This window comes from Diorhabda sublineata, chromosome 4 (genome assembly GCF_026230105.1).
Source record: "Diorhabda sublineata isolate icDioSubl1.1 chromosome 4, icDioSubl1.1, whole genome shotgun sequence".
In the NCBI taxonomy this organism is placed as follows: domain Eukaryota; kingdom Metazoa; phylum Arthropoda; class Insecta; order Coleoptera; family Chrysomelidae; genus Diorhabda; species Diorhabda sublineata.
The window spans coordinates 16550404-17032324 of record NC_079477.1 but is presented as its reverse complement, the minus strand read 5'-3'; the positions used below and the strand labels follow the sequence as shown (position 1 = coordinate 17032324).

The 481921-nt window shown below is 31.4% G+C and overlaps 5 protein-coding genes across 12 annotated transcripts; 2 read left to right on the top strand and 3 right to left on the bottom strand.

The window, feature by feature from the left end:
* Positions 1 to 285: 285 nt before the first annotated feature.
* On the bottom strand, positions 286 to 359278 carry LOC130442593 (diacylglycerol kinase 1). 7 transcript variants are annotated; one of them, XM_056776853.1, is made up of 17 exons: positions 359122 to 359278; positions 287996 to 288110; positions 234404 to 234480; positions 90063 to 90180; positions 57467 to 57628; positions 52482 to 52643; positions 45847 to 45969; positions 35459 to 35583; positions 30861 to 31098; positions 27627 to 27826; positions 26447 to 26596; positions 21360 to 21639; positions 18879 to 19144; positions 14867 to 15022; positions 13460 to 13658; positions 12124 to 12305; positions 286 to 11976 (listed from the first exon to the last, which is right to left on the bottom strand). In XM_056776853.1, exons 2-17 carry the CDS (start codon positions 288057 to 288059, stop codon positions 11887 to 11889), a joined length of 2592 nt encoding a protein of 863 aa, XP_056632831.1. In that variant the 5' UTR covers positions 288060 to 288110; positions 359122 to 359278; the 3' UTR covers positions 286 to 11886. The 7 variants fall into 7 exon arrangements, with proteins under 7 accessions (XP_056632831.1, XP_056632830.1, XP_056632833.1 ...); XM_056776852.1 differs by lacking the exons at positions 287996 to 288110; positions 359122 to 359278 and adding an exon at positions 266335 to 266739 and having other exon boundaries at positions 89994 to 90180; XM_056776855.1 differs by lacking the exons at positions 287996 to 288110; positions 359122 to 359278 and adding an exon at positions 266335 to 266739.
* A 13146-nt stretch (positions 359279 to 372424) lies between these two features.
* On the bottom strand, positions 372425 to 393173 carry LOC130442463 (spastin). Of its 2 annotated transcripts, XM_056776592.1 has the most exons (8): positions 392703 to 393173; positions 392299 to 392469; positions 386680 to 386784; positions 385868 to 386092; positions 384937 to 385229; positions 378699 to 378938; positions 375438 to 375687; positions 372425 to 374137 (listed from the first exon to the last, which is right to left on the bottom strand). In XM_056776592.1, the coding sequence occupies exons 1-8, from the start codon at positions 393127 to 393129 to the stop codon at positions 373974 to 373976; spliced, it is 1875 nt and encodes a 624-aa protein (XP_056632570.1). In that variant the 5' UTR covers positions 393130 to 393173; the 3' UTR covers positions 372425 to 373973. The 2 variants fall into 2 exon arrangements, with proteins under 2 accessions (XP_056632570.1, XP_056632569.1); XM_056776591.1 differs by lacking the exon at positions 386680 to 386784 and having other exon boundaries at positions 392703 to 393163.
* Positions 393174 to 397237: 4064 nt separating this feature from the next.
* LOC130443424 (DNA damage-binding protein 1) lies at positions 397238 to 412496 on the top strand. The gene is made up of 14 exons (XM_056778031.1): positions 397238 to 397467; positions 397521 to 397669; positions 399212 to 399471; positions 399550 to 399838; positions 400464 to 400950; positions 401397 to 401733; positions 402865 to 403025; positions 404135 to 404450; positions 404639 to 404762; positions 406113 to 406434; positions 406538 to 406861; positions 407663 to 407956; positions 411876 to 412102; positions 412157 to 412496. The coding sequence occupies exons 1-14, from the start codon at positions 397407 to 397409 to the stop codon at positions 412208 to 412210; spliced, it is 3405 nt and encodes a 1134-aa protein (XP_056634009.1). The 5' UTR covers positions 397238 to 397406; the 3' UTR covers positions 412211 to 412496.
* Positions 412308 to 433762, bottom strand: LOC130443423 (nuclear pore complex protein Nup133). Its single transcript, XM_056778030.1, has 14 exons — positions 433552 to 433762; positions 433323 to 433450; positions 432962 to 433213; positions 430139 to 430425; positions 429744 to 430067; positions 426035 to 426272; positions 425261 to 425517; positions 422211 to 422529; positions 421762 to 422030; positions 421560 to 421706; positions 417633 to 417834; positions 414656 to 414979; positions 412969 to 413430; positions 412308 to 412496 (listed from the first exon to the last, which is right to left on the bottom strand). Exons 1-14 carry the CDS (start codon positions 433659 to 433661, stop codon positions 412354 to 412356), a joined length of 3462 nt encoding a protein of 1153 aa, XP_056634008.1. The 5' UTR covers positions 433662 to 433762; the 3' UTR covers positions 412308 to 412353.
* A 1290-nt stretch (positions 433763 to 435052) lies between these two features.
* LOC130442618 (enhancer of polycomb homolog 1) lies at positions 435053 to 458849 on the top strand. Its single transcript, XM_056776898.1, has 10 exons — positions 435053 to 435644; positions 437065 to 437203; positions 437365 to 437606; positions 438564 to 438733; positions 439201 to 439426; positions 439504 to 439713; positions 440170 to 440648; positions 442731 to 443290; positions 444990 to 445119; positions 457591 to 458849. The coding sequence occupies exons 1-10, from the start codon at positions 435492 to 435494 to the stop codon at positions 457730 to 457732; spliced, it is 2451 nt and encodes an 816-aa protein (XP_056632876.1). The 5' UTR covers positions 435053 to 435491; the 3' UTR covers positions 457733 to 458849.
* Positions 458850 to 481921: the final 23072 nt, after the last annotated feature.

Below are 481921 nucleotides of genomic sequence, written 5' to 3'. Positions count from 1 at the left end.
CGAAATGTACGTTTGAGCAGTTTATAAGTAAATCACACATTTGTTATTTTCCCCGCCTTTTTGTTAAACATTTGATGGTTATGAATATAAAACAAATCACGGGTATAAAATAGATCAACATTTTGTTCAAGGATAGTGAAAGTATTCAAATAGAGTATTCAATACAATACTGCAGGCAAGTGCTAATTATTTCTGTAAGTTTGGAATTTGGAAGCAGTTTTGATTCATCGAAAGTAAAATTTAATATTTGTTTTAGGATGTTTACAATGAAAATGAAACTAATTGTATGGCCACAATATTTATTAGTTATAAAAAGAAACAGAATAAAATTAAACGTGCGTGCAATTAAACTATTTTAGAAAATTTTCAAAGTTAAAGGTAAATACAATTGATTCTATAAAATTATACATAATAAAATATTTTTACGCTGTTACAATAGAGACAAATTTTATTGCGATAAAACAATAAAAAAAGTACATACTTTATCCCATTGTTACTTAATTCAATTCAAATATTACAGGAATATAATATGTTTTGAAGTGAACTTATTTCTTCAAATACCAGACGCTTGTTTACTAATAGTTATAATAAATTAATGTTTCACAAACTATTATACCAGAGTTTGGAATCTATTATTGCTTGAAAAAATATCAATTAATTCTAACGAATGTTGTAGTCTTCGCTACAATAATTACTTTGATATGTCTTATAAGAGACAGTGGCATTTATAGAAAAGCTATTCATTATATTTGAACAGATGAAAAGTTCACGAAAAATGGAAAGTCGAGAATCCTAGAAACCCTAACAATGCTGATGCTCTGTCTCAGAGACCATGGCTACCTGATTGAACAAACTACAGCTAGCTAGAGCAACATGGCGCAATTTAAATACTCTAGACGATTAGAAAAAGATCCCGTTCTATAGTACGAAGGCAGTTCAAATATGATAAATACAAACACTGTTGATGGCGCTCCAGTATGTTTTAAAGACCGTGGCTTGATTATATGTTAGTTGAGTTTTTTACTAACATTATGATATAGTTTTCGTCGCGAACACAAACGCGCGTGCTAGGATCAGGAGTGGACGTCGCACAACGTATTGTCATTCGTCTGTCGATATGGGAGGATATTAAAAAACACGGTGTTGGGCGTTTATACAATCAATTCGGCAGTAAAAGCTCTAGTAGGTCTGCTATATTTAAATGGACCAAAGCGTTCAAGAAAACCCGCAAAAATCGAGGAAGGTAGGATGAATTTTCGAAAAATTTCGGCTCAACTCGACATTAAAATTGGTAGTTTAGATTTTATCATACACAAACACTTTTAATACTAAAAAATAACGGTGCATGGGTTACCAAACTGTTAAACTTCTAGCAACAATGCGTGCGGTTGGAAGTTTGTCACCCCTTGCTGATGAACAATATGGTGGATGGGGGTGGTTTTTTAACGTGTCTAAAGAGTGAAGAAAGAAGGATACAGAGAAACTATTAAATCGTAGACGAAGGTAATTCAAGAGGATGGTCGATTAGGTTGAAGGAACGGAAACAGGACAGTTTCTTACAAGGAATATTGTCCTAGACAACTTGTAGTTATATGAGTCTGATCGCAATAAAGACGTTGGAAGAGGTATGTGACAGCTTCTATTGCATGATCTGCTAGGTAGTTGTCTAAGATATACATACAGCGAGTAACGGCTCGATTCCTATTTCCAGGATCGAAATGAGAGTAGTGTTTAGAAGAAATGTTGTGAATGTGTTAAAGCCGTTACCTCAATTGGATATGACAAACAAATGCATCATTATTGTAAAGGACCTTTTTAAATATACGTTAAGGCTGTGTCTAATCAGGAGGCCATGCTATTCTGGTGAATAATGAATTAAACGTTTTTGGGTACCTCTAAAGGTAAATTTTGAAAGCAGTCAAGACGTTTATGAGAGTTTGTGAATGAATTCTACTGAAAACATGGGATGCACTTTCCATCACATCACACATTGTTACCAAGATATAGGGTTAACATTTTTTGATTGAAGTTGGATGATAAAACTGCAAAAAATGCAGTACGTTGAATCGTGCAGGAAGAAGTACATTTACTAATATTACTAAACAAGCTCTTGATTTTTTGAGAAAATTGACTCCTTACAAACTTGAACTCACTAATTATATTGGTGTATACTCTTTGAAAGAATGTATTTAGTACAGTACATTGTTAAAATTAATTTTGTTTACTATAATCCAAGCAGTTCTCACCTCACAAATAATGAACAAAATAAGAGAGAAATTGCCTAAATAATAAAAACAAATATAAAATGATGCCTTCCTCAACACCCTTTGCGGTTTAATATTTCTCAAAAGACGATTCTGGAAGCTAAAAGAGCAGAAAAAGAAGTTTGGAACTAGTATAAAGTTTGAGCCATCATCTAGGTTAATATTGACTTGTTTTGACATTTTTTCCAACTCTTGCGACAAGTCGGGATATTTGGGTACAAGCTTGGAGCACTTTGTATTTACTAAATTAATTCCAGATTTTGACGTATACCTACTGTATCCCGCTTCTTTTTGTGCAAACACTTTGTCTACTCTACGGTTGCATCACTCTCTACTTTTAATACTTCTTTTTATAAAATCAATGAGAGAAGCAAAACAAATTACATTGAAACCTTTCTTTGGTGGCATTCAATTATTTCATATTCTTTCTATGATGAGGATTTTAGATGCGTTTGAGTCTTACATTTTAATCCCATCAGACTATATAATGTACACACATCCTCTTTCCTACATACATGTACTCTCATTCAAAATATCCATATTATTAAGCTATTTTTTCCATATAAAGGAATTTCTAATGATGAAATTGTTGATTATACTGTTAAAGGATGTCAGCATCAACCAACAGGTTGAATGAAATTGAGTGAATTCTTATGAAACATATATCAATCCGATTTAGGTTCATTATTTATGCAACAGAGTGTAATAAATATTTCAAAGTCAATGTAAAATAAACCATCAAGTGATATTCATTTCAATTGTCAACAGTTACAGCAACAAAGAGTCATAAATTCGATTCGTCAAAAAACAGAGCGTCCCGTTGCCAGCTTTCGTATTTTGCGTCGCAGCAGCAAACGTATGGATGCCAGTGCACAGGAAGAGCAATAACTATCTGCGTCTGATATCTGTTCCTCACCACAGACCTTTTTCAGTTCTAAGTTTATCCACATTAGCTCAGTACGCCACCGTTGTGATTAAGAATGCACAAAATGTGGGGTCGTCTCTTCTAACAGAGTAAAACGTATGAAAATGTTTTTTTATAACTGAAATCATTGGTCTAACTGATTTCAAAGGCAGCACATGTTGTAAAGATTTCAATGCTCGACTATGGAAACTACCCTGAAGTTCACAAAACAGCTTTTTTGAATTATGTAACAGTGACGGCTTCATCAGGCAAATTGTTTACAATTGGGATGAAAAAAAGATGATTAAGAAAATGTTTTCAATAACTTTAAATTTCGAAGACTCGTGTTATATATATCGTAATTATCTAGGCTCGTGAAAAACTCTGTAACAGAAAAAAATTTCACTTATGGCTAATTACAATATTGTTGAATAGATAAACAATTTTATAATATTTGCATGGAGTCAATTTTTATACATACTAAGACAACTTCGATTGTTGATAACAAATTATTGAATTGCAACTACTTTATAAAAACCTACAATGTCGGATGTCAAGCTTTACATATAGGTACAAAGCGAGAAATATTTAAAAATATTATAACTATAATTGTGGTAAATATACAATGTACCTACTATTTTACAATTAAAGCTTTACAGCAATTCTACCACTTCGTGTTAGTGGCTGTTCTGTTTTGATATAAAAAAACCAAGGATCTGTAAAATATAGTATTTTTATCACATTGAACATTTATAGTATCGCTATTTCACTTTGACGTTTTCTGTAAATTCTGTTATTTATATCATTGAGATATTGTATGATATGATATAGATTCTTAAAATTGTTTATAAATAAGGAGACGTGGGTTAAACTTGACTACTGAATATTTATTCGATTATTTGCCAAAAAAATAACTCTAGTGCGAATTTCTAGAAATTACTCAATATCAAATCGATATACATTAGGTTTAATTTAATATATCTTTAGTAATAAGAGATAATATACATCCCATCTTTCCCATTTCTTTTATTTATTCCCTTCGAATAACTTTATTTCACAATTCTTGTAGTTTACTTGTGCTTCCTCACCCTTTGTATTTTTCATTGAATGTTTCTTTCTACCTTAACCATGTCGTTGTTTCTGTACATTTCCAAATTCTCAACTTCCCATACTCATTCTTTTTTCTTCCATTTCTTCTTCCTTAATGGTTGCATTTCTCATTTGTACTAAACATTCCATATTATGCTCTAGTAATTTTCTCATGTCTTGTCTTTTCTCCTTGGATGAATTTTTTTGGCTTGTACTATTCTTTATATCACAATATTATTTCATACTATGCTATTTCCAGTTTTGGACGCATTTTCCTGTTTCTTAGATTTTCTATTTAAGTAAAACATCACCTTTTATTTATTTATTTTCATATCTTTTTTATTCTTTTTGTTTTTTCTTCATTTAATTTAATCTGTTATTAGGCTTTGTATCGTATATTTTCCTTTCTCTAGTTTATCCTGATTTTCTATCTTTTTAGATCGTTCTTATTAAGTCATTTCTACCAATAATTTCATTTTTTTGCAGTAGAAATTATCCGATTCAATGTCTCAGAATGGAACACACTTAGGAACTAATGGTGCTACATTATATATTAGCGGCTTTACAAGAGTTATTATTTTAACTGCGTTTATGTTTACGTTTTTCGTTACACTGCATTGCCATTTTCACGAGTAAATGAAAAATCACTAACAAATCATAAGCCTACCGCAAAGCTGTCAAATTATAAAAGAGTCATTCTCGTTAAGAGGAGACTTGATCTTTGCAAAATGTTTTCGTTAAAATAGATAATATCCAAGTGAAATATACTATTAATTACAAACAAAATCTTACTTGAAGCACCTAACGGCACTCCAAAATTCCATTCTACCATAAATAAATTACTTTAATTACGAACACCATTAAAATTAAGCATTTAGAAACATATAAATACGAGAAATTACATATTATACATACGTCCAAAATCGTGCAAAAAAGAACAATGTATTTTGAATGAATGTTTTATCATTACACCCCAAAAAGAGCGAAAAAGTACTTTTTAAATGGAATAATCATTATAACACTCTTTTTATTTGTATATTTATCAAATTTTGTGTTGTGTGTAAGGCCCTGTGATTGTAATAATGTTGTACTGTAATTAAGAAGTGTGAAACGTCATCATCATTTTGCAAAATATTTTCAAAATTTTGCGGTTCTTTTGTATTTTGATTTTTTTTTGGTTTTTTAATTTTATATTTTATGTTCGAGAATATTGACCAACCGGTTTTTCAAATTCCAGCCACTAAGTTGGTTTGGTTTAATAAAAAAGATTAAAAATTTGAGAATGGCAGACGCGGTTTTTTATTAATATAAAAACTAAAATTCATTACAGCTATATCTTGCATTTGATAATGACCATTTTTGGCATTGCTGGCGCTTGTCGAATTCAGGAGTTATGCGATCTTCTAGCAGATGTCTTGGAGGAAACCGTTAATATTCTTATAATAAATATTAGAGAAAGCAAAAATAAAACTTCAAGAAGGTTCACTGTAATTGATAATAAAGATACTTCGCCAAGTTTCTAGATCGTAACAAAAAATATGTAATTGCGACCTTCAGAAGTAAATAATAAACGTTTTTTTTAATAGATCGTAAGAAAAAACGTACCAACTACCTGTTGTTATTAACCAAATTGAAAATATTCCATCCCTCATAGCACAATATTTAAATTTGCCCAACCACAAGTACTACACAGGGCACTGTTTTAGGCGATCATCTGCATAAAGAAGAAGGATTAATAAACAAAAATAAAATTTCAATGATTCTCTCTTTAGTTTATTTCGTTCTTATCAAAGTTCATTTTCACCCTCCGTTAACATTCTCTATTTTGATGAATAACGTTATCCCCTCCGTTAAAACCTTTAGTTCGATTTTTTTGGCTTTTCTAATATATAAAGTATAAAAAATGTAAATTTCAATTTAACATTTTTTAAAGAAATCTCAAGGTCGACTCTCCATTTATCGAGAATGACCCAAATGAGATAGATTCTATTTCATCAATATCAATATAACCATAACTAATTCCAATTGACAATTACTTACAAGTTTATTTCAAAAATATTTTTTATTCCCAAAACCAACAGCTGCAGAGAGTTCCATAAATTATAATTTTTTGAGTGGAATACAAAAAATATGTAAAATATAATAGGATTCATAATAAATGCTGGAAATAACCACCTTTAGCCAAAATACATGAACGCAGCCTACGTGTCAGGGATTGCCGTACACGTTTAGAAAAAAAAACTCAATTTTAGTCACCGCCTTTTAAAGGTGATATCTCGGAAAGGCGTGTGCTAAAAAAATTATAGGAAAATCCCATCTTAATTCCATACGATCTATCACTTCCTGAATTTTGTCGCAGGAATTTAGAAGTATTTCGTTCATTTAACGTGGTATGAAATAGTTATATTTCAAATGTTTGAAACTGTATTTGTTTTTATGTAAAAATTCGTTATTATGAGAAAAATTTCAATTTTTTATATATATTGAATATATTGTTGCAAATATGAAATGTTCAATATGAGGTATAAATAAATAATGAAAAAGATCAAAATATACAATTTAAGAAGTACGCATGAATAATAATTTATCCATCAAAAACAGTGGAAAATAATTTGTAGTCCATTCAAGGAAGGTATCATCATAAATTTCAAGTACTTCAGTTCAAGCGAATTATGGTCCCTATAGTTTTTCTAGACAGTTACCTCTTAATATTTCTATAACAGTAATAACTTCAAAAATTTGAGAAGCTTTATTATCAATAACATTCTTATTAGCAAAATATGCAACAAATATTTATCTAAAAAAGCGTAAGTTGAACAGTTTGTATCCCTTTTTAACACATAAAACAAGATTTATTCTATGCTTTTGCTCATATTGCAATAGGAGAAGATAAATTATTCGAAACAAATGTATATCTTTATTAAAAAGGACTTTGCCTACAGGTCTCGACTTTTTCTCATAGAATCTTTAAAAAAATATATAATTGTGACATTTTGCAGTTATCCGTTTATATGAGAAAATGTGATACTTAACAACTATTTTATATATTAGTAATTGCCTTTAAAAATAGTGCTCAACCTTCGGTGGATAAGGTTTAACAGACCTGCTAATTTGAGTCTATCAAAAGGGAAACAAAACAGATTTTTCTAATTCTATTTTCCATCATAGGAAATATCGTTTTTAAATGTAACGCTCATTATTTTTCATGTCTATTGTATTCATCCAGAGAAGCGCATACATTTTTTCATTTAAGATTCAACATAAGTAAACCAACAGGGAAGTTAACAGTTGAACAACAATATATATATATAGCCTTTACAACTATAAACTGAAAAAATACTACAACTTTCTTAATGTAAATAAATATATTCAAAAAATTATTTTTAATTAAGCCAATGGGAATATGAAACTTTCCTTACAAAGGTAACAAAAACTATTCAACTTTCTTTCTGTTTAGAAACTTTTAAGCTAAGTCACATAAAATCTCATATCAGCATGTTATGATATTCAATGTAAAAAATCGTATATATATCTTCCGATGGCTTTAATTCTATTTGTTAATTATTAACCTTGTATGGAATGAAATTTTATTTTGTATGAAACGTTTTTCTGTACATCAAACCGTGTTTGAGATAGTTGAGATAGATGCCGCGTAGATAATAATCATAATGCAAGGTGAACACTTACACAGTTTTTATCACAAAAGCACGTTTCATGTGCGTGCTATGATCCTGAGTTAGCGTTAAGTGCCGACAACAGTAGTGCAATGTATTTGTCATTTGTTTTGGTACAGGAAGGCATTAGAAACAAGGAAAATCTTCGGCGTTCACAAAATCTCCCAAAAGCAAGGTGGCGACTAAAGATAGGAGGAAAAAAAGAAAATAAGGAACTTCAAACAAAGCGAAGACAACCAGGTCGGTGGGTAAGATTATGTATACTGTATTTTAGGAACGACGAGAAGCGCTGTACGTTGACTACTTGCGCATACAACGTTCCATAAATGCTACATACTACTCTAACCTTCTAAAACAACTACAAAATAGACGTGATTCAAGTGACTGTCTAGCAATATTATAATGGATTACACTTTTCTCACCTAACTAAAAAAAGAAAGTTACAATGGCGAAGATGGTGAGTTCCATTTAACAAGAGATGAAACAAAAATGTTGCAATTTAAAAATGAGCTAGGTTACATAATTTCCTGCGCACTTAACTTTCTATAAATGCTGCTTTAACCTTCTGAAAACATACATGAAACCTGTTCTCCAAGATAATGCGCGCTCTTATACCACGTGTCTCACACTCAACATATTCAGAAATAGGATGGAAGATACTAAAACATTTCGTTACCACATGTTTGGGACGACGACACACATGGCTGTTCGAGTTGTCCTAGGAATTATTTGATGCCGGTATGGAAAAGCTTCTGGAGAAATGGTTAGTTACTTTGTCTGCCTAACAATATCGTAATGAATTACGTTTATATCGCTTCACTAAAAAAAGAAAGTCACAACAAAGTTGTTCAATCGCACTTAACAAGATATAAAAAAATGTTGATAGTTTGACTACACTTCACCGCTGTTTACTTTGTTCATCATCATAACAACAAACAATAGAAAAACAGTGACAGCCCGCAAAATTTTTACAATTAAAAAATTTACAAAATATATATTTCCAAATCTTTAAACTCTCTATCCATTTCTGTCCTCTGTTCTTTCTCAGCACTCAGTTATTCTCACTCTTCTCAAATCCTATATTACCTCTTCTACCCATTCCTTTTTCGGCCGGCCTTTCCTTCTTCTAATTCCTTCTCAATCCAGTTATGCTCTCTTGGCAATTTTGAATGCATTCACTCTGCACTTATGTTCCAACCACCTGACTCTTTGGGTTTTGACCATTTGCGTAATATTAGGCTCGTGATATATTTCTTTAAGCTCAGTATTTGTTCTTCTCCATGACCCATTCTTTTTCACACCTCTCAATATTTTTTCAGCACTCTTCTTGGTTAGCATACAGGACTCACATCCATACAGTACAGTCGGCCTGATAATTGTTTTGTACAATCTTATATTTGTTGCTTTGGAGGTTGCTTTTGCTTTAATAATATTACTCAAGGACCCATTATTCTACTACCCTTTGCTATCCGACTTTTATTCCATGTGTACCGTCCTAAAAGGTCTGTTTTCCATCTGATTCTCCTTTTTTCGTTGCATTTCCATGTATTTAGTTTAGAGCCACTCCTTCATACGTAACTCTGACATTCCATGTTTCTATTTTCATTTTCCTTTGTTCAATTTTTTTTACTTGTTCGTTCAGATTCTAATTTCTTGTTCTTCACCTGGCTGTTATGCTTTTCATCCCTTCCTTTATCCATAGTAACTACTTTTTTGGAAATTTTGTCTTCTCGGAGCCTTTTACCAAATCATTTACCTCCTGGCTCCATTTCCAAACATTTCCTTCTCTCTTTCCTCTCTTTCCTTCATTAACTCTTCATCTCTTTCTTTTATAGAGAGATCGTTATTAATATAGACTACCCCATCTTTCATGTACCGTATTTTGTTTTTGTTTTCCGATATCTTCATTTTATCCTCAACATCTTCTATTTCTATACATGTGTTTTTATTCCGATTTTTTTCGCTCTTAATCCTATTTCTGATTCGAGCTCTTTGATTATAATATCTTCCATCGCTCGTTTTAGTTCCTTGCTGTTTCCTGAGCCCGCTTGCTACACGGTTACTCTTAAATTTTGTCTTTTGTTTTGTATTTTTAGGAAATCTTACATTTTCTTTAGCTGCTTAATAATTTTGTTTTAATTCCAATGTTTTCCTTCTCCATATTTTAGTTATGTTTTTGTTGGTTTGTATTCGTTTGTTTTTTCCATCATTAAGTCCTGTAGAGTACCCTTCACTTTCTTCATGTATGCTATTTCTTTTTCTATTATTGGTTCTTCGGGTGTTATTTGGTAGTTTCACTCCTTGTAAAGGGGCCTGACTTCCTTTGTCTCTTTTTCTTTCCAAAACTTGTTCTATGGTCTCTATTTCGGCCACTATTCTCGCCGCTCATCTTATTTCTTTATTTGTATGTTTATTCAAAAATCCGTAACACGCGAGGGAGCTTGCCCACGTCAATAGTCCGTTCCTTTTTATTTAGCTATCTAATACAATACGACAACACCGCTTGGAATTTTGACGTGTCGTTTGGTTTTTGTCATTAATGAACCTTGATTCACTTTAATACCGTAATACAGGAATTCCTGCTGAATCTATCGCTTTCATATATCACACATAATGTTGACTAAACGAATTGAAAGCAGACAGTGTAGTGAGGCAACAAATTGAAATTTATATAGGCGAGGAAGACTCAAAATATCATATAATCTGGTAATCTGGAGTAATCTGGTATAAAGCGGCTCATATAGTCAAAAGGTGTAGGGTACGCTTCATTTCCTTCAAATTACCTAAGGCCTGGGTACAAGAGTCACAAGTGCATCTAGAAGGCAGACGTCATGACAAAGAATCCGCGTCAATACTATTAGTTGGACCCGAAACACTTTGTAGTAATACAAACTCTAGAAATGAAGCAGCCACAAAAGTATTTCTGGTGAAGGAAATCAGCAGAGAAAAGACACAGTTCATAACTGAGCAATATGTGTTTGCGATAATTCAACAAGTATGAGATTTAAGGTGCTAGGAGTGGGAAATCCACTTACAAAGAATTATCTAAATAATTTAGCCTCCAATCTGAGAAGGTCGCAGTGAAATAGATCAAAAGCCACCGTGAAATATATCTGTAAGTATAACTTATATGGCATTCAGCACTTTTTTCTAGAGTTAAATTTTTCTCGGATTTTTACTGTTATGGAGCTTGATTACCTCTCTGGATGGTGGACTTTATTTTTGAATTATAAACATTCTATAACATTGTTCATACTTAGTTTCCTTGCAGCCTCTTCACAAAATTTTATTGATACTGTGTTGATGTGTACCAACTAAAATACAGATAATATTGTATGTGGCGCCCCATTTTCGTATCTTTTTTCAAGTTTAATATTTCTTTCCTTTGTCTTTAAGTAAAAGTAGAACCCGAGACCTGGTAAGATCTACCCTTAGATTAGTATCAAGCCATCTAAAGAATGAGTGAGACAAGTCAACTGCAAGACAAAACAACAGTTTATGGAGTTGAACAACCAAGTTCTCCCAAAAATCCCAAAAAATAGTAAACCTTGTCTGCAAGAAAGCTTATGATTACTTCAATGGAAACTATACTAGATGTTTAGAGATGAAAGACACAATTACTCAAGAATATAACTTAATATAGAAATAATTATTATTTCTTATATTCGAATGCATGAACAGAAGAAAATAAAATATCAAATTACAAATTATTTGTAGGGAATATTTCATATTCTGATATATTTAATCAATTTATACAACTTAATATAACAGGTTAACAATTTTCTTATTTCAATAAACAAATGAAAATAATAATACTGACACCTTATACACAAAAATATATATAGAATAAATAATATTATTGTCATTTTTTAAAACTAAAAAATATCCGAAGACTAGATATTCAGGAATAGTATGAATATTTTAATATCACTTTTAGATAAAGGTTGATAAGTTTCTACCTACGGAAGAATCTGAAAAAGCCTTTGCCTTTTTCTATAGGAGGTGCCATTAACATCGGCACTTGGTTCTTATGAGTGATACGTATCTGAAAAGAAATACGCTTGGTTATTATTTTCTAGTTTAATATTGAGTATTATCGCTTATTATATGCCAAAGTTCTTAAGAATGCATATAATCGATATAATTGGTACTATATAGGTAAAGAAATATATATTTCTCGATTAACACATACTGTAGTTGGCGGTTGCATCCAAGGCTCCCCGTCGATCTGCATAGGAAAAGTCTTTTTGGTTTTTATCAGAACTGAAGAACATTGAGCCAATCGTCGACCACTAGCCCTTAGTCCTGTTCGCACTTGTCCCATATGCAAACAATTTTCTAGACCTATAACCTCTATCAATCCATCTCCAATATCTGAAATAAAATTTGACCCGAATAAATTAAATACTTTTGAATCGATGTGAATCTGAGAATAATTATTTATTATAGTATTGAACGTGTATGGAGATTAAATAGAAACACTTCTATAAAAATTTTGGAAAAAGGAGAAGAAACTATATTATTTGCTTTCCATTTGCATAATTTTAGCACCCAATCGAACACATGGGTGCGCAAAACTTAGAACGCATGTTTCTTGCGAATTAAGCTGATGAACGTCGAGTCTATGGGTTTCGTGCATATAGTGCTTAATAAATTGGAAAGCGACTATTATAAAGTACGTGTGAGCATTATTATAGTATGCATGGCAATGTACATTTCAAGTCTGTGAGCAGAACGAAAAGGCGTCTAGTAATTTTATCATTCTATTCAATAAATCATTTTTCAAGTGATCCAGATGACGATTTTTGAATGCTTGTAAAATGTGAAAAGCAAACATAAAGTCGATGTTTAGGCTACTAATACCTCTGAGACTAGATAATAATGTCCGGGAAAACTATTCCAGCAAACATTGGAACATTTTTTATTCTCACCGAAGAACAAAAAAAGTTTTTGACAGAGATAAGATTAAAATTTGACTCATACTAATCGCCAAAGAAAAATGTAATTTCCGAAATGTTTGTTTTTAAGAGCATTAATTTATAAAAAAGAAAGGCAGTTATTTGGTTTCTTCTTGACAGAATATTTGATGCTTACTTAAATTAACTATATATGACATTTGAGAAATAAAACAACTGATGATATCCAAATGAATTGACCTATGACAATATTTTTTAGACAGTTTGTTGATACGAGTTTTCAATAAAATTGAACCTCAAAATTTTTTTAAGAAGCCCTTAATACCCGAAATCTAATGGGTTAGTCGAGAGTCTCTATAGATCACATTGTGACGTAAAGATAGAAAATAATAGTTGATTTAGAAATGGTTAGGTGGTGAAATAAAGGGATCAACCGAGGCTGAAAATTCCATCAGGTTAATAACGTACATATAACAAAAAACTACTTAATTCACTAAATAAATTAGTTCATATCTCGCGGACAGTTGTAACAAGTTGTTTTAAAAATCTTCTAAATATTCAGAAGGAATCTCGAGACATGCTAAATAAAATGAACGAATGAATTTGCATTACCTTGTATCGCTACACTAAGGTCTACAGAATTAAAACTATTGGTACTCAGTTCCTTTTGTCTCTTTTTAGACTTTTTTCTTCTTGTACTGGAAAGATGCTCTCCCCAAAGATTAGCTCCGCCATGAGTATAAGGAATATTCAATAAAGCTATTCCTTGTAAAGGAGGTCCATTTGCAAGGTCCAGACTTTGATCATCACACTGAAATATCGATATTTGATTACTTTGTTTGATATTTCAATCAAGGTTGAACTGAAGAAGAACTGAAAAATACTAAAATCTTTCGAGTGTTTATGTTTTGGAGGAACTACCAAACATGAACTACATTTAATTGATATTATTTTATATTACGTTAACAAATGAATACTGAAAAATATGATGTGGTACTAATATTGTGGCATACAAAAAAATACTCAGTGTATGAAAGACAAAATAGGCAAAAACGCCTACATTCTCGGAGAATCAAGAATCAAATAATTGCCGACCAATAAGAGCAATAATAAGATAATGTGATAAGAGAGATAATTCGCAAACACTTAGTAATTCGAAGAATTCACGAGAAGAAGAATGAAAACCAATGATAAATAACGATAACAGTTCAAAGACTTGAGAAAAGTTAAAATTGGACTAACTAGAAAGTATATTTGGTATTCAACAAATAGGAATATTTACAACAAACGAAGGGAAACGAATAATAGTTGAAATGAAAAAATTTATCCAAAAATTAGAAATTATGCAACAAGCTAGAAAAACAATATTTGAATTGATGGAAAGATAAAAATTGACGTCTCGACGTTATCAAAAACTATGTATTCATCATCGGGTATATAGAATATAGTAAACAGGAATATTGAGTTTTTAAGTTTTGTAGATTGGTCGTTATAAATAACGTGGAATTTTCAGAGGTTATTTAATTATGAATGGAGGTTCATTTTTGTATACCTATTTATTCATGGGAAATCGGTTCGGCTTGCGATATAAACTAAGTATATATGTTTTTGTTGATAAATTGTCTTGATTTTAGATTTCTTCTGACTGAAAATTATATTTTAAAATATGTGGAGAATTGACGTTTCGACCTATTTTGGTCTTTATCAAAATATTTCCAGATTTGAATATTGAGATTTTAAAAAAAATGATGTTTCCACCTTATATTAAAATAAAATATAATATTAATCAGAAGAATTTTTGATTCAAGGTTTCTTTTAATTGCAAATTTATATCTCTATATTATTTTATAATTTGATAAAGCCAGAAATCGTCAATACTTTATATTTTAAAACAAATTTTATATCAAGAGAGACCTAACATCAAGTCAACTTTACAACTAATTCCATTTGAAAAGTTATTCGACACAAAAGTGGGAACCGGCGATAAAATAAATTAAACAGAAAGATATGAATACTTACAGTAATTTCAATATGTTCGTGAAGATTTTTGCAAGATGCTGAAAATTGTTCTGAAGTAGCGTATTCAAAATACCATAATTTATTTTTCATTCTGCTGTTGAATTTTTCAGGGTTCTTCTCTCGTTCTAGATGAAATTTCACACATATAGCAGCATCCTAAAAACATAATATTTTATTTGCTCATATACGGATTGTAAAAGACAACTAAATTCTTTCTGACATGTATACATACACTATACAGTGCTATAGATAAATTCCTGTAATAATTATACAAAAATTAGTGAAATTTGGAAACTGAAGATTAAGTTTTGTAAAGCTCCTTATAAGTAATAATAAACGTATTCGTCAAAGACGACCTCGGAAGGTTTTGTAGGGAGCGAACCTCTTTCCAAAGATATTGAAAAAAAATTATACTATTATTTGCGTTCAATATTATTTGCGTTAATGACTTCTGCATTTTTTTTTAAAGTAAAGTTGTAATTCGTTTTTTTTAGTTTGACGTTTGTACAATTGTGAAAGTTTTTATACATTCAATAATTTGTGGTTGGTCGATCGTTCAATTGTTTTAGTAGTTCTTTGTATATTTTCAAAATTGTCTTTATCTAAAGGCCACTTGCACCGTAATTTTAATAATGATTTAAATTTAAATACTGACTTAATTCTGTTTTTTGAATAACACGTGTGTTAAGCCAAGTTTAAAAGTCTTTGAACTATCATTAGATTCAACCCCCTTAACTGGTGGCTTAAACTGATATAATTTTCAGCTGTTTCTAACCTATAACTAGGTAATTTTGTGTTGAAAATCAGCAGAAGCAATAATTATCGCTATAGATATTTCACAATATTATTGTCTCTGCTCTCATCAGTATCAAGGCATTCTTCTGGTTTACTGTGTTGAAAGAATTCTAAAAATGGCAACAGTAAAAACTGCAGAAAAGATATATGAAGATGATCTTAATTTTCTGTAGATATGAGATTTCCCAGGAGAGTGTAATAAAGCTGAACATTTTGGACCTTTTTTATAAGGTTTAGACCCTAGAAGCCAACGGTTATTAACATTTTGGAGCAAATTGAGGATAGTCTCTTATCCATTTCACTTCTTCTTCCAGTAGCCATAGATTAAATTTTTTATTATATTTAAATTAAATTTAAATGTTGCTTTCGCTGTAATATCCCATGATCCTTACTAGAGTTCAAATTGTCGTTGACAAGGAAATTATTTGTGAATAATGGGATTTTCCATTGTTTTTGATGTCTATTGCTCTTTGATCCAATATCCTTTACCTTCCCATATCCTTTACCATGAGTAAATAGGAAATTGACTGGTTCCAAATCCCTACTATAATGGTATCTATATTTAAAATCACTGTGTTTTTGAATGATTATATAATTTTCCGAGACAAACAAAAGAGCTGTATTCTCGCAAAACTTGGTGGTTGATCCGTACATGATTCAATATATAGAATAGTGACTCATTCCAAGGAAGTAACTTTTTTATTTTAAAGATTTGAATAAACTCTTCTATTTTTTTGTATTATTTCTCATGATTTTCACTTTTTACCGAGAAGCTATCATTGCCTTGTTCTTTACCATTATTGGATAATTCATAATTTTCGAAAGGAATTATCCTGGAATTTTATTTTACTTTGGACTTTTTTGCTGATGTAACCATATGTAATGACGAGACAATAAAAAAATTAAACAATCAAAAGGAATTGTTATATGAAATAACTATTGAAACGCGTATGAGTATTTTTTAGCAAATAAAAAAATCGATCGATAAGTAGTTTTAATCATTTCCTTTTAATCTATATAAAATTTATTAAATAGTCTACTCTTCTTTACTGGTGACTTGACTGTATGATTGAAGGGTTTCCTAATAAAGTTTGTATTGCATATTTATGTACCATCAAAAACATTAGGGAGGATTATTTTGGGTTAATGCAGTAAAAAATAGAATAAAAAATAAATAAAAAACAAAAAAAATTTGCTGCTGCCTATATTATGTGAGTTTTTAGTTTTTCCTTTTATGTTGGGAGAGCTACTTCTGCTATGCTATTGTTTTGTTGATTTGTACGTTTTCCAATTTTACAATGATATTAATTAGATATATTTTTTCATCTGAAGAAAAATAATCTTACACTTTATGCATTCATTGTATTACGTAAATATAGCTTTTAAGATAGAAAAAAAAAACATGAGAAAATTGCTTGTATAATCTTAAAATTTATGATTTGAAGATAGGTGTTTGTGTCAATTCATTAAATTTTTGAGAAAATTTCCACAGATCGGTGACATAACATAACTTATGATTTGTACCACCTGTTATTTTAAACAATGGCTTAGAGATTATGGTGAAAGTGGGCTTAAGTAACAAAGTAATTTCTAACTCGATTTGGCCATATCGTTTCGAGTTCGGAAACAGTCTCCTTTATAATTTTTTTTAATAAATTGTTTGAATTTTGTTGATTCTTTTATTTTCCGTCAGAATTTCTATTCATTTGTTATTATATTTTGAAATTATTCATTTAGTTTCCATATATGCTTCTTAGGTCATATTTTCCTCAGCTTTGCCAGGTTGGACTGCAGAAAAAAAATTAAAATACCAACAGCTACATCAGTAACAAAGGCAACAAATCTACCACCCTAAACCAACAGTTGAGTAACAACCAACCTGGTCTTTCTAAGATTAGTTTCCTTTTCGTACTTTTTTATTTATAAATACTTGCTTCCTTAAATTCACAGTCAATGTTTTTTTGTTTTTTGTCAACAAATATATTGTTGCAGAAGCTGTTTGTTTTATTTTTTCCAACAATTCATTTATATACGAAGAATAATGTACAAGGATAGTTTTATTTTATTCGGGAGATGCTATTTTTTCACAAGGCGTTTCCATCCCCGTGTTACTATTAGGCAAAAAGCGGTACAAAATATACTTAGTGAAAATTGTCTGCACCATGGACACCATGAATTTTAACATCGAAATTTAAGTCATATTTCGACAAAAAAAAAGAAAATTTTCTTTCGATACTCAGCATCTCCGCAAAAAATCAAATTGCAACTTTAAGCAAAGAAACTTGTGCTAGCCTTTTTATGGGATGCTGAAGGTATAATTTTCCTAGATTACGTACAAAATAAAGCGATAATGTGTTCATTATGCCAATTTAGGTCCAAAATACATAAGATAAGAAAAAAAAATTCCAGATAAAAGTTGCATAGAGTTGTTCTCTTGCATCAGAATAACGTAATCAACCTCAAGTCCGCTATTGCAGCAGCTGCAAACATTGAATCAGGCTTTGATTTTGTTGAGTAATCGTCGTATATGGAGGAATTACCAAATTTTGAGATATTATAATAATAAAATAATTATACTAACACAGTTTTTTTATTTCGAATGTTATGGTAGATGAATATATGTATGTTTGATTCCCTACAACCCACGTTATTGCCTATATGTTTGAAAGTAATATATTTTGGGTTGCATCCAATAAAATCGTTGAAAGTGAGAAAGTCGGTTATTAATAGGGGTTATTAATAGGGGTTATTAATAAACGATTTCGAGTGCGTTTAAATATATCATAAATGGAAATGGAAAAAGTCAAGCACACAAATCTCTAGAAATGGAAAGCGGAAATATATATTAGTAATAATTTAATTACTTTAATTTAATAACTTTCAATGTTAATATTAGTTTATTGAATATTATGTACAAATAGCAATATAATTAGAGTTTTCAATAGATTTTAAGCGAACTGCTCATGAAAGATGAAGTATGTGATATGTTTTAAACAATAATTGAATGAGTTTTGAAAAATCTTATGACTTAATACTGCCTATTTGAGATTTTAGTTGTGTTCTATAGGATTGACGTAATTTAGTTGGATAAACAAGATTTATTTAATATAAATATAACGATTATATGCTCATTTCTAAATGATCTATTGAGGCCGAAATTAGAAAATTTTACGTTTTCAATATTAATTATATTATTAATTGCTAATTTTATACTTACTACTCCAATAGAAAAATAATTATTGATGATATTATAAGGTATTCTCGTATCGGGAATTTTTTGATCTGGATCTGGAGGTGCTGTATCATACAAATCTACCATCCATCTATCGAGCATCACCGAAGACGCTCGAGCGATTTTATGTAACATTTTATGTATCGATTCTCCTTCGTATCCTCCGCCCCATCGAAGGCATCTTGCTAAGTCATTCCCCGTTCCCAAAGGGATAACTGCCACTGCTGGTTGACACTCCAACTCAATTTTATCTACAACACAAAATTTATTAGAGATATTTTTAAACGGAAACTGTGGAGATATAATAGAGTGGAGATACATAAACAGCTATTTTCCTATTTTTACAAAAACGTTCGTAAGGAAACGATATTGTACAGAATTTAAGAAGAGCTCAAGTTTATATATTCACGAGCAAGTAAGACCGAATAGTGACCCTTCAATGCAAAATAGTGTATTTTAATACAAAATATTTGAATATGCGAGTTACCGATGTTTAAAACCTAAAAATAATTACCTCTTATTTTGTTTGAAACGCTTTTCACAAAACCATATGGAGACAGGAAACCAAATTAATGGGTGAGATCCTGGCCAAGTAAATATGGCAATGAGACATTGAATCGTAAGGCCGTCGTTATACTTACAGGCGTTAGGCGTCATGCTACAGACGATGATTAAATTTCGAGGCAGTAGCTACTGCTTCTGGATGAAATATTTACCATTGAGCAATTTTATTATTATTAGACGGCGAAAGAGAAAAAAGAGCAAATATATTGTCCACCCTGTTAACGAAGTACGTCATAAATATGGGGATTATCCTCATCTCTACCGAGATATCAGAATCCGCGTAAGAGATTCTTACAATTTATGCGGATTTGATTTCATTTCAACAAATATCGAAAGAAATTTAGAGTAAAGAAGAACCTGCAAGATGCCAATCTCTTCCGAAGAAAGTTTATATGCAACTATAAGATACGATTTTAGACTTTATTTATTCTAATATAATGAACATTTCCTGCAAGAAAAAATAAAAATAAGCCTTGATTACGTAACTATAAAAAGATAAAATGAGTAGTATCATAGTGTTGCTCAAATCAAGACAATAATATTGATAGTTGTATCCAGTAACAAATTGCATGTCATATTACATTTGCTCATGCTTCTTAAGGGGATCGTTGTCTTCTTTCTGGAACCTTCCTCTTGATTCAAGCATTTCATTAAAAAGTCATTTAAAAATTGTATGCTGCATTATGAACATTTTGTATGCTGTCTTGCCTTTTGTAATCGTGTTTGGACATTGTTGGAAAGCACATATGGTTACACAAAGACATGAAAATGTACTGTCAACGTTGCGTGGCGATGCCTCCTGAATCTGTCATCATCACAGACGCGGGTGAAAGTATAACAACTATATCTAAAAACAATACAAAACAGAGACAGATGACGATGCCTGCCACCTGCCGCCTGTCGTTTGACGCTTGGAAAGACAAAGCCGACTTAGCTTAGTCGAATGTGAACTCGCATATACGTGACGAAAGAAAACTGCAGTCGTTTTATCTTAATATCAGCATCAAAACTTGTCAGCAAATGAACATAATATTAACCAGTTACCGTTTTCCTTTTACACAAACAAAAAATAAAGCTTACACATTACACCTTTTATGGAATTCCAAAACAGTTCCTCTGAAGAAGTCCAGTGTTTCGACTTCATTCTTATTTCTAGGGCTTAATGGTGTACTCAAGTTTCATCTACTATAACATATCTACAATTACCATCTCATTTGAAGATATCCCAGCATTCATTTCAATATTTTGTCAACGAGAAATTGATCAGCATCAGGAAATCGCGTCACCCATTTGCAAATATTGCATATCCCTTTGATGGAAATATATAGTTCAATAACTAGAACCTTACCTACTTTCATTAGACAGACACTGGATACATTCGTGCTCATACGACTTTTTTATTTTATATTATTTCCATATTTGTCCATAGAACAGGGCACTTTTAGGATATGAATTCATAACTTGTCTTTGGTTTTTTAAATAGTATTTCGATTCAAAAAATACTCAAAAATTCTTTCCTCTCCATATTCACCAAACAACGAGAAGATTATAATGCGAATATTTAAACTATCAGATTTTTGTAAAATTTTGACAGATGACATGGCAGAAACAAATAATATAATCACCGTAGTGAAAGTATTGGCAAACTTTGAAAAGATACTGTCTGTTGAACCATTGTTTGATATATTTCAAAAAATGTTTTGCTCTTTATCTTTTATTAAACCAATTTTACCTGCTGTTAAACAGAATCAGTTTTTGGTTCATGCTTACTAAATCTACTTGGCTAACTCCTCATATTGCTTTTTGCCAATTCATCAGATTATTAAACACTATTCTAATATATCTAAACACAAAAACAATATTGCAATGTCAATTATGGTTTCTAAAAATGTGTTAGCTCACCCATAGTTTCTAATACCCATCCTACAGTCCCGTCTCCTCCACAACATACAACTTTGAAATTAGGGACGTCTTTGAACATACTAAGTCCCGCCATAGGACCATTTCCACTTCCTAGTATATGTACTTGTCTCGGATTAAGTATGTATTGGAATTTTCTAAGAATTCTGGAGCCTTGTCGACCTCCAGATTTCGGATTGATAAATACCAAAAGAGGCACGGAATTCGGAGACGTTGTAATTTGAAACGACAAGGCTGGTTGTTTGTTTTGTGATATGGAACCCTACGAAAAAACCCATAATATATAAGAAGCTGACACGATGATATAATTATTGTTAAGGAAAAAATTTGTTACCCAGTTTCAAAATAATATTAAACTGTAGAAAATTCAACATATGATCATCTTCAATTTATTAGTAGTTAAATCATATTTACATAAAGTTTTTATCAGGAGAACTTGAAAACCCTATCAATGATCTTGTATATTGAGAGAAAATTGAACTTCTCCAGATACAGAAACTTGTCTGCTACACACAAATTATCGATACTTGATGTGACTTTATATCCATCCAACCTAACTTAGTTCCTCCTAAGCCAGCAACTATTTGACTATCGTGAAGTTTAGTCAGTTTTTCAACACGCTTCAATAGATTCAAAATTTTAGATTAATTTTCCCTTATTTGGTAACGGTTCAAAATATTGCACACTTATAAGGACCGATGATAATAATTTAATATCATAAATTTGAACCATTGTGTTGCAGGGACCGAGTTGTTAGAGCTTACTTGGTATAATCAGCGGAATTCTCAAACAACAATTACAACGTCCCAAGAGTTGCACACAAAGCGAGTTTAAAACTCGAGAGCTTTCATCACTGTCCCTTTTTGGTTTCGACTCCATATTTTGAAACTTTTGTCGTTATAATTTTATTCATTGAATTAAATTGTCTGACATATCAGCCTCGATATAGTTTTGATATTTCGATTGTGCTGTGTTTTTTGTTATTAGTTTCTTCTATCTCGACACTAGCAGCAAGCATAAAAATACCGATTTTCCTGCCATGAAAAATTAATTCGTCTGCTTGGATGCTTGTAAACATATTGAGTTTTATTTTTGTTATCCATAATGTCAAATATGATTGTTATACTTTGAAACGTTTATAATACACGTCTCATTTTTTGGGCATTACCTATAGTAGGATGAGATAACATGCTGCGAGTTCTGGGAGATGACTTAAATTGTCGCATATAACTCTAGTTCGTACACTACATTCCGAAACCAAAATCTAAAAGAACCAAGAGTTGAATGATAATTTCACTACCCTACAGTCTCGACGCCAAAGAATGCCTCTCGAATAAGGATGTCAGAAAGGATGAAAACGTCTCACGTGTCAGCAGCGTCAAGATCAAGAAATCATAAACGCTGACATATTACAAAATGCAAAGTTCCCATCACACTTCAAGTAAAAGATTAAAGCCTTAATATAGTATAGTTGAATTTGAATTTCAATATTTTAGGTCTTCATCTCTTATCAATACTTATAGAAGTGAAAATATGAAAAATTCGAAAATTTTGAACATCAAATTATATGCACAGAATCAATGTATCTTTAATCTAGATCATTGTCGCTAATAAAGTTGATCTTTCTATTGCCAAAGCGAAGCTAGAATGAAAAGTGATTTTTATATCAAAATGACGGTTCTGTGTGAAACGTTGCCTAATAGCTACTTACAAAACTTTGACAGAGCGGCAACTTTCTATCAACATGTTAAAAACTTTTTTATATTCACAAGAACTCCTCAAATGCTCTGCACCTTCTTCAAACATTGAAAGTAATAATAAAATTATTGATATTAGTAATTTAATTCCTTGTTCCAAATAGCCGTAAAATCCGGTCTTCTGACACAATAAAGACTAACCGCCTGAATTCTCATATAACAGTGTCACTAACTATAAGAATGAAGTTACTCCAAAATTAAAATTTAATAATTAGTGCAACGCTTCGACGAATAACATAACAATTTTTAATACCACATATATGAAATTATAGACTCTATGGCTTATAAAGTCGTTGAAAGATATCTGTTTCGGAAAATCAAAAATCAAATTTTTTCATCTACAATCTCATTTTTCAAGCCGGTGAGAAATAATTTGTGTAATATACATCTATGTGGAATGGGAAACAGGTAAATTTGTTCAAATTTTTCATTATTCAGTTTTGTAAGTTGAAAATTTTTTCACAAAAATAATATTTCAATTCGCCACCGTATTGGAGAAAAATCAATCAAGTATATTATTGATTTTCATAAAATATTCTTTACATTACTATGATTGGTTGCAAACAATTCAATCGTTTATTGAAGGGTGAATATTTTGTGATCATTTTGAATTTCATTACAGCAGTCTATTCTTTTCCCCGAATAAATTACAAGTATGTATTTGAAAAATATAAACCCTATCAGAGTGGTTGATATCGACATATTTCATTAGTATCGAATCTCGCCAATGCGTACTCAATTGAAGAAATAATCATTAAAAATAAGACAAGAATTAGAGGAAGACATAAAAAAAATCGATATTTGCGTCATTATCTGTGCAAGGTAGCTAGTTTACGATCGTTTTATAATAAATGTTTATTAATAGTCAAGTAGGGGAATTCCACATACTTGAAAAGCACCTCTTTTCACTGACGTGAATATGAGCAGAAGAGAGGCCGAGATTAAAGCCTTAAAACATGGCACCTTCGTAATTTTTCAGACCACTAAATATTGTATTTGTATCCTTCAGATCCTTCAGATGGTAACTTAAATAAGCGGATCCAGACTGGGAGGTAGATAAATATCCTTCAAACGTTTAACAGTTTATTATAGTAAGTATCTCTCATTTGTTATTTCTAAAAAGTATTCTGTTTAAAATACAACGTCAAAAAATATTTGGTACCCTCATTAATAATAATAAAAACGATTATATGTTGTTTGTGCTTTTGTTTTCATAAACTTCACAGAATAGAAGTGGATTTTGAAATTATCGATAGTTTTCAACAAAAAGTGTGGTGTTAAATATCAATCATCTGTAAACAGTACCAAGAATAATTTATTGATGAAATCATTGTGGTATCTCCTATCATTAAGTTTGTTATAAGTAACGAAAATCAGTTTAAATGAATACTGCTGGGTAATGATGAATGTATGAAAAACAATCGACCAGAAAAAATTCACGCACTATAGCGAACTCCTATGGGAAACGGTAATAACGCTAATATTTATCTGTTAACCTCCAACCTTCTTCAGAAGAGTAGCTAAAGCAATTGGTATGAACAAAAGCAGTATACGTGAGATTATGAAAACATATTAAAATCACTCTTATGGAATTCATTTCCAGATCACTGATTTCTCCAAATGATGTTATTTTGACAATATGTTGTTTCTAAATATGAATATTTTGGAGTGACAGAGGCTGATTCCAGAATAATGATATACAATTAGCAGGAATCACAATATCATTGCATAAAATGCCTATCTTCTTCGAAATAAATCCACACTGTAATCATTTTCACGTCGGATATCTATTTTCTTCACTGTCCATATTTCCATCCCATAGTACTGAACAGCCAATACCTTTAACTCCAGACTCCAGACACATTTCCATGAATGGATTTCTTGCCTTCTCCCTCTATGCATATTTTCATTTAACAGAGCTTTCGTTGTTCCTATTTTTACATATTCCAAGTTTATCCTCCCAAAGATCCAAACGTCAGCTCATCAATCTACAAATTTTCAATGTTTTGTGTTTTTATTTGATATTACCATGACCTTTATATGAATTAGTTTTACTGAGAGGTCATACGCTACATTCTACTGCTTGAAATAAATCTGTAACTATTCTGGAGTTTCTACCAACAAGAACCTATCATCAGTATATATTGTTTTTATCTTTATACCATCTATTCTACCTTAAGCTGATTTTATCTTCTGAGTTTAGATTGAACAGAACCTATAAAATCCCTGTCTGACTTATTTTTCTACATTAATGTCACTAGATACGCTCTGTTCTACTATGTAGTAGATAATGCCATGTTTCTCTCTTAAAAGAAATCTATTAATTTGCATCTTCTCTAATTCCTATTTTCTAGACTAAATCCTGCTACTTGTTTACCGCATTACCCTTTTTCTATTTTTAAATCAAAGACACCCATTTTTTGTGACATCTCGCAACTAAATAGTTTGTAAAACTGGCTCTGGTCCGTTGTAGAAAAGTTCAAATTCTATTTTATCTGCTATAGCGATTTGCATTTGACTAATTTTATACTGTTTGGTCTATATTTAAAAGAATATAAAGATCTAGAAAGAAAAAAAAATTGGTACACATCGTGTGATTTTATCGTTCACTACTGCAGCTACTCCATTTTTTTGTTGAGTGTTGTCCCGGGAATAATATATCATTCCGCAGGTATTTTGAAATTGTCTGGTATCGGGCTCGTTTATCATTTATTGAGAGGTATGGTGCATTTTTCCTGGGTGCTCAAATATGCTTCTTACATTTCAGGTGCCGATTCTTTCTCAGTGTTTGTTTATTTTTATAGGGTTCTCGCAGTATAGGGATTAAAGAAAGCCCATATTTTTCACTTATTCTCTCCTATCAAATCTTGGCTTTCATTTATCCATGATCAATAATTTTTTTCGTTTTAATTTTCGTTGCTTAGATTATTATTTATTATAGATACTTTTTAGAACAATGGTTTCCCTCCTGTATCTCATTCACTTGATTCATCAATTCATCCTCCTTAGCGATTTCTCACCCTCAAGATATAAAGTTGCTCTATTTCATCATAAGCTTTAGCCCTATAAGTTCACTCCTGCAGTTTATTAGTAGTCACTTCCTCGTTAGTTTTCTTTCTGAATATTCTCAGTGGAAGGGGCGTTATCTTTTGAATCACTTTTTTTGTAGCCATCCCAAATATCGAGAAATACGCATTCATTCAAAGCAATCTTTCTTTTAAAATTAGTAATATACTTACTATGTTGTTAAAGTTGTGGAGGAATATAAATTAATGTATGTTCAGTATGTATATATATATAAGTCTAACTCACATTATCATGTCCGTATTTAGATCCTCGTTTCTGTACGGATCTCTGTCGATCTAAAACAATGGGATAAATGGAGACTGGGGGTAAAATATGGACGGCATGCTCTCCAAGTCCACATTCAGCTTTCACTTGTGAAACGCATTTATTGTGTAACTGAAAATGAAATAATTTGTATAAAGATATAATTATTCATTACTACTGCATATCCGTGAAGTTAGAATATAAGAAAATTATTTAAATATGACCTTATAAGTTTTCAGTACATAGAAAAACAATTGACTTGATGCAGGAAAAGGAATTGTGGCACGGCGCATTTGTATGATAGAAATATAAAGCCAATGGCTAAATTTTAGGTTTATACTCTCGTATATCGTTTCGCAAATGTTTCTGTATCCCAATCTTCTGAATTTGTTCACTTTTGGTCACTTTTATCCATTCTTGAAGTCGAAAGACATCTTGAGTTTTCTCCATCTTCAATAATATAGGAGCCCAAGAGAATATTTTGAAATTCACACTAAAGTGTCAGATAAAAATAATGAACAAAACCTGAAATCCTTCACAGTACCTCTATTCTCTATTATCTAAGTTACATGAATAGTATTTCCTTCCAATGTTCACAATATAAACAATATTACTAAAAAGAACACAAACACATTCGTATTTTACCGGGTATCCCACGAAGTCGTAATTGGTATGGTTACATGCAATAAAAGCGGAGATGCCGAAGCAGCAACCGAAGGAAATGTTGATCGTTTCTTGTTTCGATATTCACGGAATCGTTTATCGTGAATATGATCCCGTCAGCCAAACAAGGATTGGATAGTTCTATTTTATGTCCTGATGCAGCTTTTGTCGACGAATATTGAGCATTTGGTAGCTACTTTATCAGGTCAGATCGTCATTTTTTAGGTCATGGTATCCAGTAATTTTTTGAAAGTCTAACTAGTCCTTCCACATTTTATCACATTATTTCTATTCTTATCTATGAGATGGGGTAAAAACCATGGATAACTCCTTTCTATCAAAGATCACTTCCAGAAACATATTTTTCTTTACAAAAGCTGAATATTAAATGTCTCAAGTAAACTTATTCATTTAAAATCTTATTATTCACTTCGATGTTCGTTCCCGAATACAGTTGTTTATTTTCAAAGTACATTAATCATTATTTTGAAATACTTACAGTTATTTGACACCACCTACAATGTAATCCAGTAATGCCAGCTTTCACTGGTTTTCTACATCTAGCGCATTTTCCATGACAATTTCCTTCCACCCAGTGATGCTGTAGCGTTTGGCAAGATTTTTTGCTCTTTACATATGTTGCTATACAACTTGCCGGGGCACGAGCTACACATCGTTCATGGACGGTGTACTTGCAAACTAAAAATTGAAAATGAAAATGTAACCGACTAGCTGATGGCTATCCCAGTATCCACAATCCATCACTGTTATGAGAAATGAAAGAAACGTTTCTAAGTATCCGTAGTTATTTAAGGAATTATTTTGAAGAAGACAACATTCAATTATAAGTCTACTGGAATAACACTCATTGAAAATATCAGATCCATCACTCAATTTCCACACCGCCATTAGTATTTATAAGAGATTAATAATGTTTTCTAAATTGTATATACAGAGCGAGTTCCAAGTATGGAACGTATCAGTTATCCCTAAAACGAGTAACTCGATTCAGGTGTATTGGAAAATAACCCATATTATAGTGGTATTGTAATTTTCTCCAAGTTTTCGTTTTTTTTTTTTAGAAAGTAAAGCAAAGCATAGAAATCGACAAGACATCTGTGACAACTTTAATAATATATATCCTAACCGAAGTCCTCTTATTAGGTTACCTAACCAAAAAGAAATCTTTAGATTTGTTTTTTATGTTATAATATTATTCATCCTCAAATACCTTATGAATATACAGAGAGCTTGATTTTTCCCAAACATCCATAATTAAAATTTCACCTTATAGTAAATATCATACATACAAAATAATGTAGGTAAAATCTACACGTTCTATTTTTTTTTTCAAATTAGGTCATGTTATCAGAAGAGACCACTGTACTCGCTTTTATTATCTTGTTTGTATGTAACGGAATTTTCAAAATTCATTTCCGAGCATTTCAACACGTCGGATTAATTTGAAATTTTGCATACTTATTAAGGCCCAATGGCAATATAAAAATTTATATACTCGTTCCATAACCCTTGCCAGAATAGCATGTCACGGAATCTGCACTTTAGTCTTCAAATAATCAGGTAAAAAATTTTATGCACTATCGATGACATTCCTCTGATGCCATAAATTCGTACTATTATCCTTATGAGGATCAAAGGTTTCCTTCTGAAGACGTGACCTGGGTAACGTTGTTCTTTTTACCGGCGGCAAACATTGATAGCTAAATAAATAAATATTCATTGTTGGAAGACGGCGTATATACAAGGCTATACATTTTGACAAATCAAATTGAAGGAATTCAAGGACTCAACGTTTTCTTGGTCTTTAATTTGTATTTATTGCTTGCAAATCTAATTTTCGCCCTGCTAGATGCAACTAAGACTACTACTACCTATAACAGAGAGAGTAGTAGTACACATGTCAGGATGGTAACAAAATTGTTTCTAATTAGTATTCAACTGATTCAAGTACTAAGGGAGGAATATAGTTTATCACTTATTTTGGAAACTTTATATTTAATATTAATATTAATATTAACATTTTTCACTCATATTTCATAAAATATATTACCTGTTGTGGTTTTGGTCAACTATTACTGAACATTAACATTGGCAAAAAAGGTTTTAATTCTTCATTGCCATATGTAGACCAAGCTTTTTGTTCTAATGTAGTAGGAATGATTATACATTTCATCCATTTAGATAATTGGCTGATCTTTCTCACGTTATTGTTTTATCCTTCATAAAAATTTGACTTTTCTTACCACCTATTCTTCCTAACCCTCCCGTGTAAGTGTAAGTAAGACAAGGTGCTAATTTTGCTTTCACACTAGGTTTGTTTACCACTACACAGGATAAAGAATTTCAATATTTTTAGCATGCTGTACTATACTATTCTTTTGTATATTCGCCCAAGAAATTAATCTCACCATGTTATCCCTCTAATGCCATGAATTTCATTACATTATACACTATCTAACGACATTATGCAGTCAACGTTTTATTTGTCTCAGTAGATGTAAATTTATCAAATAATATGAAAATTCTGACAGAGAACTTCGGATTATGTTAGGAGCGCGAGGATCGGTTTATGTTCGATATGTTCTAGATTACTTTTAAGCCTAAACAAATAATCTCAGAGCGCAGATGATATTTACATAAGTGATAACTTACGGTCCTAAAACGGTGTAGGATAAAGAGCTTCCTATCTAAAAATTTACTGGCAGGGTCTCATATAACGTTTAAGTATTAGACAAAATGATTAGATCGCAAAATGATTTCAAAACTGATTTTCCTAAATTAATGAATAAATTTTTCTTCATGAACGATTTCTGCATTTCGAAATGAAACTAGTAGTTATGATGTTCAATATTGAGCTCTTCATGATTTTAAGCCGGTTACAATTTATTGTGAGTTATTTTATTCTCATTTTACACTTACACTAGACTTTTGTTTGAGATTCCTATCAAGATAAAAGTTATCGGATTCATTTTTCCAAGAAAAAAAAGGATTTAAAATCAAAAACAAATACAAAATTCATTTGTAATAAGAAATTTCATTACATTTACAGAAAAATGAAAAATTTTACAATGTAAATACCAGCATAATATCAGTTATTTCTGTTCATTACATGAAAATTAACAATTTTGAAATACGGTATGGTGCAATCGACAGAGTAAGAGTTGAGTAGACAATGTGAACAGAGTTCTCAAAATTTTTCAAAGCTTTAACTTGAAAAAAATATTTTTCTGTTTTCCCAAAATTTTCTGTTAAAAAATTGATGTTAACCTCTCTCGTAAACTATAAAAGGGTAGGCTTTCAAATACCACATAATATGGAAAATATTTATGTATGTATCAAGGCACTAAAGTCGTACTGACGAGGCTGGAGATTAGTTGCCGAGACGTTTAGCCCAGGCAACTTATCAGGAGTGACAAAACGAGACTTAATAGAACAGGTTGAATTATTCGTAATGTTGAAAGGTTGTAAGCTGGTTGACATGTATTCGGCTGTTGTCGAACATGAAACGGATGTCACTTCAATGCCTAGACGCTAAAAAGCAATTTCACTGCCGATTTGTACAAACCAATCTCTACTGCCGATTTCGAAAAAAGTGTTTTTTTTTTTAATTTAAGCGTTGATATATTTGAAATATAAATAAGTGTCAGTCAACATTTTGTTCATTGATAAATAACTATTCAGTTCAAAAGTATATATATATTTGATTACTTACAAACACAACTGAGACCTTTCTTTCCTAATCCAACTAACATATTAAGGCAGAGGTTGCAATATGCTGGCCTGCTGAAATGTTTCAATCTCCATAAGTGATTTCCATCTTCTTTTACGTTTGAATCGAGGCCCAACAACACTAAAAGTGGTATCGTTGTGAGACCTCCTCGTTTCCATTCTTCTAATGAAACCGTACCATCAGCATCATAATCTATTTCCACCATCATATCTTGAAGAATCTGCAATTCACAATTTTTTAATTGTATCTAAAGAAGACAACCTCACATAAGCCTTTAACACAGTGTGACTGAAAAACTACTGAAGAAAATTGTATCTATTGAAGAAAATACCAGTTGAAGATTGTAAAACGTTAGTACCACAGCCTTTGGTCCATCATTCACGTCACAACCACTACAGTGCTGTAAACCGATGACGTTGTTTTAGTGGACGATATGCAAAGAATGCTTACAAATTCGGGGAAGTAGCAGAGAGATTTTAACTAAATATATCTTTACAGAATACTGTTTCAAATTCTCTATATATGCTTAGACAGTAAATTAAATTTTTCGATGGTAAAAAACTAGAAAATCGGGTTAAGCCTTGTCGAGTATGTATAGATAAGAAGCGAAATAGCATTTACAAGATGCCTACTCCGAACAATGACATAAGAAAAATTTGCTAACGTAAGGAAGACCTTTAGTCGGAGTACCAAGAGTTGGTACAACATTTGAACTCAAGTTTTCTAGGAATAAGGCCTCATATCTCCAAAACAGTACCATGTTCTAAAAAAGAGGAAGAATAAGACCGCCACTGGATCGTTGCAAGTTTAACCCTATATAAATAACTACGTGACACGCCATTATGCAACTTGTTAATCTGCAAATGTGAGGCATTTGCTCCGTGAATTAATAATGTATTTACTGGACAAAAGGAAAAGCACATATGGGAAGTTGATAATAGTTAACAATTGTTTCGTTATGTTTGTGTTACATTTTCATCGAAATTCTCTTTAAACAGTTGTCGGTTTCGAATTCTTGAAAAGTTAAAATTTGGTTATGATGATAAAATGACATGATGAGATTTTGTTATAGACTATTTTTTTTCTTGTCAGTGTGTTGAATGTTGTGATTAATGATGATTCTGTATATAGTTCGTATACAATTATCTCTACAATGTTACATCAGAACTAACAGTACACGTTCGAGAATTTGATGGATATTTTATTTGCAGAGCTATCCTAGATTAATAAAATGGAAAAGAACATATCGTATTGCTATAGTGAAAGTAGGTCTAAAAACAAAATTGCATCATTCTTAAAGTAGGTTACATTTGAAATAATATACTCAAGATCGAATTCTCCATCTTTCATCGACTTGTAGGAACGGTACGGGTAGTAATAAATCCGTTACCTTGGAGCACAACATCTAATTTCAAAAATTTCGTTCGCGATCGTTTTGCAACAGAATGCGTAAATAACATCGCCGGTATTTACGATAATGGAGCACATATATTTGCGATCGAATTCAAATAAAGATTAAACGAAAGGGGACATTCCGCGATAGAATAAGACACCTTCATAAGAGTTGGCACCTCTCGGTAAATACGTCTAAAAATTTGTGAAATTAAAAATTCTATCAATAACATTCATGAACAAATCTAAACTTTATATAAGATTTGTTAGGTTAGATGCCATGCGGCGCTTACTTTTTTGGTGATTCTATGTCTTCTTCCATCTTAACTCAATTTAAATATTGAATTTAGAATTTTAGAGTTTAAAATTTATATGTATATATATATATATATATATATATATATATATATATATATATATATATATATATATATATATATATGTTCTTGATTTTAAGTCTCTTCTATTTTAAAATTAGTTTTTTAATAATAAGATAAAATTTAACGTTTAGTCTTTACAGAGCAATATCAAACCCCAAAATATAACTAAAGCCCAATCAAAATCAATCAAAACAGAGATCTCAAAATTTTGAAAGCAGATAAATCTAATAAAACCGTTATTATGAAATCAGAAGATGAAATCAGAAGAATGATGAAATTATTAAACGGTGAGACAACTTACAAAACAATTTAAAAGACCCTATCAATTCTTATCAAAACACATAATAATGATCTAATTCGATCTTAGGAAGAACAACTTTTATTTCGCCATAGGATGCAAAAAAATTGAAAATTCATAATGCCTTACCTCTTAAAATATATGGTTTACCAAAGCTGCACAAGGTTGACATTTCCCTTCGACCGATTGTTTTAAGTATTCAAACTCCTCTTACCCCATTATCAAATTATTTGAAAAAATTTTACACCAAAACAAATACTATATCAAAAACATATGGGATTTCAAAAAAAAAATATATAAAAATTCCTAACGAATATGTATTTATTTCGTTAGATGTGGTTTCTTTTTACAATAATATTCCTATTACCATTATGAAAAACATATTGATAAATAAATGGGACAAAATTAAAGAAAATACAGTAATATCTCTAAACGAATTTATAAAAGCTATAGAACTCACACTAACAACAACGTATTTCAAATAAGGAAATGAAATATACAAACAAATTGATGGGAGCTTCCCTTTCAAGTGTAGCAAAATTAGTAATGGAAGATCTCGAGGAAACTATCCTTGGCAAACTTGATATGGATATTCCATTCTTTTTCCGATATGTAGATGATTTCATTTATGCCGTATCAAAGAATCAAATTGAAAACATTAATAAATAATTCAATTCTTATCATAAAAAACAAAATAATAAAATCAATTTTCTTGATGTCACATTATATGGAATTAACAATAACATGAAAACAGAGTGGTTATACGAAACCAACTTAGTCATCAAGATATTTGAACTTTTGTTACAAAAAAGATCAGTGATAATAAGTTTGGCTGGTAGATCTATCCAACTTTCAGACTTTGAATTTAGATTCTTAGCTATTTAAAAAGTAAAAACTGCATTGAAAATGATAAACAACATATTCAAGAAAAGGATAAATAGACACTACAATAAATTAAAAAACAGAACAGAAACGAAACATCAAAACATAAAACATTTTCCCTAACCATATATACAAGGACTTTCCCAACAAATACGACCTTATTTTAATAAATATGATGTTAGTGTAAGTCATAAAGGAAATATTACGTTATTCAAATATCTCACTAAATTGAAATCTAAAACACCAAAAAACAAAAGAAGTAATATTATATATGAAGTGCCTTGTACTAATTCTGACGCTGTCTACATAGGGTAGACATCTCAGTATTTATAAAATAGACTAAAGGTCATTAATACGATAAAATAATAAAACTGCGTGAAAACCATGAAATATCAAAAAAAACATAAATTCAAATATAAAGATTCAAAAATTCTTGGAACGGAATCTAATACACGAAAAAGAGAATTTTTAGAAATTTTTCACATTCATAAAAACGAAACAGCTATAAATGATAAAAAAGACCTAAATAATAAATAAATTTATAGCTCTATTTTGTAAATTCTAATAAAACTACAAATAATTTGATTGATTAACTACTGCTACATATTTAAGATGTAAGGACTAAGGAAAAATTAATTTTTCTTATTAGAACAAAGTTCTAGTTTCATTTTATTCATATTTTGATGTTCATGATATAGGTGATCTATTGATTAATATTAATACGCAAGCTGTCAGTGTCAATATCATATTTTGATAAAGAATTAAAGAAAAGTCGAAACGTCAAATATTATCTTCCATAAATCATTAAAAAAACTAGTTTTAAAACAGAAGAGACCTAAAATCAAGAATAATTTTATTCACAAACATGTGATAGGGTTTGATAGCGTGATACTCCAACAATTGTAAAGGTATTAGTTAAAAATAATGAGAAACTTTCCCCTTATACTTGGAAAATTATTAAGTTATAATTTTATGATGATAAACTCATTTTGGGATTGATTGGGAGACAGAACGACAAATACCACATCTCGACTCTTCAAATAAATGACTCTACCACTCGTATGCAGAAGTTTATGATTAAATTTTTCCAAATTTTATTCTCAAATAAAACTTGGGACTGATTATAAGCGTTAAATATAGTTTTCTCGAATTAACGCACAAAGAAATAAGATAAAATATTTGATCTCGATTTTCTAATTATCGATTTTGGTATTTTATCGACTTTGATTATTTCATCAGGTGAGACTGAAGTTGTTGCAAATTAACCTATCGACAGTGACTAATAGAAAAAATAACAGTAGTAAATAAAAAAAAAACGAAATTTCGAAGTGGCATAGTTTTTAACTACGACATTTCCACAAGTCGAAACTGATGTCACTGGTTTTTATTAATAAATATCTGTCGATTGACACCTAAATTATTGCCTTTATTACTTGGGAAATAGTGAAGGCCAGCCTACATTTTTTGATTTTACCGAAGAATCTTTTCGGAGAGAAAAAAGGTTACACAAAAATATTTTCTCAGTTCATATATATAAGCCTTCAAGATTATTTTTTTCAAGTAGATAATTGTGGAAGTCATTTTTCGTTAATAATCTGATCAAATTACAAACAATGTGCATTACTTACTGGTTTAAGCTCTGATACATCCCAACCCAAGTATTCAGCAACTGTCATCATTTGATTAACTATACAATCCATTTCATTTGTATCCAATACCCCATCTCCATTTGTATCATACAGACGAAACATAACTGAAAAAAAGTGGATTTACTAGTTCAATATACAGTTTGAAAAAGTCAAAGGGGAGCAGATTATTGTACAATATTCCTATCAGAAAATTTTGTTTTTAATAGAAATTGACATATTTTGGAGACCTAGCATTTGAGCTGTGAAAATTCTAAAAATAGGAATTTACACAACAATGAAATTTGATAATACATTTAACGTTTTTCATCATCAAAACTAGCCTCGTGGTGCCAGTTGTCACATTGACAATACTGCAATCAGTCTCTCCGAAGCATTCATCACAAATAATACAATGAGCCTGATTTTCCCGCTATTGGTATTCGGTAGGTTACTCTTCAAGTGCTTTTATCTTTTGTTCTTATACAACTGATTAATCAAGTAGATTGACAGTTTCACTCAAGTTTTTTCTATGATATTAGTCTTGTTTTTATTATTTGATTCAAGCTTATTTGGAATTTCTGTCGCAGGTATTTTTCTTGAATTTACTTTCAGCAGCTTTGGAGACTGGAGGAATTTCTTTCAAAAGATCAGTAACACGTTTTTCAAAAGTTGGATTCATATTAAAACTATATTTCCTGATTATTTTCTGATTTCTATTGTAGGATTTATTGGTACAAAACACGGATGTCCGATTGGAAGTTGAAGTAGTACGAATTGTAATTTTAAATTCCATTTGCACCAGGCAATTTTTTGGTTGGGCATTGGTGGAGATTCTTGTGAAGTGATTATTGGTAGAAATGTGGAAAAGTTTCTTTTTTCGTTATATCTCGCAATAATAGTGGATGTTAGTGTATAAGTTTGCCGTGTAGATTTTCCGCAATAAAATCTGTAGAAGTCTGCGGGTTCAATGGATGAAATCTTTTTTTTAGGTGTCCATCCTGTAGGTTTCTGTGCCGGGTTTATTAGCACTGCGCTATTTTAATCGCTATTTCACATAATGATTTTCCATCAGATTCATAGAGTTTCTACTTCATTGTATGCGTATAGTTGATAACTACAATGTTTCTCGACAATATCAGAATAGGCTCTATAAATTTTACAAATCTCTTCATCTATCATTGATGTTATAAATTTATTATTATTGTATCATTTCTTCAAGTTATTTGATATCGTCCAAATGTGAGATGGATCTAGCTGTCAGATATCTTCGTCTTCTATTCCGAACGATTCAAATTGTCATGCTGTGGAGTTCCGTGGTCTATAATATTTCAAGATAATGTGAAATGATTTAATGTAATAGAATCTGCAAACTGCACAATTTTTTTAAGCCATCTCAGATGTCCATAGGGGCAGCAACATATTTTTTGCCGCCCCTCTAATTGCTAAACAAAGTTTCTTTTATCCGCCATTCTCTTCTGATTTTTGTTTCATTACCCACGTATATAGTTATTGGTGAACTTCTGTATTTCCTACGTTTAATAACAATATTTTAAAATTATTTTGAGGCCGATGACATAGGACGTTCACTACATCAATATAAATTTTATGATACACTACACTACTAATCTATCTATCTAACTATACTACTAATACGCTACAGAGCAAATCCACTAAACACCACCAATTAAAAGTAACAGATCATTGAAGTTTATTCTGTCCAGAGCAAAGCATTCAATATCATATAAATTTTTTCATTGTGAAATACAGAAGCAGGACAGTAGGTCAAATAATAATGGTAGTGATAAAACAACATATAACGTAAAATGATAAATGTCGGATTACTCCGTCTGTCTGGTGCTACCCTCTCTATCTACATAATAACTATCAGTAGGTATCAATTAATTAAAACAGCGAATGAACTTATTAATTAATTGTGAATGAATCTGCAAGTTTACGATTACTTTATATTATAATAAAGTATGATATGTACATATAAAACATAAATAGAAAAGAAGTTGCGAAAACTTTGATAAACAAAATTAGCAATCATCGAACCTTAAACTCAAGTACTTCCTGTTTCCTTTCAATTTCCATACATTTCATGCACAGTGTCGTTTGGAAACGAATTATCTTCATTAGGAAAAAAATTTCAAGACATGTTAAAGTGTAAATTCAGTTTTGCTTTTATTGCGAACATGCTAGTTAACATGACCACGCCACACCATACGTAGGTGGTGTCTGAAGAAGAACATATATCACAATCTCCTGTATGTTCACAAAAACTAGAAAATTAAACAACTAACACCAAATCATCACCTAGTTTAATGATAGAGGTGAATAAATTGTTTAACGGTATTACGTCTTCCAGCTATAACATAAGCACGAATTTCATTTTCATTATTGAGCAGATTGATGTATACTTTCTAGTTCACATAACGTCACAAAAAGAAATTCAATATAACATCTAGTTTTTTATGTGCAAATTTATTGTCACATTACTTTTCTAATTCTCATTCCAATTCCAATTCCAATTCCAATTACCTTATATAATTATATAATTTAATATATAATTTATAAAAAGTACCGTGAATAGCATTAGCTATTCGTAGTCTTTAACTTATTACCTATCCTTATTTCAAATCAATCAAAATCAATGAAGTATTTGAAAAAAATGGAAAGGGTTAGTTGATCGTCGAACATTATCCTTTAGCCGCATGGTATACAAGAGAAGCTGCTGCCTCCACTTTTGCCATATCTTACATATTGATTTTAATCTTTTGGTTGAGCCAAAGTAACTGTATTGTTCAACCAATTGATTACAAAAACCTTCAAATTTCAGTGACACTTATTTTCAGCTTACAATTTCTTCAATTACTCAATATCAACTTAAATATGCTTCTGCCCACTATTCTTTTATTTGGGCCTCTACTAAGGACTCAGTTTTTTTGATTAAATCAAATTAATTAAGAGTGAATGGAATAAATTTTCGAAGAAAACTGAAAGGGATATTATAATGATGAACTTCATTTATTTGTTTTGATGAAATAATGTATTCTACTCACTGATCTAACAAGATTTTGAATGAATTATTTCCGCAAAAAGTTGAATCTAGTTTAACCGATTTATTTGAATTTTTTTCTAGGTCGTCCCCCTATTATAGAAAGCAATATATCTGATGCCTTTTACTATAACAATTCGATCTCATCCAAGCGTCTCAGGAGGAAACTCTGCAATACGGCCTTTGACATGTATCGATATCCAGAGTATGAGGCTCCTAAATTATCTCTGCTATACATTTTGCTTTCGTAAAATTTACATAAAATCGTTCATTTCTTTAGCTATAATTAAATATGTGATTTCAAATAGATCACCCACATTTTGTAAATCGTATAGAATATTTTTATGTACTAGTTTTAGATTTATAGCTACATTTGCAATTTCTCCGCTGGAGTTATTACATTAAAATGGTTATGAATGCAAAAATAAGATCTTTAACGTTGATGTCTGTTGGAAGTTACAATGGATCTTTTATCTAATTTGGTACAAATTGAAATTTTATTGATATTAGGATATTGTGAGGTGCATAGAAGTCAACAAGGAAACGTTTAATACATGTATTTGAGGTAGACAAATAAGAACAAATATTTATAATTGGATACAGCTTTATTGTTTCTCAAAATATTCTTCATTAAGATCAATACACGCATGTGTTTGAACCAATTATAAGAATAATAAGGAGAAATTATTGGGTGCCAAACAAACGTTTGGCACCTAATAATCGCATTGATCGCAGAGATCGCATTGTTGTGGTGGAGAATGATTCGTTATTCATTTTATGCTATTGGTTTCCCTGATTTTTTACTTCTGGCAAACAACTACTGGTGTACTATTAAGAATTGTTCGTTTTACGTTGCTCTAATGGAACAATGGCCTCCAGTTATTCTGAAAAAACAGGCGACCATTTGCTTCGAAGTGCTTCGTGCGTGAACTTTTATTGGATTTGACTCGTCTTGAAAGTCGAAAGTCAAAAAAAGTCGATTGCTTCATATGCATTGATCCATAATTCGTCGCTTATCATGATCTTATGAATTGATTGTTTTAGCATTTGTTTGCATCAATGGACACGATCAGTTTTTATTCATTAATTATTATTATTATTACACCACTATTAATTATTCGGTATCTAACGCGAAATAATCTTTTTGGCAGTCAAATTTTCATGCAATATTGAATTACAATATCACTATATGTCACACGACGATATTGCAATATTAGTTAAGGCCCAGCATCGATGTTTTCTGGCACAAAATCCAATTTTAGACGACCGTGACGAGCTTCATACTGTAGCGGAGTGCGACCACGATTGAATTTGGAAAACCAGCGAAACACTGTGACTCGGGAAGGTGTTTCATCACTAAACATCAAAGCGAGGTGATCGAAGCACTGCTGTTGGTTTAGTCCACGACCAAAACCATTTTTCGACGAATATGATTGTTTCAAGTATGTGTAAACAACTCTAATAGCACTCGTATGACGACACGTTGCCATTACGTAAACCATTAAAAATTCTAAAATTCATGATGGCATTGTCAGATTTGACATATTTACATCAGAGTTTGAGATATCTTAACTTTACATAGAGACATCAGCTCAACAAATTGAAACAACAATAATTTCATTTATATCAACACGAAATATCAATGCCGAAATTACAACAATAAGCAAGTAAAGTACACGTTTACACTGATATATTTTAATAAATGTAAATATGAAAGTATCAGTTAATACTAAATAACACAAACCCATTTATAATTCCCATCGCTAATTACTCTAGTGGTAGATGCGACCTGCTTGCAAAATAAAAAAAATCTTTGCCTTAATTCAGTTGTGACCTAAATTTCATCATTAAATCATACGTGAAGATAGGCATCATCCACTCCAAAATAAAAAGGGAGATATGTACTCTTTATTTCGCCACTGTGCCACATTGTGAAAATTTCTGATTTACAAATGTCTGTTCTTCTGTACAAACACCGTTAACCGTATTTTGACATGCCACGGGTGAATTAATTAGATGAAAAGTTTAAAGTATTTACTAGGTTCTTTAAACAAAATTTCACTTGCACAAAAATATTTGTTATTTATATTTTCCAAATCACCTCTTCTTCTAGAAAATATTCGTATGTATATGTTGTTCCAAACCGATGAGTACCCAAAATATTACACCAAAGTTGTTGGAAATTGTTTAAATTGAATGATGGATAAGACATGCAAACCAATTTTCTTGGTCAGTCTGGTCCCCGTACTTAACGGTCTCAGACTTTTGTCCCTAGATGCGGATTAAAGAACTTGTTTGTACAACTAGACCAACTACTTTGGATGATATAATGGATGTTCGCGTCAAAAATGATTAACGAAAATTTGAACATTTAGGTCGTAACTAGTTGCCTCGATTTTTTCATATTTGATTATGCTCTTTGTTTTCATTATTGTTTTATTTCTCGTAAATGTTAGAGTCACATGCCAAATGCGCCCGTTCGTCGCAATAAATAGTCAGTTCGCGAAATAACCAAAATCAAATGATAAATTGCCGATCCTTTGACTGATATGTTACATGTGCTCCCCATCTCTGCAATTTTCATTTTGTTATTTTAGATATATGTACTATGTGCCTCAATTATTCGTTTTATATTGACATTTGCCTCTGAAGTGTGAATTTAATGAACGGTCATAAACAAAATTGTGGAATCATCTCTGATTTAACTTCAACTCTATGACAGAGTGTCATTGTATAGCAACAACTTCCGGCTCTTCTCAAATTACACATTTTACACAGGAACCAATCTATGTTCTAGTGTAGTTATTCACCAAAATAATGCATTCTGTTGTTTTGTTGTAATCCAAATATTGTCATATTTTTGGTGAATATATAGTGAAAAACATGTGTTTATTTACGACGGGGACAAGCGGTAAACGTAGCCCTTTAAAACCGAGGGTACCTATGATTTGAACAAAACAAACTATTTTTGTGTTGTCGATTTACATCGTGAAATTAATATGAAAACATGATAATCGATAATATAATACATGATAATATATTGTCTGCTTATAGCTTCGATTATTTTCAGACACCAGATTTATTAGGTTCATCGGACACAGAAATTGTAGAGCTTTTCTTCTATATAGCGTAGCAATGGTTCTTAGGCGTTAACTTAATAATTGTGTAAAAATGCTTTTCAAGCATGAAAGCTTATAGATGGTTCAGAACAGAAAAAGCCAAAAAAAGTGTCCCTCAACTATATTTGATTTCAGAATATGTTTAGTGTAAGTTTATGGGGGGAGTAGATTTTTTGGAGTGGAACGTGCAAAAGTATAGTATTTACTCAAATGTTAGATACAGCAGTTATCAATGCTTATGTGCTTTTTTGTGTTATGGAGGGCAGAACGCCACTTCTGGATTTTAGGCGTGAAATAACGATACACTATTTGAAAGTATCTTTTACGTCAGATCCGAAAAATACGGGTAGATCACAGGCAAAGAATGTTAGCTTCCATGTACGGGCCAGCCACAAAGAAAATCACTATTTGACAAGAACTTTTGAAGGAAAGCAAAGAAAATGGGGAGTATGCAAGACAAACTTGAGAAAATAATAGGGAGAATGTGATATAGGTTTGAATGTAGAATATTTTCCCATATTCCATTCAAAATAATAATGTGTCACCATAATATGTATTCATATAGACTTTCAATAATTTTTTTTTAATTTATTTAAAATATTCACTACATTTCGCATGATCTCCAAATGAGTATTAATATTAAACAAAAAAATTTAAAAGAACTAGAACTAAAACTAAAAATTCGGGCAATTAAAATAAAAACTGAACTTAAAAAAATTTGGTACTTAATGGGTTAATAGAAACTCAAGCTTCAAAGTTAATGCATGCGAATAGTTTATGAGAAGCTCAAAGCGAAGTTTCATAGATATGTCTAATTCAAGAAATTACATGAGTAGTAACAAAACGTAGGAATTGTTTTGAAACAACACACATTCTCGGAATATGAACTTCATAAAGAAAGATTGACCTGGCCTTTGAGAAAAATCATGATGGTTGGGGGATAGAATGATTTAAGCCCGCGTTTATTTCCAAGATAAGTATGGATATGAATCAATAAGTTGAAAGTTGTGAACATTTCTTAAGAAGGTGAGGCATTAGATTCAAACCTCTCAATTCTACTCTGTAAATCAATTATATTTTCATCTTTTAAAATATATTTAACTTTAACTGTTGTTCTACATGTATCTCAAAAAGTACAACTAGTGTTGAAAAAGTAAATATATTGATAGAATGGATTAATTCTCCTGTGCTTCTTATTCCTGTCCAATTTTTAATATTGTGGATTTACGACATACTCTTTCTGCCCAATCCCCTTTTTCTTTCTATCTTTCCTTCTATCAAGAGTTGAAGCTAAGGGTACCTCTCGTTCCGTCTCACATGTCCCAGTTATGCCGCTTTCCTACGTTTTATCATACCCAACATTTAACGTTCGTTTCTTATTCTCCTCAAAATTTCTTCGTTGGTTTTTCTTGTCGATAGTAAATCTTATTCTGAGGTTGAGGTTAAATTCAGAGTTTGTAAACCCGATTTGATTTTCATGAATGTACTCCTTGACTTTTCTATCCGGCACTTAATTTTTACTTTTGACAACCAGTCTTCACATATCCAAGTTCCCAGACAGTTAAACTTTGTTACCCGTTCGATCTCTTCACTATTGTATGATAGTTTTACATTCTGGAACTCATCTAATTTGCTGTGATTAGTGTATATTTTTCTGGTCTATGTCAAGTCGCCTCAGTATTTGAACAAGTTTATGGTGTTGCACTCTGTCGAAAACTTTTTCGTAATCTATAAAACACAGAACTACATCTTCTCTACCTCTAGTCGCAGCGGTTCTGAACCAGTACTTGGTTGCAACTAAATTGTGTTGTAAATTTTATTAAAAATCCTTTGAAGCTTCTTGATACCTTCGTTGTCTAATAATTTAAATAGTTCAACAGGCACTATGTCTGGCCCAGCCGTTGTTAGAACCAGTGTTTCTAATGTACTCAAACTTGTAAACCTCTATAATGAATTCCACATAGATACTGGTCAGGTTGACATCCAAAAGTATGGAATAATAGGCGGTAAATTAACTGTGCTATCCGTGTCAGCTTCTATAAAGAATATAAAAACAAAAATACATTTTTTCGTATTTCGAATAACGATTTCATTATATTCCAGAGAAACGAAAATATCTGATAACTATTCAAATTACACTAAAATATTGACTTCATTTCAGAATTTTATCTCTTCACAATTTTCAAAATCGGTAGCGAAAAGAATTTGAAAATGAAAATTATAATTCTCCCAAATGTTTGTTTATTCGATTTTTAAGTTGTTTTCGAGTTGAGCACCTTGATTGTGTCTCTTAAGGGTAGTCTATGATAATAAAGTTGACCGTGAAGGTATATAATATTCATAACTACTTGTCTGTATCTAAGATTGAATATTTCTTATATGATGAAAATATTCTAAGAAGTAAGAATTAATTAACTGTTGTAAAGCAGATTAAGTTCAAGTTCAAAGGAAGGTATTTTTATATGGAATTAACAGAGGACTCTCAGAATTTTTCGAACAGGATTATAACAATTATATCAAATGTTATTGTTATGACAATTATATCAATTTGATAAATCTAACTAGAAGTTTTCCTTAAAATCGTATTTCATATTTCGTCATACCATTGTAAACGTGTTTTCAGTGGTTTATTTGTAAATGAAAGAAAAAATACGGAGTGTGGTGTTAATTAGTCACTTTCAGTCTCAATCACCAATTTCTAGTGCAGAGGAAAAGACAAAATAAACTTCATCACAATAGAAAATTTTAGGCAAAGCAAGTATAAAAAATAAATGAATCAAACTATTCCCAAAAAAATTAAAGTTAATACACATATATTCCTATATAATTGAACCTAATCTGAGAAGTAATGTCTCTGCATCTCTATTGATGAGTGAATGTTAACATATTTTCACTGCCAAAATCTATAATATTATAATGGAAGAAGTTGGATAATTCAATATTTTGTTACAAATTTCAATTTTGTTATTCAGACTATCTTCTATATATGCTTCTCCTATGGAGGTAGATTTACAACCAACCGTGAAGTTTTATAGACTTATTTTTTTCAAGGCAACAGTCGTGTGAAAGCGTCAAGATGTATTTCCGATATATTCTAGACGATGTAAATTCACATTCACAGCTGTACATTTCACTCTCTTAATACAAAAATAACTAATCAATATTGCTGAGTATAAGACTCTATACTACATTAGTGGAACAAGATTGGAATGTACTACTAAATAATACGGTGTTTCCAAAAAAAAAATAATCTAGGCAACTTTCAAAATTTTATGTATAAAATTGCTGTTTTTATTATCACGAGATCTTTGCAAATTTTTCTAGCATTGATTAAAAGAAACAATGACAAATTCAGAGAAATGTAGACAGTAATAAGGTGAAAACATGGACAAGAAAAAAAGAATTTTTCAAGAGAAAATATACAGGAAACTGATTTCGTTGTTAGGTCAACATCGAGAAAAAAGAATTATGAATGTTAATTAAACATTACATTTGCGTGAATACACAATAAACAAAACACAAGATAAGTTACATAAATATTATCCTGCAAGGGATAACTCTAATGGAATGAAAGCATGCTGAACGTCAGAAATCATAATTTATAATAACTACTGGAGAAATGTCGAAAGAATGGAATTGAAACGTATTTCTAAGTAACCAAAACCTGTTTTGTCGACCAAATAGGTAACGACCACAGTGTTTCCATTTCAAGATTAAAATCCTTATTGATTATTTAGAAAAGGAGAAAACGGTAACAAGCCATTATCATGCCAATTTTGATGTAAAACTCGAAGAAAAGACCACATTCGGTTGACCCCTTCACGACATCGCATTTTTTTATACTTCTACTAATGCAGAATCATCAGCGTAACGTAAGAAATAATTGTTTCATCCTGTTTATACAAAAATTTCCATTCCCAAACTTAAAAAATGGCTTAAAGACAATCGAAGAGGTTACAGCTGAGATAAATATGTATTTTACAGCTTAAAAAAATCGTAACCTCGTTAGATTGAGTGTATATAGATAAAATATTATACTGAAAAAAATAAATCTTGTTTTTATTATTCAATTTTTGATTCACGGGAAACAGTTTTTGAAGCATTTTATTTTACACAGTTGATAAGTGATAAGGATCATTCTCAAAACAATAATTAATACGGTAATATATCAATTGTTTTACAAAACATAAAAGATTACAGCGTTTACTCACATTCTAATTTATCCTCTGGTCTGCCTGCTTCTAGAAGTGACAGGTAACAAACAATGTCTTTCAGAGACACTTTTACTTGGTGCACATCTAGCATACTCGCTTTTCTCACAATATGTCGCATTTCTGGAAAAAAATACCTGTATGAGAAACGATCGCATAAAGTAATAGAGTATGATATATTTTTTCCAAATACTTATTGGTACAAAAAGTAACCATCGTTCATACCTAAGCTGATTATTTCACAAACTGACAACAAAGCTCTCTCATTTAATTTGTATGACAGTTGGTAAGTTTTAGACAATTCAAAACAAATATTTATAATTGGGTATGGCAATATTGTTTTTCAAAATATTATCCATCAAGATCAATTCACTATTGCATGCTTTTGAACCAATTGACAAATTTCGATTGAGGTAACTCCAGAACATATGATTTAAACACATCAACCGCTTCTTAAGGTGTGTATTTTAGATTTGCTGAAGTGAGAAGAAATCATTGGAAACCAAATAAAGACTGTACGGTGACTATTCGAAATAGTTTTTATTTGAACTGACGTTTTAGAGGTTGCATTGTCGTGGTGGAGTATGATTCGTCCTTTGCGATTGCAATCCTTGATATTTTCGAACACTTCTGGCAAACAAATACTAGTTTACTATTCAAAATTGACCGTTCTACGTTGTTCTAATGGAACGGTGGCGACATGTTCAGTTATTTGGAAAAAAAATCGACCATTTGCTTCGGATACAAAATACGATCGGTACAAGAAGTAGAAGATGTGATGATCACGACTATCTTTTCAATTCTGAGAGATTTTTATAGAGTTAATAAAGGCTTATTCCAGTCTACAATGCAATGCAGGTTTCTCGGACGGAACTTTTTATTTCACAGTGAAGTAATATCAGGTAATCTATTAAGCTTGTGGGGTCGTTGTTAGTTCGTTGAAACAGCGACACCTGTTCAAACCTGTTAGAAAAATACTTCGATCTTATAATTGAACACCCCTGCAGCCACTAGAAGATTTACATCAAAAAATCGTTCTAAAATGCCGTCTATTGCCACCAGTTCTGCTAAGAAATGTCAACAAAGCTTTCGAAAATTATTTTTAAAATACAAAATTCATGTTATATCATATCCACAAAACTATAGACAGCCTAAATCTGACTTCACAGAGACGGGCGAAGCTTATACCAACTCCAAACAATTTCGTTGATAATGGTAAATGCCCATAAACAATTTTCCATTTAGTGTTTTCGTGGTTAATGTGATAAAATAAGACTTTTCAGTTGAATATATTGTTAAAGAAACATACTATTTAAGAGGTTTTTATTAGTTTTTCCCCAGGTGAGTTAATTTAACATATTAATTCTGCTTTAAAACTTGTTCAGGTTATGTCTATTTTATTTTTGCAGTACCTTTTTGTTTGTTTTATTTGTAGATCCTTTTATTGTTAAGAAAATAATGGCTTTTGAACATGTTCTAAAACTTTATAGCATCAGTGCTTTTATCGATGATAACAATGACAACAATATTATAAAAAGAGGTGAAAACCATGTGAAGAAAATAAACTTTGACTCTGATTTGCAGGTAATCAGAGGGGAAGTATTTGCTAGTGTGAAAGACAAAAACTACAAGGTATCTATAGGTAGGTATAGATGCTATATGTTAATGTTAATGTAATATGGAATTAATGCGGTTATAATTTTATTATAGTGTTGGAATAGAATGGTGACATTAAAGAAGCCTGCACTTGTCCCAGGGGTATAAAATGCCATCATATTGCGGCGTTGGCAATTTTGGGCAATACAATATATCTGTAACAGATAAAACGTGTGCATGGAAGGCACTACCTAAACCGAAGGTTGGCCCAGTGAAATCTGCAGAAGAGCTTTATCCATCAAAGCCCTATACACCAGAAGCATCAATCAACAGATTGAAGGAAAGGCTACACAGTTTTGGAAATACTGTTGGTTTTACCTGGCTATTGAACGAGAAATCAATAAATTTGCTGGAAAATGGATTTCTGGTAATTGAAAACATAATTTCTTCCAAGATCTTTTTAGAGGCCACATTAAACTGACTGTGTTCAAAGAAAAATGTGCTGTTGATGATCAGCTAATAAAAGAAATCTCTGTCACCACTACTGGCCAGGTGTCAAATGAAAAATGGTACCTTACAAGAGAATTTAGATTAACTGCTAGCAACTTTGGTGCTATTATTGCAGCATGCAGAAGAAACAGATTCCCAGTTAGTTTGTTCAACACACTCTTAGGTGAGTAATAAATCATAAATTTATTACATAGTTTAGTCATAGATGTTATCAATAATTTGCTTATTGAGCCTCTAAGATTGATTTTTCAAAAAGTAGTCTTTTCAAAAATGGTATTTTATGTAGCATTTCCTTACTTAGGTTTCATTTGATATAAATTTTTTATTATAATCAATTCATTATTTTTCCAGGTGAATACAATTTGGATGGTATCACAGCAATCCAGTGGGGTAGAATTAATGAAAAAGATGCTCTAGATCATTTGAAGCAGATTTATAATTTAAATGTTCGCCCAACTGGAGTATGGCTTACAAATTCAGGACTTCTTGGTGCTAGCCCTAATGGAATAATTGATGAAGAAGCCATTGTAGAAGTGAAATGCCCATATTCTTCCAGAAATGATAAATTGTCCGAAAACTTGAGAATATATAGTTTTTTATGAGGATGAGGGTAACTTGATCTTAATTACAAGTCACAATTATTATCACCAAATTCAAGGAGCTTTACATATTTTAAAAAAGGAAAAAATGTTACTTATATATTTGAAGGAAACAGTTGTGACAATTGTAGAGTTTGACGATTCACGGAAAGAAAACATTTCACTCTTGGAAAATTTCTATATAGAACAACACTTACCAAAGTTGTTAGACAATTAAATAAAAATTTTTACATGTTTTTCAATGTAATTTTAGGTTATTGTACAGTGTTAGCAGATAGAGTATACAGTTGGAAGAATCTTCACTATTTATTTTAGACCGAAAAGCCACTCTATACAAATTTTTGTTTGCCGAGGATATCAGGAAATTTTTTTTTAATATAAATGTACAATTTTCTGTGCATAAAACTTGTGAAATAAACTAAAGCACTGCTTGTGGCTTAATAATTTATTTGATTATTGAAAAGACTGTAGTCTACTTACATCAAACCAAATTGTATTTGATCACTACATGAAAATTGTGGTTGGATTTGCAGGTATTTATTAAATTAGAAAAACAGTATTATTATTACTTTTAACAATAATTGTATTAGATCAAGTCATTTGAAAATTAAGTAAAATCTAAATATACATTTTTAAATAAAAATTTCTAAACTTTTTACAAAAAAAAGTCGAATAAGGAAATATATTGCTACAATAAAAAATATTTAAAACTCAAAATTATTATATGTCGTACTTTGGCTCAACTCCGTACGGTTAATCAATTCAGTTCACATTAAACGGCATAACCTACAGTATAGATCATACTAATAATGATTGCAAATTCCCTTGGAATTTAAAACATAAATCTTTGAAAAGTGAATGTTATCATTCTTTTACCTTATGAGAGAAATCCATCTATTCCTGTCGGTCTTGTTTTTTGGGAACCGAAAAAACTTAGATGGATGCTTTGAACTGTAATGGTTAGAGTCTGGAAAAAAGCACATACCTATTCTGAAGCAGTCCTAGATCTTAAAAACCTAAAAATTAATTTATTTATACTCAAAAACTCATGACTATTAGTAGATGACAAAGATTAACAACAAAAATAAAATAGACATAACGTCAACAAGTTTTAAAGCAGAATTAATATGTTAAATTAACTCACCTGGGGAAAAACTAATAAGAACCTTTTAAATAGTGCTTTCCTTCAACAATATATTCAACTGAAAAGTCTTATTTCATCACTTAAACACTAAATGAAAAATTGCTTATAGGCATTTACCGTCATCAACAACATTGTTTGGAGTCGGTATAAGCTCCGCCCCTCTCTGTGACGTCAGACTTAGGCTGTCTATTGAGGAATTCTATGAAAAATTATAGATAATTGTGAAGATTTCTTGAAAGGGGGGAAAGGAGGTTGGATCCTCCTTGCACTTCAATGTTTTGAAGAAGGCGTAGCATAGGATGCCTTTAGATTAGATTATCTAGATTAGTGGCTGCTTTTCATTGAAATACTTTGTATATACAGTGCTTTTCAGATAAAAGTATCCACCTTTAATAACTTTTGTAATTCTGGTATTTAGAAAAAATCCAAAAACACGTCAATTTATGTTGGAAGGGGCAAGCATTATGGCTTATTTAAACTTACTGGAAAAGCCACCCCCTCACCCCTAGCAGCATCCCCTTTATTTTTTTAAATTACTTGTCATATTTTTTATGTAAAATTTGGATACTCCTCTTTGAGCTGATTTCAAAAATGTATAATACTTGTAGGTTAAAGTGGTTAGTTTATGAGATAAACAATTTTTCTTTTAAGAGCACAAATTTTACTTATTATTTACTTTCACCTTATTTGCCTGTACTAAAATGGCTTGTACAACAGTTCAAACTCTTTAATCTTTTTAACTGTGCTATTTATTATGAAGTTATAATAAGTGTTCAAAATAAGTACCATTCACTTCCATACAATGGTATAATCTATTTTGAAATGCCTCTCTGACATTGCTTAATACGGCTGGATTTAATTGTCGACATTCATTTTCTATCCTCTCTCGTAAATCATCCAGAGATTCTGGTTGGGTAGCATAAACTTTTGTTTTTAAATACCCCCATAAAAAGAAGTCTAGGGGTGTTAAATCCGGTGACCTAGGTGGCCACTCCATCATCTCCCCCTTCTACCTATCCAACAAGCGGGGAATGTTTCGTTTAAAAATTGTCAGACAGGCATAGCATAGTGTAGGGAAGCTCCGTCTTGTTGAAATACCAGTAAATCTTCGGAAAGGTTATCATTATTTTCTATTATTGTTGTAATACGTGGGTCAACCCCTTCCCTGAGTAACTCAAGATATGATTCACCATTTAAATTTCCGTTGATGAAGAAAGGTCCGACAATGTGGTCATCTAGGATACCGTTTAACTTTTGGGGATGTTGTGTATGGAATTCACGCATAATATGTGGATCACTTTCACCCCAATATCTACAATTATGCCTACTTACTAAGCCATTTAATGACCATGAGCATTCATCAGAAAAGCAAATATTGTTTAAGAATTGTGAATTGTTATTGATAATTTGCGTCATTGATTCGCAAAACTCTAGACGACGATCAAAATCATCTTCATTCAACTCGTGCACCAACTTAACTTTGTATGGGTGGTACTTGAATTTATGTAGAACTCGGAAAACTGTAGAAGATGAAACACCGATCGCTCTACTTATTGTTGACAACGATTGGGGTTGTTGAGCCTCTAAGCTGACTTGCCCTAAAATTGCCACTTGGATTGCTTCGTTATTTACGAGTCCCTCTCGCTTATGCACTTTATTGCAAACAGACCCAGTTGTGGTAAATTTCTCCATCAGTTGAATTACATACTTATGAGTTGCATGTCTTCCGTCATGTAATTCGTTAAATATTCTAGCAGCAGCTCTTGCACAATTATTATTTTGGTAGTATAAACCTACAATTTCAATTCTTTCTTGCAAAGAGTAAACCATTTCAGAGAAACAAATTAAATAATGTATCAAATTACACTATCAATAGTGACTACAAATTCTAGTTGACAATGTCAAACTTTAATAAAAAGTAGAGTTTTTTGTTGTTTGGATTTTTTAAGTAGAATAAATAGCACAGTTAAAAAGATTAAAGGGTTTGAACTGTTGTACAATCCATTTTAGTACAGGCAAATAAGGTGAAAGTAAATAATAAGTAAAATTTGTGCTCTTAAAAGAAAAATTGTTTATCTCATAAACTAACCACTTTAACCTACAAGTATTATACATTTTTGAAATCAGCTCAAAGAGGAGTATCCAAATTTTACATAAAAAATATGACAAGTAATTTAAAAAAATAAAGGGGATGCTGCTAGGGGTGAGGGGGTGGCTTTTCCAGTAAGTTTAAATAAGCCATAATGCTTGCCCCTTCCAACATAAATTGACGTGTTTTTGGATTTTTTCTAAATACCAGTATTACAAAAGTTATTAAAGGTGGATACTTTTATCTGAAAAGCACTGTATATTCATAACGTACAGTTATACTTTGCAAATTTGAGCACGGAGCTGTGCACATGTGGATATTTAGGTAAATATGTCATTCTTCGTTGTGATCTGCTAATTTCATTACAGGTTTGTGTGACCATAGATACCAAAGAAATATGTCACTTTTTGATTGTGCACCCTACATTCTACTATATCGATTGACAGTAGTTAATCAATCATCAAAACGGTTAGAGACCAACGACTCGTGAATTGTATGCACAATAAATTTTATCTTCTTCCCGCTACGGTTCACATCTGTTTATTAAGATGATCATAAAATTATATTCTGAATACTAATGGAATTCTGAGAAATTGCTTCCTTAAGAGATAAAGTAGATAATTCTTTTGTACAATGTATTGCTTGTAGGCCAACACAAATTTGAGAAATGAAATATATAAAATGGAATTTACTTCACCTTCCAGTTTTCCGTTATTTACAAGAAGAGAGTTATTGGACTTCTTGGATGAATTTCTTGATATCTGACTGTGGGATGGAGATGAATCTGTACTTTTCTTCCCCAGAACTTCGTGACAAGAATAAGATGTGTGAGTTACTGTCAACATTGGATGGACCGTTCCTGAAAAAAATATATCAATTAGTTTAAGATTCTTAGTAGCTCGATATAAGTAGTAATGATAAGCTATTTTCAGAAGAGAAATCTAGTTTGTTACTCATTTGTCAAATTTAACGATTTAAATTGTCTTATGCACATTACTTTTCTATAACAAATGAGACCTGACAATTCTTCTGAATCAAATTATTTTGATTCATTGTTTTTTGTAAGAATATTGTACAAGGGCAGTTCACTTTAATCCGTCTATGACCCATTTACAATAAAAAATTGGCAAGCATAACCTTTTGTTATAGTCTATATAAAGGCTAACATGTTTTTTCCATTATTCTAGGATTTCTAATACTTGTTGAATCATCTTGCAGACAATTTTGTCAATGTTGAGTTCGTAATAAAGTATATTATCTTCCGCATAGTATGAATTACAACTACCCTAAACTATTTGTCATTCAATCTCACATTTATCTTTATCATGAACTTTCTTATATTTTCGTTTGTGGTAGCAGTCGTTCCATGTTAGATTCGTTGGTTAAAGTTTGGTAGGATAAGGAGGATTTTTTTAAGGAGTTTAGTTTGTTTGAGTAGGCCCTGATATAGGAATTGCTTCTCTGCAGGGCTGGGGTTGTGGCGGTTTCGTTGGGATGTGTTTGTCTAACTACTATTTTGATCGAAGAGAACGAAGTGGAGCTTGCAAGTAAAAACGGTTTTTTTGAGGGGTTTTATTATTTTTTTTTTGAAATTTTGTATTTTTTTTTATTTTTTGTTTTTTAATTTGATTTGATGTGGGCGGGTACAGCTGTGGATGTATTATTCCCTATCGTCGGCCATTTGGCGGAGAACCGGTTCACCTGCAACACCTACAATCGACGAACAGTGTAGGGTGGGTGTTGGGGGTCGGAATTTATCTGATTGTTAAGATCATCGTATGCTGTTGCTAGCAGACGAAGTGGTGGGTAAGGGAGTTTTTTTTGGTCCTCTGTCCACGACTGTCTACCGCTTTTATACTCACGACACCATCTTCTCAATATAAGATATGTAAATTTGCGTACCACAGATTTTAAAGGGTGTAAAATTTCAGTTTCTAACGGGAGTCTATACATAATAAGTGCAAGGTCGTTAACATCCAAGAATATTATTTAGAAAAAATGACATTTAACTATTTATTAATTAAATTTAAATTGCCGATTCAGGAAAATTATGTAGTTAGATGTAGTACAATGTGCAATGAATTTTCGGTTTCAATTCAGTTCAATATAATAACTCGCACATATTGTTCTTACTTTAAAACAGAGAAGATAACCGTCAAATATTGTGAAATATTAATTACATATGTAGAAAAAATCAAAAAGAATGAGACGAAATATGCATAAAAGCTTTAAAATAATGGATAACCGGAAATTATAGAGCGAGGAGTGTTGCAAGGCTCCGTTTTATAACCTGTTCGAAAAAGCCTCTTAGGATTCAAATGGCAAAAAGATGAAAAACGGAGTAATTCATTACTTTCGCTACGCTGATGAGAGATGATAAGCATTAGATTTGATTGATAGTTTGATAGGATAAAAGTATACATAGTCTTAAAATAAATACCACTTTTTAAACGCTCAATAACTCGGCATTGATATACAGAAGTGAAACCTAAATAATCAACACTTTTGCCATAAATCAAATAAAAGCTATTATAATGTGGACGGGAGTAATAAACATTGAAGAGGTATTTAGTTGGCCTTAAAGCTATAGCGAGTTGTTGCAACTACTTAAACAAAGGGAACAAACACAAAGTTTTAATAAAAGGGAAATAGAGAGCCGCCGAGGTAATGAATACTAGACAAGTCCTCGCACTCAGTCATATCAAGTACTATAAAAAATATGTAGGTGAACTGGGCACAAATAGAAGAAATGAAAATGAAGCTATCACATGGAGAAAACATAAGCAATAGTGAACTGGATGATTCAGAGAAAGGCCCATAGACTAGCGTGTATCTACATTACAGGGGCTATGAAAACGTCAACAACAGCAATGAAAGTTATTCTAGCCTAAACTCCACTGCATATTATCATGCAAAGACATGTCAATGGATGTAAATTCGTGATGCTTGAAAGCGGATTCAATAAAAAGGGGAATCACAAGCTCAGAATAAAACCTCTTGTGGCAAAATGTTCTTCCTAGAACATACAATTGATGTATAAACAGGTAATTTCAAAAAGAGCTTTGTAAAATAATTATCAATATTGATGAGAAAACAAAAATAATTGAGAAGCCAACATACTTCACTCAATTTAAAATCATACCATAACAACATGGTAAACGATTCCTCCAAAACTTCAACAGAAAATGAAATAGGTATATATGGCTCAATAGGAAGCAGCACCTTAAAAACGGAAGTTCTAGTAGCAATTCTCTACGCTAACCAAGCAAGCACACGTCTAGAAAAAATTAATTGGGCGAAGTAAACAATGTTTTATATAGTCTGGATGCCAGTACACAGAAACGGAAAGTCGAAATAATCAATTATAAAAAAATTTCGAAATGTAATAAAGAAAAACATGTTAAAATAGCTTAGTTAACACATTTAAAAAATATATTTAAGTTCGGCACTATGGGCACAATATTGTATGGTAAAGAGTGAATTATATATCAAACTTTTGAAGCTAGAAAGGACGAATTGTAGACTTAATAAAAGACCAATTTCATAAATTTTTTCAGGACGAATCTAAAGATGATTACTGAGCAACATTGGTAGATATTTTGATATTCCTTATTTATCTCTGTAACACAGATTTGTAGAATTGGATGGATAGCAGTAACATAAAGATTTACAAACACATTAGTTAGGGTATGGCTATCAAAATTCTTACTAATAGCTACAACATTGTTGTTATTTAGACCCGCTACGGATATTGCTTATGTTAATCGACGTACATTTAAACTTCAGGAGCGGATTTATGTCCGGAAAAAATAAAACTGAAAATTTATTGGTTGGAATAATTTATTACAATATCGATACATTTGTCGACACCAAAACAGGAAAATTTACGGTAGTTTACACTGAGGTATAATTTATTTGAATATTGATTCCACAAATGAAGCATAACTATTAGAAACATTCTTTATTCGATGTAGATGACGGTCTGTGGATCCTGAATTATATTATTTTTCCAAAAGTTAATTTAGTATCATTTTTTCCAAGAAAACAACATTAATGAGAGTCAAGCTGTTCATAACAGCATAGCAACCTTTTGTCTGGTTAGATGCTTTCTTATTCCATTGTGGGCTCGGTTCAATATTCTGGTTAAGAGAAATAAAATTTGAAATCAATCCTAATAAACCTCTTAATAGAACACTTTACTTTACTTTAAAAAAAGTAAAGCCATATCCAATTATAAATATATGTTTTCATTTATATATCTCAAAACTCAAGTAGCAACCCTCATACTAATATAATTTTATATATGGCCCGCTGAATATATTTGTATATATAATTATTTGTATACAGCTTGTTATTGTGTATGGTGACGTTGAAGGAAAACGCTTACGTCTTATGTCGCATCCGGAGATTAATTTAAATAAAAACATACCCAAATCGGGAGTACAGGGTGAAAAATGAACGACATCTTCAGATCAAATGGTATATAATTACTCTTTACGGTCAGATTCAGTACATATAAACACATCCACAATACTTCACTAAGCGCCGTGGCCATCAGCTAGGAAGTTTGCTCCAAGAAAGTTTAAATAACGTGAAACGGTTACCACGCCTGAGCCAATATTTGAAATACATTGGTAAAACATAAATTTTTAATGAATGAAATCCAAATAGTTTGTTAATGTTAATGTTAAGGGGTCGTAGTTATAGCTAATAATTGTATCATAACTGTACCATCTGTCAATAATTTTAGTTGTCGAGACAAGTTATTAAAATACAAAAAAAATACGTATAAACATGTAAAATGTAACTATCAACTATATACATTTATATACATGATTATATACAATGCTATATACCACTGTATACAACTATACCACTCTTTTATATGATTAATAACTATTTATATATGTATATGTTCTTTCATGGCCTCTGTTTTTAAGTACCTAAGACTAGTAATATACAATTAACGCTTTGATTATAGAGATAGTTTGTTTACATAAATTTCTAAGCCAACTTTCAAATCTTTAACAATATCATGAACATAATTTTGGTTTATATCAACCTTGTCCTTGTGTCCGAACCGTTGTGTTGAACCAACTTAGTTAGTATTGCCTTTTTATGACCTTCGGAGTTAATAATCACCACGTTGAAATGGTATGACGAGATTTCCAGTACAACGGAATTTAAATAGAACACGAATTCATGTTTTCCGTCTGAGCGTAGTGAAACCTCTTCTGACGCAGATCGATCATGACTGGTAATAATGATAAAACAACAAAATGATCATAAACCATTTAAATCTAGGTTGACTGAAGAATACCAATTCATCATTCGAATCTAGGTACAAAAAGAAAACTCTGCAAAATAAAATCACGAAATTGCCGGGCGTCGTAAATACAGCGAAACAATCTTAGAGTGTAGGATACTGTTTGTTCCAGATGAAGTATCATATTCGAAGAGGATCTCACGATTAGTAAGTATAGTGGTCTGTGCAAAAAGTAAATTTTGACGATTATAAGGTTATGATTAGGACCAGATGTTCCGATAAACTTAACTCATTTCAAATGATTGCTTATTACATATCTCAAATTTCAGCTGTTTTTTTTAATACTCAGATAAATTTTTATGACACACTGTTAATTTTATTTGTATTCTAGTAATGATAATCTAATTCATATATACCTGTTTTCCCCCTTGTAGAGCAATCACTATCCGATCTGTGATGACCCAATAGCTTTTCACTTATTCCATGGATCTTCTCAACGATCATTTCTCCATAATTGGTACTCTTTTCCTCAGCATGTTTTTGACCATATTCTGTTGAGTTAATATTTGGTGTGGATCCTGTAAAAATCAAGTAATGAGATTAAGAACGAAATTTTTTGAATTATTTTCTTATGAATAAAGAAATTCATATCTTGAGTTTCACTAGAGTTTTCAAATTCAGAATTAGAATCATGTTGTAATCATCCTAGTGTGGGGAGTATGGATATTCAATGACAATACGGCTGCTTGCATCACTAATGTCGTATAAATCAGAGGGGCTTGAGTTGATTTTTTAATTGTAATTAGAAGATTAGTAATAAGTAGATTAATTTGATATTTTATCTCAACAATTTTAAACAGAATATTTTGGAAATAGTCATTAAAGAATAAAAATGTTTTATATTCATATTCATACAATTAAAAATGACATTAACACTTCCTTGTATGATATAGTATTTGTTCTAAAATATGTTTGTATATGAAGCAAGTAATGTGGAACAAATATAAAACCAATTATAATTTGTTAAAAGTTAATGAAAGGTTCATATTAAAGAATTAAAATAATGGAAGGTGATTTGAGATACAAAAGTAAATAATACACAACTAACAAATTTATTGGTTAAAAAATTTATTATACTTCAGATACATGTTATTTAAATATATAACAAAATAGTTTTCAATGGCCATCGATAAAATTTTTATGTTTTCTATTTACCTTATACTTGAATTTTGTCTTCTATCAACAAAGACCCCCAAAAATTTTTGTATTTGATATAATTTGGTTGATTAATTCTTAAGAAAAGATATGAAGGCGATAAGACAGTGGAGCTACGTTCAAGTTTTATAACTGTAGACATTTACCAGAAAAATTCATTTTATCATTCTCAATATATTATATAATAGTCGAGGTTATAAAGAACGAAAAACAAAGGAAGTGGACGAAAATGTAGGAAGATTCGTGCCGACAGTTCCGACTTAATTAAAAAACGTTAGCTGTACTTATGGGAGTGGATGCAGTAATCAAAGGTGGGGCCGAAAATACGACTTATATACCAATGTATGCAATACATGCCATGAGATCTGTTCAAATAGAGACAGCGAAGTATTTGCAAATTTAAGTTATTCTGAAGATATTTATGAAGAGCCACCAAAGAAAGACATTATAGTTGAAGTGCCTGAAAATACCATTGATTTTGAAAATAAAATAGAATTGGACAGTTTGATCGATGAAGAGAACGGACCACAACAAGAGGCCTAAAATTGATTAGATTTTAACAATTACTTTTCCTGTGCCTTTTCGTAATGAACTTCATTTTATACCGAACTAAATTTTTTCGTCAAAATATTATTAACATAAATATGCTAAAATATTGGAAAATATGAAAAAAAACGACAGGTTCGAGATTTGAAAATTTTGTTTTTCTACAACTGCTATGAAAAGGGACGTATTTCTCACAGCTAACTCAATTTCAAAACCACATATTGCTCACACTATGAGAAATATTTCTCACGGCACTTTGCCTACACCACATACATTTATATCGAGAATCAACAAAAATCGACGATAATTTATTTGGCTATTGTCAACTTTAAATAGTTGACACAACCATTAAATATTATTTTAAAAGGACATAATTATACCAATTTATAATAAATAGTATGGATCTGACAGTAGTGACGACTTTGATAATACTCCGCCAGAGATATCGAAAAAAGCAGCAAAAATTACCTTGAGATTTTTTGCCGTAAATTTCAAGAAAAAAATATGAATTCGCATACAAGAAATTTATGGAATGGAGAAGAAAAACAAAAATGAAATCTTTTTTGGAAACTGTACTTTTGGTATACTTTGCAGAGTTGTCGAAAACTTTAAAGGCGTCTACACTTTGGTCACAATATTCAATGTTGCGAAGTACTATCAGTATAAAAAATAACATTGATATATCCACGTATCAGAAATTATATTCATTTTTGAAAAGAAAATCCCCAAAAAATCTAACATATTGACAGCAGACCAGTTGCAGAGATTTTTAAGCGAAGCTCCAAAAAGGAAAAATCTAACAATAAAGGTAAATTTATTTAGAAGGAACTGTTTTTAGAATTTTATTTTATTTTTTCCTTGAATTAACACAAATTTTTATAATTAGTGGGTTTCTCAGTAGATAAAAAGAATAAGAAGAAACCAATACATTTATATCAATGGTCAATTGGGCAGTGGATAATGTGTCCGCATGGAACTCAGTACTCCCGAATTCAAAACTCTCGGATGGCAAGAATTTTTTTGCTGAATTTTAATTCTGTTTTTTCTTATTTGCAGAGAGCAGTAGCTATAGGCGTAGCAGGAGCATGTCATAGAAAAGAGTTGTGGAAGAATCGATAATTTAGAGGATTTAGCTTTACTTTTGAAATTAGATAAAACGAAAACAAAAAAGCGAAGAACGTTCACTGTAACGAGAGAATTTTATGAGATATTTTTACCAGGAAAACGTTTCTTTTTAAATTACCAACACGGAAAAAGTACTAAAAAGGTAGTTGGCATTAACAAATTCGGTAGTATGGATAAGACAATGCAATTTTTTTAAAATTAGAAAACCCCCATCTATACACAGGTCACTGCTTCAGACGTTCTTCAGCGACAATTTTAGTAAATATAGGAGGAGACATATTAACCTTAAAACGCCATTAAGGATGGCAATCAAGTGGCAGAAGGATACGTCGAAGAGTCTATTTAAAATAAAATTAACGTTGCTAATAAAATCGTCAACTCCATTGAAAAAACACTTGAACCCTTCACAAAAATGGAGACAGAAAATACACCGTATATAAACGATCAACCCTCAACATCTAAAATTAATATAACAAAAAATTTAATGAAAAGAAATGATGTTCCGAGTTTAATTATACAAAATTGTAAAATTCTCACAATCAACTACAGTTTTAAATAATATTATTTACAGTTAAGAATTTTAATCTACTAAATAAGAATAAATCATTAAAATCGATATATTAATTGAAAGTACACATCTCGACGAATGATATGAGCAGCATCAAAATTAAAAAAAAATAAAAGTTGTCGCCGAAGATAGTGGCGTTTTTTCGGATAAATAGTTAAATCTCGAAAAATATTCATTTTGCATTTTATTATGTGAACATAATCACGTAATTTCGCAAAGTTTCATTCAAATTAAGTAGTTTCCATGCGAGAAACAAAAATTAAAAAATTGGTTTTACGTTATTATTTCGCAAAATTTGAGGTTATATCGAGAGATATATTATAAAAAATTCAGATTTTTTTATTATCTACAACATTTGTATGAAAAAATTTCTCTAAGAGGTCTCGTTCCACCACAAATAACGAATAACGGTTTTTATTCATTAAATAGCACCCCATTTCACTTCTTCCCTTCATCTCAAGTTTTTTTTTTCATTGTTTATGGCCTCAACTAAATATTCCATCCGACCATTGCTTGCTACTAAGTTTGTTTTTTTTTTCAGCTATAAAAATCCATAACTGCTCCAGACTAGGACCACCGGATCTCTCCGAAACATAAAATAAACGAAGCAATTAATTATAAAAAAAAATATAATAAATATAAAAATACCGAACAGTTAAAGTTACGGACTACTTAACGTAAACGGGTTGCCAACGCTGCGTTTCTTAATAACTGCCGGCAATCATATACAATAATTATAACAAAATAACCACTGCGAGACTACAAAGGTAAATTATCACTTCCACTAGATATCCACTATAACTACGTGGTTTAACAGTTTAGTGGGGGTCTATCGTCATCTAAAACTGCTAAAACTAAAACTAAAACAAAATCACCTCCGAACAATTCTTTTTCCATTTAGGACGATGTTGCAATCTATGAAGATACTGTACCGACCAACGTTTCCAAAAATTCTGTTGGATTTTTGAGCATTGTGTTTTTGACGGCGGACTCCCTTAGCTCACCTCAATGAGAAGACCTTGCGAGATTGAACTTCTACTAGAAATTGTTTCAAAGTTTTCTTGATAATTGAAGAATTCACCTAATTCCTAAAGTTTGTTCTGGGAACCTATAAGCGATATCGCTGTAAATGATTTGAGGATTGCCTCAGCGTGCAATAATTCGGTTCAACGTTGAGATAAATGCGGAGGCACTTAAATTAGTAACTTACTCGATGTGCACGGTATTGTGACATAGATCCTGCAAAATCGACACATACGCGAAGAAAGACTCTGGAGGGTACCAACCGGTCTTTAGGTAATGGAGACATTACTTGCGTAGCGAATTGTGCATTAAAGCGATAGCAAGTACCACACTTAGATTGTGCGAAATCTCCCTCGGGGCCAATATTGTTGCCTAAGGTTTCCAAAAACATTATGAAGGCTAGAATGTCCTAATCTGACATGTAATTGTTCTATAAGTCTGTCAACAATCACATCATTAGTGGATAGTAAAGTAGGGAATTTTTTATCACAATTTAGGACAGAACTTTGTGACCGACCTCCAACTCGCAGGATATGTCTATGATCTAGAAATATATTTAAAGGCAACAAAGATTCATTTAAAATAAGTTTATTTTCATCTAGGAGTTCTATTTCATTGTGAAAATGCTCCTTTTGAGCTTGTGTAAGTATAAAGATGACGGAATGTTGAAGTTCTTCAACTGAAAGTTATCCGGATTATCTCTTTTTTTACATTGTTTCCAAATATTAACAAATAAGTCACAACTCTTTGCAACTTAGAGAATTTTGAGCATCCACGAAAGTATTCTGTTAGAGAGTTCACCTGTGGTAAAACAGATACTAAATTAATTTTTTTCAACTATGGTAAAACATCCGCCAACGAAAAAGTGTTTAGTGAATTGTAATCTAGGATCTTGGGATCAGGACCATAAAACCTCATGTCTTTCGAAAATTCACCTCGTGAAAGTGGATTAGGGAAGTTAAGCTTACTATTGATGTGGTGTCAAGTAGACTCTCTACTATTCTCCTATATGGACGATATACCAACGGATAAAAATCACTAGCCCTATGTTTCACCTAACTAAGTGCAACAAGGGAGTCGTTCTTTCGAACTTAGCAAAGATAGAAGAACTATAGAACAAAGCTCCAATTTAGGAAAAGTTAACTCTTAAGAGGACTTACAGGAGATTTTGATGATAAAGGTTGGAGGACATAAAAACCATGGAGTGACAAGCTAAAAATTTGCTTATTGCCTACTAAAAGTAAAAGCGGAATCAAAAGCTGTAATAACGCAGAAAGGATGGTGACGAAATTTAGCCATCGTTTTAGAATATTTCTATCCGAAAGAGAAGAATCCCAGTCTATCTGGGTTTTCAAAAGAGATTGCATAATAATTTTCCAATGACTATCATGGGGTTTACTAGACCTAGAGAATCGAACGCACTAGCGAGAATGAAAAGTACAATTCTTTCTGTCAAACGTGGTATCTCGGGCAAAGGAGATAGTTTAATTTGAAGTACATCAGTATAATTAGATCTAGTTCAGCATTTTGCATTTGAAAATTCTATTGACTTCTAATTTCACTTATGTAAAGGGAATCTGTGTTTGTTCAGAAGCGTGTTTAACTCAACATAAAGAGTTTCTAATTGTCTACATTCAGAGACTCCACTAAGTATGTCCTCTGTGTTTGTGTATGGAAGAAATGCTGTTCTAGCAAGAGACAGTGAGAGATTATTATCGGTGATGTTCTTTAACACTCTGGTAGCGAGAAAAGGAGCACTAGATTGATCAAAACTAAGCCGCGAAAGTTGAATACATCTAAACTAATCTAAAGGACTGTCACACCAAAATACATTTTGCGAGTGAAGTTGAGCGAGTTTGAGTTCTATCAAACGGTACATCATTTGGATGTCCGCACACAAAACAAATAAAAAAATTCGAAAGCGACAAATGATCTCAAACAAACTATCTTGGACTTGATATTCCTTCAAGGTACGGTCGTTAAGAGAAAACTCAGTATCAGTGCGAGAGAAAAAATCAAAAACTATACGACATTTAGAAGAGACCGAAGAATCTCGAACAACAGCTCTTTGGGAAACGAAATAATTGAGATCATTTGATAGATTGCAAAATAAAGTGGTACGACTTTAGCGTGATCGAGAGAGAGATCTATTTACTTAGGATATGCCACTAGGTAGACTAAAATTTTAGTAGTTTCATAGAATATATTCTCAGCTAACTAATCATTATTTGAACGAACTTTAGAGTCATGGATCATCTCTTCGAAGCGTCTCCGGTAAAAGGTTTAATATTAATTTTAGGAAAAACTATATTTGAGTTATCAGCGGAAAGTGCTGATGTATTAGTTTTGTCTAATAAAGAAGTTAATTTAGCTAAAACACATTTCGAATCTGTCTACAACAATATATTCTGCAAGTTTAGAATCGGACAAGTTACCATCAATATCTACTTCACACAAACCTGCAATTTCAGATTGCAGTATCTGATAATTTTGATAATTTGGGTCAACTGTGTAGTTTGATTTTGATTTTACACCAGCTCTTTGGTTCTTTAAATGCACTATAACGGTAGCCACTTCAATAGTGTAATTAATCAACATAATGAGATAATTGAGATAATCACATTGTAAAATACTATTAGATATCAGTTTTATACGAAAAATAATACATATAGGTAACGAATAAAATAATTTACAAGTTTATTTCATTTTTGTTTATGGCAGTATTTTTTTATATAAACGATAATAAAAATATACTTCACTTATATTTACAATGAGCCAAACATCTATCATTGTGAGCGGTTGCATTCTTTAATAAAAAAAAATCAAATATATCTAATCATTTTAAAATGAACCACGATTTTAATTGTAAGAGCCGCCCAATTATAAACTATAAGAAGTAACACACACAAAAACAAATCGAAAATTATAAATCTCGGGTTTCGAAATTTATTTTTAAAAAACTTTATTTTTGAATATTTATATGAATACAATTAATCTCAAGATTGAACTAATTATAAACATTAAATATCATCGAATTGTTTACAAACATCTTATTTATAGTAAAATAGTGCTGATACATGTTTACGTTATTTGATACAAAAATAGAATAAATGCTGATACATGTTTATGATATTTGATACAATGGTATTGTTTTAAAAATGTCCTTCAGGAATTCTTCGCATGTAACTCGAATTCCAGCTCGATGCTAGCAAAAAAAGATGCGGTGTATCCATAAAAAACCAAACAATTCAGTCGATCCGTATATGAATGGGATAGAAATACATGCGAATGTTATAATATCCAAGAATCTACGTTGTGATGGGATGCGGCGTTGCCAAGTTTCACGCACAAAACCTGAAGAAAGTTTTAGGTGTTAGACACGATTTTCCACAGTTCCTCAAATTGTCTATATCCGGCTCGAAGGGCCAATAAAAATGTACGATTAAAAATGTTATATGCTGGTAACAGCTCGTACAATCCTTTCAATTGCGGTTTAAACCATTGAAAATCGAAGGACCACGTGGTTTCCCCCGCAAGCATAAAATAAACGAAGCAAATTTTCATAAAAAATGTAAAATAAATATAAAAATGCTTAACAATTACAATTATGGAACACTTAACGTAAATGAGTTAGCAACGCTGCGTTTCTCAAGAACTATCCGCAATCATATATAATAATTATAACAAAAAGGAAACCACTGCGTGACTCATCAAAGGTAAAATATCCTTTCCACATACACTATAACTACAAAAGGTGACTAATATGTATATGCAAAATATTAAGAATTGGCGGCAATCAGTGCAACCGGCTCCACTTGCTTATCATCTAAAAACTATATAATCTGAACAACTACTGTGAACGATCTAGAACATACTACCAACTATTCTTTTAGAATAAAAATCTGGTTTGTTTAAGCTGATCGCTAGCTCATCTAATCTTTATTATATTTCTCTTTTGTGTATGTTATTGTTTGACATTCTCTGCGTCTTGAATTTCCCTTATTCACACATATAATACTAATTGCTTTAGTGATAGATTAAATAGTGTGAGTCGCCTGGTTTTACATCTTTATTAATTGTGAATTTTCCACTTTTTTCTTTACTGATTAGTATTCTTTGTTCATAGTCGTCTCATATAGTCTTATCAGTTTCGTTCCTACACTTTGATGTTCCATATCTTTGACGGCATTCCTTCATCAATCTGTTACTTTCAATTCGCATCTAGTCTTAAATAATGAAAACCTTTTATCTCATAGTAAGAAAATTTCAATCCATCGCGATCACTAAAAAAAAAAAATTTTGATTGTTTAGTTCAGAAAATAATGATATTGGTGGTATGATAACAAAAATTGGACTCTTGAATACCTGGAAATTGCTTATAGACAGCTAAAAGTGACGTTCTTGATGTATTTTATTATACATGCATGCAACTGTGCGTATTGTTCATTCTACAAAATTAAAAGGAGAGTGTTCGAAAGTGGTCTTTGTTTTTGAACAATTTAAATACTCGTGATGAAAATGGTTTTCATCTTTTTAAGACAACTATAGTTTATTTCAGAAAAGTATAGATTAATAAATTCATATTAGGTATGCAAAGGGACCACAGAATATTTAAGCCACTTTCATAGTTTGGCATTGATTTCATTGTAAAATTTTTTTTTATCTAGTGCAGGTAGTACCACCCGGGTTGGGGCCAATATATGGGCTTAGCCTATTGTTATCCATTCACAAACACTGAAAATAGTGTGCCAAAGGAAAAGAATTTTATTTTAACAGAATAGAAATTAAGCATTTTGTACATAGTATTAGGTACACACTTATTTTTTATTAAACATTATACAAAAAATATATTATACAGAAATTAAATTATAAAAAATCATAATATTCTTCGTCATCTGAGGAACTGTCATCTCCTCTTAAAGTTGTAATTAACGGGTCGACGGTCCGATCGATCAAGTAGTCAAGATCCCACATTTTCTCATCTTCTTTAATGACATGCTGGACTGCTTTTAGCCAGTTCTCTAGTGTCACCTCCTTAATGGCTTGATCAAACAGTAGCTTAACACTTTTCATTTTGAATGTCGTGTTGTGTTTTGCTACATATCCTTTCACTTGCGCCCATATATTCTATAGGATTCAGTTCGCAATGATATGGCGGTGTGCGTAGCACAGTTACACTATGTTTTTCTGCTATATCTTCCACGGCGTATTCCATAAAACGATTTTTGTGTAAATTTGCTATACCTAATAATTCTTTTTTTATCAAATTATTTTAAAATTCAATACTTTTGGTGGTTAACCAGTCAATAATTTCTTGTTTTCTCCAAGATGAAGTTGGAGTCTTCTCTATGCGTCGAGAATGATAACTTGCATTATCCATAACTACTACTGAATCAGCCGGAAGATATTTTATTATTTCACAAAAATAGTCTTCCAAAACATCCGAATCCATGTCCTCGTGGTAATCTCCCGTATGGCACTACTGAAAGGTTAGCAAACCTTCTTTTAAAAATCCTTCTTCGCTTCCAATAAGGACGATTATTAGTCTTTTCCTTTTACCTGAAGCACTTTAATACCCATTGACAGGCCTTCCATGAAAGCTTGGCGAGCACTGGTTATATTTCTGTCTTGCCACATTTTTGTACTGTATAACCTTCATTAATCCACGTCTCATCAAGATAAAATATTTTCTTCTGCTCTGTTCTGTACTGCTTTATACTTCTTAATTGTTTCCGTAGCCAGCAAACAATTTCATCGCTTTCCAGTAAAAGTGCTTTACGGTTATACTTTTCCCATGCAAAATCCATATTTCTCAAAGTGGTCCATAAAAGTTTTTTAGTTATCAACGGAATACTGTCATCCTGGCCAAGCTCTATTAAAATCTTACCTAAGATGGGTATTTCTTTTTTAAAATAAAAAGAGTGAACTTTTCTTTTAATTACACTTTTGGTGTCTTCATCAAGGACTTTTACTGGTCTGCCTGGACTTTTGTTGGGAGGTTCCACTTGGCTCGCTATCTTTCTCGGTGGACGGTGGACTTTCCAACTCCAGTCATTCGGGAACATCGGTGGACAGTTTCTTGTACAGTAAATTTCAAGTAATCGTATTTTATGCGATCGTGTACATTTAAAATAATAAGTTTTTCATTCACTGATAGTGAAGAGTTATTGGAACATCTTTTCGTTGGTGTAAATGTAGGCATTTTATTGTTCTATACCTTTCTGATATAGTCTATCCACGCGTACACCAAATGTTTTATGGCACTACATGATTATATATATATATATATATATATATATATATATATATATATATATATATATAAGAAACTTTTATAATTCTATGTTATAGTAGATAATATAAAATAACTTAATAACTATTTGGCTTAATAATTCTAACACAATATTAATATCTTACTTAGATGGTATGTATTTGGCATTGAAGATGATGGATTTTTTTACTCAATCAGAGGTGATTATTATTAAGTAGATGTCCAATTTTTTTCTTTTAGTAGTGTAACTATGAATAGGTCTCTAAGTTAGAGAGTTAAAATTTTGTATTTTTAAACATTGAACTCGCAATGCGCTCTACAACTTAAACCATAAATGATGAATAGCTCTTTTTGTAATTTGTAGATAGTTTTAAGATGTGCAAACTACAAGACTCCCAGAAAAGCAAACTATAGCGAAGATGTTAATGCAGTACGAGAATCGAGCTGTTTAGACATAGATTCAATGGCAAAACAAGCAGAGGATAATTTTTACACCAAGGTTTCTACATATACAGACCATTGAAGAACACTGTCAATATGTAGACCAATAAAGTTGATAGAATGAAGTCTGTGACATCATTAATGGATACCAAAAAAAAAAACGATTTGACCTAAAACTGGGCCTTGAAATACACCACTACTAACTGGTAAATCCCCAGTTGTTTTCTACATTCAACATACGATACAAACCATTTAAAAGGAACACATTGGATGGCGTAATGATCTAGTTTGTTAAGCCTTATAGAATTTATTATTAATTGAGGTACTCGTATATATTTCATTAAGAACAGGAAAAATAGCGTCATTAGTGCATTTATAATGTAGGAAAAAATATTAGAATTAGGAGACGAAATGTTTGAATGCACCATTGGTTCCTATTGCACATCAAACTGCCACTGTGTTTTGCCTCTCTATTTAAAAAATATCTAGATACAAATACAGAAAAGCTGGTCATTGGGGAAAGTTTCATACATTCAATACTTAAATTAGAAACAACAGATTGGAAATATTTCGTTGCTGTTTTGACACATTTCTTAGGAAATCATAAGGCTGGAAGTGATAGGAATTAATTTTTCATTATTTCATAAAATCTCGATAGTAATGTAAGCATTAAGGTATAAACAACTTTTACAGGTTCGCATTATAATAGTTAGTTTCCAGGATCTGTGAATAATTTGAAAGTATATATAAACATTACACAAAAAATAAATCGCTTGGAATTCGTAAATTGCAATTGTAATTGCAAGATGTGACAATGAGATGAACAATCTACAGTATGTTCGCGTCAATCATAATGCCAAATCTTCAAGGTATTCTTGCAGAATTGAAAAGGGAATGTCCTTGAGGTTTGTTCGATACGAACACTTGGAAGATTTTTAACCAAAATGGTTTTAGGTATAAAACAGTAAATGAAAGGCAAAAAGTAATGGAAAGTAATCGTTTTATAAAGTGGAGAAATGAATATATAACAAAGATTCAGGAATATTGTAATGGGGAAACATAACTCAATTACAATACTGTTCGTAAATCTTGGACAAATGATAATTGAAAATGTAAAAAATAAGTTCGAAGCATTTTAAGGACAGCTCTTCAGATTACTAGCAGGATATTGAAGAAACCCTTTTCGAGTCTTGTTTAAAAAAAACTGGTACCAACATAACATCCACAAAGCGTGATTGCGTTAGATAAGGCCTCGTATCATTCAAGGCATGCACGTAAAATTCCAACTAAATATTCTTCCAAAGCAGATATACAAGTTTTTACCTCAAAAAGATTTATATTTCTAAGTGCATTATACAAAGAAGCAGGTATTTTAGGAACAAAAATAATTGCCAGAGACTATACGGTAGACGAAATGGCCAAGAAGAATGGTCACACCAATTAAGATTATCTCCGTTCTACTATAATTTACATTCAAACGAATTAATATGGTCCCAAATAAAAAAACAAACAAGAACTAATAACACCACGTAAGAAAAGCTAAAAAACAAGATATGCAACATGTACCAGTTTTAGAGAGACTGTAATTGATTTAAATGACAGTGATTGTGACGAAGATAAATGTCATGGTAGTGATTTAGAATAATTGTATTGTAGTATATGTATTATAAATGAGAGCCACAAGAGAGAACTTGGTAAGTCCAATTTTAGAATTTTCCCTGTCAAGTTGAAAAGTTATTTCTTAGTATTTATAAAACGCTGGTCACAAGACTTAAGTTCTTTTGTGAACTTTCAATCGTAAGAAAATTCATGGTTGATTTCAGAAAAAAGAAAAATATCAGGATTAACCTGGAAAGAAAGTAGAGCAAATTTTAACTTGAACCGTGACACATTCGCCATGTGTGATCTAGCTCTGTCTCTTTCACAATGTTAAAGGCATTCTCAACAAAAAAATTATGGTTTGGTATTTGCCGTTCGTTTAGATTAAATTGATATGTCGCTCATTATTTGTACACTTGATGTCATTTCTACATGAATCATAAGCAACTTCTTCCACATTGGTCAGGTATTAATGATAATACATTTCTATTACATTGAAGTTTAGTAATAGAGATATGTTGATTATGAATTTTGACTAAATAATACTTCAGGCGTTAGGAATGATATTATTTATCATAGATTTATCAATTTGAAATGATTTTATTGAAGAATTTTACAATAACATAAATAAATTATTCATTTCAATTAGATGCAAATTAGTTTACAGTTACAATTATAGTTAAATTAAGACTTCTAAATTTATAAAGTCGACAGTTTTAATTCATAAATATAACCCAGAAATGTAATTTCTATTTATTTGAACAAGCGATTCTCATGGAAATTAGAAAATTTAAAATGCGATGGCAATACATTTAGAATGGACAAAAACGCTTGATAAATAATAAGCCCTACATTTAAGGATGATCATGAGCATATAAGTACCGGAAACTAACATACAATTGAAAATATCTTATCAACGAGGCGGAGGTGACATCATCCAAAGACATTGAGTAATTTTGGTAAACTTTTGATTGAATATGTAATCTTTTAATTACATTAACAAGGCTTGTGATTTTAAGGAATATTTTTCTTTGCTACTTAGAATAACATTAAAATATTCATCAACATTGATACAACTAGTATCATCGATATCTGCTCTCAATAAAATGGACAAGAAAAAAGAAATATTATATATATATATATATATATATATATATATATATATATATATATATATATATATATATATATAAACTTATTACAGATGACGATTGACAAAATGGTTGCCAGTGTCGATTGTCGAATAAGAATATATTATTAAGATACAAAGTTAATACTAACAGTACTAACACCAGTTGTTTGTGAGAAGTGAGCAGCAGCAGTGTAATAAACAATAATTTATTATTGTAAAATATCGGTATATTACGAAATTGGAAAAAATAAAGCACTGCTCTGCGTTTCGGCGGAAAGTGACAAAAAATTTTAAACGAATCGTAGATTGTGTACTGGTTACTGCTACTGTTAGACAGATGAATAATGAATTTTTTTCGCCACCAGATATTCCTCAAATTACAGAACAAAATGATAGCAGTCCAACGCCAACGACGGCAGAAAATGATCTTACTACTACTACATTTACTTTACTACTACTATTACTTTTAGATCATTATTATTTTCATTTCTTTGCTGTGTTTGTTGACCAAAAACTGCCTCTGTGGCCTTCTGTAAAAATATTGGTATATATTAAGCCCTAAGTGTAGGTAACTTGTTTTAGTAAACATCTAAGAAACTTAAATATTTGGTAGGTTTAGAGATCCGCACATGCATGTAACCACTTTTAAGTAGGTAATAGAGTAAAGCTCTGATGTACACCCTCTTACATCTTCATTTTTAACACCGAAAGGCACTGATTGTTTTTAGTATGCAGTGGGATCAGGTTTGGATAAAAGCCTGCATAATACATAATACATAAGACATTTGAATGTCTTTTTAAATATTTAAAACTTATACTTAATACTCTTAATAGCAAACGTTTTATTTTTAGTTAAATTAAGGTTATGTTTTATATCAAACATGTGTTAAACCATTGTCAAACTTGAAATGTTCTTCAAAACTCAGCTGCTCTCACGTCAGTTATTGAAAACGCGATGCGCGGGCTGCCTAAATTTAAGTATATAACAACACTTTCAGTAACGTATGTTACTTTTAATTATATACAAGATCCTTGAAGGCTTTAAGTTTTATTTTAACACTACTAGTAACTCTAAACACACAAAGTTATATATCATTACTATCGGTTATATAAGATCACAACAAGTGATTTTTAGGTTTCCATTATTTGTAAAATTATTATACAATGATTCCGCCATGATTGTTTACTCAAATGAAAAGGGACGATTCATTATGCCTTCAAAAAACGAAAATTAAACTTATTTGAACGACATGGAATCCAAACCGTTTCCCTCATGAAATTTAAGTCACTGCAATGCTAAAAACGCCTAATTAAGATAAATTTTATATGGCATTATAGGTAACGTGTATATAATATATATTTATCTGCCATCTTATAAATTTTTATTTTGCTGATAATAACCCAATAAGAAAAAGAGCGATGTAATAAAGTTAACAAGTCCAAGTGAGAGAAAACATATATTTGACAGGGAGAAGAGTAACAGAAATATTATCAAAACCATTATAGGCAATGTTTATAAGGGTAACAGTAACATATATAACGCTACATTTGACCACTAAAAGGCTCCAACCGTGGATTTTTAAGTAGTTATATAGTGGTTGTCAAAATGTTTTCGTTACTTTTGGTTAAAACACCTAAGTTTATATAGCGTTACTAACCTAAGTTTTCCGTAACCTTTATATACTCCCCATTTAAGCTCTTTAAGGGGTTTATACGAGTAACAGAAATATTACGGTTACTATCATATATACATTTAAGTTATTTAATGAGGTGATATAATATTTACGGCAACTGTTATATAACAAAAAATGTTTATTGGGAAAGTGTATTGATATTAATTGAGTGTGTTTAAGAAGAAAATAAATCCATATCCAATTATGATTTTGTTTTTATTTGTCTATCTCAAAACTTAAGTAGCAACCCTCGTATACAGAATCAAACGTGAATTATGAAAATAGACTTCAATAGTGATATATGGGCGCCAGTCTTAATGTCGAGGGTAGTGAAGAGGTAGCACAATGAAAAGTTTAATAACCTACTTACTTACTTTAATATATCATCAAAACCCTATAGTCTCCGTAAACGTAAACGGAGAAAACGACGTTCGAGATCTGATAGCTTCGTGGTCTCGAGACATAATGAACTTCTAGACGATTCCAAACCTCACCTGGGTTCGTGTAAGTATGGAACAAAGATCAGATAGAAGGTTTTTTCCCAAACCAAAGTCACATACATTGGGGAGGATTAATTTGTATGCTATTTGCACATTAAGAAAGTTACTTGGAATTTTTTGGGTCACATATCGATTAGTCAGGTATGGGTGGATTATCGTTTTATTGAGGAAATTTGTTCGAAGAAATTTTTACCTGTAATTATTATAAGTATTTTTAAATGCAAGGTCACATGGCATGGTCGCGACAGATAGTAAAGCAATATTTTTGACCCATATATTTTTTCCATCCCGATATATCTTGATAAAAGCGTAATCTCCAAATATTATCTTTTAATATAGGCAGGCTATTTTTTCCTTCTCTTATCGCCCAGAGTGGACCCTACATGATCAGCAGAAAGCTGATTTCTGATGAATCGCCGAGTTTCATCATTATTGGAACAAGCGATTCATAAGCGCACCAATAATAAACGAAAGAGAAGAGATAACACGCAGTTTTGCAGATAATATACTAATCTTGTATTGGAACGGATGAAAAGAAAAAGTAGAAATTGAAAATAGTAATTGACCGTTCTAATCAGAGATATTTGACTATAAACTACGAAAACTTTCAATTGTTATTTCACCTGTGTATAATTCAAAATTTAGAAAATATAGTTTTAAATGAACCCACCATATATATGTGTAATGGTATATGAATACATATTTATTTTTCAAAGTTATACTTGTAATACTACATTATACTATATGTTCTACCGTATATTATTATTGTTTGAATATCTGAGAATGGTTTGATGAAAGGATGCTTTTTTAGAAGTCAACAGTTTTGCTACGATGATGCCATCTGTTAAAATTTCAACATTAATCTGATAGATTTTGTTGTTATGTTAGTAAAATCAAAAAAGAATTTCAACGCCAACGACGGCAGAAAATGATCTTACTACTACTACATTTACTTTACTACTACTATTACTTTTAGATCATTATTATTTTCATTTCTTTGCTGTGTTTGTTGACCAAAAACTGCCTCTGTGGCCTTCTGTAAAAATATTGGTATATATTAAGCCCTAAGTGTAGGTAACTTGTTTTAGTAAACATCTAAGAAACTTAAATATTTGGTAGGTTTAGAGATCCGCACATGCATGTAACCACTTTTAAGTAGGTAATAGAGTAAAGCTCTGATGTACACCCTCTTACATCTTCATTTTTAACACCGAAAGGCACTGATTGTTTTTAGTATGCAGTGGGATCAGGTTTGGATAAAAGCCTGCATAATACATAATACATAAGACATTTGAATGTCTTTTTAAATATTTAAAACTTATACTTAATACTCTTAATAGCAAACGTTTTATTTTTAGTTAAATTAAGGTTATGTTTTATATCAAACATGTGTTAAACCATTGTCAAACTTGAAATGTTCTTCAAAACTCAGCTGCTCTCACGTCAGTTATTATTGGAACAAGCGATTCATAAGCGCACCAATAATAAACGAAAGAGAAGAGATAACACGCAGTTTTGCAGATAATATACTAATCTTGTATTGGAACGGATGAAAAGAAAAAGTAGAAATTGAAAATAGTAATTGACCGTTCTAATCAGAGATATTTGACTATAAACTACGAAAACTTTCAATTGTTATTTCACCTGTGTATAATTCAAAATTTAGAAAATATAGTTTTAAATGAACCCACCATATATATGTGTAATGGTATATGAATACATATTTATTTTTCAAAGTTATACTTGTAATACTACATTATACTATATGTTCTACCGTATATTATTATTGTTTGAATATCTGAGAATGGTTTGATGAAAGGATGCTTTTTTAGAAGTCAACAGTTTTGCTACGATGATGCCATCTGTTAAAATTTCAACATTAATCTGATAGATTTTGTTGTTATGTTAGTAAAATCAAAAAAGAATTTCAAATTTTGATGGAATATTATTGTTTACGAGAAAAGAAAACAAATAGAGAAACCAAGGAGAAGCTATTTGAATATTATTCTTGCTCCATTCTATGGAATTATCTGTAACTGGTTTTCTGGTTTTAAAATTGTAAAAGGTAAGTGAATGATCCTGAACGATTGATACAATCATCTAATCATCTATTCTAATTCTCCTTTTACTAAGCGGCCGTTGAAAAACAGTACGTTATATAGCTCATGGAGTGATAAAAAAGGTATGAAAAAGTTTTTAGCAAAATGGGTGCCGTGATTTGTTAGTGCTAATCAAAATGTCGCTCTTGATGAAAATTCAATCGCAATCCAATGGAATCTGGCAGTCGATATATCTTAGAAAATGAAATTTGATATTCTTTCATACCCAAAAACTAAAATATAGTCAAAATAATGGAATACATCCGAGGAAAGTGCTCCCAAGTGAGCAAAACCGATTTTTTGGTCAATAAGGTCATGGATACAGTTATTTGGTTTTCGAAGTGGTAATATTTTTTGATTATTCAAAAAAATTGGAAACGATAACTTTAAAGGAGAGTTTTTATAGTTGTCCGTTACCTTATTTCCACATTTGAACCAAGGTATATAAAAATTATGTTTTAAAGCTAGACTAGCGATGTTGAGATACATTATAAAGATTAATATTTCCAGTATTGTGAGGATGGTTGGGCGTATAGAATAAACTAAAGAAATAAGTACGTGAACCGCTTTTTTAAAATTCTTTTAATGAAGCTAAAAATGTGTTGATCCCTGCGATTCTTCATGTTTAGAATGGAATTTCTCTTTAAGGGGAGTTATGTGATCTGTATGTACAGTTAGAACGACACTATCCTGAATACTAGAATATTCATACAGTAAAGTAACTTTTTCAGTGAAAAGTTACTCTTCCGTGAGACCTTCCTCCTAGCTTTTATATATTTCATATACGGAGTTTGTGTATGAAATAAAATTATTCATCTGTTCTCTTGAACTCACTAGGAATATTAAATGAAAAGCGATTTTCAAGTCTCTATTCATCACCTTTCTTTGATTTTTGAATGTTGGTAACAAGAAAAATTGGGTATCAATTATAATTATCACTGACAAAGCCTAAAAGAAAATTTCTTACCAAATTAGGAGTATTCAATAAATTGAAAATAAGAAATAGATTTTTTTAATCATCAATATCAATTTGTACAATGTTCCAGATTTCTCATTTTAGACAAAGAACAACGGAAGAAAGAGGTAGCTATACAATTCAAAAAGCCATATAGAATAAGACCCATTTTTAATGTTTTGACAAGTACGCGTATCGTTCACAGAGTAGAGATTTGTGTTTCCGTAGATGAATTTTTCCAGTATTATTAGTTTCTAATTATTAGAAGTATTGTAATTCGTAGTATATCAAAGTAGATTTGTATGTTAGAGTAGTGGGTTATTATTGAATGCCCTTTTTGTTTTTTGAATGAATTTTTTGATGAATTATCATAAATTAATATTAATTGAATATAATTGAATATAAAGTTTACTGATGATAAACCATATATTGCATCGTCTGCTGCAGAAGAGCTATTGTTTTCTTCGAAAATCTTCCTTTTTACCTAATTCTTAGATTTAGGTGTCTTAGAAAGCCTTGCTTTACCGAGTTTCCGCCCCCAGGTTCCTTTTTTCTTAGTCAAGATTGGAAGTGATTGATTTTCATTGGGCAAAATTAAACGGGAAAGCACACTTCACTGCACATCAGAAAATTATTCTGCTTGCTGTTGTTGATCCTCTATTGCAGTTTTCTGTGATTTCTGTCGGTCTCTCTGAAACCACTTAGAGATTTTTCTCCTCTCCTTGTACTTTTAAATAGTGATTCACTGGACAGTTGCTGATTCTCAGAAACTGAAGAATTTTCTTGCTATAACACTTTTTTAATTAGCTCATTATTGTTTTATCTAACGGCTAGATCTTATGTAACGTGTCGGTGGTGAGTAGGGGCGGGAAAAATAATCGATTAATCGGGTGATCAATTAATCAATATATATTAATAAAAATAATCGGAAATCAATTAATCGAAAATAATCAAACCATCGAAAAATATCGATAAATCGGAAAATGTAAAATATCGATTAATCGAAAAAATCTAATATTCGGAAATAATCGGTTAATCGAAAATAACTGATTAATTGGAAATATGCAAGCCTAAATCTAAGACTAAAGAGTTTATTTTGAAACAAGCCCATTAAGAGATAGTGACAAATTATCACTTTTAATTAATAATATACAAAAGAGATTGTTGTGTAAGGTGGAGCTTGTGGACAATATCCTGTGAGAATTTGGTTTTATAAATTACAATGTTTCTTGCCTATTTTCATTTTCAAAAATGCATAATGGTATTGGTACAATTTAATTGAATTTAAAAGAGAGTTTTTAAGTAGCTTCATTACAAAGTGAAAGACAAATAGTTATTTGTATGCTTAGGCCGCGAAATATCTTTTTAACGTACCGGAAAAACAGTTATCGCCGAGACCGCTTGCGACCGAGGCAAGATAATCTTGAGGTCGTTAAAAAGTTTCGCGGCTATGGCAACACACTATTTTTCGTACAATCGTTAAAATATTCAAATAATTTAACGATTAAAAAATTTATTTTCTGAATAATTATTTCAACATAATTTAATACCAGAATCTTACTTCCAAATATCTTCTGTATGTTCCTAATGGTATACTCGCTCTTTATTTTGTTTTTGGTAGGAATCAAACCACAATCGTTCTTTTGAAGCTTTATTTCCGATTTTCGAATAATCAAAAATTGATTATTTCTGATTTATCTTTTATTTTGGATTGATCGATTATTTTCGATAAATCGATTATTTTTGATTATTTTCAAAAATAATCGATTATTTTATATAATCGATTATATTTTTTGATAATTGCCCAGCTCTAGTGGTGAGCAAACTATGGTGACAAAAATTTGTTTTGCACTATCACAACATCGAAATTTCTCGTATTACTGTGATGGTCATCTAACATCAGCAGAACAGGTTTTTCAGCAGTTGAACGAACGTGTTCAAGGATTTGATTAAAACAATGTTTGAATATGTTAGTTTGGTTCCAACCTTATAGGTGAAAGGCAAATGATGTTCCGGATGGAGCGCCTTTCTCCAACGTTTCGCTATAATTTTTACGAGAGAAAATAATTGATCCTACTGAGCTCATGCATGAAATAACTGCGACTGCAGTAGTAGGAGTCCCTTTTTGCCTTCTTCCTCTCATCAAAAAGACATCGACGCATTCTACTGAACAATGTCCAGTCTCGTCGACATTAAATACTATGTCTGCTGATAAGTTGAATCTCTTCATTTGCTCCTTCAAAAAATCGAAAAAGCCAAGAGATAACTTATTAAACACCAAAACTGCAAAAAAAGAAAGTTCCAGTAGGTTTTCTCAAGCTTAAATCATCTTGATGTCTTTTTCTGATAATGCGCAGTCAATCTTTGCCTGCAGTGCTTCACAAATTTTTTCTGGAACTTCTCAGAGAATAGGTCTGCTTCCTAATTTTGTTCTTGATACGATTTTAGGATAACCATTTTTGATAGTCGAAACAAGGTTGACCTCTGAACCATACAATGCTTGTAAGCATTCAAATATCCCTTTCTGCCTTCTAGAACAGTAGTTATTTCTTTTACGATATTACCCTCATCCCGCTTTTTAGTTTCAAGTTTGTTTATTGTTTTCTGACATTTCTATAGAATAAAGCTTATCAGTTGAGTAAGCTATTATTATATTTTAATATTCCATATTAGCAGTCACGAGCACTTGGTTAATACCGAATAAACTATGAAAGAGTTTTTATATTGAAACAAGAGTCATTCCAACTTAATTATAAATCTTTTGACATATTCTTGTGAAATAATTATAAAAACTTTTAAAAACAGTCAAAAACAACGAATAAAACTACTTATTAGATATTTTTAACTATTTCCGAAGATTTCGCACAGTCTCTTACATTTATGTTGAAGTAAAATATTTATGCTTTGGTAAAGAAGATGGTGCCACTAGTTTTTCAAAACAGGTTATTCCAGAATATCTGCCCTATTCCATAACAACGGATGAATGGTGAATGGTGAATAGACCTGAATTAGGGGTTTTGGGATGAAAATGTCATTCAAACAGTTATTAATTTGTGTACAGCTGGATAATAAATAAAACCTTGTACAATCATATAAAAACCGGCATCACTTTCACAAAAATTGAACCTCTCCATTTTCACTGAAGATCTGTATTTTTTGGCTTAAATGAGACGAATTCAAAAATTTGGCTTTCTTTCACAATAAGAAAAATAAATTGAAAAATATCAAACTACTCAAACAACTGGAAAATGCCGAAAAAAGAAAATTACAAAAATCGGTAATATTATCCATCATACTGGTTTAGGAAGAACATAATGAAAAATTTTAACTAAATTTGAAGTTGGAAAGTTGCTAAAAGACTGAATCAAAAAAAATTCCATATTAAGTTATTATTAAGACTGGTAAAAAACTACTAAAAAAGCCAAAGAGGATTGAAGAATTTGAGGAAATTGATGTTTTTTCAATGATATATATTCTGAACATAAAATTGAAAATTGGATCCGATGTGACGTGTTCCAACTTTGGTGTTACGAAGAATATTCTGCTTTTGGTGGCACTCAAGAATATGTCTCTGACATATATAATTTCTCGTGCTCAAGTTAGGTTGTTTATTGAATTTATTTCTAGGTTTTTGGGTTTTAAGGATCCAAATATGATTATTTATTTTGCCAGCGTACTGCATCAGTTATCGACAAGGTACTGTGTTTGTAGTTAATTTCTGTTTAATTATTAATGGTGTCTAACTGATGGTAGTATTTGCATTTAATTGATATTTAAAGTATTTATTTTGTTTTGTTTTTGTTTCTTATAACATCACTGCGAAAACCTTAAATATTTCAAGGTATTTACTTTGGCCTTCCTTTAGTTACATATTATAGCGCCAGCTGAAACGTTTACTGAGTGTGACTTTTCCTCATCCATTGAAGATGTCGTGTATTCCAAAACGACACTGTTACTTTTTATGTGTTCTAGATACAGTAAACGTTGGTTATAATGAATAGCATTTTTATGAAACATAGATTCCCTTGACATTTATTAGTAAATGCACAATTAAGGTACCGGATATTCAAGACGACGCAATCGGTACAGTTAGTCGAAATGTGATCGGCCAAGACAGTACCTAAGCTAAGGTCGAGTGAATTAGCTTTTTCACTGCCTTTCCCACTCGGCTAGTGTAATACGTTTCATGCTATGCTTAGTACATACATACTAGGCAATCGAGGATCTGTCATATTTCAAAGAGCCAGCTTATAGATAACATCTCATTTTATTAATCTTTTCCATTCGCCAATGTCCAGCATTGTGATAGTTAATCTACTATACAGTTATTATAATAGTAAATTGTATAACCACGACTCAATACTGTATTGTTGCTACTTTATGAATACCATTTAAGATATTAAAATGCTATGCTCTTTCTACTAAAAATTGGTAACTCACTTTTAAATAAGATGGTAACCAGCATCGTTACTACAATATCATCAAATGATATATATTACCGCACTTGAAGGCCCATGATGACAATTTCACAATTAGAAAACTTACAAAATAAATGTTTAAAACTTGAGTATAATCATACTTTTCAAGCTTTGTTTTGTTTTTATTTCTCTACTATCTTCACTCCCCCGGTTTCTGTACTTTGTTCATTCTTTCTACTCACTTATTTGCACCTTTCTCAAATTTGATGATACCTTTTCTATCTATTCATTTTAGCCCCGCTTCTTCTTCTTCTTCTGATTCCATCTCTCTCGATTTGTACTCTCTTGGTAATTCCATTAGTATTAATTTTGTACACATGCCCCAACAACCTTACTCTTAAGCTAGTTATGTTCCTCACAGTTCAGTATTCGTCCTTTTTCTTCATGAATCGTTGTTAATTTTCACTTCCTCCCAGTACTTTCTAGAACTTTTTTCTCTCCCACACATTTTTTTAGGTCTCTTCTGGCTTAGTACTCAGGGTTGACAATAGAGTTATCATTTTTTATACTCGTATCTTCACTGCTTTGGTATTAGTTTCACTTTCAGAATATTATATTGAGACTCTATTGATCTACAATCCTTTGCTATCCGATTATCTACCTCTTTTGTCTCATCATCTCTATTAATTACCAGCACTTCTAGATAAGAACTCAACTATTTAAAAATGACAATTCTCGTTCTCCGTTCTGAATGATCTCTCTGAATCTTCATTTGCCGAGCCCAGAACCCAAATTTTGTCATTTCTCTGTCATTTCACTTTCCTTATGATTGATTCCTTCCAATATGAGGTTGAAAAGTGAAGTGGATAAGGGGTCCTTTAGCTCCAGCCCTCTTTTTTCTGGAAAGCTTTTTGATAGCCTTCCTTCCTTCAATACTTGGATATCATTTCTATCTAGTTTCACCGTTCTTATTAGTTTTCTAGGGACTCCTGAACCTTCTAAAGCCGTATCCAATTTTGTCCTCTTTATAATATCGCGAACTTGCCTATAATCTGTGAAAAGTAGATATAGTTCTAGATTTTGGTCTTGGTTATTGCTTTGTATGTTTTTTAAGGTAAAAATATGCGCCACCATGCCTCGCTCCTCCCTAAAGTTTCCTTGTTATTCATCGATTTCCTGGTTATGTTTCTTATTATTCTGGGTGAAACTTTGTAGGTTATATAAATCAAGTGGATTCACAAACTCAACAAAATACTACTCAAAAATTACGCAGAAATTTTACCTTTATAGATTTCCAGCTAACAATTCTGGATAAAACAAGAGGACTCATACTGTTCACCTTCAGTCTCTGAGAACGATAACTAGGTTACCGAAACGCGCGCAATTATGAGTATAGCGTGATGTTAGCGAACCAACATATTCAAAAATGTTGTAGATATATCTATCAAGAAATGTAATTTAAAATTCCAATAGATATTCGTGTGATGAGGCGTTTCATATTCGATTTTTATTTCTAGACTTTTTCTAAGAACCGATTTATTGGTAGCACAGTTCGGTGTTGCTGGATATGTTAATTTTTTTTGGTAAAAACAACTTTGAAGTCTATGCATATGACTAACGCTGAAATAAATCTTTTTTGATTCTATTTTTTCCTCCTATTTCAACACTAATAATTAAATGTTTAGTTGGTGTCTCTTCTAAAATTTCTCCAAATCGATTAATACCAAATCAATATCCAGCGATAAATACTTTCCGTTACCGATTAATAGAAACAAAAACTTCAGGCTTTTTCAGACGCAATATTATATAGTTGACACGCAGAGAAGTAAGTAATAAATGGATTAGTATATTGTTTAAACAAGTGTTGCTAGTTGTTCACTGTTATTTGATTATTTAACTGTAATTTTGCAGAAATGTCTTTTCCAAATTCCTAGATCTTCAAAAATAGTGGTAGGTAATTATCGTAGAACGAATATCGTGACTTCGTGTCCAATGTTGAAGAGCAGATATTGATTCTGTTAAGTGAACTATTTCTCTGAGTCGATTGATTGTTCTGAGGTTAGATTAACGGGTTGTCTCGATAACGATTCGTGTATTCGTTTGACTCCAAATAACCATTTGTCAAGACTTTTTGTGACTCTGTGGAATGGCCCAGACAGACTTTGAATAGGCTGTGAATACATATTCGTCAGATTTAGCTCTCATCAATCTACTGCTTTTCCAACATTTGAAGAACCTTGCGTGGCATATTATTCTTTTCAGCTAATTGGGTCATATGTGTGCACTGTAAATCAATGGTTTGCAGAGGTTTTCATTTGAAGCGTTTTAGAAATACTAGAACAACGATGAGAAAGATGTGTGAACATTAAATTGTTGTGTCCTGTTCAATCATTTCGCTTTGGCTGATCACGTTCAAATGGCATGCTACATGCTTTTGTCGTGTCAAATTTTTCACAACATACGGGACCGAAAGATGAAATTGTTTTTCTTCAATAACTATGAAAGCGTGAAACACTCCTCTTCTAACAGAGTAATTGTTCTAGTATTCTATAAGACAAGAGTTCCTAAAATGATCTCACGAAGGAGACTTTAATCCTCCGAGTAATCCAATAAAAATGTAAATATATGCTAAGCGTGTGTATTGTACTCGGATGAATCCAATTATTTTAACAGCAAACTATTCCGATAATTATAATACGATCATATTTTAACACAAACAATTTCAAAATATGATAAAATAGTTTGAAAAAAATCGAATAATCTTGATGGGAAAAGTAAAAAATGCGTGTATATACTTGAATTATATGTGTGTTATCTGTGCTTAACAAGTGAGCGAGGTAGGAAATAGTTATGTTGAACAAGTGTCAGTAGTAAGTAAGAGTTTTATTTGAACATTTATTTTTTCATTTTTCCAGTGCCTTCCCCAGGACTTGTTCATTTTATTTTTTATGGAGTAAATTGATTTTTTTTTATACTTGCAATAAACACGTCAATCCATTACTGAATTTATGCCTAATGGATCAACTCCACATTTTCCAATGTGTCCCTTAACTCAAATGAATATCACATTCGGTTTTATTTCATTCAGTTCCACTCTTACTTTCTAAAAAGACCTGCTTTAGTAGATGTTTCACTCTTCAGGGACATCATTTTTCACAGTACTAAATGAACAGATGTTGTTTTTTGGCGCTGAATACATATTGTGCATTCAAAGGGACATGATTTTCTAGCTATTAACTTCAACTGAACTACTGTCGAAATAAATCAGATGTTTGGATTGAGGTTGACCGTCGTGTGGTGTTACTGTTGAATATTGGGGTTAAATCAGGTTTTTGATAAAAAAACTGTTATATCTGCAAGTTGGTAAGTATACGAGTTTTTTTGGTAATTTTATCAATATTTATGTGTTTATACATAGTTTGGAGCTATACAAAACCCGAGCAGGAACAAAAAACTTTAAACTTTAAAAAATACTCTATAAATGTATATGTTTTTGATGTAATTTTTAGAAATTTTCAGGTGACATGCATTGGCATTTGGCCTCTGAATATGCGTTTGTACAATATGTCTAGTCTCTTTTTCGTTTATTCCAGGATGTGTCGATGAAGATGAAAGAGTACTAGAAGAAGTTACCGATACTACAAAACGAGAGATAGAAAATTAAAAAAAAAAAAGATTTGTTCTAATACGAAACAAGAAATATCAAATGGTATCAACCTCCACTGTCATAAGATACCACCATTACCTTTTTTGAGGGATACATTCCAGTGAAAATTATGCAGCAAAATAATATATCTCGATTCCATTCAACAACGCTAGAAGATACCAACAATTTAAGTGGAGTAGATATTACACTAGGTAATTTGCAGTTTCAGAGAGTGCGTATGTATTAGAGCCCCAAGTACGAAATTCCACTGTTAAAAGATGCCAATGGCATTCATAGATTTTTCAAACTCCATTTAGTAGATATAACTAATCTATCTGAAAATAATAATGACAGAATATGGAAAGTACGAGATATCTATGATTGTATTAAGAGACGATGTCAATTGCTCCCACTAGAAACCCATCTATGTGTGGATGAACAAATAGTGCCTTTCTAAGGCCAAATCAATTTGAAATAAAAAATAAACCGAAAATGTGGAGTATAAAAATTTATGTTCTAGCTGGGAAAAGTGGTACTATATATGAATTTTCCAATTTACCGAGAAGTACTACTGAAATTAAGCCGGTCTACAAACATTATGGCAGCGCAGCAGGAATTGTGCGGTTTACAGACAGGAATAACTGAAAAATACCATGGTATTTACGTTGATTATTACCATCTTCTTCAATTTTCACAAGAAAAATCCATTTTTGCTTTCAAATCCCAAGCTACTCCCTAAAAGGAATTGAAAGCAAAAGGGCGTGGTGCTTCTTTTATTTCACTTAGCAAAGATGTGTGTTGTAATAAGAATATGGTATGATAACAAGCACGTTATTGAAGCGACCGATTTCATTGGTATTGGAAACCAAAACTTACTTTCAAATTCCAAGAACGGAAGCAATAAAACTTTATAATGAAAATATAGGAGGGGTGGATAATGGATTTTTTGTGGAGTATGTATTCCTCATTTGTCCAATGTAAAAAGTGGACTATCAGAATGATATTTCATCCCATTAACTAAGCGCAAGTAAATTCATGGATGCAATATAAACAGCAAGTTGTTACACTCGGAATTTAAAAAAAAACAAAGGATCTTTTGCATTTCGTTATGAAAAAAAATTCAAGATGAAAATTGGAGGATGTAAATATGAAGCACATATTTTTTATTCCAAATGTAAAGTTCATTTGTATTTGATGAAAGGGAGGAACTGTTTTTCCAAGTTTCATTCGAAGTAGTTAATCCTTTTCTTTTTCAGATATTGCCATTCCCAATTATTTTTAGTACTTTCAAAAATGCTGTATATTTTTCAAATAACTTTGTTGAATAAATGTTTCCGTCGTATTTTTCTTTGTATTGTTTTACAACTCTTACATATAGAGTTCCTGATGCGAGGCATAACAATAAAACGAGTATACTATGAAAATGTTATAAAATTATTTTTTCTACAAAAAAATATACTTTAGATGTACCTGAGGTAGTGTCCCTCTGGAGGGACAAATACACTGGAAGGGTTAAAGTATTAGCAGTCTTTATCACAGTTAGGTCAAACACAATCAAACATTTGGAAATTAAATAAATGATGAATTATTGATAATATTAATGGAAGTTGTAATCACTTTCAACTTGAGCATATATACTTTGAACCCACTCCTTTAAATTATTCATAATCGGATTTACATTTTGTTCTCTTTTGGGATGTTAATATTAGGAACATTTATTCATCGATCTACATTCAAATGAATAATTCTATACAGCAAAAGAAAATTGTTGCAGTAATAATATCTGAAAAGCATACTATTGTAAAATGAACCCATCTTAATGGCTAGAAATAAAATGTGGCATGTGAAGTTTTTTTTCTAACCAACCCCAATTGTTTTCCAGTATTTTTCAGTTTACTACCTACTCTAGAGTCGGAGTTACTTGTATTTGAAATCGAAATTAAAATTAAGTCGAAATTCCAATTCAGGGATTTCCTAGGAGATGTTAAGTCAATCAATTTTTTAAAACTCATTGTATGATAAAGTTAATTGATAGTTTCCCATAAATGGAAGTACAGATAATCAAATCATATATTATAAATGGGTCTTTCAGACAATAGAAGAGCAATATAATTGTACAACGGCTTCTCTTTTATCTCTATAAGCCGAGCTTCATCCAGCTTGTATGGAATAAAATACGCAACAAAGTGGCAAGGGAAAATGTTAGTTTTCAAATGAATTTTCATTATCCAATGCTATTTAAACATTTCTGAATCACGCAAAAGTTGTTTTCAATACACTATAAACTGAGATGAAAAAATTGTAAAATCTAGACAATAAGAAGCAATTCAAAATTTGACAAAGTGATCCATTGCGATAAAATTAATAAAAGAAGTATGCTCAAAACAGTTAATAGATGAATAAATAAGCATAGGTAGTCAAAAACTGGCCTCAAACAAAGGGTGAACCTACCTGCCCAACACAAAAATAAAAGAATAATCATTTGATTTGATATCGTGATAATGACATTCTATCAGAAATTTTGATTATTCTTTGTCTTTATTGAACTTTCGAGATAAAATAATAAGTAGGTGATTTGAAATGTATATAAACTAAATCATCATCACACTTTGATATTTTTCCAATAAACATCAATGTTATTAACAAAAATTTCATAGAAAAATAACCCATACCGAGTTATTTGACTATTAATGGTTATTTATAAAAAATTGAAATGGCGCCTAATAAAATATTCAAGATAAGAACGTAGCGACGGAGACATACTTTTGATACAGTGAGGATTTACTGACTTTATTTGGAATTATATATGACCTAATAATTTTTAAGATATGCCAATCCACGGTTTGCCAATAAAACTTCCCAATTTCAAAAAATTTCAAATTCAAATCGGGGAAGGAAGACATGGATAAGGAAAATGATTATCATAAAAAATATGTACACGACCCACTATCATACTCCGTAACCAGTAACCACGGAATCACTTAAAATGTTTCTATAGACTTGAAAAGGTAAGAAAACAATATTTAGAGATGATTGAGAAATATTTTCAACAAAATTGGAATTATGTATATTACTTGAATAGTTATACGATGATTTTAAAATTCATGCAAGTTGACTGGTGTGTAATGGAATATTCTAAGATTTTGATATACGAATATCTTACTTTCATCGAGCTTTTGTATATATTGACTAAAGTGTGGTTATCCATTTTTGTTGCAATTTTATTTCTCCGTATATTATTACATACGTAGTTTAATTTCACTTCAGGCGTGGAATCTTTTCTAAAAGGTTATTCTTCCCTCTCCCTTTTCGTTGCATTTATTACTAGTATTCTTGGAAACCCACATTAATTGAATGTATTCCTCCTCAAGCAAATTGGAAAACTGTACATAATATCCCAAACAAAGACATTCCTACTTCTTAAACCTTTTTATATTTTTTGTAATGATTTTATTGATTTTAGTTCCCTTTTTATAGAAAATCGTCCTACTTCGGTCTTTATCAAGATATGACTTGACATTGACAATTTGCATAATATATTAATCAATAGATTACCTACATCATGAATATTAAAATAAGAATAAAATCTGTTTTAACAAGAGAAATAAATTTTCCCTTAGTTTTTACGTCTCAAAAATATGTAACAGCTATCAATTAAATTATTCGTACCTATACCTTACGTACACAATCAGTCAAAATTAAATTAAAAATCAAAACAAAACACAAGCGAAGGTCAAAACCCGGTCTTACAAACGACAATTGTTAGTTTACATCATTTGTTTACTTTATACGAGCGCATTTTTATACTTTGTTGGTGAGGGCGTCAAGTTGAAACTTGCAAATACCGGCTGATTTGTTTATTTTTCTTTAACTGTGTTTATGCTTACAGTCCCAGTTAGCCTTATGAGACGCAAAAATTTAGACTGATTGACACATTTTGTTCCACGACATCTTTTTTTGAAGTTCGTATACGAATTGTTTTCGTTCTTGCAAATTCAGATTTGTAAGTCTTAAAGTGAGTAAAACCAAGGAACGATCAACTGAAACTTGTACATTAATTGCTAGTCTTCATAGTCGAGCCAAAAAGAACATACCTCGTGGTATCATGGAATACAAATACGCATAAACCAGGAGCTTTGGCAATAGAAAACATCCAGCCTCGAAAAACCATCATAGCTGAAAATAAACGTATTGTATGGATCAGTGAACTGATAAATCGACTACTCACGAGCTCAGAGATAGCAGCTCAGATGAATCAATTTAGGAATCTACGAGTACTTTTGAATAATTCTAATAGTGCAAAGAAGATTGAGAGAAGCTGGCTTTTTATAAGGGTGGTAGAGAAGAAACCTCTTCTAAGAGGTCAAAATAGAATTAAGAGGTTGCAATGGGCCTAAAATCATAGAAATTGGACGCACGGAGAGTGGGAGAAAGTTTTATGGAGTCATGAGAAAAAGTTTGTGTCTAAGAGAAGAGTGTTCAAAGTAAGAATAGTTGTTAGATCCATGTGTAATCCCGACTGTAAAGCACGGCAGCAGATCGATGATGGTTTAGGAATGTTTTGGAAGAAGGGCGACTGAAGACTTGAAAGAAATTGAAGAGATTTTGATGAAAGAAAACTATAAAAAATTATTAAAAGAAAATGTAGTGCGTTGTGTCCAGCGCCTGATCAGTAGAAAATTTTATCTTTCAACATGACAACGATGCCAAGCATTTTTCCGAGCTTTGCAAAGAGTATTTGAGAGAATCGGAAGAAAAATATACTAAAAGTAATGATTTGGCCCAACCTCAACCCGATTGAGTTGTTAACCGGGAAGACAGAAAGTAGTATCCTACTTCCCCTTCACATCTTTGGAAAATCCTGAAAAACGAATGGAACCAAATAGACGACAATTATTTGTCGAAAATCTTACAGAAAATAACAAAAATTATATACTGAAATAATAGAAGCAAAAGGGGGTTACATCGATAAATCAAAAATTCAGGCTGGAGTTTTATTATCACTACAGTCTTATGTATATATGTATGTTCTTTAACATATAAATTTTGTCTTCTAATTTGTTGTGTATCTCGCGAACTATAGGGATATGTCTTTGACCAGTAGTGTATACGTTAGGTATCTAAGCCGAACAAAAATTATAGTTTCAGTAATTCTCAGTATAATGTATGTATAAAGAAATAGTATAAGTCTATGAGCATTAGAAGCAAAGCCACTTTTATTATTCAATCTTTATTCTGACTTCAGAATTTACGCTACATAATGAATGCATTCTATTTTTAGTGAAAACTTAACAATCCTAAATGTTTCAACATATTATTTATGTAAAGAGATAATTAATATAAGTCCCTCAGCATTTAAAGCAGAGCCACCTTTATTATTTAGATTGGTTAATATCACAGCTTTATTGTGACATGAATATCTAGGTCACGTATTCTATTTTCTAATGAAAACTCAAGAGCCCGGCTCTAAGGCTCTCAGAAATATTAAGCATAATTCATGTATTAACAGACAATTAATAAGAGCCTTTAACATTTGAAAGCAAAGCCAACTTTATCAATGAAATACGTGATTATTTCAAGTTTATCGTAACCTGAAAATTTTCGTCACACAACAAAAACATTCGACTTTTCAGTTGGAAGCCAATAGCCCAAAATGCTCTCGATGTTATCAAGTACAATTTATGTGAATGAAATAATTGATATAAGTTTATGAACATTAAAAGCAAAGCCACCTTTGTTATGCGACGTTACAGGAGCACAAGCTGTCGTTGAACTAAGAACAGTCATTTCCTTGAAGTTACCTTCGACTTTCACCCCACGTCGGACGAATGAAAGAAATAAATGTCGACACAAGTCTTCTGGCGTTCGTACCTCCAGAAATGTATCCAGAAATCTGTGAAATCCGTCGTAGTCGATTTCCTGTAACAATAAAAATAATTATTAACTCTCACCAACGTTGATACATACAGTCACGCATTTAATAATCACTATAAACAAAAAAACGAATTCCATAAGTTTGAACTTTTGTTTAGAATTATATGTAATTTAACTGCACAATTATTGATCCAGGAAAAACATGTATTGCCATACGCTTGTTTTATAGGATATGTTTTTACGCAAAAAAACGTAAGGTCTCATTGTTTTGGATTGACCAGTGAGGAGTACATGGTTCTATTTTTACATCTATTGGGGAGGAGTTAGGGCCAGAAGTAAGCCCTCATATACCCTACAGAAACTGAAAGGAAAATTGATACATAGCTGCTTATCTTATGAAATTGTCCATATATATTGATTTTATAAGTTAGGTTCACTTTGTTATTTTTCATAGTCCTCAAATTAACATTCTACTTTCAATACACGGAATATTTTCATTGGAAATAATTTGTAAAATAAAAGTTGTCAGCGAAGAGTTTGTAGTCTTCGAGGATAACTATATATTATGATATTTTGGTGTATAAATTCTTCATATTGTTCAACCGATGACCATTGGTTATATTTTATTCAATTGAAAATATGTTTGCTCGTAAAATAGACATCTTATAAGTATGTTGTACACTGTGGCATTTATTTAATTTGGTTGTGTATTTAGTTTACCTTCAGTCTCTGAAGACGATAGCTTGGTTATGGAAACGCACGAAATGCCATAGTATAATTGTGAATTCAGAGACCAAAGGTGAACGGACACATACCAACTTGACATACCTATATAATAAATTTTTCCATGAGGAACAATTCCAGTAGCAAAACGACTTCAGTGGTAAATTTCCCATTCGTTACCTAGCAAATAATCTGTAAATGGGATTGTAAAGAATAGCTATTGTTGTATACATAATTTCTTCAATGATCATAACTGACATATTGTTCGGCAATACCCGATTTTCCTATCCGTCCATATTTTAAATCAAGAAAGTGCTCCGAAAACCAAACATTAACAGATTTTTAAGTACGCCTAATACACTTCTTGTTAGAATTAGTTGGTCACTCTCTTCCAAATCCAACATTTAATACTTCGGATTTTCTAAGAATTGTTCTGAAGTATTTTTGGATTAAGAAACCAATTATAAACTTACCCTGTTAATGATAGTTTCCAATTGTCATCTATGAGTTTCTTAGCATAATCGTTGAGTACAGTTACATTGTCAATCAAAGTCCTTTCCTTATTATATCATGCAATCTCAATTAAGAAATTAAGCAGCCGATGTGCCAGGAAATGGAAATGGACTATATTAGGATGGGTAAAATGGAAAGAATTAACCACGATGTACTTGCATGTAGCGGTGTTATTCTTTCATATATCAAATCCTAACCTTCTCCTATTTCTAATTACTAATCTGAAAATGTTATTTCTCCATTATTTTCCTTTTTGTAAGTGATTTTATATTTAGTCATTTGAAATTAAATTCTGAGATAAAATATTCTTCATTTGATGTTTTCGTATGAAGTTTTGCCAAATAACGTCTACATACATGTACCATACCCTAAGAAAATATTTAAGCTCTTGGCTAATCAGTTTCTTAAAGTGACCCACAAATAGTTCAATCATGAACATTTTTGTTAAATGAAGATATTCTGTTATTATAGCAGCTCCAAAATGATTAGAGTCCAGTTCTCAAGATATCTCAATTAAAATATACTTCACATTTCTGATGAATCCTTGATTGAGGAACTACACGATTTGATGTAAGTTTTCAAATTCCTTTTCTAAGCAGCAATCCTTCCGGAACATTCCTTTTTGTCAATTATAGTAACGTTATCTGCTCTCTCTGATTTAACTAAAACCTTTAACAAGTCTCTAATCTTTTCTCTGTACTTACAAATTTTTATCCTTGTTAGACATTTTGAGATATAACTCTTGTATGCCACCCGATCAAAACTCTTATCTTCATAGAAGAGACGCTGAATAAATTCGCAAACATAAGACACTGCAGAGCTCAAACCCTTATTTAAGATATCAATCCCTTTCTTGTCAAAATTTTTCGATGATATCAATAGGATTTCGTTTCAATTTTTTGTCTCACTTAGACAGATATCTTCGATCTCTGAAGACAATTACTTGATTAGCGAAATGCGAATCAGACAGTGTAATTGTGTGTATTCATTCATTATCACTTTCTTCAGTTTTTTAATTTTTTGGGACCTTTTATATTCATGAATTATCTTGATTTTAGGTACCTTCTTATTAAAAACTTGATGTTAAAACAAATAAAACTTTGAGGTTTTGAACTATTTCGTTTTTTATCTATTTAGTATATAACCAACATTTACTCAAATTCCGACTTAGATGGTTGTTTAAGCCATTATATACATGAAAATAACCAAAAAACCAGCTACTTGCCTTGTTAATCGGTCAATTTTATTGAAATTATACAAATTCATCCCCTGAATTTTCAACACATGCTTTGTTTCGCTTATTGAATATTAGAATTGACCTTAGATTGAGTTATGGTACCTAATGCATATGAAGGATACTTCCGTTCGGAACGGACATGATTAATTAATTTATTATTTAATAAATTAATAATCTAAATTCTCCTCATATTCTCCCAGCATTTTTTTGAAAATTGAAGGCATATAAGTAAAAATTTGTTTTTTCCGTAAGAATGGTTAACCATGTTTTGACGTTAATGAAACATAATCATAAGCTTCAGATTGTCATGATATTATTAATATTAATTTATGGTTTATAGACTAATGATAAAAAACTTTTTCAAGAACAACTACAGGAATACAGGAAGCAGGAGATTTTATACTACTCTCAATATGTGAATACCATTATTCGTATTTTCAAACTAGATTAGATAATCTGCCCGTGAAAAATCATAGTCGTACGTTTCACAGCAAGTCAATAGAAAACAGACTCGGCAATACCAAACGAAGAGATTCAAAATTGGAGTTGATGTAAATATATTATATAATTATATGTCAAATCAATTTCGTGCGTCAATTGTATTTTTCTACTTTTTAATGTGAGTGGTATCAAATTATTCGTTAAACCATATTAAAGTTGATAAATGACAATGAATTCTATATTAGTTCACCACATATCAAGGCAAATAGTCTGCGAGAAAGGATTATCCGGAAAATTCTTATTTATATAGTAGCTGGAGCTGACAACAATACATTTTATTCAATTTGGAAAATAATCAAATTATTGGAACAGCAAATATCTATCACTGTATAACCCGAAAAAACGAGAAAACTTTTTAATTTACTCATATAGATATACCCATTGTTACTGAGAGCTTTTCTCAGCTATCAGCTGACGAAATCCAAAAAATGTTATTCTGTGATGAATTAATCTATTTCTTGTGGAGTATAATTCATCATAGAAGCTCCAGTTGATGTATACCTCGCACAGAAGTGAAGAATTTTTCAAGGTTGCATTGATCATAGGGATAATGGGTGCTTGTTGTAGTAAGTAAAACGGGAAGACATCCAAGACCTTGAAGCATCCCTGTCAATTACCATACCCAACACTCGAACAAAAACTGTGAGTAAATTTACAGTGACTGGCTATTTTTACAAAATATTCTAATATTCATTCACTAATGTGACTACACCTTCCTTTTTCTAGAATTATCAGAACGGCAAGCGCACCATACAGAAAATTTGTATTAATAATTTTCAAAATATGGAAAAACAAATAAAGAAGAATCGGTGGAAGTCACTAATATATCAGCCCCAATAATCGTTTTGACTAATAATCCAAAGGTCAGCCTTTTACAAATTGGTAATTAAAATAGAAATAAAAATTTTTTAATTGTTTGTTAACATAAAACATATTTGGCAAAACAAAAAAATATTGAAATGTTTGATATTTATGTAGTTCACAAAAATAACGATATTTAGTTTATCAACTGTGTGTCCTTTTAACTGAATTAAAATTACATTTCATAAACTGAATTATATTAGGAGCGTTAGTAGATCCATACATGTGTAACGTTCGTAGCAGAATATTTGACTGTGTAATTGCAGCAGAAAATTTTACTTTAGAATTCATCCGATTCGGAATCTGAGCTCTCGTCACCAGTATTTATTATTACTGATTCAATGTATAAATTCACCTAATTTCTTTCTCGAGTGTACCAATATTCAACTATTTTTTCGGTGTAGCTAACACAATTAGACCAAGAATTTGCACTACACTTTTCCAATGTCTCTTTCCGCATTGTCCATTACTATTAACAACGGTTCTTTTAAATTAGAAATTAACTGTGTCGCTTTGTAAATATTCTACGAATCCTTTTGATGAGCCAGCGTGAACAATAATAAAACATTTACCGTCGAAAACTCCTGGCTTACGTACACTTTACGACTTATTGTCCTGCAAAGAACTTCATTTGTTTCCTATGGTATACAGTGTGTTTCGGGACTTGATGCAAAAAATTCTTTGTCTTAAGCAAAACGGAGGCAGGAAGAGCACGTCTGTAGCAGAAGTGGATGAGTCTATGACAAATAAACATGGCAAAAATACCCCAAGAAACCTTAATAATATGCAACAAACATCATCAAACACTCATACTTTAAATGCAGACAAGTTTGATGAATAGTAGTCAACACCATCAATAGTAAATATCTAATTTTATCTTAAAATAAATTCAGGCACCTATTTGATCTATCCGCTTTGCTTAGATATTTTTGTTATAATGAAATATAATGTTCGATTAATGATTAGGATAGGCTAAGTAAACATAAAAATATTTGAATCTGTTCAGTTATTTTTTTCTCGGATGATTACCACACTTGTCTGCGGCTTGTGTCGTAATTTTCATCTTCATGAATAATACCAATATACGCTTGTTGTAGAGTATATTATTATTTATTTATATGCATATACAAATTAAACCGAAATGTAATTTGAATGGAATGGTTGGTCGAAATATCCCAGATCGAAAATATTCATATTTAAGTTCCGTCCCATTTCATCTTCATAGTTCTCGAATAAGTTGAGTAAGGGATCGATGCAAAAGGGTAAAAAAGTCGTCAGTTCTTCAGTCTGCCTTTATTATATGCAATTTTGTTAATTGTGAATTATACTTATATTTGAAAATATTGAAGTGAAATATGAATTAACCATAAATTAACATATTAAAAAATTCAAACAATGAAAATACATGCTAGATTTAAACCTTGAGGAGAACCCTTGAGGTGTGTAAAATCGTATCATTTAGTGATTATTTGATATACGTAACAAATCACATAAATTATCCAATATTTACAGAAATGAAGATTTGTGGACACGCTACCGGCGCACGGCTTCCGCCATACGTCAATTTGCCCAAAACGGTAATTTACTTGTTTCCTAATGTCTACAAGATGTAACGTACCGTAAACCGACATAAAGGACGTAGCCATTGAAGGTTTATTGCTAAGAATCCACGATACATCACGGAAAGTATTTTGTGTACTCTCTAGGTAATCGTGAATGTAAATACTATTAATACAAGCACGTTTTGATTACTCATAAAATAGTAACAAGAAATATCCACAGTTTATATTTTTTCCATTAGATTTAATTATGAGATTCTACAAAGTGTCGCTAGTAACTGACAACACTTAGTTTTATATTTAAACAGAAATAAAAAAAGTTTCCAAATAATCTAACAGCTATATAATATTATTCATCGTCGCGTAATTGATTTCGCAAACAATATAATGTAAACTGAATTATTTGGATTTGATAAAATGTAGTTGTCTATTCTTTGTAAACTAGAATAATTAAGAATTGGTCCATAAGTTGCTTATCTTCTTACCACTATATGTTATAAATACTGTATATTATTACGGATCGATTCCAAAATATTATTCGATATCACGTTCCTCAATATTTTCCTAATATAATTTTTGTTCTATCTTAGAAAGCAGCACATGAAGTTAACTTAATGGAAATAAATTTGACCTTACGAACACATATGCATGAAAACAAAGGATAAAAGTCTAGGAATGTTTATGTATGCGAGTGGGGTATAACGTATTGATGGAAAAGGTACTTTATTGGAGAAAAATAGATTTTACATTCAACTTTTATACAACTAATCACAAAGATTACCGTTGAAAATTTACGCATTATACACATTGCCTCTGCTATCACCTCCTTCACCTTAAAGTTGTGAACAGACACTTATCGCAGGGAGCTAGATCAGGGGTATATGATGGTTAAGGAGACAAATAGTACCGCAGACTAGATGATTTTTCTGTAACAATATTGGACGAATGAGCAAGTGTATTGTCATGATAAAATAAAAATATCTCCTTCAATAATTGCGAATATTGTTTCTCAAATGAAAAATCAAGGAAAAGTTACATAGATATTATCAGATAAGTAGCCATATGAATACAGATGGAAATGCTGCTCATTTAAAAATTCAATTTTTTGTCCAATATGGTCTTGGTTGAGATATAAATGGTACAATCTTTATTGATTATTGAGATAGATTACTTTCTGTTCCCAAACTTAGAAAAATTGTTGGTGGAAATCGGTTTGAAAAATTATTTCTCATCTATTTAAAATAATCAGTTTAAAAAAAAGGACAAAAATTAAAGTTTACAACTATTTCGGCCTTTTTCATTGACATTAACAATTTGTGTAATTATATCAACCGAAATAGCTCGGAGCAGCAATTTAGCAGCAATGTTAGTTTGTAATGATTTTCTATCAAAAGAGACATAAAATCAAGATGATTCCTCACAAAATATTTGCCAACTAGTTAATGAGCGTTTTAGCTTTGGGAATGCAAAAAATAAAACACTGAAATGTAGTCTATTAAATACTAGCCTTCGATTACTTTGTACATCAAATTTATAAAAATCAAAACTTAACATTCAAATTGTAAAGTAACGTAAATAAGTAGTTTATTTATTTTTGTAGCTATTCAATTTGCTTTTAGTTTTTATTGGTAAGATTATGAATAACATTAAATTTTTGTAGGATAGATTAGGTTAGGTCGTTATGGATAAAGTTAAATTTCATAGAATACGTAAGGTTATGGGCTTATTTTGTACAAAATATTAGCGGTAACAGCGCTGTTAATTTTCCAGATCGATATATGTTACTAAAATGGTATTCCGCATGGTTTCAATGTTGCTTACATCGATGTATGATAATGTTAAAACAACGATGGCCAAAACGTCCTGTTGATCAAAATACGATTTGTAGCCGCGATGTTAATTTTGACTTAATATTGCGATGTTAACTCCATCGATTCTAAATTTACAGCTTTTATGAATAGTTATTCATAATAACCTCATTAGTTGGTTATTGACAACTATGAATGTTTTATTGAATTTGTTTTTTCTAAATCTAAAAGATAGGCATAGATTATACTAACATTTTTAACATTCCAGAGGTCGCGCGCAGACTATCACTACGCATGTAAGTATTAGCTGTTATTTAGCAATCCCTACTTTACATGTCTTGTCACTCTCAGTATCTCTCAAGACACAGTATCTATTTGCCTGTGCCAAATATCGAGTAGTGGGTACACATATAATATATGTGATTGATTATCAATTGCGGAGTTAGAGTCCGCTGCGTCCAGTGTTTGTAAGATTATTGTAGTTTTATTTCAAAGTTGATTTGAATAAAAACAGTTAGGAATGAGAAAGAGCAGGAACGCCTTCGGTGGTTTATAGAAGACTTTTGTATCTGACCAAAACGATAAACCTGTTGTTTTTCATGATGAGCTAGGAGAAAATGACGATGATAAAGAAACTAAAGAAGATTGGGATAAACATAAGGAGCAAGAGATTTCTGACTACGAGTTTTAAACAGATGGGCCATCATTATATTTCTTGGGAAAAGACAATATTATTAAATGGGCAAAACATGTACCACCACAAAATGTTAGATCCCGGTCAAATAATATCGTAACCCATTTGTATAATCCAAAAGCTGCCAAAAGAGGTTTGACAAATCCAATTGATATATGGACCTATTTCTTCCCTGATGAAATGTCGGATGTTATTTTTGAAAATACCAACAGCAAAATTGAATAGCTTATTATCGTGATCGCGATGCTCTATATTTTCGAGCTAAAAGAACTAATTTATCCTGTTAGAGTTGAGTGATGTGTTCGTACGAATTTGGAAGAGCTATGGAAAACGAATGGAACTGTTGTGGAAATTTTCAAATTAATACTTTCAATCTTAATTCAAATTTCTTTTAAGACATGTCAGATTTGATAAGACTAAAAGTCGTGAAGAACGAAAATTAGGTGGTTAGCTTGCACCCATTCGATATGTTGATACTTTTGTTAATATATGCCAGGATGTATATGCGCCATCTCAGTATGTTATAGTGGACGAAAATTTGGAAGCGTTAAGGGGACTTTGTGGGTTTCGCCAATATATCTCCAGCCCATTAAATACAGGATAAAAATATTTGCCCTTTGTGACTTTAAGACTTATTATACATGTAATTTAGAAGTTTATGTTGGAAAACATATTCAACACATTCCGATATGTAGATGATTACATATAATGTAATCATCTACATATCGGAAAAATATTGGAATATTTATATCAAGTTTGCTTAGGACCGTCTCCTCAAGATTTTCCATTACCAATTGTGCTATAACACTTGAAATGAAAGCTCCCATATCACAACCATCAATTTGTTTGTATATTTCATTTTCCCATTTGAAATATGTTGTTGTAAGTGTAAGTTCTATAGCTTTTATAAATTCATTTTGAGGTATTTCTGTATATTCTTTAATTTTGTCCCATTTTTTCATATATTTTTCACAATGGTAATAGGAATATTTGTATATAAAGAAACCACATCTAACGAAATAAATACATATTCGTTAGGAATTTCGATACTTTTAATTTTTTCTTTGAAATCCCATGTGTTTTTGTATTTGTTTTGATATAAAATTTTTTTCAAAATATGTTTCAAATAATTAGATAATGGGGTGAGAGGAGTTTGAATACTTGAAACAATCGGTCGAAGGGGAATGTCAGGTTTGTGGAGTTTTGGTAAACCATATATTTAAGGGCGTGAGTCATTGTGAATTTTCAATTTTTTTGCGTCTGATGGCGAAATAAAAAGTTTATTTTTCCCAAGATCGAATTAGATCATTATTTTGTTTTTGATAAGAATTCGTTGAGTTTTTTTTAATTTTTTGTAAGTTGTCGTATCGTTTAATAATTTCATCATTTTATTATTATAATCTTCTGATTTCATGATAACAGTTTTATTAGATTTATCAACTTGCAAAATTTTGAGATTTCTATTTTTATTTAGAATTCTTTGGTTTTAGTTATATTTTGAGGTTTGATATTATTTTGTTGTCTTTTGTTTTTCAATTTATTTTTGAAATTAGTGATAATATTACAAGTATCAGATCTTATTTTATTTTGAATTTCGTTATTCAGATTATTGGTTTCTTTATATACAATTATTCCTGTCACCTTTGTGAAAAATATATTATTGAAAAAATGGGACAAAATTAAAGAATATACAGAAATACCTCAAAATAAATTTATAAAAGCTATAGAACTTACACTTACAACAAAATATTTCAAATATGAAAACGAAATATACAAACAAATTGATGGTTGTGATATGGGAGCTTTCATTTCAAGTGTTATAGCACAATTGGTAATTGAAGATCTTGAGGAGACGGTCCTAAGCAAACTTGATATAAATATTCCAATATTTTTCCGATCTGTAGATGATTAAATTACTGCTGTACCAAAGAATAAAATTGGAAACATAAGTAAAAAATTCAATTCTTATCATGAAAAATTTCAATTCACAATCGAGGTTGAGCAAAATAATAGAATCAATTTTCTTACTGTCACATTATATGAAATTAACAATAACATCAGAACAGAATGGTATACGAAACCAACTTGGTCCTCAAGATATTTAAACTTCAATTGGTGTCATCCTATGTCACAAAAAAGATCAGTGATAATAAGTTTGGCTGATAGATCTATCCAACTATCAGATACTGAATTTAGATGTTTAACCATTCAAAAAGCAAAAACTGCATTGAAAGAAAATAATTATCCGGAAAAAATGATAAATAACATATTCAAGAAAAGTATCAATAGACACTACAATCAATTAAAAAGCAGAACAGAAACGAAACATCAAAACATAAAATATATTTCCTTACCATATGTACAAGGACTTTCCCAACATTTATCGAATTAATTCAATGAATATTATATTAGTATAAGTCATAAAGGACATAATACATTATCCAAATATTTCACTAAATTGAAATCTAAAACACCAAAAAACAAAAGAAGTAATATTATATATTAAGTGCCTTGTACTAATTGTGATGATGTCTACATAGGGCATACATCTCAGATCTAAATACGATCAATATCAATACGATAAAAAAATAGAACTGCATTAACGAACCATGAAATATGAAACAAACATAAATTCAATTATAAAGATTCAAAAATTCTTGAAACGGAATCTAATACAGGAAAAAGGGAATTTTTATAAATGGTTCACATTTATAAGAACGAAAAAGCTATAAATGATAAAAAAGATCTAAATAATTTAAATAAAATTTATAGCTCTATTTTGTAAATTTTAATAAATTTAATTGATTACCGCTATATATTTGAGATGTGGGAACCAAAGAAAAAATTAATTTTTTCTTATTGGAACAAAGTTCTAAGCTGATTTTATCCTTATTTTGATATTCATGATAAAGGTGATCTTTAGATCATAAAATGTCAAAAAAAACTAATTTTAAAACAGAAGAGACATAAAATCAAGAACATTTAGATGCATTAATATATCAAAAGGTCTAAGATCTAAGAAATTGAAGAATAAATATATATTTATATATATCTTTATATATATATATATATATATATATATATATATATATATATATATATATATATATATATATTTATATATATATATATATATATATATTTATATATATATATATATATATATATATATATATATATATATATAGATAATATATTTTGATAAAGACATAAAGAAAAGTCGAAACCTCAAAATTTATCTTTCTTTTAAAAACTATCAAAAAAAACTAATTTGGAAACAGAAGAGACCAAAAATCAAAACATTTTGATGCATTTATATATATGTGTATATACTAACTCTAGTACAGTATAAAAGTATGTATGCAATGTTGTCCGATGCCATTTGCCATTGTTTTCTATTATTGCAGTATTCTTTTTTTAGTCCTTAGTCTTATGGTATTCATCTCATTTTTTAATTTGATAATCTTGGTTCTTCCATTCTGCGTACATTCCTCTACTATATCAAATGTTACCTCTCTATACATTTTATAACAGTCTCTTCTAGACCAATTTGTTCCTTTTTTCTCTCATTAGACACTATCGCATCCATTTCTGTATGTACTATTTTTATTTCCATTTGTTTTTTCAGTCGCCACGTCTCTGATCCATATACTAACGTCTTTCGATCATCATCATGTCAAATATTCTAATTTATCTTTATTTGCCTGTCTCTGTCCTCCACAGAATTCCATTAAGTGCTTTTGCCTTGTTTATTCTCTATTTTATTTTGACGTCATCCATCCCTTTTCTATCAAAATTTACTTGTAAGTATCCACAACTATCACATTTCACATGTCACTGGCATAGCTTTCCTTTTGCAAATCGAGTGATGTTATTAGCTTACCTGTTTATGCTGGATCAAATGGAATTAGACAAAATGAATAAGAGTATCTTTTGTAAGGATGCTGAAAATAAAAATTTTTCCTATGAGATATATACAAAAAAGTAAAAAGCAAGAAACCACATTCTTATGCGAAACCTCGGATAAACAATATCTACTGGCCAAAGTGATTCAATTACGTTCGAGTTTAGATGATGTGAAAGATAATGGGCGTTTTATTGTTGTGCTCTTGCGAGATGGCAAAATCATATGTCAAGAAATTTTAATATCACAAATGAGGGATGTGCATTTGAAAACTGTGCAGTTTACCGTAAATATGCAGATCTGCGGCCTGAAAATATGAACAGCAGAAGATTATTTGTTGCGTATCGAAATCGTAGGTGTTATGCCCAAGATATTGGATCCTATATCATCAGCGTTGTCCCGAAACTCGATGCAAAATACACGAAATTGAAAAATCTTGGAGTATATTCCGGACATAGGTAAATGCGTTCTTCGGCAACTATGCTGGTTGAAAGCGGCGCTGATTTGCTTACTCTGAAATGACCCGGAAAATGGCATTCTTTCAGCGTAGCAGAAGGATACATATAACATCACTTAATAAGCCAAGTGACTAACACACAGATAGCGCTGTCATTGTCAAATGCATATGACGTTTATGAAGTAACAGTATAAAATTTCATGACATTTCGATCAGTCAGAAAAAAGTGACAGCCATTTAAGTGGAGCTACGTATTTTCAATATTAATGTCCCGAGTGCATGTCAAATTGTCGATAATTTAATTTTCTCGAGTGCGCGAATGCGCACGAGAGGAAATTTTGAGACAATTTGACATGCACGAGAGGGAATTTTGGCAGACTATTTCCTGAGAAAAATTTAATTTAAAATAAACAATAATTGTTCCTTTCCTTAAAATATAAAATTAAAACCAAATGATGTTTATTAATCCTAGACGAAAATTTGGCACTAGTGCAAATTATCGATAATTTGCACTAGTGCAGTATTATCGCGGTAATTTGATCGTTGCTAGGTAAACATAAAATATTACAGCTTTTTTGTTGGCTTAAATTTTTCGAAGGAAATAGTCAAAACAATGGATCCAATCAATTTCGTGTGTTAATTTATCATTGCTTCTTGATAAGAAAAAAATAATGTACAAGCTCAGCAATGTCTTCAAAAGTGTTATCTGGACTCTGTTCCATGGAAAGGAACATTATGGTGAACGTTCTGGTCGTCCAATTGAAGTGATTACTCCAGAAAACATAAAAAAGCTGAGGCCGTAAAGCTATCAAAAGACAGTGTGTTTATAATTATGTAAGAAATTTGACCATGAAAAGCTTTATTCAGAGTAGGTGCCGCGTTTACTCTAAAACAACATATTGATGATTCAGAGCAGTGTTTACACTAATAAATTGCATCGATATGTAACAATGAATCAATATCTGAGTGGACTACAACAGATGAACCACGTCCAAAGCGTCGAAAGGCACAATAGTCAGATGGATAGGTTATGGCTTCAGTATTATGAGATGCGATTGACATCTCGAAAAGGGAGAGAAAGTCAATAGCTAATACTACATGTAGTTGTTGAATCCTCTAATGCAAAAATTAAGGGAACACGGGCTCATAGGTTGAAGAAAAAACCACTTTTCACCAAGACAATGCACCGATTCACAAGTCGATGGCTGAAGTGAACGAATTATATTTCGAATTGCTTCCTTATCCACCATGTAGTCTAGATCTGGTCGCCAGTGATTACCGGTTTTTAACTGATCTCACTGGTAAGAAATTCATCTTAAATCAAAAACCAGTTGCTGAAACTGAAGCCTATTTTGAGGTTTGAGGTAAAAGACAAATCCTTCTACAATTATGGCATCAAGAAGATGGAGAAGCGTCTGAATGATAAAATCGATTTTTTGCAAAAAGAATGTGCTTTTCTTAGTAAGTCATACGACTTATTGAGTGTGTTAAAAAAATCCATACAAAAAAATAGAAGTATAACAATGTTATACTTATATGCTTTCACTTGCAAAAAAAGCTTTGCGATATTTCATGAGGAAAATAAAATCATATGCAAACCGCCTGCTTTAACATTTTTAGTTCCAAAGAATGTAATACAGTAGGGACTAAACTTCGGCAAATAATACAAATTGTACAATAAATGTTACTCTTAATACCATCGATTCCTAAATATACTAATTATGTTGGTGTTGTTTCCACAAAAGTGTTTCCGTGCGCTGTACTGAAAATGCCACTTTTACGTCTATGTAAAAACAGATAAAAAACAGGGCGTTTTCGGTTAGTATAATAAAAAAATATATTCAAAAATCAAGTAAATCTAACCAAAACTGAGTTATTTCCGTAAAACAAAGGTTGGCGCTGAATCGTAAGGGGAAGTAAATATCTCCATTTATCTCATGTATGTTCAGGTTTCTACTATGTTTATTATACAGAAAGGTCGTCTGAGCCCATATTATTTTAAAATTTACAGACGTCATTGAGACCACATAACTACTTCCGAGATAGTGAAGTATAATTGAGATATGTTTATCTTCATACAAGATAGACAGTCTCCTTAGTCATCGTTAGTTTAAATTCAAATAAAATAACTTTGTTATTATACAGCGACATAATATAATCAAAATAGAACACTTGGCACTCGGAACTATTTGCATATTGATATTGTACCTTCGAGAAACTTATTCAAGAAAATAATCCACCAGATGATTTCGAAGTAATTATATTTTATTTATTTCATTTGATATTTGTGATAGGATGGAATATTTTTTTCAACTTTGTGTCTGCTTACATTAGGAAAAATAATCAATGAGAATGAAAAATGCATATTATATGCTACTCAATGGATAATTTGTGCATTTATGTTCGGTGTGAAGGGATAACGACCTGGGAATCCATGTCGTCTGTCGTCTTCCGAACTATACATCCGAAACACATGATTAATAAATTGTTGACTTTCATATCGATATCGATATCTAAAGGATTTTGTAAAGTGGTTTCCCTCGTCTTCTTCGATGCTTCAACTCCTTAATGCCTGATCCTCGTCCGACGATTATCAATTACTGATCTTTGTCTGAGGTTAGGTCGACACAGTCTGCTGATATGAAACTAAAAACCACATGGAAGGAACATTGTACCAAAAAAAGAAATAGAAAGCACACCAAGTCCAAAGAGCATGCACAATATAGTGAAATAGCAACATACTGTATATGAAAGCAGTTTGACAGAAGAGACATCAAAGAAATATTTTATCTTTCAACAAAAATTTATTTGTCACTACACACTTAGTTCGGATGTTTCAATAATAATATAAATTTAAATACATAATAATATTTCGGAACTTCAGCAAAGCAAAGCGTGCTTTTGTCTAGGCCAAAATCTCTTTCTCAGAAGTTACAACAAGCTATTTTTTTAAATTGGGAACAGAAAGTAATCGAAAGGAGCCAGATCGGGTGAATGTGGCAAATGAGACAATAAATAATCTAATTTTCTGCCACACTAACGGACGAAAGGACAGGTGCAATGTCGTGAACAAATAAAACTTTATCATCAAATGCTGTCGATCACCAACAAAACGTGTCAACATATAAGTCAGTTGTATTTTCCCGTTCCTAAATTATTTTCTAAATAATCAATAAATATTACACCTTTGGAATCCCACAATATTATGGCCATGAAGATATTAAGATATTTGACAAAAATGTCTTTTGTTTATATGATTATGTTTGAATAAATTCAAACACTTGCACAATGTTCTAATACAGCGAGCTTTTTATTAGCATAAAGCAATATTCACTTTATTACCTGTTACATACTTTTATTCGACGGAATATACACATAAGTACTAATAGTCTATCATGTAAATGTATGATGTATATAAAATTTCGACCTATGACATCTGAAACATGGAGAAAACTAACAGTATATCCACAATAGTGAATAGCTTCTGAAAAGTTATTCTTCCGTTAAACTGCTCTCGTAGGTTAAAAGTAGAATAAAATAAATGTTCTCAACCAGATTTGATCTCTATTGTTGCCAGCTATGTAGGAAAATTGTTTTGTTATTAAAATCAACATTCTCTCTGTTATTCGTTAAATGAAAATTTATTTTGCAGATTTCCGTGCTCTATTTCACACAAGTGAACGGAGTTGAGTTTTCGATGTAAAATGAGCATTTTTTTCTTTCTAACTTTCTTCTAGCTCAAAGAAATGTTGATATATTCATTAAATCGTTGTGTGGGAAATTTATCTATTTCTTCAAAGAAAAGATTAACTCGCTTATCACAGGTTTTTTGAACGTTTTTAAAATATAACAAAAGAGAAATTGGAGAATTTAATGTTATTTAAATTATTTATAATGGTAAATAGTTACCCCAAAAAACGTAATAATGGAAAATGCAATATACATTAATGTCCTGTATATTGCGGTAGAGAGGTAAGATAATTGGAAGCAATATATTTAAAGTTAACATAAGAAGGGAGGTCTATAGAATCCGGGAGGCAGCGGCTTTTTTTTCAAGGAATTTTATCCCGGATGAGTTTAATACAGTACGCTGTAGTCACATTCCTAATCACGAAACCGATCGTTAGGCTCTATACCATCGTGAGGCGGCGGTAATCGTTTAAAAAAATGTATCCCAATTGAAATTGAAACTTATTGGTTTCCTCAAAATTTCTCCGATCCAATTTTTTATATAAAAAACATTAAAATACTTTACAAACTTCTTTATGAAAATTCATATCCTCCATTTCTTTTAAAACGAATTTTGTATAATACATCTGATATTGACAAAAAATTAAATCATCATTTTCAAACGTCATTTCTAACATTTCTATTCCTTATATTTATACACCTTTTCCATATATAAAATCAGTTATTCCTAAACTTTCTGGAATCTCTAAACAACACATTATTAAAATAGTATACAGTCAAACATTTAATATTCAATCTATTATATTATATTATATTGCCTAACATAGTATATGTTACCTTGTTTAAATTGTGACAAAAAGTACATTGGTCAGTCGAAAAGGTCACTGATCGGACGGATAACTTCCCACAAGAGTGATGCAGATTATATCCTGATATATGTTCATTAGGAACTCATGTCTATCATGAAGAACACAACTGAAAAAAACTAGAAAAAACGTTTATTTTTAGAAACAACATATATTAACTTAGTGTAATTTATGCATATCTTTTAGATTTTGAAAAAACCAATTCTATAAAAATTCAACTCCATTAAAAACCTAACCAATAAATTTCAAATTCACTTATAACGACCAAACCTATAAAATTTATTCATATTCTAACCAATGAATATTTAACTACATTCATAACGACCTAACCTATTGAAATTTAATGTTATTCATAAATTTACCAAACTTACCAATTAATATTGAACAACATTCACTACAACTTATCCTTATCTAACTTATAAAAATTCAACTTCATAGATATGTCACCAATTAAAAATTAATGAAAATTCCTATAGTAACCAGAATCAATATTTCGATCAACGTCAATTTGAATATTGAATTTTGAATTCTGAGTTTGAAAATTTTTACAAGCATTAATACTATCAAAAATCACCAAAAATTTTAATTAATTATTGTAAGTAAATTTTTATTATTGTTATACATTAATACGTATTTCTTATTTGTATTTGACCATAATTTCAGTCCCAGACGATGAATACATCCCAATAAGAAACCGCTTATATATATATATATATATATATATATATATATATATATATATATATATATATATATATATATATATATATATATATATATATATATATTCTATCAACATCAATTTGAATATTGAATTTTTACAAGCTTTAATAATATCAAAAATCACCTGCAATCATAATTAATTATTTCCCAGATGAGGAATACATAAGTATTCGTAAGCTCGGAAAATACATTGGAGTTAGTCCACTTTGGTGTTTCCTTGCCACGTTCCCAATAAAAAACTACTCATTATATAGCTCTGGAAAGACTTTTTTACAATTTATATAAATATTCCAGCTCTAATAATCCATTCGACCCAATTATCTGTATAAGAAATAATATCTAGAAACTCTTTCACAACATTTCATACTCTATATTTGAGATAATACAAACTTATGTTTATTATATCATTTAAATCGGGGAAAAATGTCCTACTTATAGCAAAGCCATTATGATTATTGAGCATACATTTGAATTAACACAATTTTCTTCATAATTCATATGGCGTGCTTAATATCGAATGTTTCAGCTTTTCACGTAAAAAAAATTTAAAATTATCTCCTTTTGATATTCACTAAGCAACGAAAACAGTTTTCCTCATGTGAGTACTAATAGTAATCTATATATCAGATAAATATGTGATATTTCGTCATCAGAAACATGGCCACAACTAGGTAATTTCTTTCTTTGCAATCCTTTACGGCGCAATAAACCTCTTTTTGGAAATATTATGGGAAGTCAAATGGTTTTACGGGTTTTTCCAATAAGTTTTTTATATTGTGCCCTAAAAGTATATATAATATTTTGAGAATAAAATTCATCATATTAGTAAAAATGATTATATATATTCAGTGATAAAAAATTATTCAATGCCACTATAACAAAAAGTTGTACGGTCAATATTTAAAAGAATCATGGATAGTTGATTGATTATTAAAAGTTAAACAATGGATAATGAATTTGTCTACGAAGATCTTACGAGATTAGGTGAGTTTATATAAAGACAAAATTAGAACTTCTTCTACATTTTCAAATATCGAACAAGGATTTCAGTTGTGGTTTCAATTCTTTTCTGTTTTCTTCATCTCTCCATTTAATCAAATGAACTTGATGCACAATATCACCAGGCAGTGTCACGACCAATAGACAATTTTATGGTAACCGTATTCTAGAATAGACATGGGGTCTGTTTAGTCGAGTTTATGCAGCAAGGATTAACAAAAATGCAGCCACCAACTACGAAAAGTTTTTAGTACTGTATTGCATGAAACGTAATTGTTTGTATTTATATCTATCTCACTATTTTCACTGTACTAGAAAATGTACAACTCTTCTAATGTTATCTCATTATCTAAGCTTTGACATTATCTTAAACATATTGACAGTAATGATTTCAAGATTTGATTAATCATAAATAATATTTTACATTTCAGAATTCCGAAAGAAATAAGGTAACGTCGGAACTTCAAACGAGCTTAGCACTTTGTTAACTCTTGCCCGAATTTTAATAAAATTGATTCATAACCACATATTTTCATCTGAAATTTCTATCTCCGTAGGCAATAATAACGGTGATAATGGGTGGATAATTTGTAAGGAATAATCCCGCACCTTCAATCTTCTCTTTTTGGTGAACCACTCTGCCTCCCTTGGTCTAAACAAAAAAGTTATGAATGAATGAACATAATAAAAAAACTGGGTTTTGTGTTGCTAGCCGAAACAATTTCACTTGTTCATTTAACATATGTAATACATAATATCGTGTGAACGGGAAAGTCTGGACTTCGAAGATTTATTTTTATGTTGGCATTTTAATGAACTGAGTGGGTGGAAAGATATATGCCCTCTGAGAATTATATAGAATACTAGCATTTGATGCCAGTGAGTGCGCTACCATGAATTGAAATTTCGGGGAAAGTATGAACATAAACTAGCTAGTTAAATGGTTAGAAAACGTAATGGGCTAATTTTATCTTCTATTTCCACTGTCAACCAAAAGCGGAAGCGTTTTAAACTGGCGAATCATCCAATTTATTAGACGTTTAAATTCATTGGTGTGAGGGAGAATTAGTAACTTTATTCAGTTCTCAGATCAATGTATTTTTGCGTCGAATCCAAGGGCCTTTTCACCAATGGGATAATATGTAGCAAAAAGTGACCAGATATGGGATATAATTTTGTTTTTCATGCAGAGTTTGCACAAATGTTAGAACTGAAAACCTGTTTGTAATACTTATTAATAATTATTTATTTCTAATAACTTTTGGTTATATTTATTAGCTAATTATTTAGGCAAATAAAAGAATATTTCCCGAATAGGAATTTTTATGGTATTCGGAATGTTTTCTATAAACTCTCTTATAGCGATTTAACAAAAACAAAAAAGTTATTTGAATTGAACATAGTATATGAGTTTATACCCCGTACGTTCAGCTTTTTTTTCTGGTGCAGTTATAAATAGAACAAAAATTGTCTAACGTGTCACTCCATCTTTTGTTGAATTAACATCATAATCATTTCTGGTTTACACGTTACTTTATCATCATTATAGTGTATACTTGAGACCACTAAAACATTGTTTTTGGCTTTGGAATGTATGAAATCAATGAGCAATTTTTACGGAAAGCAAACATTGATGTCTAATCGTTTTTAGTGGTTACTGAATTGAGGGGGCATCTCTCTCTTATATTTCTTGATTGCTTCCAATATATTCCAGTATAGTATGCCTATTTCATATAATGTGACATCAATATATTGATGTCACATTATATGAAATTAACAATAACATCAGAACAGAATGGTATACGAAACCAACTTGGTCCTCAAGATATTTAAACTTCAATTGGTGTCATCCTATGTCACAAAAAAGATCAGTGATAATAAGTTTGGCTGATAGATCTATCCAACTATCAGATACTGAATTTAGATGTTTAGCCATTCAAAAAGCAAAAACTGCATTGAAAGAAAATAATTATCCGGAAAAAATGATAAATAACATATGCAAGAAAAGGATAAACAGATACTACAATCAATTTAAAAACAAAACAGAAACGAAACATCAAAACATAAAACATTTTTCCTTACCATATGTACAAGGACTTTCCCAACAATTATCGAATTATTTCAATAAATATGATATTAGTATAAGTCATAGAGGACATAATACATTATCCAAATATTTCACTGAATTAATCTAAAACACCAAAAAACAAAAAAGTAATATTTTATATAAAGTGCCCTGTACTAATTGTTACGCTGTCTACATAGGGCAGACATCTCAGTATTTAGAAAATAAACTAAGAGGTCATCAAGACGATAAAAAAAGATTTGAAAATTCTTGGAAAGTAATCTGATATACGAAAAAGGGAATTTTTAGAAATGGTTCACATTCAAAAGAACGAAAAAGCTATAAATTATAAAAAAGATCTAAATAATTCAAGTAAAATTTATGGCTCTATTACGTAAATTCTAATGAAACTACAAATAATTTAATTGATTACTGCTATATATTTAAGATGAGGGACCAAGGAAAAATTAATTTTTCTTATTAGAACAAAGTTCTAAGTTGATTTTATACTTTTTTTTATATTTATGATGGTGATCAAAAGATCAATATAAATAAGCAAATTACCAGTGTCAATATCATATTTGGATAAAGACTTAAAGAAAAGTCGAAACGTCAAAATTTATCTTTCTTTTAAAAATGTCAACAAAAAAACTAATTTTAAAACAGAAATCAAGAACATTTAGATGCATTTATATATCAAAAGGTCTAAGAAATAAGAAATTGAAGAAAATTAGAGAAATTTATATATATATATATATATATATATATATATATATATATATATATATATATATATGTATATATATATATATATATATATGTATATATATATATATATATACAGTGCTTTTCAGATAAAAGTATCCACCTTTAATAACTTTTGTAATACTGGTATTTAGAAAAAATCCAAAAACATGTCAATTTATGTTGGAAGGGGCAAGCATTATGGCTTATTTAAACTGGAAAAGCCACCCCCTCACCCCTAGCAGCATCCCCTTTATTTTTTTTTAAATTACTTGTCATATTTTTTATGTAAAATTTGGATACTCCTCTTTGAGCTGATTTCAAAAATGTATAATACTTGTAGGTTAAAGTGGTTAGTTTATGAGATAAACAGTTTTTCTTTTAAGAGCACAAATTTTACTTATTATTTACTTTCACCTTATTTGCCTGTACTAAAATGGGTTGTACAACAGTTCAAACTCTTTAATCTTTTTAACTGTGCTATTTATTATGAAGTTACAATAAGTGTTCAAAATGAGTACCATTCACTTCTATACAATGGTATAATCTATTTTGGAATGCCTCTCTGACATTGCTTAATACGGCTGGATTTAATTGTCGACATTCATTTTCTATCCTCTCTCGTAAATCATCCAGAGATTCTGGTTGGGTAGCATAAACTTTTGTTTTTAAATACCCCCATAAAAAGAAGTCTAGGGGTGTTAAATCCGGTGACCTAGGTGGCCACTCCATCATCTGCCCCCTTCTACCTATCCAACGAGCGGGGAATGTTTCGTTTAAAAATTGTCGGACAGGCATAGCATAGTTTGGGGGAGCTCCGTCTTGTTGAAATACCAGTAAATCTTCGGAAAGGTTATCATCATTTTCTATTATTGTTGTAATACGTGGGTCAACCCCTTCCCTGAGTAACTCAGATATGTATGAAGAAATGTCCGACAATGTGGTCACCTAGGATACCACACCAAACGTTTAACTTTTGGGGATGTTGTGTATGGAATTCACGCATAATATGTGGATCACTTTCAGCCCAATATCTACAATTATGCCTACTTACTAAGCCATTTAATGACCATGAGCATTCATCAGAAAAGCAAATATTGTTTAACAATTGTGGATTGTTATTGATAATTTGCGTCATTGATTCGCAAAACTCTAGACGACGATCAAAATCATCTTCATTCAACTCGTGCACCAACTTAACTTTGTATGGGTGGTACTTGAATTTATGTAGAACTCGGAAAACTGTAGAAGATGAAACACCGATCGCTCTACTTATTATTGACAACGATTGGGGTTGTTGAGCCTCTACGCTGACTTGCCCTAAAATTGCCACTTGGATTGCTTCGTTATTTATGAGTCCCTCTCGCTTATGCACTTTATTGCAAACAGACCCTGTTGTGGTAAATTTCTCCATCAGTTGAATTACATACTTATGAGTTGCATGTCTTCCGTCATGTAATTCGTTAAATATTCTAGCAGCAGCTCTTGCACAATTATTATTCTACCTACAATTTCAATTCTTTCATGCAAAGAGTAAACCATTTCAGAGAAACAAAATAAATAATGTATCAAATTACACTATCAATAGTGACTACAAATTCTAGTTGACAATGTCAAACTTTAATAAAAAGTAGAGTTTTTTGTTGTTTGGTTTTTTTAAGTAGAATAAATAGCACAGTTAAAAAGATTAAAGAGTTTGAACTGTTGTACAATCCATTTTAGTACAGGCAAATAAGGTGAAAGTAAATAATAAGTAAAATTTGTGCTCTTAAAAGAAAAATTGTTTATCTCATAAACTAACCACTTTAACCTACAAGTATTACACATTTTTGAAATCAGCTCAAAGAGGAGTATCCAAATTTTACATAAAAAATATGACAAGTAATTTAAAAAAATAAAGGGGATGCTGCTAGGGGTGAGGGGGTGGCTTTTCCAGTAAGTTTAAATAAGCCATAATGCTTGCTCCTTCCAACATAAATTGACGTGTTTTTGGATTTTTTCTAAATACCAGTATTACAAAAGTTATTAAAGGTACTTTTATCTGAAATCTATATATCTGTATATATATATATATATATATATATATATATATATATATATATATATGTATATATATATATATATATATATATATATATATATATGTATATATATATATATATATATATACAGTGGGATATATTGGGACCTTGGCAAGGTAACACCAAAGTGGACTAACTTTAATATATTTTCCAAGCTTTCAAATACCTATGTTATTCATCGTCTGGGGCCGAAATTATCGTCAAATATAAGAAATATGTATAAATGTACGAGGATGTATTGAAATCTAGTTAGTCTAGACCAATTCCCTGCATAATTTCAGTTTCTGTGTCAGTCCCCGAAAATATCAATGCAGTTCATGGTATAATTTTATCAGACCGTCGAATTGGGCTAAAACGGATATCTGAAGCACTGAATATTTCATACTAACGCGTTCATCACATAGTTCACGTCAATTTGGATATGAGAAAAATTGCTGCAACATGGATCCCCAAATGTTTGAATGTTGACCAAAAGCGTTCGATCTGTGCTCGATTTGAAAATGATGTAGATTTTTTAAACCGAATTGTTGCTATGGATGAGATTTGGGTTTATATTTTTACGATCCAGAAACAAAGCAACAATCGATGGAATGGCGACAATCTGGTTCTCCAAGACCTAAAAAGTTTTGTGTCCAAAAATCTGCTGGAAAAGTTCTTGCTTCAGTTCTTTGGGATTGCCATGGAGTAATCATTATTGATTTTTTGGATAAGGGTAGAACAATAACTGGAAATTACTATTCGACATTACTGACCACTCTACGGGAAAAATTAAAGAGAAAAGACGCGGAAAGCTATCAAAAGGTGTTATGGAGGTCTGGTTTGCAAAGCAAGAAGAAACATTTTTTTGAAAGGTCTAGAGACGTTGCAGGTTCGCTGTAATAAATGTATCCAATTAAGAGGAGAATATGTTTAGTAATAAAATACTTTGACATTGAAATTTTGTTTGGTTCTATAGTAGACTAAGAATTTTTCAATATATCCTCGTATCACGATAATCAACGTTGAGCTATAACAAAATACGATCAGGAATAATCTCACAAGAAATGTCATCAACATAATGTGTAGAAAAGATTTTTAAATGAATTGGTTATAAAAATATAAGCTCAATGTAACATTTGTTACATATTCTCCAAAAACTGTATAAATTGGTAATAACGTAGCATAACATAATAAGTCAATATCTAGGAGTAATCCTGGACGAAAAACTCTCCTGAAATTAGGAGGTAGGTGCAAAGGCTTTACGAATACCATGTAATTAATGGTGCAGACTGTTGGAGGTAGCTGAGGCGAAAGGGGAGACGGAAGAGGTTTTCTTATTCATTTGTCTTCAAGAAACCTCACAAGTTTTACAGTGAAAGGTCATCTTAAAACGACACTTGTATTATTGATTATGTTTAAATCAATATAGAAAAATAGAAATTATTTTTTTTCAACTCGATATTCGTATATAAGTTATTCTCGAGCAGAAAATTATTCATAGTTTTTAGAACGCGAAAATATTAATCAAAAATAGGTATATTCATAGTTTAAACCATCTAATTGCCTCAATTTAACAAAACAAATATTAGTTATTATCATTGCTCTCACACTTCATATACTGTTTCCAAATGCGTATTTTACCAAAATCCAATCAATTTGAGTGGACTTATTCATCAACATGAAATGCTGAAATAAATGATACTGGGAGGATATGCAGGGGTTATGTATTCTGTATTTGGATTTTGTGATATTCATGTTTAAAATATATATTACATGGTCCTGTGACATAATTCAGAAGGACGAGATTGAAGGTTTTTGGATTATGAAAATACACTCAGAAACGAATATGGTTTGTACATTTTCCAAAGCAGCTTGGATTATGAATTAACTCCTCTTTTTTTATGATAAACACAACGGCAAAGTTATGACAATGGAAAAAATACCAATGAAATTTGTAGTTCATTTTTTCTTGCATTCTTTAAAGATTTTACATTTTTTTTTCGTTTTTCTAATATACAGGATTAAACAAAAACACTTTGAGCATTGAATTGACAAACGTGAACGTTAGCACTCTTATTTCCTTTTTTATTCTTTGCTATATCCTCATTTTGAGAGAAATTACAATACTTCGCTATCAATTAGAATTTTCGAATAAAAATATATATTTTTCGAAAAAAAATCTCCTCAAATTAAAGGATAGAATATAACGTTATCCTCCTACACCATTTCCTCGATCACCAACAAATTTATTCATGTCCCTAAACAAATCTCAGACTAGATCATTACGGAACCACTACCAAAAGAGACAGTAGAAGTAGAATTACTCACTCTATCTTTTTCTCATCCATTAAATGAATTAACGCAAAAATGCATCCCATCTGTAAACAGACTGTTTGCCCGATCATCATTCCAGTTGTGATATCTAGAGAAGTTTATTCTGTCCAATTGATTGTATCGCTGTAGCAATTTCATCGTTCTGTGGACTTTAATCCTGTTTATCAATTGTTTTCATTGTTTAAACTTCTCTCAGGACGTTAGTGATTTGTGGTAACCGTTCCATGAAAATTGCAAAAGAATCTAGTGCACATCCCTAGTCGTTGTAGTTGTTGTTGACTCCGACGCCGACGAGCAACATTGCGATAGATTGTTAGATTTATCATCTTAAATTAGGGCTATTGCCTTCATTGGGTGCATATTATACATTTTTGTAAATTATTCGCAAATAGTTAGAGCGTACGGTACTGGATAAAGTGCTGTGATTTCTTTGAAACTCGAGATACCCCAATCATTGTTCAAAGAGCATCAGGCATATCTGTGTGCTCGTCTCTTAACAATTCACTTTCCAAGATGTTTGGAATAAAATCCCACTTTTTACTGTTTTTGTACAGCCCTGTATATAAAAAAGAATAAAGTAACTGAGGACGAAAACCAAACAGTTATGTCGTACCAGAGGAAGAAGCTTTAATTAAAACAATTGTTAGAAGAGAAAATTGACCATAATATATTTTTATGCTATTATCTTTTGAATTTGGAAAGTAAACCTCTTAAATCAAATTACATGGCCAACAATTGGTTCAAAAGCAGCTTCTGGAAAGAGGAGAATGGAAAGTTATTTATTGTAATAAAACCCTGATTAAATTTATTTTCAAGAAGGAAATAAGATAGAAACAAAGAAGTAAAAAATCGGATTACTTTTGGAAATAAAGCCTGTCTTGGTTCTGATGGAAAAACCAATTATGAGAATAGAAAGATTAGTGGATGCTGAAGAGCTGATAGATGTGGGGTTTAGGGAAATAAGTATTTAATAAAATTAACTGCTTGGATAAAAAAACTCGAAATGCTTGCGTTTGCGTCTTTCTATTCTATATGAAATTGATTACACAATTTATAGAAAACCAAATGAGATCTCATATGAAACATACAAATAATCGTGAGAGTTTCATGTGCTAGACTCAGATTATGAGAAAAATTAAATTGACTAATGAGAATAAGATTAATGTGGGAGAAGTTTGATTCACAAACCTAATCCAAAATACATAAATTTCATATAAGAAACTTGTTTTAGTTCGTCTCTGATTGAGACCGTCGGGAGCCTAAAATTGTATGTATTTGTTAAGCCAGTACCACCCAATACATCCAACGTTAGCGCGAATATTTGCGTTCCAACGAACGGCTGAACATTGAATAAAAGGCCGGATTCAGTGCTGCAAATACGCGATGCGTCCAACGTTTGCGCCAGCACTTACCCTCCAACGTTAGTTGAACGTTGAACTAAGGTTGAACGCTTACCTAAACTTACCTAATGAAATGATCAACAGATATAAATTCTTTTAAAATAAACTGGATGATACTGGCAACTTAGGTTGTTTATACAAAACATGTAGCATTCACGCGCAAGAGGACAAGAAGTGTTTGTAGGTGTCCCATAAGTGTTGGTTCCAGCTTTGTTCCAATGTTAGGCACTCCTTTGACACGGGTTAAAATATCGAGTTCCCATGGCCAACATTCCACTTTCAACATTGAATGGAAAACATTCGTCGAATGACATGTGCAGTACGACAACACGATGCGTCCAATTATACCAGAGTCCAACGTTGGAACCATTGAACGCATCGTGTAACACCGGCTTCATAACTTACAACGAATGATAAGGATAATCTGCGTTGTTATCGGAGATAAATGTAAAAGTGCATCAAAACTACCGAAAAATTTCTAAACAAATGTTTTTTTTTAATAAAAGAGTTTGTTATCACATTTTTAACAGAAGGTTTGCATGTCAATCGCGAAACTATGAAAACAATAAAAACAAAATACTAACAGAATAAAATTGATATTTTTAGAATTAAATTGAAAAACAATTATTGTGTTTAAAAATATTTTGCTTTGAAGTAATATATATATATATATATATATATTTATTTAAGTAACAGTACATTACATTACAAAGTAATACAAAATCACAAAGTAATCCGACAGAGGAAAACGAGTTTCCTCTGGAAATGCGAGATGCGAGACAAGCATGGCAAGACCCTCCTATATATATATATATATATATATATATATATATATATATATATATATATATATATATATATATATATATATATATAGTATGAAATATTCAGTGCTTCAGATATCCGGATATCCGTTTTAGCCCAATTCGACGGTCTGATAAAATTATACCATGAACTGATCGATATTTTCGGGGACTGACACAGAAACTGAAATTATGCAGGGAATTGGTCTAGACTAACTAGATTTCAATACATCCTCGTACATTTATACATATTTCTTATATTTGACGATAATTTCAGTCCCAGACGATTAATAACATAAGTATTCGAAAGCTCGGAAAATATATTAAAGTTAGTCCACTTTGGTGTTACCTTGCCACGTTCCCAATAAGAAACCTATATATATATATATATATATATATATATATATATATATAAAATTTCGTATTTCTTAGACCTTTTGATATATTAATGGATCTAAAGGTTCTTGATTTTAGGTCTCTTCTATTTCATTTTTTTTGATAGTTTTTAAAAGAAAGATAAATTTTGACGTTTCGACTTTTCTTTATCAAAATTAATTTTCTTTTTTGGAAGAATCATATGTGCAGTTGATTTTGTTTACATTTAATGGGGGTCGTTTTTTTTGGAAATATCTTCACAGGTTCCACATTAAAGTGAATTTTGTTCATAAATTTTGGTGAAAGGATGATCTTTAACGTTTCATGATCAATAATATTTATTCTACAGACGCCATAATGCACATAATCGAAAAAAAAATGATAAAGTTCTCGAATATTATATTATTCACCTAGCATGCACCTTCTACAACTTTTAAACCGGCAACTCTCTCAAAGGAAAAGTAGAAAGTGATAAAATAGAATTCTTTACTAACATAATATAATCACTGACAATGTGTGGTGGCTTATGAGAATAACAAAATAACTAGAAAAGGGTTCTCTTGTAGTGCTCTTGTAGCTCTATATAAATGTTCTTTTGTGAATGTTTTCACCACCTCAATAAATCGGTTGAGTAAAATGGTCCTATTCAGATGAATAAGAGCTATTCAAATAATGCTTAAATGTGTTTAAAACTATTTTGAGTACCCTTCAGCTTTCGAAAATTGTTATGTAAACGATTATTTTTCGTTAATAAAACTTGTTGTGCTACTTGGAATAAGAATAAAACTAATAATAAACTTTATGCCACTATTAAAAAAGCGTGGGTGCTTTGTATGATATTTTAAAACTTTGTGTTTTGTGATCAATATATTTGAGTCTAATTCCCAGTCTGGAGACTCTTTGAAAAATTTTTTCAATTACTGAAAACTATTCACCGAGTAGGACTTCCCCTTCCATTATTTCTTTCTATTTCAATTTTCTTATTAAGCTTGAAATGGCAATCCGCGGTAAGATGAATGGTAGTATTCCTTTATACGTCTCTTATGTAGATGACTGAAATAAAAATTCAGCACGTGTCTCTAGAATAGCTTAACTGGTAAAGCTTCTAGCGCGTAACCAATAGATCTAAGTTCGATTCCTATTCATATTTGAATTGAATTATGTTTCCGTTACCGAAAATCAGTCACTAACTTGGACATAATTTTCTTTTTTTTTCCATTCCTCTATTTATTTAAAAATGTCATAGAAAGTACACCACGCTTTTATAACAGAGACATTCATTTTCTCATAAGTAATTTAATACTTGTGCCAAGATTCGAAATCATCTCAATGGCGCGGAGGTTTACAAGTTTTTCATACTCGTATACATTGGACAAGATTTGACAGGGAAATTCCCTGTAGATGTATGCTTGTTCATTTCAATTCTGGAATAGGTGTTTATAGTATGCGTGTTGTGTAGTTCATTGTACAATCTTTATGAGTTTTTCTGAAGATACAGTGTCAAAATTCTATTAATATGGTTTGTGTTTAAGCTATTCACACCTAGATCACAATCGCATATGACGCTCTAGGTGTCTATGAGTGTACTTTTTAGAATTTGATTTTTTATTATTAGAAGTAGCTTTATGACCTGCTTTAATATTGTGTAGCTCATTTTACAGAGAAGTTTCACAGATGTAAGTTAGCGTCTGAAGAAGAGTTTTTTCTGTTAGCCTCAAGTATATTCCCATTAACTTCATAATTCTATCAGTCGCTCCTTCTGATAGTGTTGCTTCTTAATTTCGCCGTCTTTGATTTTGAAAATATTTTATTACATGTGGGACTTTCTCTTTCTAGTTGACAGTATCCAAGTCTAGTATTTCTGATTTCTCATTTGATTCGATGCAGATGAAAGTAATTATCAGCATTTTTTATTGAACACGATGTTAGATATCTCTAGAAAGAAACGTCTAACCTCGATACATCGGGAGACCTGTTTGGTCCTGTATTGTGTGTCTGATTCCAATCCTCTTGGAAAACCTCATTTAAGTATGTCGAAAGAGCAAAATGAATGTGAATGCACCATCATGGTTAAAATAACCGTTATTGGAATTTAAACCGCATATTTTGGAAACTATTTAATTCCTTAACAAATCTAATTACTTTGTTCCGTTCAAATTATATGGTCCAATAAAGGTGCTAACGATAGTACCCAAACATTAAATTACCAAGGCATTCATCTAGGAATACGTCAATATGGACATTTGTAGTGATTAACTCTACTATATGACCAAAACGCTACTTTTGCCTTTTAGTTTTATAAAATTCCACCAAGCTGTCATTATCATCAGAAAATTCTAATGGAAGCGTTACTAATTCTTTTTAATAATGTTATAGAAATATTCTTCACTAATATTACAATGTGCATTGGAATTTTCGGAGCTGTTGGTGATATTCATACTGAACACACTGTTTGCTCTACCACTACACCAACACTCAATTACACTGTCTTACGCATGTTTCGGTAACCAAGTTATCGTCTTCTTTTTCTTTTTTTTTTGTTCTCCATTTTGATTTTCGAAAAAGGTGGTTCCAAATAGAGATTTCTTCAAACTATGACGTCTTTTATCATAACCGTTACATCCTCAGGTACAGTTACATCCTCAATAAAGGTCCTTTCCTTATTGTATCTCTCGATGTTAAGTGGAAAGTAAATTAAACGACGTACCAGAAAATTGAAGTGGCCATATCATACAATACAATCGAAAGAATTAGACCTGTACGTAGCGGTGTTTTTTCTAAATACATCAAATTCTACCCTATTACTATTATTAATTACTAAATTATATAGTGAAAATGTCATCTACATACCTGTACCATACCCAAATTTCTTCGTTAACCAATGTTGGGTTACAGATAACTTAAGTGTTTCTTTCACATTTTTATTCAGCTGATTCTTTGAGATTTTGGTGTATGGTCCTGTTTCGATTAAACTGTCGACTCTCCCGATATAGTTCTTTTTGTGCATTATAACAGCCTTGTTTCCTTTACCTTCATCTAACTCCTGACAGTATTCTATTTCATCAGTCAGCACAAAAATCTCCATTTCCTGGTACATCGTTTAATTTACTTTCCATTTCCAACAACGATAGATACAATCAGAAAAGGACCTTTATTGAGGATATAGCTGTACTCTACGGTTATACGAGATTACAGGAATAGAGTCGATAGGTTAATTAACCGTCATATGCTTAAGAAATCTCTATGTGAAACCACCTTTTTTTCAAAATAAAAATGACAAACAAGAAGAAGTTACTCTGGTACCTTTCAATCCTATTTCATAAAGGAATTGAAAGGAATTTTTAACAGGAGTTTTAAATTGGTTTATGAATCCAACAATACATTAAATTATTGGGTAATTCTAAGAATACAATATCAAATTTGAAAAGGAATGGTGTATATGAAATCATCTTTAGTGATTGTGACGGGAAGTATATTGGGCAGACTAAGAGATCAGTTAATGCCTGGTTTGAAGAACACATAGCTCATTTAAAATATGGACTCATCGAAAAATTGAGTATTGCTTATTAATACTGTAAAATTGATGAAAAAGTATATCCAATAATAAATTCTTGGATGCAGTTGAGTCTTGAAATTGCTCGATGTAAGAACTCTATTTAGTGACAAAGTGCCTATTTCTTATAGCCCACACTATAGATAGTAGTTAAAAAATAAATGTTAAGTTTCCGTCAAGGAGGTTTTCCCGCTGGAATTATTTTTCTCGAAGAAAGGTTTATTGGTAAAAAAATTTAGTATAAAACAGGTAAGTTAAGTTAATAGGTTTTATTTTACCTTCAATATCTGAAGATAACTTGGTTATTGAATCACGTGTAAGACAGTGTAATTATGAGTGTTGGTGTAGGGGTAGTGTAAACAATGTATTCAGTAAAATTACAAGGTAAGTGTCCAAAAAACTTTGCATCATAACGTTTAGTAGAAATCACTTCCTCAAAAAACTACACAATCCTCCAAACTGAAATTTTGGTAATTAAAGTGTATATTTTCTTCTACGATCATCATAACCTATCATTATAAGAATAATTCTATTTATGTTACACAGTTGAATGAAAATCATGATATTAGTAGGTAACGTAACTTGATGAACATCTCGTATAATGGTTTCTTTGGCAAATAAGGTAAAATATAAACAAAATATCTTTGATTTCTTGTTATTGGGTTTTTGGAAAATTGAAAAAGGATCTCCAAATAAATGAAGTATATGAAATTTTGAGACAATTGTTAACATGTCATTCATTGTAACAGAAAATCAACAACACAACGTTTTCTCTCCAGCGCTTTCTATATAATAATTCTCGTCGACGTCATTAGCGGTGACCTACATTTTCTCTCTGCCTCTCAGGTCCATTAGCACAAGACTCACTCCTATTTCCAACCCAGGTATGACGTCATATGAGCCCCGAGGCCATCATATCGATTCTAGAAAATCTGTCCGCCAAATTTTCATCTCAGTAAACAAGTTAAGTTAAAAGTGTCGTGGAGAAATGATAAATTTCTGGTAAGGATATGAATATAAATGAAATTTCAATAATAATACACTTCTTATAGAAGATAGATATGTTCAACTACATAAATACAATACAATGATGATTGAAACGATACAGTTTACTGTGCTTGGTGATATATTCGCAGCTTTTATCGTTACATCAACCTGATAGAATGTTAAAATGATTGTTGATTGGGAGATTTTTATCATTGGTGATCGATGATAATTAATTGACTATATCGGAAACTATCCATAACAGAATTTTGATATGTTACAAAGCTTATTAGTCGTATATTGCAGTTTTTTATAAAGAATAAGATGAAAATGTTGATATTAGAATGTATGCTGAAGTTATGGTTCATTATATTGATATTATTCGCAAATATGTTTGAGTGCTTGTAGTCCAGTTACATCTAAAAAATAAAAGCCAAAGCTATTATATTCGAACGATTATACGTAAGTGAGTAAAATGGAGAATATTGGCGTTTGTAAAGTTCCCACGTGGTAATGTCACATGACGTATTCGTTTAATGCAAACGACACGTGATTTAAAAGGTATGGAAACAAACTAATCAATGATAATTATCATGTTTATGGTAACTTAATATAATGGACTGTGATGGATATACGAAGAAGCAAAATAAACACTGCGGAACACTAAAAACAAAAATAACACAGTTGATATGCAGATGATGTGGTAATTTTATCAACAAGCCATCATCTACCTCTATCTTATCAATGACAATGGCGATGAGAAAGAAAACATACCAGCAAATTGTAAGAAGCAAACAGACAGGAACAATAAACGAGACGTTACTCTCTAACAACATACTCCAAAAAACTAAGATATATCTATATCATTACTTCGACAGTACTTTATACAAATGGAACTTGATTACTAAATAAACCGGACGTACGCTGCGGGAATTTCCAATCAATAGACGTTTAAAAGGAGCATTTGGATGTACACATCCCTTAAAAAGAACAGTGATTAGAATAAATGGATTCACCGAGGTAGGCTTCTGCGAAGGACACCTCAAAATATGTGAATTTGTCTTGCTTGGGCTACATGCTCCTGTCTTTCAAGTTGAAATATTCGCTACGATGGAATGTGGTCGTACACTTCTCAATCAACTCCATAGGAACAGAATTTCAACGTACCATACGAGCCATAACGATTGAAATGCCGTGCTCTAGACATGTGCTGGAATGTAAATCCTATAATAACTAGTAAGTGATGGCTCCACGACCTAGCTCGTTTGAGTGTTCGGTTACTTGAGACCATTTTATTCTGTCTTTGGTGGTATGAATTAACTCTATTGTGGTTCCTAACCTTGTCTAATTTTTAATCTTGTGGAGTCCCACATCCTCTCTCTGCCCAATCTCCTTCTTTTTGCCGTCCACGGAACTGTCAAATTCTTCGGTAGATCCACATCTCAAATGCCTCCAATTTACTGTCAACTTTCAGTGTTCATTCTTCCATGCCGTACAATAGCATAGACCATACGTAGCATTTTGTGAATTTTATTATTAGGTTGAAGTCAAATTCAGATTTAGTAAACACGTTTTTGATTGTCATGAATGAGATCCTTCCCTTTTTTATCCGACACCTAATTTCTACGCCTAATGACCAGTCTTCACATAATAAAGTTCCCAGATAGTAAGATCTGCAAATGAGCCAAGAACCCATTCTTGGTGTAGCAACAAGTGTGGTTGTTATATGTCTTAGTAGTCTACTCGCAAAACAAACTCCGAGATGGAGGGAAACACCTAGTATAGACTAGGTGAGGCACACATAAATGTGTCTTTTCCCTTCCTTACCAAACATTTTCAAAGAGGCGCGAAAATCGACTAATGATTAGCTTTTTAACCAGACATGACCATCTAAGCACTAACACGTGCGAGATTCAAACACCTGAGCAAGTCTACATATTTGTCTAGTAACGTTGGAAGAGTGCTTTTAGTAGTCTTAAGTGAAAATATGAAAAGGCCTAAGTGCGCAACAGGCTCTGACCGCTTATAATCCAACTATGGATCATTACGAAATAAAGAAAAAAGATAAATGATTCCATGATGATTCAATTTATGCAAAATTAATTTTCCCCCTAGATTTGTTGAGAAAAGGGCATCTATGGAGAGCCAATTAATTGTACAAGAGAGCAATAACATCTATTGAATCAGGAGTATCTAATCAAAATAGAGATTTCATTGGAAGGATAGAATATAACATCGAAAACAATCATAACATGGCCACAACGAACAAATACAATTTAGTAACAATTTCTGAATAATCAATCACAAGTTTATCAAATGTTAAATAAATTCATTTATTCTTTCACCAAATAATACTTTTTATTATGGAGATAAGTTCAATTTTATTTATCAGTTTGCAAGTTTTTGTGAATATATTCATTTGACTTTCATTTTTAAGCTTCTTCGGTTGCTTACTTGAATATCTCAACGTATATGAATCGATGTTGATTAGTAAAATGAACTATGCAAAAAAATTTGAAAATGTTTAGTTGAATATAACGGAGGTGTATCGTATTTTAATTAATTATTAAAATTAGCCGAATATAGTGCGTAAAATAAAAGTTCAACATAAATAGAGTACTTTATTATATATTCTATAAACAAGAACCTATCGAGTGATTAATTTATTTCAATAACTACTTATTCAGGGATGAACTCAAACGTTCCACCAATATATTTCGTGACTACTCCATTTTCGTCACGATTACGAGAGAAATGTTTTCACTGAAAAATCATCCTACAAACATTTTTCTATATTGAGGACAGATTTATACAAAGGACGACGACAGGGTCAAAGAGACCGTACATTTAGAAAGATTGATGATTCAAAAAAACATGTTCACTGAATGAGAGTTGTCCTTTGTGAAGAATTGATATTTCGCCAGGGTTATTTTTTTATAGAAAATGTTAAATTATATTGAAATAAATTAAATACAATCTAATTTAGACGATAATTCTGAAATTGGTCAATTTTCTCCTAAATATTGTGCCAAAATTTTTACGTCACCAGTTTTGATATGACGACGTAATCAATGTTTTTTAACATGAAAAGGTGGATTATCTAATAATTTGAGATGTCTTTTAATAATGGTTCTGCTCTCCCAATTCACCTCCTCGGAAAATACTATTTTGAAAACGAACATCACGTACATGATGCGGAGGTACACTACCTATTTGAAACCAGATAGAATAATTTGGTGAGTCAGGATGATTGGCGTTTATAAATATATAAGATTGGTATAACTTCTGTTCGCACAAATTGCAGATAACTAACGTTCCCTTGCAAGATATTTAAAAAAAATAAGGACCAACTTTGTTATTAATACTTCCTGCTTAGACGTTAATTTTCTCATACTGTTCGATCTGAAGTATTATGATAATTGTCTTCAATACTTCATACAAATATTTTTAACTTGACCAGTTTTTTTGTTCTGAATTTCACCCACTGCTTATCAGCTGATAGGTTTATCTAGATTCTAAATTCACGTCCTAAGAATTTCAAAATTTCTATGCATATTGTTAATAACTTTAAATAGTAGTAGCTGATTGTAAAGTGTAAGATTAAATGAATTCTCGTTTACTCCGTAGAAATAATAATAAGATATGAAGAAAAGAACATTATTCGATGCTGTGAAAAGTAATTCAACGTAAATCGGCAAATATATATGTTTTATGCTTAGTTAATCTGCTTGAATAGTAAAACGCGTTAGTAGCCTACCTAATATTTGGAAAACTTATATATAACATATTTTTAAGCCTACATATAGAGAATCACGTTGAAAATTGGATAAAGTTTAAAACCGTGACTCCCAAAGTGGTCCATGTGGACCACCAGGGGTCCACGGGAGACTCGGTTGCATAGTCAGTACAACACACAAACGGGTACTGTTCTGAGCTTCAGTACGATAGGCAAAATTTGAGGTTTAATTTTGGAAATGACGACTAGTGACTGTTAAGTGTCAAACAAAAAAAAGTAAAAACTTGGAATAATCGAAATTTCTGTCTATTTCTAGTCTTTCTCGTAAACGGTGCGCGATTATTTTGAAAACAAATTATTTATGGCCACTTCTGCCACGTTGGAGGTGTTCAATTAAATATTTCACGCATTTTCTTTTATTTTTAAGGAAATTTTTGAATTTTATATTTGGCGTGTTAACAAATAAAAATTTAAACTTTCAATTGTTCAACTAGTTTGTTTATCAGTGTTAGCACAATTTTCCTAGTATAAAGTATAAACAACTTTCTAAGAGCAAAATAGAAAAAATTGTATTACACTTGTTTTATAAGACAATTTTGTCGCACTCGTTACTTTATAGTACTCTTCGCTACGCTAAAAAATGCGTGTGATAAACTAGTGTCGTAAATAAATTGTATAATAAAAAAAATTATAATATTTCCTAAAATGTTTTCTTGAATTCAACTAAAAAGATTGTTAATATCGATAGATACATATACTTTATTTGACTACATTTTCAAATGTAGGGCCATGTCAGTAGTAACAAGGCGATGTGGCATATTTTTCCGTTTCCAATACATGAAAGACACCGATGTAGTTCACTTAGCGATACATTTGGAAAATGGTCAAAGGGTGTACTTTACAACGGAAAACGTATTACGACGGGTAAATAAGACACAACTTAATAAACTAATTCTGTTTCCTCTAAGAGATATTAGGGAAAAAAAAACTGAAATTCCATAGCCTAAATATATTTATATTGAAGTGGGGCGTTGACAAATCAATTTCTGGCATATAGAAAAGTGGATTATTACTGATTAATTATTTTCACGTTGAATTGAAGAATGGTAATTATAATATTTGCTGTAGGACGAAATTGATGAACAACGTCAACGAAGTTACAATTTTGAAAAGGCAGTACAAAGACCAAGACGTTTTTATTTCACGGATTTCTTTGTTTCCGAATGACATGCCATTCGACTTTAAACAGTTACAATATCCAGTGCGGTTAGCATGTGCAATGTCAAATCTCAAGGGCATTCGAGGAATATATGTGGCATCAATCTTGAAAATCCATGTTTTCACATGGCCTGTTTTTTTGTCGTAATACCATCAAAACTATTTGTATGCGCACAAGAAAAAAACTGAGAATGTTGTATGTCATAAAGTATTCAAAGCATTCAAACTCAATATTCATAGTTAAGACAGGACAACGTCTGTTGGATCCGGAAGTAAGAAATGTAATTTGTCTGAAGTAAGTCGTCAACTGTGATCTAAATTGGTGGTGTTGGTGATTTAGTTTGATTTTTTATTACTTCAGCGTGGCAGCTGCAGAACAGTGTAAGGAATTAATCCACCACAAAATTACTTCACTATTTACGTCTCTGGTAGGCGTTGTAGGTAGAGAGGATATTTTAAACTCAAGGCTGATATTTGATCAAACTTTTCGAATTGAATGTGAATATAATGGTGCATCGAAGTAACATAATTATACTTTACACACTACATCTACTATGACATATCGACGGAAAAAATCACTCGAATTTACCACCAACTTTACAGATATCTTTTTCAGAAGTAACTTTTCAGACCAAATATTGACTATCCATTCGGATGAAGTAGTTATTCCATTGGCAATATTAGTACTTCTATTTAAATATGAGTGAGTACAAGGGCAAAAATTTAATTAACCATATTTGAAGCAGTAAATGTTGGTCGCGAATGTATAATCCGTGCTTGTATTGTCACTTTTAAAAATAGAAGACGCCTAACAAATTATTCTATGAGACGGAAATCTTTCAGTATATTTCCACGTGAAAAATAACAACACTAGAAATTATTTTTTTCTCCATATTCACCATACAAAAAACATTTCATTATTCATTATTAAATAATCTATATATCAAACGTTGAATTTTGATGAATGTCATAAGAAACATGGCGGAATCTTTATGTTTAAGCTTCTGTTTTGTTTAATTCAGATGTCATATATTTCAATGAATAAACGTGATCTCTACGTATTTTCCAACTGTATTCATGTCATTTTCTAAATCTCATTACGTATGCTCAGAAATCTCATTTAATAAAATATTTTCCTGCCTTTGCTCTGAAAATCGAATAAATTTTACCTTGACTCTTGATCTGAGAATAAATTATGAGCTCAGAATAAGAAACTACTGCGAGTAAAGTAGGTGTATAATTTCAATATTCGAGTCATACAAATAATCAATGATTACGTCATCTTATGACATAGATACATGACATGTACACAATAAAAATTCTTATAATCGAAAAGTCGTTGAATTAGAATATAAAAATTATTGTATGCCCCATCATTTGAAAAAAGAAACCTGTTAGAATGCCTTTTAAAATAAATTCAACTCAACTGATAGTTAGAAAAGATTTCAATAGTAGGTATTATTGTATTAATGTGTTTCTCTATATGAGTTGCTTTCCAATTTATTAAGCACTTTGTGCACGAAACCCATAGACTCGAAGCTTATGAGCTTGGCACACAAGAATCTATTGGAACAAACTTCAGTGAGTTGTGTGTCAAGTGTCAAATTTGAAAACATGTCACAAATTATTTATCCTATTTGTGTCCGAAATTTTGAAGCTCCTGGAGATTCGGGTTTTGGTGATTTTAAAAAGATAATTGGAGTGATTGGTTTTTAATAATTATCCTATACGTCAAATGGAAATGGCCTCGGCTAGCTCGAGTAATTGAAAAACCGACTTGCAATTAAGTTTTAAAGCTCACAATGTAGTAGTGTGATTGAATCCAAAACTAATTTTTTTAATGTTGTTGTTTGTAAGACTCAAAAGTACTATGGTGGGACTAACAGAATAGAGATATGTCATTGAATAATACAGACTCTATAAAAAAACAAAGAGTGGCGTATTCAGGTGTCCACTCCTGTTAGTATTTGTAGGTTGTCCCTACTTAGGTTCGTCTCTGGTTATAGTATTCCAGGTGAGTCTTTGCCTGACTTAGCCCCTGAAGGTTGTCCTAATAATTGCTTTTTTTACCTCATATCTACCTATCTAATTTTTATGCTCAAGGGGAGATTATTTTATATCTTCGGGACAATGTAGGTAATTGTAATTTTTATTAAATCTGAAGTGGGAATTGGTGAATATATATTATCTATCTATGAATTGTGCACAACATTAGATAACAAATAACTAACACACTAATTCAAAATGATACAGGAAAAGTTATTTTTTCTACTACCGTGCGTAAAGAACTTTACGAACTAGTGCAATAAAAAACATACTTTAAGAAGCAGTACATAAAAAAACGTACTATCAAGTTCTGCTTAGTGTAACGGCTAGAGTACGAGGCACCCAAATGAGAGGTCCCAGGTTCAAGTCGCACTGGTGTCATTTTTATTTTTCTACTTATGTAGTTATAATAATTTTCAGGTGGCATTTATACACGCCGCAGAGAAGACTTGACAAATTTACTACCACAAATTCGTCTGTTGATTTGTTAATTTGTTGTAATCTGGATTAAAATGTTCAAAATATTGATAAATATATCATATATTTTGAGTAAAGTAACCATCAAACTTCTCTCTTTTGATAAAAGATTCGCTAGTAGAAAAATTTTGTATGCAATTTGTGTATAAAACCCTTTTTTCGACTCATGTGATAGTGACAATATTCACATTCGTCAAAAAAGGTTACTTTACAGACTTGTTACATAAATAACTATTTTAGTAGAAATTGCAATTGGTGGTTATAGATGGGAAAAAAGTAGCTAATGCTACAAGAATTTTGTTAACAACTGATCCAATTGCATAATATAAGTTCATTCATTTTAATATATTCTGAGGTTAGTCGTAGAGACGATCGTATCATCGGCAAATAAGGTTGTTTTTCATTTGATTTTTAGCTCGGTAATGGTAGACAAAGAGTGGACACAGATATAAGCCACGACGGTCATCATTACTGATTGGTAGATTCGTAGATTTACTTTCGTTACATATGACATATCTATTTTCGAAATAAGATTTAAATCATGTCAAAGTATACCTCGATGCCTTTAATTTTATTTTTTTTTAAATTTCATAACTTACATAATAATAGGCTTTTGAGAAATACTAACATGAATAATTTATTGTTTAGTGAACACTATTGAAAATTGAAACCTGAAACAAGCTACCACATTAGGTAAAAAGCCAAACTGTTTCTTATTTTCATTAACCTTTAAATGATTTCTGAAATGAGTGATAGTAAGGTTAGAAAGAAGAAATTTTCAATCGATTCATCAATTGGTAATTTTAAGGTGTTGAGTGATAAAGAAAGAATTTTGATATGACAATGTCATTTTCAATACTTAACATAGATTTCATTTTAGTGTTATCTGGTAACAATGATCTGCATAGTTTCCTGAAGCTTCAATTCTCCATCTTCATTTGCTTTAAAAGAACTTTTAAAATCTGTGCCTATAATCCAAACTGATTGTATATCAATGTGCATTAAAAAAATCGTATGCCGAATTACCAAAGCTCGACTCCTGATTCAGTCGTAATAAAAAATTGTTAACATTTTTCCTATCGACGTTTCAGCATTTCTAAAGCGCCTTGAAAGAAATCTCTGTAAACCACTTTTTTATTGCACAAGACACGATAATAATGGTTTATCACGCAAGTGTTTTTGGTACAGTTCTTCCAATATCATTGCAGATAAAAAAACTTATATAAAAACCGTTGCCGATAATTTTGTTTGATCTACCACAGGCGTAGATACCACATTTAAAAAATGTATTATTTTTATATACTTTTAAAAATATGTATATCTTATGCGAGAAAGATTTCGTTAAAAGGTAATTAAATCATTATAAATTGGAGAGCATTATACGCCGTTATTTAGGCAGATGCATTTGATTGTAGTCCTACTTGGAACTTGCTACAACTGAACATTTAATTATAAAACGTAAATAGACAAATAAAATATACCTGCCTGTAAGGGAGTTTGGTTTAAACAGGGTACCAGACGTAAACCATAGCAAAAACCATAAAGGAAAATAAAACAAAATAATTTTAAAGTATCTTTATAAATAATAATTGTAGTCAGAATCATCTGAACTAGGGTCATCATTTGATTGAAGTATGAAGGGTTGTAAAAAGGGTGATACTACATACTCATCATCTTCTTTGATAACATGGCCAATAGAAATACATTCATGTTTACGATTCGATGTTTTCATTGGTAAACAGTGGAGATGATGTTTGTTAGATGTTTATCGAATTTTATACTGGGAGTAAACATTATTTTTCAGTTTTTAATTTGGTATGAATGCCGTACGTATTTATGAAATATTGATTGTTCCTCGCATAACTGTCTTCTGCAATTGATATTGGAAGAACTATAACAGTCCATAATCATTGTATATCAAATCTGGAGAATATGGTGGATGCACAACTATTTAAAACTCTGTCGGAGTTATTGCACTGTTAAATGGAGAAATATGAGTGGATCCATTATCCTGATGCAAGAGAACATCTATATGAAAATTTTTTGGCATTCCATAATACGTTTATTACCTTCTCTATTCATTTCTCTTCTCTGCATCACTTTTATGTATCCATGATAATATATTCATTTGCCTAGTATTCACAATTCATTGTTGCAACGTTAGGTTGTGGATGCTCCGATAATACAAATTCTCCACATGTGTGTCATAAATTTATGAAAAGTCATCTATTTGAAACTTAAGTATTCAATCATTGATCAACACGATCTATTTTAATATTGACACGTTACTCTCTCCAATCCCGGGCTTTGTCAGTTAACGGAATATCTTTACGATTAGATTGTTCTAATCTACGGTCAAGGGCAGCACAATGGGATTAGCACTCGTACTTATGGATATTTCTTTTTCTGTTTAAAAAATATTGAAATTGATTCAATTAATAATCTCTGTTTATCTTGTTCAATCGAAACCGTTTTCAAAATTCTGTGATGTTCAACAAAGAAACAACTACGCTGTTATATTGCGGTCACAAAAAGCAATGCAAAATTACAGTTCTGTTGACAAAAATATACGAAAGCTCATTTTACACATCATTAAATACAAATTTCGGCTCAATAAACCAATAAATTGACAATCGAAAAACTTCCACTTGATACCACAATGATCTTCTCCTCGATGGGTTCTAATTCGCAAACATAATACGAGAAGAATTTTCGACTTTAGATAAAGCTGTTAAAATAAAAAATGCATTGAAAGGTGATTAGTCAGTAAAGATATATTTCTATGGCCAACATTGAATAATAATAGATGTTTCGAAATAAAAAATTATTTTTGAGTATACAGTTTATATTGCGGTTAATCACGAACATAAATGTGTTGTGCTTGACGGTATAATAGTTATGGTTAATATCACTCGCTTAGGAGAAACTTATTTTTCAGTGGAAACGCAAACGCTATATTTTACAGAAACAGCAAATAAACTTTAATATTCATAATAAATGTGAGGAAACTTTTAGCTTATGTGAATAACCATAGAAGAGATTAAAAGGAAAAAATAAAATCCCTCTACTACTAGAATAAATCATCGATGTAAAGATTTGTATTGGCCTAACCTTCATAGACTTTCCAATACCAAGTCGGCTGCAAATAAACGCCATTCATACCATTTTTATGATATCTTAAAATTTTGTCTATGTTTGTATAACTTATTATGAACCCTGGCAAATCCATCTGTTAAATGGATATATTTTACAAATTGAATACTAGATCTCGCTAGGTAACGAAAAAAGGGATGAGTTCGTAAGTCAATAATCCTACTATTTACCGACAACAAATGTTAGCTATCTTTCAATGAACCCTAACAGTTAAAAATTATACATTCTGAACCTAGTACTGGCTTTTGTAAATGATTTTTTGCAAACAAGACTAGGTATATTTTGATAGGAAATTGGATAAAATACATACTAATTTTCTTTCCAAAAGATAGGAGAAGATATAAAGACACCTAAAATCAAGGAGATTTATTAAGAAAAACATATAAAAAGGTGTAAAAAGTTGAAACTCCGAGACATTTATACCTCATTCTCCAATAACCTAACAACCCATCATCAATTAGTGATTTTTCTTCTCAGCTTAATCAGATTTTGTAAAAAAAAAATCATATTTCATATAATCTTTCAAATTCAACCTTAGGATAAACTCTTATACAGATTGGATTGTATTAATTTTATTTTCATACAAATCCAAGCCTTAGCAGAAATAAAGCCAGCAGAATATCACTGTCTTTAATCACGATACAAAAAGGTGGAAGCGTAGTCGTATTTAGGGACAAATCTGGCTTCGGTTTAGGTACGCATGACAATCAAAGGAGACATATGTACAGAACTGTCGGAATATTAGTTTGCGGAGCTATCGCTTGTGGTACCTAGCCGATCATTCACAGAATGACAACTGTGAGATTATAAAAAATTTAATTGTCTTATCTATGAAGGTAAAAGAACAAAAAGCGCCTCTTAATGTTTTGCCGTGTCACCTGAATTTAACCCCATCGATCAGAGTAGAGGTATAATAGGGGGATAGAACTATCTCATCTCATAGATTCTGATGCAGTTAATCCACCAAATTATAACTACTTGAAACGAAGTGCTGTATGCAGACATCGACCACATTCTTTTGTTGATGCCCAGACGTATACAGGATTGTGCAAACTAACGCTTTAACGCATATTTTAAAATCGGTGTAATTTAAGACTTCACGCAATGTGAAGGAATTCAGAATGTCGTCAATACAACAAGAATTTGTATTTAGTTTGCGAACTGAATATAGCATTTTTGATAATTGAAAAAAAACTGTTAAAGAGATTTTTAAAAGAGTATAACTGCATCCATGATTCTTTTAAATTTGCTGCCTTCAATATTATTTAGGATTAGTAGTATATCAAATCGCATAAGCGATGAATGAATTTGTGGTTAATCGATCGATTCCAATATTATAAAATTCTTAAGAAATTGTGTTCAATAAATTACTTGGTAAAGTTGTAGAAATTCTTTATCCTCCAAATTTGAAATAATTCTAGCTTCTATAAAATTTTTTTTGGTACATTTGAAAGTTCCATTCCATCCAATCTAATGTTTTTATTGCTCTCTTATTTGTTTGACTTGAACGAGACATGGTAATTATTAGCGTTTACTAAAACAAACAAATACATTTTTACACCACGTTTTGTTCATCAAGATTTCTCTAATATTGACTTCTATTTCAACTAGGACTTCCTCAATATATTGATGTTTCTTTTCTTAGAGATAATGTTTAGTTCTAAAAACTGTCAGTAGTCGCGAAAACTCAGATCTGGTTGCTCATATGCTGTCAATTTTTCAGTCCTCTCTGTGAATCTGATTAAAAATGCAGAAACATTACGACTTGAAATAATATGAAACACCTCTAAATTCAAATTCCGGTGATCAAATCAAATCAAACATTATTTCGTATTTGAGTAGTACTGCTTCAAAATCATCGATAGGGTGAGACCAATTTCTCTCTGTGGTAATTTATTGAATAGGATACCTCAGTTAAAAATTGAAGGTGAGATCATTAAGTGTAATGCAAATAGGGAGGGCTACATTACAGACTATGTTGTTGGAGAAGTGTTGCTCTATTTCATGTGAATACTGAAAGACGGGAGTTCTCTTTTTGTAAACAACCTCAATGCTCCTGATGTTAAAGTTTCAACGGGTTGTAGTACTGTGGACGATCGTTGTGTCCACAATCTTGTTTAACGCTTCCACTCATTGGGACGAATTATTTAAAAAGCCAGGAATGTCTTGTATCTTTCCAAAAAGTCTATGTTCTTGCAAATTTGTAAAAGTTGCTTTAGAATAATCAAATATGACTACTGGACAGAGAAATGTATGTAGCGAGCAAAAAGATACTTTTTGTCAATTAATGCTTAAACGCTTGCATGTATTGTAACAGATCATTCCATATTTCTTCACAGGTTCCTTTGAAAATCTACGTCAAGTTATTAGAGTTGCTTCCATTTCAGATGAGAAGCCAAGAAAAATGCCAGTATTATTGGAAGTATCGCTTCCGTGATGTCTGCAAAGAGCCAATTAAAATATCCACAAAATTTTATACAATTATTATTCTTTGGCATTATTGATACGAACTCACCCACTGATATAGACCGTGAAGCCGGTCTTGTTCCAATCTGTAAATCGAAGTTAAAGTTTGGCGGATGCATCGGGTACTTTTTATGTAAAGGCTAGTTGTATTTGTTCACATTATGTTTTCTGTGATATGTTATTAAAAAGATGATTCTAAGAAAGTCTTTCTATTTGTTTTCAGGAAATCGAAGGTTCTGGAAAGTGATGATAATATGAAAAACGAGTCTCATCGGAAGTAAACCTAATGGTGTGTATTAATAAATTAAACAATGAGTGATAGTGAATTCTTTTTTTTCTTGTGGTGGTGATGAATGTTAGCAATCATTATAGTAATCTTTATTCTGCTAACAGCAATGCGTGAAACTTGGGGGGAGATTTTATTGAACCAGGTTCTAAGGATGTTCGTGTTCTTCCTCGACCTCTTTTCTAATATTTTGCCTTGCAGGATGGCTGGGGGCAACGTAAATCTGGATACGTTTTGCATTATATGTATTTTGCGCTTTTTTATGGTTATCACTATTTCTCGTTTATTTGTCACTCTTCTGAGGATATTTGTTATCCGAGCGGTCACTGATGCTTCTAGCGAGATATTGTGATCCTCAAAGAAGACACTCATCCGGTTAAAGGTGGATTTTGCCTTTTCAATGCGTGTTTGGGTCATTCTATTGGAACTTGATCAATATAGGAATAGCTTACAGTGATCTTATTCTCACTTATAATGATGAGTTTTGTTTTTTGACATTGATATGGCCGTATTGCAGTGATAGGCAGACAGGCTTTATAAATATTCTATATCATCAGCAAATATCATGGTATCATTTGCATTTCTGATGTTGTTTGGCCAGTATTTAGCAAAATGTTTTTCCTTTACTCTTTGGACTATATCTTTAATAATATTTCCATGTTCATTCAGCATAGCTTAAATATTTGTATTTGAATCTTTCAATTGTCGGATTTTGGAATTTTTCCTGTACCTTTTTCAGTTTAACTCTAAATACAACCTCTATTGGAACATGACCGGATTATTATCTCACGCCTGTGTATGCAAAGTTATTTTTGAATCTCTTAGATTGGATTATTTTTATTGTTAAAATTATGTAATTATCAATTTTATAGTTCTTGATTTCTTTGAGAGCTCAGCTCACATATATGCATTAAACGTCCTCAAATTTATATATTTTATTTGTACCTAATCGTCTTGCTGGAAGATTCTATATCGTTTTAAAAACATCTTTATAATTTTCTTTATATATTACTACCTTAATATATTTTAAAAGCCCAAAGTTATCAAATAAATGCATTCTCATTCGGGTAGCCGACGAGTGCACACGCATATTGTTCTATCTGGATAAATATTGTTATCTTCGTGCTAATTTCATATTAACGTTTTTATTCTACTGAAATCTATTAAAAACCAAATATCAACATGTGGTCATTAAAATTCAATTTGCGACCGTTTATTTATTTTATTTTGTGAAACTATTGACTGCAAATAAAACAAGAAATCCACCAGTGTCGTAGGAGTGCAAAAGGTAACTGTTATTTTCCTACTATTTATTCCACAGGGTCCTTCTCGGACGCCTATTCCTTTCTGAACCTGAAACTTGTAGCTTTGGTATCCAGAGCTACTAGCAAAAATGACTACATTGAATAAAATAACCCAATCATCTTTATCTTATCAAAACTCATCTCATGGTCCAAAATCATATGTTGATGCAACGTTAACAAAGCCTCCTCCCCTTACTTTTCATAAACGCGAGCAAGCAATTATTATGCATTCTATCCCCAACACCGTTTTATTCGAATACATAAAATCTATAGGAGATATCGTTTCCCCAAAAAACATTACATTCGCATCAAGTATCTCTAACAACCGTATTTGCATATATCTCTCCTCAACAGCAATTTTAGATGATCTTCTCAAAAGTCACCAGAACATTTGCATCAACTCTACAATAATTCCTATTCGAAGACTAATTTCACCAGCTAAACGCATTTTAATATCGAATGTATCCCCTACTATCCCACACTCTGTTATCGAAAATGCTCTCAAGGACATCGGACTGCAAATAGCTTCTCCTGTTTCATTTGTGAAATGTGGCGCGCAAGGAGATGAATACGCTCATATCATGAGTTTCCGTAGAATTACTTACGTCATCCCTGAAAATGATAACTTTAGCATAGAAACCTCGATTCTGATTACTCACGATGGTACCCCGTATCGTATATTTGTCTCTACTGATAAATTGGTGTGTTTTCTCTGTAAACAGAGTGGACATACTGCTGACTCTTGCACCAATCCCACACCGTCTGAACCTCAAAATGACATATCCTGCCACTCTCCTTCACTACCACAATTACCAGCTTCTACTTCACTCAGCGGTACCTCCTCTTCCCCCCTGTTATCTTCTGAACCTCTGTCGAATAATTTATCAATATCTGATCAAACTAATGCGGAATCACCATCTAACCCTACACTTCCTCACTCATCTCATGGCCAAAAAAGAGCTATATCCTCTGACAGTAATGTTGACACCCCCAGTCAGCTATCCCCCACAGAATCTCCATTACCAACAGACAACCAAATGCCCCCCCCCCCCATCATATAAAACATCACACAACACAACTAAGCCTTGTAAGAAAAAACCTAAAACGCTAGTCACCGAAAATCCTAAACTCACTCTCAATTCTCAAATCTCTATTCAGAACCTTTATAAGAACAATCCGTCCAATCTCACGCTCTCTGAAATCCAGTTCACGGCATTTTTAGAAAACTCGTACGATAGTTCTGATCCTCTCAACGATGCTTTAGAATTTACTCCTAATATCCAAGGACTGTTAAATGATTTATCACTTCTTTATGCTGAAACAAAAGAGCGATCTCTGAAAAACCGTCTCACTCGACTCCAGAAAAAACTTAAGAGACAACTTAATCCTGAGGATCTATCTGATAACAAAAGCGTTTCTTCGGATAATTAAACAGATGATGAATACCCTAAACTATTAACTCCCTAAGTCCCCATTCAAAATTATTCAATGGAATTGTGATGGGTTTTTTCCTCGCCTGGATCCAACAATTAATATCAGATATGCGCCCTGAAATCTTGTGTTTACAAGAAACCAACTCTAAAATAGATAAACTCCCTAAATTAAAAGACTATGAAGGATATCATTATGTTCGTACCAACTGCGTGAGAGCTAGCGGTGGCACCTCTATTTTTATTTCTAGTGAACTATTTTCCTCCCCTCTCCAAATCGCTACAGATCTTGAGGCTATTGCAGTTTCCACCTGGTGCCCAAATAATCTTACTATTTGCAGCTTATATATTCATCCTAATTATCCTTTAAAAGAAATAGAACTTCTCAACCTAATTTCTCAACTTCCCCAACCATACATTCTTGTAGGTGACTTTAACGCCCATAATACAATGTGGGGATCCAATATTACCATGGGAAAGGGAAAAACTATCGAAAACGTGATCAATTGTACTGGCTCATGCTTGCTAAATACTGGATCAAATACACACTTGAATTTCTCATCTGGCACCTTCTCATGTATTGATCTTAGCTTTAGTGACCCCAAACTTGCCCCTTCACTAAATTGGCATACCGCTAATGATCTATATGATAGCAATCATTATCCTATTATCATATCCTCCAGTATCCCTAACCAAAATGATACTTTATCCAGAAGGTATTGGCGCTTAAACTCTGCCGACTGGACTAGTTATACGTCTCAAACGAAGTCCAACCTATCGGAATTATTTCTCACAGATGATATAAACAATAACATACTGAGGATTACAGATGCTATACTTTCAGCTGCTCATCAGCACATTGGTAAAAATAATATCTGTTCTAAACAAAAAACTGTCCCTTGGTGGAACTCCAGCTGTGAAAGTGCTATAAAGCAACATTCTGGCCAAAACCTTTGAATCAAAATTTAAATGTAAAGTTAACTTCACACCACCCTCTATAGACAAAACTACCTACCCATGCTCTACGACTATAACGCAAGATATCACCTCTCTTAACTGCGAATTCTCCTTCTTAGAGCTTACCTCAGCCCTCAGTAGCTGCAAAAATGCTGCCTCCGGTCCCGATGACATCCCGTACATATTTCTTAAAAAACTCTCCAATACAGGTTTACGCAAGCTTCTAGAAATTTTCAATTTTATATGGATCACCAATCAATTCCCTAGCCAATGGCGCACTTCTACGATAATTCCTATTAAAAAGCCTGAACAAAATGTTACCTCCTCGAACTCTTTCCGGCCCATATCACTTACCTGTACCATGTGCAAATTATTAGAAAAGATGGTTAATAAGCGGCTTCTATGGTTTCTCGATAAACATAATTTATTCTCAAAAGAACAGTCGGGATTCCGAAAACATAGATCGACCCAAGACAATCTGGTTCTTCTCCAATCCCATATTTCTGTTGCCCTTAATAAAAAACAAGAGGTCATTGCAGCTATATTTGATATCGACGGTGCTTTTGATTCTGTCAGTAGACAGTCAATTCTAAATAAACTAACTTCACTAAATATCTCCGGACATTTTATTCGGAATTTCTTAACTTCAAGGACATTCAAAGTCTTTGCTAATGGAATTTTCTCGTCAACCTGTGCCCAGACTGATGGTGTTCCCCAAGGATCGGTTATAAGCCCCACTTTATTCAATCTAGCATCTGCCTCCCATCAAGTATGCTTTATATGCAGACGACTTGGTTATTTACTGTCATGGCACATCTACTCCTACTACAACTAATCTAATTCAGTCAGCAGTAAACACCCTAAGTAAAAATATAATTCACTTAGGATTAACTTTTTCACAAACAAAATCCAGAATTATTAAATTTAGTAGACGACCATCTACATTATCTCCTACTATCCTCATTAACAATGACCGCCTTCCTGTTGTTGATCACTGTAAAATACTTGGTCTAACATTCGACTCTCGGCTCACCTGGAAACAACATATTCGAGAAATCAAAGGCGAATGCGGCAAAAGATTAAACCTTATTAAAATCCTTTCGCATTACCACTGGGGAGCAGACGAAAACTCCCTTATCAAAATTTATAGGGCCATCATTCGCTCGAAATTAGATTATGGCTGTCACATATATATCTCGGCCACAAAATCTGATCTCGATCTCCTGAACTCGGTGCATAATACAGCTTTACGCCTCTGTTTAGGTGCTTTTCGATCTAGTCCTGCAGAAAGCATTTACTGCGAAGCTAATGAGCCCCCTCTTTGGATCAGACGGCAGCAAATTCTGCTTTCTTACGCAGCCTCCGTATCTGCTAACCCCCTCAATCCTGTCTACTCGCTTTTCACATCTAATTCTAACACGTTACACAACTCCTCAGTCTTGCCATTATTAAAACCTATCCCTTTAATTTTATCCCAGCTGCTTGACGGCGTCAACCTCAAACAAACTAGCCCCCTTCCTATCCCCTCTATTCCCCCATGGACTATCAACATTCCTAAATTCCCTTATGAGATACAATAAGCATGCAACAGCCAAACAATTAATTATAAATCATTTTAATGACATAATAATGAATAACCACTATGATTTAGTGTTATACACAGATGCATCCAAAAATGAAACAGGAGTAGGCTGCTCTGTTACAACGTCACAAATTGCAATAAAATCTTCCCTTATCCCATCAACCTGTAACGTTAACACAGGTGAACTATTCAGCATTCTACAGGCCATCAATTCAATCTCTCCACCTTATAAGCTCGTCGCCATATGTACAGACTCACTTGCCTTTATTTTATCCATCCAAAATATATTTACCGAACATCCTATTGTCCAATCAATACATGACTCCTACCAGCTTATCTCATCCCAAGGAATAGCAGTTACTTTAATTTGGATACCTTCCCACATTGGCATCGAAGGCAACGAACTAGCAGACAAACAGGCAAAAATTGCAGCTACATATACCGTCACCGACAATGTAATTATTGGAAAGGATTTAAAATCACAGTTCAAAAGAAAATCCAGAGTTACATGGCAGCAGCATTGGGACACTATTAACACATCCCTACGTCAAATACAGCGTTAAATTGGTAACCAACCTATTATCTTCGCTGGTCTCTCAAGGCAAGACTTAACTGCGATTAGAAGAGTAAGAATTGGTCATTCAAGACTTACTCATGGATATCTTATGACTACTACTGCCAGACCATTTTGCTCCAGCTGCAACTCGTACCTAACCATGAAGCATATTTTGACCGAGTGTCGCAAATATACCGTCGAAAGACAACAGTTTCGGCTTAGCCAGAACTACAATGAAGTCCTTAACAACTCGGAACAAATTACCTCTCTACTTCAGTTTCTCAAAGATGTACAGCTGTACCACCAACTATAGAACAATTGTGTTACTGTGTATTCATATTGTATACTTGTATCAATGAACCATTTCATATTTAATGTATTATAACCGCTCCCGTGCAAGTGGCCATAGTAGCCGAGCACGTTAATTTTAAATAAAAAAAAAATAAATGCTATTATAGATATTTCAGCAGAAATTAATATATCTAATGCATTGTTTGTTCTATCATAAAACAAATAAATTGTTCACATACGTATTATTTTTTTTCCACTGTTTTTATGAAATCTCCGAATCGACTCATTTTCGACATAAACATTACAAATTATAATATATGATTAGATGAGTAACTCCGTGCATAATTAGATGTTATCGGTATAACACAAAGTAACTTCATTAACTTGAACTTTTTTATGGATAGAAAACCTCACGAAAAAAAATCCTATCATTTTAAAAGATAGTTTGTCTGATAACAGTTTGTTATTTAGTATAGCAGTTTAGCTAGTTTAGCGGACGTGTTCGGAAAACTTGAGGATTTAAACCTGTTTTTTTCCCAGGGAAGCTAACAAAAATACAAATGTTTTTCATGCTAACATCAAGATAGCCGCATTTAAAAGAAAATTGGATTTTTGGATTATTTGTTATGGTAAGAGAAAAATTAAAAATGTTCCGTTGCTAAATTAAATCCTTAGTCATCTTAGAATACATAAATATGTTTTTCTACGGTTCCCTACAACATCGTGCGATATATTGGATGGCGAATCAGGGATGAGAATGTAATTTTCCTCTATAAAACTAACATAACTCAGTAAATGTATAATAAAAACACTATATACCTTCCAATGAAAAAATGAAAAAGTTTAGTTTCATTATATCCAAAATACTCATATAACTAGTTTTGATTTTAGTTTACTGTTTAGGCTTCCGCTGAAAATTTTATATTTAGAAGGGTTCAGTCTCTAGAAAAGTTTGGGTACTGTAGTAGATTATATCCTATTAATAATAAACTCTCAACTATTATAGTTCTTCCAATATCAATTGCAAATTATAAAAACCCTTGCCTACAATTTTGTTTGATCTACCATTGGTATAGATACCTCATTTTATAAATTTATTATTTTTATAAATACTTTTGAAAATATGTATATCTTATGCGAGAAAGTATTCGTTAAAATGCAATTATTATAAATTGGACGGCATTATATGCGGTTATTTAGAGAGATGCACTTAAATCTACTTGGAACTTAGAAAAACATCATTATTATACCTTATTAAGTTGGTACAACTGAATATTAAACTATAAAACCTAAATAGACGAGTAAAACGTACCTGCCTGTAAGGGAGTTTGGTTTAAATAGGGTACTAGACGTGAACTGCCATCCGTTTATTCAGTTTTCTGTGTTTAAAACCACATGGTGACATAACTTGACGCAATGTTTCTAAACTGGTATGATTGTATTTTGGATAATTTGCTACCTTTTGCTGTATTACTTCTAATGTCGCAACCTTGTTCTCCTTATATGAACTTTAAATTGTCCTACGTATAAAATCTTGAGTAACTTTGTCAACTGATTTCAGTTTTTCTTGACATGTTTTTCGGTTTTGTGAATGATCCACAGCAATCCCTTTGGTGACTTTAAAATATTTATATTTAAAATAATAATATTTAAATAATATTTAAAATAACTTTCTGTGTTTGTATATCTAAATCTTTATTATTAAATTCATACCTGTATTTATTCTCACCACACTGTTCAATTTCATTGTTTTCATTCGCCCATATTTCTATTTATTTAACGAAATTTATTAATGAAATAAATCTCACCGAGTCGGGCCACTGCTTATCGAAGACTAGCAGGAATATTTCAAAGAAATTGTGCCTTCCGATCGCCTCAGCTAATGGAAAAACATTTATGTTTACGATTCCATGTTTTCATTAGTAAATAGTGGAGATGATGAGTTCACGTGGACCGGCGGTTTGTTAGATGTTTGCCGAATTTTATACGGCGAGTAAACATTCTTTATCATTTCTTAATTTGGTATGAGTGAGTATTTATGAAATATTGATTGTTCTATAACTGTCTTCTGCAATTGATATTGGAAGAACTATATGAGTTAATTCACACTATTAGTCTGTGGCAGCTTGTTCCATAGCTAAGCGTTTCCATAACATTTAGCATACGTAAGCACCAACTTCATATCTACTGACATTCAAAAGGTCTAAGCGTGTGTTAGGAGGAAAACGGACATTATTATCGATTATAGAATATGGGAGCTATGCGTATATCCTAAGAATGGCTTTCAAAGAAAAAAGTGAAATAACGAGATATTTTATTATGAGTTCATGTATAGCTACTTCTCATCACCTTCAATATCTACCCCTCCTCTATAACAACAAAGCTTCATGTGAACCTTCCATAGATTGGCAAATTGTTGAAAGTCGTATAGCCTCAGTGTCTACTTCTTCAGGACACACGTCGATTTTTATATTTCAATTATTAAACGGATTTAAATCTTGTTCATTTTAATATAGGTTTCTCCTGTCCTATAGAGCTAGTGAGATACTTGGAATGATTGTTTTATTACTGCAGCGAATTTATTTATATATCACTAAATGTTTTCCAAGGCTGTAGATTTTTAAAATGTAATGGCCATAAATAACATTATACGTTTGTTATCTTCATTAGCATCTGAATGTGATGAAATAATGATAAAAATATAAAAGAACTATGTTTTTATAGTTTGAAAGAATTCCATTGATGCATTTTTTTAATCTCTTTATTTTACCATTATACTGTTCCACACAAATTCTTCGCGTCAAAGTATTTTATCAGTTTATGGAGATTTCATAGAAATTTCTCAGTTCTGGAAACATAGTAACAAGTAATGTATATATATGAAAGTGCCCCAGTACTGAACAAAGAAGAACATTACAAATTTTTATTAATGATCCTAGTTGTGTCTTTCAGCAACCGTTGATTAATTCCAGTAGCCGTGGCCTTTCATTGTCGTGATTTGTGTTCCAGAATCAGAAAGTATAGTGGCTGAAATTGTTCCAACGCTGTTACCAATATATTCTTTAGTAGCAATACTATTTTGATTAATATTATGTCTTTGTTATAAGATTTTTTTCTCAATTTCACAAACTTGATCCTCGTCATTACCATTTCTTTGATGTCTAATCAACTTACAGACTCGCCTGCCACATGCTCCGAAGACTCCAAGAATCACCAAGATTTATTTATAACTTTTAATTGATTGTATGCACGAAAATATAAACTGAGATGAATGTTGTGTGTAACTAATAGTTGTTCCAAGCATCTAGTGAGTTTTTTACAATGTTGACGCTGCAAATTCTTCTTCAGATCATAATATAACTCATATTATTTCCAATCAACAAATTAATTATTAACACTCTGATATTTTGAGTTAGATAATTAAGGTGGAGAATCAAAAGTTGCAGCTTCTGCTTTATAAATAAAATGTACTCTCAACATCATATTTGAACTCATTGAATTCTTATTTATTATTTTCTAATTCGGTCATTTTAGTCATAAAAATGATGATTAGAATAATAAAAGTGAAGGCTAGGGAATGAATGATATGAATAATATTCTGACATGGAATAAGCTGTAACTTCCTTGTTTGGGTAGAAAATCATCGGTTTTTGCACCAGCAATGGAAGTAATTGCCCGGCAACGGCCGCATTACTCTTAAATTAGCTAGTTCAGTTTTTCTTAAAAAGTATTGAAACTCGTCTTTCCAATGCAGTTTATGTAGTATGTATTTTGTTTATGAGAAACGGATGAAAATTATTAGGGACTACGCCAGTGGTTGATATTTTTCAGATTATGATTTTTGCACCTTATGAATATGGCTTTATTGTTTTTCAAAATATTTCTAGATCAATATACTTTTGCATACGTTTGAACCAATTGTCTATTTTCCATTCCGATTGAGCTACCTTCAAAAAATGTAAAACATCAACAGAAAAGTCTAAGTTAGTTGATCACACACTGCTGTTGATTTAATCCACGTCGAAAGTCATGAAAAATCATCGCACGAAAATGTTCGCGATTTAATTCCATTTTTTGAACAAGATGATTGTTTCAAGTATCTGTAAACAACTGCAATAGCACTCGTATTGCAACACATCCTGTGTAAGTTCACCATTAAAAATTTCAAATGTTAGAATTGACATATTGAGATCAGTATTGCCACATCTCAAAGCTTTAAGTGACAACCCTCGAATAATACCAACCAGATAATTTTTTTAATTGTCGGGTTATGTTCCACCTATTATTATGGATGGTATCAGTTGATATATAGTTGTCAAAACACAATTTTTGTAAATATTTTTCTAGAACTGTTTGGTGTGAGTACTTATAGTATAAAGTGAATGTATCTCTTTTGAGGGCTAGTTTTTGATTATTAATGTTCGAAAGCTAATTGTATCCGGTGTGTTTTTCTTGCTGCTGGATTCTTTATAATATGTCTTCTGTAGTTTTTCTTTTAATATTGTGTAGTACAATTGAACTTCATATTTTTTATTGCAATTATATTTCTTATTGTCCCAATATATACTATTTCATCAAAATAGTTATGGAGTTAAAGTTATAAAGTGTTATATTTTATATTTATTCATATTTATATTATGCATTACATATCTAGTTTATACAACAATTAGTATCAGCTGTTTTTTGTTTTAATAATAAAATTTGTTATCGTTCCCAAATAATAACTAGGACGTAGGGTTGTTGGCTGTGTAGAGCTTTGTTCTTCCAGCGTCCTAATTGATTTCTTTGTGAATCAATAATTCTGGTAGCTGTAAATGATGTTTCCAGTAAATGCTGGATGTCAGTGAGATCTCAATCGGTGTCCTGTCGTTGAAGGTTAAGCCTCTTTATACCAGATTTGACGTGTAATTTTTTATATATGATTTATGTGATGTGTGTTTGATATTAATATATCTTTATTCATTTAATAATACCGAAAAAATATGTGAGATAATAACCAGAAATTTTTTTAATTCTTTTCTTGTATTTTAATGTCGAGATTTTTTTCATAGTAATGTAAGTATTCTAATCATAGGTGATTAAACTAAAATATAAATAGATCAGCTTCATGACTACAGTAAATTATACGTCAGCTAATGAGAACAGGATTATATTTTTCTTAGAGTTCTCACTTCATTGTAAAGTATAAACTTTAAAATTATCCATCTAAATAAGGTGAGAAATTGTGTGAAAAGTTATTGGGACGAAATGCAGCTCGTTTATTGTACAGTTGATGAAAGAATGGATTTAACGTAACACAAAACTACAGAGAGTTCAAGTAGTCGCGATGATATATTCCTTTTCTGATCCTTAATTGTGATGATACTTTTGTTTGCACTAGAAAGTGGTTTTTTTATGATATTAACAAGTAGTTGCATGTAACGAAATCTTTGATTCATTAGTTTAAAATTTTGCACTTTATGTAATCAAAGTAATAAATTTATAACATTTCCTATGTCATGATTACTAGGATAGAATGTAACGGAATGATTGATATTGGTTTTCACTTACTTTAAAGGATTAAATGAAGTTAACATGTGCCATTAATAGAAATGTTTACCCAATTTATGAGGTCTACATCGACCGAATGTATCGTTGATAATTCTATCGTTTATACAGTTTCTCGCCTGTTTATTGCTGGACACGCTTATCTAGTATCTCTTAGCTGCATACGTTATACGAATAGAAAAGCTTGATTGTTAAAAATTAGCTGACAGAGCCGCATATAACGGTGAAACAATAGACATTCTAATCATATATGATTTAATAGATGAATTGTAGGGAAAATTAGAATACTCTGTTATAGTTGATTGAACTAAAAAGTTAAAAATAAATCTGAATATGAGAATAAAATTAATGATACTATTCTAAAAGCGAGGGATATGGCATTTAAAACTAACTGTGCCTTTCGGAATAAAACTAGTAAGAAATTATACCGATTAATATTAAACACACAACAGTGACATTAATTTTCTTCTCACTGAATTTATTTTTATAACAAATAATTTTTCACTTTTTCGTATGATTAACCATTAAATCGTGAATAATAAAAAAATATATTCGTTTGAAAAATTTGAAAAATGAATCTTAGTATCAAGGGCTCTAGTGAAAAATGGCATAACTCGGAAACAGCTGGAGACTGCTCACAATAAAATAGTTTCCTAAGCCATGACAATATTAGTTAAAGTGATTGCATAAAAATGCAAAAATCACGAACGTTAATTAAAAGATACTAGTTATATTATGAGATGGCTTAAAATGTATTAAATCTAAACTAACAAACGCTCTCAAAGGAATACTTTTCTTATTATTATGTATTAAATATTATGACATAAAATATATTGATGGTATGAATTTTTCTACTAATAAGTAGGGGTGGGCAAAATAATCGATTAATCGAAAAATAATCGATGAATCGGGTGATCGATTAATCGATATATATTAAAAAAAATAATCGGTAATCGATTAATCTAAAATAATCGAAAAATATCGATTAATCGCAAAAAATAAAAATATCGATTAATCGAAAAAATCGATTATTCGGAAATAATCGGTGAATCGAAAATAATAGATTAGATCGGGAATATGCAAGCCCAAATCTAAGACTAAAGAGTTTATTTTGAAACAAGACCATTAAGAGCTAGTGACAAATTATCACTTTTAATTAATAATATACAAAATAGATTGTTGTGTAAGGTGGAGCTTGTGGACAATATCCTGTGAGAATTTGGTTTTATAAAATACAATGTTTCTTGCCTATTTTCATTCATTCTCAAAAATGCATAATGGTTTTGGTACAGTTTAATTGAATTTAAAAGAGATTTTTTAAGTGGCTTTATTACAAAGTAAAAGACTGAAATAGTTATTTGTATGCTTAGGCCGCGAAATACCTTTTTAACGTACCGAAAGAACAGTTTGCGCCGAGACCGCTTGCGGCCGAGGCAAGATAATCTTGAGGTCGTTAAAAAGTTTCGCGGCTATAGAATACACACTATTTTTCGTACAATCGTTAAAATTATCAAATAATATAATAATCAATTTAACGATTAAAAAAATTATTTTCTGAATAATTATTTCAACATAATTCAATACCAGAATCTTACTTCCAAATATCTTCTGTTGGTTCATTATTTGGTTAGTTTTTATTGGGAATCAAACCATAATGTCTTCTGTATGTTGCTAGTGGTATACTCGATCTTTATCTTGTTTTTTGTAGGAATCAAACCACAATCGTTCTTTTGAAGCTTTAGTTCCGATTTTCGAATAATCTAAAATTGATTATTTCCGATTTATCGATTATTTCCGATTTATCGATTATATAAAATAATCTATTATTTTCGATTGATCGATTATTTTCGATAAATCGATTATTTTTGATTATTTTATATAATCTGAGTCGGGTGTTTAATTTCCTTTATTATGATTGGAATTACCAACTACTATTTAAATCCACTACAATTCCAGGATCCTTTCTATATATAATCACGAATATTTCACTGTGATTATAAGATTGAAAAGTATATTTAACAATATAGTCACAATTTACGTGAATAAGGTTATGAGTTCAAGTTATTTCACAAATTAATTGAAAACTTTCACCGATAGGAATGAAGATGTTTCAGTGGGTTATATCGAGCAATCATTTGAGTTTATCTAAAGCAAAATCAAAGTTTTCAGTGGGATTAGTTTAGTATAGGTATTGAAGAATTTCTAAATTCATAGAAATATTCACGTAATTGCATTTCGCAATAAAAAATAACTAGTTTCCAGGAAAGTACAACTATTCTGGATAAATGCTGTAAGAACGTGACACCGATCGAAAATTACTGACGAAAGCATCTAATGCGGATAGGGTGAGAAAGGGCGATCGTCGTTATATTCTTCGAATGTGATTCAATACTTGCAATGGCATTTATCCAATAAAGTAGTTGTTTTTTTTGTATCCAAAGTATGGTCAAAATTTTGCCCGAAAACCTAAAAATGCAATGGAATGCTGTTTTACGAATTAAAATAATTCTTTTCGTATAATTCGATACATTTCAAGATGAAATAACTTGAGTATCGATACGGAGAGACTGGTATAGGTGTAAAATTGAAACTGGTAGCACTTTTGAATCCATGTATTGCCAGAGGTATGGTTTCTCTGAGATGTGATAAATTAGTTCTTTAGCCAAATGATGGTTGATGATAGCTGTAACTGTACTTGCCTTGCAATTAATCTTATCGTTTCAACAAGCCATTTTCACGTCTCAACTCAATAGGACACTCAAATATACTGCACTTAAGGTAACTCACACGCGAAATAATTCGCGATTAAACTCATTAAAACCCAAACTATGGACAGCAATAAAATTCTATATAAGGGCAATGAAAAACCAATAAACTCAGTTTGAAATTAGAAATACCTATCTAATAAAAACATCGAACCAGACAAGATTCTCTCACTCACTTTCTGCCATATACTTATACTTACAACCAGCCAAGTTTTTACCCATCCTATAGTTTCTTTGATACACAACAAATAAAAAGAATACAATCGTCATTAATATTTATATTTCAAAGAACATATATAGATAAGAATTAACTAATAATAAAACTATGGTCGGGAATTGTGACATATTTAAATTTTTATTTAATCGATGTAATCCCTTTTTGCTTTTGTTATTCAATTATTTATATTCGTGTTTCAAGATATTCAAAAGTTATGAAGTAGAAGTAGGATACTACTCTTTACTTAGCTTCAAGAAATGCTTGGGATTGATGAGGCACAGACCAGAACGTACTATATTTGTCTTCAATATTTTTATATCCTTCTTTCCTCAAAATCTTTCCAATTTTCACCAGGTCTCGAGTCGCCCTTCCTCCAAAACATTCCCAAACCATCACCGAGTCTCCGCCGATTTTCACAAATTACACATCTATCTAACATCTGTTCTACCTTTGACCTGCACACAAACAGTCTTAAATCTCTTAAGGCCGCTTGACATGATGCGATACAACGTGCAATGCAATGCAAGGCGCAATATTTCTTGATAGAAAGCATGCGCAGATGAAGTTCAGCTGATTATTTCATGCAAGAACTCGCACTTGCAACATCATCGATTTGGTGCCATTTTAATTGCGTATAATTTGCAATTCTAGGGAGAAATCTAGTTACTTTTAACATTTTCGAAACGGTCACTTTCTTTCTTTCTTTGTTTCTTTAGAAGAAAGAAAGTGAAAAAGAAAGAAGTAAAAGCACAAACAACGAAGGCAGCATTGATATCAGGATACCTTAGAGATTTAATTTGGCGAAATAAATACATGAACACAAAATGTAAAATTAGAATATATAAAACTTGCGTAAGGCCGCTCATGACATATGCAATAGAAACTAGAACGGAGAACACAACCACTAAACGGCTCCTGAGAACAACAGAAATGCGAACTCTGAGATCAATAACAGGACATACGTTACTCGATCGGAAGAAAAATGAAGAAATAAGGGACATGTGCGATATTCAGGATGTAGTAAGATGGGCAAGGAGCCGCATAAGAGAATGGAGAGACCATGTTGACAGAAGGCGAAATGAACGGTTTGCAAAGATTGCAAAGGAAAAGAAACCAGACACAACTCGACCTCCTGGACGACCACCTATAAGGTGGTATGAAAGCTGGTCCTCAGCATCCCAACTACTCCTGGCAAACCCTTGATGAAAATACAGGACCTAGTCCTAACGTAAGAAGAAGAAACGTTCACGAAATATTAAATCAAAGTTTAGGTAAGGTATTTGTTTAATTCACTTATTGAATTTTTGTTAGTGGCAGACATGATGCAAGAGACTTGCATAATGTCAAGCGACGTGCAATATTTTGACCTTGCACCATGTCAAGGGGCCTTTAGACCCAAAAACCTCAAACTGTGACTCAACACCCCAACGGACACTATCATTTTTAGTTTGTAAGATACCGTTTCGACAATATGAAAATGAAATTTGTTATGAAGTGTTTTATTTTGAAATTTAATAAATGGATTATACGGAGAACAAAAACCTTTGACCGGTAGTAAATGTTGGTAGCTGAAACCTACAATTGTATAGAGTGACTTATATTCTAAACCGATTTCACTAATTACATTATAGACGATTCGCCATTATAAAAAGTCGTTTCCAATCATTTTTGAGTTTTTGAATACTGACAAAAAGAGAAATAATCAGTATAGTAATGAAAAGTAAGTACCGGGTGTCTCAATAAGAATGGCTCTCGGCCATATCTCGGGAACCGTTTATAGTACAGCTTCGAGAAAACAAATTTATAACAAAAGTGACCTCGAGATAAACCTGGAAATTATTTACAGAGTTGTAGGTCCACCGCTAGAGTGCATAATTAAATACCACAAATTATATAATGAATAATTTACAAATTTTGCCTAATTAAGATGCATTTAAACTATGATTATCTATTCCTCAAGAAATTCAGCATATATTTGATTTTACAAGTTTTAGTCTATTTCAAATAAAAGGTGGGGAAAAGCGGGAGCTATTATGAAAGCACGCCTTAAAGTCCAGTTCTACTTAACCTATCTATGCAAACTTAGTATTTTTGAAGAGAGCTCCTTTCTACCGATGTAAGAGTTATAATTTTGAAACAACCTAATGAGTAACGTATACGCTAGAGAACGCTATTTATTTATTTTTTAGCAACAGCATGGCGAAAACCGCATGTCGATATCTTTTTCGTATTACGAGATATCCTAAAAAATGTGTAAATTTCAAGCATTTCCCTTTAAATATAAATTACTCTAGGTTGACTGAACGGTTTTTAATATTTTTTGACTCCTCATTTTGACGTTACGTTTAGATAGTTTCATAATAATATGAGGAAATCGGTACTTTTATATTATTTTTTAAGCTCTTCGAAATTCAAGCAATGAAGGGTTCGATGCAAAATTAAACGTTGTCTGCGTTTATGATTCAACTTGAGGGTACCGGCATGGCTGTAGTATATAATAGAGGGGATCAACAAAGATGTTGCAAATTAAACCTACGATAATGGCAACAACGCCATTTATCAGGTAATATTTGTCATTTTCATTCATAAATGATTTCGTGAAGGAGAGATGGGAATGTTTTGTAATATTATGAAAAGACGTTTTTACGTTTAGTTTCTATTGTATATTTTTACCTGCAGTACTTATCGTCGAAATTGTGAGTTTTGAAGTTTGTAATAAATATTTTTGTTTTTGCTACTCTGTTATTACAGTAGTTGATGAAAAATAATAGATATGAGTGAAAATAATAATAGGGAATCGAATATCAAAAAAATAGTCATAATTTAACACCCAAAAAAACTATGATCAGAAATGAACTTCGAATCAGAGAACAAGATATGAATGTTAGAGAGGTAGCTACATTATAAAGTATTTTGATAAAAGTTCCCAAGCATAGTCTGTATCAAAAAATTGAAACAAGAAATGAAACAATTGATATTAGTACTAGGAAGGCTAATACTAGGAAGGATAATACTAAAGGTAGATAATTGTACGATACAAAAAAACAACCCATTCGTTGTGCAGTGCATTAGAGTTCTTTTTTAATAAAAAAGAATTACCTTTTGCGAAGAAAATTGTTCTCTCTTCAGTCTTATGAAAAACCACCAAAAATATCAAGCCGTGTTTTATTATGTAATCTGTGTGAGATAGGGTATTTGGGTATGTGAAAAGTAGAAGGGATAGAACTCTTATTAAAAAAGGGCAAATTATTTAATGTCACAGGAAATATCAAAAAGTACAGTAGAAGAGGGGTTAGAAAAATACAATATTCAGTTGTAACCTGTTTGAATAAAGAACATAACGTGAAAAAAAATTTGCAGGATTAAAATATAAAAAGCAAAAATCAAGCTTTTGTAAATGATCTATTGCCCTATTTGTAAAAAGAAAACGCCTTATTATTTCCAATATTGTTAGGCTTATTAACATAAAACATTACCATGAAAATTTAGTTCTAAAATACATCTATTATAATAGTTTTCAACTCTTACTTCATTTTACTTTTTAAACTATTTGTCCTATTATTCTTCGGTTCTTTATTTATAGGTTGATTTCTCACAACGGTATTCCTTCTCATGAAAATCGCAGCAGAGTATTCGTAAGGTCATGTGTGATTCGCACTTCTTTAGTTAATAAATAATTCTGAAGCTCCCATTGATTATTGCTTCTCTTGCAGAAAGCAATAGAATGACCTGGGCATCCTCCAAATCCCACGTATGAATTTTGACCTTCACGTCGTTTCAAAAAGTATTCTATTTCTTTCTCCAATATATATATTTGATATTATGTATGTTTTTTTTCTCAAAAAAAATATTACCCCTACTACGTCTGGTTCATAGTAAAGTGTAACCGCTCACTGCCATTATACAATTAACCGGCCCAAAGCATGCGCAATTCAACAATAAGAACTTAAATTTTTTCAATAATAAAATAAACTAACCAAATATTTAAATAAGCTGACCTGAATGATCTTGAAAAAATTAACACAATAAAATATTCTCTAGGGCTGGACAATTAATAATACCTACTGACATTTTATGACCAATTTCTGACCATTCATATGGTATAATTGGTCTATCGAAATTCCGCACATTGTATGCTGAGATCGCGGAACCCAGTCGTGGATAAAATGTATCGAGCAAGTAGTGAAAATAGCAACATATATGGAATCCAGATAATTGCATTGAAATTACCACCGAACCCTGGATAAAAGTGAAAATACTACTGATAAATTTGAAGATACATAGACGACTTAAAATTAGAATTCTGTTAGTATTATTCCAAAAAACTATCACAGTTTACAGGATATATAAAAAAATATATTGTGCATTCGAATCTATAAAACTCAAAACTATGAACAGTTATATCAATTTAGAAATGTAAATAATTTTTCATCAAATCATGTCATAGAAAATGAGAGAGATAATTCATATGAAATTGTTCAAATTTATTTTGTCCTTAGAACTTTCATTGTTTTTCGTATTTTGATAATTATTACACTGGTCGACTGTACTAACACAAGAATGAATAGCATATTGTGATAAAATGGACGAAAAGATGAAAAAAATAATTGTAACAGATAATATTTTTGTGTTACATTTATAGAACCATATCATCGGTAAAATATTTAATATTCAGTAAAAAAATAATTTCACTTTTTTCAAACTGTATATATTGACAATATTTAAAGTTTACATCTAATAAACATGCCTCACATCTATAAAAAACAAAAATTTAAAAAACTCACTTTAAATATCAATTAGCTCTACTTTTTCCTTTTATGAAGGGTTCCATTTTCTCTTTTTAAAAATCAACCGAATATTCATTGTTCTAATATCTTGGTGGAACCTTTCAACCTGCTCATCACTGACAGCTCCTAAATTTTCGGGAAAAAATGTCAGATGGTAATGGAGGAAATGAATTTTCAATGACATAGGAGCACCAAGGGATTTGTAGGCGTCTAGAAGTTCATCAACTAACATTTGGTAGTTTGGATCCATATTGTTGCCCAAAAACCCCTCACTACACTAACAAATGCCTTCCATGTTCTAAGTTCCTGTCAGTTGTTATCGTCCAGCAATTTTCTTATTTGTGGCCCAATAAAAAACCTTCCTTTAATTTGGCATCACTCAACTGGGGAAAGACTTTTCTAAGGTATTTGAATCCTTCACCCTCTCTATCCATAGCCTTTACAAAGTTCTTCATCAATCCAAGAATATTGCCAAGGGGGGGGGGGCAGAAAGACATTTTTGGGATCTACAATTGGTATAAACTTAACATTTTGAGATCCTGGTTGAAGCTCACTTCTTGCTCGCCAATTTTTTTACACAGCAATGTTTCGTAAACCCTCCTGAAATTCCTTAAAAATTCCAATCACCTTCAGGTCCCCACATATCTGCCACTTGCTGTAGTTAATTTTGTCTAAAAGCAAGCGAATATTTTCATAAGTTTCTTTCATCTTCACAGAATGAGCAACTGGTATTGACAGTTCTAAATTTCCATTGTGTAATAACACTGGTTTTAAACTGTATTTAGACAAGTCAATAAATAGGCGCCACTCACTGGGATTATGCTCAATACCAGGTTCCTTCATTAGACCATCAATATCCGTACACGAAGACAACGAATTTTCCATACTGCAGAATGCAGAAAATGTAGCATTTCTTTTTCTAAAGGTCGTAATTTTTATCTCTTTGGCTAAGAAGTTCCATTTCTTGAGAAGGGAAGCAAGAAGATCAGAGTGTTGCTTTGATAACCCCAAATCACGTGCTAAATCATTCAACTCACTTTTAACAATCAAGTGTGGCTCACCGGAACTGGTATTTGGAGTAAAAATAGGGTCGGTGCATTGTTCTTCAGAGCTTCCTGATGATACGTTGTCTCCAGTATCTTCTAAAACAACATTTTCCGGATCTAAAGGCGCAATCTTTACTGGTAAATCTTCGTTATGGGGAACAGGTCGTATAACAGACAGTAAATTTGGATACTCAATCTTGTGCTTTCTTAGAATAACCTTCAGTCTTTGGTAGACGAAAATAGCAGTCGTCAAAATGGTTAGTAGGTTCCCGCCATACCATTGGAATTGCAAAAGGCAAGGCTTTTTTTCTCCCCATTCATCCACTGCATCAATGACACGCTACAACTAACACATCACGCGCGGGGGGCTTGACTTGGTCTCCAATTAAAGTACCAAAATATTTGGAATAGGATTTATAAAATTTTTGGAAATGGCCTGGCTTGCGATTTCACCATAAATTCTCTACAAATATAGCAAAATTTGACAGGAGAAATTTTGCAACTGCAGCGCGTTTAACTCGACATTTTTGTCTTTATAATCACTTTTTGCACTATGAACAGAGAACCACTTACTATGAAACTTAACAAAATACTAATTTTCAATGTTATTTTTATGTTTATTATTCTGAATAATAGAGTTCAGGTATTTTTTCGGCCTTAAAATTTACCAATATTAATCGCCCCTTTATAAAATTACCTATTTGCTAATGTATACAGGGATAATTAAGCTATTGAAAATTGGTACGTGTTAGGGCTTAATAAATATTTTTTCTATTATTGGACGGGTTGTTCCATTTCAAAAATAAAGGTCTCGCCTGTGTTGCGAAAATCTTGTCGGCCAGTGTTATTATCGATTAACACAAAGGTCTACGTTGAAAATATGAACAACTCTTTACATCCTACTGCAATCCACATTTGCTGATATACAGTGCTTTTCAGATAAAAGTATCCACCTTTAATAACTTTTGTAATATTGGTATTTAGATAAAATCCAAAAACTCGTCAATTTATGTTGGAAGGGGCAAGCATTATGGCTTATTTAAACTTACTGGAAAAGCCACCCCCTCACCCCTAGCAGCATCCCCTTTATTTTTTTAAATTACTTTGGATACTCCTCTTTGAGCTGATTTCAAAAATGTATAATATTTGTAGGTTAAAGTGGTTAGTTTATGAGATAAACAATTTTTCTTTTAAGAGCACAAATTTCACTTATTATTTACTTTCACCTTATTTGCCTGTACTAAAATGGGTTGTACAACAGTTCAAACTCTTTAATCTTTTTAACTGTGCTATTTATTCTACTTAAAAAATCCAAACAACAAAAAACTCTACTTTTTATTAAAGTTTGACATTGTCAACTAGAATTTGTAGCCAATATTGATAGTGTAATTAGATACATTATTTATATTGTTTCTCTGAAATGGTTTACTCTTTGCAAGAAAGAATTGAAATTGTAGGTTTATACTACCAAAATAATAATTGTGCAAGAGCTGCTGCTAGAATATTTAACGAATTACATGACGGAAGACATGCAACTCATAAGTATGTAATTCAACTGATGGAGAAATTTACCACAACAGGGTCTGTTTGCAATAAAGTGCATAAGCGAGAGGGACTGGTAAATAACGAAGCAATCCAAGTGGAAATTTTAGGGCAAGTCAGCTTAGAGGCTCAACAACCCCAATCGTTGTCAACAATAAGTAGAGCGATCGGTGTTTCATCTTCTACAGTTTTCCGAGTTCTACATAAATTCAAGTACCACCCATACAAAGTTAAGTTGGTGCACGAGTTGAATAAAGATGATTTTGATCGTCGTCTAGAGTTTTGCGAATCAATGACGCAAATTATCAATAACAATCCACAATTGTTAAACAATATTTGCTTTTCTGATGAATGCTCATGGTCATTAAATGGCTTAGTAAGTAGGCATAATTGTAGATATTGGGCTGAAAGTGATCCACATATTATGCGTGAATTCCATACACAACATCCCCAAAAGTTAAACGTTTGGTATGGTATTCTAGGTGACCACATTGTCGGACCTTTCTTCATCAACGGAAATTTAAATGGTGAATCATATCTTGAGTTACTCAGGGAAGGGGTTGACCCACGTATTACAACAATAATAGAAAATGATGATAACCTTTCCGAAGATTTACTGGTATTTCAACAAGACGGAGCTCCCCCAAACTATGCTATGCCTGTCCGACAATTTTTAAACGAAACATTCCCCGCTCGTTGGATAGGTAGAAGGAGGCAGATGATGGAGTGGCCACCTAGGTCACCGGATTTAACACCCCTAGACTTCTTTTTATGGGGGTATTTAAAAACAAAAGTTTATGCTACCCAACCAGAATCTCTGGATGATTTACGAGAGAGGATAGAAAATGAATATCGATAATTAAATCCAGCCGTATTAAGCAATGTCAGAGAGGCATTTCAAAATAGATTATACCATTGTATGGAAGTGAATGGTACTCATTCTGAACACTTATTGTAACTTCATAATAAATAGCACAGTTAAAAAGATTAAAGAGTTTGAACTGTTGTACAATCCATTTTAGTACAGGCAAATAAGGTGAAAGTAAATAATAAGTAAAATTTGTGCTCTTAAAAGAAACATTGTTTATCTCATAAACTAACCACTTTAACCTACAAGTATTATACATTTTTGAAATCAGCTCAAAGAGGAGTATCCAAATTTTACATAAAAAATATGACAAGTAATTTAAAAAAAAATAAAGGGGATGCTGCTAGGGGTGAGGGGGTGGCTTTTCCAGTAAGTTTAAATAAGCCATAATGCTTGCCCCTTCCAACATAAATTGACGTGTTTTTGGATTTTTTCTAAATACCAGTATTACAAAAGTTATTAAAGGTGGATACTTTTATCTGAAAAGCACTGTATATATATATATATATATATATATATATATATATATATATATATATATATAACTACAAAATAAACATATAAATAAATACATTAATAAAAGATGAATAAAACGTATACTCACCTTTACCTGTATACATTTTCAAAATATAACAAATATGATGCGAATGATACAGATAATAAAATTGATTATATGGTAATCCTAAAATCCATAAAAAACAAAATCGAATGGTTCATGGGTAGATTTCAATATAGTGAAACGCGAAAAATAATATCTCAGTTCACTGTAAGTTGTTAATATCTAAAAATGAAAGTTCTATGTGAAAAGCATGAGCAAAAATTTCCGAAATACGAATAATTTCCAAATAAAATCTAGCATCAATTTTGAAATAATTGTAAATAATGTATACCGAGAACACATTTAGCAGATTTAGAATAACTACCGCCGTCTGTACTGTTCTAGTACTTAAGCGTGTTTTTATTCCATTTAATATACTTTATCTCTTGTTTACGTATTCTGTTTCTTGTTCCTAACTTGATTCTAGCTGTAATGAACGACTAAAATGTGTCTGAGCAATCTTCTACGTTATTGTGTTCAAAAATAATCATCACAATAAGATGTTTTCTTTAAATTAATAAAATTTACTTTATACTGGAATGAAATGAGAAAAAAATTTTTATTTACTATTTATACAGGGGGCAAAAAATTCGGGAGTGAGTAAATGACGTGAACTTGCGAAATCAGACTTATATTTAAGTAAATTTTCTAAATTATACATTCGAATATTATGAATTTTTCCGTAGTGTGTTTGACGGTATAAATATCAACTACTATCTGAAGGCCAGGGACGGCCCATGCCCAATGATTAACAATTCGTAACTTTTACAGGAACAGCCTGAACAATCTAATAATATGAAAATGAATATAATATGAATATAATATGAAATATAAATATGAATTTTTCCATCGATTTTTCAACAAAAAGGTACTTTGTTCAACTCGATAAAATTTATGGTTTAGGAGATTTGTAGATTTTTTGATTGTTATACATGCCAAGGAAACCGTTCGCCAAACATCGTGTAACTTACATAAGGAAAAAATTGAAATGTAGAAAATTTAATTGGTTAGCCTACAACTTATCAAATAAAAACAAAAACTATAAAAAATGTTCGAAATGGGCACCTTGGACTTCTGCACACTTCTCGAGACTACGGAGGATATTTCTTTGAACTTGGAAGAGCATTTCAAGATTCTGTCTTATAGCGTCATAATGGAAATTTATTCTATCGATCATTTCGTTCTTTGTGTTCACCGGTGTAGCATATACCAAGATTTCAAGATATCTCCAAAAATATGAATCCCTTGTATTTATTTTAGGGGAACGTATGTAGTACAAATGTTTATTTATTTTATTTATTTATTCATTAGTTCTCCAAGAAATGTTTGATTGTGTTTTGATAACTGCTGTAAGTATTTTCAATAAATTCTTCAGAATGTCTCTTTATGGCGAACGGTTTTCTTGGCATGTACAACGATCTAAAAATCTACATATCTCCTAAATCATAAATTTTATCGAGTTAGACAAAGAGTATCTTTTTGTTAAGAAATCGATTGAGATTCAACTTCGCTATCTTTAGATTGTTCAGGTTGTCCCTATAAAAGTTAAGAATTGTTAACCATTGGGAATGAGCGTTTAGATCTGAAGAGTGTAGAATTATTTCTTTCGTCAAACACACTTCATAATTTCCGAATGTATAATTTAGGAAATATACTTAAATATATATTCTGATTTCCAGCTTTAGAGTTCTATAACTCAGAAACAGGGGGTCGTATGAAAAAATTTTCGCTTGTCACAGCATTATTTTATATTATCACGTCATATACTCACTCCTTAATTGTTTGCATGAAATTTCATAGTTTTCTTCAAAGTAAAGTAGATTATTTCCGCTTCCTAATATCATTTTAAGCTTGTGGAAAGAATTCAATCAGTCTAATTGGAAAATTTTCGCTCGAGCAAAGTGTTTTCAATTGCAGATTTTTTTTTATTTTTACCGTCACACCGCTACAGAATCGGATTTCTCCAGTTTTAACACATTTACACGATAATCTCGCGTTAAAGTAAGAAAACACGAAATACATTATGTGGAACCAACATAATTTTATCAGGTTTTTGGTAGGTTTTTCGTGTGATACAAAAGAGCTGAGAACATGAACTTAATTAATTGAGGAGTTGTGGGCGATATTTGAGCATCAAATGAACCGGATTTGGACGAACAAACTGGAGTTTACATTAATTGAACTAAATTATTATGATCAAAAACCAAAAAAATAATCGTTACTAGGAGGTTAAAGAGGGTACAAAAATGAGGTCAAGAAATGTAATAATATGCATGTCACAGGAAACTTTTTTGGTAGCAATTAAATTGGTTTCTTGGAAATTTGAAATTTTTCAATCTCTACCCGTACTGAAAAAGCAAAAGCGCCGTTTTTCAAGTTACATCTGTATTCATCTTCATCTAGTGTATGAACCTAATTGAGAACCTTGCGAGTGCGACGTTATCCGGTCGAGGATCTCGCGTGATTGTGAATTTTCCTAGTGATAATTTCAGTTTATTCCAACGAAACGCATCTTTGTAACGATCACTAATGACAATGTACCTTGTATGAAGTGAAAGGAAATAATTCCTTGTAGAAAATTAGGTAATAATTGACTACTTACGACGAAACGTAACTGTTGTTACAATTATCTTTATATGGAAGAAGCCCGAGCTCAATTACCCGCCTGTTTCATGAGTCGAATAATTACCTATTTCCACCATATTTATGACTGAAACAAGTGATGATGTCCTCCTATTCGCCATTTGAGATGAAACAGATACAGCGACAGCGACATGTAGGGCAGATACTTAAACTGTTCTTACTTGAACATGTCTGGTACATTTTGTATGAATCTGGAGGCATATGGACGCGTGGCCTCATGAGCGTGTCAAAGTACACGTCCCTGTTATGATTTTCATGCTTAGAAGATTCGGTAATGGACAAAACGGTTGGCATCAACAGACTTGCTAAACAATCTATCGATGAATATCAGCCAGTTTGCTCCTCAATCGTCGACCTTTTCATAATTTTAGCCACCGTTGTTTTTGAATGGAACTAGAAAAGTGAAAAAATTCTATAAAAACATTAACCAAGAAAAGACACCAATGTATAGTGAAATTGGAACAATTACTTCAATAATAGGCTTGTTTCCACTACGAATAAATCGGATGGTTTTGTGTTTCTAATGATTAATCATGATAATTAGTAAATAAAAAAACAACTTTTCTACAAAAATAATAAAAGATTAATAATATTTTTGTAAAATAAAATCGACAAAATGAGGCGTTTAATCATGTGACATTGAACACCAATCAGAAAAGTGTGACGTCACACCTCGCGAAACGCTATGTTGTAGCTGTCACTTTCGTATAAAGTAACCAGGTTATTTCGAGTTTTCAGAAATTATTGTTAAATTAATGAAGTTCGATTCTAGTTTAACCTTGAAAGACAGGTATAATTTGTCATGGAATCAGGATTTAACAGAGCAAACTGCAGTAATTTTTCCAAAATTGACGCAATTATGCTTGACAAATTTTTTGCATTGAACACATACTTTTTTTCATCGAAAGTCCGCAGTGTTAGAGCTTATATCGTCCCTTCAATGGTAAACTCGCGAATCTGCAAAATCTCAATTATTCAGGGGAGCAAAAAGCAATTCGATTTGTTTCCCTAAAATCAGTTTTAATTCTTTTTAAATGTTATTTTTGCCTATAATGTATAACTTGAGGCCATTTTGAAGGCTATAAGAGCAACTTTGAAAATTTTCGATTTTAAAGGCATAAAACGCAGATTCGTTAGTTTACTGTGGTACACATTTGGTAATTATTGTAGTTTGACAGTAAACTAGCGAATCCGTAATAATTATTGTTCCAAATTTAATGTTATTATTCACTCAATTGTCGGTTTTTATTACACAACTTCGCTATACTAATGCACAATAGTTTTAGGGTACATATTTTAATATAAAAAAAGTACTTAGTCCAAACCAAATACAAGAACAAATTAAAAAATATTTATCGTTATCAAAAATTAAATCTCAAAACTAAACGTAAATTAATAATTATAAGATCAAATTAAAAAATACAAAATTAACAAAAATTAAATCTCAAAAATCAACTTAGATTAATCCTTAGAACTTATTATTCAGAATAATCAGACTCTTCCAGCTGATCTGGTTCTGGCAAGTTGTCTCTTGCCAATTTATTTGTAGGTAAATTATCATAGTAATCGTGATTAACTTTGGGTATCACTAATTCATCACAAAGTTTTTTTAAGTCTTTCTTTTTTGCATTCGAAATCGGAATTCGAGAAGAATACAGTTTTGCAGGCTCTGATATTATTACAGGACGCCCTCGTAGCTTCTTCAAAGTACATTTAGTGTATGACGTATCGTTGTAACTATTTTTAAAAAAAATTGTCTCTGGAGCCGATTTTTCATAATGCAGCCACACTGCATAGCGAAACTTAAGTTTCTGACTGACTCGTCTTGGAAAACAGATTTTTTAGATTGGTTAAAATCTATGAAATTATCGTGTAAAAGATACGTGACGTCATAAGGTCTTGGATTTGATCGTGCTGTTCTTATCACTTGTGCCCAGCCTTCTGGGGTGTATATAGGAATATTTTTCGATTTCTGCTCTATCTTACCGTGAATGGAGTCGCATTCCATTTGGGTGTGTCCAGATTCGAAAAACTTGTGATCTATCACCTCAAGAACAGGGTGTACTTTTAATAAATGGAGACACATTATAGAAAAAGTTACGTTCTTTTGCTGCCCTGTACAATTATCTGACATCATTCGAACATGCCTTATTTCTGGTTTATTCATTATAAAATTGTAAATACAAGTAGAAATTTCCACACTTCCCCGCTTTCCTTCAGTTTCATCCCAAAGGTAACAGGTAGCATCAGAATTTCCTAAGTTATATGTCGTAAGATTGTAAACTGCAAGTTTTCTGACATAAAACAGAGGCCCGGCTGCACCCTTAGGAGTGTTAAGAACTGACTGTAAGTCAAAGTTTCTTTATCCTCGTCCCTGCATTGACGTGCAGCTTCCTTGCGTTTTAAATAATCACCATGACTATTGTTTTGGTCATCATTTCCCTCTGTATTTTTATGAACCTCACAGGTTTTACAAAAATCTTTTTTTGGTTTATGGAATGTTAACTTGTATTCTCTAAACACCCTCCTGTACTTTTCAAAACACACGGGCTTACTAGAAATTTTCTCACACTCCAGTTTATATAATTTATACATAGTTTTAATTGTTAATGAAGAATCAAGATATTTATATTCTGATTTTTTACGGCAGTAATGGAATTCCACAGAAGGAAAGGAAAGAATATGATGCCTAAAAAATTTCTCTGAATTCTCATCTGTTTTTTGTGGTGGTGCCTTCTTTCCTCTCATATCAGGTAGCATTTGGCCTGTTTCACTAACCTTAGCTAAAGCACCACTAATAGTAGCTTCTGGAATATTTAGAGTATCTAAAAAATAATTCCTGCAGACGTTATGTTTCTCCCCTTTGTATGTTAGAGAGTAATTCTTTGTTGCTTTCCTTCGAGACTCATGATTCGTTGTTTTCCTTTTTGGAAGATTGACAGTCACATGTTTTACAATAAATTCACGTTGCTGGTATAAAGTATCTAACCCGTGAAATGTTTTATAAATTTGTAACCTGCCATCTTCAGGAATTAAATCTTTACACTTGTGTTTAGGAAGATTCAAGCAACGAGGAGCTATAATAGGTCTAGCAGGAATATTTTTACCAGTAGTTGTTTTATAAGATTTTCCCTTGAGTCGATTCGCTTTTTCAACACTTCTTTTCCAGAGAGTAGGGTCTGATACCTTCCTTTTCTTCGGTGTTGCCTGTTTAGACGGAGAAGTAGTTTCTTTGTTTGATATTATTTCCTGTGGTAATTCATTAATATTTTCTGTAGCACCTGAAAAAAAAAGGTTTCAATTTGAGCTAAAATTAATCAAGGTTATGCATACTTGTTTCCAAATCACTCAAATTATCCGATGGAGGTTGGTAATCCTTATCAAAAACACTATCATCTGAGCTGAAAGCATTTTCCAGATCCGAACCGAAGGAAGGAATAGGTGACGATTCTCTAGAACCTACAAAATAAAAATCATTACTTTTGTCAAAACCTTGCCGAAATAAAACTTTTATGTGAAGTTTGCAGAGTTGTAGGTACAAAATGTAGATCAAAATTACTTACAAGGTAAAGGCAAAACACGCGAAGTGGATGGAATTGGCAAATCTTCATCTAGTGACGTTTTCTCCTCAGTTTTCTCTAAAATTGCAAAAAAATATATTTTTAGTGCTTTGATTATCACCACTAGAAACTTTTAAATTATTTAATTTACCTTTTTCATGTTGCTTTAATGCCATTTCCACTAGCCTCTTCGATCTACTCATCATGTTTTCAAGAAACTTCACTATTTAAACTTAACCGATGAATTAATTTCAATACAGCACTAACAAACGAAAAAAGCATTAGTGCTTCCACCCGAAAACGCAATATGCAACTAAATGTTAATCTATACTACAAAATTGTTTATACAATGCTTCTTATCCTTAATCATGATAGTTTTCTTTGAAATACATTGTACTTCGTATACGGTATACTTACGTTTGTTTAATTCGGATTTTAAAATGTATACAAATTTATACTATCTTGTAATGTTAACAAAGAATAATGAATAGTTGATACATTTAGGTATTTGTTTATAATAAGTAAAAACCTTAAGCCGAACTTGACTTGTAAAACTCGTACAAAATGTAAGTTAACAAATTAATAGTTATTTGAATACCTATTAAGAATTTTTCAAATTACTTAGTCTTAGGGTCAAAAAATCGTACTCATTATCATTTATAGTAAAATATCGTTCTTGAATTCATAGTGCTGTAACAAATAAAGACACACGTTGAAAATTTATCCAAATCCAAAAGCGCAATAAAAATTGTTTGTATCCAAAAGAGTAAAATGTCCATAAGTTACGCGAGTTTACAACACGCTGATAACATTTACGAAATAGCTCACAACAGTAGACTAACGAATTCGCCTATTCGCGAGTATACATTGGTAAAGAGATGCATGTGTTATTAAAATTCACTACGGTAAAGTCACCAATCTATAAATTCGCTACTTTACAGAGGTCGAAAACAAGATTCACGCAGTTAGGTGAGTTTACAGTGGCAATATCTAGTATAACGAAACGAGCTACAGATACGCGAATCTACCATAGTGTGTATTGGTCATCTTACATCCAAATGCACCAATAACCCCAAATTCGCAAAAATTGCAGATTCGCGAGTTTACCATTGTAGGGACGATATGTAAGTATTATATGAAAAACAAACAAAGTCTTATTTAATTAGCAATTACCAGTCAGAGAGTCGCATTTACCCACTGTGGAATGAAAATTCTTAACTGATTTTGAGGTTAGGGAATACAAAGTTTCAATAACTTTAACTTAATTAAGTCATAACATTTTATATGTTATGTTTCGTATATTATGTAGATTTCGCAAAATTCATTGCTTTTACTATACATTTATAAATAGATACATCAAGCTTTGTTTGATACTTACATTAAAATGATCTTCACAGAAATAATTTATGGAATTAGTTGATAACGTAAGAGCATCTTGTCTCCTTGCCATTTTTAACCATTTTCTTCGGATTTCTTTATTGTTTCGAACGTACATGAATAATTGTCTGGCGTTTTTATCAACAAACACAGTTGTTTCGCGAGGTGTGACATCATTCAAGACGCCATGACAGTCTTGGCCTTTTTCGCGGTCAATTTCAAGTTCATTTTTAAAAACTCAAAATACTAACGTAAAAAACCCATTTTTCGCAAAATAATATATTTTTGGGGTGAAATAGATGCTAAGTTATAGTTTTAAACTAATTTCCAAATGTTGTCAACTAGCCTATCGAAACTATTTATAAGAAAATAACTTGTGGAATTATTAAATTGATAAAGTTTATCTTTTAATCTTCCTTTTCTTTTGTAAGTGGCTCGGGGTTATGTAATATAATTAATTCTTTAGGAGCACTAAACAATGTATACCACAGAATGATTATCAGTAGGGATAAATCTTATAATTAAGCTAAGGGAATTCGATGATCCTTAGTTTAAGAAATGCTGCTAATAATTATAGTAACTTCAGCTTAGAGCTGAAAATTCAAGCGTTTTCAAAATCATTTAAATAATTACCTAACCGATATAATAAAGTATTGTACGCTTTTTCAAGTAAGTGTTAAACAATTGATTAGTGCTGAATAGATGTCACCACTCGCTAGTCGCCAGGTCCCCTATGTGTACTTGGCCCCCTAATATAATTATTTTAAAATTACGTTATTGCTAATCATTACAGAGAATAAGAGAGAAAAAAATTTTTAGAGTCATCATTTAAATTGATATTAAATAATTATGTAAGGCGGTAATTACCATAGGGGCCCTAGGAATAGACTTTGATTATTTCTATTATTATTAAATGTGAAATATACTACCATCACTTTGGATTTTTTTAGTAACAAATTCACACATGATGCTTTATTCTCCATCCTAAATAATGTGTACTCCTGAACAACTCCAGCCTAAACAACCATCACTCCTCTACAACATCTTTCAGTGATTTGCAATACCACGATTTAAATAAAGCACCTCTCGTATCTTTTAACTTATAACTCACCAGCACAAGTCTAGACATCAGCGGACGAAACTAGTTTCTCTTGGAACAACCCAGATGTCATGACATTAAACTTACTTCATAGGACCATATCTAGCGACCTAATCACCCTTAAATCATGGTGCGATTCCAATCTTCTGTATCTGAACGTTTCAAAAAGTAGAGTTTTTTTGTATAAAATATGTTGCATCCTTTTGTACTCAATAACACCACCATTGGCGTATTTAAATCTGTAATATTCTTGAGGTTTGTTGTAGAAAATTCTTTGAGATGAAAGTTGCATAGGCCGCTTTAGTTGAAAAACTAAATTCTGCCCGTTTAGCGTTAAAATCAGTTTCCAAAGAAAAAAACTTATCAACCTCTATAACAGTTTATTATGCCCTTTTTGAATCGCATCTCCCATATGCACTTCCCTTCTGGAGTACGTGTTTTGCTACTCAATTTGAACGAATTTTCATGAGCTGTTAGATACTTACTCAGGCTAAACAATAGGACTCACTACCGGAACTACTTTGAAAGATTCAAAATATTGACTCTCATTTCTTTATTCATGTTTGATTCTCTTTGCGTAATTCGTAAGCACAGCTATGCACTTAGGAACACGGAGCGCGATCTTTATCTGCCTACTCCACTTTCAGAATTAGTTGAGTGCTCAATACTGTACAGTGCGAATGCATGCACAATCATTTATCAATTGAAATCAAACCTATAACACGTTTTCCCGCACTTTTTACGAATTTGAGGCATATCTACTTAAAAGTGCCTTTTACGTTGTAAGCGACTCTTATTCTTATTCTAATATTTAATTCTGAGCATCCTACTGATGTAATATTAATATTAATTTCTATTACATATTTTAGGATTTCAGGGTATTCAATTTTATTATCTGGTTTATTCACATCATTCAATTTGTTTCGACTATGTATACAATTTATACATGTAATGTATATTACATATAAAATTTTGACAATCTTTATTTTAAAATTTAATATCATTACTTATTGTATTATTTTTTTGTATACTTCATATTTATAATTTTTTGTCAACAAAGCAGTCTTCTTCTTATCAAAAATTATTATCAAAAAAATATATTGAAAATTGCAAGTTACGGTAATTGTTTTAATAATAAAATAACGAAAAACAATTGAAGCTATTTTTCAAAAGTAATTAATAGAGGCCTCAGTCCAACTATCCCATTTTTAACGAGCCGAAGGATATTATGTTCACAGAATTTCTGTAGCTGTGACAAGAATTTGTCATCTACTGTGTCATTAATTTCGTTGTCGATTGAATGGCCAGTAAACTTTGTGTGACACTAAAGAGATATTGATGAACATTATTGTAGAGTACACTTACTCTCTACGTGAGGAACACACAATAGAATTGCGTAGGCTGCGGGATGTTTCACAGTACCAGACGAAAAATATGAAGAGCATCACCGTTCCTGCTGTGGTCAAAGACAAGAAGGTTTTACGGAGGGGTGATGCTGTTCGCGCTTTCTCTCGCTCGAAGTGATGCCACATCCTCTCAATACTGGTAACAAAACGTTCCAGTTGCTGCAGTACTTGCCCCGTTCGCCAAACTGATATTAGCAAATCATTCAACGGTCCCAAAACTCATTCTTGGTGTAGCCCAAATGTTAGCTATTACATCGCTCAGTATTCTGCGTGTTAAATGGAAATAACTCGCATGACACAAGCTAAGGTACACATATATGCGCCTTGAGCCTCTCTTATTTCAATCAATTACTATATTTAAAAGATGCAGACTACAACTATTATCATCAAAGACGCTTTCAGTATGCTATAGATTTCACAAAAGGTCAGGAATATCGCTTAGGGATAGAAGAGGAAAAAACTGCAGACCACATCAATGGTTAGTGCTCAGCATCCACACGTTCGAGGTACACACAGATTGGTAAGCCTCACAGTTCTAACTGCCACAATTATGTCCCCTAATCGATTTATGAAGAAAATCTAAAATTTTGAAAAAACTTTAGTAAAATTAGCAAGTTACGTTACTTTGTGAGTACACTGTATATTTATAGTTAGCGGTTCACCTTGGAGAAGTTTTCGTTAAAATACGCAACTCATCGTGATTCAGAGCTAATGATTAATTAAATGAACGTGTTCTTACCTCCCGAGGGACAACACTATTACAAAGCAGCTCAAACATTTCCTAATACTAGGCGCTGCATAACACGGCGGTCTCGAGAGGAAATTGCGGTTCCAAATTGTGGCTCTCACTTAACCAAGAACTGATATTTCATGACCCAAGCAAGGCAAATTCTATGTGTAGTGGGGTTCTCGTATGGATAGAAATAAATCTATGAATCTTTGTTTTGGAATAAGTTTTATTTTTTTTTAGAAATGGTTAAATTTATCGATCAGTATTTCTAATCGTTATACAATAATATACACAATGTCTAAATATAGTGTCATTGTTAAATGTCAACACTGGCTTTTAGTTAGCAATTAAAAACTAAAGTCGCACAAAATTTTTTACACTACCACTAAACTCAAAATTACATTGCCTGACGCGCTTCTTGATAACCAATTTATTGTCTTCAGAGACTGAAGGTGTTCACAATAACACGATAAGTTGGTTATTGAAACGCGCGTCAGACAGTGTTATTGTGAGTGTTGTTGTAGTGTTGATGTAAACAGTGTGCTTCTCTATAGTATTGATAAAAATGTTGAATGAAATTACCTGCTACATATATACCAGTTCTTTAAATAAAATAAAAAAAGAATACAATGAAAACAAACTTTTAACAAAAACAAGTACAAATAAAAAAATCCCATTAGTGCAGATATAAAAAAAAATCTCTTATCTGTTCAAAAACATCTTATTATCTATACCATATAGAAATCTGATAATTTTTAAGTTGAACAGTTTAATCAGCTTGATACTGTATTCACAGGCGGATGAATAGGTAGAAGTAAAATGGCCACCAAGATCCCCAGAACGAAATACTTTGGATTCCTTTTAATAACGGTAGATACTTGATAAGCAAAGTATTTGAAACAAAAGCAGCAAGTATTAATAATTTAAAAGCACGGATAAGAAATGAATGCTGAGTAATTTCATCCCAAGTCAATTGAGAATGTTGAAAATAAATGTCGATCACAATTAGGATATTATCAAATAATCATTGGACAATACTATGAGCATTAACTTAAGTTAATTCCATTATATATTTACATATAATTGATGATACATCAAAGCTAGATATTTGGCAGTTATATCTAATTTCACACACTGTATAAATTATGTATACATTAGCATTGTATGTAATAAACTACGATAAGAAAAAGTAATCTATTGTTCTGAGCATTTTTAAAACAAAAACTATTAATAAAATTTATTAAAAATTACAAACTGTCAGTATAACTGAACCCCGACATTATACAAATTAACTTATTTTTTTCAAAAAACTTGTCATACATTGTGAGATAGATGTTTTGTTTTATTTATACACTAATGGTTAACACGTTGGTTAATCAAGAAATAGTATAGCAGAATTTTAGTATTGAATAATGCCAATTATCATTTACTTTTTAGAGTGAAAATAATGACTGGAGTTTTAAACTTCGAATATGATCGTTACATTTTTTAATTTTCATTCTTCGTCACGCAAGAGTCAGTAGCTCCGGGAGACCACAACGTTAGGAACAATTAATTTAAAGAGCAGCTCAACTTATACTGTCGTTAATTTTTGTTGTGAGAATATCAAAAATACTTCAAGTCATATTCATAATAAGAAGTTTCGTAAAAGTTCTCAAAGGATTTTGAACAAATTTGAGTTCGTCTCAAAATTTCCAAAGAGTTTTTGAAGTAATTAAGTAGAAATAGATGCTATTACGTAGGAAAAGAAATTGAATAATGGTCTATTTTCTCGAAATAACTATAATCATATTTATTCCCTGCTTTTCTAGACAATGGAAATATAACTGTCGATTGATCGAGTATACACTTGTATTGTTATTATTCCTAGTTAAGCAAAAGTTTAATCATTAGTGTATAAATAAATAAATACATAAATAAAAACATCTATTTTTCAATGTATAAAAAGTTTTTTGAAAATTTTATATTTATATTAATATAATTTGTATAATTTCGGGATTGAGTTATAGTGAGAAACTGTAATTTTTAATAAATTTGATTACTAATTTTTTTTAAAAAACTGCTTAGAAAATTGGATTACCATTTCCAATCGTAGTTCATTACATACAATACATAATTTATACAGTGTGTGAAATTATACATTACTGTTAAATATCTAACTTTGATTTTTCATCAATTATAGGTGAATATACCTATAATGAAAGTGAATGCTCATAATAGAGAGAGAGAGAAAAAAAATGCTTTATTGTCAAGAAATTGTTACAATTTTTGGATAAAACCTTGTAAACATTAAAAAACAAATATAAAAATATCTAAATAAAGATGCAAATAAAAGAAAATTTCCATACACAAAAGAAAATCACAATGAATAACAAAATTATAGGTAATAATTAGTATATAAGTCGTATATAAGTACATAGCAAAAATTAAACCAGTATGCAGCATGTCCGCAATTAAATATTATTATTTGAATAGAAGTTGTTTACAGAGTAGAAGGCACTTTCCAGTAAATATGCCCTCAAATTATTGCGGAATGCAGAAAATTGGAGAAGCGTGTTTACGAATTAGGCAAACGGATTCAAATATGAATAAGGAATGAAGAATCAGAATTTTAAATCTTTTAAAGAAGTCCCTACAGTGAGCCCTGCGGTTTAATCTGAGTAAATATCTAACAGTTCTCTTCTGTAGTTTGAAGATTCGCTCAAATTGAGTCGCACCAGACGTACTACAGATAAAAGGGCATATCGGAGATGCGACTCAATAAGGGCATAATAGACTGTCAAGGAGGTGGAAAAGTTCAGTTCTTTGGAAACTGATCCCAACGCAAAACCGGAGGAACTTAATTTTTTAGATAAGGCAGCAATATGAAAGATCTATAATAAATACTTCGACTAATATGGATACATAAACAGGTAGAAAAAAAGAAATTCCGTTTGCATGTAAAGTTCGTAATAATCATATATAATTAACATCTCGGTAAATATGGGCTACTCTATTAAAAGCTAGTTCAATATTTGGACAATAATGTGTAGCTAAAAATAATTATGTAAAAATTATATTAAGAATTAAACAGATTCCTAGAAGTGAGCCAAGATTTAATATTTATGAAATATATGATGGAGTAGGAAATGTAATTAGTGAATTGTTATACTCCATTCGGAAAGGGTGTAGAGTAATAAATCAATCCCTCTCCTGGCCACCGTAGCCGTAGTCACATTTAAGAACAATTTATTATTTTATTTTATTAAACCTTAGCAAATGAATACAACATTTATTTTCTAAGAAATTTTTTGCATCAAGTTCAAATTTCCAACTATGTTTACTTATCGGCGAAAACAATTCCTTTGGGGTATTGTAAGAAAGGAATGATGTTGACAGGTGAATATTTCACGCCCTTTATAGTATATAGTATATACTTATACCAGACAGTTTAATTTGAAAACGATTCGTATAATGTTTTCTGGGAAAAATGATAATTAGGTACCTTTTGCAAGAGGGTATACTTAAATGGTTATTGACAAGTTTCAGTTTAAGAAAAAGTCCTATAAAAGAAAATTCCCAATACACAACTGCATTTCTAGCGCCGTGTTTGTCACATGTGTTCGAAGAATACTTTACACAAATGCTAGATCTTATTCCAGCCGGATTTGTAATTGTTCTTGACAACGCCAGTTACAACTCGAGACAAGTTGAAAGTCTACCTACGACGTCATGGAGAAAACAAGATATTACTAACTGGTTACTACAAAAAAATATTACATTCAACAATGACTTGGTGAAAAACGAACTTTTGCCAATTGTCAAAATAAATAAAAATCCCTACAAAAAATATAAGTGGCAAGAAATCGTCAAATTACTATTATTCGTCTTCCTCCCTTTCACTGTGAACTCAATCCGATCGAAGTTAAAGGCGAAATAGCTTGGAAAAACACAACATTTACACTAAAGGGCGTTAGAATATTACTAAACGAAGCTTTAAAAAACATTACTGCTCATGACTGGCAAAACTGTAGAACCTCTCATGATTAATTTAAACAATTCATCCACTAGTTCTTAGGAATAAAATACATATGTTGCAAATATGAACATTCTTTAATATGTTACAGGAAATATATTATATATATATATATATATATATATATATATATATATATATATATATATATATATATATATATACTCGTATTTGTAAATAATTAAATAAAAATAACTGTATATATTAAAAAGCAATAAAAATATTTTATTAATTACGAAAAACCCATTGCAACGGCGATGATGGTAAGGGTCTTATTACTTTTGGGGACATTCAGAGGTTGGTGTGAAAGTAGTGAAATAGCGAGATAAATAAACATATCCTTCAATTTTGGAAAGAAAAGGATGGCCATTGGGATTATCTAGGTAACCGCCTACATTTTAGTACGGTCAATTATGGGGAAATATATTTCTGTCCAGTTACTTATTTATTATTGGCATATTTAAATATTCCAAATTTTGGACGTATAGTACCATACTAAAAATTTCAGGGTTTTGCATTTATGATGAGCATTTATTACTCTAGGCTCTTTCTAAATAGAGCATAATAAGTTTTATTTGGAATTGTCCACTACAAGCCTTAAGAATTTTACAGATTCGACAACGTCAATGGTGGTGCTATTTAATAAAAAAGGCTGCAATGTATTTTTATATGATAAAACTTTGGCTTTAGAAACGTTAAGATACAGAAGATTAGAATCGCACCATGATTTAAGGGTGATTGTGATATGTCGTTTGTAAACAGAAGAAACAAAATAGGGCCTAGTACTGAGCCTTGGGGCACTCCAAATTCTATTGGCTTACAAGAAGCCATCGTTTAAACAACCCTTACAAGCTGACTTCTGTTGGTAAGGTATGACTTAAACCATGCGGTATTCCCCTGAAACCGTAGTACTGCAATTTGTTGATTAAAATATTATGATCAACACAATCGAAAGCCTTAGAAAAATTATAAAAAGTTGTTGCAGTGGAGTGATGGCTGTTTGGGCTAGAGTACACATTATTAAGGGGGGAGAATATAGCATCATTTGTGGATTTGTAAAAACCCAAATTGATGGGTAGTAAGTATTTTATATTTTAAGTTTTATGTATCCCCTAATTGTTTTTTTCATATTTTGCATCCACTTATTCTGTTTGAACAGGTACTACCCGATGCGTCCAACGTTTGCGTCAACATTCACATTCCAGTGTTGGCTGAACATTGAACCCAGCCTCACCTAAACTTACCTATAGAAATAAAAATTTAGATGATACTGGCAACTTTGGTTTTTTATACAAAACACGTAGCATTCACGCACAAGAGGACAAATAGTGTGTTTAGTTGTACCACAAGTGTTGGTTCCAGCTTCGTGCCAAAGTTGGATACTCCTTTGATGCGTGTCAAAATATCGACTTCCCATGGCCAATGTTCCACTTCCAACGTTGGAAGAAAAACATTCGTCGAATGACATTCATTGTTGTTTTTATTAATACATTAATAAAAAAAGTTAATGTATCATTAATTCATATTGCAATTTTTTTTTGAGTTTTAGTTGTTTTGGTAGTTTTATTCTCGATGTAATATTTTAAGTAAATTGAATATACTAATGTAAAAATTGTGCCGATGAATCGAATTATCAAAATTTCCAATCTACAAGAACTTGCTGAAAAATTCTACCGGTCTTTGGAGTAAATCCAATTGAGAAACACTACCCTATAAGACCATCGGTTCAGACAAATTAACAATCTATCAGAATAAAGACAACAAATAATGTATACTTCAGAATACCGACATAATTTCAAGCAACTTACGGCTCCTTTAAACATGAAAGGCGACACAAGATATTAGATACATAAAAATAACATCATATAAGCTTTTTGTGATAGCGGTACGACAATATTTATATAAACATTAGTTTAGAAGATCGACGTTCCCTAACACTTGCATTGTAAACCTTCTTTACCAGTAAGATTACATATTTACCTTATTTTTGGTGGTTCAAATGACTGGAAAATTGAAAAAAAATTATTAAAATACATTGGTATTTTTGTAAATATGAATACAAAATATTTTAGAAAAAACGCCGTTACTGATTTATGATTTATATTGTAATTTACCTTGTAGGTCCAAAACTTCATTTTTGAATAAAATGTAGTTGTTTACATGATGTTTCGATTTGAATGACAATTCGATAAAGTATATAGGATTACGGATATATTGACTAGTGATAGAATGGTATAGTGGTAATGAGAATGGTTTCAGATAAATTGATATCATCAATAGTTGCGAACTGGATGATAAATGAATTGCTATTAATATACATATATGCGGCGAGTACGTTTGCGTTATTATTATAATATTACTTGTAATACTTATACACGTCTTCCTATTTATTATAAAAATACGATTTGTTTTTAATGTTCAATATTTACTTGATCCCAAGCTAATTTTTTTATTAAGTGTTTTAAAAATAGAACGTTTATAAAGGTCGCTATAGTTTATACATTTGTATAGAATAATTGTTAATAAAAATCTGATCATCCCTGGGCACAAGGTAATGATGTGGAAGAGATAAGAAAAATGCTTTGATGGGTCGCTGTCTTCGCTTCTTAAATCGACACATCAAATTTGCTAGACATCCACTTCATACTTCAGTGATTCATTAATTCTTCATTCTTTTTTTGCGCGATAATCTTTCAATTTATAGAGGTATAAAGAATCCATAAAATACTCAATACTACTGAATTCATTTTGGCTATTTTAGATATAAAACAGATAAAATACAAATTAGTGCAAAAATACAATTTCCGAAAAAAATATCCATTGCTGGCAAATTGCTAATATGTTTCCAGCAATTTTTGTCTGGTGTACAAAATTGATTTATACCGTCATCAACACAAACTCAAAATAGATTGGTTTTAATGATAAATTTAGATTTTAGTTTCGAATATTAGAGGTAAGCAAACACAAATTCCGATTTAGCGTAAAATGAAGTGTTGCGTTAAATTCAACTATAGTGAGCCATAGTTCATAGTATAAAATAAAAAAATCGATGTTTTCTCATGAAATGGATATGTCAATAAAATTCTTAAACACTGGCCTAATTGACAAACAACCGATTTTAAATCATGTTGATTTAAGATTTATTTCGATAGAAAGTTTCAAAAAACAGGTGAAAAATTGCCGTTTCGACCTATTTTGGTTTCTGTCAATATCAAAATTACTTGACATTGAAAATTTGCATAATTATTTTATCAATAGGTCACTTGCATCATGAATATCAAAATAAAAATCTGTTTTATTCACCATAAATAATTTTTCTTCAGTTGTAACATTTAAAAAATATGTAGCAGCCATCAATTGAATAATTTGTAGTTGCATTAAGATTATGATATATCAATGGGTGGAGAATAGTTTGAAAAGTCATTAATACAAAAACAAAAACTGCGTTAACTAAAACCATGAAATATCAAGAAATATTCAAATATTCAATTATGAAAATTTCAGAGCATGAAAAAGAGAATTTTTAGAAATAGTTCACATACACAGGAGCACGAAGACTGTCACTGATGAAAAAGAATCATTTATAGTTCTATTTTATGAATTTTAATGCGTGAACGTTGAATAAGTGTTTTAAATTTGTGTGAGAAAGATAATAAAGCAATCTCATTATGTAAAGTGGTTAGTATAAATTAAACTGAAGGGTAAGCGGCATTCTAATATATTCATATAACTTGTGGATATATATTAGTTTTGATTTGGTATATTTCGAGTTAATAAAGTGCACAACTTTCGGTCTCTGAAGAAGATAACTTAGTTAGCGAAACGCGTGTCAGCCATTGTAGTTGTGAGTGTTGGTATGGTAGTGGTGAACATTGTGATCAGTATAAATATATCACTAAAAGTTCACAAAATTCCTACTTGAAGTAAAGTAGTATCCCTTCCTTGTTTTGCAGATTGGTTTGTAAAAATTTTCATCTGTTTGATGAATATTTTATATTAAATTTGATATCATTATTCAACCCTAAGAAGGATTTGAGTAATATTTCTCACAGATATGAGAGGATGGCCTCAACGAAAAATAGAAAGGATTATAAATACCAGTTTCATTTTAAATAGGAATCTAGCACGAAGCTTGGGGAACCATGACAAAAGAAAGGTCAACTAACAATCTATTTTACTACAACTTTTTGAAAACTATGATCGGGTTAACCCGATCATGAACTGAAAGTTCGGAAACTGATCGATTTAATCAGATCTTTGGTTTGTTAATGTTTTTTTGAACTTTAAAAATTAATAATTCCCCATATAAAATGTTTTCACATTAGCATCGTAATGGATAGTTTATTGAGGCTTACGGTTTTTATACTTTTTGGCATTTCAGCATAAAAATAGCTTGTTGGTAATAAACTTTTGTGCTAAATTTGAGTAAAAAATCATTAACCCTGTAATCCTATCAGCTATGGGAGGAAAGTATTAAATTAATAGAATGTCATAGGAACTCGGTAAGTGTGCAATATTTTGGATTTATCTGATCGTTTAATGTGAATAGAAAAAATCAAGTCCAAGAGTCCATTACATTATAAATTATTTTACTATTATCTGTATCTGATAGGTGTTTCAAATTAATCTGACAGCTAATAAAAGCGTGTTAAAAGTCACTAGATGTTTTCTACCTCTTTTAAGGAGCCTCTTTTTGAGGATAAATAATTAATATTATGTAATAAATTCTTTTTTAATTATAATCGCCATTATAGGTGTTGTTTAACAAGCCTAGGGATTCCTTGTTCCCAAAATAACTGTGATTGTGACAAAACCATTCATCTATGGTGTTCTTCGATTAGTCGTTCGAGTTGAAGCGCTTCCAAATAGATGAAAGGATGCTATGTAATGTAGTTCGTCAGCGTAAACACTACAAGACGAAGGTAAGCGAAAGGAACCTGCGCAATCGACTCCGGAGTCAGTTTGGAGGCATGAAAAGGATTAAGTCGGAGGATATTCTTGGTATTTTTGGTCCAAGGTGGAGAATAAAGCAGAAGGAACGGGGATGTTTGGAACGGACAAGAGATTGTCGTATTAGCGATAGGGCTCATTAGCTTCAGCTTAGAGGACTAGCAAGAGAGCTAGGGTGGAAAGCAACAAAGTATAGATGAAGAGGAAGAATTGTGATTAGAGTTTAATAAATTAGTGTATAAACATATAAATGATGTAACCATAGTCAAATTTAGAACAGATGAGGCCTCTTTTAACGCTTAGTAATATAATTTCATCGGAAACTTATTGAAGATAACTGGAAGTTATAAATGTTCTTAGTTTCTCAGATTCCATGGAAATGGTAATTTTAATTGATTCGAGGATCGAAGTCATACTGATTTTGTTACAGGCAGATGGGAATTATTGAAGATAATTTAGAGAATAGTAGAATTTGTGAATAAACGAATCCAAGTAATTCTAACAATTCTGTCTTCTGAAATCGAATATAGAAAAATAGTTTTCTATATAATATATGAATCAGTCTGATGGGAAGTATGTAGTCGAGAAAACATCAAAACGTCCAATGTTTTAAATTCTGCTGAGAAATCAATGCACAAAATCTAATAAAAGCTTTCCTATATAACGATAAACAATAAAAGTCAGCTTGATATCAAATCGTAAAGAGGCGAATAAACAGCCGTTCAAGGAAGCGTTGAATGAAATTTTGCTGAAGTGGAAAATACAACAAAAGAAGTCAAATACAAATTCGAATTGTTTGATAGGTCCAATAGATATTTCATCATGTAGGTAGTGAAACAATGAGTCTCATAAAACAAAAAAAAAGGAATCGAAATTGACCTTTAAGTTATTCTTAGTAAATAGGAAAAAATCGAGCACCTCAGAAAATTCCACATAACGTAGGTTTAAGTAATTATGAGTTTTCAAATGCAGATTTTGTTCTAATATGTTGTTTATGGACATAAACATATATTTAAGAGTTTACTTGACCTTAATCATTAAGACATCTATAAATTAAAATGATTTTATTCTAAATATTACAGGCTCCACAAAAAGTTTCTAAATAAAATGAAAACATTCACTTATTTTGAATTTGCTTCTACTCCTCATGTTTAATATGAATAAATAGAGAAAATTCTCAGAAGGGAAAACATCATCTCCATATCGAAAATAATCAAGTAACATCAAATCATCTCGTAAGTAACAGAATAGAACCGCTTTTTCTCGGATTCCAAAATATTTTCAACATATAATCAAATGTATAGTGATATTTGAAACACACCTTTCCTCTCATCTGTGGAATTATTATACTTAAAAAGTGATGATAGATTAGTTCATTCTTCCTATCAAAAGGAGCACTATTCCGTTGTAATGTTATTCACAAATTGCCGAAATTATCACACAAAATTTCATGTTCTGTTGCGTCTTGCAGCATATTCAATTTGATTTATATTAAAAAAAAAACAGATCCAACGATTCGATATTCCTCTCATCTAATTGGCTAATGGTGAACTATCGTGTCCATATTTTTACAAAATTCCAGTATCTGGTCATGCTTGTTTCCTGGGAGTTGATGAATAATTTTTTTATGTGTACCGTCTACAATTAGTAGCTTCTTTTGATTGCGGACCACTGTCGTCAATGTTTATGCTGACGCAGAGATTGATAGAAGACAGATTGACGTAATATCCTTTTCAGCATCGAAATAAATTCTGTTTTAGTTCCCATTGAGTCTCTAAAAAGGTAGGAAGACCTGATATTGGGATTCTGTTTAAAGGTATGTGTCCAAGACTGTTCGAGTAATGTTACGTGGAGCTTCTGCTTATGGCAGCTTTTCCTTACTTGTCATTGTTCTAGATATATTGACACGTAGGTATTATGTTCATGATATTCTACAATTTACTGCCTCTACCAAATAGCAGTTCTCAAGTACTTTTTCAGCAAGGTAGCTGAAAACATATCTAAAATGTATGGGATATGATGGGGAAGAGACAGACCAGTTTACACCACCTCACATAGACAATTATGTAGTTGGTTCACGGAGTTACAGATGTTTGGAACGAAGTTCTGCAGAAATTGACCACTTTCTCTTCTTGATGCCTAAACGTATACAGAACTGTGATTAGCGAAGGGGTAGCCAAACATATGATCCTGCAACTCTTATATTTTCTTTACTGATCTAGTAAGGCTATTATAAAGTAGTAAACATCTAGGATAGTAGTCAAAGAAATAAATACAAACCATCCTGCCAATCGGTACACATGTCACGATGTTCCTACGACTATGTGCGGATTCGTCATTGAGAGGTAACATTCATAAGAGGAGGTACAAAAAATTGAGAATTTTTTCATTCTATAAATTTTTATTTAACAGAATGTGAAATGTATAGACGTATCTCAAATCAATAACAACTAATACCTACAAGTCAAAGAGTAAAGAGTTGATTCGACCAAGGGAAAAGAAATCAAAAAGTTGATGCATTGCAGAATACTGTCCGTCCGTCCGTCCGTCCGTCGGTCCGTCGAGAGGTTACCTTAGGTTGGGTTGGGTTGGTTAGGCTGTAATAAGTAGGAATATAATATTGAGGAGCGCGAAAGAGATTCAGAAACTGAACAAGAAGCTACTGCAGATGAGGAAGATTCAGATAATGAGAGCGAAGAGAGTTACTTTGTTGGAAAACGTAATGGCAAAAGAGATAAATAAAAGTTCAAGTGGAGAAAAATGTTCATCAAAAACAATATGATATGAAAGTGAAAATATTATTCGTAAATTACCAGGGGTAATAGGTGAGGCTAAATCAGCCATAACTCCTTTAGAATATTGGAGTTGCCTTATTATTGCTGAAATTTTACAGATTTTTGTGCAGTATACTAACCAGTAGAAAGAGATGCAAAACCTATGTATATCATCGTATTGAAAGCCTTTATAGAATTGCTAATTTTGGCTGGTGATCACAGAAGCGACAAACAAAGTCTAGAAGATCTTTGGGGATCAGATGGCATTGAAAAATTCCGATTGGTCACGAGTATCAAACGTTTCAAATTTATTTTGCGATGTCTGCGATTTGGCGATCGGACGAATCGTAGTGATAGAAAATTAACAGACAATCTTGCACCCATTCGACAAGTTTTTCATATGTTCATAAAAAAATTGTCAAAATTCCTACCACTTATGAGAAAACGTAACCGTAGACAAAAAATTGGAGGGATTTCATGGAAGATGTAGCTTTGTTCAATACACCTTGAATAAACCGAGCAAATACGGGCTTAATATTTTTGCACTTGTTGATGCCAACGTCTTTTATGTATATAATATACGCTAGACTGCATCCCGAAGGTCCTTGCTAATTAAGTAATTCACCAATGGATGTTGTTTTGCGAATTTGTAAACCCATATACTAATTAGGACGAAATATAACTGCCGTCAATGGGTTTTCTAGTTTTGAACTAATAGAAGAGTTAAGAAAGCAGAAACTGTCATATATTGGTACTGTAAAAAAAACTAAGCCTCAAATTTTTCATTAGAGTTTATTACAACTGAAAACAGAGCCCCTCCTAGTATCCTTTTCGGATTCACCGATGGCTGTACCTTGGTTTCCTATCTACTTAAGCTATGTAAATGTGTGCTTTTGGCAACACGTATGGAGGAAGATCATTCTATTGATCCTGAGACGGGTGTTAATATGAAATCTTTGATTATCACATTTTATAATCAAACCAAGAGCATATATAATGTGGCAAGAAATGTTAAACGTTACCCTATGGTCATATTCTTTTTCATGATTAATATGAGTGGTATTAATGTTATTTTGGAAATAATGAAAATGTTATTCGAAGAAAATCATTCTTAAAATTCTTATCCCAAGAACTAATTGCACCTTATTTGGTACGAAGGAGTTCTATCACTTCAGAGATGAATATGAATGAAAGTTATACCTGAAAAAGTACGTAACTGCAGATAAAGAAGGTGAAAGAACGGATGAAAATAACGAAATTGCACAAAAAAGAAAAAGATCTGAAACGTGTCAAGAGAATGGAAAGTTAACTAAATATAGATGCAAAAACTGCAAGAAGCCTATTTGTTTGTCGCATATCGAGTGCTATTGTTCAGAATGTAGTCAAAAGTTTCCTCGTTTACTACAACTTCTACTAACAGAGGAAGAATTCGAATGATATTTTTTGATGTTACCTAAAATATTTGTTAAGTTTTATAATGTGTTTTAATTTTGTTTGTCATCGCGTACGCTGAATGGAGCTCATATTTTTTTCATCTTTACCTTTTAAGTTATTTTAATGCTGTACTTACAACAAGTACGTCTGTATGTAATTGTGTGTAATAAAGCAGTTTAGGAATAACAAAATTCAAATAATCACCCCAAAATTTGAATTAACAAACATTTTGATCATTTTAACACATCGCGTCCGTCTGTAAGATTTTTTGGGCGCGCCCGACGAAAGGTTAAGAGCTAATATTCATATATATTTCCATATATTACGTAAGAATGTATTATTGACCAATTTGTTATAATTCCATAGCAAACTCGGTACGAACAAAATAAATATGTTAAGTAATCTCGCTAGTTTAAATAATATAATATCGTCAATAATGTTATAAGTTCTACTTTTTCAAGATTATAATCTATTTACTGCATGAATACATTATCTGTAGCTATCAAATTAAAGAAAACACATTAAAACCAAAATAAATATACATATCATCTCGATTATTTATTTAATGTTGACTAAAATATATTCATTAGATAATAAAATATATTTTTTAACATTCCCTTCATCAAATTGACGATTGCTACGACTTTGTTTTCCCTTCTCTAATAGTTCATCCTTCGATAAATATATCGTTGGCGTTACGTCACTAAAGTCAATTATATGACGTCAATGAAAAGACGGAAATAGAAGAAGAGAGCAATGGCATTCCATAATTGAAGCATGTGGCAGAAAGCGTTAAGGGGATAAATAAATTGGGATAAAAGATATTTTAATGAATATATGATTTAGTACAGATTATTTTCGAAATTTAATCCCATATTAGTCTGTGAGTTGTAATTCGATGTTACAGATATATTACACAGTAGTTGTAATCACACTTGGTTCGTTTACAACTTTGTCTACAAATTTGCATCTTCCATGTTACTTATTAAATTGTATGCTTTACAAAATTTTATTTATTGTTGCACAGAACTTAATTTCAGTAAATCTATTACATTTTTATTATAAAATTTATGAGGAATACAAGGGCCGTGTTACGTAAAACTGGCTTTTTAATGTAAAAGTTAACTTCACTGTAAAATATGCAGTGGAACCTCGTTAAGTCGAATCTCGAAAAAATGTTTTCTTCCTTTCCCTCCAAACACCAAAACCCTCATTACTTGAAATCTCAACCTATTAGTCGAAATAATGAGAAGGTCCCTTCAAGCCATTTTGCTACATATTTTCCCTGCATATCTGGAAAAATTAAATTAGACCTCTGTATTAGTCCAGTAACTTAAAACAGCATGCGTCACATCCGGTAGCACTGATTTTTTGCAGACTCGTTTATGATGTTGGCCTAATAAATTATCCAAGTTTGTGATCTAGAGCGTCGAACGCAAACTTTATCAGAAACCAAAAAAAAACGCGGAAAATTCAGGATTTTTTTCAAATTTCAGCGATTAAAATAGTAAAGGACTAGTTTTTGTAAAAACTTTTTCAGTACGTTATTGAAATAGTCTAAATTTGTTACAATATGATATTAAAACTTTATCTGTAGACCCAATCGTTTCCGATTCTGTCTTTCTGATTGATTATACCAACGAAGCCCTGTACTTTAATGATGGAATGTTGAAAAAGAAAATAAGAAGTGTGAACGATGATGAAATAAACAACTCAAAGAAGAGGTGTGAATTGAGATGTGTCTTACACTTGTGACCGTATATCTTCTCGTATGACTTTAGTCTTTCTTCTTGAAGATCTGAACTGTTATACCATGTACAGGTGAGAATTTTGTGACCTGTGTTTTCAAAACATACAGTCGTGTGTTTGAAGGGTCTCCCAACGATCAAAATGTCCTCCCAATACTTTTCAAACAAGCGAGTCTTGGCTGTTCGTAGATGAGTCCCTCTAGAGCGAACTAACACTCCTCAGCGTTATCTTCCAGAAATCAATAAATCTTTTCCATGACTTAATGAACTATTGAATACTGATCATTTCTCCTAGACTTTCCTGTTGATGGTACTTGGTAGAGCTTTGTTGGGCTAACCGATGATATCTGGCATCAAACTCTACCAAATCTTTATTATGGGATATTATAAGTTCTTTTATTTCAAGAGCCGATTCATCACCAAGTTTCTCAGCTGCTTTCAAGATTGTTGCCCTGAGAGACAATTTTTCCACAATAATGACATTCTTCCGTTTTTCTGCCTTCTTCCTTTCTTCCACAAGAAACTCTTTAGTTATTTTGTCTCCACATAAACAACAGTGTTCTCTGATTGAACTGCTCAGAGACTGATCTCGTGGCTCTTAATGGCGTTATTTTTCAATAACAACTGGTTTGATCAACTTTGGACTTACACCCTTCAATAAACGGGGATTGTCTATGTTCTTAAGGTAAATATTCGACGTAAGAAGGATTTTTAAACATCTTTTCTTCACTGGGCGCACTTGACCTTCACTTAGAGTCTCCTTACATATGAAACACAAACTCACGCTGGGATTGAGATGAGACATTCTGTACATTATGAGTTCAAACAGCACTCAACAAATGAAACAAAAAAATTTTAGGAAGGTTAAAAACGTGCTACTGAGTCGTATTCATGACTTCACACGAGCAATAATAGCATACAACGTCGAAAGTAATTGGAACATCATCCCGCTAGAGTTGTAGTAACGTCTAAAATATTGCAATAATTATTAAGATCTAAAAAAAATGATAAACTTTGGAAGGCTTAATCTTGGAATCTATAGGGCATACAGAGACAGTTCTAGTATTATATTGTAGCAAATGTAATCTTCTTTAAAAACTTTCAAAAAAAGTTTTTTCAAAAATAATCTTTTACGGTTATAATATAATTTTTTTATGGTTTTTTAGATTTTTGACAGTTGCGTTCGGCGCTCGAGGTCACAAACTCGGATTATTCATAAGTCCAATATCATAATTAAGTCTGCAAAAAAGCAGAACTACCTGATTGGACACATACCATACTTTCAGGCAACAAAGTTGCTGGATTATCTCGAACATAGTAATGTTTTACATACATACATACATACCTCCATAGATTGGAAAAAACAGGTTACTGCTTTTAAGAATTACCAAGAAATAGGATTACTATGTATTCATAACGCTTGTTTGGTATCAGGTGTTCAATCTTGTTATTTTTGCTTTTAATTGAACTTTAGCAAAATAAGTCATTTGTTGTTGACTGAAATATTGTGGTATAAGTAGTTTGTTTCTATATCTATATTTTATGAGTGAGGAAGTATTAGAATGATAGTCTTCGTAATCTATCACTTCTTTTAGTAGACAGTTAAAATAGTTTTTGAAGTTATATCTCGAGTATTTTTCTATGAAATATTTATATAAATATCATGAATCTAAACTCGAATTTTCACCTACTAACTTCTAAAAAGCTAAAAGTGAAAAAGTGCAATTTTTCTAAAAATGTTTTAGTTTTCCATAAGGTATGTTAAGAAGATTGTTGCATACTGGTTGTATAGATGTAAGGATTCAAACTTTGATATTAAAACAATGTAACATACATAAATAATAATTTTAATATGAAAAACTCACCAGTATAAGTAGAGATACTTCTGAGAAATCCAAATCAGAATCGTCTGATTTACTGCATTTTCCAGTTTTCCTGCTTCACATTATTTATCATTGATTTTAAAAGAATTATTTTCTATTGAAAATTATCCCTTTATCTGTGCCCATAACATCTCAATTGGGCTTAGCTCCCTATTATTCTACGCAATTTAATCAATTCCATATTTTTTGAAATTCAGTTTATGCAGGGAACATGAAGAATACAGTTCTTTTCTTGGGTGGAACTTAATATGCTTTGAATTTAGCCATTTCTGTAAATCCCTTTTGAACCACTTGGTTGTGGGTAGTATTTCTTATAGTCTGGAGTGATAACTTATTATTCATCACTACTATACAGCTCTGTGGAAGAAAATCTATTTTTTTTTTCAAACCATTATTAAAAGAAAGCAGAATTCATGACCTCATGGTAGTTCGAAAGCCGATGTGTATTATTATTAGTCTGCGCCCCTTTCATTGTGGTGAATTTGAAACAGTAGATAAATTATTTGAAAATAGCTTGTCTTTGACTTGTAACAGTAAAATATATTTCTTGTATGGTTTCTCATTCCTTTTATAGTCCTTAGGTAATTTCTTCTCTAGACTACAATATTACTTCTTTCTATTTCTTTTTGGTTTGCTTTTCCAGCGAAAACCTATTTCTTTTGAGAGTTTCGATAGTGTGCATTTACTCAATTCAGGATAATCCTTGTCATCTCGAGCTTTATGTGCTGTTTGAAACTTGTTATACAGTTATAATTATCTTTCAACGTTAATGAACTTGACAGGTTGACAGGTTCATTGAGAAGGTAATATCTCTGATTGTTTGCACACCAAAGTTTATATAGTGCATGGCTAAATTATAAAATCAATAGAATATTATAATGTTATGAGATATTGGATTGGAAAGGATATCAACATTTTTGATTCCATCTAAATTTAACAGAATTTCAAATAATAAATAGCTACATGAATTTATGTACTTATCCAAAAATAAGCAAAAACTTAGAATACATTTTGTGTTCTACGAATTATTTTATATATTTTCCTACAAGAAGTTGCTTACGCTGCATATATGGGTTCAGCAAGATAGCGAGAACTCCCAAAAGAAGCTACGCTCAGTTTACTTCTGTTCTTAACTTACTTTCACTCTTTATATTATAATAATTGTGATAATAAAGTTTTTCTGATGAAGTCACATTTCATTAAAATTCTAGCTATTGGATGAAAAATGCACGCAAAGTTCTCAGGTAGTTAATGTATGGAATCATCATGTCCTAGGATATTTTTTCTTCGTAAATAAACTAACTAAATAGCGTTGTTGAGAAACTATCCTTGTCAATATGTTTCCAACTTCCAATAATCCAAATTTAGCTAATGACAATATGTGGTATCAGCAAGACGAAGGATTTATGCTTATTGTAGCTGAAAATTTTGAAATGTTTGTTTTTCGTAAACAAAGTTATATAGTGATAACAGATCTCTAGACCTTTTTCTGTGGAGGTATATCAAATCAAATATATACCACAGCACAAGCAAATGAGAAGTTTGACATGAAATTAGTATAATTAGTCCAGGATTTATCAACAATGTACTTGATAAATGTGGCAATTTGAACATTTAGTTTCAAATAACAGTAAAACCGCCGTTAAAACCGCACTATGGAGGATTGAAGTGTGCCAGAACAAACTGAAAATTGTAGTAACATATTTCTGAGGTTCTGTGTGAGTTTTAAAAAAATCGCTCTATATTTGTATATAGTTAAAGAGTAACTGAAGAGATAAATAGAATAAAACAAACATTTAGTTTGAAATGACAATTTATTACATAGAAAAACATTTCCAAAGTAAGTAAAGTAAATGGTAAATATTTCAGTATTTCATAAAAAAATTGTTATTGGTTTATTTTATATCTCATTTCTTCTTTGCAATCTAGGTCACATAACATAAATTTACAAGCTCTGAAGCATTGTATGTGCGTTAATTAAATCGTATTAATTTCTTCTACAGCATCCACACGACCAATATCTATTTATTCCAAGACTTCTTCTTGTGGCAATTTCCTTATTCCATCTTGAGTTGAAGTTTTCTATCCAAATTAATGACGAAATATTGAAAACGAAACATAGATTTCCAGATTAGGGAGGGGACATTAATTGCATTGTTGTTACAATTCCTCCTGAGGATTGAACATATTAAGTAGACACCCGTCCGACATACCTTGGAACAACCATTCGTCCTACCTATGCATGTTTAGCATCGAGAATACTTCATTTCTAGCTAATCTAACTTCCGAGCAGATCAATTGATAAGTGATAAATTCTTATAAGAGGGTAAACCGTTTCGTAACGTAACGCGTTAAGGCGCTAGTCTGCTGGCTTCTCTTTCCCTCATGCATGCGGCAGCGGTAGACAGATTCCACCTCTCCAGCGCTATCATGAAACTGTACTTGATGCTGCAAGATTTTCAGATGACATAGAATGTAAAAGTTTCGTTATTATAACTATCATAATATGAGAATTGGTACTTTTGTAGGAGTAAATAATGATATTCATAGTGTACATACCCCAAATTCTAATGTACATATTCAAGAATTACAACTTAGAATGAAATATATTTTATAATCAATGGAGGCTTCTATTAATGAATAACCTTTTCTTACATTATCATATTAATATACATAAATTTTAAGTAATAACTTAAGCATTTCTCGAGTTGAACAGTTCCAATATTAAATAGGCTATACCGAGGCAAATCGGATCAGAATAATCAGAATCTCTTTTCTCACCCCGTATCTTCCGGTATAGGCAGTTTTTCGATCGCGCCTGTGAATCAGTGGTGACGCCACTCGTCAGCGACTCGGTTGATTGTGAGTGTCGCAATTTTGACGCTCATCTAAGATACGTACTTACCATTTGTGTCATATTACGGATTTGTGTTAAAATTCAGCTACATTGGTTTATATTGTTATGAAAGGTATGTATATTAGAGAACCAATTTGTTTTTAAATATGATCTTCGAGATTAACGTCTAAAATATGTATTTCAAAAGTATTTTTTTCTAGTTATGCCACCTGGTAATGGTATTGTCAAGACAAAAAAGGGCTAGATCACTGAAGAAGCTTATGAGTTGTGGCTGCCACATTTCAATTGCTACTGGACCCCAGGAAAAGAAGTTCTAATTTTGGATGGGCTCGCGTTTCATACCAGCTATTCAGCGGTAGACTTGTGTGACTCTTTCGAAATTGAACTTGTACTTCTGCCTCCACATATATCATATGCCCTGCAACCTTTAGATGTATCGTTTTTAAAACCATTCAAAACCTATTATCACCAACAATCTACAGCATGGCAACATTCACATACGAATCAAGGAATCACAAAAGTCTCATTCGAAGCACTTTTCCAACGGGCTTGGAATCAGTCTACCATTGTTAAGAATGCTACAAAAGGCTTCGAAAAGACTGGAATATTTCCACTAATCGCCTATGCAATACCTGACCACACATTCATCCATAATCAATAGTCGGACATTATAGAGTTCATTCCTCAAGCTCAGTCCCCTAGTTCCCAAAAATGCAGCTACAAGTTTAATCCTCAAATATACAACCAGTATTTGATCTAGTGTCATCTGCAGGTTCACGACACTTTATCTTTGTAACAATATAATCAAAAGAATTATTTTTCGAAAAAAGAGACTAAGATAGGATATCTAATTTTAGAAACCTTATTTGCAACTTGGAAAAAGTTTATTTTTTCCATTTTCATGTACATATCCTATATTCATTAAATTTACAGCATACTTTAGACACAGAAGAATTATTATCAATGAGTCAAACAAACCTTAGAAAGACTTTCGAAGGTGACAAGTGAACTCGCAAAAGAGTTAATATTTATATTAATTATTATTTTCTACGAGAATGTACACACAACCAACAAAAGTGGGTGAGAGGAAGCTCTAGGCTCGACAATTAGAAGGAGTAAGGCATTGAACCAGATCGAATTCGGTTGTTCTATACTCAATAAAATATCCTAAATAATAAAAGTATTTTTCTCTTTCTCTTATAGAACGTACGCACATACATATTCGAGGATTACAGTAGTGAATATAATTTGAAATAGTCCTTGGATATTGAATTATGAGAGGCATTAAAACTAATACACATATGGTCAGATACTTTAATTCTATTGACTTATAACTATGGAACTGCACAGTTTCCATCTATATAGGGCAGCCCACGCCAATGTCTGGCAATTGTTTTCCTACTCACGACACATAATTGAAGCAATAAAACTCACCATTCAACATTCGTTACCAACCCTTCTCCCCTTTTGTCCATGCAAAAATCAATTACAGTCCTGACAATGAGAAAATATTACCAAGTCATTTGTTTGTAAGTGGAGGACAAGTAGAGTTTGACGCCATGAAAACTAATACAATAGACGTGGAAAATATACGAAATTCTACACTTTGCTGAATAATTATCCGTGAATAATTATAGAGAATGTATGGCATTAATTACAACCTCAAGTTTTTTAAATTATTCATTCTTTAAAAGTGGTGGCACTGGGACCGCGACACTTCGCTTTTTAGAGTACTTATAGCTATGAGCAGAGATGTCGTGACAAATCTGTCACATGTGTGGAGCCCCAGAACAAGTGATATCGATGCGAACGTCAGTAATGTGGAAAAACTAATTTTGAGAGACCAACAAGATATTGTAGAAAAATTAGGCATTAGTGTAAGTAATAATGGTAATTTCTGCAGATGGGTGTCAAGACTTCTGAAAATCTTACGCTGGGAAATTTGCACGCGTCTCCTGCCGTGGTATGAAGAAGAAGGAAAAAATTTATTGCTCCAGATATTCATAACAGACGACACTTGGATACACCAATGAATTCCTGAGAGTAAACGCGCGTCTATGGAGTGTAAGAAGGAATTTTTATCTGAACAACGAACTTTAAACGCGCCGTATTATAGTAACTTCCTTAAAAATAGGGTGAAACTTGTCTACTGATCAAAACGACGCGATATTTCAATCCTACTGTGATTTTCCTGCAAGACAACGTCAGACCGCATACAGCTCGGATTACGATGGAAACGTTGAAAGTATTGGCTTGGGAAACAATGGAACACCCTCCTTATAGTCCCGATTTGTCGTCATGCGACTATTATTTATTTGTTCCGTTGACTGCGGACTGCGATTCGAAAGCATTGTAGATGTAGAATCGCTCGTGCACGAACGATTATGTGACAAGCCGAGAGATTTTTATGAAAAAGGCATTCGAAAGCTTCTGAAGAAGTGGCAAAAGTATGTAGAGTGTGACGGGAACTATCTAGAAAAACTCTAAAAGAATTTCAGCTCTGTAACTTAATATATTTTTCTTTGCAAAATTCAGGTTTACATTTGAACCACCCTCGTATTAGTGTGTCCACGAGTATAAAGAACATATAACGCGAAAATCATGTGATTTACTTGTATGCATTACCATTTTGGTAGAAATTACAAAACGTTACCAATATTTTCAAGAATATATTCGATATAGCAATACATTATAAATAACTCATAATATTTATGAAGTCAAATGAATCCCTCGAAATAAGTTTAATTATTTACCACTTAAGGAGGTCATCCCATGTGACGGTCTGTTTTTTAGGGATTTTTTAGGATTTTTTTTCTACGACCAGTAAATAGATAGAGCTTTAAGTTTATTATCATTTATTAACATATATTTCGACATATAAATTTTAAGCTAAAAATATTATGTAGAACTTGAATTACAGCGTTCTCGACAACACCCCCGCCTAAAAAAAATGAGCTCGCACTTCCTCCACGATTCCGGTTGATTGGCTTATCTGAAAAAAAAAACGGCGTTCTAGTCTGTAAGCCTAAATGCACGGAATGGACTATTATCAAATGAATATACAAAAAATTGTACTTTTGGTAGACATGTGAAATAAAAGTTGCAAATTTTGCGTTTTTTTTTTGTTTTTTTGCTATAAAAAATCGAAATTTTGGAAATTTTCAATTAATAGTCCATGCGTTTACATGTGTCGAATGTGCCCTATAAATTTCAAGTCATTCGGTCAAGCCGTTTTTGAGATACGATGGAGGAAAGTTTGAAAAACACAGTTTTGAGAAAAACGCGTTTAAAGTTTCAAGCCCCTTTAAAACTATGAAAATCTCAACTTACCCTCAATCGGCGATACCTGGTCCATAGAGTATTCCTTCCTCCTCCTCTTGAAACTCTTTTAAAGCAGATTGTTAAGCTCTTGAGTCAATTCTGGCTTGTTTAATGACATCACTTACGCGCCGCTCAGAATGTGAGATTCGCTTGTCATCACGTTTCTCAACATACGTATGGGCTTCTTGGCCTATGGGACATCCCATAACCCATATTACTTTTGAAACGCCTTCAAAACCTTCATTAAAGATGATAAGTGATAAGTAGCTAGCAATTTCAACAATATCGGGGCCAGAATGAAGATGCTTAGGAGCAAAAGTCCAAATCAACGAATTAAAAGATTCGTTATTGTTATGTGTCTCTGCTCCTAAACAACAAATCAATAATTCGTCTTTCGATAAATCTTCCAAAACCGGTTTGATAGCTACTTGTACTTCTGGTATTAGAGGTGGTTTATCGTGATGAAATTGGTCGAGCTCATTTTTAGCTTCTGCATTACGCCATTACACCAAGTGTCTTCGCCTTCAGAAAAAATTGAAGGTTTTCATCTGAAGAGCATTTGTGATAATACGTTGCCCAAACTTCCTTTTTCATATCTTCAAGCGAATCTGGATGACGTCGAATAGCTAATCCGTAGAATTTCGTCGGAAGTCGTGTTTCTATTCTCTTTTCTACGTGACCCACACATTCTTTTTCTGTTATTATAGTATGTCCATACGGTTTAGCATCTAGGATCCCCTTGTTAGTTTTACTGTCACAATCGCCGAAGTATGTAAGATATTTTACGCCATATTTTTCCATAGACCTCAAAAACATTTTCGTGATGGCTCTTAATTCCATTTTACCGGAACTTCATCTACATTCATCTACATGCGTTTCATACCAAATTTCGTACTCTAAAAGATCCGTTTTTTTTTACTTTTCCACAAATTACATGCACCACAAAAACTACTTATAATCATGACATCTAAAACTTTCCCAGTGTACTTTCCAATCAATGAAGAAACTCAAAATAGAGATGAAAAGCCTCTTTTCTTCCAAGTACCGTCACATACACCGACACAATCAATTCATGTGGTTTTCCTGATTTTTCATTCATAGATTTTTCTTGCGTCACAGCGAATGATAATAAAGTATCACACAGTGAATATGTGGCAATATGAATGTTTTTCTGTAGTGCAATACCCGAACATATGTCCATGAAGCTGCAGAAAAGATTTATTCCTTCGTGAACAACTCCTAATACACACATACACAAATACAAACCGGCGATTAACTGCATTCTCGATCAATGGGCCTGTGTTTATAACTGTCTGTTTTTCACACTCACACGATAAAATAATTTTAAAACCTAAGCCACGGAAACTTGATTGCGAAATAGACACATCACTTTTACAAGTTTTACATAATACCATTTCAGAAATTGCAGCAAATACAGAAACAAATTCCAAAATGCAATACGCAAAATTCGAAGCGCTGGGAACCTCCTTGTTCATGCTATTTTGAAGTTTTTTCGCCAAAGCTAATGTAAATGCCGTTTCATTTTGGGTGGTGAAACGGTTTCCACTAAACTTTCTTTTTTTTTCTACGACCAGGATGAACTTTTCAACTCGTACTTCCTTTCCGTCCACTCATTATAAAAAAAAATACAACCAAGACTAAAATAACTTCGATAGAATATTTAATAACTACAGAAATTTCTGTTTAAGCCTGTAGAAACTTGTTTCAACTGGTATAAATGTATATATGTATAAAAGGGGGTATAAAGTCGACGGTACACACTTTACTACCTTATTCTAGACATGTTACGAAAGCAATTTATGAAAAAAAATCGATTTTTTGAGGCCATCACATGGGATGCCCCCGTTTTTTTGTGAGAATATTAAATTCTTAACGTATATGAAAATCTGAAAGGATTTGATGAATTATCGTTTGATATGGAAGATCTGTATATAAGTATACATCATTTCGGTATTGAGATATGGTTTAAGGTAGGAATCACGTACATCAATTTCATGCAAACCTCAATATTGAACTTTAAATTGATTATATACTCCCAACATTAATTTAAACATTTGAAGAAACTGCCAGTTTGCTCTTGATAAGACAAAAAAGATGACGTCCAAAGAAAAATAATATTGACTATGGCACTAATCCTATTTTATAAGCCATGCAAAAGATTCTTGCAGCTGGTTTTTGTTTCTCACGACAATTTTCATGTTCTTATTTTTTTGCATTCTAGTTTTATTAAACTTTTAAAATATGTATTCAAGAAAATTGTAACCAAATTTAAATTATTTTGTTTTTTCGATTCTCTCATTAGATTTGAAACATCAATTTTCAAAGAGGTTAAAATGTGGTGAACACTAATAATGTGAAATTCCATTGCTATGCTATCATCAAAAACACTCAATAGACTTCCAAATATATTATAATAACTTTTTGGTAAACCTTACTACACTCGAGTATTTCAAGTGGTGTCTGCCGTATAAAGATGCCTGTGTATATTGATCTTAAACTTATGTAGATTGTAGTGTTTAGAAAAGACGTGCCTTGGTAGTTGAATTTACAGGCTTGCACTTCTCCAAAGAAAGGAGTTCCGATAAATTGACGATCTGGGCGTCCTCAGTTGAACTCGGTGTTTATGAGTCTCATCTACATGTCGAATAGATTTTGCAAATACTGTTCTAGGTAGTATTATGTTGGAAGGAGCATTTGCTGTGGTAGTATTGGTAAAATAGAATCAGGTTGCTGACCTTTCTTCTATGATCTAAGCTGTCGAAGTTTATAGTCAACTCTGGATCGCCTATAAGTCGAATTGCTCTTTTTTGCCGAGCATCCTTAGGTTATGCTTGGCAGTTGGGTTCCAAATATACGAATATACGAAAAAGATTCCAAAGAGGATTAGAAGCTGTTGCTTATAATATAAGCCTTTTGACTTAAAGAGGGCTATTTTATATCAAGGTCGGCATTGATGGTGTGGATCAGTTGATGCCTATGGATTTAGACGTTTACCGAGTTTATTGTGGCAGTTGACTTAAACGACGTCACCAGTGTGCTATCATCTGCGAATCTATAGAGCGGGTTTGCAGTTTTATCAAGTAGATCGTTAATGTACAGGAAAAGAAGTGTAGGTGGCAAGATGCATTCCAGGAGAACAACAGCGTTGACCTCAAACCTGAGATATTTCTATCGATAGCCATCTTGATGGATCGGTCATTGAGAAAGCTACAAAGCAAAGTGAGAACTTCAAACCATACGATCTCAATTTATTTAGAAAGTTGGTATCACAAATTCCGTCAAAAGCCTTCAATATGTCTAGTGCGATTGCTCGAAATACCTCATATTTCTCTTTAGCTTCAGTCCATACGTCATTGACATGGGCGAGGAGATCCCCGGTTGATCTATTGTATTGATGGTCGCTAATGATGTTAGCAGTCTTAAAATATCTCAAAATTTGCTGATTAACGACTTTCTCCATGATCTTGGCAGTAGCTATGACTGAAGTGATAATATGGAAGTTACAATTTAATAATTCTCTTGTTGATCAGATAGAAAATAAGTTAACAAACATCCTCGAATTAATGCAAAAATATGCAGAACTTGAAATGATATTTGTACCGTTTCAGTATATTCCTAAATTGAATTTACTCAGAAAATTTATTATAAAAGAAAAATAATAACAATCACAATAACATATGTTTCATATGGAAACGGTTTACCCTGAAATATATATAAGACCACAGCTCGAAGTAATTTCCGCATAGCTTCAAGGAGGTCCTGCAGTTTAGATTCTACATTAGGGTTTACTTACACATTCACAAGATCAACATTTGCATTTATTTAATATGTGGTGGGAAAATCAATCGATAATAAAATAGAATGAGAGAATATTTTCCCAATCTTGTAAGCCCGTAAAAGTTAAAAGATATTGAGTATCTTGTTGGATAAAAAAAATAATCTAAACAAAAGTGAAAAATAACAATATTAGCTCAACTACCTGATTTGAAACAAAATGTTTCCGATTTAAGCTATGTGAAACAATCTTAATCGAAGAAGAAAGTTTAGAAACAGCTTAGAAAAGATGAGAAGCATATATACGAGGGCATTTGTCGATAGAGTGCCTTTTCAGAGGTTGATAACACTTCCGCGATTATATTTTATGTGGACAAATAAATAATGAAACCGAATAAAAAATAAGTAAGTAATAAGTGGTCCGTCCCTAGAAATGATTTTTCAGTGGTTATCTGCTTTCAAAAGTGGCCATATGAAAACGGATGATGCTGAATAATTTACGCGGAAGTTATATTCAAAGAGGGTGACGGTATTACTTAATGTTAATCAAAAGCTTACTCGCATTAAACATTCAAATAAATCTTTGGATACCTTTAGACGTAGTTTAATTGAAGTTTTGTCTGATATGTCACAGGGGATGAAATTTGAGTACACCATTAAACCCCAGAGAGAGAGAGAGGGAGAGAGAGATAGAGAGAAAGTCGAAACAATGAAATTAAAAACCATTTTTTGACCGATATTTATCGCTTCTTTAGAAAAAGGGAAGAAGATAACTGGTTGATATTATGTTAATTTGCAGATACGTTTTGCAGCCGAGCTTAAGAAAGAACAGCTTTATTTGTCTTTGAAAATAATGGATACTGAGGGGACTCCTTCTGAAAAATAAAAAATTTTTACAGTCAAATAACCTTTTCATCTAAAGTTACTCTTCCCTCAAATGGCTCTCGTATTTCCATTTCCAAGATGACTGAACGGCTCGAGAGAACTGTGTTAAGAAAACAATGGAACGGTTTAATAAATACCATGATCGATAGGTTTCGAATGGAAAATGTATGTACACCATAAAGTGTTCTGCTTGTTTAGAGCTAGAAACAATTTTTTTATACTGAAATCCCCATATATTTTCCTACATTCTGAAACTATTAATTCACAAATACAAAAGTGAATGTTTCTCATAAATCGTATAAATATATTCATATTATGATAGCTGATTGCAGTAAATGATCGGTTTGTATATTTGTTTTAATCATTTTAATAATTAGGTGGAAATTTTTCTTCTATACTTACATCAATTTATAGCATATGAACTGTTTTCCGTTTTTTCTTTCGAAATCCATAAACATAAGTTCTAAAATTGTCGGCCTAGCCCAGGCTCTATACTTATTTACGCAATCAAGATATCGCCACTCCAAATTTTTAGAAATGTTTACAGTTTTGTTATACAAGAACGTAGGTGAAATAAAAGCTTGTATGAACTGAAAATGTTTCTACAAATAAGGTAAATAACTTTCTGCAATCGAGTTTAGAGGTTCAATTGTAATGTTAACAATATTCTATGAATGTTATAAAATTACTATGAAGATTCTATTAGAACCAAAAAAATCCAAAGGAACTTGTGTGACTAATTAACCCCTCCAACATTTTAATAACGTTCATATATAGATGTCTTTGTCTCCATATAGATGTTCCGGAAGTTTAAATTCACCGCTTTCAACAACATATATAAGCATCATTGTGTGGTCAAAAAAAAATTATAATACATAAACCCAGTCGAAATGAATGCAGTTCACATTCTTTCACTTCATCTACTTACTGTTACATTTTTTTAGACACAAAAATATCATCACTGTTTTGTATTATGATAACAATAAACAGCCGTTCACCATCTGCCAGCGCTTGTCATAATTTAATAAAGAGGAAACCATAAAGGGGGCGAATGGCTCCTTCTATTATTGAATAGTCATAAACTATGTTCTAGATATTTCTGGAAGAAGTTAACTGTAACTGTACAGAAGTTTTAATACAAAAGTTGTGTATCACTAGTTACTTTAAACAGCTTCTACAATGTTTTAGAATTATTTCAAGAGCATATAAAAAGTCGGAACTCACAGTAGATCAATTAATTAAATTATTTAAAGATACGGGAGAACGAGCTAAACAATCTGGGCGTTGAGGAAGTGATATCTAAAGTAGAATGTAAATGTTTGTGGTGTTGTAAGTAGAGTAATAAGTCTTTTGACAAAGTTTTTAGTGTGGAATAAACTCATACACTGTCATTACCGAACATTCATCTGAGAAATGTGTCGTTATTATTATTTAGACAATTGATTTTATAAGATAAACTGATAAAGAAGGAACGTAGGGTTGAAGTTTTATGATTCCCATATATATTTCAATTGAAGATTAAACAAAATATTTAAATCTGATTCATAGAATCAATTGAACCTTACTTGATAACCGATTAAAAAAATTCAGTCTCACAAAATAGAAACTTTTAAAAGCATGTTAATAAAATATGCGCAGTATTTCAGGAACGTCAATTTTAATGTTTCTATTTGGTCGGTTTCTATACATTGAAGCATATTCATTTCTGATGATGTTATAGGAAATAATATATTTAATAATATACATTTGGGATTAACTATCAATTGTCAATTGAAGTTGTATACTATCGAAGAAACGTTCCGACTATCAATAGAAACAAGGAAAAACAAACACGTTTCAAAAAAATTGTGTTACTCAATAACAAATTGTTCGTATTTATTTATTCAAAATTTTAATTGAGGATAATTATTTTGAAGCACTGACGCACTTCTGCGTCAAATGGTATTTTAGTTCACACTTTCGCGGGCAAGCTCTCAACACTCCATTAATCACTAATCAAGAGTTAAAGATAATATTTTGGATTTAACGTAATCAAGTAAATATAAATTAAGGCGACTATCAATTTATTATCATCATCAAGCTATGTACTTTTTTCACCACTTGACAATTGTCTGAAACCACAATGACATTATTTGTCAAGTTATACATCAGAAAGAAAAACGAGCTGATAAAAATGATGTCTGTATTTGGATTGGGTTTAATCAAAATAATATAAAACATTCATATCATTCTATATCCCTAAGAAATAAGTGTTATTTTGTTTAAAGATCTAAAAAATGATAGTTAATATGAAAAGAGTATAAATAACATATTTTTACATTCTATTAACAACCAAAACTATCCATCAAATGGTAAAACACATATTTTTCGAATATCTTTAGTGCTTATCTCAACAAATGTCAAATTATTTCAGTAGTCTAAAATCAAAAACACTAAAGAATAAAAAATTGGAGGCTATGAAGTTCCTTGCGACATTTGTGATGTTCTTCACAATGTACAAACTTCTCAGTATTTACAAAATAGATTGAACAATTATCAATACGATGAAAGAATAAAACAGAATGAGTCTGAACATCACAGGAAACGTGTATTCAATCATGACAATAGTAAAATCTGAGAAAGAATGGATTTCCATTATATATCACCGTTTAAGTTCAGCTGCGGAAAAAACTGTAAAAGGTTATAGGCCTTCCTCTAGAGGGATTAAGAAATTGAGAAGCCAAATTCCACAAAAACTAGTTAGTTAAGGAACATAAAAATAATCGTTCTCTTTAAAATATTCAGCTTAAATGTGAAATCACAAGTTTCGGTCTATCTATTCGAATAAGGGTGGAGGAGAGTGGGAGCTTTGTTGTGAAGAAACACCCTTAACTAACTATTTCATTTCTTTAATCTGTTTATCTTTGGAAACTGTTAAATGCTAATGTTTATGGGGAGTTATGAAACTAGAGCAAATTAGCAATAGAATAGCGAAAATCATATTCCGATATCATTTTCCTATCCCGAGGTATCTTTTAGAAACTATACATTTCAAACATTTTTTTTTTAATAGAGATTACCTATTATGGTTAAACAAGGTGAGGCAAAAATAATCACTCAATTTCCCTTGACTGTAATTTTTTTAATGAAAAATATTGGGTTTACATGCAAAATTGCATAGCCAAAAATTCGGGCAACAAGTACTCGTAGTCTTGAAGAATATTCTTCTTAACGGCTTCAAGAGGCTGAGGCTTATTGTTACCCTAACCCGATTAAAAAGTCTGGAACGGTTGAATCGGGTGATATGGTCGACTAGAGCAAATCAATAAATTTAGATACTAAGCAACCCGGAAATGCTTCCTTCAAGCAGCAATAACGATATTCTCAGCAGAACCATGGCTTATTGATTTATTTTCTGTGTTTATTACTTCAAAAATGTCAAAAGAGTATTGATATTTAGCACCAGTTGCAAGAACATTAATAATTCAGCTCTCAGTTCTAGAACTCTTGTCAATATCTTTCCTTTGGATAGCCACCTGGCCTCTGTGTGATAAAGGAGATTTTGATGGAGCGAGCCCATATCTTCACAAACGATTTTAAATAGCCGGGTTTGCAAGGCTTTACCTTTGATAGAATTCATTCTTCTTATTACCTCTTGAGAAACTTATCCATTTTACAAACGTGCGGAACGAACGAAAAAACAAAAGAATGACGTCCGTACTTAGCGTTGACTACGCTTAAGTGAGTGAGATGAGAGTTGAAACAAAAGAACATTGCGGGCGGCGGCGGGTGGTGCGCGTGGGGCACTTCCTGTCGCCGCAACAACAATACGGTGTGGCAACGTCGCCGTCGCAGTTTTGCTTGCGTGAGTTTGCATCCAAATTAAGTCGCGCGTAGCTTTACCAACTTACCTTGTACCTACTTTCAACTCTCGCGGCTTGTAGAGTAGATCTGAATATAAATAGATAAAGGTATCAAAATAGAAAAAAATCATTAACGTAGTGTTTTAATTAAATTATATTTCTTAGTCTTTCTATGACACAAGGGGGTCGCCAGAATTTTTCAACTTGTAAAGGGGTCGCGAAATCAAATAGATCGAAAAACACTGAGATAGATATAAAAACAAATTCAAAAGATGTATCAGCTTCCACAACATTCGTTTAATATTTCATTGAAATAGTTTCATCAAAATGTGTGTAATTATTTAACCCCTTTTATTTTGAATACAGACGGCGTTAAGAAAGTTTTGAACCAAGCAAGCCCCAATAATTTTTGAGTTTTCTTTCTATTCTAGTATATATTAAATTATTAAACTTTCAGTTCAATACACGATCATTTTTACAAACCATGAAGCAGTTCGCACGTATTTTGCACGGATGAGGAACGTTGAGACTAGATAAGTTTTTTTTTAGACTCATATCGTTTAAGAACGACAAGAATTGTTAACCTTCTATTTAGTAGAACACATGGCAAAGGTAGCTCAGAGGAAAATAAAAACTTTTCGGTAAATGTGAAATTTGAGTATTGTAGCAATATCTAGAGATTAGGAATAAGCAGGACTACCGTTAACTATATTTTGACAGAACGGGCACTCATTAATTTGTTATTGTAATGCCGGTGGTCAAATAGCGAAATATTTATAAAAAGAGATATAATAGTCGCTCCACTGCGAACTGAATACTAAAAAACTGGTTCAGTTCCACATTACAATATTTGATTTTCAGAAAGTATAGATAAACAACATTACACAAAAAGTTAATTTCAGTTACATCTAGAAAAATCCAGACGATTTTAAAATAAAACATAAAAAGACTATATTTTGTAAACACTTATTCACCATGAATTAATTGTAACATAAATAGAAAAAGCCATATTAATGAGTTGTGTTAATCCTTCTATTGAAATTAATTTAATTCATTCAATATCTGTAAATGTCCATGTTTATTTTTGAGAATAAAGTTTAAAAAAAGTTGGGATTGAAATCCTTTTGGTATTGCTAAATAAAACCGGTTACCAAAACGAATAATATTGAGAAAATAATGAACGTAAATAGAGTATTACACATAATTCCTAATATTTTTCTATAATCAGTAGGTATGTACTATTATTAGGGTTTCCAGTTTACAATCGGTAGTTAGTTGTGTGCTGTAAAGTGTGTAATAAAACTTTGAAGCGACACATTTATCTTCGTATTTCATTTCACTGAAATTATCTTGTTATATTAAGTAGAACGTTGTACAATTCTCAATGAAGGTTTCCTTATATACGGTTGTAAGCCGATTATGTTTTTACAAAGTGAGAACATTGTTAACAAACGTGTACATACAACGTTATGTATGTATATGATGTATGTATTCTAAAATCAACTACATCTTATGCCACTTTGTATTATCTCTAAGGACAGAATCAATTGTTTTTCAATTTTGAGTTTTTAAACAAATCCGTAGTGAAGCATTTGTTTCGATCAATAATAAATTAAATTGATTGAAAATTGAAAAGGACAACTTCATCTATATGTTAAGGTATTTTGATTGTAAATAATTGAAATTTTAAGTCAGATTATAATACATTGTATCAACTTTACCTAATAAAAATAAAGAGCTACTCTAAAAAGTTTTAATATCAAGAGTGGCGTTGACCGTTCCATTTCTTACTTTCGATCAAAATGCCACATCAGTTTTCGACCACAGAACATGCAGACATAATTTTTGTTTATGGGTTTTGTTATGGTAATGGCAGAACAACTGCTACAGAATACCACACAGAAGATTTCCGGTCATCAAATATTTAGGTTAGTTTATAATGGCAGTTTTCCTAGTGGAAGAACAGAACGACATGTACCTAGATTGTTACTATAAACCTTACAATAAGCACTAGACAAGTAGGTAGAGAACTTAATGCTAGTCAATCAAAAGTAATTAGAGTCTTACAAAAAATTTATCTGTACCCATATCATATTCGAATCTTTCGCGACCATATCCTGGAGAAGAAATCCATAGGTTGAAATTTTGTAGATGGGTTAACAATCATCGACCAACGCTGTACAAGACACTATTTACAGATGAAACCCAATTTACAAGATATCGTAATTATCGTAATTCTCATTTGTGGGCTAGTTCATACTATTCGAAAATGGAAACGTAAAACGAGTAAAATGAAAAAAATGTCATCAATAAATCAGGAGAGAGAAGTTTTCCAATATAATTTCGTTTCACGGATGAAAAACTGTTTCTATTTTGGCAGACTTTGTTTGGATAAATCTAACTCCAATCTTGTCAGTCATTGTAAATATGGCGTTCCATTGTCCACACTTTCAAAGATATAGACCTTCGTAGACAAATATTTATTTAACAAGAGTGTTTTATCGAATATAAAAGGATATAAGGAGTCGTATACCATGATGGCATCCCTAATAAACGGTGTCTTGTTTGTTATCCTTGTTTGTCAAACAAATTCTGAGCAGAACATGTTCGTATTATCTATCTATCCTGTGCCTCTCAAAGCTCAGGTCTAGAAAATCCCACGAGAGAGATACTGTGCTCTCCGAGAATTATTTATTGTGCTGGTGGAGTACGTTTTAAAAGCAGAATTTCATATACGATGAATTGATTCCATTGGGCTCTTGTAACTATATAATCTAAATTATTTTTGAAATATGAATGTAAATTAAATCTCACCAACTTCTTTAATAGCGAATATTGACTCACCTGAAACAAATATAAAGGAATTAGTAATTTTTTAATTAACAAATTATTGTAAAAATGCATGGAAAAGCATAACCTATTACACTAAACTATAGTTTATTTGAAAATAGTTATCGACATAATTTCTATAACCCTGGCAGATGCGACAAAATAACACCTGAAATGTCGAAAGCTATGGGATAGAGTGGATAGATCTATTTACAAAAATATGTAACATAGCTTGGAATAAGGCAATTATACCAAAAGACTAGGAAGTAGCATTGTTACTACCAATTTTGAAGTCAGGAGATAACAAACAATGTAACAACTACAGAGAAATTACTTTACTTTGTACATCGACGGATCACGTAGATTGTTATGTTTGTTAATAGATATTTGAAGGACATCACTTGTTCTACACTCTGATCGTAGATCGCTAGTTTACATCTTCTCGGTTCTTTAGATATTGTGAGAGATTTTGTTTTTTTTTTTTGTGGATATTTGCATGTTGTACGTGTTCGCTATTTGTTAGGATATATATAGGAGCTTCTGTAGGTTATCTTCGTCTTCCGAGATGATTACTGTGTCATCAGCATTGCATATAATTTTTATCTCTTTGTCTCCCATTCGGTATCCTCTCCCGGCTTGCTTTACTTCGTTGATGATTTTGTCCATTATAATATTGTACAGGATTGGGCTTAGGCTATCCCCTTGTCTGATACCAGTTGCCACAGGTATTTTATTGCCTAATTTGTTTGCCGTTCTCACAAAGCCGTAATTATCGGTGTTAAGTTTTTCGATAACTCTTATTATATTGGGGTAAACGTTCCTTTTTTTTAGTAGAGTTATAACATCAGTTAAGCGTATCCTATCAAACGCTTGGGTGAGATCAATGAAGCACATAAGGGCTACCTTATTAAACTCTATGGCTTTTTCAGTCATTGGCGCATTATAAATATAGCATCTATAGCAGATCTGTTGTTTCTGAAACCTTGCTGTTCTTCACATATCCCGGTAGACATTACTTCTTCTGCTAAGATTTTAGTGAATAGTTTCAGAGCCGTACTCATCAGGCTAATGCCTCGATAATTTTGGGGATCGGTTTTTTCTCGCTTTTTGAAAATCGGTATCAGAATACTTTCTTTCCATTCAGATGGTACATTTTTGACCTCTATATATTTGTGACAGAATACCAAAAGTAGGCATTACGCAAATCCCTAGTGATACGAGAAGCACAGTAAATTTGATTCTTCCTTGCAGCCAGTAATATACATATAGCTAAAAGTCTTTTGATGGGTTATCGTCCTCCTCCATGAACATATGAGGCTGCACCATTCGTCACATAGCAATTCTACGAGTGCGATTTATTACACTTTGTGTGAAATTCTTCATTTAAGCATAACTTACTATGATAAATTATGTTTAAAATAACTGAATTGAAAATAAGGAAATTAAGGAACATGATATCAGAGTTTGGTAATCAACTTTCTGGTAAATGTCATAAAAACAAGCAAAGAAACATACACAAAAACACACTGTGTAAAACTGGAAACAAAGCAAATGTGCAACCATATATTTGAATTAATTCTATTTGTATAATAAGCGAAATATGACATTACTTATCCCTATCAATTGTTGAGCAGTGTATTTAAACGAAATTGGGCCCCGAGCAAAACAATTTGAATTAATTGTGACAAGTTTGCTTACATGTTATTTTATACTATTTCTATTCTAGCAGTCTCGAAAATAGTAGTGAATGTAAAAGTTGAACGTCCAAGATGTAAATATACGTGTAATAATAGATTGTAAACATTATGTAGTAGATTAACTTTAGAAACTGCTCGATATTTATATCATAGTAAATTTTTGGGATCAACTATTTTACTCATGTGAAAAAAAAATCTATACGTGAAATATCGATTTTTATCTAGATAAAAATTCTGTGAAATATATGTTTAGTCCGAGTTTGAGTGGCACTCATAATTCAATTCAAGGCATTTTATATATACTAAAACAATTTTTAATCAACAGTTAATTATTTCTCCTTTATTGAAAATTTTTACATATTTCTGTGGATGTTCAGAAAAAACACATATAACATTTTATACCACAAGTAGTAACATTAATATTTTACTCTTAACAATTTGTCTTTGTTTCGCATAAAAATCAAATGGGATGCTACAAGGGTTACTTAAGATTTGACATAGACAAATAAAAACAAATATTTATAATAATTGGATATGGCTTTATTGTTTTTCAAAATATTCAGATTTAGGTTCCTAGAAAACATGATTTTAACGCATCAACCGCTTCTTCAGGTGTAGGAAAAAGTTGACTTCGCAATTAATTTTTAATCAGCGGGAATAAGAAGAAGTCATTGGGTACCTATCAATTCGATGTTTCGACTGATAAAAACGGTTTTTGTTTGAACTGGAGATGAGCTTTTTTAGCGGTACCTATTTAACGCGAACAAATGTTTTTGACCGCACAAATACTCATGCAAAATTAAATCTATGCAAGTTGAAATGATGCTCAACTCACATGTTGATCTTGCATTATCAGTTTACGCACAGCATCGATGTTTTTTGACACAACAGCCGATCAGGGATGACTTTCACGAACTTCATACTGTAAGTGCGATCATGATTGAATTCGGAAAACAAGCGAAATACGGTTGCGTGAGATAGTCTTTCATTACCAAAAGTCGAAGCAAGTTGATTGGCAGGCTGCTGTTGGTTCAATTCATGTCGAAAGACATAAAAAACATCACACGAAAACATTCCATTTTTTGCCATTGTCAGATTTGACATATCCACATCGGTGTTGCCAAATCTCTAAATCTAAGAAGCAACTCACGTGCTAAGGGATCAGTTCAATGATGCCAACAATAAGACAATGCAACATTGTTAATTTGGTTGCATTTTGGATATGTTACTCGTTTTAGCATCCTCAACAAATGTCTCAATGCACACAACTACACAGGATACCAGAGTAATATACTTTTGGCTCTACTTAGTAGTGTGATGTAGTTAATATCGTCTAATTTATAGCAAAAATTTCTACCAATACCTCAGATAAGCATTTAAATGGGCTTGAATCTTAAAGTTTAATGGGTTCTAAGATATGGCCCGCTGAAGTCAGCATTTCGAGTTACAACTGTAATTCACACTTTGTTATACTTGATAGCAAATATAACGCAAGGCGTATTACGGTTTCATTTCTACTGGAACCTATTGAAAAATATAAAACGATTTCAGAATTTTTTTAAAACAGCAATTGAATTGTTTGAACTATAGATATATGTTGCCTCGCCTTCTTATATATGCATCATGAAATCACGACAGAGCACCTCGGCTTCGTTAATTAAGGATTTGTTGTGTCAATCTTATTATAACATGTCATATTTGCTTAATTTCTTTGTCCAAATATTCATATAATTCTGGCCGATGATAGCTTCCCAAAATAGTCAATGAAAATTAACCCACGCCTAGTGAACTTGCTTACAAATGAAACGGTCTTCACCTCCTCTATAGTTTTAGTTCCTTGCTTTGATTTTTCTTTTGTCTAGGGTTTGAAGTATTTTTCCTTAGAGTTTAGAGGCAGTACCCCTTTTTGAAATGTCTACTATGTTACTAGCTCCAGCAATTACAGTTGGCGATCATTCATGACCGTTTTGTAGATTGTGTTTTTGGAGTCGTTACCTCTTTTGAACATCTGGCAGCTCATAAGTCCTCGTTCAATCACAGCTCATGTGGCATTATTAGAATGATGTATTCCAAATAAAAGTATGGTATCATACAACTATACCAATGTTCTGTTTTCACAAATGTATTGAAAAAAGTTCGCAATTGATGAGCATTAAACAAATACTGAATAATGTGTTGTTTATAATTTTTAAATTTAAGATAATACAGTGATATTTTTGAAATAACTAGCGTTATCTGTAGAACAGCTGTACTCTTGCAGTTACGTCATGTTTCAAAAAATATGCAAGAGCAATTAAATTTAAAAGATCAGAAAGGCAAATGTCTATTTTCTAGGTTACCCCGATTTCTAGATCTATCCTGTTTGGCTCTTTTCTATGGAGTTGGCTAGAAGATAATGTTTACCATAATCTGGCAATAACTATAGACGACATTAAAGAACAAATACAAGAGCCCGTGAAGGATAGAAACTGAGGCGTAAAGTAAATGTATTTATTTTTTTATTATTTTTTCTCAACTTATATTTTCATAAAATTCAAATGTAATAAAATTAATAAGCTAATTGACGCAAGAGAATTTGGATCAATTGATTTTAATTATGAATAAGGTGTAACTGGGCTGAAAATATTAACCCAGCTGAGCCGACATAAAGCCATTTACTTCAAATTTTCTGATAAAACGGATGTACTCCGAACGTTGGAAAATTGGATAAAATAAGTGATGCATGGTGGAAACATTCACTTTTAAATTGAGTGCATAATTTGTTTTGATATTAATTATCTTTTCTATGAAAATCTTAAATAATGTCTAAATTAACGTTTCAACCTACTTCGGTCGTATTCGTCGTATTTTATTTCGAATGGTGTTGTGGGTTGAAGAATCAGAATAAATCTGTCTAAGATTTTTTTAAAGCCAACATTTTGATCATTCATTTGATCTTTATTAAAGCTAAAAACTTTGTCATAATAAAACAACAAAAAGGAAGAGCAAGAGATGACACATCAGGTATTTTTTTGGAATGCTTGACATGGCAGGTGTAAATGCATTTTTAATGATTTTGGGCAAGGAATCGCCCCAATCGTTAGCTACTGCCCCGACAAGTAATCTAGAGCAGAATAGAAGAAGGTGCATTTATTATAATTCTTCAAAAGACATGGACGGCAACAATTTTTGTGCAAAATTCAACAGCAATTTGGGCGGAGAATACAATATGATTGTATGTTCCAAAAGTGCTACTAATGATGAACATTCTGATTAAATTTTTTATTGGTTTATTTTTAATTATTTTTATTGATTGTGATTCATCAAACATGTTTTTGAAATCAAAAAAGTACTAGTCCTATAGCTAGTTACAAAAGTGGTTTGAACAGTACTTCACTTTGTTATTTGATAAGACTGAATAATGTCTCTTTATGTTATAATTGCTTTTACCAAATGACAACTGAGAGTTCCTTGATAGATATTATTTTTGCTTCAATGTACAGTTAAACTTTTAATGTAGTTTTCTAATTGAAATAATTATTTTATTGGTATAGATTATGAAACTAAATGTGATTGTTCGTAGGTAGAATAAAAACTGTTATCACAAACTACCAAGTGACAAGAGTTCCTTATAAAATATTCATTTTGCTTTGGAAAAAAAGTTAAAAAATGTGTTCCTGATTTTTTGAGTTATCAGATTGATGGTGAGAAATGAATATGAATGTCTGATGTATAGAAAATAAAATTGTTTTCTTGATTCTGAACCATTTTTTCAAAGAAAACTCTAGATGGGTCGCATTTAACCCCTCCTTACTGTTTACGATGACACACTCCACCTTACCGTTAGAGGGTTAAATAATTAAATTTTAGTTATTTAACAAATACACCATTGCTCAATAAATAATCCCAACAAACATAATAGAAATTATTTCCATTTCCAATTTTTTTAAATTGCGTTCGCTCCCTAAGATGTTCTTCCAACAAATTTTGAAAAGTTTTTCTTTTCACTACACTTTGATATGATATTATTCATACCTGATTTCCAGGTCAGTTATTTTTCGAATGTAGGCTGAACAGGAATCTACTGATTTATTTCTACAATGTATTTTATAGCTGCGTTAAAAAAATCGGTCGCGTATTTTGGTATGCAAATACTTGGGTATCGAGATTGGAAAAATAAATTGGAAAATAACAAACTGAATAATAGCAGAAATGAAATGCACAACGGCAATTATTAGCTTCGGTATGTACTTAATATACGATGTGGTAACATCAAATAGTATGAATTCATTACTTCAGTTACTATACCTACATATATACCTTGATATGAAAATTCGAATTATGGACAAAATTTTGAGCACGACACAAACATTTAAAGATTTGTTTTCAGTTGTTGTAGGTTTTCTGCGCCTTGATGTGGATAAATATTTTACTGCACCAGCTTCGTTGAACTCTTTACTAACTTACTGACACTAGACCTTGTTACGAGGTTTTCATTAGCACAGAACGAATTAAGGAATATTCAAATAAATCCAGTTTATTCAATCGTAGCCATCTAAATGTACATGTATTTATTTATATCAACTTTGGTGGAGGTACTGTAAATGAAGCTATAACTCCGAAATTATGGCAATTGGGTGTAGATAATCAGTATTTCTTAAGGATTCATAAAAACACAAAATTTATAGGGTGTTCTATTTGAAATAACAAAGTTCATTATTTTTCAGGGAAAAAGGAAAGATCTGACAACACTATAGATACCACCATAATACCGGCCGCATAACAAGACCCTTGCGCACAAAAATTTATAGAAATCATACAAGCCGTTTCCGAGATAATTGAATCGTTCCATACATAAAACTCACTCTGTATAATCGTGACGTAAGACACTAAATATCTTGATTTATCAATAATAATTAACAATTCATGAAATATTACTAATGAGAAAATCACATTTCTTTTGGTAAACATCAGAGCAGCTAAAGATAGCTATAGAAAAGTCATATGCAATAAAGTAACAAGAAAAGTCCGTGCCCACATGTCAACCAGCAAGTAGAACAAAATTGAAGTTACTCTACAGCTGAACTTCTATTTAATATCTTTCCCAATTCAACTCCCAAGTAATCTTAATTTGAAGACTATGCTAGGTATTTTCAAAATCTTTCCGAAATTTTAAATATAATAAATTTACCATGGAATAAGAAACTATTGGAATTTCAAATTAGGGGAAAAATCCGATATAGCATATCTGGCTCAATTTTTTCATAAAATGAATTGTCATTCACTAGCAATTCATTGAAAGTGGCAAGGGCTTACTTAAGAAAAGGTAATTTAATAATCGACAGGGCATAAAGCCAAAGTAGTCACGAATTTTTCTTCCAGTAAATTGTCTTATTCGAAGCGTGTTTATATAAATCATATACTATACAAGGTATTCAACAATATTATTGTCTAACGCAAACAACAAATATTAAATGCGATTTTATATCATACCTATTTTACCTGTATCTAAAACTGATATGGAAATAATTTAGCCGCTGTGTACCCCCCTCACTCTACAATTAATCTGATGGTTATTTTTATGTCCCACCTCAATAATATACTTGAACATACTGTACTCGTGGGATAAGAGACGTACACAAACGTGAAACAAGCATCCCAAACCAAGCCCTACAGCGAAAATAAGTTCTATATCACGACCATAAAATCAACACAATATTAATAGTCTTATACAAATAAAAACATCAAACTCAACAAGCTTTCGTTATCCTCCTAAGGGACATAGTATATTTCAAACTTCGATATTCACGTAAAAAACGTTCAACGAGGAAAAGTTTCTCGAAATTCGGATTGCATCTATTGTGGCGGTTACCTAGGATTCTATAGAAGAGTATGTAAATAAAATATACAAGATTTCAAGATTTAAACCATTTGAGGAATAGTATGTATCAATGGTTTACTTTCACAAAACTATTTGTAACGTTTACAGTATCTGACACCTAGTAATTTCAGTAATTTATATGCATTTAAATTTGTAGTCTGGAAAGTATTCTCCAAATTTCTTGTGAACCAATTATCTAAGCTGAAATCCATGATATTGCTTGAAAACAATCTCGACATTAGAAAGTCTGTATTATTTTGGTAGGAATGATATTGTCAAATTCTTGCAGAATGTATATGAGAGTTATTTTTTATATCGGAACAGATATTTGTTAAGAAAACGAAATGTGTGCGGCATCTTTACTGAGAAAATATACACAACTGCGGCTCCATTAGGTGTAAATACACTTCACCAAAAAAGTCTCGCATCACTATGATTTTTGAAACATTGTAATGAGAAGTTGATCATTGCAATGAGAAGTCCTAGTAATTTTGGTATAAATTTTTCCTCTCAGTCATTAACACTTGTTACTGTTTTTGAAAGTTAGCTGATATCAAATCTCTCGATTCCACCTTTCTGTGAATATTGTCCCTAGTTCTTTCACCATGACAATACACCTAAAAACATGCCATCTTGATATGGTTACGCTGCCACATACAGCTAACACGCCTGACCTGACCCGATAAAACTTTTTGTATTCCCACGGATGATAAGAGGCATAAGAGAACACCGATTTTACAATATTACAAAGCTCAAGAACACGGAAAAAATTAAAAAAGAGACAGGTAGAAACAAATTCCTAGAAATATTCAAATATGAAAAAATCCTGAGGAAATATAACAGACTATTTCCTTCGAAAAATTTAAGCCAACCAAAAAGCTGTAATATTTTATGTTTACCTAGCAACGATCAAATTTCAGCGATAATACTGCACTAGTGCAAATTATCGATAATTTGCACTAGTGCCAAATTTTCGTCTAGGATTAATAAACATCATTTGGTTTTAATTTTATATTTTAAGTAAAGGAACAATTATTGTTTATTTTAAATTAAATTTTTCTCGGGAAATAGTCTGCCAAAATGCCCTCTCGTGCATGTCAAATTGTCTCATAATTTCCTCTCGTGCGCATTCGCGCACTCGAGAAAATTAAATTATCGACAATTTGACATGCACTCGGGACATTAATATTGAATATTCAATATTTAATATTAAATTATCGACAATTTGACATGCACTCGGGACATTAATATTGATTATTCCTTTAGAAAAAAAGACGAACTAGAAAACTGTGACAGAAAGGAATATGAAGAAGTGGTAAGAAAGTTTGAAAAAGAACTAACAAAGCTACCTACATGAAATAACTTGTAAGTTGAAAGTCTCACATTGATCCACGATGTAGCACAGGTCGTCAATGAAGAAGCTACTACCCCACTTCAAGGACAAAAAAGGCTGGTTAATTGTATAAAGTTTGAATTTTGTCAAGTTCTTTGAAGTAAACTTTGAAAACACCGTTCATCTTCAAAGTATACTAACTTGGTCAGGAGTAGTAGCTTTTGGTTAAAGATGAATAAGGCTAGAATGTATTCATAAACGAAAACTAATACAAGATTAACTACCCAATCATTATTAGAATATTATCTTGAATAATAATATTCTTTGCATTTCTACTCCGAGCAGATGGGCTAACAGGATATTATTAGATTTTTTTTCTAGTCAAGACATAAGAAATTAAGTTATTACGATACTGTCGTAGGCTTGTTACGATTTTCTTCAAATATTTTTAATATTCATTGGATCACTTATTGTGGGTAAATAATCACTTCTATGTTAATTCTAACATTAGAGTTTTTGAAAAAATTTAATTTGTTATCGACCTCCCACTCCATTTGAAAAATTCAATAAAATCTCGGAATGTATTCGAAATCGTCCTCTATCTACCTACACTAAAAGTGTTTAAACCAAAGTTTTTTAGTAAAACTTGTGTTGATATTATTGTTTACATTCACAGGTACCTTTTTGACGTTGCTGGTTACATAATGCTCGCAAAATTCCAGTTATCTTCATTAATTTCTTTTCATTTTAAGCAAATTCTGTATAATAGTTTCCGTTTAAATTCATTTTTTTGTGTTTATTTAGGGAACATAACGAATAGAATATAACACATTCCTGTTTAGTTATATTTTAAAAAAATATGAATTCAAATTTTTCATGTGTTAAATTTTTGTTGCTAAGCATTTTTCACGGCAATAAATATTATTTTGGAGAATCTTGTCCAGGGATAATTTGTTTATATCAATTTAACTCATAAGTTCTTTCCAGCTTTTCTACCTTTTTTTAATAATTTTAAACGTCGATCATTAAAAAGTTGGCGGTGTTCAATTTAATATTAATTATTCACCCCGCATCTAAGTACCAGTTGTTTATATACTTTAACTGAGGCTGAATACCACTTTCTGAGGAAGAGTCTCCAGCCAGAAAAATTAGGTTAAAAGTTTTAAACCTTTTGAATAAATCTGAATTGTTTCATTTGAATATAATCTAATAATTTTCTTTTCAACTTTTAATGCAACGGAATTTGCCCATATAACGATAACGAAGAAAATAAGAATATCAGATAATATTTTATCAATATAACACTGAAATGTTAGGGGCTGTTTTATTATGAGTTGGTCTTAAAATCAAAAAAGTTCGTTACTTAAAACGAATATATTTGAGATAAATAAAAGTTAATGTTGACAAAACATACAAATTCTATCAAATGATTTCAATAACACTCCTAAGTGCAATTAAACTTAATAATTGATTTGTTTGGTTAAATAAAATTATGTTGCTCTGGATTATTCAATATTGAAATCAAGATATATACACAGATTTTTCTGATGCATTGATCAATAAATTTCGATTATTTCTTTTAAAATGTTTTCTATTTTTATAACACTCAACGTGTTGCGATGAACGTTCTAATCTATATGATTACCAAAATAAATTTTGATTTTTTATTCTATTGAGCTCAATGTTAATCGTTTGATTTATATATAAAATCAAACTGGTGATTAGTCACGATTGACTAGTTAAAAAACAAAAGCACGAAAAATAATTTTCTGCAATACAAATAACAATTTTTCAATTATGGGGGAATGGGAGGATTTTTCAATTTAATGACCTTTTTTAATACCATACCAAGCTTTCGAATGACTTTGCATCCATTTTCAAGGCTGTAAAATACTAAAAACTGGTTCATATCACTATTCACTATTATCGGTGAATGTATCGGTATAAATGTAATGAACAATAATATGAAAATGTGACAATTCTACACGTTGTGAATTTATATTTTTTTGAAATGCTTGATTAAATAATAATTGTGATTTGTTATTCACTATTTTTGTAGAATAGATATAATTCTAAATAAGTTAATGACCTAGATTTATTGAATACGTTTTTATAGCTTCAGCATAGAAATTGTCGGGTTACGAGAAAAACGTTTTATGGAAATATGAGATAAACACACTATAAGTAGATCGTTGTCCCTGTATGGTCTCGCCAGCTGCTTCGTAACTGCGCCCCTGAATCCTTGGCATATTCGATCTAAAATGAGGCAAATAAAGTACTTTTTCATCCTATAATGAATAGCTTATTCTAGCGGTGATGCATGTAATATTCTTTTACCTTAGTCGTAGAAAAAATAGAAAATGCTTCAGGAAGATAAATGATTTTAGGAAAATTACAAGATGGCAGTTGTATCTTAATAATTTAGAAAATGGTGCAAAATTCGGTATAGTTTTATACGGGACTTAAAATACAAATAAACATGCATCCATAGTTTATTTGAAAATGCATGGTAGCAACGCTTTATGACAGTCTCCATATACGAGGACATATTGAAAAATTCTTAGCCTACTATAGAACCAAACAAAATTTCGATGTCAAAATATTTTATTACTCAACATATTCTCCTCTTAATTTGGATACATTTATTACAGCGAACCTGTAACGTCCCTAGCCCTTTCAAAAAAACTGTTTCTTCTTGCTATGCAAACCAGACCTCCACAGCTTTTGTTACCTCCTCGTTTGAAGAAAATTTAAGACCCTCTAAACTTTTTTTCAGTTTAGGAAAGAGAAAAGAGGAAACAGCTTTATATTTATTCATCGTACGAGGCCTAACATAAAATTTACTTTTAGAAAAAAGGGGACTCATAATTACAGGAAGTCCGTCAATGGAAGAGCCTTGCTTCAAAACTAGCGACCAAAAAATTCTTCAATTTTAGATAACTTCAGCAATCATGGAAGAAAATATCTCGAGTAAGAGCCAGCAATGGATTCACAGTTGTCATTTCAAAATTCAAAGAACCAACCTCGGGTATAACATTACGATATTTTCCGACTTCTTTGATTTTGTTGCACAGTAGTAGTACCTATATTCAAAGAAACAAAACATTGTATGAATTTGGTAGAACGTTAGGAAATATTAAGTTATGAAGAGAAATGAAATTATTTGTTGAAGGAATTTATAATTAAGGTAGATACAAAATTGAGAAGAGAAGATAAAAATGTTTTTTATTTGAATGAAATATTGGAAGATGAAGCACATTTTATGAAAATATATTGAACAGACGAACTTGTGAAAATATTCGCAGGCATTCATAAGATTATCTACTGGCTTGAAGTTTCTAAATAGCAGAGGTTCCCGTTTGATTGTCACAATAACATGTAAATTACTGATATGCAATCGTAAACCGAATTTATGTACTCATATTTTATTAAACTAAAGTTTAAGAAAAACTAAATACTAAATAATAGCAAGTTACTAAACTACTAAACAACTAAATAACAAGTTACCATTGAAGATTGGGGTAATAATTACCTAAATTTTTAAATTGTCATTTCCTATTCTTTGTCGCTGAGGTATAGATTTGTTGGTTAATCCTATATATTTTGATTGATTACATTTTGGATGAAAATGAAAACCATAAAAATTATGCCTACCAATCTAACCATACCTCATGCTTTTTTGGGGTGTAATAGGATGTATTAGATTTATAATAAAGTTCAAATGAATAATGTCGTATTATTACCTACAAAATCTGAGAAAATGACTTCTTTTTCAACGCACAGTTTCTAGACTTTTGAATCTTCGAATTTAGTTACCGAATTTCAATTTGGTTACTACGAATATATCTTGAAACTTAATTAACCACTAATATATATATATATATATATATATATATATATATATAAGCGGTTTCTTATTGGGAACGTGGCAACGAAACACCACCAAAGTGGACTAACTAATATATTTTCCGAGCTTTCGAATACTTATGTATTCATCGTCTGGGACTGAAATTATGGTCAAACACAAAATAAGAAATATGTATAAATGTATAACAATCATAAAATTTCACTTACAATAATTAATTAATATTTTCGGTGGTTTTGAATTGTTTCCATTTTTATAAAATTTTCTAAATTGATAGGATTCAAGAATTCAAAAATTCAAAACCACCGAAAATATTAATTAATTAATGACATGTTGATTTTTTAACTGTATATATATATATATATATATTGTTATGGTATGAATATATCTAATATATCTAAAATAAATTATTAAATAATAATAAGATATAAATAAAGCAATAAGTTCAGTTCTGTTATTAGGTTACTTAGAGCAGTTTATCACATTAAAATAAATAACATTCTTTATATTAAGTTTTGGCCAACACTATATTCTAAATTATTATTTAATTTTGACAAATGTGACATACCAACATAAATTTTAAGGTTATAAATGATAAAATATAAAAATTTTGACAACTGCAATGATAAAATTAATAACATAGGAATGAAATAAATACAACAAAGAAATTATAGAATAATATTATTTGAATAAAGTCACAATAATTTAAAAATTTAGAAATGACAATTTAGTAACTAACTTTTAAAATAAATATCATTGGTTAAAAAAAAATTTTTTTTGGCAGGAAAAAAAAGAGTAAAATAATTTTAATTGAAATTTAAAAAATTAAAATCTTGATAAAAAAGGCATAAAATATTCAAAGGATTGATAATTAATAATTGTATAAGTGTAGTAATAAGAAATTAGTGAAAACAAATAAAATGAAATAAGTGAGAATACTCACAAAGGGACAATTTCCAAGATAAAGAAGTTGGGAAAAGGAAAAGAACAGGAGTGGAACTACAGCGGAGTATCTGTTTATTCTGCAAGGCCGTAACAATTTCCAATTAAAAAAAAAATTAAAAATACAACATAACAAACACTTAAGGTACTGTTCTATTAAGTTTAAGTATTTCTTTTAGTATATAATATTTGAGTTCACATTTCCATATAATTTAGTTTTATGAGTGTAATTACGAGTATGAATGAATGAATGAATGTTTGTAAAATTAAATAATTGTAATAGCTAGTTAAGAAATTGTATATTTTGAATATTTTATTCATTATAAAGAACAGACCCGGTCTTAAAACTATTATAACTGACCTTATAACCATAACAATTTATCGCAATAAAATTTTTTAATTTGACCTCACAATATAATACCCTGAAAATAAAAAAAATGATAAAACATAATAAAATAAAGAAATTCAAATAATTATTAATGGCGCCCAAATTAAAAATCTGATTTTATTTAAAATAAAATTTATAAAAATAAACATTACACATTATCATACCATAACAATAATGGCGCCCAACGTGGGGCATATATAAAAATTGGGCATAAAAAAAATTGGACATAACAAAATTTGGCATTGAAGAGTTTACAGTAATAACAAATTTAAACAAGAAAAATGGGAAAAGGAATGACACTCAGAGATGGGAAACAAATAAGAGCAGAAGGAGAATCAGATGAAGAAGAAAGGAGACATGGAATGGGTGATTTCCAAGTACATTATATGGAACAAGTCCATAATGAAGAAACAAAGAGAACTGAAACAGAAGAAATGATAGAAAATCAAACAGCAGAAAATTCAGAGAAAAAGAAAGAGAGGATGGATATAATGAGTATGTTCCAGATTATGATAAAAAAAATGGATGAATCTAAAGAAGAAATAAAACGAGAAATGAATACAAATAGTCAAAGAATGGAAGAGAAAATAGAAGATATGAGAAAACAATTGGAAGAAGTAAGAAGCTATGCTGAAAACAAAATACAAGAGACAACAAAACAAGAAATTCGAGATGAAATGCTAGGAAGATTAATGGAAGTGGAAGAAATACAATCTAAAGAAATGGAAAATATTAAGAAAAATGAAAATGAATTAAAAATGGAAATAGGTGGGAATAGTAAGAAAATAGAAATAAATACTGAGAAGATAAAGAAATTAGATAGAGAAATAATGAAAACGAATAAAAATACACAAGATATGGAGGAAGAGATGAACAAAGAAATAAAAATGAGTTTTAAGATAGCAGAAGAAGAGAATTATAAAACAAAAAGGAAATTTAAAATGGAAATAAAGAACATACAAGGAAAAATAGAACAAATTGAGAAAAAAGAATGAGTATGGAATATGTTGGAGGAGTAAAAACAATTTATGGAGCAACTAGTCAAAAATTTGATGGAAATATTAAAAAACTGCATACAAAAATATTCATAAGAATTTTGAAAAATCGAATAAGAGGAATAAATAATATTGAAGACATAAAGGAAATAATAAGAGATCATTTAGAAAATCATGCGTTGATATGGTTTTCTGCCAGGGAAAAAGATATGTCGGAATTTCAAGATTTTGAAACGGCATTTTTACAATATTTCTGGGGGGAAAATACTCAATCAACCATCAGGGAACAATTATATTTCGGAAAGTTTGATGAAAATAGAAGCCATAGTTTAAACAATTATGCAATCCAACTACATGCGATGACACAATATCTGGAACCACCAATCCCTGAGGAGGAAATCGTTATGTTCATAGCAAGGCATTTCAAGGCAGAATTGGCTGAGACCATTGCAATACAAAATATAAGAAAATTGGATCAATTATCTATGTATCTACAAAGAGTAGAGAGAAATTTGATCAGACATGAAAATTCACAACAAAATATAAGAATAAATTATAGAAACAATTAAAATAATCAGAGAAACAACAATCAAAATAACAATGGGAACAACAGCTTCCAAGCATTGAAGAATATTTAAATGGAATACCGAATACAGTAACTGAAATTTCTCCTATTGTTTTAATGAAACATATTTTGCCAAATAGACCATGGATACCTAAAAACTTAGAAAAATATGATGAGTTAGTTGAAAAGGTGAATTTAAAGTTAAAAAGAGCTGAAGAAAAATTTGTTAAAAGAAAATCAAAAGAAATAAAAAGAAGAGTAACATTTAAGAAAGGAGATCTAGTAATTTTGAAAGCATTACTGGTACCAAATAGAAGAGACAACAAATGTGCAAAACTAAAATTGCCATTTGAAGGACCTTACGTTATTAGTAATGAGGAAGGAATCAACAGTTACATTTTGAAAGATCCCATTAGTGAGAGAATAAGAGGAATCTTCCATGTTAATCAGTTATATAGATTTTATACATAAAACGAAAGGACATGACTGATAAATTTATTGATATTTTATTAATACTAAAAAAATTATAACTGGGAATTTATCACAAAATAATTATTGGAATAAAATACAATAATTGAGAACAATTTATAAAGAAGAATTAAAATTTGGTTTTCTTATTTCTTTTATAAATAAAATAAATCAAGAAAACAAATTTTGGGAATGTTGTTATGGTATGAATATATCCAAAATAAATTATTAAATAATAATAAGATATAAATAAAGCAATAAGTTCAGTTCTATTATTAGGTTACTTAGAGCAGTTTATCACAATAAAATAAATAACATTCTTTATATTAAGTTTTGGCCAACACTATATTCTAAATTATTATTTAATTTTGACAAATCCTGTATAATCAAAGAATTTAATCCATAAATTGACAGATAAAAACAGGAGCACCAACTTCAAAAATTTATGTGACATACCAACATAAATTTTAAGGTTATAAATGATAAAATATAAAAATTTTGACAACTGCAATGATAAAATTAATAACATAGGAATGAAATAAATACAACAAAGAAATTATAGAATAATATTATTTGAATAAAGTCACAATAATTTAAAAATTTAGAAATGACCATTTTGTAACTAACTTTTAAAATAAATATCATTGGTTAAAAAAAACAATGAAGAAAAGAATCAACAACGGGAGAAATTTTTTTGGCAAGAAAAGAAAAGAGTAAAATTATTTTAATTGAAATTTTTAAAAATTAAAATCTTGATAAAAAAGCCATCAAATATTCAAAGGATTGATAATTAATAATTGTATAAGTGTAGTAATAAGAAATTAGTGAAAACAATTCAATAAAATGAAATAAGTGAGAATACTCACAAAGGGACAATTTCCAAGATAAAGAAGTTGGGAAAAGGAAAAGAACAGGAGACGAACTAAAGCGGAGTATCTGTTTATTCTGCAAGGCCGTAACAATTTCCAATTTAAAAAAAAATTAAAAATACAACATAACAAACACTTAAGGTACTGTTCTATTAAGTTTAAGTATTTCTTTTAGTATATAATATTTGAGTTCACATTTCCATATAATTTAGTTTTATGAGTGTAATTACGAGTATGAATGAATGAATGAATGTTGGTAAAATAAAATAATTGTAATAGCTAGTTAAGAAATTGTATATTTTGAATATTTTATTCATTATAAAGAACAGACCCGGTCTTAAAACTATTATAATCTGACCTTATAACCATAACAATTTATCGCAATAAAATTTTTTAATTTGACCTCACAATATAATATCCTGAGAATAAAAAAATGATAATAACATAATAAAATAAAGAAATTCAAATAATTATTAATGGCACCCAAATTAAAAATCTGATTTTATTTAAAATAAAATTTATAAAAATAAACATTACACATTATCATACCATAACAATATACAGTCCTTTTCAGATAAAAGTATCCACCTTTAATAACTTTTGTAATACTGGTATTTAGAAAAAATCCAAAAACACGTCAATTTATATTGGAAGGGGCAAGCATTATGGCTTATTTAATAGAAAATGATGATAACCTTTCCGAAGATTTACTGGTATTTCAACAAGACGGAGCTCCCCCACACTATGCTATGCCTGTCCGACAATTTTTAAACGAAACATTCCCCGCTCGTTGGATAGGTAGAAGTGGGCAGATGATGGAGTGGCCACCTAGGTCACCGGATTTAACACCCCTAGACTTCTTATTATGGGGGTATTTAAAAACAAAAGTTTATGCTACCCAACCAGAATCTCTGGATGATTTACGAGAGAGGATAGAAAGTGAATGTCGACAATTAAATCCAGCCGTATTAAGCAATGTCAGAGAGGCATTTCAAAATAGATTATACCATTGTATGGAAGAGAATGGTACTTATTTTGAACACTTATTGTAACTTCATAATAAATAGCACAGTTAAAAAGATTAAAGAGTTTGAACTGTTGTACAACCCATTTTAGTACAGGCAAATAAGGTGAAAGTAAATAATAAGTAAAATTTGTGCTCTTAAAAGAAAAATTGTTTATCTCATAAACTAACCACTTTAACCTACAAGCATTATACATTTTTAAAATCAGCTCAAAGAGGAGTATCCAAATTTTACATAAAAAATATGAAAAGTAATTTAAAAAAATAAAGGGGATGCTGCTAGGGGTGAGGGGGTGGCTTTTCCAGTAAGTTTAAATAAGCCATAATGCTTGCCCCTTCCAACATAAATTGACGTGTTTTTGGATTTTTTCTAAATGCCAGTATTACAAAAGTTATTAAAGGTGGATACTTTTATCTGAAAAGCACTGTATATTCTTTTAAATGTTCTTGATTTTAGGTCTTTTCTGTTGGATGGATGGATTTATAGTTGTTAAAAAATGTTATATAGATATTTTTGTCATCACAATAAGAGAAAAGCTAGTAGACTTTGCTCTAAACTTATGGACGAGAATATATTCCCAAGTACCTAGTTGTCAAAAAATAAGGTATCGCAAGCCTTCAGTCGCTCTCTTGCAGCTGCTCTATAACTTAAATAGATTTAAAGGTTTTGCCTCCAGAAGAAACGCTTGCTGTAAAATTTATACAATCACTGATTTATTTGATTTGTTGAATTCTTGCCACATTAACCGCTTTCACGCATCCATGGGCACAAAGAAACAATTCCATTTTTTTGAGAAATAAGATGTTTGTTGAAGGACTTGAAGATAATTAAATGAAGCCATACGTGAAAAAAATGAATAATGTAAAAATAATACTATGCATTTTATAAATGGTTAGGTTGGGTTAGGTTGGGTTAAGGTTGGTTAGGTTGGATTAGGTTGGGTTAGGTTGGGTTGGGTTAGGTTAGGTTAAGTTATGTTAGGTTAGTTTAGGTTAGGTTAGGTTAGGTTAGGTTAGGTTATAAATGGTTGGATCATAACGATAACTTTTTTGTTATTTTTATATGAAACCCTGAAATGCAAAAAATATTCATCTAATTTAACAAGGGAACTAAATCATTGTAATAGAGAATTTTTTGGATTGGTAAGAAATTGTTACGGAAATTCGAGAAATTCAACTCCAATTGAATATTCTAGTACATTCAAAAAATATTTACTTTGAAATAATTTTATGAGATTGAATGTACAAATTGTGAAGAAGATATTAAAACAGTTTTGCTCAATATAATTCTAAAAAAATATAAAGAAATCGATCGTAACTAGTAATAATTTTTGAAATGTTTTTATGCTTTATCTTATATTACTGGCTTTTTATTGAAAAATATAATCTGCAATCTTTTGTACTACCTGTATAATTTTTAGTGATGAAATCACTTTGGATAAAGAAGATGTAATTTTTTAGAGCATAAAACATATTCTAATTCTAAAAGCTCTACCTTCAAGTAATATTGTAGAACATTTCAAATTATTTGACATACATATTTCATGTCAAAATATTAGAAATATTCTTTGTTGAAAAATTTAATGAATTTAGTTGCAACGAAAATGTAAGAGTAAAACTTATAAAGCGTTATATAAATATGTGCTTTTTATGCATCCTTGTTGAGAGTTTCCTCTTAAATATTTTTTAAGACTAAAAGTCAGGTTGCGTATTTATTTTATATTTAAATTTGCAATCCAAAATATAACACATAGATATTCTCCAAAAAAATTGATTGCTAATTTGGAACAATCTGTTTAAATTTTATGAGGATATGTATGATGTATTTAATAGTTCGGTCAAGATTTTTGATGTTCAATGTTTTTTAATAACTGCGAGCGTCGGGTCGTCTCGGCGCGCTTTTGTAAGCACGACTTCAATCTTTCCGACAAGAGTGACTCTTATTATCATGGTAATATTTTGGTACTTAGATATTATCTTTTTACTTGTTACCGTTTCCAGTGTACGCTTCATTTTTGTTTTGATACAAGTATAACACGTTTCCGTTTTGCACTACAAATTATTGATTATTTTGATATACTGACACATGAGATAATATTTTATTGGAAATTTCTTGTTATTTTCCGTAGGTGACAAAGCTATTTTTTAGATTTCTATCTCTGTGGTTAAGAACACATACCTGATGACTTCGTTATGAATGGCAGCGAAGTGTTTTGCAATTTATTATTTAAGTTTCTTCTTCCTATATTCTTATTCTCAATTATCTTATGTGCTTTCGCTATGGTGCCGTCTTGATGGCCTTTTCTCACAAAACTTTCATGTGGGAGGGAAAGGGAGGAAAGGCCATGGTTTGTTTTATTCATATTTTTTATATAGTGTAAGCACACATATTTTTAGTCACGTAAGAAATTGAATTAATTTACATTAAAACCACTCGCGAGGCTGTGGTAGTACAGTTAACGGTCATAACTATTTATCGTACTAATTCTTCTTTAGTTTTGTAAATAGTTTACTTATCTCATCGTTGAGATGTTAAAAAGTTCATTATTTTTCATTATAATCCGTATCGGCGAAAGTGTTTAACATTTCATATGTTGATAAAAATTTTTTTTTATATTTCATAACTTAGTATCGGAACCGTTCAGTTTTTTCTGGTAATTATTATTTTATCCTGAAATTGTTTTTATTGTTCTTAATATTAATATTAATTCTTCACCCCATCTAAGTACCAGTTATTTATATACTCTACCTGATGCTAATATAAATACCACCACTACCTGAGGCAGAATCTCCAGCTAGCGAAGCAAGATTACAAAATCAGTCATCAGTAAAAAGTATACGTATACGGTTGTGTTTTTGTTCTAAAACTTTGGTATAATAAAAATTGAGGAATGAGAACAAGAAATACAATAGTTCCGTGATCGTATAATTTTTATCTTTGAGGTTAAATAGTTTTCCACAAATCATTCGATGTTTTTCATTTCAGAGAAAAGCTTTCATTTGTTTTATGATAGTTTTTATATATTCGTTCCCAACTTACAACTGTTAAATCTCGCAATAATAACAGCGCATAATCGAGATTGTTTTATTTCAACTACATTACGAGCTGTTTAATATACCAGATTACTTAAACGAGTCTATCAAATTTTTTATTACTTATATTTCTTCCACAACTTCATAGTTATTTTGGTTAGTTATAAAATGTCCATTAAATCGGGACCGATATTAAAATAGGTCACTGTAAAAATGCACGAATTTGATAAACTGACATTTTCGTGATACGAATACACTGTTACGACTAGGGTATTATTAATGTAGTCCATAACCTTCACACATATGTTTTGATATCAAGACTATTATTAGAACGTGAACCGTAAATCTAAATTACCGAAATAATGTTTATAATGAATCGTATTATATACGGAACAATATTACACACATGAGCTACTATATTTCAAGTTTATGCGAACCACATCTAAGCAGCATCAGTGAGGTTCATTAAAGTACTTCAGAAATACGGAAATAGAAATAATTGATTTGAATAAATTCTGTGACAATAAACATTTGCTATATTTACAAAACGTTTATGAAACTTACTTCTTTCTTTTCTTACGTTCGGATTATTAATTTTAAACTATATTTAGGTCAGTTGATTGTTATAATACAAATTTCTTTTTTTACTGGTACTCATAAAAAATTAGTTCACCTCACTTTACATTGTAACCTATTGTTTATAGATTTCCGTTAGAAACTATCAAGTATGAATCTGTTGAAGCGTGCCTACAGTTCCGACGAGCCACATTTGATTGTTCAAAGTTGAATAATTTAGCACGTGATTTGGGGTTATCAAAGCAACAGACTGAACGCTCTTGCTTCCCATCTTAAGGAATGGAACTTGTTAGCCAAAGAAATAAAAAAATACGACCTTTAAAAACAGAAATGCTACATTTTCTGCATTCTATAGTAAGGAAAATTCGTTGTGTGCGTGTACAAATATTGATGGTCTAATGAAGGAACTTAATATTGATCATAATCTCAGTGAGTGACGCCTATTTATCGACTCGTCTAAATACAGTTTAAAAGCAGTGTTATTACACAATAGAAATTTAAAACCGTTTATACCAGTTGCTCATTCTGTAAAGATGAAAGAAGTTATGAAAATATGTGCTTGCTTTTAGACAAAATTAACTACAACAAGTATAAGTGGCAGATATGTGGAGACCTGAAGGTGATTGGAATTTTAATGGGACTTCAGCAGGGTTTACGAAACGTTGCTGTTTTCTTTGTCTATGGGACAGTCAGGCAGTAGATCATCACTATGTAAAAAAAATTGGCAAGCAAGAATTGAGTTTCAACCGGGATCTCAAAATGTTCAATGACACATAAAACAAAAGATTGTACCAATTGTAGATCCCAAAAATGTCCTTCTTCCTCTCCTTGACATTAAACTTGGATTGATGAAAAACCATGTCTATGGATAAAGAGGGTGATGGATTCAAATACCTTAGAGAAGTCTTTCTCCAGTTGAGTGATTCAAATTGAAGGAAGGTTTTTTATTGAGTTACAAATAAGGAAATTGCTGGATGATGACAATTTTGCAAAAAAGCTCACCAGACAGAAACTTAGAGCCTGGGAGGCATTTGTTAGTGAAGTGAGGGGATTTTTGGGCAACTATATGGATACAAACTACCAACAGTTAGTTGATGATCCTCCATTTCAATCTGACATTTTTTCCGAAAATTTGGGAGCTGTCAGTGAAGAGCAGGGTGAAAGGTTCCACCAAGATATTAGAACAATGGAAATTCGGTATCAAGGACGATGGGATTCGGCCATAATGGGTGATTACTGTAGGTTTTTAAAAAGAGAAAGTGCAATCCCTCATAAAAGGAAAAAGTAGAGCTAATTGATGTTTTTTTTTCTACCAGTGAATTAGAGATGCTGGTCCCTGATACCTGATACATAATATACTTACTCCCAAATTGTCTGCACGATGGGGATGAGGTATGGAAACATCAATATAATTCAAGATTCAATCTTTAGCAATAGACAATGCTGTATTGTATGTATGCATGTATTCTTCAGATTTTGCCCACAGAGATTATCAGTTGTTTCCAACGAACAGTGTGAGGTGAACAATAATGAAGCCATATGTGATTTGATGAGATTGAACAATCTTACTTTAAAATCGCATTAGACTCGTAAATGTTAAAACATTGATGGCTAAAATGTGTCCACCTTAATTCCTGTATTAAGCGTATATTAAGGTGTTACACGCAAAATAATGCTAAAACAAATCTAAGTTTGGAAAAGAAGAAAACTATAACAAATTCTGTGAAGAAATCGCCAAGAAAAGCTGTGTTCCATATACAAATTGTCCAAAAGGGTCGTACACAGACACTTGTATGACAAGATAATTTAAAAACTTGAACAACTATTTGGTATGGTATTGAAATAACTTACTAATTGTATGTAAAGTTCACTACACTTCACAGCTCTATATTAGCCCTCATTTGTATTTTTAAACTGAATTTTTTATTAAAAAGAAAAACATAAACCACCACAAAACTAAACATTGTTAATAGTTTTCCTACTTTTTAATGTAGAACATCAATCATTTGCGAATGGTATTAATTGGAAGTATTCGAAAAATAAATTATTTGTAGTATCCACTTTTCACTCGTTTCAAGTAAAAAATAATCAGTGTTGATACAGCATATATGGTCCACGAGTTTACAGCAATAACGTCTCTATACATACAAGGTGGTCCAACAAAAAAATTGAACCTAGCTTTTCTTTTTTTTTGTGTAATTAAATTCAAAAATGCTCGAACACGTCGATTTTGCTTTTGAGGGGGACACATTTTAAACATATTATTCGATGATCTACGCCTTCAACCCCCTAACGGGGGTGAGTAACAGCCCTAAAGTTTTAAATGGAACGAGGGGTCCACTGATATATCATTTGAAAGAGCATAAAATTGTCTTTCGAATGATACCCTATTTGTTGAATTTTATGAATTAATGAAAAATGTAAATAAGTTTTAATTATTACGAGTGAAAACAACTGCAATCGTTAGAACATTCAAATGTTTGTTATTTTTAACATGATTTGAACAAAAGTAAGCTAGCCGATAAATTGATTTATGAAAACCTTACATCAACGAATGTTGAAAATGGGACACATTTGATTCCATACAATAATACACATTTTGTTCAAATCTATTTCTAACATTTTGTAGCATATCAGGTGTAATCTGTAATCTGTTTAGCATGTTTAGGTAGACTTCATCAGTTAAATTTACAGGAATAAAAAGCGGTCCTATGATATGATTTCCTAGTATGCCATACCAGACGTTTATTTTTTGAGGATATTGGTTATGAACCTCCCGGAATAAATGTGGGTTACTATCATCTCAGTAACGGCAATTGTGCCTATTTACAGCTCCATGCGGATCTTCAATTAAACGCTGGCTCATTGTTTGATAAAATTGCAGCCCTCTATCAGGATCATCCTCATTTAGGTCCTGTACTAGTTTGAATTTGTACGGATGAAGTTTGTAAGTTTTTAAAATTCGTATTATGGACGAACAGGAGACATCTGAGGCTTCAGCTAGTTAACGAGTACTTTGAGTATGATTCAATTCAACACGCCCTAACACGGCGACTTCCACAGCTTCATTTCTGATCGGTTTCTGCGGCTGGTGTTTTACATTATAGACAGATCTACAAACTTTTTTACTAACTTGCCACAACTATTATTTTGAAAATAAAGTTTTATTTCAACTCGTCGTTCTGGTATAGAGTAAATCATTTTGTACCTTGATATTAAAATAACTTAAAAAGCAACCAAACTGAATCAATGAAGAGACTAAAATAAACTGTATAAATTCTTTTCCTATACGTATTTGCAGTTTGCATTTAAACAAAAAAAAAACGCAAACGATTAGTGAGGAATTTAGTTCTGATAAATAATGTCGTGCTTTTGAAATCCCATTTCCCTTTAGATTAAATAAGCTAGAAATGATTGTAGTTGTTTTCACTCGTAATAATTGAAACTTATTTGTATTTTTGTTAATAAATTCAACAAATATGGTATCATTAGAAAGACAATTTTGTGCTCTTTCAAATATATCAGTCGACTCCTCTTTCCATTTAAAATTTTAAGGTTTTTACTCACCCCTGCTAGGCGGTTGAAGGCGTAGATTGAATAATGTGTTTAAAATGTGTCCTGCTCAAAAGCAAAATCGACGTGTGCGAGCATTTTTGAATTTAATTACAAAAAAAGGAGAAAAGCTAGGTGCAAACTTGTCGTTGGACCACCCTGTATAGTCAAGTAGTTCACATAGTGTTTACATAGCAATTCATTCTCAAACAAAAACCAAGCACCATACCGAAATCCCGTTAAAAATGATAATTATTATTATATATTATTGGCAAGTACACATAACGCTCCTACGTTTTCAATATTTTTAATATGAACTGAAATAATTAATCTTTTTCACAATTAGAAAAAACATTGTGTGTCGTAACCTTCTTCTGGAGAACGAGCCATGCTAGTTACAAAACTTAATGCTTTTCCCAACTGGTGGCATAAATAATTATTTGATGAGTTGAAATCTCCCACTAAATTGTACTGAACAAACTATTTACACTACCACTACACCAAGACTCACAATGTATGACCATAGAGATATTACAGATAGAGTAGGCATGCTATAGGCGCCCATACAAGTGGGAGCGTCTGGCCGATAGAAAGAGAGAGAGAATAATTTATGTATTGCTGTCTCTGTCTAATGGCGCATGCGCGTTGGTTAGATTTCGTGTACACACTTTACCGTTGCCCGTTGAATCAGAGACACGCATGCGCAGTACGCAACAAAAGAAAGAGATAGAAATACATAAATGATTCTCTTTCTCTTTTCATTCGCGAGACGCTCTCACTTGTAGGCATGCCTACTCTATGGTAATATCTCTATGTGTATGACACGCGATACAATAATCAAATAAACTCAGTTTACCTTCAGTCCCTGCAGACGATAACTTGGTTATCGAAACGTGCGTTTGATGGTATAATTGTGAGATTTGGTGTAGTTGTAGTGTAAACAGTGTGTCCAGTATGAATATCACCGACGCGACGGTTCCAAAAATTACAATTTAGTGCCACTAACTTAGTTCATGTTTTTTAATGATTATTTTGACCAACATTGTTTATGTTGTCGCCATTGGCATCTGCTATGTTTATTGTACATTAAAATGAAACATTAGGCAAACTTGAGTGTTTTAGCTGCTGATAAAAAAATACACACAAAATTAACAAAAGTAATAAATTACGTCTGAAACAAATGATCTAATATATTTGGTAAAATCGAACGTGATTGTAAGGAGTCATTAGCAAATTGGGCTGAAATCTTTCCTGTAAAAAATCCTAAGATTAATTGAATTTCTATTGAATAAACAGGTGATTTATCGTTAAAGATAAAAATATAAAAAATTTGAGATATGTGTAGTTTGATTTATATGGGATATAAAGATAGTAGTGAGTTCGAAGGTACTCACAATATACACCATAAATTGTGGAGAAAACTAAGGATACAAACGTCAAAATGTACCAAACATTTATAGATATAGAAAAATCTTTCGTTCGAGGATCACAAGAAATAGTCAGGTGATAGTTAAAAAACAAAAATATATCACAAAAACTCATTCAAGGAAAAATGAGCCTATTATCAAAATTTTGTCAGAACCGATAACATGTAACCAAGGTATTTTTTTGGCGAAGTAAGTAATTAGATAAAGAGGAGTTTGGAACCCGCTACTATTCAATATTATAATGGTTAACTTAAGAACAGCAAGCCAATAGAAATACAACAAAATTTTCCGTTGGGAGCCAGTCCATCTCTCAGAATGAGCTGAATGGAAATTAATTGAAAGAGATCTAAGATAATGGCAAACAATGAGGTTGTGAACCTTAGTATGACGCCAATACACTAGAACAAGTTAACAACCTCACGAAGAGAGGAAAATAGAAATAAATACTACAATAAAGCAAATATGTGTGTATACAATCTGAGGCTGCAAAAGCTAGATATTAACAGAGAGGCTCCAAATACAACAAGGAAACATAAGAAACTTAAAGAAATCCTTGAAGTTACAAATATATATTTCAACTCCTTCTTCTTTCTTCTCTTCTCCTAAGACTTAGTCTTGTTTCTTCTACTATTCAGCGTTTTGAAAAGTACATGTCCAGCTTTCGTGCCAGGAGGTCTCCTTGAAGTTGGTTTTTCAACCTTTGCCCATTTAGCTAATCGATCTTCCGTCATTCTGTCAACGTGGTCTCTCCAATATTGTCGTCACGATCTCGTGAATCGTACTATATTCTACTTCCCTTCTAGTTTTGCTTCTTATTTGAGCTCTTACACTCATTCCTTTGATAGTTCTCGATATTTTTATCTCTGCTACTCTCATCATATTCTTCGTGATTGTTGTGTCCCCTCAAGCTTTCTCTGCATATATGAGTATAGGTCTTATGATTGTTTTGTATATGCGGACTATATTATTGATGGATATATATGTTTTTTCATATGAAATCCCGCAGATATCCAGAGATTCTTAAGACCTCATTTACTTGGGTTAGTACTTCTTGTAAGTTTTTGACGCTTGTGATTTCGACTTCTAAGCATGTACATTACATACACTGGTGAATGGGGTTGTAGTTCACAGCTAGTTTACATCTTGTAGGCTCTTTTGCTGTTACCATTGATTCTGTTTTTTAAAGATATCTGCATATTAAGGTTTTCGGCCGTTGTTTGGAACCAGTATAGCAAACGCTGTAGGTCATCCTCGTTATCGGCTATCAAGAGTACCTCATGGGCGTAGCATAATATCTTTATTGATGTTCGTCCCATCTTGTATCCTCCAGGAGCTTCTTTCGCGGTATTAATTATTTTACTAATAACTAATAACTAAATTGAATGAGCTCAGACTATTACCTTCTCGAATTCCTTTTAGTATTGGAGCTTGTTCGGTAATCCTCTGTTGTGTTTAGATCTGTGTTTTTTGTTTTTATTGAGTTCTTCTAATACGTTTATGTATTTTACAGGTGTACTGTGTTCCCAAAGTATATTAATGATGATAGCTATTTGAGCTCTATCGAATACTTTCTTGAGATCAACAAAACAAACAAAACAAGGAACAAGTGTTTCGATATTCAAAGGATTTTCCAATTATTTTTCTGAGGATGAAAATTGGGTCTATTTTTGATCTATTTTCTCTGAAGCCTTGTGGTTTTTGGCTTATTTTTATTTTATTCATTATTTTTTTTATGATTTTGGTCAGCAGCTCACTTACAAAGATATATATATATATATATATATATATATATATATATATATATATATATATATATATATATATATATATATATATAAAATCAGTAGAACAGAAGATTAGTTTACCTCCAGATATTTTAGTTATCGAAAGCGTATTGGTGTAATTATGAGTGTTGGTCTAGAAGTAGTGTAATCAGTGTGTTCAATTATATTCGTGTTCAGGATTAAGAATTCAGGCAAAGGTGGACAGAATAAATTATTTAAGCAGTGCTCCCCTTTCCTTTAATGGTACTGCAAGGTAGGCCCAAGTTACGCTAGGAGCAAACAAAAGAATTAGGACATTCAAAATTACCAATGATATTTGAACAAATAAATATCAAAACATGTCAGAAATACAATATAATATTCCTTTTCCAAAATAATTAATAAATGTTACATCGCAAAACAATCATTATTGATCGTACAAACGCTTTGCTGCAATTTTTGGAACCGTTGGTGATATTCATACTGAACATACTGTTTATACTACCACTGTCACATATCGATGGAAATTTTTGAATATATTCAAATATTCATTTGGGAGCAGGTTTTAATCAACACTAAGCAATCGCGTCATACACCTTGCAGATAACATTTTAATAGTCATTTATAATGGTCTCAGATGTTTAGTATCATCCGTGTTCATATAGTCACTTTTAAATAAAAAAAAAAACATTCGCAAATCATTTTATGGCACAGCTCAGGATGATATTAACGAATTTCTTATCGATTAATTTGTTAGCTTTGTTCAATTAAAGTTCAGTTGTCTCCATATTAACTCAAACGCAAAAACAGTTTTTTCAAACGACTATTGAAATTAATATACCTACGAAATATCTGTAAAATTTCGATAGATGACGTCAGAAACATAACGGAAACAATATAATCAGTGTTAAGAAAGCGTTGAAAAATTATTCTCCGTCAAAACCTCCTCATACTATGAGGGTAACAAAAACATACAATATTTAATAGTATTCAACAAAATAAAAGAAAATGACTGATGTTTAAAATATTGGTACTTACCCCATCGGGATTATGCTTATAGGGTGGTCCGGCTCCACAAAATTCCACCAAAACATCTTGTAGCTTTTTTGTAGAATCTAAAATTAAAACAAATATTCTGAAATAATTCTTTTACGTGGATTAACATTCAATTAATATATTTATTTGCGAATATTAATGGTAGAAATGTACGGGTGCAATGTAATTGATTTACATTTATGGCATCTATATATTAATTGAAATTGGAAATATGTAATGCGAAACAATTTTACACTTTTGTGTTTCATGTAATTTCGGTCCCACGTAAAATAAACCCAGCCCAGGCAGTTCCCACGCGTTGCACACACGTGGACTATTTTGTAGAACTTGGTTTCAGGCATATTGAGCCCATCCCACGGCCTCACACCGGAGCGAAACTCCAAATTATTGGATACTGTAGTCGGCCGGACTGTTGATCGTTAAACGTTAGCCTCCATTATTTTCTAAAGTAAAATCGATTTCTTTGTTAAAATTTTAATTTTCATATTCAGATTGGCCTAGCAGATATCTTTTTTAATTGTAACCCTATCATTTGACGTCTTAGATTGATTCCACACCCTATTTCCAGTAAATTTTACTTAGTTCACTTTTTTCATAGTAGTAAACGTATAAAAGGGATACGGGGCTGTTCGGCCAATCCAAAACCCCCCTTTTCAAGAGGAGTAGGTACAATTCAATTAACAATAAGTTTTTTGCGCACACAAAACTCTTATGTCTTACGAATATGTTTGATCGTGAATCCATTGTCCATATGCCCGGTAATAATCTTTGAAACTTATTTGGTTTATTCTGAAAAAATTAAAAACGTCGCTATTTCTGTTCATATAGCTATTAAAGCTATATCGATATCGTTGTTTATTAAGGATTAGGAGGTCAATCAGATGGGCTCCGTCTTCTGATCCATCTGTTTTTAAATTTGGTATTGAAATGATAACAAAACGGACAAGTGATTCTGAAGAAAAATTAAATAAACCGTATCAGTTACTTTCCGTCAAAGAAGTATGGTTTTATCACATGATCATCTACAATTCCACCCCAAATATTTATTGGCCAGTTCAATTGGTGATTACTGATTGAGACATTTGTATTGTTAGAAGTTGCGTAATGAGAATTGTGTCGATTAAAACATCCATTTAAAAGAAAATTAGGCTCATTTGTAGAAAGCACAAAATATAAAAAAATTGGATTGGGTTCATTCACATAACGGAGATTTAGAAATCACAGTCAAGTATCATTGTATTGTGCCTCTGTTGAGGCTCATTTTGCTACTTTTTTTCATATTTTATTCCGCTAGTGCAGTTAAAATGAGGCTTGAGATTTTCAAATGCGCTTTTGTTTCATTCCTTGTGGATTTTATATGTGCTATAAAATACAAGGTGCTCCATTTGAAATAAGGAAGAAAAGAAGAAGTTCAATCTCACGTACATCCTATATGCGAAAGATAAAGGAAATACAATGCAATTAAATACGGAGATATTGCATCTTAAAAAGACTATTTGTTAGATAAAACATTATATCAAAGGTCATAAAAAGCCAATATGAACTAAGTTGAGCATACTGGAGGACAATGTTGACATAAACCAAAAGTATGTTCAAAATATTGTTAAACATTTAAAAGTTAGTTAAGAAATTTATGTGAACAAACAATCTTTATAATTAAACAAATCGTGAATTGTTTAATATTAGACTCAGATACAAGAGAATCCATGGGAATATATATATATATATATATATATTATATATATATATTTTATATTAATTTATAATTAATAACATTATTCTATGATACAAATTATGATTTGTACATATGCAATCCTTTTAGAATATATCATTTTTAATAAATAATTCCTTATATATAATATAACTATAATTAATTAACTTGCAAATATCAATTCAATTTCTTTTATTTTCTGCCTTTAGTTTAATTATTATCTTTAGTAAAACTAATCTCAATAAATTATAAATTTTCATTGTGTACCTACTTGCTTTTAGATTTCTGATCATTTCAATATATATATATATATATATATATATATATATATATATATATATATATATATATATATATATATATATATATATGTCACCTACGCCATTGCCCTTGGGTGGACAGTATATTGTGCTGATTAAGATCTTATTTTATTGTAGAATTGCTTAGCTTGTGTTTACTAAAAGATTATTTAATTCACGATTGTAATAAAAAATATCAGTCTTGTAATTGAAGTTGTGAATTTATGTTAGAAATAAAGTTAGTTTTTAAAAACACGGTTCCAGTAAATTAAAAGTTAAGTGGCGCAGTCAGTAGGATAGTCAATCGAAAGTTAAAGCATATAACATTCGGTTCGTTTCTACGATTTGTTGACTATTGTAAAGTTAAATTATTGTAAATTGTAAAGTTAAATTATTGGAACTCTTAGTTGGGCGAACTGAGTAACTCAACTAGAAGATGTACCAGAAACTGGAAGAATCAAGAGGATATTGGTTGTTCCTGTGCAGTCCGAGCCAATGGAAAGGATCTTCATTCTATTGCTGTAAGTGTTTTTAATGTCATATAGAGGAAATATTAATTATTTACCTGACATATCTGACGATTCTGACTCAAATTCTGATTCAAATAACCCAAATTCAGGCTCAAACTCTGTTAATACTAAAATAAAATTTAACTTAACATTACCAAAACTTTTTTTTACGAATAATTTTAATAAAATGGCTACTCCACAATTGCCTATTTTAAAAAAAGAGTATCTTGATATACCCGAATTTGATGGAAACAATGCATTACCTTCTAGGTTTATAGAAATTTCAGAGAAATTAGTAAGTAAGTTTTATAATAATATAATAAAAATAAAAGGTGAAGCATCCATAAACATTTCTTCTTGTACGATAAGAACTTGAGAAAATCTAAAAGATGCACTTCTTAATACTTACGCTGACAAAAGAGATATTTACACTTTAAATATAGAACTTTCAGAAATGAAACAAGGTAATGAAACGCCTTTCGAATTTTATAATAGAATTGAACATTTATTAAATCTTCAAATTTCTTATCTCATGACACATTCTAATGTTAGTGAACATTTAATTTTGGGTAATTACTTTAAAAATTTGGGTCTCAGAGTATTGCTACGCGGTTTAAAAGAACCTTTAGGCACATTAATGCGTACGAAAAATGCAGAAAATTTGAATATTGCTTTAAATGTACTTAAAAACGATTTTCAAGTTTACATGACCCGGAATAATCATCCGAAGAATGTTTTTTCATCCTTGAATACGCAAAATAATTCATATAAAGATAAAACCAATTTCCAAAATAATGTGGCATATAAGCTGCCACCTCCTAGGCAAAATTCTATGCCGAATTATCAATATATTAATCGAAATTCCGCATCAAACCCGCAAAATCATCCATCAACTCCTTCAAATAGGAATAACACAAACCTTTCTAATAATGGTCAAAACGTCAAAGATTTCCAAATCCAACTCCAATGAGTATGTCTACAAGAAATGCAGACCCCAACCTCAAAATTATCAAAATAGGTTCCAACACAATCCGATCAACCTAGAAATTTTATCTCGGAAGAACTCCATAATATAGACGATTCTGATTGCACTAATGATGAATCCGATAATTTTTTAGAAACACCAGCCTCGGAACCAAACCAAACATGATCGAATTGTTAAACTTAAATAATTCAGAAAGCGTGTTACCCTATATAATTTTTCCAGAACAAAATCTTAAAGTTTTAATTGATACTGGTAGCACAAGATCCTTTGTGACACCAGCAGTTGCTGAGAAATATTTCAAAAAATCTTTTGTCAAAAAACCCTTCCATGTAAAATCTGCCTTTGGTAGCAGTCAACAAAATTTCTGCACACTCATTCCAATCCCTAAAATGTTTAATTATAGGCAACCGCTCAATTTAGAATATTGCGTTTTCAAATTTTACGATCATTTTGATTGTTTGTTAGGATTGGATAATTTAAAAATACTTAATGCAATTATCGATTTAAATAATAATTTGCTTATTTATGACTCCTTATAGTCAAATTAAATTGAATTACTTTGACATTAAAACTGGATCCATGAATTGTATAGTAGTGCCTCCACTTTGTGAACAAGTAATTAAATTAAATATTGAAAATGTAAAAAATGGTAATGTTATTATACCATATACACGAATTGGGAAATTAGAAATTCCTGAATGTTTAACAAAAGTTGAAAATAATATAGCTTTATGTACAATTTTAAATCCTTCAGAATCCAACTTTCGAGTAGATTTAAGCCCCTCTATTAGTGTTGAGACATTCGATGAATACGAACAAACCCTCAACCCAAATTTCAATGAAATTTATTGTGAAAATGTTAAATTTGATGTTTCGAAAGTTAGAACTGAACACATGAATTACGAAGAGAAACAATCTGTATTAATTAAAGAGTATAGTGATATTTTTCATGTTGAAGGCTCTCCTTCACAAGTAAAATAAAACATCACATTAAAACTTCTAATGAAATACCTATTTATTCAAAATCATACAGGTACACTGAGATTCACCGAACGGAAATTCAAAATCAAATACGAAAAATGTTAAGTGATAATATTATTAGACCATCCAATTCTCCATGGTCTAGCAACATCTGGATAGTCCCCAAGAAGCTAAATGCTTCTCAAAAGCCGAAGTTTCGACTCGTTGTTGACTATCGAAAACTGAATGAGATCACAATTGGAGATCGATATCCATTGCCAGATATTACAACATTACTAGATAAGCTTAGACGTTGTTAATATTTTACAACATTAGATCTCGCTTCTGGCTTACATCAGATCGAAATGGCTGAGGAGGATATTCCGAAAGCAGCCTTTAATATAGAAAATGGGCACTATGAATATGTGCGCATGCCCATGGGTCTGAAAGGGGCTCCTGCAACCTTTCAAAGGGTCATGGACAATATCCTAATGGGTATACAGAACGAAAAATGTTTGGTGTACCTTGATTATATAATTGTGTTCAGTACCAGTTTACAAGAACACATCACAAATTTAAAAGAAGTATTCAATAGATTAAGAGATTCTAATTTTAAATTACAAATTGATAAATGCGAATTCTTGCGAAAAGAAGTAGCATATCTGGGACATATTGTCACGCCAGAAGGTGTAAAACCGAACCCAGATAAAATTTCCAATACCAAAAAATTCAAAACAATTAAAAGGTTTCTTTGGACTCCTAGGGTATTACCCAAAAATTTATAAGATTTTTCAAAATTAACTAAACCATTAACTATTAGACTGAAAAAAGATGCAATTATTAATGTAAACGATTCAAATTACGTCGAATGCTTTGAAATGTGTAAAAATCTGTTGATGAATGAACCAATACTTCAATATCCAGATTTTACAAAACCCTTTAATCTTACCACAGACGCCAGCAATTATGCTTTAGGTGCTGTTCTAAGTTAGGCAAAATAGGCTCTGATTTACCTGTGGCTTACGGCTTACGCCAGCAGAACCCTAAATGATTCAGAATGCAACTATTCTGTAATCGAGAAAGAACTTCTTGCCATAGTTTGGGCAACCAAATACTTCCGCCCCTATCTTTTTGGCAGAAAATTTACAATAGTTACCGATCATAAACCACTCCAGTGGTTATTCGCACTTGAAACTTGAGGAATATGATTATGATATCGTATACAAAAAGGGTTCTTTAAATACCAATAGCAATTGCTGAAAGATTCCACTCTACGATTTTTGAAGACGTCAGACTTTTGAATAATCAAAAAGATTTTAAAAATGAGACTATTGAAAATAAAATACTTTACGCATTATTAGCCTATAATAATAGCATTCATTCTGCAACAAAATTGAAACCAAACGAAATAATTACCGGACACATAAACAGTGACACACCTTTCGATATAGAAATTGATAAACAAGTAGTTAATAATTATATACAAAATCATAAAGATAAAATGAAAATTTTATACTCGAATTTAAATCAAAAATTACAGGAAAACAAAACCAAGAAAACTTGCAAATATTCTGTTAGTCGTCAAATAATTGATAATTTTAATAAGACAATTCAGGACATTCAGTATAATGAAAAATTATTAAAAACGAAAATATTTGAGATAAGAAATATTCTATATTTTCAAGCAAATGCGGAAAATATTAAATATTTGAAAGAGTTATTCAACGAACTTCTTATCACATTCAATGTAATTCAAGACATTTTAGAAAGGGTTGAAAATTTCTTGACCTTCTGTAAACTTAAAACATTACATCCAAGTATTATAAAATCTCACGATTTATTTGTAGAGTTGCAAAAAGTGCATTATTACTACCAAGCGGAATTACCCTTTGAATTAAAACATAAAAATATTTGTATTTGTAAAGTAGAAAATAACCAAATACAATATTTTTTATCGATACCCATTAACTATGATATTTTATTATCTTTTTATATGTTACCTATACCTACAGAAATTGAATCAGAATACGTAACATTAATACCCAATTCAAAATTTTTACTTAAATCAAATAATGTCATTAAACCTCTAAATGACATTTGTACTCGCGGCAATATTTTTCAATGTCCTAACCATTTGCAAGACAATAATAATTATGGATGCGAAGAAAACATATTGCTAGCAGGAAATTCTATATATTGTCAATATACAAAAATTGAAATAATTAAGAATCACATTGAAATTATTCCGGAGATAAATCAATTTTTGGCAATATTTCCCATAGAAGAAAAATTAATCATAAAATGTAAGCAAGAAATTGAAGTGAGAACTCTTAAAGGCATTTATTTAATAGAAAATTCATCATGTAAAATTATATTTAGGAACCAAGAGTTAATATTTCAACAAAAACGTTTGGACAATCTTTTGTAATAAATTTGTAATACATTCCCAGTATTTGGACTATTCTTCTTTATATAGCATTGATATTGGCCTTCTTGTGGATTTTGTATAAGAGGAAACATTCAGGAAGGACAAGTAAGAATCACCCGCAGGCAAAGAAGATGGGATCCAACTTCCAGGAGAAGCTTCCTTCTGTTGTATTGAATGAAGTGGACTGTATAATTTTGTTTTGTATTTAAATTTTCTATTTATTTTAAATGAAACAAAGTCCCATTTATTTTCTGGAAGCAAAGCTTCTTTTTATTAGAACCAAACGTTCTTACTTCGTTCTATATAATACATATACTACGTTCTCGTCTCGCTACATAAAAACGACAAGTAACGAAGAAAGAGAGACTGCCAGAGGCGTAGAGTAGAATGAATTTCTAAATAAAAAATAAAAACTAAAATTAAAACAAAATCAAACATAGCGCCGGCCTTGAAAGTACCAACTTTCAAAAAGAAAAAAAAATATACATTAAAGCAATAAACATAGCATAAAATTATATACAAGTAAAAAATAAGTACAACCAAATAACCCTTAATCGTCTATAGGTAAAACACATATCTTATTTATGGCACGTTTAGTGATACCACTGTAAGTCTTTACTGTCACTACTCTAACAAGTCCATCACTGCCTGGATGAGTCTTTACTATGCGTCCCAATTTCCAACTCATTGGAGGGGTATCATCTTCCTTTAAGAGCACCATAGATCCCACTTGGATAGAGTCAATTTGAGTAACTCGCCATTTGGGTCGCTGCTGGAGTAAGTTCAAGTAGTCCTTGGACCACCTAGTCCAAAAGTGCTGTATCATCATAGTAATGTGCTTGTATCGAGATAACTGAATTTTATGGTCAGCAGGAACAGCTGGCTCTGGAATTGTTTGAATAGCAGTACCGATTAAGAAATGTGCTGGAGTCAAAGGCTGTAGATCATCAGGATCTTCGGTAAGAGGAAGGAGAGGGCGAGAATTTAGGATGCCCTCAATTTGAGATAGAAGAGTATAAAATTCTTCATAAGTAAGGTAAGTGTTGTTAAGTACATGTTTCAAGTGGTGTTTAGTAGAGCGAACTGCACGTTCCCACAATCCTCCCATATGAGGAGAGTAAGGAGGATTAAAATGCCAAGTAATCAAGTTATCGGTTATAAACTCTTGAACAACTAGAGATTGGCTTAATTCAAAATACTTTAATAAATCCTTATTTGCCTTTATAAAGGTACTTGCATTATCTGAATAAATGTGCCTACATAAACCACGACGAGAAATAAATCTTTTGAATGCATTAAGGAAGCCATCAGCGGTAAGATCACTAACTAGTTCTAAGTGAGTGGCCTTGGAAGAAAAACATATAAACAAACATATATAAGACTTAATGTATTTCTTGTTACGCAGCTTGCTGTCCTTTATTAAATATGGGCCAGCATAGTCAATACCTACCGTATGAAATGGCTTTGATGGGTTAACCCTTGATGAAGGTAGTTCACCCATTTTTTGAATTAGTCCAGTAGGCTGTACTCGAAAACATTTTACACATTTTCGTAAAACTCTGCGGATAGCTTGGCGACCAGAAAGAGGCCAAAACTCATTTCGAATAGTAGCTAGTACTGTTTGAGTACCAGCGTGAAAAAGCCCTTTGTGCTCATGATTAACAATTAATTCTGTGAAATAATCCTTACAAGGTAAGATAATTTGATGCCTTTGGTTATGAAATAGATCAGATTTGTTCAGCCTGCCACCAACTCTCAATATATTTTCGGAATCTAAGAATGGTGAAAGAGGAAGCAATTTGCTTTTACGTGAAATCTGTTTTCCTGATTTGAGTTTGTCTATTTCTGGTTTAAAATTCTTGTACTGTACTGATTTTATCAAAGTACATTTAGCGATATTAATTTCTTCCAAAGTTAGTTCACCTAAATTTCTGAGTTTTACTGACCTTTTGCAATTCGATGCAAACCTAAATAAATACGCAGTCACATGCAATAAAGTTTTGTAATTAGAGTATTTAGATATTATGTCAAAATCATTGCATATCTGTGCTCCCAAGGTTAAATTTATAGAAAGTTTTGTTTCTGGTAAATTTGTAATACCATTATTTGGAGCTAAAGGCCATTGGCTAGAATGCGGCAAAAAGGAGGGCCCATTTCACCACATTTTATATGAGCTAATTTCTGAAGGTTGTACTCCCCTTGATACGAAATCGGCTGGATTTTCCGACGAAGGCACATATCTCCATTCATTGTTCATCGTTAAGCTTTGAATTTGAGATATTCTGTTAGCTACAAAAGTCCTGAGAGTACTAGGTTCCCTTTTTATCCACGCCAATGTAATTGTGGAGTCACACCAAAACATTATTTTATCAAAGGATAAATTCAATGATTCCAGTAGCCTTGAAGCTAATTGTGCGCCTAAAAGTGCTGCCATAAGCTCCAGACGGGGAAGGGTAATTGTTTTCAAAGGTGCTACCTTGGATTTTGCACAAGCTAAACTTACCTTATAGCCAATATTATTTCGGGATAAAATATAAATTACTGCTCCATAAGCGCTAGTGGAGGCATCAGTGAAACAGTGAAGTTCTAATTCAATGGCATTATTGATTATCAGACAACGTGATATTTTTAATTTATTAATTTCACATATGTTGTCATAAAAATTTAAAAACGATTTAACATAGTAATCCGGTAAAACATCGTCCCAATCTACCTTGAGTGACCACAATTTTTGCAGTAAAATTTTTGCCGTTATTGTCACCGGGGCGATTAATCCCAACGGATCAAAAACTTGTGATATTATAGATAGAATCGATCTTTTGGTATAAGTTTTTATACTTAATTTGTTAGCGGAATAACTAAAAACGTCCTCTAAGGAGAACCAAAAGACTCCTAACGTTTTTGTACTGGATCCATCCTTAATCATAAATTCAGAGGAAGAGAGATCCAGATTTAAATTTTCAAATATTTCTGTTCTATTTGACGTCCATTTTCGAAGTGGAAATTTAGCAGAATCTAGAATATTTATCAAATGTTTGATTAAATAAATGGCGTCTTCTACACTGTCGGTTCCTGAGATTAAATCATCCATGTAGAAATTGTTTTCTATAACGTGACTTGCCTCGGGAAAATCCTTTGAATTTTCTATAGCCAGTTGTTTCAAGCATCTGGTGGCTAAGAATGAACTAGGACCTAAGCCGTAAGTTACAGTATTAAGTTCATATTTTGAACCGATTTGGACTTATCTTCTCGCCATAATATATGTTGAAATTGTCGATCCGAGGGATGTAACTTTATTTGTCGGTACATCTTCTCTATATCTGCCGTAAAGGCAATTTGGTGCTTTCTAAATCTTAACAATGTATTAAATATATCAGGTTGTATGATTGGACCCACCATCAAAACGTCGTTCAGACTGATATTATTAGTTGATTTACAGGAACCATCAAAAACTACCCGTACTTTAGTAGTCAAAGAACTAGATTTTAGTACACAGTGGTGAGGTAAAATGAATTTAACTTCTGACCCTAAAGATTCGTTTACCAAGGACATATGCCCCAACTTGAAATAATCTTCCATGAATTTAGAATATTCCGTATTCAAGTAACTATTATTCAGCACCCCTTTTTCTACAGACTTCAGTCGCTTTAGAGCTATATCCCTAGTTTGGCCAAAAATAGGTCTTTTTTGAAAGGTAATTTAACAACAAATCGGCCATCACCTTCTCTATAAAAGTTTTTTACGAAATGCTCCTCACAATTATTTTCTTCTACTGAGTAAACGGATTGATTCGTATTAGAAACTTCCTCAATTTTCCAAAAGGACTCTAATTGTTCCTGAACGTCTATTTTAGAGATTACAAAATGTAGCCATTGAAGGGGCTGTAAAATTTCCTGAAATGATCCACCCCAAATGCGATTCCTGTAGAATAGGTAGCCTCTTTCCTAACTTGATTTGATTGCTTAATAAAAGTTCGTAAAATATATTACAACCAAGCAAAATGTCAATCTTAGCTATCAAAAGTAATATCAGCCAGCAATAAATTTTTAGGAATTTTAATGTTTGAAAGATCTATATTAAACTGTGGTACCTTGCCTGTAATTTGATCTATGACTAAAAATGGCAAATTTGCTTCAAATTCAGTATGAATTGATTTTATTTTTGCCTGAAAAATTTTAGAAACATTCGTAGAATTTGTTGCATTTATACCTACTACTGGAATTGAAACAGATTTATATGGTAAATTCAATGCATGTGCTAACTCGGTCGTACAAAATGAACTTTGGCTTCCGGAATCCAAAAGAGCTCTGCACCGCACTGGTTTATTATTAACATCGAAGATATCTATCAATGCAGTGGATAAAATAACACAGTTATTAAAAATACTTGTAGAACTCAAACTATTAATTTCGGATGCAGTTTCACCACTTTTGACGATTGTAGATTTAATTTCAAGTTCATTTTCGTTATTTGTTGTATTAGACAAATTTCCTTTAGTATTAAAAAATCTAGTTGCATTACTAGCTTCATTTATATGTAATAATACGTTATGTTTCTTGTTACATATGCTACAATTGTATTCTCTACAAACATTAGCAAAGTGGCCCTTGCGAAGACAATTTACGCAACCCTTTAATTTCCTTACTGAATTTAGCCTAGAGACTGCATCTAACCGCAAAAAACTTTCACAATTATAAATTAAATGATCAGATTTATTGCAATATATACAAAATTGACCTTTAGTCTGTAAAGAAGCGTGACTTAACACTTTATTCTGTTTTACATTGGTATTATTATTTATATTTTTATTTATGCTGCATCTTTCCTTTAAAAAGTCAACAAATAAATCAATTTTCGGGGATTTTATTTTATGTATTTTAGTTTCCCATTCCTTACGTGTATATTTGTCAAGTTTCTCTTCTAATAAAAATAATAAAATTCTGTCCCATTCATCTACGGGTTCTTTTAGTTGCCTTAATGCTCTATAATTTAAATTGAATATGTCTAAGAGATTTCTTAAGTCAAAGAAATTTTCTTTATTGATTTTAGGCAAATCAAAAATATTTTTTAAATGGATTTTAATCAAAGATTTTGTATCCTCGTACCTGTCTTTTAACATATCCCATGCTATTTCATAATTTGAATCAGTACTTTCTAAGTCACCTATTAATTTTGCAGCTTCACCTTTTACTGCTGATTGCAAATAGAAGAATTTTTCTGTTGTAGACAAACTCGAATCATCATGAATTAGTGATTTAAATCGGTCGTGAAATGATGACCAACAATTTTCTTCACCCGAAAAAGATGGTAAGGAAATTTTTGGTAATCTTAGATTATGAGATATACCTGATCACGGCCTAGAACTATCGACTATCAAAGATTCAATATCTGATACACCATCGTTCGTGTTCATAAAGGTTTTAACACCATTTAGTAACTCATAAAATTTGTTTTCAAATTCTCTACGATCCTTATCAAAAACAATTTGATTTCTTTCCGTATCTTCTAAATTTTCCTCAATTTCCGATTGAATTGTTTCAAAATCGTCTAAAGATACTTTAAATCTTTCGAATCTATCGGCTACGTAAATTCTTTTTGAGGGATCTTGTTCGATTTCCTTCAAAAAATTCTCAAACCTTGTAACTGATGCCTTAATAATAGACCTTTTCTTATATAAATTCTTCATTTTTTCCGACTCGGCCATTTTATTTTATTTTTATCGCGCGCCTATGAAATGAGTTTTGATTTGTTTACTAGTAATAACTTTACAGAAAAAACTGCGACCTTTTTGTACTTAGCCGCTCCGCTGGCGCCGTCCGAATGTTTTGTCTACTTGGCTAATGATAAAAAAAACGGAGTATACTACTTTCTTACTAGGATCTAGGAAGCAAATATTGCAAATACCTTTCCAAAGATACAACATGAATAATTCAAAATAATTTGTTGTGTATTAATCGATATTTATATTAATTGCAAATTACTTGTGAATTCATCTCGATACCTTAATATTGAATGATAATATTTGAGCAAGAAAATAAGGCAATTTTTTTTATAATAAAGTAAAGAACAATACTATATTCCTATATTGAAACCAATTTTTACCTGTATTTAAATTTACGTCAAATAAGTGTGCCTTACCGACAAGGTAATACCTATAGTTTTGTTTAACGTTAACCTGAAATATTTTATCTTGCAATTGTATTGAACTATATATTTTTTACTGCAAAGCAATAATAAAAAACTCTTCCATCAGAAATCGACGACACTATGAGGAGGAATAAATAATAAAATGGAAAGGACTTACAGGTTTCTTCTTCCTGATGCGGTAGTTTGAAAGGATCTTCTTGTGCACAACACAATTTTATTTATTTATAATTTGTTAATCATCGGCTCGAATGACCAAAATGTTGTATTGAATGAAGTGGACTGTATAATTTTGTTTTGTATTTAAATTTTCTATTTATTTTAAATGAAACAAAGTTCCATTTATTTTCTGGAAGCAAAGCTTCTTTTTATTAGAACCAAACGTTCTTACTTCGTTCTATATAATACATATACTACGTTCTCGTCTCGCTACATAAAAACGACAAGTAACGAAGAAAGAGAGACTGCCAGAGGCGTAGAGTAGAATGAATTTCTAAATAAAAAATTAAAACTAAAATTAAAACAAAATCAAGCACCTTCTAAAGGGGGAGGTGTCACCTACGCCATTGCCCTTAGGTGGACAGTATATTGTGCTGATTAAGAACTGATTTTATTGTAGAATTGCTTACCTTGTGTTTACTAAAAGATTATTTAATTCACGATTGTAATAAAAAATATCAGTCTTGTAATTGAAGTTGTTGGTAGAATTTATGTTAGAAATAAAGTTAGATTTTAAAAACACGGTTAAAAATACAAAACAAAAAACGTTAATTTTTAGAAACAACATATATTGCCCAAAATGATCAATGCATTAATAAGAAAGCTGATTTAAATAATCTGTGTAATTCTATAAAAATTCAACGCCATTAACAACCAACTAACCTCACCTAACCTATAAATTTCAACTTCACTTATAACGACCTAACCTATAAAATTTATTGTCATTTATATTCTAGCCAATGAATATTTAACTACATTCATAACGATCTAACCTATTGAAATTTAATTTTATCCATAAATTTACAAATCAATATTGAACACCATTCACTACAACTTATCCTTATCTAACCTATAAAAATTCAACGTCTTTCATAATCTAACCAATCAAAAATTAATTAAAATTCTTATAGTAACCAAAATCAATATTTCATATAATCAAAATTTCTATTAACGTCAATTTGAATATTGAATTTTGAATTCTATAAGTTTAAAATTTTTACAAGCATTAACAATATCAAAAATCACCTGAAATCTTAATTAATTATTTCTTATATTGTATTTGACCATATTTTCAGTCTCAGAAGTTGAATACGTAAGTATTCGAAAGCTCGGAAAATATATTGAAGTTAGTCCACTTTGGTGTTTCCTTGCCACGTTCCCAATAAAAAAACTGCTCCATTTTCTAAATATTGAGAGGTCTGCCGTAGGTAGACAGCATCACAATTAGTATAAGGAACTTTATATATGGTATTACTTCTTTTGTTTTTTATCAATCTTTCAAAAATTAATAAAAAAACTAATTTTAAAACAGAAGAGACCTAAAATCAAGAACATTTAGAAATAATGAACTTTGTTATCTCAAACGAATCACCCTATATATTTTTCTATATATTCTATTTTTCATGTGGTTTTCTATACCTGAATGCCATAACTTTGGAATTATAGCTACATTTACAGTATCCCCACCAAAGTTAATATTAATATTGTACATTTAGATGACTACGATTGAATAAACTAGTTTAATTTGAATATTCTTCAAAGATTTATGTGTTAATACAAATCTCGTAACAAAGTATAGTGTCGGTAAGTTAGTAAAAAGTTCAACGAAGCTGGTCTAGTAAATTATTTATCCAAATCATGGCGCAGAAAACCTACAACTGAAGACAAATCCTTAAATTTTTGTGTCATGTTAAAAGTAGATCCACATTGGTGAAGTACAAAAATTATGAATTTTAGGAAACACACAGTAAAGACGAAGGCAGCAGATGCTTAAAATGTTGTCCATTTACTTTAATACAACAAACCATGCGATTTTTAAAACTTTGCAATACATTTTGCAATATCCCTGACTACTCAATTCTTTTTATCTTTGTGGTAATCCTATCTTTTACTTCCGAATATTGGCAGGTTTTGTTTTATAAACGATGTTTTTAAATGACTCCACAGAAAATAATCTAAAAGATGTATGTCGGATGATCTCAATCTATCTTCTGGTAAACACATTATTTAGGTATTGCCACACCACACACGCATAGTGAGGTGGGACACCAGTTTGTTGTTGCCAAATTTCTAATAATGAAGTTTCTATTAAATGTAATTAAAAATACTTACTTGGATTTGGCAAACCCAGTTATAATACTATGTTCCAATAAATCTAAATATGCCAGACTTTAAGTATCCTCAATGAAAAAGGGACTCATTATTTTATCCCCTACTATTCCAGCCCATACATTCAGTTTTTCGGGATATTGGTGTGGGATTCAAGCATACAACGAGGATTGTTATATAACGAGTATCTACAATTATGTCGATTTACGTTTTCATTAATACAAAAAGTGACCTCATCGCAAAACATAACATTACTTAAAAAATTTGGATCGTTTTGATTGTAACATTTTTCCATCATTAGGTCCTCAAACATTGACGTCTATCAAAATCGTCATATGACAACTCTTGAACCAACGTTATTTTGTATGTATGGAATTTTTTATCACGTAAAATTTTCATTACAGATGTTTGCGAAATTTCAAGTTTTTCAATTGACCCCGCAAGAAATAGTCTAAAGGATTTAATACGGGTGATTGCGGGGGAAATTAGATGTAAACACGCCTTCCAATCCATCTTCTGGGAAGCACATTATTTAGGTATTGCCTCACCACACACGCATATTAAGGAGGTGCAATATCTTGTATTATTGTCGTTTGGGATATTGTTTTTGTCTGAAAATTGCTAATATGAATGAAAAAAAACTCAAAAGATTGAGGAAGACATTTTGATGATGATAAATACTGAGAATAACATTTTCAATTCCCGCTGTTCTGAATTGGCTAAAAGAATGAGAATATAGAACTAGGACCAGGAACGACCGGATTGGTCAAAAAGTCATTCTTGAATATCTCTTTGATGTTTGATTTGTCTAGTGAATATGAGAGTCAAGAAATACCTGAAAATGTTTCAAAGAAGAATTGCCTTATTAACGCTTTAAAGAAAAAGATTAATGTAGATGGAAATCCTATTACATGGTGGAGTGTTCATAAAGAAGAATTGAAGTTATTATCAACAACTGCACAAATTTCACAAAAGGCTGCGAGATTACTTTTTATTAAGTATAATTGCTCAAATTTTAAACTACACTCATTGAATATTGAATAAAACATTGAAAGAACTATCTTATTATGTTATTTCTACACCCATATAAAATATTTTAAGTTGAAAAGTTCAACTCGTATAACAACTCACTGCCACTGACGTAATCGAAGACTGCTATCTGCTGCTATTTGACAAAAAAATAGAAAGACGAATAGATGTGCTCCAGAGTTGTTTCGATGACGTAATTTACTTCGTTTGATACACCCTGTATGGAAACTGAGTTTATTACCAATATAATATTAATAAAATATTCAAAATAAGTATTCCTTTTATTTATTATTATTTATTACGTGTACAGAATTGAATAATATTCAAAACATAATTTATGTATAATTTGCAATGCACGTGCAGCAGTTACGATTTAAAAAACTACGTTTAGTATAAATATTTCACGTTATAGGCATCTATAATACAAGGCGGCGGATTGTATTAAGTATGAATGTAATAATTCTCTACATTCTGCAGGCGAATATCTTTTGTTACATAGGTTTGAAGTTGAAAAAACTTGGGGATGAGGGGATTATTACATACATTGGTACATACATACATTGGTATTCCATGGTTTGAATCCAACGTTCATCAAGCTCTTTGAAACCTTAGTCAAACCAATTTTTGGGCTTGGTTACTAAACATTTTCGCACTATATTGTCAAATCTCTTTTGGATTTTGAATCTTTTGGATCAGCTGTTCACTATATACCTTGACATTGATATATTGAGGAATGATTTTGAAGTACACTAACCTAACTAACTATTCGACACACCTAATTATTTCAAATGGCGATATATAGTATTTTTAGAAGGTCCAAGGGAGTCTGATACTCGGCAAGTGCTGGTACTCGTACTGGTTTTTTTGCTACTTTCCTTGTAACCTCAATATCCTAAGCAGATATACAATCTGAGCGCGAATAATCTTCAAGCGTCAAATCTCCACCACTAAAACGATCAAATTAAAACTTCTTTCCATTCAATTTCAAACATTTTCCTTGTTGCCAATGCTGGTTGAAACTTTTATTCAATATCTTAACAATACAGGAATTTTATGGTATCACACTCCATACTATTTATTTAAAAAACGTACTGCGTCGTCAATGAAGAATGAGAGAATGAATAAGCAATTGAATTTTACATGGATAACTGAGTTTATTCTTCTTGGCATACAATCAACGAAGGTTTGGCAATCTTGTGGTATAAAACTGTTACAAATTTCCGAGACATGAGTTTGCAATACTAGAGTGGTTTTACGGAATTTGGTTATGATTTCCTTATGTTATGTCACAAGGACTCAATCGGCAAGAGATCTGGACTATTGAAAGTCCATTTTAAAATTGGATTATTATTTTCTGAATATTTTTTACTCTTTTAACAGTATGACAAGTGGGGCACCGCCTTATTGGAAAATATTGAAAGCATTTTGATGTATTAAGGTATTTTGAAGCACACAAATGTACTTATCAGTATTCATAAGACTTTCCATAAAGTGTCAATTTTCCGCTCCACTAGCTAACATGGATTCCCAAATCTTGACCAGCAGCCGGAAAATTTACTTTTTTTAAGACAGCCAAATCTTGCTTCATTACTCCAAAGAATGGACTCATATTGGATCAGAGAACATAATTTGTGTTCTTTTACACACGCAGATCTTTTTTTTAATTCTTGTCAGTGAGTGTTTCTCTTTTGTCTATAAAATACTGATTTAAAATACGAACAAAACGCTTAGCTTCCAAATTTTGAAACTCATCTTTTTGACCGCTCTGTGACAAGTTGCTATAGAAATATGGTTGTGATTGCATTATTGTATAATTTCAATTTGTTATAATTATTATAATCACCGCGCGGATTTTGCTTAAATTGACTTCAGCTGACTTCAAATTATTAGTTTTTGATACAGTTGGTTTGCATAACTAAATAAGTAATATTTTGACGCTACATCTTCACTTATCAACATTGTTAGGGATGTGGGAAACATTTTGAGTATTCAAATGTAAATGAATAAACATTCGTCTTATTTCGCCACAAACCGCGCCATTCAAATGTAAAAATCGATTTCTTAGCAGCGTTAAATATCATTATTTGTTTTACAAAGCTAACTTTTACTTTTTCAAGGCAGATAAACAGACCATTCAATTTACGTTGACTTCTATATCTAGTTGGCTTAACACAATTTTATAAAGAAAGTCATATAAATACTCTTTGAAAATAGTCTTTTCGATTTCATTATATGTTGATCAGCATTCCCATAGATTAAAAATATTACCTTACAAATAAAATTTCATTTTTTTCTGAAATATACTAACTATTCCAGGAGTCAGGCTCGTAGTTGAATAGCACTCTTCTCACCTATTGAAAAAAAATTTCAACTAGCTTTAAAAATGTTTAAAATACATTACTAATTGAGGCTCTTTTGAAACTCAACTATTCAACTATTACTTTTCAAGTTTGTGATGATAATCTAATTATAGTTTATAGTGGAATGTAAACTGGTTGGAAATTTGGAAAAACTCTGAGAAGTTTCCCGAAGCTTTAATATCACAAACTTCTACAGCTCAACATCATACCACTCACGATAAAGTGAAGTTGTTAAGTACTGTTTTGAACAATTAAATATGAATAATGTTTTTCTGGAAAATTTTCAGACGATCCTCTTGAAAATAGATTAGGAAAATATTGAGAACTGGAGGGTGGCGAATACCATATTTTAGTTTAGGCAAATGCATGAATGTGAAAAAAACTAACAATACAATTGTTGATGCAGTTAATTGTTTTGTATCTGTAACAATAATTTTATTTTATGATGTTAATGATGACTCATCACTTGCAAATAGAATTGCTCTCAAAATGGAATTATTCCGCTTCAATTTGTTAATTTACTGAAAGTGGAATTGAAAATTTCATTACATAAAGCCAATGTTTTCAATTTTAGTTGGCTATTGTTGTTCTAGTATTTGAAAAAGTTATAACCAATCAGCCTCACTAGCATATGTCTCTAACATTGAACAAGATAAAAATGCATAAGCAGTACTCAATCCACAAACTACCTATTTTCTTGATGCTTCATATAGATGACCCAAGGTTAAATTTTTTATTTTATACACAAAACTGTATAATATATTATAAGTTGGTATAGCGTTTTGTTGTGGTTAGGGTTCCTGATTATAGTGTTATTTGTTTATTTTTCGAAATATCTTTCAAATGCTGTGTATAACATTGCAAATCTATTCGTCTAATCTATTCATCTTTTGTGATAATGTATCTTGAAAATATGCCATTTTGAGAAATATTATAAACAAAAACATAAATTTGAAACTTTATGAGTTCTAACGTAGCAGTATGAACTCCTTTCCAATGATTTGTATTGCGTGCCATCAACCTTTGAGTTCCGGTGCTTATAATATAAAATTAACGTATATGTCGATGCGAGGTTCCGTAAGAACCCCATAAGAAATATATAGAAGGCCAGTTTGAATATAAAATTGAAAAACATGTAATTGAAACTTTCATGAAACTAAGCTAAAAGCTAAAAAATAAACACCTTACAATAAAAGAAGAAAACTATAACTGTGGGTAACATAATAACAAAATATTGCCTATTCTAAACTAGATACTCCGCATACAATTGTGTGCCCTTTTTTTCATCTAGTCATCACATCTAGTGTTGACCTGCCGCACCTGCATCTTGGGGAAAATGAACTTGTTGGTCTCGAGCTTCGAATAAAAGCCACAAACTTGTAAAGCTCTTCTCAGATGTAATTCATGAAACTTGAATTTGCCTCGTTTTTTCATGTTGCTTTCCTTATCAGTTTATCAGCATTATCAACTTATTCCTCAGTTTTGTTATAATCTAAAATTATCTGTGGCTTATTTTTAGTTTCGGAACAAATTTTTTAGGAATATATGGAACAATCGTTAGGTCTTTGATAAATGCAAACATTGATGATTCTAGAGTCTTGGAAGTTGCACTAAGTTGCGGCAGTGTATCGGGTTTATTTTGCGGAGTGTTCCCAACATTGTTAATTGTTGCGTTAACAAGTAATTTGCAAATTGTCTGTTGTTATCCCGTACCAGCTCCCGTGAAAAGGTTCAATCTGATACAACACGATACCACTGATTTCTTACTGCTTTTCCAATCGACAACTTATATCCCATAAATATTTCCTATCATCCGTCCTGGAGAATTCAATCTTGAATTTTTAGTAATTATCCCAATAAGTTTAGCATGAAATTTTGGACAACTCTGACCGGTTTTTATAGCATCATAAATATTGTTATTTTATCAACCACGTCAAAGGTTTACTTACTATCCATCATCAAGGAAAATCGATGACTACGTCCTTCAATAAAATGTCAAAAAATGTTATTTACAATATAGAGAGGAGAAAAATGAAAGTTCAAATGTGACTGTCATTAAAATCAATCTCTCTAATTGGGTGCTATACATTAACGATCAAATTGCTGTTATTGCGAATAGATATTTTTTTTTATCTTGATTAAGTGTGGAATCGTCCTTGAAACTCTAATTTTACATGTGAGTCAAAATTAGATATTCGACTAACTCTGAATCATAAATACAGCCGTTTGACAAATTTACATAACAATATAGTCTAATTTCTTGCAAATAGATATTAGTGGATGAATGTCACGTATGCAAGCGAGTCATTTATTTAATAAATACCTAGATTTTCTTATTGATTTATATCATTGAACCCAACCAAAGTATGTTTGTTTTTCGTTTTTTCCTAAATAATCATAACTACGGTCGAGAGAAAATAGCAATTTTGTTTTCTAACCACTTTACATGATAAACAATGTAAACACTTTTCATCAGATCCAAGTAAATATCACCACATAGTGGTGAAAGAGGAGATCGTAGTTCATATTTTTCCTCATAATAAAATGTTGTTCCTGTGAAAACTTTCAACAGTGCAAGATCAACAACAGTTCACGCAGTTTGTCTACATATGTGACGTATACACACATATTCACGAGAAATATAAAGTTACTTGGGAAATTATCTCCGCAATAATGCGTGGGACGTCAAACTTTCTATAACGAATGTAGTGTCTCTGGTTACTGTAAACAAATCATTACAGAAGTATCTTTCATTCGCATAAGCACACGTTCTGAAGAAACAGATAGAAGAAGACTTCCATCATTGTATTAAATAAAGGTTCGCTTGGAGCGTTTTTAGGGAGAGAGGAGGGGCATATATTAAAAGTGATAATAAATAAAAACTTATGAATTCAAAATAAAATATTTTACAGTGTCATTATTTAATAATCATATCTTGAATTTCGAAAGAAAGTGCCTTTATTTTCAGTGAATATATATGTACTGTTTTATATCTGTCGGGAAATTGTCTTTTTGTTCTCAGTTTAGGCGTTTTCCGAACGATGATAGAAACCGTGTCAAATTACATTTACCTTATCTTTGCCTCATGCATAAGACATGGGTATTTGAAACTCATTCTCCCAATTCCGCTTTTCCACTTAGCACATTTCGTTTCAGGGTCTTTTTGTCTTATCTTCATTTTTCTCTGGAGCAAAGAGAAATTTCCGATAGTATATCTTGTAGACGTAATAATTAGTGGATATGTATCAAATGACTATGTGTGTTTAAGTTTATTACAAAGCGCAGTATTACAAAAAACATAGATTGCATGTTGTGAAGCAATGATCCATGTTGAAATTAAAACAAGCGGGATAAATTCCACGACTCACTCTATCGATTGTAATTTTTGCCATCTCAGATCGTTCTTCGACTCAAGGTGCCAAATTCAATGGTGTCTCAAAGAGTTATTTATTTAGACAAAATTAAAAACATGTCTCAGCAAAATTGACGCATAAATTGTTATTTGGTTATAATCTTAATAAAAGAATTTTAGAAGTTTCCGACTTCGTGACATATTTTTACCTGAAATGGAATTCAATTTCAAGAAATGGTTTATTTAGAAATCATTTCGTCTAAGTGACCTACCGCGGTTACTTTGAAAGGAACGTTCACCAGAGAATGTATAAAAGCAACAATATTACCGATTTTAAATGTGAATTTATATCTCCCTTATTTTTCAACATAAAAATGTAATTCTTTTTTGAATATATCAAGAAAAATAGCCCGGATTTAATGTAAAATATAATTCTCATCTGAAATTACTAAGTATTTACAAGGGTTGTATTCTTCCTCGCGCTCCGGAGCTCAAGGAATCGTAACCAAGGCGAATTCACTTTTCGCACCGCTAGAGAAAGAGAAGCGCTTTTAGCAATAAAAGAGATGGTACCAAGTCGAAAAGGGAAGGAATTGCTAAATCGAGTGAACACGTGTTACAGTGAAGTGCAGTGAAAGCGGACTCAGGTAGTCAGATAAGACCCTGATAAAACTTTCTTTTTTTACAGGTAGTTGTGCTTACACACAGCTTTTTATTTATAATGAAAGAAAATATTTCCGCATGAAAGAATTGTGTTTGTTAACACATATTTGATTGTGGGAAATTTATCCGTTTTTCGAAACAGCCGTACTTCTCAGTACGGCCTAATCTATTATTTTTAGGTAGGTGGGTACTTCTAGGTATTTAGCAAAGATAGGAAAACCATAACCGAGATTAACAGGCATGGAGCCTGAAAACTCCAGAAATAGGAAGAAACCCTATGACAGAGGATCGTCTGTCGTAAGATTGAGGAAAAGCCGAGAGGCCACATCAAGACAATTAGAAGAAGAGAACAGGAGAATAGAAGAGAAAAATAAGAGGTTGAATGCGACAATTGAAAATCTAACCGATAAAATTTTGACCCTGACAGAAGCAATGAAAATGATAAACGCCAAAAATTATAGTCCTCGAAAAGCAGGCAAAGCGAGTGGAGATGGAAACTAATAAAAATGAAAGCCCCCAAAAACAATCAACGGAAGCCAGAATCTCCGAGGAAAATCAAATAGAAGACTGCCCCATGGAAGGAGGATACACAGAAGTCAATAACAAGAAAAAGAGGAAGAAACTAGAGAGGCATTCCTCCGAGAAAGAAGACACAACAGAAAAACAAGTCCAAGAGGAATTAGAAGATAAGGAGAGAAGAACAGAAAAACAGACAAAACCGAAGATAAGGCCACCTCCGATAATAAAGTCCCCACTCATTTGGACAGCACTACGAAAGCAGCGCAGTGTAAAATAGGAATACACACATGGAAAATGACGACGGCGACAAAAGAGGTTTTCAACAGAATGAAGATGCTCCTTAGCAAGTATTAGGAGATTGAGTAGTATACATACAGAGTAACAAGCATACAAGAAGCTGAGATACCTATGCCACACCAAAATAAATGTGGCAGAACAAAAAACAGAACAAAAACAGGACAGAAAAACCAATCTAAAAAAACAACAAAAAAAAATATTTTCACATGATTCTAGGTTCACCGAGACTGACCAAGAGGACACCCCCCGACACGGTAACTCCGCATTTCATAAGCAAGTTCGGAATTATACATCAGGGACAGCTATAGAGAAGACGAAGGTCCACTCGGATTAGATCTTTTCTTGCCGAAGAAGGTTGGAAAATATTTGCCCGAGGTAGCGAAACACACACATTAAGACGTCCAGAACAAGAAGCCAAGAGTGTATAGCCAACAGGCTAACCTCTTAACAAAAATATTAGACATTCCTGAATCTCCCATGGAACTCAGGGGAGAGGAAGGAGTCTAAGCGCGAAACTGCGACGCGAATGAGGATGAACACCTGTCGAAAAGAATGGTGGAATGTCTTCGCACCCGTGGATTTATCCGATGGTGGATGCTTACCATCATAAGTAGACATTGTTCCAACTGGAATCCACGCAAGTCTCGTGGATTGGTAAAGGAAATACCAGTAGCTGTCTTAATATTTGGAAGAGAAAAGACAGTTTTCGAAGAAGCAGCCGTCCACCACGCAGTAGAGTAAGTCTTCGAAATTTTACTAAATCCGTTAAAGGGTTTCTGCGTCATTTCGTGGTGGGAGAAAGCTGATATAACTGATATAACTCACTGAATTGTGAGAGGTAGTTTAGTAATAGTGTCTGTAACAACCGCCAGAGACCGAACCGGATCGTTCAGGTATAATCCGAGCTTAGTTTGCGGTATTGCTGTTCTCAACCACCGAGCTTTAGATTTCGTGGGTTAAGGAAACTGCCACTGGGTGCGCTGAATATTAACACTCCAATAGAAGTCGCGAAACTACCACTAAGAGCACTGAGTATTGACATCTCAGTGTTGGTCGTATTAACGTCTTCAGACACCTGATTATACCAGAGGGTAAGGAAACTGCTACTGGAGGCGCTAAGTATTCATGGAACTGCCATTGAGGGCACTAAGTAATAACTTCTCAGTGGTGGTCATGTTAGGCCGTCAGCTAACCGAGCAGGAAAGAGTTTTGAAAAGTTTTGCCTTAGTAGTTATTGCGTATTAACCGAGTTTACGCTTCTATTATAGTTGCTTTTCCCAGCTTTGTTTTTTTTATGTACAGTTTATTTTTGTTCTAGTCTTGAATGAAGGAAATTGTGTTTAATCGTTGTTTCACTTTCTTATACGACTCCGTTCCTCCGAGATAACATTAGCAGCAAATAAGAAGGTCACCAATCCAGGATGGCATGTAAAATATGTTCAATTGGCAATCTGATACATGAGCTTTGATGTCAATCACCTAGCGACGAAAGAGCGTTACAATACGAATATTGCTACTTAAGTTTTGAGATATGGCAACACTGATGTGAATATGTCAAAATTGATATTGCCATCATGAAGTTTAACACTTTTAATGGTGAACGTAATCGGAACGTATTGTCATATGCGTGCCATTTCAGCTGTTTACAGATATTTGAAACATTCATTTTGCTCAAAAAAGTTTATTTGTCTATCTCACAATTTAAGTAGCAACCCTCGTATTAACTGAACTAAAGGAGTTACCAAAATTTAGGGATAACTCAAAAAATCATTGAGTCAAGGCCGTTTTGTAAGCGGTGTATCGAAAAGCATTATTATAACTTGGTAGGGATCATATTGGCTGGTAAGTCTGCTGATTTTTTTATGTAATGATTTGGTAAAATAATAGACAGAGGAACGAGACAAATTATTTACATATTTCAATTTATACAGGGCTATTTTGAAGAATGGAAACTTGTGAATATCTCAAAAAGAGCATTTTTTGAATATCTCACAAAAGCATATCTTAGTGTTAAAACATACAGGATGATTCTGAAAACCGAAGTGCCTAAATATTATGGTTACGCAGATCTAATGGACTACAAACATCATTTTATAATCATTTTATAAGGTAAATATACCAATTTTTGAAAGATGCTAGCGTTTTCGCTATGGTTTAAGTAGTTTTCCCTGTAATCTTCTTCGTTCTGCTTAGTTCATTTTTTGTATTCTCAATAAGTCCACTATCCACTCAGAATGTTTACCCACCTTTCTATGTCCTATATTCCACTTTGCTCTTTAAAATCTTCAATCCTTATTCTGTCGTGTAGAGTTTTAGCTTTTACTCGTATACTTCTCAGTATTTTCACTTCGACTGTTCTTATCCTCTATCATACACGCATCTGGTCTTGTTTCTGCTGCGTATGTAATGTTAAGTCTTACAGTTGTTTTATATATCTTCATTTTACTTTCGATATTTAAGTATTTGTTCTTCCAAACTATATCTTTCAGGCATCCTGCCAGTTGATTTCCAACTTACATCGTATCGGTTCTTTGGACAGCACTAGGCATTTGGGCTTTGCCATTTCTTTCACTGGCATGATCCAATTCATTTTTTTTTAATTATATTAACATTCATCTGTCTTATTCCTACTGCCTAGATATTTTGTTATTATTTGCAAACTTTTTTATTTTAATCGGTTCTTTTATAGGTGTTGGATACTCTCATCTTTTAGTGAACTTTTATTGAACCCTAATCCCAAATTCATAGTCCAAATATATGAAATAGGTAGGTATTTGAATATTCCTGAGCATTAAATTCGGCTATAGTAGTCTAATGTGAAATCTTCGGAACACGTCATAAATCGCAAATATCTCATTGCAGTCAGTATGTCTGACAGTGCGAGACTACGCATCAATTTAGGTAATGGTTTGTTCCATAAGAAAATTATACAGCCCATATTTCATTCGATGATATTTCAGGAAAAGATTCATATGGTACTGCTGTACTTAAAAGAGAAGATATAACTTATCGAATAACAGATTCTCTTCCAGTTAGAGAAATGTTAATGGAATACATGTTTTAAGTTGCGTTTTATATATAAGTATGTTTACTTAAGTTACCTATACCGTTAAACTTGTTAGTTACGTGCATATTTTAGGATGACTTTGAAGTTTAACACGTTAAGTGCCGATATCCCTTACATCAGGGGTGCTCAAACGGTCGATCGTGTGCTTTTTGAGTAGATCTCGAGAAGAAAAAAATTTTTAATAAGTAGGTAGGTAACTAAACTACAAAAATGTATTACGTAATAAAATAACATTGCTTGCAGCAAAAGGCGGCTTTATCAAAGGAACGCGCGGCACTTGCCAAAGAAAAGTCGCGTTATTTCTAGACTAGACTGTACTGTCTAGTTTCGGGCGGCGCGTTTGACGGGAACATTCGAGACTTTCTTTCACGCCGATATAAATGTGGAGCCTGCATGAATTGGAGTCATTCTGAATTGTAACTTGATAGCGATACTACGTCGATACAAAGTTAAATAGTGTAAAATGAGTGCAGTGAAGAAATCTAAAACGTATCATTTTAATAAGGATTGGGAGGAAGAATTTTTCTTTTGTATGGTGAAGGATAAGTGCATTTATGTTATTTTTCGTGCGTCAGTTGCAATACCTAAGCGTGGTAACTTAGAGAGACATCATAAAACGGTTCATAAAAACTATCAAAAGGATTTTCCGCCACAGAGTGAATTAAGAAAACGAAAAGTAAGTGATTTTATATCGTGTTTGAAAAAAGAACAAACCATGTTCACAAGACCAGCCAAACAATCAAAAGCTGCTACGATCGCGTCATTTAAAATATCTCATATATTGGCGAAACACAAGAAACCATTCGAAGATGGATCGGTGGTGAAGGAAGCATTTATTGAGGCGGGTGAGACTTTATTTGGAGATTTTAAAAATAAAACAGAAATAATGTCTGCTATTAGAGAACTTCAGTTATCTCGTCCGACTGTCACAAGGCGTATTGAAGTCATGAGTCAGGACATCGCAGATAAACTAAAACATGATATCATGGAATGTACATACTTTTCTTTACAGTTCGACGAATCCACCGATATGACAGACACTGCCCAGCTGTGTATTTTTATTCGGATGGTTTTCAATGACATGTCGGCTAAGGAAGATGTTGAGAATTGATCAATTGACAGCTGACCCGAACCCAACCCAACCTTGACCCTATCCTACTTCACACTATACTTTTGTTTTATATAGAGTCAAAGTTGGTAATTATGTATTCTAATGTATTCTGATTTTATTAAAAATTAGTAGGCGATAAGCACCTTTTGACAGTTTCATGTAATAGTGACACAAGCGAAAAGAAAGGCGAAAGAAAAACGTGCTCCGAAATTGTTATTCCGTTATTATTGTTATTTGAACGCACTTTTGAAATCCTGTTCAATAAATCGAACATTGATCAAGATTGGACTCAATTTATTTGCAACTACAAACCCAAAACCCACTGTAAATTGACAACAGAAGAATTTTTGACAATCATTCCTCTGAAGGGGAAGACCCGTGGCGAAGATATATATGAAGTTTTCTTTAATTTTGTAAAAAACTACGAGCTACCAATGTATAAATTAGTGTGCATTACAACCGATGGAGCACTAGCAATGACTGGAAACAAAACTTGTTTTGTGGCATTGTGTCGAGCTAATGAAGAATTCCCTTCATTTTTTTCATTCCATTGCATTATACATCAACAAGTTTTGTGTTCCAAAGTTTTAAACACGGAGGAAATTATGGGCATTGCAACAAAAATTGTGAATTCCATCCGTGCACGTAGCTTGCAACGGCGGCTCTTTCAGTTGCAGTTGGAAGATAGGGAGTCAGCTGAACACACTGATTTAGTTCTTCACACAGACGTCAGGTGGTTGAGTCGCGAAAAGTTCCTACAAAGGTTTCAAGAATTATTGCCCGAAATAACAGCTTTTCTAGACGAAAGAGATGATGACACTCAGATTTTGAAAAACGAAAAATGGCTGACTGATTTGGCATTTTTGACTGACATTACAATGCACTTAAACATCATTAACTTGGAGCTTCAAGGTAAAGGAAAAACTATTATTGAGATGATTAGCGCAGTAAACGCATTCAAAAGTAAATTGTAACTTATGATAGAACTGAAAAGAAAGGATCTGAAACATTTCCCGTCTTTGAAAGCAAGGATTCTTCAGTTTAATTATGATACGTGTGAGGCTGAATTATCAAATATTTTGGGACAATTCGAAACGCGTTTTTATGATTGCAGTAAATTGGAAAATATAGCATCATTTATGAGTTATCCTTTTTCATGTAAAAACATTGAGGAATTAGCTACTGAAATAGCAAGTCAGTTTAATATGAACTCATGTTCTGTTGAAAATGAGTTGGTGCAGATTATATCAGATATACATCTCAAAGCTACAGCATCTGATACAAATTTCTGGTGTTTTTTATCTGAAGATAAATATCCGAATCTAAGGCAAATCGCCCTTCAACTTCAACAAGTCAAAATATCGCAATCGACTAACTGACGATCATATGTCATCATGTTTGCGATTAGCACTCAGTGGTTACGTACCATCTTATGAAAAGTATGCTGAGGACATGCAGTGCCACGCTTCAACATCCAAAGCCACTCTTTAGTTAGGTTTAACACCATATGTAACTCTTTTGTTTTGTAACAACCAATAAACTCGCAATTTTGAATAACTATGAGTTTTTTCATTGATATTGTAGAGAAGAACCTAACTAAACCTAACCCAAACCTTGACCAAAATAATGTACCTATATTGTACAGAAAGCTAATATATATATATATATATATATATATATATATATATATATATATATATATATATATATATATTACGGTACGGTACCTAGGTAGGTAGGGTGTATCGTGTATGTACGACAACCCTGCATCACACATACTTGCAGCCTCTCAGAGTCGATCGTAAGTAGTAAGAAGTCATACGTTATTTTTTATTTTATTATATATAAGTATTTTTTTCTTCGTGTTTGAATACACTCTTGATGTCTACGTAAGTCAAGTAAATAAATTATAGAATTATGTAAAAAAGAATCCAACATATTTTAATAGTAATAAAATGAGTTGTAAAGGCTATTCTATTTACCAAATACTAATAATAATACAATTTGAGTAGTTCTACTTTTTATTAATAACAGAAACACATTACCGATCCGGTTTTCACAGTAGATTTCTATTATGTTAGCCAATACAATTTTATATCTTCAAATATTTCCATATGAACTCGCATAAGTAGGAGTCCAATATGTCCCTGTTACTTACGCATTCTTTTTTGTTGTGGCATTTTGCTGCCCACAGTGACTGAACTAGATCCACAAAATTCTCTAAATTTTTAACACTGATATTACTGTAGTCAGACATAATAGTTGTTCCGGGATTGATACACACACGTTTTTAACAATATTCCATCAAAGAGATCTGGAACAGTGCTCAAAAAATTCTGTTTATCTTCGCGGCATATTCCGCCAAACACCCTGCATCCGCCAAACACTGCTAAGGATATACTTTTCCTACGTTGTATTTCTTTTCTGTGAAACAAGATTCATCAATTTGGCTCCTAGTTATGGTGTGGAACCAAATAAACTTAGTTCTAGTATAATAAACTCTAGATAATTTTTAAGAAATGCAAGGTTATAGTGCAAAAGACCCCAATGTTTTATAAGTGTGGACTATTGGGATAATTAGGTTACGACTTTTGGCTCACTCTAAAATTTGTGTGTCGACATTTAGCGCATTTGCATATATTGATAAAAAAAAATAAAAACCACAAAACCTAAAGATTTAATGTTTTCAAACGTAAACAATAACGACAATTAATAGTTAACGAGTCGGAGTTAAAAGGCGACCATTCATACATTTACTTTAGGTATTACAGAGTTACCATTTCAAATAAAATATACGGACTGAAATCAAAAGCATACCGACTCCACCCGGTGACCGAGGTGACATTCAATTATTCCTTGACGTCCTATGTATCTCTGAAGAAACACAGTAACTAGATAGTTATGATTTCTCTATCATTGCCGTTGATTAGATCCAGTGAACTGTAGAATTTAGGCATAGGGTATCTTATACCAATTAATTGATAGGTCTAGTAAATTCCTGAACTGATATCATCTTTTTAAAATTTGCTGCAGTTTCTATGTTTATCAGGACAACGACTTTAATGCGAAAGTAGGCTCACGAAAACACGCAATATCCTCTTAAATATAATTCTAAGTAATATTGTTTATTAGATATTGAAATTTTTCCATACAGTTTGTAAATGAATAAAATAAACTCAGATATTAGATTTATTTGTTATTGAATTAAATGGAAATTTTTCAAAAAGAAACTTTTGTGTGCAAGGGTTTTGTAATACTGATTATTTTTCATGTAATATTTTCTATACCGGAATGCCATAATTTCGGAGTTATAGCTACATTTACAGTATCTCCACCAAAGTTACAATAAATATTGTACATTTAGATAGCTATGATTGATTAACTCGTTTAATTTTAGAAAACATACTTTTACTGAATCAGTTTCGTTAAACTTTTTCACTAATTTATTGACAGTCGATCTTGTTACAAATTACACGTTTTTTGTTGACTTCTACGCCATCACCATATCCTAATATCATTAAGATATCAATTCGGTCTCTTTGAGATAAATGATCCGTTGTGACTTTCAATAAACTTCAACATAGCCACCTAAATGTATTATTTTAACTTGGGCGGAGATTATCTAAATGTAGCTATAACTCCGAAATTATAGCATTTAGGTATAGGGAACATTAGATGGAAAATAATAAGTATTACTAAATGATTTCGAGAAGCAAAAAATATGCAGGGTGATTCATGTGAAATAGCAAAGTTCATTGTTTTTCCGGAAAAAGGAAAGATCTGACAACAATGTAAATACCACCATAATACCGACTGTATCTCAAGACCCTACACAAAAAATTATAAAAATCGTACAAGCCGTTTCCGAGATATTGCGGCGTTCCATACATAAAACTCACACTGTATATGTACACTGCACATATTAACTCAAATTATTAATAACAAAAAATAGCAACATAGTCAGATATCAAGATTACCCCTGAGAGCCTGTCAAAAGTAGTGGGAAGCTGGAAAAATTGTGATTCAAAAAGTATTTGTAATATGATGTATATAAGTCTAAGATAATTGATACCTATTATTTTTGCCTTTTAATCTGCATTTAGTTCTTGTTAGATAAACGTAAATGTAGATCATATTAAAGTGGGGCTTACTTTTTTGGGCAAGCATTTTATTTCAAAAACAGTATATTTATCTTTAGCACTCTGTTTTATTTCACTTAACACTATTAAGCTATTTGCCACCCCGTACACTAATACCACAATAATCCATTAAATTATGAGATAAGTTCACATACATTGTCATTTAAACACGGAAAAATATATATATACATCGTATAACCGCACAAATGGACGTCGAGAAGTTATTAGTAAATTAATGGGAATGTCACGTTGTAAACACCTACTAGTTCCTAATTAATAAACGGGAATTTCTGATGATTTCATCCAAAAGTTCAGTATTTACCGCACATAATTAAAAATAACAATTTTTATAGCGCACCGGTCTTGTTGGGCAACAAAAGTATGTCAATATCACTACGAGCAGATTCGGTTACGTACTAAAAAAGGTATTTTAAAACACTATACCGCGAATTACGTTGTTAGTTGGCTTAGTGGAGGTACCACGGATAAAGTACTTATTGTGAATAGCGGAACAGTTGACACAAGCGCCGTCATTTGTTATTTTAACGGGTCTTATAGATCCGAAATATATATATATATATATATATATATATATATATATATATATACTTAACAGTTCCACTATGGCTATGGCAAAAATAATATTCTGCTCAGAAAAATAGAAAAATGTAAAAATTTTGTAGTTATCATTTTTGGGCAATCTTGCTATTTTAATATTTCAATCCACAATTTCCAATCAACATTACCGATTATAGCAAAAACATTTTTTCTGTCTCAATATTTTTATATTTTTCTTCCATATTCAGGTATTAAATGAATTCAATATTTACTTTTCTTATTGTCAAATTGCCTTGTACACTTGTTGGAGTGATTGAAGATATGGTCATCATAAATAATTTTTAATGGTATATCAGTATAACAGTGTATTTGTGTTATATGGCATAAATAATTAAATTAAACATTTTTCACATTCAACTTATTTAATTTCCATATAATAGTCGATTATTTAATTAGGATCATGGAATACTGGAGACCTTTTGAAGATTAAAATGCATCACAAAAACAAATCGACTCATGGGCGCGGACAGATGATGTCATGTTTCATGATTGTGGTAGAATAAATCACCATAATATGCATCACTGGTTAGAAACGAATCCCCTTTGGATACAGGAGACCTGACATCAGGGTCGTTGGTCTATAAATGTGAGGTATGGGATTCTAAGTGGACTAATAATTGGGCCTTTTTTATGACACAGTTAATGGAAAAAAATGTTGAAAACTTGAAGAAAACAATTGCCACTTCTCTTAGAACTAACACCCAAATATCAAGATCGAACATAGGTGGATAGGACGTGGAAATAATTTATTTGGCCACTCAGATCTCCAGACCTAACTTGCTTAGATTTTTATTTGTGGGGCCAAATGAAATCTCGTTTACACCAATAGACTCACGACAAGAGGTGATATAATTGAGGGAATACAACAGGCAATACGAAGTATTTCTATTTCAAAATTGAAACTGCTGCCAGCTGCTGATTTCATGAATAGAAAATGATGAAAAATACTTTGAACACATTGGGCGTTACTAATTACGTAGATAATTATCTAAGCTGTTAATTGTTACATGGTTTATTTAATGATTTGTTCTCATTATTGGTAATAATCGCGTTACATTTACTTAACGCCATCTAGCAGCAATAAAAAGATTATTATGAGAATAGTCTAAATTACCGCAGGTAGCCCTGAAGAACTTTCCATCCAAAGTAAATTTTTAATTTCCGTTTGGGCGTACCAACCTAATAGACGTTTGCCCTCTTCATATTTCTTAAGATATGAGGTTTTCGCCTTTTAATCTTAATTTAGTTTACTTTTAAAAGTCTGGATTGAACAATTATGCTTCTATTTAAATGTGTCAAGAGAAATCACAATACCTAAAATACATAAAACAGAGTCAAGTTTATAAAAATCGGCAAGCAGGAATTTCATAACAAGATTCCCATTTTCCTCCTCCCTCTTATTGGAAGAGGAATAATTCGATTATCTTATATAAAGGATATGTGTATGTAAAGGTACATTTTAAGAAAATTTACTTTTATAATTCCATATTTTCAAATACGACCTCTAGTGGTGGACCAACATTCTAAAAATCATTACCACGTGTCTACTTTTGTAATATTTTTCCCTGAAGCTGTAATATAAACCGTTCCGATCATGGTATAATACATGGTGTCAGGTGTAAAAACTTGATAAAAAAGCTTGAGTAAATTTCGTACATTCGTACTTAGACATTAGTAAGCTGGACTTTGCTGTGATATAAGTAGAAGCCAACAGCAATGGAATCATACTTCAAACCTCCTGATCCTTTATCCATTGAAGGAAGCCTAGCTGATAACTGGCAAAAATTTGAACAAAAATTCCGAAATTTTCTGACTGCTACAAGTTTAAGCAATGAAAATGATGAAAAAAAGGTTGCAATTCTATTGAACTTAGTTGGTGATGATGGTCTTGATTTATTTAACTCTTTTGATCCGTTACCGGAGGCCCAGAAAACTCTTGATAATGTCTTGAAAAAATTTAAAGATCACTGTGAACCAAAGAGAAATGTTATATATGAAAGGTTCTTATTTAACAGTATAACACAAGAAGAGGGACAAAGTTTTGATAGTTTCCTGACAGAATTAAGAACAGCGGGAAAAACAACTGGTTATGGTAATTTATTAGAAGAATTTATAAGAGATAGGATAGTGATGGGCATCTACGACCAAAGCACTAGAGAAGAATTGTTAAGAAAATCTGATCTAAAGTTGACACAAGCAATAGACATCTGTAGAACAAGAGAAGTTAGTCAAAAACAGCTGAAGGCTTTGCAGAATGAAGCTAGTGTAAGCTCTGTAAAATCTAAGCATTTTTTGAAAGAAATAAAAGAAGGGAAATGTGAATTCTGTGGCTATGTACATCGAGAGAAAAATTCATGTCCTGCTTGGAATAAAACATGCGCAAAATGTCAGGGACGCAATCATTTTGCGAATGTGTGTAAAAAAGAGTATAATATCAGTCTGAGAAGAAATGGGAGAAAAAGAAGAGCTATAGAAGATTGGGCAGAAGAAAAGTGAATAAAGTAGAAACTGAAACTTTTAGTGATAGTGAATCAGAAAATATTGAATGTGAGAGCAGTTCAAATGAGTTATATGTTCAGTCTATAAAAAAAGTTGGTTCTGTTAGTAGTGTAAAGAAAAAATTGTCATGGTTGAAGAAAATTATTGTAGAAGGTCATAAGGTAACATTTAAGCTAGATACAGGATGCGAAGTAAGCATTTTGACTTTAAATATTGTTAAAAAACTAGGGCTTCTTGATAAAATGCAAAAATCTAAAGTCAAACTAGCTCCGTATGGCAGTCGTGATTATGTATTCGCTCCATTAGGAGAAATCACTTTAAAATGTCAAGTTAATGACAATGTTCGAAACATATTCTTTGCAGTTTGTGATAATAACGAATTGCCACTTCTGAGTTGTGCTGATTGCGTTGATTTAAACTTAGTAAAAAGAGTAGACTCAATTGTTGAAAATTCTGGTCAATTTATATCACTCGATCATGTTGTTAAAAGATACCCAGTAGTTTTTGAGGGTCTTGGTTCTTTTCCTAGAGAACATCACATTACTTTAAAAGAAGATACAGTTTCAGTAGTTCAACCACCTAGACGGATTCCAATTGCATTGCATGATCGTTTAAAACTTAAGCTTGATGATCTTGAAAAACAAGGTATTATAAGGACTATTTCCTTCGAAAAATTTAAGCCAACCAAAAAGCTGTAATATTTTATGTTTACCTAGCAACGATCAAATTTCAGCGATAATACTGCACTAGTGCAAATTATCGATAATTTGCACTAGTGCCAAATTTTCGTCTAGGATTAATAAACATCATTTGGTTTTAATTTTATATTTTAAGAAAAGGAACAATTATTGTTTATTTTAAATTAAATTTTTCTCAGGAAATAGTCTGCCAAAATGCCCTCTCGTGCATGTCAAATTGTGTCATAATTTCCTCTCGTGCGCATTAGCGCACTCGGGAAAATTAAATTATCGACAATTTGACATGCACTCGGGACATTAATATTGAATATTTCACAGTTTTAGATATGAAAGACGGGTACTTTCAAATTCGAATTGTGTCTTTGGAACACCCTTTGGAAGGTATGCATTTTGTCGTCTACCTTTTGGAATTTGCTCAGCCCCTGAAGTCTTTCAAAAACAAAACTATGAAATATTTGGTGACATTGAAGGTTTAGGTCTTTACTTTGATGATTTGATTATAACTGGCAGTAATGAAAAGGAACATGATAATAATTTACGGTTAGTTTTGGAAAGAGCACAAAAATATAATATAAAATTTAATAGAGACAAAATTCAATTTAAATCTAGAAGTGTTAAGTTTATGGGTCAAATTTACTCAAAGGAAGGTGTCAAACTGAACAGAAATTATGTGAAACCGATTCTAGAGATGCCAAAACTCAAAGATAAAATTGAACTATTAAGAATATTAGGCATGGCTAAGTATTTAGGAAAGTTCTTGTCCAACATGTCGAAAATAACAGCTCCACTTAGAAATTTGACCAGGAATAATATTGATTGGCAATGGACTAAATTGCATGATGAATCTTTAACTAGACTTAAAGATACATTAACCAATGCCCCAATTTTGTCATTTTTTGATTCAACAAAACCTATAGAAATAGACACTGACGCGTCAAAGGACGGTCTAGGTGCTTGTCTATCTCAAGAAGGTCACCCAATAGCTTTTGCATCCAGGAGCTTAACCCCCTGCGAGCAAAAGTACGCGCAAATAGAGAAAGAGATGCTGGTGATTGTGTTTGCTACTCAAAAGTTTCATTATTTTATTTATGGATTTGATGTGAAAATCAACACTGATCATAAACCCTTGGAATCGATCATGAAAAAAGATCTAGCATCTATTTCTTCCCGCCTACAAAGGATGAGACTCCGCTTACTAAATTATAAAATAATTGTGAATTACAAACCTGGAAAATTTTTGTATGTGGCAGACACGCTGTCAAGAGCGTTTTTACCAAGAAACTGGGCTAAAGTCTGATCAAGAATTTAATTTTGCAGTACACTCTTTATCAAAAAATTTAGCCATGTCTGAAGAGCGGAAGGAACAATTCAGGCAGGAAATCGTGAAAGATGAGATTCTGAAACAAGTTATCAACTTCCATATAAAAGGCTGGCCCAATAATAAACATCACATGTCTCCTTCTTTGAGGCATTACTTTAAAATCAAAGACAACCTCAGCTATGTTGATAAATTGCTGTTTTTTGGTGAGAAAATTATTGTCCCAACTGCCATAAAAGGTGATATGCTCAAATTATTGCACGAGGGTCACTTTGGGATTGAAAAATGCAAAAATCGTGCAAGACGTATATTTTATTGGCCAGGGCAATCTGTTGATATTGAAGCCTACATAAAAAATGCAGTATCTGCGAAACTTTTGCGAAGAAACAGCCAAAAGAGTCGCTATTACCATATGAGTTACCGAATCGGCCATGGGAGAGATTGGGATTAGATATTTTTTCGCATGCCAACAAAATTTTTCTTATTGTGTTTGATTCATACTCCAATTGGTTGGAAACCACTCAAATTAAAGACAAGTCGGTGAAATCAGTTATTTTAGCTTTGAAGTCTATTTTTTCTGTTCATGGGTCACCAGATAAAATAACTGCTGATAACGTGCCTTTTGATAGTAGAGAGACGTTTGCAAAAAACTGGAATTTTGAAATCATTTTGCGCAGCCCGTATTATGTACAATCTAATGGATTGGAAGAAAAAGGGGTATATATAGGTAAAAATATGCTAAAAAAATGTTTGAAAGAAAACTCTGATATACACACTGCTTTATTGCAATACAGAAATTCACTACTTAAGTATATTGGCTATTCACCTGCAGAGTTATTGATGAGCAGGATTTGCAAGACAAAAGTGCCTATCAATTCCAGTCTTTTGCACCCGAAACTCTGTGAAGACGTTGCTGAGAAACTATTGCGAAGACAGAATATTTATAGGTCTTACTATGACAAGAAAAGTAAAGATCTAAAACCTTTGGACCCTTAAACCAATGTGACGATTTTTGACCATGTAAAGAATAAGTGGGAGCCTGCACAAATTGTTTCCAAGCATAGCTCTCCTAGATCTTACCTTGTGAAAGTTTCCTTTGGTAATGTGATTAGGCGTAATCGCATTGACCTTAAGGAATCCCTAAATGAGTATGTATCTAAAAGCAACGAGCCTGACATAGATGAGAGTAGTGGTGAACCTTTAATTCAGCCTGCTGTGTCACTCAAGAATGAAAAACCTTTGCTGGAGGCTCCCCCAGAATGTTTATTATCCAGTCCAAAAGTTTTAGATCATGATATCAAAACCAGATGTGGTCGTGTGATAAAAAAACCGGACAAACTAAACTTATAGGAGGAGATGTATTATATAGGTTATCGATTATATATTTGTTTCATAGCTATCCCGCCACCTTTGTACGAGTCAATTAAAAGTTACAATTAATTGGCTAAACAGGCATGGGGGGTTGAGGCCAGTGTTTTGGACTCGAGAAAAGACGATTCTAATACGCGGCTTTTCGTCAACACGTTTCAATAAAGACACGTGGTGTTACATTTACAGATTCATTTTATTTTAATAAAATAGCTCCGATCATGGTATAATACAATATGTTATAATATACCTCTAGAAAAACTAAGAAATAACTATGGCTGCCGATTTTAAAAGTTGCAGCATCACGGCAGCCAGTCAAAATTCGACAAAAATAATTTTTTCAAGTATTTTACGACGTCTGCCATTTCAATATTTTATTTATTGAACTATTTTAAGCTAATTTTAAAAATCGCTCTCATTTTTCCGATGGTAACTATCCGCGTGCATCGAGCATAACCTGTAAGCTCACGGTGGTTCGAGCTCACAGATTATATAGGAGGGTGCACATTTGCAGGTATAAAGATGGTATCTTCAATCCCTGTATTTAGCTTTAAATGTTTATTTTTACCGTAAATAAAAGAAGAAAAACTATAAAAGAGTTAACAACAAAGTAACAAAGAGTTTATGCTTTCTCATCAATGCGATTATAGTCTAACCTAACCTAACCTAATCCAATCTAACTATTTTTAAATTATAAGGCCTTATTTTGGAAAATTCAAAATACGCAATTTTTTGCGTTTTTTTGAACCTAATACCAAAAATGCATTCAATCTTAGAAAAAATAATTTTTTCTATCAATGTTTGTTCAATATTTTATAAAATTTTGAACATTTGCTCATTTTGGAAAATCTTAGATGTTGCTAATAGTTTTTATTTTTGTCTTAATGATAATAATTATTCAAAAGTTCGTATGTTTGCCCATCTTTAGGACTCCATCGGCAGATCAAATTTTCTTGTGCGCTCGTCGAACGATCTTTCGGATTCGACACAGGTAGTGTGCACTAGATGCTCAAAATGTTTTCTAAATGTACCTGTGCACTCGATGCATGTGCGCTCCTCGCACCCCACCTACAAACTTATATCCTTTGTTATAATTTTCACGTTCGTAGAATGTATATAGCATTGAAATTATATTAGTAAATGTGAAAAAACCTTATGCATATATAAAAAAACGAGCACATCTACCAGTAAATATTAAGAAGAAAAGGTTTATTATAAGGATGTAGCAAATATGAAATTATTATAAAGATGAATAAAATGCAAACGTAAATTGAAAGATTTATCTATTTATATCAGAATATAGTTGAAATTGCCAGCTATTGGAATCGGAATTGTCTTCAGCAAATAATAAATCATCTTCATCCACCAAATTAGATTCTGTAAAAATAAAATGCAAATTTTTAAGTGAGGTTATGGTAATAAAAATAAATGTTACAATTAGTCCGAGAGCCAGCAACAAAAATAATGCCTACTGAACGTCAATTACAGCTCAGTGAGTGGGATGAGCGGCAGTAGCCTCCCACGCACGGCAAAAACAAAAGAATTTCAGTCATTTCCTCTCAACTAAAAAATCGTTAAATTGTAACAATTCCAATATCTCGAAGAAACAAAACAAGACTATACCATAGTGTATTATATATCAGCTGGCGTCTCGAACCTTAAAAAAAATTTATACTTTCAATGATTTCCTCTCGAATAAAAATATTATTGATGATAGCTTATATGTAACTGTGAATAAATAAATACGATTATGTCAGCTGGCTATATCTCGGTGGAAAAACTGTCAGCTGATACTTTGGAAATTATTACGTAGGAGTTAAGCGGAGGCATCTATTTCCTATGTAAATGCATCAGCTAACCAGGTTTCCCTCGACTGCTAGCTGATTTTTTTTATTTATCACAGCAATTTATCAACAATCAGCTTAAAATTTTCAGCTGGCAGGAAATGACCTATCTTAAATTATTCTCGATATTTCTAAATATTCAAACAACACATGCTAGCATAACAGAGAGAGTAAAAAGGATGGGTGAGTTGTACGCATGATCGGAATACTGAGGTCGTTTTGTGTAGAGCATTATATAAGATCTTTGGGGGAAATAGAGCAGAAGGGAATAAGGCAAGATCGTGAAGAATAGAGGAGCACTCGGAGAGAGAATTAAATACGCATTATTATAGTAACCGTTAGAAATCAATAAAAATGTCTAACATTATGCATTTTTGTGTTTTTTGTAAAAAAACCAACTGCTTCTTTGAAATCATTCAAGTTCTTCGAGAAAATAATTGATAAGCTGGACACGAAACTATACTATATAAAAATAAACAAATTTCAGTTGTATTACAGTGAATGTTATGGACGCTTTACGGATTTGCCACCACGTATCGAAAAAGAACAACTTCACAGGACGCATCTTGTTTGAGATTACCGTATGTATGTAAATTTGATTTTTATCAGCATCATATAAATGATGCGCAGTACTTTCGCCTTTCTATTCACAGGATGTGAATATAATCCAGCCTTTTTTAGAAAATTAAAGAAACGTCCTTTTTCACTAATAGCGATATCGCAAGAATTTATCGAGTGTTTCATCAAAATATCCAAAACATCAGGAAACTGTGAAGATATTTTTGGAAAGATCGAAGAATTTGCCATGAGGTAAGTGTAGCGTTGTTCAAAAAGCCTATGAATTTTTGGACACTAAAACGTTCTAGTTATCCAAAAAAGGCATTGATGGTTCTTTTCTGCCACCATGCAGATTATAGCTCTATCAATGATGAGAACAACCCGAGTTTAAGCGGAATTGAAAATTAAATACATTGTTATGCTTGATATAGATTTCAGTTATTTTTCACAATAAATATTATTTATCAAGTAGATTGTTGAATTAAAATAAGCTGATTAATTAATCAGTTATTTGAATATTTGTCAAATTATTTGATAATATACTTATTCCATTTAAAAATATTGATACGAAATTTTATTATAACACTTATATGGAAGCATGATGCCGAATATTTAATGATAGGTCATTTCCTCCCAGCTGAAAATTTGTAAGCTGATTGTTGGTATACTGTTGTGATAAATAAAAAAAATGAGTTAGCAGTCGAGGGAAACCTGGTCAACTGATGCATTTACATAGGCAATACATGCCTCCGCTTAACTTCTACGTAATAACTTCCAAATTATCAGCTGACAGTTTTTCCACCGAGATATAGCCAGCTGACATACTCTTATATATTTATTCAGTCACATATAAGCTATCATCAATAAAATTTTTATTGAGAGGAAATCGCTGAAAGTATAATTTTTGTTCATATTTGAGGCGCCAGCTGATGCATAGTAAATACACTATAGTATGTTGTAGAATTTTTGTGGATCAGGTGAAGTAAATAATAAACTCGTGAAAACTGAATACTTTAATTAAAACTCGTAACTCGAACGTTTACAAGTAAAGCAAATAACCGACTGACTCTAGTAAAAATACGATACACTTTTTACACCTCTTTAAACAAGAACAGAGCGTCATTCTGATCGTTAGCAAAACATACACATAAACGAAAAACTAAACCAGTAGATATAAAAACGGTCAATGTATCGTATCGATTACAATGTATGTATCGATTACAAAAAACTCGTATGTCAGCCTAAAAATGCCGACACGCTAGTCAGTGATGCTTTTAAACACTTCAATACTCTCCCTAAAAGTATAACTGACTAACCAACTCACCCAGTCTATAAGCTATTATTTCGAACTAAACCAATTTCCGAAAACAACTTCACAAATTTAGGTTTTGGTAAAGGCTTCGTCATAATATCAGCAACCTGTTCGTCACTAGATACATAAATGACGTCAAATTCGCCCTTAGCATATACATCCCTAACAAAATGATACTTAACATCAATATGTTTTGTACGAGCATGAAATTCTGGGTTCTTTATCAACTTAAGTGCGCTTTGATTATCGATACATAACAATGGATTTTTTACATTTTCTAAACCTACTTCACTGATGATGCGCTTTAACCAAATTACCATAGCCGCACTCACGTATTCGGATTCAGTCGTTGATTGCGCGATACATTGTTGTTTTTTACTGAACCACGTTACAGCCGCACCCCCGAACTTACAAATTACTCCCGAAGTTGACTTTCGCGTATTTACGTCACTCGCGAAATCCGCATCACAGTAGACCTTAAGATGTTCCTTGAAAATTTCCTCCTCAAGATCTCCATACAAGAAAGCTGTCTTGATGTCGAACTGTCGTAGATGAAGCTTCTCCATAGCAGCAAAACTTAACACAACACGAATAGTCTCAAAACGAGCCACGGGACTGAAAGTTTCATTAAAGTCTATCCCGGTTTTCTGCGCACAACCTTTTACGACAAGACGCGCCTTAAACCGCTCAATTTCACCATTGTCTTTATACTTGATACGAAAAAACCAACGATTTCCAATTACCTTTTTGTCAGGAGGTCTTTCAACTAACAACCACGTGTCATTTTGTTGCAGGGAGCTCATTTCTTCTTGCATAGCACGTAACCATTCAGTCGAATGTTCTGATGAAACCGCCTTCTCGAAGCTTTCTGGCCCACTCTGAGCAACCCACGCTACAGGAATACCGTAATAATCTGGAGCATTGATTTTATCCCTGGGACGTAACTGACGTGTTGTAGTTTCTGAAGACACCTCTTCCAAAACTTCTTTTGGCTCTTGCAGCATTTCTGGTATCTGATCTTCATCGTGATTTTCTTCTGATGTATTCTCAAATTGAGTTGATTTTAAAACTATTTTCTCCTCCTTAAAAATCACATCATGACTTAATACCACATCATGTTTTTCCGAAACCCAAATACGATACCCATCAAGATGTTCAAGATATCCGACAAATATGCCTTTCAATGCCTTTTTGTCCAGTTTTCTACGTTTTTGTACAGGTATGTGGACAAAACAATCCGTACCAAAAACTTTTAGGTTACCAATTCTGGGTTTCTCAGCAAACCATAATTCATATGGGCTTTGATCTTTGATTTTGGTTGGTCCTGTTCTATTCAAAACAAATACAGCAGTATTTACAGCTTCGGCCCAAAGAAACTGCGGCAAATGTGGCTTTGCATGTAACATAGAACGTGCTGCTTCCATTAAGGTACGATTTTCTCGTTCGGCACTTCCATTTTGCTCCAGGCAGTAAGGAGTTGTTATTGTATGTTTAATACCTCGTTTGTTCAGGAAATCTTCAACCTCCTTATTCACATATTCGCCCCCACCATCTGTACGCATTTCAATGATGTCTCTACCAAAGCGTGTTTTAATTTCCGCGCAAAAAAGTTCAATTTTGTCTTTGACCTCCGATTTTTCACGAAGAAAATAAACAGTCCGATAATTACTGTAATCGTCTTTGAAAAGTACATAATATCTTTTCTTACCTGGACTTTCCACTTGGATCGGTCCGCACACGTCCGAATGAATAATTGCACGCGGTTGTGATGCAATATTCTCACGTGTACCGAACTTGAGTCTGTGATGTTTACCGAACGCGCACTCATCACACAACTCATTGTTTAACTTAAGTTCAACTCCGCGATTTTTCATAACCATCTGCACGTGTCGTTTATTTTGATGACATAACCGTTCATGCCAAAGTTGCAGTTGATCATCCACTGACGCGGCAGAAGCATTATCCGGCGAAACCACTCGCATTAAAAGTTGATATAAGTTACCCGCTTCGATCCCGACAGCCACCAATTTTTTACCTCTACGAAATGTACATTGAGTACCATTATGCGTCAGAGTGAAATCGATACCCTTTTTAGCGGCTACGCGAACCGAAAACAAATTTTTCGACATTTCCGGAGTATAGAGGACGTCACATAAAGTTCCTGGGCACCACTCACCGTTTACAAATGTCTCCATATCAATGTCACCACTTCCAAAAGCTTCCACGGCGGCACCATTACCTACATAAACCATAGTTGGTTTTGCAAATTCTTTAAAATTTACAAACCAGGTCCGTCGATTTGTCATATGCTGCGAAGCTCCAGAATCAATGAGCCAATGATTTTGTCCACTCCCGGTAGTATTCCCAACAAAGGCTTCTCTCTTTTTACTTGACGAGCCTTCACTTTTATTTGGACAGTCCTTTAATAGATGTTTTTTGGAGCCACACGAAAAACAACCCCGACAGTCTTTAAACGTGTGGTTGTTTTTGCGGCATAACGAACAACGCGTCACAGAATCAGCTGAAGATGACTTCCCGAAACGATTTTCCTTTCCAGCAAACTTTCCTGAAACTAACGCTACTTTAGACTCATGTTCAACATTTTCTTGACTGCCAAATCTTAGTTCTTCAGTTAGTAGTCTTGTTGTCAAATTTTCTAAAGTACGTTTGCTTTGTTCTGTGGAATCCCAAGCACTATGAAAGAAGTTGAATTTAGGTGGTAATGTGGAGAGTATTCTCGTTATCAACATAGATTCCGGTATCTTACCACCCAACTTATCCATCTTGTTTGCCAGCTGCTCAAGACTTGATATGTGATGCGCAATACCACCATCATGACTCCACTTAAATTCAAAAAATTGCTTTTGTACCAACGCAAGGCTCTCTTCGGATTTAAGATCGTAAACACTGTGCAGTTTTGACCACATTTCATGAGCCGTTGCACAATTCATAATTAACTGCAAATGTTTTGTTTCAATTGTTGTGACAATCAACTTACGGGCAAGTTTCTCTCTTTTGATCCATTTTTTAAGTATATTCTGGTAGTCCGTAAATCCTTCAGTTGGCCGTTGTTCTGTCCCTTCACAAATTTCTAACGAGTCGTCACTGTCCAATAGCGTTTGCATCACAAACCGCCACTGCGACCAGTTGTCAGCATCACGCAGTTTATCTATTTTCGGTTTGTCAATTTCCATTATGGCAAACTTGACCGGCGAACGATAGCCGAATGCACTTAGTTTTTACTCAGTCGCACCCGCACTTCACTTTTCCGTTACACCGAAAAAAAAAACCGAACAATTATTTACTTCCACTACACACCTGGGCCCATAACCTGTTGTAGAATTTTTGTGGATCAGGTGAAGTAAATAATAAACTCGTGAAAACTGAATACTTTAATTAAAACTCGTAACTCGAACGTTTACAAGTAAAGCAAATAACCGACTGACTCTAGTAAAAATACGATACACTTTTTAGACCTCTTTAAACAAGAACAGAGCGTCATTCTGATCGTTAGCAAAACATACACATAAACGAAAAACTAAACCAGTAGATATAAAAACGTTCAACAAATGTATCAATTACAAAAAACTCGTATGTCAGCCTAAAAATGCCGACACGCTAGTCAGTGATGCTTTTAAACACTTCAATATAGTATAGTCAGTTGATTGTTTTGAGGAAGCAAGGAAGTTGGTCTCCTTCGAACCACTTAAAGACAAAATGGTTTTCCATCTCCATTCAGCCATATTCCAGTGGGCTCGGTGATATGATTTTTCAAGTTTGACAACGCAAATTTTCTACGTAACTTAATCAAACTATGCCGATATTTAATCTATATGAATAGCAATTTTTGAAACTAAAATGGATCAGTTTTTATTTCCAAAAAATGGCGCAATACAATCCATTACCCAATTCACAGTGGAAAACATCTAATAAGAGCTTCCTTTTATTTGGTATTTCGCATTTCTTAGGTAAAATAACTTGCTCTGATTTGATCAGGTCCAGAAACTGAGTAATCAATTCGAGGTGCTTCAAGTCGAAGACGCCACTTGTCTTTGACGGAAGGGTACCAATATCAATCTCAAAGATAACATTTCTTTTAAATGTTGAAAATTTAGTAATCATTTGCAATAAATGGCATTTTTTTCCTCCTTTATTGTTTTTATGAATTATTTTTAAACGATATCATATGAATTCTACGAATGTGAAAATTACAACTATGGACATACTTACTGCGAGTAAGGTTTTGCAGTAAATCGGATCGTTACAACCAGAATAAATGGCATTATTTTCAATATTAGTTTAAAATAGTACAATAAATAATATATTAAAATGGCAGACGCCCTTAAATACTTAAAAAATCTACTTAATTTTTATACTTAACTTACCTAAAAGAATCCAACCCTACCATGGCCGGGCTTAACTATTACCCTTTGCTTATTCACTGGGTATAGTAGTCGCACGAGACGAAATTTCTGGTACCGCAAAATGTGTTATTAGATTTAAGCTAGCTCTTAGACTAAAAGTGAAAGTGTAATATCGAATTGATAGTAATGAGTAAATCTATAATTTAAAGTTAAGCATGATGTTTGGGAGATCATTCTATGGAAAGGTAAGAATGTCAGAGGATTTTATCGTCAACAGATAGAATGAAGTTTTGACTCCGCAAATTATTCAACAGTAAAAACACAAGAACTTTTTTTTATCGGATAAATTTCTTTTTGTAACGAAATAATTTTGCCAATCGGTAATTTTACGAGAAAAACTGATATCGAGTGATTTTGTCAAATGTCAGTTTTTCAAGCGAAATTCATGATGGAAAAATTTTGAGCTAAAAATTTATCCTTAGAATAGAAGCTTGAGTGTTTTTTGGCAAGATAAATTAACGACCGAATATATGAATGAACAACAACAATAATTTACTATATACATATACATATTAAATCACTTAAAGGAACAGTTACTAAATACACAATTGTTATAAATTGTTTGGTTAGGTGTGCTGATTTCAAAATTTTCTTCTCTGGTATTTACACATGTAGAATATTCATTTTGATTTCTCCCACTCGAGGCTCGTAGGGAACTAATAAGATGATGTTCAGGATCAATTTGGAGGTAGGGTTCAATAGAAGATGATGATGAGTGTCCCGTTATCTTTATAAGTTGTTTACTCTCCCCTGCTTTGGATAACTGGGAACTGTAGCACGGTTCGAATGATTGGTAATTTTATTATTTGTATTGTCCAATTTTAGTTGCAGAACATTTGATCCAAGTAGAAATCGTATTTATACCCAGTGGAACATTTTTGTATCAACCTTTGAATTTTTTGTTTTTCCAAAAGAGATTTGCAGTTGAGAAAAGTGGTTCAGATTTTATGTTTTCATTTCTTTTTTGTAAGAGTAATTTTAACAATGCAACGGGACAAATACCTCCAAATATCCATATCATTATTTGTTAACCATTTGATGTCTGCAAATTTTTTCGACCTTCCCTGTGTCGTCTTTGAAAATATTTTATTGTATTCAAATCTTATTGTTGAATATATATATATATATATATATTATATATTATATATATATATATATATATATATATATATATATATATATATATATAATTGAAATATTTTTCTTGAATCATCTTCTCAGTGGAATCCAAATTAATTTAACTGCATATTCTTCATATCTCCATTCCTCTTTTTCATATTATAGACCTCCTTTAATATTTTTCGTAATTTCGTACATGACAAAACTCCATAAATTGTCTCCATATAGACGCTTTTTTGTGGATTGCGGGATTGTTTTTCTATATTTTTTGTCATTTTTTGAGTCGAAATTTCTCCAAAACGACTCATGTTGTAATGTTTCAGTATCAATTATCAACAATACTTAAATAACTGACAGGGCAGACATTAAAGTGACGTAATGATGATGATCATACTAGATGTAGACGTTTAAGAGGAACAAGCGTTTTTAAGTGTGATAAAAAACGATGCATCTTTTTTATCGCCGATAAAATGACAAAACAGTCATATTTAAATGACGCATTTTATATAGGAGTTAATTTATCAGTGAACAGTTTTTAAAATTATAAATCTAAAGGGAACCTTACGAGACAGTTTAATTGGCTGCAAGCTTAATTATGAAAAAACATACAAACAGTAAGCGAGTGCAAGCAAGAGTTGAACTATATAGTTTCTGGTTCACGGATGATAGACAGTATAATGAATTTTATTATCCATAAAAGTCCTTGGATTTTTCTTACGATGTCATAGAGAAAACTCAAAAAATCTTGATGATCACAGCGATAAATTAAAATTATAATGGATTTTGAACAGAAATAGAATAATTCACGATTTTGTGAAGTGCAAAACAAGTGATATATTAATTTGTTAATGGCTGTTTATGGAAATTATTTGAATAAAATAATTCCGAGAAGAATAGGCACACCTGGTGGAAATTACAAACTTCACACTAATTAAGATACATTGAACACTTGGTTCGAATTTTCTTTTTCATAGAGAAGAATGCAATCTTGAGAAGGGAAAAATGAGTTCAACACTTTATAATATTTAATACTTTGGAATTATAGTTACAAATAAAACTAAACAGCAACTCAAACAATTTTGTATAGAATGATAGATGTTTTACTTGTGAGTACCAATCATCACATGGCACACGTTAAGATATAAGCTAGTTGTTCCCAAATGATAATCAATGTCTTCCAAGTTATTGTTGGTCCAATTTCATTAATTCAGGAAAATTTTAGTAGAAATATATACAAACGATCATTCATGAACTCCAAAAAGTCATATGAAAACAGAGAGACCATTGATAACAGCTTTGCCATTAGGTTCCTTAAAACGGTTACACTGACGTTCAACTAATCATGTATTTGGTTATGCATGTGAGACGACACACTGCCTTTTCTGAAAATGAAGTTCTCTGGTTCATATTCATCTTCAATAGATCTAGAGTTTCAAGATAATACCAGTATCAGTTGCTTCACCAAAAAAGAGAGACCCGTAAACTTTCCGCCGGGATATGGCATGAAAACATTGAATTTAAGAAAGTTTCGTAATACCAACCCAGATCCGACACTATTATTGCTGACATACTCATTAAGGTAAAAGGTAAATTCATCACAACACGACACAAAATGATATGATCTACAAGATTATCAATAAGGAGCAATAATACTTGTTGGGTGAAGGATAATCTATAGGCTATAACCACTGTAAACGAAATAAACTTTACAAAACGAGCATGTATCATCAAACTGGCGATACCATCTACGGAACGGATTATAACAGAACGTAGTACTGTAACCAAAGGTTCCGTCTTTTCAAACTGTAGAACACAAAGAGCGTTCTGTTCTCTAGTCATCTTTGCTGCTAGCGCTTTCAATCTTATAGCTTATGAATAGGGAATATGCACCTGGTATAAATTCGATTGATTATATATTTTTTCTCAGAAACGTTATAGTCGCAATATTATCATAAAATAATTATTTCAACATTTAATTTGTCTTTAATTGTATTAAATGATCATTAAAAAGTGCAAAATAAGCGAGCGAAATTCAAATTTGATAAACGCATTATCATTGGTCGTATTGGTTAAAACAGAATATCGGTTGTTTGGAAGGAATATCTTGTTTATTTTGTGTTCCTAAAGTGTTTTTATAATCTGATTATTATTGTGACATTGATAATCATCTACGAAGATGAAGGAAAGTGGTTTTGCGAAAGCACAATCAGATGCATTCATGATCACTGCAAGATTTTACATGGGCTGAGTGAAAGTTGCAAGGTAATTATTATTATGCATTATATATATCATAGTTTATGTATAAATATCTACAGTCAGCTTTAGTTATGTAATGTAAAGTTTAATGTAATAAATGTTAGGAAAAGTATTCTTACCTTAATCTACTTCTATATTTAACATAAGCTCGTATAATAAGAGTTCATTGAAATTTAAATATTCACTTATTTTTTGACAACCAACGATATTTAGCAGCTTCTGTAAATAAATTCTAAAGTTTATATATGTGAACAATTTTGACAACTTTATTCATAAATTTTGTTAACCATTACAACATTTTATAAAAATGTTCACGGTAAGTATAAATATAATATAAATAATTCTTCTTAACTATATTCTTAACGTATAAACCAAGATATTGGGTTAGTATTCAGGACCAAAGTCGAAAAATCCGTGTCCAGGGATTTAGGATATATCTAGATAAACTTTTCAGTTGCGCTTTATACTTTAAGATCTTTTCGCCACTTAACTTTTAAGGCGTGAAAAAAACCGAAAGTTTCAAGCGCCCTGGCAGCATAAATTCCTGATATAATCTGTCTCATGTCGTTTTTCATAGAATTATCTATAGAAAAATTATCGAGACAGAATAACTTTCAACTTATAAACATTTATATACTCCTATTATTATACTATTCAGAATGTGATAAACGTGATACGGTTTTTAATCTCACATAATCTATTGAAACCTATTGGCAAGTGTGATGTCACCGATTTTTAAAGAGACAAGAAGAGTCACTTTAGTTCCGATGACCATCTAGAGGTGAAGTTGTTACTAGTATTTTTAGATGTCAACGATGAAAACAGGCATTGGGATTTGTAAACAACCATATTTATGCCAATATGACTCGTGAAAAATTTAGTTATAAATTGGAAGTGTGTGATTAAATTTGCTTAATAAATCAGCTAGGGGATGTAGGTACAACGACGAATTAAAACAATTAGTATTGACCATATATTTTCTGGGGCCTAAGGCCCAGTTTTAATGAATTCATTTTTGGTTTGCTGGAATCTTGGGCAAAAATAATGAAAGAAAAAGAACGAAACTGTATTATTTGCTTGAATGAAATTAGAAGATCCCCAAGTAGCAATCTTTGCATCAATTACAATGGTACGAGATATTGCTAGCAGTTGGAAGCAATCTATAGCCTATTTTTTTTATCATTCAGTGCTCCCTCGGTAAAAATAAAATATGTATAATTTGAAATATAAATAAATCGTGTAAATTCTAGAGTTAAGGGTTAGGTCTCAGATCAAGACTCTAATTTTAGAAAATTGGTTTTGAAACTTCTGAAGTTAACATCAGGCAATACTTCTATTTGGGTAGAAAATATCAGACTTGTTCATATATAAATATATTTATATGATATAAGCGTTTTCGTAGTGGGATTGTGACAAAATTAAACACCACAAAGTACTAGCTCTAATATATTCCTTTTGGACCAAAATTATGGTTAAGGATAATATAATTATACTTTCACATATATTTGTATATTATGCTTGATCATAATTTCAGTCACAGGCGATGAATACATAAGTATTCGAAAACTCGGAATATATTAGAGTTTGTACACTTTGGAGTCTAATTATTTATTATAAATATATATTCGTTTTTTTTGGGGAACGTGGAAATTAAACACCAGAGTAGACTAATTTTAATATATTTTCCGAGTTTTCGAATACTTATGTACTCATCGTCTGGGAAATAATTAATTAGGATTTGTGGTGGCTTTAAATTGTATTAATTCTTGTAAAAACTTGAAATTCATGAGATTCTAAATTCAATATTCAAAATGAGTTGTGATAGAAATATTTCCGGTCGTTTTCTTGGACTTGTCTGTAATGATAAGTATGTAGCTGTTGTTCTTTAAATATCCTCCAAGTACTTGAAGAAGACGTATTTGTTTGTCTTGCCACATTCCTTTCGCTAACTGTTGGAATTTTTTCAACTAAATTTAAAATCATATTTTCTTCATTAATAATTTTTGGTTTTGCCTCTACCTTAACAACTTTAACGCATTTATCAGCACAAAGGAACAATTGCAATTTTTGGAGAAATAAGATGTTTGTTGAATGACTTAAAGGTAAATAAATCAATGGAGGTAAAATGTGTTATATAAAAATGTGCCATTGGTGCATCCACCAAATAAACAACTAAAAAAATTTCCCCTTTGGTATTTTAATACACACAAAGCTTTGAATCATCTCGGTAAGTGAACATGTATTTATTCCAATTTATTCGTATAGACACTGCTAACTGCGAACGCCGATTCATTTTGGCACACTTGTGTATAATTCCGACGAGAGTGATTTTTCGTCTTGTTATTCGGTATGTGTATGTATGATGTGTATATAAGCAATGTAATAACTAAAAATTCTGTCCGGAATGATGCATTTAGTTTAAAATTGTGTTTACAATAAGGAGAAGAGTGGATGCGTGGACACTGTGACTATCGCTAAAGATGCGATTAAATCATCGTTTCACAAAAATAAAGCTTTTGTTTAATTTTCCATATGTTTCACGGATTCTGTTGTTGCTAAAAGTCAAACAAAAGCAAGACTATCACAAAATTCGTGCCCAAACTGCCTAAAGAGCATCATACAGATGTAGATAATAGTTTTTTACTTTCTAAATATACCTCAATAATTCAAAACTAATCTTACTTTATGATACTTAAACGATTTATTAGATAGAAAATACAGATATAGTCTATATATTATGTTGCATAATCTCCCCGATCCAATTCTAGGATCTTCTCCAACTATCAACTCGGCAGAAAAATTCACATTAAACGAGTCTTGATCTTGAAAAGACTAACACACCGCCATTAAGAACTGAACTCATATTTCTGCAGATATTAAATTGGAGAACTATTAGCAACACTTCATTTACCAGTAAAGTCTATACACCAGTGCTATCAGCAGCTTTTCTCTATAAGAATAATCATAACTTTACTTTCGGAGACCTCATACGAGTATATTGGTATTACTAGTACTACACTTGCGGAGTTGCAGCAAAAGAAGCATCTACATGAAACACCTAAACGGAAAGAATTCAATAATGTGTCTATTTGAAAAATATCTTCAAACAAAAGATCAATTCATCAACGTAACTTTTTCTTTATTTCTACAATTGTGTCTCTACGTATAGAAATAATATTTAGTCAACAATTGGAATTGTTTCTTCTCAATATTTACCTAACAACCAAAAGTTTTTTCAGCAATAAAATTAATCTGCAGATTCATGTAAAATTTTAAAATATGACAGATACATGGCGGAAGTTCATACGATATTTTTTTTTAAACCCTTGTCCTTTAAACCACCCTTGTATATATCCCTAATGAACATTAATTGTGTTAAAAAGACATTAGAAACACTAAAATATTATTCTCATTATCCCAAAATTCTCTATTGTCCACATCAAATTCATTATACTTATATTTACTTCTAGAGTTGTTCGTTTGATTTATTGTTACTTATTGCATAAATATCAAAACTGGCCCAAATTACACCAAATCATCAAAAAAGTTTATATCTGTGTAAACACAATATTCATTTAAATTGATCTTATATCAATAAATTTCTTTCAAATTTGACTAAATAATTATTATTAAAATTTAACTAAAATATATTCACTCACATGCCGCTAAATCCTGTAACTGCTGAAATTCTTGAGGGGACAATTTATCCCATTGTAAAGTCATTTTCAGAGGACGGTTGATTTGAAATTAGCTTATGAAAGTTGTCACGCTCATCTGAAAAGAAATGTATTTTAAAAATAATACAGTAAAAATCACATTTTAAGAATAATATTGTTGATACAACCCATCCATCCCGCCTATATATTATTTTCAGTACAGTATATCACAACTAAATTGGAATTGTGGAGCCGCTGGTGATTAATACTGAAACAAAATTTAACCACTCCACCAACACCACAACTATAATACCTGACGCTCGTTTCGATAAATGAAGGTCTCTGAAGGCGATAGCTTGGTATCATGTCCTTCACAGTGACAGAAACGACCAACCTCATTGAGGTCATAAGTGAGTAGAAACTGTGGAGGTCTTTCAAAACGTGACTCAATCACATAATTTGTACATAGTATTTTCTTCTATCAATAAAAATCAATCATAACAATATAAGATCGATCTTCTTCAGAAGACCAACTACCTAATAATTTATTTATATTGACAATAGTAATCGTGAAAAAAGACAGCGATATAATTGATATAACGTGAATGACTGGACTGTACTAAAAGTTAAATTTGACGTAAGCTTTGTTTAGTGTGTAGTTTTTTGCGATTTTTTTTGTATTTATTGTTGAAATCAGTTCTTCTAAGAACTAATTTGACTTTTTATTTAGTTTTACATCGCGATGTATGGGTAAGTACGAACATAATAAATCATCAATTCGGGAAGATTACAATATTTATTTTTCTATTTATAAGTAGTAAATAGTGTTTATAATTTTGTAAAATTTGTAGAATTTCAAAATAGCGTCTAACAAGTGCCTGATTATACTCGTAATGGTATATTAACCAAAAGTTATTTCCAAAATATGGCTAAAAAACAGTATTGAGCACAGGAAACGGTAATGAAAGGGACTTGCATATGTGAAAAGAGACAACGGAAAAGTTTAGTGCAAATATTTAAGATAATTGTGTTAGAGACACCGAAAAAATAGTTGAAGACTGATTTACTCGAAATTTCTTGAATATAGATATAGTACCAGCAATAATAAATACTGCTGAGGGCATCTCAAATTCTAAAAAAGATTCTCTGCTGCAATTCCACAGTCTCTGTCAAATATTCTGCTATTAACGCTACACGAATATGAATCTAGTAACGCCCCTAATGTAAAACATTTAAAACAGCTAAATTTCTTTATTAATAACCATTCATATAAATAGGTTGAAACATATGCCTCTTTGATTCCAACTTACGTAAGTACTATTTGATCGGTTACAATTTCCAGTGCAACAAATCCATTTTTCCGCATCGGAACATCAGTAAAATTATTCGTAAGACACGACTACGTTTGTTACCTAGTGAAAACTAAAGGTTCTAAATTTTTTTATTTGTATACATGTATGCGTGCATACACATTAATTAAATAATCTAGTTATTTTTCATCAATGTAATGGATGTTTAATTTTACTTTTTAATATGCTTAATGGCAGTTGGTGTGTTAGTTGTTTTGTTTACTATCACCATATATGTCAATTTTAGAAGAATTATTCGTTTCTCATGATTAATTCATCATATCCAACATAAGCTGCAATTGTTTTTGTACAACCTAACCTAACCATTGTTCAGAAATTGACAATTTTGCACGTCCGTATCATGCCGGTGACGGATGTTGGTGAGGTTTGGTATGTAGTATGGGGTGGAGTTGGGGTCTCTAAATATAGAAAATCAAATTGTGGAAATAACCGGATGCAGATCTATACCATTATAATGAGCTTGACATACCTGTTTATACAATAATACGAATAAGTATAAGAATATTTAATTTCCAATCATGCAAAATCACTTAACACGTTCATAGCCAAATTGATAAAGGTGATTGACATTGCGTAACCTGTTGTTAATACTCAAAGAAATGAAATTTACGGCGACCAATGCGTGAATATTTCCATAGGCGACGTTGGTGCACGCAAAATGAAATAGATAAGTTTCAAGACTTCAAGACAAGAAACAATGTTTTAGGTTAGGTTGGATTAGGGTAGTTCTAAGTGTCGTTTCAATCTCTCTGAGATATTTCAAGCAATATTTTCTCAAACTTTTCGCTCTGATGCGATTTGTTCGTTTCAATACACTTGTTTGTTCAATTACAGCTGTAGATTTACTTTTTCATAACTCCACCACTTTTCATTTTCGCAATGAATAGTTGCATATTTTGAGTCCTAACTAGCCTTATACGGAAGTTTTACGTATTGATAGTATAATGACAGAAGGTAGTAATAATAGATTTGAACAAATATATATGTTACCGGCAATGTGTATAATTCAGGTATTGTATACAATCCCTAGGTAATGTATACAATCCCTGGGGCGTCCAGGCAATGTATGAAATATCATGAATATCATTGTCCATTTCATACTTTACCTAGGTATTGTATACAATTCCTAGGGATTGTATAGAATACCTGCTGGTTCACCGGTAATGTGTAAAATAAATAAATCTTAAGACTAAACTAATGTTAGGTAAGCCGGTTAATATCAATAAATCTTAACAGACTTACTTATCAAATAGCGGACAAATAAAACATGTTGTATTTACTTGAAATAAACTTTATTATCAACTTTAAACCCCCAAAATATAACAGGAAACTTAAAATTCTTCTTGTTTGTAACATAACATTACAAGTATCTTTTAACATAATATAAGTAATTTTGTAATTGAACTTCACAAACAAAATAATTCTCTTTATAACAAAAAGTAGGTCTAATAGGCATTCACAATTTTAAGTAAAAGTAGGTTTTATTTATTCTTACACGACAAACTATTATGGCACTTTGAAGAGCACAGAGCCTTACTTTTGACACAGGAACACTTTTTAGAGTCACAGTTTTTTTTTGCAGCTACATTTCACAAAGCCCTGTCCTATCCCCGTAGATTGAAAAGTCGCAACTGTACGGAGTGTCGTTTCCAGATTGGGGACGTCTTCTTCTTGCAGTAATTTCTGATGGCAAACAGTGAACTGTTGTCTTGAATACTATGTCTTGACAACGCTTTGCTTTGTGCCTAGTTGATATAGATCGTCATCAGTTTTGTGTAATACTACAGCCAGTATATTGCGAGTATCACCACGACCTCTATCGACTTCTGGAACAGGAATGCGTACAGTGGTACCCAACGATACGGGAGGGAATTTTTTTTCAGAAATTTTAAGTATTTTCTGAGCTTGTACTATCAAATTTTCTTTGGCTCTGATGCGGTTTTCTATCGAAAAGGCGTTTTTAGCGCATAAAGGACAAGCAATTTTGGATCCAAAACCTTCTGCAATATTTTCTTCCGCAGCAGCACAAATAGTATGAATAGGACTATTGCACATTCTGCACGAATGACCACCGTTGTCTCCTCGGAACAAACACAGCATATAAGTGCACAACTCAATGACTCCTCTCGTACTGATACCAAATTCGGATCATGTAACGCTTGATTATTTACCTCACAAGGAAGATTTTCGACATTCGTAGGCTCAACAACATTCTTAGTATTTGGGATAGCCATGTGTTCATCATGCGCACTTTGGACATTTGAAGCTTCCTTGCCGATGTTAAAACTATCGAGTGCAGCGTTTTGTTGATCTGGTGCCTGTAGAGGTTGAGTGTCAGCTGTTTCAGTTTCTGATGTCTCAGCCGCATCTGTTACAGATTCTGAAGATGATTTCATCACTTTTTCTAAATCTTCTTCGCTCTCCAGGTTGTGAGTATCCTCAAAAGGCAAAGATATGCCAACTTTTATTTTCGACCCAAAAAGAGCTTCATAAGGTGTTCTTTTGATTCCTGAGTGAAACGCCCTATTCTTCATGAGTTGTACAAATCGCAGACCATCACTCCAACGTTCGCTATCGTTATCTTGCATCTACGTTGTAAGCATGTTTTCAATGTCCTGGTTAGCTCGTTCGACACTCCCGTGACTTTGGGAATGTCTGGGCTTGACATGCACAATTTTTAAGTTCGGCCAGTATATTTTAAGATTACTGACCACTCGGTTTGCGAATTCTCGACCGTTTTCCGATAGTAAGATGGCTGGTGCACCAAACAGTGTAAAAATATCCAGTAAATTGTACGCTACTTCCTCAGCGCGTTTTGTTTTCAGGGCTCTTAATATGACAAACTTTGTGAGATGATCCTGATAGACCATTATGAATTTATAATCCCGGTTTGGATGAGATTGATAGTCTATCAAATCTACTTTTAAACAGCGAGAATTAAATTCTGTTGAAAGTATAGGCTTCACGACAATCCCTTTTTTTATTCCTTTTTGTTTTTGCTGGCAGGGTTCGCAAAGTTGCAAAAATAGTTCAACATCGTGGCGAGTTATATTCTTATATCTTGAAGAAAGCTCCTTCAGCATTCTGTCTCGTCCTCCATGGCCGATACTTTGATGTGCGTCGTGAAGTATTTGAAATAATTCAGTATCAGCAACGTAGTATATAATATTGTTATTTGTAGTAGCATCCACAGGAAAAATCAACTTATCTTTCTGACCAACAGTTATAACATCATAATGCTTCAATAACCAGTAATCCCAAGAAGCCTTTTTTTCAGCCGTTTTTGCATTTTTTGTTTCTTCTATCAATTGTTCATAACGATTTTTTTCAATAAACGTGCGATTTTTTATTTGTAATAGTGAATAAAATCTTTCTTTCATCTCAGCTATTCGTTGTTCGGCCGCCATTTTTTAATAAATTAAATTACTTTCCTACCTGACGAAAATTAGCAAAAATAATAACTATGACGCAAATAGCTCAATACACGTGTTAACAGTATCATCGCACGTCGCGAATTGAAATGGAGAAATCCGGCTGTTTGCTTAAATAGTGTCACGGTATCCTTTTTCTCAAGCGGCGGCGGCGGCTTCTTTGACCTGAAAGGCCGCCCGCTCGCGGTATCCTTTTTCTCAAGCGGCGGCTCCTTTGACCTGACCGCCCGCCCGCCCGCCAGAATTAGTTCAACATTTCCATCGTAAACCGAGTTGTATGCAGTCTGGTGTTATTTTGCAGCAATGTCACATAACGGATTGGAATATCACGTCGTTTTGATCTGTAGATAGGTAGGTTCACAGTTCATTCTTCAGTCTAAAAACTAACCGCAATTACTCCCCTTATGTCCCAAAATAAAACAAAACTCTTCTGTAGTAAATAACGGGTGTAAGAAATTTTCTCTTTATTCTTCACTGCTGCAGGGGACACGCGTAAATTTCCCAGCATGTGAATTTTTGCTTAAAGTTCAGAAGTTTTGGCATATATCTTGCTGAAATTTTGCGGTAACTTAACCGACCTGTTCATGAATTATTTTTTAATACTACATACGCTGATGCCCCATTTCATATCGCCGGCCAAATTACATACGGTACTGCGTTGGTTTCCCAAAATGAGTTTTTCTACAGCGCCGACATTCTCATCTCATCCGCCGCGCATCTGGCAGGTTTGCCACCACTTCTTGACCATTCATACACTTGAGAATAGTTGGAATAATTTTCAATGAGTTTTCAGAGATTTTACATTATCTTTGACAAAAACGCGATACTGGTATAGCTTTCTCGCTCATGGCTATAAGTTCGGCGAGGTTACGCGGTTCTGGCTGTTCTCTACGCTTCGTAATAGACCACTCCAACATCCAGTACAGACATTTTACGACAAATTTGTTTCGCATTTATGCAAATATTCCGATTTATATTTGAGCCATCCTCGTATATGTTGTATTATATCCTCTCATAACTTGCCCACCGTTTTGATATTGTGTTAAGCCACAAAACACAAATTGAATATATTTCTTAATCCAAAGACGATATTGAATTATTTAATACTATTTAAAAATATTATATTATTTTGAATTTACACGTTTAAAGACTATATTAAGTTAACCTCTAACCAAAATATTTCGCTTAACATAATTTTGTTTACTAGTAATAATAGTGAGGTAATGAGATAATATTTTTGAAGTAAATATCTTTAGTTTAGTCCATATGTTCCGCACTTTGGTCTCCAATCACTCCCAGTTCAAAATCTATGTAGACAATCGATGTCCGAGTGTTCTTAAGAATCGGTAAAAATCCGTCTATGAGAATAAGTTTTGAAATATCTTTTAATTTTATCAAGTTTTTCTTTGGAAACGATTTTCCAATCTGGCCAAAGCTTTTCAAGGGCTACGCCATCTAAAATAGCACATAAAGCATCATGTGTGCATTTGTTACTTCTACGTTTCTTCCTCCTTTACCAAGTACCTGGGCCTTCTAGATTTGATTTAATGTTCGTATATAAACTGCTGCTGTTCTTTTTATTAAATATATCTCTGACGGGAAGAAAAGTTTGACAAACTTAACCTAACCTGACTGAAAGGTAACAAAATGTCACTGAATGAAATTACTTTTTTTAGGAAAAAAATATTGTATAAACACATAATGCAAAGGTAGATACTTAATTTTAGAATATTTTATTAAGCATTTCGTTTATATCAAAAGTACAATTATAAAATGTGCATTGCATGAATAACACATTCCTTATACTATTCAAACTTTCCAACCGCTATGTTCCTCTAGTGTCATTAAGTCCTCCCCAGATATAACTAAAGTGTAGCAGTCGATCTTCGAAATGAATGACTTTTTTTTCAAGTTAAAGAAAATTAGCCACTGTTTAGGAAATCCTACAAAACTTTTTTTTACCCACAACTTGATTGACACATTTTCCATTGTGATATACATAAAACAGGTGGCGATCATTTGCTGCTGGACGAAGGGCTATGTATTATTGGTAAAATTTAACATATTTTTCAGTAACTACAAATCTCTTGTTTACATAATTTTTTATTTCCTCAAGTTTTACAATTAAGAAAGTCCCCGAATCTTTAATATTATCTAATGTTACTTGACTGATTTCATAAATTAGACAAGCTCCTGCAATCCCAAATACAACAACAATCTTGACCATTAAATAAACTTCATCGGGAGCACTAATTTGTAACGGAGAGAGAGAAAGAGAGAGAAGAGAGAGATAAATACTTTATTGTCTAAAATTGTTACAATTTGTAGAGAAAAGCTTGTATAAACTAAAAAACAAACATAAAAATAACTAAATAAAGATACAAACAAAATAAAATTTCAATATACAGAAGAAAACTACAATGAGAAACAAAATTATAGGTAATAGTTATAGATAATAATTAGTAAATAAGTACATAGCAAAATTAATCCAGTATGCAGCATGCCGGGAATTAAATATTATTATTAGAATAGAAGTTGTTTACAGAGTAGAAGTCAAATTAAACTTAGAATAATAATTTTTTTACATTATAGTAAAAATGACTTGGGAACAACCACCAAGACCACAATTTTTAAATTAAATTAGCTACTTGATTACATTAAAAGTTTCCTTGGCAACGTAGATCTAATTGCAGTACAACATAGCCTAAAATTCAAATTTCACATCGATAATTTTTTGAGTAGAATATTGTAATAATATAATTTTCAACATTAAATAATCATTTTTCTCGTCACAAAAAAAGTTGTGTACTATACACGGAAAAAATACTAGATTTTAGCTTGAGGTTGTATTGACAATACAATGTAAAATAAATAACTTTTTATTCTGTTTATTTTAAATTTATTATTTATGTGGCGCTTTTTCATAACTTGTATGTAATCCTTACCATTGTAAAGCCGATTTTTAAAGCACACTTTTCGGAATTCTCAGTCATTGGGAAGAAGCCTATGTCCAGGTGACAAAAATCGCATTATTATTTAGAGATATAATTTGTGATCGGGTATGTATTTCATTATCAAAACCAACTCAATATGGATTAATTTTCATAAGAATCGGCCCACAATTTAAGTGTTCAGCTGTTGCCTTCTACAATATTTTTTTTTTTTTTAGATGTAAACTCATTTCTTGCGATCTTGGTCAACCTCGTGCTAAAGCCACACATTAAAGTGACCCTTGTTTTGACTTCCTTCGTGAATTCACTGGTTATAGAGGATGAATTGCCGTTTAAAGTACAAAAAGCTAGTCAGCAATAACAGTAACCGACGAATTTTATTTAAATCCAATGTGAGAGTTTAAATGCTCTCATCCTCTCTATTAATCCACGTATTTTTCGAATGAATATCAATGAACTTACTGTAGTGTCGTGGAATAATTCAAATGTAGACAGATATACTCGTATACAATAATTTTGCAGAAACCGTGCCTTAAAACGTATCTTTGAATTGTGCTTTTATCAAACACCAATTAGGACCAACAGCAAAAAAGACATTTATAAATACCTATTCACAATGCGGTTGGGTAACTGTAAAATTTTGAACAGAACATATAAAAAAGCGTTTCGTTTTAAAATAAAAATAGCTCATTTGAAAATAATAATCAAACTCAAATACTAATGGTGAAAGTCGTAAATTCAAAAAGAAAATCTAAAATTGATGAAATTAAACAGGGTGCATTACCACCTCATAATTTTAACTCACCATACAAGTAAAGTTTTTTCTAATCAAATTACATGAGTCGAAGCCTAGAAAAAAAAAACAAAAAAAAACAAAAACCTCCCAGAATGGCGCTGGTTTGGAAAAAGAATATGATATGAATGTAGCAATAGTAGATGAATTGAAATATGTCGAGTATTCAATATCATATTTCAATAATGAGAATTTCAACCATTTGAGTTATAAAAAAGTGTAAAAGATGTCCTGAGCGTAAATAATGCTAATCTAATGCGCGCCATACGTATTTAACACATTTCGATCGTCACTTTTTCGTATGCAGAGATTGTTCTTATCTCTAGCCTCCATACACTTTAGGCCCTTTATGAATTTTAATGCTACCTACGACAGTTATAGTCTACACAGACAACCAGGCAGCCTTAAAAGCAACAGCAAAAAAATCGACAAAATCAAAAGTATTAATGAGCTGTCGCAGACCACTCTGCTGGACACTGGAGTAACCTCTGCTGGGTATCTGGGCACTGTGAAGTCGAAGGGAAATCTAAGGCTTGCTAAGAATGAGGAGAGAGGTCAAAAATCAATATAAATTATAAAACCAAATCGATTGCAAAATATCCAGAACGATTTGGCCAATGATCAATGAAACGAGAAAAAAGATCAGATTGATAGAAAACTCCATACTGAAGAAGAATGATTACCATATAATTTACTGTTGGAAAAGGAAAAGAATAGACGACCTGCATCTGATCTGCGGGCGGAAAACTGACGTCGTATTCTGTAGAAAAACTTTATTCTGGGTTAGACATGTTTAAGAATAAACCATAAAAGGGGAAAAGATAGGAAAGCGGTTAGGTAGTTATCCAAGTTTCCAGATTGTAAAAAACTAAGGATGCACCACGACCAATCTAGGTTCAGGTTGCTTGTACCAACCTAACCCAACCTTGGATATCGTCTAACGTATCGTTAAGTCTTATGTTAGGTATCTAATAATTCAGTACTCTATTATAACCAGGAAACAATAATTCAGTCGAAATAATAGACTTTAGTCGAGTAAGGGGCTCCCTAGAAAATATTAATTATTATGGTAACGGTAAATGTAAGTGTAGTGTAGTCTAAAAGTATAATCTTTATTCATTATTTTGCAAAGAAAACTATAACAGGCCAATATTATGCTTGTTCTTATGCTAAACCTAAGAATAAACGATATATCCCCCATATTCACCTGATCTGGGGATTGAAGAATGGATAGAGATTGTAAATTCCCAAGACGTCGGATGTACTCAGTATTCGGAGAAAACCAAGAGTGGAGAAAGTTACTATAGATACTCTATTAATAAGAATGGAAAAAATTGTTGAGTATAAGACATGGTACTTAGTAATCAAATGGATGAGATTGGTATTACTGTTTTAAAAAACAACAATTTAGAGCTGCGGCCGATTTCCTTTAACAACGGAATCGATCATCAGTGGTGATTTATTTAAACAATTCAGACTAAGTAGCTCCATTTTTGAAAACATACGATTGTACTCATACGTCTCGAATTTCTACCATAATTGTATCATTTCTACTTGAAATTATCAGCTACACAAAAGGCTTCATTACCACGATTCTGTAATTCCACAATACTAATTTATTAGAACTATTGATGATGTATTTTTATTGGAATTTGAAACATTTTTGGGGAAATTGCTTGCAACTTCTTTCTTTTCGCTACCCTTATCTCCTTACATTTTCAAAAGTAACATATCTAAATAGAAACAGTTGAAATCTGAAATATTCCAATTTGTTTAAGATAGACTTCAAATTTTATGCCTTTAGCACGCTTCAAGTTGAATGCCATATATACCGGTTGCTATTTTCGTTTTGAGATATGGCAACATTGATATGAATATGTCAAATCTGATATTACCATCATAAAGTTTGACATTTTTAATGGTGAACGTCCTTGTTTGGCGTCAATGATTTCTTCCCATTCCCTCAGATCAAACATAAATTTCGAGAAAAATTTTTTTCGATAATTGAATCAAACGTATGCAAAAGTGTATCGATCTTAATGGAAAATATTTTGAGAAACAATAAAACCATACCCAATTATAAATATTTTTTTTATTTGCCTATCTCAAAACTTATGTAGCAGCCCTCGTAAGCTAATGTTTAATTCAAAAACTCAGCACAAGTTTATTATGTCAATGTTCACATAGCTGCGTAAACAATTTTTTCATGTATTTCACGACTAGAACTCAATGGTTGCATTAAGCGGACTTAGCTACCAAAAAGCCTTGTTTGTTTCCTGTCAATTGCTAGTATATAACAGGTATATTTACAACGCGGAGGCAGACCAGACATTCAACTGCCAATCCAAAGTAGTTGAAAAGATGTTAATTTGTAATAGTAAATTATGAAACATCTCGTTTCTGATTGTTATACAGAGTGAGTTTTATGTATGGAACGTCTCAACTATCTCGGAAACGGCTTATACGATTTCTATAAATTTTTGTGTACAAGGGTCTTATGATACGGTCGGTATTATGGTGGTGTTTAGTGTTGTCAGATATTTCCTTTTTCCGGAAAAATAACGAACTTTGTTATACCAAATGGATCCCCTTATATATTTTGTGTTTTCAGAAATCCTAAAAAAATACTTATTATTTTTCATCTGATGTTCCCTATACTTAAATGCCAAAATTTCGGAGTTATAGCGTAATCTCCGCCGAAGTTAAAATAATACATTACAATACAATAACAAATTTGACGTTACAATAAATTATTATTGTTGAAGTTTATTGAAAGTCGCAATGGATCGTTTATCTGAAAAAGAACGAATTGATATTTTTATGATATTAGGATATGGTGATAGGCGTTGAAGTCAAAAAGAATGTAATATCTTTAATAATTTATACTCTAACCGAAATCCCATAACAAGATCTACTGTCAGTAAATTAGTAAAAAAGTTTAACGAAACCGGGTCAGTAGAAGATTTATCCAAACTAAGGCGCAGAAAAACTGCATAAATTGAAAACAAATCTTTGTATGTTTGTGTCCTGTTACAAAGCGATCCACACTTGAGTACTATACAAATATCCAGGTAACTTGATGTTTAGCAAATATACGTAATGATATTTTTACATGATAATAAATTCCATCCATACAAAATAACGTTGGTTCAAGAGTCGTCAGACGACGATTTTGATAGACGGGAAAAGTTTGCAGGCCTAATGATGGAAAAATGTAACATTCAAAACGATCCAAATTTTTTAAGTAATGTTATGTTTTGCGATGAGGCTACTTTTAGTTTTACTGGAAACGTAAATCGTTGGATGCGTGAATCCCACACTCAATATCCCGAAAAACTGATGGTATGGGCGGGAATAATAGGCGATTGAGGGTAACTTAAATGGTCCGGATTATTTAGATTTACAGGAAGTCCTCGTCTTTCGTACATAATTGGTTCCTGGAACGTATATGAAAGTCGAAATGTTGAAAAGTAGAGGAATAAAAAAAATTGCTTATGAAATGTCTTACAAATACATAATATCATTTTTAAATGAAAAATTCATTGTTTAGTTTCATTCATGAGAAATCCGCTCTCCATCGGGATCACATTCTTTCATGAGGTTAAAAATTTGTCCAGATCCGTAAAAGCTTCGTTCATATTATTGACTGTCAAAGTTTTAGCAATAGGCTCATCAGCTTCTTCCTCATCCATTTCGGTTTCATTAACCTCTTCTAACTCTATCAGGTTTTCATTTGGATCTGAGTGAGATAGTATTAGCTCATCGATATCTTGGTGGTTGACGTCTAAATTCATTTGTATCATTGTATTTACAATATCAATTGTAATAGTTTCGAGAGTTTCTTCATTTTCCCCAGAATCACTGCACATTTGAGGACAAAGCTTTTTCCAACAATCGCTTATTGTTGATGATTTTATTTCAGCCCACGAGTCCCCAATAATATTTATGGCATGCCATATATTATGATTTTTCCAAAATTCGTTCAATGTAGGGCCATCTTCCTTGTCAGTTGCCTTGATTGCTTGGTTCATCAACCTTCTCATATAATACCGCTTGAAAGTAGCTATGACTGTTTGATCCAGGGGCGAATCTCGCTAGTAGTATTGGGAGGAAGAAACACAACTTTAATTTCTGGAAATACAGTCTGCAGGGATTTTGGATGTCCGGGTACATTGTCTAATAGCAATAGAGCTTTGAAAGGTAAATTGCCGAACACTAGGAACAAAATTCTGGGAAAACCATTCTTGAAAAAGTTGCGCGGTAACCCATGCTTTTCTATTTGATTTCCATATTACAGTAAGCCTGCTTTTATCTTTCTCCTTTACGGCTCTTGGATTTTCAGATTGTTAAATAAGCATTGGCTTCAATTTGAAATCACCAGCTAAATTTCCACCAAATCTTAGCCTGTTTTTAGCAGCTTTATGCCCAGGGTCAACTGACTCTTCCTTTGCCAAGTACGTACATGACGGAATCTTTTTCCAAAATAATCCCGTCTCATCTACATTAAAGATTTGGCAGGAAGAGTGAGCGTCATCTTCAATTATGCCAGAGAAAGTGGAAATAAATTCGCTGGCAGCTATCTTGTCTGCGCTCGCAGCTTTTCCGGCAAATTTAATGTTATGTAATGAGCTCCTCATTCTAAATTTTTCGAACCAACCGTGACTTGCTGTGAATTCTGTTGTGGAAGTGTTATTTAGACGTTTCTTCCAGTCTTTATGTATACTAAGAGCCTTAGCTTGAATAATTGACAAACTTCCCAGAACACCTTTTTGGTGCTGATCTTCAATCCATTCGATCCATCACTACACCATGTCTTTTTGAAACAATCTTTGATGAAATATTTCCAAACTTTTGAACATACTCCTCGATTTTTTTTATATTTAAGAGGGGGTGAAAGGATTGTTGACTAAAAGCTGTGGAGACTCTCTACTTAGAACTGCAAATTAGCTACTTCCGCCTTTCCTGTAGGGCCTGTTTTGACATTTATTTACGTGAAATCAATTTAAGCAATGAGGTGTCGTGTTTTGCGTAATTTTCGCGACGTGGCGTGCTTCAAATTGGGAAAAAAATGTACGAAATAGATAATTGTACGAAAGTAGAATATACGCAAATCGAGGACTACCTGTATTGGAAAATAATATAATACCTGAGTTGGCTCGGATATTGCCAAATCGAAGTAAGTATTTTTAATTACATTTAATAGAAACTTCATTATTAGAAATTTTCAGACAAAAACAATATCTCAAACGAGAATATTTGGCTACAAAAAGATGGTGCCCTACCTCATTATGCGTGTGTGATGAGGCAATACCTAAATAATGTGTTTCCCGGAAGATGGATATGGGGGCGTTTACTAAACAAAACCTGCCAATATTAAGGATTTATAGGATAGGATTACCACAGAAATAAGAAGGATTGAGCAGTCAGGGATGTTGCAAAATGTATTGCAAAGTTTTAAAAATCGCATGACTTGTTGTATTGAAGTAAATGGACAACATTTTGAGCATCTGCTGTAATCGCCTTTACTGTATGTTTTCTAAAATTTATATATTTGTCTTCAGTTGTAGGTTTTCTGCGACATGATTTGGATAAATAATTTGCTGCACCAGTTTTGTTAAGCTTTTTACCAACTTACTGACACTAGACTTTGTTTCGAGATTTGTATTAGCACATAAATTATTAAAGTATATTCAAATTAAATGAGTTTATTCAATCGTAGCGATTTAAATGTACAGTATTTATTGCAACTTTGGTGGAAATACTGTAAATGTAGGTATAACTCCGAAATTATGGCATTTAGACAGAGAATATTACATGAAAAATAATTAGTATTTCTTAAGAATTTCTAAAAACACAAAACACCGTAATACCGGCCGTATCAAAAGACCCTTGCGCACAAAAAATTATAAAAATCGTACAAGCCGCTTAATTGACGCATTCCATATATACACTCTGTATAGTCTTGACAAAGAGAAGCAATTATATCCAGAGATCGATATTTTTAGATCGCTTAATCATTATCAAAATATACAAGACTTTATGAGGAACTATATGAAAATCGGGTTAATAACTTTGGAGTCATTTAGAAGCCATGTAAATAGAGATGTTTCTCAACTTCATGAGATTTAAGTTTCTGGTGGTAAACATATTTATAAGAATCTGGTATGGAATCCCCCATTTCCTTTTATTGATTGACACACGTTACGCAATGTCATTCGCAGGGAGTAAGATAAGAGATACATACATGAATTAATTATACCATAAATATAAAATGAGAGTTATTATTAGTGCAACAACTTTGAGCAAAATTTGTTGAGGCCTAATGTATTTCTAATATTTCGGTCCAATATTTAGGATATAATCAATATCACCTAAAAGCTCAAACATATTTATGTCTATCCTTATCGATATTTAACGATGAAATCAATCATTTATCAGTTTTCTTATTGTTAAATAACCATAAAGTCTTATTATATTTCAGTTTTAAAAATGCAAAATGCAAATTACAGGATCTGATTTTGATTTTATGTTTTATCTTTATACAGGATGAGTCATAAGGAACTTTACATACTTTTAAAATATGTACATCCCCTCAAGGAAAATATCATGAGGCTTCAAAAAAGTGTCAACTCCTCCTGTTTTTTAATTTACAGGGTGATAAATTAAATTGAACACTGTGTTTACACAGCTTATTGATTTTTTGAATTTTTTCTTGGCGCAGAACACTACTATCAAGCGTTAACATGCAGGGTACAATATGCAATACGAAACCCTAAATTGATTTTTCCAAAGCCGGTCCTGGAATTTATAAGTTTAGCTTATACTAGTCGCATACACGATAGTCTTGTACTGCATTCAAAAATCAAATGAGCTCTGTAAAATCTATAGCCAATTAAAATTTATGGTCAATTACACAAATCACCCAGTAAATTAATAAAGAAGAGAATCGACACTTTTTAGTAGCCACATGATATCCTCCCTAAGAGAGATAAAAATATGTAAAGTTCCACATGACTCACCCTTTATAAATCATAGATTTTGAAAAGTCTGTACGATACGGTGTTCGAATGGTTTTTAATTAATACCTCGTAATATGCCAGATTAGCTAGAATAGAAAAGTACCGGTAACAAAGAGATTTACTCGCCTGAGATTTTATCCAGTTCACAAAAACGCTTTCATATAATTATCTCGAGCAAAGCTTCGTTTACCACGATTAGCAGTATTTGTTATAACTCAAGAAATATAGAAAAGGGAAATGAAATCCCGCATATATTTTTTCAATTTTTCCATCAGGCTTCTACTAGCTAAATTCCGTTTCAAAGATCACTAATAAACGCGGGCATAAAGGCAACAACGACTACAAAAGGTTATTGTTTGAGTTGTCTGCCTTATAAGCAAATAATTAAAATTATAATTATTTTCATGGAAACGCAAAAACGCAAGAAAGTCTACTAATTTTATCATATTATAATAATATACAGTGCTTTTCAGATAAAAGTAACTTTTGTAATACTGGTATTTAGAAAAAATCTAAAAACACGTCAATTTATGTTGGAAGGGGCAAGCATTATGGCTTATTTAAACTTACTGGAAAAGCCACCCCCTCACCCCTAGCAGCATCCCCTTTATTTTTTTAAATTACTTTTCATATTTTTTATGTAAAATTTGGATACTCCTCTTTAAGCTGATTTCAAAAATGTATAATACTTGTAGGTTAAAGTGGTTAGTTTATGAGATAAACAATTTTTCTTTTAAGAGCACAAATTTTATTTATTATTTACTTTCACCTTATTTGCCTGTACTAAAATGGATTGTATGTTTTCTACTTAAAAAATCCAAACAACAAAAAACTCTACTTTTTATTAAAGTTTGACATTGTCAATTAGAATTTGTAGTCACTATTGATAGTGTAATTTGATACATTATTTATTTTGTTTCTCTGAAACGGTTTACTCTTTGCAAGAAAGAATTGAAATTGTAGGTTTATACTACCAAAATAATAATTGTGCAAGAGCTGCTGCTAGAATATTTAACGAATTACATGACGGAAGACATGCAACTCATAAGTATGTAATTCAACTGATGGAGAAATTTACCACAACAGGGTCTGTTTGCAATAAAGTGCATAAGCGAGAGGGACTCGTAAATAACGAAGCAATCCAAGTGGCAATTTTAGGGCAAGTCAGCTTAGAGGCTCAACAACCCCAATCGTTGTCAACAATAAGTAGAGCGATCGGTGTTTCATCTTCTACAGTTTTCCGGGTTCTACATAAATTCAAGTACCACCCATACAAAGTTAAGTTGGGGCACGAGTTGAATGAAGATGATTTTGATCGTCGCCTAGAGTTTTGCGAATCAATGACGCAAATTATCAATAACAATCCACAATTGTTAAACAATATTTGCTTTTCTGATGAATGCTCATGGTCATTAAATGGCTTAGTAAGTAGGCATAATTGTAGATATTGGGCTGAAAGTGATCCACATATTATGCGTGAATTCCATACACAACATCCCCAAAAGTTAAACGTTTGGTGTGGTATCCTAGGTGACCACATTGTCGGACCTTTCTTCATCAACGGAAATTTAAATGGTGAATCACAATAATAGAAAATGATGATAACCTTTCCGAAGATTTACTGGTATTTCAACAAGACGGAGCTCCCCCACACTATGCTATGCCTGTCCGACAATTTTTAAACGAAACATTCCCCGCTCGTTGGATAGGTAGAAGGGGGCAGATGATGGAGTGGCCACCTAGGTCACCGGATTTAACACCCCTAGACTTCTTTTTATGGGGGTATTTAAAAACAAAAGTTTATGCTACCCAACCAGAATCTCTGGATGATTTACGAGAGAGGATAGAAAATGAATGTCGACAATTAAATCCAGCCGTATTAAGCAATGTCAGAGAGGCATTTCAAAATAGATTATACCATTGTATGGAAGTGAATGGTACTCATTTTGAACACTTATTGTAACTTCATAATGAATAGCACAGTTAAAAAGATTAAAGAGTTTGAACTGTTGTACAACCCATTTTAGTACAGGCAAATAAGGTGAAAGTAAATAATAAGTAAAATTTGTGCACTTAAAAGAAAAATTGTTTATCTCATAAACTAACCACTTTAACCTACAAGTATTATACATTTTTGAAATCAGCTCAAAGAGGAGTATCCAAATTTTACATAAAAAATATGAAAAGTAATTTAAAAAAATAAAGGGGATGCTGCTAGGGGTGAGGGGGTGGCTTTTCCAGTAAGTTTAAATAAGCCATAATGCTTGCCCCTTCCAACATAAATTGACGTGTTTTTGGATTTTTTTCTAAATACCAGTATTACAAAAGTTATTAAAGGTGGATACTTTTATCTGAAAAGCACTGTATATATATATATATATATATATATATATATATATATATATATATATATATATATATATATATATATATATATATATCCGAAAGCTCGATACATATATTTATATATTAAAGGATATGTTTTAGAAAGTAAACTCTGGTATTTCGTTGCGACATCTTATCTCCACAAAAATTACCTTTATATATACATACACCTATGGTGATCACTGGTTTTCGTTCCTGGTCCATTTATAAACCAAAATAATTATTCTTCATCACATCAGGTCACATTGTAATCTATTATGTAGAGACTCGCTTTAGAAACTGAAAAGTTTGAACATGTTGAGGCGTGACAGTCACATTTCAACATGGATAGTGTCAAGAACGCTCGCTGTTTCACGTTTTAGGATAATTTTGTCTGAATACATTAAACAAATCTTGTATCTGTTACTGAGTTCTCATTTAATCTCCACATCCTATAGAAGTTGAAACGTCTGTATGTTGGGTTTCATTCAAACTAGCCAAAATTTACTTCTAAAACGTTTGTTCTTGAAATTTGATAACTCGAAAAAACATGAATTGCTAGTTTATTAGACACTAGGGTTTTCCTTCGGGACTTCGCCCTCGATATTTAAACGTTCAATTTAATATTATTGGAATTTAGAACGTTTTCCATTCAAATCCGTTAAACAGTTTATACAACACTCGAAACTTTCAAATTTAGAACAATATATTGAAAAATATCTAACTGTATCATTACTCATCACCATTATGAAAGGTATTCTATATGTTATTCCAGATCATATTCTATGTGTGTATAAAATTTTTTTGAAATCCGTTCAGCCGTTTATTGAGTGACAAACATCGAAACATCCAAACATTATATATATATATATATATATATATATATATATATAGGTATAGTTCTTCCATCCAATATCATTTGCAGATTTGCAGATTATAAAAACTGGTTCGAAACCCTTACAGATAATTTTGAATGATCTACCATACCTCATTTTATGACTTTATTATTTTTATAAATAATTTTAAAAATATATAGATCTTATGCGAGAAGGTATTCGTTAGAAGGCAATCGAATCATTATAAATTGGACGGCATTATACGCCATTATTTCGACAGATGTACCTAATTGTAGTCCTACTTGGAACTTCGAAAAAAATCATTATTATACTTCGTTAACTTGCTACAACTGAATATTAAATTATAAAACGTTAATAGACGAGTAAAATGTACCCGCCTGTAATGGGCGTTTGGTTTAAACAGGGTACCAGACATGAACTGAGCGTTTTTTGTACCCCATTCGTTTTTTTTTCTCTGGAAAACGAAATTTCAAAGCAAAAACCATAAAGGAAAATAAATTCTTGCAAATAAAGCAAAAGATGAAAAACATTTCAATTCCAAAGTATCATTATAAATAATCATGGTAGTCATTTTATTGATTTTCTTGATTTCGAAAAAATTGTGGCATGGCAGCGATTCGTCTCAATTCGATATTCATTGAAGTGCTGTGGTATACACACTATTTCTTGTTTTTCCATCTGGTGCGTAAACGAATAAATCATGTTAGAAGCATGGATTCTCCAAATTTGATCTAAACACAACGATTGCCTTTATGTTTTGTTGATAGTCATTGAGAAATCGATTCGCACCGAAAACTGCAAACATTTGAATTCTAATGACATATCTATCGGAATAATTGAGATAAGTGGCAACAGTATGTTTCCCCCTCAAATTTTCCAGAACTTGTTACCTTGATAACATTGTTCATAATTTTCTTGTCTGCGAGTTTGATTTCGTTGCCAAGTTGTGACGGATTTATATTTCGAAGAAACAGCGAACGAATTTACATTGAAAATTAGTGTACCCATCATTATTCTTCGAAACATAAATGCACCACTTAGCGTTGACTCATGTCTCTTGCACAACTTGGCTAAAGATCGTCACATGATCAAATGCATAGTTTTTGATTCTATAAAGGACATAAGACAAACGTTCATTTTTATATAAACTATGGTGCAAATGAAATGAATAAATTCGTTATTTTGTAAACCAGCGACGAGGTTAAATCCTGATTATTTTGTGTCTGACTAAATGATCTTTGTATTTGTTTGAAAAATTAATAAATTTTATTCTTACAATTAATTTATTATTAATTGAAGACACAGAAGTATGAATTAAGTACACGAATTGTTTACCTTCAGGTATTAATTCATTCACGATTTTTCTCGAACCTCCTGGATTTATTTTTGCAACCTATATACGTATCCTTTATTTGAGTTCAATATTTTGTGGTCTAATTTGGTACATTCTACCTTTCAAGTATTCCCATAACAAGAAATCAAGAGGAATCAAATCAGTTGACCTACGCTTCCATTCTATTGATCCTCTTCGACTTCGACGTTCATCAAGTAGTTGCGCACTAAGACAGCATAGTGTGAAAGCGCATCATCTTACTGCAGCCATAAATTATTTCTCCGGCATCCCATGGGGACTTTCCGTAGCCCAGTACCGAAGTTTGGTGATTGACATGACCGTTTAGTAGAAATGTAGAGAAGAGAAGAGAAAACAACTTTTTTTTAAAACATCGGATCTTTGTTATTTTGTTCCATTATAATTTCACAGCATTCAATTCGTCTGTCAAAATTATCTTCCATAAGCTGTTGTTCTAAATTAACTTTGTGGGGATGACACTTTTCCTTATTTAGCTTCCCATGAACTTTTAATGTCATTATCTACTGCTACTTACAGTGAACATAACATCTAGTTGTTCATTTTCAGTTATTGGTTTTCTACTACCTTTAGGAAGGTCTTCGACATTTCTTTAACTTATCTCATCAATTTTATTTACAGTAGATTGTGAAATTGGTTCTCGGTTGGGGTATTTATTATCAAATAACGTAACGATTTTCACTTCTTTGTGTTTTATTCAGCTTCATGTTGATATATACAAAGACTTTTTGAATACGTCTACTACAATAATAATATTAATCACTTGACAGGAAGTTAATTAAATTTGAATGTTCATGTATCAATGTTGATGAGATAATTAGAAGCGGCGAGTGCATAAATTTTATGAGTGCGTAATGGGCTTACAACTCGTGTAACGTACTATATTTTTTCTACGCTCATTCATGCATGCTATTTAAGAAAACGTGTCCTATTTTTAAAGAAATTGTATAATGTGCTGCCTACATTTAGGGGCATCACTCTTTCAATTCTAAATATATCTTGCTAATGCTAAAAGTTTTTATGTTTTTTAATTGACTAAAAGTGTGTAAATAGACCAAATAAAGTCTTACGTAAATAAGAATTTGATTGTAATTTAATTAAACCAAGAAGTTTTCTTCTCAAAACGCACGTGTATGTTATGAGATCTCATTACGTGCATGTTATTGTTAAATGTCATTTACAAGGAATGTTGACAGTGCGATTTTTGACGTTTACAGGCATGGGCATAGAAAAAGGTATTTAAAAGACCTTATAAATAATGCATTACAACACCCTTATTTTCATTTAAAAATTTTAGCGATGACTTCACCACGGCCACATAGATGAAATCAAAAATAAAAAGGTATCCGTACGAATTGCCTGTTTAGAAATGCAAATCGACGAGTTCAGTATTACAATACCTACATTTCAATTCAAGAAAAGGAACAGTTACGTCAATACGTCGAAATTTGTGACATTAAAATATGATTATTTCAAAAATATATTTAAAATTCAATTTGTTACATAATTTTTGGAAAAATTTGTGGTATTGATAATTTGTTCCATAAATTAGCAGTGTTCTTCATATAAATCAATAAATAACCTAAGGTATAAGTACCAAAATGGGTATATATCATTTTTTATCTACAATTTCCATATTTCTGATTTTAACAAACATGAATTCAAATTATTCATAATTTAGTTGAAATTTGTAAATTGAAATTATTTTCACAATTTTTATCATTGGTGAATTCTTCATTTTCATATATGTTAACCATTTCTCAAAATCATTCTTTTCTGGAATTTGACTTTGTTTCGCGAACCTATTAATTTTTAAAATTAATTGTATGGTTTTATGTTATTTCATGATTTGTTAAGTGGTCTTATTCTTATTTGATCTCCATCACAATTATCACAAGGAACTTTATATATAATGTTACTTTTATAGAATTGATATTTTGACTTTTATTTTCAATTCAATTCAATTTTTTTATAGCCAATAATGTAATTATCCACATAATCGAATAATGAAATATTTATTTCAAGTTTTTTCAAGACAATTCTCCCGAGATCTTCTATTATTAATTGTGCGACAACACTAGATATGAATGCCCTCATAGTACAAGCTTAGTTTTATATAATAATAGTATATTAATCACGAGTGTATAATAACTTATTACATAAACGTGAGTAGAGTACTATACTTTATCCACGAATACTAAATATTTCTGTTGAAACTGATAACAATCATAATTTACAGAATGTAATGGAATAACTATGTAAAAGATCTACTTAGTATATCTTTGCTGCTACGTAGTTATCATTAGATGCTTTTGATTATATTGATTGATTGATTATATATTGATTATATATATATATATATATATATATATATATATATATATATATATATATATATATATATATATATATCTTTGATGGAAAAGTTTATGCTTTTTTGTGATGATAACCTTCAATAATGTTCATAACTTTTTATAATTTTTTGAATTTATAGCCTGATATGAGATGATCGTGCTTTTAAACATTTAATGATATAGACTAGCGCGTCACCGTATGATTTACGTGAATGGGACTTTGAGGTATGCCACGATATCTAACTCAATTTATTTATGATTGAAAATAAATTTTCAATTTGAACATCTCCGAATGATGCGTGCAAGTATGCCAATATTATCAAATGAAACTTTGAGGAAAAAAATACGACGGGCACTTTTTGACATACTAATCCAGATTCCAGCATAGATTCTGGTAAAGGGGTGAAATTGCATGAAAATTTGGGGGTCTTTGAATGATGATGCATTCCAACTGCATTTTTGAAAACTTAATACTAAATAAATAATATACGACCAATGGCATATTAATTTAAATTGTAAGAAGGTGTTGCAAAAAAATTAAAAATAGCACAAAAAAATTTGGAAAATATCTCTGAATAATATTTACAAGCTTCAAATTAAGCCCATTCAACTAAAAGCTTCATGAAATAATGCTAAGAATATCGATGTACAATTTAACACAAACTATCAAGAGATTGAGAAATTTATGCATTATATATTGTTTTGGAAAACATGGTATGTTAAGAAACAAGAAGAGATTCACATTCAAAGTCGCTGATGGTTCAGTGTAAATGTTCCGTTTCTTCCAACTACGGGTCCAAATCTGAACTAGGAAAGTTGATTTTTTTATAAATTTTTTATGTGCACATAACTGAATTGAAAATATTAAATTATATTTTATTAAATTTTAAGAACCAATTTTTGTATTAAAACTGGAGAATATTATAATTAAATCGAAGCATCTGGCAGAAGGGATTAGTGGATTCATTAATCACTGCAGTGATTAATGGTTTCTATTAAGGTCAAGCAAACAGATGTATAATGGCTACTTTATACCACAGTTGTGGATAAATCTATTTTTGTGTACAGGGGTCTTGTGTTAAGGCCGGTATTATGGTGGTAATTACATTGTTGTTTCAAATGGATCACTACGTATATTTTCGCTTCTCGAAATCGAAAGATATACTTATTATTTTTCGTCCAATGTTCTCTATACTTAAATGCCATAATTTCGGAGCTACATTTGCGTTGAAGTTGAAATAATACATTTAGGTAGTTATGTCGACTACAACAACAAATTGACGTTTCAATAAATTATTGTTGAGGTTTATTGAAAGTCGCAATGTTTCGTTTATCTGAAAAAAAACAAAATGATATTTTTATGATAATAGGATATGGTGATAGGCGTAGAAGTCAACAAGAATGTGATATCTTTAATAATTTATATCCTAACCGAAACCCCATAGTAAAAAAGTTTAACGAAGCTGGTTCTATATTAATATGCTCTACCTGCCATGTAGGTCTAGGGCACGAATGGCAATATTATATAGTTTTATATATTAAGTATATCAAAGTCCTCAATTTTGCATTTTCCATACAATATTTCTCCATTCTTTCCTGTTCACAGCTTTTTCTCTCCAATTCTGCACATTATTATTTCTTAGGTCTTCCATTACACAGTCATACCATCTCTTCCTTAGTCGCCTATTGGTCTTCTTTGCAGTACTAATTTTGGCATCCGTCCTCTATGTAGTCTCTCAACATGTCTCAACTATCTCACTCTCTGTCCTTCAATAAACGAGCTTATTGTAGCTTCTCCATAAAGTTCCCCCAATTCTTATTAGTTCTTCTCCTCCAGCCCTCTTCTGTGTATACTCCTCCGTAGATTCCTCTTAATATCTTCCTTTCCCATCTTTCCAACATGGCTTTATCTGCCATTTTTAATATCCATGTTTCACAACATATGTTTTATATATTCTTATTTTTGTTTTTCTTCACACGTATTTTGATTTCATCAGTGATCTAATACTTCCGAATTTTTGTATTCCTTTAGTTATTACCGCTTTCAGTTCTAATTCTTCTACTCCCTTGACTTCTATTACTACTCCTAGATACACAAAGTTGGGAACTCTTTCGAAATTGTACTCTTTGTGTCTAGTTGTCCTGAAGAACAAGTAATCTTATCCTAAAGGACAAGTAATCTTTTGTTTCTCCTATGATCATATATTTTGTCTTCTCTTGATTTATTTCTAATCCAAACTTTTTGGCTTCCTCTTCCAATTTTATTACTGCTTTTTTTAAGTGCTTCTTGGATTTTGATATCAACACATTGACATTCGTTATTGAAGATTGTCCCATCGCTTTTAAATTTAGAATTTTGGATAATTACTTCTAAATCATATTAAATGATATAGTGGAGAGCGGGTCACCTTGTCGGAGTCCTCTATTGACACGAAATTCTTCAGACTTATACCCTTTCACTATCACTTCATTTTTTGTTTTATGTAAGGTTGGTCTGAAGTTTTTGTTAGTTAATCTGATTATTTTTGCCGATACGCCTAATTTGCTGCGTACATGTTGTTCTTATTTATTCTGTCATATGCCTGCTAAAAATCTATAAACAAGGAATAAAGTGGTTTCTTGTATTCATAGCAGGTGGTTTGTAATTCTTTTAAGAAGAAAATTTCTAGGTATCTAGCAATGCAATAAAATAGTATTATACCTGAGTTGGCTCCGATATTTCCTTATCCAAGTAAGTATTTTCAATTACATTTAAAAAAACTTCATTATTAGAAATTTTCTGACAATAACTATCCCAAACGACAGTATTTGGCTACAACAAGATGATGCCTCACCATGCGTGTCTGCTGAGGCAATACCTAAATAATGTATTTTCCAGAAGATAGTTTGGAAGGGGTGGTTTTATCGAATGGCCCTCGAGATCACCTGACATACATCCTCTAGATTATTTTCTGTGGGGTCATTTAAAAAACATCGTTTATAAAACAAAACCTGCCAATATTCGGAAGTAAAAGATAGGATTACCCCAAAGATAAGAAGAATTGAGCAGTCAGGGATATTGCAAAATGTATTACAAAGTTTTAAAAACCACATGGCTTGTTGTATTGAAGTAAATGGACAACATTTTGAGCATCTAATGTAATCGTCTTTACTGTATGTTTTCTAAAATTTATAATTTTTTAACTTTACAAATGTGGATCTATTTTCAGTTGTTGTAGATTTTCTGCGCCATGATTTGGATAAATAATTTACTGCACCAATTTCGTTAAATAGCACATAAATTATTAAAGAATATTCAAATTAAACGAGTTTACTCAATCGTAGCCATCTAATTGTACAATATTTATTGAAACTTCGGCGGAGATAACGCAAATGTAGCTATAACTCCGAAATTATGGCATTTAGGTATAGAGAATATTACATGACAAATAATCAGTATTCCTCAAGAATTTCTAAAAACACAAAATATATAGTGTGATCTATTTGAAATAACAAAGTACATTATTTTCCGGAAAAAGAAGAGATCTGAGAACAATCTAGATACCACCGTAATACCGAATAAATTTCAAATACACAATCAAATGTCGTAAAAACGCTTCAGCATATACAGAAAATCTAATTAATATCAGGGTGAACTGTTTTTCGTAGGTCACTCAGACCTCTTCTGCTCTGCCACTTGAAAGAATGTTTCTTTATGTATAGAAACTTGTACATTTAATTAATTAATATTCTAATATCCTCCACCATACTAATTCAAAGTATTATTTCACATCAAACAATATGTTAATGAGGAATAAGTTAACGACAATAAGAGGGGTTATACATTTCTAATCTGTTTGAAGACTCTCATTTATATGTACACGTATATTGATATTCTTTTTATAGTGTCATCATATAAATCGATTACATATTTGCACTTTCTAGATGTGTTCAAAGCCCATAAACTTGATGAAACATTAAACGTTGTTTACGGGAAAAGCACTCTACTGATCGATTCTATTTACTACCATTATCCCATCAAAATGAAATCAATTATCCGGTACGTATCCCTTTAAGAATCCAATAATATCCCTATTAAATTGAACTCAACTTTGAGTGGTTACAATAATTTCAATATTCAGATTAGCATTAATAAAATTATGAAGTCACGATTTACATAATCTGAGTACTTCAGGAAATATTTGAAAAGCCTAATCTAAAGAATTTCACATTTGGAAAAATTGTCAAAAGGAATTGTCATGTTCTAAAGAATGATTTATCTTCCCAAGTAGGTACACAGCGTAACCAGAATATTTAGAAATAATTTTCATGAATTCAATAATACTAAGATCCTCTTGTGATTTAATTATATCGCTTATTTCCACTCTCCTTCCTTCTAACTCACAATTATCAATTCTACTTCTCGGCAGCTCGCACTTTACCCAAATAAACCAAGTTTTCTACGAGTAGACAGAACATTTCTAAAAATTCTTCATATAAAATCCAATTTTTTTCACTGGCAAAATCTACTTACTCTTTCGTCCATACAATCAATTAAAATCACTTTCACCATCCACCCAATCCAAAGCATAACAGTCTCTCTCATCTGGCTTCCATCGCACAATGGATTCACTGTAAACAAACCTGCAGATCGTCACGCTAAAGGAGCCTCCAGCAACCCTTCAAAAATTCTTATTTCTGCTAGATATGTTATTCCCAGGTGGACCAGAAGAGGTCCATGAAAGACTCGATGGGATCTATGTTGGGTGTGACAAAATTGGGGGTCCACAGTCGTAAGCTTGTTGGCTTGACTTCTCTTATCAATATAGGAGGATAATATTTTGAAAAGCTCAGCGACAGCATATTCCATATTCAGTACAACGCATCGAGACTTAAATGCCGGAATTTATTTCCAGACTTTCGAAAAGTAAAATAAAGTGTATCAATATTAGTGATTGCCGGAAAAGTAAGTACTTATCTGTTAATTCATCGTTGAAACTCAACCACAACACAAGTTTCCATGGATAGATCTAATCTTCACTTATTTTCGAAATTTGGAAATTAGTAGTAATGTATCTGCACAAGGTCCACCGGATCCAGCAAAATCTTGAAATGAAAGTGTTATTTGAAACAAAAAAGTTGCGAACCAATAAGTTAGAATCATTTCAAGACTAAAATCAAAAACCTCATCCAAGATTACTGACGCGATATATGGTGAAATGGTATGACAACACTACGCAACATTCAACCATCTACTTCTCACCATCCTCCCTAATTTTTTTTGAGTGAGAGAGAAGCTGTGATAATATGAAGACTCCGTATTAACCACACTAAACTAACTCACGGTTATTTAATGTCTTCATCTGATACCTAACCTTAAGAAAACCCTCAACTTCTCCAAGTTCCTTAAAGCTACCAACCTCTACTACAAAGTATAATCCAATATAATTTCTATATTTTTTGTTTTTAAGTCAAGGACGAGCGCTGTAGGGGCGATTTAAACTAAAATAAAAAAATTATATTGTTTCCAGTTTATTTTCATTATTTTATGTAATTATATATTTTTATAGAAAATATTTTTGACGTTTTGACCCAATTTTAATTATTATGATAATATAATTATAATAATATAACATACCAATGAAACCTCAATTCAAAACTTGTATTATGTTAATCTTGTTCTTGGTCGAATCAAGTTTGTAGAAGAAAAGCTGGTTTAAATTGCTAGCGGTTTGTAAGACTACAAAGTGCTCATATATGCAATATTTAGTTAACTTAATAGAAAATATTAAAAAATCCTTACGTTTCACGTTTTTGTTAGTATTGTTTGTATGATTAAACTGCTACATTTATCACCTTGTCAATCAGTAATTCCACCGGCTGTGAAAATTGCTAAACTAATCGGTTTTTAAATACAAAAAAGTTGATCCTGCTGAAATTCACCGGCAGCTTATAGAAGGTAACTAATGATGAAAATGTGTGTGGAAGAAAAAAATCTTTTTGATGAAGAACAATCGGGAAAGTCTAATACCATGAATAAAAACTTGACACAAAAAAATGTCGAGGAATCACGCTCTCACTATTAACGGGCCTCATCAGTAATTTCAAGTTTCAAGAGCAGTAGCTTATCCCATTGTTATAAAAAATGTTTGAATATCAAGGATGACTATATTGATGTGGTTTGTAATACAATTTACGTTCATAACTAAATTTTTTCCTACTCGTTTACATAAGTGTTCGGACTTAAAACAATTACCCACTCATAATCCTATTCAGATGTAATATGATTAAATATTTTAGACAGAGCAACAAATATTTTTTCCAGATAAAAATAAAGTCTAATATTTATTACCAGACTAAACAAATTTTTGTTGAAACAGATTCCTGTAATAGTTATTTATGCAACAAGTAAAGTTATACTTCTTTTCACGAATAGGACGGTATTGCTACGAGTGAAATAGGGTTACTTTACTCTCGAGTTTGACACAAAAATTTTTCTAAGTCCTTAGGCTTAAAAAATTCGACAAATCAATTTTTATTTTGTAATAGTAATATTAAAAGTATAACTAAGAGCATTATTATTTTGATGTGAAAAATAAGTTACATTAATATTGGTACTTGAATTAGCAACATTTAACGAGTTCAAAGAAATAACAGTCTATAGTTGTATTAAAATTTTCACTGCGGAATCCATTTTGTTTTTTATTGAGTCGTTTACGTAACCCTCCGCAACTGTATTGGATTTTCAGCCACCGTGCATCTTTAGTTAAATTATATCACCATCGGAATCCACTAATTTCTTCACGGACAAATGTTTTAGATTTTTTGGGTCTATAGCCAACTGATTCATTTTTCAAATATGCAATGATTTTCGAGTATTTACTGATGTCTACATCGTTATTTACCATTAGGGTGCCTTTTAGTTTTGAAAGTCGACCAAACTGTTAAAGACTCACACATTTTGGATTTAGTTTCAAAGTAAGCTAGTAACACTCTTTCTGTGAAGCTGCTTTAATACGCCACTCCATAAAAAAATTATATTCCTTTAAATACTATTCCCTGGATTTCTCACTATCTACTAAATTTTATTCCAGTCATACTTTAAACTCAAATTTTGCTCAAGTAGTTTTACCATGCTTTTTCTTATGCATCGAAAATAAACAGTTGAAACAATTTGATATTATACTTTCAGATACGCTTCTCCAAGTATTTTCTTTGACCCTACTTGCATGTAATATATTATTATATGAAGCAGACTGTTTTTCCATATCAGATGTCAATTTCTTTTCTGTATAAGTAAATAATTGTTTTATTATTCCTTGATGTGAACGATGCAGCTTAGATGTGGGTGAAAGAAATTTGACTTACACAACATTCAATGGCGGAAATATTGAGAGCTGCACAATTGATAATAAAAAGCAATACGTTGGTTTCTTCAAAATCATTTTCTTGTCAACTTTCATCAGCAATCAATTGAATATTTTGGTTGCCATTCAATCTCCATTCATAGTCTAGTGGCAGAGATTCACAATGAGAAAAACAATGAGGCTTTTAATCTTGAATCGATAAAGAAAAAAATTATCCCAAGGCCATGAATCATTAATACCGTCGATAAAAAGTACAAGGGTGGACGGAAGAAAGGTTGACAACACTATCGCTGCGGTGATTATATTGCTATTTTTCGCCATACTACTTATGTCATATGTCAAAATATCAAATAAATCAAATAAATAGAGATAGATTAATTTGAATACTGATATGAAAAAAACTGTTCTAGTTGTTGTTCGGAACAGTCATTTAATGTAACTGCTCCAAAAATGGTTAGATAAAATTCGTGTCATTTTACTTAGAAATCATGAAAGAGAAATATATGGGTGTTTTGACATAATAATTTCTTATTTACAATCATTCAATTTTAAAATTCACTCATCTCCTAATGGGAACCATTAGGATCTGTTAATCATCTGGTTAGCTACCTAACTGATTATTGTATTCATTAAGAGTCATGGTACACGATCCTAATGGGGACCCACATTATAGTTAATTGACTCCAAGTGTTCCTTAGACACTTGAAGTTCCATTAACGTATCAAATTACGTACTTTATTTTATATAGATGTGACTTTAACAACCATACATATTATTTATAGCCTTTTGTACAATTTAAAAGCGGTCTATAAACAGATACAAGGTCTGGTACTCGTTGAGTATGGTCGTCGGATTATTAAATCCAAATTAAATAATTGTTTTATTGTTTAATAAATAGTTTATTCCAAACTAGTTCTAATGTTTTAAAACAAATAATATGGTCAACCATCATTGGTTAGCAAGAAGATACATTACAGTGGGATAGTAGCTATCCATTGAATGGGTATACAAAATTTTGCACGAAAGTTTAAATATATCACAAAAAGTCAGCAAAATGGGTGCTCACAGTTAAAATTCAAACATTCCCTTCCGTCCTGTCAAGTGATTTGATGGTTTGAATTGAGCTTTACTCTGAACATAATATTACAGCGATTTTCATTCAAATAACTACTGATTTCGATAAGAACTAATTCAGATTCGATAGGTCGACCACTCTACAGTTTTTTTTAGAGTTGTGATTAAGACACAAGAAAAAGTGAAACAATAAAAGACCATAGCAACCACGGTACACATATTTTCTTCGTCATTAAGATTAGATTAGAGCTGAAGGTATATACGTATTTATCGAATTTGTGTGTGTTTGTAATATTTTTTTACTTAGCGGCTATTATAGAGTTCACCTAACTGTTATTATTTTCTTTTAAAAGATTGTTCCCAAAAAGAATAATCGCAATACGAAAGAAACAAGTTCAAATTCTTTGATTTCCGAAAAAAGACTTAGGGAAGCAGTAAATAGGAGCCTGTCGTCGAGAGGTTAAAACTAATTTAAAACATGGTAGATAAATGTTGTAAATTACAAAGTAAAGCACACTTATTTTATGTTGTTGTCGATTTATTTGTAGAATTAGAAACAAAAACGATTTCAGTCTGGTTGAAAATTATTAAATAAGATACTTTCGGATAATTATGGAAAGCAACTAAAAATTTATAGAAAAAGAGACAAGGATAATGATGAATAACATGAACAGTTTTTTCAAAGTAAAATATCTGAGAATTGGCCAATAAAAAGACAAAGAGCCAAAGGATATTGGATAAGAGAACTCAGAGATGATGAAAATTATGAAGAACATGGGTGACAATATAGGTAGCATAGCAGTCGAGAAGAAAATATGGGAGCAGCAACAAAAATATAGAGCTATGAAAAAGCTACAAACGAAAAAAATTCTAGAAGAAAATTTTATTATGGTATCTTTATAATAGAAATGAAATATAAACTCAAGCAGCTTAAAAAAAATGAAAAGAAAAAAATTAACGTCGTGATGCAAAGACTTGAATCATTGAATGCAAAGGATCATGAAGGACTGGAAACAGAAAGTTCAATCGACGATCATATGACAATTGGGATAATAAACGCAGTAAAACTAGTTGGAAAAACATACCTAATACAACTAACAAACCAAAGAGAAAAACGTGCCGTGGTAAAAGCTAAAAGCAAGTTGAGAAGAAGAGAAGGATATAAACTACTCATGCAAGATGACCTCATAAAAATTATAGAGAAATACAAAAGGAGATAAGAATGCCAAATAAGATAAGGAAAATAGAAAATTGAGGATGTATAAGATGAAATATTGGAAGATGTATATAGGAAAAGAGGAACGGAGCAGGGATAAAAAATAAGAGTTCAAATGGAGAAGCAGCAAAAGTTCCGGCAAAGAACAAGATTACGAAGTAAAAAACATGAAAGAATACTTTAAAAAGAGGGAAGAACCCAGGAAAAAGGAAAATAAACAGTACAAGAGAGCCAAGCAAATAAATAGGAAGAGTCGGCACTTACAATAGCAGAGTCATAGTGGCAGCAGGAAAAATGTAAGAAATAATGAGAGAAATAGCAAGGTACAGAGTAGAGAGAGAGAATTTTGGGGAACTTTCGAAAAATTATTTCTTGTGCGGTTAGAAAGCATTGGAAACTTATATGATTAAGTCATTTCAGCTTAAAGAAATTATATTTATTAATAAAATATTTTGTGAAATAAATTTTTCATTGAAAAGTTTTTCATCAAACTGCCCTTGCATATCTATGCGTTTTTTATTATGTTTTCAGTGAAACCGACTCATTGGAAAAATAGAACAAGTTGCATTATAACCTAATGATCAGAAACACGATTATTCTTTAAGTATTATAATAATTTATCTGTCGTTCTTACAACGCTCGCGTATCTTTTCACGACTAGCTTTGAACGTTACTAGTTAAGGTCACCCGTACTCCTACCTGGCTCAGAATGGCAACTCAATTTGTAATTACATTCAGTTTCAACGGTATTGATCCTACAGTAACATGCCCTGTGTGTGATACATATTAAAATGGAACGATTTTCCACACCATGTTCGAATGTTAGATTCAATCATTCATGAAAACGAATGTGTCGTATCTGTAAAATTTGGAATCATTAATCAACGTCTCTTCAAAACATGAAATATATGTCTATACCTCTGGAATATCCTAAATTTTGAGTTTATGAATATAAATACATAAATTTCTTTAGTTTCTTAGACCGTTTGATATATTTATGCTTCGAAATGTTCTTGATTTTAGGTCTCTTCTAATTTGAAATTAGTTTCATATAGATGAAAATTTGACGTTTCGACTTTTAGTTCTTTATCAAAATATGATATTGGCACTGACAATTTGCATATTTATAGTAATCAATAGATCACCTACATCATCAATATCAAAATAGAAATAAAATCAAAATCGGAATTTGTTTTAACAAGAAATATTAATTTTTCCTTAGTTTTTACATCTCAAGTACGTAGCAGTCATCAATTAAATTATTTGTATTTGTATTGGAAATTACAAAATAGAGCTATACATTTCACTTAAATTATTTAGTTCTTTTTTATCATTTATATTTTTTTCGTTGTTATGAATGTGAACCATTTCTGAAAATCCTTTTTTTGTGTATTAGATAAAATAAAATAAAACATTTCTTCTTACCATACGTACAAGGCTTTCCCAACAACTATCGCATTATTTCAATAAATATGATATTAGTATAAGTCATAAAGGACATAATACATTATCCAAATATTATATATCAAGCACCTTGTACTGATTGTTATGCTGACTACATAGGCTAGACATCTCAGTATGTAGAAAAAAGAATAAGTGGTCATCAATACGAAAAAAAAACATAAAACTGCATTAACGAAACGCGAAATATCAGAAAAACATAAATTCAATTATAAAGTAACAAAAATTCTTTAAACGGTATCTAATACACGAAAAAAAGAATTGTTAAAAATGGTTGATATTCATAATAACGAAAAAGCTATAAATGATAAAAATGATCTAAATAATTCAAGTAAAATTTATAGCTCTATTTTGTAAATTCCAATACACCTACAAATAATTTAATTGATGACTGCTACATATTTGAGGTGTAAAAACTAAGGAAAAATTAATCTTTCTTGTTAAAACATATTTTCTATTTTGATTTTATTTTTATTTTGATATTCATGATGTAGATGATCTATTGATTAATATAAATATGAAAATTGTCACTGCCAATATCATATTTTGATAAAGACTAAAAAAAGTGGAAACTTTAAATTTTCATCTATCTTTAAAAAATTATAAAAGAGACCTTAGAGACCTTTTCTTAATTTTAGGTTTTCTGTTTTAAAATTAGTTTCTGAAATTCTATAAATTCTGGGAAATCGCAAAGAAGTTATTTTTCCAACATTTTTGTAACATCGTCAAGGTGATATTAGCAACCCTTACTTATGATCAATTTTTTTTCAAGATTTTACAATTATTTGTAGAACAGATAAAAAATCCCTACATTTTCAATAATTTTTTTTTGGTGAATAGTAAAAACATATTGAGAATGGAAAATAGTACAGATGTTGTCTTTTTTAAATAATTAATATATTTTTTTAATGAAAAATATCAACTCTTATAATAGTTACAAAAGATCACATACCACATGAATGTCAAAATAAAATCTATTTTAACCGGTTTTCTATTATTCATTATCATATTTTCAATTTAATTTTTCTAGATACATTGAAATTTGTCAATGATAGATTTTTCATGTTTATTTAAATCAAAATTTTTATATTATTCGACTGGGTTCCAAGGATCTTTGAAATATTATAATTGAATGTATGTATTTCTTCAAACCCAAAGATTGTTAATTACAATAATTTTATTTTCCATTTTACTACTTTTTAATATTATTCTACGAGTATTTTCAATAACATATATATTAAAACTTGATTATAGTTCTTAATTAATTTGTGAAATTATCAAATAAATTGCAGTGATGCATCAAATTACTCGGATAATTCTTTCGTCCAATATTGTTTTTGTAAAACTGGAATCGTTTATTTTCATATTTTGGTTTAACAACAACTCAAAGTTCTACATACTAAAAACTGTATGTAATATCCTTCAAGCTGGAATTTATGCAGTAAAGATAGCTACCAGACTGCTAAGTGAAACTAATCAATCGAATAGAAACACTACAATATACACAGATAGCCAGGCAGTCTTACAAATAATGGCATCAAAAGCTACACAATCAAAAGTACTAGTAAGGTTCAGCCAGGTACTCTCCTGGATTCGTGACATTACTGAGTACCTGGACACTATAAAGTGGAAGGGAACTCTGGGGGTCGAGGGGAGAGGGTGCCCAAAACACAGTTAAAAGATACCATTGAAATAGGAATCAGAAACATCCAGTTATAAGTTCAGATTGCACGATAACCAGAGTAATTTGGCCAAAAATCAAGATAAAATCAAAAAAGATGCTAAGTTTCACGAAACACTCAATTCAGAAGACCATTGCAGTAATCACTGGACGTTGTTCTGTTAACATAAGACTCCAGAAATGAGGAGTGTCATCGAACAACTATTGCATTAAGGTGTAACGGAGAAGAAGATACAATCGAGCATCTGCTTTGCTGGTGCCCTGCCTTGACGGGAAAAAATAAGCTATCGATGGGAAAAGATGAGAGGGTAGTTAATTAGATAACTGAATTTCCAAACCGTGGAGAATGAGGGTCAGGCCTCCGAGTTAACCACGACTAATCTACATCGAGGTTGCCCATACTAATCTAACCTAACTTAACTTTCATATTTTCGCGAAATGCTGGCAATTGTACAAACACATTTCGTCCAAAAATTATGGATAATTTTGGTATACTTGTGCAATTAACAATATACATTGCGCAATACAGGGAAAGCGTATGTTACTTTGAGAAATCTAACAAAATTGATTGCTCAGCGTCAAATCCGTCCACCCTGTGGAGACAAATTCAGGCTGAATCGCAAAATTAAAATAAATGAAACGGTAACATAGGATATTTTTAATCAGTTTTGGCAGCTTGTCGATTTGAAGAGACAAAGGGTATACAAAGTTAGATATACATAAGAAGTAAAACCAAAGAGATATTATTTCTCAAATTACTGAATTGGGCTTACTATTTTAAACAAAGTAATAAAAGGATTAGGATTTTTAAAGAGTTTTTGCATTTCTGACAGATACATTAAGACAACTTCTTTCAAAGAAAAAAGATGGCGGCTTTATGGAATCTGATGGACGTGGAAATCAAAGTAATCACAGCAAAATACACTCTGAAATAAAAGATATCGTAACTGATTTGATAGATTCAATACCTAGGATTGAGTCTCATTATTTAAGAGATCAAACAACAAAAAAACAAAAACTGAAAAAAACAAAACAAATGGGTCGTTATTGTTCATTAAATCTCAATAAAATAACTGTAAAATAATAGTTTTATTTTATTTATTTTAGAAAAATATCAGTAAAAAGAACATAATTGGAAATAAGTATTTTATATTTCTTTCAGTTATTCCACGACAGTGAATAAAGTTAAAAAATGTATTAGTTCACTTATTTAACGCATTTTAAATCAACTGCCTTATGTAATGCTCATACGCATTGGATTCTTTACATATTTTAATGTGCACGACATTAGCAAAAATCTCAACATGACATAACAGTGTATCGTCAATTTTTAAAAATTTGCTTTTTTGACTTAGTGCAGTGTTTCTCTGCGTGTGCAATATGATAATACCCTTATCATCTTAATATATATATATATATATTTTTTTTTCGATATTCCAACATTAACAAAATATCAATAATTGACTCTATTTGCGCCATCGTATCAAGTTTCTAAGGCCTATTATTATATAGATTCTTCAATGAATTTTCTTCATTTATTTTGTTGTCAATTGTAGGCAAGCGAAAGCCTCTTCACTAGACGATTTGTCATAATACTGCTGTTATTAAAAAAGTAATTCGTATATTAACAGACTAGTCAAAGAAAACAATGTTTTTCTTATCTGAATGCTAGCATAAGAGTTATAGTGTATACATACAGTAACACGGGATAAATAAAATAGTAGTACATATTCTGGGAGAGTTTCATATCCAAGTAGTCTGAATAATTGATACGGATCCAACTTTACTTAATGAAAGAGAATAAACATTTTTTAATACATTAAATTGATGAGTATAAATAGAAGCAAAAGATGAGATTTGTTCTCACATGTGACTTTGCTGAGTGTATCAATATTTTTTTTGGCTTTGATATTTTTGGATTTTTCTATATCCCGATGCTTCCATCAACAGAAAGCCTACAAAATCAATTTGGAATCAATATTCCAAACAAACAATAATTATATGGTTATACCATAATGGTATAACACACTGATAAAACGAAATTTTATTCTATGGGATTTGGGGAAAAGCAAAATTATAGTTCATATTCAACGATACGAGTATAAATGATTTCAGTTACTAAAGTCATTATCAAAATGTTGAACCCTAGTGCTACTATTGTCTTCATTATCGTCATCTTCGACAACAGTAGTAATTAATAATATAATGTTGGCTACGAATTGATATTCTTCATATTTAATGTTAAATCTTCTTTTTACATATAAAAAGGAATAACCTGAAAAGTTCTCCTATTTTTTACGCTCGAGTTTAGTTAGAAAACACAGAAGAAGAAATATTAAATATATAATCAGTTCACTTACAGTTATTTAAAAAAAATTTTGTATTTATATTAAATAATTTATTACGATGTTTTCCAAATTGGTACAGACCACCAGGGTTCCACGGGAGTCTACGTTTGAAGTGACAGTCCACAATTGTAAACGGGGAACCAATAAAATTTATTTGGTATCGATAGTGAAGAACTAAAATGTTAGCTTGAATTGTGAAAGAAGAGTGAAACAATTTAATCTTTGCTTCCATAATTAAATTATATATATATATATATATATATATATATATATATATATATATATATATATATATATATATATATATATATATATCCTGTTGAGTGAGATCTCTCAAGGATTACTAAAAACAAAGTTTTTTTTTTATTTACAGGTAGTTAAATGATAGGAAACATGGCCGAATCTAAGAAGTGTCTTCAGTACTGTGTTGAATATTTAAAATTTGCTGTTCTTCCATCAAAGGCAGACAAACGATTGCCCTCATGCCTTTTGTGCAACAAAGTTTTGAGCAATTATTCTGTGAAACCATCAAAGCTATAAGATCATCTAAGAACTTGTTATCGTGATAAAATAGGTAAAAACATGAAAAGAGACGCAACGTCTGAAAGCAACGATGATGGCTTGTGGGCATCTTGACATATCTCATTACTTATAGCAAAATTTGGAAAGCCGCATACCATTGGAAAATAGTTAATTATACCTGCACAAATGTTCATTTGACATTTTCAAAAGAATTCCTTTTAGTAATAATACTGTATAAAGACGTATTTATGAAATGACCTCTGATGTTGGAAGTTTCTTGTGTGATTATCTGCAAACAATTAATTTTTCTATTTAACTGGATGAGTCAACTTTACCTAGCAATTAAGCAATTATTATTTATTATTGGCATATGTTCGATTTGTTATGGACGAAAAAATTCATGAAGACCTACTATTCGCTAAAACTTTTAAGACGAACACTACAACATTAAATAAAAATCTAAATTCATTCACAAACGATATTTCGGTGGCAACAGATGAAGCTCCTGCCATGGTCGGGCGATATTGTTGGGTTTATAAGACATTTTAATTATACCATAGTTAACTTCAATTCACCGTGTCATCCACCGACAACATCTAGTAGCGAAAAATTGAACCAATCGCTTCAAGTTGTGATTCATGCAGTTAACAAAATAAGAAGCAATGCATTGAATACGCGCTTATTTGCACAATTGTGCGATTAAAATGATGAAGACTTGTAACGACTGCTGTTGCATGTTTCTGGAAAGATCCTGATTCAAAGGATTGACAGATTTGTTTAAAAATATTTAATGACCCCAACCTACAATCACAAGGGGGCGGCTCCAATTTAATCAAAACAAAGAGTATAATTTCAGTTTTTTTTGGTAAATTGCAATTTATGAAGGAAACTTTTGATCGGCGCGAATTTTCAGTTCATAAACTTGTCGCAGGTAGAATGTCTTGATAAAAATATTCAGACATACGTTCAACATTTGATTGCGATGATTCTAAAATCAGATTTGAAGATATTCTGTCGATGCGAATACCACCATAGATCATAAATCCATTCGATGAAACGGAAGTAGAGAATGTGATATTACAAGAGGAGATACTTGAGCTTAGCACTAATGGGGAGTGGATAGTGATATTCAAAAGAGGCTATCAAAAATTATGGCTGCAGGTAGAAATAGTCGAAAAATATCCTGGACCTCAGATCTTGTCGAAAAAAGTTTTTGTGCCGTTAAAAATATATTAACAAAAAAAGGAGCAGATTGAATATCATAGAACGGGGAGTTTGCGGTTATTCCTTACAAAACGCAAGCCAAATATTTATAATTTGCTGTCAATCCATTAAGTATATCCCACTCATTAAAATTATATGTTTTTGTAATTGCCATTGTCAAAGTTACATTACGTTATAAGTGTTTAATTAAAATTATATTACGTATCTTATAATAATAATAATTAATAGTGCAATAATTCAAATATTTGAATAAATACCCACAACACAAGAAAATATTCTATATTTCTTTTTACCACACCGAATGGCAAGTTTTCCAAATAAAATTTATGAGAATTTATTGGTACTTGTGTGAATCACTGTAGACTTCTAAAACGTAAAGTTGGATGATTGGCCAACTTTACTTTTTTGATATCCACTCACAGCATGATCAATTAGATTTTAATCGAAATTTTGTTTAGTTGATTTTATTATCAAATAATGAACCCTATCAAACAAACAATTCTAACCTTCTCTTTTTTCGCAAACTGTTAATTCGTCGTTGAAATTCAGCCACAACGAATTCCATAGATAGATGTAATATTCACGTTTTTAGTGATTTGGAAATTGGTAGTAATGTAGCAGGGGGTCCGCCAGATCCAACAAAATTTTTAAAAGTGGTATATAAAACAAAAACGTTTGGGAACCAATGATTCAACAAATCCTCTCAAAACAGAAAATTATTAGCTGATAAGGTACACATTAACTTATTTTCAAACAAATTACCCTGTTTACTTTCTGGCAACTCAGCATCTGAGTTGCACAAATTATCATGGAAGTAGAAAATAATCATATTTTAATGGAAAATAAAAGTCAAATCTGACGGAGATAAATCGCTATCTTCGGGTGAACTTGTTCAGAAATTCCAATTTGTGAAAATCCTACGTTTAGCTTATATGAAATATGAACATATTTTATCTCCAAACCGCCCATAAACTTTTTGTTCGATAAAAAGTACAATAACGATTTTCGAACGTTTTATTAACGACTAAAGAGCCCACAGAATTGACATGAAGTCTCAGAAAATACGGTATTTTTTATAAAAAATGGTTCAAAATACTATTGATCAATCTTTAAGATAGAATATTTCTTTCAATATAAGTCTGCGATAAGCAGTGGCATGGCTTGGTGAGATTTATTTAATTCACAAATTTCTTTAAATAAATGGAAATATGGCATTCTTAAGACTATGGGCGAATGAAGACAATGAAATTGCACAGTGTAGTGAGAATGAAGACAGACATGAATTTAATAATAAAGATTTAGATATATAAGCACAGCAAGTTATTTCAAATATATTTGAATGTTTAAAAAAGGAAAATATTCAGAAATCTGATAACGCTATCATAATAAGAATTGCTGAATTAACTAGAGTAAATAAATTTTCCATTTATCCACTAGACACGAAAGGGGTTGCTGTGGATCATTCACAGAGCCGAAAAACATGTAAATAAAAACTGAAATTAGTTGACAAAGCTACTCAAGATTTTATACGTAGGACAATTTAAAGCTTATATAAGGAAAACATAGTTACGACATTAGAAGTAATGCAGCAAAAGGTAGCAGATTAACCAGAATACACTTATACCAGTTTAGAAACATAGCGTCAAGTTTTGTCAGCATGTGGTTTAAACACAAAAAACTGAATAAACGAATGGCAATAACCAAATCGTCAAGGATCGTTCGATGTCTATTAGATTAATTGCGTCAGATAAAAGACTACCGAAACTCTAATAGACACATAATTTATCTAGATGAAACATGGTTTGACAATGACGATGTAGTAAATTTCGGTTGGGTTAACAATAGAAAAAATTGCTCTTTGAATGGGCCATGTTTAAAGGAAAACGCATTATAAAATAAATATAATAAAAACTGTGATGGAGATATAACAACAGAATTATTTGAAGAGTGGTATAATGAACAGCTTTTACCTAAAATTCCACCAGTCATTAATCGTTACCAAATAGTAGTAGAGTAACAAAGCTCAAATTTTAGTATTTATGTTTGAAAAAAATATTCCTATTCCTGTTAGCGATCGTAAAAAAGGCCCAACAAACAAAGAATTTCTTACTGTTCCTAGTTCAGACGATTCTGACTACCATTATTATTTATAAAGATACTTTGAAATTGAAATGTTCATTTTCTTTTTTTATTTGCAGAGGATTTATTTTCCTTTATGATTTTCCAGAAAAAAAACAAAAAGGGCTCAGTTTACGTCTGGTACCCTGTTTAAAGCAAACTCCCTTATAAACAGGTACATTTTACTCATCTATTTACGTTTTATAATTAATATTCAGTTGTATCAAGTTAACGAGGTATAATAATGATTTTGTTTTAAATTCCCAGTAAGACTAGAATTAAGTGCATCTGTCTAAATAACCGCATACTTTCTCGCATAAGATATACATATGTTTAAAAGTATTTATAAAAATAATAAATTCATAAAATGAGGTATCTACGCCTATGGTAGATCAAACAAAATTGTCGGCAAGGGTTTTTATAATCTGCAATTGATATTGGAAGAGCTATAAGCTTTCATTCATTTCACTAACATCAACAGACTTAAAGTCTTTATAAAGGAAATAAAATCTGGACAACCTTCTATTTTTAATATCGAAAGAGTTTACCGATAAGTTACCGATCGATTACATTAGACTCTTTTATGTGAGTTTTCCAATCAATTAGCATAGTATAATATAATCCACTTTCCATATAAGTCAAGAGAACTTTAAATATTTTATGATATTCATTACCTTTTATCTCAATCCCTAGAGACAGTTTGTTAAAGTATTATATAATAATCAATATTATAATAAAATGGAAATGGCTCCCCTAAGCATCATTAAAGGGAATATAATTAAACTGAATGCAAGGAGAGTCCTATCTAATGGTATACAATATTCAAACATGCGATAGTAGCTATATTAATAAAGCAATTTCTACTCAAAAAACGAACGAAACAGTCTTGCAGGATATTGTTAAGAAAGATTATGAAAACCGACCTGCAAAAACTCCCAAATTATTGACAGTTCAATCATAGTATTGATCAAATATAAGCGTAGGCAGTAATCAGTAAGTTACATCGGTGTGCAGAATCCAAAAAAGAATAGTTTCTTTTTAGAAGGGTAACAAATATGACCTCGAAATTGTTGTCAAGACAAAAAACAAAATGACGACTTATTATTCAAATAATTTAGTTGAAAAATCTGAAAAAACCGATTTAATATGTAATCAAACTAAAAAAATTGGGAAATAAAACATAATCAAAACATGAAATTTCTAAAGATAAAATTAATGGTATTGTTCTAAAACTATGGAGTACTCAATACTAATCATTATAATTATTTTTATTTGAAAATGTGGGGTAAGTTTAAAAATAAATGTCGTACTAAGTATGTGATTTAGGATGTCAGGGTGTTCTGTGTTCTCTTTTCCGACTGTGGCACTGGTGATGATCTGTTGATCTCACAACATTTAGGAAGTTCAGGATGTGGGATAGCTGTAACTGCCAAATATCTCATCTACTATCTCATAAACCCCCAGATGTAATGGTCTGGAGTTCCGTAATCTCTTACACTTCAAGAAAATGTCAATAGAGGTTTCGTCCTCTACGTAACACCATCTGCACATTGTATCTCTTTGCTAAACCTAACGTCTTCAGATATCCATTGAGACGGCAATGTATTATAAACTGTTCTCGCCTAGGTTCATACATTCAAAAGATGAATACAAGTTCTCGTGAATATTTTTGTCCGACTCAACACCTGTAGATTGTTCCAGTAACTGGTTTTTCCCTATATTCCTTCTCTCTCTCTCTCTCTTTCTCTCTCTCTTTCAGTTGAATTCAAAGTCGGCCAATCGTCATTCAAATGTCTGTTCGTTATACGGGCGCGCGTATATTTCTTCATTTTAGGAATAGAAATATTCCTCCCCAGAAACCCCAACCCACTCTACCACCCCATAATTCTAAACGCCCCACCCAAAAAACTCCTAAACCCCAGAAACCCCAAACACCAACACAAACCCAGCTTCCTAGAGCCCCCCAACAACAATCCCATACCTTCTCCCAACAACACCGTACTACCTCCCAACAACCTTCACTCCAAACCGTTAATTTGAGGAATCTTCCTCAAAAATACACTTCCCAGTGGAAGCTCTACAATCTCCTCAACACGCATGAGTTTTTGTCGCCATTGGTCCACCGCCGCCCGCAATGTTCTTTTGTTTTAACTCTCATCGCACTCAGTTAAGTGAAACCACATACAATTGCCAAAAATCTTATTTTGCCAGCAGCTCATGATATGGTTGAAATTATGGTCAATAAGCAGGAGGCAAACAAGTTGAAAACATACGACTTTCTGATAATATAATTTCACGCAGAATAAATTATATGGCCAATATTCAAGAACAATTAATCGAAAAATTAAAGCCAACATTTTGTAATGCAGTTTGACGAATCTACAGATGTTTCAGATTATGCTCAGTTTGTAGTATTTGTGCGCTTTGCAACAGACGAGAGTATCATGGAAGAAATCTTTTGCATAGCACTTCCTGCAAACACTTCTGGCCAGTGTTTGTACGATATGTTTTTAGAAAGCACTTGCGACTACGATATTGATTGGAAAATTGGAAATTAAAATCGATAATGCCAAACATATCCTGGACTCACTGTTTTCTTCATCGACAGGCTCTAGCTGCTAAGGTAGTACCTTCTGATGAATGGTGAATTATATCAAAGGTAAAGCCTTGCAAACCCGGCTATTTAGAATCGTTTGTGAAGATATGGGCTCGCTTCACCAAAATCACACAGAGGCCAGGTGGCTATCCAAAGGAAAGGTATTGACAAGAGTTCTTGACCTGAGAGCTGAATTGTTAATGTTCTTACAAGATGCAATATCTGAATATGCTAATCGTTTTTGTGACCCTATTTGTCTCTTGAAATTAGCATTTTTGGCAGATCTTTTAGTCACCTTAATAATTTGAGCAAGAACCTCAAAGCATTTCACGCAAAACTTTGTTTGTGGCCATCCTCTCTGCAAAACAATATATTTGAGTCTTTTTCATGTGTTCAGAAGATTGTTGAATCTTCTTGTTGAATCTCTTGCCTGATACAGAGCTTGCATAGTTTACGAGAGAAACTTTTGACATACTTTCCAGACTTGCACTCTGAAGGTGACAATGGGCGTAGATGGATTGTAAACCCTTTTTTGGACAAGTCAATAGATCTTTCTGATGTCTCCACAAATATGAAAGAACCTCTTCTAGATTTAGCTGCTGATGGCATGCTTGAAATGGAATTTTATGCCCAAAGTGTCGACGTTTTTTGGATGAAAATAAAACACGAATATTCAGAGCTAGCAAGGGAAGCTAAAATATAAATATAAAATATAAATATAAAAACTAAAATTATTAGTGTCATTTGCCACTTCATACTTGTGTGAACTGACGTTTTCTGCAATGGTAGATATTAAGACTAAAAAGAGATTTGATAAACTTTTGAAAAATAAACAAGCCCATTTTTCTCACTAAAATTATGTTTCTTACCTTTTTCTTGCCCCGACTAAGGGGTCGCGACCCACAGATTGAAAAACACTGATCTAAATCAATCAACAAACATCACACTAGGTGTTTGTAACTAAAAGGATTTTTGGCGTCGTGCAAGGAAAGTGGTGGAAACAATTTTTTTCTTAAGCTAACCTAACCACGTATTTTCAGATACTGATATTTTGTGCCTATATTTATATTTTTTATGACCAAAAAAAACTTTCCTTTATACAGCACCGTCATATTTTTTTATTATTTTTTATTATGGTTCGATTGCAACTGTTACGATTCACTAATTTTTTTTTGAAAAGGAGACTAGTAGGGGTAAGATAAAGAGAGAAGTGAGAGGGAGGGTAATAAGGTAGATCAGGGTTCCCAGCTATCTGGAAAGTCAGGGAAAATCAGGGAAAGTCAGGGAATTGCAAAATGGTCAGGAAAAGTCAGGGAAATTTGGAAATATTCTCAAAAAGTCAGGGAAATTTACAAAAAATTTCAAAAAGTCAGGGAAAATCCTAAAATAAAGTAAAATCTGGAGTAACTCCAGACTTTAGAAAATCAATCGGAAGCTAATTGAAAATGCTTTTAAATTAATTTAATTAATACTAGTAATAATGATTAATACTACTATTAACATTGAGTATTCAAGCTGATTTTGCGCTTACCTTTTGGTCAGGGAATTTTTTGAGTTTTGATCAGGGAAAGTCAGGGAATTTATCAGGCAAATGTTGCTGGGAACCCTGTAGATATCATTAATTTCAATATTTATTGAAAATCTGGTTTTTGTCACCTTTCCTTGCGAGACGCAAAAAATCTTTTAAGTACAATCATCTAGTATGTGATGGATGGAGTATGTAGTAAAAAGTTGAAGCCGATTGGTGGATTCTCGTTTTAGGAACACCAGCCATCAATTCAAGTGTCTAAATCAAATAATCAGAGCATTCCAGTCATGTCTAGTGTTGTAAGGAACTTTTCCAAAAAAATAGATAGACAAAACGTCTCATGTAATCTGTGTGGAAAAACATATTAAACTAGTGGCAATACGACAAATAAAAACGCAAGTGAAGTGAATGATGTTACACCAATGGCTTCAGAACCTAATCGAACGACAACAAGAACCAGTTTTGCATAATAATTCAAATATTAGCATTACTATTGAACCTGCTAAGGTAGAAAATAATTTTGTGGAATTGTATGAATCTACGATTTACGATGATATTGGTGTAAGTATTTTATTTGTGCAAGACCAAACGTAGCTTTAGAATCTAAATATAACTCGTTCATAACAAATAACCAGTCAAGTAATGATGGAACAACGATATGCCACTACCAAAGCTATTTTAAATTAAAAATTAAGTGAAATAAATGATATTCCTTTAACAAGTGATACATTAACTCTTACCTAAGGGCCTTGAAGTTTAATTGTAGTATCAGCGTGACAACAAAAGAAATGCATCAAATTATAAAATATAGAGTAAATATTAAGGTATAATTTTAATAATATTGGTCTTCTTTTCTACAGTCACACAGCTGATATATGAAAGAATGCTTTAAAAATACCACCAAAGAGTTTACAATAGAAGCAATTGTTGGAAGATGAAAAAAGAATTATTGCATGGCGCATTCACTGAATTTAATAGTGGATGGCGCAATAAGAGATGATGCACAAGTTGTACAACTTGACAATCGGGTCAAAGCCTTAGTAACATATTTTAAATAATCTCTCAACGCAATGGACAATTAACAAGCCTAGCAAGAGGGATAAAAGCAAGAAGGAGGAGTTTTAATACACACAATCAATAAGTACAGAGGAATTCTTGTCTTGATATGTTGGGAAGAATCAATATATTATCAGCTATTACGGCTCAGTTTTTGTCAACCAGGCTTAACGTACCTGATATGATAGTTTCTTCAGAGTTCAGTGTCATACGAGATCTGATTATATTGGTCACCCTATTCAAGCAAGTTATTGTAGAAATTAGCGGCGATCAGTACGTGACAGCTAGTTTAGTAATTCCGATTACAAATTTACGTCAGAAAGAACTCCAACAAGTAAAATCTTTCACTTCCTTCCTAAAGCAAAAATTCATTTTAATTCCGAACTGGCTGTTCCCACTGCAATAACCGTATTGTCAAAAGAAATACCTTTTGAACATAGACGTAGAAGACACATTTCGCCTAAACTCAGATCCACTACCACCACCATCATAGTTCAAACTCAGAAAATTCTTCGCCGTCGTTGTAATATATTATATATGAAACAATTATCACACATATTGCTACAGCTTCAGCAATCTCCAGTTTACTTTCAACCAGTGATTGTAGCAAACTAAAGCAATATCTAGATCAGCCTATAACACCCAGAAAAGAGAATCCAACAAAATTCTGGTTTTATTTCCGCAATTGTAGCCCAGTAATTCCCGATATAGCTATAAAGTATTTGATATCGCCTGCGACCTCTGTTTCCTCAGAAAGAGTGGCAGCAGCTGTAAATCTCGCAGTATCTAATAACAGAAGTCGGCCCACCGCCGAGCTCATAAATAAATGAGTTTTTCTGCATCAGATAAATATTGGTTTGATTAATTATTTATTCATTAGAGATGATTCAAGTAGATTGGTCCAAATAAGTTATTCGTATACCGTCTAAGAAAACTACGCTGATAATTGCTACTATATAAGATTGTCCCCTCTACCCGAGAAGTAATGCATAATGGCGGTCTCACGGAGAAAATGGAGGTCAACTATAGAAGAGGTGTTTTAGTAAATAAATTTTCCGAGTTCGACATACCAAGTAAAACTCCAAGCCTCGAAGGTACAAAAAAATATTTCCACTCAAACCTTTATGAATAAACAAGTTTGTCTAGTACAAACATTCGAGAACCTATATAAGCGACAGCATAATTAACTGTATTGCATCTTTTCTATTAATTTAATATCACCTTACGGTTCTCAAAATTAAATTCCTATGACGGTATAGAAGATTCCGTTTTTCAAGCTGCTTGTCTGGAATAAAATAATGATTAGAATGATTAGTATAATGGAACAAAAATATTAGATTAATTTATCTGCATGGGTTCCTAAAACTAGAAAAATTAGAATTATCAAAATTGTGTAAAGAAATTGGGCCCTAAACGCCGCTTGACATGATGCAATACAATGTGCAATGTAATGCAAGACGCAATATTTCTTGATCAAAAACATGCGTGGATGAAGTTCAGCTGATTGTTTCATGCAAGATATTGCACTTTATCATTTTGGTGCCACTTTTATTGAGTACAAGTTGCAATTTTAGAGAAAAATGAGTTTATAATCTGCTGACGTTTGATTTTGCTTAGCTTTGTCATTTTCATTTTCAAACTGCCCACAAACTATTAAATTAAGTTTGAAGTTAGTAAATTTTTTATTTCTACTTAGAATTTTTATTAGTGGCAACCATAAAGCAATGGCAAGTGACATGCAATATTCGTCTAAGTAATATTTTGATCTTGCAAGGAATTGCATGGAATTTCTTGCATCATGTCAAGCGGCCTTAAGGTTTCCAGTAATCTTGACAAGGATAATGTAGGAATTTATGAAATTGTTCTATTGTCATCGGTTCTTGTTAAGTGTGCAAAATTCCTCTACTAAAAGTTTATTCAAAATACTTTTTTCTAAATAAAACGAATACACTACTCGAAATATTACTATACTGCAGCTTTATATAAAGTGCAATTTAACCTAGAGTATGTATTTACTGTAAATTAGTATCGTTAAATAATACCTTTTATTGCATAAATTTTAAATCTACGTGTTACAATCAAAAGAGTATACAAATTTCATGCCATTCAGAAATAATAACCCTTTCTAAATAAGCTGGAGATAAGGTGCAGTGTAAAAGATCTCCAAATCTGGCGCAATGTGCATACCCTTCAAATGCTCCTTTGTGATTATTACCATTAATACAACTCTAGCAACTTTTTTTTATTCTTCAACGAAAGATAAATCTCAGAAGTTAGAAAAAATGTAGTTGGTATAAAATTAATTTGAAAAATAGATGATACACGACTAAATACAAGTAGAAATAGACGAAATTATGCAATAAAAGTCAATTCAAAAAATTCATCGATAGAAATTACATTATAATAATCACAATGTGGTAAAGTATCCATCGCACACCATATTCACATGAGACAAGCAGATAGGCACCACATTTTTCTCACTTCAGTGGTTAGTCAGTTGTCTGGAGCCAGATTCCATGGTATACGCCAAACATCAACATTGTCTTTTAGGGAATAATATAGTGCGGGGTGCCGGTAAGACTGAACGTCCCGTCTTAGCGGAATCAAAAAAATATTATTTAAATAAATAGAACATAAGTATAGGAATAAATTAAGCATGGTATACGTAGATTCTTATTGTTGAAAAAATGTAAAAAAGAGTATTAAAAAATATGAAAAAATGTTTTACCGTCATCGCGGATATTAATTTTTTTAATGTATTCTACAATCAATTTTATTGGCTTTTATAAAAAAACACGCAAACTACTTTTTTGCCGGAAGGGACTGCTATACTTGAAGTACATAAACTATTTAATTTACTCCAAAATGTACGATGTTCAATACATTTATTTTGGTTATTTCATTTTCTATTTTGGAAAGAAGTGTTGCATCTTTATATTTTTGAGGTGTCAGAACTACATATAATTTTTGATAGTTATTTTTCTCCCCCAATTAAAGATTCGAAAAGATTAACTCGAAAATAAAATGACATACCATTAGCAATCACAGAACCTCTACAAAGTTGAGCAACTAATTTCAATAAAAGTTTAATTAACCCTAAATTTAAAGAATCGATAGTACAAGTTTTACAAATGCATAAGCATTCATTCAACTCCATTCTCAATGACAAAAAAAATTTTTTTAACAGTTAAAGACCATTGCTTCGTTTACACTAATATCAATGGTGCTGTCTCGCGGACATTGAACGAGGATTAATCATGTTATAACGAAGAGGCTGATACGAGAACTTTCTTCCACTTGAAAAAATATTCATCTAACCAAAAAATTCTCATTAAATCTGTAGATACCAACGTGTTAATCATTTGTCTCAGAAATATTCACAAATTCGAAAACCAAAAAATATGGATAACAAATAAATTAGGAAAAGAAATTAATTATAAAGTTGTACAGATCTTGCACGAGAATTAGGTTCCAGGCTTCCATGCATTCACAGGTTCTAATTATACAACAGCTTTTGTTCGCAAAGGAAAAATCAAACCATTAAACATTTTAATGCAGAATGAAGAATACCAAATTATGTTTGAACTTTTGACGGATCCGGAAGACATCAATGACGAAGAGGAAACAGATATTATGCTAAGATTTATCAACGAAATGTATAATATAGATAAAAATAATGTTGATAGTGCAAGATTTTAATTATTCTTGAAATTTTTTGCAAGCACCAGTGACAAAGAAGAATTTTACAAAGGTCTTATAAATTTCAATTCTAGCAATATTCCTCCATGCTGGAAAACTCTGTCACAAAAAGTTTTACGCGCCATATTTATGAATGCAAATGCCACTGAACCAATTTGTATTTCATTTGAAGCAACTGTATGTGGATGGAAACTGAATCAAGAAAGTAATTTGGAACCATTGTGGTATAAAGGTCCAGCAGCACCTTGAAAAGTTGAAGAAATTCTTAGTCGCCGGTTAAATTAAGAAAAAAGTGGAAAATCAGAAAATGAAAACCGTTGTGATATAGATTAAATTGATTTCGTTGATTATCAATAAATATACTAAATTTGAGAACAAACTCCCATCAATTATTCAATATTATTTCTTTTCAATTTTCAAATTTCAATTATCTAAAATATAAATTCTCCTATTATTCCTTGAATCAATCATATTATTCCTCATATTCTTTTAAATGTAAGCAGAGAAAAAGACATATTATTCAACAAAAAGAATTTACTCAAAAATAAATTTATTGCACATCGTACAATTTGGAGTAGATGCTAACATAGTTTATGCACTTCAAGATGGTATACAGGATTTTTCCGGCAGTTTTTGAGTGCGCATACCAAGATATTTTTAAAAATTACATAAAAATAAATACAATTTTCGGCAATGGAAAATTTTAGCCCTCATCACACACTTCAAATAGGTATTTGCCAGACCCTTCCGGTAAAAAGTGGTTTACGTCATTTTTTCTAATATATATTGGTTGTCTAGGGTTTTTTCATTCTAAAAACGCCGGTTAGAAAGAAAACACTTTTATTATAGAATTTAAACAATGAAAACACTTTACTTATGAACAATGTAAATAAGAGAACTAAGGTTGATAGTAAAAATATTCGGGTATATGGGTTATACGTTAAATGAGCGGGAGATCTTGACCACGCGGGATGTCGTCTTAGTTGCGTGATCTTTTACCGCCTATATCTTACTCTTGAATGTTATTGTCGGCTTTAGGCTGCTGAAGAGAGCTCGTGTTTTTTTTATTTTTTTAATAATTTTTTGTCACATTTTTTCAGCAATAGGAATCTACGCATTCCGAGCTTAATTTATTGCTATCCTTAAGTTCCATAAATTTAAGTAAACATTTTTTGATTCCGCTATGACGAGACTTTCAGTGTTACCGGCTCCTGGACTATTAGAATTTTTTCCTTCTTCCTGGGAAGGTTTACGAAATATTTCCAGCCTCATTTGGAAATCAGTAGACATACAGTTTTAAAACTTTTTTGGTTCAGTTCCCCAATCGTTAATTCATCATCCAATTATTATAGAACTTGTCTCCTTCGTATCGATTTCAAATTATTACCAAGGTGAAGGACTTGATTCCACCAATATTTTAAAAATATTACCATTGACCAACGCTTGACATTTTTCGTTATATTTAATGTGGACCAATCGGATTGACTGGCGACTGGTCACGACGACCAAATTCTGCAACAACCAACTATATCATCGAAAAAGTTCACTAAATGGTTACGAACAATCTTCGTCAGATTAAGGTTAGAAAGTCAACTCTTAAAATAGAAAAACCACACGACAGTGTATTACGAAGAGGGAACCTGATTCAAAAAGGCATTGGAATTGTATTGATAGACTATCTTCAAAAAGGTGAAACAAAAGCAGAGTATCACACCGCAATGCTAGATAAAATAAAGAAAGAAATTGCAAAAAGCTACTCCGTTTGAAGGAAAAGAAAGTAGTTTTCTATGGAGACAACACCTCGGTGATTTCTATTTCCAAAATTGCAGTTAGAATTGGTAGACCACCCACAGTAAATACCTATTTTGAGGAAAAAGGCAGGTAATATTATTTAGAAAAGTAAGAATCGCTGGACTAAGTATATAGACTTGATGGAAAAAATGTCTTTTCGTTGTGAGTTTAGAAGCCACATGCCACATTTCGTCTGTTCAGAGGGGCTAATCAAATATTTGCCTAGTTGCATTGTGGTCTAGAACAACAATGATTATAGATATACGTCAATTCAGTAGGCTCACTTAGGTATTGAACCTAATCCCCATTTCATTTAATAGTGAACTCTTTTTGAAGTTGAAAAGTTATCCAGGATGTACACAATTCTAATGCCAGATTTGTATTTTGGGTGAAAACTTTTTGTAAAAACAACTCCTCCCTTATCAAGAATAACTACAATTCCTTTTGCAGATTTTTGTAGATTATTGATTTTCAAAACGCGAAAATCGGTCAATGACAGATCTAAAATTATTATTCATCTTTACTATAAAAATTTCAGTCATCAAGTCTAGCAATTCCATTTGTTCGCGAATTTAATAAAAGTGGAAAAGTTGTTTACAAACAACCATGGTTAGATGTGATGTTACTTCCTTCAACTTTTATAGAATTTCTCGTTCCAAGCGACAAATAACCTGGAAATGGGCTATATAAATTCATGAACTGCCATCATTACCAGTTGTATATTTTACAGTGTGGTCATTTTTATAACGTTTCCTCATCATTGACTATTATTATTCACTTTTATAGGTTTACGGTTCATCCACATTTCTATTTTATGAAACGTATCAAAATAAACATCATAACATAGTTACAATGACTAGAATAATGTAGGAAGTGTATACAGACCTTTTGGTTGTGGTATTTATAACTGCTGGAATGAAATAGTTATTTTTATCTTGATTAGTTTTTATTTAAATACCAACTATATTGATAAATACCTACATGTTGTTAGTAGTGTCATAACAATGAGTAACTCACATCAAAAGCAACGTTGTGTTATAAATTTTTAGCGAATGTTTATAGAGTAGCGTAGATCAGTATAAGATGATCTAAGGAGCTTCCGTTACTACCCATACCGATGCGAATAAGAAAGAAAACCAAAGAAATCAAATGAAACAAAATCAAGATCACTATCAAAATACGTGACACATTCCTTAATAAATAAGGAAAATATTGTAGGAAGATTCATATCACGAAATTAAGAGATCGGTATCTGATTATGCAAGTGGGCATTAAAAAAATTATAATAATAAATTGAAAAGAATACATAGAAAATAAGAAATAAAAAATAATAATCAACGAGACAATAGATTCGTCTCGTCTTTGGGATCATTTATAAAAAAAACTAGTGAAAGAAAACAGAATATTAAGGGTTGTAAAGATTACTATTTGATATATGACTTATTTGTCAAAAAAATTACAGGGGTTGAAATAGAGAAACATACTTATGGAAACCTATATCAAAAGAAGACTTATTAAATATATTAAGATATTAGATTCACATACAAATTCTGCTATGTAGAAGACGAAACCTTTGCCTACATTCTCTCCAAGTGAGTAAGAAACTAAAGAAGTCCAGAGCGTTACACCTGGGAGCGTAGAAAAGGGAAGATTATAGATCATTTAAGTTGCAGTGTACATGACATCCTGTATTATACATTTACATATATACATATTTTTATCAAAGATTACATCACAAGGTGATTGTGGCTAATAATTTAGTTTAATATAGTTTTGGAGACTCTTCAAAAAAACAAACCTGTGATGAATTGAATCAGTTAATCTTAAAATTTAAAATTAAAGATCTGCCTTTGTATAAATTTGGACGTTTTTATAATTTTCAATTTCAATAATTTGTATTAACTAATTGAACGTTCAACTGTACATTTCGTAATTTTTAAATTTTTGTTCATCTAATAATTTGTCAAGATATCGTGAGCCGACGTTTAAGTGTTTTAAGAAGCAATATGATACGTGCCTTAGATGATTAAATGGCAAAATATTTATGCAGCAAAATATATCTTCAATAAGAGGTTTCCCAATCACCCCGTTTCAAGGAATTATTCCAGTAAATTTTCCTTACGTTTGAAGGTAAGGGTAGTATCAATGATTTGAAATTATTTCAGATTTATCATGAGGAACGAAAATAGCAGGAGTAATAGTAGATCGTACTTCTTTAACAAATCGGTATCAGTTAAATTATAGTTCATATAATGTTGGAAAAACAAATTTTAGTAGTCTTAAACGACTGCCATGACCAAAGAATGGAAATTTGTGAAAATATGAACACGAAGATAAACCATCAGCAATTTGTTTTAGTGACAAAAGTAGTTTCGATTCAAATGTAAATGTGTATATAAATACACAGAATATGAAGTATTGGAGTTACATATCTCCTCATATGTTTCGTGAAACATATACTCAGTTTCCAAGAAAGTTAATGTTTCAGCAGGTATCGTGGGAAACCACAGAGTTTTCCATAACTTTTCAAATACTGATTCAACTAGTGCGGTGAATCTGAACATGTTGCAACATGGAATAGAATCGTAAATCTTTTAAATTTTGGAATATAATCTAATCGGTCATTTGGAAATAATATTGCAATAGGACGACGCTCCTTTACACTATAATGGTGCAATAGATGCTATTTGAATAATATTGTGGTAGATGATTATGCTAAATATGTATTATCGAAATAAATAACTTTCACAACGTATTTGGGTTTATTATATTAGAGATCTTATCAGATATTTCTTAAGAATTCAATTGATTTCTTAACATGCTGATACCTTCATAGTAAATTCAAACAGTTTCCCCAAATTTGGTCAACGTCAGAGAAGTAAACAAAGGTAATTTTATCCCATTTTAATAGATTTCAATGAAAATTATATTCAGCAAATTCAATTATCAAGAAGAAGGGTTGACATCTGCAAAAGCATCTCCTCGTGAAGTACATCAACCAGTCATGAATGATGTCTACTTTAATACGTAATTTCATATGCTATTGAAATATCCGTAAAACTGTGGAAAGTATTTAAAAATCTAGAAATATTTTGAATCGGTGAAGTTCACAGTACTATGTGTATAGAAACTAATGGTTTTATTATTTAAATTCCCACTTAACATGTGTAATAAAAAAATCCCAATATTCCTTTTGTAATTAATACATTTTTGGAATCCTATATTATTCAAATTTTTTCAACCTCAACTTTTATTGTTGAAAATTCGCGAGAAACAGCACTAATAAAGGTATGTTCATCTGAATATACTTCCTCTTTGTGGTACATTTGACAAAAGCGAGATTTAAAGAAATGAATCTCATTAAAAAATTCAATAGAGCTTACACATTCATTGTGTCACGACCGTGCTTGAGATTTGAAACTGAAAATAGTGTGAGTTTTGTAGAATATTCGATTTGTAGAGTTCAAAGATGAAGTTTCGCGTAATAATTTACAGAGCACGACTAGATTATGAAACAGATTGTTTAAAATGTCTATTTTGTAAAAGTGCGCGAAAATTGAAATTTGAATCCTCTAATACCTGATTTGAAAGTTTTTTAATAATGTATTCAGCATTATCATACTCGTTTAGAAAAGTGATTTCCAGAAAATGATTTTACATTAAGCGAACTGCAAAATTACAGCTAAATTAATTGCTTATAATGCCATAACTTCGTCGCTAAGTATTTCTTACAAGTAATTTATATTTCGTGGTTTGGGTCATCAATTATGCCTGCCGAGACATTGATTTTTTTAAGGTGTTGAGTATGACGTTCATTCATCCAGCAGGGATTATCCTCTCTCCAATATACAATTTTGGAAACTTGCTGAATTATTTAGGCCAGTAATAGTCTGTTAGAAAACATAGTTTGTTTAATAAAACGTGGAATTCATTCTGAAAAATGTCATAAAATTGCTTCATCGTTGAATTCTTTATGTAACTGAATTTTGAATGGGTGGTATTTATTTTTCGTAGTTCAAAATACCTACTACCGATTGTTGCAAAATGCTATAATTTGGTGTAAAGTAAAAATAATTGGTTGGCGACAAAGTTAATTTGGTTTTCTAGTATGGAATAAAACACTTTTTTAACAAATAATAGTTTTTAATCAATTACATATTTTCCATTTTGCTCAATGACCTTTTGCCATTTTTCCTTCAGCTTCATGATTCCGCGCTCATAAAATTGCTGGTCCTTATCAGCAAAAAACTGAACTAAGTGCAAGGTCATCGTCATTTGTGAAAACTTCGAATTAAATGGTAATCAGATGGTGACAGATCAGGGCTTTGTGGGGAACGTGGCATCACTTCCCAGCGAAGCTCCAATAGTTTTCCACAAGTTGCCAAAGACGTGTGAGGCCTTGCATTATCATGATAGAGCACTAAACCTTTCCGATTTGACAACTCTTGCCGGTTTTCTTTGATTGCTTTATCTAGTTTCATTAATTGTTGCCAGTAAATATCAGAATGGATTGTTTTGTTCTTTGTAAGCAGCTCAAAAAACCCAATAACTTTGTTATCCCACCAAACTGACAGCATGAGCTTTTTTTTGTTGTTTTTCAGCTTTCAATGTGGTTTGTACTAGCTCATCGTGTTTACTCCATGATCATTTTCAGTATATTACTGTACACGGCTCATTTTTCATCACCATTGATGATTCTTTTCAAGAAGGGATCATCTTCATTTCGTTTAAGGTGCATTTCGCAAATTTTGATTCTTTGTATCAAATTAATTTCTTTCAATTCGTCATATACCCAAATATAAAGCTTCTTAACTAGCACATGACATTTAAAGTGTTTTTCAATTGTTGTGTGCGATACATGTAACCTCTTCGCAACCAGTTATATGACGCTCCTCTTCAATTATGACTTTAATTTGGTCCTCATCAACATCAACATCAACAGTAGGCCAACCAGAACGTTGCTCATCTTTGAGGGAAATATCTCCAGAACGGAATTTTTTATACCAATTCTAACACGTACACTCTGTTAAGCACTCTGTATCATAAACCCCACATATTTCTTTGAGAACAGCAGCAGCTTTTAAAATGTTCATTTCTGCACTCAATTTAAAATTAACCCACAACTGATAGTCAATGTGATAAATTTCACGTGACAAACGGCAAAGTACAGCACTAACATAAGTTATTCAAAAAATAATGCAAGACTCTCTATCACTAAAAAGCGACAATACTTAGTTGCCAACCTTATATTATGAAGATTAACGCCCAGTACAAGTTTCACTTTTTCTTATACTTTTGGTCCATTGCATTTTAAAGATTTGTAACATGAACAGGTTTCTCTAATTTTCTTATTAATTTTACTCACTGTTCATTGGCTGATAGATCTGTCTGCGTATTTTACATTTAGCAAATCACATAATTATTATCGTTTCAAATCCACATCCTAAGAAAATTTTCGTGCGTCAGGTTTTCTTACAAAACTTTTTTACCTTAAATTTAATGTATCTGACAAAACTTTAATTGATATTTTGATTGACGTTAGATAAGCAACTTGTGCTTTGGGTAGTTTTTTGGCTTTGTCCTTTTTTTAGTAAAAATTATAGTTGATTAAATAACGATTTAGATTGAGAATTTTTTTATACTCCGTTAAAATAATAATGGACCAATTATGCCGTTAGTAAATTCAGTATTAAAGCTTTAAGCTGAGGTATTACAAGGTAAACAGTTCACCTGTGGTACCTGAAGACGATAAATGTTCGAAATTAGCAGAAGATAATATAATTGTGAATATAGAGGTGGTAGTACATAGTATTTGCAGTATGGGAGGATTCCATTCTAACTTTTATTCACTTACTGCAATCAAAGATACTGTTACGAGCTCATTTCCGCCCTGGAGGTGGTCCTGCTTGGACAGAGTAGAATTCAAATATCGGCGAAGGCGCCGCATATGATGAAATACCCGGAATTTGTTTGATCTTTGTTTTTATATAACTTTCTGTAGCCAGCGGTTTATTTACATTGTTTCTTTTAATAATTTCTAGGAAGGCCTATTTATTTATTTGTTTTTTTTTTCTAAATGTATGGAGAATTATTTTTAGATATCCAAAGAGTTTATGTAGAGCAGTTTAGTTCAGTTTAGCAGCAAAGTAATCGAAAAATTCAAATAAATTATTCAAGTTAGTTAAGTGATACTGATAAGTGAATTATTATAAATTAGTTTAGTGTATAGTGTTTAAATCAATTAAGAACGTAAGAGACAGTGTATTAATTCACCGCACGGATATAAATCGTACAAATAAATGAGAAAAGCATTACAATACAATAAAGTGCCGTTTGTATTCCCTTCCTATAAGAGGACAATCAAGCTATGAATATATCGACGAATAATGAATTTCAATAATGCTATAGACAGCCCTAACGATAATGTGTTTCTTTATGCATGTCTCTCGAAAAAGAAGAAGGTCAATATTGGATATACTAAAGTAAGTAGAAAAGATTGTCAAGATTTATCAGTTACAGAAGTGAAAGTATAAATTAGTTATGTATAAAAACGGAAATGAATGTTTTGATAATAAATTCAAGTGTTTACGTGTATTAATGACACAAAAACAAATCAAAAAAGATTATACAATAAGAAGCCTATCAAAATTTAACATGTTTGGCGACATTTTGAGTACTACTTTTTAGTAATGATAAGTTGTCTATATTTAAAGTGAATTAATTTATTCTTGATTTTATCAAGCATATATTCCAACTACAAAAAATATCGCAAAAATTTCAACCGCGACGATATGATATATGAAAATAAATTAGGTTTATGAGTACCATGTGATGGCGTATCGTTGAATACCATAATACGGTTTATTACAAGAAAATGGGGATTCGTTCTGTTTTCCATAATAAAACGATAAATCTCAACCAATTTGTATGCAGAATTCTCCGTTGCCTACACCAAAGATCATGCGCAGATAACAATTTTGTGCCTTATATATTTTATTTATATTTACCAGGCGATACTTGACCTACATTGAAATTCTGCAATTTTACCTAATTGAGGCCAAAAATAAGTTGTCACGAAAATATTTTTTAAATAAGCGCTATCAATCTTTGTAAGAATTACGAATCGAAATTATTTTACAGACTGGTCAATAAGTGTTTTCTAGTTCAAAACTTTTTCGCCTTCTACAAAAAATTTGATTGAGGTAAGTTTTTGAAGAAATGCGATAAAGAATGTAAATAATTTTTCATAAGATGGTTGTTTTTATTTCATTGTGTAGACAAAAATAAAATTTTATTGTTTATTTCAGATTTGAAATATCTGAAATAATTTTTGAGAAAACACCAGTTAATTGTTTCACTTTTGCAATTTTTGCGAGCGGCCCTCAATTTTTCCAAAAGCTTTCTACATGCGATTCCAAATCGAAACATTTCAACCATACTTTTAGGAGAAGAAGAAAAAGTTTTGACCTAGAAAGAATTTGTTAACTAGACCAAAAGTGGCACAATTTTTTAGTTTAGTAGATTATTGTCGAAATTCCTATACCTATGTTGTAGTTAAACTGTTTATGGAAGCTTTTATCTTTTTATTCTTCATTTACTGATATCTGGCATAGTCCCTTTTATCTTGAACATCTTTGAAAAACACATAGTAATCATAGGTTCATCCAATCCCTTATGCTGTTCAACCAGGAATGTTTCTACCAATGAGTCCTTTTCCTTCGATCGCCCCGTACATAATCATCTCAAGAAATTCCTGACATATGTTTCTTCATTGTTTACAAATACCTTCACCTTGTCTGAGGAATTTTAAGTATTCTTGGAACTCAGAGAAAATATAGTCTGTCTGCATTTGGTCCTAAGCTACCAATCTTCTTTCAAAATAACTAAACTATTTCGTTTAATATCGTATTTGCTTGCTTTAAATAAAAAAAATGAAATGCAATTTCTTACACCTTCTTCTATTGGAAAGTTTTATATAGTTCATACGATACTCAGATGCTCTCCAATTTACATAGAGGTTCATAGTAAATCTAAAATTGTTTTCATTTCCAATTGTACCTCAAACCAACTTGTTATATATAAATGACGAATTCGAACGCTTCTCTGAAGACGATAACTTGGTTATCAAAACGCGCGTCAAACAGTGTATTGTGAGTGTAAGACTGAGAAAAAGTAAATTCTGATACTTTTTCTCTAAATTTTTACTGGACTTAGCATGACCATGACCAAAATTCAATAATGAACATACACACAACCGAATTTTTGTGAAATCATTAACTTTTATTACATAAAAATCTTTGTATTTCGGATACAGCGTCATTAATCAAGCCTTTAGCATCCAGCGTCCTCGTTTTAGGATAGTAAGACTTTTGCTATTTTGTTATTTTATTTTACATTTTTATTTAGAATTTAGCTGATATGTCTCTAACATTTAACAAATAACGTAGTGCACTTTCATTTCTTCATGATGGGTTATGATTGAAAAATTGTTTTCGTTGGCATTTCTTTTTTTTGGAAATTTGACACGTGTTGCTACTACGGGTAATAAGACTATCCAAATATAAGATAAGATGTTTCTTGCTCATAACTATATAGAACAATACTTTGAGATTACGCAATAATGATTTTTGGTGAAAAATATTTCAATTTTATTGTCAAAATTCTTGCAGTAAACTTAACGTCCTCATATGAGGACGCTGGGATTGCCCGAGATATAATATCGCATATAGAAAAACAACTATTTCACTTTATTTGAAGTGGTATTAGAATAGATATTATTTATATTTTTTTATTTCAATTTTAGTTTTCATATTCAAAAATATCGAAGAAGTGTCCAAAGGTTTATAAAATTCTAGAGGAAGCTCATTAATATTTACTTTCCGAAGAAATTAAGGCGAATATAATTGCTTTGCCCCCTGAAGTAGATGAATGAACGAACGAAGAAAACTTTGATGAAGAAGAATTATTTTTACCGATTGTCTCAGATATTACAGCATCCATTGAAATTGATCTTAACAAAATAGCGAGGAGAAAAATGATAACGCTAAAATCACATAAATTGGATAAATATAAATCCTAAGTATACTGCAGAAAAGCGCAAATACAGCGAATGATTGTTTGGAGCAAGTAAAGACTATCTCGGTAGATTCAAGTCCAGTTGACAAATTTGAGCAGCTTTTTACTAATGACATCTTTGAACTTATAGTGGTAGAAACAAATTGCTACGCAAAGGAAGTGAGGATAAATCACAACTACTGCGTTACAATTGTCGAAATCAAAAGTTTTTTTTGGTTTCTTATTTCCTCTGGCTATCATAAACTTCCCAGTGAACGAGTATTGCTAAAAGTATAACGTTACTTTTTGTATAACATTATTTCTAAAGTATTTTAATAAAAATTATAAATAAAATTTGACATTGCTATTTTAACTTGAGATAATTTGTAAATAATAAATGTATAAACACAAGTTTCAAAAAAAGTCATTTGTAAATGATTACACATTACATTGGTCCAGCATTTTCAAATGAAGACGGTCCTTTATAGAGCTCATGAAGGATTTTCTTTCAAGGCATTATAAGGGGGCAATACGAATAAATATATTTATAAACAATAATTTTTCTCAAAAAAAAAAAATAACTTGGGCTTTAATGGGCTAATACAAATACAAAAGTACATACTTAAATAAATTCTTTTACTCCCAATGTAACCACATCATAATAAGTTCTCTCACTTCCCAGAGAAAAATAATTGGTTCTATTGTTTATTCTGTTAATATATAATGTTTCCAGAATTTTTTTCTCTTCTATAAAATATCTTGAAATGTTTACCTGCTGAATCGTCGTCTCAATATATATACCGAAACATTTAACTCTATGATCCTTTACTATTTCATCTACATTATTCTTCTTAAATTATGATAAATGTTTTTTACATAACTTCAATAACTCTTTTATGAATAAAACATCTACCATGGCAGTAAGCTAACTATTACATAATTAGTCTGTAAGGAATCTATCATTTGACAGAGAAATTTCTTAAAAACATTTACAGTCATTTGTTCTTGGCATTATTTAGTAGAATTTTGAGCGATTAATAAATCATTTATCTCATACGTTATTAATATCAAACGTAATTGAACAACTACTATTTGGAAATTTTGAGCCAGTAGACAAACTGAAGATCATTTATAAGGAGTTAACTTTGCAAAACTTTTTTTAGAAAATGTCCCTCACTTATATATGTTTCACCCAAATAAAAAAACATGTTTTCTTCTTTTAATGTTTTTCTAATGTCTCTCAAGTATTGCTCTATATTTTTTATAGTTCTTTCCCAATCAAAGTCTAATTCCTATCAAGTTTTTCTCAATTTGTCTCTTCCAAAGTTTAACAAAGTGTCGTCTAATACAAGTTTTTCCAAACTAAGTATATTTGTTTATAAAGAATGTAATTGTACTTTTCTTTCTATTTGTTGATTCATAATAGTCTATGGTAACATGCCGTTCGGCCTGTTATGTTTTTCTTCAAATAATTTGAATATTCCTTTGTTTACTTATTGTGGCTCAGTGGTCATGTGGACCTCCTACTCGTATCGGAAAATTCAAGAAAACCCCCGTTTCGATTCTATCCTCTATCTACATTCTACAACACCTAATTAAGGTTGAAATCAAAGTAAATTTGATGGTGACACGGTTTCTTATATCTTTTTAATTTTGCTTCTAACAAATAGTGCTCAAAAAAATTTCAAATATCTTTTTTCCTTTTATTTCAAGCAAATTGTGTATGCTTATTTCCGTGTGAACTCGTATTTTCTATTTATTTTGGGGAACAGAACGAACAGAATAGAACAGATTTGTGCATGACTATTTTATTCTATAAAATATAAATTTTGTATATGCTAGAACACAAGCTATTTTATATCCAGTTATGTTATGCCTACTCGTTTCATTCTTTAGTAATTTCTATCTGTGTTCCTGTCCCTTCTATTTTTTTTCGCTGTTCTATAGCTGCCAGGTTTTAGTTGGACCACTTAAATATTTTGAATTAATAGTTGTTTTTAATTTTATAACTGCTTTTTATCCCTTGTTCTTTCTTTGATGCGCAGTTAATGCAAATTTTATTACTTTTTAATGAATTTATTATTTGATGAAACCTTTTTTATTGTTCTCAGAAATAAATATTAATTTGAGGAATCGTGTCTGGTGATTCTTTTAACTTCGTTCGTTAAAAAGCTGGTGACGTCCAATTTAATATTAATTGTTCACCTTATGTTAGTACCAGTTATTTATATACTTTAACTGAGGCCGAATACCACTTTCTTAGGAATTGAACTATTTTCATATGCATGATGTAATTGCACCCAGAAATTTAATTTGTAGCATTTTTATCGCACAAATTCAGTTGGTTAATAACACTTTTTATGGCTTAGTATTTGACAACTAATAATTTTATGTGTTATACTAGCAAGACAAAACAAACTAAAATGTTAATTTTTAACCAAAACAATTCACAATTTGCATATCACTATCTGCTGATTGGAATCTTCAGCCCTTTACAATATGATCTTCCAAAAAAAATGATTTTTAGATTTTCTACCCCTAAGGTGGTCAAATAGAAGATGGAAATTTGAATGAGATTTTGAAAGTACAATTTTCTAGTTTTGTGTTAATCTGATGGTAAAAAATAATAGGTATTTCATCACATTCGAACTGATTAAGAAGGGGATGTAAGTTTGTATAAATTAAAAAATGATGAACACAGGAACACACAAGCAGGATTTTTGATATCCAAGAGATCAAGAGCTAAATCTGTACAGTTGAAATCAACCTAACTACTGTTAACTGAATACATTATTGTATATAATGTTAAGAATATTAAATTCGTGATTGTAAATAGACTTAGCCGTTCATTACATAAGTAGATTTAGGAAAGTTGCATATAAATGTGATGGAGAGGTAGTTTTTTAAAATGAAACAAACTCGTTCAATTTTTCATATCATCAGAATTCCTCAGATTTTAACAAGAATAAATTAATAACACTTTTATTTTCCAATCATTGATGCATAATCCCGTACTAGAACTAAAGATGACGCATTAAGACCAGATAAAAAATTTTTTTTCAATTTTTTGTAATTAAAACTTCACATTCAGTAAAAGAGAGAGCAATCACTAATTAATTTAGTGATTACAAAAGGAATGAACAATAGATCGATAATTAATGAAACATCTTTGGTTAACTACAAGGCTTGCAACTTCTTTTATCTTCTTATGTGTCGTCAAATGAGCAGAAATAACTCCTAGCGGGGGTTTCAAAGAGAGAGAAAGTTAGATTGACGGTGATGAAACCACTGCAGCTTGGGATGTTATCTCTTTGATACTGAATATCTTGTAGGCAAAGTCTGCGATTGTTCCCGCTATCATAATATAAATTACTACGGTCCACACGCTGGTTGGATGAGATATTCGGTTTATACAATAAAAGGGGTAGTTTTTGGTGGTTTGATATGATATACCTTTATGTTTTCTGTCAGCACTTCTAGTTTTGGAGTTTACAGTTTGTCGTTCGAAATTTGGACTATTGACCTTTCGTTGGCTCCTATCGACACAATTTCGAAGGATATAAAAAGTAACATTATTTTAGTCTCTAATAAAAATAAGAGAAAAAGTTTAATTTTTTAATGTTTTCATTAAAAAATCTGTCGACCGATATTATTATTTTCGAACTAATATGAAAATTATCGCATACAAATATCGAAATATCAATTTAAAATCTATTTTTATAATACAATAGTGGTTTCCATGTGTTATTACTTCATGAGTTAAAGATAGCGTATTAATTTGTATGAATGAAATAATCTCAAAGATTTAATAACAAAATAAATAAGTATGAATAATAAATTAACTTTTTCCCATATATTATACCTCTACATAATAAAATATAAATTGAATTATATCCAATTTCAATACGTATGTAGGTATATAAATTGTTCTTTGTATCAATATACCAATAAATAAATTGTTTACTCTGGAATTCAGTTTATTGCAGGGATTGATATCAACATTGATATAATATTAGGCGTTAAATAAATAGAAATTCAAAACACAATGGTCATGAAATGAATCTATGTAAAGCTCACAAAAACGTTTTGAATAAAGTATATCATCTGATCTGTTTGTATTTACCCTTATTTTATATACATCAATCATATCGCTAGTTAAGGCCTTGTACACATGAGGGCGTTGGTCTAAACGTAAGTTGTTTACATAACTGCAATAACTCTTTTAGGAATAAAACATCTTCCGCCACCTTTTTTGTTTATTAGTCAATCGGAGAGTTTTTGCTACTTCCATTTAGCGTTAGGTAACAGTTCCTTTACCTTTGAATGGTAAACTGGCATTTACCTATTACTATTACTGTAAGGAATCTATCATTTGACTGAAAAACTTCTCAAAAGCATCAGTTGTCATTTGTTCATGACAGTCTTTGGTAGAATGTTGAGCAAATTCTAACTAGCGTTAATTATTAAATCATTTATCTCCTATAATACTAATGGTAATTCAACACAATGAACAACTATTATTTAGAAATATTAAGCCTGTAGACGAACTGACAAGCATTTGAAACTGCAAAACTATTTTTAGGAAATATCCTGCATTTATCCATGTTTCGCCCAAATAAAAAAACATTTTGTTTCCTTTTCTTAATTTTCCAACGTCTGTTAAGTATTGCTCTATATTTTTTATCGTTCTTTCCTATTTTTTCCTTAGTTCACTTATTGTGACTGTTACTTCTGTTTTAATTATTTGAATAAAGTATATCGTCTGATCTGTTTGCATGTAGCCGTATTTTCATTATAACGGTCCCGTTTTCAGGGCGATTTGAGTTACTAGAGTAGGCATTGCAACATATACATGATCAGACAACGCACGCTTTTGTTGACTGTGTATTTCGCGAACAAGTTCTTTCTCAAAATAGAATCCAGGACATTGGATGTAGAGATACTTATAAAGTTGAAAAACGGAAATACGAGATATGGAGGGTACAGATTGCAAAAACAGAACGTTAAAAAGTTAGCTTGGAAGGAGTTGATAGACACCTTTGGTGGTGAACATAGTACGTTGGAACGGAAGACAACATTTGGTAATTATACAGTTGAGTTTAGACGACAATATGTATTTGAGAAATCCCAAAACACCGTAATTTTATATTGTACTAGACTGAATATTACAATTAGGAAGACGTCTTGTATTTTGGAAACTAACCTAACTAACTTTGTTAAAGTTGATCAGTCTTGTGAAATAATGTTATTTACAAAATACACCAACACCATATGGTATTGCATTGTGTCCCTTTGTGAACAAAGTATTGTGCCGTGTGTTGTCTCTCACAGTTTTGCGTATTTACTTGCTGGAGGTACTTGCCCTGTACTAATAATTTAAGATGCTGTTTGATATCAAGTATTTTCTTTCCTGACACTATCTCATCATTTAGCATTATTTTGTAGAATACGGCCTCAATAATTGACTCAGTGGAATGTATTCCGTCATTTAGAGGTCTGTGGAATATGTCAAAATTCAAAACTATCTTTTTTTTACATTAGAAATTTGCTTTTCTGCGTAAGGACACATTATGTGTTTTGATAGGACGAAAAGATCTTAGATTTACAATTATTGGTGTGGATGCCAGAACGTTAAATGTTTCACCAGATTTTTGTAAAACAACGATTCCTTAAATATTAACAAATCATTACTTATGCCATATGCCCCAATATTAACACACAGGAACCAATAATTTACATCACACGCAACTAGAAGAATGGTTGAAAAGAAATGTTTCTAGTTATGATAAAGAGATCTGGTTTCAGAAGGTAGCATAATTCTTATGTATTTTCCGTCCACTGCTTCTAAGCAACAAGAAAGTTTGTGTAGTTTAGGAATTCTTTGGTATTTCCTTCGACCTCTCTTCTAAGACAGAGGGAATACATATAGGCTTGAGAACTAAGCTAAACATTCTATTTTTGAGATAGTTAAAATGTGACCAACGGCTATTTTTTAGGTGTAGTGAATTCCATGCTGAATTGAATAAAATATCTAGTACATGTCAAATGATTTATATTTATTTTTATGAAATACATTACAGGAAAAGTGGAGACATATTAGATAAAACTTCTCGTACAAGGGACTTAAAGAAACGAACAGCGTTCAAATCTGCAGTGTAGAAAGCAACAGTTCGGTAGAAGAATAAATGAAATTCGAGGATTCACAATCAGCTCCAGCTGAAACCAGTGCTGACAGTTAAAAAACTGAGAACAAATGGTTAAATATTAATTCTGTTGCCCAAGAGTTTATGGATGTTGTCAATAAAAGTGTTAATCTTAAAAAACAAAAAGCTCAGGGTCATCTCTCTCACCCTTCCCAGTTCTACAGTCCATTTTATTACGGGTCCAGTGAATACAAAGTCAATCGATACAGGATTATACCAGTCGAGAGGTTTGGTTTGGTTTGATTAGCCAAGAAGCAATGGACACACTTATTAAATCAGCCTGACCTTTCACCAACCGATAGTGTAATTTCACTGGCAAATCCAATTTTGTTTAACGTGTACGAGGTCTAGCTATTAAATAACGAGACTTTCGCCTAGAGGGCGCCCTAGACGGATGGGGTAAAAAACGAGTGGTGCATTTGGTTTCTAGATATCTTGTCTATGCACGTCCCAAAACAAGTTTCCGTCACTATATTTGTACAGTGACTTGTTTTTTCCTCGTATCGAAAATCATGTGTGACATGTGAAAAACAGGAGCGACGTATCAATCTCAAATTTATCGTTAAATTGAAAAAACTCCGAAGGAATACTATAAATTATCACAAGAGACTTATGGGGGCAATTCTCTATCTCGTGCCCGTGTTTTTGAGTGGTGTAAGCGCTTTATTGAGTGCCGAGAGAGCACTAAAGATGACCAGCGTCCAGGTCGCCCTGTGATTGTTTCAACTCCGGAAACACTGACCAAAATGAACCAAATTGTACGTGCAGATCGTCAAATGAGAATCCAGATGGTTGCCGGAGCTGTAAACGTCGATAAAGAAAAGATTAGAAAAATTTTACACGAGGAATTACACATGACAAAAGTCTGTGCGAAGTTGGTACCAAAAAATCAGACTCCTGACGAAAAGCTCTTGCGACAACGGTTCTGCTCAGATTTCCTTGAAAGGTTAGAAAAAGATCTGCTTTGAAATGGACCCAATTTGAGTCGATGGAAGCGGTAAAGCAAAAAACGGCAGAGCTCCTAAAGGACCGCATCAAAAAAAACTTATAGCACTGCTTCGATCAATATAAAAAACGTATGGAAATATGTGTGGCGAGGGGAGGGGAGTATATTGAAGGGGAGCATTCGAATGTAAAATAATTTTTACAAGATAACCCTTTTCGTAACCAGTCTCGTTATTTAATAGCCAGACCTCGTATAACTAAATTTTATGTAGCTTTGACTTATTCTAATAGTAAATTCAAAATGGAAATACCTAAATGTTACAACGAGTTTTGCTTTAGGTGACACCATATCCATTTTTACCTGTTTACAAGGTGATAAATCACCTTTGATTGAAAAAATTATACTCATACTAGTTTGATTAAGAAACTCTCTGTTTTTAATAATGAATGATGATATTTAATAATAATAATGAACCCGTGGATAGTCTGTCATTTATTAGAGGATGTATTCATCACCTTCCCTATCTTCTTTGCTTACCCAACACAAGTTAACTCTTAAAACTCTATTATTTGACTGGTGTCGATTGAGCAAAACCTCGGCGTCTAGCGCTGTCATGTGTACAGTACAACTTTTTCCTAACGCATAATCAACAGGTCGTCTAATGTCCTCGTGTGTTCAAGGCTTAATGCAAATTATTAAAAATCTGTTTTTGTCGATTCAATTATAGTAAAAAAGTATTGTAGACAATGGAGTTATTCAGATGTTGCATTTGAAAATATTACAAATAATTTTATATTAGATATGCAAACATCGTGAACTACTAGAATTGTATATAAAATCGCATTTCGAATTTCGATTCGACAGCAGTGTGCATTGAAAATTCTGGAATCTATAAATAACACTACTCTTTGCACAAAAACGAAATGAAAATGTCTTTTTTGGCATAAAGCGCGATCAGAGTGGATTTTTTATGTTAAGATAAGGTATGCGGTTAATTTATTGAAGTTTGAAATGTAGAATACAAACTAAAGAAACCTCACATTCTCTGTGAAGCCTACGAAGCATATTTTGACTCACCTGATTGTTGACTTGCAGTACTATTACTACTATATGATTTTTTTAATGGTCATCATATTCAAAATCAAGTTTTTGAATTTTCGGTTTAAATTCTCGCTAAAAAGCTCATTACTAATATGGCGGTGCACTGACGTCAGAACATGGTAAGCTTGTGAATAGTTTACGGCAATAAAAGAACGAACAATGTGGTTGGTTAAACTTGCTCGAAGATATTCAGTGACTTCATATTTGCGAATATCACTTTGATGTAAGTATAAACTGTTATATATTTTTTTTAACTTTATAATAAATAATTCATAACTTCAACAGAATTACTGATACATTGATAATCAAAACAAAGAGAATTAAATAACATTAATCGACGTCATCAAAAGTTCACTATTTAGTGACGTCACCATCTGTTTCCAATTACAAGACAAAATGTTTAAATTTTATGAGTTTCTTCAATTAAATATTATTGTTTTTAAAAAATAATGGGAAAAAATGTTTGTTTCAGAAATTTTTAATACTTTTACAATGAATAAAAATCAATATAAATCTATTTTCCACCAAATACCCTACCATTACGGAACTAACAATTCTGTGCGTAATTATCACAGGACTATACAAACAGAAATATTTTAACTAATATAATTTACATTTTGCACAACAGTTTCTATCGATGAATTTTAATCCTTGCTAAGAAAGTTAAGGGCTACTTAAATTAATCATTTATTATAAATATTTTATGCTTGTGGAGATTACATTCTTACCTACTCTAATTTTGTGTTTATAATTTATAATTCTAAATTGATCATTTTAGTAATTCACTTATATATATATATATATATATATATATATATATATATATATATATATATATATATATATATATATATATATATATATATATATATATATATATAATTCACTAATATGAGCTATCAGTCATTTTCAAATAAGCTATTCAATGTCCTCCAAAAAAATAAGGGTGACGTGGCTTTGGACATGGTTTTGAATTGTCTATAGCAGCTGAAAATGTCATTCTGTACAATAAATATCTACGAGTTTTACATGTTATGTATTGGATTATTTTGTTTATTCTTAAAAACACAGTGAAATATTTATTTAAGCATAGAAAATATAGAGGGGTGTGCCCAAATAATTATAATTTGAAAACCAACATCTGTCAAATATTGAGCCAACAGGTTGTATTTCATTCTTTGAAAGAAATTGCACGTGATCTATTTTACTGACAAGAAATTAATGTCTATCTGTGTTTTACCTAAAATGAATAAATGCGATGTTTATGTGTATTTAAAAAAACTTAGTATATCATAAGCATAAAATATAAGAGAATTTAATTTTAAATTGAGATGAATTACGTAAATATTTTTGTTTTAACCGTTTTCATAAAGTATGTTGTTTGGTTAGATCATAAAATAGCCAGCTGATCATTCAGCTGGTGGATTTCAAATACTAGTTTTATGGCATTTTTGGCGTTCCTAAAAATATTCTTTCGCATCTGTTAGAAAATTTCATGCTTCGGCAAAAATAAATACACTATAAATTTTCAAAACCGTAAAATTTAATATACATCTATGCGATAAAAACAAGGAAATTTTATACAAAAGTTAAAAATATACTTTCAAATATAAAAAATGTGTTAGCACGAATAATTTTAAGCAAACATTCAGCTTACTTTTAGTGACATTTCGCCTAAAATACCAAAACACAACGACAGTTAATGTTCAATTTTCGAGTTAAGCGCGAGAACGAGTCACTATACGCGAACTTATTCCTCCTTCCCTACTCACCAAAGTTTTTGCTTCACTGCGGAACACGGGAACAACCAAATCGCCGGCAACTTATAAGTTCGACGTGTGCTGCCTTTGGAAGCTGTTGTTGCTATGGATACAGCCGGGTATCCTTGTGCCTAGCCATCTACTAGCCACTAGACGAAAGTCGTGATTTTCCGGAACGTCAATAAATAGAAGAAACCTAAGAATTCTGTATCAACAAAGCAGTACGATCGATATCATTTGTGAACATTTTATAATTAATGTATCTTTCTGTTGAATAAATATTCGAGTCTTTTGATATTGGTTATATCATTTTAATGAGAGCTGTTATTTGGAATAAATAAATTATATGTATATAATCGTATCTATTATGAACAAATAGCAAAAATGTCGATTGTGTTTAATAAATGATCAAAAATTTCATACTTCTTACTCTGTGGAAATTCATGTTGCTAATTATAAAAAAAATTCGCTTACGAGGTGTGATCGAATATACTGTGAATAAATTATGAACCGAAATATGGCAAAAATTCTCGAAGTCTTGGACATTAATAAATGGAATACTACCGATCTTATTGAATAAATACTGTTGAACTAACAAGTTCGCTATGCAAATTCTTTTCTCTATCATATAAAAGAGTCTCTTCCCTGAAAATTGGAGACTTGCTCGGGTTCAACTCATATCTTAATAACCACCATCTGATTGCTTTAGTACCAGCCATAACCAAAGTCATGGATGAAATCGTTAACCAGCAAATCTTGGGATATTTTCAGACCGCTATCATCAGCGTCCATCAATACGACATTCGTGAACATATATCAACCTGGGATCTCCTGGCATATGTCGCCAACGTAGGGACTGAATCTATAGAGAAATTTGGGGAGCCCAGAACAATTGCATTGGACATATCAAACGCTTTTGACAGGGTTTGGCATGCCAATTTTCTGGATAAATTAAGATCGTACGGTTTGTGGTCCCCAGTTTCGATTGGCCTAGTAGCTTTTTCAAAGACCGATCGACGGACACGCCTCAGAAAGGTTTGATTGTCAACGCTGATGTCATCAGAGAAGTACCTATTTGCCAATAAAGGTTGGTAATTTTATTTTAATTCAAAGAATCCAAGAATACGTTGTATGTTTTTCCATTTAGTAAGGAGGTCCAAGTTGTGTAAAAGTTTGGTTTCTAGTTTTATCATTGAAAAACTGGAGATCCGCCTAAATATTTAATTGTTTCAAATAATTTACAAACAAATATTTATGTAAAAGTGTTGAATAGTGAAATATTTTTATGTATTGACCTTTGTATAGTTCAAATAAGTTTTGAATACTTTGTTAACCAATATATTTGGCAATTCTAGTTGTGAATGAATGAATAATTTAATTATTATCAATATTTATGATTGTAGCAGTATGATTTTGGGCTGCCGGTCCAATTTATTTTGATCATAATTGAATGATCATAACGTACAGAAAATCTAATGAAAAATAAGATTAAGTGGTAAAAAATCAAATTTTATTCAATGTTAAAAAAGAATATTACAAAAAAAATGAAAGAAAAACTTGGAAATGATAACGTAACATATCTAGGCGTGTATTCTTTTCATTGAGCTGCTGGTTTCCGTATAAGAGTATTGATAATTATTATCAAAACGACGAGATATTTATCGGTCGATATGATAAGTCCAATAAAACCTACTGTTCTTTCATTCTGGTAGAAGTGAGTCAAAAAACCTCATATCTTCATCATTTTTGTTTATTTCTACTAGGTTTCCAGAATTTTTGATTTTTATTTTAGTTTTTTTAAGTTAATTGGTTTCTGGCCAACTTTCGCCTGCACTGTCAGTCTTTTTTTAAGTGGTGTACTGAATGGTGAACAGCAGACAGCGGGGTTAGATGTTCTCAAACGAATCAATCACAAAGAAGTCGTATGATACACCGTGAGCTAGACTGCTCGAAAAGATAAAATCGCTTGTTTTCAAAATCAAGTGCGCGTGATCTCCTATAGACCCACGAGATTAACCTCTATGTAGGCCTCCTCAATATGCGCACGCACTTATACACAAAACTCCTATGAAGCGGATTTACCATTTTATAACTGTGTATTAGGTTGGGGTTAATTGCCTTTGGTACGAGCTATTGTAAAGGTAAGTTCCCAAATCAAAATTTAAATAAGACATGAATCGAGGTTGCTCAGTTTACAAAGCAAGTAACATCTTTAAAGATTAGTGAACGAAAAAATCAAGCAACTGAATGAAGTTTAAAACTTACTCAATCTTTGGCAGATAGTGTAGATTGCAGCTCCACAGGTGGGGAAGTTTGAACCAAACGTTTCTGTATTATTTGATGATTTTCCTAATAAACAAGTGATAATAGTTCAGCTTAATTATATGCCAACATCAGCGCGGACTATTGAGAGGTCAGTTACTGAAATGGCATAATATGTACGATAACAACAGAGCGACGCCATTAAACAAAATATTTAGTATTTCGTTGGATGAAAGTGTCTACGTTAATGACATTTCCCGATTGGCAATCATTGCCCGGTACTGTGTCAATAATCGTATATGAAGAAGTTATTTGTCTACTACCAAAGAATAAACCAAAAATCAATATACATGAATGCAACTATTCTGTTTTATTTTATTTGGAGTAACTGGACCACATTCGTCTATTTTATTATTAACAAGTACCAGAAACAACATCAGGAAACTGGGTCCTTCTACATTTTATCTTTTTGTTTCATGAAATTATCTTTATTCTATGGCATTTTAAAAAGGAAAATAAAAATAGCAGTTTATAAAATAAATTAATTATGATTATTTCATAAAATCGTCTATTTCTGGCACACTAAACGTATTTCTCTTATTTTTAAAACAGGCTGTTCAACTATTTTCATATCACTATGATCGTATTCAATTATATCATTGGGGCAAATGCCAAGCGTTTATTTTCCCATATTTTTCCATATATTCTACTGTTACCTTGTATGCTGTTACATCTACAACTTGACCCAGAAAATATCTTCCATTATAAATGACAATTAATGATCGCTTGGCAAAATGACCAAATTAGTGAAGTTTTCGATTTCGGAAGACAATAATAGTAGGTCTTCATCATCAGAAGTATAACTGCTAGTAAAGTATTCTTCTTTTCTGGTTTTTGCTTCCTTTTTCTTAGAGGGACAGATTTTTTAGCTTTTTGTTTTGGTGTCCGTTGGTTTCCTTCATCTTTGCTTAAGCTGGTATCAATGCGAAAGTGATACTAATAGTTTTTCTTTTTTCTGTCCTTTTTTTCTGTAACTCGCGCGACTTCTTAACTTGTTCGTTTTTTCTATGGTCATTCGTATAAATATGACGGTACTATGGAGTGGCCCACTCTCCCCGGTGACTCACCTACCCCACTATACCTTACTATCGGACTTTTTTAAACATTCTGAGAAACGCGGACTAAAGTCTATTTATCGAAAAAAATAGTGACCCAAACAATGATCAGTGCATGATAACGTGACGATCACGGACGAAGCCGGGCGCAGCATCGTTATTGGTTAAAAAAAGGTATAACTCAAACATTATAATGAAGTTTTCAAGGAGATGAGGACATAAGAAGTAATAGAAGCAAAATATTAAAGTTAGAGAAAGCGCCAGGAAGAGACAATATAACTGTTGAAATGATGAAATATGTAAATGAATATAGAATAAATGAATTAACAGAATTATTAAACGAGATAATATAGCAGGAGAAATTATCTCAAGATTGGTACCTAGGAATTATGCAACCTATATTATAAAAATCAACACAAAAGAAATTGTATAAACTACTGATGTATAACAATAACAAGCAGAAATAATGACTAGAGTAATAAATAAGAAATAAGGTCGAAGTCACTCTAGAGGATTCCCAATATAGCTTTAGGAGTAGAAGAAGCACAAACGAATATTCAAAATTAGACAATTAAATGAGAAGTCAATAAATAAAGATAAAAATACCCATTTATGTTTCATAGATTTGGAAAAAGTCTTTGATCAAATAAGGAGAGAAGTTTTACTTAAAATACTTAAAAACTGTAATACAGATCAGAAGACAATAACAAAGATAAAAGCAATGTAGAAAATAAATAAAAAATAGGAGCCAGTAAACAACCAAAAATCGAGTAAATTGGTCACAAAGATGGGTGCTAAGCAAAGATGTGTCCTAATCTAACCTAAACTGTCCCGACCTAGACTTCATAAATGAAGATGAAATGAGATTCCTCAGGAAAAGATAAGATAAGATAAGATAAAATCAATAAAAAATTCATAACATGACCCCCAATCAAACAGCCATACACCGCACAGGAATCTGGCTTAGAATTGAATAAAATTAAATGTTTTTCAAAGTGGCACTTTGGTTTTGTTGAAAATTGCATATAGGCCCCTTTGTTAAAACGTTGCCGACTCCTGAAATAGCATATCACCTTTGAGAATATTAGATCATTATATCCTTTATACAACCTAACAACATTAAAGGACTCCAATTATTTACTCGCGGTCTTAATTCTATTAAATTCCAGACATAACGCAGACTTAACCGCCAGTCACTTCTGTTTCTGTGTAACTAAAATTGTTACACTAACAATTTTAACCACCGATTAATTTCACCATAAAATTAATCCTGTTGTTGAATGATTAAACAAACATGAGAAAGGACTCTTTTGAGAAATTTAGTAAATATTGATAATTTACGTATAATGCAATTTCAAATAGTGAGGTGGTATTTAAACAAGTGTTACTGTGTACAGGGGCACACAATAGTATCAGAAGTAGTATAACTTATGTCTGAACTTGACGAAGGGGCTGTTACGTGAATACCATAACTTTGTTGTGAAGTTCACTTTATAATATTCACAAACAGTGGAAATCACGTTTTATTAAGTAACTTCACGGTTTAAAAACATTCAAGAGGAAAGGAAGAAAGAGTGATCCAATCACTTGTGAGTGCATTTAGCGCTCTAGTAGAAAACGATCGTGGCGATCCCCAGACCCCGCATTATAACAGCAAAATTATTTTCAGGATGAAATGATAATAAATGTTGTTGGATCTCAATTAAATATATAAAAATTTAGTTACTTCGCTGTGAGGTCGATAGGAAAAGACTGCCAATGGTTTACGAATATCTGGATAAGATCGAAGGTGAATAAAGCTAGGTTACCGGTATTTTATTAATCAAAACCGAATATCAAGCATATTTTGGGATAAATTGTACAGTCCAAATGTTTAACTCTCCCCATAGGAGCTATCTTACTTGAAGATCCTCAATACCAGATCGTACAACTATTGCGACAACGTTTTAGTCACTTTTCTGGTAACTTCTAATTTACATCAATTGTAGGTGACAGATACTGGTGGTAGTTACGTTTTTGCCATGCGCAAATACACTATAAACTGTTCATCATCCTTAAAATTTACTTCAAAGTCACTCCGCATCGTTATCTACACAGTTAGAGAAATTTTTTACCAGGTTCTAGGCTCCCGCAAAATGTTGAATGTTCTATATCTCAATTATATGCCAGCCCGTTTTTTGAATACTGTCGGCATTACTTCTTAGTCCTTGTTTGTGTTTATCGGGCCATAGCTCTGCTCCCATTGATGGGGCATGGCAGTAAAATATATCTCTTTCTTTTCCCTCGTCAAAACAATCTTGAAGGTCTGTGACATATTAACACCGGCAGGACCTCATTAACCATCGAAAATTAATGTATGAGCACCATTTTGTGGATTATCATCTGATTGGTTGTCTGTTTTATTTTCACAGCCACATGAAAATCACTTTTAAATTGAAACACCACTGTCTTCGCCACCATAGTGCCACTTTGAGCTTGTATCACTTCATTTACGATGATATTAATGAAAACCACTTTAACGTGGATATTTTCAGTAGTTCACAAAATATATTTAATAATTCTTCATTTACTAATTATGACCAATCACAAATAATAAAAAAAATTATGGCACTTCTACGCATAATTAAAAAAAAAATGAAGTCAACCCAGTTTAGTTTCACACAGGCCTTTTAGGCCCATAGCATGGAAGTGATTCCCTTCCACTCTTTCCAATTTTTTGCTTTCGCTTTCCAGTCCTGAATTCCTCTTTCTCTTAGGTCTTCCATCACCTATGCGTACCATCTTTTCCTTGGTCTTATTTTTTTTCTTGTTCCTCCTTGTTCTATGATCATCATTTTTTTTGTTGCTCTAAAATTTGGCATTCTCTGTATGTGACTCAGACACTCTAACCTTTTGGATCTTATTATTTTGCTTAATTCTTCTTCTATAAATAGATTCCTTATTTCATCTCACTAGAATCTCCTAGAATCCTGAGTATTTGAGTCTGAGTATTTTTCTTTCCCATATGTCTGCTTTGTTAAGAATCCCGTTTTGCCTCCCTAGCTCACTGTTGGACTTATTATTGTTTTGTATAGATTTAGCTACGCCTTTCTGGAGATTATTTTGGATCTTATTATAGCATTTAGCACTCCCAACTGTTTACTACCCCTTGTCATCCTCGCTTTCAGATTTCCTCCTTCATCCTTGATAAACACTCCAAGATATACATAACTTTGAACTTGTTCTTAGCTCATTGTTTAGTTCAGTTGTATTAACAAACTTCATCGCTCTTTACCTTTGTGGTGTTGTCATTATCTGCCGTTTATATGAAGGCTCTGCAGGTTTTCTTATGCTCGTTTTCCGATGTTGAAAGGATTACTACATCGTCTGCATTTACCAGTAGTTGCATTGTCCTTATTTTAGTGTCCATGTACTGTTTAAACCAATTTCACGTACTATCCATTCTAATACTATATTGAACAGCGTAGTGGATAACGGATCTCCCTGTTTCAGTGTTAGTCTGAAAGCATTTTGATATTCTTTGGTTTGCCTTTACCTTTGATTTTGTAGGTTCGAATGTCATTTTCGTAAAACTTTTTTGGAATACTAAAGATCGTTTATATTGCTATACAAATGGTTTTTGTTCACAATATCGTAAACTCTCTGGAAATCTATGAAGACTGAGTAAATTGGCAGATCGTAGTTTTTTCACATAAAAAGAAGAGATTGAAAAGAATCGTTATAATTTTCATTCTAACACAATCACACTTTAACAATTAACAAGAACTACAACATAAGTACAACTCGAATAGTACTCTTAGCATATTGAGGATATGTCGAAATATGACTTTGTAGTTGCTGTATCAAAAAAGCACGCTTCATCGTAACGAGATCACCAATCGATTACTGATTATTCTATGATCTTATGACCTCGATTGTCATCCTTCTAGACTCCTAATTTCTCACATATTTTTCTATTATATGCGATACGGTTTTATAAACAAGAATAACTATCATAAAAACAGTTCAAAAAGCCCACCAATCCATACTGGATGCTATCCCGACATCTGGGACCTTGATAAAATTATTAGAATTTAACAAACAATGGGTATAGATGGTATAATATAATGATATTACGGAATAAGAATTTTTGGAACAAAATAAATATACCTCCAATATTTCTTATTCCATGACATAAATTTTATCTTTTTCTTCTTTCAATGCTTTCATTTCTTCTACATACTGCGCATGTGCGTCTGAGATATTTTTTTCATCTGCTCTCTACTCCACCATAAAATTAGATACTGCAATCAGATTCGGGTATTTGTGACATATCAGGATTATTACCGAAGATAAAACTACCAACAGTTTTTTTAATAACCGAAGATCTTTTGTTCAACATAACGGCGAATTTGGATCGCTTCCTCTTTGGTATTTGTGAAATTGACCCAGAAGTTACAGAAACTAAAGATAAAACGAATAAAAATGAGTATATTTAAATAAGCCTAAATACAAAATCATCGATATTGTATTTCTAATTAATTATTAAAGGTATAAATTAAAACACGTATAGATAAAAATATAACCATTTCCCTGGATCTTATTTTTCAGTTCCTTTGTATTTTATTATTCCAACGGCAACATCGTTCTTGATTGCTTCTCAAATTCTGCGACGTGGTTTTTATACTTGACATATCAAAAAAGGATTGAACGGAAACTTGTTTATCCACTTTATCTGCATCCACAATCCCATCTTTTGATCTCCTGCAGTGCTCAACGAACAAGAAAAAAGCGAGAACCTAATATAGTCCAATATAAAAGTAAAATTTGATATTGATTCTCAACTAATAATTTATTGGGATTGCAAACTAAAGCAACTTCAGATTTTTATCTCTGGTAATAGTTGTGAATAACTATTATGAGTATTTTATTACAAACATGAAAGAACAAATATCTAATGCTGTTTTTGACTTAATGCAACATGTCGCAAATAAAGTCCGGGCTATAAGTTTTAGAGCTTACACTATATCTAGAAAGAGTCAAAATCAAATTCTTACGACAAACTAATGAATTGTTTCAAACAAAGCACCTCTAAAGATACGTTGACACACTCTCAAATCCTATTACTCATGCTCGTTGGATAGCGAAATTGTTTTATAGTTTGCTGAAGTTTTTTTCATAATTTACAAGCATTTGAAGGAAGAGAGAAGAAAATGAAGTGTCCGGTGTTTTAGTTTTGGTTTTGGAATCCAAGCGCCTTTGGTAGCAGATGGAAGAGCTGATGAAGAACCAGTAACAGAATTTTAAGAAAATCTTCAGTTATAATTTGGTGCGAAGCTAACGAGGAAACAATAATAATGAGGGATTGAAATAGCAAAGACAAAAATAAGATGTATATGAGAGAAACCAGTAAACACAAAGATATAGTATAAACAATATGGACCTTTATAGAAGAAACGATCTAATGATTGGAAATACGATGTGGTATAGATATATAGAGCAAAAATGTTCTGTTCCTTCGTGGATAAAGAAAGAAACGCTAAAAGCCTAATAAACTCCTTAGTACAGACACAGGAGATTATACAGAAAGTGTAAATCAAAATAGATGCCTAAATATGGTTAAATAAACAGAATAGTATTGGTTGAATGTGTGATAAACACCAAAAAAAAGGAGATGGCCAAATGATATGATAACGAAAAAAGAAAAAGCGTGAAAAAATGGATCCAAGGAGAAGATGATACACCAACGTGCATCTATGACGATATATACAAATCGATAATTTCTATCGTGAGGATTTATTCCCGGATACTATATAATCAGTCACCCGCGACGCACCGCGGTGATTAAGCGTGTATAACGTGTCTGCCAACATCTTACTAAAGAGCGGCAAGTTGCCTAAAGTAAATACGAACATAAAGAAGCCGACTTACTTCGTGACCTGCTTCTTTTGCAGTTTTGCCACAAACGTATTCCTTTGAAAAATTATAACATTCCCCAGTTTCTAACAATTATTGAAAGCTATAACTTTCGTGGAAATATATGTCACATTCGCAAAAAAAGTATGGTATTTCACTTCTTTTATTACTAGAACCTGGTAGGAAAAGAAGTAAAAAGGTGTAAATATTACAAAACGAAAGTAGCATTTTTACTTGACTGCGTAACTTGTATGTTAAGCTTTCACCCAAGCTGTGCAGAATTCTGGGGTTAGAGCTGAGGAAAAGCACTCAAAAACCGAATCAATGGACGAGAAAAATATGAAAATACTTATTCAGACCATGTTCAAGGAATCTCTCATCCCCTTTCCAGCAGTCTCTCCGCATAGATATCTGCGAATTAAAACAGGCAGTCCAGTTTTTGTCAGACAAATTCGATGAGCATAAAGATGTCATGAGTGACCATATAAATGAGGTAAAGAGTTTAAAAAAAGAAAACAGAGAGTTGAAGGATCGAGAATGTGCATGAAATATTATTAGAAAGTAGCAAAACCATCCATTTAATAGTGCTCATAGAAACATGGATGTACCCAAAGGGCAATATAGTTTCAACATACCATCATACAATGCAGTGCACGATTACAGAAAGATTCGAGGAGGAGGTACAAGTATTTACGTAAGAAATGGGTTGAGCTACAAACAACACATACCAAATATTGAGGACTGCAACATAGTTTCTGTTTACCTATCCAAACAAAACCTAACTGTGCATGCAGCATACAGAGCAGAAATAATCATGAAATTTTTACAACACAGTTAGATAAACAACTAGAGCAGCAAAAGAATCCTACCATTCTGATTAGTGATATGAATTTGGATCTGCTGAAAGACTCACGAGCCGTGAAAGCATATAAAAACATAATAGAAGTAAATGGATTTCACCTAAAAAACGTTATATCCCAACAAAATGCAACCAGAACTACCAAGCATTCAGCATCAATTATGGACCATGTCTCAAAAATTTGGTATGCAGCATGAAAATGGAAGATAGTGATGTTTCTGATCACAAAATTATTTATTGAAATATTGAAGTAAAGAAAATTAGATTTCAAAACACCAAACAAACAATAAAGAAAACTTACTTAGATGTAGAACAGTGAAAAATTTGTTCTAAAGAAGAACTTACAAATAGAAACATAAATACTTTTGGTAAACTGACCAGTTTTATACATGATACAAAAGATAAGTGTACAACACAAAGAACACTAAAAATAAGGAACAATAACTATTGGGTCACTGAAGAGTACATTAAGAAACTTCAAGAAGAGGATAAACTGTATGTTCGGATGAAAAAACTAAAAAATTAATACACAGCAAGAGAATTTAAGACAGCCAAAAACGAGCTATGTAATAGAAATATTAACAAAAATATTACAAAAATAATGAAAAAAGATGGAAGAGAGACATAAGATAACTTTGAAATGGCTGAGGAGTTTAATAACCACTTTGCAAGCATAGGGCAAACCCTAGCCTCACAGATACCACAAAATTCTAACCAATTTGTGGAAGAAGAAACCATGAAAAAATTAACATTAGAGCCAACATGTATTGTAGAAGTAAGGAATACACTAAATGAACTGAAAAATAACTCAGCCCCCTCAGAAGACATAGTAAAAACAAATATTGCTCTACTTTTTGACATTATTGGACCAAAAATAGTTGAGCTAATAAATAAAGAACTGGAAAGTGGAATATACCCAGAAGATTTAAAAACAGAAAAAATTGTGCCAAATAAGAATAATCAACTTTGTTGAAAGAAATTTCAAGTTTGATGAAACACAATATGGATTTCTGAAAAAAAGCAGTACCTTGCGAGCGACAGTTGATTTATTAGAACATGTATTAAATAAAATAGACAAAAACACTATACAGTTGTAAATGGTGAAAGTAGTGAGGAGACAACTGTAAAAGTGGGTGTCGCACAGGGATCCGTACTATGGCCACTACAGTACCTTTTATATGTGCACAGTTTAAAATATCTGGGGCTAAAGTCTGATTACATTATGTTTGCTGATGATACTGTCCTAATGTACTCTGGTACAAATCCAAATGAAATTGAAGAAAATATAAATGGTGATCTTAGTATTTATGATTGGCTGTGCAATAATAAACTAAGTATAAATGTGGATCCTTATTTTTTTGAGTAACAAAAGTGTTTTGAATCCATTTAGAATTTTCTAAAGTGTTAATGCTTTCAAGTAAACTGCGACATCTAATGGCTACATCCTGTGTATCGTGTAGGGAGCGATGCTCCATAACACAATTCCATTTTTCTTGCAATTTAATTTATTTAATGCAGTTGAAGTGAACATGCGAATCATGGTTGTCAACTAGCAACATAATGGGATCTACAGGTGAGCAGCGAGTATGTTTTACTATGTCCTCTAATACTTAAGGAAATCAGTCAACAGTCGTCCATCTAGATTTATTTCTTAGTAATAAACTCGAAGCTGGAGTATTAGCCTTGAGGTCCTCAAAGGTTGTTATCCTGGGGAACACGTAAACTGGGGACAAACTTTGTCCAGAGACACTAATGATTTCCATGAAGGTTACTAATTCTGCTCTTTCCCCTGATGCAACTTTTTTCTGGAAAAAATTTAAATTTCTTCATTACTTTTTCAAAGTTGGAGACGAACTGGCCCACCTTGAACTTGTTGAAGGCTATACTTCTGCTTGAGCTAATGCTTTCTGGTTTTCTTGATGAAAGCGCCGGATGTCTTTCCATAAACATCCGACGTCATGCATCTTTAGCCTTATTTTCTGCCTGCCATTCTTTAGGATCTTGCAATCATGTAAAGCAGACGCATTTCCATTAATATATACATATGTTAGGTGATAACTCAAAGCGGAGCATCTCTTGATATACTATACTCCAACTCAGATTCTTTCTCAATGGTAAATACTTGCCAATTAGTGTACTTGCTCTAGTATTTAGGCAAATTTTCCTCACTTTCATTTCCGAAGACATACAAATTTTGTCAATTTTGCCGTAAGTATTCTTCTTTGGTTTTCTTTTTTAAAAATTTTTTGATTCTACTTTGCAAACTCGTTCATTTTAATACATACACTTTAACAGATTCTCGTTCGGACAAGAATCCTTTAAAATAGCCTGTTTCATGCTTCCCTCATCTATTTGGTTTCTATTTGTCTTCCAAATTCGTTTTCGAGGCATGCAATTCAAAGTCTTAAATAGGTATATGCGGACAAATGCTCCTATGTCCCCATTAAAGTTATAACTACTTGAAATAAAAATATCCAAATTGTTAGGTTAGATAACATTGATATTTAATACTCAAATATTTGAAGTCTTTACAAAAAAACTAGATCAAAAAATCCATATTTTAATCATAATATCCTGTAAAGATATGGCAAGAAACTTCTTACCTGAATATATTTATAAAAAAACGACTGCATAAAGCACGTGTTGACATTACTACTGAAAAATTATTACTAGCCAGGTCACCTATAAACAGTGGAACTGAGTGGGAATTTCAAAACACATTTAAAATAATTCTATTGACTGAGGGCTCCCTTTGTTCCCCTATATTATTCTTTTGGTGACTATGATATGATGCATTATCCATCACAATACAGCTATTAAGTAGTATATTCGGCATTAATATATTTTGAAATAAATCTTCTAAAACTACCGCAGTGATAATCCTGGCTGGAATTCGAAATATTCTTGGCTGCAAAAAAGGAAATTCTGGTATCCTTCTTCTGATCCCGCATACATAATCCGACCTTGTTAGGTTCGGGAGTAATTATAAGGGTAAAGTGTTTTCTATTGCATCTCATATAGTAACTGGAGAGTAACCACTTTCTTAGATTGTGAAAAATAAAAAAAAAGCATGTTTAAAAAAATTTATTATACGATGAAGTTACAAACTTGTTTGAAAAAGCGCGTTATTTTCCAAATTAAGTATACAAATAAATTAGATTTTTGGTCCAAAAACCTTCTGAAACAATACGTCTTTTAAGTCATATAAAAATGAATATAAGTAGTCTACAACGGCTATTTAATATTGATTTGTTAGCTACACAAAATTAAAACTAAACATGAAAAATAGTTTCCAACAACTAGCATTAAAAACTCTAATTCTATATAGATAAATGAACATACAAATCATATTAACAATATCAAAAAAGCATACAGAATACTTATCACAGATAAATAATAATTTAATTAACTAAAATATGAATATTATTAACGAATATTCTGGAAAACGATAAGTTACTTCAAAGTTTATCACACATATAATTTTAAAATATTTATGAACACAAATGATATTTACAATTAGGAATACTGTCACTAAGGATTCGAGAACAAAATAGGCAAGAGGAATTAAAAATGCATTTAAAACAAATTTTAATCTCTTTTTGGTGTCACTTGTTTCTGTTTATAATTGTTAAATATTAATTTATGAATACCATTCTTCCAATGTCTGTTATCGGTAGAAAAGTAAGTTTTATCGTGATGATTTGAAATTATTACTCCAACTTAACGGATGATATGCTCAATGTTCCTATCATATATTTCTCAGTACTCGGTCACTGGTATAGACATTTCTTTCTACCACATGATTTATGTTGCACCAACCAGGGATAGCAATAGTTAGTTCATCATTTTGATAGTTGAATGTACAGAAATAAAGAATAACATCAGTATTTTTATATCTGTCAGTGTCTTTAAATTATTTCATTTGAAACTGCTTTTGAAAAGCATGCTTGTTAAATCGGCGTGATTAAACTATTATCATGAATGAAAGTCAGGAAATGGAAAATATCTGATGGAATGGAGTTTGAGTTTTATGCTACAAACTATTAAATAGTAAACGGGAAAACAATTGATAATTTGTGGAATTTAGTAAATGAAGAAAATAAGATAGATTCAGTCAGTATTATTTTAATTTTTATCAAGCCCACACACTTACACAGCAACATATGTCCTCGTTTTGCTCAATCACCCTCTTTTTAACCGAATTGATACCTGTAATGCTAAATTATTATCACTACTAACCATTTGTCATGGAATAATAACTTCATATTAAAAGGCAAATACTTATAACTTTTGGTCATATATTTTAACCACTTCTTCATTAATTTTAGTTAGCCTTGAAGTTAGCCATATCACTTTTTCGAGTACTATGCTAAAGCTTTTAATATTTGGAAGGAATCTAATGATAGTTCTGGATACGTTTTAAGAAACATGTGCAAATATTTGACTGGCAATCTCATTTTAAACTTGATGTTTTACATAATTCTACAATATTTTGGGAAACAAAATAAAATAATTTCATATATTGGCATGTCCTCATATTTTTTTGTACAAATTGTAGCTTTTCGTTTTCCAAAAAATTTAATCTTTCGTGAAGAGATTATTAGGAATGTGTTCTTGTCTATATCGAAACATCACCATATTGTAATGACCACTTTTCATAAGCTACAAGGCTTTGAGGTGATACGCTACGTCTAATACGTTTCAGTGAATCCAAAAAATCGTTGATAGTTATACTTCTAACAGCACTCGGATCCAACTGCTTTACTTGTTCTGGTTGTAGTTCTGAAAATTGAAACATTGTTGAAATATTTAGTTTTTGGTATGATTTGATAAGAAACTCATTTCTTAATGAGAGTAGTTTCCATTTTTTCATATTTTGTCGAATAGTGTCTCCGGATAGGAGAAGCGACTCTTGAAAAAGTTGAGAAGTTATGAGACTGGCGAAAAATCGATAAATATGGTTATTACTTTGTTCAGTGAATGGTATCCCAATATTGCTATGAACAAAACGCTTGGTGTTTAATTAAGAGATTTCTTATAAGAGAAAGCATTCATTAGAGGATACAAAAGCTTATGAAAAAACTGATACTGGTACTTAAGTTGCTTTAAATTCAATAGATGCAGAACCCGAAGCGTCGCTCAGAAATCGAAATCACAAACAAAAGTGAAAGATATTCCAGAGAATTTATAAAGCAAACAGAATTTATTTCTACCTTTAGAAAAAAGTGGCGATCGCAGTTCTTTTTGTCTTTCTCTTTGTCTAAGATAGCTAAGTTTTGAAAACAATTTGGGAGCAAGAAGTTTTGAAGGCATTCTAAATATCAAGGACTTGCTAAGGTTTCTTCAAAAAAGTATGGTCCAATAATCCATATTATTTCCGCCAAATATTAACTTTCTTTGGGTAATCTTGCATCCAGTGTAGATTTGCCATAGCCCAGTACCAATAAATTTGAAGCTTAGTAGAAATATAGCTCCATCAGAGGAAAAAATCTTTTTTAAAAACATTGGATCTCTGTTATGTTGTTATAATATCAATAATTCAATTGGTCTATCAAAACCATCTTTCAATAGTTCTTGTACTAAACTTACTTTGTAAAGATGCCATTTTTCCATCTTTAGCTTTCTAAGAACTGTTGAATGATCTAATGCTACTTGCTATGAATGGTATGGGGATTAATTTGAAAGGCTAACAGAACACATAGTTGTTTGTTTTCAGATATTCGTTTTCTACTACCTTTAGGAATGTCTTTGACATGATTCATTTTTCATAATTTTTTCTCAATTTTGCTTACAGTGAATTGTGAAAATGATGTGATTATTAAATAATGTATATACTTCGTAGCTTACAAAATAATGAATTTATTCCATTCATTTGCTCCATACAGTAAAATAACGCTGTATACAAAGGACAAACACAATAGATCTATATATACAGATACAGCACCTTAAGACCACCAGTTAATAAGGGTATTAAACAATTTTAAAGTTTTAGAAATTACATTGTAATCTCAAAAGAAAATAATAACATCAGAGTGGTAACACACTAACTTACAAATATAGTGTAAAAAATCAACATATTCACCTCTAATGGGGCCTAACGCGGCATCTTTGGCAAGAGCAGTCAAGTCACTACCAGAGTAACCATCTGTCAACGTTGCTAGCCTTTTCAATTCTTGTTGTGTTAGAGTACAACCTTGCTTTGCCAATAATTTTTTGAGTAATTTTGCTCTCGTATCTAAATTAGGTAAGCTCACATAAACTCGTTTTGGAAACCTTCTAAGAGCAGCCTCATCTAATTCCTGAGGTCTGTTTGTTGCCGCCATAACCAAAACCTAAAGCAAGTTCAGATCAGTCTCATGGGTAATCAGACAATGCTTAATATTTGTTTTCTAGCAAAATAGAACATAAAGATTAGTCAGTATTTAATTTTTTTCTCAAGGGGATTTTTGGTCTTCAGTTTCTTATTTATAAAATAATTTGATTACTAATTAACTCTATCGTAAATTTCGCCACATATTTGGTATTTATTGGAAATTTTTGCACATACCGTCACCCGGGGTTAAGTTGGACTTTTATGGTCAAGTTGGACAAAGGACCTATTTAAAATATATATATCTAGGCAATCAAAGAGATACATTGTCTCATTGCGTGATTGGTTGCAGCGTTAACCATACACATCAGGCTTTGTAAGATCGTGGTTATGTGTGGACGCATTCGGTAAGTTATGAAAAAAAAATTCTGAAATATTGTTATAAAATTTGTCAATTTTAAAACACTTGTTTTAAAACTGCTGGGGAAAATTATTCTATAATAGTTCATGCATGAAATTTTATCAGCAAAGTCTTTGATATGTATTTAACCCACAATAAGTGTTGAAGGTCACATTTTTAACGTTGATTGAGAAACAGGGCCGTACTATGGAAAAATGTACCTCTTACAGGGTGAAGTTGGACAATGGTGCGCAAGTATAAAAGACCGCTTGGAACAAAGCCTTACCAAAATTATAAACCTGAATCGATGGTTAAGGCTGTGGAAGCTGTAAAAAAAAGAAAAATGACTCTAAGAGCGGCCGCCGAAATGTTTAGCGTTCCAAAATCTACGTTATATAATCATGTTAAAGGCATTAAATGCACTCAACGATATGGTGGGCAAACAGCTTTAAGTGAAGAACAGGAGAACACATTAGCCGACGGAATTTCAACAGCAGCAAAATGGAATTTTCCTTTACAAATTATTGACATAAGAAAACTAGTGAAGCATTATTTAGATAGACAAGGAACAACTGTTTCTATTTTTAAAAATAATCTACCTGGAGTGGAATGCTGCATGCTGAATTGAGTGTGAGATTGGCCAGTAATATCAAAAGAGCTCGAGCCGAAGTGACGTCAGAAGTCGTTAATGTATACTTTGATGAACTGCAAGTAGCCCTGGAAAATGTCCCTTGTGAACAAATAGTTAACTACGACGAGACAAATTTTTCAGACGACCCTGGAAAGATCAGGGTTGTCACAAAAAGAGGAAGTAAACACTGTGACATTGTAATGGATAGTTCCAAAACCAGTGTGTCTGTTATGGTAGCTGGATTTGCTTCCGGGAAAATTCTTCCGCCATATATCGTTTGCAAAGCTCAGCATTTGTACCCTACATGGATCGAAAATGGTCCTCCCGGTGCAGTGTACAATCGCAGCAAAAGTGGCTGGTTCGACCAGTTTTGTTTTGAAGACTGGTTCCTAAAAGTGGCTTTGCCGTATTTGTCATAATTTCAAGGCAAAAAAGTTTTAATTGGTGACAACCTGTCTAGTCATATATCGTCATATGTCATAAAAAAGTGCAGAGAAAATGATATTCATTTTATATTATTACCACCGAATTCAACTCACCTGTGCCAGCCACTTGATGTTGCGTTCTTCAGACCACTAAAAGGCGAGTGGAGAACTGTTTTACGACGTTGGAAATCATCCAATAGAGGAGTTTTTCAAAAAAACGATTTTCCGCGTTTATTACACGAGACTTTCGAAAAACTGGGCTTACAGTCAAAGGACAATATTACAGCGGGATTCGCATCGGCTGGAATATATCCACTGGATAGAGAGAGGGTGTTAAAAAAACTCCCCGACTACAAAAGTGACACTGGTAATGACACTGATGCTTGGTCTCAAAGTTTTGTCGATTTAATAAAAGAAAATTTAACACCTCCACCAAACAAAACCAGAAAACCAAGAGGTAAAAGACTAAATATATTGCCAGGACGAAGTGTAACTTTACCTGGAGACAGTGATGGAGAAGATGAAATAGAATCAGGAGAACTGAACCAGATTGAAAAAGAAAATTCTTCAGAAGATGAAAGTATTGATGAAAGTAGCAACAATGACGAGACTGATAACGAAAACGATTGTGATATACAACCAAATACGCTTACTGAACCTTCCATTCCTAGTCCCCCAACACGTTTCAGTATAGAGCAATACGTTCTTGTGCGGTTCGTCGGACAAAAAAGACATCTCAATTTTGTGGGCAAGATCATTAACGTTGAAGAAAACACATATTTCGTGACATTCCTAAGAAAAAAATATTTGGAGAAAATGGGTAATTTTTTTGTATACCCCAATGTCGAAGACTCTGCCGAGGTTACACAAGAAGAAATTTTCTATATTCTGAAAAAACCCATTGATTTACGAAGAGAACGCATTCAATTTACTGAAGCATTAGATTATGATAGCATCGGTTAAGCCCTTCTTAAAAGCCTACTTAAGAATTTAGAAGTGATTTTTATTTTTGTACTGTTATTTTCATATTGTTATTGTTACGTTTTTTAATTTTGTTTTAATTTTTTGAATAATTGCAAATCTAATCAAAAACCTTTTTAAAAATATGTCCTGTGTCCAACTCCATCATTAGAAGGTGGAAAATTGACGTTTAAGCTATTAAACAAGGCTTGTCCAATCCCGCCCCAAAATGCGGTTGAAGTTGGACAAAATTTAAAAAATAAAAAATAAAAACTGATTAATACTATCAAATATTTAATGTGACATTTGCGTTGAATAATTATGGAACTATCTTACTGATTTTTTTCAAAATTTTGGAAGTTACGATAAAAAAGTTATTTGCCAAAAACGCTAAAAATTGTCCAACTTCACCCCGGTTGACAGTACTTCTCTACAGCTACATTTTCAATTGCAGTGGCGAAATTATTTTCCAATAATTCTACATTTTTTTTTTAATGAAGAATGGGTGTTTGATATTAGGTCCCAATATCCCAACATAACAAATATTTTAATCCCCGATAATTAATACATGTTCAAAAGCATATATATATATATATATATATATATACAATTTGCACCTTTTCACTTTCTGGATTACTGGGCAATCCGTCAAATTCCACAAGAAACTCTGTCTTCAATCTGCGGCTAGCTTCATGTTCATTATTTGATCGTTCTGACAATAGAGAATCGACTTCATCTATAAAAATAATTGATGGCTGAAGTTCTCTTGCTATTGCGAATAGTGCTCTGACCATTTTTTCTCCATCCCCTACATATTTTGAAGTTAAGCTAGCTGCACTTATTGAAAAAAATGTAGCCTAAAATAAAAATTATATTTAGTTAGTACGATTATAGTTATCGGTATTATATATAGTTTTTTATGCTATAATAAAGTTACATTACCAGACAAAAACAAATACAAGGTAGTTCATAATAATATACAATAGTTTCTATGAAACAATATTTTAGCTATTAATTAAATTTTACTTTAATTTGTTTTATTATTTACTTAATGTATTACTGAAACTAGGTACATTTATCTTCAGGTAAATCAAAACTGGTAATATTTATCAAGTTATTATTACAAGAACAACTGTCTGCAAATAAATGTCTAAGGAAACAATTATTGAAATTTCCAGGATAACGGGTTGTCAATAATAAATACTTACTCTTTACGTATAGGATCAATTTCTGCATTCTATTATTGTCTTTAAATATTCTTTGCTCAAAGTTAGTAAGGAAACAAAATGGTACGAGGATGTATCGAGATCTAGTTAGCCTAGACCAGTTCCATGCATAAACAAAATATTGCGATACCATAGCAACGAACAATAACTTATTAGAAGTGTCAGTGTAAAGTTTGACGTCAAAAAAGGAAACCAGAGTACGCAATAAATTAAAAGAAAAAAGAATTCCACCGAAATTGTGAAAATCGAAACATTGGAGTATCGAGCTATCATCAAGTACCTGTATTTAAAAGGGTTAAGTGGTAAGCAGATATGCTTAATACCCTTGGTGATTAATGTCCTTCGTATACGACCGTGAAAAATTGGACTGCAGCTTCAAAAGAGGTAAATTTTCCATTGAAAATGATATCCGATCGGAAAGGCCAGTTTCTGTGTCAGTCCCCGAAAATATCGATGCAGTTCATGACATGAATTCATCAGACCGTCGAATTGGGCTAAAACGGATATCTGAAGCACTGAATATTTCATACGAACGCGTTCATCATATAGTTCACGTCAATTTGGACATGAGAAAAATTGCTGTAAAATGGATTCCCAAATTTTTGAATTTGGACCAAAAGCGTGCAAGGGTAGAATCATCGCGTTCGATCTGTGATCGATTTGAAATCGATGTAGACTTCTTAAACCGAATTGTTACTATGGATGAGACTTGGGTACATTTCTACGATCCAGAAACAAAGCAACAATTGATGGAATGGCGACACTCTTGGTTCTCCAAGACCTAAGAAATTTCGTGTCCAAAAATCTGCTGAAAAAGTTCTTGCTTCAGTTGTTTGGGATTGCCATGATATAATCATGATTGATTTTTTTGATAAGAATAGAACAATAACTGGAGATTACTATTCGACATTACTGACCAATCTACGGGAAAAAATTAAAGAGAAAAGACGCGGAAAGCTATCCAAAAGTGTTTTATTTTTGCAGGACAACGCCCCAGCACACTAATCTCATGTTGCCATGCAAAAAATTCGTGATTTAGGGTTTGAATTACTAGAACACCCCCCTTATTCACCAGATTTGGCTCCGTCCGACTATAATCTCTTTCCTCAACTGAAAAAAGTTTAAAAGGTCGTAAATTTTCTTTCAACAAGGAGGTAATAAAAGCTGTGGCGGTCTGGTTTGCAGAGGAAGAAGAAACATTTTTTTGAAATGTCTAGAGACGTTGTAATACATTAATCCAATTAAGAGGAGAATATGTTGAGTAATACAGTCAGAAATAGAAGACGGATATACAACAGGAACAAGCGCAATATGTGGAGAACCAAGATCAGAGAAAAAGGGCGATAGAAAAACAAATAAATAAAGCACCGGGAATAGATAAAATAAAGACGAAAATACTGAAGTAATTAGGAAATAAGGGTCTGGAATTATTACAAAGAATATTATTCATAGCGTGCAGTGTGCAAAACAATCCCAGAGAAGTGGAGATTAGCATTAATAGCAACATTTTCAAAAAAGGAAGTTATAACGATTGTCAAAATTATAGAGAAATATCACTACTATGTACTACATCAACGCAAGATTGAATATTCACTTGGAGGCAAAAAAATAACAGATACAGACAGTGGGATTCATGTGGCAAAAGTTGATTTAGAGAAAGCCTTTGATGGAATAAACTGAGAAAATATATGGGAAATAATGAGGAATAGAAAAGTTGATAAGCATTTTTGAAAATATATTAAAGAAAACAGAGAGTTAGCGGAAATGAGATAAAGAGACGTCTTCAGCCCGTTATTGTTTCTTCTAGTCATGGACAAAATAACTGACGAAGTGAACAAAGAAGGTAAGAAACATAAGAGAAAACAGATTGGGACCAATCTACATAAACGAAGTAATGTATGCGGGCGACCTACTAATAACTACCGGTAACACAAAAGAGCTACAAAAAAGAATACAGAAGTGGAGTATTGAAATAAAGCAATACAGATTGCAGATAAACATACAAAATACAAAAATAACTGAAAGATCAAACAAACTATAAAAAATAACTGTGCAAATACAAGAACTGGAAAAGAAGAGCGTTAACAAGCTAAAATATCTAGGGACAATCGTAAGACTAGATGAAAGAATTGATGAAGAGGTCGCCAAAAGGGTAAATAAGACACTATCCACATATCTAGCCCTGTACAGTGAGTAGGAAAACAAAACGTTGTTCATGTAACTGTCAGTGTCACGTAAAGAATTTAATAAAATATTTTATATCAATTTTGATTAATTTTTTTATTGTTTATAATAGTCCATTATATAATTATATTATGAGCAAACTGAATGAACAAGTAACAAAAACAAAACGACTCATGGGAATTTAAAAATAAAGATTTGCATATACAAAACGAAAGACTGATATTGATTGTTTAAAAACTGAAATGTTGGAAAGAAGTGAAAATATAACCAGAATATATCCTAAATATATTCAGAATTTACTGGTATATCAAAGAGAGTGTAGTGGTAGATAAATACCAAATTTAATAAGTTTGATAAAAATATCAAAGATTTATGTACTGACTCTGGAAATGATTCAGGTTACCACCTAAATATTACGTATTCAACCTCACAATAATTACTGTAAGTGTTTATTGAAGATAAATTAGGAAGATCTGCTCAGCCTTCAGTTTAGTTAGATTGTAGATGTCAAATCAATACCCAGCGAAGACTATAAAATGTTTGAAGAAATTTTATCGAACATGAACAAGATTGTAGATGTCAAATCAATACCCAGCGAAGACTATAAAATGTTTGAAGAAATTTTATCGAACATGAACAAGTATTTGGTACTTCCTAAAATATATTCCGAGTTAATGTATTGGTGCTAATTGTTTTGATAATTTTGTCTTGTTTTCTTTTATATATACATAACAATTTTGAGTCTGGTTGGGATATGAAATGTTAGAATCTTAATCTTGCCAGTCCCGAGTTCCCGTAAAAAAAAAGAGAATTTTAGAATTGGCAATTCCAAATCTAGTATGTAAAATTGAATAAAACAAATATATATTTATTCGGTTGAATAACTGTTAAGCTGTAACTTTTTAATTTGCTAACAGAACAAAAGATAAAAATCCAAAAATATAGTTTCATTTTCTTAATGAAATTTAGAAGTATTTTAACAAGGTGACCATACGTCCAAGATTGGACGGGACAGTCCCGGATTTCCACATTTCGTCCCAGATTGTGCGGCGTTTTTGAAGAGGTTATTATTTTCAATATTTATTTCAACAAGAACTATTTTTACAAAATTTGAATCGAAAAAATTGTACATATCAAAATACGCGGCATGCTTTAATCCATTTGAAGCATACAGTGAACTCTCGATTCTGTGAATCCCCTTCCACCTAACGCTCAGAGACACAATGTGTAGCGTAGACCCTGGAAACCAGTATTTTGTTACACATCGTGTATCTGAGCGTTAGGTGGAAGAGGAAACGCAGAATCGTCATAGTTGGACGGTATGAAGAGATCTCCTTAGCAGTCAGATTTTTGTCAGCTCAAGTTTGTCAGTGTCAGTCAGAATATCCTTGTATAAAAAAAAATAAACGATTAGCGAATTTGACGTCAGGTTCAACATATGCGCAGCAAACTTTTCAATCAATAATGGTGGACATAACAATATTAAAGCTCATTTTAACAATAGGAAACATCAAAAATCAGCTTCTGTTATTGCATCGACCTCTTCTGTAACAAACTTTTTAAAATATGAAAAAATGAGTTGCGTACTATACTGTTTGTCACTATCATAATTTTAGATCTATAGATTGCACATTCAAATTGTTACAATGCTGCATTTTCGTGTTCACGCACTAAAGCGGAAGTAACTAACATTTTTGCCCTAAATATTTTGAATATATTGCACTGCAACAGTGCAAATTTGTTTCTGTATTAACTGATGCATCCGAACACAAAGAAATAAAATATTTCCAGTGTTAGTAAGATATTTTGACTGGAAATATGTAATTAAAGTAAAAATTTTGGAGCTGAACCTAACCTAACCTACACTCAGTAATTATGTTGCTCATTGCATTATAAAAAATTATTTAAAAGAAAAAGTTGTTGGATTTTGTGCAGACAACACAAATTCTAATTTTGGCGTAGCGAATAGGATACGGATAATGTTTTTAAAAAATTTTAGCAAAAACTGAACCATAATTTAGTCAGAGTTGGGTGTGCGGGTCATATTTTCAACAATACTATTAGAAAAGCTGGCGATATTTTACCGATTGACGTTGATTTAAATATATCGAAATTATATTTATACTTCAAGTGGTACACTGTTAAGAGTGGAAACTCTTTAAACATTTTTGTAGCTTTGTTGAAATAGAATTTTCAATGTTATTGGACTACTTCAAAACAAGCATTAAAGTTAGCTGTTGAGAGAAAACTACAAATGTTTGCGCCCTTACATTTAGAAATCTTTCAATCACAAGAAAGAATTCTAAACTTTTTAGTAACCCTTTTCTGAAGCTTAGCTGCACTTTGTACTTAGTCAAGGAATAGGATTCCACACGGCAATAATTCAAATAGAAAAAGTGAATAAGGGTCTTCGGTGTTATTGCAGCTATTGAGAATTTGAACACAATTTTGACAAGCAAAATTCAAGATTCCTTTATTCCTACAGCGGTTTGTACTAAATTAGATAAATTTAAAGAAGAAAAAAAAGTATCTGAAAATCAGATTATACAGTTCCGAGCCGACGCTGTTTCATTTTATCAGACTGCACAGTTATTTACAGAAATGGACAAAGATAAGTTTTCAGGACCTGGATTCATATAGCTGGATGACTTTAAACAAAACACCAGTATGGGTTGAATTTGAATCTTTTCTATTACTTTTTAATAAAATTACGAAAACGCATCAAATATTTGAAAATGATATACGACGAGTATGCTTATATGGAACTATACGTTACGGAAGAGAAAATTGCCGATTGGAAAAATAACCGAACTTCATCAATCCAAAGGTGGGTTGAAATGGTCTCTCACTTTAATAATAATTATAAATGCGTCAAAGCGAAAAAGACCTACTGAAAAAGATCTATAGTTCAGAAAAATCTAAAAAGTACTCAGTAGTTCTAAATAAAAAAATTGATACATTTAAAAAATACTGATTCTTATTATATCCTTAAATATTATTTGTTATGTATAATTTTTATAAAAAAATAACATATTTAAGCTATTCAACTACTACCCCCCACCATTACAAGTTCCTGTCCAGGATTTGAAATAAAAAAATATGGTCACCTTAATTCCAACCAACTAAAGCTTTTTAAAAGAGTCCTTCAATATCCATAATTATTAATATGAATTTTTGTTTCAATTGAATCACATTCTTAATAATTTATATTCGCACATTTTGGTATGTCACTAATCTGTGCTGAACAGAACAGAACAAAGAATTTTTTTTTGTTTTTTTCTTCCTCCAACTAAATTTAAACGAATTATACGAGTAATATGTGTGATTACAAAAAGTTGAATTGTTGATGTGACAGCAAAATAATATGAAATATAAAATATACAACTATGGCAATTAGGTAGTAAAAATGCTATATATTTGGGTAACATAGTCTTACTTAATTTACCTGGCATTCAGTGGCTACAGCCCTAGCCAATAACGTTTTTCCATTTCCTGGTGGACCGAACAATAGCAATCCCCTTGCAGGAGTTCTTAAGCCAGTGAATAACTCAGGTCGTAAAGATGGTAATATTACCATCTCTTGTAGAGCTTGCTTGGCAGTATCTTGGCCAACAATATCTTCCCATTGTACAGAAGGTCCACCTTCTACAATTTCGTCTAAAATAGCTTGGCCTAATTTTGGATCCACCCCACGTAAAGAAGACGATCTGACCCTTTGTCCCTGCTTGCTGGTAGAACCTACAATAAGAACAGTCTATATAAAAAGAAACAAAAAAGAATTTTTTGTGTTCATTGAATATTATTCTTTACGTTAAAAAAATGAAGAAACCGAAGAAAAGTTAAATAAATATTATCCTGAAAGTTCCCGCAAAAATGGAATGACTTGTTAGGGGTTCTTTACTTTTATAAGTGGTCATATGAGCAAGTCTGATGCTAAACTCTGAGTACGTTACTTTATGTAAATACTTCAGAAATGATTAATACAATTCATGCCCTTGTACTCAGCGATCGTCGAATAAAAATGTAAGTGTAGTAGATATTCAACACGCAATATTTTGCATAAAAAGTGACATATAGAAAAGCTATATGCAAGCTAGGTGCCGCGGTTGCTATATACTTATAAAAAGCTTGATAGAATTTAAAATTCAAACAAATGTTTCGATATCTTCAAACGTAATTCAAGCTAATTTTTTTCGTCAATATGTGACAATAGATGTAGTGTGTAGAATATATTTACGTTAAAAAATGAAATTTTTACAGTAAAGTAACTCTTTTCATTGAAAAGCAACTCTCCCGTCAAACCGTTTTCGTATATTTTTCAATTAGTGTATAATATAAATTTATAAAGTTATACATCTAGTTTTCAAGAAACTTACCGCCATTATTATTTACGTTATTAACTTTCCTTGCAGGAGATCCAGTGCTTCCAGGAACAGACAATTGTTTTTTGACAGCTGGGGGAGTCGAAGAAATTTTATTAAAGGGACGGACAGGTTGTATTGGAGCATTGCGGGAACCCATTGAACGTGGTAAAGTTAAGCTTTTAGATAATGGAGAATTTGCTGGACGTTTACTTGCTATCGTCAGTTTTTTTCCTGAAGCTAAAAAATAATCAATTTCACTGGTATATATATACACAACATTATATTAACTGCATTTTAACAGATACACTTATCTCACGAATAGAACATGAAAAAAAATTCAAAAAAATCAATTTATTAGAGTTTGTAGATGACATGATCATATTTGGAAGTACTAAACAATATTTAAAATCTGTCGAGTATAAAATTATAGTCGCTGCATAATTTAAGCTAATTTGTGAATATTTCATTTCATCAAAATCCTTGGTTATAATAAAGTGTATATATTTTCAAGTTGTGATTTGGGTTATTTAACTGGTTTTTAATTCTAATTAGTTATAAATTTATATAACTGTACTGAATTGTTAGCATTATAATCGAATGAAGTATTTAAATGTTTAAATTATTTAGAATACCAATATGATGATAATGACGTTACTAAATTAGATAGAACTATAATAATAAATTAGGAATGTGAAGATATATAAAATTCAATTGTACTAGTCACATAAAACAAAGTAAAGAAAAATATTTTCATATTAGTGGCTAATTGATGAGATTTTTTACAGAAGCTGGAAAAGCATAATTTGGTTAATATTTGTTTATACCTGACTTAGGAACATGAACTTTAGGTGCAGGAATATTGCTACTGTAGGAAATAGGTGTATCCTGTGGTTGCCTTACTTCCAAATTATGTAACCTATCCATGCTTTCTATAAATGAAAATAATAATTTAAGCTACATGGTACTGAAGAAATAAAATAATTGCAAGCAAAAATGTGAGAAAATGTGATTAAATGCGTACATAACAAAAACAAACACAAAATTACTAGGATATAATAAAAACTTTTCTATATTAAGTAAAAGAAATAAATTATGGAAATAAAAATTGCAAAATACTTAATGAAAGTGTATATTTAATAACCAAATACTAAATATACCCAGTAACATTAGAAGTGTTATTCCCAGAATGAATAATTTATTGTTTACGATTATTTGTTAATGTGATAACCTTACATCAATTACATTTGCCTACATGTACTGAGCGAAAAATTAATTTTGTATTTTGTGATAGAATATAAACTGTCGAAATAGTTTACATGGAGATAATTTTGCAGTTTTCTAATTGGTACAAATAGATGAACTAATAAATATTGTTTGAAAATAACTTATAGTACAATGTTCATTAAACAAATTATCTAACCACTCCTAATGGAAACCAGTAGGATCTGTTAATCATATAGTTCAGTGATTCAAAGCGTCCCTTATTTACGGACTAGGCACTTGAACCACATTAACATATTGTCTCCAATTACTTAATTTTTAAATTATATAGATATGACTCTAAATGACCATAAATATTCTTATCTACTGATTTTATAATTATTTATAGTTAGATAACAAGAAATATGTTTCAAGACTGTGGAAACCACTCCAAGATCTCAATAACTTACATGGTCGTAGCAATGGGAATATTACATCAACATAAATAAGGTGCATCTGTGCAGTAGAAAAGATCTATTTAAAGAGCCTTCAACTGTCTTAGTAAGGAAAGTGTATGCAGATTTTAAATGATTATAATTAGGATTTAAATTTCTGTTTGTAAAGTTTTGTGATTGTGTAACAATCAGAATTGTTAGTTAGAATAGGTGATAAAAAGCGATATTCATGCGCAATAAAGAATAAGAATGAAACAAGAATCTAACAATACTCTTGTACAATTAAAGTATAATTTAACCGTACATATGAAAACTTGACACTCTTCTAAACTAACTAAAAGATAGAAATATTACAGTATCACCTAATAAGTCAACTGTGAGATAACACATCCAAATATGGTACTTTGAATAAACTTTCAGTAAAAGAAACTTTCTAATTTCCAAATAGTTCAGGTTACAATTTAATTATCACCTACATTGAATGAGATAAAGGACTTGTTTATAGAATTAGAGATTCTATACAAGACTACCTAAAAAATTACTGCTGATATTTAAAATATTCAAGTGAAATGGTAAGATTTATTAACCACCAATTTAGTAATTGATATGGACACACAGTTACCATTCAAGATTACAGGAACCGTTACGTAAGACTAAATGGAAAAAACAAGAGCTCTCAGAGTGGCTAATAACCAAAGAAATAGTAGCAGATGTTTAAAAAAGGCTAGTGCAGTGTTTTAGCTAATGCAGTGTTGTAAACAACATTGACTAAAATTTAAGAAGTATAATGTAGATGGAATATCAAAAGAAAATGGAGTTTAAGTGTTGCTGCTACCACCTTATCACTTTGATTTGACCTCATTCAACTAATCTGGGATAAAATAAAGACACATGTCACGAGAAACAACACAACATTGAAATTTCAAGTTGTTCATCCGCTAAAACACTACAAGATTTGTCATTGCAAAAAGGAATTCTGGAAACTTGATATATTGATAAATGAAACAATAGAACCAATTATTATTTCTATGGGAAGTGAGGAAATTGATAATAATGACTTCTTATAAAGATCAGGGGGTGGTGGGGTGATTCTATATATATTTGGTTGAGTATATGTATTATTGAATGTCCTAACCTGATATATTATACAATATGTCTATAAAAATAAATGTGGATACTTAATATTGATAGTTTACTATTTTAAAGTCATTTCTGTTATAAATCATTGAGGTAAATATTGTTTTGTATACGAGGTTTGTCAAAGGAAAGTCATAATAAAATTGAAGTGAAAATTGATATAAGGTATCAATGCCAAAGAAAAAATGTTGATATTTAATTATTTTAGGCTGTCTCAAATATGGTTTCTTCTGAATATAACACATCTAATGTCATTGAGAATAAATAGGTAGCGTTACTACCTATGTATATTGTTTGGAACGCTCTAGAAAATTGTTTCCAATTACTCCATTATAGTACAATTAGTTTTAATTTAAATGCAATAAGGAAATAGTGAGGTTAATTACATATTTCTCGATTATTTCACAAAAAAGACGATACACAATTCATAAAGCAATATATACATGAATAAACAATTCCACAAATACCTAAATAAATAAATTCTTCATATTCAATTATTAGAAATTTTCATTATATCAACTATTATGCAAGCTTCATACCTATTTTGTAAGACAAAATGCTAAGTGAGTTGTCTAGAGCTACTTCACATATTATATCATTTTGTTTGAAATATCTATATATCTATATATTGTCATTCAAGGTCAAAATTCAACAAGTAACGAGAATGGAGGAGCACAGACTAGCAAAGATCATAAGAGATGGAAAACCCGAAGGGAAAAGATCAAGAGGAAGACCACAAAAAAGATGGCAAGATAGCTGTTCATCAGAATAACAAATAAGATTAAATGTCACCCAGTAAACACAAGTCATTGGACTTAACGCAGGAATAAGAAGAAGAAGAAGGTAAAAATTGAAAAATAACATTATTTGAAAATCTAGTTGCCGAGATGAAAGTGACTCTCATCAAATAATTATATTTTTAAAGAATTAACATCCAACACAGAAAATTTTCTTACATGTTTGTCAGCTAGTGTTCAACTTGGATTCTTTACAGTAACAGCACAATTTAGTTAAAACCAACGACATTATTATACCTTTGGAAGAGGTCTTGAAGCACTGGAAATCCATTTGAGAGGAAAGATATATCAGTGTTTTACAGAGTAAGATTTGAACCTTCATAAAATAGCTACCGAAATAGCTAGATACTCCCAATACTGTGGGATGTATGCGAACTCGATTGCATCCTTCTCGAAATCAAATTCAGCTGATCTAAATGGATGGTCGATAAACATACACCAAAGACAAGATGGAAAGCATTGCGGCGACAGCTTAATGGCAGCAAGGTGATTGATGTCTGGAGCAATTCCTTTTTGGGCACCGAGTCGTACCCTATTATATCCAGACCTTGCTTCAGTATGCGGGCTATGGGGGAGGGGGGAGTAAATAAATTTTTTTCCTAGATACTCGTGGGAATAAAAAGAAAAAAAAACTGAAAATATTGGGAAAGCACCGCAAAAACCCAGAAACCCTCTACCTCTCAAGTGAGAATATTTTACAAGACAGGGAGTATCTCCTCCTTCCACTACCAAGTGTTCTCATAGCGAACTTAGTGGAGGAGGCACTAAATGTCATCTGGATGGAAGGATAAGATCCAGTTCAGAGGCATCCGCTTTCAACTGGTATGGATTCTCGTCGATTGTGGAACACCACATTTATGCAAGGGAATTTGAGATACAACTGTGAAAAAAAGTCAATTCTAAAGCATATCCATTAGGATGGGAGTGGAAAACAAAGAGGAAATATCTGAGTCCCATACTGGATAGGATAGTAAACTCCCCTGGACCAAGCATAAGAATAAGAAAACTAATCAGGTCTCTGAAGACCTATTGGTGTGTAGAAACATTGCAGAAGAGAATTGGGGTTGCCAATAATCACGTATGGGGCAGTAGAATGGGTTTGAATTCCAAAACAATCAATCTCTTGAAGTTGCATAAACTGATCTGTGTATGTACAACCAGGGTTATAAAAGCGATACCAAAGACTGTATGAGAAGTGATCCTAGTTTTATGTCTCTACATGTATTATGTAGAGATGCAGCATGATGATGATGCAGATGTAGATGCAGCATAGACTGAAATATTTTAATTTTAAAAAATGCACACACAAGAACAGAAAATACAGATATTAAAATAGAAAAAAAATAAATAAAATAACAACTCGAGTTGTTCTAGCTTTATTTAGATTTTAGCAGTTGTTTTAGGTTTGTTTCAGCATAGACTGAGAATGAAACTTGTAGGAGAAAATTGAAAAAAAAAATTTTTAGGTGGCACAGCACTTTTAAGGTTTCTGCGATTCTGGCAATTGTACGCTGTTGTTCTATATTGTTCCAAAATATAGTATACAAAAAAAGTGATTTTTCACAAATTGTTCTGAGTTGTTTTAAATTTGTTATCAATTGTTGCAGAATATTTCTTTCAAAAAAATGAATATTTTTTTGGAAATTTTAAGAAAATTGATTATATTCTTCAACTAGTACCCCATCTTTACCTCGAGTGTGAGAAATTGCTATTATATGAGTTGATCAAGCTTCTTCCTAGATTTTAGCAGTTTTTCAAGTTGTTCTAGGTTTGATCTACTTTATTCCAGAAATAGGGCTGAAAACTAATTTTTCAGAGCAGATTGAAATAAAATATGAAGTCATGGAAATAGGGTAGTTTGAAATCGAATTTTTTCCAAATTTATGAAAAATAAATTCCTTTCAAAGGACCTATTGTAAAAGGCGAAGGCTCAAAAGATCTAAGAGAAAGCTTGGAATCCTAAAACAATATCCCACTATCACCTCAATTTTCAGAAATCATTATTAAATTAATTGTTCCAGTTTTTTCATTGATTGTAGCAGTTGTAAGTTGTAGATTTGTTCTACTTTCTTCCATAGCGGAAGAAAAATGTGAAGAAGCCTCAAAAAATCTAAGAAGCTGGAAACTTAGAACGGGCGGTGGGATTTTCAGGAAAATGGGAAAACATAATTGAAACAACTCAAAACAATGAACTTAATCACGACAGCTCTTAAGAGCGCTGCTAGTTGAAAAACTATTTTTTGTGAAACACTATTTTTTTGAACAACTACCAGAATGTGCAGTCCCAGCTCAAAAATCAGATTTTTATAATATATTTAATATAACATTTAATATATATATAATAATATATAAACATATCATATAACATTTTGGAATAAAGTGGTTACACTATTGCTTTTTTAAAGTACAAACATGTTGGAAAATATTTTCTAACAACAATATAAAGCAGATGGAATTTTATAAAACTTTAATGGGAAAAAAACTTACACTTTTAAACATATTTTTTAAATATATCAATAAATTGGATAAATAAACAAAACATTTGTCTTGGATAAATAAACACTGGAGCATTCCTATACAGACTCAATATGTAAAATATATTAATGTTGGGAGGGGAAATTTAGAGATTTTGAGAACTTTATTATAATTTACAGTAACCCTGTTTTGAAATTTACACTTGTAGACTGGAACATTTTCCAATAATGTAGATACCACTGAAAATGACATCAACGCTTTTTTCACGAATAAATAAACAAATTTTGTGCATTATTCTCAAACTGATGCTAAAGCATCTACAAGTTTCTAAATAAAAATTTTATACTTCATGCATATATTTGTTTAAATTTATCATTACCTAAAAATTGTAATCTGTCTTTTGCCATAGCTAAATTCGTCTTCATTTTTTCATGCAATCTTTGAGCTCTCTCCCAAACTTCTCCTCTGCCACCCCAACATTGTACAGCAATACCAAGTTCCAATTCAGTAATACCTTTGCGGTACAAATCAATAGCCAACTCTTTTTGTCCTATAATAAAGTTTTATTTTCAATAATCACTTTGAAGTTTATCTAGTATCTTACATCAAATTCTGTTTAATAGCACTCATTACATGGTGTAGGAATTACAAGGCAATCATTCAATTTTCATGTAGTACACATATTTCAAAAATGATCCTAGCACCAGTTATTTATAGCAAACAATTTCATATTGTGATTTTGAGTAATAAAAAGTGATATATCATAAAAAAAGTTACTCTAACCTTCATTTTCTTCATCGATTTTCAATGCTTTGGATATATATTCAAAAGCTCTTCTATGATGATGTTTTTGTTTGGCTAACAAAGGATCACCTGGACCTGGACCCGTGCTTTTTGCTTGTGCCATTTCTGAAACTTCTTCAACAACTACACAATTATTACGTTCTCCATTCTCACAATCAGCTATTTGGTGACGCACAAAATATGTTGATGAACTACAATAAACAAATCTTAAAATGACAAAAAATTGATAAAGAAGTGACCGTAAAATGTTGAATAAAAAAATTATAGGAAAGGAAACTATACACAAATTTCGTTTATGAACAGATGTAGTTGAGTAAGAAGTAAACATCACATTACTATGGGATGCATCAGAGTCACTTTTACGTGATTTTTTTGGCGATTTTCCACTTTGACTCTTCCGAACCATTCGGAGGCCATGACACACTAATGTCAAGTTTCGTATTGCTGTCACTATATAAATTTAAATTCTCCGGTAACAAGCAAATAAGTAAACGTTGTCTAGAAAAATGTATTTTTATCAAAAAGAAATTGGTTAAATTTTTCGAGATCTAATATTAAATGTATAAAAATAACTAACATGAGCGAAATATGTCTGCGATCAAAATAGAATTATAATATCTTTTATGAAATATCATATAATATGTGACTTAAATGATTAACGGAGTAAATAGAAATTGAAATTAATTAAGAAAAATATTAATTAGAATTTAAGATTTTAATGATGATTTTTTTTAATAACAGTGACAAAATCACGAGCGGGGAATTTATGTGATGAAATTTACCTCTCTACAATTTAAATTTCTGTCACATAATCTCCAGGACGAAACAAAAATGATCTTAGGGCTCAATCAAACGTTGCGAAATGGACGTGCATCATGACTACTGAGGAACAGAGAGAACCAATCAGCACATTGACGCATCTCTTATTACGCTATTGTCTGTCCCACTATGTTCACATGGAGCGGATTAACTGCGCAGCGAAATGAGTATCATGAACTTTTATGTGAACAAGTTATTGAAATAATATTTGAATGAAAATCAGTCACAGTTATAATAAAAAGTTACTGTTACTTAATTTCTGATCATTATTTTTAAATCAAATTGAATATATAGGAAATATTTTTTTTATTGTGTTTGTTTATTGAGCGCTTAGTGCTTTTCGAAAACTATGATCCTGGGCACAGAAGTACAATACCTTCTGTGTCTTAGGCATAGAGATATTACAGATAGAGTAGGCATGCTATAGGCGCCCATACAAGTGGGAGCGTCTGGCCAATAGAAAGAGAGAGAGAATAATTTATGTATTGCTGTCTCTGTCTAATGGCGCATGCGCGTTGATTAGATTTCGAGTACACACTTTACCGTCGCCCGTTGAATCAGAGACACGCATGCGCAGTACGCAACAAAAGAAAGAGATAGAAATACATAAATGATTCTCTTTCTCTTTTCATTCGCGAGACGCTCTCACTTGTAGGCATGCCTACTCTATGGTAATATCTCTATGGTCTTAGGTCAGATAGATCCAGTGATGTTGAAGTTTAATTTACTGAAATTCAAAGTGAATTACAAAAGATTACGGTAAATTACGAAATGTTCTATAGAGTTTTTAACTTCGTATGTTACAGGTCCTAATATATATTAACAAAATATGTAAAACATTAATACCGAAAGATAGGCACGGTAATGTAGCGAATGATAGGAAAAACTGGGTGGTTTTACAAAAAATAATTAAGTTCCTGTGGAAATTTTAAGTTGCCTCCTACGACTGCTGCCACAGAACGGTCAATTTCGCAATCATGAAATATCCACTCAAAAAAATAGAAACCGATTAACAACTGATCACTAAATTTAAATTATTTGAATGAAAAGAATTTGCTTCACGAATAGTCAGACCTTGATCCTACACGACATGTTGATACAGTACTGATACCTTCGGTGATGATTCTTCATATGATTCCTCAACTGCAGAAGACTCAGACGGTGAAATAGTCGGAAATGAAATTATTTAGATAACGATTACGAAGTTCAATTGAAGAAATAATAATACAAAAGTGGTTGGGGGTATGACAGAAAAAGAATTAATAATTATTAAAAAACATAATGTACAAATAATTTATTTTGTTACTTACCAACCCACCTACGTTACTTGCTCCGTTCAGTTTCATTTTTTTTGTATTTATGTTGTATATAGAATATTCAGTCTTTGTTAATTATTTAATGTTATTGATATTTGTTGTTAACGTCTTATTTTGCAGAGAAAGAGTTTGCAAAATATTTTCAAATATTCCTCGCAACTTCAGCCTTAGCTTGGACTTGAAACTTATGAAAATGAATGTTCAGAACAATGTCAAAACTATGTAAGTTGACTCAGTGATTTCGTCGAATGAACACGTGTGTTACTTAAGTGAAGTGCAGTGAGATAGTCAAGTAAGACAGTGATAATACTTTCTTCCCTTTCAGGTAGCTGTGCCCAGGCACATGAAATAAAATACCTTCGCATGAAAGAATTGTGCGACAGTCCTGCGCCTGGCGAGTCTCAGTATTACAGGGCCCATGCACACAGCCTCAGCTAGGGCCTTTGAAGTTCCCCTTAACCTGAACATCCACAAAAAACTGCATGTAAAAATCAATCATTTCGATGGGCAGCAACCAAATGACGCCTACGACCGTTAACAATAACGGTTTTGAGGCACACATCACTGAGCGGGAGTAGTGGATCGGTGACTCTAAATTCGCTATACTGAATAATAGAAACATCTGGTACACAGACGGCTCCAGGAGGAATAGCTTGGCCGGAGTAAGCTTCTGCGGAGGACACCCCAAACTAAGCGAAACTTTTTCGCTTGAGGAATACGCTACCGTCTTCCAAACTGACGTATTCGCTGTGATGGAATGCGGACGCGTGGTACTCAATCGACTCCACAGGAACACAGTAATTTCAATCTGCTCTGACAACAGAGCTGCCATATTAGCTATAGCAGCTGAAAAGGTGTGCTCTAGGCTACTTGTGGAGTGCAAGAAAGTCCTATAAAATCTGGCTGCAGGATCCAGCTGGGTGTTCGATCACTCGGGCAACAAAGGCAACAATGAGACGGACTCACTCACCAGATTGGAATCAGCGAACTCACCAATTGGCCCAGAACCCATCTTTGATGCAACTAAAAGTGTTCCTATCGCGTCTCTCACACCAAACAACTGCTCCAATTAAACGCCATCCCCACACAATGGGCATCACGGACGATCCGGAATACCGTTGGTGCATGGAGGAGGATAAAACCACAGACCACGTCATCTGTGAGTGCCCTATACGAACGCGATTCAAACACTTAAGAAAACCTCACATCAAAAGGTTCAATCCGGAGCGCCATATCGGTTTCTCAAAGGACATCGGTCTTTGGTAACGACTAGTGTTCCTTTGACCGCCCACTATGTAACTATGGAATATGAACGCATTGTTTGATTGTGCATAGATTATCCGTTTTTCGAAATAGCCGTACTTCTGAGTACGGCTGTATATTCTATTTTTAGGTTTTTAGTTATTTTAGGTAAATATAGGAAAACCAAAAAAGGAGTTACAGGCAAACTCTAGAAATAGAGAGATGATAGAGGCGTGTCGATCAAAAGGATCAGAAAATATTTAGAGGCAACAATAAAGAAAACAAGATTCAGAAAGAGGAGAATAGGAGAATAAAGACAGCAATAAAAGAGGATTTCAACAAAATGATGATGCCCGTAGAAGAATATAAAGAGATTGAGTGGTATACGTACCTACTCAACGAAGAGAAAAGAAGGAAGCTGGTCGTAAAAGGCCTGGTAGTAAACACCTCCGCCGAAACGTCGAAATAGAGCTTAGGCAGAATGGACTAAAATCATAAAAAGTATGGCAACTGACGAGCCATACAAAAGAACGCTGACAACAGGCGAAAATGACTACCAATAATCATGGTAGTAATAGAGCTGGCAGGTGCCAAGGCTTCCACCACGAACAAAACACGTGCAACATGGACATTCACTGCGTAAGATGCGCTGTAGCGCATAGTGTAGCGAACAGCACCCTCAACAGAGCAGAAAAGCCAAAATAAAAAGCACTGCGGAGGAGAGCACCCGGCTAACTACAGGGGGTGCCCGAAAAAGCCGAAGGAGATAGAAAGAAATAAACCAACGCAAACAGGAAGCTGCTACGCACTGGATGCTAAGAATGCGCCAACTCCAGCAGAACGTCTGAGCTATTGAGTGTGCTGCAGAATAAGCAGCAACACTGATGGTCCAGCAGGTAAAGTAAAACAAAGGACAACAGGATCATTAGGTTAAGTTATGTTAATAAAAAATGTTTAAAAAAATACTAAACACACCAAAAAACCTAAAAAAACAGAACAGATCCCAATACAACCCACAAGAGTACAATGTTCTTCTTCGCATCTCTCCGCTGATTGATCCGGAGGTAGATGCTTAGAGGAACGGGATTTCACACGCGCGGGCATGTGTTAGACTTTTAGATGTCGCTATCCTTCAACAGTGTTCAATTTTGGTTCAGAGTGACCGATCTATTCATATGTTATATCATTGACAAATGACAAAAGATGAGCGGTACCCTACTGTCAAATGGTGTATGGAAACATGTTATATTTAGTAATTTGAAAAATTAAAATAATATCAAAGATAATATAACCGAATTTATATAAAATGTCTCATCATTATGTGGTTACGGCTCACAAACCAACTGCAGTTACAGCATGTGTAACTGGTATATAAATGTTTGTAAAGTATTGACATCAAGTTTTACTAATTTATTTTCAGGTAATTTCACATCATCTTCCGATTTGAATCTAATTGTTGCTAAAAATACTAGATTAGAAATTTATTTAGTAACACCCGAAGGTCTAAGACCAATAAAAGAAATCGGATTATATGGAAAAGTAGCTGTTATGAAATTATTTAGACCACAGGTAAATGCCATAGTTTGTATATGGGTAACATGTGTGTTTTTGGAATTGCTTTCATCTCAAGTCGGTTGTGATGCTTTCAGTTTTTTTAGCTAACTGAAAAAAATAAAATATAACCTTGTTGGAATCTAACTTACGTCTATGATGATTTGGAATTTTTTTATATACTTATGGCAATAGATTCTTGTATTGGTTTTAATTGGTACTAGAAAAAATACTAAGAATGTCAAAAAATAAAAAGATGCTAATTGATATAAAACATGATATATTTAATTATCTAATTTATATTCAATAATTTCATTCAGCTGAGTGTTGCTACTTAAATTTTGAGATTGACAAATAGAAACAAATGTTTAAAATTGGATATGGCTATTGTTTTTCAAAATATTCTCCATTAAGATCTTTAAACTTTCCCATGTGTTTGAACCAATCGTTGAAGCATTTTCTCCATTCCGATTGAAGTATCTTCAAAACATGTTATTTGAACGCATCAACCTCTTCTATAGTTATAGAAAAACGTTGACCTTGCAATTTACTTTTGATATGTGGGAATAAGAAGAAATCATTGGGTGCCAAATAAGGACTGTACAGTGAATGACCCATCAATTTGGTGTTTTGACTATTCAAAAACGTTTTTGTTTCAACTGATATGTAAGAGCTTTCATTGTCATAGTGGAGAATGATTCTTCTTCTGTGATTAGTTTCCCTGATTTTTTTAAAACACTTCTGGCAAACAAATGCTGATGTATCATTCAAAATTGACCATCCTAGGCTGTTCTAATGGAATGGTGGTGACATGTCCAGTTATTCGGAAAAAACAGGCGACCATTTGCTTATAAGTGCTTCATGCATGAACAACTTTTGTTGCATTTGTCTCATCCTGAAAGACCCATACAGTTTATTGCGACCTCAATTGATTCAGAAAACAAAGCAAAACATGGTGGCTTGAGATGGTGCTTCATCATCAAAAGTTGAAGCGAGTTCATCTGCACACTGTTGTTGGTTTAATCTAAGTCAAAAGCCATAGAAAATCATCACACGAACATGTTCCTGATTTAATTCCATTTTTTACTAAGATGGATGTCTCAAGTATCTGTAAACAACTCAAATAGAACTTCTATGACAGACAACACCTTCTAAGTTGTTCAACTTTTAAAATGTCAAACTTTATAATGGCAAAGTCAGATTTGACATATTCACAGTGTTGTCATATCTCAAAATTTAAGGGGCAACCCTCGTATCAGTATTCTTTATATTTACCTTTATGACTTGAGAAATACCTTGCTTAATTACTTTAAACTGTTGTTTTTTTAATTCAATTTTTTTTCTAATCAAACTCCTTTGATTGTAATATTTTCTAATCAATGGAAAGTACCAACATTTATGAAAGAAGAAATTTGATAATTTTTTTAATCTCCATTGATTAAAACTATATGTGAAGGAAAGTGTAAAAAAATTTACCTATATTCTAGCTATCTGTTTAAAATTTATTAATGTTGATAATTACTAGCGTAGTGAAAAACATTTTTTATTATTACTTTTTAGAATGAATGGAAAGACCTACTTTTTATAGTGACCTTAAGGTACAACGCCATGATATTGGAGTGTATTAGTGATGGTGAGAATATTGATATTATCACTAAAGCACATGGTAATGTAGCTGATAGAATAGGAAAACCTTCTGAAACTGGAATATTGGCTGTAATAGATCCAAAAGCTAGAGTTATTGGTCTCAGACTTTATGAGGGGCTTTTTAAAATCATACAGTTGGATAATAATTCAGAATTAAAAGCAACTAATTTTAGGTGTGTAAACATTTTTGATCACATTTCAAATAATTATTAATAATCTTATTTATTGAACATGAAATCACTATTTTTTAGGATGGAAGAGTTACAAGTCCATGATGTTGAATTCTTACATGGATGTGCAAATCCTACATTAATATTAATCCATCAAGATGGAAATGGTCGTCATGTGAAAACACATGAGATTTCTTTAAGAGAAAAGGAATTTGTGAAAATACCATGGAGGCAAGATAATGTAGAAACTGAAGCTTCAATTATTATCCCAGTACCATCTCCTCTTGCAGGAGCAATTATTATTGGCCAGGAAAGCATTTTGTACCATGACGGTATCACACCAGTAGTGGTAGCACCACCAGTTATTAAAGTAAGTTTTATTAAAAATAATAATTATGTAACTGTTACCTTTTCATAATAAAAAACAAATATTTTCTAAAAACAGACAATTAAGGTTATGTCTTAACTAATCGTGTGATGAAAAACTCGTAAATCAGAACTGATTTGTGGCAGAGCGCGTTTTCATGATGAAGAAGTGCCTTTTTGAATAGAACAAGCTTATCTCCATACTGATTGTTCATTGTCCTTAACTAATTTCTAAATACTAAATGAACACCAAAAACATATTTCAACTGATAAGCCTAGTTGATGTAGATTGTATCATAAATAATTGCTGCTATAAAAATTCATTCACCTTATTTTTTTGATCACATCCCATAGTCAGTCTTTCATGTTTTTTATTGAACACATATAAAGTTGTATGAGTGAACTACTTATTAATATTGGAGAAGTACAATGGACATTTTATTTTAACAGTGCCATTTTACCCATAATGCTGAAAGTTTTTCAATTGATTAAGACCACATTTTACTTTAGAAATATTTTAATTTTGTTAATAACAATACCTGTTTCACTTTAAGAATTATATTAATTTTGTTATTACCAATACTTGTTTGTATATATATGCTTTAATAGATGTTACTTGTATTTTTCAGCAAAGTACGATAATATGTTATGCTAAAGTGGATCCTGGAGGCCTGCGGTACCTCCTTGGAGATATGGCTGGCCATTTATTCATGTTGTTCATTGAAACAGAAACTAGAACTGATGGTATCGAGATCGTCAAAGACCTAAAAGTTGAACTTTTAGGTGAGATTGCAACTCCTGAATGTATAACATATCTTGATAATGGTGTACTTTTCATTGGATCTAGAATGGGTGACTCTCAGTTAGTGAAATTGAATACAAAAGCTGATGAAAATGGTTCTTATGTCACTATCATGGAGTCTTTCACAAATTTAGCACCAATTTTAGATATGTGTGTTGTCGATTTAGAGAGACAAGGCCAAGGGCAGCTTGTCACTTGCTCAGGGGCTTTTAAAGAAGGATCTTTACGAATTATTAGAAATGGTATTGGCATACAAGAACATGCATCTATAGATTTACCAGGTATTAAAGGGATGTGGGCACTACAAGTTGCAGGTAAGATATTTATGAATTAATCTTTTTTATTCCAGATTATTAAAATGAAAAAAGAAGTTATAATTTTGAATACATTCAATTTATGAAATAACCAAATCATATTTTGATACATAAAAAGTTGAACTATACTACAACAAAACTATCTGAAATTGTTGGTAACTAAGTTGTTAAACTATTCTTACACCTAAACCTACTTTTATATGTTCAAATGGACCTCACAATATATTTTTAGAGGTACAGTTTTACCTAATTTAGTACCTTAATTAATTTTATCACAAAATAACCATTGGATGTATTCTGTGAAACTACCCGTTTCAGAAATTCACACTTTCCCAAGTGTGTAAAAATTGAACTTCACAGCCACAGTTATTGAGCCAAATTAAATTGAACATTAATACTCCTTGAACAGTTTGTATATTTATGCAAATTATCATCTATTGTTGCAGGTAGTAAACAAGATAATACTCTGGTTCTTTCTTTTGTTGGTCAAACTAGGGTCTTGAGTTTAAATGGGGAAGAAGTGGAAGAAACTGATATTGCTGGGTTCGCATCAGATCAACAAACATTCTTTTGTGGGAATGTCATTCACGAACAGATCATTCAAGTAACTCCAACGTCGGCAAGACTTGTTTCAGCACAAACTAAAAATTTATTAGCTGAATGGAAACCACCCACTGAAAAAAACATAAGTGTTGTTGCTTGTAATACGTCCCAAGTTATTGTCTCGACTGGATCTGCTTTATACTATTTGGAAATACATCCAAATGAATTAATATTGAAAGGGTTTGTATTTTAATGTACCTTATAAAAATCAGTTTAAATCAAGGTGTTTCAGATATATAAATCGGAAATAGAATTCAAAATAATTGAGGCAACAATTGCAAATTTAAAAATAATTTTTTTATCATAATTATGAATAACTATTCTTAAGTCCTAGGATAAATTTTGAAATGTTAAAGTTTATTGATGTGTGTTTTAAATTTTTTCATGAAAAATACCAAAATAGTTTGAAACATAAGAAATAAACCAATTTAGTTTCCAAGTTCCAAGATCACCGCTATTAATTTTTTGCAAAATTAGTTAATTTGTTTAGTAACACCAAAATCGAATTTTAACTCGAGTGTGCAATACACTTAAAAGAATCTAATTTAAGACCTAGGATTTCTGTCCAAATTCATATATAGACCATAGATCACCAAAAAAGAAAACTATTTTTGTCATAGAACAAGAAACTTCATTTCAATGCAACTCCTCAAACACCACATTATCCATTGATATTTGGGGTGTTATTTATGAAATATATGGTAGTTTAGGATATTACTGATCAATATCCATAATCACTTAGTTTTTATAAGTGTTAGATGCAGAAGTTATCAATGTAAAGTGGATACTGTTAAATATAAAATCGATTTTGTAACTATATCAAATTGACCTAAGGTATGGGTAACTTATATAGATAACTATCTAAGCAGATATGTTAAAACATAGGAAACATGGAAATGCACAATATTGAAGATTGACAACTAGTTTGTGCAGGTGTGTATATAATGTATAATTTTTAAGGATAAAATTTAGCATCAGCATCTTCCAGTCCTACTTGAAATTTCAGTTGATTTTAAGATTTGAAGAAATCGGAGTTTACTTTCAATTTTCTCTACTCATCAGTGTTAAGCATCAAACTAAATGCATATATGAACTACACAAAGAATTGATGATTTGAAGTAATCAATGCTTTTTACAATTATTATAACAATTGTTAAAATAAGAGTTAGATGTGGATGAATTAATAACATTTTTCATCCTGCTGTAATTAGCTCTCTATATCATTAAAACCAGTTAAACTGAACTACTTAAGAAATTTTATCAATCACAATGACAAGTAGATGTTCAAAGCAAAATTTATTTGTTTTACAGAAATACAACATTAGATGTAGAAGTAGCATGTCTCGACATTAGTATTCTAGGAGAAGGTACAACTTCAGATTTAGTTGCTGTAGGATTATGGACAGATATATCTGCAAGAATTTTAAGATTACCCGATTTATCTGAATCTACTAAGGAACTATTAGGGGGAGGTAAGTGATACATCACTATATATAATTTAAAATATGAACTATATATTATTTGTCTCAGACCACACTGTGATTAAAGTTTATGTAATGTTTACAAGACATTTTAATGGAGAAACGTTTCAAAGGTAATCATATAAAAATGATAACTTAATAAATAATAAATAAATTTAGAAAGCAAAATGACAAAGAAAAAATATTCACAACAAAAACCAAAATACAAGCAGGTATCTATAACACTTCAGAAACAATATTAATTATGAATAAAAAGTAATATACAGAGCAATGGCAAAGAAAGATACCCAGATGTATAAACTAAGGAGAAAAGTGGGTGAACTCTGAACAGACGAAGATATCAGGAGATATTGTAACTTTATTATAGCTTTCCACTATTAACAGTAGTAAAATCATTGTACAACTTCTCTAGAGTACATAGAAATGTCAAGAAACAATAAGACAATTGAAAAGAGAAACAAGGTATAAGAAAGATAGACGAAGGCCAATGAGGATGTGAGACAACAGCTTTAGAAGAAGCCCTAAATAGATTGAACAACCACACAGAATTGTGAAAATATCCCATAAAGCTTTAGTTCTCCATGGCATGTAGTGGTACTAGGGCGGACTCCACAGTTAAATAAGAACCCCTTTTCTAGTCTTGAAATAATATAATCTTTGGGATTAAATTTAGCTGATTGTGTGAGATGTGAGACCTACTCACTTTTGAGAATATTATTGGCGTTTTTAATATGTTGTAATAGGCGATTATAACAATATTTAATTTAAAAATTTCATTTTTAGATAATAAGATTTTGTAGTGTTCAATTATATTTCTAGTCATAAAGTAAAACTTTTATTCAATTGTGTTGCTTTTTAATACATAATCATGATTGATAAATATAAATTGGATAATTCAAAGTGAAATATAGATTTTATTCTATACCAAAGGTTAGACAACAAACACATTTAAAAATACATCCTAGCTAATCGAATTTTATATAAAATAGAGTATCAGATACAATTTTATTGTTATGTTAAAAAAAGTGATTGTAACACTGAAAAGTATATTTTAAAAACTATAGTTCAAAATAGGCATGTATTTTTTAAAAATTTTTTAGAGATAATACCTCGATCAGTCCTAATGGCAAGTTTTGAAGGTCACAATTATTTGTTATGTGCACTTGGTGACGGTTCCATGTTCTACTTTACACTTCACAAAGATTCAGGACTATTAAGTGAAAAGAAAAAAGTAACATTAGGCACTCAACCGACAGTTTTAAGGACATTCAGATCTTTGAGTACAACAAATGTTTTCGCTTGTTCAGATAGACCGACTGTTATTTATTCATCTAATCATAAATTAGTATTCTCAAATGTAAACATGAAAGAAGTCAATCATATGTGTTCTCTCAATGCCGAAGCTTATCCCGATAGGTAAGTATTATTTATATGGATGTATTGGACTACCTTAAATGGAGGCCATAAAATATTTGGAATTGATATGGTATAATCATGTAATTATGAGAAAGTTATTTTTTAATAATACCTATTAATTGATTTATTCAATGATCATAGACTGCTAGACATAAACATTTATTTATTATCAAGCTTTCGTTTTTTAGCCTGGCTTTAGCAACAGATACCTCGGTGACAATAGGAACAATTGATGAAATCCAAAAATTACATATAAGAACAGTACCATTGCAAGAGTCAGCTAGAAGAATTGCATATCAAGAACAAACTCAGGTAAACTCTACTATTTTTTAAGAATTTTTATCTTAGTCAAGTTGTATAATATGTTAATTTATATTTGTAAAGTTGAGATGTTGTGCAAACAATACTTATTGTTTATGAAAAACTTCAATGAAACTGGCATACCTCAGTATGGCTGTTTGACAGACACTTTCAATATATTCTAACCAAGTTAGTAGGATTGTCTTTATTCGGTTTATTTTTCTTTAACTTGTCTTTTGCCAATATGATGGCACAAAAGATTTTTGAATTATGATCCTAGATCAGATAGATCAACTGATTGTGGACCCAGAGCGAGATTTATATCAGTGCTTTTGAATGTTTTCTGTGGAAATTTCAAATTTAAAACTCAACATATACAAACCTTTTATTTTTATTCCTTCAATTTGTGTGTTAATTTATAATTGCATAGTTTTTCTATCATTAAAAAATTATATTATAATTCAGTTTTGTACTAGATGTTAGGAGTTTAATAATAATTATTGAGCAGTTCGCAGTGATTAAACAACATGCACGGATTATGTGCAAAATTTGTCTACCAATGAAGCATTTTTATGCAGAAAAGTGAAAAAAGAAAATAAATAACCTTATAAGGGAAATTGATCATTTTAAAATTGGAACAAAAACCAAACAAACATCAGCCGATTGAATTTACCCATTTATATAAGATAGTAATGATTGTATGTTATGACAAAAACCCATTATTTCGTTAAGTTTCTGAATGACAATAACCCAATCATACTTTTCATATACTAACATAGTTATCAAAGTTAATATGCAGCTTTGAAATGTTCTGGAACTGTTTTATATAATAAAAGTTTCGACATTGAAATGAAACATTTTCAATTTATGCAAATTTGTGTTTGTTTTTTATTTGAATAAATAAGAATCTTTTTGAATTTTGATATGCAAAAAATAGTGAATATTAGTTAGAAATTCACTACTTCTTTGGTTGCGAGAAGAAAAATGGTCCTACATTCAAAGTACAATAAGTGAATCATGTATAATCGTTGAATTTTGTATTTTACACCAAATTGTTTTAGTAACATAATTGTTAGTTGGAAAATGTGTTCAATATGCATATCCGATCCATAGTTTATGGGGTCTACAATTATTCGTCAGAGAGCCATATTTGTGCAAACTAAGAAAAATATATTTTTAATTAGTATTTTTCTATTAAAAAAACCCTCATTTTCCCTCATTTGACATAAATAATCAACATACTTTACAATGTATATAAAAACATTTTTTATGTTTATAATATTTTAATGATAAAAATAATTAATGAACATTAGATTTTTCTATTAACATTTGTTTTTGTAAATTTGTTCAATTGTATTTCAGACATTTGGCGTGGTGACAGCTCGTATCGATATTCAAGATTCAACGGGATTAAATCCAGCACGACAGAGTGCATCTACAATGGCACAATCTGTTACAATTTCAAGTAGTGTAGGATCATTAGGAATTAGCAAGTCTAGTAGTAGCAGTTTATTATCAAGTCAAGTTCCTGATTATGGTCAAGAAGTAGAAGTACACAATTTACTTATAATCGATCAAAACACATTTGAAGTATTACATGCACATCAATTAATGCAACAAGAATATGCAATGTCTCTTGTGTCTTGCACTTTGGGAAATGATCCTAATCCATATTTTATTGTTGGTAAGTATTACAATGCTTCTCAGTCATTAAGTTAGGAATCACAAATATTTGCAAATTAAGTACAACTTTCTAAATATGTTAACTTTCCTTGTATGTTTCTTAGGTACAGCTAATGTTAATCCTGAAGAAGCGGAGCCTAAACAGGGGCGCCTTTTGGTATTCCATTGGAGCGAAAACAAATTAACACAAGTTTCAGAAAAAGAAATCAAAGGAGCTTGTTACTCACTGGCTGAATTCAATGGAAAATTATTAGCTAGTATAAATAGTACAGTGAGACTTTTTGAATGGACAGCCGAGAAAGAATTGCGGCTGGAATGTTCACAATTCAATAATATTATATCGTTATATTTGAAAACAAAAGGAGATTTTATATTAATTGGAGATTTAATGAGGAGTATGACTCTATTGCAATACAAAACAATGGAAGGTAATTTATTGTTATAAAAAAATAAGATCATTAGCTTTCCTTTAACTTCAACTTGGCTTTGTATATAAGATACTGAGAATTTTTAAGTGCTCTATGAATGTTTAAGAATTTTTATAAATGATTTACAAAAATTTTCTAGTGCTTCAGAATAGCTGCAACAGTGTACAATAAAAGAAAAGGGATTCTGGGGGGCGCGATTTTAAATTTCTTTACATAGAAAATTCATTCACTATAAGACTATTAAATTGAAGTATTAATATCATGTATTTTTTGACAGAATTGATTTTTCTATCCATTAATGGATGTTTGTGATTACATGTGACCATTTTATCTTATCTCTGGTGGTATGAATTAATTCTCCTGTGGTTCTTATCCCTGTCCACTTTTTAATATTGTAGAGCCACATCATCTTTCTACCCAATCCCCTTCTTCCCTCTATCAGCAATTCACATTCTTTTCTTATTTTCCTTAGAAGTTTTTCGTTGGTTTTTCTTGCCATCCATGGAACTTTCAAAATTCTTTGGTAGATCCACATCTCAAATGCCTCCAATCTGTTCATGGTGTTAACTTTCAGTATCCAACCTTCTATACCGTATAATAGCACAGACCAGAAATTATTAGAATAAATTTGAGACGTTGTGATCTTATGAAAAAAAATATAAGAATAGGCCTAGAGTTGTGTGCTTTCAATGTACACATATTAAAATTACATTCTTTAACTGAAAGTGTGGACACCCTATAAAAATATTATGGAAAGTATGCCGTTTTCAGAAGTCGTAAAATAATTTATTTATATTACAGGTAGTTTTGAGGAAATTGCAAGAGATTATAATCCTAATTGGATGACAGCTGTCGAAATTCTAGACGATGATACTTTTCTGGGTGCCGAAAACAATTTCAATATGTTTGTTTGTCAGAAAGACAGTGCCGCCACAACAGACGAAGAGCGCTCACAAATGCAAGAAGTGGGTCAGTTTCATGTTGGGGATATGATAAATGTGTTTAGGCATGGCTCTCTTGTTATGCAAAATATTGGAGAAACGTCAACACCTACAAGAGGATGTGTCTTGTTCGGTACTGTTGGAGGAGCAATTGGTAACTATTTTTCAATTTCAATATATTCACTTAATAGATCCTTTCATTTCTTATAATTTATAAATCAATACAGATAGTGTTGCTATTTATATGTTTGACATTAGAAAAACTGTCACATATTTTTAAATGTAAACTTAAACCTCCACATTTTAACAATTAAGATATCATATATATATATATATATATATATATATATATATATATATATATATATATATATATATATATATATATATATATATATATATATATATATATATATATTGATTGACTAGCATCAACTAGATACTCAATGATCATATGGATGTAGAGTTGGATCTTCCATAACCTGACCAAAGGCTGTGTATAAATATCTTTATAGTAGTATGGGTCTATACATATGACTTGGAAAAAAAAACAGCAATGAAGATTGTGGGTGTTTCAAGTCGAGCCAATTGGTTCGAGTAGGTAGCACATAGAAGCAATTATTGTCAAACTGTAGAGTGGTAACTAATGTCGAATAGTAATCTCCAGTTATTGTTCTATTCTTATCCAAAAAATCAATAATGATTATTCCATGGCAATCCCAAAAAACTGAAGTAAGAACTTTTCCAACAGATTTTTGGACACGAAACTTCTTAGGTCTTGGAGAAACAGAGTGTCGCAATTCCATCTATTTTTGCTTTGTTTCTAGATCGTAGAAATGTACCCAAGTCTCATTCATAGTAACAATTCGGTTTAAGAAGTCTACATCGTTTTCAAATCGAGCACAGGTCGAACGCGATGATTCTACCCTTGCACGCTTTTGATCCAAATTCAAAAATTTGGGGATCCATTTTGCAGCAATTTTTCTCATGCCCAAATTGACGTGAACGGTCTGATGAATTCATGTCATGAACTGCATCGATATTTTCGGGGACTGACACAGAAACTGGCCTTTCATTGACATTGGTCACCCAGGGTATTAAGTATATCTTCGTAAATCTGCTTACCTTTTAACCCTTTTAAATACAGGTACTTGATAATGGCTTGATACTCCAATTTTTCGATTTTCACAATTTTGGTGGACATATTTTTCTTTTAATTTATTGCTTAACTCTGGTTTACTTTTTTTGACCTCAAACTTTACTCTGACACTTCTAATAAGTTATTGTTCGTTGCTGGTAACGCAATATTTTGTTTATGCATGCAGGTCTAGGCTAACGAGATATCGATATATATATATATATATATATATATATATATATATATATATATATATATATATATATATATATATATATATATATATATATATATTGATTGACTAGCATCAACTAGATACTCAATGATCATATGGATGTAGAGTTGGATCTTCCATAACCTGACCAAAGGCTGTGTATAAATATCTTTATAGTAGTATGGGTCTATACATATGACTTGGAAAAAAAAACAGCAATGAAGATTGTGGGTGTTTCAAGTCGAGCCAATTGGATCAAAATTGGTTCGAGTAGGTAGCACATAGAAGCAATTATTGTCAAACTGTAGAGTGGTAACTAATGTCGAATAGTAATCTCCAGTTATTGTTCTATTCTTATCCAAAAAATCAATAATGATTATTCCATGGCAATCCCAAAAAACTGAAGTAAGAACTTTTCCAACAGATTTTTGGACACGAAACTTCTTAGGTCTTGGAGAAACAGAGTGTCGCAATTCCATCTATTTTTGCTTTGTTTCTAGATCGTAGAAATGTACCCAAGTCTCATTCATAGTAACAATTCGGTTTAAGAAGTCTACATCGTTTTCAAATCGAGCACAGGTCGAACGCGATGATTCTACCCTTGCACGCTTTTGATCCAAATTCAAAAATTTGGGGATCCATTTTGCAGCAATTTTTCTCATGCCCAAATTGACGTGAACGGTCTGATGAATTCATGTCATGAACTGCATCGATATTTTCGGGGACTGACACAGAAACTGGCCTTTCATTGACATTGGTCACCCAGGGTATTAAGTATATCTTCGTAAATCTGCTTACCTTTTAACCCTTTTAAATACAGGTACTTGATAATGGCTTGATACTCCAATTTTTCGATTTTCACAATTTTGGTGGACATATTTTTCTTTTAATTTATTGCTTAACTCTGGTTTACTTTTTTTGACCTCAAACTTTACTCTGACACTTCTAATAAGTTATTGTTCGTTGCTGGTAACGCAATATTTTGTTTATGCATGCAGGTCTAGGCTAACGAGATATCGATATATATATATATATATATATATATATATATATATATATATATATATATATATATATATATATATATATATTGATTGACTAGCATCAACTAGATACTCAATGATCATATGGATGTAGAGTTGGATCTTCCATAACCTGACCAAAGGCTGTGTATAAATATCTTTATAGTAGTATGGGTCTATACATATGACTTGGAAAAAAAAACAGCAATGAAGATTGTGGGTGTTTCAAGTCGAGCCAATTGGATCAAAATTGGTTCGAGTAGGTAGCACATAGAAGCAATTATTGTCAAACTGTAGAGTGGTAACTAATGTCGAATAGTAATCTCCAGTTATTGTTCTATTCTTATCCAAAAAATCAATAATGATTATTCCATGGCAATCCCAAAAAACTGAAGTAAGAACTTTTCCAACAGATTTTTGGACACGAAACTTCTTAGGTCTTGGAGAAACAGAGTGTCGCAATTCCATCTATTTTTGCTTTGTTTCTAGATCGTAGAAATGTACCCAAGTCTCATTCATAGTAACAATTCGGTTTAAGAAGTCTACATCGTTTTCAAATCGAGCACAGGTCGAACGCGATGATTCTACCCTTGCACGCTTTTGATCCAAATTCAAAAATTTGGGGATCCATTTTGCAGCAATTTTTCTCATGCCCAAATTGACGTGAACGGTCTGATGAATTCATGTCATGAACTGCATCGATATTTTCGGGGACTGACACAGAAACTGGCCTTTCATTGACATTGGTCACCCAGGGTATTAAGTATATCTTCGTAAATCTGCTTACCTTTTAACCCTTTTAAATACAGGTACTTGATAATGGCTTGATACTCCAATTTTTCGATTTTCACAATTTTGGTGGACATATTTTTCTTTTAATTTATTGCTTAACTCTGGTTTACTTTTTTTGACCTCAAACTTTACTCTGACACTTCTAATAAGTTATTGTTCGTTGCTGGTAACGCAATATTTTGTTTATGCATGCAGGTCTAGGCTAACGAGATATCGATATATATATATATATATATATATATATATATATATATATATATATATATATATATATATATATATATATATATATATATATATATATATATATATATATATATATATATATATATATATATATATATATATTAAATCGTGTTCTATTGTATATCTAATTCTTTTATGTGTAGAGTGCGTTTAGCAAGCAATAATAATATAATCTATTCTAAAAAGTTTGTGGTGGTAACCATTGTAGTATATGAGGAAATATTTTCATCTTCTTTTGGCCACTATAGTGAAAAAATTTTTTGATCCCTTTTTGACGAATAATTTTATATCCTTATCTGGCCGCCATGAACATAATTTTCTTCACTCCACATCTAGTATATTTATGTCACTTGATAGTATGACATTACCTAGTATCAATTTAAAAGAAATACATCTTACTTACTTCCTTGAATTTTTGGAAGGTATTAAGTAGGTATTTTTCCATCTCCTACAATGTATATCAAATTTAAATGTGTCAACATACCAACTAAACCGTTTGAATATTGTAGCTGTTTAAAATTCCTACTGTTTGCCTCTTGGGATAGTGAGAGTAGTAGTAGTAACTGTTTTTTAGGACTGTTAGAATGTGAGGATTACGGTATAGCATTTTGTTTGGTCAATTATTTTTTGTGTAAAAAATTCCAACATTTTCTTGTTTTAGGTTTAGTAACACAAATTCCTCAAGATTTCTACGAATTTTTGCAAGAATTGCAAAACAAATTAGCGTCTACGATAAAATCTGTTGGCAAAATTGAACATTCTTTCTGGAGAGCATTTCATACAGATATTAAAACTGAAAACAGTGAAGGTTTTATAGATGGGGATTTAGTGGAAAGCTTTTTAGATTTATCACAAGATAAGATGAAAGAAGTGGCAGATGCAGTAGGAGTAAGTAATTTACCATTGAAATGAATAACAATAATTTAAAAATTTTTATTTTAGATGACTGTAGAAAATGCAGTGAAAATGGTAGAAGATTTAACTAGGATACACTAGATAGATATTTTTCTGTTTTAAAGTGTATTTCTTTGGTGTACATTAATAACACAGTATGTTTTTATATAGTTCCTTGAATAATGTTTGAAATAAAAAATTTATAATAAAATTATTTTTATTTTAAATTAAATTAATAATTCAACTTATTCCATGATCTGTGTACGATTTATATATTCATAAGCCGTTTTTATTAAAAATTCGAAATTTGGATTTTCCTTCAACTGTCCAAGTTCTGGACTATCTAGTAGCATATTAATTGGTGGCAAAAGTGTTTGCGGGTTAACACCTGAAATAAAAAAGAATATTATTGTTGCTATTACAAAAACAAATTTTTAACTACTGTTATAATAAATATATTTAGCTTAAATCCCTATATGGATTGTATTATATTACACTTATTATTCCTCAAATCCAATTTAGACTTGTCTGACTTTGCATCACTAAAAAGTTTGCCAATTATAAGTTCTATTCTTTGACAAATTCAAACTAAAGAGAAGTTGGAGTTTATTTTTTCTGACACGAGTTTTGAAACGAAATTCACTTCAGACAATAATAATATGTTAGTTTAGTAATAGTAAACAGTTTGTTGAGTATAAACGTAGTAGTCTTGTAATTAATTCTGTTTACTCTCATTAAAGTAAAATGACAGCAAATCTTCAAAAAAATTGAAATTCATCAAATTTGTAGCCCCTCAATAAAAATAATATAAAACCAAGCATTGGAAGACATTTTCTCAATATAAACTAAAACTACATTACCTAAATCTAGCAAAAGATCCACTATTTTATAGAATAAAGTTGTGCTTAAAACTTCCATGGGACAATCCAAATTCTTGAAATTCCAAGAATCTCTGAGAATAGCTCTTCTCCAAATACTTAAATGTAATTCATCTATTAATTCCTCATCTTGTATGAAGTTCAGAATATCTAAGGCTTTTTTGAATTCTAACTCGCTTGCGTCAACGTATTCTTTACAGGTATAAAGATTAATAAGTTCTTTTGGAGATATTACACAAGGTTTAAGTGTATCATAGCCAAACTGCTGAAGAACATAATCGGGCAATTCTTCTTGACAGTTAATTAGTCCTAACCTGTTGTTTATATTTTCGATGTAAGCTTCTAAATCCCCTGTTATTGGTCCAGCCAATTTTGACAACTTGCACAGGCTCAACATAGTTTTTTGTCTTGTTAATGAATCTTTTTCATTGGTAGCCAAAGTATCTAAATGAAAACAAAAATATTTTACTTAATAGATATATTTCTAAAGAATGTGTAAGTAGATAAAACAAGCAGATATCGCCCAAATTCAATATAAAATGCTCCGGGGGTGTTAAAGTTGGGAGAGGCTTAAAGAAACACAAGGACACGTAAGGACAGTGGAAAAACATGAAATAGACGCTTGAAATTAATGTGATAAGATGGTGTCCATTGGTGAGACTAAATGTCAACTCGAACAAGGACTACTAACTAGGACAAACCTAGTCCATCAATCTGACCGAGCAAGTCATTGAGAAGAAACAGATAGGAAATATCTGGGACTCTTCCTAGATAGTAAACTACTCTGCTGAGAGCCAAAAGTATTTTTGAAGCAGAAATATATACAATTGAAAAAAGCATACAGTTCAACTTCGAAAGAAATTATCGCAAGTACGAGATCATCACAAGTTGAATGAGCTAGGCCAGCTAGTCATTCTCCAATGGGTTCTAGGACCTACTGGAGTTGATGGAAATGAAATAGCAGACAGACTTGCCAAAGTAGGGGTGAATAAACCCTTCTGTGGAATCGACTACAGAACAATAGAGAAGGAGGTAGATAAGAAAAAAATCAGTTACTGGAACAATCTACATAAGTTGAGGCAGTCAAAGATACCCCTGGGAACCTATAGCCAAAGAAGAGTCTTGTCGGGCACTGCCATTTCGATTGACACCTGAAGATGCTATACTTAGCAGAGAATGCAAAATAAATATTCTTCCATGTAGAGGATGAAACTTTTATTCACCTTCTCTCGAATTATGAGAGACCACGGAACTCCAGAGTATTACACCTGGAAGGGTATGAAATAGAAGATGATATTTGGCAACTACAACCATTCCTCGTTCTGAACATTCCAAAAGGAAGGAATTGTTAACACTGAACATCTTCAGTATCACAGCAAAAAAGGGGAACACAACAGATCCTTTGGGTAGTAATGTATATTACTTCAAAATACACATACATTTCATTGCTACAAGTTTCAGCTTGATAATTTTCGTTTGATACAAAACGATAAATAAGATCGATACAACGCTCTTTTCAAGAAAGGATGCCAGCCAACTTTTTTAGATTTATGGATCTACTATACGTGTGGGAGCCAATGACTGGCTCACAAGGGAAAACAAAAAAAATACAAAATAGAAGCTTTGGAAGATTCCGTGGCCTATAGTATATAATTTAGTATTTACTCACACAACGTATTTGCAGCCATAGGAAATTTTTGATCAAATATTTGTTGCATCCAAGATAATGACGGGTGATCGGATAAAAAGGTAGACAACTTTTGCAAATTCTTCGTTTTTCCAGTTTTTCTATATTTATCTAATAATTTTCCTTGTTTATTTTCTTTAAGGAACCAATTATAGACATATTCTGAAAATCCGTTGTTACTGAATCTATCCATGTATTCATCCAATCTTTCTTGATTGTCTGTGGCATCACAAATTGTTACCAACGTTTCAAAATCTAGATACTTTTCCGCCAGTAGAATCGCTTTCTCGTATTCCTTTTCATTTACTGAAAATAACGATATTATAAAACATATGTACATCTAATTGAAGGATAAAAAGATTCCACCAACCAACTTCCACCAATCTAGATTGAGGTTACCCATATTAACCTAACATTACTAACCTGTAAATTTTACCGTATGGATTAACATTTACCATGCCATAAAATTTGCGAGAAAAATTTGGTTTTCTGTTAGTAAAACTACTCCTTGTAATTGCAACAAAAAAGCTGGGAATTAATGTGAACATGAGAGCTTACAAGGGGAGATAGAGATATGTGTTGCGTTTCCAGAAACGAAAAAAATGATTGTCACCTATAGGAATTAACAAAATGAACAGTAGCTACATTTTTAGGATTTTGTTTCTATAGATGATAATATACCCATATCAGAAGTGATAACATCAATTCTGGGTATTCACCTTTGGACACAGAAGAAGATTGAGAAGAAACTTCAGAAATAATTTTAAAGTGTGACGTTGGAGCTAGAAATTTTCTACCGGAAGTCGACTGTAACTTTTTTATTTTAAATGGAGCACCCTGTATATTAATACATTTTTGAAATCTACGTAAAATTTTAGTTTGTACCTAAAATCTTTTTCGAAAAATGCATACTTCTTAGTAATTTTTTTGTAAAAAATTTGACTTTTGCAGACCCTTATAAATTATTTTTTGATTTTATTTTGACCCGTTGATACAAGCACAAAGAAAAAAAAGATTATGTAAATTTGCTTTTAATACATGGTAAATATGGCAAAGTTGTTACAAGAACATGTGCTTTCTTTGCAGTAAGATATCCAGATAGACCACGATCGAAATCAACAATAATAAGATATGCTACAAAATTTTATGGAAAATTAAAAGCCAAAGGAAAACAGTATGATGTTTTAACATTTATTATCTGGATAACGGTAAGGTTTAGGTATAGGAAAGTATACATGAATTTGCCTTATTTTTTACCCCTGAATGCATTAAAATAGAAAAAACAGGTGGTTCTATTTAAAAAAATAAAGAAACTTGATATTTATGAAGTTAAACTTTGCACACTTTTAATACACTTCCTGTATAAAATGAAAAATTTTTCAACATATATTCAAATACGTCTGACCTTGCTAAAAGTAACCGAACAGAAACCATTTTCATATCCTTAAGGGTATCTTCGTAAAAAATAATTTATAAGGGTCTGCAACAGTCAAATTTTTTTAAAAAAAAATGAATAACTTAAAAAGTATGCATTTATCGAAAAAAAGTTTTTAGACAAAAGTATACTAAAATTTACATAGATTTAAAAAATGTATTAATACACAGGGTGTTCTATTTAAAATAACAAAGTTACAGCCGACTTCCGGTAGAACCGGAAATAGGCCATCTTTGAAAATATTTTAGTTAAAAGATCATATCCGAAAACCCAAACGTAGAAATTTTTATGATTTTACTATTAGGTATTTTGACATATACAGATAGTTTTAATTCGTCGTGGGACACCCCGTATATGAGGACTCACTATAGTTATTCAATGATTCGAAATCACCTTACTAACGATGTCTTGCACTCGTATTGAACATGAAGAAGCGGTTTTTATGAATGACTAAACGAGAACATTAATGAGAAAATAATTCACAATATTGCCAAGTCGCTACACCAACATTTAAAATTATACAATTAGAAGATGCTAACTTGGTTACTATAAGCAGTCTAATTTTCAGTGTTACTGTAGTGGTAGTAGTAAATAGTGTGTAAAATATCAAAGTTTCTAGAAATTCCAGCTAGGTATTAGGACAAATTCCTTATCCGTCATCAAAGCAACCTTAACTTCCAAGAATTTCAGTAAATTCTACTTGAAAGTGATTCAACTACGAGTATGAGGATAAATGACTTATTGCTGATCAAGTAACGTAACATGATAATATTTCGAGTTTTAAAAATATTTTCATTGGAAGTATTTATGGTGTGACTCCAATATAACCTATCAACTATTTTTACAACCATATACCCCAAATATATTGTCAGTTTTTGGAGACATCTATTGCAGTTTTTCGAATGAATGTATCAGGATGTTTTACCAAACATTGCAGTTTTAGGGCGGATTCATATTAAACCTACTTCTTCAGTTTCACTTTCCTCCAAACTGCATAAGTTCTTTTGCTATCACTGTAACCTGTCTTCATAAGATTCGTGACATAAAAAACAAAAAAAGAACCACTGTTCTTGCATAAACAATTTAATTAGTTCAGATTAATTTTAAGCTATCGTAACTTTGGAATTATTAATTGTAGAATTATGTGGTTTTGACTTGTAGATGGCCTGGATAATTTTAAAAAACATTCATTTGTTAATTCCAAGAAGAATAAGATAAAAAATAAGAGAACAGAAATCGCTTATCAAGACATAGAGGGACGTATTGTACTTTGTCAATGTATTATCAAATAAAAAAATGCGTTTATAGGTCTTTCAATGAAATCAATGAAAGAGTGCAAATAACTTTGATCAGTGAACTTAAATTTACTTATTCGACATTTTTTATAAGCCCAACAGAAATAAACTGACAAAGTTTTTGCCAAGCATTTTATATAAACAAGGAAATAACTAAACAACTTAAAGCTAAATTAAACCTAATGAAATACGATTTCATTAGATTTACATGTTATTTTTTAATACTCACATAAGGGTTTAATTAGTTTGTGTCTGTCCGTACAATACTGCCTATAAAGATTATTTTCTCTGTTATCATTGTGTACACTTTCTAAATGACTTTTTTTCCCATCTAATAATAAATCAGTTATTCCAACAAAATGATCCAATAACGAGTTTCTTAATGGACCCTGACTTACTAATTTCAATCCATAACTGTATGTTAAAATATGCTGAAAAATATTATTAGCTTATTCAAAAATGTACAAAATTATTTTTGTTTATAAAAAAATAATGAAACTATAATATTGATTTATAAAATGAAATTTCAGTGTCAACTAACTTTTAATTAGTAGAAAATAAGAAAAAAATTTTAAAGTGGATTGAATGTATACTTAAATATTCTTTGCATTCAGGCTTCTTTAAATATAAATATCGAATGCTGGGCTTTCTGACCTGTCTCAAAATTTCCACACAAGGGCAACTAATCAAATTAATGAAAATATATTTCAATAAATAAAAATCTGACTTGCAATTTTTTCAATGGCATGAGCACTATCAATTTTTAATCTTCTAAGAACGAAATGCGAAAAATAGAACAATATCACCTCAAAATATCAGGATTCAGATACTCAAATGGCATAGTCTTCAGAGACGAAACTACCATAGGGTAATTCTTTTCTGAAAAAAAATCCAGGCGAAAATAAAATCCCTCAAATTTAATGAAAGACCATAATGTACAAATGTCAACTGTTGAAGAAGGCAGAGAATAATTGCACGATGACTCCGTTTTCTAACTATTATGAACGAATGAAAGAAAAAAAGGTTACTGATTGTAGTGAGACCAATTAATGAAAGAACGTCAAATATAAAGATGTTTTTGGAAAATTTGATCATGTATAAGATAGATCACCTATTAGCTCAGTGCGGATCCTAATCTAGAACGAAATTTATAAAAAATCTTTCATTTTCCTCACTTTCATGAGATCATATTTTCATGTTCATGTCTTTTCTGTGTTAATTGCCCTTTTTTCAATTGTATAATATATTTTAGGCGTTCAACGCGAGGTTGTTCTGGAAAGTTTCTCACCCAACAAAAAAACAAGACATTTTTCCACAATCATTTTTATTTTTTGAAACATTGAGGTTAGAAAAACAGGAAAAAGTCACTGGTAGCTAAATCTGGTGAATAGGGTAGATGACCAACCAATTTGGAGTGGAATTCGTGAAGGAATGTCAATGAACCAAGCACTTTTTTGTCTTAGACATTTATAGATCAGATCTTATGATGTATTACATATACACTATAGTTATGATTACATCGGGGGTGGTGGGCTCTAGATTGTAATCACTTCATGTAGTTTTTACTTTTTTGAAAATATTTGTTCAATTGTTCTTTATTTGGGAGTGCCATAGATGATAAAAGACGAAAGCAGTATATTCAAGTGTAAAAACTTGACTCAGACATACTTTCAGTTGATTTCCAGAAATTTGCAGAGTTACGAAAACGTGTATCGACAGCTTCTGTCAAGCTCACTCGAGCTTTGGTTGATTACTACAAATGTCACTTGGGATAGTAGTTTCGCTGAAACATCAATCCATTATTTGGAGATTACGGCATCAATTCTGGAACCAGAGCAAGTATTTTCCATATTTCATATTCATAAAGCATAAGTCATGGTGTAACTGCGATAAAAAGGTAGATACCTCTTCTAATGCACATTGAATAATCAATTAAATTACCTGATCACGACTGGATAATTGTTGAGCGGAACAAATGAATACCATCAGTTTCGACTGGTATCAAAATAACTTCCAGTATGCTAGGACAACCTTAAGCCGTTGGATATTCTGGATCAATATACATTACTATTCAAAGTGGGAAACAGTTTATCTACTGCTAATACTCATGCTCAGGATTTTGAAACATTTCTCTTAGTTTAAGAGTTTAAAGAAGCAGCTGAAACTGTCTATGGATTCACAAAACCAGTCATAATCACGACAGTTAATGTAGGGTCGAATGAAAATTCGGGTTACAAAAAGTTATAGGTTTTGTTATACAACAATTTAAGCGACTTGATCTCAATGCATGGTTTTTAGAAGTCAAGCTAAAGTATGAAGTTGTATGGAATTTGAATTTGATGGCTATCATGTTACTGCAAAATGTGTTGTCCCAGGTGGCCAAGATCTTGATTTTATAGATATTAAATGGTAGTCATAATATGTGCGTGTAAGCCAATACTTCCTCGAATTTGTAAAATGTAGTATCATAGAATGCTCTCATTCTAGAAGTAACTTATTTTGATTACTTGTCAACAGATTTATTCAACCAACAGTAAAAGTATAATGAACATTTCATGACTTGGTTTTAGATGATAGAGGGCAACTTCTCAATCTACCGTGGGTTTAGCTCTACACTTAATTATTCACTCAAACATTTCCTGCAAATGACCTTTTATTATTATTGTTTGATGATAAAATAGAAGCTATGAAGTCAAATATGAACACGTTTGGTTTTTATAACCTGTCAAGTCACTGAAAAAAGTAAGGACGCATACTGGTATGAAAGTTGGGTCTATAAGAGTGGTTGCTCATTGAGCTAATGAATTGATGAATATTATTCAAACTTTAGAACATCGAGTTGTTGATAATAACGTAGACATTCCAAAATCGGTAATTGTGCACACAACATTGAGCAACAAACTTTAAATTTCGTCAAAAACTTGTGGATTCAGATGTCTTGGACTAAAGACTGTTGATTGTAAATTATATGTATACCAACAATTTAGAAGAATGGATTCGGATGTCATGGACTGTAGATTTAGAAGAACTTTTTTTTGTTATAATATTACTTCAGATTACAACATTTGTATATTGTCAATAAAGTTTGAATAAATATTATGTACGTTAAAGTTTTCTATCCCAAACCTAATTTCTCATTTCTGGAATCACAACTGCTGCTCGAGAATCAATAAAAAACAGAATAGATTAAAAGCATCTACCAACGTTTACATAAGCATAGGAGGGGGCAAGAGCTTGGATATTGATGTATAAAAAATAACTGAGAAGGCAATGGTACTTCGGGAGCTCTTGACCGAATATAGTCGTGTATACAGTATTTATAATTATTATTGTAAGAAGTAAAATAGTGTAAGTGCTAATTAGTAGTGTAATAAAATCCAAGTAAGAGCACCATTCCTTCCTGAAGTTCTTAGATGAATAAATATAAAACACATTCACACATTTCAGACTTACTTTTGCTGATAAGGGGAAAGAATGGGGTTAAGTAATTGTAACAAATCTGCTTACTTTATAATTGAATAACCCCAAAGATATAGATCATACGGAAAACATATAATTTTTACTTCTTATACCTTTCTATTTAATTTCCTAAATATACATATTCATGATTCAAGGTCTATTTTGATCAATATTCATACCATTGTGACTAATAAAAAGGTGTAGCTTGATTTTGCTTTCATTTTCCTCCTTTATTCGAAACTCATTCTTAAAGGAACATTTCACCACAGCAGAGTAAGGCTCTGGATCAATAAAAAGCATTTGTACTCTTTTTCTGGTTTATTTTCCTGTTTTCTGTGCTTCCTGTATATATTTGACTTTTTCAAAGAATTATTGTCAAAAATAGTTCATCAAACCAAGAAGATATAATAGATTTTGACTTGGATACTCTTGCTTATTTCGTGAAGTTTTATTCATCGCTTTTACATAAGCTTAAAGTAGATGGGTTCAGAGCTTAATATTTGCTCGATTCTCAAAATAAATCTCTGTCACATTTCAAATAGGTTCATTCCCACACATATTTCATTTCGTCAATAATTTATTGGTAATTTTGTGAGTCTTTCACTAGTAAAGTTAGCCGTCAGATTATTATCCATCAAAATAAGGATCATGAGCTTTGTTAGTATTAGATAAAATTACAGAAAATATCTACACTTACTTGTTGCATTAAAGTATCAGTAAGGCCTTCATCTCCATATGCAGCGGTCCAAGGTAAATATTCAATATCCAAAGATTTTGTAGTTTCTGATGGTATAAAATTATTACTACTTTGATTTCGGAATTGTATTACTTCATTTATAACGGTCTGTAAAAAATATAGGTATGTAAATTATTCCAGAATTTTTTTCTGATAAGATTACCAATATAATCTCGTTGGTGTCATGAACGTTTTGAGCAATTTCTAGTGGGCTCAAATCAGAATGTGCCGAATCCTCACAACAGTTTGAGAGTTCTTGAATTACAGTATGCACTTTACTAACTTCTCTATAAAATATATCTTGATTTGTAAGACCATTTCCGGGTTCACTTTCAAAATTGATTATAGCTTTTTCTATAGCATTTTCAAGTAAGATATTATTCGGTAGACTTTTACATATTATAGCTGCCGAAATTTTTTCTAGACATTCTCCTAAAAAATAATTAAGTTACAAATATAGGATACATCATTAAAATTCTATGTTAAAATCATATTATGTATTTCTTGTTTCTCCAAAGGGTCGGAGAGATTTTAATATTAGTACTGGTTGTACTGAATTCAAGCGTCTTTTTAGCCTCATTGAAAATTGATTTAATCAATGTACATACTTACCTAAAATATGAATAGTGGCCATAGTAGTATTTCTAATGATGCACCCTGATAGTTTATTCCATAATTCAGAGTCTTTGAGGAATTTAAAATATAAGGACATAGCCTTTTGTTTATCTTCCAACTGATGTAAAACTTGCATTGAATATGAGCTTCCTATTCCCGGTGGAGCATCTTTGGTCCAACGGGGATCCCCAGCTGGTATATCATCCAACAAATCCTTACACATCTGAATAACTAGCTTATCTAAAGTGCTATTTATACTAGGTAGTGTGTAACTATCAACTGGGAATAATTCGTTAAGAATCTCTTGGTAAGCGGACTACAAAATTTTATTGAATTACAAATGTGATGGATAATTTGAAATTATTATAAGATTTTAGTAAATATCACAAGATAATAGGAAGAAAATAATTTTTCTCTTGAATTAGGAACTTCTACATAGATGCCAATGTAATGACGTTTAATGTGAAACTTAAATAAACTAGTACAAAATGTGAACAAGCAATTTTTGTATAGTAACATTAGGAGAGTAGTAATGGGAGTAGTAATCGGAGCTGATATATCTAACAAATATCACTTTTTGCTGTGGATTGATGCATTAAAATAAATTAGGTTTCAATTTGACTTGAATTTTCAATTTTTTAATATTCATTCGGACTGAAACAGTTTACCTTTAGACTCTAAAGACGAGATCCAGGTAATCGAAACTCGCGTCAGACAGTGTAATTGTGAGTGTGTTATAATAGCGTGAACAGTGTGATCAATATGATAGAGTAAAAATCCAAAAGATGGTTTGTTCTTGTAAAACAGGAGGAGGAACAAATTTTACAATACTCCACATGAGGCAGTCAAAAGAGCGTTAGACTCGAGAGGAGTAGACAGTAAAACCTCCAGATAGATGTCACAACTATTAGCCACTAGAACAGCAGAAACGAAAGTAGGACAAGACAACATTTCTATTAATGCAAACAGAGGATGTAGTAGACTCTTATGAGGATGAAATCATGCCCAAAAGCCGCACTAGTGATTTCAAATCTTCCACCTCTCCATACAGTATTGGAAGGCGTGGCGGAAAATACGTCACTCAGATTGTTCAGAGAAGGAAACAAAACGAGAAACCATCCTCAAACATGATCAAATCTGGGACATGCCTCAGGACGAAATACCAAAAAAGTTTAGCTTTGAGAAACTATTTACCTCAAAACTAAGCTGTAAAAACAAATGGGTTTTAAAAACCATACAAGAAATGAACAGAAATACCATCAAACGGTATATAGATGGCTCTAAAACAGCATACAGAACTAGAAAAGAGAAGAACATAGAATCAAACACTCTGACAACTTGGGCAACACACCAAGCAGAAATATATGCATTGAAAAATGTGTCCAGTTCAACCTAGAAAGGAATTATCGCAAACAGAAGATCATCATCCTGTCAGATGTCCAAGCAGCCATTAAAGTCTTGAGCTCCAATGTTATTAAATCAAAACTAGTTTGGGAATACCTGGACAATCTAAACGAGAAAAATAAAATTACCCTGCAATGAATTCCAAGACGTATTGTAGTGGAGAAAAACGAAATAGCTGATAGACTCGATAAAGTAGGCGCAGACAAACCCTTCATAAGCCTGAACCATTCTGTGAAATCGACTACAAGACAATAGAGAAGATACTAGAAATGGAGGTACAAAGGAAAAAACAGTGTATCAACATAATCAAGAGTAACCTATGAATACTAACAGGAGTCCTGTCGGGCCTGCAAGTTGCAGATTCTTCTGCGCAGAGCACGAAACTTCTATCCACTTTCTTTCAAAGTGTGAAAGACTACAGAACTCCCGAGAAATAGAAGACGAAGATCTCTAGCAGCTAGGGCCATCCCACATTCTGAAATATCTAATAGAAGTGGGATTAATAGATGACACTGTGGATCCCTAGTGTTACATGAAGAAAAGAGGACACGATAGATCTTCTGGCTAGTCGTATACATGGTACCCTAATGTTCACATACATAGTAGCTTCTATTTGTTCATATTTATATTGTCATAGGGTGTATCGCTTGTGAGAAGTTCCGAATTTTAATAAATTAATTTGTCAGTCATTTCTTTTTAATAAAAATTATCAAATTTAAAATAGAAAATTTTTGCATGTTGTTTCCGGAGAATAAAAATAATGATTTTCAACTAAGCTAGAAGGTGAACTATGAGACACACAGAGCCACTGTGAAAAAATAGTGATTTTTCCGAAGTTGATAACAATTTCACTATTAATTTACACCATGTTTCTGATCTACCAAAATTTTAAGTAAATATGACAAATAGATTAATTTTAATAGTCATCTTAAGAAAACTGTTTTTGTTGTAAATGAGTGAACATGGAAAGAAAACAATTTCCACTATTACTTACACAAAGTTAAGTAAATATTATCATAAAAGTGATATTGTGGGCTTGCGGCAATATAATACTCAAGTGTACATTCTTTAATATTGGCATATCAAAAGAACCCAAAAGAATTGATTCCCAGATATTCAAAAGTGATCACTCTATTGAATTTGTGAATGCCTATCTTGAGACAACTATTATTTTGAATGGTTAAAAAGGTTTGAGCATCATTAGACTATAAACTAAGATAGAGACTGAAATATAAAAATGATTATGGAAAAAATGTGCTGTTTCTTAGTTAGAACATACAACCCTTGTAATTCCTACCCTACCTTCAATATATGAACTTCATGTGCTAGTGATTATGTTGAAACTTTTATCTAATTATAGAATTTTAATCTATGTACATCAAATAAGATCCACATACTATTCAATTAAGTTTTAATCTAAATTAGAAATCCTACAAACACGAAACTACCTTACATAAAATCATTGATTCACAATGGTGAACAATACAAAGGTTTTATCACCACCTAGGAAATTATCATCAATTTAAAGTTATATTTTAAATATAAATATATAATAAATATTATTTATATTCAATTTATTCATCAAAGTATATATAAAGATAGAAGAATTAAGAAGTTATACAATATATACTCAAATAACATACCTGTTGGTTACGAATATGAAAAATAAATGCTGCTTTCATTTGACTCATTGTGTCCTTATAAGCACTATGTATTTCCTGGGGGTCAATAACATATACAGATAAATTATTTACTGCTGTTTCATTGAATGAAGTTTCAACAGGTGTATTGGATGTCATGCTTTGATTAATAAAATCAGAAATCTGGTCATTGCTACATACTGCTATAAGACCATTTATTCTTGAGAAGAATACGGGAGTATTTATACAGATTGAACCCCCTACAAATAGAGAATATATTTAAAACTGATCAACATAATCATTCTTGGAACAACTATATACTACTTTTAGAACTCGTAAATTTTCATCTCGAACCCGTAGCACTCATTCGCATTCAGTATGGCTCCTTATACCAGACGATTTTGATAGGTACTTGGTACTCCAACAATGCGATCTTTTGGATTGCAAAATTCAACGAGTTGGAGGTATAAATGGATGAGTTCGAGAAGAAATTGGAATTTTGTTTGTGATCTACAGTCATTATAGGACAAATAATTACAAGGAGGAATCATTATAACGAAGCTAGATAAATTACTATTCTTTCCTTTGGATCTACATGATTACGCATATTCTGGAGTCTTCTCAGCCTACGAGAATGTTTGAGCCGTGCGTCGTATAGGAGGGGGAAAGGAATAGAATATCACAATTGGGAATTAAGAAAACATCAAAATTTCAAATAAAAAGTTATAAACGTTGAGTTTTGTAAAATCCTTAATACATATATGTATATATTCTTACCTAGCAGCACATCTTGTGAGGAAGTGAATTCAAAAACATCTGGTTCTTCTTGAGGGCGTATTACAGTTATTGTTTTATCATTATATAGATAAGCACTTGTGCCACATATCAAAAACCTGTATGATAATGAGTCTGAAGGATTATCATCTCTGTATAAACCTGATATCATCAACAATACAAAATCTCTAATTTCAGGATGGCTATCACCCGTAGAAAATGATATCAGAGCATAATGTACCTTAAATTAAAATTAATATTAGATTGAATCGGGAAGAAAGCTTAAAAGATATCAAAACTGCATATAAAAAATGCAAAAATACATAATAATGTTTAAAGGAAGAACCGTTAAATTCATGAAAAGCATTTTTGACATTGATAAGTAGCCATATAATTATTGAATTATACTGTATTGTGGCAGATCGTAGGAATATCAATGTCAAAAAATCATATAAGAGTTGTGAGAAGTACGAAGACTCCACCAAAATGAAAATATTAAAATTATAATTTATTTACTATAATTTTTTCCATTATAATGAATGTAAAAATTAATGAAGTTTAGTCAAATATATATAAGCTATATTTTTTATTGTATAGTATTATAACCACGAATTGGATTTTTATGGCAACTAGTATTCTATGTTCAACTAAAAATTTGGACAGATATTTGAAATAATTATTAAGTCCTTGTAGATTATATAACTGAAGCGATATTTTGAATATTTGCTTAAAGAAGACTACAATGCTTATAGACATCTCTAGTGCAATGGTAACAAACCTCTGCTTGCAATTGTATGCCATTGCCTAGTTACTTCCTTGGAATGAGTCACCACCAGTAAGTTTTTCTGAGAATACAGCTCTTTTGTATGACTTGGAAAACTATATAATCATTCAAAATCAAACCCATTTTAAATGTACCCACTATCATAGTAGGGATTTGGAACCAGTCAATTTCCTATTATCTCATCATAAAGAATATGGGAATTTTGGATCAAAGAACAATAGACCTCAAAAATAATGAAAAATTGAAAATCCCAATATTCACAAGATCATAGAATATTACAGCGAAGCCTACATAATATATTAAAATATAATAAGAAAGTTAATCTATGATAATCGATATGAGACTATCCTCAATTTGCTCCAAAAGTCAATAACTGTTGGCTTTTAGGGTCTGAACCTTATAAAAAAGGTAAAATTATCTATATCCAAAATGGTTCGCTCTATTATACACTCTTCTGAGAAATCCCATATCTACAATCTCCAGAATATGAATATCAACTTCATGCTACCATTTGTTGAATTCTTTTAACACAGTAAACCAAAAGAATGTCTTGTTACTTATGAGAGCAGAGACAATAATATTGTGTAATATCAATAGCAATAATTATTGTTTCCACTGTGTTTTCAACACAAAATTATCTGAATTGTAGGTTTAACTGTAACTGTTTAACTAAAAAATTGAATCTGTTTAAGCCTGCGATTTCGGGGAATTAATTGGTTTAACACAAGGTGCAATTCAAAAAACAGAATTAAGCCAGTGTTTAAATTTAAACCATCAATAACCATACGGTGCAAGTGGCCATTAGAGACTGTAATGTATTGCACATTTCTAGTGATATACGAACCATTCACATTTTCTTTAAATCCATGTTATGTATAAATATCTGAGGTTTCAAATTTTTTTCGCCATATAACAGGGCTTTTAGCACACAAGTTGTTCAAAAAAAGGGACTTTAGGGACAAAATATACAAAAAAGGTAATTTTAGACCTATCATGTTACTTTACTTTACTTTTACTCATAAATATCAATAATAAATGAGTATTTATATATATATATATATATATATATATATATATATATATATATATATATATATATATATATATATATATATATAATCCCTTGCCAAGTGTAAGCCGGGTAAGAAAATACCTAAAATCAATCTGTTTAAATATAACACTTTACATTTATTGTTAATTGATGGCAACACAATATTCATAAAATCTATTAAAATGCTTAATCAATCTCTTGTCTGATCAAAGAAGTTGGTCTTCCTTTTTTTAAATAAATACATTAAATAAAATTCAGTATTTGCTTTAAATGAATAAGATAAATATTTCAAATTATGTTCTTCAAACACAAAAATATTTATTTTTCATGAAAATGGGTGAATAAACAGTATGTAAATATTATGTAAAAGGAATAACTAACTCCCTGCTATGTGGACAAAAAAGAAAACTTGAATGTGCCATAAAATAGGGGGAAAATTTCCCATCGAAATAAAGTCACTACTGTTAATAGTCAATATGTTCACCAAGTTAATATATAATTTGGAATATCATTTAACAATTACTGCATGGCAGTAGCAAGTCCCACGTTTCAATGATGGTGGTCTTTATTTCTGCTTCAGATTGAAACTGTCTAATATTGGTATATACAGCCACTATTAACGATATCCACAAATTTTCTTGGAAATTGAGGTGAAGGGAAGTGTTAGTAAGAAGTATACTAACACATATATTTGTAATGACATAATGAGTAAATGAGTAAATATATATATATATATATATATATATATAAAATAAAAAAATGCAAAATTTTAAAAAAAGGAATTTAGAGACCTTTATCAAATACAGCTAACTTCTCTTAAATATAATTTTTAAAATCTTATTTTGAATAACATTTACTGGTCTTATAAATGTACTGCATAAGCCTCTCTGTACGGGAACTAAGTTATCTTATCAAAAGATCAGAATCCGAGGAGGACCATATAAGATAGAATTAATATTTTCATAATACAGGAATATGGCATGGGTCAGAAGTTCTTCAGATAACTTTCTCTTACTAACAGTATTGTTGAAAAGAGGCGTATTAATCACCTCTTCTTCAACAGTAAAGGGTTTTATAGTTTTAGCAATTCTGCATGAAAGTTGATAAGATATGATGCTTTCAAGTAGATTTACGAGTTGAGTATGATTTAAGGATATTTTTTAAAGTTTGTAGTTCAGCTTTATTCCGCTTAAAAACATCTACATGTTTTCCTACACAATCTTTATGCTTTGTTTCAGAATGTCTAGTTAATTTTGCTGGCATCAGTATTTGAAACCTCCATACAAACACAAACGCTGTATAGTCGGAGCTATAGTTTTCTTTTAGGAGTACACTGAGTTAACGCTGGCATTATTAGTGATAGAACATCTTGCATTCTTGTCCTCAATATCCGTCTTCTCTACAAAATCGACAGTTTCATCTGTCTGCTTTTTCTAGTTAGATACAATCACCAAACACCAATGTATAATTTGTTTTATTAACAATGAGTGATAAGTTAAAAACATTTTCTAGTTATTATAGTATTTATTTCTACTTTTAATCTGATTAATTAATTTGAAATGCTCATAAAATTTTTGTAGTAATTCAATATACTTGTGTTATAATTTTGTTACAGCTATTTTTTAATTTTGTTCCATATTTATACAAAATTAATCAATATATTTATTGACCACGGTTTAATCTTCTCTATTTTTTATCTCGAAGTAGAAATGAAATATAAAAAATAATATAAGAAATTTATATTCCTATTTCTGGATTATCTTCCATAGGAATAAAATTAGTTCATCAGTCTGTATTAATTTTAGTGACTATTGTATATGGACAGTTGGTTTATACATTTGAAAGATTCTAAATATTTTAAATTATAATTGGCTTACCCTTGGAGAAATTTGTGTATTAACAGCAGCAGCTAAAATAATAATATTATCTTTATCAGCTTGAATATCTAACAACCATGTATCCATATTTTGGCTATTCATTAACCAAGAATCCATATCAGATTGATCCCATGGGGTTTCTCGGATTTTTTCCCTTAATGTTGTCTGGAATTTTTCTCTTACTGCTCTATTTAAATCTGACATAAAAACCAATTGTTCATTATCTTGATTGGATAAAATCCATTTCTGCAGAGAATGACCAGCAAGAACATATACTGTCCAAGTACTATCTTTGTTTGGAACACTTAGTACTCTAACAAGACGCTAAAATAATATATTTACTTAAAACATTCATTTTTTGGTACTTCAAATCACAAAAATTTGTAAAGACTCACAGTTTCGTTGGATTGTTCACTTGAAATAGGTCCAAATATTAGGGAAGACATCCTCTTGCTAATTCCACCTAACCATCCACTTGGAGCTTTAAGTGGTTTACAATTTAAAACATGTCGACCACTAATAATTTCAGGATGTATTAAAACTACAGTACAAGTTGTTGTGGCTAATATACAGCACAAACCTTCAACATTTGTTAAACTATCACACTCTTGTCCCTGGAGATCTACAGTCTGTTCAACAGTAATCCCTTCATGGGCAATAGCAGGCCAGTATCTAAGAACACCTAAAAATTCAAATAAATAAAATATATCTTTTTTAATTTATTGTAGTAGCTATTTATTTCCAGTATCAAATTAAGAAAATGAAAAACATTTTAGTCTAATTGTGAAGATTCTATCACTGAAAATATACAATCTTTCAAGAAAAAATGCTTTCTGCAGGAGAGTTATTAGGAATCAATTTGTAAGGGAAGTAAGGAACAGGAAACACTTAAATACTAAATACCCAGTGGAGGATTTACAGATTTGCTGAATGTAGACTATTCATCTTTCAGCACCTCTACTGAGATCACAATTATATATATATATATTAGATTTTTTATTTAAAAAAACTCTAACTTTTTAATTTGTGATAGAAGTTTTCTGCAAGATCCCTGATTATTGATAAAGTACATAATTTTAAAGTAAGATAAGGTATAATTGAAACTATTCAACATATATTAAGAATAGATATGGTACATATTTTTTATTACACTTGCAGCTTTACAAACATACAAACATTTTTTTCTCAATTATCTGTCGGTATTACAGTTTAAGTTAAATCATAAAAGCATTTTTGTGGGCCTTTGAATTTGTAATATCATTAATTCAACATCCTTATATTTTAAAATTAGATACACAGTAATGGTTTATTCCTTATCAAAAATATGTTTTTAAATGAAAAATCCTTTATATTATTGGATAATTTGTGGAAAATTATTAATTGTAAATAAGTTGGTAGTGTACAAAAAATTGTTGAAATCAATATAGACTTACTGGATACAAACAATGAGGAATAGTGTTAAAAAACACTTTCTCGCCGATAAAAAATGTATGGATATTTGTGTGGGAGTAAAATAATAAAACATAGTTAGCACGAGGTTTGGCTTTTAAAAGGATGAGCCTTTATATGGTGCAAATAATAGATTGGCAAATATCATTGTGGAGACATATTCTAACATGGCTTAAGTAAAAAATGTACAACTTTTCAGGAGAGCCAAAAAACTGCTTTTTTTTAAATATCGCGATCATAATACATATATATTTTTTTAAAAAAGAGGGTCATCTTTCCAGTCTCTATCGAATGACATTCAAAAATCAAAAAGGCGATATTGTCAGATTCCTAATTGGCACTCTTTCCTGTTGCTGTAGTTCTTATCGTTCAGATTTCGTGCACTCATTTATTTTCTTATTCCATGATTATCTTGGTCTTCCTCATCCTCTGCATGTGCCTGTACTAAATCAACTGCATTTCTTCAATATATTCTATAATTGTTTCTATCAGATTGATTTTCTTTTTAAGTGTGTCGTTTTGGATTCAATTTAACCTGATATTCTATTTGCTCTTCTTGGGGCGTCCATTTCTGTGGCTTCTATTGTTTTATTTAATTTTTCTATTCTCCACGTTTCCAATCCAATACCAATGTAATCATTGCATTGTAGATCCTCAGTTTTCGTTGTTTTCCTATTTCATTATTCCATTTAGTTATTTAGTCATTGTTCCTGCTGTTTATTCTAAATTTCATTTCTGTATTACCTGTCCCAACTGTATCAAAAATTCCTAGATATTTATAGTTCTCATATCCCATTATAATTTCTTTGTTTTCTAGTTGTATGTTTGTTGTAGCCTATTCATACATTAGTAATGTATCTTTTGTATGTTCATCTGCACTCCCCATTTTCTGTATTCTTCCTTTAGTTTGCGTGCCATGTATTCCAAGTCATCTCTATCGTTTGCACATATTACCTGATGATCTGAAAATTGGAGGGAGTATAAACAAGTGTGATCATCAATTTGGATCCACATTCCTTTGCATTTTTCCTTCCCAGTTGTTAAGAGCTTTTTAAACATATATTTTGCAAAGTGTTGTCTCAGGCCTTTGTTGACTGTGAAGGATGCCAATACTTAATTTCCAATTTTTATATACGTTCTAGATGGCCTTTATGACAGTATGATTAATGTTGACATTGTCAAGAGCTTCCCACAATTTTGATATTGGTATGTTATTGTAGGCCTTTTGTAAATCTATAAACATTAGTCGTGTCCTTTCTGTTTTCCTCTCTATCAACTGCTTTAAAGAGAAGCCACTGTCTGTACAGTATATTCCAGCTCTAAACCACTCTCTTCTTCTTTTTGTAATTAGTGTTCCTGCTCATCAGATTCATTTTTCTTGTACATACCCTGCTTATCGTACTTGTTACTGATACCCCACAATAATTGTTGCATTTCATTATGTTGCCCTTTTTATAAATAAATGTGATTGAAGCTGTTTTCCAGTTTTCAGGTATATTTTCATCATTTATGTATTTTAGAAAAATAAAGATTCAAATAGTTCATTTGTTCCATTTTTCATTAGATGGACCTAGTCATGCAACTCTCCTATTTTTTAGTTGATTCACTATATTTATAACTACTATTAAATCTATGTGTATATTTTCTCCTTTAAATAATGCAGGTATTCAGTGACTATATAGTTAAAGGTTTCATACATTTCTTAATTTTCAAATTTATGTAAACAATTTTAATATAGTCCAATATAAGTAATAATTGGGATTACTTACCTTCAGGTGACACAGCAATACAAGAAGGAATATTGGATCCAACATTAATAAATACAGATACTAATTCTGCTCTATGAGCTAAATCACTTTGTGGCAATTGAAGTTCAAAACACTGATTTAAACTTCCAAGTTTCCTTTGAGGAGTTCCAGGAGCTGATAGAGACTGGCGGTATTGCCATATAAGTAATCGTCTGCCACAAACAACCCAGGCATATCCACACTCTGATATTCTGGCAGATACTATAGTATTTCCTATAATATTTTGTAATTACACATACAATACTAACAGGTCAAACAAATTTAACTTATCAAGGTACCTTTTTTGAAACAATACAATACAACGTAAATCAAATATACGTACGATCTGCAAATGTTAATGCTTCAGTTATTAGAACTGGTAAAGATTGTCCGAAACGCTCAGCATAATTATTTGTTGACTTTAAGACAACTTGTACCGACTGCGTAGATTTTGCTGACAAACTCAAACGTCTAAAAGAAAAATACTGCCTATGATATAATTAATACATGCAAATATAAAAATATTATCCAGATATAAGTTATTGAATCAAGCTTAAACACTATGAACATACGATGATTTTCTGAAAGAAGCCGGCAAAATCCTTTTGGAACTTATATTCTGTCGGGATCTAGGAGAAAATGGGCTTTTCACGGATATTGGACTGGAAAAACTTTTGTCCATATTGAAAAACTATATCTTCAACAAAAACTAAACACAGATTAAACAGTAAACGAAAAAATTTAAATGTTAGGTTAGAGATCAGTTCAATCTTAGAACTTAATGTTCCGAGGGTTTAAATTGGTACAATAAATTGCATTACACTCTACACTATTACAATCCGCACGTGAGGGTAGCACCAGTCCGCACAATGCATGTGCTCCAACAAAACCTCTCTCCGTCGAGCAGTAAGCTCGCGAATATTATACGCAAGTATTGCTATTATCTCTTTTACAATTATTGTTTACATATGTAATACAGTGTGTACATCCGTGTACTCACTATGAACACAGAAATTGCTAAGCCTACAAATATTTTTCTTGAAAACCTGGAGTGAAACAAGTACGTTCTACTGTGGCATTTAAAAACTAATATATTTCAATCTGCTAATATGATATAATGCAGCAAAATGGTCCCAAGATTTCTATAAGTGCTCTTCCACAAAAATATTTCATATATCCTGTTATTTCTAATCATTCATTCATCATTCAAATTATCAATCAGATAATATTTTAAACATTGATTAGGTATATGAATCTATCAGTTTAAATACTACTATTGTATAATATAGATATATTTTGAAAAGCACAAATGAGAGATTTTTAACCATTTTAAAATTCCTTTGAGATGCCTTTAATAGCTTATATTCATGAAAAACTGCCCTGTGACATGTGTCAACAGTAGCTTTTTGACGTCACATCCTTACAACTCATGATATATCCCCACTGATTTCACTACTCCCCACTCGAAATATACGGTTACATCGTAGCCAAATCTTCACGGTTATCTGAGAATTGGATAAAATGACATTGGCGTTATTCATACTGTCACGCAATTATTAAATAAATATTCATATGAAATGTCCCTAATCGCAAAATATTATGAATAGAATTTTCATAAGCTCTTGGTTATAATGTATCGATTCATATTAGTAGCTGGGTATAGATCAAAGTTTCAAAATCAGATTTGTCATAAGCAGTGACTTTGTACACTAATCAAATAAATGGATAAATACGATACTGACATACAACATATTTTATTCTATTTCTAACCAGTTATTAAAATTGATAAAATTTTAAATCAAATTTGAATATGACTGACAAAATGAATCGACAACATCGCTTGCAAAGTAGTAAAGCTGCATGAATATTTTACAATAAATACTTATATATTTTGATTTTCTTACTATCCAGATTTAGAAGTTTTCTCAAGTTTTTGCACTTGCGTCCGATTATAACATCAATTAACGTATATCGTGCACATATATAACAATAAAATAAATCGCATTAAAATTTTATAATGAACCTAAAGAAACTAGCTAAATAAAATATTCCCATCTCTATTTTCAAATCTTTCATTCAATAAATGTCAACTTTGCTATAAAATGAATAGTAAAATGTTGAAATAGTGTTAGTTTAATGTTCATGCTTAATAATTAAAAAAAAATTGAATTTAAAAAATAGTTTTAGCAGTTGTGTATGGAGATGAATGGAGCTTTCTCCCTAAACATGTGAACGTGCGTAAAAGGTTCCCGCGCACTGCGTGTTCCTAGTATTTTCATGGCTCCATGGCATATCCGCCATGATGGCTTTATGCTCAACACGCTCAACATGGAAAGTTTCAAAGTTGTTTTATCGTATTTGTGACTGAGTGCGTGTAAATAAAAACAATGGGAACATACTAGAGGAAAGAAAGTATTGTTTAGTGCCCTCCTCGATCGGCTCGAGGGAAAGGGAGCTAGTTTTTAGGAAGTTTTATGTTGGCCTTGTCGAGTGTTTGGTGCTGTCAACAAATATGTCGAAGCTTTCATTTAGGGCGAGGGCCCTGGATGCTAGCAAACCCATGCCTATATACATGGCTGAGGAACTCCCGGATCTTCCTGATTTTTCAGCGATTAACCGGGCAGTTCCTCAAATGCCTTCAGGAATGCAAAAAGAGGAGGAATGTGTAAGTTTTATTAGATCGACTTCAGGCATTTGTTAACATAGTTGGCGGCCATGTTGATGGTATTCGCGCTCGCCTCCCATGCGCAACCGGCGAATTATTATTTTTATTTTGTATTAACCGAGATTATAATTTTCACATAAAAATTACTTTTCATGTGTAATTAGCAAAATTAAAAATGTTTACACGTACTTCCAAAGATGACATAACCTCTAAACGTATTCAATTTTTTGTACATACACACTAGTGATAAACATAATAGACTCTTGAAATATATTTCAAGTCTTTACAATACAATAAATTTTACATTTTATTGTGTCAGTATTGTAACTTGACAACTATCATCAAAAATATTAAACATTACTATTAAATCATTATAGTACTCAAGAAATTCAGCCAAAATAGTTACAATGTTTAGTAGACCTTTTTTTGTCATATTTATTGTAAGTTTCTTTACATATCAAGTTTTAAAAATAAAAATTAGGCAAACAATAAAACTTATCACGATTTTTTACAGTAGCATTTTGATTTAAGCTGCTATATCTATTTGTTAATACCATAAGAATTTTTTCTTAATCAGCTTACTAAAAAATGTATTTAAATTGCATTGAAGAGATTTGTATCAGCTAAGATATATGTATCTTACCATTCCTCTGCGATACCTCAATGTAAACAGAAATCAACTTCATGGGGTTTAATCAAGCATAACATGAAAATACAAAAAAAATTTCCCACTTTTTCTGAAGACACAACTAAAAAGTGAATTGCGTTATTAATTTTTATTAGATCAATTATCAACATATCAGTACATTTGTCTGAGGTCCTTTAGTGTATATATAGAGAGGCGGCTAATATAATAATACTCATTTACTGATAATAACAATAATATTTAAATTAAAGTTGAATTCATAATGTTTTTGAACACCTTTGACAAATTTCAAACTTATTACAATGTTGTTACATGGTCAGAATATATTCTCATTGACACCTTAAATTATTGCATGGTTGTAGAATTTAATATTTCAAATCCCCTTGTGAATATTTGAATACAAGGTCTCATATATTGACAATAGATACTCTAGTTATATTTACATTAGGAATGACTATTAAAGTTCAAATAACAAATTTTAAATTCTGGATTCTCAAAAGATATACTACAGCCATAAGTCCCAGAAACTGAAACTTTACTGTTCTCAGATATATAATATGTATTGATAATCTTTTCTACAATTCCTGAAAGAATTTTTAAAAAGTATTTTTGTGTTTTAAGTGGAGTGGAGGTGGTGCAAATATTATAGAGCTTAAAATTTGTTATTTTATTTTTTATTCTGAACAGAAATGATAAAATAATAAATTTGCAATGAATGTAATCATGATCAAGCAATCTTTTTATTTAATATTTGGAAAAATATTTTTTGAATAGGAGCATCACCTTCAACGAGCAATTGTTGCTGGGCTCATTATTCCGACCCCTGAAGTATCTGAAATGCCTGACAAAGAGTTTTATGAGAAAGTTTATCCTGCAAATTACAAGCAACCTCGGCAGCTTATCCACATGCAGCGTAAGTATTAGTAATTTTATGAACATAAATCATTTTGTTTCTCGGTTTCTCTCTTTATTAAGTTGCTACTTATGTATTACTTCAAAATTAGATGGATAATCTGATTACATTTTGATTTAATTGATACAATTTTTATCATGTTCTTTTTTTATTTTTCATAGCATTCACAATGGAACAGGATATTCCCGATTATGATATGGACTCTGATGATGAGCGGTGGCTGCACTCTCAAACACAAAAACTTGATTTGTCTCCATTAAAATTTGAGGAAATGATGGATAGGTTGGAGAAGAGTAGTGGCCAAACTGTTGTTACATTAAATGAGGCAAAGGCACTGCTGAAAGAAGACGATGATCTCATCATAGCAGTATTTGATTATTGGTTAAATAAGCGTTTGAAAACAGTGAGTATTTACTATATGTAAAACTATTATATCATAGCAGTCAACTATTTTCTCCAGTTTTTGTATTTGTACAGCTTTTTTGCCTTGGTTGGTTACATTTATCATGCTAAATGGCATTTGCTTGTTAAAGGAACTGATACTATTAACTACAAATTGTAAAATTATTTAATTTCAAAGTATCTATGAAAAATGATGAGCATTTATTCAAACATTCAAACAAAAAGTACAAAAGTTTTGTAGAAGACCATTCAGGACTGATTTGATTAATCAGGCTTGTGTGCAAGAGATTTAAAAAAATGCTCATTAACAACAGAGTTCTGGAAGTTAGTCATCCCCATCGGTGATGGTGGTTAATAGCTTGATACCACAAACACTAAAAAATTGTGTTGTATAATTGTATAACATATTATTTTAGAAATCCATATGATCTCAAACATTAGGAGATAGGATAAAGTACATTTTGATTGTTGATATCTAGTTTGACATACTTAATGTCGTAAAAAAATGTTTTTTTAGTAAAATGAAGGATATTTTTATAAATCCAATATTTTTAAGTATATTTAAAACATATATTTAACTTGACATATATAAGGTGGGACTAAAAAAATGCGGTGAATTATATCATTAAAAACAAGGAAAAATGTAACATGAAATCTAAATTAATCTCCATGAAAGTACATGAATGGAAGCACTTCTGTAGCTTTTTTCGGAATGGCTTTTATCTGCTCTATTGTATCCTCAATGTCAGGAATGGTGCCAAAAATTATCCCAAGCACATTTTTGTCACTGCTTATCTTCATACATAAAGGTATGATTCATACTAGTTGAATAAGATACAATGTAATTGCCCCCAATTAAAATTCAATCGCCTTATTTTTTATCACACCTAGTATCTAGTTTTTCAGGATATTGTGTTGAGTTTTGAACTTTGATTTTCTGACATACATAAATTTTTAGCAACATCCTCTAATCTTGACTGTCAAGACAGAACATAGATCTGGCACTGCAGCTAACAACCCATACTTAGCATTTCGGCGACGAACAGAGAAGATGCAGACACGGAAAAACCGCAAAAACGACGAAGCTTCCTACGAGAAGATGTTAAAATTAAGAAGGGATTTGTACAGGTAAAATCGCAGACAGCCGAACTTATGAGTTTATTTGTGCAAATCTCATTTTTTTAATAAGTGAAAGGCTGTATCAGTCAAGTTTGTTATTCTTTTAGTACTGATTACAGAGATCATACTATGGGGTAAATTTGTACAATAGCTAGGACCCCTATTTTTATGAATTTATTATTATGACTATTTCAAATAATATCCAAATATCCTTTTATCAGTATTTTATTTTGTATAATATTGATCAAAACGAGGCAGTTACTTCATAAACATAACTGAAAAGAAATTGAGTTTGCTTTGCTAGACCAATTTCAGGTATCAGTTTTCTTTGTCAGTACAAGATGGGTTTGAAAATTTAGGTGAAAAAATTGTCGATTTTTTCTTTTGCGTGTTTTCTATATACTATTAAAAATAAATTTATATTTCATTTGTTTGAAATTCTTAAATTTCACCATTACTGTTGTTTGTTCTTTTAGGGCTGTGACACTCTTGGAACTTGTAAAAAGGCGAGAAAAAATCAAACGAGAACACGTACATCTAACAGTGGAAGTTTTTGAAAAACGTTTTCAAGCTAAGGACTTCAATGGAACAGTTATGGCAGAAGCATCGGCCATCAAATCGACCAGGCCTGCATTTACGCCAATATTTCATAATCCTTATCCAAATCAAGCTTGGTCTAACAAGTCGATCTTGAAAGATGAGGTAAGTGAAGTAATCATTTTCAACATCTCTTATTGAGAGGAGAAAAGATCTAGTTTATATGATTTGTATGTTGTTAGGTCTTACCAAGAAGAGAAAAAAGACAGTACAAGAAACGTAAACACAAATCATTAAGTGGTAGTCGGTCTAGTGGCTTTGGTGTTGATTCTCTTGGAGGTTTATCTTCAGATGAAGATGTGGGCATGTCCCAGTTATCTCCAGAGCCAGAAGAAACAGAAGACGAAAGTCAGTTTGCTTTTAGAAGAAATAAGTTATGTTCATACCATACAGTAAGTTATATTTCTATTTATTAATTGTCACAGTATAGTTGATTTTTTGTTTATACAAACTTCTAAAATAAAAAAATAAAGTTATTGTTTTGTTTACATTTTAATTTACCTACTTGAAATAAATACGATGTATAAATTTCATTTTTCTATTCAATCTATCTGTTTAACTTTTAAAATATATTGAAATCAACAAAATAGAATTTTAAAATAAAACTACTTTTAAAAATAATATCAAATTGAAATAAAGCTTTTCATTCCACACATTTTGTGTGTCTTTAAGGAGTCATGAATTTCTTGATAAATGAAACACTCATTTAGATTAATTGTAAAAAAATCACTATGGGAGAATAAATGAAATATAGTAAAGCTTTTACTATTAAATTTCTGAAATTTTTTAAATCTTCGCTTTGGGAATTAATTTATTTAAATTATTATAACAATATTTTGTTGTTTTAGCCTCTACCTAATGAAGGCAATTGGCAGTGGTGTTCAAAAGAAGAAAATGGTTTGGCAGATAAACGGTTCCGATTTACATTAACATCCCTTTCTAACCCTCGTCGTTGTATAGGTTTTGCTAGAAGAAGAGTTGGAAGAGGTGGTAGAATTATCCTTGATCGTATTTCAACAAATTATGATGATTTTTGGAGGACATTGGATTTCTCTATAACAGAACCCGAGAGAGAAGTAGGTGCTAGTTCAACCATTGAGGAAGAGCCAGCATTTTGTCAACAAACTGATATTAAAAGTGAAGTTAGTGTTAATAACAATAATAACAGGATAAGTGATAATAGTGTGATTAGTGATAGTATTAAGGTGGGAATTAAAAAGGAGCCGGAAGATGTGCAAGAAGAGGATGTAATGTCAATGGAACATGTATATACAAAAAAAGAAAAGGATGAAATGGTTGATTTTCTCAGATCGCTCAGGAGGGATTGGTAAGTAATATTTTTGTTATTGATATAACACTTTATAGTATTAAAAAATGTACATTGTAAGGGGGTTAAATAGGTTATTCTTGTAATTCAGCTATTGCCTATATGACTATGGAGCTAGTGAATATTTTGAAATTGTCCTCAAGAATGAGAATATTCCAAGGCCTTGAATGGACTATGAAAGCAACATATGACAGAAGTGGAGAGAAGTTGTCAGATGATTTTAGAAAAATATCACAATTTTAAGTAAATAGTTGTAAAGCTTGATTTCTGAAATAAATATTTGAAATTCTTGTGGGTTACAATTTTCTTGAGGTTGAGAAGGAGTAAAGAGAACCAGTAAAAATCAAGGGCGTTTTTAGTGGTAGAGATTTGATTAAAGTGGGAAGAGAAAGTTGAAAGTAAGAAGACAAAGGAATGGTGGCCTGATTGATAATAGCTGGATTCAAAGTGTGAGATGTCACTGTACATGCTTGGTGTTGCTTATATAATTGAACTTGGAATTTAAACTGTGCACAGTGAAGTTTATTTAAGATGTATAAACAATAATAGCAGTGACTTTTCAAGGAAGAGCAACAGAAAGATTAGCTATCACAATGACATGATAAGTAAAATATACATTGGTTTTGTTAAAACAAGCCTGATGAAGATGCAGCGAGAGAAGTCTTCAAAGTATACATGTGAAGATCCTATTTTGTAGAGGGATGAGGTTACTGTGATCTTGGTATTTGGGGTCAATTGAGTAAGTGAGTGCAACAGGCTTAAGATGGAAATAGATGAGTTCAACAAGTGGTTAAAGTTCTGTCTATGGTGTGCAATTATTCCAGAAGGAAGCAGCGTGATGATAGTTAGGTTATTCTTCTTCCCTTTCTGTAAGTTTTTGTCTATATTGTCGCCCCAATGCCAAACCCACAAATGTGCAAATTTAAAATTAAGAGAAAGAAGCATTTGAAAGTTTTGTAATCAATTAAAAATCGAAATTGATATTTCTTATTTTTGTGTTGGGTCAATACATTCAATTTTTAATGCTTGCTAAGATAGTGTTGTGTAACTTTAAATTGTTTCATAATATAGCCAACAACCACTCATCCTGATAATAATATCTGAAATGATTGTTCTGAAAATGATTAAAATATATATCAAAGAGCATAGTTTCTGCAACAAATGGATGCCTAAGAGGGCTTGGTATTTGTTGTGCCCACTCTGCAGGTCTGTACACTGGAAGTTGTTTTGATTTCTTTTCTATTTTAGAGTATATGAAATTGCATTCCATGTCTGTGTGGCCCATTTAAAAAAATGTGATATATTGTTTGTAAAATCATCTGGCATCATACTAACAGCAGTTATATTGGATCTTTATTTCCCCTTTGCTTTATTCTATAAATAGCAACTTGAATTTTGATTACCTAAATTGTGAACTAGTTTGAGAAGGTACAAAATTTGACCTGATGCTCCTTTGCCAAAGCTCTGGGCTCCTGCTGAGCTATTTCCTTCATTTCAGTTAGCAGCAATTTTTATCAGGCAATTTTTTCAGTTTAAAAAATCTCAAACTAACCTCATTCGTTATAAGTCTATTTCTTCAAAGATACATGTCCATACTTTTTTCCTCACATTTTACATACATTGATTTTTTTGACAAGGTAATGTTGATCAAATTCTCACATACGCGTATTGAACCAGTTGATACATGCTTATTAATAGCCCCTTACATAATACGTGGATTTGGCATTGGATACTCTAATCAAAATGCAATCAGAATATCAACATATGCGAAAATAACTAATTTGCACATTTGTGGTTTTGGCATTGGGGCGAGAATATGATTATATAGTTATCAAATAATTTAAAATTGTTCTGAAGAACTTACGAAGGGATATTAGGGCTTCAATTTGGCTATAAAAGCAGCACAGGACAGAAGTGGAGAAAAGCTGACCGAAGTGGTCAGATGATTTGAACAAAACAATAAAATTTTGAGTAGAAAATTAAAAATTCTGCTTTCTGTATTAATTTTTGGAATAAATAGTGGTGTGTTACAATATAAGTACATCAAGTTGATTGGAAATTTAAATTTGGTTTTATTTGTAGGTTACATTTTCGACCTAAAACTCCACCACCTGACTATGAAGTTCCCTGTGATATGCTTCATACTGAGGAATCATTCTTCGATCCCAGTGCCAATACGTTTTCTATGGAGATACAAACGTTGGATGCACCGAGCTCTACACTTCTAGATACTTCTACGTTTATCTCTGATCCTTTCACACTTGACCACATGGACTTGGATACAAGGCAGATTTCACCTGCTGTGTCCACTCTTAATACGCTTATACCTAGTGTTAGTGATAGTAATGAAGTTGACAACTTGTCAAGTGATTCTTCTAATAGCGATAGTGACTTTAGAACTATTGGTTGCTCGAACTTTAAAGTGAATGATCTTGGTATGAATGACAGTAATGTTATGATGAACACTACTGTGACGCGAAGTCAAAAAAAAATTCATTCAAATGCTAGTCGCAAAGTGAACAATACAAATTTACTATCTTCTTCTTCAAGTGGGGAAGAATTCAAACCAACGATCAGGAGCAGCCCAGATTCTTCTCCACTTGGAAACACCAATGGATTATTGAGTCAGCTTTATTTTGATGGTAAGAATAAATTACGTTCCAATTAATATTCCTGTATTTAAGTATTAAATTTAATATCGGTTTTTCAAATTTTATTAACAAATTTCAAAGTAAAGCAGTATTCTTATAGTCCCAGAAAAAAAACTTCCATCTACTATTCAGTTTAGACTAATGTGAAGCTTTCAAAATTATTTTTAGGTTAAAAAACTCAGATAAGTAAATTTCAATTTATGCAACATTGTTTAAGCACCACTTTGTTTAGATTAGAAAGTGCTAAATATATTAAAAGACATAATAGAAAGAAATAAGTTCAAAACTGTAACAAAAATGTTGATCTTACATTTATTTCCATTTTTAATTTCTCTAGTTTATGTATAATAAACCCAAAAATACAAAGAGGAACTTCTATCATTATAATTTTTCTGGCTTAGAAAATTTTGCAAGAAAGTCTTGAAACTAAATGCTGATAATTACTTGAATCCTTTGAAATATATACCAAGTAATAATGTGGTTTTTCAAATATCCATCTCTCAAATAATTTATTGTTCAAGGTATATTCATATTTTTTTAGAAACCCCTAAAAAAAATTGAGTGGTGTGAGAACACCGTTTAATGATCTGGTTGTATAACCAGTTGAAATATCCAATGTTACATTGTCTAGATACAGAATAGTAGGTCTAAGAAGCTAGCATTGAGAAATCGGCAAAATTGAATGAACCCTGCTGGAATTTGTTGCTAATCAGTTGCCAAAGATTGAGTTTTGTTGCTCCATATGATTCCTTAGAAATTATGTTATTACTAACTTTACATTATTATAGCATACATTATGAAAATTCCATAAAATCAATTTTCTCTATTAGGTATAATTTGTTGCTAATTAATTGCCAAACATTAAATTTTGTTGCTAAAGTCGATTCTCCAGAATTAAACTTTGTTAGCTGCTATCACGGGTTTTAAGAATGCCTGTAAGTTTTGCTATAGTTTCCTATAGAGTAAATATTGAAATATTTTTTAACCGAAATGCCTGCTTTCTTGTTTCTATTTTGTTGCTGTAAATAATCGTAATGGCAAAATCAATTAGCAAAAAATTACAAATTATTTCAAAGGTATTTTTAAAATCTTTGCTAGTTGCTAGTAAGAATTGATACTGAGGAATCGACTATTTTTTAGTTAGGTTATTTTTTCTATCTTAATATAAAGTTAACATTAATGTCATATCTTACTGGTAAACAGCTAGTAAAAGAAACATTAATTGTTTATCAACTAATCAGTAAAAAACTATCCTGTATAAATAAATGTAATATTATGGAATTGGTAAAATCCTTACAATAGACTTACATACCTGGCAATTAATTAGCAATAAATTCTCCAGCATAATAACTTTTTTGATTTTGCTTATTTCTCGCTGCTAGTTTGTTTGGCCTGAGAATAGTTATTTTAGGCTGTTAATTTTGTGAACTTGGTACTGTACCACAGAAGCATTTGTATTCTTTACCTCAAATTCTTGTTGGTGGTAACAAATTTAAAATGATAAATTGTACCTGTTGCTTATAATAACATAGTTTTTTTGTTATTTTAAAAAATTATACAATGTACGAAGTCTTTGACTTTTGTCTGAAAATATAAACTTTTTAAATAAGTTGCTGCTTTTTCTTGTTACTTTATTTATTTAGTTAAAAATTATGTTAATTAAAGACTAATGAGCAGTTCATTTTTGTAGTACCTCCTCCTAGAACAAAAAACAATAAACTTCAATACGCTTACTCTGGAGGTGTGGGATATCCAAATGCATCTTCAGGCACCCTAAGTCTTCATACTTCTGCGCATACTCTTACGCTTAATAGTCATAGGTAAGTCAAATTTCATATGTTCATAATCATTTCAATAGTCTATCATTTTCATCATAAAATGAGAAATATATTTTTGGTACAACAAAAATTATCAAATATGAGAAAATTGTGAATATTTTTAACTGAAACTAAAACATATTATTTTATTACGCTTATGTTTGAAGATTAATTTGTTTTTTTTTTGTTACATTAATACTAAAAGAATTATCAATTATCAATATTCATTCTTCTAGTAGAAATGTTTCTATAAAGAAATTCATTTCAGTTACAAATAATCCCAATTTTCCAATATTTGATAACTTTTGTACCATTACTTACAAACAAATGTAGTCATGCCATTGATAGTGCAAGGAAAATGCTTTCTGTGCAGCATTCTTAAGCTTATTTAGACTTACACACAAAATTGTGTATACTGATATCAGTGTATGTGTTACGGCGAAAGTAATCAATTCGATGATTATATAAATTTACTGGTGATTATGTATAATCACCACTAAATTTGGTAAATATGAAAAATTATTTCATATTAATCAAATTTACCGGTTAGTTTATAAAATTCTCAACTCATAAAGGGGAACTTGATAAAAGTCTCCAACTTAACGAAAATTCCTTCAGTTTGCGCAATTGCTTGGCACATGACAACCACGTGATTTCAGAAGTAATTCTAATTTCGTTACATGAGTTGGGGATTTTATAAACTAACTGGTAAATTTCATAAATATGAAATAGTTTATCATATTTACCAAATTCAGTGCTGATTATGCATAATCATCGGTAATTTTATATAACCACGGATCCACTGATTTATCCTCTTTACTGTAACATATGGATATAATGACTGCCTATTTTAAATTTCCCTTCTTCACGTATATATATATATATATATATATATATATATATATATATATATGTATACCATTATTCACAATATAATAATAAAAATAATAGTCATATCATTTCTTTTAATGAAAATAAGGCAACCACCAGGAATTAGTTTGGCTACTATACAATAATAATTTTCAACTAATTAATAGATCATCTACCATATGGATATAGAAGTACAATATGTTTTTATTTTTTATTTTTAATTATCAAAATTCACCTTTTAATATACAAAAAATGAGTAATGGCTGGTTTCATAATACATTTAAAGGAAGCTTCAAATTTGAAGTTCTCATTTAATTAAGGTTATGTTTATGTGTGAATTCTAAGCTGGCCGAGTTTTATAAAATAAAAGGTTTACGGCACAGCGGCTAGATATCTTGCTACATTAATTTCGAGCTGAAGCTCATCTAAAGAGGAAAATATTACCCCGAAGACGAAAAATATATCGACATCAAAAAAATTATTTGGAAACATACGACATGGATTTTTTAGAAAGATTTTGTATACAGACCCAGAATATTATATTATTGTAATTAACTCTTTCTGATCCTTGTCATTGTAAAGACATACTTCCAAAAATAAAATAAAAAATAAAAATTTCACAAGAACACCCTTACCTAATCCATAATCTTTTTTATCATTGATAGCTTTTTTGTTCATTGTTTGTAAACCATTTCTAGAAATTCTCTTTTCCTATGATTAAACATACATTCAATAATAAATATTAAACTCTATTTGGAAAAAGCGTAGAGTGATAAATGCTCATCATAAATGCAAAACCCCGAAATTTTTAGTACGGTACTTTACGTCCAAAATTTGGAATATTTAAATATGCCAATGATAAACAAGTAACTGGACAGAGATATATGTAAGAGGTTACCAAGATAATCCTAATGGCCATCTTTTTCTTTCCAAAATTGAAGGATATCTTTATTTCCCTCTCTATTTTAATATTTTCACATCAACCTCTGAATCTCTCCAAAAGTAAGAAGACCCTTACCATCATAGCCGTTGCAATGGGTTTTTCGTAATTAATAAAATATTATTATTGCTTTTTAATATATACAGTTATTTTTATTTAATTATTTACAAATACGAGTAAATACTTGTAAGTATGAAAAATAAAAATACAAAATATACTAAACTACACATTACTATAATATATACACTATATACATACTTATATACTACACATTACTATATTATGTACAACAGTCTACAAATATTTCCTGTAACAAATTTAAAGTATGTACATATTTGTAATATATGTATTTTATTCCGAAGAACTAGTAGATGAATTGTTTAAATGAATCATGAGAGGCTCTACAGTTTGATCAATAATGTTGTCTAATTCCCACATTTTTTCTTCCTCTTTGATAACATGCTGAATGCATTTTTGCCAGTCATCAGCAGTAATGTTTTTTAAAGCTTTGTTTAGTAATATTCTAACGTCCTTTAATTGTGTTGTTGTGTTTTTCCGAGCTACTTTGCCTTTAACTTGGGCCCATATCAGTTAGATCGGATTGAGTTCACAGTGATAGGGAGGAAGACGAATAATAGTAATTTGGCGATTTCTTGCCACATCATCAATATTATATTTCTTGTGGGTATTTTTATTTCTTTTGACAATTGACAAGAGTTCGTTTTTCACCAAGTCATTGTTAAATGTAATATTTTTTTGTATTAACCAGTTAATAATGTCTTGTTTTCTCCATGACGTCATAGGTAGACTTTCAACTTGTTTCGAGTGGTAAATGGCGTTGTCAAGAACAATTACAGATCCGACTGGAATAAGATCTAGCATTTGTATAAAGTATTCCTCGAACACATCTGTTTTCATATCCTCGTGATAGTCACCGGTTTTTTTTATTCAAATAACAGTAGGCCACCATCAACAAAACCACTGTCACTGCCAATATGTGTTACTATTAATCTTCTGCCTTTCCCTGATGGAGCTCTGTCCTGTTGATAGTCCCTCCAAGAAAGCTTGTCTAAAATTGTTAACCGTCTTATCTTGCCATATTTTTCCTATAGTGTGCCCCTCGTTAACCCAAGTCTCGTCAAAATAAAAAATAGTTTTTCCTTCCTCCAGGAATTTATTAATCGTCCGTAAATAAGACCTTCTCCAACACACGATTTCTTTGGAATCTTTTAAATATGAATTTTTACGTTGTTTTTCCCAACAAAAATTTAGTTCATGTAGAACCTGCCAAAGCTTATTTCTGCTGATTGGTGACCATCCGTCTTCCAAAAAGGACGCCAAAATTTTATCAATGGTAGGAATTTTCTTTTTAAAGTAAAATGAGTGGACTTCCCTGCGGATTGCATATTTGTAATCTTCATCGATGTAAACTTTTGGCCTTCCTGACCGAGACTTTGGACCACTTAAACATCCACTTGTTTTCCTTTCTTTAAGAAGTTTGTAGACCGTTGATTTTCCTAGACCTGTCGTCTTCAAACAGATACTTTTCATCACACTTCACTGAATCATTTTTTTCTTGTGATCCTCTTACTTTCGTGTTTCTTTACTTTCCATAATATCAGTTTCCTTCTCCAATAATATATATATTTTTTCATATTTATTTTTTACTTCTATCAGCAGATTAGTTATTGATCTAAGTTGTTGGTTAACAGGCTTCTTTATTTACGCCACTGTAATAAAAAATTCACTGAATCATCAAATACCACTGTATTCACTAAAGCACTCACATTATCCGAATCAAGACCTTTTTCTCATTGTAGCTTTTGCTGCTCGACTCTACAGTAGATGTACTCTGCAAAACATCTAATAACTTACATCTTTGCATCTGTTTTCATATTTAGCTTGGAGTTTCTGAACACTTTCGCGTTGAATCCACTTTCAAAATTTTCTCATGCTTCTTTCTAAAAGTAAATAAATGTAAATTAGATCAATGTACCACTGGTATCAATATCCATTTCAAGTCTAAAGCGGGATTTACATTTACGAGTACTCGGATCCGAGTTATATTTGCGAGTTGAGTTCAATCGTTTACATTACGTCCGAGTAAATTCAAATCTTTTTGTGTTTAAAAATGGCTCCTTCAAGAAAAAAACGTGCCGCTGTAACTTTAGTATTGTTTATGGTGTTTAAAAAGAGGAAAGAATATGACAAAGTTGAACGAAATAGAACTATTTGGGTTAAACAACATTTACCAGAGCGCCACAGACTTGGAATTGAAGAAAATCTGCTAAAAGATTTGTTAACCCAAGACGGGAAAGATTTTAAGAATTTCATGTGGATGGTGGACTACGAAACATTTTGTATGTTACATATAAAGGTAAGAGAATGATTGGGTATACATGACCTAGCAATTATTATTTATTTAATTTTAGGTTTTCCCCTATATAAAAAAACAGAATACATATTTACGAAGTGCTATAAGTTCTGAATTACGCCTTGCAATAACATTAAGATTTCTTGCAACTGGAGCTATAGGTCATTAGAATATCTGACCAGAGTGCGTAGTGACATCATCCAAAAAAGTCATACTACCAAACCAAGATAAATTTGGTGTGTAAATATCCTCCGTACCAGATCCTGTAAATAAAAATGCAAACAAGTTCTATCTTTGCTTTTATTATTATTGTATTAAAGAAAAGAAAATATTGCTTAACTGGTTTTTTTACCTGTAGATTTTGATATATCGACTTTTTTCTTTTCCTGAAGGTACGTGGAACGAATGTTATTTATTTTTTTCTTCACTTGTTCTATGGTAATGTTCATAATATCCGCCATTGCTTCATAGGCGTTATTTCTTTTGTTAATGTCACGGTATTCTTTACACTTCACATCCCATAAACAATCAAAAGATCGATAAATATCAATAAATTGTTCCATCTGTTCCGCCGAAAATTTAGTTTCCGCCATTTTAACTCTCAATAACCACGTTTACTTGGAGACAGGACTCGGTTTGCGCTCTACTTGATACTAACTCGTATCCAAGTGGGAACACTGTACAAGTAAACATTTACATTTCAGAGTTTGTCTCCAAGTAGGGTAACTCGGATCCGAGTACTCGTAAATGTAAATCCCGCTTAACCTTTCCATTGCAAGAAAATTTGTTTGTCACTTTAGTTTCAATAATAGCCTTATATTTCTTCACCTCCTCAATTAATATGAGTTATTCTTCGTTCCCAAATTTGAATAAAAAACATTACAATTGAAAATGATAATTGTGCATCAATCATGTGAAACATTTAATACTTACGATTAAAAATAATGAAAATAATTGTTGAATAGAATAATTGAAATGAAAAATTGAATTGGAGAATTAAATTGGCAAATAGAAAACACAACACCAAAGTTCGAGCCAAAATAAATGTTAATGACAAAACAAACATTCTTTTACATAGTTCTATGTTTCATTTTATTTCTTTTTCTAAAGACATATATTGGAAAAATACAGAATATTGTCCATAGTACCTATCAAAAACTTTTAAACTACAGCCAGACTTGCTAACCTTCTTTTAACGCCTTAAAGGAACCTTTACTTAAGAGACATTTAAAAATCGATTATGGCACCACATCACTTTGAAGACTAAGTTAGAGGACCATTTAATTTAAAGGAACCCTTAGTTAAAGTGCCAATTAGGATGGGATTATGAAACGGCCTGTAATTATCTATTTAAATTATTTTTAGTTACATTTATATCCATAAATAGAATCACAAATTTTACTCAAGTAGTTATTTTCTATCCTTGATAGATTTATCACTATTATGGAAATAAATTATTTTGAATTTGAATCCTTCAAGGATTTTTGTAAATGAAGACTTCTTAATATCGAGGTGTCCGTCTCATACATATAGCATTACAATTATTATAATTGATGACCTAATTGTCATTTTTGATTTTAGGTGTCCTTTACGACTTTTCAAATATCATATACTAAAACAATTTGATAAAGTCCTCGTACATATGATATGGATAGCTGTTTTACATTTTGGTGTTTTAGTTCTGCTTTTTTGCGTTTATATTCTTGATAGTCTATTGGTCAATACACATAATTTGCTAAAGACGGGCACCAAATTTTTTATAACTTTTGTGATGTCTGTTTACAATGGTTGTAATTGGAGTGTTGACATTTTACAGTATTTTTATATTTTCCCTTTTTCTCTCAATTTTGTTGTCATCAACTTCTGACGCCATTTTGTGCACTTTTAAGTAGAGTATTGTTTTTGTTTGTTTTATTAATCTATTTAAGAAATCAGATTATCACTAGATTAGATGAGATAGAGCGTAAGATCTTGAATCTACCTCGCTATGCACTTTGACCTATTGTGTACCGCGGACTGTTCACCAGTCAGGTAGCAACGACTTTGCAAAGTGAGGCTTACCTCTTTTGGCTTTAAAAAGCGTATCCTATCTTTGTTTATGAATTGCGTTGCACTCGGCGGTTTCCTATCTGGGCTGTGTGGAGTTTCTTCGAAGTTCTTCAGATAGTAATCCGCAGATAGTGTCTAGTAAGCGTAACAGTAACTTTCCTTAGATCATCTTTATTCAATTTAAGTGCCTTTTGAGACCAATTGGAGGCATAGGAAAGAAATCTCTTAGATTGAGGTCTTATTTCATGTTTCTGATTTTTTATTGTTTTCCCACTTTTTTATGACCGTGACTTGATGTTTTTTGGGAAACCTATAAAAGGTTGTGGTCCTATGAAAGAAATTGTTCCGCCTTTTGCCAGATGATTGACTTGTTCGTTGTCGTGTACTCGGGTGTGGCTGGATACCCACCTAAGAGTAACTTTATTGTTTGCTACAATTGAGGTCAAAGATTCTATGTAGTTCCATACTAGCTATGACTCCATTTTAAAGAGTCAAGTGCTTGTAGGGCTCTGCTATCTAATAGGATTTTTATATTTGCATTGCGGTAGTTACGTAGTGCGCCTGGAAAATGGAAGGTTCTGAGCCTATTTGGATAACGGGCTTCGTTCCTGGGCCATATTATATTCTTGCTCCTACTTGCCCATTTCCCGTTCTCGAGCCTCAATGTAGAATACTAATGAGCCTCGTGGGAACGCAATCACTGCATTTGTCCATTGCTGTCGATTTGTTATTATGATTTTATAGTTTTTGGTAAAGCATAGTTTGAAAGACATGGTATCTTATATTCCTTTAGAATGCTGAGATTCCCGTCAGGTCGCTAGGCTTCATGTTATGTTCTTTGTTAATCTTTTTTGCCCACTTTATTGCTTCACTTTCTATAAAGGTCTTTGAAGGGGGCAAGTCTAGAACGACTTGTAGTGCTGCTGTAGGACATGACCGTGTCGCACCTGTTATCGCAATGCCCTTTGCAACTTATCTAGGCTTGTTTCCCCAATTTTAGTTTTTGTTCTTGTCCGTCATATGAAAGCTGGATAGCTTATGATATGTCGCATAATGTATTTGTACACCCAGTTCATCATTTTAGATTTTAAGCTGCATGTTCCTCCGACCATTCTGAAGCAGATGTATAAAGCACTTCGTGCCTTATGGCTTACTGCTTGAAGATGTTGTCTCCGTGTCAGTCTCTGATCGAAGGTCACCCTGGGAATAACTAACTTGAGGGCTAGTTCGACCCCGTTCATTCTGAGGGTGTTTGGAATGTATTTTTTCCTCTTCGTGAATGAAACTAGGGTAGTCTATGAGGGGTTTATGCTCAGACCTTCATTGACACATCAAGATTATCGCATTAGAATTAGAAATAAAATAACTTCAAACATCAACAATGCAACAGCAATTTAATTCATTTTCTTTTCAAGCAGCGGTTTTATTAAAGTTGATTAATTTTTTTAAACCTAAGTTACTAATTTAACAGTTGCTACATGATAGAAAAATTGATAATTCCTAAACATTTAGTTGCACTTTTCAAAATCAAATACTAATAAATAGTGATATATCTTCTACTTGGGATTTGATTCTTAGCAAATGATCTTAGCAGAAATAACAAAAACCATGAAGTTTGATGATTATGTAAATGTACTTTGCAATTTGCACTAGGCTTGTTGCAAGAGCTGCTGTGCCAAGCTTATATTATCGAATATATAAAGCTAAACATTACAAAATTTTGAATAAATTTCAAATCATAGATTCTAGTTGAGACAATATTGTAAATAAATTTAAAATCATCGACTGCATGTATGTAGATATCTGGTCAAAGAAATTAATCCATGAAGGCCATAAATAGAGAAGTTTTATCCTTTAATCTGACCTTAAATCCCCCGAGATATAAGGACAGATTAAAATATCTTTTTAATGAATTTATTATGTAATAATGTATAACAAATGTCAAGAAGATATATGCCAAAAAAATTATTACAATGTTTATTTATAGATCATTGAACATGGCATCGACAGCAGTATTGAAAGAATTGCCATCAATTGATGAAAATTCCAAGAGATATGAAAAAGCTTAAGGATTAAAATTTTGGATACTAGAAATAAAAAAAAATAACATGACATATCAAAATATTCTACGGATTACCTCACGTGACAATTTAGCCATCAGAACACTAACAATATAGGTTAACTGTCTGACCCTTAACATTTAATGTAACATGAAATAAGTAGATATATTTAAAGAGAGTTGGATTTAAACTTTTATGGAAAAACTGACTCATTGAACTTGCAAATAGTGTATTTGTAATGGACAATGCAAGCTGCATTAGTTGACCAAAACGATACAAAACTAACAACAAAACGTGGCTTTAAAAAATACATTGCGATAATTAAGCAAAAGATTTAAGGAATCCTGTTGTTTGGTTTCCAATATACCATTTGTAGAAATTTTTGATCATCAACCAAAACGTTTTCAAATTTTTTAAACAATGTCTAACTAACAATGGTAATTACTATCTTTTATTCCAAATCAGTCTATCATGCATCCAAATGAAGACAATAAATGCGTGATAGTTATACTCTTTTATATTATCACTTTTTAACTTGAATGTGAGTCAAAATTCACCTTTTTTCACCCTCATAGCCTTAATCTAGTAGGTGGAGGATGAATAACACTCAGATTTCATTAAAAGGGGCGGGACGTGCCTCTTTTTAATAATTTTCATCAAGTTCGTGATTCTTCACACCTGGGAAAGAGTTTTAATAATCAGGTGTACATGCTCGACAATTTTCGCGAACATTGGATTGAATCTATTGATTGGCCTGTAAGATCTCATAATCTTTCCTCTCTAAACTATTTCATTTGGATAATACCGTTTATACATTACAACCTACTACTATTAAATTGAGTAAGGAATGTTACAAATCGATTTTTTCATTGCATAATGTTCGTGGAGTACATTTTGACCAATTTATGAGATAGGTTTTTGATTATTTTTAGTATGAAAATAATCGTTATAAAGAAACCTTTTACAAAGGATTCCTATTACCATACTCATATTTTGGGAGTTTTTCACTACCCAACGACAGGATTAAAGCTAAGGGTGACAAGTGTTGTGAATATTTATTACCTTTATGTATTTTTGGTTAACTTCAATATAGTGGAGTAAAAGTGAAGATACCTCACGTCTAGGTCGCCATTTGAAGTCAATGTTAATGTTAATATCAAAATAATCCGAGTGAATTGTGCCAAAAATTGTCATATTTGAACGACAAAGGTTTGTAAATAGTATATGCAAAATTGCGAGTAAAAATAGGCACTTTTAGTCCGTATGATTTATACTATTTTTTCTCCAACCAAGTCGAAATTAAAATAAAGTTAGTTTTATTCAAAAATCGTTAATAATTTGGTAATAAATTTGAACATCTGTTAATTATAACAGCGATAGTAAGTCGGTAGTCATGGAAATCTAGTATTGTTGGTAAATATCGATTGTCGAGTAGACGTACTAATCATTTAATTTTTGTAGTAGTTTTTACGCTGCTTTCAAAATGAATCCCGAACCCGATGAAAATATACCTGCGGATATATTGAAAAGTGCCGAAGCAGTATATCTAAATCTTTTGCCACCCAAATCTCGCAAAGTTTATGAGCTTGCATATCGGCGATTCATGGATTGGTGTAAAGAAAAATATGTGCAAAACTATGCGGACAGTGTTCTTATGGTGTATTTCTCAAATTTAACGAAGACCGTCAAGCCATCCACTCTTTGGTCACAGTATTCAATGTTGCGATCCACATTGGATATCAAAAATGGTGTGGATATTAGTAAATATTCAAAATTACGAGCATTGTTAAAAAAGACAAAGTGATGGATATATACCTAAAAAATCTAGGGTTTTTACAAAGGAGGAAGGGATCGGTTCCTGGATATAGCATCTGATAATTTATATTTGATGATAAAGGTTGATCTAGTATTAGGAATTGGAGGGGCTATGCGTTGTGACAAACTAGTTCATTTGAAAATTGATGACATTGAGGATATGGACTCGATCCTGGTCGTAAAAATTTTGCAGACAAAAAACAAGAAACCTCGTTTGTTTACCATTATAGGCGATAATTATTTGTGTTTATTTCGAAAATATGTCGCACTACGACCATCAAATATACAGGAACGTCGTTTATTTTTGAAGTATGTTAATGGGAAGTGTCAAAGAATGGTTGTTGGTATTCACAAAATTAGTGCCGTGTCGCAAGAAATTGCAAAATTTTTGAAGTTAGAAAACTGGAAGGAGTATACTGGACATTCGCTAAGAAGAACATCTGCTACACTTCTTATTGATGGTGGCGGTGACCTCACTTGTCTTAAAAGACATGAAGGTTGGAAATCGAGTACGGTAGCAGAAGGATATATTGAAGAATCATGTATCAATGAACAAAGAGATAACTGCCAGAAAAATATTGCAACTTGACAAAGAAGGTACAAGTACCTGTTCCGATATTTCCTCGCATGTTTCATCGACAGTTACAGAGAATATTTTGAGTTGTTCTAACATTAATGAAAATCTTTTGAATTGTTCGAAGATTGTTAGTGATAATTTCAGTGGTGCTTTGAATTTTGGCAATAATTGTTCCAATTGTACATTCAATATCACTATAACTAATAAATAAATACCTATATATAGTTGCCCAATTAGTTTGTTTTACTAAGTTTGTAAGTGACAATGTTTTTTTCTTCAAATTTCAATTAGAGAGCTCAAATGCAATTACTTTTAGTCCTTGGGTTAAAAGTAGCGTTTTTAATTCTAGGATTAAAAGTGTTGCTAAGCAACGAGCAAATTTTTGTACGGTAAGGGAATTGATGGCTTTTGCACCTGAAAATAGTACAAAAATGTCAACATTTTTTGATGGTTGGAGAAAAAATGTTTATTCTGACATAGCCATACTCTTCGTTTAAGTTATCTAGTGGATCTGTCAAGTTACATTATCTAGTTATTTCGTGTTCTTCTTTCAATTTGTGACCTCGGAAGCAGCTAGAATATTCGAGTTTGTTTTAGTTTAATGTTCAGATAAATGTTAATTAATTTTTTGTTCTATATGAATAGTTTGAGTGAAGAAAAATTGAACAAACTTATAAAATATAAATAAAAATACTGATACTGATAAAGACACTGAAAGAACACAACTTCTTAAGGGTCATAAAGCTCGAATGATCAAAGTTGAAACCAAAACTGATTAATTAACCTTTACATTAAAACTGTGCAAATAAAAGAAACACTGTTTTGAATAACGAAAGTGGATTCTTATGGAGCATTGGAATCATATTTTGGGTAATACTAAATAAATATTGACGCAATTGAAACCAAACGTTTAACAGCAATAAGTTCGTTAGAGGTGAAATATTATTTCAAATTTGTACACTGATACATTTCCTATATTTTTCAAAGAATTTAAGCATCTCATCTTTTTGAAAAGGTTGTGCAAAATCATCAAGTAACATTTCAAAAGAAGCCATTATAAATTTTCACATTACCTATATAGGCTCTATATAAACTAATCTGATTGTGGCTAATCTGAAGAAGATCACATTAATAGTGAAACATGTACAAGTAGTTGGTGTATTATCTTAACTGTCCAAGAGGATACGATATTTGCTTCCCCAAACCTCTACCATATAGAATAAATAATATTACACAATAACTAATCACAGCTTTATTTTAATAAACAATCTTAAGGCCCTCTTAGGTATGTATTCAATTAGAAGTTAAATCAGTATCTCCAGAATCACAACAGTACACAAGGATTCTCCATATGAGAAATTAGAAACCCGTATCACAGTGGAATATATAGGAGATGGCTAGTAGATCTCTTTGGTGGAAAAGAGGAAGCCATGGAGCATTTCGTTTTGTTTTTTGAGAAAATACATTATGCTGCAAACGGAAATGTTACATATTTTGACTTAGCAAAATTCATTTAAAAAAATGTTAATATATATTAAATGGGGTTTGTTACTTTCACGTATGGAGTGAAATTTGAAAAAACTATTTGAGATTCAATTTTATTAATCTTTTCAAGAGTGATGTAACTATGATGAACAATTGCTTTTACCAGAAGGCAATCACCTTCTGCTATATTTTTGTAATAAATTATATTTAACAAATATAACTTTGAAGTATTTTTTCTAAATCAATGTGTTTATTGACTCCTTTGTTAGTGATGATTGAAATGTAAAAAAACTTCTTGTTTCAGTGCCAACATACTGGATATTCCATTGACAAATGATTCAGAAACAAGTAAAATAGATGCAGAAGCCACTGGGGGGCCTGTGTCCAGTAATAATAAGTCAAAAAACATAGTTCGGAAAAATAACATCATAATGGAAGTAACGTGATGATCGGTTTGGTGCCTGCTCTCCTTGGGGATTGCGGGATGAGGAATCAATTTTGAATTACAGGGTGTTGCATTACACAAAAAAAACTCAGCATATATATAAATATGCCTGCATGATTTCGGTGTTAAGTTATGATTTATGTAATATAGAAACTAGAATTCATGTATCACATGCAAAGAAGTGTGGAAAAAGAACTTGTTTGTTTATTTTTCTCTGCTTTGAAATTTTTCGGCTTCTGGATAGGCAAAAAATTAAAAAAAAAATATCTTAGAAAAAAGTACAAAAAAAATAAAAAATATGGATGTTTGGCATAAAATAAGAAATATTTTTATATTTGAAAACGTAAGTACCTAACTGAATATGTGTATGATAATATTTAAAATTACAGTGGATAGAAAATATAGGAGACCATGTTAGTAAGTTTTTTGTGTCACCAATACCAATTAACTAACTAACTATCATAAATTATATATTTTCGATTTTCACCGTCCATTCTTAACAAATATCTTTTAGAAAGTACATTCATCAATTACCTTGTAGGGTTGTTTGAAATTCATCATAAAAACACCTAATCTGTCATAAATTTTAAATAGGTATATCCAAACATATGTAAATTAAAACAAATCATGTATAGTAGAAAGTGTGAACAGTATATTAATATTTTAAGCTAATCAAATTGACTTCAATGGCTTTGCTTGATAGAGAAGCTTCATTTCAACATGAGCTGTTTCCAAAATGTTAATATATTAATGGCAGTGATCTGAAATTTCTCCAACTGTGTATCAAGTACTATATTGGAATTTCTAAGTAACGGTTACAGATTTTTTTTTAAATGTTATTAATATTATTATTCTATATAAGTAAAAGGCAGTAAATTAAATGTTTTCAAAGGATATCTTAGCCACACGTAAAAATGTATGGTTTTGAAAAACAAAACAATTTAGTAAGATCTATAGTCAAATGATAATCACTATTCATGTTTAAAAGATATTCTGATATATTGAAATTATAAAATTCATACAAATTTTTATAGTCTTCCAATTATTCACTCCAATATTTTTATTTAAATTTTCAATTCCCCAAGTTGTGGTGGGATATAGGTATAAATAAAAAGCAAGCAACGAATAGTATATTTATATATATATATATATATATATATATATATATATATATATATATGTGTATATATATATGTGTATATATATATATATATATGTATATATATATATATATATATATGTATATATATATATATATATATAATACTTAATCATATTAATATACAAGGTGAATGTACATTACTATCTAGAGCTGATATAAGTTTGAAAATAAGGGTATTGCAATTACATTGTTTAAATTGAATAAGGGAGATATAATTATTCAATGGGGTAAATTGAGGATCTTATTTCTTCAAATATCTCACATACAGGTAACTTTACAGGGTAAGGATCATTAAAGACTCCCATTATATTCCTTATTATGTCATTTCTTATCCTCTTCTTCCTGTATTTGTCCTCTATTCTTCTCCAGAAGTCCATTTCGTTCGTCATTAACATTTTTTTTTGTTAATTGTTTTATCTATCACACTTCGCTACCATATGTGACAATACTTTTAAGGATAGTGTTATATATTCGTTGTTTATTGGCTTTTGATATTATTTGGTTCCATAATATATCATTCATGATAGATTTACCTTTTCTCTCCTGTATATTTCTCTCCTTATTTGTGTCCAGTGTTTCATCTTGTATTATTCTTATTCCTAAGTTTGTGTATTTGTTGTAGTGTTTTATTTGTGTCCCGTCCTCCAGGTCGATATATTATGTTGTAGCTCGAATTCACAGGAGAGATAATATAAATGGTTTTTTCAGACTTCCCTATGCAATAAGCGCTCTTGTAATAAATTAGATATATATCACGATATTAAACTCTAATATATCTCTTTATTGTACTGTAATCGTTCCAAAACTATAGGTAAAATGTGGTGGTGTGAAAGTAATGATTCTCAGTTTAATCCTTTGAAGGGTTACATCTACTTTATGTTGGATTTTAAAAAACGTGTACATAAAGCAGTACTATTATTTGGATTCCACATCAGCACTAGAAATTAATGTACATAATTTTGAATGTTGAAAAATAGAACGTCAAGCTACTATTTTTTGTTCACTGCTATTTCTCTTGCGCCCTCTCAGGATATTAAAACAATTTGTTATTCATTGAAATCGATATGCTTCTGTATTTTTTTGTTGAAACAAAATATCGCTACATTGTAAATAGAAATTGAAGTACCTTAATATTTTCTAACCAATGGAATTAATTTCAAAGTCTTTTGATCCTTGTATACTTGAAAATTGTATATTAGAATTTGAAAAGGCGGTAGGCACATTATTTTATATCAATTTATTCTAAGTGTTACATTTTTAAATGTTGATTTTAATCAATTTTGCCCTTTTAGACAATGAAATATTTTCTCTAACCGAAATTATTTTTCAAAGCAGAAAAAAGTTTGAATTCACTTTCTAATCTTAATGTGTTCATAATGGTGATCACTACTAAGGATTACTCGTTTGAACTTAATTTAGATTTCTAAATTAAGTCTGCACTAATTTTTTGATAAACCCCTTGTATGCTCCTTTATATGCACATCTTTAAACACGTGCTATTGGCCAAATAAGTATCAAAATGAAAATTGAATTCGTACACTTTCTATATATAGATTTTTTTATTCCCTATTTGGATCTTCTGACATACATATGCCCTATAACAATAGAATCTTGAACAAATGGAAACCGGTAAAATTCCGTTATAAATGTAAATTTTCTGTGCTATTCATTATTTGCTTCTTAGCTCAAAATTGTTGACTTTGTGATGCTACCTCGATCTTTTTCAAATCTGATTACTTCACGATCAAGAAAAATGGATATTCTACTATCTCAAGTTTTCATTTGTTTCCCAAGAAAATAAAACATGCGGGAAAGTTGTTAATAAAAGAAGGGCTTGTATTTTAAAACTGAGGATAGAACAATACACTACGAAATACAATAAAATTTATTTACTGTATTTCTCTGAGGATGATTATTTTCTTAATTGATTATTTATTAGAGAACATAGCCTCATGTAAATAGAAAAAAGTTTATTTAAGCCATTTTGCGGATCGAGAGCACTAGTTTTCAAGCAAATAGAACATATATAATATTGTAAAAATATCGTCCCCCTTAACATGTTATTGTAGAAATTTGATAGGAGTTAAAAATAAAAAAAAAAGCTCTACACCATATGTAACAGTTTTGTTAGTAATAATTTATTAAATAATTTTTTCCTAAACGAAAGAAGAAAATAAAAATTAAAGGTGCCCTAACTCCATCTCTTCTATTTACTCACTGATTTTTTTTTAATTTATCTAAACTCTGTTAAAACATATATATTATTATTCAATTAATTTTTGTAGGTATTAACTATCCAGACTAAAATAGCAAATATAAATTTTAATCGATGTTAATGAATAATAAAATTTATGGTTCCAGTTAAAGCATTACTTACACTGTTTTCATTTTTCTTGTTGTCGCTTTTCATAGATAGGACATGTCGAATATCCATCGAATACACATATCATTTATGGACATTAAAGGAACTTCTATTTCATCCTCAGAGTTACATTTCTTGATTTTTTGGAAGGTTTCCCCAACGATCAGGCTGTACTTCATCTTCAATAATTCCAACTTCAGGTAGACAATTCTTGTTGCCTTCCTTTCTCTGACTGTTTTTTAAATTGTTTATCTATAAAGTCGTGCTTTGAATACTTGTAATATTCATATAATTTTGTTTTGTTTAGAAGCCAGTCAAATTTCTATAGGTTTTGCTTATGTCTTCAGACGAAAAATAAAGGTTGCAATTTATCTTTTGAACGTAGAGGGAGGCAAACTATGGATGCTCTAACTTCTCTTGAATAGTCAATAACCTCTGCGTTTCTAGTGTGGGAATAATGCCTATCAAGTATGAAGTTTTGATAGTTGAAATGAAATGATCAAAATACTTTAAAAAATAATGGACTAGTCACCCAACCTGGAACAGAGCATGCCTCTATCGACCCCGATAAAGCTCCATCAAGCAGTTCCGCTTACCACCTTATCTACGAAAATATTAGTAGGGGAGGAACATACTGACCTAAAGCTGACATACAGTTTATAACTGTGACTGTTCAGTAGATGTAAGTTAGAACTTAATTTTTCCCGTAGAGGTAACAACTCTGGTAGCATTAATTGTTTTCGAAGATCAAAGTTTATTTTTTCAAATTCAGTCTTCAATATGGAAAAATACTTATCATCATTTTGTTTTGTGATTCTTTTAGCTCTAGATATTGACAGGTTATGTGATAATCTAAAAGACACTCGTAGGTGGCGTTTAAAAAAATAATCTAACCCACTTTTTGTCAGCAGCCTTGGTTTCAATTCAAAATGGATTTTAACCTTCCATTAGGCCCGCGGGTATTTCTAACGTATTTGGTCGCGTTGTATCTAGCAGATACATATATCAAATAATTTTTTTTTGTTATTATTATTTTTAATATATTAATACAGCAAATTTTATATGAATACTTCTTTTCTCCACTTTCAATTTAACATTTTTGCAAGTAAAAAAAATAATTATTTTATATGTAAAATATGTAAAATTTTAATTAGGTTATCGCCAGAACTAGGTTTAAAGTTACATTATTTATTCAAAATATTTTACAAACTTACAAAATTAATCGGAGTAATCACCCTCTTCAATTTCTTTATTATAACATTTATTACAAATCATATTTGTATGGAGTTTTATACATAAATGAATTCCACATTTTTTACAACAATATGCAGACACTGCCTCTTGAACTTCTTATTGTGCTTTCAAGGTTTTGTAATTTTTGAGCAAATCTTTGGTTTGTCGTGGAATACTTTTTATTTGGGCCCTCACTTTTAGTTGCTCGTCTAGCAAGGCTAGTCCTAATTTTTTCAAATATTCTCTTCTTGTGACAAACGTATTTTTGTTTCCAAGAAATATCACCCGCGAGTTGATTCCAGCTACGTTCAGTAAATGGTAAAAAATTACCAAAGGCCACCTCTTAGTTGATCTAGCAACATTATAAGTAGCGCAAAGCTTGTCAACCACATCAACGCCGGATTTTGTGTTGTTATAAAATGATATTATTTCTGGCTTTTTTGAAGCATATTCTTCCACTTCGTTCGACGCCACATGCAAACTGGAAATAAGGACTACGGTTTTTCCTTTTTTCGGGACATATGAAACTAACGTTTCATTTTTTGTATATCCAAATACACACTTAAAAACAATAAAATTTACGTTTGAATAATTACAAAACGTCAAAATGAACTAGAACTTATCCCAACTAAATCTGAATATAAACTGCCGCTTTTGGTTGCGCTGTATCTAGCAGATACAAATCCGGCGGTCGAACGGGTTTAGGATGGCCAGGGGTTGTTATATCCATCTGCCGAGAACTACTGCAACTCTCCATTTTCTAGAGCTATTACATAAATAAATATTTAGCAAAAAGTTAGCCATGTATCTCGTAGATACACGCGCTACTAATGGAAGGTTAAATTTCATTTTGAAAAGCTAGCTGGTAAGTTAATCGAGAAAAATCGGTTTTCTTCAAAATTTTTAAGTCACACAATTCGCAGTTGAAAGATTAGATTTAACGTAGTCCTTATGTAGACCTGGAGAACACAATGAGGTTTTGAAGCAACTTTATACTCCACATCCTTGTGAAGTATAAAGCCCTTGGTATTAATTGATTGATTTACAAATAACCAAAAGGTTGAGATTTTTTTGTTTTTACTCAAACGAATTCTAAACAGTCAGAAAAATATAAAACGAAGATCATAAATTTGTCCCCCGGACGGATTTACAAAATTCAAAGTTGACTGATTTTAGTTACTACAAAAATGGCGACATCTTCTGACCAAATGAATATAACTACATGATTACAACAAGTGCAGAATAATATTCAAGTAATAATTAATCATTCTTAATTACTACATTATGGAAAACTTACCGTGCGACGTCAATCTAGGTGTCTAAACTTGATTTGAAACTATAGCACGTTGTTATAATATCTACATTACATAATTTAGAGTTTTCATGTTTTTGCAGCATTTTGGAAAATGTAAGACTTAGGGTCATCCATACATTACGTAACATGTTAATGGGGAGGTCAAAGTTTTGTGACTTCACATATTAAATTTCAAAATACTAAAACATGAAATTTAGATGTGAATAAAAAACATTCTCACTATGAGATTATCTCATTTAACTTGGAACGGCGTTGTGATACGAGTGAGACACTATTATTCACGAGAATTTTGAATGGGGAGGGTTTAAATAGGTTTAGTTGTCGGCGAGTCCTCGCTTGCTTTTTTACTGTTCTATGCGTAGGTTGTTAGCGAGACTTGACAACTGTTACCACATGCGCTGGCGCAGTGAATGAAATATATTCCTAATGTTTACTTGACGATTATTTTTTGCTGAATGACTGTCATAGTTTTCTCAGTTGATTGATATTGATTTGATTAGATTAGAATAAAAATATAAGTAAAAAATTAAAATAGCTGTTTTCGCTCGATCATTCACACAAATACACATATAAATTCAAACAATGTATGACGACAATCAGGAGAGGGATTATAAAAATGTGACAAGGACGAGGAAGGGGATCAAAAGTCCTAAAATTCGTGTGACGTAATTATGAATGGCCCCATTGTAGATCCAAGGAAATACTACCTAAAACTTGATTAATTCCATGCCTAGCTAATAGAAAGTTTTACTACCTGTAATAATGATTTTTGCAGTAAAATCAACATTCAAATATTAACGTTTTTTGAATATTAATGAGTCACAATCAAATTTCACATTTTACATTAAGCTTCATTTAAAAAGTGAGGAATCGTATAGTTGTAGGTGTACTCAGGTGATAAGTCTATATCTTTGGCAATTGTAATTTGTTAAGGGAATTTTTGATGCAACTATCCAATCAAGAAAATCACTATGAACATTTTTCACTTATTTTGATCAGTTTTTTTGTTCGCGGTCGAACTGTAACTCTTTGCTGTCCCAATGAAGATGGAAAGTTCTATAAAAGTAAATTACATTTTGGTTACATCAGTTGGCATAGATTTCTAAAACTATGTATTTAAAGAGGCTAGTAAAATTAAAAGTACGAGCCACGAATTTCTAAATGATACTTTATTAGATTCAAAAAGTTATTCCTTACAAAACATGTCATAAATAATTGAACTTCAAAAAGATTATTACGTCGATTATGCCTTGGACATACAGTGGATCTAAAAAATAAATAGAATGGAAATGAATAATCCAATATTATTTGAATATTTCCATTTTTTTATGTAGATTTAATTTTTTAAAATACCAATATTTCTGCTTATGACGCTTTGAAATATGTACAAGAACATACAAACTCTCACTAATCCTTTCCTACTTTACTCCAGTAAAGTTTTTATTACAATTGATTGAAATGTCCTATTTAAATCACACTGTTAGACTGTAATCGAAACTGATATTTTTTCTATATTGCTTAGCTTTGCTGCAAATATTTGTACAATTCATATTCTAATTTGTACAATTCTAATGAATTCTTGGTTCATTTTCACGATTTGTTAATTGCACAATTAAAGATTGAAGAATAGAAATTTTAATTTAGATTCATATGTAGTCAAAAAGTACTTGGCCGTTATTGATTTAAGTGAGTTTTTTTAGTTGAGAGTATGAGAATCAAATATTTTGAAAATATACTATTTTGATTAAAATAGCACTTAAATTTAATTTTACGTAACTTACAAACTTTCCTTCAACTTGCTATAACATATATAAGTTGAAAAATAATTATTTATTGATATTCCGGAATGGTGAAGAAAATATTTAATTGTGAAGTTTGTCTTAAATATGAGTTTTTCATTAAGACATTATGTGTTAAAAGTTATGGTGGTTAAAAGAATTAAAAATACTGTCAAAAAGTGTGCGATTTTGATACAAATTGCTGGTTCCTGATTTTGATATTTCATTTTTTCGTGGCTACTGTAAATAATATACAGTATTTTATAATGTGCATGCATCAAGGGCATATTAAAATTTTGTGCTGATTGTAAAGGAATATTGACGCGAAACAAAAAAAATAAATTCGATACAAAAAAAGAAAAAAAACTAATACAGTAAGAATTCATAATAACTCATTTTCGTTTTGTAGTTATTGTAATTATTAAGTAAAACTAGTTATAAATGTATGAGGCTGTTGATCTATTATTAGTAACTTATTCTTTTTGTAAAGAAATTTTGTTGAATGTACTTACTTCATTAGATCATTTTTGTATACCTAAATTAATTGTATATTTTTTGTTAATAATGAGTTATATGCATTTTTTATTTTTGTAATTAGTCCTGATGTTAATGTGTCTGTATTGAATTATTCTCTAAAAATATAATTAATTTTTTAACTTGAGTGGTGTTCTTATTTGTGACTCTGAAATTTTTTTATTATTCTCAATTAATCTTTAGTCTTTTAAAATTTACTTCTTCTCATTTTTAAATTTAAATAAAATATTTCATTACAATTATAATATTACAAGAAATAATTTATTTGTTTTTAAGCTGGAACGGCTCCTACAAAAATAAATTTGAAATGACTGAAGTTTAAAAAATTGTATGATAATCAATTTAATTATTTTGAAAGTAGGAAATTGTATGTAATATGCAGGGCTTCAAGCAATTCTAATTCATTAAGAAACATTGAAAAAGTAAGATAATAAGACTAAATATATATTCAATCACAGCAAAAGAATGTTAAATATGTTATATCAAAAAGTTACAAACTGTTACATATATGTACCTTCGTACAACTTTATGGTTTCAAACATGCAACTTTCTAAAACAAAATATCTTCATGTAATTTATACTAGTATTTTAACTAAGTTACTCTACATATTATAGTCTACAACCGTTGCGTTGGTGATATTCATACTGAACACACTATTTACTCTACCACTACAGAAACACTAACAATTCCACAAGTTTCAATGACTAAACGAGGTATACTTGAACAGTAAAAGTAACAAGTTTACTTTGGATCTCTGAAGATGAATATTTAGACTAAGTTGGAATTTCTGGAATCGTTGTATTGGTATTATTCATATTGAACATACTATTTACTCTACCAGTACAGAAAACTCACGATTCCACATGTTTTGATAACCAAACAAGGTACACAGTGAAAGTAAACAGTTTACCTTCGACCTTTGAAGATGATAACTTGATTGTTGGTGATTGTAAGTATTGGTGTAGTGGTAGAAAATGTATTCAGTAATATTTAGACTATAATAAGAAGTAGAGTAACTGACTGTACAATTTGCCCAGAAAGAATTGCGGGGAATAGCGTATGAGTTATTTGAAGATAATAATTGTTTGAATTTCATAAAACAATTATTATCTTCAAGTAACTCATACGCTATTTGAATTTCATAAAACAATTATTATCTTCAAGTAACTCATACGCTATTTGAATTTCATAAAAGTTCAACAATTTCACCTATCTTGGAATTCTGAAGGCTTATTGGATTCTTTATTACTATTTAATTGATTCATTAATCACCTTACCAGCGAGCTTTTGAATCTATATATTAAAATGTTGGTTGTGATGAGCCTGAACATTTGATCTATTTGAAATAAGAAGGGAGACAATTGAATTGAAAACAGAATTTTTTTAATAGATTATTCAAATTACAATTCACATTGTTAGTTCAGAATCTGAGGAATGCTACTAAATCGCAAATTTATATATTAAGTTATTTCATGTAATTCAAGTATTCACGCAAACAAATTTGATTTGCAAGCTTCCAAAATATAAATGGGTACATAATATTAAAAAGTTATTGTTATGTTATTAAATTGCGCTTTTTGTACAATAATGTACATATTAAATTTCTATTGTAACTTTATAAGAATGAAGTTCAGAATATTTTCAATCGCATATTGTATTTATTTAACAGTGGACCAATAGATGTTTTTGAAGTCATTGGAATTGCTGCAACTCTGCTATAATTTATATGTAAAACGGGTCGTTGTAATATTAATGTATATTACAATTTAGTAAATTTTTTTTAATATGGTCAATGTAAAGAATTGGTTTTTTTATTATTGTAGAATATTTACCAACACAAGCTAATAAATAATATTACGACTTAACTTCTGGTTTATTAATTTTTTTAAATGTGTGGGTAATGAAATCATTTTTTGTATCTAAATCAATAAATTAAAATATGAAATCAAGTGACTAGTGAAAAACAGTTGCTCTAATAAATAGCCCAGTCGGTGGAGGCAATTTTTCACCAAAGTATAAGTTATAAGCAAAAAGGTTGATTTTTCTAAGTATAGTTGTTGATTTAAGAAAAACTTCAATTTGATTTTCAAAATTTACCATTATTTCGGTCTGTGATGGAGATAGAAGAAAATAAAAAATACCATGTTGTAGGGTAAGTTTTTCACGATAAAAAAGGTCCTCTACACTTTTTTTAGAAAAGCTATAGTTTTTTTGAATTAATTGTAGGCAATATCGAAAAAAATCAATACGTACTAAAATTTCTTCTTATTATATAATATTTTATTGAAAATATAGAAAAATCATATAGAATCTACATCTTCATCAATGTCGATATCGAAATCTGATTTTTCACTCTCATATTCATAGTCACTTGACTCATTTGAGAGCAAGGAAAAAATTTTACAATGATGTTGCGCCGCCGCCCGGCTGTCCCCACTGAATTCTGTCGTAGTTTTTTATAAGGAACGTGGCAAGGAAACACCAAAGTGGACTAACTTCAATATATTTTCCGAGCTTTCGAATACTTATGTATTCATCGTCTGCGACTGAAATTATGGTCAAATACAATATAAGAAATATGTATAATAATAATAAAATTTCATTTACAATAATTAATTAATTAAGATTGCCGGTGATTTTTGATATTATTATAAAAATTTTTTAACTCAGAATTCAATATTCAAATTGACGTTGATAGAAATATTGATTAATTGAAATTATGGAGGGTAGAGGTAAGGGGGACCATCTCATATAGGGACTTAGCTTGAAAACTGTCTGCTTGTAGACGGTAAATTATAATTCAAAATTTGACCAGAATGGCGCTCGTGTTGGACGAGATATCATATGAACTCCATACTATTCACGTAGTCCAAAATAATTTTGTAAATATAACCTAGAAAAGCTACTGTGAGATAAAGCTGAATGTTAATTAATTATTGTAAATTTGACCAGAATGGCGCTCGTGTTGGACGAGATATCATGTGAACTCCATACTATTCACGTAGTCCAAAATAATTTTGTAAATATAACCTAGAAAAGCTACAGTGAGATAAAGCTGAATGTTAATTAATTATTGTAAATTTTTAAGAATTTGTAATTATAAAGTGTCAATTATCACAAAACTCAACAGATGAAAAAAAGGATGAAGCATGATGTAAAGACTACAAGGTGTGCTATAGCGCACCAACTGGGAAGCAGCCCAAGCGCTCAAATTGGCGAATCGTTTTGGGAGCGAATTCTCATTGGCTTTTGAGAGATGCGCAGAACGAGTTGAAAATGAGCCCTTGGGAAGAGCACACCTTTTAGTCTTTACATCATGGGATGAAGAACATACAGCGAGCGAGAAGAATTATTTGTGCATCAAGAAATGAATTGTGATGCTATAGTTAGCAATGAGCAAGCTGATCAGAGTTTTGAAGAATCACTAGTAATTGATGATGCACAAGATGTTTTAATAGAATATCCAGAAACTGAGACTGTTTCAGAATCAATTAATAATATTCCAAATAGCATAACAAAGTTGTCGATATTACCACCATTATGGCTGTATTTAAAAAGAACAGATGAGGTTGAATTTATGCGGATAGATTCAACAAGTAAGAAAGTTGTAAACCATATACGTTTGAATAAGGATTTATCAATAACTGTAAGTATTTTGTAACTTATGAATTAATGTGTTTTGCTATTTACTGAACTACACTTAAAAGATAAAATTTTTTCATTGCATAAGATCACTGATTACTTAAAATTCGTAGAAAGATGGCCAATTTGCGTTGGTACTCAAATAGACGAAAACAGGTGAGACTTTCTTTATTTTCCCGTTACATGTACAAATAAATAAAAAAACATTTATACGAGTTCCAGTTGTTCATTACTACATTCGTTTACAGATTTTCAAGAATATGTAAAGGAGCTATTGTGGGTAAAGATGTTCATAAACGAACTCAACAGTATCCACGATGTAAACCTTGTCGTATTTTACGTAATCGTTTGCAAAACCGTCATTCGACATCTACTATTTTAGAAAAAACAATCGCTCAAAAGCACTGTGGTGAAAATCTAATTAAACAATACAAAAGTTTAAAAAGAATGAAGGCAAACAATTTCAACGAAATGACGTTAAAAATAAGATGAATTTGTACGGTGGATTACTGTTGTTATTTTCAGTGGGTTTTGGGTTCTTTGTTGTTAAATGATGAAGAAATGATACTTGTTTTGATTAACAAAACTCTTGCTGAAAAATAGTTGGATTCTTGCTCTACACTTAAAAGTTCTTAAAAATTACAAATTGTAGCACATTTGCCTGTCACAATTTTTTTGTCACTACTACACTGTCACTTGAATATATCTAAGAGTGCTTGTCCCCTGCCAACTTAACTAAATTGGAAATTAATATAAACATGGCTACCAACTATATAAAACAAAATAGTGTGAGATAGGGATACGTCGAATCGGCTGTTAATTTGATCAATTATCAACAATTACTTTATGCTAGTCAAGAATTATTCGCATTGACTAAACAATTAGAAAAATTTGTACCGAGAGCTGTTAGTGAATCTTTGACTAACGTGGATACTATAAGTCGAATATCAGATGAAATGAAAAAAAAAGTTCAAAAACTGATGGGTGCAGCGAACACTTTAAAGAACCATCTAAAAAAGTCATTGACTTATACATTGTTATGCGGGCCCATTTTTTAGCTAAATCGGAGAACAAGCGCTATGAACCATCCAAAATCAAAACAAAGATGAATAGAAAAAATTCTAAATTAATGTCGTAAATTTACTGCATGTAATTATTTGATTTTTTCATATTATAGTTTATATACATTTTATACTTTCCTTTGTTAAAAATAAATATATTTTTATACTATATTTATTTCACTTCATTTAATCCTTTCTATAAATATTTCTTCAATAAAATTCAATTTGTAAAGTACCGCATAAATATTTAACTTTTTCAAATTTTACAGTTGTGAAATCGTAAATAAATAAGACTTACATAAAGTCAATTAAAATTGTTCTCAAGTAATTTCCTCATTTTTGGAAATTATATATTTATTTAAATAGTTTAAATTTTGTGATATAATCTCTCGTTATATTTTCGATTTTCTACGAACGCTAGCATTATATATTTAAGAATGATGAGTTTACAAAATTTTCATCAATTTTAACTATTGTTTTTTTAAATTTTTTTTATATATCATTTAATATCTCTTTTGAATATTTATTATATTTTACTTAATATATTATATTAATTTTAAATTAATTATCTTTAATTTATTAATTATAATATATTATCTTTTATATATTATTTGTTTCTTAAGAAAATTCAAAACGGAAGTATTTCTTTTCTTCTCTGTCCTTATTCTTAAATTTCTAGCGCTTTATTTAAATTTTACACTCATGCTATAGTAGCGACTCCCTAACTTAAAGGATTTGATGGACACTTTCTGTAGCACAGAGATAGTCCTCCTTACCTCTACCCTCCATAATTGAAATATTGATTCTGGTTACTATAGGAATTTTCATTAATTTTTGATTGGTTAGTTTTTGAATGACGTTGAATTTCTATAGGTTAGATAAGGATAAGTTTATAATAATAATAATAATAATAATATGTTAAATTTATTAAATTATTATTAAATCTATTTTTACTAAAGTAAAAGATAAAACACCAATCAATAAATTGCCTAACAAATACCTTGTTTAAATTGTGACAAAAAGTACATTGGTCAGTCGAAAAGGTCACTGATCAGTCGGATAACTTCACACAAGAGTGATAGCAGATTATATCCTGGTAGATGTTCATTAGCGACTCATGTCTATCACGAAGGACACAATATGAATTATGAATCTGCCAAAGTTTTGACAACTGAAAAAAACTACAAAAAGCGTTTATTTTTAGAAACAACATATTTTGCCCAAAATGATCAATGTATTAATAAGAAAACTGATTTAAATAACCTTAGTGTAATTTATGCAAATCTTTTAAATTTTGAATAAACAAATTCAACGCCATTAACAAATAACTAACCTCACCTAACCTATAAATTTCGACTTCACTTATAACGATCTAACCTATAAAATAAAATTTATTGTCATTTATATTCTAGCCAATGAATATTCAACTACATTCATAACGACCTCACCTATTGAAATTTAATGTTATCCATAAATTTACCAATCAATATTAAACATCATTCACTAAAACTTATCCTTATCTAACCTATAAAAATTCAACGTCATTCAAAATCTAACCAATCAAAAATTAATGAAAATTCCTATAGTAATCAGAATCAATATTTCAATTAATCAATATTTCTATCAACGTTAATTTGAATATTGAATTATATGAGTTTACAAATTTTTACAAGCTGTAATAATATCAACAATCACCGGCAGTCTTAATTAATTAGTGTAAGTAAAATTTTATTATTCTTATACATTTATACAAATTACTTATTTTCTATTTGACCATAATTTCAGTCCCAGACGATGAATACATAAGTATTCGAAAGCTCGGAAAATATATTGAAGTTAGTTCACTTTGGTGTTTCCTTGCCACGTTCCCAATAAAAGACTACTCATAATATAGTTGGCAAAGACTTCTTTACAATTCATATATATATATATATATATATATATATATATATATATATATATTGTTATGGTATGAATATATCTAAAATAAATTATTAAATTATAATAAGATATAAATAAAGCAATAAGTTCAGTTCTGTTATTCGGTTACTTAGAGCAGTTTATCACAATAAAATAAATAACATTCTTTATATTAAGTTTTGGTCAACACTATATTCTAAATTATTATTTAATTTTGACAAATCCTGTATAATCAAAGAATTTAATCCATAAATTGACAGATAAAAACAGAAGCACCAACTTCAAAAATTTGTGTGACATACCAACATAAATTTTAAGGTTATAAATGATAAAATATAAAAGTTTTGACAACTGCCATGATAAAATTAATAACATAGGAATTAAATAAATACAACAAAGAAATTATAGAATAATATTATTTGAATAAAGTCACAATAATTTAAAAATTTAGAAATGACAATTTAGTAACTAACTTTTAAAATAAATATCATTGGTTAAAAAAAAACAATTAAAAAAAAGGATCAACAACGAGAAACATTTTTGGCAAGAAAAAAAAGAGTAAAATAATTTTAATTGAAATTTAAAAAAATTAAAATCTTGATAAAAAAGGCATAAAATATTCAAAGGATTGATAATTAATAATTGTATAAGTGTAGTAATAAGAAATTAGTGAAAAACAATTAAATAAAGTGAAATAAGTGAGAATACTCACAAAGGGACAATTTCCAAGATAAAGAAGTTGTGAAAAGGAAAAGAACAGGAGTGGAACTACAGCGGAGTATCTGTTTATTCTGCAAGGCCGTAATAATTTCCAATTAAAAAAAAAATTAAAAATACAACATAACAAACACTTAAGGTACTGTTCTATTAAGTTTAAGTATTTCTTTTAGTATATAATATTTGAGTTCACATTTCCATATAATTTAGTTTTATGAGTGTAATTACGAGTATGAATGAATGTTTGTAAAATAAAATAATTGTAATAGCTAGTTAAGAAATTGTATATTTTGAATATTTTATTCATTATAAAGAACAGACCCGGTCTTAAAACTATTATCATCTGACCTTATAACCATAACAATTTATCGCAATAAAATTTTTTAATTTGACCTCACAATATAATACCCTGAGAATAAAAAAAAATAATAATAACATAATAAAATAAAGAAATTCAAATAATTATTAATGGCGCCCAAATTAAAATCTGATTTTATTTAAAAAAAAATTTATAAAAATAAACATTACACATTATCATACCATAACAATATATATATATATATATATATATATATATATATATATATATATATATATATCATACCATAACATTATATATATATATATATATATATATATGTTCATTTTTGGGAACGTGGCAATGAAACACCAAAGTGGACTAACTTTAATATATTTTCCGAGCTTTTGAATACTTATCGTCTGGGAAATAATTACGATTTTCGGTGGTTTTGACGGTACGTGCGTCACATGTACGTAATAATGCAACTGTACTATGCGGAATTCGTATTTTACGCAGCCAACTCGTCACTTGCGTGCGGGATGCATTAATAAATTCTAGATTTTCTAATTCTAAGTAATAGAATGTTATTTTTACAATGGTGATGGTTCCCACAACAGTAAGCTTTATACACAACCAATAGTTTAAAGCGAACATTCGACGTGTAGTCATTTTAACGCATTCAATAAAGTCACAGATTCAATCTCATCAATATAGATTTTGATAGAATATAAAAGTAAACATGATTTTGAATATAATGTAATTCAAATTGATATAATCTAAAATAATATGGCGCAAGAATGGTCAGACCAGACAGGACAATTATTTTTTCCGTTTGCTCGTCATAAGTTCCCGCTGCGCATTTGGTGTTCGATTTTAACACATACGTGCCTACATGCCAATATCATCATCATCAAAAACGTCTGTTAAATTAGACAAAACATCGAGCTCATTTTTTTGTCTGTGCACGTGTGTTTAGTGTTTATCGGAGTAAAGCTATGCGAGTTTATGCGGACACACCCATCCGCGGACATCGATAGCACAGGTGGATGTTTGGAGCAAATATCTGTGTGACGGCCTTCCGATAATATTATAGTTTTCACTTAAAGAGCCGACTTTTACATCAACAGAAAATTAATTCGAAATGAAAAGAACTGCAACTGTGATATATGCACTATTTGCCAAAATGTTGATGTTGATGTGTAAAACAAGTCTTTTAGAAAATTTACTGTCTTGAATATTCTATGTAATTAAAGTACATATAACTAAAAACAATAATTATACTTCATAATTTAGATTTAATCACAAACCTCTAATATTTTGATCACATTATCTATAGTGAGTTTTATATATGAAACGCCTCAATTATATTAGAAACGGCTTGTACGATTTTTATAAATTTGTTTGCACAAGGGTCTTGTGATACGGCCAGTATTATGGTGTTATTTACATCGTTGTCAGATCTTTCCTTTTTCCGGACAAATAATTAACTTTATTATTTCGAATGGATCACCCTATATATTTTGTGTTTTTATAAATCCTTAAGATTCTGTATACCTAAATGCCATAATATCGGAGTTGTAGCTACTTTTACAGTATCTCCACCAAAGTTACAATAAATATTGCACATTTAGATAGCTACGATTGAATAAACTCGTTTAATTTGAATATACTTTAATAATTTATGTGCTAATACAAATCTCATAACATGATCTAGTATCAGTAAGTTAGTGTCATGTTAGAAATAGAGCCACATTTTTGAAGTAGAAAAATTACAAATAAGTACAGTAAAGACGATGGCAGCAGATGCTCAAAATGTTGTCCATTTACTTCAAAACAACAGCCATGCGATTTTTAAAACTTCGCAATACATTTGCAACATCCCTGACTGCTCAATTCTTCTTATCTCTGTGGTAATCCTATTTTTTAATTCCTGAATATTTGCAGGTTTTGTTTTATAAACGATGTTTTTTAAATAATCCCACAGAAAATAGTTTAAAGGATTCATGTCGGGTGATTTTGGAGACCATATCACAAAACCACGCCTTCTAGTCCATATTTTGGGAAACACATTATTTAGGTAGTGCCTCACCACACACGCATAGTGAGGTGGGGCATCATCTTGTTGTGGCCAAATATTGTCGTTTGGGATATTGTTATTGTCTGAAAATTTCTGGATTTAGAAATATCCGAGCCAACTCAGGTATAATACTATTTTACAATAAATCTAAATACGCCTGACCATTTAAGTTACCCTCAATGAAAAAGGAACCAATTAAATTGTCGCCTATTATTCCAGTCTATACATTTAATTTTTTGGGATATTGGGTGTGGGATTCACGCATCCAACGAGGATGTTGGATTGTTGTTGGATGCACTGTTTCAAACTTTTAAAAATTCATATCTCTAAAAATATTAACTTTATCGTCAAAAGTCATAGGACTTTTTTTATTTGTATTTTAATAAAGAATAGAAGTTAAAAAAAAATTGTTCAATTGAAAAATAACAATTCCTTGCAATTGTTTAAACAATATGGCAACATGCATTTATATCATCAGTAGGGCAATTTGAAGGGGATCTCATAAAAAAATTGAGGTGGTATAGTTATCGGTACTTATGCGCCGATTCATCCTGGACTACATTCTTTATAATATACTTGAAAGAAGAATTAAATAAATAAATTAATTTAAGCTAATCTAAAAAGAAAACGCTATCGGAAAAAAACATCACATGCGGTAACTCCAAATAATAAATGATGAATGAAATACTGTTACATTGTAGCAGATAGTGTAATAGAGACAATTGTTAAATAAATCATAGGTACTTCTAAATACTCAAGACAAAACTTATTAACTTAGAATAAGAACCATATTTAAAAATACAATATACACTCGTGAGCAAAAAAATCAAAAAGTCAAATGTCTCCATTCTTTTTCTGATATTAGCATCTAAAAGCCATTAGTTTTAGCTTTATAATAACTGGTCTATGTTTTTATTGAGTTATTTTTTGGTAAAGAAAAAGTATTAAACGAAAAGGAATCCTAAACAATGACTATAATTAACAATAAAGATAATACAAGATTGAAATCGTCGACATAATAATTTATTTGAAATTAACCTTTTGCATTCCCTCCCCTAGCCCTCGAAATAGCTTCTAATTGCTTTTTTATGGATGGAATAAGATCTTGTTCGATGCTATCAAATTATTCAGTGAGCGTCGTTTTGAAGTCAGATTTCATGCGTGGTGCAGGATTTCTAGCCCGAAGTTTTCTTTTGAGTTTGTCCCATAATTGCTCGATAGAATTCAAGTCCGGGCTACGAGCTGGCCAGTATTGGTTCACCGTCAATCCCCCGCCACATCAGTTTTAATAAAAACCAACACGGTTTTTACTCCCATTGAAATGGGCGCCCAATTCATCCAGGAACCTCCTCCAAAAGACACGTTTTCTTGTATGCAACACTGCGTGAATCTTTCTCTAGGTCTTATGTAGACTCGTTCTCTTCTATCGTTCTCATGGAGGCACACTCTGCTTTCGTATGAGAAGTGAATGGAGCTCCATTGTTGGTTAGTCCAATTAACGTGATCTCTGACAAATCGTAGACGGGTTGGTCGATGGACTGGTGTTGATTTGGGGCCAGTAGCTGGTCTTTTTGGCTGAAGGTTAGCTGCATTAAGTCTTCCTCCGACTGTTCAGCAACTCCTCGTCTCTGAACTGATGTTGAACTTGAACACCAGTGAGAGCCTGAACTTTGGAAACAGCATACTCATACTCATGTTTAGCGCACTGGCCACTTCTCGCTGACCTTGGCCTTGTCGCAATAGAGCTTGAGCGCTTTATCATTTGTGTCCATTTCAGGTAGAATTTTTGTTTGTTCTTAACGGAGATGTGTATCGGTTGATCTGTAATGGCTAATTGGCTTTTATAAGGGCAAATTACCCCTAATTAGCACTATTGTAAACAAGAATAAAAAGGGTGGTTATAAATCATTATTATTGGACTGTCAGAGCAAGAAATATTACAATGTTTTATATAATTTTGAAGCTAATTCTATTAGCTTTAAGGTTTTACTAAGATAGAAACAATTTTGCGCTCAGTTTTTGAGCCAGTGAGTCAATTTTCAGTCGAATTTTTCAAGGAAAAATTAGACTATTACGGTAGGCATGACTAGAAGAAAAATGGGGGGCTGAACACTATTATGATATTTTTCTTCTATATATATATATATATATATATATATATATATATATATATATATATATATATATATATATATATATATATATATATATATATATATATATATATATATATATATATATATAGTGCTATAAGTAGATGACAACCAAAATAAACTTCTTAGATTTGATTACATACATACATACATAGACAGGTAAATAAAAAATTGTATAATAGTTTTTTTCAATATTACCTACCTGATGAATTTTTTAATCCGGTGGAATGCTTGCCTTGAGGATTTATGGGAAAGTCCACCCAAATGTTATCCTTAGTATGTCCAGTGTTTACTCATGTTTCATCCAGATAATAAATTTTTCTATTTTCTTTCCATCTCCACCCTTCTCCATTTTATGGTCATTTTTGTTATATTTTCTTATTTTTTGGCCAGAAAAAGTTTAACTAGAGGGTTCGAACTTCGCATGCAAGTAGGGGTGATGTTGAAGAATTGTCTTTCTTAAGTTCAAAGTTTTCTTCTTCAGTTCTTCTAGCACAAAACGCCCGAAATCATTTTGATCGTTGTAATTGTTGAACTGGACCACCTCCTATTTAATGAATAATACGAGTATGATCGTTGCTAGGGTGATTTTTTTTACTTCCTATTTTCGAAATTGAACAAGAGGGTTCGAGACCACCGGGTCTATTGAAATCATGAATTTTCATTCGAGAGAGAGAGTTAACTTGTGAAATGAGAAGTTATTGAGGAATAGCAAATTTTCCATATAAAGAAATAAGATTGAGAATTGATATCATTTCTAAGAAATTCATTTTATGGAAAGATTTGTTTGTGTATTAGTTAAATTCTTCATTCGACGAAAAATTCGACTTTCGTGATGGAGCTCTGCTGCTCACGGCTTTTTTTACTCTCGAGTTTATAATATGACAAGTACTTAGATGAAATCAAATGATAAATGCATGAAATAGCAATAAGTCATAAAATTTGAGACAACTAAAATAGAAAGTCACATATAAACATTTAACTCAAAAATAGAAATGGCGTAAACCTATATCAATAATAGTATATAAATTATTAAAACTTAAATATAACGAGTATGTATACTCTAAAGAAAGGAAAGAATACAAGATGATATACTCTTAAGAATAGAAAACAACATACTTTTAAAAACGGAAAAGAGAGTGACGGGGTCTATGACGAGAGGAAAGTGCAATTCAGTGGCGATGAGTAAATTTCGCAATTTATGCATCATTTTAGACTCATGGTACATATTTTATATAATTCATTTTAGGGGGTAATTATCTAAAAATCATCCCCCACTCCCTATAGACTTGGGGTTGTAGGGGTGTTAGAGGGAGGTAATTACAATATATGGAAGGTGGAATTAGCCGTCGGTCATTGTTTTTAAGTTAGAAAACACTATTTATTAATGCATCTAAATGTTCTTGATTTTAGGTCTCTTCTATTCTAAAATTAGTTTTTTTAATAATTTTCGGAATATAAAATTTGACATTTCGACTTTATCAAAGTCATAAAGACATAAGTCTTTATCAAAATATGATATTGACACTGACAATTTGCTTATTTATATTGATCTATAGATCACCTACATCATGAACATCAAAATAAGAATAAAATCAAACTAGAACTTTATTCTAATAAGAAAATAATTTTTCATTAGTTCTTACATCTCAAATATGCAGCAGTACTTAATCAATCAAATTATTTGTAGTTTTATTAGAATGTATAAAATAGAGCTATAAATTTTACTTAAATTATTTAGATCATGTTTATCAGTTATAGCTTTTTCGTTTTTTTTTTTGAATATGAACCTTTTCTAAAAATTCTCTTTTTCGTATATTAGATACCGTTCAAAGAATTTTTGAATCTTCGTTTTATTTTTTATCGTATTGATGACTTTTTAATCTATTTTTTAAATATTGAGAGGTCTGTCCTATGTAGACAGCGTCACAATTAGTACAAGGCACTTATACACTTAACATTACTTCTTTTGTTTTTTGGTGTTTTAGATTTCAACTTAGTGAAATATTTGGATAACGTATTATGTCCTTTATGACTTATACTAATATCATATTTATTAAAATAATTTGATAGTTGTTGAGAAAGTCCTTGTACATATGGTAAAGAAAAATGTTTTATATTTTGATGTTTCGTTTCTGTTCTGTTTTTTAATTAATTGTAGTGTCTGTTTATCCTTTCCTTGAATCATTTTTTCCGGATAATTAAATTCTTTCATTGCAGTTTTTGCTTTTTGAATTGAAGTATCTAAATTCCGGATCTGATAGTTGGATAAATCTATCAACCAAACTTATTATCACTGATCTTTTTTGTGACATAGGATGACATGAATTGAAGAACACTATTTATACAACATCTTTCCGTGCTCTTTAACACCCCGCCCCACCACACACCTTGATCCTTTTTTACCCTATTTTACCATAAAAAAATAGTTATTGAATTTTCAATTTTTCCATATGTATTTTTCTATGATAAAATAATAATAACTTATGGTTAAGTCAATTAACAATTATAATTGTTCATAATTCCACTGAATTAATTTCATATATTTTTCACATATTATTTTCACTATTTAGCTGTATTTTTTGTTTATATATTTCCAAATAAAATTTATAATTTGTCAAAACACGTAATTTCGAAAATGTAAAATTTTCATTCTTTAACCACCTCTATTTTTTTAACAAGAGATGACCGACGGCTGGAATATTTTTTTGTGTTCAGTACACTTTTCTTTATTACCCCCCACAACCCAAAGTCGATAGGATGAAAAAGACAATTTGATTCGGTTCAGTGGCTGTAGTTAATTGAAATGTCACTGAATCAAGTAAATATATAATGCAATAAATTTCAAATGTTGTGTATTTTCGTTAAAATCTGTCACCACTAAATTGCAAATTACTCGTAAATTTACAGTGATTAAAGTTAAATTGCCGACTACACTTCATGAGAACCATAATACTATTTATTTCACATTTCTAAAAATGTTTTCTTGATATAACGCATCAAAGATCTGCACATTTATGCAATTTTGTTTATTTTCTCTATTTTGAAGTGTTGTTTATTTTATTAGTGTTATTACGAAACGAAAAGCAAACGAAACAGTAATCCGTTCAAATAATCGAACAATGTTATTGACTATTGGGACATATATTCAAATTACAGAAGTTTTATAGAGGAATTAACATTTATAGACATAAATAATAGAATTACAAAAAGAGACGAGTCTAATGATATAAAATATTTGATCAATATATTGTTGTTATATTACGAATTCATGTATGAAAGTGAAAAATAAGAGAAAAATATTGTTACCATTTTTAGTTGCAAGTTATTTCTCATTTTACAAGTGTACAAATGAGACACTGCAAAATTGTTATTGTAAATTAACATTTGTTGAACGAAGAAGAATGGAAATAATATGAATGATGAAAAGAAATTTTGTTTTAGTAATGTTCCAGTTTATGTTCACATAAATTACAAAACATAATCTCTCAGTCTGAATTCGTCAAAAGTTTGTGTATTTGAAATTAGTTGTATAATTTAATAAAATAGGAAGCCGGCATGCGAACAAACTTCTGATTAACCAGTGACTTGAATTACTTTTGAAATCATGAAAATTGTTATAATTAGAACAATTACTAAGGTAGGTGATGATAATATGGCCATATTAAGAATTGATAAATTTTCCTGATCACAATTTTCAGAGTAAAGTAAAATCACCCATGTATCCTTGAAATACAACTATTAATTTATTATTAAAAAAATAATAAACTCAGTTGAGTACTTTTTAGTTATGATAAAAAATATGTACAAATGTTGCACCTGTTGGCCATATTAAAATCATACGATTTTAATATGGCCAACATAATATTGTGAGTAAACTTAGCTTAGTTATTCTAAATTAATAATTTAGTAATAGGTTATGAGGCTATAGGAT

What these genes read in the sequence shown, in the direction of transcription:
- LOC130442593 (XM_056776852.1), bottom strand. An exon ending in TGTAACGTCGCATAACAAAG is followed by an intron (nt 57,629 to 89,993) that starts GTGGCTTTGCTT and finishes TGATTTTTACAG; the next exon opens with GATCCACACCAAATATTAAC. An exon ending in GAAAGGTCTCAGTTGTGTTT is followed by an intron (nt 27,827 to 30,860) that starts GTAAGTAATCAA and finishes TTCAATTTTTAG; the next exon opens with TTTGCAAGTACACCGTCCAT.
- LOC130442463 (XM_056776592.1), bottom strand. Translation starts at nt 393,129, where the DNA reads ATGGTTCGGAAGAGTCAAAGTGGAAAATCGCCAAAAAAATCACGTAAA. An exon ending in TAACGTAAATAATAATGGCG is followed by an intron (nt 385,230 to 385,867) that starts GTAAGTTTCTTG and finishes TTCTTATTGTAG; the next exon opens with GTTCTACCAGCAAGCAGGGA. An exon ending in CGCGTTAGGCCCCATTAGAG is followed by an intron (nt 374,138 to 375,437) that starts GTGAATATGTTG and finishes TTCAATTTTCAG; the next exon opens with AACTACAACCAGAACAAGTA.
- LOC130443424 (XM_056778031.1), top strand. Translation starts at nt 397,407, where the DNA reads ATGTCTCATCATTATGTGGTTACGGCTCACAAACCAACTGCAGTTACA. An exon ending in TTAAAAGCAACTAATTTTAG is followed by an intron (nt 399,472 to 399,549) that starts GTGTGTAAACAT and finishes ACTATTTTTTAG; the next exon opens with GATGGAAGAGTTACAAGTCC. An exon ending in AATGAATTAATATTGAAAGG is followed by an intron (nt 401,734 to 402,864) that starts GTTTGTATTTTA and finishes TTTGTTTTACAG; the next exon opens with AAATACAACATTAGATGTAG.
- LOC130443423 (XM_056778030.1), bottom strand. Translation starts at nt 433,661, where the DNA reads ATGGACAAAAGTTTTTCCAGTCCAATATCCGTGAAAAGCCCATTTTCT. An exon ending in CTGATACTTTAATGCAACAA is followed by an intron (nt 417,835 to 421,559) that starts GTAAGTGTAGAT and finishes AATATTTTTCAG; the next exon opens with CATATTTTAACATACAGTTA. An exon ending in GGATCTTTTGCTAGATTTAG is followed by an intron (nt 412,497 to 412,968) that starts GTAATGTAGTTT and finishes TTTTTATTTCAG; the next exon opens with GTGTTAACCCGCAAACACTT.
- LOC130442618 (XM_056776898.1), top strand. Translation starts at nt 435,492, where the DNA reads ATGTCGAAGCTTTCATTTAGGGCGAGGGCCCTGGATGCTAGCAAACCC. An exon ending in TAAATAAGCGTTTGAAAACA is followed by an intron (nt 437,607 to 438,563) that starts GTGAGTATTTAC and finishes ATAAATTTTTAG; the next exon opens with CAACATCCTCTAATCTTGAC. An exon ending in GAGTCAGCTTTATTTTGATG is followed by an intron (nt 443,291 to 444,989) that starts GTAAGAATAAAT and finishes TCATTTTTGTAG; the next exon opens with TACCTCCTCCTAGAACAAAA.